The 553034-nt window shown below is 36.7% G+C and overlaps 3 protein-coding genes and 3 long non-coding RNA genes across 33 annotated transcripts, besides 13 other annotated features; 3 read left to right on the top strand and 3 right to left on the bottom strand.

Annotated features, from left to right (window-relative positions):
- Positions 53823–54324: an enhancer, noted in NCBI's record as "H3K27ac hESC enhancer chr4:107392193-107392694 (GRCh37/hg19 assembly coordinates)". NCBI's record gives its function as "activates a minimal SCP1, AML or CMV promoter by ChIP-STARR-seq in naive H9 embryonic stem cells {active_cell/tissue: H9 hESC(naive)}" and the evidence as "EXISTENCE:reporter gene assay evidence [ECO:0000049][PMID:30033119]".
- Positions 71912–91736, bottom strand: LINC02173 (long intergenic non-protein coding RNA 2173). The gene is made up of 4 exons (NR_147150.1): positions 91606–91736; positions 90659–90748; positions 76273–76349; positions 71912–72134 (listed from the first exon to the last, which is right to left on the bottom strand). It is a non-coding gene; the product is annotated as a long intergenic non-protein coding RNA 2173 (long non-coding RNA).
- Positions 79816–81015: an enhancer, noted in NCBI's record as "BRD4-independent group 4 enhancer chr4:107365502-107366701 (GRCh37/hg19 assembly coordinates)". NCBI's record gives its function as "activates an origin of replication core promoter dependent on BRD2, P300/CBP, MED14 and CDK7 cofactors, and independent of BRD4, by STARR-seq in HCT116 cells {active_cell/tissue: HCT116}" and the evidence as "EXISTENCE:reporter gene assay evidence [ECO:0000049][PMID:35650434]".
- Positions 138690–139224: an enhancer, noted in NCBI's record as "H3K27ac-H3K4me1 hESC enhancer chr4:107307293-107307827 (GRCh37/hg19 assembly coordinates)". NCBI's record gives its function as "activates a minimal SCP1, AML or CMV promoter by ChIP-STARR-seq in naive H9 embryonic stem cells {active_cell/tissue: H9 hESC(naive)}" and the evidence as "EXISTENCE:reporter gene assay evidence [ECO:0000049][PMID:30033119]".
- Positions 155801–155850: an enhancer, noted in NCBI's record as "active region_21788". NCBI's record gives its function as "activates an Ori minimal core promoter by ATAC-STARR-seq in GM12878 lymphoblastoid cells {active_cell/tissue: GM12878}" and the evidence as "EXISTENCE:reporter gene assay evidence [ECO:0000049][PMID:35858748]".
- Positions 156582–167968, top strand: GIMD1 (GIMAP family P-loop NTPase domain containing 1). The gene is made up of 3 exons (NM_001195138.2): positions 156582–156650; positions 157923–158317; positions 166917–167968. The coding sequence occupies exons 2-3, from the start codon at positions 157925–157927 to the stop codon at positions 167175–167177; spliced, it is 654 nt and encodes a 217-aa protein (NP_001182067.1). The 5' UTR covers positions 156582–156650; positions 157923–157924; the 3' UTR covers positions 167178–167968.
- On the bottom strand, positions 175904–209816 carry AIMP1 (aminoacyl tRNA synthetase complex interacting multifunctional protein 1). 5 transcript variants are annotated; one of them, NM_001142415.2, is made up of 7 exons: positions 209724–209816; positions 200242–200375; positions 197796–197909; positions 197117–197284; positions 193477–193688; positions 188323–188491; positions 175904–177834 (listed from the first exon to the last, which is right to left on the bottom strand). In NM_001142415.2, the coding sequence occupies exons 2-7, from the start codon at positions 200348–200350 to the stop codon at positions 177668–177670; spliced, it is 939 nt and encodes a 312-aa protein (NP_001135887.1). In that variant the 5' UTR covers positions 200351–200375; positions 209724–209816; the 3' UTR covers positions 175904–177667. The 5 variants fall into 5 exon arrangements, with proteins under 5 accessions (NP_001135887.1, NP_004748.2, XP_047272366.1 ...); NM_004757.4 differs by lacking the exon at positions 209724–209816 and adding an exon at positions 209016–209425; XM_047416410.1 differs by lacking the exon at positions 209724–209816 and adding an exon at positions 208550–208810.
- Positions 208602–208851: an enhancer, noted in NCBI's record as "active region_21787". NCBI's record gives its function as "activates an Ori minimal core promoter by ATAC-STARR-seq in GM12878 lymphoblastoid cells {active_cell/tissue: GM12878}" and the evidence as "EXISTENCE:reporter gene assay evidence [ECO:0000049][PMID:35858748]".
- Positions 208677–483761, top strand: TBCK (TBC1 domain containing kinase). 22 transcript variants are annotated; one of them, NM_001290768.2, is made up of 27 exons: positions 209151–209429; positions 216371–216592; positions 230194–230266; positions 263148–263262; positions 264850–264923; positions 270313–270413; positions 273353–273494; positions 274882–274942; positions 276378–276439; positions 277054–277115; positions 278073–278221; positions 280596–280734; positions 282791–282890; positions 288552–288601; positions 288841–288970; positions 289993–290091; positions 291710–291772; positions 292296–292422; positions 293581–293631; positions 294914–294997; positions 312525–312610; positions 330606–330642; positions 331590–331751; positions 354090–354265; positions 408982–409157; positions 429719–429878; positions 478680–483761. In NM_001290768.2, the coding sequence occupies exons 7-27, from the start codon at positions 273414–273416 to the stop codon at positions 478788–478790; spliced, it is 2166 nt and encodes a 721-aa protein (NP_001277697.2). In that variant the 5' UTR covers positions 209151–209429; positions 216371–216592; positions 230194–230266; positions 263148–263262; positions 264850–264923; positions 270313–270413; positions 273353–273413; the 3' UTR covers positions 478791–483761. The 22 variants fall into 22 exon arrangements, 17 of the variants coding, with proteins under 17 accessions (NP_001156908.2, NP_001277697.2, NP_001156909.2 ...); NM_001163436.4 differs by lacking the exons at positions 209151–209429; positions 270313–270413 and adding an exon at positions 208677–208812; NM_001163437.3 differs by lacking the exon at positions 270313–270413 and having other exon boundaries at positions 273353–273377.
- Positions 209342–209401: an enhancer, noted in NCBI's record as "active region_21786". NCBI's record gives its function as "activates an Ori minimal core promoter by ATAC-STARR-seq in GM12878 lymphoblastoid cells {active_cell/tissue: GM12878}" and the evidence as "EXISTENCE:reporter gene assay evidence [ECO:0000049][PMID:35858748]".
- Positions 209482–209571: an enhancer, noted in NCBI's record as "active region_21785". NCBI's record gives its function as "activates an Ori minimal core promoter by ATAC-STARR-seq in GM12878 lymphoblastoid cells {active_cell/tissue: GM12878}" and the evidence as "EXISTENCE:reporter gene assay evidence [ECO:0000049][PMID:35858748]".
- On the bottom strand, positions 227814–245755 carry LOC124900750 (uncharacterized). Of its 3 annotated transcripts, none has more exons than XR_007058217.1 (3): positions 245693–245755; positions 239298–239479; positions 227814–229270 (listed from the first exon to the last, which is right to left on the bottom strand). It is a non-coding gene; the product is annotated as an uncharacterized LOC124900750 (long non-coding RNA). The 3 variants fall into 3 exon arrangements; XR_007058218.1 differs by lacking the exon at positions 245693–245755 and adding an exon at positions 238937–239052 and having other exon boundaries at positions 229213–229270; positions 239298–239390; XR_007058219.1 differs by lacking the exon at positions 245693–245755 and adding an exon at positions 238937–239015 and having other exon boundaries at positions 229213–229270; positions 239298–239382.
- Positions 251090–251592: an enhancer, noted in NCBI's record as "NANOG hESC enhancer chr4:107194925-107195427 (GRCh37/hg19 assembly coordinates)". NCBI's record gives its function as "activates a minimal SCP1, AML or CMV promoter by ChIP-STARR-seq in primed H9 embryonic stem cells {active_cell/tissue: H9 hESC(primed)}" and the evidence as "EXISTENCE:reporter gene assay evidence [ECO:0000049][PMID:30033119]".
- Positions 310978–311639: an enhancer, noted in NCBI's record as "OCT4-NANOG-H3K27ac-H3K4me1 hESC enhancer chr4:107134878-107135539 (GRCh37/hg19 assembly coordinates)". NCBI's record gives its function as "activates a minimal SCP1, AML or CMV promoter by ChIP-STARR-seq in naive H9 embryonic stem cells {active_cell/tissue: H9 hESC(naive)}" and the evidence as "EXISTENCE:reporter gene assay evidence [ECO:0000049][PMID:30033119]".
- Positions 311640–312302: an enhancer, noted in NCBI's record as "OCT4-NANOG-H3K27ac-H3K4me1 hESC enhancer chr4:107134215-107134877 (GRCh37/hg19 assembly coordinates)". NCBI's record gives its function as "activates a minimal SCP1, AML or CMV promoter by ChIP-STARR-seq in naive H9 embryonic stem cells {active_cell/tissue: H9 hESC(naive)}" and the evidence as "EXISTENCE:reporter gene assay evidence [ECO:0000049][PMID:30033119]".
- Positions 404503–405102: an enhancer, noted in NCBI's record as "NANOG-H3K4me1 hESC enhancer chr4:107041415-107042014 (GRCh37/hg19 assembly coordinates)". NCBI's record gives its function as "activates a minimal SCP1, AML or CMV promoter by ChIP-STARR-seq in naive and primed H9 embryonic stem cells {active_cell/tissue: H9 hESC(naive and primed)}" and the evidence as "EXISTENCE:reporter gene assay evidence [ECO:0000049][PMID:30033119]".
- Positions 492234–492528: an enhancer, noted in NCBI's record as "tiled region #11278; HepG2 Activating DNase matched - State 10:DNaseD". NCBI's record gives its function as "activates a minimal TATA promoter and a strong SV40 promoter by Sharpr-MPRA in HepG2 cells {active_cell/tissue: HepG2}" and the evidence as "EXISTENCE:reporter gene assay evidence [ECO:0000049][PMID:27701403]".
- On the top strand, positions 502882–522043 carry LOC101929577 (uncharacterized). The gene is made up of 4 exons (NR_125928.1): positions 502882–505551; positions 506601–506691; positions 511048–511172; positions 521404–522043. It is a non-coding gene; the product is annotated as an uncharacterized LOC101929577 (long non-coding RNA).
- Positions 526195–526978: an enhancer, noted in NCBI's record as "OCT4-NANOG hESC enhancer chr4:106919539-106920322 (GRCh37/hg19 assembly coordinates)". NCBI's record gives its function as "activates a minimal SCP1, AML or CMV promoter by ChIP-STARR-seq in naive and primed H9 embryonic stem cells {active_cell/tissue: H9 hESC(naive and primed)}" and the evidence as "EXISTENCE:reporter gene assay evidence [ECO:0000049][PMID:30033119]".

Genomic DNA, 553034 nt, shown 5'->3' with positions numbered 1-553034 from the left:
AAGGGCTGAGGAGTGTGGGCGCACTGCACAGGGACTGGCAGGCAGCTCCACCTGCAGCCCCAGTGAGGGATCCACTGGGTGAAGCCAGCTGGGCTCCTGAGTCTGGTGGGGACATGGAGAACCTTCATGTCTAGCTCAGGGATTGTAAATACACCAATTAGCACTCTATCTAGCTCAAGGTTTGTAAACACACCAATCAGCACCCTGTGTCTAGCTCAGGGTTTGTGAATGCAACAATCGACACTCTGTATCTAGCTATTCTGGTGGGGCCTTGGAGAACCTTTGTGTCCATACTCTGTATCTAACTAATCTGGTGGGGGTGGAGAACGTTTGTGTCTAGCTCAGGGAGTGTAAAGGTACCAATCAGCGCCCTGTCAAAACAGACCACTCAGCTCTACCAATCAGCAGGATGTGGGTGGGGCCAGATAAGAGAATAAAAGCAGGCTGCCCAGCGAGCAGTGGCAACTCGCTCGGGTCCCCTTCCACACTTTGGAAGCTTTGTTCTTTTGTCTTTGCAATAAATCTTGCCACTGCTCACTCTTTGGGTCCACACTGCTTTTATGAGCTGTAACACCGCGAAGGTCTGCAGCCTCACTCCTGAAGCCAGCGAGACCGCGAGCCCACCGGGAGGAACGAATAACTCCAGACGTGCTGCCTTAAGAGCTGTAACACTCACCGCAAAGGTCTGCAGCTTCACTCCTAAAGCCAGCGAGACCACGAACCCACCAGAAGGAAGAAACTCCAAACACATCCGAACGTCAGAAGGAACAAACTCCAGACGCGCCACCTTAAGAGCTGTAACACTCACCGCGAGGGTCCGCGGCTTCATTCTTGAAGTCAGTGAGACCAAGAGCCCACCAATTTCAGACACAATAGGACGTCTGCAAGCTGAGGAACAAGAAAGCCAGTCCAAGTCCCAAAACCTCAAAAGTAGGGAAGCCAGCAGTGCAGCCTTCCATCTGTGGCTTAAGGTCCAAGAGACACTGGCAAACCACTGGTGTGAGTCCAGAAGCTGAAGAACTTGGAGTCTGATATACAAGGGCAAGAAGCATCCAGCATGGGAGAAAGATGAAGGCCAGAAGACTCAGCAAGTCTGCTCCTTCTATCTTCTTCTGCCTGTTTTAGTCTAGCTGTGCTGGCAGCTGAATAGATGTGCCCACCCAGATTGGGGATGGGTCTGCCTCTCCCAGTCCACTGACTCAAATGTTAATCTCCTTTGACAACACCCTCACAGACACACCCACAAATATTCTTTGCATCCTTCAACCCAATCGAGTTGACACTCAATACTAACCATCACAGACACAATTCAGCCCATAGCACCAAGTGTGTAGGCAAGGATGTGAAACAACTTGAACGCTCACAGCTGGTAAGAATATGAAATGGTATAAGCACTTAAGGGAAATAGTTTAGGGATATTTTTAAAAGTTAAGCAAGAGTCAGTCACAGTGATATGTGCTGATAGTCCCAGCTTCTAGAGAGGCTGAGGTAGGAGGACACCTTGAGCCCAGGAGTTGATGACCAGGCTGGGCAGCATCACAAGATTCCTCCATCTCTACAAATAAATGAATTAATTAAAAGTTAAACATACACCAGCTATATGTATGATCTATCACCTATGTGTAAGTATGCACCAGCCATTTCTAGATATTGCTCAGGAGAAATGAAAGCATATGTCCTATACAAAGACATGTACATAAGGTTAATTGCGCCCCAAATGTTAATTAACAGATAAATGGATAAACACACTGTGGTATAGCCACATGGTGAGTACCACCCACCAATGATCATTCACTGTTAGTATATACAAATACAGTTGTTCTTCACATGTTGATCTTGTATCCTTCAACCTTGCTAAACTCACTTATTCACAACTGAACAGTTGATGTACCCAAAACAGATGAGTATGTGTAGTGTTGTGTTGAGTGAGTAAATAAGACAAAGGAGAGTTGTGTGTTCCATGATTCCACTCATACCAACTTAAAAATGCAAACTAGGCTGGGCGCCATGGCTCATGCCTATAATGCCAGCACTTTGGGAGGCCGAGGCAGGCGGATCACCTGAGGTCAGGAGTTTGAGACCAGCCTGACCAACGTGGAGAAACCCCATTTCTACAAAAAATACACAATTAGCCGGGCATGGTAGCACATGCCTCTAATCCCGGCTACTCGGGAGGCTAAGACAGGAGAATCGCTTGAACCCAGGAGGCAGAGTTTGCAGTGAGCCGAGATAGCACCATTGAACTCCAGCCTGGGCAACAAGAGCGAAACTCCGTCTCAAAAAAAAAAAAAAAGCAAACTGTTCTGTACTGATGGACATCAGACAGCAATTGCCAGCAGATGGGGGTATAGTGCGAAATAACAGGAGGAAGAAAACACAAAAGCACATAGAAACTTTTGGAGGTGGTAGATACATTTGTCACTCTGATGCAGTGATGGTTTTATGGTACACAGTTGTCAAAATTTTTCATGTTGTACATTTTGAATATGTGCAATTTATTGTATGTCTATTATACCTCAATAACTATTTAGACTTTTAAAAACATATGTGCATACTTTAAAATATTTCTTCAGCTTTCCTCATTTTAATGGCCTTTCAAAAAAGAGCTAACATGGGAAAGGAACCACCATATTTACAAAAAGCAAGAATAAATGAGAGTGTATGGTGAGCCCAAGTACAGGATCAATCTAAATCTAATGCTTCAGTGTTTTGAACTTCAATAAAATCTTACATCTGGCACAGACATCATAAAAGCTTTAAAACTTCTGGTACATCAAATACTTCAAGAAGAAATATTTTGATAACTATATTTTTAAAATAAAGAAAATAGAGACATTCTGTTTTTCTTAACATACGCATGTGTTTTAAAAGGGGAGCATAAACTTGATATTTTTGTGGAAGGTTTCCTGGATACATAACATTGTACAGCCTAAAATACCAAAAATGTAGCTATTTAGTCCAATTCAGCAAATGTAACATGGAAATAAAATATTTCCACTTACCTTTTGAATAAAGAATATTGAAAAAGAAATAGAAGACAAGATTTTCAGTGTGGATTGAACAGATAATGATTAGATTAATTCAGTCTTAAGTTATTCATGGGGCCTACATTAGTTTCATCTTCAAATAAATAAATTCTTAGCTTTCAAAATTCTCTTTGGTCCGGAAAAAGATAAGGATCCACATTCTTCCCCTCATAGATCTTCTAATTTTTCATAGTATTTCATGTATCACCACACTGGCAGAAAATAAATATCCAGAGTAGTATGTATCGCAATACTGGCAGTGCCCACAGCAAGAACACTAGATAATCTTTTTTTCTGAAGTATTTATGTGAACTGTGTTCTAATTGAGGTCAATTTTGATATGCAATTGATCAGACAAATTATCCATATACATTAGCTGGACAGCAAAAGTGATGAACAAGTCTTCCCTTAGCTCCTATTATATATAATCACACAGCAATTAAAGAAGCCAAAAGGTAGCAGGAAGAGATTTAAATTTTGACTCAAAGAATATGGATTTGCATTCTAGTCTTGCTGGTTTCTAATTCTGTGATCTTGAAAAAAATCAGATTTTATAAATTTCTGTTTCTGACCTGAGAAATGAGAATGATGAACATCTATAACTTACTGTGCATATTTAATTTGGCAAAGTATAGGTAATTTTTAAGTGACAAAGCATCATGCATATACATACATAAGGTATTGTTATCTGACTAGTAGAGAAAACAGAAGAGCGTAGATTCCTCTTTTAGGTCTAACTTCCTTCAGTTAATAGATTCATGAATCATTGCTCATTTTTATTGAGGATAACTCCTGTATTTCCCTTAAAAAGTGCCTGGAGGGGGAGGCTGAGGTGGGCGGATCATGAGGTCAGGAGATCGAGACCATCCTGGCTAACACGGTGAAACCCCGTCTCTACTAAAAATACAAAAAATTAGCCGGGCGCGGTGGTGGGCGCCTGTAGTCCCAGCTACTCGGGAGGCTGAGGCAGGAGAATGGCGTGAACCCGGGAAGCGGAGCTTGCAGTGAGCCGAGATTGCGCCACTGCAGTCCGCAGTCCGGCCTGGGCGACAGAGCGAGACTCCGTCTCAAAAAAAAAAAACAAAAAAAACAAAAAAACAAAAAAATAATAATAAAATAAAATAAAATATAGCCCAGCAAGTATATTATATTATCCATAGGTTGTAATTGCCCTAATAAACATACAGTCTAGATAAGCTTAGAACTTTAACATCTTAGAATAGAACTATATCATTTTTCCAAAAGAGGATGGATCCTGCTGCCACCACCCTATGAAGTGGTTGGCTGGCACCACCCATCAGAGTGCTGTGAACAGCAATCCAGTAACACCTTGACCCCTCCACCACAGCAGGTTCCTAATCTCAAGGAGCCAGAGAGCAAAGCCAGGGGCCAGTTCCAGTCCCCCAGAATTAGAGCACACAGTCCAGAAGTCCTGAGCTAAGCCTTGGTACCCCCCACAAAATCTTCCAGAAATGAAGCCATTTGACTGAACTCACCTTATACCATGATCAAATCCCAAAGGTCATCAAATAGGATACAGGAAAAAAAAATCAAACAGACTGCAACTTCAAAGATTGAAGGAACATCAGCCCACAAAGATGAGAAAGAACCAGTGAAAGAACTCTGACAACTGAAAAAGCCAGAGTGCCTCATTTCCTCCAAATGATCACACTAGCTCTCCAACAAGGGTTCTTAACCAGACTCAGATGGCTGAAATGACAGAAATAGAATTCAGAATATGAATAGGAATGAAGATCATCAATATTCAGGAGAACATTGAAACCCAGTCAAAGGAAGCTAAGAATAACAATAAAATAATTCAGGAGCTGACAGATAAAATAGCCGGTACAGAAAAGAACATAACCAATCTGATAGAGCCAAAAGACAAGCTACAAGAATTTAATAATGTAAATGCAATTATTAACACCAGAACAAACAAAGCTGAGAAAATAACCACAGAGCTTGAAGACTGGCTTTCTGAAATAACGTAGACAAAAATATAGAAAAAATAATGAAAAGGAACAAACAAAAACTCCAAGAAATATGTGATTATGTAAAGAGAACAAATCTATGACTTATTGGTGTCCCTGGAAGAGGTGAGGAGAATGGAAGCGACTTTGAAAACATTTCAGAATATCATCCACAAGAACTTCCCCAACCTAGCTAGAGAGTCCAACATTCAAATTCAGGAAATGCAGAGAACCCCCACAAGATATTTCACAAGACGATATTGCCCAATAAAAATAATCATCAGATTTGCCAAGATCAAAGCAAAAGAAAAAAATATTAAAGGCAGCTAGAGAGAAAGAACCACAGCAGACCTTTCAATGAAACCCTACAAGCCAGAAGAGACTGGGGCCTATATTCAGCATTCTTAAAGAAAACAAATTTCAACCAAGAATTTCATATCCAGCCAAACTAAGCTTCATAAGCGAAGGAGAAATAAGATCCTTTTTAGACAAGCAAACACTGAGTGAGGGACTTTGTTACCACCAGACATGCCTTATAAGAGTTCCCAAGAGAAGCACTAAATATGGAAAGACCATTACCAGCCAGGCACTACAAAAACACACTTAAGCACACAGACCAGTGACACTATAAAGCAATCACACAAACAAGCCAGCCTAATAACAAGGTAACAACATGATAACAGGATCAAATCCACACACACCAATACTAACCTTGAATGTGAATGGGCTAAATGCACCATTTAAAAGGGACAGACTAGCAAGCTGGATAAAAAAGCAAGACCCAATAGTATTCTATCTTCAAGAGACCTATTTCACATGCAATGACACCCATAGGCTCAAAATAAAAGGATGGAGAAAAATCTAACAAGCAAATGGAAAACAGAAAAAGGCAAGGGTTGCAACTGTAATTTCAGACAAAACTGACTTTAAACCAACAAATATCAAAAAAGACAAAGAAGGGCATTATATAATGGTAAAGGGTTCAATTCAACAAGAAGGCCTAACTATCCTGAGAATATATCCAGACAACACAGGAGCACTCAGATTCATAGGCAAGTTCTTAGAGACCTCCAAGGAGACTTAGACTCCCACACAATAATAGTGGGAGACTTCAACACCCTGCTGACAGTGTTAGACAGATCATCAAGGCAGAAAATTAACAAAGATATTCAGGATAAGAATTCAACACTGATAATGAACCTGATAGACATCAGTCCATTCTCTGATAGATATCAGTCCATTCTCTCCACTCATTACAGAATATACATTAACATTGCTACATGGCATGTACTCTAAAATTAACCATATAATTGGACATAAAACAATCCTCAGCAAAGCACACACAAAAAAACATATCAAACACACTCTCAGACCACAGCACAATAAAAATGGAAGTCAACACAATGAAAATAACTTAAAACCATATAACTGCATGGAAATTAAACCACCTGCTCCTGATTGACTTTGGGACAAATAATGAAATTAAGGCAGAAATCAGGAAGTTCTTTGAAACTAATGGAACAAAGATACAACATACCAGAATCCCTGGGACACAGCTAAGCCATATTAAGAAAATTTGTAGCACTAAATGCCCACATCAAAAAGTTAGAAATATGTGAAATTAACAACCTAACATTACAACTAAAAGAACTAGAGAAGCAAGAGCAAACCAACTCCAAGGCTAGCAGAAGACAAGGAATAACCAAAATCAGAGCTGAACTGAAAGATATTGAGACACACACAAAAAATTCAAAACAAGCTGGTTTTTTGAAAAAATTAAACACATACACTGCTAGCTAGACTAATACAGAAGAAAGGGAGAAGATTCACATAAACACAATTAGAAACAGCAAACAGGATGTTACCACTGACCCAAGAGAAATACAAATAACCACCAGACACTTCTATGAACACCTCTGTGCACACAAACTAGAAAATCCAGAAAAAAAAATGATTTTCTGGAGACATACACCCTCGCAAGCCTGAACCAGGAGGAAGAAATTGAATACCTGAACAAACAAATAAGGAGCTCTAAAATTGAATCAGTAACAAATAGCCTACCAACCAACCAAAAAAAAAAAAAAAAAAAAAAAAAGCAAGAAAAGAAAGCCCACTACCTAATGGATCCACAGCCGAATTCTGCCAGATGTGCAAAGAAGAGCTGGGACAAAGAAAAGTTTCCTACTGAAACTATTCCAAAATATTGAGGACAGTCTCCTCTCCAACTTATTCTATGAGGCTAGCATCATCCTCATACCATAACCTGACAGAGATACAACAAAAAAAGAAAAATTCAAGCCAATATCCTTGATGAACATCAATGCAAAAATCCTCAACAAAATAATTGCAAATGGAATCCAGCAGCATATCAAAAAACTAATCCACCACAATAAAGTAGGCTCTATCCCTGGGATGCAAAGTTGGTTCAACATACACAAATCAATAAATATGATTCATCACATAAAAAGAACTAAAGACAAAAACTACATAATTATCTCAATAGTTACAGAAAAAATTTGATAAAAATTAAACATACCTTCATGTTAAAAACTAAATAAACTAGGAATTGAAGGAACTTACCTCAAAATAATAAGAGCAATCTTTGCAAACCCACAGCCAACATCATCCTGGATGGGGAAAAGCTGTAAGTATTCCCCTTGAAAACTGACAAAGACAAGGATGCCCTCTTTCATCACTCATATTCAACTCAGTATTGGAAGTCCTGGCCAGAGCAATTAGGCAAGAGAAAGAAGTAAAGGACATCTAAATAGGAAGAGAGAAAGTCAAACTATCCCTGTTTGCAGATGACGTGATTCTATATCTAGAGAGCCCCATAGTCACACCCAAAAAGCTCTGTAAGCTGATAAACAACTTCAGCAATGCTTCAGGATACAAAATTGGTAAACCAAAATTACTAGCATTCCTACACACCAACAACAGCCAAGCCAACAGCCAAACAAGAACACAATCCCATTCACAATTGCCAAAAAAATGAATAAAATACCTAGGTATACAGCTAACCAGGGAGGTAAAAAATCTCCACAAGGAGAACTACAAAACACTGCTCAGGGCTGGGCACAGTGGCTCACACCTATAATACCAGCACTTAGGGAGGCTGAGGCAGGCAGATCACCTGAGGTCAAGAGTTCGAGACCAGCCTGGCCAACATGGCAAAACCCTGTCTCTACTAAAAATATAAAAATTAGCTGGGTATAGCGGCATGCGCCTGTAATCCTCCCAGCTACTCAGGAGGCTGAGGTAGGAGAATCACTTGAACCTGGGAGGCAGAGGTTGCAGTGAGCCCAGATCACACCACTGGACTCCAGCCTGGGCAACAGAGTGAGGCTCTGTCTCAAAAAAACAAAAACAAAAACAAAAAACAACAACAACAAAAAAAACTGCTCAAAGAAATCAGAGATGACACAAACAAATGGAAAAACATGCCATGCTTATGGATGGAAAGAATATTATTAAAATGGCCACAGTGCCCAAAGCAATTTGCAAATTCAATGCTATTTCTGTCAAACTACTCATGACATTCTTCACAGAACTAGAAGAAAACTATTTTAAAATTCATATGGAACCAAACGAGAGCCTGAATAGCCAAGGCAATACTAAGCAAAAAGAGCAAAGCTGGAGGCATCATGTTACCCAACTTCAAACTATGCTACAGGGCTACACTAACCAAAACAGCATGGTACTGGTCAAAAATAGGCACAACAGCCAAGCCAACAGCCAAACAAGAACACAATCCCATTCACAATTGCCAAAAAAATGAATAAAATACCTAGGTATACAGCTAACCAGGGAGGTAAAAAATCTCCACAAGGAGAACTACAAAACACTGCTCAGGGCTGGGCACAGTGGCTCACACCTATAATAGAGAGTCCAGAATAGAGAGTCCAGAAATTAGGCTGCACACCTACAACTGTCTGATCTTCAACAAAGCTGACAAAAACAAGCAATGGGCAAAGCTCTCTGTTCATTAAATGGTGCTGGAATAACTGACTAGCTATACCCAGAAAATTGAAACTGAACCCCTCCCTTTATGTCGTATACAAAAATTAACTGAAAATGAATTAAAGACTTAAATGTAGAACCTAAAACTATAAAAACCCTAGAAGACAACCTAGGCAATATCATTCTGGACATAGGAACAGGCAAAGGTTTTATTAAAAAAGACAAAAGCAATTGCAACAAAATCAAAAATTGACAAATGGGATTTAATTAAACTAAAGAGCTTCTGCACAGCAAAAGAAACTATCGACATAGTAAACAGACAACCTACAGAATAGAAGAAAATTTTTGCAATCTATCCATCTGACAAAGGTCTAATATCCAGCATCTATATGAACTTAAACTTACAAGAAAAAAACCATTAAAAAGTGAGTAAAGGACATGAACAGACACTTCTCAAAACAAGACATACATGCAGCCAAAAAGCATGTGAAAGAAAGCTCAACATCACTGATCATTGAAGAAATCAAAACCACAATGAGATACCATCTCACACCAGTCAGAGTGGCTACTATTAAAAAGACAAAAAAAAAAAAAAAAGATGCTGATGAGGTTGCAGAGAAAAGGTAATGTTTATAGAGTGCTGGTGGGAATGTAAATTAGTTCAACCATCGTGGAAAGCAGTGTAGCAATTCCTTATAGAGCTAAGAACAGAATTACCATTCAACCTAACAATTCCATTACTGGGTATGTACCCAAAGGAATATACATCATTCTATCATAAAGACACATGCATTTGTATGTTCATTGCAGCACTATTCACAATAGCAAGGACATGGAATCAACCTAAATTCCCATCAATGGTAAACTGGATAAAGAAAATATGGTACATCTACCCCATGGAATACTATGCAGCCATAAGAGGGAACAAGATCATGTCCTTTGCAAGGACATGGATGGAGCTGGAGACCATTATCCTTAGCAAACTAAAGCACGAACAGAAAACCAAATATCACATGTTCTCACATGTAAGTGGGAGTTAAATGATGAGAATTCATGAACACAAAGAGGGGATCAAGGGTCCCCTGAGGATCTACCTGAGGATCAAGGGTGGGACGAAGGAGAAGATCAGAAAAAATAGCTATTTGGTACTAGGCTTAGTACCTGGGTGACAAAATAATCTGTACAACAAGCCCCTGTGACAAGAGTTTACCTATATTACAAACCTGTACTTGTACTCCTGAACCTACAATAAAAGTTAAAAAAGAAAAAGGATCTGCTTCATGTACATATGGACAATAGCCAATGATGAGCTGAAGCTGGTTGGTACCAACTTGTAAGAGATGATTTTTTGCATCTCTTTCCCATTTTCATGTGCAGTGATGGTAGCTTAAAATTAAATAGGTCAGTAGCACTTTAATAACTGTGTCTGGGGACTCTTACTTCAACCATCCAACCACCCAGTTTTCCACCCATCTGCCCATCTGTCCTTCCATACATCTATCCATTCATGCATCTATTCACCCATCCATCATCCATCTATCTATCCATTCAACTGCCCATACTTATATCTCTATCTATACATCATCTATACATCTACTAACTACATCAGAAGTTGGCGGCTTAAAAATCACTCCATGAATATTGGCAAATGCTAAAATTATGAGCTTCTTGTTTTCTGAAAAGTTATGTATTAAGCATTCACCAGCACAACACTGGCAATAATCTAGTAATTACTCCCTTCCTCTGAAGTGAGGGGTAGAATTTTGAGGGGGGATAAAGGGGAAAAATGGATACAAGTTTTATCCATAAATCCTAGTGCAAAATAAATAAATAAACATTGTTTGTCATAACTAAATTTTTTTTCTTTTTGGTCCCATTCTGCCAAATAATCTCAATTTTCATCACCCTTCCCCTGGAGTTACACCTAAATTTGACTTCATAACATCACAGTGTGGAACAGAGAGGTCATACAGCTGATCGTTGGTGGTATCAAATATACATATTGGCATCTCATCTGTTAATACTTATGCCCATCTTTGGTTCCATTACTGATTTACTCGGGTCATTGTTGGCCACTTCTGCCACATGGGAAATATTCTACTGCTCCCATCAGCTCTGAGCCTCAGTAAAACATATGAGGCCAACTCAGAAAAATCTGCCCAGACACTCTCCACCAGACTCCTATTTTCCTAGGATTTACCTGGGATTGTATGGGAAAGTTGGTCACACGGGATTCCTGCTTGAGATTCCTGCTTCTCCGATTTGTCTGAGGGTTTCTCCTCAGACAAATAGCTTTCTCCTTCCCTTGGAATGTAGCAGTACCCTTTCCATGGGATCCATCAGCACGAAGTGATTTATTCTCCCTTATCCTAGGAATGTTTTTCAGTTAGATTTTAAAAAAAGAAGTTTTTCTTTTATAGCACCATGGATTTTAGATTTCCTGAGTTCTTTAGCACCTGCATTTTTATAATTGAAAACTAAAGATTGAGATATCTTAAAAGGACTCTTTGTTTTCTTTTGTTTTTCTGCTTTGTGTTTCTTGCCTGCAGTGAAGGCGTCTGACTGTATGGGTGAAATGCTAAGAGGTGAAAGTAAAAATAAGTATAGAGAACTGCAAGTGCATTTGATAAAACTTCAAATAATCATATCATACCACATTTGCTTCAACACATTCTCTTGTAAGACAAAGGCAGAAATCTCTTAAAATAATTACATGGCTTATATTTTATAGGTGGTAGTAAAGTCCTGTAAGGGGTTATGAACAGAATTTGGGCAGGAAACAAGTGAACTGGTAATAATTAGGTCCAGGAATATCTAATGTAAAATACAATCTGGCACCTGCGTCACTGAGGGATCGTTAAGGAGACAAGAATAGCTGCATGCATTAGAAGGCAGAACAAACAAAACAACTCATTTTTGTTTTATATATTCCACATGTAATCTCCTTACCTTTTTCTCCCAGATCCTTGAAAAGTAGAGTGAGAGAATAGGTCTCAGGGTGCACATAAAAGTTGTCTTTTTTACTTTCCATTTTAAAAACTAGCATTGGAGGATTTTATTTATATATAATTAAAATTGTGAGACATCATAGAAGCTCATTAAATGCTGAAATTCAGTAATGTATTTGAGTGGTCAGAATATCTTAAATCAAATTTCTCCCTAATATCTCCCTTTTCTGAAAAATGTATTCACATTCTACTGATATCAGATGCACAACTTTTGGTACCCTTTCCTAAACATTCTAATTAAATTCACAGCTTCTTCTAACTTCCATTACCTTACAAGATGATAATCGTTGTAAATGTGAGTTTAATATGTTATTTCACTTCCAAACGAAAGACAATGCCACATAGAGCTTTCTAAACAAAAGAACTGATGCTAATCCCATACTATTCCAAAAGGTGGATGCATTCAAATACATCTGTTAAACTTTCTCACAAAGACAAATTATGCAAGATTTGGCCAAGGAAGGACAGAAAACATAACATGGAAAATCCCCTACATGATTACAGTATTCCTCTAGAGCATTTTTACTTTTAATTTATGACTTTGCACCTTCCATAAAAACTATTGGGAAGAAGTTCTTGGAGGCACACTTACTTTTTTGAATGTAAATCTGTAAATAACGCAATATATTCCAGGAAAAATTATGGGACAATATGCATTACTTAAATTAACTCCAAGACTTTCATTAACTCGTGGTAGGAATGTAAATTAGTCCAAGCATTGTGGAAAACAATTTGGAGATATCTCAAAGAACTAAAAATAGAACTACCATTCAACCCAGCAATCCCATGACCAGGTATATACCCAAAGGAAAATAAATCATTCTACTAAAACAGCACCAACACTCATACGTCTATCACAGCACTGTTCATAAAAGCAAAGTCATGCAATCAACGTGGGTGCCAATCAATGGTGAACTGGATAAACAAAATGTGGTACATTTATGCCATGGAATATTATGCAGCCATAAAAAAGAATAAAATCATGTCCTTTGCAGAAACATGGATGTAGCTGGAGGTCATTATCCTAAGGGAATTAATGCAGAAACAGAAAACCAAATATCACAATGTTCCCACGGATAAGTAGGAAGCAAACATTGGGTACATGTGGACATAAAGATGGGAATGATGAACAGTGGCAACTCCAAAAGCAGGGAGCTAGAAAGGGAAGCCAGGGTTAAAAAATACTTTCTATTGGTACTATATTCACTATCTGGGTGATAGCATTAATAGAAGCCTAAACCCCAGCATCACACAATATTCCCTTGTGACAAACCTGAGCATGTAAACCCTGAATTTAAAATCTAAATTGAAAAAATGACAAGATAAGTTTACGGATACTGTTATTATCAAGTTATCTTAGAAAAAATATCTCAACGTTGGATCTTAAATACACAGGTTTTGTACATCAGTTATAGAAACTGGAGGTTATATTAGTCCAACTCTATAACTCTTGGCAAAGACTCTTACATCTTAAAATCGCAGAGTAGCATTAAGTTCAAGCAGAATAGCATTCAGAAGATAACCATGTTTGTCTTATAAATTCTCTGAGTCTTGTTAAATAAGATATTTACTTATTATCAATGCTTATAAAGCAATTAAAATTCTTTCTGGCACATGTTATTACTGATTTAAACAAATTTACTGGTTAAAGAGAAAACGTGGTTTTGGAGACAAATCTGGCTATCAATCCCAATGTGTTCACTTGATAGCTGTGTGAATTTAAACATATTACATGAAAATTTTTAGACATCAGTTTCCTCATCTGTAAAACAGGTATAAATTCAAATGGACTGTAAGATTATTGTATAAAATGTGTGTGTAAAACAACTAACAGGGTGGCCAACCCAGACTAAGTACTAGCTCAACACATTCTATCTTATCTTGTTTCCCTTCATGCATAAAAGTCATGTTGAGAAAATGACAAAAACACAAATTTTACCCATCATTCAGCTCTAAAAATCTACTTTGGAGTACCTGCTTAGCCCACCTTTTCTAGACAATAGAGCCTGAGGCAAAGCTTGAGTATTGATGCTTGACCAGGAAATGAGAGTAGCAAAAAGACATATGAGGCAAGAAACAATGGGAAGTAAATACATGATGCATTAATCGACGTTCTTGCTTTATGAAAAGACACAAGCCTTCTCTATGTTACTTGCAAAATTAACAGGCCCCAGAGTGACATCATGCCCTAGAATGAACATTAGAAAGGAAATGGAGAAAGTATAATAATAATAAAATTAAAAAATATACATATTTAAATAATCACGTTTAAGATTAAAAAAAGAAAGAAAGAAAGGAAATGGAGAGGGACTTTACCTGTCTGCTTCTACCATCTTTCATTGAGCAATATTTGTACATGGGTAGTTCCAGGTTTTATGTGACAGTTGAGACAATGGAACTTCCCAGATGCTCATGAGGAGTCGGTCTCCTCCAACAGCAGCCGAAGTTAAGCAAAGTGCCAAGGTCTCTAGAGACAGGTTAACCTGAAAGAATTTGAAGCAACATGTAAGAGGTGTGAAATAATATATCTACGGTTACCACCATCTTGTATTCAAATTTCACTTGTCATGTGACACCAAATTCCTTTCTCCAAATCCTCTAAACTCTTATGAAGACATGGATGAGAGAGGTCATCAAACATCAGAAATGCCTGTGCAGAGATGCCACAGCACAATCTGTGGCATAAAATGACAAATGACTTGGAGCATCAAAACTAGATATTAATCTTTCAGTCTTGCCCACCACAGAAACATAGGCCCTGGGCGATAGATTACAGTGGTGCATACTTGGCAACACGTGATTATATACTTATCCTAAACCTTCAAAAGAAGTTTATGGTGAGCAGAAATTGGAAATTTTAGCCCTAGAGGCATGCTTCAGAAATTCTTGACTCCTGGAAAAATATGAAATGTCTCAACCTCATTTTGTACCAAATCTCAAGATGCAACATTTGAGTGATAAACTACTGGGGTGTCAGCAACCTTCTGGTATTCTTTAACCCAGCACAACTATAAGAAAATGCACTTGATTGAACTCTGAAGTCAATTACTACTTGATTTTCTGAAAATGTGTCATGAAGATCATTGTAATGCCTCAGCACATCTTTTTACCAGTAGGTGATGAAGGCAGCTGGTAAGTTACATTTTGAGAAACAAAGGAAAAACCTAATAGAATGACTTGTGAGAAATCCTATTTCATTTTTGGTCTAACTAGTTCAGTATTTTTTAGGAACCTACTCTCCAGTGGTAAAGATAAAATAAGCAGAGTTACAGTTACATAGAAGTTACAATGGAAATTCTAGTTCCATGTATTCAATACATTCAAGTGTTATAAGACTCTCATAAATCTTTACATAAATTCATCTATTCCTTTATATAGTCAAATTATCTAATTATTTCTGGTAAAATATTAAAAACACTCATTTAATAAGATATCTGATTATCTTGGTTCCACCACTAACTAGCTGTGGAATTCTCAGCAAATTATAAGACCTTACCACTCTGTTCCTTGGTTTCCTCATCTATAAGACAGAGATAATAACAATTATTTTGATGATTGATAGAGTTAGTTGTGAGGTATTTAGACAAGTGCTGAGCACCTTGTTCAAGAAAAGTTAGATATTGTGTTTATTATTTAGCAGTAACAGCAGCAGTAGTATAATGTCATATAGTGCAGAATACTTCAGAAGAAAGTCATAAATCACACTAAATCCACATAATCATCATTAATGATAGTTTAATATTATTTTCATTTCTCTACACATGCACACAGATAAAGTATATGTGCATACAAAAGTACATAGAACTGAAATAGTCTCTCAAAATAAAAATATTTGGTAGCTAATGAAACAAATGCTTGTGCTTTTTCAAATGAAATTCTGGAGTGGCAGGTATAGAGAACAACTTTTTTTCCAGAAATTCAGTTTTTCTCAATACTTCTATTGTGCCCTTACTAGTTTTCTTCACTTATATCTGCTATATTTGTAATATTATATGTAATTAATCTTCATCCATAAATCATTATTTTGAAATCTTAGAGTTTCCCTTTTGCCTACGAGGAAACACAAGTGGATACATTGAATACATCTTGTTTTACAATAATTTTTTCTAATTTCTTAGTGTTAATTTTGAACACAGTAAATCTCTTTGCACTCTTCAATAATTTTAATGGGATAAAAGGGTCCTGAGACAAAGAAGATTGAGAAATATTGATATAAACAACTTCTATGCTGAAACAGACATCTTAGATGCCATAGATAGATGTTAGATAAACATACAATACAAAATAATATGGCCGGGTATGGTGGCTCATGCCTGTAATCCCAGCACTTTGGGAAGCCAAGGTGGGCAGATCATGGGGTCAGGAGATCAAGACCATCCCGGCCAACACGGTGAAACTCCGTCTCTACTAAAAAAAAAAAAAATACAAAAAATTAGCCGGGCGTGGTGGCAGGCACCTGTAGTCCCAGCTACACGGGAGGCTGAGGCAAGAGAATGGCGTGAACCCAAGAGGCAGAGCTTGCAGTGAGCCGATCCCACCACTGCACTCCAGCCTAGATGACAGAGCAAGACTGTCTCATAGAAAAAAAAAAATATATATATATATATATACAAAATGTATAAAGAGGGCCCACTATGATCAAAGATGAATTCAAAATGTTATACAAAACTAGAGTTACTAATAAGAAGTGCTAAAGGCAATATTAAAACTCTCTTGTAATCGTTTTGAAAAATAAACAAAAATTATAAGCACTTTGCCTGGGGGAGATGGTCTAAAGGGAAATAGAGACAAGGAAAAATCATGTCAACATTTTGAAATTTACATTTACAATTTAACAAACTAACTCCTATGTTCATTGGGCTTATTCTGGACCAAGGGAAAATAAATTTGTCTACTGCCTATTTCCGTATCACAGAAAGGTGTTGTTATGGAATATTATGTCCTCTTTCTTAAGTTGGTGGAGCAGAGAGAATCCTAAAAAAGGGAAGGCAGACACAAGTTATATGTGCATAAATGTCTATCTTGTTTTTTGGTTCTAACACATGTAACCTTTTTGGTAGCTCAGAAAGCTGAAGAATATTAGAGTAGAACTACTAAAAATCAACATATCATGTTAATTGCTTAGTAATCTCCTAATATTAGAAAAAGTTCATATTTTTTTTAATTTGTGTATAAAACACTTTTAATTTAAACATACCTTTATGACAAGGGTTCTTAACTTGGATCTTATGAATAGATTTCATAGGGTCTATGAACACTTCAGTTACCTAAAAAATGTTTGTGTAAGAATATGTGGACACTGTTTGGAAAGACAGACCATAACATTTATCAGATTCTCAAGGAAGTTTGAGACTCAGAAAACGTTTTTAAAATACTGCTTATGGCTATTTAATTTTGAAAATAGCACTCAAATGAAATGACAAAGTATGTATAGTGCAGCATTTGTTTTAATTCTGTCATTGGGGTAATTAAAATAAGTTTCAAATTTAAGAAATGGTCTGCTATGGCTTGAATATCCTTCCAAAATTCATGTTGAAATTTAATTGCATTGTGACAGTGTTAAGAAGTGAGACCTACAAGAGGTAATTAGGTCATGAGGGCTGCACCTTCATGAATGGATCAGTGCTGTTATTGCAGTAATGGTAAGTTATTGCTAAAGTGGGTTCCTCATAAAAGAATGAGATCAGCCCAATTTCCTCTTGTCTCTTCTTCTTCTTCTTCCTCTTCCTTCTCCTCCTCCTCCTCCTCTTCCTCTTCCTCCTCCTCCTCCTCTTCCTCTTCCTCTTCTTTTGATATGGGGCCTCACTCTGTCACCCAGGCTGGAGTGCAGTGGCAGGATCTCGGCTCATTGCAACCTCCACCTTCCGGATTCAAGTAATTCTCTCTGCCTCAGCCTCCCAAGTAGCTGGGATCACAGGTATAGGCCACCACGCCCAGCTAATTTTTGTATTTTTAGTAGAGATGGGGTTTTACCATGTTAGCCAGGCTGGTCTTGAACTCCTTGACCTCAAGTGATCTGCCCGCCTTGGCCTCCCAAAGTGCTGGGATTACAGGCATGAGCCACTGCACCTGGCTCCTCTGTCTTGTATGCTCAACTTGCCTTTTCTCCTCCTGCCATGGGATGATGCAACATAAAGGCCCTTACCAAATGCCAGCACCATGCTCTTGGACTTCCCAGTCCAAAAGCCATGAGCCAAATAAATTTCTGTTCATTATAAATTACCCAGTCTGTGGTATTGTTATAGCAACAACAAAAAAAATGGATTATGACATAGTCCTTGATGCTTATCTCTCATTTACACATGTATAATCATGTATATAAGGTTATGAAAATCTCATTATAAATATCCTACATAATTCGTTTTAGAGAATGTTTAAATTTCAGAGTTGTCAGAGTTTTGAAAATGAGCAAGGTAAATGAATAGTACATGCTGTTTAATTGAAGATAATTCATATTTGTCTAATGTTTACCTTATAAGAAAATGTTTTAACATAATGAAAAACAGCTAATTAAGTGAATAGGACTTATGATAATGTGTCTTCTATTAAAGTCTAAGTATTTCTTTCAAAAACTTTGTATGTATTCTCTAAACCCAAAATGGGAGTTTCCTGTCTGTTTCAGCTTCAGACTACAGTCAAATGTTCCTCTTTTTACTCTAATAGGGAATTAAACTGGAATGCACAAAGTGACATTTTTGAACACAGAAGAATCAGATATTACTAAGAAAAATGAACTTATTTTTATAACTATGTGAATGTCTTTTAAAAACTTGGATAATAGTTACTATTCATGCTAAATATAATAAATTGGAAAGCCAAATAGCATATTTGATTTTGTCAATCTATGCTACAGAATATTATAATGAGATAAGAAAAACCCTACAAAGTTTGGAGAACATGTTTTTCAGTAATGGAGTGAACTATATAACAAAAAATTTCAAATAAATGGGAACTTTAATAAGAGGTTTATTTTCTCTCATGTAAATGAAACCCAGAGATACAGGCAATTGAAGCCTAATTAGTTGACTGCACAAAATAATTCAGTTCAGTTCCTTCCAGCTTTCTCATCTACCATCTCTAGGATGTGGTCCTTGCTTCATATTTCAAGGGTGGCTGCTCTAGTACTCTAGGCAGCCGAATGGGGACTGAAAGAAAAAAGGTATCAGTCCTCTCCTTTAAGGGAACTTAGCACAAGTCTCACACATCTTCAGTTTTATATTCATTAGCCAGAACTCCATAATCACCAGTGGTAGTAAGTAATATGTTCACCCACAAATGTTTACCCCTAATCCCTGGAAAATTTGAATGTATTAAGTTTCATGGCAAATAAAACTTTGCAGATATAATTAAGGTCACAGACCTGAAAACAGAGAATCCTGGATTTTCCAAGTGAGACCAATGTAATCATGTGAGTCCTTAAAGCAAAGAACTTTCTCCAGCTGAAGGTAAATGAGAACATTAGTATAAGGGGAAGTCAGAGAAATTCCAAGCATAATTCAACACCTGTACTTTTGTTGACCCTGAGATGTCAGGACCTACATAGCAATGACCAGAGAGAAGCCTCTAGGTGCCAATGGCAGCCCACAGCTAACAGCCAACAAGGAAACAGAAGTCTCAGTCCTACCCCAACTCAGGAAACTCAATTTTGCCAAAACCTGAGTAGGCTTCACAGCAAGTTCTTTCCAGAGAGCCTTCTAATAAGAACCCAGTTGTTGGCACTTTGATTTTGGCCTTGTGAAACTTGGAATAGAGAAACCAGCCCAATGAAGTGGGGAAGGCCACAGAGCAAGGTGTAGGAAAAGGAAGAAGTGCGTATGAAAATTAACTATGTCTCTTGCTATTCCAAGAGAACTATTTTCCCTTTAAATTTAAATTCATCTTTCAGAGTTTTGTCTATAGGTGTACATTGTTTTTTCTACATGCATACCATATGTCGACACCAATGTACACTATTATATGATTTTTACATGTAACGTTATATGATAAACATTATTCTGTGTCTGTTAAATAGTTTTTACAATTACCACTTGGTGAATTCCTTTCCAAACTAGCATATGCTTCATGTTAGGAATGAAGATATCTGAGCTTCATTGTCTTATACAATAATCTTATACAACTGTCTTACAGGCTTCATTGTCTTATTACAAAGTGAAGGTAATTGATTATTAGCTATATACCTGTGTATTCGTCTGTTCTCACACTGCTATAAAGAGCTGCCCGAGACTGGGTAATTTACAAGAAAAGAGGTTTAATTGACTCACAGTTCCATATGGCTGGGGAAGCCTCAGGAAACTTACAATCATGGCAGAAGGCGACGGGGAAGCAAGGCACATTCTTCACAAGGCAGCAGGAGGGAGAATGAATACAGGAGGACCTACCAAACACTTGTAAAACCATAAGATCTCGTGAGAACTCACTCACTGGCACAAGAACAGCATGGGGGAAACCACGCCCATGACTCAATTACTTCCACCTGGTCTCTCGGTTGACGTGGGGATTATGGGGATTACAATTCAAAATGAAATTTCGGGTGTGGGCAGAGCTAAACCATATTAACAGGCAATAAGTGCACGGTAAGTGTGTCTGTTCTTGTGCTGCTAATAAAGGCATACCCGATACCTTTATAAAGGAAAGAAGTTTAATGGACTCACAGTTCCACGTGGCTCAGGAGGCCTCACAATCATGGCAGAGGACAAAGGAAAAGCAAGGGATATCTTACATGGTGGCAGGCAAAAGAGTCTGTGCCAGGGGAACTCCATTTATAAAACCATCGGATCTCATGAGATGTATTCAACCACCACGAGAAGAGTATGAGGAAAACCACCTCCGTGATTCAATTATCTACACCTGACCCCGCCCTTGACATGTGGGGATTATTACAATTCGAGGTGAAATTTGAATGGGGACACAGGTCAAATCATATCAGTAAGAGCTTGGGTTTTGGAATCAGACAAATTTGGCTTTGAGTCTAGGCTCCACCATTCAGCAGCTATATGACTTTGGGCACTTTGTTTAACCTTTCTAATGTAGTATCATCTGCAATTTTGGAGGAAAAACTGGTATTTAAGTCATAGAAAAATTGTAGGAATGAGTAAGATCATGCATATAAAGCACTTGAGCACAGTGTCTGTAGTATTTAATAAACAGTAGTCTAAGATAAGTAATATCTATTCTACTTAAGCACTATGCACCCTCCAAATCCCATACTTAAAGCATTTCATAACTTAAAAAGTAAAAATTGAAGGGGGGAAGACCAAGTTAAATCCCATTCTTTTCATAAGCCATTCCCGGCCACATTGAGCCTGAGGTAACACACCTGTTTCCTGCCTTTCATTGGCCTAGCCTCTGCTATTTGGCATTATCATTCATCCTCATCTGAATAGGTCAGACCTCTGCAGAAAAATGTCAGCTACCTAAGTCCAGAATACTATTTTGCCTCTTTGTGGCTCAATACAGGAAGATGTCATCACTGTTGGTCTGTTACATCTCAAAGCGATATCTTCTTTCTCTAGTGTTTCTATGCTGATCTGGCTGCTGGCATTGCTTCCAACTCAGCTCATCCTCCTTAGACTTTCTAACTGGGTTTTATAGACTTTCTCATCTTCCTTGGCCTGTACATCATCTTTACACATCTTCTAAATTTAATGTTAAGAACACTTGGGTTTAAAAAAAGAAAGATTGTGGTGGAAGAAAATGTAGCTTTGAGTGGAGGATACAGTATTTCAAACACTAAGTGGATAAATAAAGTTAAAACCTTTGTTTAAATTTATTTTCCATTGTATTTATTTAGTTACAAATCCTTTGCTGAAGGAGTTTTAAACACAAGCATATTTGAAACAAAGGCTTTTTAAACATATGTGCAGGCATTATCCAAATCTATGCAATAAGCCCTAGCCCCAGAATCAGCCAATTTCTCTAAGTTTGGCAGCTTTAGATACTGATTTTTATGACAGGGCCCAATGGAATAACAAACTTTGTTGTGTTTGACAGGTTTACCACTCAAGTCCCACGCAAATCAACCTCCACTGACACAAAGATTGAAAGAAACCCATTTTGACGACCACAGGAAATTCAAATGAAATTCAGGCAGAACAGCACCTCTGTACATTACTATAGGCAACCTGAAAGTACCATTTTTCATATGTCAAGCTTCATGCTGGCAATGGTTTCAGTTAGCCATATTTTATTGTGCTGTTGCCAAATCAAAAGTTATTACTTTTTAACTTGCTGGGTCCTTAACACACCACAGCTTCTAATAGGGAAATATTCAGCTGACCAGTATTTAGGGAATAGAGGCATAGAACATAAAATCATAAGTGTTGAACAGGGATAGTGTGAAATCTCAGCATCATTTTAAACCTAATTACACTTATGAGTTATAGATGGTTTCTAAACTGGTGAAAGCTTTATTTGTGGTATTTAGAGCTTGCTTAGGAGAAAAATAATATCTGATTAAAATTGAATTTGTAAAGCTCAACCTCAAAAGTTTATGCTATGGTAAACCACAGACCAAGGAAATTCACTGAAATTAAGACTCATCATGTTTTTCAGGGCAGAGCATAAGAGATATCCTAGTGGGGTATTGAGGGAGGGACATGCCACGCTGGTTGTACTATACCCATAACTTCTATTGCTAGGGAGACCTTTCTTCTGATTAGGATGAGTAAAACATCTGATCAATGGATTAGCACAATTATAAACTTGGGAGAGCCTGATAATAAAAGAGAAGTATAAAAAATAGGTTAATTCTAAAAAGAGTAGGAACTTTCTTTAGACCCTTAACAAACCAGTGGAATTAAGTTGTTTGGAGCAGGGCCTACTTCTCTCCCTGTTGAATCTTATCTTTGCTTCCAACACAAACCGGTGTTGCCTCTTCTGTAAATCTTTTCCTGACACTCCTCATGGTAGTGGATTCCACTATCTCTTGGCCCTCCCATTAGAGCCAAACTTCCCATATTCTTCTGAGTGAGGTCTGTTTCCCCTGTTTAATTCCCGACTTCCTAAGGGCAAAGAACGAGACCTGTTATCTTTAAATGCCCCAACACCGTACCTAGAAAGTAGCGGCAAGATGCCAGAATTGAACCGACTTCTCCCCTTATGGGTCTCTCCTTCGAAGTCCGCCAGATGGCAGCAGTGCCGCCTTCAACAGAAGTGGATTTTAGCGGTATCCTGGCCTCTGCTCATTAATAAAGGCACTGCTGCATTCCCTCTTCTTCCTCCAGGCCCGAGCCATCAACTCCTGGACATTAATTCACAGCAGTGTGTATGCCCACAATTTATGAGTCTTTCTGATTTGCAACTCTCTGTGTAATTTTCTGAAAAATGGAAGTGGAAATTTTGAAATGTAATAATCCCTATGTCCCCCCTTCCCAGTAATACACACATTTCTAAACACATGGCATAATTGCTATTAACATAATAGATCACACACATGTGATGAGTAAATCATGTTCTTGGTTGGGGAGAAATATTCTCCATTCTTCCTGTTTCCATCTGGGGAGACTTTGGCTAGAAAGAAACCCTCAGCCTTCCTTTCTACCCCTACTTACCTCTCCCTATGAGAGAAGAATCAATTGATTTGACTAGTGAATGTCACCGAGCAAGTTCACCTCAGCCTTTTCCTCTTTCTCTCTCTTTCCAGAGCCATCTAACCAAGGGGCCTTAGCCTTCGGGTCTGCCCCATGCCACGTGGTAACCATCCTGACCTGTGAGGGAGTCTGCAGCAATACAGTGGCTTACACCAAATAAGTACATGCATCTAATGGTGGTGAAATGTTAGGAAGGCAATTGTAGATGCAAATCTAAGTTGCACGCTTCATAGCAGATTTTGATTAGTTATAAAGCTGGCATTTTAATCTCCATCTAACTGATTCATTGTCTATCCTTATAAAGGAAAAGAAGGCATTTTTTGGGGGTCCCATAAAACCTCAACAAATGGTACTTAAAACCACCTTACATTTTAAATCTCAAGAAAAAGAAAAAAAAATACTTTCTTTTTTTTTCAAGTCTCAGTATTTTCTGTTGTTTGATGGTTAACATTTAAACTAATATGCTTTACAATCTCTTACTTTCAATCATTAACTGCTTCATCAAATGCTGATCTTAAATAACATTAAAAAATAAGCCCCCTAAATTATTTTCTTTTACTGCAAATAATTGCCATAAAAAATCAGTGGACATAAGTAGCTACAGCCTTTACAACAAAATAAATTTTTGTGAGCCTTATCCCACTGGTCCTCATGGAAATTTTTATTCCTTCCAAAAGTGGTTTGCCTTACTTTTCAACATTTGGTTAATGAATTGAAACAAAGTACACTAATTTACCTCACTTAATAAGATACTCAAAAGCATTTCTCTTTCTTGACTAACCAACTGTGATAGTTTCATATATGCTCTATTTCTTAATGAGGACTTGAGCAACTCATTATTTCAAAGCCCTAAAGTAGTCCTTAATATTTTTTAAATATACCTTGACATTTTTAGTTGCTAATCAATACAGCTGATTTTTCAGAAGAGCTAATGGGATGGGGCAATGATATATACATTTTATATTTTAAAGCCAAAAATTTTCTTTTTGGCCAGGCACGGTGGCTCATGCCTGTAATCCCAGCACTTCGGGAGGCTGAGGCAGGTGGATCAGCTGAGGTCAGGAGTTTGAGACCAGACTGGCCAACATTATGAAACCACGTCTCTCCTAAAAATACAAAAATTAGCCTGGTGCAGGGGTGCATGCCTATAGGTCCCAGCTACTTGGGAGGCTAAGGCAGGAGAATAGCTTGAACCCGGGGGGCGAAGGTTGCAGTGAGACGAGATTGTGCCACTGCATTCCAGCCTGGGTTGAGAGCAAGACTCTGTCTCAAAAAAAAAAAAAAAAAAAAATATATATATATATATATATATTCTCTTTATCTCTACATTAGCATGATCCTTAACAAATCTTATATCAAGATTTGAACATAGCATCATTTGTAGCCTCTTCTTCACTCCTTTCTCAACACTTTCTAAGGAGGAGGAGTATTCATAAACCAACAACATTAGTTTACATGGTTTCCTCTTATCTCAGTGTTCTTCCTCTTCACTCTGGTTCTTCTTTTTTTAAAATTTTTATTTACTTTTTTCGATCTCATATATATAGAATTGGATTAATCATCATCTATTGTGAATGACATATTCTCTCTTCATTGGTGTTTTCAGGGCTTGTCTTTTCATTAGTTGTTATATTTGTAATTGTAATTTGAAGATAGTTACCTACAATTCCACCACTCACAACTAATAAAGATCTCTGTCCTCAAGGATATATTCAAGGATTATATTCTAGTGGGGACAGATAAATTAAACAACAAGCAAATTTTAGGTAAATATAACATGATGCTATGAAATGCACACACAGAGCAGACCAGAATAAGGGAGAAATTGGCTGCAGTATTTTAAAAAAAAGCTGACAGGGTAAGCTTCACTTTGCACTTCAGAAAGTATGATTTAGGGTAATGAAAGGGTTATCTAGGCAGATATGTGGGAGAAGAATATTCCAGGTAATAGAATATCTAAAGCAAAGAAACCAAAATGAGAGCATTCCTGGAATATTTGAGGAACACAAGGAGCTCAGTGTGGCTGCAGGAGACTGAATGAGAGAGAGCAGCAGGCCAAGAAGCCAAAGTGGAAAGGGGAGGTCCTGGCCTTGTAGCCATTGTATGGACTTCAACTTTTCCCTTGAGTGAAATGGGAGCTATTTCAGGATTTTAAACAGAAGAGCTCCATGATGCGATTTCGGTTTTATAGGGCTCACTCTGGCTAATTTTTTGACAATAGACTCTAAGAGGACAAGAATAGAATGAGACCTGATCAGGGGTTCTAGTAACTCAGCAGAGGAGGTAAGAAATGGTCAAATTCTGAGTATATTTTAAAATTAGGGCTAACAGGATTTCCTGAAAGATCGGCTGTGGGGTGTGAAAGAACAAAAGTCACTAAAGATGATCTTCAAGTTGTCATGAGCAACTGTAATGATGGAGTTGCCTGAACTGAGATTAGTGAAGGTTTGCAGAGAGGTGAGGAATATCAGGAGTTGAATATGAGGCATGTTGAGTCTAAGAGATATTGCTGGATACAGGAATATCAGGTCTGGACAAAAGATGGTCCTAGAGGTATGACTATGGAAATAATTAATATACGGATAATATTTAACACTGTGAGTATAAAGAGGAAAACAGAAAGAACATAATATTTCAAAATTAAGAAGTCAAGAAGAGGATTCAGCCAAGAAGACTGAGAAGTAGCAACCAGGAAGATGGAAAGAAAACAAAAAGAATATGATACCTTGGAAACCAAGTGAAGAAAGTTTATTAAGAAAGAGGAAGTGATCAAATGTGTCAAATGATGCTGACCAGCCAAGTAAGAGGAGGTTTGAGAACTGACCGTCAGATCATGGAGGTTATTGGTGACCTTAAGAAGAGCATTTTGGCCGGGCGCGGTGGCTCACGCCTGTAATCCCAGCACTTTGGGAGGCCGAGGCGGGCGGATCACGAGGTCAGGAGATCGAGACCATCCCGGCTAAAACGGTGAAACCCCGTCTCTACTAAAAATACAAAAAATTAGCCGGGCGTAGTGGCGGGTGCCTGTAGTCCCAGCTACTCGGGAGGCTGAGGCAGGAGAATGGCGTGAACCCGGGAGGCGGAGCTTGCAGTGAGCCGAGATCCCGCCACTGCACTCCAGCCTGGGCGACAGAGCGAGACTCCGTCTCAAAAAAAAAAAAAAAAGCCGGGCGCGGTGGCTCACGCCTGTAATCCCAGCACTTTGGGAGGCCGAGGCGGGCGGATCACGAGGTCAGGAGATCGAGACCATCCTGGCTAACACGGTGAAACCCCGTCTCTACTAAAAATACAAAAAAATTAGCCGGGCGTGGTGGCGGGCGCCTGTAGTCCCAGCTACTCGGGAGGCTGAGGCAGGAGAATGGCGTGAACCCGGGAGGCGGAGCTTGCAGTGAGCCGAGATTGCGCCACTGCACTCCAGCCTGGGCAACAGAGCGAGACTCCGTCTCAAAAAAAAAAAAAAAAAAAAAAAAAAAAAAGAAGAGCATTTTTTTTTTTTTTACTCAACTGGGAGAAAAGCTTGATTGGATCAGATTAAGAGAAAGGGAGAAGAATTACAGACGAGGAATACAGATAATTCCTTTGCTCCAAAAAGGAGCCAAGAAATGGGGTGATAGGTGAAGTGGAAAACAGGTCAAGATAAATATTTTTAAGATAAAAGAAAAAAATTGCGTATTTGTATGTCCATAAGAATAATTCAGTAGAGTGGGAAAATCTGGTGATAAAAGAAGGAGAAGGGAATATTGCTAGAGAAATGGCCTTGATTAGGCTAGAGGGAATAGGATCTAAAGGGTGAAGAATATGAGGCTGTTAATCGATCTGAATGTTCATGAGGGCAATAGAGTGCAAGAGTTTCAGGAGTTGAGGAATTGGGGAGGGCAGCAAAAGGGTAAAATGGAAATATACAGAGCCTGTGTGGAGTATCTGTCAATTTTTCAAGTGCTACTCATATAAGTATAAACACTCCACTCTATGTTGAGTGTTTAGCAATTGATTACCCAAAGTCAAGATTATCCAAGATTTTCCATTCCACTGCTTACTCTGATCTCCCAGGAATTGCTAAGGAAAAGAATAAAATGAAAAATCCCTATCAATTTGGACATTTTAAGCAGATCTCACACTAAAGTTGGATAATGATAAGATGCTATTTACAAAATACATTTAGAGATTTTCTGAGGATTTTACTTCCCTCTGTTATTCACATTTTCCATTGCCATGACATTTTTAATTTTCATGTCTGTGTATAATTCTATGAATGTGCAACTCAAAATTATAGTTTCAAACAAGAGCAAAGTATGTAGAAATCTGAGATCTTTGGCAAAGCTAAAAGAGAAGCAAGTTCCAGTTATCAATTATAAAAAACAAATGTGTTCATAATGACTAACTTTACGGAAATGAAGCACATTTCTTCTCGTGAAAGTAACAGACTTGCTGATGCAATGGAATATTATGTGGCCTTAAAAGAAGGGTATCTGTATATCTCCACCTGAAAACGTTTTCAATACTTCCTTGGTGAAAAAGTTTGCTACAGTAACATGTAAAGTATTATATCAATATAAAATTAGAGAAAAAGTCAGATAACACTCCTAGAAGAATATTCAACAATATATAAATGACCCCTCTTACTGTTCGGAATTCTAGTGGTTACCTTACTCCCTGCACTTTTCCATACTGTTTAAATTATTTCCAATATTATCTTTATAATCAGGAAAAAAAATATAATAAAGCCATTATTTTGAATAATAAAAGAGACAACAATCAAGAATATAACTAAGTTATGACATGGTTATTCATAGTTCCAGCTATTATCACAGCACATAGACTTAAAATGCTAAATGCTAACCTTAATTCTATCACTCTCTTGCTTGTGTGGATTCAAGCAAATAATAGTCATTTGAATGACTATTTTCTCATTGCAAAAAAGATAATAGTGATTACACCAGTATGTGGTGGACTTATTAATCAGTACTTGAAAGCAACTTTCAAAAAAAGATGTCAATAATTTTGAAGATTTTGTTTACATTTTTAGATAAAAGTCTGTTTTTTTCCAAGAAAAAAATTCAGAACTTTAGAGATTTTCAGCTCCAAAAGCCAAACTCTACCCTCAGTTATGTGTGTGCAATTAGTTGCATGTGCATAATTGAGGGCAGAATTTCGCCCATAAAATTTGGAATAATCTGGAAATTCTTAAAATCTGGAAAAAATTACAATCTTTTTGATAATATAAATTATGAAGTGACCTAATTCAAATGGGCTTTGATGTTTAAAGAAATAGTGTTTTCACTTATGTGAGAAAGTTTACAAAAAAATTATTTAACCCAATTTAGAACAGACAATTCTTAAAGATAAGAGGGAGGAAAATATTAGCACTGATCTTTCCCCAGAGTCACAAAGATCATGTCTATAGGTGAGTTTGTGTACCTTTATCATTAATAAATGCCTCATGCAACAAAAGAAAAAATGGAGAGGAGGGGAGAGAAACAGTCTGTGTGTGATAAACTCCCCAGAGATTTCATAACTGAGGCTTTTGCATGCATCTGGTACACTTTTAGTATCTAAAAATCCCTCTGTCCTGCACTTACTCTTGGAGTGAGTCCTTCTGCAAGTAGATTCTTACCTAAGTTATCTGTCAAGTGAAAACTCAGCCCAAACAAAGTAAACTTTCTTTTCAGCTTTTGTTTCTACTTCAGTTTTCTTTTCACATGCCATCTAAACAGGACCACCATAGTTTTGCTTCCAATAATTTCTGAACCCACTTTTAATTTTTTCACTTTAAAAAGAAAATTGAAAAAAATAAATTAAGCTCCATATACCTACATCGTTATCATATTCTGAATTTTTTCTTTCAATGCCACATTTTAAATTCCGACATATCCTTTTTATCCTTGCCACGTCACTAAGCAAGAGGTTGTAACAGAGAAATAACAAAAACCACAACTCCTCTCCCTCATTTCTGCCTTCAAAAACAAAAAAAAATACGGTTAGCTGTGCAATGTGCGTAAGGTTCATTCTTCTGGCTGTGCGTGCTGAACTATTTATCAACCCACAAACTATGATCTGTTTCTCCTTTATGGTCCTTTCAACACACACAAAAAAATTGGCACAGCTACTTTCTGCCCCTCAAGAGGCTCATCTGGATTATAACCACACTACCCATGGGATTAAACCACTTGTAAAACAGTGAAGTCCTTTGCATTTGGATCTCAAAACTTTGAAAACAACCTTAAGCTATCCCCATAAAAACACTAAAAGGAGCATTTTTTGTGTGCTTTTCAGGCATCTTTACAAGTTCTTGTGAAACACTAAAAGTAGCCAGTTTGCATTTCGTATGTTCGCTATTTCTGCATAGCCTTGCCTATCACTACAGATATGGTCATGAAATCAGAAGAGAATAGTCAAGGTCTTTCTAAATGTCCTCTATTTTGTGGGTCTCTGCACAAAGGTAAGGTGTTTCACAACCAAATATTAATAAGGTATCTTTCCTCTGTTTAAATAATCAAAGATAATGAAATTGATAATAGACCCTGGTGCTGCCCTTCTCTCCCACCCAGTAAACCACAAAGCCTGCACTTCAGCTTAAAGTTTTCAAGAGGCTGGTCTATTTTGTCAAAATCTAAACAATATCTGTCTCACACTTCTCAATCTAGAAATCTCCCTAATCCCCCTCAACCCCCTTTGAAGGTAAATTTCTAGTTCCACAGTGTAATCATTTTCTGTGGTTCTCATAATAAAATATCACATACTGGATGGCCTAAACAATAGAAATTTATTTTCTCACAGTCCTAGAGGTGGGAAGTCCAACATTAAGGTGCCGACAAGATTGGTTTCATTGAGGCCTCTCTCCTTGGCTTGTAAATAGCAGTTCTTCTGCTGCCTCTTCACACGGTTGCCCTTCTGTGCACGGGCCCCTGGTATGACAGTCCCTCCTTATCCTTATCTATAAGGGGATATGGTCTAAGACCCCCAGTGGATGCCTGAAGCCATGAATGGTAGCGAACCTATACATACTGGTTTTTTTCTATGCATACATACCTATGATGAAATTTAATTTATAAATTAGGCACGGAACTCTTGGGCTTTGGGGACGTTATTAAAATAAGGGTTATTTGAACACAAGCACTGCCACATTGAGACAGGTCGTATTAGTCCGTTTTCGCACTGCTGATAAAGACACACCAAAGACTGGGCAATTTACAAAAGAAAGAAGTTTAGCGGACTTACAGTTCCACATGACTGGGAAAGCCTCAAAATCATGGTGGAAGGTGAGGAGGAGTAAGTCACGTCCTACATAGATGGCAGCAGGCAAAGAGAGAGCTTGTGCAGGGAATTCCCACTCCCCTTATAAAACTATCAGATCTCATAGACTTATTCACTATCTTGAGAACAGCATGGAAAAGTCTTGTCCCCATGATTCAATTACCTCCCACTGGGTCTCTCTCAAAACATATGGGAATTCAAGATGGGATTTGGGTGGGGACACAGCCAAACCATGTCACAGCTGATGTGCTAACCACGACAGTCACTAGGTGACTAATGGGTGAGTAGTGTCTATAATATGGATACACTGAACAGAGGGATGATTTACATCCCCAGCAAGATGGGGCAGAACAGAGGAAGATTTCATCATGCTACTCAGAACAGCAAGTAATTTGAAAGTTATGGAATGTTTATTTCTGGAAGTTTCCATTTAATATTTTCAGACTGCCATTAACCATGGGTAACTGAAACCTCAGAAAGTGAAATCTCAGATAAGGTGGAACTACAGGAGTTCTCTCTCTTATAAAGACAGCAGTCGTATTGTATTAGGTCTCCATCCTGATGACCTCATTTTAATTTTTTCAGCTTCTTAAAGGCCTTATCTCCAAAGTTAATTACATACCAATTTACTGAGGGTTGAGACTTCAATATATGAATCTGGGAGGGGACACAGTTCAGTCCATAATATATAGTTTAACTTCCTTACATTTATATCACATATTCTCCTTCCTAGGAGTTGTGGCCAGGCAAACATCTGGTTAGGTATGTCTCGGGGAACTATACATTTTCAAAGTACAGAAGAGTTTGTATGTTGTTAATTAATAGTGCTTTTGAAATATTGCTTTTCATCAATATGTAGATTTCTTATCTTAAAGAGTATGAAGTCAATAAATGCTTGATAAATTAAAGAATCATGAACTAATTAATGAAATAATATATTGAGTAAATAAATTTGTCACTAGCATGGCGATTTTCAGTTGCAACATCCTATCATGCCACTGGTTGTGATGTGATTTGTAACTAAATGTGTTTTGTGTGATTCTATAATTGTAAAGATTTATTTACTATAAGTACATCTCAAATAATTTTTTAATCCCCAGTAAGTTTTGACTGGGATAAAAAAAATTTAATCCTTTATAATACTGGTTATGATGGATTCAGTGATTCAATCATTCATGGATTAAATCACTAGCAGTTCTCCAAGGAATTCTGAGTGTTCCAGCTGGCCTTTACATGGAAGCATTCCCCAAAGTCCTGATGTCAGCTTTCATCTCAGTCACTTTTGCAGGCATTCTATTGATGACCTCACCCATTCTCACAGTTTTACTTTCACCTTTCCACAGATGACTTCCAAATCTGTATCTCTTCCTCAGCACCCAGGCCTACATTTCCAACTGCCTGCTGGATTTCTCTGGAGTTCTGCAGGCACTTCACATGAAAACCATCTTCTCCTAAAAATCTGATTGCCATGTAAAGGAAAATAATATGATGTTCAGAATCAGACTGATATGGATTCCAACCCACAATAGCCCACATTTGCTAGTAGGTGACCTTGGACAAGTGAGTTCAGCTCTGGGAGCCTTGAGTTAATCAATCATTCAATTAATCAATCAATTCATTAAAATCCGCCTTTCTCATAGGATCACTGTGCAGATTAAATGAGATAATATATTAAATATCATGAGCTCAATAGATTAGATTGATATAAAACTAAGAAAGAGGGAGTGGCCGAGATTGCCAACTAGAAGCAGCTCATGTGTGTGGCTCCATGGAGAGGAATGGAGGGGGTGAGTAAATACAGCACCTTCAACTGAAACATCCAGGTACATGCATTTGGACTAATCAAGAAAATAACTTGACCCACGAAGAATGGAGAAAAGCCAGGCAGAACATCAGCCCACCCAGGAGTGACACAGAGTCAGGGGAACGTCCCCTCCCAGGGAAGTGGTGAGTGAATGTGTGAACCCAGGAAGGCAGGCTTCTCCCACAGATCTTTGCAACCCTGGGGTCAGGAGATCCCCTCGTGAACCCACTCCATCAGGGCCTTTAGTATGATAGACAGAGCTACATGGAGTCTCAGCAGAGCAGCCACTCAGGCACACGCAGAGACCCAGGGTCCTTAGATACCCAGGCTTTCCGAGCTTCCCAGCAAAAGTAGCTGCAACTCTGGCAAAGTGGAAGTTTAGACCCCAGTGCATACCACTAGAAAAGCGACTGAGTCCTGAGGGCTGCAGCAACAGTATGCAGTCCCCACTATCATGGCACATCACAGGATAAGACCTGCTAGCTTGGAATTTCAGCCAGCCACCGGTAGCAGCATTTTGCCTCCATGAGACAGAGCTCCCAGTGGAAGGGGTGAGCTGCCATCTTTGCTGTTTGGGCAACTTAGCCATTCCAGCCTTCAGGATTTGGAGACCCCAAGCTGACTGAGGGCAGAAGCAGCTTCTAGTACAGCACAGATGCTCTATGAAAATGTGGCCAGACTGCTTTTTTTAAGTAGGTCCCCCATCCTGTTCCTCCTCCCTGGGTGGGATCTCCCAACCAGGGTCTCCAGCCACCCCAGCCAATGTTTTCTGGCTGACAGAGATTCCAGACCTCCCTGGGACAGAGCTCCCAGCAGAAGGGGTCGGCTGTCATCTTTGGTGTTTGGACAATTTACCTGTTCCAGCCTTTGGGCTTCAGAGAAGCCAAGCCAACTGGGAATGGAAACAGTCCCCCAGTATAGCACAGTTGCTCTACAAAAATGTGGCCCAACTGCTTTTTAAAGTGGGTCTCCAATCCCATTCCTCCTCACTGGGTGAGACCTCCTGATGGAGGTCTCCAGTTACCCCCACCAGTGTTCTCCAGCAGACAGAAGTTTAAACCTCCCTGAGACGAAGCTCCTAGAAGGCGGGGTGGGCCACCATCTTTGCTGTTGGGGCAACTTAGCCATTCCAGCCTTTGGGATTTTGTGGCTGACTGCCACAACTACTTGAGACCTTCATTCAGCAGTTATTATTGTTACTACTTGAGACCGTCATTACAGCAGTTACTACTGTTACCATTTGAGACCATCATTGCAACTGAACGAAGGGACTAACATAGAAATGAAAACCAAGGAAAAAAGAAACTTTTTTTTTTATACTTTAAGTTCTAGGGTACATGTGCACAACATGCAGGTTTGTTACATATGTATACATGTGCCATGTTGGTGTGCTGCACCCATTAACTCGTCATTTACATTAGGTATATCTCCTAATGCTATCTCTCCCCTAGATGCCCATCCCACAACAGGCCCTGTTGTGTGATGTTCCCCTTCCTGTGTCCCAGTGTTCTCATTGTTCAATTCCCACCTACAAGTGAGAACATGCGGTGTTTGGTTTTTTGTCCTTGAGATAGTTTGCTGAGAATGATGGTTTCCAGTTTCATCCGTGTCCCTACAAAGGACATGAACTCATCCTTTTTTATGGCTGCATAGTATTCCATGGTGTATATGTGCCACATTTTCTTAATCCAGTCTATCATTGATGGACATTTGGGTTGGTTCCAAGTCTTTGCTATTGTGAATAGTGCCGCAATAAACATATGTGTGCATGTGTCTTTATAGCAGAATGATTTATAATCCTTTGGGTATATACCCAGTAATGCGATGGCTGGGTCAAATGGTACTTCTAGTTCTAGATCCCTGAGGAATCGCTACACTGACTTCCACAATGGTTGAACTAGTTTACAGTCCCACCAACAGTGTAAAAGTGTTCCTATTTCTCCACATCCTCTGCAGCACCTGTTGTTTCCTAACTTTTTAATGATCGCCATTCTAACTGGTGTGACATGGTATCTGATTGTGGTTTTGATTTGCATTTCTCTGATGGCCAGTGATGATGAGCATTTTTTCACGTGTCTGTTGGCTGCATAAATGTCTTCTTTTGAGAAGTGTATGTTCATATCCTTTGCCCACTTGTTGATGGGGTTGTTTGTTTTTTTCTTGTAAATTTGTTTGAGTTCTTTGTAGATTCTGGATATTAGCCTTTGTCAGATGAGTAGATTGCAAAAATTTTCTCCCATTCTGTAGGGTGCCTGTTCACTCTGATGGTAGTTTCTTTTGCTGTGCAGAAGCTCTTTAGTTTCATTAGATCCCATTTGTCAATTTTGGCTTTTGTTGCCGTTGATTTTGGTGTTTTAGACATGAAGTCCTTGCCCATGCCTATGTCCTGAATGGTAATGCCTAGGTTTTCTTCTAGGGTTTTTATGGTTTTAGGTCTAACATTTAAGTCTTTAATCCATCTTGAATTAATTTTTTGTATAAGGTGTAAGGAAGGGATCCAGTTTCAGCTTCCTACATATGGCTAGCCAGTTTTCCCAGCACCATTTGTTAAATAGGGAATCCTTTCCCCATTTCTTGTTTTTCTCAGGTTTGTTAAAGATCGATAGTTGTAGATATGCAACATTATTTCTGAGGGCTCTGTTGTGTTCCATTGATCTATATCTCTGTTTTGGTACCAGTACCATGCTGTTTTGGTTACTGTAGCCTTGTAGTATAGTTTGAAGTCAGGTAGCATGATGCCTCCAGCTTTGTTCTTTTGGCTTAGGATTGACTTGGCGATGCGGGCACTTTTTTGGTTCCATATAAACTTTAAAGTAGTTTTTTCCAATTCTGTGAAGAAAGTCATTGGTAGCTTGATGGGGATGGCATTGAATCTATAAATTACCTTGGGCAGTATGGCCATTTTCACGATATTGATTCTTCCTACCCATGAGCATGGAATGTTTTTCCATTTGTTTATATCCTCTTTTATTTCATTGAGCAGTGCTTTGTAGTTCTCCTTGAAGAGGTCCTTCACATCCCTTGTAAGTTGGATTCCTAGGTATTTTATTCTCTTTGAAGCAATTGTGAATGGGAGTTCACTCAGGATTTGGCTCTCTGTTTGTCTGTTATTGGTGTATAAGAATGCTTGTGATTTTTGCACATTGATTTTGTATCCAGAGACTTTGCTAAAGGTGCTTATAAGCCTAAGGAGATTTTGGGCTGAGACGATGGGGTTTTCTAGGTATACAATCATGTCATCTGCAAACAGGGACAATTTGACTTCCTCTTTTCCTAATTGAATACCCTTTATTTCTTTCTCCTGCCTAATTGCCCTGGCCAGAACTTCCAACACTATGTTGAATAAGAGTGGTGAGAGAGGGCATCCCTCTCTTGTGCCAGTTTTCATAGGGAATGCTTCCAGTTTTTGCCCAGTCAGTATGATATTGGCTGTGGGTTTGTCATAAATAGCTCTTATTATTTTGAGATATGTCCCATCAATACCTAATTTATTGAGAGTTTTTAGCATGAAGGGCTGTTGAATTTTGCCAAAGGTCTTTTCTGCATCTATTGAGATAATTATATGGCTTTTGTCGTTGGTTCTGTTTATATGCTGGATTACATTTATTGATTTGTGTATGTTGAATCAGCCTGGCATCCCAGGGATGAAGCCCACTTGACCATTGTGGATAAGCTTTTTGATGTGCTGCTGGATTCGGTTTGCCAGTATTTTATTGAGGATTTTTGCATCGATGTTCATCAGGGATATTGGTCTAAAATTCTCTTTTTTTGTTGTGTCTCTGCCAGGCTTTGGTATCAGGATGATGCTGGCCTCATAAAATGAGTTAGGGAGGATTCCCTCTTTTTCTGTTGATTGGAATAGTTTTACAAGGAATGGTACCAGTTCCTCCTTGTACCTCTGGTAGAATTCGGCTGTGATTCCATCTGGTCCTGGACTCTTTTTGGTTGGTAAGCTATTAATTATTGCCTCAATTTCAGAGCCTGTTATTGGTCTATTCAGAGATTCACCTTCCTCCTGGTTTAGTCTTGGGAGAGTTTATGTGTTGACGAATTTATCCATTTCTTCTAGATTTTCTAGTTTATTTGCATAGAAGTGTTTATAGTATTCTCTGATGGTAGTTTGTATTTCTTTGGGATCAGTGGTCACATCCCTTTATCATTTTTTCTTGTGTCTATTTGATTCTTCTTTTCTTCTTTATTAGTCTTGCTAGCGGTCTATCAATTTTGTTGATCTTTTCAAAAAACCAGCTCCTGGATTCATTGATTTTTTGAAGGGTTTTTTGTGTCTCTGTTTCCTTCAGTTCTGCTCTGATCTTAATTATTTCTTGTCTTCTGCTAGCTTTTGAATATGTTGCTCTTGCTTCTCTAGTTCTTTTAATTGTGATGTTAGGGTGTCAATTTTAGGTCTTTCCTGCTTTCTCTTGTGGGCATTTAGTGCTATAAATTTCCCTCTACACACTGCTTTAAATGTGTCCCAGAGATTCTGGTATGTTGTGTCTTTGTTCTCATTGGTTTCAAAGAACATCTTTATTTCTGCCTTCATTTCATTATGTACCAAGTAGTCATTCAGGAGCAGGTTGTTCAGTTTCCATGTAGTTGAGCGGTTTTGAGTGAGTTTCAAAAAGTAACTGTTTTAAAGGAAAGGTAACATGGGGAGAAGAACAGAGTTCCCTGCTTCTAGTGAGCAAAGGCAGTCCCTGGGCTTCTACAGCCCTTTGCATTTATTGGGTAACCAGAACAAGGAGGAGGAGGTGATGACTGGTCAGCTGCTTAATTGAACACAGGTTCATATTGTTACTGACAGGCTTCAATTATGCCCAATCATAAGAAATATTTGTGTGACCTCCAACAGGCTTTGGAGTATCTGAAGCAACAGGGACCTGAAGCGGACTCCCAGCACAGCACAGCTGCTCTACGAAAATCTGGCCAGACTGCTTTTTGAATCTCTTTCCTCCTCATGGGGCAAGACCTCCCAATTAGGGTCTCAACCACCTCCTACTGGCACATTCAGGCCAGCAACATGTCTGTGCCTCCCTCGGAAGGTGTTTCCAGAGTGAGGGGCAGGCCACTATCTTTTGTGTTTTTCAGCCTTCACTGCTGATACGTCCAGATACTGGAACATTTGAGGTGACTAGGGACTGGAGTAGGCCCTCAGCATATTGCAGCAGCCCTATGGAAAAGTGGCCAGACTGTTAGGTAGGTGCATTTTCCCATATCTCCTCAGCAGGCAGATTCTCCAGGACTGGACCTCCAGCCCAGCCCCCACCTACCCCCAGCAGGGCTACCAAGCCAGTAGAAGCTCTGCAACTCCCTCCCTAGACAGAGCCCCCAGGGGCAAATGAAAGCCTCTCTGCCACTACCTCAGAAATTCCCTTGCTACCCTCAGATTAATGAAGGAGTAAAGACCCTAAGTGCCTTATCCATACCTCCAACAAGGTGCAGTCAACCTAAGAAGAGGAGGCTAGTCTGTCCTTTACAGGTCCCTCCCACCCTCCACTGCTTGTCACCAGACAGGGGACTCCCAGCTTGACCCACAGAACAGTTCCTCCATCCTGTGCTGACTGCACTGAGCAATTGCTGACCTGTGTATCCCTGGGGTGGAGTACCCAGAAGACAAGCAAAAGACCCTTGGCCACAACCACTACTAAGGTTTCTTCTTCTGCTTTCTCCAAATTGGGAAAGGAACATAAACACTGAGATCGCCCCAGAGCTGCAATGGGCAGCCCAGGAGTGCCAAGTCCTGATCTATAGCCAGCACTCAAAAGGGAGAGGAATCCACACTCTCAGAGCATTTAGAGGGAACAGCTGCAACTGTGAGGAAACAGCGGAGCCACACAACTGAGCAAGAGTCTACCAACTGACCAATATGCCTAAGTGCTACCTACTAGATTACACCCTAAAGCTTCAACACCAATAATAACCCACTAATATAATCCCCTCTGAAACCAAAGAGAAGAACTCAGCTTCAAATAAAGACCCTGCACAAAGGCTTGGCCTGTGAAAAATCCAAAAAAGAAGTCTATTGACTATACTCAATCTACATTACAATTAAAGGACCACCCACACAGAGAGATGAAAAAGAACCAATGCAAGACCTCCAGTAACTCGAGTGGCCAGAGTGTCATATGTCCTCTAAATGACTGTACCAGTTTTGCAACAAGAGTTCTTAACAGGGCTGAGCTGGCTGGAATGTCAGAAAGAGAATTCAGAATATGGATAGAAACGAAGATCATCAAGGTTCAGGAGATAATCTTCTGAAACAAAACGCAGTCGAAGGAAAGTAAGAATTGCAATGAAATGATACAGGAGCTGAAGGACAAAATAGTGGGTGTAAAAAAGACCTAATGGGTCTGACAGAGCTGAATGACACAATACAAGAATTTCACAATGCAATCACAAGTATTAACAGCAGAATAAACCAAGCTGAGGAAAGAATCTAAGAACTTAAATACTGGCTTTCTGAAAAAAAGTCAGATAAAAATAAAGAAAAAAGGATAAAAAGGAATGAACAAAACCTCTGAAAAGTATGAAATTATGTAAAGAGGCCAAATCTATGAATCACTGGCATCCCTGATAGGGAGAGGGAGAAAGCAAACAACTTGGAAAACAGAATTTTAGAATATCATCCATAAAATCTTCCACAACCTTGCTAGAGAGGCCCACAGTCAAATTCAGGAAATTCAGAGACCTTCTACAAGATTCTACAATGGAAGATCATCCTCAAGATATACAATCATCGGATTTTCCAAGGTCAAAATGAATACTGGACATAAAACAATCCTCAGCAAATGTATAAGAACCGAAGTAATTCCAAACACTCTCTCAGACCACAGTGCAATAAAAATAGAAGTGAACACAGTGAAAATCACTCAAATCCATACCATTACATGGAAATTAAACAACATGCTCCTGAATGAATTTTGGGCAAATAATGAAATTAAGGCAGAAATCAGGAAGTTCTTTGAAACTAATTAAAACAAAAATACAACATACCAGAATCTCTGGGACATAGCTAAGGCAGTGTTAAGAGGGAAATTCATAGAACTAAACACTCACATCAAAAAGTTAGAAAGATCTTGAATTAACAACTTAATATCACAACTAAAAGAATTGAAGGAGCAAGAAAAAAATAAACCCCAAAGCTAGCAGAAGACAAAATATAACCAAAATCAGAGCTGAACTGAAGGAAATTGAGACACAAAAAAACCATTCAAAACATCAACAAATCCAGGAATTCATTTTTTCAAAAAAAATAATAAGATAGGCTGTTAGCTAGATTAATAAAGAAGAAAAGAGAGAAGATCCAAATAAACACAACTAGAAATGATGAAGGGAATGTTACCATTGGCCCCACAGACATAAAAATAAACGTCAGAAACTACTATGAACACAACTCTATGAACACAAACTAGAAAATATAGAAAATATGAATAAATTGCCAGACACATACAGCCTTTCAAGACTGACAAAGGAAGAAATTGATTCCTACTGAAACTATTTTTAAAAATTGAAAATGAGGGATTCCTCTCCCAACTCATTCTGTGAGGCCAGCATCATCCTGACACCAAAACCTGATAGACACAACAACAACAAACTTCAGGCCAGTATCCTTGATAAACATTGATGCAGAAATCCACAACAAAATACTTGCAAACTGAATCCAGCAGCACATCAAACCTAACCCACCACCATCAAGCAGGCTTCATCCTCAGGATGCAAGGTTAGTTCAACATACACAAATCAATAAATATGATTCATCACATAAACAGAACAAAAGACAAAAACCATATGATTACCTCAATAGATGCAGAAAAGGCTTGTGATAAAATTCAACACTGCTTCATATTGAAAACTCTCAATAAACTAGGTATTGAAGGAACATACCTCAAAATAATAACAGCCATATATGACAGACTCACAGCCAACATCATACTGAATAGGGAAAAGCTGAAAGCATTCCCCTTGAAAACCAGCACAAGACAAGGATGCCATCTTTCACCACTCCTATTCAACATATTAATACAATTGGAAGTCCTGGAGAGTGCAATTAGGCAAAGGAGAGAAATAAAGGGCATCCAAATAAGAAGAGAGGAAGTCAAACTAGCCCTGTTTGCAGATTACTTGATCCTATATCTAGAAAACCCTATACTCTCAGCCCAAAAGCTCCTTAAGCCGATAAACAACTTCAGCAAAGTTTCAGGATACAAAATCTATGTACAAAAATCACTAGCATTTTTATACACCAAGAACAGCCAATCTGAGAACCAAATCAGTAATGAACTCCCATTCACAATTGCCACAAAAAGAATAAAATACCTAGGAATACAACTAAGGAGGCAAAAGATACTTACAAGGAGAACTACAAACCACTAGTCAGAGAAATCAGAGATGAAACAAACAAATGGAAAAACATGCCATGCTCATAGATAGAAAGAATCAATATTATTAAAATGGCCATACTGCCTAAAGCAATTTACAGATTCAATGCTATTTCTATCAAACTACCAATGACATTCTTCACAGAACTAGAAAAAAACTATTTAAAATTCATATGGAACCAAAAAAGAGCACTAATAGCCAAGGCAATCCTAAGCAAAAAGAACAAAGCTGAAAACATCAGACACTAACTGACTTCAAACTATACTACAGGGCTACAGTAATGAAAACAACATGGTACTGGTACAAAAGCAGACACATAGACCAATGGAAGAGAATAGAGAGCCCAGAAATAAGGCCACACACCGACAACCATCTGATCTTTGGCAAAGCTGACAAAAACAAGCAATGGGGACAAAGATTCCCTATTCAATAAATGGTGCTGGGATAACTGGTTTGCCATATGCAGACGATTGCAGCTGGACCCCTTCCTTACACCATAAACAAAAATCAACTCAAGATGGATTACAGACTTAAACCTAAAACCCAAAGCTATAAAAATTCTAGAAGACAACCCAGGAAATACCATCCTGGACATAGGAGCAGGCAAAGATTCCATGACAAAGACACCAAAAGTAATTGCAACAAAAGCAAAAATTGACAAATGGGATCTAATTAAACTAAAGAGCTTCTGTACAGAAAAAGAAACTGTCAACAGAGTAAACAGGCATCTCACACAATGGGAGAAAATTTTTGCAAACTATGCATCTAACAAAGGTCTAACATCCAATATCTATAAGGAAATTAAACAAATTCTCAAAAGAAATGCAGACAATCCCATTAAAAAGTGAGCAGAAGACATGAACAGATAACTTTTCAAAAGAAGATATACATGCAGCCAACAAGCATGTGAAAAAAAAGCTCAATATCACTAATCATTAGAGAATGCAAATCAAAACTACATTGAGATACCATCACACACCAGTCAGAATGGCTATCATTAAAAAGTCAAAAAATAGCAGATGCTGACGAAGTTGCAGTGAAAAGGGAATCCTTGTACACTGCTGGTGGGAGTGTAAATTAGTTCAGCCATTGTGGAAAGCAGTGTGGCAGTTCCTCAAAGAACTATTCGGTTGGTGCAAAACTAATTGCAGTTTTAAAAACTGCAATTTTAATAAAGCAGAACTACCATTCGGCCTAGCAATCCCATTACTGGGCATATACCCAGAGAAATACAAAGTATTCTACCATAAAGACACATGGATGCAAACGTTCATTCCAGCACTGTTCACAATAGCAAAGACATGGAATCAACCTAAATGCCCATCAGTGACAGATTGGATGAAGAAAATGTGGTACGTATACACCATGGAATACTATGCAGCCATAAAAAAGAATGAGATCATGTCTTTTGCAAAAACTTGCATGAAGCTGGAGGCTACTATTCTTAGCAAACTAACACAGGGACAGAAAACCAAATACCCTATGTTCTCACTTATAAGTGGGTACTAAATGATGAGAGCTTATGAACACAAAGAAGGGAACAACAAATACTAGAGTCTGCTTGAGTATGGAGGGTAGGACAAGGGAGAGAAGAAGAAAAGATAACTATTGGCTACTGGGCTTAATAGTTGGGTGGTAAAATAATCTATACAACTAAACCTGTGACATGAGTTTACCTATGTAACAAATCTTCACATGTACCCCCTAAAATAAAAGTTTTTAAAAACTAAGAAAAAAAAGGAGAGAGGAGCGGGAGAAGGAGGTGGGAATGAAGAGAAAAGAAAGGGAATGATAAAAAAGGAAAGAGGGAACATAAACAGATAGAAATATTCTTTAATTTAATTCTGAAAAATGTTATTCTCTGAATTCCTGTTATTTAAAAATCTAACAAATTTGGCTTCTCTCTCTCCCTCGCTTTCCACATTCAGTCAATAGCTAAATTTTGTTGATTCTACCCCTAAAATACACCCCTGACCTGTCTCCTCCTCTCTGTGCTGACTGTTTCAGTTCAGAAGCACACTTTTCTTCACCTGGCATTTTAGCTGCTTTAGTTTTTCCTCCTGTTTTTCTTCCCTTATTATTCGTAGCCCATCCCCCATGCTATCCTTCACAATTTTCCTATCATATTTTGTTTTTGATGTTTAACCATATCGACTAAAACTCTCCCATGGTTCTTTCTTGCATACAACATTAACAAACTAACATTTGGTACCAGCCTATGTTATCAAATATTTTTTTCCTGTTAAAGCTCCAAAAGGCATCCTAAGCTCCGGCCATAAAGAACTTATTATTCACAAACCCACAGTGCAGAAGTGGGCATCATGTCTGCATCGGGAACACATCCTTCTTTATATTCACCTACCAAAATTCTACCCACTGTTCTGACATAAACACAGTCATTCATTCCAACTTAGTGTTCTCTGTGTGCTGAATTGACTGAGAATAGACACAGTGATCGGTCAGATACACATTTAGTCAAACCATGTATCATTTAGACATTTTCAAAACATTGATTTTAATATTGGTCTGTAATATTGGATTGGAGAATGCAGCTTTATCTGGCCAGAATTAAGCAGTTTTTTAGTCTTTCCCTCTAAATCTGCAGATCAGGATTGGTCCTCCAAAGGAGAGTTAGATCTACAGAGCAGAAACACTTACCTGAATTCCGTCACACCCGTCAGGCTCCTGGAGCTAGGATCTCAGACCTATGGGCCTTCAGATATGGCTCAGAAGTGCAAGTGCCGGGTCTCCAGCCCTGAACCAGGATCATTTACCCTTTGGAGGGACCTAGAGGAAAATGCACACTTCCTCAAGGCAAGCAGATCTCAAAGAGGAGAGGGGAAGGTGTACTTAGGCCAAGCGAGTGTAAGGACCCTCTTAATTTCATCAATTAATTCAGTAAGTCCGACTGAGAGTGTGAGCAGAGATAAAAAGTAGAAGAACAGGTGAAACCTTCACTTTTCATCACTTATGGAAAGGTGAAACTTTCTATTTCTTGAGTTCAGGCCAAAACACTGGAAGAGGGAAAGTGCCTATGTACTACCTTACAGTGTTTAACTTTGAAACCTTGTAACAAAAATAAAAGACAAATTGTTCTTTTGTAAAAAAGCTGATTAAATAAAACAGAAAAATGTATTTTAAAAATGAATACTGAAATGAAAGAGTTAGATAATAAGAGGAAAAAATGGTTTTTAAGTTGCCTTCCCTGGCCAAGGTAGGAGTAGGAGAGAACAAACAAAAATTAAAACTTTTAAATTATTTTTTAATTCTTAAGGCTCACGTGGCCAAAAAAACTAAATATAACAATTTTTATATGCTTAAATACATGTACATTCCTTTTTCTCTGCGGTAGGTAGCATCATAAGGCAAATTTGTATGTTATTTAGCTGCATTGTTTGAGTTTCCTGAAAAGAAAAGACTGCTTGACATAAAGAAAAAGATTTTGGTCTTTTCCCAGCATACTATAAATGTGAGGCTATAAAATCTGGTTTGGTTTTATTACTGACAGTACTATAGTGTCATGCTATAATTGTGGTTAAGAAAGAACAAGTGTCTGAAAACACTTGTATAATACTTAACTACAATATTTAAGTTCTTCTCATAAGAGAAAAATATACAATATATATGTATATTATATATAACATATGTATAAAACATATATATATACACACACACAGACACACAAACACATACACACACACACACACACACACAAACAGCTGTCCTTCAGAAGCCACAAGGGATTGGTTCCAGGACTCCTGCAAATACCAAAATTCAGGGATTCTCAAGTCACTTACATCAAATTGCATAGAGCCTGGAGAGTGGCATGAACTGTAGTCCCAGCTACTTGGGAGGCAGAGGCAGGAGCATAGCTTAAGCCTAGTAGTTTGAAACCAGCTTGAGCAACATAGTGAGACCTTATCTTGAAAATACATAAATAAATAAGTAAAATAAAATGGCATAGTATTTGCATATAACCTATGCACATCCTTCCCTATACTTTAAATCATCTCTAGATTATTTATAATATCCAATACAATGTAAATGCTATGTAAATACTTGTTATTCTATATTTGTTTTTATTTATAATATTTTTATTGTTGCATTGTTATTTCTTGTTGATTTTGTTTTTTTCAAATCTTTTCAATGCACAGTTAATTGAATCTACAAATGCAGAATCCATGGATTCAGAGAACTGCTGTATATCTTTAGGGATGAAATTGCTCATGCTCATTTTTCAGTCTAAAGGTAAATTTTTTTCTTAGAAAGTATGGAAAGATTCCTTGTGATTTATCTAAATCTTTTTAAAATCATGTTTTTTATATTAAAAATATATTTGGTGTATCTTTGTTTGTTTGTTTGTTTAGGAATGAATTCAAACTATGCTTTGGAAAGACAACTTTGAATCTGACATTCATTGAAAGCTCCCTTCACAAATTAAGGAAAAATATGCCTGGAATTATAGATAGTAAAGCTAAAAAGTTTCAAAGCTATGTCTGGATTACATTAAACACTGAATTTTCCTCTAAAGCTATAGTAAAACTCAAGGAAAATAGAGTAGTCCAAATTCTGAAAGTGATGAACATGCAAGAAACCTCACATTAAGTCACTAAGAGAAAATATCAATGCATTGAGATTCATTTATTTGTTACTCAAAAAATATTTATTTTTGTTACTCAAAAAGTATTTATTTGCTGTCTACCATGTGTCAAGCACAGTTTTAGGTGTTTTTCATAGTAATGAGCAAAAAAGATTAAAATTCTAATTCTGATAGAGCTTACATTTGGGAGGGGGAAGACAGTGAAATATGTGGTATATTACTGATATTCTAAGAATAAAATTAAAAGTAGAAGTGGGAATATAAAATATTTCAAGGTAAGGGGAGATAACCATTATAATAAAATTGTTTATCAGTTTCAAAGATCACTTCAGCAGTTTCCTGGTTATAGTAGCCTTGGTCCCAGAATAACAAAGCCTTGGTCCCAGACTTTTATAGGTCTATCTCAGATTATGAGATTGTCTTTGTATGTTTTCTGTTGTTGTGACAGAATACCACAGACTGCGTAATTTAGAAAGAATATATATATTTCTTACAGTTCTCAATTCTGAAGGCTTGGAAGTTCAAGGTCAAGTTCCGCAACTGGTGAGGGCGTTCTTACTCTGTCATAACATGCTGGAGGGCATCACGTGGCAAAATGCATGAGCACGCCATCTCAGGTCTCTCTTCCCCTTCTTATAAAGCCATCAGACCCGTCATGGGGACTACCTTTCTGATCATTTCATCCCATAGGCCCTACCTCCAAATACCATCAACATATAAATTTGAGGATTAGGTTTTCAACACATGGGATTTGGGGGATACATTCAAACCACAGCAGAGATGGTGAAAGGGAGCACTTGAAGCTGACATTAGTTCATCTCTGTCAATACTCTTCCTTTAGAAGGCATACTCATTGGACTTGCCATGAAAGAAGTAGGGCACCTCTAGGTAGCAGCCTCTGGGGAATCAGACTAGCTCTCCATTTTACAAGTGACAAACAGACCTCAAAGGGTTTAAAACAGATTTACCAAGTTTAGTTAGTGGTGGACTAAGTGCTATTCAAATTGTGGTTTTCTGACAGCCCCTGGCTTATAAACTTTCTTTTACCCATTCTCAACAAGAGAAGTACAGAACGTAAGAAAAGGCATTTAGAAACTTTTGTAGTAATTTGACAGAGATGTTTTATTTGTTTCATCTAATACTTTAAAAATTGGAGCTCATTTTTTGTTTTGTCTTTACATTTAATTTTTATTATTTTGTTTTGTTGTATTTTATAAAAGATTAAGACTGAGAAAGATTAGAAAATCAGAAAAAAAACTGGACTTTTTCCACAGTTATTTTCAGAAGCATTGTGTTAAAATACGGATCCCTTAACTCAACACAACCACATATTATCTTGAGTACCTATTATGTGGCAGGTGCAGTATTATGTGCTGTGGGTTACAAAATAGGCCATGCCCCCATCGGGCTTACAACAGAGTGAGACAATAAGTGAGCAAACACTCTGGGCATGAAAGAGTTCAAAGTTTCCCATAAAAACTCACTACCAGCCAGGTGCGGTGGCTCACTCCTGAAATCCCTGCATTTTGGGAGGCTGAGGGAGGTGGATCACGAGGTTAAGAGATTGAGACCATCCTGGGCAACACGGTGAAACCCCATCTCTACTAAAATTACAAAAATTAGCTGGGTGTGGTGGCACATGCCTATAGTCTCAGCTACTCGGGAGGCTGAAGCAGGAGAATCGCTTGAACCTGGGAGGTGGAAGTTGCAGCGAGCCAAGATCAGGCCACTGCACTGCAGCCTGGAGACAGAGCAAGACTCCTTCAAAAAACAAACAAGCAAACAAAAAAACAACAACAAAAAAACTCACTACTTCCCAGGTATGGATACTAAAACAAAATCTGAGATCTTCCAGACATGCACTCCTACCAGCAGAGACTCACTTGTGGAAACAGCAGCTGGGAACCTGTTCCCCATGGTAACAATATTTCCTTCGAATAGGGACCTGAGCAGGAAAATGTGTGTAGCAGCAAAATGTGTGTAGCAGCAAAAATCTTGAGGAAGAAGATTAGGGCATTTTATTCTTATAAGGGGCCCTCAAGGCAATCTTGCTACATTGGTAGTTTCTCAGTATTGCTACATTGAGAGACATTTAATCTGCAGACTCCAAATTGTGATTCTTAAGACTGCCAAAAAAATTTTTATGAATTTTCATCAGCCTTATGACTTACTACAGTTTTAAATATTTTTAAAAAAATTTTGTCTCAATCTTGAAATTAGTATCCTTAGATGAAATTGTACAGTTGATAATTAGAATAAACAAATTTTTAAAGAAGTATACTTTAGAAAAAAAACAGTTTGGAAGTCTGTAAGTATTTTAGTCTTAAATCTGCCTTAGGTTTATGAAGAGGTTTAGCCTGGGATGATGGTATTTTTTTCTATTTTTGTATTATTATTATTTTAATTGGTAGTCTGTACACATGGAAATAATAAAAGGTTGAAATAAAAGAGATTGGGAAGAGACACATGAGACATTTTGAGATATTTTGAAATGTCCATCCAGTGGTCTCTGTTTTGTAAACGAGACTAAAGTCATCTAGCAGCAAAAATCAGTGCTAATTGGTACCATCTAGAAAAATAGCAGACCTGTTTAAAGAGGTATTTATGATGAAATTTGATAGGTAGGAGAAAAAGAAATACAACTATTAAACTGAATGGATTGTGCAGCAGATAAAGAAGAATGACCCAATATTCCTCTGGGCAGAGTAGTAAGAAAGACAGTCAAGAATAATGCTTTTGGAATAAACTCAGCTGTTGATAACACTGTGAGTAAAGGATAAAGCAAATGGAGCTGACATGTTACTAAGCAGATCTCAAAGATGCTACTGAGAACGTCTAGTCATCTGAGGAATGTTTTATCCCTTTAAAAGAAGAATATCTGATAGATTTGCAACTTGAATTGAAATCTTCATTTCTAGAAAAGTTGATGAAGCAATGAGAACAAAATCCAACCCACAGGGCCCAGTTGTTTGAAAGGAAAATCACAGCTATAAACATGTCACTTTCTAGCTCCAAAACCTTCAAAGACCAAAAGCTGCTGGCTGAATAAAGTATTAATAACAAGGATCCTGTGCAGTTTGGCTTGAGTTTCCTTTCCAGGTGTAGCTCCCACTGTTTACTTACAAAACATGTGATGGGAAGGGTAAAGAAGTACATTATTCCTCAGCCATACTATAAGCCAAGCATTATATTATGTTATTACATTTTATTCTTACAATCCTTACATCATAGAATGACTGTGAGGGTTGAATAAGAGTAAATGTTGAGTGCTTAGCCCCAGTATTTAAAGTTACAGAATTAATGTGCTTAAAACTGTGCCTAATATATGTAAGTCCTTAATAAATGTAAGCAATTATTATTATTGGTTTAGGAGAACATAGGAAAAGAGAAAATCAACATTACTCTTTTAGGATGAGGAAACTGATGATCATAAATACTAAGTTGTTTTCCCAAAGTGACAGCAATGTTAGGACTTCAGGTGATGCACAGTCCTTGTTCTTCCTACAGTATCAACCTCTCTGCTATGACACTACTCTTCAGTTAAATTGGATGCTTTACATCCACTTTACATCATAAGCTTTCCAAACTTTTTATCTTTCTTCATGCTTTTGACTTCTCCTATAATGTCCCTGTCTTTATTTCTATTTTCTGAATGTAGAGGATCAGCAAAATTAATTGTCCATTTTATACTCTCTCAAACCAATGCATTTTCCAACTCCCTGCACTTCCCCCAGCACCAGCACAGAGTAAACGTGTTAACTAACATTTATCATGGCTTGTTAATTTTTTTCTGCATTATGACCTTTTGTTCTTGCACTTCTAACTGCAGAAGACAAACTCATTTTTTAAACTTATTTTAATATTTATTTCAACGAATATTTACTGAATACTTACCATGTGCCAGACAAGGGATATATGGCATGATATAACATGTACAGGGTGAAGAAAAGAGACACATGTTGGCAAGGACTTAATAAATATTAGATTACTAACTGTCCTATAAATACAGTGTTACAGAAGAGCAAGCTGCATCCCTAACAATGCAGAGAACAAGCCTACTTAGATTTATACTACAGTAGCTCTGCTGATAACTCAATAGTGTTTCTAACACAACCCCCATACCTGTTCTAATTTGGGGCAGCAGTATCCCTTTATATTTTTTGATTCAACTTTTGTGTGTAATACTCAGGACTTATTTTTCATTATCCTTCCACACTCTTCTCCCATAGTGCTATTTCTTTAGGAGAAATACAAAGGTATCTCAGTCTTGGAGCTTTGCAAAGTAATTTTTCTACTTCTGATAAGCTGCTTGTATAAGACCTATCAAATGTGCCTTCAGAGTATCCCAAGCAGTATTGCTTCCTTGAGACCATAAGATTGAGTGGTCAACTCCTTTTGCCATTCTGCTCTCATCACAGTGATCATCCTCCCACTTCCTCAAAGTCAAGTGTCATTTGATTCATTGGAAACTTACTTTGCTATTTTATTAATGTTCTTCCCTAGTTTTCATTACCTTGTGATCTATCTCAAGACCAAGGCTTTTTGAGTCAGATAACTCAAGCCTTTTCTCTATGACTCTGTTTCAATTAGACTTGCCTCCCTCACCACAGACTACCTACTTTGCAAAGTGAAGTGCATTTTATTGTTTTCTATAAATCATTAAAGTGCTTCATTTTAAAAGGAAATAACTTGCCCATTTAATATAGTGTTGAACGTTAATTGAGCCATTTGGCTCTATTTTGTGAAATCTTTAAGCAGATTTATTAAAAACTAGACATTTATGGGGGCCGGGCATGGTGGCTCATGCCTATAATCCCAGCACTTTGGAAGGCTGAGGTGGGTGGATCATCTGAAGTCAGGAGTTCAAGACCAGCCTGGCCAACATGGTGAAACCCTGTCCTACTAAAAATACAAAAATTAGCTGGGGGTGGTGGTGGGCACTGATAATCCCAGCTACTCAGGAGGCTGAGGCAGGAGAATTGCTTGAACCTGGAGGTTGCAGTGAGCCGAGATTGGGCCACTGCACTCCAGCCTGGGTGACAGCGAGACTCCGTCTCAATAAAAAATAAAAATAAATAAATAAATAAATAAATAAACACTAGACATTTATTTATAACACCGTCCAAATAACTAGCTGGAACTTTCCTTTAAAAGTATGATCCAGGGTTTTACAGTAACCCTGCCATAATTCAATGTTGTGATAAGAGTTTCTCCCCACTGATGAGTAAACTTAGGGCCTGGGATAGGTTCCTGAAACCTATCTTCTCTGAGTCAAAGTGTGGGAATCTGCACACAGTATCAGGCTAAGATGAGAGGAAGCCTTCAATACTCTGCTTTGCAACACCTTAAAAATTATATTCTTCAGTTATTCTACCTTCCAACACTCCAAAGCATCCCTATGGCCATTAAAATGAAATATATTCTCCCTGCAATGTCTAAAGACTCTCTACATTCTGGTTCCTCACAGTGTCTCCACACCCACCTCCCCTGTTCCCACCTAACTCCAGAAATGTGGGGTTTTTTTTTCGGTTTCTTGCTTCTGCCAAGCTTACTCCCATATCAGGGTAACTGAACTTGCACTCCTTTGGTTTGAAATTTCTTCCTCTAGATCTTTATGTGGCTTCCCTCTTCTTTTCTCTTCATTCCTGGTTCCAAAGTGATGTTCTCGAGAAGCCCTTGCTAGCATTCTGTTGTTAAAGGCTTCCTGTTCCTGCTCCCCACACACAAGCCTCTTCCAATCACTCTTCACCCAATCACCTCTATTTTATAGCACATATCAGTATCTGAAATCTTATTTATTATTTATTTCTTTTGTTTTATTTATTATCTCCCTCCCTCCACCAGAATGTAGGCTCCACAAAAAAAGGCCTTTTCTCATCTGCAACTGTATTCCCAGCACTCAGAGAAGTGCCTCCCAAAGATAGGTGCTAAAGAAATATATGCGATGAGTCAATAAATACATATTTATTTTCAAGAGAGACTGAGCACTGCCTGTGGTAAGATGAAAGAAAGAAGGCAATTGACTGTAGGTGCAGCCTCCACCCTGCTGTTCTAAGTAAGTAATACCCTACTCAGCAAACCTCAGCTCTATGGTTAACCTGCCCTCCCCACAAGCCCCTACACCTTGCAAGATGGTTTGGTGCTAAGTGAGTCATGGAAGGTTTTCACTTCCCTTCACTACCTAAATGGTTTCTTAATTTTTTTTTTATTCCTAATCATTTATAGTACTATCCCTAAAGGAACTGACATGCAAAATTCTGCACACTAATATACTTCCATTAATGTTTTAGCAGCTCATAGAGACTGTCCTCTGTCCTGATGACTGAATTTCCCCCTGGTATAGAAGACCTTTAATATAGTACACAATGACTCAGTAACTCAATCCTCTACTTTTTTTTTTTTTTTTTTTTGAGACGGAGCCTTGCTCTGTTACCCAGGCTACAGCGCAGTGGCGCGATCTCCGCCCACTGCAAGCTCCACCTCCTGGGTTCATGCCATTCTCCTGCCTCAGCCTCCCGAGTAGCTGGGACTACAGGCCCCCGCCACCATGCCTGGCTAATTTTTTTTGTATTTTTAGTAGAGACGGGGTTTCATAGTGTTAGCCAGGATGGTCTCGATTTCCTGACCTCATGATCCGCCCGCCTCGGCCTCCAAAAGTGCTGGGATTACAGGCATGAGCCACTGTGCCTGGCCACTCAATCCTCTACTTATAGTTTGGAGGATGCTCATTCATTCATTCATTCATTCATCCATTCCATTTGTACTTATGGAGCAGAAGATACTATGCTTTGAACACCTTTCTGTATACTGGGGTAAGAGTCCAAAAATGTCTAAAGGGTTTAAAAAAAAAGTCTGCTCTCATGTAACTCCCATTCTAGTAGAAGTAATCGAAAAATAAGCAACATAATTTGGAGTGAATTATATAATATGTCCAATATAACTGATACTGAGAAAAATGTAATAGGATATAGGAATTGGAAATGCATCAGGGAAGGGGTTACGATTTTAATAGGATGATTACAGAAGCCCTGGCAGAGAAGGGGAAATTTAAGTAAATCCTTAAAAAAGATGAGGGAGCAAGTCATGTGACTATCTGGAGGAAAATTTCTAGACAGAAGCAAAGATGAATGTAAAGAAATAGCTGAAAGGCCAACATGGTTGGCGTAAAGTGAGCAACAATACAGAGGGCAGAGAGGTGGAGATAGGAGAGATAATGAGAGAGATGAGAGGAGACCAGATCAAAGGACTGTATGGACCATAGTTGTAAAGACTATAGTTCTTACTCTGAGGGACTTTGGAACCCTTCAGAAGGTTTTAAGCAAAGGAAGGACTTGATCAACTTTGCATTTTAATGGGATCATACTGGCTGCTGATTAGTAATAGATTACAGGAAAACAACAGCAGGAGGCAGAGAAGCCCAGAGGTTAGTGCAGTAATGCAGGAAACAGTTGAGGGACTTTGGACAAGAACGGTAACATACAGTGGCAGAAAATGTTTGGATTCAGGATAATTGATGTTTGTTCACACACCACTCAATTCTAATTAAAAGGAGAAACAATATATTACAGTGCATAAGAGCACAACCTCTAACATTAGATGGTTTGGGGTACAAGTCTTGACTTTGACACCTCCTTGATGCTTGAATTTATATAATTTATTGGTCTTCCCTATATCTCAACATATGCTTCTGTTATAAAGGAGATAAAAAAAAAAATGTTAAGTGGGAGGATTGCTGGCAAGATGGCCGAATAGGAACAGCTCCGGTCTGCAGCTCCCAGTGAGATCGACAGAGAAGGCGGGTGATTTCTGCATTTCCAACTGAGGTACCTGGTTCATCTCATTGGGACTGGTTGGATAGTGGGTGCAGCCCATGGAGGGCGAGCAGAAACAGGGTGGGGCATCACCTCACCTGGGGCATTGCCTCACCCATGAAGCGCAAAGGGTCGGGGAATTTACCCCCCTACCCAAAGGAAGCCATGAGGGTCTGAGCCTGAGGAACTCCGGCACAAATATTGTGCTTGTCCCATCGTCTTCACAACCTGCAAACCAGGAGATTACCTCTGGTGCCAACCCCACCAGGGCCCTGGGTTTCAAGCACAAAACTGGGCAGCCATTTGGGCAGACACCGAACTAGCTGCAGGAGTTCGGTTTTTTTTTTCCCTACCCCAGTAGCGCCTGGAATGCCAGCAAGACAGAACTGTTCAGTCCTCTGGAAAGGGGTGCTGAAGCTAGGGAGCCACGTGGTCTGGCTCAGTGGGTCCCACTCCCACGGAGCCCAGCAAACTAAGACCCACTGACTTGAAATTCTTGCTGCCAGCACAGCAGCAGTCTGAGATCCACCGAGATGTTCCAGCTTGGTGCGGGGAGGGACATCCGCCATTACTGAGGCTTGAGTAGGCAGTTTTACACTAACAGTGTAAACAAAGCCACTGGGCAGTTCAAACTAGGCAGAGCCCACTGCAGCTCAGCAAGGCCACTGCGGCCAGACTGCCTCTCTAGATTCCTCCTCTCTGGTCAGGGCATCTCTGGAGAAAAAAGGCAGCAGCCCCAGTCAGGGACTTATACACAAACCCCCATCTCCCTGGGACAGAGCACCTGGGGGAAGGGGCGACTGTGGATGAAGCTTTAGCAGACTGAAACGTTCCTGCCTGACACCTCTGAAGAGAGCAGTGGACCTCCCAGCACAGCGTTTGAGCTCTGCTAAGGGTCAGACTGCCTCCTCAAGTGGGTCCCTGACCCCCGTGTATCCTGACTGGGAGACACCTCCCCGTAGCGGCCAACAGACACCTCATACAAGAGAGCTCTGGCTGGCATCTGGCAGATGCCCCTCTGGGATGAAGCTTCCAAAGGAAAGATCAGGCAACCATCTTTGCTGTTCTGCAGCCTCTGCTGGTGATAACCAGGCAAACAGGATCGGGAGTGGACCTCCAGCAAACTCCAACAGACTGGCAGCACAGGGGCCTGACTGTCAGAAGGAAAACTAACAAACAGAAAGGAATACCATATCCACTCAAAGACCCCATCTGAAGGTCACCAACATCAAAGACCAAAGGTAGATAAATCCACAAAGGTGGGGAGAAACCAGCACAAAAAGGCTGAAAATTCCAAAACCCAGAATGTCTCTTCTCCTCCAAAAAAATCACAACTCCTTGCTAGCAAGGGAACAAAACTAGATGGAGAATGAGTTTGACAAATTGACAGGAGTAGGCTTCAGAAGGTAGGTAATAACAAACTTCTCCGAGCTAAAGGAGCATGTTCTAACCCAGTGCAAGGAAGCTAAGAACCTTGAAAAAAGGTTACAGACGAATTGCTAACTAGAATAACCAGTGTAGAGAAGAACAAAAGTGACCTGATGGAGCTGAAAAACACAGCACGAGAACTTCGTGAAGTATACACAAGTTTCAATAGCTGAATCGATCAAGCAGAAGAAAGGATATCAGTGATTGAAGATCAACTTAATGAAATAAAGAGAGAAGACAAGATTAGAGAAACAAGAATAAAAAGGAATGAACAAAGCCCCCAGAAATATGGGACCATGTGAAAAGACCAAATCTACATTTGATTGGTGTACCTGAAAGCGATGAGGAGAATGAAACCAATTTGGAAAACACTTTTCAGGATATTATCCAGGAGAACTTCCCCAACCCAGCAAGACAGGCCAACATTCAAATTCAGGAAATACAGAGAATACCACAAAGATACCCCTCGAGAAGAGCAACCCCAACACACATAATCGTCAGATTCACCAAGGTTAAAATGAAGGAAAAAATGTTAAGGGCAGCCAGAGAGAAAGGTCGGTTTACCCACAAAGGGAAGCCCATCAGACTAACAGCAGATCTATCAGCAGAAACCCTACAAGCCAGAAGAGACTGGGGGACAGTATTCAACGTTCTTAAAGGAAAGAATTTTCAACCCAGAATCTCATATCCAGCCACACTAAGCTTCATAAGTGAAGGAGAAATAAAATCCTTTACAGACAAGCAAATACTGAGAGATTTTGTCAGCACCAGGCCTGCCTTACAAGAGTTCCTGAAGGAAGCACTAAACATGGATAGGAACTGGTACCTGCCACTACAAAAACATACAAAATTGTAAAGAATATTGACACTATGAAGAAACTGAATCAACTAATGGGCAAAACAACCAGCTAGCATCATAATGACAGAATCAAATTCACACATAACAATATTAACCTTAAATGTAAATGGGCTAAATGCCCCAGTTGAAAGACACAGACTGGCAAATTGGACGAAGAGTTAAGACCCATCGGTGTGCTGTATTCAGGAGACCCATCTCACGTGGAAAGACACATATAGGCTCAAAATAAAGGGATGGAGGAATATTTACCAGGCAAATGGAAAGCAAAAAAATAAAATAAAATAACATAAAAAAATAAAAGCAGGAGTTGCAATCCTAATCTCTGCTAAAACAGACTTTAAACCAACAAAGATCAGAAAAGACAAAGAAGGGCATTACATAATAGTAAAGGGATCAATGCAGCAAAAAGAGCTAACTATATCAAATATATATGCACCCAATACAGGAGCACCCAGATTCATAAAGCAAGTCCTTAGAGACCTACAAAGAAACTTAGATGCCCACACAATAATAGTGGGAGACTTCAACACATCACTGTCAATATTAGACAGATCAACGAGACAGAAAATTAACAAAAATATTCAGGACTTGAACTCAGCTCTGGACCAAGAGGAACTAATAGACATCTACAGAAGTCTCCACCCCAAATGAACAGAATATACATTCTTCTTAGCACCTCATTGCACTTATTCTAAAATTGACCATATAATTGGAAGTAAAACACTCCTCAGCAAGTGCAAAAGAACAGAAATCATAACAGTCTCTCAGACCACAGTGCAATCAAATTAGATCTCAGGATTAAGGAACTCACTCAAAACTGCACAACTACATGGAAACTGAACAACCTACTCCTGAATGACTACTGGGTAAATAACGAAATAAAGACAGAAATAAAGATATTCTTTGAAACCAATGAGAACGAAGACACAAAGTACCAGAATCTCTGGGACACATTTAAAGCAGTGTGTAGAGGGAAATTTATAGCACTAAATGCCCACAAGAGAAAGCAGGAAAGATCTAAAATTGACATCCTAATATTAAAATTAAAGAAAAATAGAGAAGTAACAGCAAACAAATTCAAAATCTAGCAGAAGACAAGAAATAACTAAGATCAGAGCAGAACTGAAGGAAATGGAGACACAAGAACCCTTCAAAATTTAATGAATCCAGGAGTTGGTTTTTTGAAAAGATCAACAAAATAGACCACTAGACAGACAAATAAAGAAGGAAAGAGAGAAGAATCGAATAGTTGTAATAAAGATGATATAGGGGATATCACCACCGATCCCACAGAAATACAAACTACCATCAGAGAATACTATAAACACCTCTATGCAAATAAAGTAGAAAATCTAGACGAAATGGATAAATTCCTGGACACATACACCCTACCAATTCTAAACCAGGAAGAAGTCTAATCCCTGAATAAACCAATAATAAGTTCTGATATTGAGGCAGTAATTAATAGCCTACCAACCAAAAAAAAGTCCAGGACCAGATGGATTCACAGCCAAATCCTACCAGAGGTACAAAGAGGAGCTGGTATCATTCCTTCTGAAATTATTCCAAACAATAGAAAAAAAGGGAATCCTCCCTAATTCATTTTATGAGGCCAGCATCATCCTGATTCCAAAACCTGGCAGAGACACAACAACAACAAAAAATTTCAGGCCAATATCCCTGATGAATATTGATGAGAATATCCTCAATAAAATACTGGCAAACTGAATCCAACAGCACATCAAAAAGCTTATCCACCACAATCAAGTCAGCTTCATCCCTGGGATACAAGGTTGGTTCAACATATGCAAATCAATAAGCGTGATCAATCACATAAACAAAACCAATGACAAAAACCACATGATTATCTTAATAGATGCAGAAAAGGCCTTCAACAAAATTCAACACCCATTCATGCTAAAAATTCTCCATAAACTAGGTATCGACGGAATGTGTCTCAACATAAGAGCTATTTATAACAAACTCACAGCCAATATCACATTGAATGGGCAAAAACTGGAAGCATTCCCTTTGAAAACCTGCACAAGAAAAGGATGCCCTCTCTCACCACTCCTATTCAACATCGTATTGGAATTTCTGGCCAGGGCAATCAGGCAAGAGAAAGAAATAAAGGATATTCAATTAGGAAAAGAGGAAGTCAAATTGTCTCTGTTTGCAGATGACATTATTATATATTTAGAAAGCCCCTTCGCCTCAGCCTAAAATCTCCTTAAGCTTATAAGCAACTTCAGCAAAGTCTCAGGATACAAAATCAATGTGCAAAAATACAAGCATTCCTATACACCAACAACAGACAAACAGAGAGCCAAATCATGAGTGAACTCCCATTCACAATTGCTACAAAGAATAAAATACCTATGAATCCAACTTACAAGGGATATGAAGGACCTCTTCAAGGAGAACTATAAACCACTGCTCAAGGAAATAAGAGAGGACACAAACAAATGGAAAAACATTCCATGCTCATGGATAGGAAGAATCCATATCATGAAAATGGCCATACTGCCCAAAGTAATTTATAGATTCAATGCTATCCCCATCAAGCTACCAATGACTTTCTTCACAGAATTGGAAAAAACTACTTTAAATTTCTTATGGAACCAAAAAAGAGCCTGCATAGCCAAGAAAATTCTGGTCAAGAAGAACAAAGCTGGAGGCATCACACTACCTGACTTCAAACTATATGGAAAGTCTACAGTAACCAAAACAGCATGGTACTGGTACCAAAACAGATATATAGACCAATGGAACAGAACAGAGGCCTCAGAAATAACACCACACACCTACAACCATTTGATCTTTGACAAATCTGACATGCACAAGCAATGGGGAAAAGATTCCCTATTTAATAAATGGTATTGGGATAACTGGCTAGCCATACACAGAAAACTGAAACTGGACCCCTTCCTTACACCTTACACAAAAATCAACTCAAGATGGAACAAAGACTTAAATGTAAGACCTAGGACCTTAAAAATCCTAGAAGAAAACCTGGGCAATACCATTCACGACATAGGCATGGGCAAAGACTTCATGTCTAAAACACCAAAAGCAATGGCAACAAAACCCAAAATTGACAAATGGGATCTAACTAAACTAAAGAGCTTCTGCACAGCAAAAGAAACTATCATCAGAGTGAACAGGCAACCTACAGAATGGGAGAAAATTTTTGCAATCTATCCATCTGACAAAGGGCTAATATCCAGAATCTACAAAGAACTTAAACAAATTTACAAGAAAAAAAAAACCCCATCAAAAAGTGGGCGAAGGATATCAACAGACACGTCTCAAAAGAAGATATTTATGCAGCTAACAGACATATGTAGAAATGCTCATCATCACTAGTCATTAGAGAAATGCAAATTAAAACCATAATGAGATACCACCTCATGCTAGTTAGAATGGTGATCTTTAAAAAGGAAACAACAGATGCTGGAGAGGATGTGGAGAAATAGTGACACTTATACAACGTTGGTGGGAGTGTAAATTAGTTCAACCATTGTGGAAGACAGTGTGGCAATTCCTCAAGGATCTAGAACTAGAAATACCATTTGACCCAGCAATCCCATTACTGGGTATATACCCAAAGGATTATAAATCATTCTACTATAAAGACACATGCACACATATGTTTATTGCAGCACTGTTCACAATAGCAAAGACTTGGAACCAACCCAAATGCCCATTAATAATAGACTGGATGAAGTCAATGTGGCACATATACATCATGGGATACTATGCAGCCATAAAAAGATGAGTTCATGTCCTCTGCAGGGACATGGATGAAGCTGGAAACCATGATTCTCAGCAAACTATCGCAAGAACAGAAAACCAAACACTGCATGATCTCACTCATAAGTGGGAGTTGAACAATGAGGACACATGGACATAGGGAGGGGAACATCACACACTGGGGCCTGTCAGGGGGTGGGGGGCTAAGGGAGGGATAGCATTAGGAGAAATATCTAATATAGGTGACAGGTTGATGGGTGCAGCAAACCACCATGGCACGTGTATATCTATGTAACAAAACTGCACGTTCTGCACATCTAGCCAGAACTTAAAGTATAATAAAAGAAGAATGTTTTTTTAAAAAAGGAGATAAAGAATATGTTAGTTAAAGTCATGCTTCAAAATGACTCCAACATGAGAGAAATTCATTTCTAATTCATGTGAAGTCTGTTGAAGGTATTTCTGATAACTGGGGCCTCTCCCGTAAGAAGTGACCCAGAAATCCAAGCTCCTTCAACTTATGGTTCTGCCATTTTTCAACACTTAGTTCTGAGGTCTCCCTGGGCATGGATTTCCAACTTGCAGACTGGAACAATAAATAGGAGGCTCGTGTGTGAAAAGCTTTTAATGGACTGTGCATGGAAGCAGCACAATCATTTCTGACTCCATTTCTCTGACCAGTGAACTCAGTACTCTGTCTCACGGTCACCCCAACTGCAAGAGAGATTGGGACACTATGTCTCTCTCTGTGCCTGAGAAAAGAGGAGATGAGTTTGGTAAGCAGCTGATTAGTCTTTGCCACTATCAGTCTTCATCAGAGGACTATTGGATATATTCGCCAAGGTACCATTTGTCAAGCATTGTACTGCAAGGCCTGCTGGAGCCAAGTGGTTGCTACTAATTTAGGAATGAACAAGGGAAAGGGAAACCACACCCACAATTCCTTTGTCTACTGTCCAATTCAGAGTGACTTCTGCCTTTTTGATTGGAAGAAAGTTAATCGTATACACCATAAAATTTATCCATTTTAAGTGTACAATTCAATTATTTTTAAAATTATAGAATTTTACAACCACCACCATATCCAATTTTAGAAGCTTTTCCATGCTTCTAAAGTTTCTTCATGCCCATTTGCAGTCAATTTCTATCTCCCTACAATCAGCCCCAGGCAAACTTTTTGCCTCCGTAGATTTGTCTTTTTGAATTTTTTATGTTAATGTAAACATAAGATAAAATGTGAGCTTTTGTGACTGTCTTCTTTCACTTAGCATAATTTTTTAGAGTTTTTCCCATGTTGTTGTATTTATCAGTAGTTCCTTCCTTTTGGTTGTTGAATAGTATTCTATTCTATGAAACTACCACTTTTTTATTCATGTGTCCATTGATGAGCATTTGGACTGTTTCCAGTACTTTGCAAGTATGAATCATTTTTTGCAGGACTACTCATCTTTGCAATGGTAGTAAGATGCTATTCTTTAGAAGGCTTTGTCCATAAGTCCAAAGGTAGCAGTAGTATTTAGAGTAACAGTGAAGTATAATGGAAGAATATTCCTATTTGACTCTCAAATGACTTAGACTTGTGCCTTACTTCTCTTTTCTGAGCTGCCTACCCTTAGAGAATAACCTCACAATTGCTGATAGTAAGAGTCTAACATGGTATTTGACACAGTTGGTGCTCCACAAATGTGAATTCCCATTACATTGCCCACACTCCATTGTCTCACATCCTTCTCTGTAATAAACTTGGAACCTCTTAGCACCCCACAAGACTAGCTACAATTTCCCATATTCAGGTGGGTTCTTTTACCAACATTGTAAGTAAAATAAGGGTGCTTTCAGTATGTAGTTTGGGAGAAGCCACCTCTCTGTTTCTTTTCCTACTGGTCTATAAAATAGAGCTTCTGCTGTCTCAGAAGTGTTGGTTAAAAGCATCTGTTTCCTTTAAGATCTCATTTGTTCCTCTCCACAGGAAGAGCAATGATTTGTCTGTTTGACATGTTGAAGAGTCTGATATTCATTGATCCATATTTCTGCAGTGGTCAGGGTTACCACAGTAAGTCACTGCACACAGGTGGCCTCTTCCCTTATGCACCTTTAATCTTGGGCTTTCAGTTTCGACATGGTGAGGCATTGCTGGTTGATAAGGGACTGCTTTGGAGGCCTTGCTCCTCAAGTGAATTCAGATATAACTATAGAAAAAAAGGTTAGGAAGTCCAAAGAGACCACATTCAAGCTACATTTGTCAAGCTAGGTTTCCTTTCAATAACGTTGACATTTCAATTTTCTGACTCCTGTGCCTAGTTCTCAATCAGCTTCCATTCTGAGGAGCAGAGGATGGGATTAATTTCCTCAAGCCCAACACATGGAGGCTGCTTGTCTCTTTTGGAAAGACAGAGTTGGCAATATATTTAGGCAGACCAACTTTTGGAGCCTATTTTTCCTTTCACATGTGGAAGATTGTCTTTAGGACTAACCATCCAGTAATGTAATATTATTGTCCTATCACTTAACACAAGTTTATCCAATCCCTCTTGGGTTTCCCAAAAGAATTTGTTAGCTTTCTTTCTCTGAAGTAACAAATTACAGTTTGAGCCTGCCTCATATACCACATCAATCACTTGTTCAGTCCCTGGGATTGCTAAATGGTTGACCCAATTGGGCAGTTTTAGCTGTTCAGTCATTTAGTGTGGGGTGTTAAAACAACTGAAGTGGTCTGACTACTTAGACTTAAAATGCCTGACTTAAACCATAATGAAGATGAAAACATCCAATTTAACTGAAAAACAAACAAAGTTATGGAATCTTTTAGATGTGTCCACATGTGTGATCAAACACAAACTGTCTTTCAGGTTCTCATTTTCTCTTCTCCTCTCTCTCATCTCTCTTTCTCTCTTTCTTTTTGTCTTCCCTCATCTATTTCTTCTCTCTCTCTCTCTCTCTCACCCCCACTCCTCCACTCCTTCTCTCACTCTCTCTCTCCCATTCACTCTCTCCTCCATGTTTCTCTACCTCACTCTTGTTTTTTTCTTTGGGTATTTACCTCCCTCCTTGTTTCTGGCTCCCTCTTAGAGTTAGCAAATATTCATAGTAGTGAGGTATAAATTTTTACCAACAGTGCTTCTTTCTCATTTCACCCAAGATCATAATCTAAGAAAGACTAAAATGAAATCGTTATACTTGTTTCCTTGAGGGTTTAGATGAGTCAGTGAATGAGTTCCTATTTCATAAGAAGAAAGAATTTGATATTGGCTGAAGGAGTTGAGATGAAAGAAACATCTCAGAGAATACAGCAGGTCCCATTATATTACTAACACAGGACAGGGCTCCATGTGGCCCTTAACACCATCTAAATCTTTAGAATAACAACTTGGAGGTTTCCCTGTTTATTGACAACCAAATTTTATTCTCCTGGCAGTCATCCTTATCCTTCACCTCTCTTCACCTCTGAGTGCTTTTGGCATGGAGTTTGGACTGAGTACCTCAGAGACTAGTAAATCACTAACTCCATGAAAATCCGAGCCCCAAGAATGATCACTGAAATAAGATAAAAGCTGAACAATTAAGAAGTAGCAGGAGACACATTAAACTTTTAACAGAGGAAGGTCATCACCTTCTGGGCTATAAGTTAGCCTCTGATATCATGAGGTTGTCCTTTAAGGCTGGAAAATTAAAGTTGCAAGTGCCCTTCTATCACCCCCTAAATCTGCTCATATAAAATGTCACATCAGCACAGAAGACACCCGTGAGCTGTCCTAAGAGGGGTTGATGCCTTGTTAATGACACAGCAACAAGTGTTAGGTAAATCCCATAAGCAGCTCTCCAAAGTTGAGATTGTTGGCCATGATTCAAGTAGACAAAATCTTCATTATGAAGACAATTCTCAAGAACTCAACTTTTGAGATTTACGCTCATCAAAGCATGTTACTCTTAGTTCTGCTGAAAATAATCATATTCACGACATAACAGAGCCCTATCCAAAAGAGAATGAGGGTACATAAAGTTCCTTTTAATGTACTTAGAGGAAAAGACACAAAAAGTCTTAATTAAAACACTGTGATATTTGGAAAACACTTTCTATTACACAACGGATTGCTCAGTACATCAAATGTTTTTTGTGAAACATGGAACAATTCAATAATAAGACCATTAATGCATTGCAAATTGATTTTGTTTCAGTTCCTTTTGATTTATGTTAAAATAAACTATTGTCCCACTGTCACAACTCACTGTAAGACACCATGTGGTTTGAATATTCTATTCTCGATTTTACTTTGACCTGAAAAACTAAATAGAGCATGAAAGATGGGAAAATTCTGTAGTAATTTATTAGATTTGGACATTTCATTTTAATGCTTATTGATATCAACCTATCAAATATAGAAATCTATGTACAATATTGAGAGAATATCATAGCATAAAAAATTGAACATCCTAAATTATACTGTAAGTGCTCAAGAATAGTACTTGACCCCAAAATTTATTCACAATCTGTAAGGATTTGATATCTATGAATATTAAATTAATTTTGGTCCACATTTTCATTCTTTATAGCTTTATTAGAAAACAATTTTACTTATTATAATGAGGTCATATAATTATCATCACAGATTAACCCTGATACAAAATGGTCTTTTTGTTTAACACTTAAATATGAAAAATTATATGGTGATGATATGCTAAGTAAAGAACTACCCTGGGACCAGCACTTCTCATTCTTTGTGTTGGACTGGCCACTTTATGTAATTTTCTTCCTTAAAAGTATATCAGGGGAAGAAGACACATTGGCTGCCTAGAATATAGTGTAAAATTGTGCTTATAGTTGGCAGGCCTATCTAGTAGAGCACTCACTCTACAGTTCATTCACTTACAGATATAGGCTGACGGCTTGTTCTGTATATATATATCTTCATTGGTGGTTCTGAACATGGAAAATTACAGAGAATAACATAATAAATACCCATATACCCAACATATACAATTAACAAATATTAACAGTTGAATATGTTTACTTCAGCTCTTTTGATGTAGGTCTTTTTGTTTATTGTTTGTTTCTTATTGGAAAACAACACATTAGTGATAAAGTTTAAGAGTTTGGCCCAATTTACTCTCTCTGTCAAAGCTGGCTTTGTCTTTCCACCCTTTCGCCATGGGATGACCCTCACCAGATACTGGTACTATGCTCTTAGACATCCCAGCTCCCAGAACCATGAGCCAAATAGATCTCTTTTCTTTATAAATTACCCAGTTTGTGGTATTCTGTTATAGCAGCAGAAATGGACTAAGATAGTATCCTTACTTTGTCACATTTCACTACTTTCATATCCACAGAAAATCTGTCTTATTTCTGGTATAAATCCTTCCTATACATATTTGTATTCCTTCTCTCCATAGAGATAGAGATAACCAGGTCCAATATATAGGGATATTTCATCATAGTGTATAGGTGCTTCTTACTTTTTACTCATTAGACTTTTTATCTATCAACGTCACTACATATAGCTATAGCTCCTTTATTTTAATTATAATCATCTATTTCATTATAAAATATGCCATAATTTATTTGACCATTCTTCTGTTGATATGTATTTAGATTGTTTCCAGTCTTCACTGTTAAAATCAATGTTCCTTAAAATGTCCTCTTGTATACATGTGCCAACAGTTTCTCTGGAATATATATTAAGAAAAGTAATTGCTAAATTATCAGATGAGTACATTTTTAATAATATTGTTGTCAAATTGCTTTCCAAAATTTACAGTCATCTCAGCACTGGATGAGAGTTCCTGTATTTTGAAGTATTCACTTTATAATTTTTGATTTTAAACATTTAAAATTTTCAGATTTTAAAATTGTTGCTAATCATTGGGTATAAAATTGTATTTCATTATTATTTTAACATGCATTTTATTCATTACTAAACTTTCCAAAATTGACTAGCTATTTGACTTCCCTTTTTTCTGAACTGCATCTTTATATCTTTTGCCAATTGTTATGGGGCCGAGAAGTTTATGTGACAAACAGGCTGAGACTATAAACCAAAATGGCAGCAATAAATTGCTATAATTTAAATATGCTCAGATGTTTCTGTTAAATTTTAATATGCATATTCTTAGACTGAATGTAATCAAATGCCTCTTGTAACTCTGTTTATTGTTTGTTTGTATTACCTGTGCTCAACACTCCCAGAGGAGATATAAAGATTGTTGTTCTGTCCCCAAAAATGGTACTCCAATTCTCGTTTTTCCTTCAAGGTCAACAGTTGACTTTTCTGACTCTTCCAGAAAAAAAATATCTGTGAGCTCCTGAGTTGGTGTTGAAAAAGGCTACATGAGATATGTACTGTCGTTATCTTTTTTTTTTCTTTTTTTTTGAGATAGAGTTTCACTCTTGTTGCCCAGGCTGGAGGGCAGTGGTGTGATCTCGGCTCACTGCAACCTCTGCCTCTCGGGTTCAAGCGATTCTCCTGCCTCAGCCTCCTGAGTAGCTGGGATTACAGTCACCTGCCACCACTCCGGGCTAATTTTTTGTAGTTTTTTTTAGTAGAGATGGGGTTTCATCATGTTAGTCAGGCTGGTCTTGAACTCCCAACCTCAGGTGATCCACCTGCCTCGGCCTCCCAAAGTGCTGGGATTACAGGCGTGAGCCACCACATCCAGCCTGTCTTTTTCATAATAATAGTTTCTGTACCCATATTCTTAAAGCAAGATAAACCACTTATTTGTTTAGTGTAATATGTGAGCTTGATCATTTACATTTAATCCAACAAAGTAAGCAAGTACCCATACACAATACCCATTTTTAATTACATTATCTTTTCTTTATTGACTTGTAGGATTTCTATATAGCTATTCTAGACATTAATCCATTGTTCTCTATGTGATAAACATCATTTCTCATTCTTGTTTATTGTATCTTTTGTTGTATATATAAGTATTACTTACAGCTGTGTATCAATTTACTTTATGTTATATTCTGTTTTTATGTTACTTGTGTAAGATATCATCTCTACTCCAATGTAATGAGAATATTCTTCATATTCTTCAAAAAGTCATAAGGTCTTTAATCAAATAGAACTAGATGCATGTATCTATTATTTTCACATTTGGATCTGCAGTTATTTCAACACCATTTATTATTCTTCAGCATGTTGTAGTGACACTTCTCTCATAAATTGAAATCCCATATAGTTAAAGTCTCTGTGTTTTCTGGTTTTTGGCTTTGAGGTTTTGCCTGTTTGTTAGTTTTTGCTTTCTCATTCATCCTTCTCATGTACTTGCCCTTTCCTGAGCTAATACCATAGTAGTTTACATTGTATAAGTATATTAATAAGACTTAGTAACTGGTATGGCAAGTGTGCCTTCTTCCTCCTTCTTCTTCCTCTTCAAAATTAACCCAGATCTTTTTGGACTTAATTTCTCCGAATTTCTAAGTCATTTTCTCAAATTCCATGAAAAACATGACATTTTTATTGGAATCACATTAAATTTATAGAAACATTTGGGTGAGTTGAAATCCTCATGATGTTGAATCTTCCCACATCTGACCTAGCGCACATCTCCATTTAATCAAGTCTCCTTTCATATGCTTCAAAACTATCTTATACATTTAACCATGTAGAACTTGAATACCTGTTTTCGATTTATTTCTAGGTGTCTTATATGTTTTGTTATATTGCAAATGCTTTTTTCAAAATTTCTATAACATTTTTCAAGTATTTATTACTTTCACATAGAAATATTATGGAGTTTATATATAAATTGTATCTTGACTGAACCACTAGACTTTCTTATTATTTTGAATAATTTGTCTGGAGATTCGTTTGTACATTTTTCACGGAAAATCATATCATGTGAAAATTACAATTTTGTCTTTTTCTGTTTAATCTATACATTTCTTATGTCCTTTCCTTCTCTTATTATAATTATTAAAACCACCAACACAACATGAATAGTATCAGTGACGACACTGATTTTGAGGAAGACAGATCATATTTCTTTTCATTTCTAGTTCACTAATAGTTTGTTAATTGTTTTTATCATAAAAGGACAGTGAATATCATTGCATTAATCAAGATGACTTTTTCTTGCAATAATAGAGACGATTATTTTTATCATCATTTGTCTATTAATGTGATTAATACTTAAATATATTTTCTATTGTGGAACAATTGATCTATACAAAAATAAACACCATTTGGTAACGTTGCTGGTGAATTCAATTTGCCTAAAATTCTCTAGCAAGACTGACCCAGAGAAAGAGATTGAGTATTTTAATTTTGCACCTGCATTTATAAATGAAATTAGCCTTTGTTTTCTTACTATGCTTTCCTTATAAGTTTGGATATCAAGGTTATAAAGTTACACTACCTTCAAAAAAAAATGGATTAAGTAGCTTTACTTCTTTTATCATCTGGGAACATAGCATAAAGTCAGAATTATCTGTAAGTTAAAGGGGCTTGCAAAACTTCCTGGTAGAACTCTTTGGGCTTGGAGTATTTGTAGAGAGAAGGTAAGTGGGTGAGAATTGTAATTACCAATTAAATGTTTTAATAGTTATTGATCTATTCAGATTCACTATTTTTTTCTTACATCGATTTTGGTAAATTTTATTTTAAATAATCCAATATGTCTAAACACAGTCATAAAATTGATCATCATGTTCTCTTTGGACTTGTAGGGTAAAAGAGATGATATCTATTATTTGACCCCATGTTCCTCATAATATTTTCTTTTACATTCTTTGTCTTTCACTTGACCAGTTTTCCAGATGTTTTTCTAATTTATTAGTGCTTTCTTTTCTTTGAACTAGTTGTTAGTCTTGTTAATCATCATAACTGCTTCCTATTTCTTTAATTTCTTCTCTTCTCTTTTATTCTTCATCCTGCTTTTGTCAGATTCGCTGTTTTTTTCTTTGTTTGGTTCTGTAGAAAAAAATTTGGCTTATTACTTTCAAGCTTCTAATTTTATTTTATTTTATATACATAAATTCACTTGAGCACTGCTAAACTATACTGCTTTATGAACTTCCCTAAGAAATGCTTCAAGTACTTTATAAATTTCAATTTGTCATACTTTTTTTGTGATCTCTTGAGTTCTTCTGTAACCAATTATTTAGAAGTTTCTTTTTACTTTCTAAACATATTGGAGTTTTAACTATTGTTTTCTTGTTAGTTTCAATTTTATTACATTATGCTAAGCAATTGAGAATTTTATTTTATTAATTATTTGGGATTCATCTAGAATTTATTTTAGTCTACTACAAGACTATTTTTTGTTGTGTTGTTTTTTGTTTTTTGTTTTTCTTTGTTTGGTTGCTTGGTTTTGTTTTTAGATGGTCCCGCTTTGTTGCCCAGGCTGTAGTGCAGTGGCACGATCTAGGCTCACTGCAGACTCAGTCTCCCAGGCCCAAGTGATCCTCTCACCTCAGCCTTCCAGGTAGCTGAGACTACAAATGCAAGCCACCACATCTGGCTAATTGTGTGTTTTTTGTAAAGAGAAGGTCTCACTAGGTTGACCAGGCTGGTCTTGAATCCTGGACTCAAATATTCTTCCCACTTCAGACTCCCAAAATGCTGGGACCACAAGGTGAGCCACTGCATCCGGCCAACATTAACTTTTGTAGATGTGACATGTGTGCTTGAAGAGCGTGAATTTACTATTTGTTATCTGATTATGTGTGCGTATAGTCCGTGTGTGTGTATGTGTGTGTTTGTGTGTATGTATGTATAAGTATATACATATATATATATATATATATATATCTTGAGTATATATAAATATATACATATGTCATGTGTATGTATCATCAACCTTGTTAATTGGGCTGTTACATAATATTTAAAACTATTCCGTTTTATGATACACTATTTTAAAAATGAATTGTTATAACTTAAAACTCATTAAATACCAAAATTGTTTATTTGCAAGAAAAATATATTAAACCAACACTTTATAAAAGCATGTCATTAAGTATTGGGGTAACACAGGAAATATCACACAAGTCCCTGCCATCATCAAGCTTATAATATAGTTGTCTCCTCAGTTAGAAGTCCATAATTAAATTTCATTGAGCTATGCCAAATTTTTTTCTTAGCACTGTTTTAATTCATTTTACCCTCATGAGGTAAATACTATTTTATAGGGGAGAAAACTGAGCTGAAGAAGTTGGTTGCTCAAGCACCCCGCTGAAAAGTGGCAGCTCTCTAAACTCAAAATGTGGAATATTAGTCTTTTGATCTCAACTACAGAATCTTAACCAAAATTATGAGACAATGGGACATCTCACTGTCCCATAACACCACCCTAGTACAGAATTTTAATTTATAATGATCTATCATACAGTGGTCCTCCCTGTAAGTCATTACAACCAAAGAAAGACTTTCCTTTTCCCTAAATTTGCACCATCTCCATATACTTTTCATATAAATTAAAAACAGTCACAATTTGATTAACTTTTGAGACTTTAAAAAGTTTGATACACTAGTTGATTTAAATTCATTTTAAATAATCTCTTTATTTAAAAAAGCACAAGAAGTCACACCTTTAAATAAAGAGTATGTATGATCTTCTATGATTATATTTAGGAAGCCCACGTCCTAGGAGGCTGTAAAAGTCTCACAGTTCAAAGTCATATGGAAAGTCAGAGGTGGAGTTTCCAGTTAATCTCTTTGTTCCAGTTAATCTCTTAATCTCCACAGGTTTTCCAGTTAATCTCTTTGTTTAATCTTCCATAAAATGCAGATGGAGATCTGACACCTCAGCAATATTGAAGATTAGCTTAAATAATGTTTATTAAGTAATATAGGAGTATTATTTCTTCAAAAAAAGATTAATATAACAAGGTTTTTTTTCATGGACATTATTTGATTCCATCTTTAGGAACACAGAGCTTCCATCTGGGAATATGTACAAATCCAGCAAAATAGAGTCCTAAATAAAGTCATTTAAAATTTGATCTCCTTAAATGTTATAATCTTCGTAATTTAAATTTGGTTTCTGTTTTCACACATTTTCTTGGGTTTGGCTATTAGAACAGTGGCTTTCAGAGTGTGGTATGGGGAGCCCTAGACATGTAATGCTGGTACCCTTGGGGCTACCTAAGTACACAGGTCAATAGACAACCCAGCTGCTGCAATCCCGGGCCTCCACCTCTTTCTCTCTTCATCCAGAGCAGCTCTGCTTTCATCTGTGAGAGACACTGGGCTAAGGAGTAATTGCATGGTAGAAATGGTTCTAAATCCACTGTTTTAGACCATCTAATCAGCTTAAATGTCTGCTTATCTAAGTGTACACCTTTTATCATAAGCCTAAATTGAACAGCTCAGTTTTAAAGCAATAAACTACAGTCTAGTGTCAAATGTAAAAGGCTTGCTTCTCTGAAAGAAAACCATTTCTTAGACAATACAGAATAAAGGTTATACAGTGCTACATTTACTTATTTATTTGATGACTTACCTAGAGTTTATTGCTTTGAGAGCTGGATTGGAAACATCCTTGATAAATACCCAAGAGTGCCCTAAACAAATGGTGTAATTCATTCTGAGCTTTTGGTTATTTCTGACATCTTCAATTGACTTGGCTTTGGTCCTGATACTTAATACTTCATTCCATTTTTTTTGGCTGACACAAATAATGTATAAATACTCATAAACACACGCAAGTTATTTTAAATCCACGTTAGACCTGTGAATTGATTCAACAAAAGCAGGATTTTGTGGCATCTTGCCTTTAAATGCTTTTGTTGTGCCATGTATTAAATCACTAAGCATTTAACATTCCTCTAAGATACATGTCCAGAATCAAATCTCTTTCTGGTAATTGGTGCCAAGGTCAGTATTGAACAAGAGTTATGGACATGAGCACTGGGATTGAACTTTTGTTCCTTCACTTACTAGCTGTTAAGACTCAGGCAAATTCACTTCCATGTACCTCAGAGTCAATGTCACCTACTTCATAGGGCTGTTGTGAGAATCAAAAACAAAGATACCTATAACACATGTGAAAAATTATATGCCATATCCTCTGTTACTAAAAACATCAAGTTGTGGTACATTATTAGTGTTGTGAACTGTGTTATATAAGACTACTAATTTCTGTAGTTTTTGTTTGCTAAGAATGGGGCATGATTTGACCTGGAGTAGAACTGAATCTGTGCTATGACAAATTGTGGTTTATAGATACAAATGCATTTGATTATCCAATAACATCAAAATTTTTAACTTATGAAATGTTAATAAGTGAGCATCAACATTTTGAGTTTTTCAGTTAATTTTTTTTAATATTTGGTTTTTGAAATCTCAAAAAGCTATTTTTTCTCTACTGTTTTCTGAGACTCAAACTCCCCATTTGGCAATTACTCATCTTCAAACATTAGCAAAATTCAAACTGCTAGTTTGTCATCAATTTTGTTTTGTTTCCTTCTGTATATCATCTCATATTCAATACAAAAAATATTAACAATAAGAAAACATAGATTTTGTTAGTTCTGCTCAACCAGAATTTATTTAGCAGAATGTGGACACATTTTGATTAGGCATCTTTGATACATTTGTCAACTCTTCCTTCAGTTCTGGGACTGTTGATCCCTGCCTGTGTATTACCATCCATCACCCCTGTTCTTCAAAATGAACACATTTTGAAGAATTATGCCACCTAAGAAAAGTTACTCTGCTTCTTCTGTCAAGGGCCAAGAAGAGATCTGTAAGCCAGAAAAGAGGATTAGAGAGAAAGAAGAGAAAAATATTTGCTGTCACTGTTGAATGATAATCAGAACAAAGTACACATAAATGACATCTGAGGTTGAACTACTCTGGAAGGAAACGATATTGACCAAGTGACAAGTGAGATCACTTAGTTGTCATATACATCTCAATAGTTTTAAAATCATTTTAGAGAAACCTTTACCGAAAGGCAGCAAGGCAAGAATGCTTGGCAAATTGTTGGAGGTGCTTTATGCTTGCTTTGCTGTCATTAGTGCTTTTAATAACTGACTGGCCTGTAATGAATTTAACTTAACTTCACCTTCAAATAAGGTTTTCTGCCCCCACCACCTCTGCACTTTGAACGAATGTAAAAAGATACTCTTGTCCTCAATAAGTATTCCCTCCCCAATCTCAAAGATGACAGCTCACTGTGCATGTGCTCCTGTGACCCAACTGAATTCATTTTTCCCAAGTCCTATAACACAGGGGTACATTCATTTTTTTTCTCCTATATTCTGTGCTTTTATTAGCAGGAAAGTTTATATTAAAGAGTTTTCCATTTGTAGAGAATTTTGCTACTTAAAAATAAGTTTTCTTTCAAGTAAAATTTAAAAATAATAATGCTGAGCACTTACCATTATACTTGTTCTGGTATAATTATTAATAATGCCCCTTTTTATATTCAAATGCATCCCAGGTTGGGTGATCAATTAAGTGGTCACCATATTTATATAGCACCTACTAAGTGTTCTATGCAATTCACATAAGTTAACTGATTTAATCTTCACAATATCTCAATAAGATAGGTGATGGGCAGGCTTGGTGGACCATGCTTGTAATCCCATTATTTTGGGAGGCCAAGATGGGAGGGTCACTTTAGGCCAAGAGTCTAGACCAGCCTTGGCAACATAGTGAGACTCCATCTATAAAAAAATTTTTAAAAAATAGCCAGGCATGGTGGCAAATGCCTGTAGTCCTAGCTACTTGGAAGGCTGAGGTGGGAGGATTACTTGAACCCAGGCAACCAAGGCTGCAGTGAACTATGATTATGCCATTGACTCCCTCCAGCCTGAGTGACAGAGTGAGACACTGTCTTTATTTAAAAAGGGGGGGCATGGTATTAATAGATACTGTTGCTATTGCATTTAATAGGTGAGTAAATCAAGGCACAGGGTGGTTAAGTAAATTGCCTAAGATGAAACAGAAATAAGCAGAGAAGATAGAATTCAAACTCAAGCAATCTGGTTCCATATATCTGCAGTCTTATTCCTCATGCTATTTTGTACTGCATGAAGTCTGATACTTGTTCTGTTTTTCTCTTTGATATATTTTTTAAAGTCACTGTGGTCATAAAGACAACCTTTGGGTATCCCCTAGAAACAATTTGTACTCAAACTTAGGCCCCCAAAAGCTCTGACGCCTGGGGAGGTTTTGGTCCAAACCTTTGAAATTGGTCATCTGAATAAGAACCTTAGGAAATGGAAAAAGAAAGGTATAAAAGAAAGAATGGGGTGGGACAGGGAAGAAAAAAGGCACAAGTACCTTCATCAGACATCATTGCAGGAAACCAAGGATATATCCTCCCTGGAGCCATGTTGTAAAAAATGGGTGGTGGAAATCAGAGAAGAGGGTGAGTTGACATTTGGAATTTGGATATGAATGAGTTGCACAGCAAAGATAAAAATTCTCATGTTTAGGTAAAGATTATGATATTTGAGCCAGGAAAGCATTCACTACAACAAGATACTTTATAAATTTGACTTTTAAAATAAAAGGAGAGAGAGCTCTGCTTTCACTCCCACCACAGGAAGCCAAGGCCATATTTCTCAGTCTCTGTCAAGAAACACCCAGATATGTCAGCTCTGAGGTCTTGAGTCTCTTAAACCTGTTGCAGAAAGACAGATACATATCCAGAGACTTGTGTGAGGAGGACTTTGCAGCTTCTTTAAACTTGATCCAAGGAAGGATGAGTGCTATTCTGTTTCACTGAAATTCTTGTCTTAGCCTCTTGAGCTCACATTTCCAGACTGCTTTGGAAGTGTTTCTGTAGATACTTAAAAGTCCAAGAAGGGCATGATGTCCTCTGTTTTTCTCTAAGTCATATCTTCCCAAATCCTAATATAGTGTTACGATTCAGTGTCCCCAGTTAATGTAAATAAAATAACACCACAATTATGTCTTAAAATGTTAGATATAATTTATTCAGGAGTATATAGCTTTTCAGTTTTATTTTAAACAATCTTATTTTGTGTATTTTTGAATAAATATTTTGTCTGATTTTTCTTCCTTGCCAGATTCAGTACAATTGTTAATAATAACTGACAAGCGTATGGCACTGTGTTTGGAATTCAAACTTATTCTTAAACTTTAGACTTCATATTACCCTTTCAACATAATTATGAGGTGTGTTGAGGGTCAAGACCACCCCTGGGATTGGTGATTCGCTAGAAAGACTCATGGACTTCGGTATATAGTCATATTCATGGCTATGATTTATTACAACGAAAAGATACACTGAAAAATCAGCAAAGAGAAAAGTCACGTGGGGTGAAGTCTGGGGGAAACCAGGAGTGAGATTCTAGAATCGTCTCCCATTGGAACCACACAGTACATGCTTAAGTCCCCCATAATAAGTTGTGACAAGTGTGAAATATCTACCAGGGAAGCTTGTTAGAGACTCAGCACCAAGGTTTTTGTTTGGGGCTAGTCACGTAAGCACCCTCTGCCTGGCACATACACACATTCCAGACTCCCAGTAGGGAAGGAGGAGTTCAGCACAAACCATATTGTTCGTACAAGCATTTTTGGCACAGTGAGACACTCTCATGAGGAAATGGTGGGAATTCTTTTGAAATCCAAGTTTTCAGATGCCAGGCAAGGGCCAATTTTGTAAGTACCCTTTCTAAGGATAGTAGTCAGGCTTGCTATGTTAACTCTTTTCTGCACATGTCTCATAGTTTGGTTTTCCACAGGTAAAAGTAACTTAAATAAGTCAAATTATTTTCTCATCAACACGAGTTTATGGTTGGAACAAACTCCACTTATCCTATCTTCCAATCCAATATTTTTTCCAGTAGGTTATACAACTGTTCAGGAAAGTATCTCGTATCTGAGTAATTAAGACTGTTCCAAATAAATTGAAGTGACTGATAATCAAGGGTGCAATTCTAGCTTTTTGTCCTTTATATATGAACTGGAAATAATAATGCCCTCTGAATTAGCCCTTTTCATTATAACTTACAACAATGCTGGAAATATCCGACAATCTATACTGTTCAGCACAGTAGCCACTAGTAATATGTGACTACTGAGCACTTGAAATGTGGCTAGTGTGAATGAGAAACTACTTAATTTTGTTTATTTTAATTAATTTTAATTTCAATAGCCACCTGTGGCTAGTAGCTACCTAATGAAAGCACAGCCTCAGATAACTTAACTTACTTCATTAAAGTTAAGTACACTAAGATTCTCAGGTTGAATAGTTCCTGGAACACCAGAGTTACCTTCTGATTTCTTGAGGGCCAAACTAATAGCACAATATGGTCCCACAAATGTTTTGATATCTTGTGGTCTTAATCCAAACTTACAAAGTTTACCCAGAATAAAGAATATTCCATCACCATCAACTAGATTTTTTTAATTAAGCATTATTTTTAAAATAACCTAGTGTATGGAAGTTGGCAATGGTTCATCTGCACAAATGGTACTGATTGACAGTCCTCAGGAAAAGGTGCCTGCCATTTTGTAAATATCAGCTCACATATCTTTACAGTTACTGGTAGTTATGCCAGAAAAGAGAGAAGGGAGAAAAGGCAAGAGCAGTAAAAGTATTTAATGAAACAGATAATAAATTTTAACTTACTCCAAATATTGTGTTTGGCAAATATACTTTTACAATATTATATTGCAAAACTACAGTAGGAAATAATTTTGCTTATAAGCAAAGCATAATAAAAGATGATAGCATATCAAGTAAGCAGGATCATTTTTTAAATATTAGTCAATGCTCTATTTTTATTTTCTATGCCAATGTAAAAAATCACAAATTTTTCTTCAAGTTAGAAAACAAAAACAAAGGAATGACATCATGTGGCATATCCACTACTCCTGCATGGTATTATAAATCACACTCACCTTCCAAAAAAATACTTCCTTAGCCCTGTTGGAAATGCTTCTGACATCAACCTCAAATTCTTTCTTATATTTTATCTCTGGTTCAGGTTCAAAATGCAGAAGAGAAAAATAAAAACAAAATGGAGAAACTGAAGGTAAAAGAAAGGGCCTAAGATTGTTCTTCTGAGATTATTCTTCCTCACCAGAGTGAGGAAATGTTTCTATGAAAAAATATAGAAATATTGGTAGTGGAAAAAAGGACTTCCAAAACTTATGAAGTGAATTTGGTAGCCTAAGGAGAAAATAAACTGAAGTTTACATAATGCAATATATTTTTAAGGGAGAGGAAGGAAAAACTATACAAATTAATGTTCACCCTGTTGGTGCTAAGTTTGCTAATAACTGCAGTAGGGAATAAGAATAAAAAGGGAAAACATGACTAAATGTATTTTATTCTATGTATTCTTAAAGCCCTACAAAACAATATTACTCATATGAAAAATACTTTCTTACTAATTTTTCAGTATAGAAAGTGGCATTCAAAACTAGGAAGTTCAATTGTAATGACAGTCAAGTGGAATTTCATTTCTCACAGATGTAACACAATAGCATGTGGTATTAAAACCCAGAAATCTATGACAAGTATTAGAAAAGCTGAGGTTAAAACCAAAATTCTTTATGGCAGAATTATTTAGAATATTTAATATGTTCTCATGTATTGTAAATACTCAAGAGAGATATTTGAGTATCATTCCTTGGTAAACTTTTATGGGTAAATAACTATATGTTTTCCTTTGGAGTATATTCAAGGACTAGTGTTCTACAAGAAACATTTTGGAAAACATTGTTCTTATTTAATAGTTCCAAATCATTTTCATTGAAAAAGACTTTCAGCATCCTTTCTCACTTGCTGTATCTGGATATATTATCACAGAAGAAAAGTAAACATACAGCTAAGAAAGCTGTTGCATGTGTCCCTGAATGAAAATTTGCCCTATTAATTATGAGTTGGAAATCACTTAATGTTTTCAGCATGGCCAATGACTGAAAAAAAAAACCTTTTATTTGTAACAGTAGATAGTCTGATCCATAGCCATTAGGAGTGCGATATGGTTTGGCTCTGTGTCTCCACACAAATCTCACCTTGAATTATAATCCCCATAATCTCCATAATCCCTGTGTGTCAAGGGAGAGACCAGGTGGCAGTAATTGAATCATGGGGCAGTTTCCCCCATGCTGTTTTCATGATAGTGAGTGAGTTCTCACAAGATCTGATGGTTTTGTAAGTGTCTAGCATTTCCCCTGCTTGTACTCACTCTCTCTCCTGCCTCCCTGTGAAGAGGTGTCTTCCACTATAATTTTCAGTTCCCTGAGGCTTCCCCACCCATGTCGAACTGTGAGTCAATTAAACCTCTTTTCTTTATAAATCACTCAGTCTCAGGTATTTCTTTGCAGCAGCATGAGAATGAACTAATACAGTAAATTGATACCACAGAGAGTGGGGTGCTGCTATAAAGGTACCGAAAAATGTGGAAGTGACCTTGGTACTGGGCGGCAGGCAGAGGTTGGAACAGTTTGGAGGGCTCAGAAGAAGACAGGAAGTTGTGGGAAAGTTTGGAACTTCCTAGAGACTTGCTGAATGCCCATGAACAAAATGCTGATAGTAATATGGACAATAAAGTTCAGGCTTAGGTGGTCTCAGATGGAGATGAGGAACTTTCTGGGAACTGGAGTAAAGGTGACTCTTGCTATGCTTTAACAAAGAGACTGGCAGCATTGTGCCCCTGCACTGGAGATTTGTGGAACATTGAACTTGAGAGAGATTATTTAAGGTATCTGGCGGAACAAATTTCTAAGCAGCAAAGTGTTCAAGACGAAGCAGAGCATAAAAGTTTGGAAAATTTGCAGGCTGACAATGATATAGAAAAGAAAACCCATTTTCTGGGGAGAAATTCAAGCCAGTTGCAGAACCTTGCATAAATAATAAGGAGTTGAATGTTAATCATCAAGACAGTGGGGAAAACATCTCCAAGGCATGTCAGAGACCTTCATGGCAGCCCCTCCCACCACAGGCCTGGAGGCCTATTAGGGAAAAATTGTTTCCTGGGGTGGGTCCACGTTCCCCCTGCTCTGTGCAGCCTTGGGACAAGGTGATCTGCCTCCCAGCTGCTTCAGTTCCAGCCCTAGCTAAAAGGGGCTAAGGTACAGCTCAGGCCATTGTTTCAAAATGTGCAAGCCCCAAGCCTTGGCAGCTTCCATGTGGTGTTTGGCCTGCAGGTGTACAGAAGTAAAGAACTGAGGTTTGGGAACCTCCACCTAGATTTCAGAGGATGTATGGAAATGCCTGGAGGTCCAGGCAGAAGTTTGTTGCAGGGGTGGAGCCCTCATGGAGAACATCTGCTAGGACAGGGCAGAAGGGAAATGTGGGGTCAGATCCCCCACACAGAGTTCCCACTGGTGCACTGCCTAGTGGAGTTGTGAGAAGAGGGCCACTATCCTCCAGACCCCAGAATGGCACATCCACTGACAGCTGGCATGGTGCACCTGGAAAAGCCACAGGCACTCATGCCAGCCTGTGAAAGCAACTGGGAGGGGGACTGTACCCTGCAAAGCAGAGCTGCCCAAGGCCATGGGAGCCCACCACTTTCATCAGGGTGATATGGATGTGAGATACGAAGTCAAAAGAGATCATTTTGGAACTTTAAGGCTTAATGACTGCCCTATTAGATCTCAGACTTGCATGGGGCCTGCAGCCCCTTTGTTTTGGCCAATTTCTCCCATTTTGAACAGGTGTATTTACCCAATGCCTGTACCTCCATTGTATCTAGGAAGTAACTAACTTGCTTTCGATTTTACAGGCTCCTAAGTGAAAGGGACTTGCCTGTTCTCAGATGAGACTTTGAATTTGGACTGTTGCATTAATATTGAAATGATTTAAGACTTTGGGGGACTGTTGAAAGGGCATGATTGTGTTTTGGAATGTGAAGACAGGAGGTTTGGGAGGGACCAGGGATGGAATGATATGGTTTGGCTCTGTGTCCCCACCCAAATCTCACCTTGAATTGTAATAATCCCCATGTATCAAGGGCAGGACCAGGTGGAGGTAATTGGATCATGGGGGCCGTTTCCCCCATGCTGTTCTCATGATAGTGAATGAGTTCTCACAGATCTGATGGTTTTATAAGCATCTGGCATTTCCCCTGGTGTCACCCATTCTCTCTCCTCTGAAGAGTTGCCTTCCAGCATGGTTTTCAGTTTTCTGAGGCCTCCCCAGACATGTGGAACTGTGAGTCAATTAAACCTCTTTTCTATAAATTACCCAGTCTCAGGTATTTCTTCATAGCAGTAGGAGAATGAACTAATACAGAGTCTGACAACATTTTCTGCCCAATCTACAAAATCAAAAAATATGGCAACAGTTGCTTATAAATGACTGTGACATATGTAAATTATGTAAAGAGGTCCTGATAGATACATCATGTGTGGCAGAAACTGAAAAACTGTTTACTAAATCATTTCCCCTTTTGCATATTTAGAAAACTAGGATACATTTTCCATTTTCCTTTGCATTTGTGTATCATCTGACTAATTTAGTTGGTCAGATGTGGATAAATGTGGATAAAATAAACTAAATGTGGATAAAATAATGTGTATAATTTGTAGGGTTGGCCAAATGATCACACACTCTCTTTTCCTTAATTTACCAATAGGAGATGACACCCAGAAAGGCCTTGGAAAACATGAGTTAAACAAGTCTCCCTCAACCTGGGTCCCTGAATATTTGCTCCCTCTAATTTTGTGTGGAGCAGAATCCACCCTCTATAACCACCATCTCTTATTGAACTTTATATGAAAAAGGGAGAAATAATTGTATTAAGTCACTGAGATCTCCGGGTTATTCTGTTATAGTATCTAGCACTACTTTAATGACCAAAGAAGGATATGGGGTTGTTTGGACAAAACAGTAGCCTTGCTAAATTTAATTAAATTTCTTTTAAATTTTACCACATATTTTAATTTTTTAATCATGCTTCATATCTCTGTTTACTTATTGTTCATATATTTGGAGAGGCAATGAGAAAAAAGCAATGCATGTAGAGTGAGAAAGGCTGCCTTTTAATCTCAACTACTTACTAGCTGTGATTTTGAGTATGTGACTTTCACTTAACTGTCTGTCCCTGAATCATCTTTGACAGCTTGATTCCCTTTTCTAAAACATGCTAACCTCCCCACCTCCCACCACCTTCACACGCACACCTCACCCACACACACATCCCTAATGCATCCATTATGCTCTTTTGGACCTTTGACTCAGACCACATCTCCTGGGCCATAAAACAAACCACAACAAATTCAAAAGAATTTAAGTAATATGGAATGTCACCTTTGACCATAATGGAATCACACAAAAGATGAAAAAATGAAGGTCAACAGGAAAATCTCCAAACATGCAGAAATTAAACAACATACCTCTAAATGATTCATCGGTCAAAGAGAAATTGTCAAAGGAAATTTTTTAATGCATAGCATTGAATAAAAATGAAAATACAACATATCAAAGTATGTGAGATGCAGCTAAGCCAGTACTGAGGGAGCTACTTATAGCACTAAATACGTACATTGAAAACAAACAAAGGTCACAATTTAATAATCTAAGTTTCACTTCAAAAAAACTAGAAAAGAAAGAGCAATGTAAAGCTGAAACAAACAGTGGAAAAGAAATTTTATAGATAAGAGCAGAAATAAATATAATTGAAAATAGGTAAAACTAGAGGTAATCAATAAAACTAAGAGCTGGTTCTTTAAAAAGGATCAAAAAATTGATAAACCTGTAGCAAGACTGACAAAATAAAAAAGATAAGATTCAAATTACCAATATTAAAAATGAAATGAGTGATGTTATTACAAATCTTGCAACTATTAAATGAATAATATGGGAATGCCAAGAATGATTTTATGCTCATACATTTGACTACTTAGAAGAAATGAACTAATTTATTGAAAACCACAAATTACTAAAACTCAACCAACATGAAATACATAATCTGACTAGTTTTATAAACATTAGATAATAAATTGAATTTGTAATTAAAAAGCTCCCAAGAAAGTAACTTTTATTCCAGATGGTTTCACTAGAGATTCTGTCAAACATTTAGAGAAAAATTAACACCAATTTTATACAATCTCTTCCTGAAGACAGAAGAGAGAACACTTCCCAACTCATTTTACAAGGACAGTGTTACTATGTACAAAAAGCAGACCAAAAAACATAAAAAAAAAGTTATTGATCAATATCTCTTGTGAACTTACACATTAAAACAAATTATCAGCAAAGTAAATCTGAAAATGTATAGGAAGAATTAGGCTGGTTGCCATGGCTCACACCTATAATCCCAGTACTTTGGGAGGCTGGGGCAGGTGGATCGCTTGAGCCTAGTAGTTTGAGATCAGCCTGCACAATATGGTGAAACCCTGTCTCTACAAAAAAATAAAAATAAAAAATTAGCCGGGCATGGTGGGGCACGCCTGTGGTTCCAGCTATGCTGGAGGCTGAGGAGGGAGTATGGCTTGAGCCCAAGAGACAATGAGCCATGATCACACCACTGCACTCCAGTCTGGGTGACAGAGCTAGTCCCAAGAGAAAAAGAGAAAAAAAGAAAAAGAAAAGAAAAGAAAAGAAAAAGAGAAAGAGAAAGAAAGAGAGAAAGAGAAAGAAAAGAAAAGAAAGGGAGGGAGAGAGGGAGGGAGGGAAGGAAGGAAGGAAGGAAGGAAGGAAGGAAAGAAGGAAGAAAGAAGAAAGAAAGAAAGAGAAAGAGAGAAAGAGAAGAGAAGGAGGGAGGGAGGAGGGAGGGAGGAAGGAAGGAAGGAAGGAAGGAAGGAAAGAAGAAAGGAAGGAAGGAAGGGATTATACACTATCACCAAACGGGATTTATTCCAGGTATGCGAGGCTGGTTCAACATTCAAAAATTAATCACTGTAACCTGGTTACAACAAGGTAAATTCAAAAGATCATATAATTATATAACGTTATTATATGCAGAAAAGGCATTTGATAGAATCCAACACCCATTAATCATAAAAACTGCCAGCCAAGTCAAGAATAGAGGGATTTTCTCTCAACTTGATAAAGAGAATCTAAAAAATGCTAGGTCATACTTAATGGTGAAAGATTGAATGTTTTTTCCCTAAGGTCAGGTACAAAGGAAGGATCTCTGTTTCACCACTCTTATTCAACATAATACTGCAAATTCTAGCCACCACGGTAAGGCAAGATAATGAATAAAAGAAAAAACTGTCTCAATTTGCACATGACTTAACTGTTTACATAGAAAATCTCAAGAACTCTACTAAAAATGCTCATATAGACCTATGGCTACCATCTAAAACTATCTTCTAGATACAGAGATACTAGCAAATAGCCCTTCCCTTTACCCTTCCTCTTGTCCCTCTTCCACCATCCCAGTGACTAAGTATAGGACTATGCCTAGCTCCAAAAAGTGGATTAACAAAGGTCACTCCCAGAAGACAGTTCTCACTAAAAATTAACAAAAGAACATTCATAAAGGGATTGTTTTACTACTCTACTTTTAACATACTTTGAGCATTAGGACTTGTTTATCCTTTAATACTCAACAATATTAACAAAAATCCACATATAGAGTGATGATTAGACCAACTGAACTAGTGTAAATGACGGGCATAGAACCCTTCTCCCTGCATACTTCCTAGAAATACTAGATGTTTCAAATAGGACATAAGTTTTCCACTCTATACACAGTAGCATTGAATAAATGATGCATACATATAACACAGGTTATAATTTGAAAGTGTTTTCTAAAAATAAACATTATGGCCTAAAACCCTTCCCCTTTCTACTTTATCAACCCAGTGGACAGGTATAAGCATCTGTAGTACTTAGAGGGGATTTTAACAATTACACTTCTGTGTTTTTAATAACCGTCTTCCCTGTGAATTTTAACACAAAGTGTACTCCCATGTATTACTTTACTGACTCTCCTTTTGTCACACACTGACAACATCTCTAACATCTAGAAAGACTAGATGTTGTAAATTAGGACTTGTTTGTTTGCTTATATACGCTATATACACAGCACTGTAAAAGGAAATGCAGACATAAGGGCCAATGGTCACTTGTGCCTTGCCATAAACACACTGGTATAAAACTCTTTGCACTTTCTACTCCTCCTTCCTCCTTGAACCAGCATAAATATGTGTACTGATCAGAGAAGTGGTTTGATTAATTTTTAAAAGACAACATTTCATGTGAATCAAAAGGATATCTGCAAAGTGTGTTATTCACTACCTCTATTTTTAACAATTTTGTGCACTTCTAAACATCTGGAAAGACTAAATGTTTTAAATAAGGACTTCAGTTTGTCCACTGTATACAAAGTAGTGTTGAGTAAACCTGTGTTTATTGTGGACAAAGCTCATTATTTTGCAACATCTAAGCTTTATAAATGTCCTGAGGTGACAATGTAGGTTAAAAAGTAGAGCTAGTGAATTAGCAATTTATAAATATATTTTTGTTATAATTGATAGAAAAGATGCACCTTGGACATGAAATTGTTAAACCACCTCTGAGCAGTGTATAGCAAGACTTGCTCACTAGGTTGGCAGCAGAAGGGCACAAGGACGTATAAAGGGAGAAATGTATACAGATGTATATATATTTACATTTTGACAATAGCCATTGATGTATGTGCAATTCTTTTGGCTGTGCTATGGGAATAGGTTAAGTAATTCAATGACAACACACCTTGCTAATATTTTAATGGTACAGATCTGCTAATGAATTCTCTTAGAAACATTATACTTAATGTATTCTGTTGCTGTATGTTTCATTATATATATATACACACACACACACACACACACATATATATATATATATATATATTTTTTTTTTTTTTAATCGAAACAGGGTTTCTCCATGTTGGCCAGGTTGGTCTCAAACTCCTGGCCTCAAGTTAAGCCACCTGCCTCAGCATCCCAAAGTTCTTGGATTACAGTTTATGTCTCATTTTAAATTGAGCATTAAGGGAATGCAGTATTTAAATCAGAACTCTGCCAACGCTTTTATCTAGAGGCATGTTGTCATTTTTGTCATCCATGAAATTTTGGCCCAGGGAAGGCAGGATTACATTTTTTTCTAAAATAGGTGTAGTTGGTGAGTTGGTGTAGTGTATTTTTGGCTATCGAAATACTCATATAGCTTTGGGATTTCAAATTGGTAAATATTCATGATGTGTGAAAAAGCATGATACATACTGTATGATCTCAATCCCATAAAATAGGATATTTTGTCTACATACACACAGGACATAGAAGGACATGTCAAACTGTAAACCACTTGTTATCATAGAGGACTTTGTTCTTTGCCTCTTGTGTTTTTCAGTTTCCTGAAATGCACATATTAACTTTTAAAAAATAAATTTTTTTTAAAAAAAAGCAAACCCCAAAAGCTTTACAGAAAAAAAAAATTCATTTAGCAAGGTTGCTGAATACAAGATCAACACACACACACACAAAGTGTATATTTCTGTTAATGAATTAACATTGAAAAGAAGAAAATCAAAATTTAAAACAGAATACTATTTCCAATCATTCCAAAGAAATGAAATACTAAATGAAATACTAAAGTATACACTGAACAAACCTGTAAAAATTATATGCTGAAAATTACAAAACACTAATGTAAAAAATCAAAAAAGTACTAAATAAATGAAGAGATATACCATATTCATGGATTTGAAGGCTCACATAATAAAGATGTCAATTCTTCCCCAAATTGATCTATAGGCTTAATGTAATTCCTATCAAAGTCCCAGCAAGGTTTTGGCACACACAGCCAAGCTTGTTCTCAATCATGACAAGGAAAAAAGTGGGAGGGAACACTCTGACATTGAGGCTTTCCATATAGCTACAGTTAAGAATGACAGTGCAGTATTAACGGTTGGATAAACATGTAGATCAACAGAACAGAACAGAGAACCCAGATCCACACAAATTTTTTTTTACAATGGTACAAAAATAATTCAAAGGTGAAAAAAGTCTTTTCAACAAATGGTGCTGGAGCAATTGATAGGCAGAAAAATGAACCTAACCTAAACCTCACACCTATAAAAAAATTAATTGAAAGTATATAATGCTCTTATATTTAAAAGTTAAACTATAAAACTTGTCAAAAAAAAGCATGAAAAAATCTTCAGGATCCAGGGTCAAGCAAGAAGTTTTTAGACTTTACACCAAAAGGACAATCCAAAAAGGAAAACTTGTTAATGAGGTCTCATCAAAATTAAAAACGTCAGTCTTGTAAAAGACCATAAAAATAAGATGAAAATACAAGCTACAGACTGGAAGAAAATATTTGCAAACCACATGTCTGACAAAAGAATAGTATCCAGAATATACAAAGAATTCTGAACACTCAATTGTAAAAGAAAAAAAATTGACAATCCAACTAGAAAATGGGCAAGAGATATAAACTGGCATTTCACCAAGGAGGATATATAGATGATAAATAAGTATATGAAAAAATGTTCATCATGATTAGCCATTAGGAAAATCCAAATTAAAACTACAATGAAATACCACTACACACCTATGAGAATAGCTAAAATAAAAATTACTGACAAGACTAAACACTGGCAAGGATGCAGAGAAACTGGATCACTCACTCATACATTGTTCATATGTATGAATGGGAATGTAAAATGGTGCAGTCACTCTTAAAAGGTTAAGCAATTTCTTATGAAATAAAATGTGTACTTACTATATAAACCAGAAATTTCACTCTTGGGCATTTATTGCAGATAAATGAAAAGTTATATTCACACAGAAAATCTATACATGAATGTTCATTGCAGTTTTATTTTTAATAGCTAAAAAGTAGACGCTGGGTGCAGTGGCTCATGCCTGTAATCCCAGCACTTTGGGAGGCCAACACGGGCAGATCACAAGGTCAGGAGATTGAAACCATCCAGGTTAACATGGTGAAACCCCGTCTCTACTAAAAAAAAAAATAAAAAATTAGCCAGGCATGGTGGCATGCGCCTGTAGTCCTAGCTACTTGGTAGTCCCAGCTACTCGTGAGGCTGAGGCAGGAGAATCGGTTGAACCCAGGAGGTGGAGGTTGCAATGAGCCCAGATTGCGCCACTGCACTCCAGCCTGGGTGAAAGAGCGAGACTCCGTCTCAAGAAAAAAGGTAGAAAAAACTCTGATATTATTTTACAAGTGAATGGTCAACAAACTATGGTACATCGATACCATGTAATATTACTCAGTACTAGAAAAGAATGAACTAGTGATACTTGCAACAACTTAGATGAATCTTCAGAGTTTATGCTGAGCAATAAAAAATAAACCCAAAAGATTATATACTGTATAATTTCAAATACACATACATGTATTTATGCATATACATTTATATATGCATATATATATTTTGAAATGATAAAATTTTAGAAAAGGAGAGTATATTAATGGTTGCTAGGGTTTACGGACAGAATTGGGTAGGGGTGAGAGAAGAAAGGGGTCAGGAAAGGATGAGAGCAAAGCAGGTAGAGTTATTAAACAACAGCCAACAGGAGGAATCCTAGTAATGGCGGAATGGTTCTGTATCTTGATAGTGGTGAGGGATACATGAACCTACACATGTGATAAAATTATATAAAATTAAATGCACACACACACACAAATGAATACAAGTAAAACTGGTCAAATTTAAATAAGATCAGTGGATTAGATCCATATCAACAATATACCAGTTGTGATATTGTGTCATAATTTTGCAAGATGTTACCACTGGGTAAAGGGTACATGAACTTGCTAAGTTTTATTTCTTACAATTGTATGTCAATCTACAAATTTCTTTTAGCTTTTTTTTTTTTTAATGGAGTTTCATTCTTGTTGCCTGGGCTGGAGTGCAATGGCGCGATCTCAGCTCACTGCAACCTCCGCCTCCCAGGTTCAAGCAATTCTCCTGCCTCAGCCTCCCAAGTAGCTGGGATTACAGGTATGCACCACCGTGCCTGGCTAATTTTTTTTCTTTTTTTGTATTTTTGGTAGAGACAGGGTTTCACCATGTTGGCCAGACTGGTCTTGAACTCCTGACTTCAGGTGATCCACCCACCTCAGCCTCCCCAAGTTCTGGGATTACAGGTGTGAGCAACTGTGCCCAGCCAATCTACAAATTTCTTAATCAAAATTTCAATTCATAAAAAGCACTATCTTGCTACTAATAGTCACTGTTTCTCTACCACCAAATCAGCAACACCTAGACTGACCAACCATCTCAGTTTGGCTAAGACTAAGGGATTTCCTGGGGTGCAGCACTTTCTGTTTTAAGATCGGGGTAATCCCTATGTAAAAAAACCCTAAATATTCCATGCACAAAATACAAATAAATAACATTAGCGAATAATGATCAAATGCAGCAAAGCAGCAGCATACAAAATCAACATGAAAAAATCAGTTGTGTGTCCATGCACTAGCAATGAACAATCTAAAAATGAAATTAAGAAAACAATTCCCTATATAATAGCATTAAAAAGATAAAATACTGGCCGGGCATGGTAGCTCACACCTGTAATCCCAGTACTTTGGGAGGCCGAGGCCAATCAGTCACCTGAGGTCAAGAGTTTGAGACCAGCCTGGCCAACATGGTGAAATCCTGTCTGTACTAAAAATATAAAAAATTAGCTGGGCATGGTGGCACATGACTGTAATCCCAGCTACTCGGGAAGCTGAGGCAGGAGAATTGCTTGAACCTAGGAGGCTGAGGTTGCAGTGAGCTGAGATCATGCCACTGCACTCCAGCCTGGGTGACAGAGTGAGACCCTGTCTCGATAATAATAATAAAGTACTTAGGAATAAATGTAACCAAGAAGGTGAAAGGTATACACTGAAAACCAGAAAACCTTGCTTAAAGAAATTAAAGAAGACAAATAAATGGACTATATCTGATACCAATAGATTGAAAGAACTGATACTGTTAAAATGTTCTTACTACCCAAAGCAATCTACAGATTGAATGTAATTCTTATCAAATCCCAATGGCATTTTTTTGCAGAAATGAAATATAAAAAAAAAATCCATTCTAAAATTCACATAGAATCTCAAGGAATACCAAATAGCCAAGATAATTTTAGACAAGAAGAACAAAGTTGGAGTACTCACACTTCTGATTTCAAAGCACATTACAAAGCTACAGTAATCAAAACAGCATAGTGTTTGCATAAGACAGATACACAAACCAATATAACAAAATAGCCTAGAAATAAGTCTTTTATTGTGTATGGTCAAATGATTTTAAACAAGGATGCCAAGAATACTCAATTGGGAAAGGACAGTCTCTTTGACAAATGGTGTTGGGAACACTGGGTATCCACATGCAAAAGAATGAGGCTGGACCCTTATCCAGCACCATATACAAGAATTAACTATTTGCAACCTTCCCTTGCCTCCACCTTTCTCCAGAAAGAGCTAGGTAGACAATCCTTCTTCTTTACTCTCTGAACTTATGGAGATGGTAAATTTGTTTTTCAATAAAAATACAGACAGACAGAGATAGATAGATAAACAGATAAATAAATAATCTCCTACTGGACTGTGAACTCTTACAGGAAGAAGAGTCTTTATTGCTCATGTTTGTATTACCAGTTCACAAAATGATTGTTTAATGAATAAGTATATGAATTGAGGAAAATTAGAACCAAAGTATCAAAAATAAGTAGAATTTCCTTCATAAAGGATTTTCCACATCTACCTCTAGATATAACAACTGCTCTTACATACTCTATCTTCTATGACAAGTAAGGTAAGTTTTAGAGGATCTCAAGGCTAATTTTTCAAGATGCATTTCATAGAGCAAATATATGTCTGGACACAGCTGGATGAACAAACTGGACTCTTCTCACCCTTCCCTGCCCCATCCTGTGACAAAAGTTGTAATGGTGTACCTTCTCCTTTGCCTACATTTTCCTTCCACATTCTGTAAAATGATTAGACCATATTATGAATTAATCACTTTCCAAATTTCCTGTTCTTAAAAAATTAAAAAGTGTGATTTTAGTTAGAAAAAAGAAGAGAAAAAATTGTCTCATTTTCTACAAAAGTTGTATATGAGTTTAAAATTTCTTATGATCAAATTCTATAAACAGAAAAGTTATTCCTTCAGGGCTCAGGGCTTACATTCTTTCTCTGAATCAGGTTAGAATTAATGGCTAGCGTTTTTTCTTAACCCTATAGAATTATTTCTTTAAATGACATGCTATTAGACTCTTACCAGCCAGATCTTAGGTGAGGAATTTTTAAATTTCACAATCTGATAATAAAATGGAATTATAAAAAAGATTCAATTTGGAGTTTTTATTTAACTCCCTATTAAAAATGTGTAAAAACACTTTTTTCCTGTGTTAAACTTTAGAAAAGGTACCAGAGTTTTTGCTTGATACATAACATAATGAATATATCAAGGCCAATGGTATCAGAGAAATATGATTATAAACCTAAAACCTACCCCAAATCTCAAATCTATAAATTGCAAATCTACCACTAATTAGCTGTTGACCCCAAGGAAATTTATTCACCTTATTTGGGCCTCTATTTCTTCATCAATAAAATATATTTGATAATATCAATAATATTATTATGAAAAGTGCTGTAGTACACATAAAGCATATAGCACAGTGCTTAGCACAATAGATGAATATTACATTTTATTAAATTTTACTAAAACTCATGTACCGGGAACTAAATTTCCTAATAAAAAAATAACTAACAGAAATAAACTGTCAACAGCTGAAACAGGGATAAATATATTATGTGCCATTTTTGTTTTATCTTGACATAAATTGGCTGAAATAGTGCCATATAGTCAACACTAGTTTTTTTATTACCACTCTTTTAAAAATAACTGACAGAATATTTTAGTTTACATGTCAAGAGGAAAAATCAACTGGCTATTCAAAGTGACTGTCATGTTTCCAAACTGTATTTTAAAAGCCTATCCAATTTGAATTTGCATTTCATTCATTTTGTTTTAGAGCACAAAGTAAAAGCTTTAATATAATCAGCAACAACTCTCTTTTGAGCCCCAAATTACTGTCCTTTGCCTTCTTGTATTACAGCAAAAGTTTATTAACTTTTCAGGCCCTTGAGTGTACTGGATATATTGCCAATACTGGCCTCAAAAATAGCCTGCTTCAGTTTGTACCTTAATGTTAACACATGATAATGATAAACCTGGGGAGTAGGGGGATAGAGAGAGAGAAAGAGAGAGAGAGAAATAGCCCTAGAGAAATTTGGTGGATTTCTTGACCAACCTTTGGCAAGTTGAAAAGAAAACTTTGGGGATTTGAAGTTTTGTTCCAGGGAACTTACGTGTGCTGAAGCTGATACCTGGGATTCTGAGCCATTCTCTCCAGCAGTTAAATATGTTTGAAGAATTGTGGCTCTCTCATGACACGACAGCTTTAAAAAATAAAGAGAAACAGGATTTTAACTAAATAAGAAAATATTTACTACTCATTTTTAAGAAAAGGAAGTGTTTTGAAATAATCTTGAAAAACAACTGTACATAAAATTATTTATTTTTTACAAAGAATTCTACTCTATCATTCTGTCAGAGAAGTGATAGTTCTTTTTAGGATAAGTGGAAGCGTAGCTACTTAGTGTCAAATATCTACAAATACGCTATTAAAAATCAGACTGTCAGAGCTCATTAGTTAGGGTTCTGCTTCTCTAACATGAAGTTCTATATTTGTTTTCTACCAGTAGTACTTTCTCTTCTTCAATGCTTCTGTAGCTACAGAAAGAATAAAACATGTACAAGACCAGGACTCTGTCATTATCCTCTAATACATCCTAAAAACACATTATAAATATCTTTCTTTAATTTTGCATGTGCATAGCAGATCTGAATCCCAAGAGAGTAGAAGGCACATAACAGGGAACACACATGCACAAATCCTCTAAAATATGCTTACAACCACACTATCATTCTACCATCCTTACTGCAACTCTTGTAACACCTTCAGTCCAAACTCTGGTGTAGTCATAGGCGTAATTCCATGTTAAACTTTGTTCCAAAACCAGATATGGCCATGTTGGCTCCTAACTAGTTGTTCTAGTTACATATATTCCCATGAAATGCTGGTATTCCACTAGCTAAGTGGATCCAAATGCTTCAGAAAGTATTGAATTTTTTTCAGGTCACAGGAGTAGGGGGAGAACTGCTAACAAATAGAATTTTCTCTATGTTTCACATTCCTCAGCTGTTTTTTCATATACTTTTGGAATCTAATATTTACCTACTGTGATATTCTCACCATATTGATCCTTTTAGCAGTTTCTGGAATAAGCTACATTTTCTTTTATACTTCTTCATCTTTGCACACACTATTCCCTTTCCCTAAAATGTTCTATTTTCCTTTCTTATTTTCCCACCCTCTCTTGTTCTAGCAAAATCCTTCCCATTCTTCAAATGACAGAATAGATGCTGTTTTACCCCAGCCTCCTTTTCTGACCAAACCTTTCATCACCACAAATGTGGTTCAGCTATCTGTCTCAGATGTTCATTGGACCAGATGTATCTGTGTACAGCAGCATGATTCTTCTGTGATGTCACTACCTGCTTATTACAGTTTTCAACAGATGGCAAGCTCCAAGATGATACTGAGGAGTGGTGTCCTCAAGAGCTATTTATATAATACAGTCACTCAGTTATGTGATACAGTGGTCTTTTAAGAGATGTTTGTTGGGCTAGGCACAGTGGCTCATGCCTGTAATCCCAGCACTTTGGGAGGCCGAGGCGGGCACATCACAAGGTCAGGAGTTCAAGACCAACCTGAAGTACATGGTGAAACCCTGTCTCTACTAAAAATACAAAAATTAGCCGGGCATGGTGGGACACGCCTGTAATCCCAGCTACTCAGGAAGCTGAGGCAGGAGAATTGCTTGAATCCGGGAGGCGGAGGTTGCAGGGAGCCAAGATTATACCACTGCACTCCAGCCTGGGTGACAGAGCGAGACAACATCTCAAAAAAAAAAAGAGAGATGTTTGTTGAATGACATGAATGAGCGCTAAGAGATGACAAAACAACTGAAGAAACTGCAGCTGAATCTTTTTTTTAAAAGTTGGAAAGAATTGATCGTTCAACAGCTTTTCCTCCATAGATGCCTGTGATCATGATCTTTATATTGCATACAAATTCTATTATTATTCTTCTCCTGGAAAAAATGCTCTAAATGTAATTTAAAACACAATTGCCTGAGATTCAACCATATGAAGAAGTTTTGGAAAACACTAGCCCTGTTCATTTTTGTTTTTTTATTCTTTGGCTCCACTATCAACTCTGTCCTGGGTACACTTCTATCTGACTCTAGCTGCTTTCATAACTTTCAAATATATAAAAACTAACAGAAAAGATGATATACTTTTAACCACAGAACTCTGACATTCTTATAAGTAGCCTTATTCGTATTTTCAGCCTCAACTGCAAACTCTTTAGAAAGAATAAGCTACATAGGGTAAAACTAAGAACTGGAGTAACACAAGATCATCATCATAGTTGCGTATCATGCCATCTTAACTTCTCTGTTCCTCCCAGGAAGAAATTTCAAATAACTCTTTACATATTGAGGACCCAAGTGGCAATATATTTTAAATAAAGGTATCAGTATGTGTTATTGTTGTTTGTTCCATTGGGGAAGAAACTATTTAAAATTTAATTTTTCTTTGTGAACCTGGAGAATTCTCCTTAAACATTTGGAAAGGGGCTTTTATTAAAGTGCCCCTTTAGTTGACATTAACAATAGCTACCAATATCACTCATTTTACACATGTGAGAACTCTGACCTGGGACCAATATGACTACTAAAATGCTTGAGAAGGTTTAGGAACATATTTCAGGAATGAGAATGAGACTGTTGGTGGTAGCGCTGGTAATGGTGTCAGTGGTGATGATGATAATGGTGATTGAGGTCACAGTAGTGACAGTGATGTTGGTTAGTAGTGGCAGCAGTGTTAGTGGTTGTTGCTGGCTGCAATGGCAATATGGTAGTACTAATGACTGTGGTGATGGTGGTGGTAGTGGCAATCGTAATGGAAGGGTTATGTAAAAATGATGGTAGTGGTGGAGTGGTGACAGTGGTGGTAATGGTGGCAACATATTAGTGGTTGTTTGGGGCGGTGATGGTAATGGCGATAGTTGGTGATTGTGGTAACATTGGTGGTAGTGGTGGTCATGGTGGTTATTATGGTGGCAGTTATGAGAGTGGCAGTGTGACAGTAGTGGTAATAGTAAAGGCAGTTATGGCATTTGTGGTTGCTTTTTGTGGTGGCGGCACTGGTAGTGATGTTCTTTCTGTGTACTATTTTAGAGACTTGACATAAGACTAAGAAGGGTGGCTTTGAGCAAGACTTTGACAGCTCTTCTCCATGGATATCCAAGAGAAACTTAAAAATCAATGAATACTAACAAAATTCTTCCATTTATAACTTATGTAATATGGTGCTTCAGGTCCTTGAGAAACATTTCTCCCTGAATGCCATGTGGCATGTGTCCTTCTCTCCTAAGCTTCAGACCACACATAGCACACTTTCATTCACCCCTTGCATTATTTGTATATAAAACAAACCAATTACCCTTTCATCTTAGAAACCTCCCCTGGTACCACTCTCACCATATTTCACCAAGCATTTATCACAGTTGTAAACTATTTATTCATCTATTTCTCCAATAAATAAAAAAGATCCTTGATGTCTGGTAAAAACTGTCTTTTCATTTTGTACTCCCAACATCTACCACAGTATGTAAATAAATGTCTCTTGAATACCTGCATGAAGGAAAGCATCTCCATATAAGATGATGGGCTTAAGAGGAAAAGGTATATATTTTTTATCTTTGTAGTTTTCTATCTCCCAATGCTTCCTACATAGTGGGTACATAGTAATAGTCAAGGTCAAATAAATACAAAAATAGTTTTAATATTCATTGATTCCCAAAATACTACCAAAATAGGTAGAGATACTAATACCCCAAGGTCCCTTCCATGCCTGAATTTCAATGGCGATATTATGCTGATAAGACATAATTTATATAGGAGAAGGAATATGACATTGAAGAATGTCTTTCTTCAGTCACACGTTATTGCAGGAGCAAAGCCCAGACTGAGTCCAGGCCTTGTTACTCCCTTTCTAGTGTTTCCTTCACAAAAGCATATTACCTTGTATCTCACTTCTTTCTCTTCTTATGGGTCTTTTTTATGCAGTATTAAGTACTTAAATAGAACGATTCTCCTGTAGTAAAATAAAAATTTAATGGTCGTTAAACTATTTCTGTTTTTAGAACCCAACTCCTCTCTAATGAAAGTAGAAGCAGTCACCTTGGAAAATAACACCTGCAAAGATACAGAAAGAAACGATTTGGTCCAGATGGTAACATTTGGCAGTTGCCAACACATTCACATGGCCAAAGCTTTACACCAAATCAATTCCATCACACCTTTGCTTGGAGATGGGCTGAAAACAAAAATATGGTCAATTCCCAGGGTCATTATAGTTTGTTTGATGTAGATTCTCACCCATTAGGGATATAGTAGTGGGACCAGAGATCAAAACAACTGGTCTCTATTATCCTTTGCTTGTTCCCTCGGACAGTGCTTGCTGAAAGAAAAGGAGGTGAATGATTTTCAACTTGGGCTCAGTTCTCCTGAGAAGCTTGTGGTTTCATGAGTCTGAAAACAGTGCAATCATTCCCAAGACTACTTTGTCCAACAGTGTTCTTAGGATCCCTTGGTCCCAAAGCAACGCTCTAAAAGCCATTCCTTCCAGGAGAGCTAGTTCAACTGGCAGCCAAGAGTCAACCTTGATAAATACAATTTTAATATGTGCGAGAAAATCAGGAAATTACAGGCTGTTGGTTTTTGTGATTTTTGTCATACTGAGTTCCCCACAGAGAGCTAAAGAAGAGCCAGTAATGTGTCATCCTTTCCATCAGAGTCCTGCAAAAAGTGCATGTTGAAGAGACATTTTCCTGTCAGGTACTACTGTGTATCCAATGTATCCACCAGTTGGAGAAAAAAGTGAAATTTATTTGAAAACAAAGAGAAGAGTCTGTAGCAACACTGGCAGAGGACAAGGTTTATAAGCTGGCCCAAGGTACTCCAAATCTGTCATAAGGGAAACATCTGACAGAGAAAAATGTGTGCTGGCAATTTGTTTGATTGTAATTTCAATGAAAAATTGAAACCATACTTCCATGGGATCAGGCTTCTCTCATTCACCAGAAGGAGGTTTCTGTTAACAAATATGGACCATGTTATCATCCCCTGCACTTCTACTTTCAGGCTGCTTGCCCATAAGTATACAAGATGAGCTTTAGATGCCTTGACATGGAAGAAACCTCCTCAATATAGCCAGAGGTGGTAGAGTTGTTTTCGATATGTTGAGGACTGAAGTGCTTGCAATGGTGGCAAAATGTAGACATGTGCCTTGCAGATGCAATATTAATTAGAGGAATAACTAAATCCAAAGGGTTTTTCTTCCTGAGAGATAATAAGTCTCTCTTGTTGGTATAAAAAAGAGGCCCATATCTTGCCTATCATAGAATGCTGAATGGACGGAAGATACTTCAATTAATTTTCCCCAAGAGGTATGTATCTTTATTTTTGTCATACACAAGAAAATAACATAAGGGAAATGGTCATGTTCATGTTTTTCAAAAGAATAAATTCTTTGGTAAGGAAAAGCAATGCACTTGACCCCAAGGGGTCCTTGACAGTGTGGATTTGCCAAGAATACCAGAACTGTTTACAGTGTGTAAATATCCCAAGGAGTCAGCCAAAGCAGTGGTAATTAATGTGTTTGAAGATTAATGAGTTAAAGACTAGTATATGGAGAATACAGCTGACAATTTAGCAAATGTAAAGGCTGGAAAAAGGAATTGTTTTGTGTGTGCTTTTATTTATTCATTTTTATCAAGACTACTGCCTGTCCTGCATTGCATTCCCTATTTGCCTCTTTCACAGGGCTCTGACCATCAACAGAGAAACACAGATATTAACCTCTTGTGACTAGGTGTTTCATAGAAAAATCCGTCCTTGGGACAAAGAAATGATTCTGTACTGCAATGAAGTTATTTTACTATATAAAGAAGTGAATTATTTGGGAGTATTTGCAAGAAGAAACACACAGCTGGTGAGGGAACGAGAATGCATCTGAAGGTTAATCCCTTACGAAAGTGCCTCAGCCAAAAAATCTTCTGTAGAGTGTGATGAAATACACTTTCCCTAGGTAGCTCCAATTATGTAGAAAAATATCTAATGTCACCCTTCCGTGTATACATTTTATGTAAGTTCTCAGAGGGCAGGGGCCACATGTCCTTTAAGCATTGACTTTATTATCTGTCATACAATTGATGCTCAGTTAATAGAATCAAATAAAATACTCTTTACATAAACTCTGTTTTGTAAAATTAAAAGAAACCATGTAAATTCAGAATCCTAGAGTCTTTTTAAAACAAAAATCAATGGCTTGCTACAACCAAAGAAAACATATGTAGGTTTTTAGGTATTACATTAAGACTAACTCCAGCTCCACCAAGGCCAGTCCAAGCCTGATTTGCCTTTTAGTATTGCTTCAATGGGTAGCCTAATGGCTTGAAATTATCACTTTATTTTCAAAGAGGCTAAATTATTATAAGTGTGGACAACAAAAAAGGTTCACTTCAATGATTCCAACAGCTGTCTGTATGCATAACATCTTGTCAGGTCATAGATGAAACGAGAAGTAATTCTTCACAAATCTCTGAATGTACTGAGGTAAAAGTCATGCAGGGTACAAAAATCCCATATATTACTGGCTATCTCATTTTATTTTGTTTAGAAACTATTCTTCAGATAATAATGAGCTGTTCATCCATGTCTTTCTTGGTCTCCAAAGGCAGGGCACAAGCCTTGGGAGGAGGAATGATATTATAGTTTATATTATAAATGGCCTATGGGAAAATTTTATTCCTCTGTGAATAACAATTACAGCTCTACTAGGTCATGATCTTGACTGTAGGCAAACATCAGATGATTGAAAACTTCATTAGCTTGGACAGTGGAAACTGAGAGAAAAGGATTGTTATACAAAATTTCTGTCTTTTCAATGTACAAGGCAAACTGAAGAATTGGAAATAACCAGAATCACGGAGAATAGGTGGTCTCAAAGGGTAAGCACTGGACCTGCAGCATAAACATCACCACCACCATCATCAGGAAACTGACTCAAAATGCAAATTCTTGGGTCTCCTCCAGACCTATTGAATTAGAAACTCCAGAGATGGAGCCAAGCAACTTATATTTTATAAAGGCCTCCAGGTGATTCTGAAACTTGCTATAAAATTTGAGAACCACTGCTGTACACCAATAACAATTCAGAGAATGAGTAACTGGGAAAGAAAGATGCTTGCCAGATGGAGAAGATTTGAGAAAATGGCAATAGCAAAAAGATGGAACAGTATAGTTGTAAACAGTGGATTGACTAATATAATAGTTTTAAATTGTGATTTTTAAACATGTTCCCAACCTTATCTACAAAACAATGCTTTTATTATATTCAGTACTTTTTGAACTACTTTAATATTGAGTAAGGTCTAAAGTTTTAGAATTATGTGAAAACATGATATTTTACTTCTTTGGGAACCATATTTAATTAAATTTCAAGTGTTAGAAACAAGTTAAAGATCAATAACCTAAAGAACAGCTTTAGAGATATTTAACAAAGTTTTTTTAATAAATTCTAGAGCTAAGTAAGCAAAATCTTTCTCCACAAGTGAATTGTTCTAAATTACAACAAAGAGTTTAAGTTAGTTAAGTAGAATTATTGGTCAATAACAGGGTTGACACACATAAGATGCACAATCTTTTCAATTTCTATCATTTAGGTGCTTTAAAAGCAATCTGATTAAATGGCAAAGATACATTACTTTCAAGTTTATCTTTTGATCTCAGGCTACAAGTCTATAAATACAATTTTTATAGAAACATATATTTCCAGGCCTATAAAATTTGATAGATAGGTCTTTTCCTTCTGAAGTGAACCCAAAAAAGCTTAAGAATGTTGCTTAGAGATTAACCATGTAAGAGACAATATGCTAGAAACTATGTTTTAAAATGGTTTCAATGTCTTAAACACTTGAATTAAATATAAGTCCTAGCCTGTTTCTTCCTAGCTGTGTGTCTTGAGATAAGTATCTTAACTTTCTGAGACACATTTCTTACTTTTAATCTGCATGTAATCATAACCTTTCTCAAAAGGTTATAAGTTTAAATGGGATAATGCATGGAAAAGTTTTGGTAAAGTTTATTTTGTGTACTAGATGAACAAAAGGTATAGCTTTAAAAATCTAGAACATTAATATGCTTTAAGACATGTTCTTTTAGGATCATTTAATATAAGAACTACCTATTACCAAAATATTACAACATTTCCTGAAGAATCTTTAATTTTTTATCAGAAAATTAAAATTGTTATGCTCTGTTTAATATAGCAGCCAACTTAGTTTCTTCTGAACTACCTTAATAAATATTTTTTAAGTAGTAAAAAGTTTAATGGGATGGAATTTTCATTCATAAAGAGTAGCCAAAAATGACCCTGGTAAGCATTATTTTGGCTTGTGCTAATACAGTGAGCAATTGTAAAGGGAAATCCTTGGCCTTCTATGTTCGCTTAGGAATTTATAACCCAAAATAGAGATACTCGAAGAGCTGTTTTGCAAAATCTCTGTCCTTCCAATATGTCAAAGGGCCAGGGTGATGTAGCCTCTGGGAGAAGGAGACATTTGGGAAGCTGTAAGCAGAACAGCAGCCTAAATGTTGAGGTGACCTGGAACCATAGATATATCATTTCACACAGATTTGCCAAACAAGAACAAAGGTCTTAAGACACAAATACAGCTGAGAAATGAGTTGATCTGATGAACTTTTGCATGAGATTCCTGGTCAGAATAAAATGAGACCTGAGAGATTCATTGAGAATCCTATTAAATCTTTACCACTCTTTAGTCTCCAGAGAATCTATTTATCTGAAAAATGTGACATATAATCTGGTTCATTCAACCTTTCCATGCTAATTCAACTTCCAGGAGGAACACTGACCCCTGCTTCATTTTACTGGTGACAATATTTGATGAAAAGACCTATTTAAAGGTGATGTGCTGGGGAAGGGTAATTCTCCTCAAATAACCTAGTGTTTCTATGAAATCCTGGCTTTGTATTCTATGCCATTGAATTTTACAGTGAAGAGTGATTTTTACTTTGGGAGAAAATCCAAAATAAAGACACCTGGAAAATAAGACTTGCTTCACTCTGCAGGACAAGAGAGGAGCTTCACATTTGCTGAGAGTGTACTTTCTTAAGTAGTTACACATGGTTTGCATCTATTAATCTCTTGAGCACCCTATATCTTTAGCATTTCATTGTTTAGTGAATTTTTCATTGGTTTTAATTATAAAAGAAAAACATCCTTCCAAAACGGCATCTTATAAGTTGTGAGCCCTGCATCCTTCACTAAGGTAAGTTATTTTGTGGTTATTTATAACAGGAACCTCCTAAAAAGAATGCTAATGATTTCACACCATTCATTTCATTTAACAAGTATTTATTGTCCATATATTAGGCTAGATGCTGGATAATTTTTAGTTCTTCTAATTCTTATTGCTTATTAAATATTCCCTTTATATATTGACATTCCTTCGACTACTCATTGGAAATATTCAAAGGCAATCTATTTCTATTTAAAATATGATTGTATATTTATGAGCCCTAAGAGGAAATAACACAAGATGAAAAATAGAACATCTGGGTTCTAGTCACAGTTCTGCCACCAAATTGCTGGATATTATCTTACACAAGTCCCTTAACCTGTGCAGTCCTTGGTGTCCTCCTGAGTATAGTAAGCAGTTAGACTAGAAAACCATGAAGGTCCTTTTTGTTCTGTGGGCTCCTCATAGAACAGGGCACTGTCATGATGTATTCTGAAATCTCTTTCTCCAAGGGCAGTTATGCTTCTGACAATTCCTATGCAATATTTTCATTTCAGCACTTGCTGACTGAGAGGAGGCATAGATCACTTGGGATGGACTACATAGCCATAGACTCAGAAATTATTTTCACCATAAACTGTGAAAACTACTTCCTCTACGTTCAGTAACAACTCCATTTCTCACCTGAAGGTTAACTGTTCTATGGTCTAACTGTCAGCTGCACACAGTCTGGTTGAACCTCTGATGGCTGGACCCAGCTGTCGGCTGTGAAGCCAGTTGGAAAATACTTGGATCCTGGACATTGACTTTGGGGCTTTCTGATCCAGAGGGAGGTATCAAATGTTATGTGGATCCAGCACTAAAGCCCTTCCCAGCATAGTCAGGTTCCCACTGTAACTGTGATGCTATAAACTGGATAGTAGCTGTCTTGGTGCTGTGTACCTCAGTGTAAAAGTTTAGACTTGTCAGAATAATCCAGGGGGAGCAAATGTTTGAGGCCCTCCCAAATGTAGCGCTCACAACTGCCCCTGTTCCCACCCCCACCCAGGCTGCACACAGCTGCTAGCAGCCTGCCTAACCTCTCTGAACCGTCCCTTACATATACTTGAGTCAGCTGCTCTTTGATTTGTGGGGCCAGAGGGAAGCAGAGAAGGGGACAGAAGAGGGAAATAGGGGTTTTCATGTCTTGTATCCTCAAGGGGTTATCATATGGATAAGTTTGAGGGTTCTTTCAGTGCATCGCACAGATTCACTGTGTTTTTCAGGATGAGAGAAATGATACTCAGTACGTTTAACAATAATGCCTCCAACATTACTGAAATGAGGTCTACTACTTGGTTAGATCCCTGGGTAGTTGAGTCAATCAGTCAATCTCCTCCCCACCTTTCACAATTCCCTCCTAAGCCCTACATCCTGGGGCCCCACTTGCCAGGCCCTACATCCCTCAGCCTCTCCCTCCCCCAACTCCTGATCTCTCATCTCCCTTCTGGCTCATAGTGCCTCTGTCTCTCCCTGGGTCTGTATATGCTTCTGTTTGTGCCTCTATCTATGGCTCCATATGTGTGTAAGTATCTTTCTATATGTCTTTCTCTGTCTGTCTCTGACTTTCAATTTCTCTTGTTCTGAAACTGTGTGTGTTTCTCTTTCTGTGACTCTATTTCTCCCTGCTTGCCTCTTCCCCAACCCACAAGTGGAAAAAAAAAAAAAACAAATGTAATATTTCTTTTTCTTTTTTTGAGACAGGGTCTTTCTCTGTTGCCCAGACTGGAGTGCAGTGGCATGATCATGGCTTACTGCATTCTCAACCTCTTGGGCCCAAGCTATCCTCCCACCTCAGCCTCCTGAGGCTGAAGCACGAACCACCATGCCAAGTTAACTTTTTTAATTTTATTTTTTGTAGAAATGGGATATCACTATGTTGTCCAGGCTAACCTTGAACTCACAGCCTCAAGCAATCCTCTCACCTCAGCAAAACACATCAACTGCTGATACTATTAATATCAGCAATTCTGCTCTCAAAAGTTACAATGTCAACACAAACGTATACTGAAAAAAAAAAGAATAAGATAGAATCACTTTCTCTTAGGTGTGATCCCAAATTAGGCCATAGTCACTGGGAACCCCCGAGACAACACTCAGCCTTGGGAATGTTGGTAGCAGGAATGCCTGCAGCCCACTCACCTCCCAGGGCCCTCACTATCCAGGGGCTGAAGCTCACCTCTGTTCTGGAACCCTTCCAGTGAGTATCTTCACTAAGACAGAAAAACATTTTCATGGAAATGGCACAAAGTTTGAAATCAAAAGACCTAGATTCATAATCCTTGCTCTGCCTCTGACTATGAGGCATTGAGGTGGTCACATAATTTTTCCTATTTGCTTCTCTTTACATATGAAATAAAGACAACACTGACCTGTCTTATGAGATTTTTGAGGTCTTTGGGACAGTGAAATGAGATAATATGTAACATAGGGATTTCTGCTTCTTGTTTTTGTTTGCTTTGGTTTAGCTTTTTTTGTTTATTAATTCTGAGGTGCAGTGGTTTTCAACTGGGACAATTTTATGTCCCAGGGGATGTTTGGTAATGTCTGGAGACAATTTTGGTGGTTACAACTGAAGGGGTGTTACTGGAATCCACTGGGTAGAATCCAGAGATGCTGCTAAATATCCCACAATGCACAGGACAGCCCCACAACAAAGAATTATTTGGTCCAAAATAACGTCAGTGGTGCAGAGGTTGAGAAACCCTGGTTTATAATTAAGTACTTTTTAAAATAATCTCATTTATCTTAATATAGTGTCATCATTTAATACTTAACATTTTATTTTTAAGATGGCCTAATCAAGGGAAGTTGGCCACATTTTACCCTTTGGTCATCCAGCCCCTCTCAGTCATTCCTTTGACAAACTCTTAGGCAATAAAGGTAACATATTATATTGAGTTATACAAAGATTCACAAACCCAAATTCTTCTTCTTGATATAGCAATACAGAACCAGTGACAATATGACTAAATATATTCATTTGAACATTTGAAAAATGATTATCTAATATGAACAAAACACTTGCTGTGCTAAGCTCTAGGGAGACAGATTTAAAATAAATTCAGATATGATCTCTGCCACCAGGAATGTACAGTCAAATAAAGAAGAGAGAAAGTAAACAAAAAAACACAAAAATAAATATGTGATTACAAACTATAATAGGTGTAATAAACAAAAAAATAGATTTTAAGAGTGAAAATAACTAAAAGAACCCCATTTAAAAGGTGAAGAAGGAGTGAGAGATGTCACAGAAGCTTTCTGTGCTTGACAGCTGAGCTATAACCTGCGAAAGGTGTAGAAGTTAGTCAGAGTGGAACCTTTCCAGGAGACAGAATAGCACATGGCAGAGTACTAAGGTCGGAACAGGCTTGAGCTATTTAAATAGTTGAGATTTTTTAAATATTTTTGCTTCCTTGTCTTGAATCATCCAAATTCTTTGTGAAAACTGTTTGCTAACTGCGTATGGCTACATTTCTCATTCTTCATAGACAGTCTCACAAATTCATATGGTTTTGTTCATTGTTTTTCTTTTTTGGAAAAATATATAATCAAAACAAGCATGCTAATGAATGTGATACAATTATGAACTTAAAAAAGAAACAAAATAAGAGGAGTTAGAGATTATGAAATTGTCTACCTAGAAGAGATGTCCAAGTCCCATATTTTACAGTTTAAAAAAAAAGGGACTTGCATGAACATCACTTTGTAGATGTAATCAAGTTAAGATGAGATCATGTTCAATTAGAGTGGACCCTAATCCCATATGATTTGTGTCCTTATAAGAAAAGGAGAAGAGACCGTAAGACAAGGAAAACATCACATGATGATGGAGGCAGAAAATGGAGTTATGCATCTACAAGCCAAAGGATGCCAAGGATTGCTGGCAACACCAGAAGCTGAAAGAATGGCATGGAAAGAATTTTCTCTGAAGGCTTATGAAGTCTTTAGTCTCCAGAGACAGCATGCTCTGTGGATACCTTAATTTTGTACTTCTGGCCTCCAGAACTGTGAAAGAATGAATTTCTGTTGTTCAAAACCATCTGAAAACCATCTAAAAAAAAAAAATTAGCCAGGCATGGTGGCACGAACCTGTAATCCCAGCTACTCAGGAGGCTGAGACAGAGAATCGCTTGAACCCGGGAGGCAGAGATTGCAGTGAGCCGAGATCACACCACTGCACTCCAGCCTGGGCGACAGTGTGAGACCCCATCTCATAAAAAAAGGAAACAAACAAACAACAGCAACAACAATAGAAATGTATTATCTACAGTCCTGTAGACCAGATGTCCAAAATGAGTCTGACAGGGTTAAGATTAGGGTGTTGGCAGGGCCAAACACCCTCTGGAGGCTGTAGTATATAATTCCATTCCTTGTCTTTTCTTGTCTAGAACTGCACTCCTTGCATTTCTTGGCTCATAGTTCCTTACTCCGTCTTCAAAGACAGTAGCATAGCATATTCTTTCTCTGGTTCTGCCTGTCTCAGTTTCTTTCATATAAACTTCTTCTCTTCTGTACCAAATTTCTCTTTGCTTGCTTCATATAAAAATCCTTGTATTGCATTTACATAATCTAGAATAATCTCATGTTATAATTCTTAATCACATCTGCAAAGTCTTTATTTTATTTTATTATTATTATTTGCATTGTAAGGTAGCATTCAGAATTTCCGGAGATTAGAACTTGGGTATTTGTGGGAACCATTATTCAGCCTAACTCACTCCCCTTTTTCTCAGATAGCCAATTGAAGGAATAATGGTCTTTGTTTTGTTTTGTTTTATACATCATTTTGTTTCTACCTTTGTAAGAGAGTGTTTTTTTACTTATCTTTCTGGAATGGCCACGTTAAGCTGCCTAGAAATATACCCTGGGCCTTAAGACTTGGCTTTGTTAATGCACAAATGTGTGCAAGGGAGCATGCCAGGTAGAGGCAAAAGTTTTGTCTGTTAACCAAGACTCTCCAGTGTCCAGCTACCCTAGAAAAAAACAGCCACTAGCACAGATATTCCATAATCTACTCCTATTTTTCCACAGACTTACCTTTTACTCTTAGGAATGATTTATTCATAATGTTCTAAATTTGTTCTTCAATCAGTAAATCTTCTGTAACAGAAGACCTTCTAACTTGGTCGAATTAAAATTCTATTCAGACTCAGGTTTTGTGTGCCCCAATTTTTGTGTTCAAAATTGGAGGATTTACACTGCTAGGGCACGGCAACTCTAAGCCTTATGGTAAAAGGTTATGAAATATGGAGCTTGTAGCACAATTTTAAATATAATTTAAACAAATAAGAATGTAAGAGTAACCACAAATCTCACCACACTCACACGAGAAAAGAAACTGATTTATGCTACTTTCCTTTTACATACAATAGAGTTCATACTATATATCAGTTTAAAAATAATTAAAATGAAGTAGCTTGTAAACTAAATTAAAAGATAGGATAGGAAATATCTGCACTAAAATATTGAAAAATAGAAAGATGAAAAATACAGAAGAGAACATAAAGAGATATATAGAAATTTTTAAAAGAGTAATATATATTTAACGGGATATCAAAAAAGGGAGAATGGGACAGAATTAATTATTTGAAAGATAGTTGTTACAAGTTATCCAAAACCAATAAATGAATTTTAAAATGTCTATGAAACACAAACACGACTGTCTCTTTGAGCTTCTGTAACAACAACAAAAAATGACATAGACTGAGTGGCCAATACATTTGTTTCTCATAGTTCTAGAGGCTGGGTCCAAGATCCAAGCTCAAGCAGATCTTGTGTCTGCTGAGGTCCTGCTTCCTAGTTCTTAGATAGCTGTCTTTTCGCTGTGCCCTCATGGTGGAAGGTGCAAAGTAGCTCTCTAGGGCCCCTTCTTATAAGGGCACTAATCCCATTCATGGTGCTCCACCCTCATAACCTAATAAGTTTTCAAAGTCCCACCTCTAAATACCATCACACCGGGGATTAGGTTTTAATATATAAATGTATTTATTTATTGGGATAGAGTCTGGCTCTGTCACCCAGGCTACAGTGCAGTGGCTCAATCTCAGCTCACTGCAGCCTCTGCCTCCTGGGTTCAAGGGATTCTCCTGCCTCAGCCTCCCGGGTAGCTGGGATAACTGACATGCACCACCAAGCCCAGCTAATTTTTGTATTTTTAGTAGACATGGGGCTTCGCCATGTTGGCCAGGCTGGCCTCAAACTCCTTGCCTCATGTGATCTGCTGCCTCAGCCTCCCAAAGTGCTAGGATTACAGGCGTAAAGCACAGTAATAATATATGAGTTTAAAGGAGTGTAAACAGTCTATAGCAAGAATAAGCATACATATACAAAATAACATCTAGGTTCATTTTGCAAAAAAATCTAAAAACCAAGGACAAAGAAAAATCTTCAAAGCAGACAGAAAAAAAAGTGCATACTACCTTACGTCTCATTTCAGTCCCCAGGTACCAGTGCCAACCTACACCCATGCCAATAGCCCTTCCCACAGTAACATGACCATACATCCTTTTTAGGGATAGATTTAGGAAATGACTACCATATACACTTGTCTTGATGTTATGGGATTCTTCCTACTGGAGATGAGACCTCTCTTTAGTCAGAAGATTCCGGTATGAAACCTGACTGAGGTAGAAAAAAAAAAAAGCAAGGGATTGTGACTTTTTTATTCTATCTATTCTATTAACTATCTCCATAATATTCTGTGGATCAGGTCCCCTGGCTGTTATCCTGATCTGGCCACTTTTAATAGTTACTGTCTACACATTGCTTCTGGTAGTTAAAAGCTGCCACATGGCTTCTCTAATTTCAGGACTCAGATATCATTCCACTGGTATCAGAGAGCCCAGTCCTATAACAGCATCTCCTGCCAGCATATCTGATACCGTGATTGGTTTAGTGTGTTTGAGGAAAGAGGCCAATGTGATTAGAGCAGATAAAGTTAGGAATAGAATGAGAGGAGATGAGATAAAGATGGAGAACATGAGGGACAGAAGGAAGGGAAATAAGGGCAGGGATTTGTAAATCACTTTAAGGTCTATGGATATTTTTCTTGGTAAAGTAAAACACATTTGAAGATTTTGATCAGAGGAATGATGTGATCTAATTTACATTTTACCAGAATCTCTGCTATGTTAAAAATATACCACAGGAGAGCAAGAGTGAAAGCAGGGAAACCTGCTGAGGAAGCTGTAGCAAAAATACAAAGGAATGTTGTAAACCAGCAGGTTAACCTTTCATTGGAAGAAGTTCTCATGCTCTATTGACATAGGAGGAAAGGAGAAAATTAAGCAAATAAAAACAGCTTGTGCCAGGGGAGAAATATGAAGAAAATCTCATCGGATATTCTTTGTTGTATCAGGCACTGAAAATTTTGTAGTCTACCATGTTTCCTTTTTGTCTTGACTACCAAGAAGTTCAGAGCCAAATCTGATACTTAATAAAATTCTTCATCAATATACTTATTAGTTCACTTATACATTTAATCAATAACCAACTATTTCATAGCTAAACACTGTGCCATAAAAATAGTCTCAGTCTTGAAGATCTGAACCAAGACATTGTTTTGTGGAAGATAGATGTACTGTAGAAAAGTTATTTCTTTAATTATTATAACTGTCACCGATAAACATTAAATGTCAAAATAAAATTTGGGCAGAACTCTATGAATTATTTTGACACATAGAATGGTTAAGCTAATATCAATCAACACATAGTTTTTGGAGTCAAAATTATTCTTTCTCAGACATGACTAATTAATGATTTGTGCTTTTTTTAATAGATGAATTGTGAATTGGATTTTCTTTTGAATCATATTTGTCTGGTGGAAATCACTAATCTAGGCATTCTCAGACTGTACTAAATCAGTGTTTTAATAGAAAAAATTATACTTTGTAGCAAACTTACCTAGATAAAAATCATCTTGCTTGCATACTCTAACAAATTATATCATGAAACTAAACTGTAATGAGAGTTGGAATATTTGAAGTGCTCTCACTCTTACCACATACCTTCAGTTTAGCTAATTTAGGAACTTTAATGGTAACCCATAAACAGTCTTTTTATCTACAGTATGGTAAAATACTCAGTGTTGTACCAGTAAGCCTGACAATTCAACCAAGCATAATTAGATCAAGAAAGAGCAAAAACAGCGTCATGTTCATTTTAAGACGTTTCAAAACTCTGGAACTGATTGTGGAAAGTCCAGCTCTTGGAATTTAAAAGGCCAAATGATACCAGGAAGCTAGTCACTCAATGAACACGATAACTTTGGGGTTTCAGATGTTACCAGACAGTGATTACCCAGAGGACAGGGAAATAAGGGGGAAAGTTCCACATTTGGTAACTTGGTAACTCTAGCAAAATCTTAATGGGAAACAAAATTAAATCTTCTGGACGTCACCAATGAAAATATCTAATTATCTATATATCTTATTTAGAGCTATTTCTCCAGTATTTGGGAATGCATAAGTAATTACCATACTTATTCTCAATTCCACAGACAGAAATTTGAGACTATTTAAAGAACAGTCATAAAATCTTAATTTTTGGTAATACAGAAATGTTACCAGAAAATAAAAAATTTGACTTGTTAAAACATTTGGTTATTTGTATGTTTTTCCATTATACTTTACTATAGAATTATTTTCTTGGTTTTCCATTGACCAGTTTTTAAATTGTTTCTATTACTCCTCAACCTCTATATGTTTTTACAGACTAAAATAAAGAGAAGTTTCTCAATTTTTTCCTTTTGGCGTATTTTTTCTAACTAGATTCAAGTAAGGATAACATATCTAAGAAAAAAATCAGTGGAAAATACATTTTTTGACAACTATTTATTGAGCTAAGTACCATTCTATTAATAAGACACTGGAATATAGTAGTAAAAATGTTCTGTTGCAACTATTTTTCTCAGTTCATCAATGACTTCTGTGATGGTTAATTTTATGTGTTAACTTGGCTAGGATTGGTACCCAGTTGTTTGATAAACACCAGTTACTATGAAGGTATTTTCCATGAAGGTATTTTCTGTGAAGGTATTTTCAGATGTGATTAACATTTAAATCAGTAGATTTCAAGTAAAGCAAATTACCCTTTATAATATGTGTACACCTCATTAAATCAGTTGAAAGTTGTGAGAAAAAAGACTGAGATCCTCCAAGAAAAATGGAATTCTGCCTCCAAACTGCTTTTGGACTCAAGACTGCAACATCAGCTCTGCTGGGTCTTCAGCCTGTCAGCCTGCCCTGCAGATTGCAGACTTGCCAGTCCCCACGATTGTGCCACAATTTCTTAAAAGAAATCTCTTTTTTTCTCACTCTCAGGTATGTGTGTGTGTGTGTGTGTATGTATGTGTGAGTGTGCATTCTCTCTCTGTATAATGTATATACACACACACATGCTATTAGTTCTGTTTCTCTACAGAATCTAGACTAACACAACCTCCATGATAATAAGTGCAATGGTCAGCTCTTGTCCTCCTCCTTCTCAACTTTTAAGCAGCATTGAGCTAGTTGATTATCCCTCCCCTTTGATATTCTTTTCTTACTGCAATTCCAAAATATTACTCTCTTGGTTTTCCTCCTACACCACTCACCTCTTCTATTCAAACTTCTTTGTTGTTGTTCTTTTCTAATTTCTTAATGTTGGAGTGTCTTTGGGCTATTCCTCGATTCCCTTCTCCTCTTTATCTACACCCGTCCTTTGGTGATCTGATCCAGTTTCATAACTAGATTGGTGCAAAAGCATTGAGGTTTTTGCCATTACTTTCAATGGCAAAAACTGTAATTACCTTTGCACCAACCTAATATAAAGGCCATCTATATGTCAATGACTCCCAAATATGATTTTCTAATCCAAACTTTGTTCTGGAGCTCTAGACTAATACATACAACCCAGGACTTGAAATTTAGCTATCCAAAAGATATTCTCAAAATTAACAGGTGCGTTATTAAACTCCAGTTTTCCCCCCACCAACCCACTCCAGCCCTAGACTTTAGCCATTTTACACCCAACATCAATCACTCAGAAATTCCTGTTGTTTTTGTCTCCAAAATATATTATTTTGAATCTAGCTGGGCGCAGTGGCTCACGCCTGTAATCCCAACACTTTGAGAGGCCAAGGCGGGTGGATCACTTAAGGCCAGGAGTTTGAGACCAGCCTGAGTTTGAGACCAGCCTGGTGACATGGTGAAACCCCCATCGCTACTAAAAATATAAAAATTAGTTGGGTATGGTAGCACATGCCTGTAATCTCAGCTACTCAGGAGGCTGAGGCAGAAGAACTGCTTGAACCCGGGAGGCAGAGGTTGCAGTGAGTGGTGATTGTGCCACTGCACTCCAGCCTTGGCAACAGAGCAAGAATCCGTCCAAAAAAAAACAAAAACAAACAAACAAAAAAGAATATATATATATATATATATATATATATATATATATATATATATGAATGTATCTGATCATTTCTTACATTTCTTATCACTCTACTGCTATAACCCTGTTCTGAGTCACCATCACTATCTTCTACATTCATTGATAACATTCAAGTAATTTTCATTTCCACCTTTGCCCCTGCCGCATCTTTTCTAAACACACTTCAATGTAAGTCAGATCTTGTCACTTCTCTGCACAGAATTGTTCAATTATCCCTCATTTCACTAAGCTGTGAAAACCAATATCCTTTACAGTGGCCTAGATAAAACATAAGGCCATTTTATTCTATATGAATGAGGTGATGCAGAGGCCCTAAGACACTGCATCATTTAGCCCTGTTTCTCTATTAGCTCCCTGGCCTTTCATCTCTCTACCCTCCCCCTCTTATTCTACTGGCCTCATTGCCATTTCTCCAAACTGTAAGCAAGCTGTAACTGAGGCTCTTGCCTTGGTTGATGTCTCTGCCTGGAAAGCAGTTTCTATTGATAATCACATGAATCACATGAATCACATTCTTTAAGTCTTTGCTCAAATGTCAACTTCTCAATGAGTCTTACTGTAATCACCCTGTTTACAATGGCAACCTGCCATCACAACCTGCACTATTGATCACCCCCTCTTTACATATTTCCATATTATGTGTCTTATTCATTGACCTAAACTCCAGACTCATTTATCCCCCACTAGTACAGTAGAAATTTGTGACAATTTTGTTCATTGTTAAACTGAAGTACTCAGAACAATGCATGACACATAATAAGTAAATACTATATTTTTATATTTTAATAATTGAAAATAAGATATTTGAAAACGCATTTTTTGTCACATTATAAAATTTAAGTTACCAGCATATGTCAGAAAATCAACCTAAACTCTCTTATAGTCCAAACTCTTCTCAAATAAGATTAACTCTATATTCAATGTCTCCATTTGATGCCATTTTTAAGAGAAGAGTTTACTGCTAAAAACTAAAAGATTATACAACACATACTGATCACAAGTCCACAAAGCAATGGAGAGCAGTGAATAGTGACCTTTCTCCCAAGATTAAAAAGAAATGAGTGAGGAGAGACTGTACCTACTATTGCGCTCCTGACTATACCCCAGCTTGTCACCATAGGAATGTGGGTGTCATTAAAAAGAAAATGGTATAAGATCATGGAAACTAACCTATTTACCTGTAGCTTTAATAATTGCATACATCAATCCACCTGCTTTTTTTAGAACATTACTTGAGTAAACCTATCTGTCCATATGCCTTGATTTTACTCAAGACATAACAATTTACATAATCGTTGCAATATAGTCTAACTCATTGTCTTTGAGGTTTACTTCTAAACTGGAACACACTGTCATCTCAGAAGCATTTGTGCAATCTAAGCAAATCACTAATCATCTTACAAGTTGGATTATACTTTTCTATGGAACATGTTAAATACAATGATATGAGGTCCCTTCTCCATTTATTATTGGTTCATTCATTTAATTGAGTGCTCACAATCTTCAAAATGTTATCCTATAAGGCAATCAGTTATTAATATGAGTTAAGTATGTAATCAATAATAATGCAAACTATAATGTACATATGCAAAATATAATAATGGTGTTGTAAGTTATACCACTACCCAAATCCCAGAAAACATTGTTCAAAACATTAAAATCAGTAACAGGTATATAGCTAGTTCTATGCTTGGATCTCTCTCAAAATAGTTAAATAATTCACACAAAAAACTCTAAACATTTTAAAAATAGATTTTCTGTATCTATATTGCAGTTATATTACTGTTTATTTCTTTTATTACTTTTCCAGTAATAAAAGAAAAACATATTTATTATGGAAAAACCAAAAAATGTTTGAGATAGGTATCTAGATTTTATACAGTACACCAGAATCACACATCAGCAGTGTATCAGAGAAATTTTTAAAGAAAAGGAAGGGAAAAGAGAACAACCTGAGCCAGATCTTAACTTGAAATCAAGAAAGTGCCAGTACCAATCCATTCTCAGGATCTGGTCAATGAGGTGCTTAAATAAAGTACCACTACCCCATACCATTTATTGTACTTGTAATTGAGATCAGAACTGCATGTAGTGAGAAAGAGTGTGTTAAACATACAAAAACAATGTAGTTTTGTATGTTTCAGTTTGTGTGTTTTAGTTTGCCAAAGCAATATTGAAGTCTTAAGGTTTGAAATGTAATTGTCAGTATTTAATTATTGTGTAATCTACTGTGAAAAAAAAGAATTTCATAATAATCTGCCATGAAATAATAAGAAATATACATATTGGTCTCTGGACCCAGACCCTGGCACAGAGTTCCTAAAACCCTTGTAATTTCCTGAGTGAGAGGGCTGCTAGGAGATCTTTTGTTCTAATGTTTGGTCTCTGCTCCAGTTTCCAAGACAGAGCTTCTAATACCTTTGTAGATAAGGGTGCTAGGAGAATCTTTTATTCTATTGTTTTGTCTTTGATCTCAGTTCCAGACACAAAGCTCCTAGATCCCTTGGAATTCCCTCGGTGATAGGAGTATTTTTTTTTTTTTTTAATGAACTGACCCTTGGTCCCAGAAAAACCAAGCTAGGATTATAAACTTGGAGCTTTCAGCCCAACTCCTCCTTCTCCAGAGAGGGGAGAGGGACTGCAAATGGAATTGATAATCAATCATGTCTACGTGATGAAGCCTCCATAAAGATCTCCAAACTGTTACTCCAATCTCGGAGCTTCTGGGTTGGTGAACACGTCTGTGAGCCAGGAGGGTGGCATACCCCAACTCCACAAAGGCAGAAGCTCCTGTGTTATGGACCCTTCCAGACCTCACCCTATATATCTTCATCTGAATTTTTTTTCCTGTATCATTTATTAAATAATGCATTAATAGACCAGGAAACATGAGTCAAGTATTCTCCTGAGTTCTATGAGCTCTAGCAAATTAATCACACCAAAGGAGAGGGAAGTGGGAGCCCCAATTCATAGCTAGTTGGTCTCCAGCTAGGTCACATGTGGTTGCAACTGGCATCTGAGGTGGGGAGCAGTCTTGTGGAACTGAGCCCTCAAGATGCAGGATCTGATGCTATCTCCAGGTATATAGTGTCAGAATTGAATTGAATTAGAGGATACCCCACTGTTGTCCACTGGAGAATATACCAGAGAATTGCTCGATGTGTGGGTAACCACCACAAACACCCTCAGCCACATTTGGTGTCAGAAGTGTTGAATGACTGTGTGAGTATAGAAAGTAGAAAAAAAAAAACAGTTTGGTTTTTCCTATATACTTATATCCCTATATCCCTGTTACAGAAAAAAAATCTGTGTCCTTTTTGTAAAATAGGGAGAAAAGACCACAATCAGTTTTTTTATTTTATGCACTGTCTGTTTTAGTCTGGTTACAGAAAGCTTGCAAAACCAGGTTTTATTTTATGTCTTTAATAAATTCTTTCTCTCAAAACACACAATTAAAATTAATAAGAAAAATACAATATAACTTTAAATGGGAGCTTATATACTGCATTCTTTACAACAGCTGCTTCTATTTCATTTTTAATTAGCCAAGTTTTATGTAGAGTCTTTCATTTTAAATTAGCCAAGTTTTATGTAGAGTCTGACCTCACAGAACTACAATATGATTAGCCTCAAAGCACATGTTTCTGATTTTGCATATCTGAAATAACATTTTTTAGTGTATTCAGAAAATGAGACAGCATTGGGCCTGAGAGGAAAAAAAATCTATGTATCATTTAAAATATCATTGAAAAAAAGTACAAATGTTACCCATTAAGGGAAGGCACAGAGAACTATAGGCTTTATCTCACACTTGCTTAATTCACCATTTCTGCTCTCTAGAGAGCAAAACAAAAACAGAGCCCACAATTTTGACATCTAAAATGGATAGTTGTAAACATGGTTAAAAAAAACCAAAAACAACAATGATAGGCAGGGTCTAGTTTCTTCTTAATTTCCACTCCCAAAGAAATGTTGTGTTTATGTGTAAAAACTTTCTTCTAGGGAGGTTAAAAAACTTATGGACACTAATTGGTGAATCCTCTCAACATTCTTAAGGGATAGGCAGAAAATTTCTGTCAGTCAAGACATAAATAAAAACAAAGTCACACTCTATTATCTAGTACAAAAAAGAAAATCTAATGAATTATTGCACAGAAAACTGTTAATTAGCTATTCTTCTTTGTTGAGAGCCAAACAAGAAGAAATTGGATTCAAATGTTATTAAATTACAATAGTGAGACTGTCAGGCCTCTGAGCCCAAGCCTGCACGTATACATCCAGATGGCCAGAAGCAAGTGAAGAATCACAAAAGAAGTGAAAATGGCCAGTGCCTGCCTTAACTGATGCCATTACCTTGCGAAATTCCTTCTCCTGGCTCAGAAGCTCCCCCACTGAGCACCTTGTAACCCCCGCCCCTGCCCGCCAAAGAATAACCGCCTTTGACTGTAATTTTCCACTACCTACCCAAATCCTATAAAACAGCCCCACCCTTACCTCCCTTTGCTGACTCTCTTTTTGGACTCAGCCCACCTGCACCCAGGTGATTAAAAAACTTTATTGCTCACACAAAGCCTGTTTGGTGGTCTCTTCACATGGACACGGGTGAAAGAGACCGTAAGATAACAATATGAAAGAACTTTCAAATGATGAGTGTAAAAAATGAAGCTGAATTAGGTAGTTTAGCCTACACCATGCATGGTAAGAATAGGACATAAGATAACGGGCAAGGTTTTGGGTCATGAAGGGGCACAAAACACCATGTGACCTTCTCCTGCATCACCTCTTCCCACCTCGACACATTCAGACACAACACATTCAGACAAACATAATTCGAATTATTTTCTCAGCACAGTATCAAATCTCAGAGCCACATTTTTCCTGCTAAATGAGTTTATCCTGGGTAGGCACCAGAGATCCATGAGATGATAGTATCTTGAGTCATCATTTCTCTTATGGAAGAGGGTAAATAAAGATAAATTTCAGATGTCATTTTGTAACGCCTAAGGTTCTTGCCTAGCTACGCCAAAGAATTGGTGTGGTGGCTCACCGCAGCGAGTGATAGATACACGGACCAATAGAGAGAAAAAGCTGTAGGCTTTATTGAGCAGAGTGAAAGTACAAAGCTTCCACAGCATGAAAGGGGTCCTGAATGGGTAGCAAGAGTGAGATTATATGATTGCCTTTTAAACTCTTTAGGCGGGAAGATGTTACCAGAGCGAGAAACAAAGACAATTAACCATTTGTGACATGTCTCAGATCTTGAGGAAAACCGGAACTGCAACTTAGGTTTTATTTATTTTATGACTTTTCAGTGGCATGGCAAAGGAGACATGATCTCACAGGACTTTACAAAGTATGTTTACAAGGAATTGGAATTGGGAGTATAGATAAGGTCTGCTGGTCACAGAAAAACAGGCAGTTAACATTCCTTTTACTTTAGTTTTTGGGGAGGGGGAAGGAAGAGAGGGAGAGAGGACACAGGGAAACTTACGGCAAAATTTTCGCTGTTTATAGTTTTCTTGGGGAAGAAAACACATGCACAAACCCTGACGTTAGGAATATTTTAAGCATGTATCTTCAATATTATTCATCCAGGACTAAAGTAAGTCCTGATGCAGGAAATGAGTGAGTTTCACAGCTTTCTGAGGCCCTATTCGACCCAGGAAGTTCAGCTGGCCCCTCCTCTCAATTTTTACGTGGTGTATATCAAGGCAGAAATAAGGAATGTCCATTTCAATCTCTTCCAAACTCAATGAACTCCATCTCAGTGAAAATTACATAGAGGTAGTTTTGAGATCAATATAAGAAAATGAGAGCTATCATCAACAGTCCTCTCAAGGATACTGTCTAAATGATTACTGACCAAATAGGCAAAACAACTAAATTTGCTCTGTGGTGCTTTAGGAACCTAGAAATAAAAAATTTCAACATATTTATTTCTCTCCTGCACATTGGACAGCCATAGTGAGCAACTTTGGCTCTGAATCTCAGAGAAACGGCCCATCTTGGTTTTTTATTAATCTCTCTATGGTTTCCCAAAATATATTTTAATTACATAAATGGTTCAGAGTATTATGCATTAGTATTCCCTCCACCAAAGCACAACTTCATTGATTTAATACAGCCCAGTTATGTAGTTTCTCACAGTTGGTAATGAAAATTTGTTCTCTATTTTAGAGATATTGGTCAAATGGACTTAGAACCCAGGGGAAAAAGTGTTGATCTAATACCAATGTGGCTCTCAACATTTCAAAGAATCAAAGCAGCAAACTGTGAATGTTTTCAAAGTTTTGGGTTTCGATTTTAATAATTTCACATTTTGTGGGGAGATGTGTGTGTGTGTGTGTGTGTGTGTGTGTGTACATATACTTATCACAGATATCATCTAAATGACAGGAATTATCATCTTGATTACATTTATTGGCTTAATCAAAAGTATGAGATTAATCCAGACATCCAAGTATGTTTTCTTTAGAAGTTCATGCATTTGGGGTGGAGCCAAGATGGCCAAATAGGAAAAGCTCCAGTCTAGAGCTCCCAGCATGAGCGATGCAGAAGATGGGTGATTTCTGCATTTCCAACTGAGGTACCAGGTTCATCTCACTGGGCAGTGTCGGAAAGTGGGTGCAGGACAGTGGGTGCAGTGCAACAAGCATGAGCCAAAGTAGGGTGAGGCATCAACTCACCTGGGAAGCACAAGGGGTCAGGTAATTCCCTTTCCTAGTCAAAGAAAGGGGTGACAGAAGGCACCTGGAAAATTGGGTCATTCCCACCCTAATACTGCACTTTTCCAACAGTCTTAGCAAACAGCACACCAGGAGATCATCTCCTGTGCCTGGCTCGGAGGGTCCTAAGTCCACAGAGCCTTGCTCATTGCTAGCACAGCAGTCTGAGATCAAACTGCAAGGCAGCAGTGAGGCTGGGGGAGGGGTGCCCGCCATTGCCTAGGCTTGAGTAGGTAAACAAAGTGGCCTGGAAGCTCGAACTGGGTGGAGCCCACCACAGCTCAAGGAGACCTGCCTACCTCTGTAGACTCCATCTCTTGGGGCAGGGCATTTTCAAACAAAAGGCAGCAGAATCCTCTGTAGACTTAAATGTCCCTGTCTGACAGCTTTGAAGAGAGTAGTGGTTCTCCCAGCACGCAGCTGGAGATCTGAGAACAGACAGACTGCCTCCTCAAGTGGGTCCCTGACCCCTGAGTAGCCTAACTGGGAGGCACCCCCCAGTAGGGGAAGACTGACACCTCACACTGCCGGGTACTCCTCTGAGACAAAACTTCCAGAGGAACGATCAGGCAGCAACACTTGCTGCTCACAAACATCCACTGTTCTGCAGCCTCCGCTGCTGATACCCAGGCAAACAGGGTCTGGAGTGGACCTCCAGCAAACTCCAACAGACTTGCAGCTGAGGGTCCTGACTGTTAGAAGGAAAACTAACAAACAGAAAGGACATCCACACCAAAACCCTGTTCGTACGTCACCATCATCAAAGACCAAAGGTAGATAAAACCACAAAGATGGGGAAAAAACAGAGCAGAAAAACTGGAAACTCTAAAAAGCAGAGTGCCTTTCCTCCTCCAAAGGAACACAGCTCCTCACCAGCAACGGAACAAAGCTGAACAGAGAACGACTTTGACGAATTGGGAGAAGAAGGCTTCAGACGATCAAACTACTCCGAGCTAAAGGAGGAAGTTCAAACCCATGACAAAGAAGTTAAAAACCTTGAAAAAAAATTAGACAAATGGCTAACTAGAATAACCAATGCAGAGAAGTCCTTAAAGGACCTGATGGAGCTGAAAACCAAGGCACGAGAACTACGTGACGAATGCACAAGCCTCAGTAGCTGATTTGATCAACTGGAAGAAATGGTATCAGTGATGGAAGATCAAATGAATGAAATGAAGTGAGAAGGGACGTTTAGAGAAAAAAGAATAAAAAGAAACGAACAAATCCTCCAAGAAATATGGGACTATGTGAAAAGACCAAATCTACGTCTGATTGGTGTACCTGAAAGTGACGGGGAGAATGGAATCAAGTGGGAAAACACTCTGCAGGATATTATCCAGGAGAACTTCCCCAATCTAGCAAGGCAGGACAACATTTAAATTCAGGAAATACAGAGAATGCCACAAAGATACTCCTCAAGAAGAGCAACTCCAGACACATAATTGTCAGATTCATCAAAGTTGAAATGAAGGAAAAAATGTTAAGGGCAGAGAGAAAGGTCGGGGTACCCACAAAGGGATGCCCATCAGACTAACAGCTGATCTCTCAGTAGAAACTCTACAAGCCAGAAGAGAGTGGGGGCCAATTTTCAACATTCTTAAAGAAAAGAATTTTCAACCCAGAATTTCATATCCAGCCAAACTAAGCTTCATAAGTGAAGGAGAAATAAAATACTTTACAGACAAGCAAATGCTGAGAGATTTTGTCACCACCAGGCCTGCCCTACAAGAGCTCCTGAAGGAAGCACTAAACGTGGAAACGAACACCCAATACGAGCCACTGCAAAAACATGCCAAATTCTAAAGACCGTCGAGGCTAGGAAGAAACTGCATCAACTAATGACCAAAATAACCAGCTAACATCATAACGACAGGATCAAATTCACACATAACAATATTAACCTTAAATGTAAATGGGCTAAATGCTCCAATTAAAAGACACAGACTGGCAAATTGGATAAAGAGTCAAGACCCAACAGTGTGCTGTATTCAGGAAACCCATCTTACTTGCAGAGACACACATAGGCTCAAAAAAAATGGATGGAGGAAGATCTACCAAGCAAACGGAAAACAAAAAAAGGCAGGAGTTGCAATCCTAGTCTCTGATAAAACAGTCTTTAAACCAACAAAGATCAAAAGAGACAAAGAAGGCCATTACATAATGATAAATGGATCAATTCAACAAGAAGATCTAACTATCCTAAATATATATGCACCCAATACAGGAACACCCAGATTCATAAAGCAAGTCCTTAGAGACATACAAAAAGACTTAGACTCCCACACAATAATAATGGGAGACTTTAACACGGCACTGTCAACATTAGACAGATCAACAAGACAGAAAGTTAACAAGGATATCCAGGAATTGAACTCAGCTCTTCACCAAGCAGACCTAATAGACATCTACAGAACTCTCCACCCCAAATCAACAGAATACGCATTCTTCTCAGCACCACATCACACTTATTCCAAAACTGACCACATAGTTGGAAGTAAAGCACTCCTCAGCAAATGTAAAAGAACAGAAATTATAACAAACTGTCTCTCAGACCACAGTGCAATCAAACTAGAACTCAGGATTAAGAAACTCACTCAAAACTGCTCAACTACATGGAAACTGAACAACCTGCTCCTGAATGACTACTGGGTACATAACGAAATGAAGGCAGAAATAAAGATGTTCTTTGAAACCGACAAGAACAAAGACACAACATACCAGAATCTCTGGGACACATTCAAAGCAGTGTATAGAGGGAAATTTATAGCACTAAATGCCCACAAGAGAAAGCAGGAAAGATCTAAAATTGACACACTAACATCACAATTAAAAGAACTAGAGAAGCAAGAGCAAACACATTCAAAAGCTAGCAGAAGGCAAGAAGTAACTAAGATCAGAGCAGAACTGAAAGAAATGGAGATGCAAAATCCCTTCAAAAAATTACTGAATCCAGGAGCTGGTTTTTTGAAAAGGTCAACAAAATTGATAGACCGCTAGCAAGACTAATAGAGAAGAAAAGAGAGAAGAATCAAATAGATGCAATAAAAAATGATAAAGGGGATATCACCACCAATCGTGCAGAAATACAAACTACCATCAGAGAATACTATAAACACCTCTACGCAAATAAACTAGAAAATCTAGAAGAAATGGACAAATTCCTGGACACAGATACCCTCCCAAGACTAAACCAGGAAGAAGTTGAATCTCTGAATAGACCAATAACAGGCTCTGAAATTGAGGCCATAATTAATAGCTTACCAACCAAAAAAAGTCCAGGACCAGATGGATTCACAGCCGAATTCTACCAGAGGTACAAGGAGGAGCTAGTACTATTCCTTCTGAAACTATTCCAATCAATAGAAAAGAGGGAATCCTCGCTAACTCATTTTATGAGGCCAGCATCATCCTGATACCAAAGCCTGGCACAGACACAGCAAAAAAAGAGAATTTTAGAACAATAACCCTGATGAACATCGATGCAAAAATCCTCAATAAAATACTGGCAAACCAAATCCAGCAGCACATCAAAAAGCTTATCCAGCATGTTCAAATGGGCTTCATCCCTGGGATGCAAGGCTGGTTCAACATACACAAATCAATAAATGTAATCCAGCATATAAACAGAACCAATGACCAAAACCATATGATTATTTCAATAGATGCAGAAAAGGCCTTTGACAAAATTCAACAACCTTCATGCTAAAAACTCTCAATAAATTAGGTATTGATGGGACGTATCTCAAAATAATAAGAGATATCTATGACAAACCCACAGCCAATATCATACTGAATGGGCAAAAACTGGAAGCATTCCCTTTGAAAACTGGCACAAGAGAGGGATGTCCTCTCTCACCACTCCTATTTAACATAGTGTTGGAAGTTCTGGCCAGGGCAATCAGGCAGAAGAAGGAAATAAATGGTATTCAAATAGGAAAAGAGGAGGTCAAATTGTTCCTGTTTGCAGATGACATGATTGTATATCTAGAAAACCCCACTGTCTCAGCCCAAAATCTCCTTAAGCTGATAGGCAACTTCAGCAAAGTCTCAGGATACAAAATCAACGTGCAAAAATCACAAGCATTCTTATACACCAATAACAGACAAACAAAGAGACAAATCATGAGTGAACTCCCATTCACAATTGCTTCAAAGAGAATAAAATACCTAGGAATCCAACTTACAAGGGATGTGAAGGACCTCTTCAAGGAGAACTACAAACCACTGCTCAATGAAGTAAAAGAGGACATAAACAAATGGAAGAACGTTCCATTCCCATGTGTAGGAAGAACCAATAAAATGGCCATACTGCCCAAGGTAATTTATAGATTCAGTGCCATCCCCATCAAGCTACCAATGACTTTCTTCACAGAATTGGAAAAAACTACTTTCAATTTCATATGGAACCAAGAAAGAGCCGGCATTGCCAAGTCAATACTAAGCCAAAAGAACAAAGCTGGAGGCATCACACTACCTGACTTCAAAACTGTACTATAAGGCTACAGTAACCCAAACAGCATGGTACTGGTACCAAAACAGAGATACAGACCAATGGAACAGAACAGAGCCCTCAGAAATAATGCTGCATATCTACAACCATCTGATCTTTGACAAACCTGACAAAAACAAGAAATGGGGAAAGGATTCCCTATTTAATAAATGGTGCTGGGAAAACTGGCTAGTCATATGTGGAAAGCTGAAACTGGATCCCTTCCTTATACCTTATACAAAAATTAAAGACCTAAATGTTAGACCTAAAACCATAAAAACCCTAGAAGAAAACCTAGGCAATACCATTCAGGACATACGCATGGGCAAGGACTTCATGAATAAAACACCAAAAGCAATGGCAACAGAAGCCAAAATTGACAAATGGGATCTAATTAAACTAAAGAGCTTCTGCACAGCAAAAGAAACTACCATCAGAGTGAACAGGCAACCTACAGAATGGGAGAAAATTTTTGCAATCTACTCATCTGACAAAGAGCTAATATCCAGAATCTACAATGAACTCAAACAAATTTAGAAGAAAAAAACAAACAACCCCATCAAAAAGTGGGCAAAGGATATGAACACACACTTCTCAAAAGAAGACATTTATGCAGCCAAAAGACACATGGAAAAATGCTCATCATCACTGACCATCAGAGAAATGCAAATCAAAACCACAATGAGATACCATCTCACACCAGTTAGAATGGCGATCATTAAAAAGTCAGGAAACAACAGGTGTTGGAGAGGATGTGGAGAAATAGGAACACTTTTACACTGTTGGTGGGACTGGTAACTAGTTCAACTATTGTGGAAGTCAGTGTGGTGATTCCTCAGGGATCTAGAACTAGAAATACCATTTGACCCAGCAATCCCATTACTGTGTATATACCCAAAGGATTATAAATCATGCTGCTATAAAGACACATGCACACATATGTTTATTGCGGCACTATTCACAATAGTAAAGACCTGGAACAACCCAAATGTCCAACAATGATAGATTGGATTAAGAAAATGTGGCACATATACACCATGGAATACTATGCAGCCATAAAAAAGGATGAGTTCATGTCCTTTGTAGGGACATGGATGAAGCTGGAAACCATCATTCTCAGCAAACTATTGCAAGAACGATAAACCAAACACCGCATGTTCTCACTCATAGGTGGGAATTGAACAATGAGAACACATGGACACAGGAAGGGGAACATCACACACCGGGGCCTGTTGTGGGGTGGGGGGAGTGGGGAGGGATAGCATTGGGAGATATACCTAATGTTAAATGACGAGTTAATGGGTGCAGCACACCAACATGGCACATGTATACATATGTAACTAACCTGCACGTTGTGCACATGTACCCTAAATCTTAAAGTATAATAAAAAAAGTAAAAAATAAAAAATAAAAAAAAGAGAAACAAAAAAAAGAAGTTCATGCATTCTTCTCAAAAATACAACTTTATATCCAAACTTTAATTAGCAATTCTTCCAGACATAAGCCTTGCTTCATTTTCTACCCATTAAAGTTTGTGCTAGTTGAAATTTTATAAGATAATAAAATTTATCTTATTTATTTTATTTATTCAGTGTACATTACTGAATTTTCACTCATGGCAATGTACACTGAATTTTCACTCATGTATTCAGTTCATTGATTTATTCACTTCTGTAAAAATTCAGAGATTTATACCTCTTATTTGCAATATTATTCTACAAATATTCCATTAGAATAGAAGATCCAAGACAATACAAACATCATTGTTTGATGTCTCACTTATTGCTGAAATGAACTAATTTAATCATTACAAATTACTTGATGACTTTAAGTATTTCTACTAATTCAGTACCTCTTGACAAACCATGCCCAAAAGTAAAGCCACTCATTAATGTCTTTAAGACAAAATGAAGGTCCTTTTTTTGAACAAAAACACTTTACACTCACTTCAGATATTTTTGTTTTAACATAAACAAGGTCTTTAATAAAAGAATTTTTTTCAAATTTTGTTAACAAATTTAGAGTACTTATTTATACTTTTTGTTTACAAAAGTTGACTTTTTCTATATTTTGTTCTTTTAAAAAATACGCTATGTCATCTCTGAAAATATGTTGATTAAAAACTTAAGATTATATTTCATTGTAAAGAAGGTTCCAAATCAATCAATCCCTCATTAGTTTAAGTGCATGCTGCATATAGTTTGATGTGTAATTTATACGGAACTCAGGATATTTACTGCTAGACCAAAAATCCCATACAGTTCTTTTACATGACAAAAAAACTATAATTTATGGAGAAAGAGATTTTAATATTGAACGCAGACAATACTGTCTTTATTTGATTATATTCAATCTCATTTAATTTGCCACTTTTCCCAAGACCTGTTTTCTGAAAAGGAATACCATAAGATAATATGCGAAAGTTAAGATACACAGAGCCAGAAATGAGATCAACATATTTGGGTTTATATATTTTGAAATATTTTTTATCAAAGCTGGTGTCACGTGATTCAATAGCCTCTTTGGAATAATAATACAGAATCACTCCATCTCTTATTTTGCTCTGGTTATTTTTCCAGGACCAAAATATCCAAGTTTAATTGCTGAATAATTTCCAATGTTCAAGACAAAGCCATTCAAAGGTTTTGTAGGTGTTAAAAAAGACAAAGCCAAACTTCTTGCCATGGTCTGTAAGACACACCATGTCCTGGCTCCAACTTACCACCCAGACTTCTACCTTCCACTGCTTCCATCCTCCTCTGTCAAACGCAACCTGAGTTTCAGTTTCCCATTCGTTCCTTAATCCTATTTTTCTCCTTCATGCCTGTGTCCTTAATCAAGTTTTTGCCTCATCCTGTAAAGTTCTCCCAATTTCCTTCTCACTACTGAATTCTTCATTCTAAAACTGTCTCCTCCATTCCGAAGCTTCCTCTCACGCCATCCATCTTCTTCATAGGCAGAATTAGTTGCTCTCTCTTCTGTGATTCCCATAGCTCTTTATTAATATGTCTATTATGTCATATTATTTATAATTCATGGGTTATATCATGAACTTGTTTGTTTTTGAGACGGAGTAAAATATTGCAGTGATTTCCTTTTTCAAAACTGTAAGGCATTCAAAAAATAATAAGGTCATGTCAAAATATATAGGAGCTACTAGTGGCCAAGGTTGGAGTAATATAAACAACAAAGTTAAGTACTAATAGTGTCAGATTATAACCCATACTGATATAAATAAAAAATTGAAGTTAATTTAAAAGTGCAAAGGGAATAGCTATTCTTTAGAACAAATTACATTAAGCATACACCACATTTATAATGGTTGCAGGCAATATCATAAATGAATACCAAAATCAGTGAACAATGTTTGATAAGAAATAGGGTATTTGCAGTGTCAAGGTATCTTTCCATTAGAACGTACCTTTCAAAGGAAAAAAAATAGAAACTTCACACTGGGGAAAACTACCAAACATTACTCTTAACAAGTGACCAAGATTAACATCCATCAGTAAAAAGATATACAGACATCAGATACCTACTGATATGATGCACTGAGAAGGACACAACATCATTTCTGTAGTATTCTTGCCAAAAATTGATAATCTCAATATACTTTTGAGAAAACAACAGAAAAACCTATACTGAGGAACTCAATAAGTACCAAAAATAACTGCCCTAAGTTACTCTTACCAGATGTCCTGTCCATAGTGGATAAAAAAAAGAACGAAGAACTGTCATAGTTTGGAGGAGACTAAGAAAGCATAATAATTAAATGCAATGTGAGAGCCTGAATTGGATTACAGACCAGAAAAAGGACATTGTTGTGACAATTCACAAATTAAAAATAGCCTCTTTTATATACACATATATATCAACAATAGTTAACAGTATTGTACCAATGTCAATTTCCTGTTTGAATAGCTGTGCTAAGGTAATATAAAATGTTAATATTATGGAAGGCTGAGTAAAGAGAATTCTCCGCACTATTTTTGCAACTTTTCTGTAAGTCTAAAAGTATTTCAAAATAAAAAAAATTAAGTAAAATTTTTAAGTGATATCTTTCTTCAGTTTCTTGTTTAAAGTCAACGTATTTCATAAAGTTCTTTCTACTTATTCTAGCAACAGTTAAAGTCTAAAGCCAGACTACTTAAGTTTGAATCCCAACCCCACAAAATCCTAGCTGTATATCCTTGAACATGTTACCTTATCTCTCTGTGCTTCCATTTTCTCACATGTAAAATGGAAGTAATAGTAATATCTACCTTATAAGATTGTTTTAAGGATTAAATGGTTTAATATGGGCAAGTGCCTAGAAGAGTGCCTGCCACATAGTATGCAATACATAAATGTTACTCATTATTATTATTATTATTCAACTTACATGAACCTCTTCACATTTGTATGCATTGTGATTTTCAGAACATACATCCAGTCTTGTGGATGATTATGATAAAAAGACAAGGGTTGCAGGACTCTGTTTTCCAAGCAGTCTTCTACTTTTATACATAATTTATATCAAAATGTTGGAAGTTAAAAATGAGAATGTTGAACACTGTTTACATGTAGTGGAATTCGTTTACATGTAGTGGAATTACATGTAGTAGGCCACTGCGTTGGCCTCTCAAAGTGCTGGGATTGCAGGCATGAGCAACTGCATCTGACCCTTATCTCTTTGTCTTTATATAGTTCCATTACAATGTGTCCTGGTGCAAGTCTCTTTGAGTTCATTCAACTTGGAAGTTATTGAGCTTCTTGGATGTCTAGATTCATGTCTTTCATCAAATTTGACTCCTACAATACATATGTTGGTCTACTTGATGGTATCCCACAAGTCTTTAAGTCTATGTTCAGTTTTCTGCAGTCTTTTTTTTAATTTCTCAGACTTGATTATTTAAATTCTCCCAGTGTCAAGTTGGTAATTCTTCTTTCTGCCTCCTCAAATCTGTTATCGAATCCCACCGGTGAATTTTTTATTTTGATTAGTGTGATTTATAGCTCTAGATTTTTTTGTTTCTTTTTAGATTTTTTATTTTTATTGATATTTTTATTTTGTTCATAAATTATTTTTCTTCATGTATTCTTTTAGTTGTTTGTGAACTTTAAAACAGGTGTTTTAAAGTTCTACCACTTGATAAATCAAAATTCAAATTCATTTTAGAATAGTGTTTTTGGAATGTTCATGAATAATGTAGGAAAGTTTGGGTTATTCAAAAGTTAAACATAAGAAAGAAATGCTCAACTATACGCAATTTTATCCTGCATCCCACCACATATAATATGCCTTGCACAATGTCTATCAGATAAGCATCAAAAGCACTTTATTAAGTATAAAGACAAATGAACTAATTGGTATTAACATGATCTTATCATTAATAAATTTGTGTACAGCCATGATTTGATGACTCTGCTTGAAATGTTACTAGGCTAGAGCTAAAATTATTATTGCATGTTTGTTTAGAAATGCTTTATGTTTTATTTAATTTTGTTACATCACAAGAGACAAGTTGTATTTTATTTTGAAAGGAAAATTAAAGTTTATAATTCTAGTTTGTGTGGGAGAGGGTAAATAAGGTTTTATACACAAACAACAATTACATATTAAATTCTATGCAATGAAGTATGTTCCAAAACTAAAAATGTGCCTGATCTAGCAACAAGACCACACTTGTTACTGTGTTTTATTTAACCATTTAGTTGATTTGAAGGCACAGCGTTCTCTTCACAATCTCCCCTCTTCACATCACACACATACTCATGAGTTCACCGTATACACATTCACATTTCTTTTCAATTTCACTTTTGCTTTTCAGTTAACAAAATCTCAATAATTAGTTTTTTTGAACAGTTTTCATTTCATCACCATATTCAGGAGAAATGACTTTCAAAATTATGTCCCTAACAATATTTTGAAATAGATAGTTCTATGTGTACTAATTGTGAAAAGAAACTGTCAATTGAATATAATATATTAATATTTATGAGAAATATGACTTGAGCCAATTAGCTAAAAATATATTATATGCATTTCTTAATTTAAAAGGTGCTTCAGAGAGATTTCTACAAAGTGGTGCAATAACATCAGGAATCAATCTACCCACCTAGACAACAATTGCACTAACAACATCTGTCTAACATAACTATTTCTTAACTCTATAGTCTACTAAAGGCTTGTAACTTCCAGGGGATGGTTGGACAGTAAATTGTCAGCTCTTAGCTCAGCAGCGAATACCAATCCCCCAACCCTAGCCTGTGGCAGGCATCTATTCATTATCTCTGGAACAGCTTGTACATGGCCTGTGGGAGCCACAGAGAGCAATAAGAACTTGTTGTCCAGTGATTAGAATCTGTATTCCGATTGCTGCTTTTGATCATTGAGGTGCAGACCAAGAGGCAGGCAGCCAGCCATTATAGCACTAGCCCCTAGTCCCCACCACTATTTGTTGCAAGGCTCTCTTTCTTAATCTGAAGTGACTTTCATGGTATTTAAAGGGCTAGAATCCTTCCCTCTTTCATTTTTCTTTTGCCTCTTCTGAGTCCCCTGCAGTGCATATGTTGGTCCACTTGATGGTATTCCACAGGTTCTTTAGACCCTGTTCATTTTTATTGAGTCTTTTTTCTTTCAATTCCACAGTCTTGATCAGTTAAATTGTCACACTGTCATGTTTGCTGATTCTTTCTTCTGCTGCTCAAATCTGTTCTTGAATCTCTCTAGTGAATTTTTCATATTAGTTATTGTACTTTTAAGCTCTAGATTTTTTGCTTCTTTTTAGGTTTTATATATTTTTATTTCTATACACCTTAAATACTAGGCCATTCAAAAACAACTGTATATATTAAGAAAATTAGAAAGTGACTACAACTCATGCCAGGGAAAGGTGCAGGCTTAGAAAAGACTAAAGATGACCTTAGGTTTACCCTCCCCAGGCTAATCATTGGTATAGAGACAGTCTACAACAATCAAAACCAAAACAAAACAAAAATAGAAAAGAGCAAACCCTAAGGAAGGGGGAGAATCTTATCTCCAGAGTTACCACATTATTAGATTCAAATGTCCAGTTTTCAACAAAAATTCCAAAGCATACAAAGAAACAGGAAATCATGGCTCAAAGGAAAAAAATAAAAAGAAACCAACATAAGCAGTCCCTGAGAAAGACCAGATTGCATAACTACTAGACAAACACTTCAAGACACCTGTTTTAAAGTTCACAAACAACAAAAGGAATACATGAAGAAAAATAATTTATGAACAAAATAAAAATATCAATAAAAATAAAAAATCTAAAAAGAAACAAAAAAATCTAGAGCTATAAATCACACTAATCAAAATAAAAAATTCACCGGTGGGATTCGATAACAGATTTGAGGAGGCAGAAAGAAGAATTACCAACTTGACACTGGGAGAATTTAAATAATCAAGTCTGAGAAATTAAAAAAAAGACTGCAGAAAACTGAACATAGACTTAAAGACTTGTGGGATACCATCAAGTAGACCAACATATGTATTGTAGGAGACCCAGAGAAAGAGAGAGAGAAAGGGGAAGAGAGATTATTTGAAGAAATACTGACCCCAGACTTCTCAAATTTGATGAAAGACATGAATCTAGACATCCAAGAAGCTCAATAACTTCCAAGTTGAATGAACTCAAAGAGACTTGCACCAGGACACATTGTAATGGAACTATATAAAGACAAAGAGATAAGGGTCAGATGCAGTTGCTCATGCCTGCAATCCCAGCACTTTGAGAGGCCAACGCAGTGGATCACTTGAGGCCAGGAGTTTCAGACCAGCCTGGCCAACATGGTGAAACCCCATCTCTACTAAAACTACAAAAATTATCTGGGCATGGCGGTGCATGCCTGTAGTCTCAGCTACTCTGGAGGCTGAGGCATGAGAATCACTTGAACCTGGGAGGCAGAGGTTGCAGTTAGCCGAGATCATGCCACTGCACTCCAGCCTGGGCAACAGAGTAAGACTCTGTCTCAAAAATATAAATAAATAAATAAATAGATTCTTGAAAGCAGCAAGAGAGAAGTGACTCATCACATACAAGGGTTAATCCATAAGACTATCAGAAGATTTCTCATCAGAAATTTTGGAGGCCAGAAGGCAGTGGGCTAATATACTCAAAGTGCTAACACAAAACAAAAACAAAAACTGTTTACCAGAAAATCTGTGTCTAGCAAAACTATCCTTCAAAAGTGGGATCGAAATTAAGAAATTTCCAGATAAACAAAAGCTGAGCAAGTTCATTAGCACTAGAGTTTGCCCTGCAAGAAATTCTAAAAGGAGTCCTGCAAGTTTAAATAAAAGGACACTAGATGGCAACTAGAATCAGTATGATGAAAAAAAGATCTCAGTAAAGGTAAATACACGGGAAATTATTTAAAAACTAGTATTATGTAACAACAGAGTGTAACTGCACTTTTTAAAGTTCAAGATATTAATACACTAAAAAAAGTCTAAATGCTAGTATTATTATAGCTTTGGTTTGTAACTCTACATTTTGTTTTCTACATAAGGTAAGAGATTAATACATCTTAAAACTAGTTTATTTTTGCACACAAATGTACTAAGGTGTAATTTTGTGACAACACTAACTGAAAGGGATAGGGATAGATGTGTAAATGGGCAGTGTTTTTATATGTTGTTAAAGTTAATCTGGTATAAATTCCAATTAGAGTATAATAACTTTAGGATGTTAAATGTAATCCCCATGGTAACCACAAAGAAAATAGTTATAGAATGTTGTATCCACAAAAAGAAATGAGAAGGAATTGAAACATTTCACTACAAAAAATAACTAAATACAAAGGCAACAATAAAGTGGTGTCTTAAAGAAATATTTATACGCTCATATTTATGGCAGCATTATTCACAATAGTTAAAACATGGAAGAACCCAAGTGTCCATCAACTGATGAACAGATAAGCAAAATGTGGGTGTATATATATATATATATTATGATTTAGCCTTAAAAAAGGAGGAAATTATGACATGTGCTACAACATGGATGATTTTTAAGGACATTATGCTAAGTTAAATAAGCCAATCACAAAAAGACAAATACTGCATAATTCTACTTATATAAGACACTTAAAGTAGTAAAAATCACAGAGATAGAAAATAGAATGGTGGTTGCCAGAACCTAAAGGGAGGGAGAATGGGGAGTTATTGTTTAATGGGTATAGAGTTTCAGTTTTGCAAGATGAAAAGGGTCCTGAAGATGGATGGTTGCACAACAATGTGAACATACTTAATAGCATTGAACTGTGCACTTAAAAAAATTGTTGAGATGGTAAATGCTGTATGTATTTTACCACAATACAAAAAATTGAGGAAAAAACTTTCCTTCAAGGATTTTCAACATCAACAATTCTTCTGAGAGGCTTTCTATGATTAATTAGCTTTTGAATTTAAGCAGAAATGAAACTCAAACCACAATAAAGCATGTATTCTGTTAGTTTTTATATGAGGATATGGTAAAAGATAATCTAAAGATTTAAATAAATAAATAAATCTAAAGATTTAAATCTAAAGATTTAAAATAACTTCACATTATATTATATTTGAGACTAAAAGTCATATTTTATAGTATGCAAAATATAAATTAGCAATCTCATTATTTTTATTCCCTGTAGACAAAACATAAAGAAAAAGTAAAAATGCAAGCACATGTAAGTGATTTTTTTGTGTCTGTTGTTCAGGAAAGTACAGTTTGCTTCAAATCTGAGCCCAATCAAGGAAAATGAAATAAAATAAGACACACTATGAACCACAGCAAAGACTCAAACCTTATATATTTATTTTTTTCCTCTCAAATTTTCCAGCTAGTTTTACATGTCCACTTTACAAAAGGGAGAAACTACAAGTGAGAACACATACAGAAAAGTGTTTTTATATTTCTTCAGCATATGTTTTGTCATTAAATATTTACTTCATTAAGCTACATACCATAGACTCAAAGATCATTCGTAAAGCAAAATTTGTGTGGGGACAGTGATTAAAATATAGAAAGAAACGAGTGCTTCTCTTGTCTTCTTTGCTTTTCTTATGTATATTTTTCATCTCATTTCAATGCAAGTGATTTTACAGAAAATAATCACCACTCAAAGCAAACTATTTTCGTCAGAGGGGGAAAATTAATGAGTAAACAGAAATCTACATTCTCTCTGAGAAATGTTATCCCTGTGGGTTATTAAATACTTGATTTGGGCTTCTTGAATTTCTAACTAGGATTTTGTTCCTGTAAACTGTATAAGTTTATCAAACAGCATAAAGTTACTCATTGCATGCTCTCTAGAGAAAAGAAGGAATGGCCTTTCCCAATGAAGACAAGAGTGATAATGAAAATCAAATGTGAAATAATCAAACCCATGGCAATGCATTTTCTAGGGAAATATTTTGTTAAAACGTTATCTAATGAACTGTCAGGGCCATAATTTAGCACAGAATTTAGTCTTGGAAACACTTTGGGTAATAAAATATTTGAGCTTTGCACTGTGTTCCACATCTTAATGTACACCTAATGGTTTTATTCATTCATTCGAAGCCCATTTATTGAGTGCCTACTATATTGCCAGGTGTTATACTTCTGCCTTTGAGGAGTTGAGGATTGAGAGAGAGCTTTACAGGAAAACAACAGCTGAAGTACAAGTTAGTTAGTAGTTTGAGAGGTCTGTGCCCTGAGGAGCATGTAGGAGGCACACTTCACCTAGCTTGGAGTAAGGATGAAAAGGTGCCACAAAACCATTCCCAGCCAAGTTTACTTGAAGCATAGGTGAGTTTTAACAGTCAGAAAAGAATGTTTTCAGCTGCAAGAAGCATGGACATATTTGAGAACTGTTAAAGGTAAAGTAGCACTTGCAAATCAGCTGCGGGGGATAAGAGAGTAGAAGACTAGATAAAGAGAAAAAAATCAATCTCATTTTCCACAGATATGTTACTTTATTAGCACTTACTATCTGCCAGGATAAATATTAGGTAGGCCGTAAGCAGAAAACACATATGAAAAACATGGTCACTGTCCTTAAAACACTTTTAATTAGAGTGCAGGGCAGGAATGGCAAGGGAGGGCAGGAAGACCTTCTAAAAGCAAGTGTAATTAAATGCAGCATGGCATAATTCCCACAGTAAACAGTTGGAATACATGAAAAGACGGGACCACTTCTATCTGGATATGAAGTAAGGACTAATGAGGCTGTTGGTTCCAGGTGCATCCTTCCCTTTCCCACAACTTATAGAGATCGCAGCATTCTTTCCTGCTAAATAAGCCCAGACTCACTTTTCAAATAATATTCCAGGCACACACAGCCAGTCAGAGTTGGTACATAAGACAAATCTTGAGTACTCACCAGCTTGAAAAGCTTAGTTTTTGAAGGGAAAGGAAGAGAAGGTGATGTGGAGTTAAAGGTCAGAAAACAAATGAGGAGAATCCCTGAGATTGGCTGAAATTGGCTCTTTCTCTCCTCACTGGAGGGAAGAGTAGAAGGGTAGGAAGATCTTCAAATGGAAGGGCTGACGATCTTGGCCCATGCCAGTTGCCTGTATAATCTGTCCTTTAGAAGAGAATTGGTGAGGGCACCATGGTCCATGCACATCCTTGATCCTACAGCAAGGACCAGAAAGAGAGAGAGAGATTGAGTCTGCTAACCAGTGAAAGAGGCCACAGGAAAGCTCCTAAGTAGAGATAAAGAAGAAAGTAAATTATAGTTCTAGTTATGAATGGCAGAAGGGGCCAGTGGGACGTTATGGGGAAGGAAGCCAGGCTTCCTTGTTCCTCAATATAAAACAACCTCAGTATTTCACTGGAAAGCAAATGGAATGCTCATCAATTATATTAAAAGTAGATTGACTTATTAAAAATGCAGCAATGTTTGCCAAAAGCAGATGGAAAACAGAAATTCAAAACAAGGTGAGGTCATTTGCAAAACCCCAGCCCTACCACTAACTCCCAGCAGCTGACAGTTCTCCTACATCAATATGGTGCTGATGGGAGGTGGGTGGGTGGGAGGCCAAATGGAGGAGGGGAGAGAAAAACACAAGAAATGGTTTATAAGTTCTTTTCCTTCCATCATTTTCCAATATGGATAATGACATTCCTCTTTACCCTTCTATTTGGTAGGCATTGGTATCAACTGCCCATTTAGAGTCTGTGAATTACTAGTTACATTACTAGTTACATCCTTGTGGGAATCAGGATTTTTCTTAATATACCTATTATATATACATGTTCATTAATCTTAGACACAGCCATGTATTACAGTTAAAACCAACCAAACTCTGGTAATTTCTGATCTGAACTTGGATAATCACTTTTTCCATAATGCTGCAATTTTAATTCTAAAGCTTGAAGTAACCTTAGAAATATCCAGTGTATTGCTCTCAATCTCCCTACTGGGGAAAGTCAAATCTGGAAAAATCAGGTTTTTTACCTTAGTTTACAGAATATTTTAGTAGCTAGAATTCAGGACTTCTGGCATCTATTACAGTATAAAATTGAAGAAAATGAATACTTTGGCTTTGAATAATTAATTCAAGAACAAGGCTTAGAATGCTAGCCAATGGGTGTTCTAACAATACTTAGTTATTACATTGCTTTAATAAGATCTATTAAGTGGTGATGTAACTAAAATAGCAAGAATGATAAGCATAACCAAACATTAATTAGGATTCACATGATTTTACAAAGCTTTTTAAAAAAATCCTCTTAGAACTATTGCCACAATGAAAACTTACTGTACTTAAAACAGGGGAGGCAGGAGAGCAAAAGCTTTCCCACCTATTTCTAGCAAAATTAGAAAAAGCTGGCCTGATTGGCAAAACATGTAAAGGAGAGATTAAATTAAAAGAAAATCAGCCCTTGTTACTTTAATCATCAATATGTTGGAAATTTTTTTGACAATCACTGTCAATTTGCTCATTAGGTCACTATTCAATTACCCAAATTTGAAACAGAAAGTACTGTTTTCATCTATAGGGGGATTAAAAATTAAGACATTACAAATTATGGGATTGTTGACTGTAATCAGTTATTCTTATAGCTTTTTTCTTTTCTTTTTAATGAGTTCTTCAAATTAGTGCCTACAAAATATAGTTTCCAGAAAGACAGATGTGGGTGGGTCTAGAAGCAGACAGAATGATGCTTTTTCTCAAGAAAGAAATGTTGTACTTTTGGGAGTTAGAGAAAATAGCTAAATGATTTTATATGCTAGATTCTAGAATCCTCACTAGTTTTAGGAAAAAAGTGAGTTTATGAAAATATATAAAATTGATGGGTGTATGTAGAATTCCTAGAGGCAATGGATTAGGAATGTCATATGGGGGTTCTAGGCAACCAAGCATTAGACTTTTTAATAGAAGTTTAGTTTTTTTAATGGCACTGCGACTTCTGTTCTGCATTGCCAGTCCGTATCTCAGCTTCTCTTGTTTGAAAATGGAAACTTCCAAGGCACCTCTCAGAATTTCCGGAAAGTAAGTGATTGAACAGTTTTATTTTCTTAATTTCTGTGAAAATTTTTGAGATGCTTCACTTTACTTTCTATCTCCAAGTTTCCATAGTTTTAAGTGCCTTGAGGTCAAGGTACTCTAAATGAATAGTCTAGCTGATGGGGCAGGATAAAGTAGACAGAAGAAATATTGAGCTTGTATGGAATGTAACACGGTCCTCAAACCTCTACTTTTTTGTTTTTCCACTCTTGCTGACAGAACTCATGTCTTCGGAATAACAATATAACATTGTGGTTCAGAACGTAGCCTTTTGCATCAGGTAGTATAGGATGGAAACCCTAGCTCTTACTTTCAACTGCTACTCATATGACAGTGGATACATGCTTTACATCTCCTGAGCTTCAGTTTAACTTATGAAACATGTGACAGAATGTTGAGTAGAATATTTTTCTGTTATCTTTGAGTTGCTGAGGCCCAAGACTGATAATAAAAATACTATTGCGCCACTTTGAAAAAAGAATACTAATACGCCACCAGATATTGAGATCAGAAACCTTCCCAAAGGGCGTTCAAAGTTAGACGAGAGAACAGGCCAAACTACTACAATTACTATGCCAACTTTCCCAACAGAAAGTTATGGAACCTGCCTGATATGGTTTGGCTCCGTGGCCCCACCCAATTCTCACGCCGAATTGTAATTCCCAGTGTTGGAGGAGGGGCCCGATGGGAGGTGAACTGAATCCTTTGGGTGGACTTCCCACTTCCTGTTCTCATGATAGAGTTCTCACGAGAGCTGGTTGTTCAAAAGTGTGTAGTGCCTGCTCCTTTCTCTCTCTCTCTCTCTCTCTCTCTCTCTCGCCAGCCATGTGAAGATGTGCTTGCTTCTGCTTCAACTGCTGCTATGATTGTTTCCTGAGGCCTCCCCTGAAGCAAAAGATGGTATAGCCCACAGAACTGTGAGGTGATTAAACCTTTATTTTTAATAGATTACCCAGTTTCAGATAGTTCTTTATAGCAATGCGAGAATGAACTAATACACTGCCCAACCATCATTAGTGAACATAATGGGTAGAAATACAAGATTCAATATTACACAGTTAAGAACATCAGATCTCTCAAAACTCTGATTACATATAGATAATACCTACCTAACATAATCCTCAAATATAAGTCATAAATTGCATCTTGTTACCCTCCTGCTTAAAACCATAAAGTACGGCTTTATATTTGACTTAGAATCTAAATCCAGACTTCCTCCAACAGTCTATGACATGCTTACTGCCTATTCCTCCAACTTCATTCTGTTCTATGTACTTCCTAACGAAGTATGCTCCAAACACCATGGCTTTTACGGTTCTTTCAAACACCCTCAGCTTATCTGTTTTCTGGGGCCTTTGTACATTCTGCTTCTATTGCATGGGGTGTCTTTCTCTATTGCAAGATAAACTCCCTTCCTCATTCAGGATTTCTCAGATTAAATGTTACCACTTTGAGAAGGCCTTCTATGACCATGAAATCTTGAACATGTCTTGAACCCTCTATTTATTCTTTAACTCAGCCATTTATTCATTTCTTCTATAATTACCTGAATTTGTAGTTATATTACTTATTTTTGCTTTTAACTTTTTTTGTATGTCTTTCTATGAGAGAAGAAACTATGTCTATGTTGTTTAATATTATGTTCCAAGTGTCTGTATTGTGCCAGACATAGAATATGTGCTCAATAAATGTCATAATTATTTTATTGGCTTCACTTTTATGAATATAACTGCTAACCCATAGCTCTAAATCTTCTTTTCTCTAAGGTATACTAGAGCTTTATGTCTCTAACCACTTCCTGAATATTCATACCTGGATATCCCATATTCAATTAAAAATAATATGAAACAAAACTACACTGATGTCCAGTCTCACACCACTTACAGAGTATAATAAGCACTTTCAGAGGTGCTACTGTAATAAAGCTTTTATTTCCTGTGTGTTAAATGTTGCTCTGTGTACAGAAGAGGTGTATTAGTTATCTATTGCCACAATAATGCTATGTAACAAAACCCACAAAACCACAATGGCATACAATATTAAATATTTATTGCTCATGCACCTATGGTGGTCAGCTAAGAAGCTCTGAGCAGGTTTGCCTATGGGTCTGCAGATTGTCTGGCTGTCAGCTGATCTAGGCTATCCTAGCTTGAGGCAACGAAGAGACTACACTTCATCACGATCTTCTCACGGCAATGACAGACATATAAGAGAGTAGCCTCAATTCAATAATCCTGTTTCCATCGTGTATACTCACATCCCATTGGCCAAAACAACTCCTTGAACCCAGAGTCAACAAATTGGGTAGGGTGAGAAGGCCCCTAAATAATTATGTATGGCAAAGGACATGGATACAGGGAAGGGTAAAGAATTGGGGACTATTAATGCATCAATGTAGCAGAGGAGGAAACAAACAAAAAGCACTCAAATTTGCTCTTCAGTAAGTCATATTCTGATTGAGGAACAGACATAAAGATAAAGTTTACCATAAAATGCAGCTAAAACAGGGATGGGTTTGAAGAAACTTTAGGAGCAGGAAGAAAGTGAGGGAGAGAGAAAGTCTTCACAGCAGAAGCAACAACATGTAAATGTTGAAGGATCGACAGAAATTTATCATACTGAGAAACAGTAGAAGGGAGGAAAAATGAATAGCATGGAGGTAAGGAAAAGTGTAGTGTGTTATGGGAATAAATAGTAACTTGTGTGATCCAATTTAAGTATAAAACTTGATGGGATACATTAAGAAGGGGGGACAGATTCAAGCCAAAACTGAAAATTTAAGTTAGACTTAGAGAATGTTCATCTCACTTTTTAAAGCAAAAGGATTATCAAAATCCAAGATAAGTGCCCCAAACCTCAGCATCACACAATATACCCAAGTAAAACTCCTGCATGTGTACCCCCGAATCTAAAATAAAAGTTGAATTTTTTTTATTTTCAAGGTAATATTTTTTAATTTCAAGACAATATTCATTGACTAACAGCTTTCCTCCCTACTTTATTCTCAGTTAGTGGTACCCTGGTTTGATAAGAGTAGCAGTGTGCCAAGTCCAGGGGACGATTCGTGATTGAGCTTAGCCAGTCATAAAGCTCCAGTTCCCCTCTGGCATATGCTCGCGTTCTCAGATCCCATTGCAGTAGGAGTGTGTATGCAAACCAATTCTGACAATTAAAATGTAAAGATTAAGTCTTCCTGAGGTTCTTGTTAAGATTTTGCTTCATGAATAAGATGAAGGCAAGAAGGCAAAACTTCTTTAGAAGAAAAGAAGTGCCCTTTTTGTGCCTAACTTCCTACAAGTACATTTGTGTGACCTGGGGCTATGAGAGACACATTATAACCTGCCAGTAATAAGCCACAGTAGGAGAACCAACACAGTGGGTGGCTGTGGGGATGAAAAGTGAAAAAAGAAATGACATCTTTGATGATGTCACTGAGCTACTGAATCAGCCCTGGATTTCTGTAATTCAGAATTCTTCAAATACAATATAATTAAATATATTCAATGCTTAAGCCACTGTTGGTTGAGGTTTTTTGGGGGGAGGGGGTTGTTGTTATTTGCATATTTTTTGCAATGAATCAAAAAGGCTTTGTGGATCATTTATTTATCTGTATGAAAGCTTTACAAAAACACCTAAAAGCATTATCTAACACTATTTTTCTTACGGCCAATGGGATGGTGTGCTATACAGTTTGTTTACCCTCCAGATCGTCTGTCCCTTTTATTACATTCAAAGGCTGACCTTTATGGGCCTTCTCAATGGACTCCCTTGGCCTCAAGCCTCAAGTTTGTTTCCATCAATTAAAGTCACCAGCAAGAAAGCAGAGGGTGGGGAGAGTAAGAATAGGGTATCTATTCCCTTCCCTCCCTTCCTTGTGTATCATTGTGGATTAGAATTTTCTTCATCCTTCTGCTGAAAGCCAAAGTCCTGACCCTCAGAGTTCTAATGACCACTTTCTTCCTTAATCTCTCCAAGGAGATAGCTTCTGGCTTTTGCTAGTCCCTGGATACTGTTGCAGGATCACTGGGGTGTTGCTTTTCTGGCCAGAAACCTGTGGCCAGTGGCACCTTAGCCCAGGTTTTGCTTGGGCCTGCAGGGCTTGTTCTGCCTAGTCAAACCTGGCAGGCTGTGCTTAGCTCATGCTACTGGCCTTGATCCCACACCTCCAAGGGAGGCTGCAAGTCAGGCGTGGAGTGGCAAATGGTGTGTAAGCGGGTGTGGGGTCTGGCCACAGCACAGTCAGACACACCAGCCCCCTGCCACCTTGGCCCCCTCCAGAGTATGAAGGGCAGAGCCAAGGGAAGGCTGAGAGCAGCTCGGCACTGGCCTTCAGGTGCCCCTTTGTGCAAGCAGCCTGGGTGCCATGGATGGCAGCAGGAGGCAGACAGGCTCCTGGACGGAAGGGGACAGGTCCACAGTGAGGCTCCAACTTCAGGCCAGGGAAGGCCTGAAGGCTGGGGGCCAGGCTGCCAGTTCCATGTACCACAGTGGGAACGTGTGGTGCCTTTTACAGGTTGGCCCATAGCCGCCAATGGACCAATTGGTGTGCACTTTCTGCCCTCTGAGGCCCATAAAAGCCCTGGGCTCAGCCAGAGCAGAGCAGAGGATGGAGAAACAACAGGATGACCAGCTGCAGAGATAATGGGATGACCTGCCTGCAAAGAGGAGCCACCCACTCTAGGGATTCCTTTCTGCGGAGAGTTGCAGGTGACGGAATGACCAGCTACAAAGACAGCAACCCTCTCTGCTAATAGCTGAACACTTGTTGGGATAACCAGCTGCAGAGAGGAGCTACCCTCTCTGCTAGGAGCCAAACACTCATTGGGACACCCTGGCTACAGAGAGGAGCTACCCACTGTGGGTCTTCTCTGAGCTGTTCTATTCCTCAGTAAAGCTCCTCTTTGTCTGGCTCACTCTCGACTTGTCTGTGTACCTCATTCTTCCTGGTCACAGGACAAGAACTCAGGACCCACCAAATGACAAAGCTAAAAGAGCTGTAAGACAAACAGAGCTGAAACATGTCCCTTGCTCACCATGTTGTGGGTGAAGAGATGGAGAAAAGAGCTGCAGCCCTTTGGGGACCCCAGGCCTGGGAGCTCCCCAAGCCAGGGCTGTGATGCCCTCTTTGGGACCCTGCAGTTCCTGGCATCTCAAAGCTTCCAGTCACCACTGCATTTCCCAGTGCCAGCTGGGGAAGCTGCTTGCAGTGCATCTGCTCCAGCTGCAGCCTTGCAGAGAGCTGGCACCCATGCCGGCATCTGGAGCTGCCCACCCTGTGGCATCAGACAGTGTGTCTGACTGTGCGGTGGCCAGACCCCATGCTTGCTCACACACCCCTTGCCACTCCACACCTGACTCACAGCCTCCCTTGGAGGCATAGGATCCAGGCTGGTACCATAAGCTGAGCACAGCCTGCCTAGCCAAGTGGGCAGAACAAGCCCAGTGGGCTCAAGCAAAACTTGGGCAAAGGCGCCATCAGCTACAGGTTTCCAGCCAGAAAAGTGACACCCCAAGGATCCTGCAACATTTTGCTAGGCCCAAGATACCAAACCATTACTTGTAGGTTTCTCTTATCTCTGTCCACAGCTTTATAAATAACCCCTTTATTAGCTCTCCTCAGTTACCTAATTTGAGTATGTCATTTGTTTCTTGCTGCAATTCTGACCTAATCAGGTAGAAAGAACATGAGATTTTTCATATAAAGAACAAAGGTACAAATACAAACTTACTGACTAAATGAACTGAGACAAGTTCCATACTGATCTCTTATAAATGGGACAGTGCAGAAATATTCACTCCAGAGGGTTATTGTGAAGATTAAATATGAAGTACCATGACACATCCTGGCACATAATAGATGCCTAATAAACGCAAGTTCCTTTTCCATGCCCTCCACTCGAACTCTTTCTCTGAATTATTGAATAAGAGAATCAGTTTATTCCAAACGTACAATTTTACATAGAAGAGCTAAGACCTACCCATAATTTTTTTTTTTTTTTGAGATGGAGTTTCACTCTTGTTGCCCAGGCTCGAGTGCAATGGTGTGATCTCAGCTCACTGCAACCTCTGCCTCCTGGGTTCAGACGATTCTCCTGCCTTAGCCTCCCGAGTAGCTGGGATTACAGGCACGTACCACCACACCCAGCTAATTTTTTTGTATTTTTAGTAGAGATGGGGTTTCACCATGTTGTTCAGGCTGGTCTCGAACTCCTGACCTCAGGTGATCTACCCACCTCAGCCTCCTGAAGTGCTGGGATTATAGGCGTGAGCCACCACGCCCGGCCCTCTTAATGTAATATTAAAAAATAAAGCAATGGTTTATGTACCTCTCCTGTCTCCTTACCATGGCCATTGCAAACATCAATAACTGATTGTGGCACTTCTCACTGAGCTCTGATGTGATCTCAGAATCTTTTTCCAAAAGGCCTTCTAAAATGTCATTTTTCCCTCTCCACTTCCTCTAAAATGTTTGTTTCCAGTCATTTTAAGAATATCAAAGTTCCAAACCAGATTGTGAGTGCTTAACATAACAGACAAGAGCCCACGTTCTAGAATTATCTCTGACCTTCTACAGCAGCTAAGATTTGGAGCATGGTTTTTGAGTGGCTCCAAAAACATTCAGTACATTCATCTCCTGGCATCATTCTACCATCTTGGGTGCCACTCGAAAATAAAAAAATGAAGAAACAAAACAAGAAGCCTGAGAAATTCTTTTTCACAGAGAGCAGGTTAAATGATCCATTCCTATTTCTAGATTACAGGATAAGAGATGAAGACACAGTGGAAGATCATCTATCTACATTCTATTACATTGAAGAATGGATTATCTGCACATATCATATAGGTTTAACGTTGTTGTTTAACGTTAATAAGAACTTATTAGCTGGTTGGTAGTATTAATTTACAGGAAAAATTTTCACAGCAGAGTTTTTATTTAAAGAGAAATTTAAAGCATCTCTCTGATATTAAGGGCTGCCTGCAGCAATGAAGCATTGCTGTATTGTAACCATTCCACTCATTGCATTATTCTTTGTAATATACAGGTAACATATCTATGGAAACTAAATTCTCAGTTTCCACAAGTGGACCCTACAAAGGAAAGAAAACTGAAGAGATATTGTTGTGGATAATAATATTGTTTATTCAGCTTGCATATTATCCAGTATAATGAAAAAATGTTAAAACTTTGATGTATCATGTAGAACTACAAAAATATATCTCCTAGTCTAAATGACAAGCATGTTTGGCAAGCATGTATGTGTGTTTGTGTGTGCGTCTTAGTATATGTGCTAATTTCCCCTCAAGAAATATTATGAAGCATTATATGTATGGGTTTGTAGTATATTCAGCAGAATATTTTATAGCATTTATAAACATTCATGTATAAAGACATTGTGCTAAGTGCTTTACATAATAAACTAATTCAACTCTCATAATGTAGTACAATAAAATATATATTGCTACTATTTCCATTTTATACATGGGAATCAAGGTCCAAAAATGTTATGTGAATTACCCAAGGTTCTAAGTTTGACAGTGGCAGAATAGCTCTAAAATATGGGCTTCTATTCTAAAGTCAATGCTATTAAAAAATTCACTGGCTGGGCGCAGTGGCTCATGCCTGTAATCCCAGTGCTTTGGGAGGCCAAGGTGGACGGATCACCTGAGGTCAGGAGTTCGAGAACAGCCTGGTCAACATAGTGAAACCCCATCTCTACTGAAAAAAAAAATACAAAAATTAGCTGGGCATGGTGATGCACACCTGTAATTCCAACTACTCAGGAGGCTGAGGCAAGAGAATTGCTTGAACCCAGGTGGCGGAGGTTGGCAGTGAGCCGAGATCATGCCACTGCACTCCAGCCTCGGCAACAGAGTGAGACTCCATCTCTATTAAAAAAAAAAATTCACTACACTCTCTCATGAATGCACCATGCCTTATAATATTCTCTAAAGCAAATCAATAAATACTCATTGCATGTAGTAAAAAGAATGTTTAAGAGCACATTTATTTCAGGTAATGAATGACTCAGTATATCCAAGGACACAATGAACAGGGATTGACTAACAGTGAAATGGATGGGAAAAGAAAGCATGGGAATTAATTTGTAATATTTCCATTTATTTAACAAACATTTATTGTCCCCTCCTACTAGGTGTTAGGCACTGGGCTTAATAATAGGAGTACAAAAACCCATAATATGCCAGCCTTGCCTTCAAAGGGCTTAAAGTCAAACAGAGAGATGAGGATGTGTAAATATGCTATTCCAGAGGAAATGATAAAAATCTCACCAAGCACAGTAAGAGCACACTAAAACGTACTTGTCCTTAAGACATCAAGGAGAGAGTTGGGAGGGCCGTGAGACAGGCTCCACTGAGGAGGTGACTATAACTACAGTTTAGTACTGAAGCAAGTAAAAAAAATAACTAATTTTTTTCTGAAGCTTACCTTTTTATTGAAAACAGATTTGTTGACATATAATTTACATATCATTAAATTCACACTTTTTAAGTACACAATTCCATGGTTTTTAGTATATTAATTGTGCTATGCAATCATCACCACTATTCAATTTTAGAATATTTTCATCATTCTAAAAGAAACCCTAAGATCATTGATAGTCACCCTCATTTTCTTGATCCCCCTCCCACAACCTCCTAGAAATTACTAGTCTACTTTCTCTCTGTGGATTTGCTTATCCTGGACATTTCATATGAATGGAATCCTACAATATGTGGCCTTTGTGACTAGCTTATTTCACTTAGCATAATGTTTTCAAGGTTCATCCATGTTGTAGCATGTATCAATATTTCATGAGCTTTTATTGACTAATAGTATTCCATTGCATAAATACACCACATTTTATTATTCGTCCGTTAATTAGTTGATGGGCATTTGGAATCCTTCTACTTTTTGGCTACCATATATAATGTTTCTGTAAACATTGATGTATAAGTTTTTGTGTAGACATGTGTTTTAATTTCTCTTGAATATACATTTAAGAGTGGAATTTCTAAATTGTATGGTAACCCTAAGTTTATTTGACATTTTAAATTTATTTTTATGCATACATTATAGTTGTATCCGTAAAATATTTATGGATATGTGTGATATTATGATACAAGCATACAATGTGTAACGATCAAATCAGGGTAATTGGGATATCCATCACCTCAAGCATTTATTGTTTCTTTGTGTTAAGGACCATTCCAATTCCACTCTTTTAGTTATTTTGAAATATACAGTACATTACGGTTAACTATAGTCACCCTGTGTGTTACCGAACATTAGATCTTATTCTTTCTATCTAACTGTATTTTTGTACTCATTAACCAACCCCTTTTTATCCCCCCTCTCCCCTACCTTTCCAAACCTCTGGTAACCATCATTCTACTCTGTATTTCTGTAAGTCCAATTTTTTTTAGCTCCCACATATGAGTGAGAACATGCAATATTTGTTTTTTTATGCCTGGCTTATTTTATTTAACATAATGTCCTCCAGTTCCATCCATGTTGTTACAAATGACAGGATTTCATTCTTTTTATGAGTGAATAATATTCCATTATTTATATTACCACATTTTAAAAATCATTTATCCATTGATGGACACTTAGTTTGATTCCATATCTTAGCTATTGCGAATAGTGCTGCAATAAACATGGGAATGCAGATATCTCCTTGATATACTTATTTTCTTTATTTTAGATATATTTTCAGCACTGGGATTGCTGGATCATATGATAGTTCTATTTTTAGTTTTTTGAGGAACCTTTTCAAATAACTAAATTCTCATTAACAGTATATGAGGGTTATATTCTCATTAACAGTATATGAGGGTTCCTCTTTCTCCACATTCTTGCCAGCTGAAGAGACAACCCACAGAATGGGGGAAAATATTTGTAAACTACACATCTGACAAAGGGTTAGTATCCACAACATATAAGGAACTCAAACAACTCAATAGCAAAAAAAGCAAACAATCCAATTTAAAAATGGACAAAAGAGCTGAACAGACATTTTTCAGAAGACATACATATGGCCAACAGATATATAAAACATGCTCAACATAACTAACCATCAGAAAAATGCAAATCAAAACTAGAATAAGATATCATCTCACCCTGGTTCAAATAGCTTTTATCAAAAAGACAAGCCTAGCTTTAAAGTTTTGAGAAACTGCCAAACTGATAGCCAAAGTGGCTGTACCACCAGCAATTATTAGGATTCCAATTCTTTCATATCCCCAATAATGGTTGTTACTGTCTGTCTTTTCTATTTTTATTTTAGCCATCTTGGTTGATGTGAAGTGGTACCTCATTTTGGATTTGATTTGCATTTCTCTAATGATTAACAATCTCAAGCATCTTTTAGTGTATTTATTGGTCATTTGCATAACATCTTTGGAGAAAAAAACTATTCAAATTATTTGCCTATTGTTCAATTCAGTTGCATTTTTATTATTAAGTTGTAAGAGTTCCTTATGTATAGTTATGTGCCACTTAATGACAAGGATACATTCTGAGAAATGCGTTGTTAGGTGATTTTGTAATTGTGTGAACATTAGAGTGTACTTACACAAATCTAGGTGGTATAACCTATTGTTCCTAGACTATAAACCTGTACAGCATTTTACTGTAATGAATACTATAGTCAGTTGTAACACAGAAATATTTTTGTATCTAAACATGGAAATGATACGGTACAAATATGAAATTATAATCTTATGCAGCTATGTTCATATTGGTCTATCACTGACCAAAGCATTGTTATATGGCACGTGACTGTATTCTAAAGTTTCTTATCAGGTATATGAGTTGCAAGTGTTTTCTCCCATTCTGCCATTCTGTGGGTTGATATTTCACTTTCTTAATGATGTTCCTCAAACCATGAAAGTTTTTAATTTTTGTAATGTCCAATTTATCTATTTTTTCCATGTCACTTATACTTTTAGTGTTATATCTATAAAAACAATTGCATAAGCCAAAATAATAACAGCTTACTTCTATGTTTTCTTCTAAGAGTTAAATAGTTTTAGCTCTTTCATTTAAGTCTATGAACCACATTCAGTTAATTTTTGTATATTGTGTGAGGTAGGACCTGTCACAGTGATGGAATCTGCAGGCCAGTGGAAGTTTGTTAGCTGGTTTCCCATGCTGCGGGCAAAGAGCATACTAAATCCCCGTGGAGGTAAGTGCCTCCTTGATTCATTTTGCCAACATTCACTCTACTCCTGATATGAGCCAGGGACTAGTGGAGGGTTTAATCACTACTGTAGCCTGGCTGTCTGCTATGTCTGACAGCTGACCTTTCAGACACAACGTATCTTCATTTTCTACATGCAATATCCAGTTGTCCCAACACCATTTGTTGGAAAGACTATTCTTTCCCTTGTCTAATTGTCTTGGCATCCTGTAGAAAATCAGTTTAACCTAAATATAAGAATTTATTTCTAGACTGTCAGCTCTGTCCCATATTTTTATATGCCTATCCTTATGCCATAAATATTTTTGAGTCTTAAAAGACGAATGGATATTTGCTAGGCAGAAAAGGGTTCAGGTAAGGTGTGAGTGGGAGACAGAGGGCATTCTAGATGGAGACAGTGGCATGAGTAGAGATGTGAAGGGGAACATGATGACCACACTGGGGAAGAACAGGAATTGGGATTTAGCTAGAGCATTAACAGCTATGACACACAGTAGGTGGTGGAGAGAGAGGGCAAAGTCTACAACTAAGGAGTTTGACTATTACTGTACAGAAACGTGAGCTTGTGAAGACTTTTACACATGATCGTATTTGACTCTACAAAGGTCTCTCTAGCAGCAGTGTGAAGAATGAATTGGAGGACCATAAGGAAGGCAGAAAGGCCATTTCAGAAATTAAGTCCTCATGTTCAAGCAAACAATCAGAAGAACATAAAGTAAGGCAGTAGCAATGGGGCCGGAGAAGAGGGATAGATGCATGTGACAGATGTTTACAGGGAAAAATCAGTAATGATTTCTTCACCAGTTGGATGAATTATGTCTAGGGAAAGGGAATAATTAAACATGACTTCCAGGTTTCTACTGAAGAGGGTTACTCACCAAGCTAGAGAAAACAAGAGGAAGAATAGGTTTGAGCAAAACCCAATAATTTCAATTTGGGATACCTTGGATATTCCCAAGTACTTTCTATGTGTCAAGCACTACAGAAAACTGTTTTACATACAGTATTTTATTTAATTTATACGCATTATGCCACTAGTCCTGCAAGGTTTCATTGAATCTCTTTTACAGAAGAGGGAAATAAGTCTGAGGAAAGATACAAAATTTAACCATTTCATATTGGTAGTTTGTAGTAGTTTTAAAATATCTCTATATATTTAAAGTAACTATCATGATTGTGTCTCATTACAGAAGGTTATTATAGGGGAAATACACTATGTGTAAACTCAAAACAGAAAAACTAACCCATGCTTTGTATTCCTCTCAGTTGGAGTTACTTTAATTCTTAGCACTGTCAGTAAAGACACATACAAATAAATAGATTGGAATGGGATGCAGATTGAAAATCTACCTTATTGTAAAGATTAATTTAAATCCAACTGATGTATATGAAATATCTGCTACAGTGAGACATTTTATAGAACATATTTGTATAAATTACTTGCCTTAGCCCTTAAAACAACCATCTAAAATGTGTCATTTCTTGTTTTGTAAAGAAGTAACCTACGCTAGGATAACTTCCTGATTTTTAACCCAGTTCTTTCTACTTATTTTGTTTCTAAATATTATACCTTGGCATAGAAATACACATTCAACAATTATTTGTTTGAGTGAGTATAACTTTTCTTATAGGTGATAATAAATAAAAGAAATAGCAATTGAGACTTCTGATTTTATAACAATGATCTTGAACCATGGTGTATCCAAATTCTGACTCTTTGGGTAATTCCTGCATTATAAAACACATGTGAGATTTAAAGAAATACACCAATAAATCCTGAAAATTTTTAATTGCATTATAATTATTTTATCAAACCTTTGAATTCTGAAAAGCAAGTGATGTACACAACACATGGTAGTCATCTAATAATGTTTTAAATTTATTAATTAATTTTATTTGGGCCTGACTTGAATAAGCTATAGATCTTCTTTAATATCTACAGAGCTGGCATAAATTTTAATAAATACATTTTTGTAATGTTTTACTTTTGTAAATCAAGTTGTTTTAAAAATTTTTTTTTTGAGACGGAGTCTTGCCCTGTTGCCTATGTTGGGGTGCAATGGTGCCATCTTGGCTCACTGCAACCCCTGCCTCCCGGGTTCAAATGATCCTTCTGTCTCAGCCTCCCGAGTAGCTGGGATTACAGGCCCCCACTGCCATACGCAGCTAATTTTTGTATTTGTAGTAGAGACAGGGTTTCACCATGTTGGCCAGGCTGGTCTCAAACTCCTGACCTTGTGATCTGCCCGCCTTGGCCTCCCAAAGTGCTGGGCTTACAGGTGTGAGCCACCATACCTGGCCAAAAAATAATCTTTATCTTAAATAATAGTGACATTTATTTAATTTATCTTTAATGCACATAAGGAACAAGCATAGGAGAAAATACATACTTTTATATATGCTTTTATACTATATGTTGTAAATATATATTATGTAAATATATGATCTCTTATTGTCACTTGAGGTTGTGGTGTCATCTGTGTATTTATTTAGCACAACATCTCTAAATGTTATTCTTTATCCTATTGTTATATTGTAAATTTGGGCACACCACAGAATTTAGAAATTGATAACTGGCTTAGCCCTTAAAATATTGGCCAAGCACGGTGGCTCACGCCTGTAATCCCAGCACTTTGGGAGGCTGAGGTGGGCGGATTCGAGATCAGTCTGGCCAACATGGTGAAATTCCGTCTCTACTAAAAATACAAAAAAATTAGCCTGGTGTGGTGGCATGTGCCTGTAATCCCAGCTACTGGTGAGGCGAAGTCAGGGAAATTGCTTGATTCAGGGAAGTGGTGGTTGCAGTGGGCCAAGATTGCGCCACTGCACTCCAGCCTGGACAACAGAGCGAGACGCCATCTCCAAAAAAATATATATACATATATATGTGTGTGTGTGTGTGTGAGTGTGTGTGTATATATATATATATAAAACATATATGTGTGTATATATATAAAACATATATGTGTGTGTGTGTGTGTGTGTGTGTGTGTGTGTGTGTGTGTGTATATATATATATATAAAACCCAAGACTGAAAATAAAATTAATATCATACAAAGGTGATATACAAAGGACCAACTTGGGCCATAAAGCTATTTTGCCATTTATGAATGCAGTCTATTTCTTGCCATTTCCTTTGCCAAGTTAAGTTTACTATTGGGCTATGTATAAATGATTTTTATTCCATTTTGTAATATCCTCTATACTTTCCCAAATTGGCCAGAAGACCAAATTCAACTCTTCTACCACATCTGAGATTATAACAATATGTTTCAGATGATTGTCTTCAGATACTGTGGGCCTACAGTTTGTTTTTTAGCCCAGCAATTTTATAGCAATATTGTAAAGAAATGACTTCAATTTTATATAATCATGCTTGGCACAGATAATGGCTCTTATCCAGACCTCTTTTAGGAATTATGTAAATATCATACGTCTCTTTTTCAAAATTTACCACCACAGTGTTAGATTACTGACTTCATCTGTAATAGACCACACAACGTATGGATCTTAGCATTTGTCTTTTTTGTGCTTAGCTCATGTGATGAGCACCTGACAACCATTCTTAAAACTTACCACCCACTCTCTCCTGCTCTGCCTCTGACTTTTAAATCATGCTTGTTAATTTCTTTGGAGACTTGGCAGACAAGCAGGATGTGATGTACTGTGTGGAGCCATGCTCACAGAGGTACAATACCAGGTCAGTGTAGGATTTTACTGATGTAGTTATTCCTAATAGTTTGGAGGTATGACGAGAATTAAATAGAACATAAGCAAAAGACTTTTGGAATTCAAATAACATTTTGTCCTTCCAGGTTTCTCTAATTTATAGTATAATGAATAAGCATATGGCATCCAGATTGAAGTGGATCTGGGTTAGAGTCCTATCCTAACCCGGAGCTGTGAGCTGTGTGACTTGGGGAGTTTCTTTATCCTGAGCCTCAGTTTCCTCATCTGGAAAATGACTATAATTGTGTCTACAACACAAACTTGTTATGAGGATTACACCAAAAAAATTACATAAAGCACTTACCATATGCCTGCCTCAAAAGGCAATCAGCTGGGTGTGATGGCTTATGCCTGTAATCCAGCACTTTGGGAGGCTGAGGTGGGAGGATCACCTGAGGTCAGGAGTTCGAGATCAGCCTGACCAACATGGCAAAATCCTGTCTCTACTAAAAATACAACAACTAGCCGGACATGGTGCCCCATGCCTGTTATCCCAGCTGCTTGGGAGGCTGAGGCACGAAAATCGCTTGAACTCGGAAGGCGGAGGTTGCAGTGAGTGGAGATCATGCCATTTAACTCCAGACTGGGCAACAGAGTGAGACTCCATCTCAAAAAAGGAAAAAGTAATTGCTCCATGAAGTATAGTTGTTATTATTATTAATACTATTATTGCTATTATTGTCTGGTTTTTTTTGGAAGTCTATATGATGAATATAGCCCAAATCAATCAGATTGGGCATAAAACAAAAGCAAAGCATGTTATTGCTAAACCTCAACTTTGGGCAACTTTAGCTTTTTTTTTTTTTTTAGAAAATCCATCACTTCTTGATTTTATGTTTTAGATGTTTTCCCAAAACATTTTGGAGAAAAGAGGCATAAAAATGAAGTACTCATTTACATACATAGTCCTGATAAATTGTACCTTCTGTGTCCCCTTTTCTTTTTCCAGTATGACTTCTCCCCCTCTGTACACCCTGGAACATAACTCTGCTGTACTGGCCAAGTGCTACAGCCGAAACGAGAACAGTATCTGGTTAAGCAGATGTGTATCAACAACTACACTCTGGAAAAAAGGATGCAACTCCAGTTCTGCCACTTAGCAACTGCAAGATCAACCACTCTGTGCCTCAGTGTCCTTTAAAATCGGGTTAATAACACTACCCAATGCAGAAAGCTGTGTGAGATGGTATATTAAAGGGTCCATAAGAGTGCCAAGGGACATGGTCATGCAACATAAATCTTAGTTTTCTATTACAGTATTCACGGTATGTAGTATTCATACATAGCATTGCATGCACACATACATACAAACATAAAACTGACATTTTCTTTTCTGCATCATGGTAACTACCTTATTTTCCTATGGTGTGTCCTTAGGTAATCTGCACTGCATAGAAATTTACAAAATATAACACCTATTTGATTCTTACTTTCTCAGTATCTTAGTCACTCCCACTATTCATTGTTAGGAATTTGGAAACCCTGAGTTCATGTTTTAGGTCACAAAAATACACTTAAGGCTCTGCTGTTGTTGTTTTACTGTTTCAAGCTAGCTAAAGACTGCTAAATTGTAAAGCCTTGCTTTATCCCCAGAAAACAGTCAAGATCTGAATTTTATACTAGTATCTATACCAACTGTGAACTGATACTCTTTGATAGGAGTCTAATGAAATTGTCATGTTGTCCTAATTGATGTATTTTTCCATATCTTCATTTATGTTTACAGTTCATCACTGTGCGAGCAACACACACACACACACACACATACACACTTCTCTATCTAACCTAAATATGGGATGGGAAGATAGCAAGGAAGTTAGGGGATTTTCTGACCTTTCTACGGTGAATTGACAGTCTCTTTTATTGGTTCCAATGTTTCAGATATTTTGGTATCAGCAATTCTGGTGATAGTATCTAGGAAGTTAGCTCCATACCACAGCTTTTGCCAGGAAAATAAAAAGGTTATTTCTCCTTGGAAAGTAAAAACTACATATCCTAACAAGTTTACAGTTCTTTTAGTGTAGGATCTATTTTCCTTGACTTGAGATTGTCAATTCCTTTGAAAAAAAAAAGAAAAAAAGAAAGTATTTACCATAAAAGGAGATCTTTGTGACATGAAGTGTAAATAAATAGGGTGTTACATCTGATATTCATGACCATTATTTCTAAATACCATGTCTACGGCATTTATGATACTTTGTATTATGATGAGGAAAGTATCTATTGCTTCCTGGTTATTACTAGAATTTATAACACGGAAGTGTTTGTAATTGAATCATGCGCAAAAGATAAGTGAGTCTCTAAGAAGTTAGAGCCAGTCTATTGTCTGGGCTCAGAGACTGAGGAGTTAATAGCTTTATTAAAGATTATGAGACCCTCTGCCTCTGTGCATTTGGCTAAAAAAAATATTTATCCATATGGGTTGAATATATGTTATTTCTTAGGTAAGAAAAATAAAACATAAAATCTTTGACATATGAAATTAATTTATATGAACATACTTTTATGATATTCTATATTATACCATGTCATCTATTTCTCTTGAGTGAATAGAAATGATCTTTTATAAAAAAGAATCTAAACCAGGGTAATGGAATTTAGCAGAAGTGTTTCAAGAATAAGGTTTGGGAGATTTGAGATCATTTGACAAATTTTTTGAGAATCTGAATTAAGCACATTTGTTTTGTTGAAATTTTTTCTTCAACATATTATTTTCCTTTAGTAAGTACAGTATTAGAAAGATATTGATTTTTTGCTTGCTCTTGAGGTTTTAGTCATTTCTTCAATAATGACATATATTTGTATGATTAATCACTAATTATAATTGTAAATGATAATGCGAGTGTATGTATGACTCTCAGTTTTCAACTTAATTGTCTCAGAGTTGGTGAACAAAAGTTTGGTTATTATAAATCAAATTCTTATATCCTCAAGACACCAAATTATACATCTAGCTTATGCTCATAGATATTCTTTTCAAACTATAAAAGTGCAAAATTAAATTGTCACACACACACAGACACACACACACAGAGAGTGAAAAAAAAATTTATTAAATATAGAAAGCCAAACCTAATATATTAGCCACCTCAGAACAAGAAAGGAAATCTAATACCAGAAATGAAGATGATTACACATTTTTAAAATCATAAACATGAGCAAGGCAGATATGTGTTTATTATAGTATAAATCATCAAAATCGACACAAAAAATGTCAAATTACTATGGCAGAAATTGTTAAAGTTGTTTGAGAATCAGTTCCAGAAAGTTGTTCAGCTTAAGCTGTCTTCATGGAAGATTTTTCAAACCTTTCAGGGATTTATAATTGCCAAAGGATCTAAATTATTGCAGAGAACCATAAAGGAAGAAATTTTTTCTAATTCATTTTAAAAGGTTGGCATATTTCTGATCTGAAAATCTGACAAATATAGGATAAAAAGAAAAAGCTGTCAATCCATCTCACTATTGGTAACATTGCTAAAATTATAAATAGATCTTAGAAAATTAAACAAATACAGTACTCTCTCAAAAGAATATTATATCCTGATTAAGTAATTGCCAACAAGTATTTTGCCTCCGCACAGTTCACAAGCTAAACATACTCCCATTATTAATGCCTCTCATCAAAATTGTGTGATTCCTCTCAGCAGTGATTGTTAAAGAAAAGGAGTAAATAGGGGGAGTATATGGGTAGATTGCAAAAAGAAATGTACCTGTTGTGTCAATCCCCAAAAAGAGACACTGTCTTATGGTCCCCAGGAAATTAAGATTTAAAAGTGGTTCTATTTTCTTCTATATTCTTTTCTGTATTTTTAAATGCTTTTTATAATGTATATATTTATAATCTGAATAATTATATGCCAAAATACTCAGAAGAAAAACAAACAAGCAAGCAAACAAGAAGAACAAAACCAAACAAAAACATCATGAACATTCCTGCATGGGGATGTGACTGGTAGTCTCACTAAAGACCAACCAACCAAGCTTAGGCTGAAGATTTATATTCCCATAAATATTTCTGTCCAGACATGGCCATTCTTCATTGGTTCAAGAACCTTCAAACTGCATTCAAATTAAGACCATCTGTCCACCAAATTTAAACTGCTGACCAGTGTCCTAAAACATCCAACAGTAAGATCTGATGCCTTATTCTAAAACTATCTCAGACTGAGTTAATCAAGTCAGCACCAACCATAACTGGCTTATCAGTGTTCCTCTCAACTTGGTTAAGTGTTATCCAAGGTTAAAGCCATTTGATCATCCTAACCACAAAATCTGGTCAATACTCTTAATGTCTTCTTTATTAAGAAAAGAAATATCTTCAGAGCAAAGGATTAACCATTCAAGCCAATGAAAATGGGAACTTGTCTAAAACTGTGAAAGTACATTTTAATCAAATTGCTATATCAAGAGCTACTTGCAATAAAACTCATTTGAGTAGAGACACAATTTTCCTGAGTATACAGACATGTAAATTATAAATTATATATACACTTGTATATACAAACACGCATAAATATATGCATGTGAATATATATGTATGCCCATATGTTTGTATGTATGTGTGTGTACATATATAAAATTTGAAATACAATAGTTGCTTGTCAGCTAGAGTCACCTTTACACCAAAATATCTCATTTCATCAACTGTGGAAAGTCTAAATGTCCTCCTAATGATTTCTGTAAGTTCCTGGGGACTAGTGTCCTTCTAGCTTTAACTTCCTGCCTCTTCTAAATTACTTTAATTCAGATGTCATCCCACAATCTCCAACTTTTGTGGTGCCTGTCCTGTGCTAACACAGGAGTATAACTTAGACTTTTCCATTAATTTTCATCAAAATAAAATAAAATACAAAGCAAAACCAAAAACAAAACAAAAATAAAAAGCCACCTTCATGTAAGAAAACTGTAAATGTGGCTGACTTTAAAATAGTTCCTTAGCCCTTTACATTTACAAAACTGAGAGATCTAGCTTTCTGCCCTACTATAATGTCATAGTTCTTCATTCTCTCCTTGTCTGTTCCTTCCTTCCCTCCCTGCATCTCTCTCTCACTTCCTCATTTTATGTCTCTCACTCCCTCTCTCCTTTTATACCCTGATCTTCTCTACTCTTTTCTTGGCTTTTTCCCTTCGCCAGCAGATTGGCTGTTACAATACTTTCTGTGAGTTTAGCTATTGTTCTCAGGATCCCGTTTTCTACCTCAAGTAGCTAAATTAAACAATTTTCTCAGACAGTATCCTTCCTAAGAGAAATTTGGCAGCCAGCTGTTAAAAGATAATACATTTTTTATCCCTACTACATCATATTTAGCCAAGTCGGTGAAAATGTAATTTTTCAGATTGTTCTTTCACCTTGATTCAAAAAAATCAATCTTTCAACATCATCTAATAATAAATTATTCTGCTATAAGACCTCTAAATTGACTCAAATCTAAAACCTGCGTTAGACTTATGAAAAATTATCAAAAAAATTTCAATTTTACTGGAACTTATAATCATGCTCGTGAATTCTGAACTTTATTTTTTAACAGTCAGCTGTTGCATTCAGCAAATGATTTAAACTGTAACTTTGAAGTCGGGCAGGGGGGTGGTTGAAAAACTAAGAGCTTATGCTTGCTGTGTTCTATAAGGAACATAGGAAAGAAAGTTTGGCTTTGTTCTTCTTCAAAAAATCCCCAACACAATTAATATGTGTTTATGTAGATGGTTGAAGAATGTCCGTTTACAGTTTAAGGAAGAAAAATTAAAATAAATCCTGGCTCAAAAATCACTTCTTAGGAAACAGGCTGCTACTGCCACCTGGGGGAGATTCTTTCCACTTCATTCAAGAAGCCCAATGTGTTTATCAGATGAAGGAAGGCAGTTCATGCCTTCCTTGTCACAGCTACACAGGAAGAAGACTTTTTAACTCTCTGCCCGTGAAGTCATAAGGCACTCCAGATGTCTCCAAGTTTCTTTCACCCAGAAATACATATTTCATCGACTTTTTGAGAAATACAAGAGAAGATGAATCAGACTATAACCATACTACTAAAAGCACCAAGAAAGTATTTTGGATCAGTATGGGTAATACACTAAGAAGTAGAAAAAATAAAATTTGAGTTTTCAGTAAGAAAATAAAACTCAAGTTTTTAAGAAAAAATGTATTTGACTTCAAGTTATAGTTAATTTTACTCCTTTCCTTAAATATACTATCATTAATTGATATGAAAGCTACATGTGCTGATATAATCATTCCAGTGGTTTCATAAATTAGGATAAAATAATACTTTTTATTATATGAATATAGCAAAAAGAATTATCTTTAAAAATTTGAAAAGTATTATGAACTAAATACTGATGTGAAGTCATGATCTAATTGTAGATCATGAAAAAATTGTAATCATTGCTAAAGAATGTCTAATTTCTGTTTAATACCCATATTGCATTTCCTTATGCTATAAATAAGTTGTTACTTATAAGAAATGCACAAAATAAAAAAATACTAAAAATAGAATATTTCTGTACCTATTAAAATTACAAGTCTGTCAAGTGTCATAAAAAAGTCAGTGCTGATTAGGGGAAGACAACTAATCATTTATAAAGAGGCTGTCTGGCAATAAATTAACTAAATAAAATACATACGGTGTCAGTCCCAGAGTGGTACAATAACGCTATCAGAAGGTGAAAGTTCATATGAAAGAACAACTGTGCCAGGGCGAGAGACGTCTTTGTGGAGAAAGCATTTTCAAGACTGGAAAAGGTAAGCGAAATATAGCAAATGGATTGGGATTGAATAATTAATTTTCTAAAAACATTACACCCTGATTTAGGAGTAAAAAGAAATTGACTGCATCTCACTGCAGTTGACACCACTGAATGAGCTGGGAGAGCTGGTGTGAACTGGAGGGACCCGCAAAATGAGTGTCTTTTTATGGAGGTATGAAGCTCCTTCAAGGTGTTCACGTTAGCGTGTGGGTATAATGGAGTGAGGGGCATTAAAGGACAAGAAGGACCTGCGGTACTTAAAACTGTGTAATAAAGTTACAAGATCTAGGCAAAAATAATAAATATGCAATATTAAAATGTCTTTATTTCTGAATTGGTAGCGTGGGCAGTTTTAGCAATTGGCAAGTAACTCTGCTTATAAATCTAGTGAAAATGATTAATGACCTTAAAATGCTATGGGGGATCATGCAGTGTACAAAGGATCGGCCACTGTACAGGTATTGTACATGGAATAGATTCTCCCAAGATTCTCCCCCCTTCTAACTGAGCTGCCCAATATGTTAGGCTTTACTTTCTTTATTAAAGAGCCAACACTTACACTAATGGAACATAGAGATGATTTATTAATTATTTTATAACAGAAATTACAAGTAGTTTGTATTTTCACCAATGTTCCCTGGTTGTAAAAAAAAAAATTTGGTAAGCAGAAACAGAAGTCTTCTTTAACATTATTCATATTTCATAGGAAAGAAGCATTCAGGAAATCAGGAAGGATGATTTTTTGCAGATACCACTTGTGTATTCAGGCAGTGGGTCGGGAAGTGGGAAGATGGGGGATGTTGTTAGAAAGCAAGAAGGGTTGTTTCTTCTACTGTTCTATTCTTACTTCTCCAATAGTGAATAACTTTTAAATACTACTGCTAGCTTTGCCCCTGAGCTCAGGAACTTCAACACCTTTTCCTAAACCAACTCACCTACCACATTGATGAGTTAACATATTTCTCTTAAACATGGTTTTTATGATCTTCATGTAATTTGGGATTTTTTCTGTTTCCTAAATCCTTCCTTATCTGTATTTGACTTCTCTCTCCCTTCTCATTGTAAACTACAATTATTCCACATTCCCTTCTGTCACTGGGGGATCTCCACTTTAGTGGAGCAGTCCTCCTCCATGCTTTAGTCACTACGAATGAAGGGAAAACAAATCTAAAATCGTACTTGGAGTGCAACCAGGCCAGGTAAGAAAACTTACATTGGGGGAATGTAGAAGCCTAATTATGCGTGCTATGCCTTTGTTTTCCTACAGCCATGACAGACCCCAACAAGATGATCATCAACTTGGCCCTCTTTGGCATGACTCAGAGTGGAAAAAGTTCTGCTGGAAACATTCTGCTGGGAAGCACAGACTTTCACAGCAGCTTTGCTCCCTGTTCTGTGACCACATGTTGTAGCCTGGGCCGCAGTTGTCACCTCCACAGCTTCATGCGTCGAGGTGGGCTAGAGGTAGCCCTGCAGGTCCAGGTGTTGGACACTCCAGGTTATCCACACAGCAGGCTGAGCAAGAAGTATGTGAAACAGGAAGTCAAAGAGGCTCTGGCACATCACTTCGGGCAAGGGGGTCTCCACCTTGCACTCCTGGTTCAGAGAGCAGATGTGCCTTTCTGTGGGCAGGAAGTAACTGACCCAGTCCAGATGATCCAGGTAATACTAAGATGCAATTACACTAATGCCATTATTACTTCTTGGAGGACATTATCCTAATAGTATAATAATAATAATAATAATATTATTATTATTATACTATTAGTATATAATAATATAGTACATAATAATTTATACAACTAAGTGTTGGTCACCTAGGAATTGTCAGTAAAAATTATTTGATTTTCCCAAGTCATTTTTATGACCTCCTTCAGAGGAACCCAATCAGTCATTTTACAACTGGTTTGTAGGAAAAAAAAATTGAGATATTAAACTTCAGAGGTTAACCAAGCCTCAAACTCCTAGAACAAAAAACCCAAATAAGTTTGTAACATGTTGTCCCTGGACTGTCTGCATCAGAATCAACTGGGCTGTTTGTTAAAGAAGATTGATCCAAAACGTACTGAAACAGAATCTCAGGAGTGGAGCCTGCATATCTGTATTTTCATAATTTTCCATGTATTTCTCAAAAACAGTCAGGTCGTAGAACCGTTGAACTTAAACACTGACTTGCATCCATTCAGCATCAAAGGGACAATCTCTTATAGTTCACCAGGAAATGGGTGCTCATTCACTGACTTGGTCATTGAACACTCTATTGAGCATCTAAACAGTGCTTAATTACTGGTAAATGAGACATGAGCCCTTCCTTCAGAAAGTTTACAGTCTAGAAGAGGAAAATTAGATAAGCAAACCAGAAAAAGACAATGCATTAAGTGCCAAAGTAGTATAATGAAAAAGAGGGGGTTTCATAAGACTTAAGTCATAGTGAGCATTCAAGGGAGAGTTATGCATTATTCATAGGGAAACAATTCAGAACTTCAGATTCTTTGCTTGCCTTATCAGTTGTAGCATAAGTGACTGCTCCATTCTAGCCAAAAGAAGACCATAGGGACCTCAGGTTGAGCATAAATAACACATGCCACCTTTCCCTGGTGGTCTATTCCAATTTGTTTGCTTGTTCATTCATTATAGGTCACTAAGTTGGAGGCTTATTCACAGTCTTCAACTGTGAATAAGGAGAGGAGCTGGATAAGAGGCCTGGACATGACCACAGCTAGGAGATGGAGGGAGTTGGGAGTTTGTGTGTGTGTGTGTGTGTGTACGTGTGTGTACATGTGTGTGTGTGCATATGATGTGTGGACTATTACTAACAATAGTCCACACAGCCCTGTGTAGACTATTACTAACAATAGTCCACACAGCCCTGTATAGACTATTACTAACAATTCCTGGAAACTATTCCTAACAATTCCTGGAAACTATTCATTGAGCTGCTCTATTCTATTCAATCTGTTGATTCTTCAGTCTGAGTCAATCTAAATTTAGCTGCTGGACTTCACTAGTATTACTCAAGAGCCTCAATGAGTCACTGAGCTCAGAGACACCAGGTCTATTAGAAGCTCCACAGTTAAACTTTATACTGAATGGTGAACAGATCTTTTCTGTTCAAGAAGAACTTGTAAAAATGCTACCCTTCTTTTGGTTCAGTCTCAGCTCATACTGACATAGGCCCTGTTACAGCCCAGAAAGATAGTTACTTGGTTTTAATGAAGATTTTTTCCTTTAACTAGAAAAGATACTTCTACGTGACAGATACACGCATTGTTTTTCAGTAACTGTGCATGTTTCTAAAAATGAAAAAAAAAAACCCAGCCATATGTATAATCACAAGAAACTAGCAGAAAAATCAGGGTGACAGGAGCATAAAAAATGCTCATCATGTAACTCCTGAAAAACCAAGGACCTGCTATACAAAAGTAAGGAAGAATAGAAGATGATTGCAATTAAGAAACAGTATGGGATCTAAGAAAGCCCACAAGCCTCCTCCAAATTATGAAAGCCTGTATTTCAAGCAATGTTTCTGGTAGAAATCAAGTGGTGGGAAGCCTGCATCCATGACACCAGTATAATCTTTAGACAGTTCTTAAAAATTCATTTAAAGCTATTATTAAGTAAACATTTAGATGAGGCTATAGATGGATATAATTCAGTAAATGCAGTAAACACATAAACAACTCTTTTTCAAAAGCTACCCTGACTCTTTCCATACGTCTCAATATTTCCCTACCATGAACCTATGCTGAGCCCAAAAGGTTATTTTAAATATCATACATTTTGAAAATAGGTTTTAATAGTTTTAGCATATGGGACAATAATGTCATCTGTGAGTCTTTTTTATATATGTGAACTCAATTCATACATGTCTTTGGTCGTTTAAAACAATATTTGGCATATAGTCTTCTCTTACAGATGCCTTCCAAATCAGTATGCAATTCAGGAACTGAAGGCAGCAAGGAGATGAGCTAGGGCAAAGCTCAGATCCCAAATATTTCTTTCTGAAATAAATAACTTCCGTCTCCCAAGAAAATCAGCAGCCAAGGTTTAATAATCTTGAGTGGCCTATGATCCCTGGGAGCACTGCAGACCTATTCCAGGGTTCTGCTACGGTCTTTGGTTGATGGTCACTTAAGCACAGGCTGGCTGTTTGTGATCTTCCTGAAGGTGCCTCAGATACTGGTGGCAGCCATCTGTATGTGCTCACAGATTGGAAGCTGTTGCAGAGTGTCTGAATATTCAACAGGACCAGCAGCTGTTAGGAAGGAGCAAGAAGCTGTTAGGTCCTCAGGTTTCAGGCACACTATGGATTTCTTTTTCTTCCTGGCTGATGCAAAATGGAGTATGGAGTATCTGCCTTCTTTCTTTTACCCCTTTTCAGGGGCACTGACTAGTACTGTAGAAGGAGCCTACCAAGCCAGAGTCAGAGAAGTAGCTTCTTCTTTCCCATGCCTCCCGGTTGTCTCTTTAAATATCTTCCCCAATTTGTACTCTAATATTTTGCAGAGGAGTTATATTCTACTGGCTGTGACGATGGAAACATTTTCCCCAAATGATCCCTTTTTCTTTTTGTTAGGCCTTTATTAATTTACAGTAAAATGAAAGAGATATCAGTGAGTCATGTCCCCAAAATCAAGAAATAGAAGGAAGAATTTATTCAAATATTATCTGGAATCTCATTTGAATGTTTATAAACCCACAAATAATGAATCAGAGAAGATATAATATAGTCACCTCAAGGAAAGAGCTGGCATACAGCCAAGCTGCAGTAGGAATTGTACCTAGGTATTGCCTATGGTCCATTTCCGCCCCCCCCCCCCCATTATGGTATTCTGTATTATTACTGCGTACAAGCAAGTTTCAAGCATGTACTTTTATTTCATCATCAACAACCGAGCTGTTGATGTTGCAGACGAATGTGTTTACAAAAAGCTCGGAAAAGCTAATTCAGAGCCTGAAAATACTAAATGAAGATTGTGGGCTTAGTTGTTAGAATTTAGTTAAAAAAACAAGCCTAATTACTTCATAGGTGTATGACTATAAATGTTACTAAAACTTTCTTGGTTTCAATTCCTTACTTGTAATGTGGAGATAATTTTATGTATGTTAAGAGTTCTGAGCATTATATTTAATAAATACATCATGCTCAGCATTGTGCCTACTTACAGTAGGTCACAGAAAATGGTAAAGTATTACTAGTATTGTTGTTTTTATTGTTATGATCACTACTGAGATTGTGAATGAGTACTCATTCAAATGAACTACTGGATATGGGCAAGATAGCATAGAGATTACGAGATGGGTTCTAAAGTATTCAAGTCTTAGCTACTTATTTGCTTTGTGATCTCGGGCAAGTAACTTCTGTAAACTTCATTGGTAAATTGAGAAAGACAGTAGTGTCTGCTTCATTGGGTTACTTGTGGGATTAATGCCCTTTCAACGGTAAATGATATAGCTTAGGCACAGGCACGTGGCAAGTGCACAGCAAATAGCTCTGGCCATTATTATTTCATTGTTAGTATTTGTCTTATCCTAAAATTAGGAAATAGTGTTTTTTAGGTTTATCCTGGTAGACTTATGAAGAAAATAAGAGTAAAATCAAATTTACGTGGCCCTGATTTATAAACATAAGAAGTAACTTTTTTATTAATTTAGAAAAAAAATCTGGAAAAATCTTCACTGGCTTAGTATGGTTAAATTGAAGAGCCCCAATTTAGTGGGAAAGATGGGGGACCTTGGTTCCAGGTCCAAGCCTGTCAATAATCAGCCATATGACTTTGGCCAAGTCATTTAACACCGTAAGTCCTCAATACCTCATCTGTAAAATGAGGCAGTTTATAAGATGATCTCTGAGGTTGAATATTCTCTGGATCTGGCCTAATGAGAAATTATCATTCAGCTTTGGCTCTCTGAAAAGGAAAATGTAATGTTTTAATTGGGGTGAGAGTAAGGGAATAGCATAAAGTATAAAAAAATGGTCCTCATTGTCCTCCTGTTCCGTGATAATTTTTTTCTCAGTTGATGTAATAGTTGGCTTTTTGTTTGTTTGTTTCACCCTAAAAAGTCCAGATGCTATGATTTCATCAACCACAAACAAATGGGGCAGGGCTGGTGAGGTCCTGGGAAAATGAACATAATTCCTGGATAACAAAGTTTATATCCTAACCAGTAGTCCCAAAAGGACTAAATGGACTCATACCCATTAGCACTCAAACCAAACAATTCATGATTGATCATAAAATTTTCATCTAGCTTAGTACTATATTTAAATTATTAACACCAGATAACTTACATTAACTTATCTTGCTTTTGGATTTTTATGTGAGGTATCAATCAACTGTAATGATTCTTTCTCTGGGTCCATAGAGAACATGTTTGGCCACTAACGTGATGACTATTCAGCAAGCAACACTACTTTCAAATATTCAACTATTTTCTGGCCAAAATCGACTTAAAGATTTTAAGCTAAATCAACCACTCTCTTCTGTTTTTGGCAGTAATTCAAAAGTGCAATTTCTCTCACAGTTTAAGGTATGAGCATCCTTTCATAAATAAATGTGTAAAAACTTCCCAGTGGCTGAACACATGGACTTTTAAGTGGCATGGCACTTACAAATCTATTATCCTTAGGTGATTTAACTCACGTTCTCTGAATGAGATTGTGGTTTAAAGTATGGGAAATGTCTGGTGGAGACCAAAAGGGAACATGTTAATGTTACAATACAGAAAAACAGGAACAAAAGAAATACTATGAAAGTTAAACCATTTACTTCATTAAGTACTAACCTAGAAAGAAAATAATTCTGTGTTACGATATATAACTCAAGAAAGGATTGTTTGTGCCAAATAGTTTATTTAGCATGCACATTTATTGTAGCAATACTGTATTTCAAAAATATTTAAGGAGGCAAATACCTTATTCATTAAGTCACTGGGGCTCAAAAATATTTAATAACAAGTATGATCTACACATCAGCCAATACATATCTAAGGGTAAGTTTAGGATGGCTCTCAAGGAGTTAAGAGCAGTAGCTATTTAATAATTTGTATGAAAACATTTTGATATCTGACAATCAGTATGACCATATTCATAGCGTACTTGGTGAATATCAGGTCTGGCTCTAAATTTGATAATCTTTCAGAGATAAGAGTGATCAAAGATCAATAGCTGTACTTGTTTAGAAATAAAATCTCAATGCTGTACAATCTCAATCATGCTTGATTACATTAATTACCTTGTTAATTCCTATGTATTTTTTAAGAATCTGGTGACTGCATCATCACATGCAAGACATCTTGTCTGGTCTTTCCTTTTTACCCTTACTTCCCACCTCCACCCCAAAATGGGCAAAATGATCACCTTTATAATGCTAACATAATTTCTATCACACTTGCAATTGAAACAAATTCAAAGTATTTCTTTCCTGTCTGTCTCCCTTCCCAAGTTAATTTAGTACACAAAAATCTCCACTAACTGTAAACAGAATATGTCTGTCTTGTTCCACACCTGTCCCTACCATGTAGAGCATGCCTAGAACAAAGTAGACCCTCAATAAATATTTGCAGAAGGAATAAATCATCTAAAATGCTTTATAAAATTCAGATTCCAGGCTCCAGCCCTAATGGTTCTGATGCATTTTTAGAAAGCCTCCCAGGTGATTCTGATGCAAATGATCCAGGGATTGCTGTATTCCCAGAGGCCAGATCTAATATACTTAGTACTTTATTAATTTTTTTAGCCACTTGCATTAGTTTGCTAGGGCTCCTGTAACAAAGTACCACAACCTGGGTGGCATAAACAGCAGGTATTTACTGTCTTTCAGTTCTGGAGGCTAGAAGTCTGAAATGAAGGTGTTGTAAGGGTTGTCTCCTTCTGATAGCTGTGAGAGAAGATCTGTTCCAGGCTTCTTTCTTTGGCTTGTAGATGGCTATCTTCACGTACGCATGGCACTCTCCCGGGACTTGCGTCTTTGCCCAAATTTCCCTTTTTTTATAAGGACACCAATCATACTAGACAGGGACTCACCCTAATGACCTTAGCTTAAATAATTATATTTGCAATGACCCTATTTCCAAATAAGATCACATCCGGAAGAACTGGGGATCGGAATTTCAACACATGAGTTTGGCGGAGGATGCAATTCAACCCATAACATCACTGCTCATTTACTTTGCAACTCTGTGACTCCTCTTCCAGCAGAGACCTGTTAACAATATACAGAATATACAACAAACTCTAAAGAGGTCTGCTAATTTTGCTATGTTACCATTAGGCAAAATGGGATGCTGACATTATATGGATACTAATTTTTTAAAAATTTATTTTTTAAAGTTTATAATCTATTACAGTAATTATTCCCTAATATACTGATTGTGAAACTTTAAGCAGGGTATTTTTAGAAGGAATAGAAATATGCAGTTATTCTATGGTGGGTGTACATAGAAAAATTTTGAACACATATGAAGAAAAAGTTTGGGCCTATTCCTTGAAAGAGTCCCTCTGAATAGAAAATAGTCCAGACTACAGGCAAATTCATGATGATAAACTGCAAAAAAAAGAAGCTTTACAAAGATTAATTATACTTCAAAACCAAAACCTCAAAAGAAATAAATAGAACCCTAAGACTTCTATTTGAGATGACAATGAGGGTCTAAATTCCAAATTAATTTAACAGATGTTTACTGAAAGTTTACAATGTGCTAAAAGCTTTGATTGATATGGAAAGACATGAATCTTGCCTTCAAAGAGTTCACTATGAAGTTGTAGAAATTGATGTATAAATAAATGAATCTGATAAAAGCCAGACTGTATCAGTTGTAATTGGTGACCATGATTGTGATGTTTCTAATTTTAAATGTTTTGTCCCGTAGTTCTCACGAGTATTTTCATGTTAGATTTACCTATCCAGATTCCTTCTTTCCTTACTCCTGCTTGCCTTCCTTCCTTCCTTTCTCCTTTCTTCCTTTTCTGTTTTCTTTCTTATTTCCTTCTTCTTTTTTCTTTGTTTTCAATTTTTCCATATTATAAATTCTAATCCTGTATTTTTTAGGTACATTGAAAATGATTTCCCAGACTGTCTTTCAATATTTTCAATAATTTTTTAAAACCAGAGTTTGTACTAATACATATAACTCAAAGTCTTTATAAGTCAGTTTGCCAATATCATAATGGAGATAATAATAGTATCTCCCACAAATAATTGCATTAAGCTTCAAAAGAGGTAACGCATGTAAAGTGCTTAGCATAATATCTGGCACTAAATGTTAGTTTTTCTCCTTTCTTTCTTTCTTCTGATTATTAGAGGTCTTGGGTGTTTCTTATTATGTTTATTCCTAGGCATTTTGTATTTTTCTTGCCATAAACTAGTAGTAGCTTTGGAAATATTTTGGTAATAGGAGTGTTCGGAATGGAGGTAATGTTATTTTGTTGTCACATTGTGATTTCATGTAACTTTAGAAATATCCCAAAAAGTTCAAGGGTTATTTCTAGATGCCTTTTATATTACATGAACAATTTGCCACATGCTGTTACTTCTGCTTTATATCAGCTTATATTCACTAATCAAACAAGAATTTATTACATAACCAACTTCCACATATTACTAAACAAAGGAATGCCAGTCTTCAATGTTTTTCAACCACATTAGAGGAAGTCATCAGATAAATTGGGTTCCATTCTAAGCATGTGAAGTCAAGAAGATGAGACTCACAGTTATAATATTTTGTGGTTCGTCCAAATCACCAAATGTATTTTTATCTGAGCTTTTCCATTACATGTCACCTGATTAATCAATAGATTCTTAACAGATTATGTAATTTTATATCTTTAGTAGATGCTTTTAATGATAATGATAAAAGTAAAAGATAAAACAATTCCCTTGACTAAGGTCCTCCGACTTAAATTCAGTGGCTTTAATGGACTCAGGTAGTCAGACAAGTATAAATGATTACTGAATGTTGAGAAATCTATGCAGCAATGATAATATGCAGTTTTGAGGTTGTGTATATATCAATTATCATAGTAAAATAAAAGAGAGAATTTAATTCTCTGTTTAATCCTGCCTTTTTCAGAAAGTCAAGCCTTTTCCCTCCATTTACTTAAAATACTTGACCCTGTCTTCATTTCCTACATTGTATATCAGCTTTCAGAAACATAATAATATGGATCTGCTGGCTATCTATATTGGACCGTAATAAATCCTTTGCTCATTTTTGAGGAATATAGTTCAAGTTCAATAGTTATCTAACTTCTCTCTTTCAGGAACTTCTTGGACATGCTTGGATGAATTACACAGCCATTCTTTTTACCCATGCAGAAAAAATAGAAGAGGCTGGGCTTACTGAAGATAAATATTTACATGAGGCCTCTGATACCCTGAAAACGCTGCTAAATTCTATTCAGCACAAATACGTTTTCCAGTACAAAAAAGGAAAATCACTCAATGAACAAAGAATGAAAATCTTAGAAAGAATCATGGAATTTATAAAAGAGAACTGTTACCAAGTTCTTACATTTAAATAAAATTTAGGTGAAAGGAAAGGAGCATTGGGTATTGGAGTCAGAAACCTAGCTACAAAGAATGCCTTTATTGACATGAATGTGGACCATAAGTATTCTGATATGCTGCTGGTGAGAGTGTACATTGGTATAACCACTTTGGAAAACTAGAAGTTAAAAAGAACATCAATGATTCAAGATTTCTAATGCAAATCCCATGACATAGCAATTACACTCCTAAGTGTATACCCAACATAAATGTGTACATTTGTGTACTAGAAGACATGTATGCACAATAATGTTCATGGAACTACTATTCAAAAGCTAAACATACAGACTATTCAAATGTCTATTAATATTAGAATGGTTAAGTAAATTGTGGTATATTCCCACAGTGGGATATTAGAATAAGTAATTAGAATAAGCAAGCTCAACTATATGTAACGATACCAGTGAATTGCCCAAACATAATGTTGAAAAATAAGCCAGACATAAAAGAGTACATACTCCATGATTCCATGTGCAGAAAGTTCAAAAACAGTAAAACAAATGTAATCTAAACTACTCTGATGGTAGAAGTGCTGGAAATTGGGAGAGTGGTTAACCTTGGGGAGGAGATTGTGAGTGAAAGGTTACACTTGATGTGGCTTCTGAGATTCTGGTCATGTTCTTTTGTTCTCTTGATTTGGAGCCTGGTTTCACAGGATTTGTTCACTTTGTGAAAATGCAACAACAAACACTTGTGATTTATAAACTACTTGTATATGCTATATTTAAATAAAAGTTAAAAATAATTAGTTATTATCCATTAAAAAGGAACTAGCTCCACTGCTTACTTGATGCCAGAAAAGAAAAATTGTTTAAACTTGTCAGAGTCTGTTTCCTTCTTTGGAATACCTACTCATAGTTATTGTAATGATTAAATGCCATGGCACATGGTAGTTGCTTAAAATATGTTAATTTTCTTTTCCACTTCCTTGTAACCTGTGGTTTCTATTTCAGTTTGGAAACATTTGGTAAAAACTCAGAGCAAGCCCTTTAGCAAAAATGAGTATAACAATTGTGATAATTGACTATGAATAAAGCCTTCACTAAAGACCTTCTACCTTTGAAGGTTGGCCACTATGGTTTAGTGGAGAGCTTCAGGATGGTCCCAATGGTAGCAGTGAAAATTGAAGGAAAATAATTCCAATCAGTGATAAGAGTGAAGTCCACCAGCAAGTCAAAATTAGATCACTTTCATAAATATTTGTATATGAACTTCATAATTTATAAAATTTTTTCACAAAGATAGTTCCCAATTTACAGTTTGTTCTTATAAGCCGGTGGTTATTCTCCCAGAGTAGTCTTCAAAAGCCTACTTTAATGCACAATATTATGTGAACTCCAGTACACGTTTGAATTTGTGCTAGATTTATAAAATGTTTCTATAGGAAAGCATAATACAGATTCCAACTTAAAACAACATCTCACTTATTTCTTTGCATGACCTCTTGCTCCTATGCTGTGGGCCCTGGACTGAGAAGTGGGAGACTCAACAATGGGGCAGAGTTTGGAAGTGCAGTGAGAACTGACACTTGCCCCACGGGTTGTTGGGGCTTGGGACAGAGAAAGAGACTTGATGCTAAGAAGTTGAAACAATGGTGACTGGTGGAGAAAAGGAGAATGGAAAAGAATTCAGGTGTTAAGTTCTTCATATGCTTCATTTATGTGTTGTCAGTTAACTTTTCTAGAAAACAAAAACTAGTTCATTTCAGGAAGTATATATGGTGCAGAACATTAAGGATTTAAGCTCTGTGAGGCTGGCCTGATATTGATGATTAATAGAGAGGTGCTTTTAGTCAAAGAGGATTTCTGTGATATTCTTCCCTGAATTATTTATTTTTATATTTGCATATACAGTATCACCCCTTATCTGTGATTTCACTTTCTGTGGTTTCAGTTACCTGTGGTCAATTGCAATCTGGAAATATTACATAAATAAGATTTCTTAAGAGAGAGACCACATTCACATAACTTTTATTACAGTATATTGTTGTAATTGTTCTAGTTTATTTTTAGTTATTCTTGTCAATCTCCTACTGTGTCTAATTTAAAAACTAAACTTTATCACAGGAATGTACATATAGGAAAACATAGTATGTTTAGGGCTCAGTACTCTCTTTGGCTTCAGGCATCCATTAGGGCCTTGGAACATATTCCCTCTGGATAAGGTGTTCCTACTGTGTATACATGTGTGTATATACACACACAGACATTTCCACATAAATACTTAAATGTGGTAGTATTACATACTTTATTTTCTTTTAGCAGTCTTATGTGGCTTTTTTGCTTTGCCTTTACCTCTCTCCTCTTCTCCTTGCAAATCTGCCCATTACAGATAACTGATGCCAACCAAAAGCCTGGTGTCCACTGTTTCTATTTTTCTTCATGTCCAGGTAATCATCCCCACACAGCACATATAAACACATAAAAATATACAGGGCTTTTCAACTTAAAAACAAGTTTTTGTATTACACTCTTCATAATATATTTTTCTTTCACTTTAACACGGTTGTAGGACTTTCTCCTCGTTTCAGCTAAAAACTGGGTTCTTGTCACACGACCAAGAAAGATTAGGCTCATGGACACATAGAAGGGTGAGAAAAACGGAATTTATTGGGTGAAAAACGAAAAAAAGCTCAGCAAAGTGAGAGGGGTTCCTGTTAATGGGACCCCATCTCACCAATTGAATCCCAGGTTACCACCCAGTGACAGGAGAGGCTAGGCTCCTCCTCTCTGCAAACAACAAGAACTTCCCGCGGCTCCACCTTGTCCTCTCTGTGTGCAGGCCAGTTGGAGATTCTCCAGGAGCCCTTTTTACTTGGCTGTCTCAACACCACCTCATTTAAATTTTTCCAAACCTAAAATATAGCCCAAATTCATTCTTTTTAAAGGCTGCAAAACATTTCACAGTGTTTATGTAACAATTTATGCAACTGCTCCTCTGTTGATGAGCTTTCCAGTTTTCTGTCACCCAAAGCAATGCTCAAGCAACTATTCTTGTACATATATTTTTAGTTAATACTATTTTTCTGTAAGTTATATTCCCAAGAGTATATATATAAAAGTATAAAAGTATATATACATTTAATATATCTTAACAGATTCTTTGTAAAAATATTGTGATAAACTTGATTTCCAACAACGTGAGTTGTTTTCTCCCCATCAATGGGTGTTATCATCTTGAACACCTATTGTTAACAAGTTGAATAAATGTAAAACCACAGCCCACTGTTACTTTATTTGCATTTCCCAATTGGAACGATTTTCTGTATTTGGAACATTTTTGTGTAAGCATTTTGGTAATTTAGACTTAGTCTTTTATGAATTGGCTCTTCACATCCTTTGTCCTTTTGTCATTTCTTTTTCTATTGGATTACTTTTTGTTTGGCAAATTGGAAGAGCTCTATGTATGTTACAGATATTAACCCTCTGTCTGTCCTCTGAGTAACAATTGTTTTTTCAAATCTATTATTTGTCCTTTAACTTTGTATGGTAAGTTTTGCCAAACTAAATTTGTGAAATTTTTTATAGTCATATATTTCCGTGTACATGATATAGCTGGTTTTAGTTTTACTTCCTTTCAGATGAGTAACCAGTTGTATTTGTTCTATTTATAAATTCATCCTTTTACTACTTATATGGTAGGTAGGTAGCTAGATATAGAGACTGAAACGTATATCCTGGATCTATTTCTGGATTTATCCTGTATTTTTAATCCTATTCTGTTACCTATTTTATTTATATTGTTCTCAATACCAAAGTGATTTAATTGTAATAATTTTATATCATTCCTTGATATCTAGGAGGTCAAACTTGTTTTCTTTTTTCAAAATATTTTCTGGTTATACTCAGGCATTCATTCATACATGTTCTTAGATTGTTTTTCCTAAATTAAAAAAAAAATATTTTGTGTGTGTGTGTGTGTGTGTGTGTGTGTGTGTGTGTGTATGGTAAATGACACCCCATGATATTAAATCTTCCTTTACAAGGACACAGAATATTACATTATGTTTATTATTTTATATTAGTGTATTTATTGTATTTTTTCTTTTCCTTAGTTTTGCTACCTTGATAACATTGCTATTAATTCAATATTTCCCCTTGATAATTTGGAAGTTCTATTCTAATTCACCCTCATTAAAGATTATTTTCTTGCCCCTGATTTCACAATCATGTACATACTTCTCTGCTATTGCCTGATGACACAGTATGAACTATTTCCCTTACCAAGAATTTCCTACTATTAAAATAAGACCCTTACAATACTTCCATTTCCGCCCTAGTTCTCTTTCTCCTATCCTCCCCAGAAAAGTGGACTTTGGAATGCTTTTCCTTTCACCATATTACTAGATTGTGCTCAGATATTTAATTATTTAATTCAAGACTCCCCCTTGCAGGTTGTCCCTTTTGTTTCAAGAGTCCTTTCTTATAACTTACATTGCATATATCCTGGTAGTTTATCATTAGCTCTTTTAATTCAATATACAAATAGTAGAAGGTCCATATCTTACCACTGTTTTCCTTCCTCTTCATCTTTTCCCATCTTTCTGGTTAGTGTGTTTTCCCAATATACTCTGAATTCTAGTATAATATCCATGAAGCATTAAATTCTAGACATACTCTTCTGTGTACCATTATGCAATAGCAATCCTAGCTTTTCATAAGAATCAGCATAGTGGGTGTAGGGAAATATTTTGTTAGTTGGTAATGGGGATGTTGGATTATATGAATGTTAAGGCACTGAAGTGAACGTCTTGCTGCTGTTCTCCATTTGAGGCTGGTTTGTTCAGCTTTTTCTGGATGACAGTGTGTGCATATTCATTGAATAAACTCATCTGTTCTGGAGGTAATTACAACTTGCAGCTGTTGGGGGCTCAAAAGACCATATTCCAAATACGAGACCTTGGCATGCTGAGTACTTTGAACTGAAGGAGATTGGAGGAGCTTCAGAGGCAAGGTCTTTCTGTCCTTCTCCTGCCCTCCTATGTTCCACCTCTTTTTCCCCTTGAAGAAAGTCACAGAAACCAGAATTTCTTATCCTGAAAGCAAGCCATAAAACTTAGAAAGGTCACTGTCTCCCTTCTCCCTTGATGACCCTCATTCCAGAAGGGTCCTGCCCCATACCCAGGGGAAGGCATGCTACAGACACCAAGAAGAATCTGGATGGCCTTGCTGGGTTTCCCTGACCAGTCTATTACAGTTTAGCACTTTCTCTTTTATCCAATTACATTGCTATATGGCTGTCCATTCTTCAGCAATCCTAGGCACAAAATAGACAGCTTTCCCTGAGTCTTTTGGTCTTCATTTCTGAGGGCTCGTGTATCATGTAAAACTTGGATTAAATACACTTATGTTTTTCTCTTGTCTTTTGTTACAGGAGTGTCAGCTTTGACTCTTAAGATGGGTAAGGAAAGGTATCACATCTTTCTGCCCCTACGCATCTAAAGAACCATGAGACTAGGATTACTTTAAGTAAAATAAGCGATGTCCAGCAAGTTCATCTTTTGTACCCTGCCACCTTTCCTATGAGAGTCTATTATTTGCAATATTTTCTCATGTCCCTCTAGATGCCTAATCTGTATGCTGTTCTCATCCAGACACCAAAAATCTCTACTAAAGCTTAATTTGAAAGTGCTTTGAGTATTTTAGAGGATTGGAAGACAGTGTATCTGATGTTTTTGTGCAGCTAGTGTTAAAGTCTCATTAGTGCATTCAATGTGGGGTCACCAGTGATTACCCCTGCAATCTATCAGCTCTGACTCTTGCCAGGCTTGTTCCTCTAGATACATCACCTCAAACAGCATTTTCAAAGACTTTCTTTTTTAAAGCTATGTTTATCTATATTTTTTATATTAAAATTTTTCTTAGATTTTCTATTCTACTGATTTTCAGATATACTGTACTTCTTTTACATAAAGCTAATGCTTTTATGTGGCATTGCTATTTCCCAGATTCTCACTCCAACTTTGTTTTCAAAACAAATCTCTCCAAAAGTATCTGAAAAGTTTTTGTTTTTGTTTTCAATGTATGTGCAGTTTTAACACAAAAATGTTATCCTTTTATAGGAAAACTGAAAGTTTTCGAAAAAAGTTATTTCTACTGAAATCATTCCCTTTTGCTAAACTTATTGAAAGTGACTTTTAGTTTGCATTTTTCATTAATCTTTTTCAAAGAGAAATACAGTTGTGGTGTTGATTTTGGATGACTCTTGCACTGTTCTTTCCAAATTCCCCAGGTGTGAAAATTTGAGGGATTTTAAATGAACAAGTATCAGCCAAATATGCAATCTGAAAACCAAAGTGCACATATATATTGGGTGCATTTCTCTGCTGGGATGCATGATATTCTAATGAGGCAATTTACAAAAACAAATGTAAAACTTTGTCAGAGCAGCCTTAATATGAAGGTTCATCACAAAAAGGCCATTGAGGAAATAAGACATTAACAATGGCTATTTGAACAATTCTGTAGGCATTATGTAGCAATGGGAAGGGCAAGAGTAGTTAACGCTTCATTAAAAAGGATTTTTCTTTCTTGCAATTATTGGGTCTCAGGCTTGTTTCTGCTCCTGTTGCTAAGGCCAACAGCCTGCCAGATAGGAAATGATGTTGATGAAGACAAAAATCATACTTACACACGTTTTTGTACTTAAACATCTAGAGAATTGGGAATAGTGTGTGTTAGGATAGGTGGAAGTTAGAAAGGAAGGGGAAAAAAAAACCCAAATACATAAGGGTGAAAAAATACAATATACAATAATTAGTTCACACTCTGAAATTCCAGATGGCTCACTTTCACACCAACAATTATTTCATTGTTCTGGGTCCTTCCTCCAAATATTTTTATGGAGTTATACTCCTATGAGTTATCTCTGCCAAGATTTACTCAAAGGAAAAACCATAACTATACAAAGTACAATGCAAAATAATGTGAAGTGACTCTTTCTAATTCCAACAAGTTGGTACCTGAAGATGATTCAGTTTTGTACAGAGGCATATTAGCCATCAGCAACTATCCTTTTCATCATTATTGCAAATTTTGGGGTTATAAGTAGTATCACAATGGAGTATACCTATGTTTCTGTTTTAAATTATCTATCTGTATGGAACTTAGTGACATCTATCATGTTGGCTTTTGGGATGGACTGTCATTACACATTCAGTGCCCTCAATAACAGCGCACTATTCAAAGAATCATGGTATAAACCTCTTCAAAAAGGCAACTGCTACCAGCAGCAGCAGCTTGGTTTTGCCAAGTGAATTCTCCCTATATATTTGAATAGTAAAAAGAAAAAAAATTGATAAATTCTCTTCATAACCACTCCAAAGAGTGTTTAATAATCTCAACTCTCCCTTTAGAATCTCTTAAGTATTCCACTAAAGGAGCTAATCATAAACTACTCAAATTTAGGTATTTTTATGTCACTATTTTTCTCTAACATTTAAAGTAAAGCTAAACTTTTCATTCAAATAAAAGAAACCACATGACCATTTAACTAACATGTTAAGAAAGCATGATGTATTGGAGAACACAGGATCAGTAAGAACTGAAAAAAATTAAACCAGGTTTCAACTTTGTATGGGGCATTTATTTAACTTTTCTGTTGACTCTTTGGGGTAAAATGGCTGATCTACCTCAAAAGGAGCTTTTAAGGGGTGGATAAAACACATGAAAAGACTAGTTAGAAGGCAATAACAATCTTAATAGTAATTCTGTAATAAAATCCATGACAGTAGACATGTATTATTAATATATCACCCTTACATTTGTTAGAGAAGGCATGATTATTCCTTAACTAAAATTTTGGAGGGTAGAGCTTTCTCCATGAGACAGCAATTTGCAACATTATTGCCTGTTGAGCATACTAATTTGCCCTTCCTAGTTCTTTTTATTTTGCATCTTGGTGATAAAGTTGTAATTTTCATACTGCTGGATAGCACTTAGAATCAGGACTTGTGTCACTATTTATGTAGGTGAAATACATGGCTAATGTTATATACTTCTGATACTTTTATATTTTAAAAGGACGTATCATTTCTCTGAAAAATTGAGGAGGTATACTCAGGCCATTTTAATGCCCAGTTATAAGAAACAGCGAGGTGCTCCCCAACTAAGATTTTTTTTTTTTTTTTTTTTTTTTTTTTTTTTTTTTTTTTTTTTTGAGACAGGGTCTCAACTCTGTAGCCTAGTTTGGAGTGCAGTGGTGCAATCACAGCACACTGCAGCCTTGCTCTCCTGGGCTCAAAGTGATCCTCCCACCAAACACTACCCCCTATCGTTGAAATCCTTAAAAACCAGAATACATCAGATGCTGAAGTGTTATGTCCAGTTTGCCAACAATGCTATTTCTTTGTTGATTCCGTAAGAGCTCTCCCATCCCAGCAATACAAATAAAACAGAATTAAGTTTTCTGTGAAAACAAGTACTGAATAGGGCTGAATGGATAACTTGGTCAATGCTTTCATACAACTTGAAAAATCACTGATTAATTCTCCACTTCTTTCTCTCTTTAGCACTCTTTAGCATGGATTTTTACATGGTAAAGACCTGTGGGAATTATGGAGGGAAGCATGGACATTTGTTATAATTTGGTAAGGCATAATATAGTACTTGAGAAAGACAAATGTGACATTTTTGGAATGTACTCTTTTGTAGTAAGTCGTCATAAATTTCAGCACAAATGAGCTACTGATGATGCTACATTATGGGCTTTTAACAAAAGACCAATAGTTTTTATTATCTCTAGGTTTGATGAACGATTTAATCATCAGTTTAGGTTTCACTAACAAAACATTAGATAATTTGATCTGGGGTACAGTATTTCAACATTTAGTTGGGAAAATTTCAACTACCTAGGTAGTTGAAATATTATTTAAATTATATTAAAGAAATTTAATATAATTGAGAAAAATTAGAGCAAAAAACTCACAAAAGACTTTGTCACCAGAAGTATTTATTCCCAAAAGAATGACATATCTTGAGAACAAAGTAACTTTTGAAATTCATTTTGTGTTTAGGTACCAACAATTGTTAATGACGCTCAGTTCATATTTTCAGAATATCACATTGATAATGGTACTATAATATATCCTGGCCTACCAGAGTTCCATGGATTTAAATAAATAAAATTTAATTCTGCCTTTTATAACATGCAGGGTTGTTTTATGGTTGTTGAGTTTTGTGTGAGTGTGTGTATTTGTGTGTGCCTCTCCTTCTTATTGAAGGATTCAGACAGCTATAATGCTAAAATGTTTTGTGTGTGTGTGCATGTGTGTATTTTTAAAACAATGTCTATACTTCTGCCTCTATTGATGCCATTCTTTTGTTGAACCTGTAAAGGTAAGGCCCAGATTCTGAAACCTGGTTAAAGTCACTAATATTTCTCTGTGAGGCCCCTTGTTAGCTACCAGCCCTCCCCTATCCACACTCCCTATCTTGCTGACATGTGTGTAAGCCCAAATCATCAGTAATCACCTCAAGGCTGATGACCTGTAGGCTTATAATTCCTCAATTAATTTTTATTGCTCTTACAATATTTGTAAGATGAGTGAGAATAGCTATTTGACACCTTAATATATATGTATGGTATATGTTAAGTTTTAGGCTGTAATTTCTTTTAATATACTGACAGTATGATGACACATGAAAAAGCAAAATATCAGTCTGTAATAAGATATAAATTATCCTTTATTAGGTACCCAAATAATCTTTAAAAAGAAGCTAGAATTAAAAAAAAAAAGGATAGCTGCTTTTATGATCAATTTATTAGAAACTACTGTGGCAACTGTTTACAATGTGTTCATTCTTTAGACCTAGTCAAAACTTATTACTAATTATTTTGCTAAATAGAAAAACTTCAAGCCAGTAGGAAATCTCAGTTTTTTAAAAAAATTGCTGTTATTGTATTATTAGTCAGGGTTACTCTGGCAGCAAAGCAAAAATGTTCAGATGCCACTTCTCCTAGCTTTTATGTTTGGCTTTCAGAATGAGCAGTTGGTCATTATCAGTATTATTATAATATGACCAGTTAATAAGTCTGACAAACATTTTCCAACCTGTCATTTTTGAAAAGGAGAGGATATTTTTGATACAGATACACAATATACAAAAAATCCCAGAGCTTGAAATTTCATGCATCCTGTGCCTACAAATAAGAAACTAAACATTAATCTAGTTAGTTATCTATGTGTATAAAGAAAAAAAAGCTGCTAATCAATATTCCTGCTAAAAAATAAATTATTACAAAACATAGGCAACTTCCTCTCTCCATTATAAATGATCAAAAACCGAGGTAAAAATCTAGTGTTTCCCCAATCAATGAAAACAATATATACCAAGTAAATGACTAGTCAAGTCTAGAAGAGAGTAATGCAAAAATGAGCCACTCATATTTTAGGTATAAGTGACAAATATATTTCTCTTTATTACTTTTAAGGTTTTCTCTAATGTCTTTTGGTAGTGGAAGCATTTTATTTGATTCCACTGTTGCTCATGGTTTGAGCCCTACATACTCCCTTCCCTTTCACCTCAAAGGGAACTCCTTTGTATGTAGCCACACACTCATCATTAGTGTGAAGATCAGGCTGGATCTGCTCCCAAATCTTCTTCTTAGGATTCAGCTCCTTGTCAGGCTCTCCTGTGTAGGAGAAAAAAAGCACAAGAAAATTACACAGCTAATATACAAAAATATTAAAGAGACTATTCACAGAGATTTCCAGTGAATTGTTTTGGCAACATTTTCTGATTTTTGGACCTAATCAAACTTTTAACATTTACTTTATTTTTATTATGTCAGCAGTTTATATTCTTGATTGGTAAAATAAAATCGTTGTTGTTTCTTTATGTATATTAAAGATATCATATTTTACTCTTATATTTTATAAGTAATAAAGCTTAATGAATTGTATCCAAATTATCAAAATAATAAAATGTAAGGTACTCATTGATATAGTTTGAGTCTGTGTCCCCACCCAAATATTATGTTCAATTATAATCACCAATGTTGGAGGTGGGGCCTGGTGGAGGTGATTGGATTATAGGGGCAGATTTCCTCCTTGGTGCTGGTTTCATGATAGTGAGTTATCCTGAGATCTGGTTGTTTAAAAGTGTGTGGCACCTCCCCGCTCTCTCTCTTGGTCCTGCTCCTGCCACGTAAGATGCTCGCTCTTGCTTTGACTTGCTTTGACTGCCACGAGTAAAATTTCTGAGGCTCCCCAGAAGCAGATGCTGCCATGCTTCCTGTACAGCCCGCTGAACCATGAGCCAATTAAACCTCTTTTCCTTATAAATTACCTAGCCTCAGTTATTTCTTTACAGCAGTGCATGAATGGATTAATATACTCATTTTATCATTAAATATAAAGGAAAACTGTGAAGAAATGAAAATATATTTCGATATGTTATATTTTTACAACTGGCAGAAGCAGCTTATGCTTTAATATGTTTCAAAATACAAAATGAGCAGCTAGATCACTGCTCTAGTGCTTAAAGATTTCTTATCAATACTGGAGAATGGCTTAAATTTTGGGTTTCTCTAGCTAATGATGATAACTACTTTGGATTTCATTTGTTACCCATTCTACTCGGTGAGATGTAAAGAAACAGAAAGGAGTAATGAGACAGGGACTAGTATTTTCTAAGCACTAGGAACATATATTGTTGCCTAAAATTCACATAACTCTGACTCTAATTTTAAGTATAAAGAAACTGAGGCTGAGAAAACACAAGTTGCTCAATGTCACATGATCAACAAAGCCCCTGTTCTGCTAGTACAGCACTCTGCCCCCTGACAAACCATACTTTAGAAAGTAAACAACCTTTTTACATGTGGTTAATACCCACAACCCCTCTATTTATAGTAACTCATAGTATAAATTTTATAATAAAAGAAAAATTAGTAGTAGAGTATATCTGGTCTAGGCTTAAAGACAAGTAATGTACCAAACAGCTCCTCTACTTAATGACAGAAAAGTAGAGAGTAAAGTTTAATATAAGTTCAATAGCTGAGAATGTTCAATATTTAGAATGAAGAATCAGTCAGTTCAAGAAACAATGAAGAAAAGTAACATATCTCTTAAGCTGTAGAACTTCGATGATTCAATTATTTTCCTGGAGGTAATAAAAAAAATTGCTGAAGTATAATTAAGTAATGATAGAAATATAAACCTTCTAGATCTTTTTTTCACTGACTCCTAAGTTGAGATCTCTTGGAATTACTTAATTACTGGAAGTATTTATATTTTAGATTAGGAATATAAAATATATTTTATATTTATATTTTATATTAGGAATATAAAATATATTTTATATTTATATTTTATATTCTGATGACATCTTATTATATAAAATAGTATTTATTTTCCAGTCATATACATATAAGAATAACAAAACTGTGTAAATTAGTTGGTCATTGTAGTTTTGTTGTTTATTAGCTCTTCAGAAACTATGAAACTGCAAGAACATACAACATTGCCTTCTAACATGCAGGCTTTCAGAGATAACAGAGTAGTTAATTGAATGATACACCTACATTAGAACTTGTAATGAAACTAAGACTGAAAGTGACTGGTATAAAAAATAAGAATTTCTCCTACTCCTTTAAGGACGTTTGATTCGACAATAGAGAAACTAATAAATAGAATGGAAAAAAAATAACCATAAATAAAGTTCAATTATATTGCTCCTTAGATCCATAAGATTTTTATTTTTTGTTTGTAAATCATTCCTTAATCTATAATCATAATCTTGTGCATATATTGTGTGGCAAAGCAGGCACTCCAGGATTCTGGAAGGCTAGAGGGAGAGATACTGTTCAGGGAGACCTAAGCACTGACTCAGATTTGCAACCTTTGCAACCTTGGCCCAAAAGGATGTTGCCAAACTGATAATGAGTTAGTTAAGAAGCAGACTGACATACAGGCTTCTTATAAAGAATATAGATTGTGTGGGTAAATTCTTGCTGCAAGCAGACATAAGCCCTAAGTATAAAAAGCTGTGATGCAGCACAAAATTAACCTTCTCAGATCTAGAAAGAAAGTGCCATATAAACTAGATAACATTCATAATAACACACAACACGTATATAGTGCTTACTAGGTGCTGGTCATTGTACTGAGTGCTGTACATATATTAACTTGTTTAATCCTCTCAGTACATATGTAAGTAATATTCATTACTCTCATCTTACAGATGAGGATATTGAAGCACAAAAGTTATAGCAAAGAATTTAAAATACCAGGCAGTTGGCTAAATGTTTCAAAAGTTAAAGCTTACAAACCCAGTTAAGAAAAATACCAACTAAAAACCCCTTCTTATAGATGAAAAAGCTGAGGTTCAGAAAGATATGAATAAGATGAGTAAGCGAATCATGCAGCTATCTTGGGAAAGAGCCAGTGGCTCAAGTGGAGTGAACAAGGAAAAGCTGGAGTTCATGAGATTAACAAAATAATGGGAGATCACTGTAAGAACCTGGGCTTGTACTCTAGGTGAGATGAAAAGCTTCTGAATAGTTTTGAGCAGAGTAATATAATCTGCTAGATCACTCTGCCTGCTCTAATTGAAAATAAATGGAAGAACAGGGAGGGCAAAAGCAGGATGATAAGTTAGAAGACTTCTGTAAATATGCAGAAAAGAGATGTTGGCTTTGGGATTAGGGTGCTAGTGGTGGAGTTAATAATTATTTTCGGTATGTTCAGAAGGTAGAGCCACTAGGATTTTCTGAGGAGAAGATGTACAGATTGAGAAAAGCAGTTAAGCAACTAGGAGGATGGAAATCCTATCAAATAAGATGAAAAATACCATGGAAAAATGAAAGTCTAGGGGGAAGAATGGGATATGTGTCCTTCCCCCTTGGAACATGTACATCAAAGAGTTCATTTGGCAGCTATCTAGCTTATCTAAGTGACTGGGTAAAATTGCCAAAGGAATAAGCATGGAAAAAAAAGAGGTCCAAATCCAAGGTCTGAGGCCCTATAACAGTAAGAATCTAAGGAGGTAAGGAAGAATCATCAAAGGAAATGACAGGGGCAGCCAGTGAAGAAGGAGGACCACCAGGAGAGTGTGGTGCCAGAAGCCAAGTTAATTAATAATAAGACTGAGAACTAGACATATAGCTACAGGGAGTGACTGGTGATCTTACCCAAAGCAGTTCTGGCAAAACACAGTGGGGAAAGAAACCTGATTAAAATGGGTTTTCAAGAGGAGGAATCAAGTATAGACAATTTGGATTTTTAATAAATGGACTTTTAAGTTAAACCTATGCTTCATAATTATCTATTAATTTCTACTATTAATACGACTCGATATCAATAGAAATAAGCATGATCTTGGAAATTAAAAGTCTGACTGTAAATTCCTACTTATTATTTGATCATAAATAGTGCATTCTCACAAAGACCTGGCATTGTCTTTGTTTCCTAGCTGTAGTACTGTTTTCAAGTTAGTTTTGCTTGGTGGGAGTAGAGTGGTGAGCATATGCTCCATGAATCTAAAGCCATTAGGCATCTCTGAGAAATCATGGAGACTGAGATTTTCTCGAAATGTAATCTCCAAAAAAATGTTGTTAGAGCATAGACCACTATGATTTCTCATCTACCAAGGTTCAAGACACAGATTCATTCAAAGTCATGGGTACTTGTAAAAAAAAAGAAAATCCCCTGTGTGCTTTTTTTAGACTAGTCTACTTTTGATTAGGAGAGTAGAAATGAGTTCCAAGGAAATTATTCCATGCTTTCATCCATATTTTCTGTCTTACTATTCCATGTTAAAACTCTTCATATTGTAATATTTCATTAAACACAGTTAACGGAGAATTTTAAAACATGCCTATATAATCACATCAGCCTTGCTATTCAATAAAATTCAGCTACTTGCAATCAGAAATGACAAAGGTGACATTAAAACCAATCCCACAGAAATACAAAAGAACCTCAGAGACTATTAAAAACATCTCTTTGCACACAAATTAGAAAATTGATAAATTCTTAGAAACACACAACCTCCCAAGATTGTACTAGGAAGACAGTAAAAACATGAACAGACCAATAACGAGTTCTCAAACTGAACCAGTAATAAAAACCTACCAATTAAAAAAAGTCCTGGTGTGGTGGCGCATGCCCATAGTCCTAGCTACTTAGGAGGCTGAGGTGGGAGGTTGGCTCGAGCCTAAAAGGCAGAGATTGCAGTGGGCCAAGATAACGCCACTGCACTCCAACCTGGGTTACAGAACCAGACCCCGTCTCAAAAAAAAAAAAAAAAAGCCCTGGATCGGATAGATTCGCAGCTGAATTCTACCAGATGTACAAAGAACTGGTACCAATCCTACTGAGACTATTCCAAAAAACTGAGCAAGAGGAGCTCCTTCCTTGTGAAGCCAGCATCAGCCTGACACCAAAAACTGTCAGAGACCACAAGGAAAAAAGAAAACTTTAGGCCAATATCTCTGATGAACACTAACACAAAAGTCATCAACAAAATACTGGCAAATCAAATACAGCAGCACATCAAAAAGCAATATACCACAATCAAGTAGGCTTTATTTCTGGGATGCAAGGCTGGTTCAACATATGCAAATCAATAAATGTGGTTCACCACATAAATAGAATTAAGACCAAAAATTATATAATCATCTCAACAGATACAGAAAAAGCTTTAAATAAAATCTACCTCCCTTTATGATAAAACCCTCAATAGACTAGGCATCAAAGGAACACACCTCAAAATAATAAGAGCTATCTATGGCAAACCCATAGCCAACATAATACCTAATGGGCAAAAGCTGGAACCATTTCCCTTGAAAACTGGAACAAAACAGGGATGCCCACTTTCATCACCCCTATTCAACATAGAACTGGGAGTCCTACACAGAGCAATCAGGCAAGAGAAAGAAAAGGCATCCAAATAGGAAAAGAAGAAGTCAAATTATCTGTCTTCACTGATTTATGATTCTGTACCTAAAAAACCCTACAGACTCTGCCAAAAGGCTCCCAGAGCTGATAAATGACTTTAGTAAAGTTTCTGGATACAAAATCAATGCACAAAAATCAGCAGCATTTCTATACACTAAAGTTCAAGCTGAGAGTCAAATCAAGAACACAATCCCAATTACAATAGGCACACAAAAAATGAAATATCTAGGAATGAACCTAATGAAGGAGGTGAAAGATCTCTACAAGGAGAACTATAAAATACTGCTGAAAGAAATCACAGATGATACAAACACATGGAAAAACATTGTACACTCATGGATTGGAAAAATCAGTATTGTTAAAATTGCCTTACTGCCCAAAGTAATCTACAGAGTTAATACTATTACTATCAAACTACATACAACATCATTTATAACAGAATTAGAAAAAAATTTTCTAAAATTTGCGTGGAATGAGGAAAGAGTGCAAATAGCCAAAATAATTCTAAGCAAAAAGAACATAACTGGAGGCATCACACTACCCAACTTCAAACTATACTACAAGGCTACAGTAACCAAAACAGAAGGGTACTGGTACAAAAATAGACACACAGACAAATGCAACAAGATAAAGGACATAGAAATAAAGCTGCATGCCTACAACCATCTGATTTTCAGCAAGTCAACAAAACAAGCAATGGGAAAAAAACTCTCTATTCAATAAATGGTGCTGGAATAACTGGCTAGCCATATGCAGAAGAATGAAATAGGACCCTTACATTTCACCATATACAAAAGTTAACTCAAGATGGATTAAAGAATTAAATATAAGACCTAAAACTTAAAAATCCTAGAAGAAAATCTAAGAAATATCTTTCTCAATATCACCCTTGGCAAAAATTCTAGGAAATATCCTTCTCAATATCACCCTTGGCAAAGAATTTATGACGAAGTCTCCAAAAGCAATTGCAACAAAAATAAAAGTTGACAAGTGGGAGCTGATTAAACTGAAGAGCTTCTGCACTGCAAAATAAACTATCAGCAGAGTAAACAGACAGCCTAAAGAATGGGAAAAAATATTCGCAAACTATGCATCCAACAAAACTCTAATATCTAGAATCCATAAGGAACTTAATTCAACAAGCAAAAAACAAATAACTCCATTAAAACATGGACAAAGAACATGAAAAGACACTTCTCAACAGAAGACATATATGTCGCCAACAAATATCAAAAACACTCAACATCACAGAAGTGCAAATCAAAACCACAATGAGATACCATCTCATACCAGTCACAGTGGCTATTACTAAGACAAAAAACAAAAATAAGATGTTGGTGAGGTGGAAGAGAAAAGGGAATGCAAATTAGTTCAGCCACTGTGAAAAGCAGTTTGGAGTTTCTCAAAGAACTTAAAACAGAACTACCATTTGACCTAGCAATCCCATTACTGGGTATATACTCAAAGAAAAATAGAATATTCTACCAAAAAGACAAATACACTTGTAAGTTCACTGCAGCACTATTCACAATAGCAAAGACATGCAATCAACTCTAGTGTCCATCAACAGTGGATTGGATTAAAAAAATGTGGTACACATGTACTATGGAATACCATGCAGCCTTAAAAAAAGAAATTAATATCCTTTGCAGCAAAATGGATGCAGCTGGAAGCCATTGTCCTAAGTAACCCAACACAGGAACAGGAAATCAAATACAGTATGTCTTCACTTATAAGTGAGAGCTAAACCTAAACATTGCGTATACACAGACATGAAGATGGAAACAAAATGCACTGAGTACTACTAGGAGGGAGGTCGGGAGTGGGGTGAGGGTTCTAAAATTACCTATTAGGTACTATGCTCACTACCTGGGTGATGGGATCATTCCTATACTAAACTTCAAGGACATACAATTTGCCAATATAAGAAATCTGTATCCCTTGAGCCTAAAATACAAGTTGGAAAAAAAAAAACCCAAAAAACCTTAGTTTAATTTTATTGCACCATTACAAAATAATTCGCTCACACACACACACAAATCCTCAGTCATTTCTACAAATATGTCTCCAAATTGTTCTTTTACCTAATTCTATTTATCTTCATTTATATCTGCCTTTCCCAATTACTCTAGTCAAATAAATATCCTTTAAATGCAGTCTTAATTTCTAACTGTTTTTCTTTTTATCAGGTCCTTCCTCTTATATGAGATAAATACTTATTCTATATCTGCCAAGAATCTTTTCTCTTCTGCTTCAAAGACCTATTTGAAGAAACTTTCTCACACATTATGAAGCTTCATCTGTCTCAGGAGTATTTTTATTAGAGAAAACAGGCAATACAAAATGAAACTTCCTTTTAGATTATTAAAATCATTACATTTTAACTTAGATATTTTCTCTATATCCTGAATTTGAGTAAAAACATATGCAAGTATATTATTAGATGGAATTTATAATTATAAATCTAAACTTTTCATCTCTGTCTTTCTGTGCTGCAGCATGAGACAATCTACAGCATAAGAGATTTTGCAGCACATTAATCTGTTCTCTATCCACGTCATACTTTTCTGCTACGCTGGTATTAATATTATTGCTTTAGTTAGGACAAAATCTCTCTGTGGTGTTCTGTTAGTCTGTTCTCATGCTGCTAATAAAGATACATCCAAGGTTGGGTAATTTCTAAAGGAAAGAGGTTTAATTGACTCACAGTTCCACATGGCAGTGGAGGCCGCCACATGGCAGAAGGTTAAAGAGGAGCATGTGTTACATGGCAGCAGGCAAGAGAGCACGTGTAGGGGAATTGCCCTTTTATAAAACCATCAGCTCTCATGAGACTTTTTCACTATCATGAGAACAGCACAGGAAAAACCCTCCCCCAGGATTCAATTACCTCCTACCAGGTCCCTCCCACGACAGGTGAAAATTGTGGGAGCTATAATTCAAGATGAGATTTGGGTGGGGACACAGCCAAACCATATCATTCTGCCCCTGGCCCCTCCCAAATCTCATGTCCTCACATTTCAAAACCAATCATGCCTTCCCAACAGTTCCCCAAAGTCTTAACTCATTTCAGTATTAACTCAAAAGCCCACAGTCCAGCATCTCATCTGAGACAAGACAAGTCCCTTCTGCCTATGAGCCATAAAATCAAAAGCAAGTTAGTTACTTCCAGAATACATTGGGGGTACAGGCATTGGGTAAATACACCATTCCAAATGGGAGAAATTGGACCAAAACAAAGGGCCCATAGGCCCCATGCAAGTCTGGAATCCAACAGGGTAGTCATCAAACCTCAAAGTTCCAAAATGATCTCCTTTGACGCCATGTCTCACACGCAGGTCATGCTGATGCAACAGGTGGGCTCCCACAGCCTTGGGCAGCTCTACCCCTGTGGCTTTGTAGGGCACAGCCACCATCCCAGCTGCTTTCACAGGCTGGAGTTGAATGTCTGCAGCTTTTCCAGGCACACTGCGGAAGCTGTCAGTGGATTTATGATTCTAGGGTCTGGAGGACAGTGGCCCTCTTCTCACAGCTCCACTAGGCAGTGCCCCAGTGGGGATTCTGTGTGTGGGGGGGTCCCATCCCACAGTTCCTTTCTGCACTGTCTTAGTAGAGGTTCATGACGGCCCTGCCCCTAGAGCAAATTTCTGCCAGGACATCCAGGGGCTTCCATACATCTTCTGAAATCTAGGCGGAGGTTCCCGAACCTCAGTTCTGTGCCTCTGCAGGCTCAACACCATGTGGAAGCTGTCAAGGCTTAGGGCTTGCACTCTCTGAAGCAAGGGCCTGAGCTGTACCTTAGCCCTTTTTAGCCATGGCTGCAGCAGCTGGGAAGCAGGGCACCAAGTCCCTAAGCTGCACACAGCACGGGGGCCCTGGGCCCAGCCCAGGAAACCATTTTTTCTTCCTAGGCCTCAGGTTCTGTGATAGGAGGGGCTGCTGTGAAGGTCTTTGAAATGCCCTGGAGACATTTTCCCCATTGTCTTGGCAATTAACATTTGGCTCTTCATTGCTTATGCAAATTTCTGCAGCTGGCAGAAATGGGTTTTTCTTTTCTACTGCATCTTCAGTCTGAACATTTTTCAAACTTTTATGCTCTGCTTCCCTTTTAAACATGTTCCAATTCCAAACCATGTCTTTGTGAATGAATACAACTGAATGCTTAAGAGCACCCAAGTCACCTCTTAAATGCTTTGCTGCTTAGAAATTTCTTCTGCCAGATACCCTAACTCATCTTTCTCAAGTTCAAAGTTCCATAGATCTCTAGGGAAAGGGCAAAATGCCACCAGTCTCTTTGCTAAAGTATAGCAAAAGTCACTTTTGCTTCAGTTCCCAACAAGCTCCTCATCTCTATCTGAGACCACCTCAGCCTGGACTGTATTGTCCGTATCACTATCAGCATTTTGGTCAAAGCCATTCAACAAGTCTCTAGAAAGTTCCAAACTTTCCCACATTTTCCTATCTCCTGAGCCCTGAAAGTATCCAGGAAGTCCCAAACTGTTCCACATTTTCCTATCTTTTTCTGAACCCTCCAAACTGTTCCAATCTCTGCCTGTTACCCAGTTCCAAAGTCGCTTCCACACTTTCGGATATCTTTACAGCAGTGTCCCTACTACCCAGTATCAATTTACTGTATTAGTCTATTCTCACGCTGCTAATAAAGATATACTCGAGGCTGGGTAATTTATAAAAGAAAGAGGTTTAATTGACCAACAGTTCCACATGGCTGCAGAGGCCTCACGATCATGGCAGAAGACAAAGGAGGAGCAAAGGCATGTCTTATATAGTAGCAGACAAGAGAGCATGCGTAGGGGAACTGCCCTTTTATAAAACCATGAGATCTCATGAGACTTATTCACTATCATGAGAACAGCACAGGTAAAACCTGCCCCCAGGATTCAGTTACCTCCCACCGGGTCCCTCCCATGACATGTAGGGATTATGGGAACTACAATTCAAGATGAGATTTTGGTGGGGACATAGTCAAACCATATCAGGTGTTTTATACAACATGTACATTCATGGGGAGGAGAATGATTACAAGGTTTACTCAATGTGTCATCTTGAGCCAATCTTGAAAAACTCAATAATAGTTAATAATGGTCATTAATGTAAGACTCATGATTCTTACACAGGACTGATTTTAACCTTTAAGCATTACAAACATCACTTTGAGAACTGATTCCGAAACTATTAAGTAATTACTAATAAATACCTACCTGGGAAAGCATCAAAAGTAATTCTGTCTCCAGGAACAGACCCATTTGGAGGAGCCAAGATTTCAATTTTCTCTGGTGAACTAGCACACATGACCATTGCTTGAGATAATACTCCCCTCATCTTTGCAGGTTTCAGGTTACAAAGTAAAATCACCATCCGATTTTGCATCTGTGTGAAATATAAACTGGTAAGTAAAGATGTACACAGATTAAGCCTAATCATATCCAGACTACATTAAGCTACACCTAATATGCTAAGTATCAAATGTTCTACTTTTGTGGATGTACCTTTGTCTTTGTGTGCCCAAAGTCTCTTATTGTTGTTACGAAGCTTTGCATAAACATGAAAAAAAAATTCCTCCAAATTGATAACGCATTATGGTTGAAAGAGCAGAGGAATTTCAGTTAAAAATTTACTCAATGAATAAATGAGTGAAACAGACTTGGTTTTGAATTTCAGCTGCCATGTACTAGCAATGAGAATGCATAAAGTTGACACTCCTGTTTCCTCAAAAAATGAGAGAAATAATATTGAAGAGTTGTCATAAGGATTAAATCATAACATGCATAATAAAGCATTTAGCCTAGCATTAGAATTAAAATAAATGGACACATTTACACATGTGCATTTTCTTCCCTACACATTTGATCATTTCCAGAGCTATGCTAGATTTATTTTTTAATTTAAAAAAAATTGGCTGGGTGTGGTGGCTCACACCTATAATCCCAGCTCCTTGGGAAGCTGAGGCAGGCAGACTGCTTGAGCCCAGTGTTTTTTTTTTTTCGAGACCAGCATGGGCAAAATGGCAAAACCCAGTCTCTACAAAAAATAAAAAAATTCGCTGGGCATGGTGGCATGTGGCTATAGTCCCAGCTACTTGGGAGGCTGAGGTGGAAGGATCGCTTGAGCCTGGAGGCTGCAATGAGCCTTGATTATGCCACTGAACTCCAGCTTGGGCAAGAGTGAGACCCTGTCTCAAAAAAAAAAAAAAAAAAAAAAAAAAAAAGATCATTTAACAATTTCAGCATCATGCATCATGCAACTAACATGTAGGGCTAGTTCTACAAATTTTTTATGGAAGCAAACGGAAATTTCTTTAATCTTCATATTTGAAGTGTCTTAATTTTTTTCTCCAACTAGCAAAAGTAAGAAATATAGTTATTTAAATTCTTTCAACAAGTTTAAAATGAATCATACAAGAGAACTATTGCTCAAAGGAGAAAAAAAGATGCATTCTAGATAAAAGATGGTTTTATAAATAAATGTTATATGCAAATTTACTCTGAAATACTATGATTTAAAAAAATGAGCCTAAGAGTCAAATTCGAAATGAATTAGGGGGTCTTCATAAATAATATTTCTCTTCGAATGCTTCAAATAACTTGACAATGTCACGTATATGAGAACTTAAAAGTTACAGCAAAAGTGTTTAAGAGTAGCAACAGGATTAGTAAGATGCAATCCTTTAAGGATCTGACGATAGCTATGAAACTTTTCCCTAGAAAAATGTACCACCTACAAAACAGAGTATATAATTTTGAATTCTAAGTGTCCCTACTTTATAGAATGTTTACTAGTACTATCTTTTTTTTTTTAACTTTTATTTTAGGTTGTATCTTGATGGGTTAGATACAGATGTTTATAAAAATAGCTTTGCTTATGGTTGTGAATGATGGCTGCTGGAAGAGAAAAAATAGTCTACAACTTATAAGAACAGAAAAGATGAAGCCCAAATGAGGAGTTTTTCCAATTTAAGCTGGCTGAAGATCAGTTGGTTCTTTTCTCCAGGGCTCCTAACTTCATAAGGAGTTATGAATCAGTTCTGGTCCTATATAACATAAATATTAAAAAGTAAAAAAAGCACATGCATATGCCAAGTCTACTTCTTTTTTCCTAGATAAGAGAAACTTCACTGATCTCCTTAATTCCATCTTCCTCCCATCAACAGAGCAGCCAGAATGATCCTATTAAAATGTCAGGCTGACCAATGTTATTCTTTTGCTCTAAAATCCTACAATGGCTTTCATCTTACTCAGAAAAAATGCCAAACTTTACAATGATCTATAAGACATTTGGCACCCTTATCTCTGATTTCATCTCCCATGACTTTCTCAGTTATTAACCCTGCTCTATTCATATCGGCCTCCTGCTGTTCCTTGAACATCCCAGCCATCCATTTCTCCCAGGACTGCCTGAAATGCTCTTCAGCCAGATAAACACATGACTTGCTTTCATTTTCTTAGACCTTTACTCAAATGTCACTTTCTTTTTGAGGTCTTCCCTGGGCACTTTATATAAAATGTCAATATCATCCTGGCCTCAATACTTACTAGATTCTTTCCCTATTTTTCTCTTGGCACTTATCACTATTTAACATACTAAATATTTACTTACACCTTGGTAATATTTCTGACTCCCTTATACAAATGTGAGCTTCATAAAGGCAGGGCTATTTTTAAAAATATGTTTGTTGCTTGTGTGTGGTGGCTCACACCTGTAATATCAGCATTTTGGGAGGCCAAGGCAGGCGGATCACCTGAGGTCAGGAGTTTGAGACCAGCCTGGCCCACATAGTGAAACCCTGTCTCTAATAAAAATACAAAAAATTAGCTGGGCTTGGTGGTGGTGCCTGTAATCCTGGCTACTCGGCAGGCTGAGGCAGGAGAATTGCTTGAATCCGGGAGGCAGGCAGTGGTTGCAGTGAGCCGAGACTGCCCCACTGCACTCCAGCCTGGGTGAGTCTCCAAAAAAAAAAAAAAAGAAAAAAGAAATTTATCTATCTCTGTATTTTAATTTGTTGCTGTATCCTTTACTTAGGTGCTTGGTGCTTAATAAATACTTGCAGCTATAAATATAATTGAATGAACACAGGGATTTGTTCAAGTTCACAAAACCAACAAGCAGCAGAGTAGCAATAAACAAAGGCAGAACTATCGTAATGTTGAAGTCCATATTCTTTGCAATATCTCTGAAGCACCATGGGACAGAGGAAATAGGTAGATGATTCAAACCACCATAGAAGACATCTAGAAAGAGGACATTTAAAACTGCTACTGTCTTCGATTCTTTCCACTGTTACTAGATTTTTTAAAAACCATATTTCTTCAAGAAAGTAAATATGGTATTCAAAAGTAAAGAAAAAGGAAGAAAGTAAACTTTTGTTGAGAAGGAGGTTTGAAAGCTTATAAGAAAAAAAGCAACAGTTAGAAACCACTGCTCTGAAGGGTATCATCATGGAGTATCAATTTGCTTTTAAAACGGTTATCATGCAAGGTTATCCTTCATAAAATATACCATCAATACTTTTCACATATTCCAAATACCCAGCTCTAATTTCACTATAGAAAGAATTAAATTTTAAATAGGGAATAATATTATATAAACTGTAACCATGGTTTGTTTTCTGAAGCTACACAAAGCACAGTCCCTGGTGCTAAACTCACCAGAAGAAAGGAAAAGTGGAGATACTCTAACCTCCTATCAATTTCTTTTATGAAACACTTAAAACCCAAACTTCACTGGCTCGGATAATTAATCATTGGAGACCTAAAAGAAATGAGCTTGTTAAGTAGGAAGTAGAAGAAATCACTTCCTTGTACTCTTGATGATAGGTCAATATTGATCCATTACCCGTACTGTGTTCCAGCAACGCTGAAATTAGAGAGCCAAAACAAAAGCCCAGGCTAGGGATCAAAAGTGCAATTTGATGCAATTATGATACAACTGTCTACCAAATAAGTAAAGGAAATGAGTAAGGAATCCTAGACAGAAAAAACAAGTAACACCCTTGTTTTTTTGAGACATGGTAAAAAAAGATACTCGAGTCTCTTCTTAACCTTCCGTAAATATAACACTAGCAGAAAAGTAAAGATAAATACCAAATAATCACAAGTGACCTTCCACCTCAACTATGGAATGGTTGAAACTGTGTTAAAGAGTCTAACTTCCACCTAAAGGGGCTATCCATTACTAAGTGTTAACCAATTTCTGCCTTAAGAAAATAGCAGGGGGTTGGGAAGGGTAGGGGTGGGGCTTAGTTCTGAATTTTTAAGAAACAAGACATCAGGATTTTCATGTAAAATTCCATGTGTAAGTATTTTATGAAATACTATGAAAGATAAACTGAAACTTTTTGGGATTGCATTCTTTCCTTGGCCCAGCAGTTTGTAATTTATGACCTTGGTCATATGCATGGCTCTAAAAACTACATAGCACCTGTAGTTAGAAGTTTCATGACTAACTCCACCTTGAATGGTAAACAGTAAAGCTGAACAGTATAGGGATTAAAGATAATCAGCCTCAGAGTGAGATAAATGAGTATATATATATATATCTATATAGACAGATGTATAATGAGTATATATCTATAGATACATAAAAAAGTGAACCAACTTATATATATATGTATATATATATATATATGTATCTCTGTATATATATAGCATAACTTGGTTAACTTTCCTAAACGTCATCTGTAAATGAGGGTGATACTACTTAACTGACAGTTGTATATAGTAAGAAATAAAATAGCATGTGAAAAAAATTTATCTATTAAGTACTTCTAACACAATAGTCATCATAATCATTATTTTTATCACTGCTTCATCATGGAATTTTATAATTCCTTGCTTTTCAAAATCATGTAAAATAAACCCAGAAAGCACCAATCTAAAAGCATGAGAGCAAGTTTTATTTCTCTAAAACCCAAAAAATATTTTCATACTTGAGGAAAAATGAGGAGAGGGGATCACGGAGATTGAACTTGTAATTTTTAATAGTATTCCTTTATTTGTTAAAAATGGGATGTTTTGTATTTTGTTGTTACTTAGATTTCAAATATATTTTATATATATATACACACCAATAGTTTTTTAATGCAAAATACAAAAGTAAAAATACTTTAAAAATAGATAAAATAATACATCTTTTCTTCTTCCTATCCTTATGCATTATATCTTAATTTACAGATGTTTTACAGGTTTTTGGTGGTTTTATGCTTTTTTTGTGTAATTAACCACATTCAAACTAATCGACTGAACTAATTAACAAGGGCACATGTTGTATGGTATACAAAATTATAATGGAAAGATACCAAGAAGGAGGGAATGAAAATGTTGTATGTACACAACAGGAATTTCAGTTGTACAGATTACCTGTTCAAGAGGAACATGATTCACCAGGCCACTGACAACTGTCCTTGGGGCTATTTCTCCGACATCTACTTCTTCCACATACAAAGAATCTGCATCAGGGTGTTTTCTAGCAGTTATGATGCAACCAATTCGAAGATCCAGACGGGAAACATCTATTGGCTTAGAGTCGGCACTTCCAGCTATTGATTGCTGTTTTTTCTCCTTCTTCTCTCCTAAAAAGTATTTATGAATGGGTAAACATCAGAAATAAAACCAAGCAAAAAAACACTATGAAAACTCCATGGTATCCATACCAATGAGCTTAAAAGGAAAAAATAAAAAGAATGTTTATCTCCTACCTTCACTTAAATAATAACAAAGAAAAAAATTATCCAAGTCATAAAATCTTGAATCCTATTTTAGCTATTTCTCTGTTGTATTTCTATTTGAAGACATTGTGTGAGGTTGGCAAACTATGGCTCATGGGACAAATCCAGCCTGTTGCCTGTTTTCATAAATAAAGTTTTACTGGAAGACAACCATATTCATTCATTTACATATCATCTATGGATACTTTTGCACCAGGGCAGAGTTGAGTAGTTGTGACAAAGGCTTTAGGCAGAAAAAGTTTGCCTTTCCCCGAAACAGGATAATAGAGACTCCTCTAAAAACTTTTACTATGGCTCTTTGGAAGGTGATAAATACTTTATTTAGAAAGAACACCACAACCAGTACCCAAATGACAGAATGAACTAGAGCAGAATGCAATTTCACTCATTAAATATTTTCCTCCTCACTTATATACACTAGTAAGTACATAATTAATTTCTCCATTTCTTAGATTTCTCTGAAGATATATTAGGATTTTAGGGTTATCCACAGTAACTATTTAAGCAGATAAGAATATTTTATTCTGATTATGTTTTAATAATTATATTTTTATTTATTTGCTGAAAATGTAACTCTTATTAACACATGATTATTTTAGCTACTGAGTTAATTGTAACCTGCAAAGAGGATTCATATTCTTTAAGTTTACAATTAGCTTTTCTGGCCCCAAAAAAGTAAAATCAAAATAAAACCTTATTTACCTTTGAATCCAAAGAACAGAGATAAGCTATTGTAGCTTGGAAGCATTCTTTCTCAACTATACATTTATTTAATCTTTCAACATACGGAGTGCTATGACACTGGAAACAGTAAGATGGGCAGTCCATGTTGTCAAGGCACTCAAAATCTCTTTTAAAGAAGACAGACATGTATATGTATAATGAATATGTGATAAACATGACATACACAAAGAAATATAGAAACTCAGTGAAGAATAATTCTGCATGAAGCAGGAAAGGAGAATTCTGTGTAAAGGTATTCATAATTCATACAACAATAAGTTTATCAAAGAGGGGATGGAATTAACTTAAAATAATGGCCAATTTTTAATCTCATTAGCAAGCTTTAAAAAAATTCCATTTTCCATAAACAAATTAGCAAAAATTTTTCAAAAGGTAAAAATCCAAATTATACAGAAAAATATGTACAACAAAATTACCAGAATATGCCAAAAATCTTAATATTTTTGTGTGATAAAGTATATGCATTTACTTTAAAAATACTGTAGTATAACAATATATCTACATTTGTATATATTTTAAAACTCTAATGTACTTCCTAGGCATTTGAAATACTTTTATCAGGAATCCCCATTCTAGAAATGATTGCAAATATTAAAATCTATACCAAGATCTTTGTTAATTATCATAAGGAATTTCAGAAATCCTTCACTGACAAATGAGTGACGCTCAATTAAGATATGTGGCAGTCTAGCTGGGCATGGTGGCTCATGCCTATAATCCCCGCACTTTGGGAGGCTGAGGCAGGTGGATCACCTGAGATCAGGAGTTCGAGACCAGCCTGACCAATATGGTGAACCCCTGTCTCTACTAAAAATACAAAAATTAGCCAGGCATGGCGGCATGCACCTGTAGTCCCAGCTACTTGGGAGGCTAAGATAGAATTGCTTGAACCCGGGAGGTGGAGGTTGCAGTGAGCCGAGATTATGCCACTGTATTCCAGCCTGGGTGACAGAGCAAGACTCCGTCTCCAAAAAAAAAAAAAAAAAAAAAAAAAAAAAAGATATGTAGCAGTCTAGAAAGATCATATGGGCACCACAGCCCTTGCATGAGCAGAATCTGGCAGTCCTAGCTAGCAGCTAAACACCTATGGAACAGCCCTCTATAACCAGCACTGTCTAATATGGTAGCTGCCAGCCACATAGGTTATTTAAATTTAAATTTAAAATTATTTAAATTAGAAATTCAGTTTAGTCATACTACCCACATTTCAAATCTTTAATAACCACATGTGGCCATTGACTACCATGTTGGATAATGCAGATATAGAGTACTTCCATTATCATAGAAAGTTCCATTGGATAGAAGTGTTCTAATCTTATAACTCCATTTGGTCTTGTGGTCCTGTGTGCTCCCTCTTCCATCAAAGGAGAGCCTTGTTGCCTTCTCTAACTAGAAGACTGATTAATCCTGAGTCAGAACAGTGCACCCTCCTTAGAGAATAGAATATGGATTCCACCAAATTTGCAAGAACAGGTTATATAGTTGTTTTGTGTCTACTTCTTAACGTACTTTATAAACTAGAAGAGTTAGTCTGACTTGCTTTCATTGTAATCATACCACCTAGTGGTGAAGTTGTATAGCAGAGGCTGTACAGCCCCTACCTACTTTTAACTAACAGAGGTTACTGATGTTTGCCAAAGGAACTGGCAAGTGCTTTAGAGGCTAAATTGGCTTGGGTTAGTTCATAAATCCCTCTGCATGTTATATTTTCCAAAAAAAAAAAAAAAAAGTAAATAAGTTTAAGTATAATGAGAAATATTCATAATTATTTATAAAGGCAACTTTTTAGACATATCTGGGGAAAGGAAGTCAGATTTACAATTAGAATAAATAGCTTTAGCAGCAAGGCTAAAAATAAACTAGAAAAGATGAGGCTTTAATATTAATTCAGATGAAAGATCGTTGAAAACCTGAACTGAGGTAGGACCTAATGAAAAGAAAGAGCAGAGCTGGGGTCTATGTATGTTTTGGGGACAGGAATAATAGAATTTGTTGGTTAATTAGATATGAAGAACAGGGAATAGGGACAGGTTAAGGTTGATGACTAAATTTCAAGGGTTGTTGCCTAAGTGGATGGTGACATTTCTATCTACTTTAGTTCTCATGGATTCTTGAAATCTTAGTTCAGACAGTCTGTTTTGACTGGTGGAATGTTCTTTTCCTATCTTCACAACTGGTCCTAAGCTAGTTTCCTATCTGTGACTTCTCTCAAACTATACCACAAATAGATACCAAAATTCAGCCATACCAAACTACATATGGGTTTCTACACTTAACCTTTACAGTCTGTTTTAACTTATGCCAGTCCCTCTGCCTAAAATGCCACATTTTTACCCCGTTAATCTGGTCAATATTCACACACCATTTAGGACCCAGCTTTTATGTTCCAATATCATATTGTTCCTAATTTTATCCTAGCTCATGAAAGTTGAACTTTACTTTTGATACTATTATTATTATCATTATCAAAACTTGACATTTTCTGATAATCCAGTCAAGAGCTAAATATGCTTAAAGGTCAAAAATACCTTTCTTTTCAATTTTCTCTTTCGCTTTCTTTTCGTCTCCTGTTCCTCCTTTTATCTGTTCTTTGGTACCAGAAGATACGGTTGTTACTGCTGTAGACTGTATCACATTTTCAGAAACCATAGAATTAGCGTGCAGTGGAGTACCAGATGGAAATGGTATTTGCTTCACTGAGACAGAAAATGAAATAATGTCATTCATATTAAACCAATAAATATGACAAAAAATATGAAATTGTGAACCACAAATGGGAACTCTTTTTAAATGAAAAATTCACTGTATATGGCTATCAAATATCCACTGTCTGAGACTATAAAATGGCTGCCAAAAAATTAGGCATATTTTAGCCATAATTGAGGTATCAAAGAATAAAGGCATGATTCCCATTTAATCAATTACTAAACCGAGAAACCTGCAAATAAGAACAGCTAACATTTATTATGAACTTACTATGCCCCAAACACTTTTCAAAATGCTTTATACAAATTAACTCATGTAATTCTCATACTCTAAGAAGTAGGTTCTATCCATGCCCCCATTTTATTGATAAATCTGAGTCATTTAGAAGTTATGAAGTTGTCCAAGTTGCCTAGATACAGATTCTTACTTCTTTCCTCACTGTTGGTGTGACTGGCCAACTTCTTAACTTCTGGATTACTCAAATTTTCTATATTTAATTACCTCCATTTTGAATTTCTGCCTGAATTAGCTCTTGTTTCAGTTCTTCAATTTCTTTCTTCAGTTTAGCATTTTCAACTCGAAGTTTCTTCTCTTCCCTCAAAGTTGCCTGCAAAACTAGGATCAAGAACATCCAGTTAAAATATGTTTTTAAAAGAGGTTTTGTATGAATACTATTTGAAAAGAAGACAGCCAGTATAACTACAGCTAGGATAATACTAGCTCTAGTGTAACCAAATGTTTGGCCAGTGCCTTTATGCCAGTTTAATATTTATTAAAACAACATGCTATTTAAGAGAGAGAGAGAGAGAGGGAGAAAATATATGAAATAAGAGTAAAACAGAAAGACTTTGTTTATGAATCATTTTCCTAGCTCCTATTAAGATGCTAACTAAGATCAAATTACCACCTTTTCAGCATTGCGGCTATAATAAAAGGCAATGGCAAATAACTTAAGAAGCTGGCACAAAAGTGTCAATATGTGGCCAGGTGTAGTGGCTCATGCCTGTAATCCCATAATCCCAGCACTTTCAAAGGCTGAGGCAAGAGGATCACTTGAGCCCAGGAGTTTGAGACCAGCCTGGGCAACATGGCAAAACCCATCTCTACAATAAATACAAAAAGTAGCTGGGGGTTGTGGTACATTCATGTGGTCCCAGCTACTCAGGAGGCTGAGGTGGGAGGACTGATCGAGGCTTGGAGATTGAGCCTGCAGTGTGAGTTGAGATAGTGCCACTGTATTCCAGCCTGGGTAACAGAGCAAGACCCTGTCTCAAAAAAATTTTTAAAAATAAAAGATAAAATGTCAATAACAGATGCTGAAAAAAAAGAGAAGCATTATATTAAATTATATATATATTTTTAAAAAAATTCTGAGATGTTACCACACAAGCAAAAACTATTCTCATGTCTTTCTTTTTAGTCATTACCTTTTAAAAGAAGCTGAATATTGCTAAAGTCTGAGTTAAGCTAATCAAACATTCAATGAGTGAAATAACTCAAGGATTTGCTCAAAATATAATGTATGTGTTAAAAGTGTGCAATGGGGTAACAAAAGTATAAGAGAAAAATAATGGTTCTCAGTGGGGTTGGTACTGCTTTGTAGGTAGGATTTTGAAAATCTGTAGGATTATTTTTGATTGTTAGTACTGGCATTTATTGGGCAGAAGCCAAGAATGTCAGATGTCCTGCAGTATGCTGGATACTCCTGCAAAATGAAGAACTGTTTCACATCCTGCAGAACTTTATAGTGGCCTATCATAAATTTGTATAAGTAAAAATCCTATTAATAATTATTTGAGTCTAGATTTTTAACTATTCTTTATATATAAACACAAAGTGTTTTTAAGCATGCTTATTATACCCTAAATTTTCTATGAATCAAGTACCACATAAATCAAGAGTAGACTGTACCTTGTTTTATTCAAAATACTATCTAATCAATCACTCATCAGTTTGAATAAATCATCTATATCACTATCTGCTTCTGGTATCTGAGACACCTACACAAAGGCAGTCTGACTATATACCTATACTAGTTGGCATTGTACCTATTGCATTCTTGATGATTCCATGTATGTGAATCATGGGGCATGTGACCCTCTTACACTGCCTTTAGTGGTATAATTCTGCTGAAGTATTACTTACTGAAATACATATTATTGTTACTACTACTTATACCTTTCTTTTTATTTCTCTTCTCTATTTTATATATAGGATTAAGATATGTTTTAAAATTATATATAGGTAGGTTATTTTTCTAGGAAATATTTTCCTTACAGGATATTAACAGAGATTTTATAAAACATTCATCCTAAATTGGGAGCAATATGACTAAAAACTACCAGTATAGGCTACCAAAGAATAATATAAAGGTGAAGAATAAGTAGAAAGATTTTCAAACTGGCAAAACTAAAATGCTTATCAAGAGGCTAGGAAATGGCCACCTACAGAAGACAAAATTTGGTTTACAACATATATTATATCATATGAGCAATGACTATGTCCAATCTCTTCATCTTTTTAATAAAAAGAGAGTAAGAATTTTTAAGAAAAATAATTTTAAAATCTCGAGAAACACTATAAAAAAAGAAACAAAGTGGTATGTTAAAATTAGAAAAAAATTGATAAAGTTTCTGGAGAGTAAATACAGGTTTTTGTAAGCCATTAGCTTACAAAACGTAGGAAAGCATTTATTTCTACTAGTGACAGCAAAAGATTTTGAAATTTCTATTCTGACATTGACTACTGAAAATAAAATACATTTAAACAAACAAAACCAAAGCCAACTGAAGTCCTGAAGGTAGAAATTCAGGTTTGATATTTTTCTACATATAACAGAAACTTCTAAGTAAAACTTAAATAACTTAAAGCGGTAAACATTATTTTTTCTCCATCAATGTATGAATTCATTTTAAGTATCTCCTCAAAAAATTTTAAATTTTCTTACTTGCTTTCTCCTTAAGTAGAGAAACTTGCTGCTTAAGATATTCAATGATTTGATCTGCCTCTGCACCCTTCTGCTCCAGTCTCTTCAGAACAGCATCATTATTTGCCATTTTTGCCAAGAGACGGCAGAAAATCCTATAGGAAAAATAAAAGTGATAAATTACACTGTGAAAGGAATAAATTTATACTATAGGCCACTATGAAAAAGCAGTCTGAAAGGAAAAACATTTTCTACTGTAATAGATAAATATCTTAGAAAAATAGTTTTCCTATGGAGAGCAACAAGCCAAACAAATAGCAGAAATGTTAAGTAGACTAATTCCTGAATCTACTTAGAAGAGGAAATATAGTTTGTTCTTAAATGCAGAAAACAGGCTATTTAGCCACATTTAAGGTTGAAAGCTTTCAAAGAAAGCTTCAGGTACACTAAGAGATAAGAATAACAATAACCGTAACTATGCTAATGAGTATTACATCTGTGTTCCAAAGTAAAGAGTTGCTGATTTCATTCCTTTTATATTTCTGTATACTGGATCCTTCTACTGTGTATTCACTTAGGTACAATTTTCAAGAAGAAAACGTCAATTAGGAAAGATAAATATTAAAAGAAAAAATCAACAATTAAGAAAATATTAATCATATGCTTGTTCAGATATAATGTCAGTATATACCGTTGTCTTTATTTTAAAAATTAGAATTTTAGTTTTATAATAAATTCAGAGAAATTTAAAAAAATACTATCAAGGTACAGAAAAATGTATGTAAGCAAACATTCTGAGATTAATTCACCATGTTAAAATTTAAACTGCCACATACTAAGAAAAATAATCACACTGACAATGGAGAGGTTAATCATTAGTAATACTATGAACTGTTCTTTTCTACCTGATTTAACAAGAATTTATAATTCAAGGTATAACAATGATACAAGTATTGCTGAAATAATTCTAACTTTAAATAAATGAAGCAGTACTCAATATTAATGGTGAAATTTTGAATAAAAACTAGATAATAGACACGTAACAGATTGTTTGAAAATTTCAAATTATTATATAATACCAATCCTATATAAAAAATATTCTGAAAAGCCACAATACACTGGCTGGTATTTATTTTTGAGGTGACTGTCTAGATCTGTTGGCTCATTTTTGAGCATCAGTCTATACTTAAATCTACTTGTTTCATATTAGCTGATACTAGTTTTCTAGTTTTTCTCTTAATTTTGAAATTTGAATAAGATGATTTGAGCCATATCTTTTCAAAATGTATTTTTCTAAAATGCACCAATTCATTCATTTTAGTATTATTCATCAAATATGTCTTTGCTAGAGATGTAAAACTTGCCAATTCTGCCTAATCAGATACTCATTATTGTTTGTGATAGCTACATTTTACCTATTGAGTATATTTCATCATTACTTATGTTAGACTAAAATAAAAAGACATCAAAAACTAAAGAAATGCTGTACTCAGGATACTAAAATTCAGAAGAGCATAGTTTTTTTTTTTTTTTTACTTTAACTTTCTTCATATATCCATTTCTATTAAGATATTTTCTCTACAATTCTGGCTTTGCAAACGTTTAAGTAACAACATGGTATTCTGTGTTCATTTTGGTAAAAATAGCAGAGTTTAAAGGTGGTATCTTCATTTGAATTTTTGTGCTCTTTTGGTCTGTATTTTTCTAAACTGTTAAAATAATAGTCCATAAAGAATAATGCTCATAAATAAGCCAACAGTTCTAGACAGTCCTTCAAAAATAAATACCCACCAAGTTGCTGAAAAATCAAAAAAAGAAACTCATGTTCTGACTCATACAGAAACATATAAAAAATCTTCTAAGAATAACAGTAATTTTGAAAATAGAGATAATAAATCCTAGCCTAAGAGAAAAAAATACAATTTTACTGAGTTGATAAATCTGTTAACTATTTGCAAAATATAAGTGGAATAGTTAGTTACATAAAATATGACTTTTATAATACATATTGAAGAACAAGCATAAGTTTAGGAAAGAGAATGTCATGTTTCAAAATACAGAAATACAAATGAACTAAACACTAAATACACATATGCAACTACTAAAAGGAAACAATGTGATAAAAAGAAGTGATAAAACTTTTTTTTTTTTTTTTTGAGACAGAGTCTTCCTTTTTCACCCAGGCTGGGGTGCAGTGGCACGATCTTGGCTCACTGCAACCTCCGTCTCCTGGGTTCAAGCGATTCTCCTGCCTTAGCCTCCCAAATAGCCGGGATTACAGGTGCCTGCCACCTGACTAATTTTTGAATTTTTAGTAGAGATGGGGTTTCACCATGTTGGCCAGGCTGGTCTCGAAATCCTGACCTCCCTCAACTGATCTGCCCACCTCGGCTTCCCAAGGTGCTGGGATTACAGGTGTGAGCCATTGCACTGGCGCCCAGACTCTACTTCTTCTCCAGTCCTAGATAACTGGGTATCTGGAAATATTATTCATGATGCCAATGTTAAAAAGTCTCATCTTGTGAAATCTAAAAATATTTCACTTCTAGTTACGTCTGTGTGTTAACAGAACTGTGCTCAAGTGCTAAAAGCCATTTGCTGTCTTTAGAACAGAAGCTCTGGAAACAGGTTTTCTAATACTTGTTGATTAATTATCATTTAAATTTTTTAAAAATATAGGTTGGATGCATAAGTTTATGTTAATGTTTTCTAGTAACATGCAGATAATGATCACTAGCACTGGCAGAGGAACATGGGTATATATACCCTTGGGCTTGCTTATATATACTTAGACTGTGTGACCTTGGTAAAGTTATCTAAATTTTCTATACTTTTTTTTTTTAATTTTTTTTAGTATTTATTGATCATTCTTGGGTGTTTCTTGGAGAGGGGGATTTGGGAGGGTCATAGGACAATAGTGGAGGGAAGGTCAGCAGATAAACATATGAACAAAGGTCTCTGGTTTTCCTAGGCAGAGGGCCCTGCCGCCTTCTGCAGTGTTTGTCCCTGGGTACTTGAGATTAGGGAGTGGTGATAACTCTTAAGGAGCATGCTGCCTTCAAGCATCTGTTTAACAAAGCACATCTTGCACCGCCCTTAATCCATTTAACCCTTAGTGGACACAGCACGTTTCAGAGAGCACGGGCCATTTAACCCTTAGCGGACACAGCACATGTTTCAGAGAGCAGGGGCCATTTAACCCTTAGTGGACACAGCACATGTTTCAGAGAGCACGGGGTTGGGGGTAAGGTTATAGATTAACAGCATCCCAAGGCAGAAGAATTTTTCTTAGTACAGAACAAAATGGAGTCTCCTATGTCTACTTCTTTCCACACAGACACAGTAACAATCTGATCTCTCTTTCTTTTCCCCACATTTCCCCCTTTTCTATTCGACAAAACTGCCATCGTCATCATGGCCCGTTCTCAATGAGCTGTTGGGTACACCTCCCAGACGGGGTGGCGGCCGGGCAGAGGGGCTCCTCACTTCCCAGATGGGGCGGCCGGGCAGAGGCGCCCTCCACCTCCCAGACGGGGCGCCGGCCGGGCGGGGGCTGCCCCCCACCTCCCGGACGGGGCCGCTGCCGGGCGGAAAGCGGAAACGCTCCTCACTTCCCAGACGGGGCGGCTGCCGGGCGGAGGGGCTCCTCACTTCTCAGACCGGGCAGCCGGTCAGAGACGCTCCTCACCTCCCAGACGGGGTGGCGGCGGGGCAGAGACACTCCTCAGTTCCCAGACAGGGTCGCGGCCGGGCAGAGGCGCTCTTCACATCTCAGACGGGGCGACGGGGCAGAGATGCTCCCCACATCCCAGATGATGGGCGGCTGGGCAGAGACGCTCCTCACTTCCTAGACAGGATGACGGCCGGGAAGAGGTGCTCCTCACTTCCCAGACTGGGCGGCCGGGCAGAGGGGCTCCTCACATCCCCGACGATGGGCGGCCAGGCAAAGACGCTCCTCACTTCCTAGACGGGGTGGCGGCCGGGCAGAGGCTGCAATCTCGGCACTTTGGGAGGCCAAGGCAGGCGGCTGGGAGGTGGAGGTTGTAGCGAGCCAAGATCACGCCACTGCACTCCAGCATGGGCAACATTGAGCACTGAGTGAGCGAGACTCCGTCTGCAATCCCGGCACCTCAGGACGCCGAGGCTGGCAGATCACTCGCGGTCAGGAGCTGGAGACCAGCCCGGCCAACACGGTGAAACCCCGTCTCCACCAAAAAATACAAAAACCAGTCAGGAGTGGCGGCGCGCACCTGCAATCCCAGGAACTCGGCAGACTGAGGCAGGAGAATCAGGCAGGGAGGTTGCAGTGAGTCAAGATGGTGGCAGTACAGTCCAGCCTCGGCTCGGCATCAGAGGGAGACGGTGCGGAGAGGGAGAGGGAGAGGGAGAGGGCTATACTTTTCTTAATTTAAAAAATTACTTGTACCTGATTTCACCTCCTACTTCCTTGTCACCTCCTTTCAGGGCTCCTTTTTTTTTTAATCTGTCCCATTAATGATGCTGTTCTTCAGGGTTTGGTCTTAATCACTAATCTTTTCTAGGGATCACAAACTAGCCTGACAAAGTTCAGGGATAGCTTTCTTTTCCAGGGCTAACAGTGTTGGAAATAACTGATGTGAATGTCTTTAAGTAAGACAGACAGACACTTTACTACTCCCTGTTGTCTGCCATTTATATTACCTACCAGGCTCCTAAAATAAGTTCATGACCCCAACTTTACACTCCCTGATTTTGTGTCATGTGCTGGGTTTATAGTAGAGAACAAAAATAAACATGTTCTTTGAACTAACTAAGCTTTCAGACAAATGGGGGAAACACAGTTGAAGACATTTTTAAAATAATGTTACGCTTAGGGCACAGTGATAGTTTAACAACAATACTGCTTAAAGCTCAAACAAATCTTTTACCATTCAACCCAGTGCTCATTTCATTAATCTCTATGCTAATTACTCCCCTGTGATTTTTCAATTTTACATTGAGTATAAGTCAACCTTCAAAATTTTAAATCCTCAGAGTTTCTAATATGTATAAAGTTTCTCATAGATGATAATAACAACTACATATATTTGTAGAACATGCGCTATGGCTGGCTAAATGCTTTACACAAGTCAATTTCGAATACTGTAATAATCTCCATTATACAGAGAAGAAAACTTGAATTAAAATTAATTTGCCTCATGTAATACATAGTAAACGAGGATTGAAACTCAGGTCTGTCTGATGCTGCAGTTAGCTCTTTTAATGCTCTAGCTATAATTTCTCTAAAGGATATAATTACGAAGCATTTTCCAATATATTTAATGACAGAATCCTAACACAGGAACAGCTATTAACATTTATTTGAACTAGTATTCTCTAAAACAGTTTAGGAAATGCTAGTTTAAGTCTCTGGACTAAAATGTAAAAAAATTAAGACTGTGAGATTAAAATAGATATAAGAATGACATGCACAGTAATTGAAAATATAAAACATTTATGAAGAGAGAAGCACAGAAAACTGTAGACCAAGTATGTTAATTGTGTTTGGTGAGGATCAAGACCTTTTCTTTTTCCTTTACTAAATTAAAATGGTAATAATGCATTTTTTAGGACAAAAGCTTTTGAAACATATTATCTAAATCATTCTGTCCCTTCACATTAATTTTGTCCTTCTCAATGTTAATTATCATACTTCATCAAACCTAAAAAGCCATTAATCATACGATGCCTCTAATGCAGAATCCCAAATACTGTACATGAATTTATAGTACATCTTAATCATTAAAATACACACACAAAAGATGATTTTTGAGATTCTGAGATCTTCACTATCATTTTTGTTTACTGAGCAATTTCCTCAGTAGTCCTCCCCACCCACACCATCTAAATTGCCTGCAATCTTTTTGAAAAAGCAAAATCTCTGCCCCACGATGACAACATTGGGAATCAAACATAAGTAAGTTACTACTTTGAAATCAAAGTTTTACAGGCAGACTTTTAATTTTAGAATTCTTATGCTATATAGGAACGCTACACAAATTTGAAAGTGTCTCTACTCAAAACCTCTAATTTCCCTATTTCAGAATTACAGTAGGTAAAAATTTACATTTTTGTTGGAAGCTTTAAATACTATACAAGAAATCTAAAATGCCATCAATTGTAAAATGGCTTCAATCCCAAGAAGCTCTATTATTTTATGTACATTATGAAAAAAAACACTATTGAATCAACTGACCCAATGCTTTCTTATTACTTAGACACATCCTATATTATTTATTGACAGACTTCTTTTAAATTTAACCCTGGATTTTTATCTTGTATCACCCTTTGTTTCCCCACATACACAGTAACTTTTCATTCTAATGCTAATCATAATCTTCTAAATGATCTTTAAAAGGGAAATTACACTCAACAACTATATGCCAATAGTGCATATATAACTCAACTGAAATAATGACAAGATTAAGTTATGACTAAGTGGGTGTAAGTGTGGGCAATGACAAATATCTCACAACTGCCAATTCATCTACAGTGATTTAAAGATGTCAACAACTTAAAAATACATCCCTATTTCAGAGATGTTAAGTAAGAGAAAAATGTGTATCTCAGAATTGATGGAATATAGTAATTTTAATCATTTTCTTCCTTTCTTCTCCTCCCTTCATTCCTATTCTTGCCTTCCAACTTCTTTCCCTGATTTGCTACACAATCTAATTACTGGATATGTAAAAATATTATAGTATACATAAAATACCCCACACTGAAAGACCGTCCTTATTATAGTGTAAAGCAATGTGGTACCTTTTAGCACTAGGTGAAAATTCCTGCTAGGATTTAAATCATATGTGTCAAAAGTCAGAATTTAAAGAAGAAAATTAAATACACTGAGAACAATGCATCTGAAGACACTCAAAATATGTAAGCGCAGCAACCAGCAGTAATTCCCTAGGTCTTTTATCAACCTTTGCCAAAACCTATAAAAAGAATATCTAAAATTGCTTTTTTATGGAAGTTCCTATTTCCCTTACCAGACAGCCTGCTTTCCCTTTACTGATGAGGACATAGGGGGTCCTGGAGGGTTTAAAGGATGGCTATAAGGAATGACTATAGGGTGGACAGCTATGAGAGGCCAGTCCATGCATTTCTAAATACCATCGTCATTAACACAAAAACTTTCCTCCCCAGTACAGAGTCCATAAAATTTAAAAAGGAGTATGCCTTGGCCTCCCATGACCCTCTTACCTCACAATAAGGCCATCTTTTACCTGGTTAAGATTTGCAGACTAGACCCATTACATACCTTGTCATTAAATACCTATAATATACCCTAACCTTTGCAATCTTGACAGATGTGATTTCCATTTTATAGACAGATCCAGGAAAATTACATGACTTATCTGAATCCCTTCAAGTACCACATAGCAAAGCCATGATTTTAACTTGTGTTTGCCACTCTGAAACTCACACTGGAATTCATTTTTCAAGTGTCCTCCAAAGCCTAATTAAATAAAATTAACCCTGTCATCTATAATACTCTTACATATCCAAATTAAGTGCATCAAGAATATAACTGGCCATTTCTTACCACCCATAGTCAAACCACCATTATGCTTCCTCTGGATTATTGCAAAACTCTTCTTATTGGTCTCCTTTCTCCTACCACGTCCTCCTCTGTGTATTTTCCTTAAAGAGTGACCCTCTTAAAAGGAAGTCAGAGCCCATCACTCTACTGCTCAAAACGCTCCAAAGTCCTATTTCATTTAGAATAAAAGTTAGATGTCCTCAAGATCTTCATGACCTGCTCGCCTTGATTTAATCTCCAGTGAAGGACTAAACCCTTCACTCAACTCTGCCCTACAGGCCTCCTTGCTATTCTAGCACGTTTCTGCTTCATGACCTCTGCAATGGCTGGTCCCTCTGTCTGACTGCACTTTCCCAAGATATTCGCGTGGTTAAATCTCCCACTTCTGTCAGCCCTTTACTTAAAAGTCATCTTTTCAGCAAGACCTTCCTGTGTCACTTTATACCCTTCTTCCCTGCTTTACGTTTCTCTTCAGGACTATCACGACCTAAAATACAGTATGTTTCTAATTACTTTGCTTAGTATGTGCCTTCCTCTCTAAAATGTGAGCTACAAGTAGACACAGATTTCCGTCTGTTTTGTTCACTGCTGTTCACCTAATGCCTAGAACGGTGTCTGGAATAGAGTGGGCGCTTAATAACTATTCGCTCAATGAATAAATTCCTGTCTTCACCCTCCTCTCCCCCAAAGCACCTAAGTCCTTTGACACACACATTCACATAACAGTAAATACGCTTAGGGATCGATATTTTTCTGTAGCATTCTTAACTTAGGCCTGCATCCCATTTCTCAAACGTGGCTCCTTTAGAAGGAAGTCTCAAACTCTTTCCTGTTTCCTTAGGCCAGGGCTGGTCCTGCTGCGAACGGACTACCCATTAGCAGCGCAGGCCAGGTCCTCTCTCCTGGAGGCAAGTTAGAGAAGGAAGACCCCTACGATCGCAATCGGCGATCCCCGAGTGAGTGACCCGCCACGACGTCACTCACATGAAGCGGAGGACCACGGGTTCCGAGACAGCCACAGCAGGAAGCATGTAGGTCCAGCCACCCGCGTACTATAGCAGTGAGAAAGGACCCAATGAGGTGTCCTTGCTGAAAGCCTGAGTGTTCTACAGATTCAACCCTCAATTCTTTCTTCCTCTTCCTGTGCTCAGTCCCATTAACCTGCCATACCACGCTCCTCGTCTTCCATTCCCTCACCCAGTATTTTCAATCGACCCCCCCCGTCCCCCCGCACCTCTTTCTCTCTCGCTATATGTCCTTTCGTGGCCAGTTTGGGCAAGGGGAAGGACACCACAAGTCGGGGTCTTTCCTCAGCGTTGGGTCGCGGTGGCTGTGAGGGCGGAAGAAAAGGCCAGGCTGAGGGGAGGGTAGAGGGTGAAAAGCTCGGATCTGTGTTTGGGGAAGGCCAGGCTTGCGCTCCTCGCCGGGTTCCGCGAAGGTTAACCTTGGCTGACTTGGCTCGCGAGCAAAGGGCAGCGTCTGAGCTCCCGGCGTTCCAGGAGTGGCCTCTTTTGTAGGAGCACCTGAAATGCAGCGTCTGGTGCACTAAGCCGTAGCGGCAGCAGCAGCCACAGCGACAGCGCTGGGGCCCTGTGTAGAAGCTCCATCCCCCTTGTCTTTGTGCTTGCCTGCGTCCCCAGACTCAGAGGCAGGTATTTGGGTAATCCAGTTTTCCGTGTCGTAGTGGGTGGGGTCTGTGGGAGGTAGAGGACTATCAGGAGCAGTGAGTGGCCCCGCATGTCTTCAGAATAGATAGAGAACCGAGCTGTGGAGCCGCTTGCTGATAGGTACTGTCTCCATCCCTAGCTACAGCCCGCCTTTCCTGTAAATCAGGTTCACCTGAGTCGTTTGGGAACCGTAGGCTTAGTAATCGCTCTGTCACTGCCTCAAAGGAAGGCTAAAGGAGGTTAGAGAATCTAGAATCCGCCCCTCCATTACTCACCTTGGAGGCAGAATTTTGCTTTGGTTTGTTTCTGGCCCTCGAGGTTTAGTCAGTCGTCAAAGTGTAACACCCCCTTGAGCAGTAGGAGAAAGTGAAGCAGAGGAAGGAAGTTACTTGAGGATTGTCAGTGGCTGCTTTTCAAGGATCCCTGTCCTGGTTTCTATCTATTTGAGACAAAAATAACCTCTTGAGAGAATGTATATATAAAATAAATGAATTAGTATCATTTTCCTGTTGAAGAAATGTGAAATTTTATTCATGATAAAATCGGCGTCTTTTGCCCTATTTTTTACTTTCTTTCCCCATTCGAGTCGTTTAAAACTCTAAGTTCTTTGAGGGCACAGAGTCTGACTTGTTCATTATCCTTTGCCCACCAGCTGGAAAAACAACTGACTTAAAATAGGGGCTTCAAAATATTTGTTGAATGAATGAATTTTCAAGCCCAACTGCTTGCACTGCTGTTTCCCTCATCTAATCTCTCATCTCTACGTTTTTTTTCCCCCGGTAGTTTTCTTCCACTCACGAGGTGTAAGTGAATGTATGTGTGTGTATTTTTGTGTGTGAGCCTTTTTATGTACAACCATTTAAGAGGTAGTGGAAAAAGAACACTGATTATGCTAATTAGTGTTTTATCTTTTTCGATCATTGTGTTTTATTTGGTTATTTTATTTTCAGCTATGTGATGATAAAGACATCTGATTGAAAATAAAATGGTCGGGCGCGGTGGCTCACGCCTGTAGTCCTAGCACTTTGGGAGGTCGAGGCGGGTGGATCACCTGAGGTCAGGAGTTCAAGACCAGCCTGGCCAGGATGGTGAAACCCCGTCTCTACTAAAAATACAAAAATTAGCCGGGCGTGGTGGCGGGCGCCTGTAATCCCAGCCACTCTGGAGGCTGAGGCACAGAATCGCTTGAACCCGGGAGGTGGAAGGATGCAGTGAGCCGAGATCATGCCACTGCACTCCAGCCTTGATGACAGAGTGAGACTCTGTCTCAAAAAAAAAAAAAAAAAAAAAAAAAATCAAGTAGTATAGCGTAGTAGGATTGAATAATAAAGTGCAACTGTCTCACCTGTCCTACTCTCAGTACTGTTCTTCAAAGATAACCACTTTTAACCTTTTCTAATTTTAGGTCTGTAGGTTAAATAATAAGTTAAACTGTTAATTCTTTTTGTTGACTTCTTGAGATAGCCCTAAGTTGAACTGCTAATTCTTTTTCCGTTGACTTCTAGAAATAGCCCACACCATTCACAATCTCCTCTGAATTTTGGAAGAGTCATAATCATAATTTTTAGTTTTTGTATTGGTTACTTTATAATTCAAAATAATATACGTAAACTACTTTTTTCACATCAACTTTTGAAAATATATTTGACTCCTTGTTTGGTAAAACGAGAAAAGTAGTGATTCTACCTTTTTCTTTATCACTTCAGAAACTACATTTATGCCCACTTTCTCTTAGCTGGACATTTACTTGTACATTGTCAAAGTTAGTAATATATTTCTTAACTATAACATTTGCGCTTTATTCACGTGCCAAAAACCAATAAAAAAAATAAAATGTTTACAGTATTATGGCTTTATAGTTGTTACTTAGAGCAAGTCCAAGCTGTATGCTCTGATATGTTTTTTTCCCCAGAGTTTTAACTTCATGATCCCTGTGCCATACTAAGGAGATTATTTATGATATCAAGGTCAAATGGGTTTTTATTTCTTTCCTGCCAAGGGCAAAATATGCTGTAGTTGAGCATGCTTTATATTTTGGAGTATGTAATACATAGTTTTTAACCGTCCCCACTTTCTTAATTGCCTTTCTGCTTTCTCCTGGGGAATAGGTAGGTGGATGTGCTTTCTTCACTGAATCTTCTCATTCTTTGTATGATGCACATAGAAGCAAGCTTCCATTCCTCTGTTTGAAGATTTTCCCCTTAAAGCCCAATGGCTTTCTGTTTAATTTGAACAGATTGCATTCTAGTCCTTTTGTATTGCTCCTATCCTGGGCTTATATTCATTCTTGGGTAAATAACATTGTTTCTTAGCCCCTCATCTTCTGTTATTGGGCTTCCCCCTATTTCCCTGGAATATATCCTAAGGAAACTTGCTCACAAAAGGCAAGTGAAAGGTAATTTTATTTTTTAATGTTCGTATAGCTGTAAATTATAATTTGCTCTTATGACTGATAATTTGGCTGTATATAGAATCAAAAGTATTTTCCTTCAACTCTCAATCCTTCCATGTCTTCTAACTTTTTTTTTTTCCTTTTTTTTGAGCTGGAGTCTCACTGTGTTGCTCAGTCTGGTCTGAAACTCCTGACCTCACGTGATCCTCCCACCTCAGCCTCTCAAGTATCTGGGATCACAGGCACAAGCCACTGCACCAGGCTCTCTTCTGACTTTCATTATTGCTGATGAGAATGCCAGTCTCACTTTAACTTGTTGATAGCAGAATCAGTTTTTTCTGTCTGAAATGTTTACAATTTTCTAGTTACGTTTGATGCTTTGAAAATGTATAGCAGTGTTTATCTTCTCATAAGCTGTTTTATTTTGTGTGAGATAAAATTTGATACATATTAAAACACATTGATTTTAAGTGGCCAATTTAATGAGTTTTGATGCATGTACTCATCCATAAAACCACTACCACCACAATCGAGATAGAGAATATTTCTACCACTACAGAAAGTTCCTCTGTTTCTCTGCTTATTCAACCCCTCTCCCCCATCTACAGTACTATCTTCTGATTTTTTTATTAATACTATAGTTTAGAACTATAGTTCTGGAATTACATTTAAATGGAGTCATACAGTATGAACTCTTTTGTGTCTGCTTCTTTCATAAACTTTATGTTTTTGAGTATATCCATGTTTTGACATGTTTGTTCCATTTTTGTTAAATAGAATTTCATGGTACAAATATGTTAATTGATTCACTTATGGGACATTTGCATTGCTTCTGGTTTTTAGCTATTAAGAGTACAGTTCCTATGAACATACTCATACAGTGTTTTTTTTTATGGACAAATGTTTTCATTTTTCTTGGTTAAAGAGTGGAATTTCTGAGTCATAAGTTAGGGATATTTTTAACTTTAGAAAAGTTTTCCAAATATTTTCCAAAATTCTTTTGCCATTTTACGCTCCCACTAGCAATATAGCAAAGCTCCACTTCCACATTCTCAACACTTGTTACTGCCAGTCATTTAAATTTTAGCCATTGTAGAAGTTAAAGGTTTGTCATTGTGATTTTCATTTGCATTTCCCCCAATTAATGATATTAAGAACTTTTTCATGTGCTTATTATTTTCATGCCTTGTGTGAAAATATGTTTGTGACTTTTACCTATTTATGTATTGGCTTGTTTTATTATTGAATTGTGGTATTTCTTTATAGACTCCGAATACAGGTCAATTATATACAGACACACATATGTTTGATTTTAAAAGGTCATATATATACATAATGTCATATGTATATACAGACAGATGTAAATAATATTTCCCTTTAACTCGAATTTTTATTTTCTCAGGGGTGCCTTTGGATATGCAGATGTTTTTAATTTTGATGAAGTCTACTTTGTCAAAATTGTCTTTTGTGGCTAGTGCTTTGTTCTATTGTGTCTAAGAAATCTTTGCCTAGCCTAAGGTTGTAAAGATATTCGCTTATGTTTTCAATTAGAAGACTAACAGTTTTACCTTTTACGCTTAAGCCTATGTTCCATCTTAGATTTTTGTGGATGTATCAGTAGAAGTTGAGGTTATTATTTTTTTATATGAATATCTTTTTCCAGCACCATTTGTAAAAAGGACTTTCCTTTTCCTGTTGAACTCTTTTGCTTTTGTTGAGAATCAATTTATTTTATTTAAATTCTTTTAATTATGAAATATGTGGTATTAACACACACATATGTAGATAAATATAGATACAGAGCATGGAAATTACCAAGCATAATGATAACATGAACACCCATTAATTCACCAGCTAAAAACTAGGCTATTACTCAAGATTTTTGAAGCTTTTTATGAATTTTTCCCTAACCTTACCCCACTTTAATTTGGTAGTAACCCATATTCTGAGTATTTTTTTTAAATTCCCTTACTTATTGAATATATTCTTACAATAGATATAAGTATTCCAGAATTATTTGTTTTATTTTTTGTTTTTGAGTTTTATGAAAACTGGAATATTTTATGTTACTTTTTTCACTCAATATTATATTTCTAAGATTCATCTATGCTATTAAATATGGCTATAGTTTGCTTATTTTTCATTATGTATACAGGTGAATAAAGCACAATTTATTTAACCATTTACCTACCATTGGACATTTAAATTGTCTCCAGCTTGGGGATATTAGGAGCAATAATACTGCCTTGATCTTTCTTGCACAGGTCCACTCTGTGTGTGTGTGTGTGTGTGTGTGTGTGTGTGTGTGTGTGTGTGTGTAGGAGTTTCTGTAGGAATATAATAGCAAGATAGTGTAAAACATATCTAGTGATTTTACTAATTTACACTCCCACTTACAGCAAATTAGAGATCCTATTTTTCCACATCCTTCTAACATTATGTGTTATCAGATTTCTTAATTTTTGACTGTCCAGTAGATAAAAATTTTTTGTGGTTTTAATGTGCAATTCCTTGATTATTCATGAGGTTGTTTATCTTCTCATGTATCTATTGGCCATTTCTCTTTATTCTTTTGTATAATGTGTTTTTCTATAACTTGTTTTATGTAATGGATGCAATATCTCCTCAAATCTCTCTATGTTTGTTAGAGTTGGTTTTTGTGTTATTTTTTCATAAATTATTTCAGTTGCTTCCAAAGCCAGATTTTTGGAGGTTTATTTCATTGTTTGCCCTTGATACTGTAGTCTTTCCTCAACTATCTGATGATTCTCAGACAACTCATTATTTAAGAGCTAAGGCTTCCTGGGAGCTTTGCATATATGGACAGGCTTATTGACGGATATATTTTGTTTTAGGATGGCTGGGTGAACAGCCAAATCTTAGCTGGGGTCCTACAAATTCCGGAATTGTGAGGAGTTTGCTCTTCTCACCAGTGTCCATAGCAACTAGTGTAGTTCTCAGTTTGTTCAGCTTCTTTAGGGAAGAACCTTATCTTTTTCTTTTTTTCATGGAGTGTAAATAACTGCCAATGTTGTGGGGCTGGTGGCAGAATTGACGCTTCTAATTATTCAACACTTCACCCTTCTGATTTCAAACCCTCTGACTGCTGTTTAACATTGTTCCCGCCTTCTCTGAGTCTGAAGCCTCTGAATCTGAAGGGACCAAACAAACCTCTTGACTATTACAGGTTGTAGCTTATTTCTTTCTGCTTCACTCTTCCTTATATATTTTGTTTTGTACAAGTTTCTAGAAATCTTTCATCACCTCATGGCCTGTTTCTCTTTTCTTCCTTGTTAAGGGTTTATACGTTTTATAATATTTTATTTTTAATGATTTCAGTAAGGTTTCTTGTCAAAGTGGATTTATTGAATTGGAATTCCAGCATATTTATCATTAAGCTGAGAAGGGAAAAATGCAGGGCTTTACCAGTAGAATGTCTTCTTAGTGAGGTCCATGGGTAAAAGATTTTTGTGTCAGAAGACCCTTTTTTTTGTTGTTATGGTTGCCTTAATGTGATTCAGATTGATATGGAGCAAGTTTCCTACTCTCCAGGCTACTACTTTACGCAACTTTGGGGCACCATTTATTTTGGAGTAAGTGCAAATAGGACGCCTCATGCTATACACATGGAACAACTATCTCTAAACTGGAGCCAATAGCTCTGTCAGGATTATTAAAAGGATTAAAGCAGATCATACATTATGTAAAATATCTAGCATAAAAATGAAAATTGGTTATTTAATATTATAGAGCCTTCTTTTAATCTAGTTTAAGCTTTACTACTATTAATAAGGTCCCCTATTCGTTACTAGTTGGTACCTATATTTCCTCTTTCCTGACCTACCTCACTGTATGAGAAGGAAGGTTGTCAGTGGTGTGTGGGTTATTCAATCTTTAGGTAAAGAGAGGAGCCTTATTGGCTGGGTGTGGTGGCTCACGCCTGTAATCCCAGCACTTTGAGAGGCCGAGGCGGGTGGATCACGAGGTCAGGAGTTCAAGACCAGCCTGGCCAACATAGTGAAACCCCATCTCTACTAAAAATACAAAAAGTTAACTGGGTGTGGTCGTGGGTGCCTCTACTCGGGAGGCTGAGGAAGGAGAATTGCTTGAACCCGGGAGGCAGAGGTTGCAGTGCGCGGAGATCACACCACTGCACTCCAGCCTGGGTGACAGTGCGAGACTGTCTCAAAAAAAAAAAAAAAAAAAAAAAAAAAGAGAAGAGCCTTATTAATAATATGAAGATGCAGTAACAAACTTCCTCTACTCTTTAAACTGTCAAATGTCATTGAGAATGGAATAATCTTTTCTTTTTTATGCCATTGAAAATCTTAGAGTTTGATTTAGAGCTGCAATATAAATTTATGCTGAGTTGTTTTGTCCTCTGATATTTTAGAATTTTCTTATACTTTGATATTTTTACTGTGAAGTGTTCAGGTTGGCATTTTCCTCCAAGTTGTATGTTAATCATGCTTAAGATTTGGTCTGTCTGGCTTAATGTTTGGTCTGTCCTAAAATTCTCTCCTTTTCCAGATTATCTTAGAAGACCTAGGACTCCAAAAATGTTTCCCCTGAAGGACGCTGAAATGGGAGCCTTTACCTTCTTTGCCTCGGCTCTGCCACATGATGTTTGTGGAAGCAATGGACTTCCTCTCACACCAAATTCCATCAAAATTTTAGGGCGCTTTCAAATCCTTAAAACCATCACCCATCCCAGACTCTGCCAGTATGTGGATATTTCTAGGGGAAAGCATGGTAAGTTATTTTCTTTTTTTTCCTATTTATGTTCTCTACTTTGTTACCCTAAGTTATAAATACTATATCCACTAAATATATAAAGCTATCATCAGTACCAGTGCACACATGTCCTTCTTTCTCTCATCCTTTTCCCCCACCCTGCCTCTCTCTCGTACACTTCCCCATTTACTTGCAAATCTACCAGGTAAAATTCAAACTCTTTACTAGGCTATTGCATACAAAATCCTTCATCTAGTCCTTGATCTAGTCTGTGCTGTCCTCTTTCGATGTATTGCTTGTTGTTTCCACTAATTTAACCCTTCATGCCAGCCAAGCTGAGTTGCTTTGAGGTTTTTTGATTCACATATCCTTGATTTTGTACTTTGCAATTTTCTCTCATGGATTATGCTATGCTCCATTCCCTGCAATCTGAGCTAAGTCTTTTTCCTAAGTTCTTTTATAGCTTTTATCACATTTTATTATTTTCTATTTAATTTTTCTCCTCTGAGGATTCTTAGTTCTTGAGGATAAGGACCTTTACTTGTGACCTCAGAGCACTCAATAAGTGTTTGTTAGCTGAATGAATGAATTAACAACTATATTTGAATGATTAATGTTTCTCAGATCTGAGAATCAGGATTTTTAATTTTCTTTTTCAGGGAAACCGTCTATTCTTAAACATATTTCTTTATCTATATGAAGGAAATGAAGTTCTAATGTTAGGAACTTTAGAAGAATTATCTAACAATATATTTTATGATTGAAAGTAATGATTTTGGCAACTGTCTTCAAATGAAAAGGGAGTCAGTAGATTTTTTTTTTTAAACTCCATTAGTCTTTTTATATAGCAGCCCATTTAGAGAACTGAATTAGAAAAGTTGAACCCTATTGGTTAAAAAGTCAGTGTTTGAGGAAGATGTTTACTGCGTTTTTAGTAGTGTAATCAGGTTCTTTCATTCTCCACTTAAAGATTCTTATGGTGGCAATATTTTTAATTATTTCAGAATTATTTTTGGAAGCTTAATTGCAGGGTAAGGTTGCATTTCTTAAAAATATTTTAAATGCATTTCAGTGAAATGTATTTAATTTTTCTAACATAAAATAATTTGTAGACGTAAAAAAATCTGAAAGTAAACCCTATGTAGTTGGTGATATTCAACTTTTTCCCTATAAAAGTGGCAATTTTATGTGTTTCAACCTAATATTAAAAACCCTGATAAATGCAAACAATGTTTTCTTTACTGTTTTGCTGAAAATAGACTAAACTGTACTTTCAAGTTCCCTGGTTTATTTCTCTTAAAATATTTACTCTGAGAATATTTGTGTTTTATAGACTGAGTAGAAATTTTTTTTGTAATGATAATTATTAATCGTTAAAATTTATTGAGCGTTTATATAAGGCAATATTCTTAGTGTTTTACATATTTTAATTACATATTTTAATTAACTTAATCCTTGTAACATTACTGTGTGAAAGGAACTAGTCCTGTCATTTTACAGATAAGAAAATTAAACCACAGAGCAATTAAGTCAAGGTTCACAATTAATTCATCCAAGGGCACACGAAGGAAATTAAGGAAAAATGGACTGCTAATACATTTTATTATTTTTTGAAAGATTGTACATGTTGCTGTAAGTGTATAATAATGCAAATATTGACAGAATTCTAATCAGAGCTATTCCGTACCATAAATACTGTTGAGCTCTACCACATACCTAGTGCTGTAAATAGTTAGATGTTGTCAGGAGGCTTCGTGAGAGATTTGGGAAAGAGAGTGGTAAAAAAAGTTAATTGTCTAGCAGATGATAAAAAAAAATTTGTTTTTTCATATTGACATATAGGTATATACACACAGACATGTTAAAGTATACATTATTTTATTGAGACTTCTTTTACTGTTCAAGGTTGACTTTGATTGATTGATTCTGCAAATATTAGTAAATGCCTGTCATGTTTGGCTTAATCCCTCAAGCAAGAGCATGGGTGGTGCCATGTTGAGGCCTTAAGGGTCTCTCTCTGTAGGGAACAAATTGGGAAGTCAGAGCTGATAGAAACCTAGCTTTGAAGCAAAAGTAATAAAGGTGCTGATGAGTTGAAGATTTATTTAGGAACCTGTCTTTCTTGTCCACTGCTTTGACAAACATGTACACTGGGGTTATAATACCTTGGTAACCCTTGACTGATACTATGGCCCTCCTTCTGCTAGATGCCAAATATACAAAAATGAGTAACTCATTACCCCAGGTCCCAAGTCAGCTTCAGAAACAGTAGAGAAAAATACAACCATGATAATATTAAATAATACAGTAATAGTTGTTATAATAGGTGATGTACAATGTGCTATGCTATGCTATGGAAGTACAAAGAAGAGAATGTTAATTTTGCGTTGAAGAATATCAAGGCCAAGCATGGTGGCCCATGCCTATAATCCTAGCACTTTGGCATGCTGAGGCAGGAAGATTGCTTGAGGCCAGGAGTTTGAGACCAGCTTGGGCAATGTAATAAGATTCTGTCTCTACCAAAAAAAAAAAAAAAAAAAAAAAAAAAATTAGCCAGGCATGGTGTCTTGTTCCTGTAGTCCTAGCTATTCAGGAGGCTGAGGCAGGAGGATCATTTGTGACAAGGAGTTTGGGGCTGCAGTGAGTTATGATCATGTTACAGGAAAGGGTCCCAATCCAGACCCCCAAGAGAAGGTTCTTGGATCTTGTGCGGCAAGGAATTCAGGGCAAGTCCATAGAGTAAAGTGAAAACAAGTTTGTTAGGAAAGTGAAGGAATAAAAGAAAGGCTACTCCATAGCCAGAGTAGCCCCAAGGGCTGCTGGTTGTCCATTTTTATGGTTATTTTTTGATTATATGCTAAACAATGAGTGGATTATTCATGCGTCCCCTTTTCAGACCGTATAAGGTCACTTCCTGACGTTGCCTTGGAATTTGTAAACTGGTAGGAGTGTAGCAGTGAGGACAACCAGAGGTCATTCTAGTGGCCATTTTGGTTTTGATGGGTTTTAGCTAGCTTCTTCACTGCATCCTGTTTTATCAGCAAGGTCTTTATGACCTGTATCTTGTGCTGACCTCCTATCTCATCCTGTGACTAAGAATGCCTTAACCTCTTAGGAATGCAGCCCAGTAGGTCTCAGCCTCACTTTACCCAGCCCCTATTCAAGATGGAGTTGCTCTGGTTCACACGCCTCTGACAGTCATGCCACTGCACTCCAGCCTGGGTGACAGAGCTAGACCCTGTCTCTAAAGATAAGAAATAATAAAAAATATATATATATTAATCAAACTCATATATAAAAGGTTTTGGTGGGATAAAGGACTTTAGACCACAGAGCAATGGCTCTTCTGTCTGTTATGTTTTATTTGCTTACATTCATTCATTTTGATGATGCTGGTAGTCTCAAAAATTAATGGATTTTCAAAAGATGTTGGCCTTTTATTGTTGACATATTTCTAGGAAACAAAGTCTTAATATCATTATTAATTATTCTTAATTTAAAAAGACATTTATGTCTCTTGATTAATTACAAGCTTACTTTTTTCAAAAATAATTTGAGACAAGATGCAGACATTCATACAGTATTTTATATATAGTACATGAAAGAAAAATAATCAAGGTGAAGATGTAAAAAAGGAAAAAAAACTTTCTCTACTCTCTGATGCTTAATGGTAGGTCCCAGGAATCAAACTGATAAAAGGCTGGTTAACAGGAGAAAAAAACAAACAAACCCAGATTTAATCTATAGGCACAGATTTCACAAAGAAATGCAACTCATGGAGGTAGTTAGAATTGAGGCTTATATACCATCTTCACAAAGGGAAATAAAGTATAGAGAAGAGGGTAGACAAAGGAAGAGGGGTTTGGGATTTGAGAAAGTGACTCAGAAATGCATGGTAAATAAGAATTACTTAGTAAGTTTGTTATGTAGATAAGAGTCATTTTCCTCTTCCTAGTGTAGGAGAGGATAATTTCCAAATGGAATTTATCAAATGGAAATTCCTTTCATCTTTACAGAGGGAGATTTATGTTCTGCTTAGACAGAAATGGAGAGAGAAGAGAGCTAATTGCCTTCACTCAAAATCCTTATGTCAAAGTGGGATATTTTGAGATGGCATATTCTGATTTTCTTCAGGGAGAAAGGAAACAGAATAAGATTTGAGGTTAGTAATATTAATATTTTTTTAGTTGGACTATAAATTTGGTTGTATACTTCTTATAGGCCAGGGCAAAGAAGTAAATCTAACTGCTTCAAATTATTTTTATAATGAGGCAGCTTATTAAGAAATTAATTTCTAGATACTTAAACGTGGAAAAAATATCAATTTAAAGCTTTATAATGTTTGTACAATCTGTTGTCTAGATGAACTATGGAGACTATGGTATAGAAATTTATTTGGTATGAGGATCTGAGATCTCTGATCTGATCTTATGTCTGTTGTTATGGGTTTGCTTTATTGTTCTTTTTGGTGTTAATCTCTGAACTGGGAAGTCTCTGTAGCTTTTTGTCCCCCACCTTTTTTTGTGTGAGGGAGGTACACTGAAGAATGAAGAGGTTCATAAACTTAGAAAGGAGAGCTTTATTTATCATAAGGGTTATAGCCTGCAGGGTGACCACTGTGACAGGCTGGGAAGCATAGCCTTTTGTGAGAAGCTTGAAACAGATACTTTGAGGGAGGGGCAAAGGGAACAGAAATTTATACTGAGCAGAGTGGCCAAATATACATATTCAGTAAGCTGTGGGAGGAGTTATGAATATTTATGAAAGGAGAACCGTGTGTATGTGCATTAAACTTCATTCCCCTTCAAGCCCCTTCATGGGTCCCACATATAAAAAATGGCAATGCTAGCATCATCTGAGGGTCATGATCCGAGGGTGGAGTTTTTGGCCCTCTGATGTCAAAGGTGGAGCAGAGGACACGAAAACCCTTACTGCTTATTCTTGGTAGACTGGCCAGAACCACTTCATGGTTGGTTATCAGGCAAATGGTCTCTTATCAGGCAAAAAAGAAGGGGTAGTGTCAGGTAGTTGGTTGATATCAGTTGTGGAATCTTTTGAAAGGGCTGGTTTTTGTTAAGTCCCTAGGGAAGAAAGCCTAATCATGGTTAAGGGGGTGGGGTATAATGAGGTTGTCTGACCCTAAGTCCTATCATGGCTGAGAACTCAGTTTTCAAGGTTACTCTGGGGTCCCCTTGGCCAAGAGATGGTCTCTTCAGTCAGTTGAAGGGCTTTGAAGATTATTTTTAGTCTATAGTAAACATCTAAGGAAATGAAATTTTAAGTTTAAAATTGCAGCTTCAGTAGGCTTTGGGAGGTCTGTGAACCCCTTCAAATTACATATAAAATTGTGTATGTGTATATACATATGTACACATGTGTTTGCTGAATAATGAAAATGCATAGTTTTTCGCAGATTTTCAAAAAGGATTCCTAATGGAAAAAAAAGAAAAAAGGGCTTAAAAGCACTGGTGTAGAGTATCAAGGGGTATGGAGAGATTATCTTCTTTACTTAAAGGCTAACTTGAGAAGTTCTAATGTCAGGTACTAGACTTTTCAAAATTGATTTGACCTGTACCTAGTGTTGCACCATGTCATATATTTACCAATTAGGAGACCCACAGTCAGGGCCACTGTGTAGGGTTTTGCCTCACTGCATAAAAGCTTCTGGATAATGGAGTAAGTGGGAGCTGAAATCTGATTCTCTAATTTATTCTAGGGGGAGGGGTGCTTTTTCTAATTTGCTTAAAGAGAACTGTGAAGACTAGTGGTAACTATATCTAATAGTAGACTATAGATAGCTCCAGCCATTTGCTGAAAGCCCAGAAAATAACTTTCAGTGAGTTAATTTTTGTTCAAAAAATAATTTTTTGCCAAAGATTTTTATTTGTTACCTGGCTTTAGTGACATTAATTAGATGTTGAAAAATTACGGGGATCATTTGGAGCTTTTTACATCACCAAGCAATTAATAGATATTTTCAATCCCTGTATACTTCAACAGCCCTTACCCTTAATCCAGCTACAGATTCTAAAGAATTTCCAGTTGTAAGTTTATCCTATTTCCAAAACCATTCTTTGGTTGACAGTACAGTAGATGCTGAGTATTAACCATGGGTGGTGAACATCTGTAAATTTGGCAGAGGCCTGTCTTTCCACACTCTTTCCACCAAGAGCCCTTTGTTTATTCCCACTGTATCTGGAAGCCTCTTTGGAGCTTCACTTTATGTATTTGGGGTTTTTTCCTCTGTTCCTAGGCCTCCTTTTCTCAATTGACAAAATAGTTCTAAAGCTCCTTCTTTTCCTTCCTCTACCTAAACGGGCCTCTATAAACACCGAATTAGGAACTGCGTTATAGCATGATTCTCTTTGGGGAGTATTCTTCCTTATTTTCCCTGTGAACCTTCTTTTTGATTATCAAAGTCGGGTGGGAACTGATCCGCTTAGAAACTGTAATCGTTCTACTGATTGTTGTTCTCTGAGGCCAGTTCAACAGCATGGTTAGTCCCGTTAGCCCTGTCCACTATATTGCTGTTTACTCTGCTTCCCTGACCTGCCCTGCTACTCCTGTATTTCAGCAGCCCTCTCTGCTAGGGTAACATAGGTCATGAATATGTGTAAAGTTTATATATTCTAAGTCTAGTTGTCTGAAATGAAAATATGGATTGTCATTAGGCTAGGGAATTTGATTATCTTGTTTTTATTGGCAATGTTTAGCATTCTGAAAAGTTGTGTGTATAAGGAATAATTTACCGTTAGAGTAATTGCTTATGTAAAAGTCTGTTTGTTCCAAAACATTCTAGTCATTTCAGTTGCATCTACTTTGAAAAATTTGAAGTTTCTGATGAACAGTCTCCTTAGTGAAAGTATTTCTCAATATGAACACATATTTTTCAATGGTGTAATACCACATGACTTTGATTTGTGTCTCCTCAAAGAATTTTGATTTTGATTCTACTTTTCCTCTTTTATTCTGTTCTTGCTATGCAGATATCTTGCTATTGTTAGTCATGCCCCCTCCCACCCTGCATGTTATTGTTAAGTCAGTAACAATTGACTTCTTACTTGGAGTCACATACTCTTGTTACATGTGGTCTGTTTTAGTAACATTATGTTTTCACATGTTATGTTAGCTCAGAAGTCTAGCTTTCACTGTTTTCTATAGATCATTCGAAACTAATCAAAGATGATAATATTTTCTTGCTAACTCAGCAGGATGAAGTTTTTAATCTCAGGAATGGCAAACATTTTATTAGAGTTTCAGAATTTTTTTTCTAATAGGAGAAAAATATCTTTAGGAGAAAAAAAGCCAGTAAAGCCTGAAAATACTATGTTAACAAATTTTATCTTTTCTTGTGAGCTTGAAATCTCAGCTGTGTTTAGAAGCAGAGTGAAGATGGTAAATGGTAGTGCATCCTTTTTTATTTGGTATTGATTATCCAGAAATCTTTCAATGATTGCTGGTGAAATCAAGAATAAAAATTATTTTATTTGAAATTAAAGTAGAGAATAATAGAATTATATGGAACTACAAGATAATTTATTCTGTATCTCTAGCATATAAATTTTAATCTGTATTAGTTTCATAAGAGAAACAGAACAAATTATATATATAATTATATAAGTTATTTATGTAAGTTATATGAATATATAAAAAAGAATTGCTGGGAATTGGTTTGCATGATTGTGGGGTGCTGCTAGGCAAGTTTGAAATCCATGAGGCAGGTCTTCAAGAAGGACAAGCTGAACTCTTGGGCAGAAGCTCAAGCTGTCATCCACAGTTGGAATTTATTGTTCTTCATGGAAGCTTCAATTCTGCTCATATTTATTTATTATTTATTTATTTATTTTTCAGAGACAGGAGTCTCACTATATTGCCCAAGCTGGTCTTGAACTCCTGGCTTAAAGTGATCCTCCCGTCTCAGCCTCTCATGTAGCTGGGATTATAGGTGTGAGCCAGTGTACTTGGCTTTCAATTCTGCTCTTAAAGGCTATTAAACTGATTGAATCAGGATTACCCTGATTATCTAGGATAATTTCCCTTAAAGTAAACTGATTATAGACTTTACTCATTTACAAAATAATTTCACAGCAACATCTAGATTAGTATTTGATTGAATGACTGGATTCTATATTCTAGCTAAGCTGACTCATAAAACTGACCATCACAGTGTTCTGGTACCAATACTATTCTTTAAGCATAATGTTTTTCTTTGTTGGTTTTGAACTGTATAAACACTTATTGAAATATCATATTTTAAAGGTGATGAGCTAGTCTCGATTTTTACTGTTAATAACAAAAGTGATGCAGTAAATATATTGTAATAACCCTTTATATTATTTTAAGACATTCATGATTCACCTCTTTCTCTAAATTTAAACAAAAAAACCACTACTTTAAAAAACTTTATTTTACTTCCCCCTACTCCTTATTCAACTCCTTTATTCTTGCTTAAATGTGTGTTCTCTTCAGTTTCTTAGTGTTAACTTTGTATTAGCCTGTTTTCACACTGCTGATAAAGACATACCCAAAACTAGGTAATTTGTACAGGAAAAACGTTTAATGGACTTACAGTTCCACGTGGCTGGTGGGGCCTCACATTCATGGTGGAAGGCAAGGAGGAGCAAGTCACGTCTTACATGGATAGCAGCAGGCCAAAAAAAGAGAACTTGTGCAAGGAAACTCCCCCTTATAGAACCATCAGATCTCATGAGACTTATTAATTATCACAAGAACAGCATGGGAAAGACCTCCCCTGTGATTCAATTACCTCCCACTGGGTCCCTCCCACAACACGTGAGAATTCAAGATGAGATTTGGGTGGGAACACAGCCAAGCCCTGTCAAACCTAAAACACACAGTTCAGGCTAGAGACGCTACATCATACTTTTGCTTCCTCAAATCTTTGTTAGAAGTAAGACTATTTCACAATTATTGTATATTCTACTCTTTAAAGTTCATCTTAGCATCACATTATTTTTTATAAATAATGCTACTACATTGATGATTTATATTTGGCACATTATGATTCCTAAATGCTTTATTCTGTGAAACTATATTGTTTTTATAACATGTTATTTTTAAACAGTGGTCCAGAGATTTCAGAATGAAGACTCTCTAAAGATTTCTTTAAAAAAATGGTTCATATTGGAAATATTGTTTTGGTATACACTCCATTATCTCTGGGAGAAACTTTGATGTTCTGCTGAGGATTATGGCTCAGCAGTATTAAAACTATGCTTAATAGTTCCATAGAATCTTGAAGCTTTGGCAAACACTTGTTTATGATGTTTTGAAGGGGTTTCCAGAAACCTGAAAAATTTTAGTTGTGCCAGATACTTTGGAAATCTCTTATAGATATGAAGAATTATGAATATCCAATTTAAAATGGTTAATTAATGGAATATGCACATTTTAATAAATTATTTTGTTTTTGTTTTACATGAAAGTCAGTGCTACTGAGTTATACTGAGTTTATAACGTGGGCATGTAATTTTCTACACAGGACAGGGCTCTGTTCAGTGACTGTGGTCATATGAGATTCTTCATTTCTAATGGCCACATCATGCCTTTGCTAAAGTTAATTCATCTAACAGTTATCTTTATATTACATGCCTATATGTTGTAGGTGACATTCTAGACACCTGTGATGCAGTACACCTGTGTGCACTAGGCTCCTGTGATGTACTACTGTGATGCACCTGTGTGCAACTACTGATGCACTGCTAGGCACCTGTGATGAGACCCACCTCATTCCTGCCATCATAAAATATATTATCTGATAGGAAAAAAGATATCACAGTAGGCCCCCCTTTTCCTCAGGGGATATGTTCCAAGAAGGCCCCCAGCACCCCCAGTGGATGTCTAAAACTGAGGATTGTACCGAATCTGATTCTTATCAGTCAGAACGTGTTTCTTCTGTTTATGTCTTCTACTCACAAATTTAATGCCTTTTCCATCTTAACTAGACACTTCTCTTGCAATGTGGTCATAATTTTGTAGTTTGAGGCGTGAGAGCAAAACTGGTATGATTTTCTTTTTTCTTCACAATTTCACGAATAGAAAATTTCTTACCATGTATCTTAACAACTGGTTTTTTTTCTTTCCTTATCAAGTCGAGAACTTTCACCTTTTCACTTGAAGGAAGCACTTTTCGTCTTCTTTTTTTTGTTGTTGTTTTTGAGACAGTCTTGCTCTGTTGCCCAGGCTGGAGTGCAGTGGCAGGATCTCGGCTCACTACAAGCTCTGCCTCCCGGGTTCATGCCATTCTCCTGCCTCAGCCATCGAGTAGCTGGGACTACAGGCACCTGCCACCACGCCTGGCTAATTTTTTTTTTTTTTTCATATTTTTAGTAGAGACAAGGTTTCACTGTGTTAGCCAGGGTGGTCTCCTGACCTCGTGATCCGCCTGCCTCCCAAAGTGCTGGGATTACAGGCGTGAGCTACCGTGCCCGGCCACGTCTTCTTTTTGGCATATATTAATTGCTGGTGAGAGATTTCACTGTGCTACTCAGAATGGCATGCAATTTAAAACTTAGGAATTTTTTATTTCTAGAATATTCCATTTAAAATGTTTGGAAACTGCAGAAAGTAAAACCATGGATAAGGTGGAGTTACTGATGATGCTGGCTGGACCAAAATAAGAATGCATACAAATTATTAGAGTTGAAACAAGTGCTACAAAACAAAATTAAAATGTAGAATAGAGTATGTTGTAGGACAGCAAATCGATGTTGGGGGGATGAGAGAAGTGTCCCTTGAGGAAGTCACATTTAACTGAGCCCTGAATAATGAGTAATAATAAAAGCTAACAATCAGCTATTGCTTGTTATGTGCCACACACTATTCTAGGCCTTTATTATATATTAACTCATTTCAACCTCACAACAACCCTGTGAGGCAGGTGGCTATTCTTCTCTTCATCTTACAGAAAAAATCTGGCATAGAGAGGTTAGAAAATTTCCCTGAGGTCACATAGTTAATTAGTAGCAAAACTGGGATTTGGATCCCAGACAAAATAGTCTATACTCTTAACCACTATGTGGGAAAGATCATTTCAGGCAATAAGAACCCATGTGTAAGTGTCCTAAGGCAGGAGGCCAGAAGGAAGATCAGTGTGATGGAAGTTGGTAAACTAAGATAAAATAATATAGATGAAGCTAGAGAGGGAGTTTCATATTCAGACTTCTTATGATTTTATCAGTTGGGCTTTAGTGTGAAAATATGTTGGAAAGAAATAGGAATTAATGTGAGAAGATCAGTTAAAAGATTGTTGTAGTTATCTAATGAGATGATGCTGGCTGGGCCCAGATTGTGGCAGATGGAGCAAACTATATAGATTCTAGAAATGTTTGAGAAGTAAAAATAACAGGACTCTGTTTATTTGGATTTGAGAAGGGGAGATTACTGTTTAGTTGCTAGCTAGAGCAGTTGACTGGATAGTGATATCATTTACTGAAACAGTATTAAAGGGGACAGACTTTAACAGTAAATTATAAGTTGAAGTTTGGTTGAGTTTCAGGTGACTTTTATATTAAAGCCTATAATATAGGCTATAGAAGCCTGCAGTTCAGAAGAGAGTTTTGGGCTTGCAATAAAATCTCAGAGTTTTTCAGCCTTGGGAATAGATGAGAAAACAGTAAAAAAGACCCAGAATCAAAGGTGGAGGAACTGGTAGCATTTCAATTTGGGTAGAAGAGGTAAAGATTTACAGAGGATACTGAGGGGAGGGAGCCAGATAAATGTAAGGAAAATGGACAAAACGTGGTAAGATGAAAAGCAAAGGAATGCAGCTTCTTCTTTTGGTTTTCTGATAATGTTGCCTGCTTTTTTCTTCTGGAATTTCACTGTTGTACTAAATTGCTTGGAGCTTACCTTTGCATACGCTTTTCTTTGTTAAGTAAGTAACTTGACCTTTTATTGCATGGTTTCCTTTTCTTTTTCTTTTTTTCTCATTAAGTGTTCTTTTAAAGTTAATTTTCTTTAAATTCCTGTTAAATATTCCTGCTCACCTCTCTCTCTAGCTTCATCATTTGCTATTTCATTTTATTCCTTTTCCTCTACAATTGGAATCTTTTATCTGAAAATGATAATATTCACTTATAGCATTTTTAATTTTTGTGTTTCAGATCATTCTGTATAATCCCATTTCACTAGACAGAGTAAACTTAGATAAGATCCAAGATAATACTTTGCTCCTGCACTTGACATGTCTGCCTGAACACAATTGTCCATCTCTACTTCCCCATTCAAGACCATGCCTTAATCCAATCATTACTGAACTATTTTATATACTAGATTTCTTACTCTGAACTTCCTCTTTCCTATCTTCTTCTGTCTCTTTTTTCTACCTTGGCTACTTTTTCATTTTCACCAAACCTTCATTTTACAGTTATCATTATTCGCAGTTTCTTTGCACCTTTACCTTATCTAGTCTCAGTCTTTGTGTTTTGTGTTAAACTTATTCTTTATTTTACTTAGAATCTGTTTTGCATAGATACTGACAACACTCCAACTTCTTTTGAACCAAACTCCTCAAATAACCTTGTCAAATCCCCAAAAGCTTGTAAAGCCAGTTGTACTTTTCTTTTATTCCTCTTAGATTCATTATCAAGCATCATGTTAGTGACTTGGAATAATGGATGAGGCAAAAAAAAGTATAGGCTGGCCCTTAGAACTGTGCCATCTTGATCAGTTGATCTGTTGGAAAATAAAAATGACATCATTAATGTTGATCATGTCTACCACTGTTTTATAATATTTAATCTCAACTGTTGTTCAGTTGACCCTTGAACAACATGGGTTTGGACTGCACACATCCACTTAAATATGCATTTTTTTCCCAATGAATTTATATTGGAAAATTCTTTGGAGATTTTTGACAATTTGAAAAAACTCATAGATGAACCATGTAGCCTAGAAATATAGGAAAAAATAAGAAAAAAAGGTATGTCATGAATCCATAAAATAAATGTAGATACTGTTCTGTTTATGTGTTGTCAATAAGGCTTCAAGTCAAGAGTAGGCAAATTAGTAGTTAAGTTTTGGGACAGTCAAAAGTTATAGGTGATTTTTGACCATTTAGGGGGTTGGCACCTTTAAGAACCCCCTGCGTTGTTCAAGGGTTAACAATAATTCTAGGTTGAATTTCTTTCTCTATAGTTATGATTCAGATCATTTCTACTTTTTTTCAAGTTTCTGAATGCAATTTCAAAGGTCTGTGTTTAAAACCAGAGTGTCAAGCAATCTGTACCTAGCTCCTTTTCCCTTCTTTCAAAATTCTTTATATATTCATCTAATCTTTTACTTCTTTCTTTCAATGTGTGTCAGAAGAAGGGTGAGTTATTTTTTTCCCCAAGGACAGTCTTTCCACCTATTTTTCCTGACGTATGTAAGAAAAACTCTAGAGGAAGAAAAATACAAGAGAAAAAAATAGTTATTGTTTTATTAGATGTTTATTATCCTATATACTTGGTAATAATGTAGTTAATATAGAGTTTGAAAGGCTCTTTTAAAATATTGTTATGGGTGTTATATATTAATATCATCAGTGGAGAGTATTATTTTGTTTTTAACATGTTGTATTGATAAAATATAACATGGGTTTGCTTTGTTTTTCTCAGAACGACTAGTGGTCGTGGCTGAACATTGTGAACGTAGTCTGGAAGACTTGCTTCGAGAAAGGAAACCTGTGAGGTACTGTATAGTATCAGAACAATTAAATGAAAAGCAGAACTTGGCAAACAAAAAGGCATTTTGTTTAAACTGCAGGGGTTTGGTTTCTTTTGTTACTTGTTTAATGATAAAGGTAGGTGCAAATTTTCACTTGAGAAAATTTAATTTACAGATTACATATGAATTCAACATTAACATAGTCCAGTGTTCATCTTTTGTGAGGTAGGCATTCTCTGAAATATTTCACAAAAAATTCTTCAAAAGGGGATATATGAAAATTTGAAACCTTCTTAGTACTAAGCATTTCACTAGCTGAGATTAAGATTATTTTCCTGGCCAGGCGTGGTGGCTCACGCCTGTAATGCCAGCACTTTGGGAGGCCGAGGCGGGCGGATCACAAGGTCAGGAGATCGAGACCATCCTGGCTAACACGGTGAAACCCTGTCTCTACTAAAAATACAAAAAATTAGCTGGACGTGGTGGTGGGCACCTGTAGTCCCAGCTACTCAGGAGGCTGAGAAAGGAGAATGGCGTGAACCCAGGAGGCGGAGCTTACGGTGAGCCGAGATTGCACCACCGCACTCCTGCCTGGGTGACAGAGCGAGACTCCATGTCAAAAAAAAAAAAAAGATTATTTTCCTGTATTTTTAGTATAAGAGTGGGGCTTCACTATGTTGGCCAGGCTGGTCTCAAACTCCTGGCCTTGTGATCCACCCGCCTCACCCTCCCAAAGTGGTGGGATTACAGGCTTGAGCCACCACAGTGGGCATGGTGGTGCGTGCCTGTAATCCCAGCTACCCAGGATGCTGAGGCAGGAGAATTGCTTGAACCCGCGGGGCGGAGGTTGTGGTGAGCCGCGATGCGCCACTGCACTCCAGCCTGGGCAAAAGAGCGCGACTCCATCTCAAAAAAAAAAAAGATTATTTTCCTGAAAGGATCACATTGTAACTTCAAATAGGATACTTGTATTCCTAGGGACACAGTGAACTGTGTTAAATAAAGGTCACATTAAAGAGTAGGGAGAAATATTAATCATAGCTTGGATAGAATTTAATGATACAGTTTAAATGCAATTATTTCAAAGACTCAATAAATTTACTCTCTTGGCAAGGAAAGTATGTGGTCTAAACTTTTATTAGAAATATACTATTAAATGAACTTCTTCACAGATTTCCCGAAGTGACCTTAAAATTATCAAAAATCTTTCTTAATGTATAAATCAAGTTGTATTAAACCAATAAAACATCTTGCCACGAGTGTTTATAGATTTATAATTATCCATCCTAGTTTTGAAAAATATTGTTACTCTGACTGGTTAATAATTTTCCATTACCACAATATTCTAGATGAAAAATCTTTTTCAAGGGAAGAAAAGCATTTATCTTAATAAATGGTAGTAATTTGATAGAAGCAAAACAAATAAATTGAATAAAAGTGCTATTATTGCTCCTTTAAATGATTTGGTTTTGGGTAGCCTCTAGAATGAAAAATGCAGATATCATGTATATACCAGCAGTCCCCAAACTTTTTGGCACCAGGGACTAGTTTTGTGGAAGACAGGTTTTCCATGGATGGAGGGTGGAGGGATGATTTTGGGATGATACAAGCGCATTACATTTACTGTGTACTTTATTTCTATTTTTATTATATTGTAATATATAATGAAGTAATTATATAACTCACCATAATGTAGAGTCAGTGGGATCCCTGAGCTTGCTTTCCTGCAACTAGAAGGTTCTATGTGGGGATGATGGGAGACAGTGACACCCAAAGTCTGTTGCTTATGTTCATTCTGCTCTGTAATCTCGTTTTGGTTGCTGTCACTGCAGAAAACCCTGCTTCACAAAGATAGGATGTTGGAAATGGAAGCAGGCTGAAAAGGAGTGATTTTGTGCCAATCTTGGGATATTCTGTCTTGACTTTAATCTAGAATGTATGGAGATTTGATATTGTCTAGTTGATCCTCTTCTAGCACAGATGAAGTCAATTCACCTGGTTTATTCACAAATGGGTTGCGGATCTATTCCTTCCCATTCAGGGGTCCTTTGTGGTTGGGAAGTAATGCTTAAACTCTTTTGAAAGCTGAGATAGGTGATCTGCACCAGTTGGGAGAAAGAAGGCCCTGGCTCAGCCTCTTTCAAAATCTCTGCTAATGTTTGAAACATGTCAGAAATCCCAGTGTTCACTTGCCACCCCCATAATTCCAGTTTGGCTTTGAATGCAGCCACTTTATCTGCGAACTTGAACAGAGTTGTTCTCTCCTGAAGTGACAGATTGAGTTTGTTGAGCAGGTTGAATATGTCACATAAGGAAGCAAGCTTTGTGACCTATTCTGTGTCACTGAAATGTGCTGCCAGTGGTGACTATTTTTCTAAAAGAAATCTCTGGAACAGCTCTCATAACTCAAAACTCTGGCCAGTGATCCACCTTTAGAAAGCCACCTACTTCTGTGTTTAAGAGAAGACGTGTATGCTCTGTGTCCATCTCCTCACAGAGCTGCATGAACAGATATGAGTTAAGGGCATGTACTTTTTTTTTTTTTTTTGAGATGGAGTCTTGCTCTGTCGCCCAGGCTGGAGTGCAGTGGCGTGATCTTGGCTCACTGCAAGCTCCTCCTCCCGGGTTCATGCCATTCTCCTGCCTCAGCCTTTTGAGTAGCTGGGACTACAGGCGCCCACCACCATGCCTTGCTAATTTTTTTATTTTTAATAGAGACAGGGTTTCACCGTGTTAGCCAGGATGATCTCGATCTCCTGACCTCATGATCCACGCACCTCAGCCTCCCAAAGTGCTGGGATTACAAGTGTCAGCCACCGCGCCCAGCCAAGGGCATATACTTTAATGAGGTTGATAATTTTAATCATATCCTGCAAAACGTTGTTAAGTTCAGGTGACATTTTTCAGGTAGCCGGCATTTCTGTATGGATGGCACAGTGCATAGACTCACATTTAGAAGCAACCTTTTTGACCTGAGAAGTGAAACCAGAAAGCCGTCCAGTCATGGTGGCCGCTGTGTCTGCATATACCGATGTAAAGTGACCAATTCAGTTTCTCTGATATTTAATCATTCAAAGACTTGAATAGTTCTGCAGCTTTGGTGTTTATTAGCAACAAAAGTGCACATAAATATCCTCATGCATATCCTCCTGAAAAATATATTGCACAAAAGCAAGCATTGTTGCATTGTTGTCAACATCGGTCAACTCATCAGTCTGAATTGTGTACCATGGTGACTCATTGATTCTAGCAATTGTGCCTCAATATCCTCTGTTATTTCATCAGTTTGTCTAGTTATGGTGCTAGTCGAAAGAGGAACACGTGCTACCTTTTGATCGGCATCCTCTCCTAAAATTTCATGACAGATGTCTTTAGCAGCAGGCAGGATCAAATCTTCACCGATAGTAAAGGGCTTCTTAGCTTTAGCTATGTAGTTAGTCGCTAAGAATGATGCTCTTAGTGTCAACACGTTTGATGAAGTGGTGGCTTTCAGTAATTACTTCAGTTCTTCGTGTTCATGTTTTTTTCTTTTGAAAAACTGCGAAGACTTGTCTTTTAATCAGTCTGCTTGGTCTCCATGTGACAAAGCAGTTTTGAAGGTTTTATGGCTTCATTGGATAGCTGGTCGCCACATAGCATACAAAGCATACTTGGAGAATGTGAATCATCTGTTACAATGAACCTATAATTTAAGTAGGACTGTTGGTATTTTCTTTTAAATGAAGCTTTCTTTTTGTTGGCAGTCTTAGAGTCTTCTGCTGTCTCATCATGGGGTCTTTCCCCCTTTTTAAAGAAGGTCTCCAGTGATGTTTGGTTTTTACTCATTGTGACTAGGGGTTAGCTTGTAGGCTTATCAAAACTGTGACCAAGACAAGTGTGCAGTGTGGGAAGGAGGTGCAGATGGAAGAGGTAAATAAAATAATAGGCAGGCCACGTGCAGACTAAAATAAATGTTGCATTTTGACTTAAAGCCTGCCACCAGATGCAGCTGTACACTTGAAGTACATCAACTCACTTGCCACTCAAAAGCCTACCACCAGATACAGCTTAATTGTCACTTGCCTCTCACTGATAGGGTTTTGATGAGTCTGCAAGTAATTGATTTATTATGGTCTCTGTGCAGTCAAACCTCTCTATTAATGTTAATCTGTATATGCAGCCACTCCCCAGCGCTAGCATCACTGCCTCAGCTCCACCTCAGATGATCAGGCGTTAGATTCTTATAAGGAGCCCGCAACCCTGATCACTCGCATGCATGGTTCACAGTAGGGTTCGTGCTCCTATGAGAATCAGTGCTGCTGCTGATCTGACAGGAGGCAGAGAGCTCAGGTGGTAATGTAGCGATGGGGAGCAACTGTAAATACAGATGGAGCTTTGCTGGCTTGCCTGCTGCACACCTCTTGCTGCGCAGTCCTAGGTACAGGGTCCAGGACTAGTCCATGGTGGGGGGGTTGGGAACCCCTGTTGTACACTATAGCCTTACATCCTTCCTTAGAAAAGTCTAATCTGACTATAGGTAAGAAAAATAACTTTTATATGTATTTAGAAATAGTTTAACCTTATTTAGTAAATGTGTTTTTATAGTTATAATTTTTGTAATGTCACTAATCTTTGATTTTTATTTAAAAGAATATATTATTCCGGCCGGGTGTGGTGGCTCATGCCTGTAATCCCAGCACTTTGGGAGGCCAAGGTGGGCGGATCACGAGGTCAGGAGATCGAGACCATCTGGCTAACATGGTGAAACCCTGTCTCTACTAAAAATACAAAAAATTAACCAGGCGTGGTGGCAGGCGCCTGTAGTCCCAGCTACCCAGGAGGCTGAGGCAGGAGAATGGCGTGAACCCGGGAGGCGGAGATTGCAGTGAGCCGAGATCACGCCACTGCACTCCAGCCTGGGCAACAGAGTGAAACTCCATCTCTAAATAAATAAATAAATAAAATAATATATTATTCCTTGCTCACTAGTTCAAATTTACAGTCTCCTGCTGCTAAAAAGCAATTTTCTTTAAAAGCTAGTTGACATTAAAATTGAAAACCAATTATGCCCACAACTTTAGGTAAGAAAAAATATTTTAGTTGAGCCTGGGTTAAATTTGTGTAAAGATTTACAATGCAATATGTATGATGAAAATATGCATTTACAATGCAATATGTGTGATGCAATATGCCCTAACTAGTTAGGCATCCTTGGACAAGTCTCTTAATCATTTTCCTTATCTGTAAAACAAGGAGTTTTACTGATTGAGAGATCATTGTAGCACAAGTTATTCTTAACTTAATGTTTTATTTAATATGCATCATATCTGATAATACATCAATCGTCTTTTTTTTTTTCTTTTTTTTTTTTGAGACAGAGTCTCGCTCTGTCACCCAGGCTGGAGTGCAGTGGCATGATCTCGGCTCACTGCAACCTCTGCCTCCCGGGTTCAAGTGATTCTTCTGTCTCAGCCTCCTGAGCAGCTGGGACTACAGGCATGCCCACCATGCCTGGGTAATTTTTGTATTTTTAGTAGAGATGGGGTTTCACCATATTGGCCAGGCTGGTCTCGAACTCCTGACCTCATGATCTGCCCGCCTCAGCCTCTCAAAGTGCTGGGATTACAGGCATGAGCCACCGCGCCTGGCTGATCAATTGTCTTCATAAATATAATTTGTTATATTTTTATAGACTAATATGTTAACCTACTATTGCTCTTTGTTTAAATGGTAGATTTCTTGACAGAAGAACCTATGGCAAGTCTACATTTAAAATTTCAATGCTATAAAAAAGGCTAAATTATTAATAGAAACATCTATTTTATGATCCAGCAATTCCAGTCCTAGTTATAAGGCCTCCTTAAATTTTGTACTGTAGTACTTCATTTGCCTCACTCTAGTCCCAGCTCTGTCTAGGTATTTATCCAAGAGAACAGAAAAATACATGTCCACCTATGCAAAAAGATTTGCACTAGAATATTCCCAGAAACATTCTTCATTATAGCTCTAAACTGGGTAGAACTCAAATGTCCATGGACAGGAGAATGCATAAACATGGTACAGATTGATAATTCTTTATCCATAATGTTTGGGACCAGAAGTGTTTCGGATTTGGGATTTGTTTTTCCCAGATTTTGGAGTATTTGCATTTACATAGTGAGCTATGTTGTAGATGGGACTTAAGTGTAAACACGAACTTCATTTATGTTTGAATGATAGCTTATACACATAGCCTGGGTGTAATTTTATGTAATACTTTAAATAATTTTGTGCATGAAGCAAAGTTTACACTAAATACTTATGTGTGGAATTTTCTACTTGTGGTATCATATTGTTGCCCAAAAAATTTTGGATTTTGGAACATTTTGGATTGCAGATTTTCAGATTAGGGATGCTCAACCTGTTAATCAACAATGAAAAAGAAAGAGCTACTGGTACCCACAACATGTGGATTAACCTTATAAATATTACGCTGAGCAAAAGAAGCCAGACATAGAAGATTATCGGTATTTATCTTCGGTGATAGAAAAACAGTGCTTTATTCTGTTAGAGAGTAAGGGGTAATTCAAGAACTGATTCAAAATGGCCTTGAGGGAACTTTTTAAGGGGATGAACATTTTTGTATCTTGATCAGATATTACCTATATGGTGTATGTGTGTCATAACTAAATGAAATATGCACTGAAAATGTATAATATATGCATTTTACCTATGTAAATTATACCTTAATTTAATTTTTTTTTTTGAGACGGAGTCTCGCTTTGTCGCCCCGGCTGGAGTGCGGTGGTACGATCTCAGCTCACTGCAAGCTTCACCTCCCAGGTTCAAGTGATTCTCCTGTCTCAGCCTCCTGAGTAGCTGGGACTACAGGCATACACCGCCATGCCTGGCTAATTTTTTGTATTTTAGTACAGACAGGGTTGCACCGTGTTGCCCAGGCTGGTCGCGAACTCCTGAGCTCAGGCAGTCTGCCTGCCTCGGCCTCCCAGAGTTCTGGGATTGCATACCTTAATTTTTTTTTTTTTTTTTTTTAAGAAAGGGTTGTTGAGTTATTCACTTGGCTTGAGTTCTCAATCCCTCATAGAGAAACAGTATTGTGTTGTTAATGAAGATGTTTGAGCCACTGACTTTTTTAATTTTTTGGTTTTTAGAAGAAAGAGTATGAATTAGTTATTGCTTAACAAGTTACCTCAACACTTTGTGGCTTAAAACAACAATAAAAATTTATTAACTCATATAATTCCTTTGGATCAGAACATAGGAATAGCATAACTAGATGGTTCTAGCTCAAGGTCTCACAAGATTTCAGTCAAGATAACAGCTGGACCTCCAGTCATCTGTTATAAAAGCTTTTCTGGAGTTGGGTGATCTGTTTCTAAGATGGTTTACTTATAAAGAAGGTGCTAGTTGTTGACAAGAGGCTTAATTCTTTTCTACATTGAGGGCCTTTCCACAGGCCTCTTGACATGCTCAAAGCATGGTGGTTGGCTTCTCTCAGAGTGAACAATCTAAGGAAAGAAAACAAGGTGGAAGCTACAGTGGCTTTGGTAACCTAGTGTCAACAAACACACACTGTTATTCCTGCAATGCAATATCCTGTTAGTTTACACAGGTCAGCCATTAACTGTATTCTGTGTTGGAGAGGATTGCTCAAGAATGCACATGTGAATTTCATGAGTCATGGCTCATTGGGGGCCATCCTGGAGGCTGACTACCACAAATGTCTTAGAGACCATACAAATACTTTTGAAAAAACACTCCTACAAAACAGGAGTGACATGCTAAATCAATATTAATGCTAACTGAAAAATATCTGGAATTCTTAAAATTATTCATATTTGTTTAAAGTATTTGGGGTAGAAAAAAGAAAGGATTATACACTAAGAATAGGGGGTAGAGTATTAAGGGAATATCCAGAAGTCCCACAGGTGAAATAGGGTCTTTATGGACATAGCTATGATCAGAATTGCTATACATCCTGAAAATTGATGTTATCCATGGTCTTGTGCTCCCAAAAGTTCCAGAACACCCCGAAGTTCCAGAGGACCCCATAAGCCACAAAGAGAGCAGTCCTCTGGTCATCAGTATGGTAGTCTCTTATCTCCACATTTCCCCCTCTGCCTGTATATGGTCCTTCTTTTACTTGGTAAAGGAACTGAGGCGAAAGAAGTTGGTGATTCAAAAGATAAATTTCCGTTTTCATTGTTTTACCTCAACTCTATTCCACCCCCACCCCTCCTGCCTTTTTGTTTTTTTGAGACAGGTTCTCGCTTTGTCACCCAGGCTGCTGGAGTGCAGTAGTGCGATCACTGCTTACTGTGATCGCTGCTTACTGTAGCCTTGACCTCGCTTACTGTGATCGCTGCTTACTGTAGCCTTGACCTCCTGGGCTCAAGCGATCCTTCCACCTCAACCACCCTAGTACCTGGGACCACAGGTGTGCATCACCATACATGGCTATTTTTTTATTTTTTGTATATACAGGGGTCTCATTATGTTGCCTAGGCTGGTGTTGAACTCCTAGGCCCGAGTGATCTTCTTGCCTTAGCCTCCCAGGTGTTGGGATTACAGGCACAGGCATGAGCCACCATCCCCCAACCTTTTTTAAAAATGTTTTTGAACTTTGAATTGTATTATATAAGGATACAATCAATATTGCTTTGCCAGTATGATTAAATCATTAGCTCATGAAAAGTTTTGCATTTCTGTGCTTACCATTTTTTATCTTTGTTTGAAAGACGACAAATCTTGTGGCAATGAACATCAGTGGTTTCTTCAATGATTTTGCTTTTGTCTTCATGAGGATAAAATAGTGTAGATGGAAGCACATTCTTTGAGGATGTATATTAACATGAGTAGGATTAAATGCAAAATTTACATGATCTTTTATGCCAGTTACATTTTCTTTTTTCTTTTAAATAGAACATATAGTAGCCTTAACAGGTCTTTCCATTTTTTCCATTGAGATGTATTTAAGCATTTGTGTAAATAAAGTACTATTTTTAAATTATTCTGATAATAGACTAAAAGTCAGTGTTTTCTTTGTACATTTTGGAATATAACATTCAGTACTTACTGCCTTTTAGTAGGAATGATCCTTTTAGGTTCAGTTCCAAGTTGTTATCTGATCCATCCATCTAAATTAATTTTGCTGAGAACTATTTGACTTTTCCACATATTTGGATTACATTAGTCTCCAGTAACAGAGCAGGTATATGTGTAGAGTTGATGTACTGCAATTTTAATCAATTTTATAACCTGTTTATAGAAAGTGAGAAGATGTTCTTAAGGTTTATAAATTAGTTCTTTCCTTTACTACCAAAAGTAAGCACCTGCACCTGCAAGAAGGGCTGATGTAAACAGGAAACCTATTTAGATGGGGTTGCAACTTGACATTTGTGATTTTTACTTGTTCCTTTGTCTATAACTGTTGCAAAACCATAAGCTGCCAGTTGTCTGGTCGTAATTTGCAGTTGATTTTCTAAACATAAGCATCATTCAAAGCATATATCTTACTTGATATATATTTTGAAGAAAATTTTAAATATTTGGTAAGAAATTTAAATTTAAATTTTAAATTTTAAATCTTTGGTGGGACAGGGATCAGGGGAATGAAAACTAGGAATTTAGAGAAGAGTCTGTGTCAATTTGCTGACTTTTTTTCATGACCGATTTAATATTGAATGAAACAATATTGTACTGAAATGTCATAGTAGTAATTTGCTACTACTATGGGAATAATTACAATTTAAGCCTATCGTGAAGCTCCAGATCTCACTAGAAAATCAAACGTTCTCTCTTAGTATTAACGGCCGTAAAACCCTTTTGAGAATTTATATTATAAAAGGAGAACATAAGTTTGTTTTATGAGGTGTTATCAAGTTAGTATTTTATAGACTAATGTTATTTGTGTGGATAGTTGGCTAACCTGGTTTAAAGGAAAAAAAATATTCAACATTTTCTTTACAGTCCATTCAGGCTTTAATATAAGGAATTAATTTTGAGACAGCTGCTGTCTTTCCAGTGGCTTTTATGTTATCTGTGCCATAGTTCAATCTTGCCAGCATTTCTCTTCAGTTTAAGTTAAATGATCAAAATTATTTTTTGAAAATATAAAATTGTCAAATTAAATTCCTATAGTGATTAGGTTTCAAGAAAAAAGTACAGCATTTAGATTTGTTTGAAGTCATCTCACATTTAGTGCCTATTAATCTACCTAATGCTACCCTAAAGCAAGATTCAAGAGACTGAGAAGTGGAGAAATTTAGATCTCAACTCCTCTTTGAAATGCTTTCCAGAGAATATTTAAAAAACAGATATACCTTTATCACTGCTATCAAAGCAGGCATGAGGAAATTGTTTTTCTTTTAAGTCTAGGTGCTGTATGGGAAGTATTTCCCTTTTGTGTTAGAATTATTCAGAGCATGTACTTTTGCTTAACCTATGAAAGTATCAGCAAATGTAGCTCATGGACAGATATTCAGCAGAGTTTTGGCACTTGTAATAGAGTTTCTACATTGTGTTAAGTTTGCAGGTGAATGCAGGGTGGGCAGTAGAGCCATATTCCTTTAACAAAATGTAGTTTGTCACGTTTTTAGGGTTATGGTTTTGAAAATTTACCAGAATACCATTAGTATTGCAGAAGTTATACGTGAAGACTTTGATGGGAAGCAGACTATGTCTGCAGCTGTTTACTAGCCTGATGGAAAACATGATCTGACTTACTCAAATTAGTGAGTTTTATTTTCCCCTGTTAAAACATTGCCTACTCACTGAATGAGATACTCGAAAGAATTTGGACACATTCTGGAATGTGGTCCAGAGTTGAATAATGAGCTACAGGTTGTAGTAATCAGAAATAGATGTTAGATATTCTTATTTTATAATATAAACTGATAATGGATCTTGAGGCTTTCATATCTTTTTTACTTTTGAGGACCGTAGTTTCAAAATGCATTTGAAATTATGGTAGTGAAGTCATGTGAATTAGAGATTTATATAACTGATCTATAATTCTCTTCCTGTTTTACATGTTTTGTTTAAAGAAGGAAAATAATACCGAAAGATGCTCTACATTTAGACTTGTTATCTTGCAACAAACTTTTGCTTTCTGCCTCTCTTGTACCTTATATCTTACTAATTGCCAAGTGTTGTTAATACAAACTTGGCAATAGTTCTCACATATCTCTGTCTTATACATTCTTTAGTTTAAATCTTCACTAACAAACAGCTTGGCTATTGCATTGTAACGTTCTAACTGGTCTTCCTGGCTTCAGCCATACTTCAGTCCTCCCACTTTTTCTGCTATGTTAATATTTTTGAAGATCAGTCCATTCTCTGTTCAGAAACACTTGGAGGTTCTCCATTTCTTTTTTTTTTTCCCCCAGAGGAAAAGGCATCTTATTAGCATAGGATCTGACTTCAATCTAATTCTCTCATTAAATAACTCCAATTACTACTACTGCTTCTCTAAATATTACTCTCTAACTCTCTTATTATTTCCAATGTGCCTAAATTGTACAATTAGTTTTAATTATTCCTAATACACATTGAGGAGAGTGAATGCCAAAATTTTGAAATTTACCATAAAAACTGAAATGTCTTTTTGCTCAACCCTGTTATCTCCAATCTTTAGTGCAATGTACAGCACTTCTTCAAGTAATACATCTTACTGTTTCCCTTCGTACTCTTCTTCTCAACCAAAGCAAAAATTATATTTTCCTCCTCCAAATGCCTATATTATACTGTAACCCTCTAGTAGTAAGATATCTTTCCCCCTTCAGGCTTATAATTGTTAGTCTACAGTTATAGAATTAAGGAAGGAATTGTTTATCTTCTCTAGTTAACGTTTTTGACATACATACTGTAATTTATTTATTGTCTCCTAAAGTTGTAAGTATAAAAGTTTCCATTTAGTAAATATGTGGCAAATGGACTATTGAATGAATGAATTATACTTTTAGGTTAGTCATGGAGTTTGAATATTTCCCTATTATCTTTTTTTTTAATCATGTGCTACAATTTTATTTCTCAAACAAATGAATTTTGGTGAAAGTATGATGCAAATATGAATTTCTTTATGATATTCCTAGAAATGTTTTTTAAAAATAAAATGATATGGTTAGAGGAAATGAACTCTCAATTTCTTTTCTTGTGGCTCTGGGGAAGAATTCTTCTCTAAGCTGATAAAGGTTGTTGGCAGAATTTAGTTCCTCGCAATTAATTTTAGGACTGAGGTATCTGTTTTCTTGATTACTGTGACTGAGTGCTGCTGTCAGCTCCTAGAGGCCATCTACATTTCTTGTCATGTGTTTCTGTCTCCTGCTGCCCTGTGAAGAGATTCCCTCTGCCAAGATTGTATGTTTCCTGAGGCCTTTCCAGCCATGCAGAATTGTGAATCAATCTAACTTATTTTCTTTATAAATTACCCAGTCTTGGTATTTGTAGCAATGTGAGAACAGACTAATAAAGGGGGTCAATAAAGAAATGAAGAAGGAAATTGAAAAATTTCTTGAAACAATAATGGAATGGATAATGAAAACACAATATACCAAAACCTGTGGAATACAGCCAAAGCAGTATTAAAAGGGAAGTTAACAGCTATAATCATCTACATCAATAAAGTTAAAAAAAATCAAAGAATATAATGATGCTTATTCAAAAACTAGAAAAGCAAGAGCAAACCAATCCCAAAATTAGTAGAAGAAAAAAAATAATAAAGATCACAGCAGAAATAAATGAAATTGAAACAAATGAAATAATAGAAAATATTAGTGAAATGAAAAGTTTGTTTTGTTAAAAAAGATAAAGAAGATTTACAAACCTTTAGATAGACTAAGAAAAAAAAGAGAAGACTCAACTAATAAAATCAGAGATGAGAAAGGAGACATCACAACTGAAACCATAGAAACTCAAAGGATCATTAGAGACTTCTATGAACAACTCTATGCCAATAAATTGGAAAATCTAGAAGAAATGGATAAATTGCTAGACACATGCAACCTACCAAGATTGAACCATGAAAAAAATCCAAAACCTGAACAGACCTATAACCAGTAATGAGATGGAAGCTGTAATAAAAAGTCTCCCAGCAAAGAAATGCCCTGGGCTAGAGGACTTTATAGCTGAATTCCGCCAAACTTTTCCAGAAAAGTTAGTGCCAATTGTACTCAAACTGTTCTGAAAAATAAAGGAGGAAGGAATTCTTCTAAGCTCATTCTACGAGGCCAATATTACCCTGATACCCAAACCAGAAAAAGACACATCAAAGAAAGAAAACTACAGGCCAATATCCCTGAAAATCATTGATGCAAAACTCCCCCACAGAATACTAGCAAACAATACATTAGAAAGATCATTCGTCATGATCAAGTGAGCTTTATCCCAGGGATGCAAGGATGGTTCAACATACGCAAATCAATTAACATGATGCATAATATCAACAGAATGAAGGACAAAAACCATATGATCCTTTCAATTCATGCTGAAAAAGCCTTTGATAAAATTCCACAACCCTTCATGGTGAAAAACCCTTAACAAACTAGGGATATAAGCAACATAATAAAAGCCATGTATGACAGGCCCACAGCTATTAATAGCATTATACTGAAGGGGGAAAAACTGAAAGCCTTTTTACTAAGATCTGGAACATGGCAAGGATACCCACTTTCACTACTGTTATTCAACATAGTACCAGAAGTCCTAGCTAGAACAATTAGATAAGAGAAAGAAATCAAGGGCATGCAAATTGGAAAGGAAAAAGTTGAATTATCCTTGTTAACAGATAATATGATCTTATATTTGGAGAAAACTAAAGACTACACCAAAAAAAAAAATGATTAGAAGTGATAAATGAATTCAGTAAAGTTGCATGATACAAAATCAAAAGATAAAAATCAGTAACATTTCTATATGCCAACAGCAAACAAGCTGAAAAAGAAATCAAGAAAATAATTCCATTTATAATAGCTACAAATAAAATAAAATACCTAGGAATTAATCATGAAGTGAAAGATCTCTACAATGAAAACTATAAAACACTGATGAAATAAAGAGGATACAAAAATGGAAATATATTTCATGTTTATGGATGGGACTAATCAATATTGTTAAAATGTTCATACTACCCAAAGCAATCTACAGATTCAATGCATTCTCTATCAAAATACCAATGACATTCTTTACAGAAATAGAAAAAACAATCCTAAAACTTATATGGAACCACAAAAGATCCAGAATAGCAACAGCTGTCATGAGCAAAAAGAATGAAACTGGAGGATTCAAATTTACTGACTTCAAATTATACTACAGAGCAACGAAAACAGCTTGGTATTTGCATAAAAATAGACACATATGCTGATGGAACACAATATAGAAACCAGAAACAAATCCTTACATTTACAATGAATTCATTTTTACCAAAGGCGTCAAGAGCATAAATTGAGGACAGGAAAGTCTTTTCAGTAAATGGTGCTGTGAAACTGGATTTCTGTATGCAGAAGAATGAAACTAGACCTCTGTCTCTCAACATAAACAAAAATTCAAATCAAAATGGATTAAAGACTTAAATCTGACCTCAAGCTATGAAACTACTACAAGGAGACATTGATGAAAACTCTCTACTAGGACATCAGTCTGGGCAAAGATTTCCTGTGTAATACCCCACAAGCATAGGCAACCAAAACAGAACTGGACAAATGGCATCACATCAAGTTAAAAAGCTTCTGCACAGCAAAGGAAACAATTTAAAAAGTGAAGAGACACTCACAGATTGGGAATAAATATTTGTAAACTGTCTGACAAGGGGCTAATAACTAGATTATATAAGGAGCTCAAATAACTTTATAGGAAAAAATCTAATATTCCAATAAAAATGGGCAAAAGATTTGAGTAGACACTTCTCACAAGAAGACATACACATGGCACACAGGCTTATGAAAAGGGGCTGAACATCATTTATCATCAGAGAAATGCAAATCAAAACTACACTAAGATATCATCTCACTCCAGTTAAAATGGCTTTAATCCAAAAGACAGACAAGAATAAATGTTGGCAAGGGTGTGGAGAAAAGGAAACCCTTTTACGCTATTGGTGGAATGTAAATTCGTATAACTGCTATGGAGAACAGTTTGGAGGTTCCTCAACAAAACTAAAAATAAGGCTATCATATGATCCAGCAGTCCCACTGCTAGGTATATACCCAAAAGAAAGGAAATCAGTATATCAAAAAGGTATCTTCACTCCCATATTTGTTGCAGCACTGTTCACAATAGCCAAGATTTGGAAGCAACCTAACTGTCCATTAACAGATGAATGGGTAAAGAAAATATGGTACATATACACAATGGAGTACTATTCAGCCATAAGAAAGAATTAGAGCCTGTCATTTGCAACCACATAGAATAAACTGAAGGTCATTTTGTTAAATGATATAAGCCAGGGACAGAAAGACAAACTTTACATGTTCTCACCTGTTTATTGGAACTCATGGAGATAGAGAGGATGGTTACCAGAGGCTGGAAAGGGTAGTGGGGCTGTGGGGATGAAATAGGGGTAGTCAATCAGTACAAAAACATAATTAGAATGAATAAGATCTGGTATTTAATAGCACAACATTGTGACTATAGTCAACAATAATTTATTGTACATCTTAAAATTACTGAAATAGTATAATTGGATTGTTTCTAATACCAATAAAGGATAAATGCTTGAGGTAATGGATAACCCATTTATCCTGATATGATTATTACACATTGTATGCCTTTATCAGAATATATCATGTACCACATAAATATTTGTATCTATTGTATATGCACAAAAATTAAAATTAAAAAAATTTTAAAAAATCATCTGTGTGTAACCTCAGTGATGAATTTTTACAAGGTTCATTTACTGACTATATTTTCTGTATTCAATCAGTTCCTTCAGTTAGCGAGGAAACTTCAGTAAATTGACTCAGGTAGGAGATTAGTAATTAGGAGTTGCCCTGACTTCAAAGGAACATTTTGAATTTTATTTTGTGGTATTGTCTATATCCATAAAAGGTATAGAAAAGGTCTATATCCATTAAATTAACTAGTCTAATTTCCTGTTGGGAATTATCTGAAGAGCAGAAACTACTGAGTTAATAAATAATAAAGTGTGAGGGTAGAAGGATTACAACTAAATAAGCACTTGGAATTAGGCTACAAGAGACTCAGAGGTTTTTTTTGTTGTTTCATTTTATTTTGTCTTTTATCTTTTCTTCTTAGCTATATTTTATTTTTTGGGTTATTGCAATAGAGTTTACATTATGCATCCTTAAAATTTATAGTGTTTTATGAGTTGATTATACCCATTCACATATAAGATAGGAATCTTATAATGACATACTTCTATTTACTCCTCTCATCTTTTGGGTAGTTTTGTTATACATTTTATATTTACTTTTACATATATTATACATTTCACCATGTATCTGTACTATTTTTGGCATTAAAGTTTCTTTAAAGACTTTGAGAAATGAAGAAAAAATTCTTTTCCATTTAATTATGTATTTGCCATTTCATGAACTCTTTTTTTTTTTTTTTTTTTTTTTTTTGAGACAGAGTTTCACTCTGTTGCCCAGGATGGAGTGCAGTGGCACGATCTGGGCTCACTGCAACCTCTGCCTCCTGGGTTCAAGCAATTCTTGTGCCTCAGCCTCCCGAATAGCTGGGATTACAGGCACGCACCACCAGGCCTGGCTAATTTTTTGTATTTTTAGTAGAGATGGGGTTTCGCCATGTTGCTTGGACTGGTCTCTAACTCCTGAGTTCAGGCAATCCACCTGCCTCGGCCTCCCGAAATGCTAGGATTACAGGCATGAGGTGCCGCGCCCAGCCCATGAACTCTTTATTTCTTTGTTTTGATTCAAGTTTGATATCCTGTCCTTTCTGCCTGAAAAACTTCATTTAGTTTTGTACTTTTTTAGATCAAGTCAGATACTTACAAATTCTCACAGATTTTGGTCATCTGAAAATGCCTTCATATTACCTTATTTACTTTTTCTTGGCTATTATTTTATGAAAAAATGCAAATAGTAAAATTGAAATAATTATGCAATATACCTAGATTTTCTAATTAACATTTTAATTAAAACTAACTTTAACTATTTTAACATTTAATTGTAGCTAAATTTAACCCATCTTTATTATTTTGATGTATTTCAAAGTAATTGCTGATATGAGGACACTTCATTCCTAAATAGTTTAGCATGTATACAACTAACTACATTTCAATATGTGTTTATGTTTTAGTTTTAGGTTAAATTTACATTTGGTGAAGTACACAAACTTTTTAAGTTTACATTTGATGTGTTTTTACAAATGTATACACTTTTATAAACTAAATGCATTAAGACTAGATTACCACCATTATCTGAGAAATTTTCCTCATGTCCCTTCCCAGTAAATCTCTGCACCTCCCCTCCTGCAGTTTCCAAGCAACTACTTTTCTGATTTTTTAATCGTGGGTTAGTTTTGTTTATTCTAGCACTTTATATTATTGGAGTCATTCAGTATATACTGTTTTGTGTAAGACTTCTTCCTTCATTCAGCATAATTTCTGAGGGTCATCCATGTGGTTTCATGTATCATAGTTCATTTGTTTTTGTTGCTGAGTTGTATTGTGTTTTATAAATATATTTGTTTTTCAATTTTCTCTTGTTGAACTTCTTGGCTATTTTCAGGGTTTTGGCTATTATGACTAAAGCTGATATAAATGCCCTGTTAAGTCTTTTTTTTGTGGCCTTCTGTTTTCATTTTTCATGAGGAAATACTTTGAGCAGAATTGTTGTGTTATAGGATATTAATCATGTGTATGACTAATATTTTATAGAAACACCATTAGACCTTTTTCCAAAATGTTATACCTTTTACATATTTTCACCAACAATATATAATTTCTCCACATCCTTTCCAGGAGTTGATGCTTTTAGTCTTTTACTTTTAGCCATTTGTACAAGGTATAAAGTAGTATTTCGTTATAGATTTACTTTGCATTCCCATGATATTCAAAGGATATTGAGTATTTTTCATGTGCTTATTAGGTATTCATATCATCACATATGTATTTGTTCAATTTTTTGTCATTTTAAGTGGATTGTTTCTCATTATTGATTTGTAGGCATTCTTTGTGTATTCTCTATATTCTACATACATATTGTTAGATTTTTTTGCAAATATTTTCTGCCTCTTTGGCTTGCCATTTTATTTTATTTATTTATTTTATTTTATTTATTTTATAATGGAGTCTCACTCTTGCCCAGGCTGGAGTGTGCCTGGAACTGCACCGCCTCCTGGGTTCAAGTGTTTCTTCTACCTCAGCCTCCTGAGTAGCTGGGATTACAGGGGCCCTCCACCACGGCCGGCCAATTTTTGTTTTTAGTAGATATGTGGTTTCATCATGTTGGTTGGCCAGGTTGGTCTCGAACTCTTGACCTCAGGTGATCAACCCACCTCAGCCTCCCAGAGTGCTGGGATTATAGGCGTGAGCCACACTGCGCCTGGCCAGGCTTGCCTATTTTTTAAAGATATATTTTGATGAGCAGAAGTTATTATTATTATTGTATTTAGAGATAGGCTCTCACTGTGTTACCCAGGCTGGTCTCGAACTTCTGGGTTCAGGCAGTCCTCCTGCCTCAGCCTCCCAAATAGCTGGGACTACAAGTGTGTGCTACTGCACCCAGCTTAAAAGTTACAGTTTGTGATCAAGTCTAATGTGTCAAATTTTTCTTCTGTGGTTACTGCTTTTTATATCCTGTTTGAGAAACCTTTGCCTACTCCGAAGTCATGAAGATATTCCCATATTTTATTCTAGAATCATTATAGTTTTCGATTTTATGTTGGCTCTATGATTCATCTCAATTTAATATTTGTATATAGTGTTGAGGTTACTTTTTCCCATACTGATATCCAGTTGCCTTACCTCTGATCGTTTAAAAGAATTTTCATTTTTGATTGCATTCCTTTGGTGCCATTATTGAAAATTAAAAGGCCATATAAGTATAGATCTGTGTCTGAGCTTTTTGTATTATTTCATTGCTCTATTTTTCTGTTCCTATGCCAGCATCATAACATCTTGATGATTATAGCTTTATAGTAAATCTTCAAGTCAGTAAATATAGATTTTCCAATTTTGTTCTTCTGTTTCAAGATTGCTTTAGCTATTTTTGGTTCTTTGTATTTTTATATAAATTTTATAGTAAGTTTCTCAATTTCTAAAATTTCTGTTGGCATCTTGATTGAGGTTGCGTTGCATGTATGGATCAATTTGGAAAGAACTGATATCTTAAAAATATTGAGTCTTCCACTAGATTAACATGTTATTTCTCTCCAAATTTTTAAGTCTTCCTTAGTATCTCTCAACAGTGTTTTATAGTTTATGATGTAGAGTTCTTGCTTTACTTTTTAAAAATTTTTTCCTAAGTAGCTTATGTTTTTGATATGATTGTAGGTAAAATTTAGTTTTATTTTCCAATTGTTTGCTGCTAATATATAGAAATATGTGAATTTTTTATATTGACACTTTCTCTGTAACTTTGCTACATTATATTTACTTATTAGTTGAAATAGTTTTTTGGTGGATTCCTTAGGATTTTCTACATAAACAACCATATCATTGTTGAATAGAAATGTTTACAACTTCTTTTTTAACCTTTATGGCTTATATTTCTTGTTCTTGACCTATTTCACTAGATAGGACCTCCACTACAATGCTGAATACAAATATTGAATGGTCAATATTTCCTAGTTTTTTATCTCAGGGAAAAATGTTAAGTATTTCACCATTATATACGGTCTTAGCTGTAAGGTTTTTATATATGCCTTTTATCAGATTGAGTTAGGTACTCTTATATTTCTAATTGGCTAAGGGTTTTTAAAATCAGAAGTATTTAATGTTGTTAAATGTGTTTTTGAATCTCTATTGAGACTATGATATGATTTTTCTTCTTTAATGAATATGTAAATTGCTTTGATTTTGAATTCTTTTTTTGTGTGTATGTGTGACAGGATCCTGCTCTGTCATCCAGGTATGATCATAGCTCACTGCAACCTCTAACTCCTGGGCTCAAGCAATCCTGCCTCACCCTCCCAAGTAGCTGGGACTACAGGCACACACCACCACACCTACATACTTTAAAGCTTTTTGGTATAGATGGGCTCTTGCTGTGTTGCCCAGGCTTGTCTTGAATTCCTGGGCTCAAGTGATCCTCTCACCTTGGCCTCCCACAGCACTGAGATTACAGGCCTGTGCTACCATGCTCAGCTGATTTTGAATTCTTAAAATTGAGATGTAATTCACCTGTTAAAAATTCATGGTTATGAAAGGGAAAATTCAGTGGCTCTTAAAGAGCCACTTCACAAGATTGTACAGCCATCACCATTGTCTAATTCTAGAACATTTTCATCACTCCAAAAAAGAATGAGCAGTCCCTCGCCTTCTCTCTCCCCACCCCTGGAAACCACTAATCCACTTACTTCCTGTATGAATTTACCTACCCTGACCTTTTCATATAAATGGAATTATACAGTATATGACTTTTTGTGCTTAGCTTCTTTCACTTAGCATAATGTTTTTAAGGTTCGTCCATGTTATAGCATGTATTAGTACTTCATTTATTTGTATTGCTAATTTTCTACTGTATGTCTTTACCATAGTTTGTTTATTCATTTATGGGTTGATGGACATTTGGATTGTTTCTACCTTTTGGCTGTTATGACTAATTTTGCCATGAACATTCATATGTATTTGATTGAATACCTGCTTTTAGTTCATATTGGAATGGAAATTTTAGGTCAAATGGTAATTCTATGTTTACCTCTTTGACAAGCCATTTCCAAAGATAGCCCTACCACTTACTATCCCACTAGCAATGCACAAAGGTTCCATTTACCTCACATCCTTACCAACATTTGTTATTTTTCATCTTTTGATTGTAGACATCCTAGTGGGTATGAAGTAGTATCTCACTGTAGTTTTCATTTGCATTTCCCTAATATAAACAATAATGTATTGTTCTTTGTCCCAAGTTCCTGGCCCAGAGCTTCAAAAACCCTTGGAATTTCCTGAGTAATAGGATTGACTTGTTATTCATGATGGCTTCTTTAAGCCATAGCTGAGTATTCTGATGAGGTGACACTTGAAAGCCTCTAGCTTCAGGATGGGGGCTATTTCGAAAGACCAAACATGTGATGGAAAGTTGGAACATTTTATTAGTTTTCTATGGCTACTGCAACAAATTAGGTAGCTTAAAATAACAGACGTTTATTCTCTCTCAGCTCTGGAGGCCAGAATTCAGAAAACTTACTGTGTTGGCAGGGTCACACCCCCTTTGGAGGCTTTCAATAAAAATCCTTCTGTTCCTTTTCCAGTTTCTGGTGCCTGTTGGCATTCCTTGGCTTCTTTGGCTTGTGGCCACATCACTTCAATCTTTGCCCCTGTCTTCACATCACCTTCTTTGTGTGTCTTCTCGTCTATGTGTCTCCCTTTTATAAGAACGCTCGACATTGAATTTTGAGCCTACCTGGATAATCCAGGATGATTTTCTCAAATGAAAACACCCTTTTTCCAAATAAGGTAACATTCAGAGGTGCCAGGGGTGAGGATGTGCACAAATCTTTTTGGGGGCCTCCTTTCAGACAAGCTAACCAGCAAATAAACAAAAGATACATACTCTAAAAATATTATTTCAAATGCAGAAAAGATTTTCTGTTAGATTTCAATTCTACTTGCTGCCCCTATAAACAAAGTTCATTTTCTTTAGAAAAGAGGTCAGGAAAAAAAGTTTTATTTTGTTGTTTCAAAGTCATTGCTGTGAGGCATATATCTCATATGATTTGTATAAAAATTTATTATGTCTAAGATTTAGATATCCCAGTTAATATCAGATCTTTTCAAGAGGAACTTCATCTTAAGTTGTATTCCTTTTACATTTTGTTGTTATAGTTACAATTGTAAAGCCAAGGGTTGAATTTTCATCCATTTATCCAGACCCAGTCTTTAATTTAGTCACAAAGTTTGTGACTTAAAAATCTGTATATTACAAAAGGTGGATAGACCTATTAAAGGGCTATACTTATAGTAGTGGTTGTGGTATGGTTATCTTTATCATTGCTATTATTTTAACTGTTACTGTAGGTAGGTAGAAATACCAGGTTATTCAATGGGACCTACTAGACTATTCAGTTAAGTGAACCCATAATTGGGATTTAAATTTTAAACTTTTACCCTGTACTTACCCACGCGATTGGTTTGCTTTGCTTATATTCTATTACATCTTTGCTATATGCAAAATACCCTTAACTGTAGTTAAAAGTTAAAGAGGCCAGGCGAGGTGACTCTTGCTTGTAATCCCAGCACTGTGGGAGGCCGACGTGGGCAGATCACGAGGTCAGGAGATTGAGACCATCCTGGCTAACACGGTGAAACCCCATCTCTACTAAAAATACAAAAAAAAAATTAGCTGGGTGTGGTGGCATGCGCCTGTAGTCCCAGCCACTCGAGAGGCTGAGGCAGGAGAATGGCATGAACCTGGGAGACGGAGCTTGCAGTGAGCCAAGATCGCACCTCTGCACTCCAGCCTGGGCGACAGAGCAAGACTCTGTCTCAAAAAAAAAAAAAAAAAAAAATTAAATAAACAATGACTTTGGAGCTGAGTAAGCCTAGATATTTTCTTAGTTGAAAAAAAAATTGTCATCAGCGTCAAAAGAAATTAAGTTGATGAGTTCTTTCTATGAACTTATTCTTGGAAGAGAAAGGATGATGGGGGCTATACACACATTAAGAAACGTATGTAGCACGGAAAGAAACCAATATTTGAGTACCTACTTTATACCAGGCTCTATAAGCATGTTATATTTAAACTTTACCACATAGCTGTACTGGCGGTTATTATTACTTCATTTTAAAGATTAAGAAAGATACTTAGAGGTTAGATGACAATTAGAAAAAGATAGCCCAGGGGTTTAAACTTTGTTCTGTTTAAATCTAAAACCTATTATCTTTGTTCTATACTATACCTTCCTGTATACCTGAAAGTGAAACAGGTTCATTTATATTCGCCTTCTACGACAGCGGTTCTCAAAGTGTGGTTCATCATCATTATCACCTGGGAACTTATTAGAAATATAAATTCTTGGGACTCATCTTAGATACTATATCAGAATTGCAGGGAGTAGAACCCAGCAGTATCTATATTAATGAGCCCTTAAGGTGATTCTGTACCATTGCTTTTGATGAAAGGTTCTTAAAATTCTTCCATTGGTGGGAAACCTAGAAATCAATGTGCTCTTTGTAGAACAATATGAGATACTGACTTATACAACTTAAGAACAGTTGTTTTTTTGTTTTGTTTTTTTTTTTTTTTGGGACAAAGTCTTGCTCTATCGCCCAGATTGGAGTGCAGTGGCGCGATCTCAGCTCACTGCAACCTCTGCCTCCTGGGTTCAAGCAATTCTCCTGCCTCAGCCTCCCAAGTAGCTGGGATTACAGGCTCCCACCACCACACATGGCTAATTTTTGTATTTTTAGTAGAGATGGGGTTTTGCCATGTTGGTTAGTCTGGTCTGGAACTCCTGACCTCAGGTGATCCTCCTGCCTTGGCCTCCCAAAGTGCTGGGATTACAGGTGTGAGCCACCACTGTTAAGAACAGTTTTAAAGTATTTGAGCTAAATTAGCTACCATCTTATAGATTCTGGTTGAAATAAGTGATTGCAGATATTGCACAAGAAAACAACACACACAGGAGAACCTAAAATTAAGAATCCATATTTATTAATATTATATTTTTTGTGAATTGGTAAAAGATAACTATTCTCCAATTTTTACACAGTATTCCTGGGTCATTATGGGATTATATGGATAAGAGCTTTTTCTTACTCTTTTTTGTGAAGCTTGCTGTAATTGGTATGATCTTCCTTATATCATAGTATTGAGAACTGAAAGTCTAGTTCAAGGTTAGGTGAAATAGACAGAACTAACTAATTCAAGGTGATCTGGTTTAGGGAAAAGTATTTATTTATATAGGTAAGCAGAACTCAGAGTTCTACATTAAAATTTGGAGACAAAGCTTTGGCTATTAAAGTATTATTTTGCTTTGTCTGCCTTCCTATTTATGAATCATAGGAAGCTTATGGAGTCTAGTAGAAGTAGTTAAGAATAAAATTTGGCTATTTTTGGATTTTCTGATCTAAATATAATCACTGTATCACCCCAACTGCTGACAAATACAAGGGACGTGGTAAATAGGGTTTTTTCAGCAATCATACTGGTCATAAGTTACTTAAGACAGACCAATACTTATTTAACTGAACATTTCAGTTTGACAAACTTTTGTTTACAATATGCTGTCTTGCAGATGCTGTAATAAGCAATCCATATTATTCAGGCCCTCTCCCATTCATTATTTGAGATGGGTAGGGTGATAAATTAGTCATCTAAAATATTAGTCCACTTAAAAATGTGAATTGGTCTCAAATCAAAATTCTGAACAGTAATAGAAATTTGTTTCTCTTTTTTTCACATGGCAATATATACATTAATTTTAATTTAAAAAACAACTTTGGAATGATGCAGGGTACAGATTTAACCCACTATATGCCATGATAAGTTCTGTCTTAGAGAAAAGTTGCAGTCTTCCAACATCCCAAATGCTGCCAGGGTATGGGGAGTTGGACTTATTACCTAGTGTGTTTGCACAGCCAGAATTAGTGACTATGATGACAAAAGAGGTTTTGAAGTTTCTGTGCAAGGATAGGAAAAAATGCTTAGGAGAAGAAAACATTGATGGGGCAGAAATATGCAGCCAATCTTGAGATCCTCCAGACCTGTGTATCAAATGGTGATTTTATTCTCACAGAGAAGTTAGAAAACGGTTCTTCTGATTCAGTTATGTCAGGAGAATAGTTGGAGAACTCAACTTGCAATTTTTGTTAATTTATAGGATATATACATATGATATAACAAAATATATTGTATAGTTTCAGAAAAACCCTGGGATTTTTGAGGGAGACTTGGACTTTTTGTTTATTTTGTTTTGCTTTTAAGATGATTAAGATTCTGTGCAGGGCCGATAGCTCATTGATCTCCATTTAGCTTCTGTTTGGTGTTACATTTTTTACTTTATAAATTTGCAAATGGAGGCAGGGTGAAGTTGGAACACTGTCTAAGCATAACAAATCAGTGACAGAGCCTCCTGGCTTTATGTCTGAACCTCAAACCGCTAGACTATGTTTTCCATATGTATTTGATTTTACCAAGTTAATTTTCTGCTGAGAAGAAAAGTTATCTAGTATTCAAGTTGGAAAGTTAATTTCCCAATTTATTGTCTCCTGTTGAGAATTAGACACATTCCAGACTTACAGGGTTCTATTTTGATTATTTTGGAGTTAAAGCTAAATTGTAAAATATGCCTAGTCTCACAACTGAAAGTCAGATGGACTGATTACTTTTTTTAGACTTACTATAAAACAATCTTTAGGTAGCAGTTTATCAATGCAATTTCCATTTCAAAACATCTGAATCTGAGGCAAATACATTCTTAAATTTAGCATGGATAGTTGTGTCCTTTCAGGCTAAAACATGTGTGCCCAGTACTGAAATGTGTTATTTCCTTTTTCAATTCCAGAAACTGTTGTATTTTTCATCCTTTTTGCTCTGTTAAATATTGTGGTATTTTTTTACAAAACATCAAAATTTAGTAAGTGATAAGTGTCAAATTAAAAGCCTCAAAGACACTAGCTCATCATTGGAAACACCCTCCCCAAATTCTGGAATTATAAACTAATGAGTCTTTAAAAGTTATATACTAGCTGAGCTCTTTTGTGTTCAAGTTATAAAGGAAAGTTTCTTTGAAGATAGCACAGAATTATTCACTTGTAATATTATCTGAACATTAATCATTAGTAAGCATTTTATTTTTCCTCTCCATTTCTTAAATTACACAGTAGCTAACCATTAATATATTTCATCTGTATTTCCTCTCTCTTAACATTTTAATTCAGGCTGATACCAAGTAAGGAATGTTTTAGACCAAAAGGAAAATTTCTGTGGGAGTGATCAGGTTTTATAAGGTGAAAGAACATCTTGAACTCATAGAATGCAGAAATGTGTTTCCTCCCTTGGTTAGCTGACACTATGGGTGTTTTGGCTTGTGGAGTGGCCCTTAGAAATATCATGGATCATGGATCTGAGGAAATAGCATGTGTGGTTTTAGTTATCACTTATACATGAATGATTTCCAAATCTATCTCAGCAACCTTGACCTCTCATTCTCTTTCCTGGCCCCTATTTCTTGCAATTTGAGTAACATCTCTTCTTGGAAATGTTGCAGATACCTAAAAGAGCTGATGGTTTGAGGCCAGTAGTAATCTCTCTCAACAATTTAGTCTAATTTACAGTTTTAGACAGATATTAACAAGATTATCCTGTTACCCAGTATATCCTGATTTATTCCTGTTTCTTTCAGTAAATAAAAGACTAGAAGAGTTGTATTTTCAGCAAATGAATTTTTTTTGTGGATAGCCATTGGGTGAACTTGAGCATCTTGTGTTTTCTTGACTAACTAAAAGATTATACATTCTATCTTGAGGTGTTATTCTATTAGTGGTAGAGAATTTAATTATCTTTCCCCCTTGTACCATTGTGTGATATTATTTTATATATGTATTTTAACACCTATTTTTAATACATGCTTATTGAACATGCACATTACAGACACTGATAGATATACGGAGTCATAGTTGAATAAGCTAGTCCATACTCAAGATACAGTGGGAAAGACAAGCTTATATAGAAATAATTACCATAAAATCTAGAAACCCTCAACTGTGTACTGTCGGAAATCAAGAAAGGGAGTTCAATTCTACCACAAGGGAGAGCCATTGAATGAGAACCCATTAAGGATCTTTGCAAAAAATTATTGAAATGGCAAACCATATCTGTCAGAATAAAGAATGATGTCAAAAAGGGGCCACTTGGCTGGGGTAACAGAGGAGGCTTAGAGAACAGGGACCCCAAGGTCTTGATGAGCTTAAAGAGTGGGTCCTCAGGAATGAGGAACAGAGAAGTATAGGAGGTAGTAGTTAAAAATTTGGATGTTTTAAGTAAATATAGGTTGTGCAGTGTCTCATTGTGACAGACTATCTGTATTTGGGAGTATTGGCTGGGGTTAGATGAAAACCTGTGGCTGTGAACATACGAAGTCTTCCATTCTGCTTAAGAATTAAATCCATGATCTTGGCCTCAGTATGTTTTAACCAACAACTAGAGATGATTTATGGACGATTTAATCATGAAGACAGTAAATTGCCTTTGAAATATATCTGGAAAGGGATAAAAAAATATACTTGGGATTATACCAACCTAATAGATTTGAAAATTTATTGAGCCATGTTGAAAATCCAAATACAACCAAGTTGACTCATACCTAGAAACTATCAACATCTTTTTTGGTGATGGTGGTGGTGGTGATAGTGTTTTTCTCTTTTAGATTTTAAGCTTACTTTCCCAAGATTTATGACTTTTGTAGGTCTCTTTTGGTCTCACCAATGTTATAAGTAAATTTTTATGTTTTATTTTTCTTTGAAGACAAAGGAAAATGATGAATAATTCTTATCTGCTTAGTTAATTGCTTATATTATAATTATCAGTTTGTAAATCTGTCCTTCTAAGTATACTATAGGCTTGTTTGTAGTGCAGATCAATTCTTCTTCTTGGTAATTGTGGGCCCAAAAATTCAGTAACAAACAAATAGCCACTCAATTGATATGTTTTAATATAAGTAAAAATGTCCTCAAATGTAATCTTGCTTTATTGGGAGTTATCAATTATATTATTTTGAAAGCTACCTTTTGGTCTTATCTGTATTTATAATCACTAGGGATTCTTATGTTCAGTTGTTCAGGACAATGATGACAAAGTAAACGCTAGCCACCCAGGCCCTGAAGTAACAATAATTACTGAAAAATGTCAAAAGGAGTAGAATATTTTTTGATTTAAAGTATAATTTTACATTTTCTTGGTTACTGACGGGTTTGTCTATTTAACAAGATTCTCACTTGGGAATTGTGTAGGATAAAGTCCCATTGTCCCCTGTCAGTATCTTTTTTATATAACTGTGTGAATCTAATTCTCTTAATCCTAAATCTTCTTTTAGTGTCCATGTTCAATTAAACTGTAACATGTTAACTACTACTAGACATATGATAGTTTTACTTTGCTGTTGCATTAGCTACTTAAAAAATTTCATGACCCAAGTTATTGGTAGTATTAAAGAATATAACTTAAAAAGCTAGTAAGTACATAAAATTCTGCAAATACTGATTTGTTCTTCTCATGGTATAAAATAGCATTTTTTGTTCCTCTTTATACCTTACATTTTAAAACAAATTAAAAAATCAAATTCTGAGAATATGAAAGGACAGAAAAGCAAATCAGATTGTAATTGACATGTACTCTCAAGTAATAGCTAAGAAACGGTATGTCATTTATGTTTGAATTTTTAAAAATTATTTTGGTATGCATGTTCATCAGCTCATTTTTAACATGAATGTGCTTTTTGACATGCAAGTCTAATGTCTAATAGCTCACAATTAGCAAAAGCACAGTATAGAGAGTAGAAAATGCAGTCTATGTGTTCAGTAGTTTCAGAACTTGTTCAATGGGAAAATCACTTTAAAGGTTTGGCTTTAATTTCATGAGAAAGACATCTATATTGAAGTAGTATGCAGCTGAGGTCCTCTAGTGTCATAGCTGAATATGGCATCAGTTTTTTGTGAGTTGTGTGAGAAACAGACAAGAACAAGAGAAGCTACTCTAAAATTGACTTGTAGAGCCAAATGAGTTCATAAAACTAGGTTTACATTTTGCTAATCTCAGGGAATGTTTCTCTTTTTTTTTAAGGGGAAGACTTTGTTTTCTTTCATGTGCACATATTTATCAATGTAATTGTGCTTTTACATAAAATCTTTGCCTCTATAACTATTGATAAGTTACAAATAATTTTTTTTAAGTTTGGAATATTGCCATTTATACAGTTAGTTTATTTTTTGAAGATGTTTATGAAAACTCTGTTTATCCCAAATTATGCTTGTTTCACACATTCCCTATTTGTTTAAGACTCAGTGATATGGCACTTTAATATGGGAGAAATTATTTGATAAAAAGGAATATTTTACAGTCAATTTAAATAGCATTCTTTATAAATAGTAACCCTCATTGCTTCTTTTTTACACACATTATGGGGAATATCAGCTTATTCCTTTACTTCAAAATATGACAACCAGGGATCGGATTACCAGAGGTAATATTTGAGGTAAAAAAATAGTTCGAGAAAAACAGAGCCTGGAGATGGGGTGGAGAGGGAGTACTCACCATAGAGGAAATGAAGATAATACTCTTTTCCCAGAATTAAAAGACTTCTAACTATTCTCAGAGATACTCAAAGGAATGATGTATCCATAACCAAAGAACAGTATCTATCGACAAGGAACAACTAGAGGACATAATAGAAATGCTGGAAATTAATGGTTTGGATTTCTCTCACTCTCTCTCTGTCTCTTTCCCTCTTGCTCTCTCTCTCTCTCTTTGGATCTCTGGATCTCTCTCTCTCCTGGAATTAAGTTATATAATAGATAGGACTAAAGATTATGCTCTTAAAACAGAAAGTTAATACAACGGGATGACTGTAGTCAATAATAATTGTACATCTTAAAATAACTGAAAGTACAATTGAATTCTTTATAACACAAAGGATAAATACTTCGGGGGGACACCCCATTTTACATGGTGTGATTATTACTCATTTTGTGCCTGTATCAAAACTCATGTACCTCATAGATATATATACCTGCTATATCCTCAAAAAAATTAAATTAAAAAAATAGTTCCAGTTATCATCTGTCTACTAAGAGTTCCAACTTAGAGAAAAAGAGAGAGAAAACAGTGAAAGATGTAGCAAATCAAATTTTCCTTGTGAATATTTCTGTGTTAATGGAACATGTGAGTCTTCAGATTGAAAGTACATGCTTAATGATGACTGGCACAAATATGCCCACATTAGACATATTGGGCTGAAATATTATAACTCTAGGGATAAAGTAAAAATAATCCTCAAAACTTCCCAGGGAAGAGTGACAGGATGTCTGCAACAAAGTTGGAAACAGACTGATACTAGCCTTCTCGCCATTAATAAAGAATGCTATAAGACAATGGAGTAATTCTTTCCAAGTTTAAAGGCAAGAATAAGATATTTTCAGATGCGCCGTGCATGAAAATATTCTACTCATGCTCTCTGTATGAAACAATTTCTCAAGATGTCTTATAGCTAAACAAAAAAGAAATTTAAAAATAGTATGAGATATAAAAATTATAGTAGCTGATGATAATCTTCATAAATAGAGTTATAAAATTATGGTATCCGTTAAATCTTGATGACTGAGACATTTTCTCTTGACAGCTAGGGTTTAAGTGGCCTAGGTTTCTATTTCTTTCTGTGCTTAGTTCTACAGTAAATATGTGTTAATCATTATTATCATATGGCAATGTGCCAATCACTTCCCATCTTTCTCAGAGTAAAAGCCCAAAGGTCTTAAAGTGGCCTAAAGGGCCTTACGTCTTCTGACTCATAGCTATCTCTCTGAGCTTATCTCCTGTCACTTTAATCTTTGCTCATTCTACTGCACGCACTGAATACACTTTTGTGAGCTGCTGACTTTATACCAGTTCAGGACTTGCTTGCTGTGGCCTCTGCCCGAATCATACATTTTCCAGAGACCTACCTGTCTTTTTTACTTCTTTTAGATTTCTACATAAGTGTCACCTCAGTGAGGACTTCCCTGACCACATTATCTGTCTTCCCTACTTCATTTTTTTTTCTTCATTTAATCACTACATGTCACATTATCTATTTACTTATTTGTTTCACCTTCCAGAAAGGAGTGTAGGTTTCCTTTATCCCACTTACTGTTTGATAATGTAAAAACAATATAATGAATACAGATAAGAAGTTTGGGAAGAAAATTGGGGAAGTTGTGAAAATATGACAACTGTATCCTCTTGCAGAATGAAGAGTTAGTTATATTAAGTAAAAGTCTACCACCAGAATTGAAAACTACCTGCTGATGATTATTTGATAATGTAAAATAAAATTTGTTAATGTAAAACAATGTAATAAAAAGGACTTGAGGAAGAAAAATAGGAAAGTTGTGAAAATACGTCAATTATATCCTCTTGCATAGTGAAGAGTTAGTAAGTAAGTAAAAATCTAACCACCAGAAGAATTGAAAACAAAACCTGCTGATTCCCTCTGGAAAGTCAAACTAGGATCATAGAGGCAAATTTTAGCTTTTATCTCTGGTTATTTCTTTTGGTTTTAATTTCGGAGAGAGAATCAGGTTGCAACAATTATTTTTGTAAAAATTTTATTCAATCTAGTATTTTTTAAAGTCAGGATTATTAAGGTATAATTTACATACCTTAACATTTACCCTGTTTTATGTAAAGTTTAATGAGTTTGATAAACAAAATTATGTAACCATCATCAAAATCAAGGATAGAACAGTTCCCTCATGCCACAAAACTTTCTCATACTCTTTTGTAGTCCACCTACCCCCCACCCAAGCCCATGGCAATCTGTTAGTCCATTTTTTAACTTTTAACCTATGTCTTTTATTTAGTGCGTTTCTCATAGACTGAGTATAGCTGAGTTTAAATTCTTATCAAATCTGACAATCCTTATGTTTTAATTGGTGAATTGAGACCATTTGTACTTAATCTATTAGTCATTTTCTATTTGTTCTGTTCTTTTTTCCTTTTATTCTGCCTGTTTGTGGATTGAATATTTTTTATTATTCCATATTATCTCTACTATTGGTTTTAAAAATTATGTTTAGTGGCTATCTGCAAACACTAATTTAATTTTAGAAAAATTTAAAAAAAATGGATAGAAAGGAAAATGTTAATATTGTAGGTATGGGGAAATTTCCTATGTGAACAATTTTTGATTAAAACATTAGAGGATAATTAATAAAGCTAGGTTAATTGTATGTGAGTATTACATTTGTCTTATGCTCTGAGATTTGAACTTTTCAAAAAGAAAAGGAATGTTGACAAGAAAATATTTTAATGCAGGCACCAATGTCTGCAAATGAACAATCCATACTTTATAAAGTGTAATAATAAAAATTAAAACATGTTCCAAATCCTACTTACTACTGCTAAGTAGCAGTATTTACCCAAATACAGTACCTGTTTCCTGATAATTTGCATGAGTAGACTTGCAAATTGGAAAAAAAATTAGGGAGATGGTTGGTGAGAGAGACAAGGAGGGAAAAGGAGAAGGAAACTGGAGGATATCTGTGTGAAGGATGGCTTGTAGAGGATAGGATAAGAATTAAAGAGAAAAGTTTGCTAAATCATAAATGACCAGAGATTGCTTTATAGGTTGAATATGGAAAATAAGCTAGTGTTTGTATACCATAAAATATATTGTTACTACTTTTTTCGGGGGCTTAGGTATTTTGTATTGAGCAAAATAGTTTTTAGTGACTTAGTTCTGCCATATACTTGAAACTTAACCTGATAATTTGGCGAAGCCAAACCTGCTATAGGTTAGTTGCACTCACCACCAAAATTAAAGCCCTTTCGTGGAAGAACCAAATACTGCTATTACAGTAGCCTTTAGGAAACTGTAGGATCTTTGTCAGATTAATTCTGTTATAATCAGAAAACCTAAAATATGTAGAGGTAGATATTTTAGAAAATATATAGATTCTATTTTCTCAGAATAAAAGAGGAGCAATAAAAATATAACTTTTTGAATATTTTCACTAGGTCACATTTCACTTGTTAAAACAAGTTATTTATTTGCTTTGTAATTGATCTTTGACTTTTTGTTTTCTTTGTAGCTGTTCAACGGTTTTGTGTATAGCATTTGAGGTTCTTCAGGGCTTGCAGTATATGAACAAACATGGTATAGTACACAGGGCATTGTCTCCTCATAATATCCTGTTGGACCGAAAGGTAATTGTTAAATCATGTAATAAATATTTATATATCATTTGAAATTGGAAGCAACTGGGATCAGGGCTACTCAGTCAGAGGAACAATAGAATCAGAATATGTTTTAAGAATATTCATAATGAAAAGTCTATATGAAAGTGATGTAACTGTGGTTTTTGAATTTAAGGATTAAATAATCCTTAAATTATTTAATCTGTATATCTTTCACATGGATTATTTTTCCCACAAGACCCATTTTCTAACTTTATGGTTTTTTTATTTTACTCTTATTTCTAAAGCCTTGTGGCGTCCCAGTATACTCCTCCTCTTAATTTATTTTCATTTTTAAGAAAATGGCTCTTTTTGCTAGAATGTTATTCATATAAACCAACTGCATTGTGTTTTCTCTATTTTTCTTCTGCCTTCTTTCCTCTTCTATTTATCTCCTTATTTACCAACTGTTCATGCCTACCTCCTTTTACTATTGAAGTGCTGTTTCTCTACTGGAAATCTTATGGGGCATTAAGAAGAAGCTTGTAAACCCTTCAAAGAGAATTATGGATAGTAAGGTTATATATTTTCAGGAATAATTGTAATTTGATTCCTTTTCATAAAATACATAAAAACAACTTGGAGGAAATTTTTTCATGGGCATTATTTGCTGTGTTAGGATTATCCTTGTTCTCTGGTTCTTTTCCCAAATCAATACTTGGGAGGCTGAGATGAGAACATTGCTTGAGCCCAGGAGTTTGAGGCTGCAGTGAGCTATAATCACACCAATGCACTCCAGCCTGGATGACAGTGTGAGACCCTGTCTCTAAAAAACAAACACACAAACACAAAAATAGAAAATTGTACTCATTAGTTTCAGATTTATGGCAGTAAAGAATCATTACCTTATCAATTTAAGCTGTTTTTAAATATAAATATTTTATAATGCTTGGAAATAATGTTCTTGAGAAGACAAACCAATTTTAAGATCAACTTAATATTTTAAAGCCTTATAGATTAAAAGGGAAAAACTTAAAATATGTAAAATTATATTTATCATTTATTAAGAGCCTTATACTTATGATAGTTATTTTTGTTCTCAAACAATATAAAAAGTTATTGAAAATCTAGCAGATTCACCAAAATCTTGATGATTTTTGAACTGATCTTTTCAAGTTAAGTTTTCCTATTTCACAGTTAAATTATAACTATAAATGGACTTTCAACTCCATGGAAAAAAATTTGCTCTGTGAAAATTACCACAAAACATTCTAACCAAGGTTTCAAGACAGATGAGAATGTTTTTGCCTTTTTGTTTTGTGAAATAACTAGACAATGTAACAGCAAAAATATTAAAGAAAAATGTCATTTGTCATTTTGAGATATATATGTGTACATATGCATATATACATATTTAATGAGTATAAAGCAGACTATTGGCAGATAGTTTTTTATAAAATTATGATTTTTTAAAATCTACAGTGGCATTTTGATAAAATATTGTTATATAATGGTTTCTTTAGTTATAAAATGTATAATGATAATTTTATAATATAAATTATATGTTGCCAATTATAATAAATTATTTGATAGTGTTTTTTTTCTTTATTATCATAGGGACATATTAAATTGGCTAAATTTGGACTTTATCACATGACAGCTCATGGTGATGATGTTGATTTCCCAATAGGGTAAGGATATGTTTTCCTCTATTTTGAGTTTCTTTTTAACTTTGTAATCTTTGATAACATGTATATTTTGTTAATTATATTTGATATTCCTTTTTGATATGCAAACAGCTTTTTTAAAATTAATGCATCTCAATTTTCCATATACTTTTAAAATGAGTAGACAATGAGTTTTTCCCAGCATCCTCGTTGATGTTCATCATTCATTGAATTGGCAGAGAAGCTAACAGTATTGACATTCTTTACATTATAATATTTCCTAATTATCTGTATTTCATTCAGAATCAAATCAACTTAAGGCAAGAAGGATGACTAGATTCTCAACTAATGATAATGTGTGTGCATCAAGAGACTGAAAAACATCACTCTCACATTATTTTCAATTTAATGTTTTATGTTTAATTCCCTTTTCTCTAAGATATATATTAAGATTCAAGTTGAGTCATTGTGGATATTAGAGATAGAGATAAATTCCATACCTGAAAGTCTATGTTTAAGTTCAGAAAGGTTTATTTAATCACTTCTGTTATGGAATTGCAGATGTATGTTGCCCTCCACAAAAGAAATGGAAGGTTGTTTCATGCATATTCAAGTAGATGTTTTTGATACGGATTTCTGTGTTATATTTGTGTGGTTGCTTTTAGACATTTTCATTATTATTTTCTTTTCTGAAGATTAAGTTGAGATTGTTTTAGATAAAATAGTTACAAAAATAGTATAAAGAATTCCTCTCTACCCTTCATCAGTTTCTCCAAATGTTAACATTTCACTACATTTGCTTTTTCTCTGTTTTTTCTCCGAGCATATATGTGTGTATGTGTATAATGATTGTTTTTTATAATCACTTAAGAGTAATTAATTACATAATAGCACTTTAACCTGTAAGTACTTCAGTTTGTATTTTCTAAAAGAAGGACTTTGTTTTTTTACATGACCTCAGAACAGTTGTCAAAACAAGGAAACTAAACTTGATGCAGTATTATTATCTAACCTAGAGACATTAATCATATTTTTTCAATTGTAATGTGACTGTTTTTGATAGTATCCATTTGTGTTTTCCTCTTTGGGCTTCCTAAAATCAGTTCTATCACACCGTTACTGAGAATTGTGATATGGAGTCATGGAGTGTGTTTTTCAAACAGAATGTTACTCAAAAACTTAATTTGATTTTTTTTTTAAAGCCAGCCTCATATATAACTTGCCCTTTTTTCTTTATAACTCAAATTACAGGTTTCTTAACTAAATTTTTTAAGTTTATGACTGTGTCTTATTATTAAGACATAGATAATAATCTTAAACTTTATTCAGTGAGGAAACATTTATTGAGCAATTTCTCTTATGCCTGTTGGTTTTACAAAAATAAATAAGATAGCTTTCTGTCCTCAAGAAGCTCATTGTTTAGTGGGAGAATTTTCTGTTTTGATGGACTGCTTATTAAGGTACATAAATTCGTAGTCTTACAGTTTTGTGTATTGAAAACTTACAGGCAAAAACCAATTCTTGTTTCATAAGCATGAAAATGGTATTTTGCAAAGACAGTCTACAATTTCTTATTTGTTCAAAAAAGCCCTTTCGAATATGAAAGGGGTTTTTTATTCAACTTATAGTTGAATATAAGTTTTTAGTGAGGCTCTAGCTCCTTTGTCATGTATGATAAATGCCTTTCGAGGTGACTTTTAAGTAGCTGTAGTACAAGTGATTGCTGCTGCTTCTTTTGTCTAAATCAATTTGTGTAAGAAAGAAATCCAAAAACCTAAAAATTACTTTAAGTTTTTGATTTTTATTTAAAGGTACTTTAGGTTTCAGTGATGAATCGAAGAAAGGAGGTGATTTTTCTTAAAGCATATCAAGTAAGAGCTACACTTGAATTTAAAATGCTTGGATAGAATTGGTCTTGTGTTACCCTTTGGTCTGGCTTGCTTTGAAGTCTTAGACCCAAAGGGTCTTACCAGAAAATATCAAAGAGCAAAATGTGAAACATTAGCCAGGAAAAATAAAGTGATCAAACAGCTAAGGCATGAAAGAAAATATTTACACCAGAAGAAGCTTGCAGTTGATTCAAAAGACAAATATTAAGGAACAACAAAGTAAAATGTTACCATCTGTTTCAAAATACTGTAAAGAGTTGGAAATTGGGCATTCATTTCAGTTGGCCAGTAGCTTAATACCTTATTAAAACATCAAACAGATGATGAAAGCCACTTTATTTACCTCATCAGTCATACTCACAGCAAAGTTCTGGTAATTGTCTTTGAGTGTTAAAATGCTATGCTACAGAAGAGAAAGTTGTTGAAAAAAGATGAACTACATTAAATAACAATTCTAGAGCTTATTATTTTTTAATAATTTTCCTGTGATTAAAAGGGAAACTAAAATATTTGAAACAAAGTTTATCTCTGTCCTGTCAGAAGTTTTTGATATAACAATTTACCTGTAGTTTTGCTTGATTTTTCATTATTATTATTTTTGGGTTAGATGTGCTGGAAATCAGGAAAAAAGATGAAAACTGACTTCTGGATGTATTGTGGTGATGATAAAAGTATACCATTGCATTTGTATTAAATTTTTTATTTTTATTTAATGTCTATATATTCACTAATATTTATAACAGCTTTGTGACGTAGGCAGTAATATTCCAGTTTTACAGATGAAGAAACCCAAATCACATATAGAATATGTGGTAGAACTGAAATTAGAACACAGGTATTATAACATCTAGTCTAGTGCTGCTTCCACTAGACTTCAGCTGTTTCTAGAGATATCACACATTCATTTGGAAGAGCAGTATCATCTTAGGGTAAAATAACACAATACGAATTTGTATATGAGAGAAATACATGAGCAAATCATAAGAAGATACTGGTATCACCATCATCATTCTATTAAAATGAAAAAGGAGTTAAAAAACAAATTTACCCATTTGAATTTAAGTCACATTCCCTGACTTAATTGACTTGTATTTTGAATGTAAATAAGAAGTACTAGCAATGATAGTGTGAGGAGGTAGCTGTAGAAAAGGTAGGAAGAAAAATAGAAATAATATTTGAATGCCTACTTAATATATATTACATAGATGATACATATATTTAAATACATTTTGATTATACTTATCATTGTAAGAGGACATAATTTAATCTAACTGGTTTTAAAATCTAGATTGTGGTGCTCATGACTAAATCTGACAATAAATGACGAAAGGGCATGCACATATGTAATAAGTATGGCAAAATTTCACTCCATGTCTCTTCTAAAACGGTTCTTATTCCTTTTATTTCTAGGCACTGGGATTCAAATTTAGCAATTGCTCCTATGTCTAATTCTTATTTACTACCTGCTTCTTAAATTGTTGTTTGTAAGGCCATCCTAATGGGTATTTTTTATAGGAATTTTTTTTTTAAAGCAAAACTATACTGAGTATATCCTCTATTTAAGTCTCATTGGTAGTTGTAGAGGGTTTATAAAAAGATACGCAAGTGCCCTCAGGTATGTAGTTCTTTTTTTTCTAATTGAGATGGGAGGTTAAATTTTTGTATGTGAAATATATAGTATATAAAACAAACATGTATAGCATCATACCATGTATAGCTTTTATAAGATATAGAACAGGCAAAATAGGTACTTTATAGAATCAAATCAGGTATTGATGGCAGTGGCGGCCTGTCTGGGATGGCCACTACCATGATGCCGGCTGCAGTGTGGAGGAGGTGCTGCTGGGGCTGTCACTTCACGGAGCCTATGGGGGCCAGGAGCAGGCAGGAGCCCCACGTTCCCGGGCACAGTTGCAGCTGCCTAAGTTGGTGCTGCAGACCCAGGCCTCCCTGTGCTCTTGGGGGCCGGAAGCAGGCAGGAGCCCTGCTCTCCCAGGTGCAGCTGTAGGCTCGGAAATGTCTACTCCCACTGCCTGGCCTCTCCCGGCTCCCTGTACACACTCTGATCTTGGAGCGATGTTGGGGTCAAGCCCAGGTGCTGTTGGACCCCGGCTGGGTGTGTGCACACTCGAGGCAGCACTGACACTCCAGCCCCCTGCTGCCTTGACTCCCTGTGGACTTCGGACACCAACAAGCAAGGGAGGGAGTCTGAAGGGGGGCTGAGGGCAGCTCAGTGCTGGCGGGCAGGCGCTCCGTGGCACGAATAGCCTGGGCACCATGAAGAGTGACAGGAGTCAGACAGGTTCCTGGGTAGAAGGGGGCAGGTCCCTGGTGAAGCCCTGCCTTCAAGCCCAGGAGGGCCTGAAGCATGGGAGATGGGCTGCAGGTCCCGTGGACCTGAGTGGGAACTTGTGGTGCTTTTTCTGGGCCCACCCATGGCCGCCCATGGACCAATGGACGTGCACTTCTTCCCTCTGAGGACCATAAAAACCCTGGACTCAGCCAGACTTGAGCAGATGATGGATGGCCAGCTGTAGAGAGGAGCTACCCACCCCAGGGTCTTCTCTCTGCTGAGGGCTGAATGCTCATAGGGACACCCCACCTGAGGGGAAAAGCTATCCACCCTAGGGTCTCCTCTCAGCTGAGTGTTGGACACTCCTTGGGACACCCTGCCAGTGGAGAGGAACTACCCACTGTGGGTCTCTTTAGGTGTTCTATAGCTCAATAAATCTCTTCACCTTGCTCACCCTTCACTTGTCCATGTACCTTATTCTTCTTGGATGCAGGACAAGAATTTGGGACCTGCCAAATGTCAGAGCTAAAACAGCTATAACAAACAGGGCTGAAACAACCCCTTGCTTGCCACATTGCGGGTGGCAAGGAAAGAAGACAGAAGGAGAGAGGAGCTGCAGCCCTTTGGGGAGCCCAGACCTAGGAACTTTCTGAGCCAGGGCTGTGACACTCTCTTTGGGGCTCTGCAGTTCCTGGCATCTCCAAGTTTCCGGGCACAACCATGTTCCCTGGTGCCAGCCATGGAAGCTGCTTGCAACGCACCTGGTCCAACCACAGCCTTGCAGGAAGCCAGTGCCTATGCCAGCACCTGGACCTGCTTGCCATGCCACAGCCAGTGTGCCTGGCTGTGCACAGTGGCCAGACCCCACACTCACTCATACACCCCTTGCCACGCCATGCCTGGCTCTCCCTTGGCCGCGTGGCATCCAGGCCAGTAGCACGAGCTGAGCACAGCCTGCCAGTCCAAGTGGATGGAACGGGCCCAGTGGGTCCCAGCAAAACTCAGGCAAAGGCACCACTGGCCACAGAGGTTTCCACCTGACAAAGTGACACCACAAAATCCCGTGATATGTTCCTTTATGGAAAAAATATAAATCTTTTTGAGAGACATTATAGAAGACCTAAATAAATATGGAGATATCATGTTTATAGATTGTTAGGGTTAGTATTGTAAAGATGTTAGTTCTCTACAACCTGTCTTTATATCTTATCTATTTTCAATAAAAATTCAGTATGTGAAAGAGAAGATACTTGGCAAGATAGTTTTAAAATGTATGTAGAGAAGAACAAACACCTACAAAGAGCCTGCATTTTCCCAAAGAGAAACTAAAAGGTATGTATGTTTTGAGAGCTCTTAACAATTTTCAGTAATTATTTAATAAAATATATTTTATATAAAAATATTTTATTTAAAATAGTGTAATAGTATACTCTTAGGCAAATTGACCAAATGAACAGTTGAGGGAGCCAAGAAACAAACCTATGTATGTGTGGAGATTTGATTTAGTATACGGCTGGCACTACTTGGGGAGAAAGAGGTTTCAATAAAGGGAACAGGGCTCAATTGCTTATTTATGTAGGAAAATAAGTTGTACCTTGTCTGACATCATATGAAAAATGAATTCTAGATGAATCAAGAAACTTAAATATAAAAGGCTAAACTGAAATTTTGAGAAAATTAACAGATTATTTTGACAAAATCATTAAGTATAAGGAAAAAAGTTTAATTCAACTGAAAGATAAGAACTTCTCATTCATAAACAGATACCGTAAAGAGAAAGAAAAGACAAAACCACAGAGTGGTAGAAAATATTTCAAGTCATAATTACTGAAGAAGACATTAGTATCTGGAGTTAAAGAACAACTGTGCAGTAAAAGATTATCATAGGAAGCCTAAGACTGCTATCCTTAGAAACTAAGTCCTGCTAGCAATGTTTGCCCTTGGCTGTTGCCTTGAAACTTGGGTTGCAGAAATGTCCCCATGGATGCCTAACTGCTGAGGCTAGTTTACTGTGCTTGTAAACAACCAAAGTGGTTTATGCTGAACACTTGCTTTCCTTCTTGAGTTCTTGAATTTTTGTACATGCCAGGCAGAGAGTGCCTGTGTGACAAGTCCCAAATAAAATCCTTGGATTTTCAATGAGCTTCTCTGGCCAGAAACATCACATAACATTTGTTCTTCAAGATTGGAAAGAAGTTAAAAAAAAAAGAAAGAAAAGAAAATGAAAGATACATCACATACGTGGTGCTATATTTTTGTTGCTGGAAGAAGAATGTATTCTGTGTGATCCCTGATAGGAGGGAGAGAGCATAAGGAAGCCTGTATATAGGTTCCTGGAGACTCCCTCTCTATCTTTGTCCCTTGTGATCCAGCTATGCCCTTACTATGTCACTGTAATAAATCTTAGCTGTGAGTACACTTATTTGCTAAGTCTTGTAAGTCCTTCTAGTGAATTTCTAAACATGAGAGTGGTCTTGGGGACCCCAAAACAACTAGAGAAATAAGCGAAAGTCTTGAATGGGCATATCACACAATAATAAACCCAAATGACTAATAAACATATGAACATATGCCTCAATGTCATTAATTTTCAAGGAAATGCAAAGTAAAACCACAATAGATTTTATATACCAGATTGTTAAACATTAAAAAGTCTGTCAAATATCAAGTGTTGGTGAAGAAGTAAAACAATAGGAACAGTCATTCACTGCTGGCAAGTGTATAGATTGGTATAACTCGTTTTGAAAAACATTTGGCATTGTGTAATGAAGTAGAAAGTGCACATATCCTATGGCTTAGAAATTTGGGTCTAGGTTGTTAACCTTGGGAACCTTTTGCAGATGTATACCATACATGGCATTCTGTGCAACGTTGTTCATAATGTTAATAATAAAAAGCAGGAAACAGCCTAAATGCCATTGCCATTTGAATGTATAAATAATGTTATGTTCATATAATAGAAATAAGAATTTAATGGATATAGCTTCATCCAACAATATAGATAATCTTGATTGAAAGAGCAAAAGAATACAGTCATCCTAATTCCAGTGTTATAAAGTTCAGAAATATGCTTGACTAAACAGTACATTTTTTAGGGATACAAACATGGTAAAACCATCAGGAAATGGAAGAGAATGACAAACACAAAAATTCCAGGTGTCTTCTCTGGAGGAACAGGGGTGGAGATACAATCAGGGAGAAGCACAAAGGGACTTTTGGTGATAATTTTATGTTCTTCACTTAAACTGCTTCTTGGTACATGGGTGTTCATTGAAGCTTTCTTCTTTATGCCTTATTCATATTTAATAGGCAGTGTTTTGCATTTATTCAATATTTGCTAAACCGGTTTTCAAAAAACGTTTTATGTCAGTGAAGTTGTGAGGAAATAGGCACCCTCATGTATTACTTATGACAATATAAATTGATACAACCTCCCCAAAGGGCAACTTGGTGTGGTAAATCAAAATTTAAAATGCACATACCTTACGATCTTGGAATGCCACTTCTAAGAATATATCTGTCATTTATATGCATATACTTGTGGGATATGTAATAGTCATAATATATTCATCTCATTATTGGTAATAGCAAAAGAATGGAAGTTCCAAAATGTTTTTGTTTCATCAAATTAAGTACATCAATGAAATTATTGGGAGTTTTCAAAAAGAATGAGGAAACTCTATACTTGTGTTTTTAAAGAACAATCTCTAAAATACACTTTAAGTGGAAAAAAGGTATATAGCAATATGTATAGTATTCCACCATGTGGGGCAGAGGTGATGGGTGGACAAAGTTATATATACATAAATATGTATGGATGACAGGGGTGTAGAGATAGGAGTTTTACTTTTCAATTTGTATCTTTTTTATAGCATTAACATTCTTACTACTAAAAATAAATACTTTTTTAAAAGATAAAATGCACTTTAAATATTAATTCAGCGTTAAGGGAAGATAGGCAATAAGAAGGAAGGAAAAACACTTGGAAGCCTAGAGGACTGTGTTAAAAACACAGAGAGAAGCAAATAAAGGAGCTAATGCTGGAGGGAGACATGAAGGTTTTAAAACTATTTCAGACTTGTGTATATTTTCTCTTGATTCCTTGACATTAAAGTTCTGTATTATGATGGTTAGTTTAGAATGCTTTCTAGCAACAGTTGTTAATTTAATTGCATGAGACTTTTACATAGATCTTACCACATTGATTGTAAAAATGTACTATCGCTTCTTTCCCTGTTGTAATTTTTCATTATTTTAATGTATCATTACAGGTATCCCTCGTACTTGGCCCCTGAGGTAATTGCACAGGGAATTTTCAAAACCACTGATCACATGCCAAGTAAAAAACCATTGCCTTCTGGCCCCAAATCAGATGTATGGTCTCTTGGAATCATTTTATTTGAGCTTTGTGTGGTATGTATAAAGAAATATTAATATAATAAAAGGAAATTGTGCATTTATTGGAATAATCTTTTGGAGAGGAAAGTTAATAATAGTATGTTTTTGCTGTACAAATTAATTACATATGAGGAGAAAAGGCTTAATTTGACTTAATCATGTTTGATAATTTCACATATTTTTTGGCATCTCTGGAAACATACTTTTACTAAGTGTGAATGTAAATGTTACCAGATATATATTATTTTGATATCTCTATAATGTGTATATTTTTACAAAGTTAAGATGTTTATATTAAGTTATATAAGATATATGGAGTACCATTAAAAGTTTAACAAGATATTGAAATGAAAACTACGTTTTTAGAAGATTGATATGACAGTAATGTAAGATTGAGAAGAATAGCAGCTTTTTTTCAATGAACTCTACCTGTAGTTCTGATTTGGTAAGTGTTTAAGAACATTTTTTCTTCTCTATTAAAAAAAAATCAAAGCATCTCTTTTTTCTATAAACACCAGGTAATCTTAAGCCTTTTCCTTCTAAGTTTATTTAAATGATCATATAAGCTTAATTTGTTTATGATAAGAGAAATATAATGATAGCCAACATTAATGAAGCATATTCTGCATTACATAACCCTCACCATAACCTGTGGTATATGTACAGTTAATATTTTAATTTTACAGATGAGAAAAGTGAAACTTCAGGTGGTATTAAGTAGTTTGCCAAATTTATATAACTATTTGATGGTGGAAGAGTCCAATTTGGCACACAATCATTGCTCAACTCATAAATGCTGAAGGTATAAGTGTTTGACTCCAGACCTTATACTAAGGAGCCTCCTGAGGCAGACTAGTAAGGAAATAATTAAAATATAATGTGTGCATCTTAAAATATACCAGGTGCTGTAGGAGCATGAAGGATGGCTGTCTGAAGTTATTGTGGTAAGAGGAAGGAGTGTTATGAAGTTTTTTTAATGGAGAAACAGACTAACCGAATCATGATATTTAAGTAAGAATTAGCTCGGTAGGCGAAAGAGTATAATCAGTCTTACCCAGGAGGCATCTTGGTCTCAATAAAGTAAGACTCCATATGGCCTGGAATACATCTAGATATCCAGGTATGTGTGGATCTCAAAAGTGAACAATGCTTACATCAAACTAGAATGTAATGACCCTTAGATGTATAAAATGTTTAAATGATAACTATTATGCAACACTTTCTAAAATGTTATTTCACCAGTAATTTTTCTTTAGTGGAGCTGACTTTAAAAATCCATTAAAACTTTTGGAGATAAATAAAGATGCCTGATAAAATCAGTTTCAGCTATAAGGGGAGAAAAATGCCTTCCTAGAAAAAACATGTAAATATTAATAGAAATTTCTTTTCTCATTTTATTTAGGGAAGAAAATTATTTCAGAGCTTGGATATTTCTGAAAGACTAAAATTTTTGCTTACTTTGGGTAAGTGTCGTACAATTGCTTATCTTTCAAATATAAATATAACTTACTATTAGTAATCATGCACATTGAGGATGTGTTCTTTTGAAATAGTGAGTACACTGAAATATCCTCCCTTTACTCAAGTTGCTAATGATCAGTGGTAATGATCAGCAGAACAGCATATGAGGTCCCTTCTAAAATATTACAGCAGAAATTTCTTTATTCTCTGAGGAATTTTAACCTAGATGGAAATAATCTCAGCTTTATTATCTAGCCAAGTAAATTAACTTGTGAAATCAAAATGAGAATATAAAATTGTATTTCTGTAGCAGTTTACCTTCAGACAATGTATCTTAACTTTTGGGCTATCTTTCTATTTGATGAATCATGTACAAATAACAACTCAAGAAGAATATTGATTTTTCCTTATAAAAGGCTCATATGAATTTTCATGTATGTGGATCCAAACATGTATAATTCAAATTAATAAAAATTTATGTAATCTACTTTGGAGTGGAATTAATTAAGCATGTTTGGTAATTAAGGAGAGAAAAACAGTGATAGAACACTTTATGCAAAAGAGTGACAGATTAGTATCCAAGTTAAAAACATTTACAAATAAGAATATGTACAGGAAAGTATTAGTAAACATTAAATAATAATGAATTATAAATAAATTTGCAAAAGTTTTACCAGATTTACCACATTTAATTACAAAGATTGATACTACAGCTATTAAGAAGCCTTGGAGATTCTTAAATGTGGTCTGTAACCTAAACTTTTTACTTTAAATTCCCAAATAAATGTAAGTACATTTTCCAAATTATGTACAATAAAAATAAGTTAGTCTTGTAATCATGAAAAAACAAAACAAAACTACAAAGCCTTCTTAAAAAGCGCTGTTTACATACAGTCAGTTCTTGAAGAGGATTGGTTCTAGCACCCTCACATGTACCAAAATCCATGTGTACTCAAGTTCCACAGTCAGCCCCACAGAACCCATGTGTATGAAAAGTCGGTCCTACATACATGCAGATTTCGCATCCACAAATACTGTATTTTCAACCCATGTTTGGTTGGAAACAATCCACATATAAGTGGACCTGTGTAGTTTAAACCCATGTTGTTCAAGGGTCAGCTATGTGTGTCTGCATGTGTATATTTAGAGAGAGACAGAGAGAGCTAGAGTATCTTTACCTTCCTTGTAAAGGAATTGCTCCTTTATCAAACTATTTAAGCTGGTATCTTTCAGTGTCAGTTATTCAATTAGTATTTATCTGAAGCTTTTCATTTTTATCAAAACATGTAAAGAAATTTAACAAAATGATAAAGTTTTCAGTATTTTAAGTTTCAAAATTGCATTACTCCATTAAAACATTTTTGATCAGTTTATTTTCTGGTTTGTTGGACAGATTAGAAAAATAGCATTTATTCATATAGTTTTTCTGTTTTATAGATTGTGTAGATGACACTTTAATAGTTCTGGCTGAAGAGCATGGTTGTTTGGACATTATAAAGGTTTGTCATTAATCTGGGTCTTAGTCCATTTGTGCTGCTATAACAAAATACCTGATATTGGGTAACTTATAAAGACAAAAATTTATTTTTCCACAGTTATTGAAACTAGGAAGTCCAAGTTAAAGGCACCAGTACGTTTGGTCGTCTGGTGAGGGCTGCAGTCTTCTGAGAGAGAAACACTGTCCTTACAAGGCAGAAGGGCAAGCTAGGCAATTGCTATGTGAGGTCTCACCTTTATAAGCCTCTTAATGCCATTCACCAGGGGAAGAGCCCTTATGACCTAATTACTTCTTAAAGGCCTCACCTCTTAATACCATCACATTGGCCATTAAGTTTCAAAGTTCATGAAGCCTAAACTTTGGAGGGAACACATTCAAACCATAGCAATCTGTGAATGAAAATTTATTTTACACACTTGGGATCCAGTTGGAAGCTATTTTAAAGCAATGCTTATTTCTCTTTAAGTATTTGCTTTTTCACAGTGACTAAATTTGTATAAAGTACAAATAAAAACTTTAAAAACATCAAAAACTTCTAGATTAGCAAACATTTGAATAAAGTATATTTCTAAAATTGATCATTTTAATTAATTATTTTCTCTCTTTATTTACCAGGAGCTTCCTGAAACTGTGATAGATCTTTTGAATAAGTGCCTTACCTTCCATCCTTCTAAGAGGTTGATATTATTTAGAGATTGGGATTACATTGAGATCCTTTACGCATAAGCAATTGGTTTTTTTCTTGTTTTAATATAATGGATTAAAGATAATGTACATATGGAGTAGTATATAATTGACATCAGTATCATAACTGTGAATGATGTAAGCTTTCATTTTTTGTGAATTAATGAAAAAGTAATTAAAGTTAAACTACGGTCAGAAAACTGACATACACTAAAGAAGTTACTAGTTCATTTTCAAGCTTTTAAATAGAATATTAACTAAACTATGGAATGTAGGTATTCCTAGACCCAATAATAACATCAGTGAAATGAGAATAAAAGTTTGTTGTCAATATGTATTATAGCAATGAACTTGGATCAGTGGTGTGATAAACTAACAATTGTTGACAATAAAAAAGGATTTCTTAGAAGTTTCATTAATTGACTTTGACTTGATGATGTCACTACTAGTCATACAGCTATCCCTAAATTCCTTTACTATGTAATGTTTGAAAATAATGTATACAAATTTGCCTTTAGAAAAACAACTTTATCAAGACATGTTAGAGAGAAATAGTTTTGTGTCAATGTACCACATTAAAGGACAGGAAGAAAAGCCAAATGGTATTATTATAATAGTTTGCATAAATATTATTTAATTATTTAAGATATTCAGTAAAGCAGGTGAATGCTAGTCAGGGTAAAAGTAAACAATGCAGAAGCTTTTATGGAATGATATTTTTGATACATCATGAGGTAAAGTACAACATAAGTAAAAAAAATTCAGTATTTACTCACAGTTATTTGATTATAATATAAAAGTATGCATCTAGACTCTGCAAAAGAGAGCTGTATTATTTTCTGTGCTAATGAGGTATTTAAGACTTTTATCCATTCTCTTGAATGTATGCCATTATTCTAGGAAATTTTTTATGACTTTCATTCATGCTCTGTATTTTAAATGTTCTCAAGGCCAACCCCAGATCAATTAATGAAGGACAAAGTATTCAGTGAGGTATCACCTTTATATACCCCCTTTACCAAACCTGCCAGTCTGTTTTCATCTTCTCTGAGATGTGCTGATTTAACTCTGCCTGAGGATATCAGTCAGTTGTGTAAAGGTAATGATAAATTAAAGCATAGAGAATAATATGAGCCTTGTTTTTAAAGAAGTTTCCTTGTCCTACTTTCAGTTTTGAACTTATCAACAATATATATTGGTGGGATCATGGGAATTAAGAGACAATTCTGGAAGTGATTAAAATATAACTGACTGGCTGGGTGCAGTGGCTCATGCCTGTAATCCCAGCACTTTGGGAGGTCAAAGAGGGAGGATCACTTGAGGCCAGCCATTTGAGACCAGCCTGGTCAACGTAGAGATATCCTGTCTCTACAAAAAACAACAACAACAACAAAAAACAAAGTACATGCACACACGCACAAATATATATATATAGTTAGTCAGAGCCTAACTTCCTTGGATAATATCAGAGCCTAACTGAACTGGTGAGGGGAAATAGCAAATTGCAGCCAGCTCTAGCCTTCTGTGTGGTGGTTAAAGTTAACAGAAGCATTCTGTAGTCAATCCTGTGATTAGTTCTGAATCTTTAAGTGAGCCTGTGCCTCTAGCCTTTAAACAAGTGCTTTCTTGCCCTTAAGGAGTGGCTAGAATACACATAAACACACACATTTGAGCTAACAGTTTATCCTTTCTATTTAAGTTACTGATATTCTATATAATTTATTTATAAATGATCTCTAAAAATAATATTATTGATAAGAATTATATATCATTATATTCTGCATATTGAAGAGAATATCAGCTTTTAGACTTTTAATTCTTGTGTGAAGATTACGACTCTTGGAATGTAAGGTTTAGTGACACCAGTTACCTTTATTCTGAAAAGTTGTTATGACTTAAGTCATAGCAGAAAATGGTTACTAAACATTCATTCAATTAAACATTTATTGAGTTCCTGGTATGTGTCACATACTGTATCTTTAAGTAACATTCATGCCAAATGGGAAGGCAGACAGACATTTAATTATACAATCACTGTTATAAATGAAGGTCAATATGAATATAGCACAATGGCAGCATAGCAGGAGCACCTAATTCTGTATTTCTGTCTGGGACATCAAGGAAGACTTCAGAAAAGGCAGCCAGCCGTTGCCTTGAGATATGAGGGAAGGAACAATTTGTGTTGGTTGCCTCCCCATGTGCTATTTTCTCCCCTTATTCCTTTTCCAATATAGAGTGTAAAATTTCCAATACTATGTATTCATTATAAAGGGTGAAAATTCCAGATGTTTTTTTCTAGTTTCCCTTGCTATGGGCAGTAAGCTTGTGAACTAGAGTTGGCTAATGGGATCTAAATGAAAGTGCTGGACATAAGGGCTACTTATAGGGAAAAAACAAATTTTCTTGTCAAGAAAGGTACTGCAGCATAGGTTCACCACTTTCTTCTCTTCTGAATGCAGAAAATGGTCTAGAATTTTGATAAGCATAGGCCCCTCCTGTACCTATGATTTTATTAACAGAGATGAATAAATGTCTTTATTATATAAGCCACTTTTAGTAGTATATTATTTTCAGTCGGGAGCATTCAAATTATTACAAAAATTGAATCAGAATCTGCCAGTCATGGCATACCTCCAGTAGGAGAGGGGAAATATCAAGCTCCAACTCGTTCTAGCCACCCCTTAAGGGCAAGGAAACACTTTGTCTAGAGTGACTGGCTCACTTAAAGATTGAGACCTAAATTGTAGGACTGACTACAGAATGCTTCTGTTCCCCATACCTTAACCACCACATAGAAGGCTAGAGCTGGCTGCATTTTGGTATTTCCCCTCTCCAGGTCAGTTAGGCTCTGATATTATCTAAGTGAGTTAGCCTCTGACTAACCGGTTTATCCTGAAGACAGACCTTGTTAAGAACAGTGCTCATTGTATTTCAGAATGGTTACATTTCCTCTGCCACTGCTGGAAACATAAGGGCATTTTCCTCCAATATTTACTGTGAGAACCTTGTCAGTCTCCAGACTCACAAAAGTGTGGGGCTATCCCTTTTGACTGGTTCCCTCTGGAGTTTTTAACTCTCAGACTTGTCCACACTGAGCCTCCAGTAATTTATCAATTACAGTTTAGGTTTTCCAAACTTGGCACTGGTTCCTGAGGCACTGCTCATGAATGTCTGTTCCAGAATGCCATAGCTCCCTTTATTCTCCTCTCTGTCTCCAGTCCTGGGGACAGAAGTTTGTCCTATGTCCTCACCTCTCTTACAGATCCAAGAATTGTTGATTTTTCAGTCTGTTCAACTTTTTATTTGTTGTTAGGATGGAGTAGCAAATTTCAGGCTCCCTACAATCAGAACTAGGAACTGGAAGTCTGTTCTTCAGAGTTTATTTTTTTTAGAATGGCAGCTATTACTGCCTGTTGACGTTTAATAAAAGTAGAAAATATAATACAATGATTCCTTAAATTTGCTTTTAATAGATATAAATAATGATTACCTGGCAGAAAGATCTATTGAAGAAGTGTATTACCTTTGGTGTTTGGCTGGAGGTGACTTGGAGAAAGAGCTTGTCAACAAGGAAATCATTCGATCCAAACCACCTATCTGCACACTCCCCAAGTAAGGAAAGAAACTTCTCTTGGGAATTTAAATAAATAAATACATGGTAATAATTCTATGGTAATAATAAAAAAGAAAATCGGTGTTTTTTTTTTTTAAATTGGTTGTTTTTAAAATTTTTTTGGTAGGCATCCCAGCTAAGTGATTATTGGAAGCAATTGGAATCAACACCTTGTTTGATTGGCCAAAGTTTCTAATTGCAGAGTTCCCATCAGTTGTCTTTGATCAGTAATTTGCTTTGTGACCTACTTGAAGTGAAGTTAATATTATGGAATATCTTGCAATAATTGATGTTAATGAAAAATACACAAGTCACAATAGAATATTTAAGACAGTTAACTAAAAACTAGCTTAATGTTCCTACTATGAAGAACTATGTTCTTTTTCCAAATATACTTGTAAATGTAAATGAACTCTGTGGTCTCACTGTGTGTCCTAGAGATCATTACTGTGCTAGTGTGTTGCAAAAAAATCTGCCTAACTGTATAAGAAGATATCATGCTAGAAATTAGACTGGAAGTTAAATACCTCTACAGCCTTGGGGCTAAGATTGTTATTAACATTGCTATTCATGTTTATTCATAAAAATATGAACCTAAATTTCTTGAGCTTCTACTAATACTTTAAATTTTTAATTTTAGGCTGGGCATGGTGGATCATGCCTGTGATCCCAGCACTTTGGGAGGCAAGGCAGGTGGATTGCTTGAACCTAGGAGTTTGAGATCAGCCTGGGCAACATGGCAAAACCCTGTCTCTACAAAGAAAAAAAATTAGCTGGGCGTGGTGTTGTGTGCCTGTAGTCCTAGCTACTCAGGCAGCTGCAGGTGGGAGAATCACCTGAGCCCAGGGAAGTTGAGGCTGCAGTGAGCCAAGATCATGCTACTGCACTTCAGCCTGAGTGAATGAGAGACCCTGTCTCAAAATAAAATAAAATTTTAATTTTTAGATTTCTAGACTTAGTTTTGATTATTGTAGGCAACTGTAGAAGTCATCTGCTCATCATTTTTTTCTTTACTTTTTAAACTTTTGTATTGTTTGGATTGACTAGTTTCTATTTTTTTCTCTCTTAATCTGATTTTTAAATGTTAACTTTGATTATACCATTCATACATTGAATTAAGTAGAAAGTTAGAGGTAAGATTACGGAAATTCCAAGAAGAAATGGTTTAAAGGATATGTAGATTCTTAAAAGTAATTTATTGAAATTGTAAACAAATTTTATTCATTTATTATTTAATATCCTTTCTTCTATGAGGTTACTATCCAATATGCTTTTTCTTTCATCTTCCCTTTATCTTTTTCTACACGTATAAAGTTTCTTGGGAACACATTGAGTTAATGTCAGGAGAGTACTGTTAGCATTGAAACTGCATGAACAAAGGGTTGTAAATGACACTTTTGTTTTTCTGAAATTCTCTATACTTACATTCATACCAACTCAAGAGATATTTGAAAATGAGACTTGTTTGAAGAAATCTCAATACATTGTTTTATATGCAATGTATATGTGGCACATATGTATATGTTTATGTATATGTGGCACATATATACCATGGAATACTATGCAGCCATAAAAAATGATGAGTTCATGTCCTTTGTAGGGACATGGATGAAATTGGAAATCATCATTCTCAGTAAACTATCGCAAGAACAAAAAACCAAACACCGCATATTCTCACTCATAGGTGAGAATTGAACAGTGAGAACACATGGACACAGGAAGGGTAACATCACACTCTGGGGACTGTTGTGGGGTGGGGGGAGGGGGAGGGATAGCTTTAGGAGATATACCTAATGCTAAATGACGAGTTAATGGGTGCAGCACACCAGCACGGCACATGTATACATATGTAACTAACCTGCACATTGTGCACATGTACCCTAAAACTTAAAGTATAATAATAATAATTAAAAAAACATTGTTTTATTAAACATCCAGTCTAAAGTTTAATTCTTTTTTGATGAAGGGATTGATGACTTAGAATAAACTTTACTTTCTAGAAGAAACAATAAACTGGATTTTGTGTACATATTATTTTTAAAAATTTCTTTTCAGTTTTCTCTTTGAGGATGGTGAAAGCTTTGGACAAGGTCGAGATAGAAGCTCGCTTTTAGATGATACCACTGTGACATTGTCGTTATGCCAGCTAAGAAATGTAAGAAAGATATTTTGACAGTTCTGCTTTAGGTTTTTTTCTTTAATTAAAACCTTACAGATACACAAGAAATCTTGTATGCCTCTTTGATTTCACAAAATATGGGAGAGCTTCTGTAAAATATGTGCCCCAGAGTAGAATTGCATCTGTACAACTTCAGCTTTATTACCTGATTGTTCACAAAAATGATTTTATCAGTTTATCTTTTCGCCATCATTGGGTAACTGTTCTCATTTCTTTATTTACCTGGTAACACTTTCTTTTATCACATTTTAAAAAATTGTTAATCTAATGGTATGGAAAGGTATTTTGCTGTAATACTAATTTTTAATTTCCTGATTATAGTGCAGTTGTAAGTCTTTTCACATATTCTAGCAGTTCACCTACCTCTTCTATGTATTACTAGTTCATATCTCTTGTCAGTTTTTCTGTTGAGTGATTTCTTATTGATTTGAGGACTTTTGAAACTATGTCCCTGATATCGTATCTTTGTGAGCTGTATGTCATGGAAATATATTCTAATCTGTGGCTTTTCCTTCAACTTTTTGATTCTTTTATTGAATAGAATTCTAAATTTTTATCAGTATTTTCTTTTATAGTCAAATATATTTTGATATATTTTTTCTTGTAACTTATTTAAAGTAATAGCAAGGTTATAAGTATGTTTTATAATGTTTTTATATATTTCCTTATAAAAGATTTAAATAATTGTTTCACATTTAGTTCTTTAATCCACCTAGAATTTATTTTAGATTAAGTTGTAAGGAAGGTATCCAATATCATATTTCATTGATTAAAAAAATACCCCTTGTCTCAGTACCATATATTGAATAGTTTTCTCTTCACTTTTTTGATCTATAATACCAACTTTTTCTATGTATATGGATATGTTTCTGGGCCTTGATATTCTGATTTGTTGGCCTGTTTTTCTAATTTTAGCAAATACCACATTGCCTTAATCTGTAGTTTTATGTGAACTGTTGATATCTAGCAAGGGAAGACCTTCAGTTTTTTTGTCCTCAAAATGGAGTAGGAACTCTTTAACATCTTCCTCTACTAGCTGATTTTTATAATCATCATAAAGAACTTCATAAAAAATTATAGGGTTTTGATTGACATTGCATTGAATTGATAAGTTAATTTGTAGAGAATTGATGTATTTAAAATGTAGGGTTTTATTTCTTGAACATGCTTAAATAAATATGTCATTTATTTGTCTTATTTTATATAACAATTTTATTTTTAATGTCTGTATATCAGTTATCAGATTTATTTCTAAGGTAATTTATTATTGCTCTTGTATATAGAATATATATATATATGTAAGTATGAGTATGATTTTTTCCAACATTTTATTATAAAAATTTTTAAACAGAAAAGTTGAAAAGCATTTACAGTGAACAACTTACCACCTACATCAAGCATTGATATGATCTATTAGCAAAATCAAGTCACACCTATTCATTGACCTATTATGTATAGCTGTTTTGTTCTGCATTGGCAGAATTGAGTAGTTGCGATAGAGACTGCATGGCCCACAAAGCTAAAAATATTTGTCATATGGCCCTGCATAGAAACAGTTTGCTAATCCCTGACCTAGATTCTATAATTAACATTTTACATGCTTTATCACATGTCTATCTTTCTAGCTATTCATCAATCCATCATATTTTTTGTTCTTGCATTTCAAAGTAAAATGAAGACATTACTACAATTCAGCTTACACATTAGAGTTTAAGATTTGTTTATAGTTCTTTTCTAGGCAAAATTTTCATATAGTAAAATGTATAGATCTTAAGTATACCAGTAGATGAGTTTAAAATATACATCAATAATATTTTTTCATGTAGTAAAATGTACCAAATCTTAAGTATACCAGTAGAGGATTTTAAAAAATAAATCAATAATATTTTTTAAAATACTATTTCAACTACTGTTTTGTGCATGATTAGTAACACAATTGATTTTTTTATGTGGATTTTGTGTCAGGCAACATTGCTGAACCTATTCTTTTTTAAATAATATGTCTATAGATTCCCTGTGGTTTTCTTTGTGAATTAAGGTAGGGTTTTTTCCTTCATTTCCAAATTCTTATCTACTCACTTCATCTTTTCTCATTATTTTTGCTGAGCGTCTATAACGCTATTGAATAGAAACAAATAGTGGGCACTCCTGTCTAATTTCTGGTTTTAAAAGTTTGCTTTTTATATTTCATAATTAAGTATGATATTTGTTGCATTGAGTTATAGAGGTCTTCTATTCTTAGTTATAAGTTTTGTTATGAATGGGTGTTGAATTTCACTGAGTGTTTTTACTGTATCTATTGGGATGGTCATATGCTTTTTTATGTATTATGTTAATGGATTTAATTATGTTGATGGGGTTTTTCAATGTTGAGCCATGTTTGTATTTCTGGGATAAACCCAAACAGATCATGATTTCATTTTTCCTTTTTTATACATTTGTGTTTTGATTTTCTAATATTTTGTTTAGAATTTTTGCATTTCTGTTTCTATTTGAGATAGGCCTGTGAGTTTCTTTTCTTTTACTGCACGATGCTAGTTTGGTATCAGGGGTATACTAGTCTCATAAAATAAATAGGAGAGTGTTGCCTTTTTTTTTCTATTTTCTGAAAGACTTTATATGATTACATGTATCTATTTCTTGAATGTTTCATGGGAGTTAGCTTTAAAACCATATTGTAAGGGCTCCTTATCCCTATTTGGGTGTAATCATTACTTCAGTCTGCTTAATGGTTATAAGTTTACTCAGGTTGTTTATTTTGTTTTTAAATCATTTTCTAAAGTTATATGTTTTAAGGCCTTTAAACTTGCTCTTCCCACTGCCTGTAACACTCTTCCGGTGCTTCCATTTCTTTTCTTTACATTCTCTGCTAAAATGTCACCTATTGGTGGGCTTTTGTTGGCCATCCTTTATAAAATAGCAACGCCACACCTATCCCTTGTATTCTTTATCCTGTTTTGTTTTTTTCCTCCATTGTACTTCTCTTCATTTGATGTGTTATATGTTTTCTTCCTATATAATAACTAAATGAAGGAATGAATCCTGTTATTATGTAGAAGCCCTATTAATATCATAGTAAAGTATAGGGGAGAAGTATTTTATAATCTTATCATTAAGTCCCAGTTTTTTAGTGAGCCTGTGTTCCTGGGCTGTGACCTTCACAAGGCTTCTCAGCTTCTCCCACTCCTCCTCCCCAACATGAGACAGGAAAGCTAGAGGGGCTGGAGTTGGGTATTTCTGTTCCCCTACATCAAAGACTAGAGTGGACTGGAGTTGAATATTTCCTTCCCAAGTTGGTTAGATTTCTGTAAAACCCAAGTTAGTTAAGACCTGACCGAAGAGTTTCCCTTTAAGACAGGCCTCTCAAGGAAAACAGAGTACTCTGGCTGTATTTCAGATTGGTTACTTTCCACCTCCCCCTGCAGGAAGTCAAGGGTATTTTTCTCAGATCTTCACCCTGAGAACCTGGTGGGACCTGCAGAGGTTAATCTCATGGAAGCAAGGAAGGCCTCCCTAAGGCAGGGCCTCCAGAAGTTTTTCTCTCTCGTATTAGTCTGTGCTCAGCCTGCAAGTATTAGATAATTACCTTTTAATTGATCTTAACAGACTCCAGCAGTGGCTCTGTTCCTGTTGAGCTGTGATTCCCTGTATTCGAGGGTCCCTCCAGCTTTGAGGACATCACAATGCTCTGATTCTGACAGATGTGAGACGAGTTCTTGATTTTCAGTTTGTTCAGCATTTTTCTTGTTAGAGGAAGAATGATGCCTTCTAAGCTGTTTATATTTTGTATAAGAAAGTGGAAGTCCTAGCCTTTTTATTTTTAACCATTCATAGCCAAAGCTGAAATAGGTACCTATCCTTGTTTTCTGTCTAAGCCAGCAATTCCCCTAGTTTTTTCTTTACGTGGCTTTAGAAGGGTCTTCTCCATTCTGAAGGTCTGTTATGTAGGTTCCCAAACCCTTATCCCATTATGGTCTAAATCTCTAGACCACAGTTATTAACTACTTTCTCTCTAGGCCTGGTTTTATATCTGTTATCACTGCATTTTCCTTATGTTTTAAAGCTTATCTAACCATTTAATATTTTACATGTTATATAGTAGGAGAGTATTAGAATCTCTTGTCTGCCATAATGCCAGCAACAGAAAATTAAAATATATAACTATTCCTACTCAGTACTCTGAATTTATAATCTCTTTGAAAGAAAGGATGTGGAAAGTAACAAAATAAGTAATAATACCCTGCAGCGAACAATAAATTACATCCAAAATATATGATTTCAGCTGATTTTGTTTTGCTCTTAATTTGTTTCTTCAATTTAAATATAATCCAAGTTAAATGAATGTAGGCTTCAAATCTAAATGTCTCAATTCCTTTACAGTTCTACTTGTGAAATTTAAAATACTCTTCTTCTGTAGTTATTAAGAAATATTAATTTGCTGAATCTTAAAATGATATGGAAACCATATAATAATTTTTATCTTTAGTGTTTTCATTCACCTTTTAAAAATCCTAATGTGCTAAGTTTTTATTTAGAAAAGACAGACAAGATACTTAATTAGATAAAATCTATGACATACAGTATACTGAAAACTAATCTTTAAAAAGATTTATGTGTATTAATAATGCAGTAAAACTTGGGAAAATTTTATTTCCTAACTTAAAATTTTAATATATGAAAGATATACCTAAAGGTTTTTTAAAATAGGATAAGTACATAGCACATTGATTTTTAGAGTAGAACCAGGCATAAATTCAGTGTTTGCTGAATTCTTAGTTTGAGTAAAAGATTTTTCTTAAGCTTTAAAAATTCTGGGAATAACTCACATGGGTGCACAAAGACTCTAATCAGCAGAAGATCAGTGCTTGCTGCACACACAGCTTGAATTTCTATGTCAATCCCCATAGGAGCAGACATTCTGCCTTCAAGTTGGAAGTTGAACAGCAGAGCAGCAGGCAAGATGGCATTAACTTTAATCACCTTGCTTAGGATGTGGTTAACATTTTACTTTACTACTGCCTTCCTGCTTATGATTTTGAAGAATACCTGTAATCCTGTCAGGGTTGTTATTTGGAACAACATTTATTAAAATGATTTTGTCATTAAGTGAACTCTCTCCATTGATTTATTAGCTATTTGAATCATACATGTTCAAAGTATGATGTGAGAAATATTTTGGAATCCTTTTTCTAGCACCTTTCTTTTTGACTTAGCTTGTATTATGCCAAAGCAAAAATAAATCTAAGTTGTTCTTTTAGTATATACATGGCTATATAGTACCTCTTTTTAATCATCTTTCTTCATATAACTTAAAATTTTTTTCCCATTCATTAAGTTTTATACTAGTGCTAGTAATTCTGAGTTCTGTTTGGAAAATATATCATGATAAGTGTCTAACATTTATGAGTGATACCTATAGATAAGAAAAAAATAGTTGTTTTTCACAGCCAAACCGTAATCAGTAGAGGCATTGTATGCTTGCATGTTTATGGTAAGAACTGATTTTTAGACTCTATTTTATACTTTTCTAGGTCCCTTTATAAATTTATAGTTGTTATATTACTTGTCTTTTTAAACACAGATCAGGGTTTCTGCCCAATATGTTTATACATAAATATTTTGTCTTTAAATACACAGAGATTGAAAGATGTTGGTGGAGAAGCATTTTACCCATTACTTGAAGATGAGTGAGTATATGTAGTCTCATTTTAGATTTATTTTTCTTTCTATTTATATTAGATTTATAAGAATTTTATACATTTTCTTTGAAAAATGTTTCCTAAATAGAAAATAATAACCTGAGGTTTTGGTTTATTAAAATTTTGTGCTTTTTCTGAAATCACTGTTGGTAGAGTTAGGAAAAAAAAAGAAAATTTTGTACCTTTTGTCCATTTTTTTTTTTTATTGCTTTTGTTCTCTTTTACAGCCAGTCTAATTTACCTCATTCAAACAGCAATAATGAGTTGTCTGCAGCTGCCACGCTCCCTTTAATCATCAGAGAGAAGGATACAGAGTACCAACTAAATAGAATTATTCTCTTCGACAGGCTGCTAAAGGTATGGATTCTAAAGTATAAAGTGTTAACAATAGCCCATATGGAATTTTTTTTTAATTTTTTCAATAATTCTTAGGGAATCTTGAGTAATAAGAAGATTAATTTTTATGACCTATCTTGTTCAGTTAGCTTTCTTTCATTTTAAAAATGATACATGTTCTTAGTAAGTAAAATTAAAAAGTAAAAACAAGGTGTGGTAACATATGCAAAATCATGTTAAAAAAGGAATAATGTCTTTATTTTTTAAAAGAAGACTTAAAAGTCAACAGGAAAAACATCAATATTGAAACAGAGAAATGGATAGAGTACATAATATAAATACAGCTAGTAAATCTATGCAAATTGTTCATCTTCACTGGGAATGAAAAAAATACAAATTAAAATAGGAGTGATTTTCCATACTGCATTAGCAAAGTGAGCACAGATGCAATGATATTGGAACTCTCATTCTGTTGGAATAAATGTGAATGTACTGAAACATTTTGTAAAACAATTTGAATGCATATATCAAGAACCTTAACAACATCTGTTGCCTTTGTCCTATTAATACTCTTCTAGAAATTTCTCCTAAGACACAAATTTATAAAAGTATAAATTTATATGCAAAATGCGGAAGTACTCATAATAGTAGCTTATAGTTATTGATCACTTCTCTATCACCACGTTTTTAACAGAGTGCTTTACCTGCATTATCTTATTTAACCCGTATGAGACTGGTACTATTATCCTCCATCTGACTCATTTAAAATCCCCCCAGAGCATCAAATAGAGAGGAAGGATTAAAAATCAGGTAGAATCAGCTGCTCTTCTTAATTATATAATACGAGTTTTTCAAGGTGTTAGGGATTCATTCATTCTACTGCTTATTTATGTGTATTAATAACACCAGACACAATAATTGCACATACTTTGAAATTTATTGCAAGTCACTTAAGTTTTATCATGGGTATATTCAGAACTGTCTAGACTAAAAGATGGCACTAGGTAATTTGAGACGTTTTCATTTCTTTTTTGATATCATAGGCTTATCCATATAAAAAAAACCAAATCTGGAAAGAAGCAAGAGTTGACATTCCTCCTCTTATGAGAGGTTTAACCTGGGCTGCTCTTCTGGGAGTTGAGGTAAGGAAAAAAGAAAAGGTTAGAAGCTGATTAATTATGCAAAGAAAGGATGGAGAAGGAGAGTGCTTTCCAAATATATATTTTTCTAGTTATTAGAAAATTATATAGTAAAATATAAGCATTAGAATATTTGGCAATTTTAAGTGGAAAGAATATAGGAAAACAATAGAATAGAAAAATATAATGGAGGGTTTATTAGATTATGCTATTTAATGTTTCATTTAATAGTGGTCACAGAAAATGTTTTGATTATTACCATAGAATATTTTAAGAATATATATCAGTTATAAATGGGTAGTCCTGCTTATAAAGTATGCTTGTTATAGAATATGATTGTTTATAAATGGTTCTGTCTAAATTTGGAGAAATCTTTCCATCTAATCTGACTTGTCAAAATCACTAACATAATTTAGTGACTTTTGGCACACCTATTCCACCTGGACTATGCTACCAAGAGAAATAGCACTTTCTCTGTGGTTGTGAGGAAAGATGTGTCACAAATTATGGTGGCCTGCAATACTAACAGAGAACTCCGATGACATCAATCATAATAATGGGCCAAATTCTTGCCAGATTTTTTTCATTTCTTGTCAATTTCTTTGTCATCTTGTCTTCTTATATTCTCTTATAGATAATTATCCTTCCTTTTTAAAGAATTCCAGTCTGGAATGGTGGCACATGCCTGTGGTCCCAGCTTCTTGGAAAGCTGAGGCAGAAGGATTACTTGAGCCCAGGAGTTCGAGGCTGCAGTGAACCTTGGTTGTGCCACTGCACTCTAGCCTGGGTGATAGAACTAGACCCTGACTCTAAAAAATTTTTAGAAATCCTCAACTATTTTTAATCCTTTTCAATCCTCTGTTTGAAGAATTTCCTTTCTTCATTCCTGATTCCCTTGATAAGAGTCTACAAATACCTTTGAGTTTAGTTGGTTACTTTACAAGAATGCCAATTGTTCAATATCATACATTAATCATTAGACTTGTAGAACAATATAATGCTAAAGTTCAAGAGGACTTCAGGTATCAGGTTGTCCAACTCTCATTAAATTAATGTCTCAAAGAAGTTGATAATAGCCGATATTGGAGTTTGAACCCTACTTCCTGGCTCTTTCTCTACCATGATAATAAGCCAGAATAATAATATTTTTTTCATGCTTGGTCCTATAGAACACGACCAAAATTTGTAGTCGTTCATTCAGTTATTTCTAAATTTTAACAGTCTAACTGAAAAGCGTAAATGACCTCTTTAGGCCCTAATGATTCTATCATGTAATTATAGATATAACATAACAAGGTTGTGTTATGTTGTAGGGTCTGGGAGGTTGGCCAAACATACTTACTAGCTAAGTAATTAATCCATGACATTTATGTTCTGGTATGTATAATTCAAGAGTTTGCCTCAGCAAAATGGCAAATTGTCACTTATCAGAGACCTTCATCACAGATTGTCAAAGACACAGAGAATTTCTCTTAAGATGAGTTCTACCCTGAGTTTGAATGTGCTTATCTGTAGTTGGGTAGGTTTCCAAAGATAGATATTTGTAAAAAATAGATTTCTCTATATTACTATTTGTATTAAGGATATGATAAATTAATATATCTTCTTTTATTTTTTGCAGGGAGCTATTCATGCCAAGTACGATGCAATTGATAAAGACACTCCAATTCCTACAGATAGACAAGTATGATTTAGGTTTTCTTAAGCAACCTAAGATAATTCTGCCAAATATTTAAATTTTAGGAAGGAGCATGAAGAAAGCCTCTTTCTCTCATGAATACAGAGACACTGCTGCATACATATATTGTTAGAGAAACCATAACTCTTATGCTTATAAATTAGTAAGAACAATACCTTAAAGGACTTTAGGTCAAGTTACCTTTTTAAAAATACTGTAGTTCTTCATCTGAAAAATTTGCCCTTCATTTGGACCAGATTATAAAGGAAAATATTTTTGAAAAGTATATTAACACATACATACCTTTCAAAAGAAATGGTCTAATTCTCCTGTTTAGGTATACATACAACTTCTTTAGTCTTTCCATAAGATCAATTAAAAAATTCAAAAAATTAGGCACTTAAGAAGTTGGTCTGTTTTGAAATTCATATTATAGCTTCTCCTTTTCCTTATTTAATGAACAAGGATTAAGGGTTTATTGCTGATTACACAATTACTGTTTCACCTTATTATTTTGCTATTTTAACAGATTGAAGTGGATATTCCTCGCTGTCATCAGTACGATGAACTGTTATCATCACCAGAAGGTCATGCAAAATTTAGGCGTGTATTAAAAGCCTGGGTAGTGTCTCATCCTGATCTTGTGTATTGGCAAGGTAACTTTTGTAGTCATTAAAACTCCTCTGGAGTATTAGAAAATTGTTGCATAACTGACATTTAAAAAAATTAAAATATCTAAACATCCTTGTCTTTGGGGAAAGTCAATATTGACGCTCTGATTCATTTTTTGAGAGGTTTACATCCAAACATTTTTAAAAATCTTTGTCTAAATCCTAGTAGATATCATTAAAAAACATAATATTTAATATACAAGTTGATTAGCAAAGCAGAAAGAATATTTGGAGCTGTTGTGATCTTTGTGGATACATTTTTTAAACGCCTATGCAAATTGTTAAATCAATTGGGGCTAGTTGAGATTCTTATAGTTAATGATTTCTAATTTATACTTACCATGGCTATTAGCACTTAAAAATAGTCTATCATCCTAAAGTCCTCATTTTATTTATTGTCTTTTTTTTCTTGTATCTTTAATGGTTCATATCTTTTATTTTTAGCTTTGCCATTATTATTTTTTGTGTTTGATAAAGAATGAGAAACCCATTCCAACCCTATTTTTGAATGTGTTGTTATAAGTGGCTACTTTTATATTTCAGTTCTCTATTTCTTACCATAGTTTAAATAAAGCTGTTATTTTTCTTAGCTCTGTGTATTTCAGAGCTATTCTATATCCTCCTAACAGTTGTAGGTAGATTTATGTACATTCTTTCAACATGACAATACATGCATATCATTATTATCAATAAAAGAAATGTCATATATTTGGAATCCACTTCACAATTTTTAAAGAATTTTTTTTCATAATCCCAAAGAAAAACAACATAGGCAAAACTCCATGTCCTAGATGAGAAAGTATGCCAGAAGATGTTAAGTAATTGCCAAGATTGTACATTTAGAGTCAGAGATGGGACAATATCCAAAGCATTGTAACATTCTTACATTTTTCTATTATTGTATTTCTCTTTTCAACTCATAATAATATAGATAATAATAACTGATTCATATTGGACACATACTGTGTGCTACACTATCACTCACTCCCCACAGTAACTCATGAAGTAACATATTTCTGGATGGATAATACTTCTAATGTTTAATCTACTTGGAGGTAATGCAAAGAATTGAATAAGGTATATATCTTCAATTCTACTAGATTATATTTATTTGACTTCTTTCTCCCAACCCCTCTGTGTTAGGTCTTGACTCACTTTGTGCTCCATTCCTATATCTAAACTTCAATAATGAAGGTAAGCCTCTTTAACATTTAAATAATCATTGCGCATAATATTCTAAAATATTTGATTCACACATGAAAGGTTTTTGTTTTTGTTTTAAGGCTCTTATTCTCTCCCTGGTAGATTTCTGTGAAATAATCTATTATAGACTCATTTTAGAGATGTGAAGGATTAATTTATTACTGGAGAGTTTCAGTTATGCTAAAGCTATTACTAGAAATTTAGTGGAATTTGATTATTCTAAATTCTTTAGAGATTAATTTTTGTCTAAGTATACTTTCTAAAGAATTTGTAAAGAAATCAATTATGGTGGCACTTTTCCATAACCTTGCATCTCCAAAGCCTATCATTTTGGATACCTCTTCCTTAATGAAGACTTTTCTCATTCTCCTTCTTCAGCCCATAAAGCACTTTGTATTTATAAAAATTTATCTTGTGTCTATCTTGTATTCTAATACTTATATACTAATGTTGTAATATTTTTTGACAGCCCTTTTTCAATGGCAGGTTTTTTTTTTCCTGCCCTTCTGCAATAACTTTATTATTGTAGGCTTTTCAATAAATACTAAATTCGATTAACTCCAATCCCTGAAATCACATATAGAGTGTGTTACTGTATATAGCTTGAATGTCTAGATGCCTTATCTGAAGATCTCCCTATTTTCAGATTCTATTTCATGACCGAATTTGCATCGGTTTCTGGAATTAAGTAAAAATAGCATAATCCCAGAGAAATGAAATTTTACTCTTTGAATTGTTTTTAAAATACTCTGTTCTGTGATATTCTCACTCATTAATCTAGACTAGAGTTTTTTACTATGTTTAGTTAGGCATAGCCAATGATCACTCATACTGACCCAAACATAGTCAGGGGTCTGTGTTTGAAAATGTGAATTATAACACTATTCCTAAATCCATAGTTCGTAGACTCTTGTTTGCATCAGCAGCAGTTAAGGATCGTGAGGTCCGTATAACTTACTAATAATGATCATGCTTAGAAATTTTAAGAAACAACGTTTAGGTAATAAAAGTTGTGATTATTGTGTGATAATGATTGCCATGCTAGTTTGAAATTGAAGTTATAGAATTATTATTTTTTGTTGTCTAAAATAAAAATATTTTCTATTTTAAAGCATAGAGGCTTTTATCTCTTAATTTTGTTTTTCTAGCACTTGGCTATCATAACTGTTATTTAATAGTAGTTTCAAGGAATATGTGCTAAGTGAATGCATTACTGATGGTCATCTACCCTGTTAACTAATTTTTTACATGCCTTTGCCTTATTCTCTTTTAGCCTTGGCTTATGCATGTATGTCTGCTTTTATTCCCAAATACCTGTATAACTTCTTCTTAAAAGACAACTCACATGTAATACAAGGTAAGCAAATGTCTTCCATGTCTTTCTACAGAGAAACTACTGATGTACTGGTGTGCTGATGTAATATTTGATTAAATTTAAGATTTTGACCCCAAAAATACGATGATGGTCCATCCAATAAAATCCATAAAGAGAAATTAGAAAGTTCAGTCTTTCCTCCAAATCCACAAAGAATTATGGTATTTTTCTAATGGATATTTGATATCTGATCTCATTTCAGTTCAATTGCAGGCATGCGAGTTTGAGAAAATAAGAGACTGCCGTTTGTGTTTTTCACAATCAAAATTGCTCACAAAAAGCTTCACCATGGGCAAGTCCATTGTAAATTAGTAAAAAGTTTAAATGTTTAATTGTGTAAGCAGAGTATTAAAAATACTTTACATTTATCTCATTTCCCATGCATGCATACCCAAAATATACTCCCTCTTTCTTCAACTTCCCTAAAATATACCTCCTCCTTAAGAGTTCATGTCATAGCGTAACCTGTTTGTGAATTCATTCAGGACAACTTTAGCCACATTCAAACTTGTACTATAATTTCCTGAACTCTTTTTTGGAAGTAATAGAATAGAAGTTAAAAATACGCAGATTTAGATAGAAAAAAAAATCCTAAAATTTATATGGACCCACAAAAGACCCAGAATAGCCAAAGCTGTCCTGAGCAAAAAGAACAAAACTGGAGGAATCACATTATCTGACTTCAAATTATACTACAGAGCTATAGTAACTGAAACAAAATGGTACTGGCATAAAAACAGACACATAGACCAATAGAACAGAATAGAGAACCCAGAAGCAAATCTATACACTTACAATGAACACATTTTCAACAAAGGTGTCAAGAACATTCACTGTTCTTAAAGTCTCTTCAACAAATAGTTCTGAGGAAATTAGATCTTCATATGCAGAAGAATGAAACTAGACCTCTATCTGTCAACATACACAAAAATCAAATCAAAATGGTTTAAAGTCTTAAATCTAAGACCTCAAATTATGAAACTACTATAAGAAAACACTGGGGAAGCTCTCCAGGACGTTGGTCCAGGCAAAGATGTCGAGTAATACCCCATAAGCAGAGGCAAACAAAGCAAAAATGGACAAATGAGATCACATCAAGTTAAAAACCTTCTGAACAGCAAAGGAGACAATCAACAAAGTTAGGAGACAACTCACAGAATGGGAGAAAATGTTTGAAAACTACCCACCTGATAAGAGATTAACAGCCAGAATATATAGGAAGCTCAGATAACTCTATAGAAAAAAAATCTAATAATCTGATTTTAAAAAGGGCAAAAGATTTGATTACACATTTCTCAAAAGAAGACATACACATGGCAAACAGGCTTCTGAAAAGGTGCTCAACATCATTGATGATCAGAGAAATTCAAGTCAAAACTACAATGAGATATCGTGTCACTCTGCTTAAAATGGCTTTTACCCAAAAGATAGGCAATAACAAATGCTGGTGAGGATGTAGAGAAAAAGGAACCCTCATGCACTGTTGGTGGTAATGTAAGTTAGTATAACCACTATGGAGAACAGTTTAGAGGTTCTTCAATAAACTGAAAGTAAACCTACCATATGATCCAGCAATCCTACTGCTAGGTATATACCCAAAAGAAAGGAAATGAGTGTCAGAGAGATATCTGCACTCCCATGTTTATTGCAGCACCATTCATGATAGCCAAGATTTGGAAGCAACCTAAGTGTCCATCAACAGACAAGTGGGTAAAGAAAATGTGGCACTTAATACACAATGGAGTACTATTCAGCCATAAGAAAAAATGGGATCCCGTCATTTTCAACAACATGGTTGGAACTGGAGGTTATTATGTTAAATGAAATAAGCCAGGCACAAAAAGACAGGCTTCACATGTTCTCACTTATTGGTGGGATCTGAAAATCAAAACATTTGAACTCATGGAGATAGAGAGTAGAATGATGGTTACCACAGGCTGGGAAGGGTAGTGGAGGGTAGGAGTTGGAGGATACACATTGTGAATGGGTAAAAAAAAAAAAATAACCGAAAGAATAAATAAGACCTTGTATTTGCTAGCACAACAGGGTGACTACAGTTAATAATAATTTAATTGTACATTTTAAAATAAGTAAGTATATAATTGGATTGTTTTTAACACAAAAGAAAAATACTTGAGGTGATGGATACCTCATTTTCCCTGAATGAGATTATGCATTGCATGTCTATATCAATGTATCTCATTTACCCCATAAATATATGCATGTTCTATGTACCCACAGAAATTGAAAACAAAACAAGAAAACCCACACTTTTAAAACAGAAAAGTGTTTAAAATTTAAGTTTCACTACTTATTATTTAAGTTGTGTAGGTAACATTTTTCTCATATCTACAATAAAAATATTGTAGAGGTTAAACATAATATGTAAATTTCTGGTACATAGAAATATTCAATAAGTGCTATTATTTATTTCTTAATGTTACTGTTACTGTAAGTACTAGTTTTTGCTAGTGTTATTATTGTGACATTTTATACTGTTTTATATCCTTTCAACAAGATTCTGTGTATTTTAAGGCCAGGGAATTTTCTTATAGTTTTTCTGTTCTTTTAGAGCAGACTACAAAGCTGCTCACTCTCCCATTTACTGTTTTTGTGATGCTTATCAGATATCCTTTTGATCTTGTTTTTAACTATATATAATTCTTCCTACGTTATTTTAAACAACTTGAACCTGATTCTGTATTATATATATCATTATGGTTTTATGTAATTCTCCAGTTTTCATAAGTGAAGTAGGAATACTAGATGTTGTATCTGATTCATCAAAAATTCTGAGTAAGTGGGATCTCAATTAGTAATAATTTTACTTGGTTAGAAATGAATATAAAATTAGAGTATCAGAGGTTGATATAATGGGAAAATAATTAGAAAGGAAGCAGAAAGGAAAATGTAAACTCAAAAAAGTAAAGCTAAAAGTAGGAGGAACAGAATATGGATAAATAGCTTAGCACATAAAAACATTTGTTTTTTCAGCATCATGTACCTTGAGGTATAGAGAAAAATAATTAAAACTTTTTAAAAATTTTGTGTTTACAAGCAAATTGAATCATGTGTTCATTCCTATATATCTGTGTCTACAGTGTAGATAGGAGTTAGAAATGGAAATAATGATCCATTATCTCTATGTTAATTTTGAAACGCAAAATCCATTGGCTTTTGTATTTTGAAATGGTTTGGTTTGACATAGATGTGTCCAATTCTTTGCACATTTTCTACAGTGTGGACTTGTATAAAGTTGAGATTAATTCAAGAAAGATTTTTAGAAGGTACAGCTTTTTGCTTTGACTTTTTCTAATTAAGGAGGAGTGCATTTTGTAGTGGAAGTTGTTTTTTGCTTATAGATTACCTTAATAAGGTCATTGACTTCAAGGACCATGTTATACCTTCTTCAAAATTTATGAAGTAATGTTCCATAAGGTTGTGTCCTGTACCTTATTAAGAGGGATGTGCCCCATTCTTACTAATAGCTTCCTTCTTACCCTTATCAGTGATGTTTATTATAGAATTGATAGTGTACTCTTTCAGATTTCAGTTAATAGAAAAATGAGTGGATTTAATAAAACCTTGGGTAATATCACAAGATTTCAGAAACTATGCAATTTAAATAATCTGTCAAATGGTGACCAAAGACACTGAGAAGATTAAAAGTAAAAAATAAGCAGGTTAGTATTTGTGCCGTATAAAAAGAAATTTAATAATCATCAGCTAAATATGTCAGCAATATAATGCTGTTAGTTTCAAAGCTAACATGAAATTGTAGTGTTTACTGAACTTTCCAAATATAAAAGCCCAATTAATATACAGTGTTGGGCTAAATTTCTATACTTTAGAAAGATGAAAATATTGGGGAATCCTCAAATAAGCAATAAAAACAGGACTTATAACATGAGCTGATTAGACTGTTTCTTAGATGGCTGGATGATACCTGGCTAGATGGCCACCTCTTAAAAGACCATATGAGACATCTTCTGTTACATTGATTTCTATTTCTATTTCTAGATGCCTGTTACAAAACATAGAAATTATCTTCCTCCCAAAATTTTATTTTTCTACTGTTTCATATCTCAGATACATACATTGTATATTAATAATGAATTTCCAATATGAAAAAGACAAATTTCCACACTTTCTAATTGCAGGCTTTTTTAACACACTTTTTTGATACAAGGTCTGGCTCTTTCACCCAGGTTAGAGTGCCATGGCACAATCTCAGCTCACTGCAACCTCCACCTCCTGTGCTCAAGCCACCCTTCCACCTCAGCCTCCTGAGTAGCTGAGACTACAGGCATGCATCACCACATCTGGCTAATTTTTGTATTTTTTTGTAGAGATAAGAGTTTGGCCATGTTCCCCAGGCTGATCTCAAACTCAGGAGCTCAAGCCATTCGCTCACCTCTCCCTCCCAAAGTGCTGGAATTACAGGCTTGAGCCACTGCGGCCAGCCTTAACACACTTTTAAAAGGCATACTATACAGATATGCAAGACAATGTCTTGTTTAATTTATTAAATTAGAGACTGTAGTGTACACAACATGAATTTGGAGAGACTTGTCAGAAAGGCCAAAAAAGCTGGGCGCAGTGGCTCACGCCTGTAATCCCAGCACTTTGGGAGGCCGAGGAGGGCAGATCACGACGTCAGGAGTTCGAGACCAGCCTGGCCAACACGGTGAAACCCTGTCTCTACTAAAAATACAAAAATAGCTGGGCATGGTGGCAGGCGCCTGTAATCCCAGCTACTTGGGAGGCTGAGGCAGGAGAATCACTTGAACCTGGGAGGTAGAGCTTGCAGTGAACCGAGATTGCGCCACTGCACTCCAGCCTGGGTGACAGAGCGAGACTCCGTCTCAAAAACAAACAAAAAAAAGACCAAAAAGACTGTTCTTTAGTTTGATCAATTTTATCAGTAATACATTTTAACATCCAATATTATAATTAAAAGACCTCTCAACAATTATTGATTGCTTGTTTCTCTAAGTATTAATAATTTCCTCAGTTATGATTTCTATAAAATTGCATTTGAAATCTTGAATTGGTATTTAATTTTGAACTTCTTTAAAGCCACCATAAATGTTCTTTAATATTATGCTAAAAAAAAATCAATAGACAAGGTGTTTTAAATCATTTGTCCAAATTTTATATTGACCATATGTTACATAAGAAAAAAAACAGTTTCAATTAATTTAGTCTTTCAGTATATAACTGTGCTGACACTGTGCCATGCCAAGTGCTGCTTACAGAATTGAGATTCTTTCAATAAATAACATTTATTCCTTTCCCAAAGGACTTCATACTATGATACGGTAAATAAATGTGAAAATGACTACTTATAAGTCTAGGAGACAAGTATACATACTATTATGTTAGCACAGAGCAAGAAGTTTAGGGGGTTTCAATTTTCTTGTGTGTGGTAGCAAAAAGAAGAGATAGCATTCTGGAAAGGTTTCATAAAAGGAAGATACTTGATGAATTTGAAGTTTGAGTAGGAATTTCATTGGTGAGAATAGGTAAAGACATTCTTAGGACAGGGAACAAAGAAGAGGACTGAAGTAAAAGAGTGTAAAATGGGATGATAAAATATCCACTAATCAAATCTGATCTGTCGGGTAGGAAAGAGAGATGGAAAGCTAAAGAAGGAGCTGAAACAGTACACTGTATATTGGTTACTAAAGTTTGATAGAACAGTGGTTTATTTTTCTTCAAAGTGTTTATTTTAGGCTTAGAATTAGAAATAGCTCTTATTAGTTTACTTCTTTGTTACTGTGTTTCTCTTTATTTTGTAGAGTTTTAAGCTTTACACTTCAAAGTAGTAATTGATTTTTGGTTGGCATAAATATCACATGTACACTTTCTTCTCCACAAATTTTGGGAAAAATCCTAAGTCGTAAGAAACTAATCCATTTAAAAGCCAATTGTAGAAATGCATATTTACTGAATCTTTGAATTGCCTTTCCGGAAGTTAAAAGTTTCTATGTTCAATAGCAACTTGAATTGTTCTTTGAAAAAAAAAAGTTATTATTACTATACGCTAATAGAACTTAAAATATTTTGTATTTTAAAGTTTTTTCTAAAATATATATACACTCATGAGACTCTAAAATGCTTTACCTCTTATAGATCAGTAAAAGAATGCTCAATTTAATCAAGATACCCTGTTTTTTTAAACTTAGTTCTATTGACTTGTTACCTGCAGATATATTTAAGATATAATAAATTTAATTACTTTCTGACTTAAATGAATATTTCTTATTATCGTTTGTACTATCAAATTATCACCAGAAACATTGTTATTGAGTTGACAAACTATCAATACATGGGAACATTTAAAAATAACATACTGATTATGCAACTCAGGATTGGCTGTTGAGATTATCTAAGATTATTAAAATTATTCTAAGGTTCAGAATCTTAGAGTATTAATTGTATGGAAAAAGATGGAGGAATTAGAAAGAAATCTGTTGATTAGCATTTCAGCCATATTGGAAAACAAGTTTATAACTTGCAGGACAGGTATATCTTAGGCTATTGAGGAGAAAGGCAGCTTCAGGCCAGTGAGGAACCAGGTAGACTATATTTGGCCAATGAAACTTTGGCACATTAAACATACTCTTGTAGTGTTTTGGAAGATGTGGTTGCTACAAGTCGGAAAGGTAAAGATAAGAGGAGATATCATATAAATCTGGGAAATTAGGAGAAAGTTTCCCCAATTTTCTGTTTACCTGTATATCTTTCTAAATCTTTTGAGGGAAAGAATCGTATGTTCTTCACTGTGATGTCCCCAACATTTAATATAGTACCACATATAGCTAGATTGACTGTACAACTAAATTGGGATGTTTCTGAGAGTTTAAAGGGGCACTGTACCAGATGCTGGGTCTACAGATGCCAACTGGGACTCTCTCAGGCAAACTAGGAGATAAGTTCATACTACACATATATATTCAGTAACTCTTGGAAGGAGAAAGAGGAAGACAGACATACAAAGTCTAAAGTCCAGTTGTCAAAGGTGGGGTATAAAACTCTTCTTTCCCACCAAACTGTAACAATGAGAGCGAGAGAATATGCAATTTCACTCCAAAAGTTATGTATTTAGAAAGGTAGTGCATTGTATTAGGTTGGTGCAAAAGCAGTTGTGTTTTTTTCCATTACTTTTAATATATGTGCAGCTTAGTGCACATCTTTGCTTAATGACTTTAATGATATTTGGAGATTGTAGTATATACAGTCTTGGGATTTTTAAGAATATCTTGTATCATGTGACTGAGGAGATTTTTCCTGAAACAGTAAATGTCCTACCTACCTTTACTAGAAATATTATTATGATAACTATTAAGTGGGCTCATCTGTAGATTCTTTTTTTAGCTAGAGCAAGATATGTGAGAAGGAAAGAAAGTGGTTCACAAATGTAGCTCTAAAGATTACTTTTCTCTTTCCTTTCTCTTCTTTTGAACCCCTTCTTTCCACTTAGTTATAAAAGTTGGTGCTTGTTTTTTGTGCCTTTACTAGATAGGCCAAATTTTACAGCAGAAAACTTTGTAATGGGAAGTAATTCAGGTTCATTTGCATTAAAATAACCCTGCTTTTGAGTGCAGTGAGTCAACATTATCACCAAATGGTTTGGTTTGGGCACATTCTTAGTTGACAACAGATACATAACTCCCAACCTATCTATATTTATCATCTTCATGATAGACTAGTAGTCTGATGGAAAACAACAAATAGTTATGGAATTGAGAATACCATTTCTGATGTGTGAGCTGAGGAAAACATTTGTTTTAAATCCCACCCATCATCTTTCATCTTCTTATCCTAGCTAAAAGAGTCAAAGCTGAAAAACTTTTCGGAAGGGAAAAATAAGGATACCTATATGTAGGGCTTTCTGAAATTTTGTCTCTGCATATATTTTTTGGAAAACAGATGGCTTATTTATAAACAGTTGCACAAAAATATGATAGTGTCATATAAAATTCTTACAATAAATTTATTGGGGATTGTCATGTTAATATATATAACAAGCCATTTTAAAGGAGAGAAACAAAAATTTTTAATACAGAGCAATTAGAAGGGAAGATGACAATTTATTTTCATTTTATATTTCATTGGAAAAATTAAAAGTTATAAGGTTTTACAAATATAAAATGAAGAAAATTTATATTAGATAGATTTTATACTGTAATATAATAAACTTCACTTGAAGCTTAAATGGGAAATTTAATAAGAACCTTAATTTATTTGTTTAAATAATACCATTTACCTCTATATAGGTCATGTGTAGGTTAGAAAACACTATTTTTGAAGTTAAGACTCTAGATTCATATCCTTATTATATAGTATAAATCACAATTACAGATTTTTTTTAACTTTTAGATTCAGGGTACATGTACAGATTTGTTATATATGTAAATTGCATGTCATGGGGATTTGGTGTACAGATTATTTCATCACCCAGGTAATAAGCATAGTACCAGACAGGTAGGTTTTCAATCATCTCTCTCCTCTCACCTTCCTCCCTCAAGCGGTCCTGGAGTCTGTTATTCCCTTCTTTGTGTCCATGTCAATTACAGAGCTTTAACAATATTTTAATGTCTCCTTAAAAAGAGTCAAGATTCTATGATTCCATTGAATCCTTTGTTTTATTCTGTTTTTCTTTTTTTTTTGTAACTACTCTTGAATTCTTTGATTTGCAAATCAAAAGGCATATATTTATTTTGATATTTTAAAAATTTACACCAAGGGGCTTTTAAAAGCTTTTTTGAAATAACTGAGAATATTACATAGTGCAGATTTCATCAGCTGTCACATGTGCTCCCTTTAGAGACAGAACTTTGTAAATATAACAGGCCATATTGTTATCTCATTTGAAAGCCTGTCCTGAGCAACCAAAACTTATGCTAGTTTTACAAATTATATTTGCATATATGAAGTGATATATAACATATAACTTTTAATAATACATAAAATAAATTTATATATTTTATGTCTGTGTGTGTGTGTATATATATGTATATGCAGTTATAACATATAAATCCAATCATCAGTGTTGGCCAGGCACAGTGGCTCATGCCTGCAATCCCAGCACTTTGGGAGGCCAAGCCGGGCAGATCACCTGAGGTCAGGAGTTCGAGACCAGCCTGGCAAACAGGGTGAAACCCCGTCTCTACTAAAAATACAAAAATTAGCTGGGTGTGGTGGCAGGACAGTGTTTTCATGATGGATTAGATTTCTTCAGCAGATCCTTAATTAGCCATGTAATTTTACATAGTAATTATTTTTATCAGACTCAAATAAGAATGATATTTAATAAACTGGAGCATAGCTGTGGAAAATTGCCTGAGGTGTGAATTTCTGTTTTAAAATGAAGCATGCTTTTTAGAAGTTAATAACTGTATGCTTTCATTGATATATAGTTGAATGCTTGTAATTGTTGATGTCACATATCTCTGGCTTCTGAGTAAATTGGAATTACAAACACACCACCACTAATTGGAAGGAGAAATTAAAAAGTTAAAGAAAAGTTAAACCCAGAAGTTCCCTGGGCCCTTCAGATATATTTTGGGTCTTCACTTTGATCTATAACTCTTGAAACTGATGTAAATTGTACCTTTTTTGTGCAGAGAGGAAAAGGTGAGACAATGGACGGATAGAATGCATTTTGTGGCAGTAGAATTAACATCAAGTCAAGAAAAAGTATTACTTGAGTATCTTTTTTTTTTTAAATCCAGCATGGGTAAAAGTTCACATTAAATGAGGAATTCAGCTTGTCATGGAATACAGCACCTCATCTTTTTTTCTTTTTGCCCTGAAGCTCTTCTGTGTAGGATATGTGACATGTAAGATGTTTGCTTATAGGGAAATATCTATTGTATTTATCCATTTTCATGCTGCTGATAAAGACATGCCCGATACTGGAAAAAAAAAGAGAGGTTTAATTGGACTTACATTTCCACATGGCTGGGGAAGCCCCAGAATGATGGCAGGAGGCAAAAGGCACTTCTTACATGGCAGCGGCAGGAGAAGATGAGGAAGAAGCAAAAGCAGAAACCCCTGAAGAACCCGTCAGATCTCGTGAGACTTATTCACTATTATGAGAATAGCACGGGCAAGAGCAGCTCCCATGATTCAATTACCACACCCCGGTCCCTCCCACAACATGTGGGAATTCTGGAAGATACAATTCAAGTTGAGATTTGGGTGGGGACACAGCCAAACCATGTTATCTATAAAATTCATGTGATCATTGGAAGCAAAGGATTATTTGAGAAAAGTAAGGGAAGACTACTTGTACTGATGGACTGTCAATAATTTAGTACTATTTGTTCAAATATTAAAAGCTAAAAACTTTAAAAATTTAACAAATAACAAGGCAGACATTATTTTTTGAAGATTATTTTCACCAAATAATCGGTTTTAAAAATAGATGTTACTTTACTGTAGGAGAAAGTTGTGATTATGAAGGGAAAAGTTTTATGATGTTATTGTCATTTCAATTTCAAAAAAATGAGGTTGTCACCTGTAATCTCAGCACTTTGGGTGGCCAATACAGGAGGATTGCTTGAGCCCAGGAGTTTGAGACCAGCCTAGACAACATAGCAAAACCCAGTCTATATTTAAAAAAAAAAAAGTTGAGCTCATTGAAATATGTATTAATCTTGGTTTTTTAATTAGTAAAAATATAATAGTTACTTGCCCTTGAGTAGATTGTTAGCACTATCTTGTTTAGATTAGTGCATAGTGAGTAAACTGGCAAGAATAGTAACTTTGGAAGAATGAAAAAAATGAACATATTCCTCATATTTCAACTGAACTCTATGAATTCTAATAGAATTAGAATCAACAAAATATATTTTTAATTGCCTACCGTATCTCTACTTTCTGATTAAACATGGTATTCTTATGTCTTTTTTTATACTTTTAATTTTTATTTTTATTTATTTTTTATTTTTTTATTTTTTTATTATTATACTTTAAGTTTTAGGGTACATGTGCACATTGTGCGGGTTAGTTACATACGTATACATGTGCCATGCTGGTGTGCTGCACCCACTAACTCGTCATCTAGCATTAGGTATATCTCCCAGTGCTATCCCTCCCCCCTCCCCCCACCCCACAACAGGCCCCAGAGTGTGATGTTCCCCTTCCTGTGTCCATGTGATCTCATTGTTCAATTCCCACCTATGAGTGAGAATATGCGGTGTTTGGTTTTTTGTTCTTGTGATAGTTTACTGAGAATGATGATTTCCAATTTCATCCATGTCCCTACAAAGGACATGAACTCATCATTATTTATGGCTGCATAGTATTCCATGGTGTATATGTGCCACATTTTCTTAATCCAGTCTATCATTGTTAGACATTTGGGTTGGTTCCAAGTCTTTGCTATCGTGAATAATGCCACAATAAACATATGTGTGCATGTGTCTTTATAGCAGCATGATTTATAGTCCTTTGGGTATATACCCAGTAATGGGATGGCTGGGTCAAATGGTATTTCTAGTTCTAGATCCCTGAGGAATCGCCACACTGACTTCCACAATGGTTGAACTAGTTTACAGTCCCACCAACAGTGTAAAAGTGTTCCTATTTCTCCACATCCTCTCCAGCACCTGTTGTTTCCTGACTTTTTAATGATCGCCATTCTAACTGGTGTGAGATGGTATCTCATTGTGGTTTTGATTTGCATTTCTCTGATGGCCAGTGATGGTGAGCATTTTTTCATGTGTTTTTTGGCTGCATAAATGTCTTCTTTTGAGAGGTGTCTGTTCATGTCCTTTGCCCACTTTTTGATGGGGTTGTTTGTTTTTTTCTTGTAAATTTGTTTGAGTTCATTGTAGATTCTGGATATTAGCCCTTTGTCAGATGAGTAGGTTGCGAATATTTTCTCCCATGTTGTAGGTTGCCTGTTCACTCTGATGGTAGTTTCTTTTGCTGTGCAGAAGCTCTTTAGTTTAATTAGATCCCATTTGTCAATTTTGTCTTTTGTTGCCATTGCTTTTGGTGTTTTAGACATGAAGTCCTTGCCCATGCGTATGTCCTGAATGGTATTGCCTAGGTTTTCTTCTAGGGTTTTTATGGTTTTAGGTCTAACGTTTAAGTCTTTAATCCATCTTGAATTGATTTTTGTATAAGGTGTAAGGAAGGGATCCAGTTTCAGCTTTCTACATATGGCTAGCCAGTTTTCCCAGCACCATTTATTAAATAGGGAATCCTTTCCCCATTGCTTGTTTTTCTCAGGTTTGTGAAAGATCAGATAGTTGTAGATATGCGGCGTTATTTCTGAGGGCTCTATTCTGTTCCATTGATCTATATCTCTGTTTTGGTACCAGTACCATGCTGTTTTGGTTACTGTAGCCTTGTAGTATAGTTTGAAGTCAGGTAGCGTGATGCCTCCAGCTTTGTTCTTTTGGCTTAGGATTGACTTGGCGATGCGGGCTCTTTTTTGGTTCCATATGAACTTTAAAGTAGTTTTTTCCAATTCTGTGAAGAAAGTCATTGGTAGCTTTATGGGGATAGCATTGAATCTATAAATTACCTTGGGCAGTATGGCCATTTTCACAATATTGATTCTTCCTACCCATGAGCATGGAATGCTCTTCCATTTGTTTGTATCCTCTTTGATTTCCTTGAGCAGTGGTTTGTAGTTCTCCTTGAAGAGGTCCTTCACATCCCTTGTAAGTTGGATTCCTAGGTATTTTATTCTCTTTGAAGCAATTGTGAATGGGAGTTCACTCATGATTTGGCTCTCTGTTTGTCTGTTGTTGGTGTATAGGAATGCTTGTGATTTTTGCACATTGATTTTGTATCCTGAGACTTTGCTGAAGTTGCTTATCAGCTAAAGGAGATTTGGGGCTGAGACAATGGGGTTTTCTAGATATACAATCATGTCATCTGCAAACAGGGACAATTTGACTTCCTCTTTTCCTAACTGAATGCCCTTTATTTCCTTCTCCTGCCTAATTGCCCTGGCCAGAACTTCCAACACTATGTTGAATAGGAGTGGTGAGAGAGGTCATCCCTGTCTTGTGCCAGTTTTCAAAGGGAATGCTTCCAGTTTTTGCCCATTCAGTATGATATTGGCTGTGGGTTTCTCATAGATAGCTCTTATTATTTTGAAGTATGTCCCATCAATACCTAATTTATTGAGAGTTTTTAGCATGAAGGGTTGTTGAATTTTGTCAAAGGCCTTTTCTGCATCTATTGAGATAATCATGTGGTTTTTGTCTTTGGCTCTGTTTATATGCTGGATTACATTTATTGATTTGTGTATATTGAACCAGCCTTGCATCCCAGGGATGAAGCCCACTTGATCATGGTGGATAAGCATTTTGATGTGCTGCTGGATTTGGTTTGGCAGTATTTTATTGAGGATTTTTGCATCAATGTTCATCAAGGATATTGGTCTAAAATTCTCTTTTTTGGTTGTGTCTCTGCCTGGCTTTGGTATCAGAATGATGCTGGCCTCATAAAATGAGTTAGGGAGGATTCCCTCTTTTTCTATTGATTGGAATAGTTTCAGAAGGAATGGTACCAGTTCCTCCTTGTACCTCTGGTAGAATTCGGCTGTGAATCCATCTGGTCCTGGACTCTTTTTGGTTGGTAAGCTATTGATTATTGCCACAATCTCAGATCCTGTTATTGGTCTATTCAGAGATTGAACTTCTTCCTGGTTTAGTCTTGGGAGAGTGTATGTGTCAAGGAATTTACCCATTTCTTCTAGGTTTTCTAGTTTATTTGCATAGAGGTGTTTGTAGTATTCTCTGATGGTAGTTTGTATTTCTGTGGGATCGGTGGTGATATCCCCTTTATCATTTTTTATTGCGTCTATTTGATTCTTCTCTCTTTTTTTCTTTATTATTCTTGCTAGCGGTCTATCAATTTTGTTGATCCTTTCAGAAAACCAGCTCCTGGATTCAGTAATTTTTTGAAGGGTTTTTTGTGTCTCTATTTCCTTCAGTTCTGCTCTGATTTTAGTTATTTCTTGCCTTCTGCTAGCTTTTGAATGTGTTTGCTCTTGCTTTTCTTGTTCTTTTAATTGTGATGTTAGGGTGTCAATTTTGGATCTTTCCTGCTTTCTCTTGTGGGCATTTAGTGCTATAAATTTCCCTCTACACACTGCTTTGAATGTGTCCCAGAGATTCTGGTATGTTGTGTCTTTGTTCTCGTTGGTTTCAAAGAACATCTTTATTTCTGCCTTCATTTCGTTACGTACCCAGTAGTCATTCAGGAGGAGGTTGTTCAGTTTCCATGTAGTTGAGTGGTTTTGAGTGAGATTCTTAATCCTGAGTTCTAGTTTGATTGCACTGTGGTCTGAGAGATAGTTTGTTATAATTTCTGTTCTTTTACATTTGCTGAGGAGAGCTTTACTTCCAAGTATGTGGTCAATTTTGGAATAGGTGTGGTGTGGTGCTGAAAAAAATGTATATTCTGTTGATTTGGGGTGGAGAGTTCTGTAGATGTCTATTGGGTCCGCTTGGTGCAGAGCTGAGTTCAATTCCTGGGTATCCTTGTTGACTTTCTGTCTCGTTGATCTGTCTAATGTTGACAGTGGGGTGTTAAAGTCTCCCATTATTAATGTGTGGGAGTCTAAGTCTCTTTGTAGGTCACTCAGGACTTGCTTTATGAATCTGGGTGCTCCTGTATTGAGTGCATATATATTTAGGATAGTTAGCTCTTCTTGTTGAATTGATCCCTTTACCATTATGTTATGGCCTTCTTTGTCTCTTTTGATCTTTGCTGGTTTAAAGTCTGTTTTATCAGAGACTAGGATCGCAACCCCTGCCTTTTTTTGTTTTCCCTTTGCTTGGTAGATCTTCCTCCATCCTTTTATTTTTAGCCTATGTGTGTCTCTGCACGTGAGATTGGTATCCTGAATACAGCACACTGATGGGTCTTGACTCTTTATCCAATTTGCCAGTCTGTGTCTTTTAACTGGAGCCTTTAGTCCATTTACATTTAAAGTTAATCGTGTTATGTGTGAATTTGATCCTGTCATTATGATGTTAGCTGGTTATTTTGCTCCTTAGTTGATGCAGTTTCTTCGTAGTCTCGATGGTCATTACATTTTGGCATGATTTTGCAGCGGCTGGTACCGGTTGTTCCTTTCCATGTTTACTGCTTCCTTCAGGAGCTCTTTTAGGGCAGGCCTGGTGGTGACAAAATCTCTCAGCATTTGCTTGTCTGTAAAGTATTTTATTTCTCCTTCACTTATGAAGCTTAGTTTGGCTGGATATGAAATTCTAGGTTGAAAATTCTTTTCTTTAAGAATGTTGAATATTGGCCCCCACTCTCTTCTGGCTTGTAGGGTTTCTGCCGAGAGATCCGCTGTTAGTCTGATGGGCTTCCCTTTGAGGGTAACCCGACCTTTCTCTCTGGCTGCCCTTAACATTTTTTCCTTCATTTCAACTTTGGTGAATCTGACTATTATGTGTCTTGGAGTTGCTCTTCTCAAGGAGTATCTTTGTGGCATTCTCTGTATTTCCTGAATCTGAACGTTGGCCTGCCTTGCTAGATTGGGGAAATTCTCCTGGATAATATCCTGCAGAGTGTTTTCCAACTTGGTTCCATTCTCCCCATCACTTTCAGGTACACCAATCAGACGTAGATTTGGTCTTTTCACATAGTCCCATATTGCTTGGAGGCTTTGCTCGTTTCTTTTTATTCTTTTTTCTCTAAACTTTCCTTCTCACTTCATTTCATTCATTTCATCTTCCATTGCTGATACCCTTTCTTCCAGTTGATCGCATCGGCTCCTGACGCTTCTGCATTCTTCACATAGTTCTCGAGCCTTGGTTTTCAGCTCCATCAGCTCCTTTAAGCACTTCTCTGTATTGGTTATTCTAGTTATACATTCTTCTAAATTTTTTTCAAAGTTTTCAACTTCTTTGCCTTTGGTTTGAATGTCCTCCCGTAGCTCAGAGTAATTTGATCGTCTGAAGCCTTCTCTCAGCTCGTCAAAGTCATTCTCCGTCCAGCTGTGTTCCGTTGCTGGTGAGGAGCCGCGTTCCTTTGGAGGAGGAGAGGCGCTCTGATTTTTAGAGTTTCCAGTTTTTCTGTTCTGTTTTTTCCCCATCTTTGTGGTTTTATCTACTTTTGGTCTTTGATGATTGTGATGTACAGATGGGTTTTTGGTGTGGATGTCCTTTCTGTTTGTTAGTTTTCCTTCTAACAGACAGGACCCTCAGCTGCAGGTCTGTTGGAGTACCCTGCCGTGTGAGGTGTCAGTGTGCCCCTGCTGGAGGGTGCCTCCCAGTTAGGCTGCTCGGGGGTCAGGGGTCAGGGACCCACTTGAGGGGGCAGTCTGCTGGTTCTCAGACCTCCAGCTGCATGCTGGGAGAACCACTGCTCTCTTCAAAGCTGTCAGACAGAGACATTTAAGTCTGCAGAGGTTACTGCTGTCTTTTTGTTTGTCTGTGCCCTGCCCCCAGAGGTGGAGCCTACAGAGGCACGCAGGCCTCCTTGAGCTGTGGTAGGCTCCACCCAGTTCGAGCTTCCGGGCTGCTTTGTTTACCTAAGCAAGCCTGGGCAATGGTGGGCGCCCCTCCCCCAGCCTCGCTGCCGCCTTGCAGTTTGATCTCAGACTGCTGTGCTAGCAATCAGGGAGACTCCGTGGGGTAGGACCCTCTGAGCCAGGTGCAGGATATAATCTCGTGGTGTGCCGTTTTTTAAGCCCGTCGGAAAAGCGCAGTATTCGGGTGGGAGTGACCCGATTGTCCAGGTGCCGTCCGTCACCCCTTTCTTTGATTAGGAAAGGGAACTCCCTGACCCCTTGCGCTTCCCGAGTGAGGCAATGCCTCGCCCTGCTTTGGCTCGCGCACGGTGCGCGCACCCACTTGCCTGCGCCCACTGTCTGTCACTCCCTAGTGAGATGAACCCGGTACCTCAAATGGAAATGCAGAAATCACCTGTCTTCTGCGTCGCTCAGGCTGGGAGCTGTAGACCTGAGCTGTTCCTATTCGGCCATCTTGGTTCCTCCCCCGGTATTCTTATTTCTAAATATGCCAAATTGCTAAGTCTTAGATGGAAATAAATTAGAACTGGAACAGATGCCTATATAGAGGCATATGTTTTATCTGTATATATAAACAAATTTGAGACATTATTATTCCATTTGTGACTGCTTATAAATGTTCTCCTTCATTTAAGGATCTGCTACACTTTCTGAACATTCAAGAAATACAAAGCAGATTTAATATTACCAGAGAAAATGTGCTTGTAGAGTTTAACAGGAAAACATTATTTATCATGTGTACAATTTGTGACTCAAGAAATGAACTGATAACTCTGAAGGCAGAAAATAGGTTATGACAGTTTGTTGGTGTGCTTGTTTAATAATTAGCAGTAAGTAATTAAAATAGTAACAAAACAAAATTATCACGTAAAGTATTCTCATGGAGAAATTAAATCTCATTCAATGTATAAATAAAACTATATTTGAATATAATGTTCTTGGAGTACTGTGTAAAAATGATGATTGTCTCAAACTTTGTAATTTCAGAGTATCTGACTGTCTTCTCTCAGATGATTGCATTTCATGATCCAGAGCTGAGTAATCATCTCAATGAGATTGGTTTCATTCCAGATGTAAGTACTTGGTGCATTAATAGAACATGTGGTTAAAAAAAAAAAGCAGAAATTATTAGCACAGAAGAGTGTATTTTCTTAATTTTTGTTGTCATAGTGCATATCTGAACAAGTTACTGCTACTAATTGTAGCCTTGTATTAGTAAGTTTGTGGCTACTTTCCATATTTCCACCTTAAGTAATGAAAATAAGTCATTTTTCTTAGCATAGTTGATAGTTTTGAGAAAATCATTAGTGATAGTGTTGTATTAAACTGTGCTGTGTAGGCTTTTCACTTGGATTTTATGATATTCAGGCCTGATTTTGAAGATATAGGAAGTCTATACTTAAGTGAAAGTAACTTCTGTGTTTTACTTGATACTACTTTGGGAGCTTAGATAGATTTTGGGTTTTCTTTTCTCTGTAGTCCACATCAAGCTAAAAGTCAGAGTTGAAAATCAAACGTTAGCTGTAGCGTGACTTAGCCTGTTTTTTATTTGTTGTTTGTCACATAGAATCAAGCCCTTTTTAAAGGCTGTTGAATAAACATATATCAAAACATCACATTGTATCCAATAAATGTATACAATTATTACTTATCAATTAAAAATAACAAATGAAAGTGGAGAGGAAAATAAATTAATAACAAAAGTTAGCTGCTTGGTGATGGGGATGCAAGTGGTAGCGTGGGTGCAAAGGAAATTGTTTTCTTGTTACATTTGACATTAAAAAATTTTTTTTAACACTGTGAATGTATTATTCATTCAAAAGTTAAGCTGAAGGCACCTGACCTCAAGCAATTATAATTTTTTAGGAAGATACTTTATTAAAAATTATTGATAAAAAACCAAAATGTTCACATTACATATCATTAAAGTAGGAAATGTAATTTATAAAATAATATTATGGTATTATCTCATTTTCATAAAATAGAATTTAGTGTATATGTGTATATACATAGGAAAAGTTGAAAGGCTATACTCTAGAATATTAATTATGATTATGTAGGGTTACAGGAGTTATGGGTACCGAGGGGGCTTAAGTGCAATTTTTAATTGTTTTCATTTAAGGTGTTTTTTTTGTAATGTTAAAAACTTCCTAAAACTATATTATGTGATCATGTTTAATAGAATACTATAAAGCAGTTTCTTAAAAACTGTTTATTCTCACAATGCATGGGAAGAAATACATTTTATATTGAGACCTGGGGCACACAGAATTCGAGTGGTGTTGTGTATGTGTGTATACAACTAAAATAAGTTTTACAAAACAATGTTTTCTGCCTCCTACATGTGATGCATTGTGTTATTTTTGAAAAGTCTACATTTAATAAGATGATTTTATAAACCTAAATTTGAAAAATACTTATATAAGGAATTTAAAAAATCAATAAAAACTGATTTTTAAAATTAAAGAATAAAAATAAAAGGCTGTTGGAGTATAATATCATTATAAATGTGAGGTATAATACAATATAGATCCAATCTTATGGCTAGAGTTGAAGAAGCTGTCAAGGAGCTGACTGCCAAGTTGGTAATGGTGTTAGATTTTTGAGTAAAAAAGAATATTAAGTATTTAAAATTTAGACTAAAAAAGATAATTATTTTCAAAAAATTTTTGTAAAGGCACCTAATTAAATTGTGCTCAGCACTGAACAGAAACAGAAAACATTTATGTAGACAAGTATGTTTGGAAACCAGGTGCGGTGGCTTATGCTTGAAAGGCTGAGGCAGGAGGATCACTTGAGGCTAGGAGTTTGAGACCAAAACAACATAGCAACACTTCATCTCTTTAAAAAATAATGTGTAGAATTATAAAGATAATCCAATAAAAATCCTTAGACATATTCATGAACAGAGATAATATTAAGAAAGGAAACACACAAGGACAAATAACTTTAGTTAATCAGAAAATTGAATTCTGAATGAGTATGATGTAAGAAACAATGTTGAGTTAAAAATATTGTTAAAACATAATTAATGTGAATACATATTAAATGTTTACTGTGTACCAAGCACTTTTCCACCCTCTTTAAATATTATCACTCATCAAATACTACAAGTTTATAAATCTGTGTAAAAAGTTACTTAAATATATATAAATCCACTTTGGGAAGGGCTAATAATAAGGTGAAAATAAAATTCTAAATAATAACGTGAAAGGTAAAAGTAGGTGGGAATCAGTTAAAATGTGTTCTAATGTTTTAGCATTATTTAGAGGGAATGCTCATTTTATTTAGACATTAAGTCAGGGAACCTTTCAGATCTGAGATTTGATTGTACCCTCCTTGAAAGCTTATAAGTTAGCCTATTACTGTTTTCTGGATACAGGCAGAAAATGCAAGATTCCTGGGCCAGAGACCAAGGACATTATCACTAACAGTACAGCAAGCAGCATGAACATTAGCATATTTGTGTTGGTTTCTCTTGCTCTCAAATCCTATGGAAACAACATCAAGGACCCAGATGATACCTGCATATGTAGTGGATTACATTACAAGAGAGAAACCATGAGCTTAAGGAATTGGATTTTTTTTTTGCCTTCCCTTTGTTCAAGAGAGAGAGCCTGTCTTTTTCTTCTAAGGCTATTAGTAAATCTGTCTTTTGTCTAGAAGGAGATTCCATTTCTGCTTTCCAAGGCTGTTTTTTATACAAACATATTTGAAAAGATAGTCTAGAACAAAGGACAGTAAATGTCTCTCCTCACAAGAAATTCAGAAGTTCAATAATGCACATTAAAATTTTAATTTAATGGTAATCCTGAAAAGAATAAAGAGAGAATATGTAACTTCTAAACCAATGGAGGGGTGCAGGATAGAACAAAGAAAAGACATTTAATCTTATAAAAGCAGAAAGAACATAGAAAGAATGTAAGCTAATTAAATGGCTTATTAAAGGAGATTTTCAGATATTTTTGAAAATCTATCTTGATAGTACTTATAAGAGATAAATATAAAAACTTAAAGATATTGGCCAAAGGAGATTAAAAAAAAGTCAGGCAATTAACCAGAACAACATTAGTGATATTAATAGAAGCTAGTAAAATACAAGAGAGAACACAAAACAGACCCATCCCTGTATAGAATTTGGTGATATATGACAGAGATGACCATACAATCAATTAGAAAAGAAAGCATTGTTGATGGTCCTGATTGAGTAACTATGTGGATGTGGAGGGCAGTGTAAATGAAAGCCTAACTTCATACCACACATAAAAATAAATTCTAGATCCATTAGAAGACTTAAATATGGAATATTATATTTGTATTTTTTTATCTAAGAAATAATTCTTATTAAGGTTACAGAAAGTATAAAACATAAATTTAAAAAGAGAGGATTGAAATTCAGGAGTAGTACAAAAGGGGCTTCTATTGTATTGGTCATATTTTATTTTGGTTTAAAAAATTTTAGAGTAAATGTGGCAAAATGTTAATGCTTGTTAAATCTGAGTGGAGAGTACATTGGTGTTAAGTGTGCTGCTATGCAGGGTGAGTGAATTACTCAATAACTAAATAATTGTGACATAATATATTTATTTATGCTTCCCTGTTATGATCTACACATAAAATTACTGGAGCATTATTGCTTAACTTCTTGTAAAAAAGTTCTGCAATTGTAGTGTTATTAAGAAAGTAATATTGATTTGTATAGTGACAGAGGATTTTTTCAGTGTCACTTTGCCAGCAGAGATCTTCATGGTGGGCATTGCCCCTGCCCATGTCTCACTTGGCCCTGGGCTTGCCCCACTAGGTACCCTGCCCACCTGGCCAGGCAGGCTGTGCTTGGCTTGAGCTCTGGCCCAGATCCTGCACTTGCTCTGCGGCTGAGCCAGGCATGCCATGACCTACTTCCACCTTGGGAGCCGGCGTCTGGATGAGGGGAATGCTGTGACACTTGAACAGAGGTGGGCATGTGACCCCAAAGCCCCAAAGGGGGTGTTACAGCATGCTAACAGTTCTTTCAGTCTCACATCCACAGCCCAACAAATGGAGGTGTGTGGTGCCCAGAGGTCCCTTCTCCCATTGTTTGGCAAGCAGGAGGGGTGTGCTACAGGGTTACAGCTTTGTTTGCACTTGCCGTTTGGTGGGTCCTGAGTTCTTTTCCCATGTCCAAGAATAAGGTTGTGCTGACAGCTAGCGGTTGAGTGAGGCAAAGAGTTTTACTCAGTAACAAAACAGCTCTCAGCAGAGAAGGAAGCCTGAGTTGGACAGCACCCTTACCTGAAGTTGGGTAGTCTTCCCACCACCTAAAAGTGGGTAGCCCAAAGTGTGGCTGAGCCTGGGGCTTTTATATGCTCAGAATGGGAGTGTATGTGCTAATTGGTTTGTGAGTATGCAAAAAAAGCTAAAAAAAAAAAAAAAAGGCACCACTCAAAGATGGCCACAACAGTGTAAAAAACTAATTAGGGAAGGGTAGGTATATGTAAAATAGGTGAATGGTAGGGATCAATCAGAGGAAAGTGTGCCATACGGGAGAGGTTCTCAATACATTCTGTAGATATGTATGAGACCTGTATCTTGGTTTTCAGACCTTAAACTGTCTTTGGTTTAAGATTGGATTACACTGGGGACTTGCCCCATCTGCCTAGGGATTTTTCTGCCTCCTGCTGCTATCAATGGTAGTGTGATTAGTCTTCAGAGACAGTTTTAAGTCATATGGGATGGGAAGTAATTCTTTGTGGGATAGGAATATCCAGCACATGGCAAATGCTGAGCATCCCTGACCCCCAACCACTCATTGCCACTAGCAATCCTCTAATCATCATTACAAAAAAATGCCTCTACACTCATTTCTGAGTAATTAATTCACATGTATTTCTGAATGTCCTCTAGCAAACGGTTCTGTCACTTGTTAAGAATTTTAGAGTAAACAGAAAGAAATGAGGGGAAATAATATATCTTAACCTGAAGAAGAGTCCCATCTACAACTGTTTTCTTGTCACAGAGAGTGGGCAAAGTTATTCAACAAAGAAAGCTAAAATGTTAATAGGAAGACTGTTTTTTGAAATCTTTTTCTTTGTGTTTGTTTTTTAATTCAGCTGTTTTTCAAGCCTGTGGATAATATAAAAATGATGAGGCCTTTTTTAAATTCAATTTTGTGAACAGATTTAATGTTTCAATGTAGACATTATTGACAGTGAGTACTTATGGGAGGGGCATGATGAAATGGAGGACTTTTAAAAACATTTTTTAACTCTATTAATAACATATTTTAGTTGTATTTTATTAGTTTGTGTATATAGCATTTTTTAAAAATTCTGAATGGTTGTCTTTAATGTTCTACCTTTAATTATTGAGGTAACTTTCTATGCCTCTAACAACAATACAAGCTAGATTCATCAAGTAAAAGAGTGGGTACTTTGATAATGATTTACCAAACCGAGTTTCCTACTCAAGAACTAAACCTATCAAAGTAAGCCCTCATTAATCTTTCATCATTGAAATTCAGGCTTCCATTGCAGTAGAGATTGTGATTTCTGGCTTTTTTCCTTTTGCTCTGGGTCACGGAACTCTGAATACTGAGCACTGCTAAAGCTTGAATAGTTAGAAATATTGTACACTGATGTGATGCCTAGATTATACATTTCATGGTAGTTATGTGATTTACATATAAATAGGGTGAATAATGTGTATTTGATAAAATTGGAGACAGGGTGATATTTATCATTTTTGTCTTGATATGTGTTTCTGCTTTTAAAAATATAGTAGGCCTCATTTAAAATGAGATCAGGAAAGTATGATTCATTCTTAAGGGAACTGTTTTCCTGAAATTCTGTGAATAGTATTCAGCTTGCAAATTATGAAGAGTTGTCAGGTAACCATTAAGAGAAATGATAAGGAGTGTATCAGTACTATATGTGCCTTTTCAACCTACTGTCACAGCTAAAGATAAAGCTAACAAATTCCATGATATGCTGGTAAAGCCATTGACATTTAACTACAATCTGAAAGGATGCTTATACTACTTAAAAGCTTATCACAATCATTTTCAAAATGTATATTCAGCCGAGTTTAAACTGCTCAGAAATATTTATGTATTTGTTCCTTCATTTGTTCTTTATCTTCATTATGTTGTTACGTAAATAAATTTTAGATTTTAGTCTAAAGAGAATACTGACAATGAGCTTTTCAGATTTTATCAAGATGTAATTACAGGAAAAACTAGGAATATCCACCTTATTTAGAATATCTCATAATAAGAGTCCTACTAGCCTGTTATAGTCTCTCTGAAGAGTCCTGTGATGTGTCCTCTTGTCTGGTAGCTGCTATGTCCCCAACATTAGTACAAACCCCATTCTACTGGCATTGGATCCATTAAGGCCTTTGAATACAAATGGCTTATTAAAGTCTCTCTCTCGTAGTGAAGCTTGATTACCTTTCAGAAAGTGCCCAGATTTTAGAAATCAAAGTGGCTATTAATAGTATCAGGGATGATAAAATGACATTTTTGGTACTTTCTAGCCAAAAAACTATACACACAAGTTAAATATCTAGCAAGTTTTCCAATTCAGTAAATCCTCATTTGCATTACCCCCACATCTGTTTCTAATCTAATGATTCCTTATGCTGTCCAGAAACAGGTGAAAGGAAGTATGGCATAATGGAGCAGTTCTAAAACATTTTGCTCTCAGAACCCCTTTATATTCTGAAAAATTATTGAGGACCTCAAAGAGTTTTTGTTTACATGAGTTATAGCTATCGATATTTATAGAGATTTAAAATATATTTATGTATTTATAATTCATTTAAAAATAACAATAACAAAACCATTGCATGTTAACCAAAGTAACATATTTTTCTGAGAAATAGTTACATTTTTCCCCAAAAATGCAATAGTGGTATTGTTTTACCTTTTTATAATCTTTTACATTTTTATAATCTTTTTACTTGTTTAACTATATGAAGAAAATGTGACCTCACACAGACACGTTAATAGTTTCTCAGATAGCGGTAGTTTCTTAAACTTCTCAGAGCAGTGGTTTTTTTTGTTTTTTTTGTTGTTTTTTTTTTGAGACAGAGTCTCACTCCATCACTCAGGCTGGAAGTGCAGTGATCTCGGCTCACTGCAACCTCTGCCTCCCGGGTTCAAGCGATTCTCCTGCCTCAGCCTCCCAAGTAACTGGGATTACAGGTGTTTGCCACCATGCCTGGCTAATTTTTTTTTTTTTTTTTTTTTTTTTTTTTGTATTTTTAGTGGAGAGGGCTTCACCATGTTGGCCAGGCTGGTCTTGAACTCCTGACTTCAAGTGATCCACCTGCCTTGGCCTCCCAAAGTGCTGGGATTACAAGCGTGATCCACTGTGCCTGGCCTCATTGTTTCTTAAAGCTAGTTGCTATGTACAGTCTAAAACCATGTCAGTGAACTTCTCATACTCTGTTATACTAAAATCCATCACTCTATCTTGCAATTTAGATGGCTCTTTTACTCATACATAATTTTGTAGTGTCATGAATTTGTCATTGAAAAATATTGGTTGCTGAGTTACACAGATCTTCCAACTATGAAGCATTTCATTATAGAATATTTTTAAAATCACATTTATTAATATCACAACAGGTCTTCTCCAAAAAGTGATTAAGTATTGGGAACCGACCAATTTCACAGTGGCAGATATTAGCTTTCCAAAATTTTAATCTTCGCCTAAAAGCTCTCATTTTTTCTTAAAGTAACTGTTTCACTTTGTACATTTAAAAAAATCATTGTTTGGGCCGGGCGCGGTGGCTCACGCGTGTAATCCCAGCACTTTGGGAGGCCGAGGCGGGTGGATCATGAGGTCAGGAGATCGAGACCATCCTGGCTAACAAGGTGAAACCCCGTCTCTACTAAAAATACAAAAAATTAGCCGGGCGCGGTGGCGGGCGCCTGTAGTCCCAGCTACTCGGGAGGCTGAGGCAGGAGAATGGCGTGAACCCGGGAAGCGGAGCTTGCAGTGAGCCGAGATTGCGCCACTGCAGTCCGCAGTCCGGCCTGGGCGACAGAGCGAGACTCCGTCTCAAAAAAAAAAAAAAAAAAAAAAAAATCATTGTTTGTCTGTCATTCTTTCAAATAAACATAGTATTTCTTGCAGAAACCATCAATATTAGCTCACAGATGATTACCCAAGTGCTTTACCTCTTTGTACTTCAGTAGATAGCACAAGTGCTTTACACTTACTTCCATTTTATTTCACAAATTTTAAAAGAGATATTTAATAAATTTAATAATTTTTACTCCTTCACATGACCATTATTATACTTCGGTGCCTGTGCCTTAAATTGTGCTAACATGCCAGCAGTTTTATCCACCAGTGGCTTTGCACCATTAGCATAAATATCAATCCAGTAAAAAGAGCAAATCATCTTAGTATTATTACAAAAATAGCTTTGAATTGGTGGACCCCGAAGGGACTTAAGGACCGCCAGGGCCTGTGACCAAGATTTAAGAAAGCTGGTGTAGAGGTTAAGTACTCAGACACTTGTGCCAAATGGTCCAGGGTTCTAAATTCTGGCTATTCCATATACTAATTACATAATCTATTTTTAGCTTTAGTTTTAGTTTTTTCCCTGCAACCCTCTTACCATTGATGTAGATTATAATAAATTCTACCTCATAATGAAGTTTAGAGAATGCATATAAACTGTTCAACACAGCTCCAGGCACACTATAATTGTTAAGGGGTATTGTTCTTTATTTAATATTACTAGAGTTTGATCATGTTGCATTATTTCTTTTATTAGCATGATTCATATTTAGAAGAACATTATATTACAAGCTATAATGGATATATTATTTTGCTACATCAGTTAATGAATACTCTGTCAGAGGAGGTATGGTACTAATAACAATAAAGACTTTCAAGGTTGTCTGAATTGATGAGATTTTCTGCCACTTTGAATTTTAATCTTTTTAATTGCTTGATTTTAAGGTACTTCTCTATCTCAACAAAGTGCTACATAACATGTTTTATAGTCTTTCTTTTACTTAAAGTAAATTAGAATGAATTATGTTTGAAAATTTTGAAAAGTTTTTTGTAGTAATCAATGAAATAATTGAAATATATTCTGGAATAATAGCTCATCTTTCCCAAAAATGATAATGTAGATCTCAGAACCATTAAATTATCTGAGTGATTTTCTTGTAAGTTTTCAGTGTATAGTTCTTTTGTTCAATATTGTAAGCCAACTGAGAATAAATAATAAAAGGTATGTTTATACAGTTAGTTATTTTTTATTTGTTTCTTTTTTTATTTAGAGAAATCATGACCTGTAAAAGATATAACTAATATAATCTTTGGTATATAGAGGAAAAAAATTAACCATTTACTTTTTGGGTCCAAGGGATCTTTTACATTATTTTTATATGTTTAAGTCATTTTGTGAATAATTTGCAGAAGTAGAATAAAGCATAGTAAAAAACTGTATTAAAATATTAAGAATTTAAACACAACAAACCCAAAATTTTATGTCATATATTCCTTATTTTGAAAGTATATATATATATATATATATGTGAAAATATATATGTGTATATGTCCTTTGAACTTACTGCTCAGCTGTCATACATGAGCCTGAAGGATATCCATCATATAAATACTGATTCCGTATTTCAAATATGTCTCTCATAGGTTCTAGCTGATTTCTGGTTCTTCTTGCACTTGCATGGTTATAACACAGTCATCAAAATGAAACACTGACAGAGCTCATAACTTGGTTGAAGAACAGCTGTCTTTTATTCCATAATTTGAAAACATTTTCATTTTTAGATTTATGAACACAAATTAGAATAAATTTAATTTTTATTTCTATATCATCTATTTATAATTACATTGCAAACACATACACTTATAGCATTTATTTGCTTAAACTGTATCAAAAATTTTGGTGCACAAATATCATAAAAAATCAAATATTACTCTCATATATCCTTTTAGCAAAGTAAAATGGTCCAGGTTTCTTATTGCAAAATATTGTGTGGTGAGGCCCTTCACATTGAATGACTGACTGAATGAGAATTCCAGACTTATTTATTGTTTACTCTGATAGCTGTGTTTGAGGAAATTCACCTAAGAGACTGTCATCTGAGCACTCACAATTTGCAATATCACTTGTGTGACTAATTTTACCATTTGACTTGAGTTAAACTGTTGCTATCTTTTTGCATTCATCTTCTGATTAGTCCAGTAATTGTAAAACATTTTCCCCTGTTATGAAACAGTTTTCTCTTTTCTTTTTAATAATAAAGGTGGAAAATGGAAAATTCTCAATCTTTAGCTGTGTTCAATGAAAACGTAAAAAAACAACAAAAAATCTATAATGATGGTGTCTCTGTACATCTTTCATATCTTCTTGAAAGATGGTGCAATACTATGGCTAGCACAAAAAGAAAAATGAAGGATGGCATAATAGTGATGATTTATTTTAGTACTGTGCTATCCTTGTAGATGATTCCATCATTCTTCTGTTTTCTTATTAGTATTTTTAAGCATAGTTGAGAATAATTAATTGGTATTGATGAAATAATTGTTACTGATAAATAAAATATTTTATACAGTGCCTAGGAGTCTATTCTTTTTATTTTCTGCTCATGCCTCTCCTAATTTAAAAAAAAAAAAGTGTGTATCTTTTGTTATATGACTTAATGAGGTTACCTCAGAACTTTGGCTTGTTAAAATACTTTTCCATTACTGAAGATTCTGGGTGATCATTGTAACTCCTATATTTAAGTTTACTAAATGCCAGATGTTCTAGATCCATTAACTAATCTTCACAATAATCCTAAAGGTTCAAGGAGATAACTTTATCAGGTCGCAAAGTGCAGATTTTTACACATTCTTTTCTGGAATGTCTGTATATATGTTTCCTAATGTACATATAAAGAATCATTGCAAAAGCATTAAACTAATGGTCAATATGTATTACAGAGAAGGCATATAATAATTTAAATATGAAAATACTTCTGACTTAAGATAGACAATATAGTATGCTTATAAAGGATGTGGATTAAGAAAATCAATAGAAAGGGACTCCTCTTTGTAGTAGTAAAACATAATTTTCTGCTTTTCAAAATCAAGAAAATTATCCCCCTTCCTTTGTTTTTCCTATTGATGGTTCTCCCTTCCTTTGTTTTTCCTATTGATGGTTCTAAATTTGACATTACCAGACCACATGGAAGGATCTCATGAAATGCTAAATATCACTACTCTTGCTTGATATTGCTAGGGGGCAGTATTTACTTAGCTGACTGTGTAGAATAGCACTACACCAAATCAATTGTACATAATTTCATGATCTGGAGAAAATACTTAGAGTATGTATGATTTCTTTTCATTGGATTTCATTTTCTATTAAATCAGGAAATAGCTAATAATATCTCTAATATTAAATTGCTTTTCTTTTTAATCAAAACCCACCTGGTATTCAAAATTATTGTATCTTGATGTCTTTTTTATATCAGGCTATATTATGAAGCTGTGCCAATATCCTGAGTAATTATTTAAGATGAAAATATCAATATTTTAAACGGGAGAAATATAGAAAGAAAAAATAATAGACATTACTATCTCACAGAGTACATTACTTATTTATTAATCTTAATTATCCTTAATTGGTAAGAGATAACTGGTTCTGGTAAGCACCTAGGAGCTGTTATATGTTATATTAAAGATATTTATTCAACTTGAACTAATTATTACTTTTCAAATATCATTAGAATAAGCTTTGTTTTGCTTATTTTAAATAATTTTTTATAATTATTATCAAAGTATAGGTATATAACAAAATCTCAAGTTTAATTTTTTTAAATACATGCCATTATTTAATATGAAGGATTTTTCCCCAATATTAAGCAAGGAAGGACTAACTCATTTTCTCATTATTTCATATTTGTTGAAAACTTCTTAAGAAAATATATAATCTCATGACTATTTGGATCTTTTAATTTATCACTTTCATTGATTTTCATTGTGTTTTTCATTCATTCTTTCAACAAATATTTGATTGATCCTTTCAACAAATATTTGTGTGCCTATTATGTGCCAGACATTTTTCTATGCCATGGATAATATATCAGCAATAAAATAAGAGATAGACAAAAATATCTGACCTCATATTCTAGAGTAAATAGACAATAATGAAGATAAATATATTATATGGTAGGTAGTGGTAAGTTCTAATTTAAAAAAAAAAGCTAAAGCAGAGGTATGGATGTTATGTGCTCAGGTAAAGAAGAGATTGAATTTTCATTATTTATTTCTGAGACAGGGTCTTGCTCTGTCACCTAGGCTGGAGTGCAGTGGTGTGATTATGGCTCATTGCAGTCTCAACCTCTTGGGCTCAAGTAATCCTCCCTCCTCAGCCTCCCAAGTAGCTGGGACCACAGGCATGCGCCACCAGACCCATCTACTTTTTAAATTTTTTGTAGACATGAGGTCTCCCTATGTTACCCAGGCTGGTCTTGGATTCTTGGCTCAAGCAGTCCTCCCGCTTTGGCCTCCCAAAGTGCTGAGATTGTGGGAATGAGCCACTGCACCTGGCCATGAATTTTGAAATAAGTAAGGTAACCAAGAAAACCTCACAGAAAAGTTGACTTATGAATAAATGCTTTAAGAAAGCAAAGGAAAGAGCAAACCAAGCGAAAGCAGCAGCAGTTGCTACAGCCCTGATGTGGAAGCATATCAGAGATGTGGAGGAGCAGCCAGTAGACCATTGTAACTAGAGCACAGTGAACAAGAAGATAAGGTCAAATAGGTAATAGAGGGCCATATTACATAGTTTTGTTGATCATCATTAGGACTTTGGCTTTTATTGTTAGAGGTGGAAAGCCACTGATGCTTTTGAGCAGAGGAGTGATGTCTCATGTAAAGATTTTAACAAGGTCATTCTGGCTGCTATGCTGAGAAAAATCGAAGGATGGGCAAGAATGGAATCTAGGAAACTAGTCATGGACTATTGCAATAGTCTAGGCAAGAGATAATGTTGGCTCGAATCAAGATATTAGCAGTGGAAGTAGTGGGAAGTTTTTATATGCTGCATATCTTTTGAAGGTAGAGCCAGCAGGACTACTGGTGACAAATATACAGTGTGTGAGGAAGAGAGGAGTCAAGTACCTGAGCAATTGAAAGGGGATAGAGTTGCTTCTAACTGAGATTTGGAAACTACTTGGAGGTATAGATTTTGAAGGAAGTCTCAGAAGCTCGTTTTAGGATATGTGTATCTGTTAGACATGCAAGTGGAGAAAACAGGCATTTGGATATACAGTTTCAGAATTTGTAGGAGAGGTTTAGGGATGGAGCTGAAATAGGGTCCTCAAACTACACAGTTATTTGGAGAAAAATAGAAAAGAAAAGAAAAGGTATCTAAGAACTGAACCTGGGACACTCCAGGTTGAGAGTGAGAGAGAGGAAGAGGAACCAACAAAGGAGATGGATAAGGAGCAATCAGAAAGATAAGAACAAAACTAGGTGAGTATGGTGTTTTGGAAGCCAAGTGGAGGGAAAAAAATGTTCTGAAGAAGTGGGAATAGTCAACTTTGTCAAATCCTGCTGATTGGTAAAGAAAGATTGCAATTGAGAATTGGCCATTAGATTTAATGACATAGAAATTATTGATGACCAAGGTAAGAACAGTTTCAGTGGTGAGGTGGAGGCAAGAACTTGATTAGAGTGGGTTGAGAGACTATTTAATGAATATCTACTGCTCTTATTGTAAGTTCCCTGTAGCCTGGAACTATGCTTTGTTCACTGCTATAGCCTATCACCTAACACAGATCTGGCATGTATTAGGCACTTAGTAAATATTGAATTAATGAATAAATGAGTAAAATAACATTTATTCACAAGAATCCTATCATTCTCCTGCAGAGAATATGATAGGAAAGGCCATAAGCTCCTGTAACTTTGCTGCCATTACCTTATACCAGAACTTGTATTGTCGTACTTAATAGTAAAGCATTTTAGGTATCTGTTCGTATGTCTGACTCTTCTGCTAGAGTGGGACACGTGGCATTTAGCACAAAGCATTTCATATTGAATAAATGAACAAAAGCAAGCATGAATGAATGAAAGAGTGAATGAATATACCCAGAATTAAGTATAGTACAAGTATGTTGTGATAGGTAATTATAATATAAAAATGATTACCATGATTATATATAATACAACTATATTATATATGATACAAAGCATAGTGGGATAGGTATCATAAAAAATATACAAAAAGTTTTCACAGAACAAGTGGCATTTGAGGCAGGCTTGGAAAAATCTTGTAGAGCTTTGGATTGATGGAAATGATCAGGAAGGAGCATTCAAAGAAGAAAATGCAAAGTGCATCGTTAGGAAAGTAGTGTGTTCAGATCATAGTAAATCTGCCTTCTCAGGAAGTAGAACATGTGTAGGGAAGTAGTAAGGTGCAAAGAAATTTAGAGTTTCTTATACTGATATTAATAATAATACTACTTTAAATTTGCAGGTTGTTACTGTTTACAAAGCATTTTCACATATATTATTTCCACATCACACCATCTCTATGACATAGTTAAGACAGACATTAGTTTTCCTATTTCAAAAACGAAGATCTGGGATTCACAGAGGTTAACTAACTTGACCAAGGCACGCTATCCAGTAATCATCAGAGTCAAAACTCAGTTGTATGTTTTCTGACTCCAAGTCCTTGGCTTTTTCACTAATTCACAGTGGCCTTAAATGCATGAGTACAAAATTGTACTTAATTTGGTATGCAGTGGGAACATATTGATGTGGTGGAACAGAGGAATGATGTCATCACAGTTGCATATTTAGAAAAATCAATTTGGCTAAAGGAAATATTGGACCAGGTAGAACCTGAACAACTATGAAACATTTGCAGTAGTCCATGAAAGAAGAATGAGAACCAAAACAAGATTAGTTCAGTATGAATGGATAGAAACAGAAGACTGAAGAGACCTTGTAAAAATAATATCTATCAGACTTACTTTTATACCTAAGATTTTTCTACCTAAGTGACTATAATAATGGTGTTGGTAGAAAAAAGAGGCAGTTTGGGGGTGACCATGAGTGTGATTGGGTGCAGTTAAGTTACACTGAAACAATTTGATCCTTTCAAGGCTTGCTTTTAAGGTTTATTTAATGGGGCCAGAGCAGCTTGGTTTTGGAGCATAATTTTCCTCCATTACTAAAGCAATGCTCTTCTGACTACTCTCCCTAATGCCTTGTTTATAACAGTTGTGGGTGTTTTTTTGTTTTGTTTTGTTTTGTTTTGTTGTTTTCATTCTGGTTAGTGAAAAAATGAACTCTTCTTGGCATTTTATGATCTTGGCATTTTTTCACTCTGATCATTTGAAGTGGTTTCTGCCCTACTTTGTATTATATATATATATATATATATACACACACACACACACACACACACACTCAGATATGTTTTCTGTGTACACACACACACACACACACACACACTCTTCAGTAATTAGCAAAGATTTGAGGGGAATCTTCAGCAGACTTCTGGAGCTTTCTCTATGCATCTCTCTCTCTGGCAGAATCTTCCAGGACACTCTCCTGAAGAGTATAGCCACCTTGATCTCCCCAGATTTCCTACTCTGCATATTCAGCTTAGGACAACCACCAAGCTCTTTCTGGGTTCTTCCTCCCTGTCAGTGGCCTGGAACTTCTTTGCATGCAGTAAATTGGGCAATTTTAGGGTTCATTTCATTTGTTTCTCCTCTCTCAGGTACCACTCTCTAAGATGTACAAATTGTTGTTTTATATATTTGGTCTGATTTTTAGGTGTTTCAGTTCAGGAGGTAAATCTGGTTCCTGTTATGCCACCTTGGTCAGAAGCAGAATTCTTCCATAGATCTTGATGAAGCTAATTACAAAGACTAGTATAGGAGAAAGGCACTGTTAGCTAGTTGCTGAAATAATTTGAAGAAGATTCTTAATGACAGTTAGCTTTCATCAAAAAGGGAGAAGGTAATATTGATGTCGTGTCTTTAAAAGAGATGTTGAATAATAGCAATGAAACTAATTTTGCTGACTTTATTTTTTAATTTAAATTTAAATGAACAATTTATGTTTTATTGTTTTCTACAACCCTTACTCATTACAGTGAAGTCATATACCTTTGTACTTTTTCCTTTTTCCATTTATATTGTCCCTAGAAAAATGTATCTAAATGTCAGCCTATAAAAAATGATGATATGGTGGAGATGAGTGGGTTTTATTTCACATGTAGTACTTAGATTTTAATATACTTATAAAGTTCTTGACTGTCATCTTGATAGTATAAATACTCAATTGAGTGAAATGCAAAGACAATATGCACCTTTTACTCATAAATTCATAATTGCTAGGTGCTGAAATAATATTTATTTAAACTAACCCTGTAGGTAGTAAAGAAGTCTTTAATAGCAGCCTGTATTAACTCATAAAGTGAAATAAAATTAGTGCTTTTTCAGTAAATTATTGTTGATTTTTGATACTTGCTATTGACAAAGGAGATTTTTACTCTACTTTTATAAATTAAGGATGATTTGTCACTTCTAAAACCTTCTAAAATTTGAAAATGTATATGTCTATATGTGTGTATATAGAACGATATATACTATATATATAGCTATATATGTGTGTATGTATATATTTCTAGGTAGTAAACTTAGGAGAATAAATTTGTCAAATTATTAATAATGGTAATATTAGATCTTATTACTTTTAGTCTGTTATGAAGCATCCTGTTAATTAAGTGGTAACAAAAAGCACATGCTTCATAATACCTTTTATTGAGACATTTTGAACATTTAAAAAGTATCTAATTAATTCTTAAAAATACAATTAAGAGTACCTCAAAACTTATGAGGACTGTATTAGGGTTCTCTAGAGAAACAGAACCAATAGGAGATATATAAACATAGATAGAGGAGATTTATTATGAGTAATTGGCTCACACATTTATGGAGGCTGAGATATCCCACAATATGCTGTTTGAAAGCTGGATACCCAGGAAAGCCAGTGGTATAATTGAGAGTCTAGAGGTGTTTGTAATTCTGATTCCAAAGGTCTGAGAACCAGGAAGCTGGTGATACAAATCCCAGTCTAAAGGCAGGGGAAGATTAGATGAAATGTTCCGGCTCAAGCAGTGAGGTAGAAAAGAAGAGGCACATTCCTCCTTCCTCTACCTTTGTTTTGTTCAGGCTCTCAGTTGATTACATGATACCTACCCACACTGGAGAGGACAGTTTACTGAGTCCACTGATTCAAATGCTGATCTTATCTGGAAACACCATCACACACAAACACACACACACACACAAACACACACATTTAACCAGATACCTAGGTATCACCTGATGCAGTCAATTAACTAACACAAGGATCTTTAAAATCTCAGAAATATTCTGTACAAACCTGTAAAGTAAAATATACCCTTGAAATTAGTATACCAGCATTGCATTTGGATTAGCCATGGTCTTGAGTCTATCCTTTGGTGAAATAAAGACATTCTGTGAATAATCTTTGCCAAAAGAGTCATCTACATTTGTAATGTGGATAGTATCATTATATAAGAGTATTTGTAATAACTGTAATTACCTATGTTAAAAGAAAAACCTTTGACAAATTAAATTTAACAGAGTTTAATTGAGGAAAGACCAATTCATAAATTGGCAGCCCCCAAGCCAGAAGAGGTTCAGACACTCCAGCATAGCCACATGGTGGAAGATTTATGGACAGAAAAAGAAAAGTGACATACAGAAAACAAAAGTGAGGTACAGAAACAGCTAGATTGGTTACAGCTCAGCATTTGCTACAGTCTGTTTACACATCCAGTTAGATATGATTCACTATGTATGGAGAAATCTTTAGGCCGAACTTAAAACATTTAAGGAGGCAGCTTTAGGCTAAACTTAACACTACATTCTCTTTTATTTTAACCAATAAAGTAGACCAAAACATAGAACTTACATTTACCATTTAGTTTATTGGTAATCATTCTAATTATCTTTTTTATTTCCTTTTTATCCATTCCCTGTACCCCTTTTTCCACTCATAGCTCTATGCCATCCCTTGGTTTCTTACCATGTTTACTCGTAAGTATGACTTCCCCCGGTTTTTTTGATATTGTATTAGCAAAAGGACAGCCCGATGCCTCCCCATATTTTATATTTACAATAACATTGAGCAGATTTAGTAAGTATTTTTATGTGTTTCTAACATAATAGAGTTAGGTAGAAAAGAATTTCAGTTGTTCTGATCCCTGAATATCAAAGTGAGAATTCTATAAAATAAAAACCTATTGGACATTTCATGATATTTGTACAAACTCTGCCCCCCTTTGAAAAAAAATTAACTATAATATTTACATAAAGCTTATAAGGGCAACTATTACAATCAAATCAGGCTTAATTTTCAGAGATTCTTCAGTAACTTTTATTTTTTAAACTAGGATTCCTCTAGAAATTAAGCAGATTATGTGAATGCGTAATACTTTAATTTGCTACAAATATTAATAAAGTGGACATCCTTACTAATAAAATATGGTTTACATGGTAACTGTAATAATATTTGAAGTAGATATTTATGCAGTGGCCTGGAAGATATACATAGTATTGTTAATAAGAAAAAGGAAGTTACAAAAAATAGGAAGTTGCTCATAGGATTTTTGGTGGGAATTTATTAAAACAGTTGTTTAGAGAATATAATAGATACGTTATTTTACTGTACCTAAAACAACACTAAAGTTCATCTAGATAAATCTGTGAGAATAATATAACTGGAAAGTTCTGGGAAGAAATATTATGAATGGTTAATAGGGTTAAAAATATTATCTGTTTGATTATCAATTTTTTAAGATGCCTTAGGAAGCTATAAATTTTCAAAGCCAAATAAACATTTCATAAAAAGAGTTTGGTAGTATTAGCTCTGAAGTAATAGTTTTGACCATAAGGTAATAATTATAGAACTAGTAAAGTAAGTTGTTATTGTTTTAATTGTTATTTTGGTTTTTTAATTTATTTGTATTTTTATCGTTTTACAGATGTATTTCCACTACACAAAATTTTCCACCTCTGGGATACCTTACTACTTGGGAATTCCTCTTTCCCATTCTGTATTGGAGTAGCAATTCTTCAGCAGCTGCGGGACCGGCTTTTGGCTAATGGCTTTAATGAGTGTATTCTTCTCTTCTCCGATTTACCAGGTATAGATCTAAATAAATGGAGCCATTAAATGAAATTTGACTATGAAATAATGACACATTCTTAAGCCATTGGCAAAAATAACCATCCAGGCCTTCAGCATCTCTTCTGTTTGGGCCTCATCATCCTCTCTGGATTCTTTCTCTCATATACTGCTTCTTCTGCTGACCCAGCATTGTAAATACAAATCTGGGTCATACCCGCTCACTGTGATTTACTTCCATCTTGGTAATGCTACTAAATGGGTAAAATGCCAGGAAGTTGGGGGCAATATCATATTTGCTCTTTTGCTTAGGACAGGGGCTGTTTCTCTTCAGTGATGGAAAGTATAGAAAGGCCACTTGGGAAGGTGTTTAAGAATCTGTGTTTATAAAAAGATACAATTCACAAAACTTTGTTGCCTCCCAGCCAAAGCTGCTTGCTAACAATTTTACGATTTGACAAAAGGAAATACTGCCCTCTTGGGAGGACAAATCATCTATGTCATGCAATGCAGGAGAATATGTTAAGCTATATAGAGTATTCACAAGTAAGGAGTTTGTAAACCTAGGAGTTGAATGCTTAAATGTAGAAATATGGATAACTATAGTCTGAGCTTTGAAGCTATGGGTAAAAAGATGAAATTAATGTCGTTACCTAGGATGTAACTAAATCTATATTTTTGCAGAAACTTCAGTTTTTTTAGGTGAAAAAACTTCACAGTACTTTATTGACAGCATCCCTTGTGCTGTTCTCCATATTTTCAGGCAGGCCCAAGTTACTGCTGATAATAAACACACTTAAAATTATCCCAGAATCAAATTTGCCTGAAAACCAAATAAAAAACAAAAGGAAGGTCCCTTAAGATTATGTCTTTATTAATTACTCTCAAGAAAAATAAGAAACCTACTGCCAGCCCTCATTTTTATGTTTAATGGATGATCTGTACTTGGTACTTTACCGCCTCTCTGTTGAAATTTTTTATCATTTGTGGGAAAATAATAAGAAAAATACCTTGGATTTATTTAAAACTTTTTATTCCCCCTTCCCTCAAAATTGAAACTATTATCATCAGCTTTCTGACTTATCAAATTTTAATTAAAGTGAGTTATTTCTTACTATGAATGAATAGTTTAGGTCATATTTTTTTCTGGGAGATTATGAAAATCAAGTTATCTATTTTTTTGTTTTGAACAGTAATAAATAAGCTAGTTTCGCAAACTGGGAATACTGTTTATATTATGCAGATGATTTCTTGTCATTTCCAGCTTGCCAAAGTAAACATAAGATGATTGATTAGGATTAAAATACATTTTCTGGCCAGTTCTAAAAATATATATATTAGGAATGCTGATTGTACATTTTCAAATCAAGCAAATGTATTGCCTTTCCAATTCAATACATAAATGCTCCTGTTAAACACTGGTGAAGCATCTGTTTTTATACTTTATAGGGAGATTAGTGGCAACTCTGCTTGTCTGTTAAAAAATTCATGCAACTGTGTATTTTATGGTCGACTGACATATTTCTGTCTTAATTCCATAGGAAAAATTATTCTATGTCTTTAAAATTGCCTGCTTTGGGTTTACTTTACAGATGGTATAAGATTAGAATAAAGTTTCTCGATTAATTCAAAACTGAAAGGAATTGTACAGTATTCTTACTAATGATCATTCAAGAGATGTTATCTTGCTTGTTTTAGGCCTTAAAAATGAAATTCTGGTAATTTTATCCTTTCTAGTCACTATATCATAACATCTGTCAAACCTTATTAAACACTCATGTTGTTCAGAGCATGCTATTCAAATAGGAATGAAATCTATTTAGTTGATGTAGTGTCAGCTGGTACAATTGGGTTTCTTTGCTTAATTGCTCTTACTGCAAATTCATCTTTCCATGAAATAATTAATCTGTTTTGCTTATAAATAGGTTATCCTACATGCAAAGACCCAAGATATTTCATCTTATATTAATAACTCTTAAATTCAGTCCCAGCATCCCTGCTCCTAACATCTCAATGCATTGATGATAGGTCCTATTAAAGCACTTAACTGGATGAACAGGAATGACATTTTCCACATATTTTCAAAGCTGCCTAGCTTATCTATGTCTTCTTCCTTTCCATTTACATTACCACCTCATTCCTGAACAAAATATTATTTATTAGTAATAGTATAAACTTCAAATAAATAAGTTCAAATGTTCACAGTAGGCACAAATTTGATATTTTTAACTGATGAGCATTCTATCTGTTAAAAGTATGTATGAATAATACTATTTTCATTTTATAGCAAGATATTCAGTGAAATACAAGTTCAGTCATCCCCCGGTATCGATGGGGGATTGGTTTCAGGACTCCCCCAGATTCTGTAATCCACAAATGCTCAAGTCCCTTTGCATGTAACCTATGCACATCCACCTTTATACTTCAGATCATCTCGCGATAACTTCTAATGCCTAATACAATGGAAATGCTATGTAAATAGTTGTTATACTGTATTGTTTAGGGAATAATGACAAGAAAAAACGTCATGCTCAGTACAGACACAGACATTCATTTTTATTCCCCAAATATGTTCACTGAGCAATTGGTTAAATCCATGGATGCAGAACCCATAGATATAGAGAGCTGACTATTTAAGAAAATTTTGTATGTACTTAAAAGTTCTTCTTACCAACCTGGCTAACATGGTGAAACTCTATCTCTACTAAAAATACAACAAATTAGACGGGCGTGGTGGCAGGCGCCTGTAGTCTCAGCTAGTTGGGAGGCTGAGGCAGGAGAATGGCATGAACCCAGGAGGCGGAGCTTGCAGTGAGCCGACATGGCGCCTCTGCACTCCAGCCTGGGCAACAGAGTGAGACTCTGTCTCCATAAAAAAGAAAAAAAAAAAAGTTCTTCTTCTTCATATGTTTAGATTGAATGTGTTCTGCGTGTATTTGGATAAGTAGGACAAGAATCTGGTGACCTCTGATTTTATTTTCACACTTATATTTTATGTAGCATAGAATTTGAGAGAATTTATTTGGTCTCTTAAAACAATAAGGCTTTGAGTTTACTTGAAGTAAAACTTATTTTAGTCAGAGATATAGTGTAATTGTGAAGTTTTAGCTAAAACAAATGTTCATATTCATCTAAGCAGCAGTTATATTTTCATGAAATGCTTAACCAAAGCAAAGAAAGCAGGTATCAATGTTGTGGTTCAATATCACCATCAGATGAGTGGACAGTTGACTACTATAACTTTTCCATTATTCAGTACTTATCTTAATAAAGCAAAAGTGCTGCCAAGTAAATTTAGTTATACTACATTTATATCCAAAGTTTTTAAAGTATTTTAGAGATGTTTAAGTATATAAATGGGAAACAATTTGGGTTTTCAGTCAATAGTTTTTTATTGTAATCTAGGGATAAATATAAATTAAATAGGGTTACTGTAAGATTTATGTGTAATCTTTCCATTATAAACAGTGGCTTAGATTTTTGAAACTATAAGACTTAATCAAATAGCTTATTATAGCCAGTAGGCTACTAATTTGTGACCTCTTTGTTAAATAGTTATCATGGTGATGAATACTGCAGAAAACAATAGGAGTTTAAAACAGGGAGTTAGGCAGTTTTTCTTAAGTAAATGATACCTAAGATAATATTTGAAATTATTTAAGTGATATTGGGGAGTGGGGAGTGGAAAGAGAGGAAAATCTTGTAGACAGAGGGAATAAAATGCTCAAAGGCCTGAAACAGCTGAAGGAAGTTGGAGCAAATGGGAAAGTGGAGAGGAGTGGCTAGAAAAGTGAATGGAGAGGTAGACAAAGAAGGATCATGCAGCATCTTGTAGGCCACATTAAAGATTTTTAAAAATATATTTGTTGAGATATTTTTTCAGTATTTTTGAAGTAATGAAATAAGTATTTAAAATAACATCAGGTACCAAAATACGAATGCTATAATTGATATTAATATTTGTAGAGCTTTCTGATCTCTCTACATTTTTTTCAAGGTGATCTATCATGAGTGAAGCAAAGGATTCTTAACATAAGTGCTCCCAATAGTTATCCATCATTTTTTCTCCCTGGCTTATAGCCAGATATGGGATGGAGAAATGATTTGTGAAAGAGTAGAGCAACTGTAGTACACAGTTGTTCAGTGAAAGTTTTGTATTGTCAAGCCTGTAAGATTGATGCCACTTTACCTGAAGCTGAGAATTAATTATTCCCATTTTCTGCTTGTAGCTACATGATATTCATGCATGTCATGCATGTCTATTTTTCTTTTTTTTTTTTTTTTTGAGATGGAGTCTCACTCTGTCACCCAGGCTGAAGTGCAGTGGCACAATTTTGGCTCACTGCATGTCTGTTTCTAAGTACACCTTGGAATTGCAAAAGGACAATCAAAATGGAAATTAAATTTGGAGGTTTTAGCAGTGGTCCTTCTCTCCCCCACCCATCTGTAAAAATTACATATAAACATTAAAATCTGGATGGCATATTAAAGTCTTGTGAGTTTAAAATTAGTTAAGGATAAGTGAGAAAGTAGTTAATTTGTTTATATTGGCATGGTGTATAGTCACTGAAATAAAACTTTATGAAAAATTACTTTTAAAACCTCAGGTTATGTCAGTCTTGTTTGTGGTGGAAATACTGCATTATTTTATGGAAAAGGGGAAAATTTAAAAACAGATATTACAATACATCACCTCCAAGCTAATAAATGGTCATGAAAATAGCAGCCAGGAGCATGACTGATGAAGACTCTGAAATTGTAACGTGATTCTAGGAAGCTGAAAGAATTCACATAACACTAACCTAATTGTTGCTCTTGAAGCATACAACTAATTTTGCAACATGTAAATACTTTATAAAGTTTAAAAGAAATATTTCGTACGTATTGGGAACTGTAATGAAAAATAATGTTAGAGGTGATCAGAATTTTTACTTATCTTGAAAATTTAGAGTAGATCTGAGTTCTTATACATCTTAAACCTGGTCCCAAATTGTCAAGAATCTGATAGGAAGGCCTTTCTCTATAGCAGAGCTGCTTGTTTTATGGTTGATAAGGGTTTCTGGTTTGTGAAAGGATTCCTGCTTTCTGAATTTTTTGAGCAGTCCAAAAATTATCTTATAGTTTAGATCAGTGTTATTAAGCATATTTTGTTTCAAGATACCAATGATGGCATTAGGTTTATATTTGCTTTACTATTGAATGTTTATATGTGCCTTAGATTTGCAAAACAAAATATATAGAGCATTTTTCACTTTTGAAGTAGATTAAAAGTAATTAACCTCAAAAACCTTTAAAAGTCAGAAACTGTTTAAAATATCCCTACATATACTGCTGATAGATATTGCAATAAGAATGTAAGGACCAAAATGTATTAAATTTAAGAGAGAGATTTAAGGCATCAAAAGAATATACCTTGAAATAATAAGAGCCATCTGTGAGAAACCAACAGCCAGCATGAGGCTGAATGGGCAAAAACTGGATGCATATTCCCCTTGAGAATTTAAACAAGACAAGTATGCCCACTCTCACCACTCCTATTCCACATAGTACTGGAAGTCCTAGTTACAACAGTCAGGCAAGATAAAGAAATTAAAGGCATCCGAATAGGAAGAAAAGAAATCAAACTGTCTCTTTTCACAAGTGGTATGATTTTATGCCTAGAAATCCCCATAGCCTCTGCTCAAGAGCTCCTAGATTTGATGAAAACTTTAGCCAAGTTTTAGGATAAAAAATCAATATATATAAATCAGTAGCACTTCTGTACACTGTGTCCAAGCTGAGAGCCCAATCAAGAACACAATCTCACTTACAATAGCCAATAAAAAAATACATTACTTAAGAGTACATCTACCCAAAGGAGGTGAAAGATCTCTACAACGATAACTACAAAACACTGCTTAAAGAAATCATAGATGGCTGAGCACAGTGGCTCATGCCTGTAATCCCAGCACTTTGGGAGGCTGAAGTGGGCAGATCACAAGGTCAGGAGTTCGAGACCAGCCTGATCAATATGTTGAAACCCCATCTCTACTAAAAATACAAAATTAGTTGGGCGTGGTGGCATGCGCCTGTAATTCTGGCTACTCAGGAGGCTGAGGCAAGAGAATAGCTTGAACCTGGGAAGCAGAGGTTTCAGTGAGCCAAGATAGTGCCACTGCACTCCAGCCTGGGCAACAGAGCAAGACTCCATCTCAAAAAAGAAAAAAAGGAAAAAAAAAAATCATAGATGACACAAACAAATGGAAAAACATTCCATGCTCATGGATCAGAAGAATCAATGTTGTTAAAATGGCCATATTGCCCAAAGGAATTTATAGATTCAGTGCTATTCCTATCAAACTACCAACAACATTTATCACAGAATTAGAAAAAAATATTCTAAAATTTATATGGAACCAAAAAAGAGCCCGAATCACCAAAGCAATCCTAAGCAAAAAGAACAAAGCTGGAGACATCACACTACCCAATTTCAAACTCTACTACAAGGATACAGTAAACAAAACAGCACGGTACTGGTACAAAAACATACACATAGATCAATGGAATGGGTTAGAGAACGCAGAATTAAAGCCACACACCTACAGCCATCTAATCTTCAACAAAGTTGACAAAAATAAGCAGTGAGGAAAGGATTCCCTATTCAGTAAATGGTGCTGGGATAGCTAGCTAGCTGTATGCAGAAGATTGAAACTGGAGCGCTTCCTTTCATCATATATGAAGATTAACTCGAGAGGGAATAAAGGTTTAAATATAAGACCACAAACAATAAGAATCCTAGAAGAAAACTTAGGAAACACCAATCTGGACCTGGGCCTTGGGAAAGTATTTATGACTAAGTCCTCAAGAGCAATTGCAATTGCAACAGAAACAAAAATTGACAAGTGGGACCTAATTAAGCTCTTTAAGCTTCTGCACAGCAAAAGAAACTATCAACAGAGTAAACAGACAACCTACAAAATGGGAGAAAATATTTGCAGACTATTTATTTGACAAAGGTCTACTATCCAGAGTCTTAAAAACAACTTAAACCAACAAGGAAAACACAAATGACCCCTTTAAAAATGTAAAAAGTACATGAACAGACACTTCTCAAAAGAAGACATCTGTATGGCCAACAAGCATATGAAAAAATGTTCAACATCACTAATCATTAGAGAAATGCAAATCAAAACCACAATGAGATACTATCTAATACCAGTCAGAATGGCTATGATTAAAAAGCCAACAAATAACAGATGCTGGTGATGTTGCAAGGAAAAGGGAACCCTTATACACTGCCTGCGGGAATGTAAACTAGTTCAGCCACTGTCAAAAGCACTCTGGAGATTTCTGAAAGAACTTAAAACAGAGCTTCCATTCAACCCAACAATCCCATTACTAGGCATATACCCAAAGGATTATAAATCATTCTGCCATAAAGACACATGCATGTGTATGTTCATCACAACACTATTCAAAAATAGCAAAAACATAAAATCAACCTAAATGCCCATCAATGGTGGACTGCATAAAGAAAATTGTGATACATATACACCATGGAATACTACACAGTCATAAAATGAATGAGATCATGCCCTTTGCAGCAATATGGATGGAGCTGGAAGCCATTATCTTTAACATACTTATGCAGGAACAGAAAATCAAATACCACATGTTCTCACTTATAAGTAGAAACTAAACATTGAGTGCACATGGACACAACGAAGAGAACAATAGACACCAGGGCCTACTTGAGGATGAAAGATGGGAGGAGGAAGAAGATCGAAAAAATACCTATTGGGTTCTATGCTAATTACCTGGGTAATGAAATAATCTATACACCAAACCTCTGCAGCACGCAACCTACCCATATAACACACCCATACATGTACTCCTTGAACCTAAAATTAAAGTTGGAAAAACAAGAATGAAAGAAAGGGTGCTTCCTGAACCCAGGCTGCTGCTCACAATGTTGTGATCCTTTTCCTTTCTCTAGGTCTCAGTCTTCCCATTAACATGTGAGGGTGTTGTTCTAGAATCATCATGGAATCTTTTAAAAAATGTAAGTTCTTGTCACAGGAACAAATACAGCATGATTCCACTTATATGAGCCATCTAAAGCAGAATTATAGAAGCAGAAATAGAATGATTAAACATGGGTAGTGGGAAATGGGAAGTTGTTGTTCAGTGAGTATAAAGTTATACAAGATATAATTTCTAGGGATCTGCTGTACAACAATTAATATACAGTTAATGATATGGTGTGCACTTAAAATTTCGTGGTAAGAGGGTGAATCTCATGTTGTGTTCTTACCACACACATACACTAGACATATGGACACATACACATAGACTAGATAGGAGAAAAGAGAAATAATATACCAGAGTATTTATAGAAATAATATACCAGAGTGTTTATAGCATAGAGGGAATGACTAGAATATTTTTATTACAAGAAAGCACATTTAATTACTTAAAATTTCAAGCCATTTTAATCCTTCTGTGCAAATTATCAATCATACGAAAACTGCTTATTGAACTTGGAACAAGGTTCTACTTGCCACAAAAATCAAAGACTCCTGTTTTGTTCTGATTCACCGTGAAGTGTAAAAGAAAGAGAGAAAACGATGGCTGCAACTGACCTAGTGCTAAATTTTCCAAGCTGCTGCAAATACCTGCTCTATAGGTAGAGTAGATACAGATACTTTGCATCAAAGTATCTACCTACTCAACTGTTAACTCATTAAGACAACTATGTTAAGAATAGAAAACAGTTTACCCATATATCAGTAATGTATTGCATTTCCTATTTATTTCTCATTTCATTGTAGGTATTAAACAACAGAAATGATAGATGCTTAGGAAAATGTGCCAGTAATTGCATGCACATATACCAGAGTTGAAAGGCTGGGTGAATTATATCTGGAGCCCGGTAACATATTGTACCATCCTTTTCTCCTTAGACATTAACTAAGAAGATTGTGTTTTAAAATTATATTCATTTATTTAAATATCTGTTGACTTCTAGGAGTGGGTGTATCTATATATATAAAACACATGTATCTCTATATATGTATACGACTAGTCTTATTGGTGGTTTATTATTTCTTTGTACCAGAACAGAATATTCATGCATAATTATTTAAAGATGATCCAGTGGTAATCTGTAAGTGTGACTGATACTTCTAACTTGGGTTATCTTAATTATTAATACATAGGGTATTACTCCCTTGTCCTGGTAAGTCACTTGACTGCCTTGTGTATTAGTTCTCTAATATTTTCAGTTAGATAATTCAACTTCCCTTTTAGAATTTCTCTATAGAATCTCCAGTGGAATGTTTAGTGTATGGAAGTATTCCTTATATTTTAATCAAGGTGGGTAATGGGAACATATTAGGAAATGAGTGAGCATGGTACTGACAAAGATAGTGAGTTAAGTTTTAGATACATGCTTAAGATATTACGGGGCAGCTAGATTTAGAAGCTGAGGCACTGTTAGAGATTTTTAGTGACAAAATGACAAGTATAATTTCAAGATCTTACTTGTCAGAGTCTAAAGTTTCCTGTAGTCAGTTAGGCTTTGGTGAAGCCCTAGTAAGTTAGGCTGTCATAAAAATATTTCACTTATTAGGGAGAATTATAATGCTCTTGGCATATTTAGAATGGCTCTTTTTTTCCTCAATACCTGCTAGGAGCATAAAGGGATTTTTTGTGATCTTGATGATGTTTGAAGCATGAATCAGCTAAATACATGAGAAGGATCATAACAAGGACAAATAATGCAAAAATGTTGTATAGATTACTAATGGTGTCAGTGAGACTAAACTGCAGTAAGTGGGACTTGTGAAAAATACTATGTTTGGAACAAAAAAGCAAAGCAAGATTGTAATTACTTTTGGAAAACATCCAATAATGTTTAGCAATAAGAAAACTCACCAACTTTCTTTAGTGTTTTTGAGATGTGAAGCATACAAATTGTGTGAACTGCTGGTCAGGAAATTGTGTCCACTTTCTATGAGACCTATGTAAGTTTACTCACTGATTACATGTTTAATAAATACTATATGACAGGCACAGTATTATGCACTGGGGCCATAAAAATAAATAAGACATAGTGTAGCTCTGTAGTAGGATGGAGAGAAAGCATTGGCAGCTTAGAAAATAGTATAAGGATAACACAGATATGTGAGGCTCATGGCTGTCTTATTGTAAATAGGATGTTAGTAGAGGATAGGTTGAGAGAGAGAAACCTGAAGTGGATGGGCTGGGGTGGTGGTACTGGTGGTAGTGATAAAAGTTGGTAAAATAGGTAGAGGAATGGTTATGGGGGCCTTGCATGATATGCTGAGGAAATTGGATATTATTTTATATGCAATTGGAAAGTTTTAAGCACAGAAATGACATGATCCTATCTATATTTTAGAAAAATGATTCTGGCTGTAGTATGGAAGATGGATTGGCCACCTGAAATGCTATGATTCTAAGCAGTAGAAAGAGAGCAGCTGTCCAGGGATAACTTCAAGAATGTGGTAAAAGAGTATTATTGAATTTAGCTCTTTACCAAAATAAATTATATGACAAAGTCCTGAGAGATTTCTAATATTTTAGAATTCTCTCTTAAGTAATAACATTCTATGCTGTATTCCTTGAAGTGTAGTTGATACTTACTACTAACAGTCCTTAAACGTGGATCAGTGAGTTACTCAAGGTTATTAATTCTTTGTTGGAAGACTAATTCTATGCCATTTCTATCCACTATAATTTTATTTTATGTCAGTACATTAAGTAGTGATAGATGTGCTGTCAACTTGAAGGTGTCAGAGTATTGTCCTTAGACCTTACCTTACAGAGAGTGCTTCATAATATGCATATTTTATTCCCTCTACTTTCTTCTCCACTAATAAGATAAGGAACTTTATAATTTTCAGTCTTCTTCTACAGTGATAATTTCATTGTGTTATTGTTGGGATAGTTCGATGTCATAAGACATTATAAGACAGAACCAATGACAAAAACCACATGATTATCTCAATAGATGCAGAAAAGGCCTTCAACAAAATTCAACAGCCTTTCATGCTAAAAACTCTCAATAAACTAGGTACTGATGGAATGTATCTCAACATAATAAGAGCTATTTGTGACGGACCCACAGCCAATATCATACTGAACGGGCAAAAACTGGAAGGATTCCCTTTGAAAACTGGCACAGGACAAGGATGCCCTCTCTCACCACTCCTATTCAACATAGTTTTGGACTTTCTGGCCAGGGCAGTCAGGCAAGAGAAAGAAATAAAGGGTATTCATATAGGAAGAGAGGAAGTCAAATTGTCTCTGTTTGCAGATGACATGATTGTATATTTAGAAAACCCCATCATCTCAGCCCCGAATCTCCTTAAGCTGATAAGCAACTGCAGCAAAGTCTCAGGATACAAAATCAATGTGCAAAAATCACAAGTATTTCTGTGCACTAATAACACATAAACAGAGAGCCAAATCATGAGTGAACTCCCATTCACAATTGCTACTAAGAGAATAAAATACCTAGGAATCCAACTTACAAGGGATGTGAAGGACCTCTTCAAAGAGAACTACAAACCACTGCTCAAGGAAATAAGAAAGGACACAAACCAATGGAAAAACATTCCATGCTCATGGATAGGAAGAATCAATATTGTGAAAATAGCCTTACTGCCCAAAGTAATTTATAGATTCAATGCTATCCCCATCAAGCTACCAATGACTTTCTTTTCAGAATTGGAAAAAACTACTTTAAACTTCATATGGAACCAAAAAAGAGCCCACATAGCCAACACAATCCTTGGCAAGAAGAACAAAGCTGGAGGCATCATGCTTCCTGACTTCAAACTCTGCTACAAGGCTATAGTAACCAAAACAGCATGGTACTGTACAAAAACAGATATATAGACCAATAGAACAGAACAGAGGCCTCAGAAATAACACCACACATCTACAATCATCTGATCTTTAACAAACCTGACACACACAAGCAATGGGGAAAAGATTCCCTATTTAATAAATGGTGTTGGGATAACTGGCTAGCCATATGCAGAAAACTGAAACTGGACCCCGTCCTTACACCTTATACAAAAATCAACTCAAGATGGATCAAAGACTTAAACGTAAGACCTAGAACCATAAAAATCCTACAAGAAAACCTGGGCAATACCATTCAGGACATAGGCATGGGCAAAGACTTCATGTCTAAAACACCAAAAGCAATGGCAACAAAAGCCAAAATTGACAAATGGGATCTAATTAAACTAAAGAGCTTCTGCACAGCAAAAGAATCTATCATCAGAGTGAACAGGCAACCTACAGAATGGGAGAAAATTTTTGCAATCTATCCATCTGACAAAGGGCTAATATCCAGCATCTATAAAGAACTTAAACAAATTTACAAGAAAAAAGCCAAGAACCCCATCAAAAAATGGGCAAAGGATATGAACAGACACTTCTCAAAAGAAGACATTTATGCAGCCAACAGACATATGAAAAAATGCTCATCATCACTGGTCATTAGAGAAATGCAAATCAAAACCACAATGAGACCATCTCACACCAGTTAGAATGGTGATCATTAAAAAGTCAAGAAACAACAGATGCTGGAGAGGTTGTGGAAAAATAGGAATGCTTTTACACTGTTGGTGGGAGTGTAAATTAGTTCAGCCATTGTGGCGATTCCTCAAGGATCTAGAACTAGAAATACCATTTGACCCAGTAATCCCATTACTGGGTATATACCCAAAGAATTATAAATCATTCTACAAAAAAGAGACATGCACACATACGTTTATTGTGGCACTATTCACAATAGCAAAGACTTGGAACCAACCCAAATGTCCATCAATGATAGACTGGATTAAGAAATTGTGGCACATATATACCATGGAATACTATGCAGCCATAAAAAAGATGAGTTCATGTCCTTTGCAGGGACATGGATGAAGCTGGAAACCATCATTCTCAGCGAATTATCACAAGATAGAAAACCAAATACTGCATGTTCCCCCTCGTAAGTGGGAGTTGAACAATGAGGACACATGGACACAGAGAGGGGAACATCACACATTGGGGCCTGTGCGGGGTGGGGGCTAGGGGAAGGATAACATTAGGAGAAATACCTAATGTAGGTGACGGGTTGATGGGTGCTGCAGACCACCATGGCACATGTATACCTGTGTAACAAAACTGCACATTCTGCACATGTAACCCAGAACTTAAAGTATAATAAAAAGAAGGAGGAAAAAAAACATACTACTAGAGAAAATCACCTAACCACAAAGGAAGACTTTAAGAGAGGATAAAAGGAAGAAAGTGTCTACAAAACAAGCAAATAGCAAGTAATAAAATAACAGTAGCAAATTCTTACCTATTATTAATAATCTTGAATATAAATAGGTTTAATTTATCCAATTAAATTAATTATCCAATAAAAAGAGCTAGAATGGCTGAATTGATTTAAAAAAAAAGACACAACTATATGCTGTCTACAAGAAACTCTACCTTTGAAGACATGCAGAGACTAAAAGTGAAGGGATGAGAGAAGATTCAGAAACTATAGAGAGAGCTGAAGCAACTGTACATATATCAGATAAAATAGATTTTAATTCAATAATAGTTTTAAAAAAGACAAAAGAAGTCCATTATATGATGATAAAAGTCAATATAGCAAGAGGATATAACAATTATATATACACCCAACCAACTCTGGAGCATCAGAATATAAAACAAATATTAATTAACCTAAAGAGAGAGATTGAGTGCAGTGTTATAATAGAAGGGGACTCAGCACCCCACTTCTAGCAATACACAGGTCATCCAGACAGAAAGTCAACACAGAAACACTGGAGTTAAACTGTACTGTAGACCAAATGGACCTAACAGACATTTACAGAACGTTCCATCCAACAGCTGCAGAATACACATTTTTCTCAAAAGCACATGGAACATTCTCCAAGATGGACCCTGTGTTCACGAAACAAGTCTTAAATTTTCAAAAATCAAAATTATATCAAATTTATTTTTAGATCACAATGGAATAAAATTAGAAATCATTAAGAAAAGGAACATTAGAAACTACAGATTTATGGAAATCAAATGATGTGCTTCTGAATAGCAAATGGGTCAATGAAGAAATTATAAAGGAAATTATAGTATTCCTGTATTTAACAGAAAATGTGCAAATGAAAATGGAAATATACCAAAATATATGGGATACAGCAAAAACAGTTCTAAGAGGGTAGTTTATTGCAGTAAACACCTGCATCAGAAAAGTAGAAATAATTCAAATAAAGAACTTAACAATGCACCTCAAGGAAGTAGAAAAGCAGGAACAAACAAAACATTGGTAGAAGGAAAAATAATAAAGAGCAGAATAAAAACGAATGAAATTCAGGCTAAGAAAACAATACAAAAGATCAACAAAAGGAAAAGTTGGTTTTTGAAAAGATTAGCAAAATCAATAATCCTTTAGCTAGACTAGCAAAAAAGGGACTAGGCCCAAATAAATAAAATCTTATGTAAACTGAGACATTTTACTACAGAATGCAGACAAATTATACTACAGAATTACAAAGGATCATTAGAGACTATTATGAACAACTATACACTAACAAGTTGGAAAACCATGAAGAGATGAATAAATTTCTGGACACATACAGCTTAGCAGGATTGAACCATGAAGAAATAGAAAACCTGAACAGATCAACAATTAATAACAAGATAAGCAGCTGTAATAAAAAAGTCTCCCATCAAAGAAAAGTCCAGCAGTGGATGCCTATGTTGCTGAAAGAACTAATGCAAATTCTCTCAAATTCTTAAAAAAAAAATGAAGAGGAGAGGATACTTTCAAACTCATTCTAAATACCAATATCCCTGATGGACATAGATGAAAAATTCTCAACAAAAATACAAGCAACTGAATTCAACAACACGTTAAAAAAATCATTCACCATGGTCAAGGGGGATTCATCCCAGGAATTCAGTGATGATTCAACATATGCAAATCAATAAACATGCTACATCACTTAACAGGATCAAGAACAAAACCCATATGATTCTTTCAATAGATACTAGAAAAGTATTTGATAAAATTCAACATTCCTTCATGATAAAAATTCTCAAAGAACTGGGTATAAGAGGACCACACCTCAGAACAATAAAGGCCATATGTGACAACCCCACAGCTACTACACTGAATAGGGAAAAACCAACAGGCTTTTTTGTAAAATCTAGAAGAAAAAGATGCCTCCTTTCACTACTTTTATTCAACAGAGTACTGGAAATTCTAGACAGAGCAATTAGGCAACAGAAAAAAAAATTAACACATTCAATTGGAAAGAAAGAACTCAAATTATTCTTTTTCACAGATGACATGACCTTATATTTGGAAAACCCTCAAGACTTCACCAAAAAACTGTTAGAACAGATTTGCGAATTCAGTAAATTGGGATACAAAATCAACATATAAAAATCAGTAGCATTTCTTTAAACCAACAGTGAACAATCTGAAAAAGAAATCAAGGAAGCAGTTCTGCTTGAAATAGCTACAAATAAAATAAAATATGTAGGAACAAATTTAACAAAAGAAGTGAGAGATCTCCACAATGAGAACAAACACTAATGAAATAAATTATAGAGGGCAATAAAAAATGAAAAGATATCATGTGCTTATAGATTAGAAGAATTAATAATGTTAACATGTTCATGCTACCCAAAGTGATCTACAGGTTCAATGTAATTTCTATCAAAATACCAATGACACTCTTAACAGAATTCGAAAAAATAATCCTAAAATTTTTATGGAACCACAGAAGACCCCAAGTAGCAAAAGCAATCTTGAGTAAAGGGAAGAAAACTAGAGGCCTCACACTAATTCCCAAATATACTACAGAGCTGTAGTAACCAAAACAGCATTGTACTGACATAAAAACCTGCACATAGACCAATGAAATGGAATAGATAACTCAGAAATAAATTCACACATTTACAGCCAACTTACTTTTGACACAGGTGCCAACAATATACATTGGGGAAAAGACAGGTTTTTTTTAATAAATGGTGCTGGGAAAACTGTATCTCCATATGCAGACTAATGAAACTAGACCCCTGTCTCTCACCATATGCAAAAATTAAATCAAACTTTATTAAAGACTTAAATGTAAGACATGAAACTACTAGACCACGTTGTGGAAATGTCTCACAACATTGATCTACTAGGCAAGGATTTTTGAGGTCAGACCACAAAAACACAGGCAACCAAAGCCAAAGTAGACAAATAGAATTACATCAAGCTAAAATTCTTCACAGCAAAGGAAACAATCAACAGAGTGAAGAAACAACCTACAGAATGGGAGGAAATGTGCAAACTCTTCAACCAACAAAGGATTAGTAGCCAGAGTACATAAAGAACTCAAATGAATAGCCAAAAAACAATCCTATTTAAAAAACGGGTAGATGATCTGAATAGACATTTCTGAAAAGGAGACATAGAGACAGATGTGATGGTGTATACTTGTAGTCCCAAGTATTCAGGATGCTGTGATATAAGATCACTTGAGCCCAGAAGTTTCAGGCTTGTCGTAGGTCATAGTCTATGATCATGTCTGTAGTCATTACACTCTAACCTGGGTAACTTAGTGAGACCCTGTATTTAAAAAAAAAAAAAACACTTAAAAATGGCCAACAAGTATATGAAAAAGTACTCAATATCACTAATTATCAGAGAAATGCAAATCAAAACCCCAATGAAATTTTATCCAAGTTTAAAAGGCTATTACGAAGAAGAGAAAAATAATAGATGGTGCAGAAAGTGGGATGTTAGTACACTGTTAGTGGGAATGTAAATTAGTATAGCTACTATGAAAAACAGTATGGAGGTTCCTCAAAAAAGTAGAAATAGAAGCACCATAAGATCCAGCATTCCCACTGCTGGATATATGTCCAAAAGAAAGGAAATCAGGATATCGCAGAGATGTCTGCACTCTCATGTTTATTGCAGCACTATTCACAATAGCCAACATACAGAATCAACTTAAGTGTCTATCAATGAATGAATGAATAAAGAAAACGTACATAAAAACACAATGAATTACCATTCAGCGATAAAAGGCAATGAAATCCTGTCATTTGCAACAACATGGATGTAATTGGAGGTCATCACATTAAGTGAAATAAGCCAGGCACAGAAAGACTATGTCATATTCACAGTATCACATATTCTAACTCATACTTGGGAAACTAAATAAGTTGAGGTTGAGAGTAGATTGATAGTTGCTAGAGGCTAAGAAGAATGGGCTGGGGGATGGGGATGAAGAGAGAGGTTGGTTAATGGATACAAAATACAGTTAGACCGAAGGAATAAGCTCTGTTGTTCAATAGACAGCACAGTAGGATGACTATAGTTAACAATAATTTGTTATATATTTCAAAATAGCTAGATTTAAAATGTTCCCAACATAAGAAAATAAATATTCGAATTGGTAGATGTTCTGATTACCCTGTTTTGATCATTACACATTGTATGCATATAGCAAAATATCACATGTATTCCATATTTAATTAATACATAAACTATGTACAATTTTATGTATTAATTTAAAAATAACAGTAAAGTAGAAAAACCAAGCCATCTTCATGTTTTGTTCAAGTCTTTATAGGCAAAGTTTGGACCCTAGTCAAAAAAGGGCTCTAAGGAGCCTGGCTAGACTTTGGTTAAGGAGAGCATCTTTGTCAATACCCAGAAGTTACTTCAGATAACAAAAATATGACCTATTAAACCAAAGTAAATATGTTCAGCTTACTCTTAGTTATATGTAGAGCATGCACAGCCATTGTAATGTTGCCCAATATCAAGGAAGTATAATGGAGAGAATTTGGTGTAGAAAGAGGCAGCATTCTTCATTGTTGTGGTTGAAATATTTTTACTTTGTCAAATTTTACAAAAGTGACCATTTTAATGGTAAATATGGAGAGGCATTCTCTGGAGTAGTAGAGTCACTGAGTCTTGAGACTCAGAGCCAATAGGCATAGCAGAGAGCAGGAGTGAGTGAATGTATATAGTTATACAGGCCCCTCCTATGGTCATATCTGGGAAGGCTGGCAAGGATGAGCTTAGAAGATCAGAGAATTATCTGGAAAAACTCAATGTTCCCAGAAGGAGAAATATCTTACTTAGGAGTCTTCTAACAAAATAACCATGTCCCCAAATTACCTTATAGTTAATCCACCAGTCACTAACCCCAGCCCACATAAAAAAAAAAAAAAAAAAATTCAATCTGATTTTTGGTGCTGTTCTTGTAAATATGTAGAATCAAAGATCACAAAATCTCTGAGGAAAGCTTCCAATTAAGATACAGAATAGTATAAACTGAAAAAATAATTTATTCAGAAAGATAACTATGAGAAAATTAACTATGAAAAAACAGAACTTTTAAACATAACAATGAAAATTGTTGAAAATCTGGAAATTGATTTTTTTTTCTTTTTTTTTTTTTTGAGAGAGTCTTGCTCTGTAGCCAGGCTGGAGTACAAGCGTGATACAGGCGTGATCACTGCTCACTGCAGCCTTCACCTCCCAGGTTCAAGCAATTCTCGTGTCTCAGCCTCCTAAGTAGCTGGGGTTACAGGTGCACTCCACCACATTTGGCTAATTTTTGTATTTTTGTTTAGTAGAGACAGGGTTTCACCATGTTGGCCAGGCTGGTCTCAAACTCCTGGCCTCAAGTGATCCTCCTACCTTGGCCTCCCAAAGTGCTAGGATTATAGGCATGAGCCACCGTGCCTGGCCTGGAAATTGAAATTGATATAGAAATGCAATGATGTTTGTGATGAAAATGTAAGATGATAAAATTTAGGAAATCTCACAGAGTATGAAACAAAAATACACGTGGAAAGTAAGAACAAAATGACAAAATTATTAGAAATTAAATTCAGGAAGTTCAAGATTCTTATAGAATAGAAGATTTAAAAAGAAACAAATTATCACAAACATCAAAAACATACTTTTTGTGTAACTGAAGGACTACTCAGGGATCCACCAAATGCCCAGCACAATGAAGTATATGCGTAAGTATATCACCATGAAATTTCATAATACAGGGATCCTAAAACTTAACAGAGAAACAGAAAATCATGTACAAATAATCCTAAATCAGAATTTTATCAGACTTCTCAGCAGCAGACATTGGAGCTCTACCTTTAATAACTCAGAAGAAAAAAATTCAACCCTAGAATGCTGTATCTGGTCAAACTATCAGTCAAGGGCAGATTAATGATATTCATTGAAGGTTTTTGAATAGTTTACCTCCTGTGTACTCTTTCTTTGTAGCTGCTGGATAATGTGTTTCATCAAAATGAGAAGTAAATATGAAAGAGTGGTAAATAATGTCTTACCCAAAAAGTTAGGAATCAAATATAGGGGATAGCCTAAGAGAATTGGATAATGGTAAAGAGAAGTTCCAGGACAATAGCTATGCAATAAATTTCAGAAGGAATTTATAGCCATTAAAGTGAGAGAAGAGCAGGCTCAGGAAAGCTGTCTTTTCCATCTATCCTTGCCCAAATGGTTGTGTTTATCATATTGAAAATAGTTCAGTATTTCTGAAAGATCTAATACTAATGGGTGCCAATGAAGAAATTAATAGATTTAGAGAAGTTATTTTACCCAGAGTTGCAAAATACCTCATGGAGCTTTAATTCAAACCTGGGAAACCATAATCCATGTTTTATTCACAATGCATTGTCTCAATAATTATAATGCAAGGTTAAAAAACAGTAGTGCCATGTAATGAGAGATTACTTTGTAGGAGTAATTGTGCATTTTAATGTACACTTCACAAAGTACTTTTGCATTATATTTTGATTATGATAATGTGCTTTGGAAGGGTTTTGAGATGAGAGGTGACATGAGTCAAGTGAAATGGAAAATGAGATATCTGTTAGAACTAACCATCAGGGTAGAATCGGGATGGATGCCAGTACATCATCAAGATTCACTGTAAACCTTTTATGGTGTTGATGGGATGTCTTGGAAGCAGATAAAAATAACTTTTCCAATGCCAGTGATTGAAGGACTGCACTACAACCTTTACTCTAGATCACTGACTCACCTTCAAACTTTGCTGGTGACAGATGTGTCAAATTGATTTGAGCCCTGCAAATACAAAATCTATGGACTGAAACCCTTTCCTTTGGAAACTAAACTGTGTTAAGTAGACAGACTTTAGATGGTTGAGTATTTTCTCTCATTAGCTGCCAAATTTTTATCTTAACTATTTGAATTGAAAGTTTTCTAAAATGAATTGTGCTATCTCTTTTTTCTTAAACAGGCTAGAGAAACCTGTCTTAAACCTTGATTTTTCTTCTAGTTTGTGTTTGTATTTTCTTTGTGAAATAACAAGTTGATATTGTTAGAGAGCTTCACTATATTATCCATTGCCCAAATAAATAGGCCCATGCCTCAAAGCTTGTTTCACTCTGTTTTATAGTTTTTATATTAGGAATAGCATATGAGGTGATGAAATCTGACCTCTTTTTGTAGCCATGGAAGTAATGAGCTGTGAAGTTGGTAAACATCACTAAGGAATGCCTAATTGAGTAACTGGTCTTATCAGACTATCTTTTCATATTCCAAATCTAAGTTAGGAAGTAACAAAAGATGCCTTATAACCTTATAGTAACTTCAGACTTCTACTCATAGTAACATACTTAACAAATCACTTAACTTCCTTGTGTCTTAGTTTCTTTGTCTTTAGCAGAAATAGAAGGTGGGAAGAAGAATTACGATACCTGTCTTTAATAAAATCATTGTAAGAATTAAATGGATTAAGTGAAAGTATACAATACCTGTCACATAATAGATGGTCAGTGTTACCTTCTTTTTCCCTCTTCCAGATTTCTTCACCTTACCACAGCAGATAACTCTAAATGATTACTCATGCACTATCCACAGAATTTACTTAATGCCTATTTCCTTTTCCCCTTACAAGCCCTTCATTTCAAAAAGAGGGGGAGAAAAAAAGAACTTACCACTTTCTGACATGTAATATATTTTTCTCCATTGCCTGCCTGAGCCCGACACTTGGACTTTTACAGAGGAAATGAGAATATATGCCATTTGTACTTTTAGAAATATGGAAAGATAAAAACTAGTCAGTGCTAAACTCCATCACAGTCAACTTCTTGAATTTCTCCGCCTTTCTGTGATCTTTCTACTTTCGCCATAGAGGACTGGCTAACTTCTCATCAGGACTGTTGGCCTCCTAAAGAGATACAGTCTCATCCAAAACACAAACAATATAGAGTTGTAGTAACCTTTCTATGTATATTACCTCTGCATTAAAGATGCTTACATTTCAAACATGAGAAACAAAAGGAAATCTAATATGAAAGTGTTTCTATTTTATCTTTTAGTCAAGTGCATTTAAACCTTACTTGATTAAACTTTAAAACCTTTCTTCATTTAACTCAAGAGATTATTAAAGAATGGAGAAATGCTAGTTGGGCATGGTGGATGATCCCTGTAACCCTAGAATTTTGGGAGGCCGAGGCAGGTGGATTGCCTGAGGTCAGGAATTCAAGAACAGCCTGGGCAACATGGCGAAACCCCATGTCTACTAAAAATACAAAAAATTAGCCGGGTGTTGTGGCATAGGCCTGTAATCCCAGCTTCTAGGAAGGCTGAGGCACGAGAATTGCTTGAACCTGGGAGGCCAAGGTTGCAGTGAGCCGTGATTGCACCACTGCACTCCAGCCTAGGAGACAGAACAAGACTCTATCTCAAAAACAGGAAAAAAAAAATTGAGAAATGCTGAATTGAGATTCTGAAAAATTTTTTCTGATAATTTTATATCTTATTTAATGGCAGTAAAACTGTCAGTTCACTTTACTAGAATTCATTCTGAATCAGCAATCAACATCTTCTAAATCTTTTGTCTACCTATTCCCAAATTGTATTCTCCCCCTATAACTTTTGTTTCACATTGGAAAAGTGGAAACATCAGCATAAATTTGGCAGATTTTTAAATAAGGAGATGTGTTCTATTCTGTGGCATTTAAATAATGATACTCTGAAATATATACATATGTATATGTAGATAATTCCAAGTAAAAGACACACATGAAAACATAAGTAGATACATTTACAAATATATATAAGCAAATTATACCAAATATTTCCATCAATCCAGTCATAAATATGCTGATTAATATATACATTGTTTTTTTTACTGACATTTTTTCTAATAACTTATCATCTTAGCCATATTTAGATATATTCACTTAGGAGAGATGGTGTTTATTACATTAAAAGAGCAATCTAAATTCTATACATTTGCTTTTTTAAAACATTTCTATCTAGAAATTGACATTGAACGCTGTGTGAGAGAATCTATCAACCTGTTTTGTTGGACTCCTAAAAGTGCTACTTACAGACAGCATGCTCAACCTCCAAAGCCATCTTCTGACAGCAGTGGAGGCAGAAGTTCGGCACCTTATTTCTCTGCTGAGTGTCCAGATCCTCCAAAGACAGATCTGGTATGTATTTGCGGATTTAGTTTACAAACTCTAAAAGGAGATGGATGTTAAAATTAATATACCCTAGTATCTTTATTGTTCTTAATGGTGTCATTTATGTCCTTTTAATGTAGATATTTTCTAACACATGATTTGATTCATAGAAATATTCCAGAAAACCATTATATCTATTTGGTTATAGAGTTAGGAAGATTATTTTGACGTACTCCTCCAGGTAGCAAGTTTTGCTTTTTTTGTATGCATTTGTAGTATCTGTTTATATATCAATTGGTTATATAGTGAGAGATTACAGAAGCAAAGAAAGAATTAAAAAAATAGAAAAAGAGTTGTTAATAGAGCAGGAACTTATTGTTGGTTGACAGAAGAAACAGCATTTGTAAAACTATGCCATGTAGGTGTTTCAACATTATCATTCTTACTAAACACAGTTTATAAATATGGTCAACAAAGCTTTCAGTTATAATAATTCATACATTTCGAATATTCTAATATTATCATAGTATCATAATTATTTCCACGAAATTGAATTTCTGTTAATATGTATGTATTGCTTTTCAGATATGGCACTTTCTATGATTTTATTTATGTCCCCAAATATATGGGTACATTCATTTGTTCATATATTTCCATCACAATCAAATTATATTAAGGTCACTTATAAACATGACCCTGCTTATGATTGAATACAGAGCAATTTCAATAATTACAATCTCTGCCTCTAGATATACAGATGATAGAGAGGGAAACAGCTAAATGAATATATATATGAAAGATTATAAGATATTTCTAAAATATCCTGAGAGAGAAAAGAATAAGAACCCACACTTATAAATAAATATTTGCATTATAGTTTTCCAAAAGTAGTAGTTGTCTTCTGCCTGCCTGGAAGAAAGTAAGTTCTCAAATACTAGAAATATTCAGCTGAAGATATTTCCATGTAATGAATTTTGGTGAGAGAACTAATTTGTCAGTAAATGGTAAATGTTGTTCTAGATCAGGGATCCCCAACCCCCAGGCCACAGACTGGTACCAGTCACAGGAACCAGGCCATACAGCAGGAGGTGAATGGCAGGCACACCAGCAAAGCTTTATCTGTATTTACGGCCACTGCTCCCTTACTTGCATTACCACCTGAGCGCTGCTTCCTGTCAGATTAGCAGCAGCATTACAGTCTCATAGGAGCACAAATCCTCTTGTGAACTGCGCATGTGAGGGATCTAGGTTGCATATTCCTTATGAGAATCTAATGCCTGATGATCTGTCACTATCTCCCATTATCCCCAGATGGGACCATTAAGTAGCAGGAAAACAAGCTCAGGGCTCCCACTGATTGTACATTATGAAGAGTCATGTAATTATTTCATTATATATTATGATGTAATAATAATAGAAATAAAGTACACAATAAATGTAATATGCTTGAATTATCCCAAAACCATCTGCCACACCCTGGGTCCATGGAAAAATTGTCTTCCATGAAGACAGTCCTTGGTGCCAAAAAAGTTGAGGAACACTGTTCTAGATGACCTGTAAGATAGCTTGAAACTTTGAAATTCAGCAGTTCTAAATACAAACTTATTTAATAGTTTCTTTGTTTCAAATTTTGAATTATATCCTCTTTATAGCAGAAAAACATTTGTTAAAAAGACTGACTTTTCCATTTTATTGCCTTTGTTCCTTTCACAGATTAGTTGGTTGTATTTATGTGGGTTGATTTCTGAACTCTCTATTCTTTTTCATTGATGTTTGTCTGTTCTTTTGCCAATACTATGCTGTTTTGATTTATAATTTGTCTTGAAGCTCAGAAGTGTCAGTCCTCCAACTGTTCTTTTTAATACTGTGTTGGTTATTCTGAGTCTTTGTTTCCAAATAAACTTTAAAATTAGTTTGTTGATACCTACAAAATAACTTGCTGCTATTTTGATTGGGATTACATTGAATCTACATATCAATTTGGGAAGAACTGTTGACAATACAGGTTGATTGTCTCTTTTCAAAGATGCTTGGGACCAAAAGTGCTTCAGATATTTTATTTGTTCTGATTTTGGAATATTTGCATTATACTTACTGATTGAGCATTCCTAATCCAAAAATACAAAATCCAGATTGCTCCAATGAGCATTTCCTTTGACTATCATCTTGGTACTCAGAATGTTTCCGATTTTGGAACATTTTGGATTATGGATTTTGGAACTAGAGATATTCAACCTTTATTGAGTCTCCTATCCAGGAAATGGAATATTTTTTCATTTATCTAGTTGTTGGATTTCTTTCATCAGATTTTTATAGTTTTTCTCATTTAGATCTTATATATATATAGTTAGACTTATATCTAAGTATTTGATTTTGAGGAATGCTGATGTAAGTGGTATTATTTTTTATTTCAAATTCCATTTGTACATTGCAGGTATACAGGAAAGCGTTTGACCTTTTATATTAACTTCGAGTCCTGCTACCTTGCTGTAGTTACTTATTAGCTCCAGTTTTTTGCTCAGTTCCTTCAGATTTTCTACATATATGATCACATTATTTGAAAAATGGACAGTTTTATTTCTTCCTTGCCAATTAGTACACCTCTTATTTTCTTTGTTTGTGTTATTGCATTAGATACAACATCTAATATAATGTTAAAAAGAAATGGTGAGAGGACATCCTTACCTTGTTCCTGATCTTAGCAGGAAGGCTTCTAGGGTGTCACCAGAAAGTATTGTGTGAGCTGTAGGTTTTTGTAGATGTTTTTTACAAGTTGAGTAAGGTCTCTTTTATTCCCAATTTGCTGAGAGATTTTTTATCATGAATGCATGTTGGATTTTGTAGAATGTGTTTCCTGTATCTATTTGTATGATCATGTGAATTTTCTTCTTTAGCTTGTTGGTGCAAGAATTACATTAATTAATTTTCATATGTTAAAACAGCCTTGCATGCCTGGGATAAATTCTACTTGTTCATGGTATATAATTTGTTTTATACATTGTTGGATTTGACTTTGATAATATTTTGTTGAGGATTTTGGTATCTATGTTCATGAGAGATACTGTTTTCTTGTAATGTCTTTGTCTAGTTTTAGTATTTAGGGTAATACTGGCCTCATAGAATGAGTTAGGACATATTCGTTTTGCTTCTGTCCTCTCAAAGAAATTGTAGACAGTTGGCATAATTTCTTCCTTCAGTCTTTAATAGAATTTACCAGTGAATTCATCTGGGTCTGATACTTTCTGTTTGGAAATGTTCTTAATTATTGATTGAATTTCTTTAATAGATGCAGGCCTATTCAGATTATCTAATTCTTCTCATATAAGTTTTGTCATATTGTGTCTTTCAAGCCATTTTATCCAGGCTATCAAATTTATGGGCATAGAATGGTTCATAGTATTCCTTTGTTATCATTTTATTGTCTATGGGATCTGTACTGAGATCTCTTTCATTTCTGCTATTTGTAATTTGAATAATCTTTTTTTTCTTAGCTGGTTAAAGGCTTATTGATTTTATTCATCTTTGCAAGGAGCCAGCTTTTGGTGTCATTGATCTCTTTGATTTACTGTTTTCAATTTCATTGATTTCTGCTCTGATTTTTATTTTTCTTCTACTCACTTTGAACTTAATTTGCTGTTCTTTTTCTAGTTTTCTAAGGTGGAAGCTTAGATCATTGATTTTAGAACTTCCCTTATTTCTAATATATACATTCAAAGCTGTACATTTTCCTCTGAGCATTGTTTTTGATGCATTCCACCAATTTTGATGTTGTGTTTTCATTTCCATTTAGTTAATATTTTGACCTATGTGTTAATTAAAGGTGTTCTGTTTCGTGTCTAAGTATGTTGGTATTGATTCTCTAAGACTAATAGCTTGTAGCGAATTCAACCAATTGTATATATATATAAATATATATATATACAGTTCTATATATATATATACAGTTCTATATATACAGTTCTATATATATAGTTCTCTCTCTCTCTCTCTATATATATATATACAGTGTGTATATAATACACACACACACACCCCTATATATATGAATAAGTTTATCTCTTTCTTTCAAGTTATTATGTTTCCAATTGTTTATTGTCTATTGCTTTGGACAGAACCTCTAGTTTAAGAGTAGGTAGACTTACTTGTTCCCGAGTTTAATGAAAATGCTTCTAATTTCATCATTTAAGTTTGACGTTTTTTATACTCTTTATTGAGACAATTATTGTACCATCTTTTCTGTATTTGAGTGTTTATCATGAATGTTAAATTTTATCAAATGCTTATTTTGTATTAATTTGGGATTATTTCATCTTTTATTGTGATAATGTATTATATTATTACAGTTTCTTATATTTAATGGTCATTACATTCCTGAGATAAAGTCTACTTGGTCACTAACAAAAAGACATACTGGCTATATTTGATTTGCTAGTTTTTAAAAAAATTTATGCACCTATGTTTATAGATTAGATAAGTCTATAATTTTCTTTTGCTTTTTGTCCTTGTCAGGCTTTGGTCTTAAGATTATATTACCTATTGGGTACTGTGGTCACTACCTGGCTGACAGGAATCACCCTAAACCTCAGCATCATACAATATACCCTTGTGACAAACCTGCACATGTACTCCTAAATCTAAAATAAAAGTTGAAATTATTTTTTAAATTTTATTTATTTCTCCTGTCTGCTATTTAATCATTTTCTATAAAAGGAATTACCTCTTTTACATAAATTGAGGAAACTTGTCTGAAAAACCACTTCTGTAAGTTCATGTTGTTTGAAAAGTATTTCTATTTAGTTAACATGTTTATTTTCTCAAAATTTTTTCTAAAAGTACCTATTTTGTTTAATTTTTTATGTTTATAGAATTCTGTACATAAAATATTTTTGATTTTTGTTCTTTTTTATCTGAAATGTCTACATTTTTAATATTGTTTATTTGAAGGTTCAAATATATTAGTATAATAGAAAGCAGATACAAAAATAATGTATGCATGCTGTAAAAAGAATATTTATTAAAATTAGCATAATCAGAATTCAGGTTCATATTATATATTCTTATGTCTGAGTCAAAAACAGATTTTAAAAGCGGCTTTTATAAACTGAGATAAATTGTACTCTATTACTAGTAGAATGGAAGGTTAAAAGTGGATATTAGAAGAAAAATCAATTTTACTTTCATTTCTGCATGCATCTATTGTATTTATTCCCTGAAGCAGAGTTTTATAATAGAAAAAGCATGAGCTTTGCTGTTAGATGGACTTGGTTTCAAATTTCAAGCCTGTTCCTTTTTCTTCATATAATCTTGAATAATTCACATAACCTCTCTAGTTCCCTATTTGTAATCATTAGCATACTTAAAATAATACCACCCTGGCAGGGTTACTTTAATAATGATATACGTAAAGCTCCTAATTCAGTGTCTAGTACATAATAAGCACTCCAAAAGAGTAAAAAATCATTATTACAAGTTTAGTAATTAACAGTTAATTTTTTTTACTTTGCAGTCTGCCCAAGAACTTTATGACAGTCTTCTATATCTAAATAATCTGTACAAAGGACATGATGTTCTAGTATTCTGTTTTTCCTCAGCTATGTTAGCTCATTACTATCACTTTACATTTAGAAACCACTATAAAAACAGTGTGGAGAGTAAGGATTAGGGAGGCTGGCTTTTCAAAGAAGGAATCTTTCTGGCAGTTTTACCTCAGTAAATTCAGTTTAAAATTTCACTTTGACCTTTACTTCTTAGTCTTAATACTATTTTCATCCCTAAACTAAAGAATTGCCAAAATAATTATTTCATCTAGTGCCAAAGTCTTTCCCATCAGTTTTCTCTTAAATAGCTAAAACTGCTTGAGAATTCTGACTGAAGTTTATTAATTGAAGAAAATAATAAGTAAAGATATGTAATCTTGGTTAATAGATTGAATGTTTTTGAACGGAATGTATTTTGGGAAAATCTCTACTTAATCTTTGATTTTTTAAAATCTATTTCTTTGTTAAATTTTAATCACATATTTATGACTGGTATTACTTACATGCAGTATGTAAATGAGCAATAATTATTGTTAAGTTCTTTGAATACCTCATTATGAATACATATACTAACCCAAGATTTTATTAAATTAATTTTTTTATTTACATAATGCTAACTGCTTGTATATACTATTACCATAAAAATGATAGCATTTATTGCATTACCTTCAGTTTATAAGGTATGCTTTCAGTATAGATTAAACATGAGTTTACTGTAGATAAAATCTTATTTAAAGCACATTTTTATACTTTTGGTTCAAATAGTTTCCAAAATTCAAATATAAATGCCAGTCTACAAAGTTTCATCTCAATAATAACAACACTACTTTTTAGATTATGAACAGTTTAAAAATAACACCACAGTGCTTTATGATTTTCAGGTACCCAGATACATTATTTTTATCTCCCCCTAAACAAATCTCTGAGATGTTTGATCCCCATTTTAGAGGTAAAGAGACTCAGAAACCTTACTTAATACAAGTTAACTTATAAATTGCCATTTTATCAGTACTGTAAATGTGTTTTTCACTCTTATTTATTGAAACATATATATTAATATATATCATATCCTACTGTACACTTGGCTTTTCAAGCATTTTTTAATTTTTCTCTATTTCTCTAGAAAATACATTAACATATACTCATGCAATCATCTGCATACCTACTCTTAAATAAGAAGAAATCTTTTTACAGTAAGTATAAGGAAAAGTACAATTATGTATCCTTTTTTTTGCTAACATATTGAGGGTAAAATGTTAACCTAAAGGAGAACTAAACACTGTCTGCTGAAATTATTTAGAGCAATAGATGCATTGAAAACAAAAAGGTTAGCTTTGCATCTGTTCTTTTTACTGGTTCAATTCTTCTGCCATTATCTAATGTTCTGTAGGCAATTTTAGAGCTATTATGATAGGCACAATTTTAGTGAAAGATGAAGACTAGAAACCCTGGCAGCTACATGTAGGGGTAAAATGTATCAGCCCTCTAGAAGTTAAGTAGAAGACATTTTATAGAAAATCATATCTTTTGAAATTTGTTTTTCCATAGTAATGTATAATCTTATTCTACCATTGGCCCAAAAAATAAGCAAATAATAATAATAATCCAACATAAGAAAATAAGGGATAGTTGGATTTGGGGATAGGATATCAAAAGACCTTGATTTCCTGGATTAAAATATGAATTTTTCTTTCTATATTCCAAGTGTAGAGAAGAAGAAAGGCAAACAAATTCCCAGACAGAGATTGATATGGTTTGACTGTGTTCCCACCCAAAGTCTGATCTTGAATTGTAGTAATTCCCATGTGTCAAGGACAGGACCAGGTGGAGTAATTGAATAATAGGGGCAATTTCCCCTATACTGTTCTCATAATAGTGAGTGAGTTCTCATAAGATCTGTTGATTTTCTAATGGACTTTCTCCTTTGCTTGGCTCTCATTCTCTTTCTTGCCACCAAGTAAAGAAGGACATGTTTGCTTCCCATTCTACCATGATTGTAAGTTTCCTGAAGCCTGCCAAGCATTGCTGAACTGTGAAACCTCTTTCCTTTATAAATTACCCAGTTTGGGGTATGTCTTTATGAGCAGTATGAGAACAAACTAATATATTAAATAGGTACTGGTACAGTTGGGTGCTGCTATAAGGATACCGAAAATGTGGAAGTGATTTTGGAACTGGATAACAGGCTGAGGTTGGAACAGTTTGGAGGGCTCAGAAGAAGACATGAAAATGTGGGAAAATTTGGAGCTTCCTAGAGACTTGGAATACTCAGAAGACAGGCAGATGTGGGAAAATTTGGAACTCCCTAGAGACTTATTGAATGGCTTTGACCAAAATGCTGATAGTGATATGGATGATGAAGTCCAGGCTGAGATGGTCTCAGATGGAGATGAGGAACTTTTTGGGAACTGGAGTAAAGGTCACGCTTGCTATGCTTTAGCAAAGAAACTGGCAGCATTTTGCCCCTGCCCTGGAAATATGTGGAACTTTGAACTTGAGAGAGATGATTTAGGGTATCTGGCAGAAGAAATTTCCAAGTGGCAAAGTGTCCAAGAGGAAGCAGACCATAAAAGTTTGGAAAATTTGCAGCCTGATAATGTGAAGAAAAGAAAAACCCATTTCCTGGGGAGAAATTCAAGCCAGCTGCAGACATTTGCATAAGTAATGAGGAGCCAAATGCTAATCACCAAAGCAATGGGGAAAATGTCTCCAGGGCATGTCAGAGACCTTCACAGCAGCCTCTCCCATCATAGGCCTGGAGACCTAGGACAGAAAAATGGTTTCCTAGGCTGCTGCTATTCTGTGCAGTGTCAGAACATGTTCGCCTGTGTCCCAGTGACTTCAGCTTCAGCTGTGGCTGAAAGAGGCCAAGGCACAGCTCAGACCCTTGCTTCTAAGGGTGTAAACCCTAAGCCTTGCAGTTTCCCACATGGTGTTTGGCCTGTTGGTGCATAGAAGTCAAAAATCGAGGTTTGAGAACCTCCACCTAGATTTCGGAGGATGTATGGAAATGCCTGGATATCCAGGCAGAATTTTGCTGGAGAGGCAGAGCCCTAACAGAGAACCTCTGCTAAGGCAGTGCAGAAGGGAAATGTTGGGTCAGAACTCCCACACAGAGTCCCCACTGGGGCACTGCCTAGTGGAGCAGTGAGAAGAGGGCCACCATCCTCCAGACCCCAGAATGGTAGATCCACCAACAGCTTGCACTATGCATCTGGAAAAGCTGCAGACAGTCAACACCATCCTATGAAAGCAGTGGAAAGTGGGGCTATATCTTGCAAAGCCACAGAGGCGGGGCTGCCCAAGGCCATGGGTGCCCATCTCTTGCATCAGCATGACCTGGATGTGTGACATGAAGTCAAGGGAGATCATTTTGGAGCTTTAAGATCTGGCTGCCCTGCTGAATTTTGGACTTGCATGAGGCCTGTAGCCCTGTTGTTTTGGCCAATTTCTCCCAATTGGAATGGGTATATTTTTCTATTGCCTGTACCCCCATTGTATCTAGGAAGTAACTAACTTGCTTTTGATTTTACAGTCTCGTAGGTAGAAGAGACTGCTTTGTCTCAGATGAGACTTTGGACTGTGGACTTTTGAGTTAACCCTGAAATAAGGCTTTGGGAGACTGTAGAAAAGGCATAACTGTGGTTTGAAATGTGAGGACATGAGATTTGGGAGTGGCTGGGATGGAAACATGTAATCTAACTTTTAAATAAATGGAATCATAGCATTTGTGTTGTTTCATGTTTCATACTTGCATCCTACAGTTACCATGGCTTCCGGTTATTAGCTCCAGCCCAAACTTCTCTCTTTTTTTGCTTAGCAATATGTCTTGAAAGTCTTCTTACATACACACATACACACACACACACACACACACACACACAGACACACCTAATTCTGGTTAACAAGCTGCAAACCATTCCTTGGTACAGAAATGTTATCATGGTAGTAATACTTAATATTATTTGTATATCTCAAATGCAAATAGCTGAGCTAATAATGTCTCCTTAGTTTACAACACATTACAATTATTGGACTGGGTCAGACACTTTCTCCTATTTCCTTTTACTTCTTTCTTTCTGCCCTGACCCTCACTCCTTGGTCTCTCTGCACAATCATTTATAAAACAGTGGTTTGCAAATGTTGATGTATATTATCCTCTCCAGGAAAGCTAAGAAAAAATGAGGCCCCTCTTGTTTAAAAGATAGGCCCTGAGCCTTTGTGTTTTTAGCTTGTTCTCCGTGAATTCTAATACTGGTTGCTCTAATATAGTTTATATAGGTTTCTGAATATGTACAAACCCTTTTAAGTTAAATATATATGCATTTATTTGTATTTGTAGGGATCTTTTCTAATTTTTTTATTGTGATAAAAATACACACAACGTAAAATTTACCACCTTAACCATTTTAAGTGTACAGTTAGTGGTATTAAATACATTCATAATGTTGTGCAACCATCACCACCATCTATCTCCATAACTCTTTTCATCTTGTAAAACTGCACCTCTGTACCCATTCCATTGTAATTCCTTATTCTCCCCTCCTCTCCACAACCACAATTCTACTTCTGTCTCTATGATTTTGACTACTCTAAGTACCTCATAGAGTTGGAATCATATAGTTTTGGTCAGATTTTTTTTTTCTTCTTAAGGCTAAATAATACCTATTTTGTATATATACCACATTTTGTTTATCCATTCATTCATCAGTAGACACTTGGGTTACTCCCACATTTTAGCGATTGTAAACAATGCTGCTATGAACATGGGTGTATAAATATCTCTTCAAGATTCTGGTTTCAGTTCCTTTTGGCATATATCCAAAAGTGGAATTTCAGGATCATATGTTATCTATCTTTAGTTTTTTGAGGAACTGCCATACTGTTTTCTACAGCAGCTGTATCAGTTTACATTTTTACCAACAGTGTGCAAGGGTTGGTTTCAGTTTCTTCTCAAACTTGCGAACACTTTTCTATTTTGATTTTTTTTCTTTTTTTCTTCTTTTTTTTGAATAATAAATGTGCAGTGGAATCTCATTGTAGTTTTGATTTATATTTCCCTGATGATTAGTGATAGTGAGCATCTTTTCATGTACTTCTTAGCCATTTGTATATCTTCTCTGGAGAAATGCCCTATTCAAGGTCTTTTGAGTTGTTTCTTTTTTTGTTGAGTTTTAGGAGTTCTCTATATATTCTCAATATTATTCTCATATTAAATATATGATTTGCAAATATTTCATTCTGTAGGTTGCCATTTTACTCTGTTGAGTGTCTTTTGATGCACAAAATATTTTATTTCACAAAGTTCAATTTGACTGTTTTTTCTCTGTCACCTAGGGCTTTGGTGTCATCTCCTAGAAATCAAGTGCCAACTCCAGTATCATGAAGCTTTTGCCCTATGTTTTCTTCTAAGAGTCTTAAAGTTTTTGGCCATACATTTAAGTCTTTGATTTATTTTGATTTAATTTTTGTATATGTTATTAGGTGAGAGTTCAGCTTCATTCTTTTGCATGGAGATATACAGTTTTTCCAGAAACATCTGCTGAAAAGACTGTTCTTTACCCCACTGAATGGTCTTAGCTACCCTTCTCAGAACTTATTTGACCATATATAGGAGGGTTTATTTCTAGCTCTAGTCTGTTGGTCTATATGTCTGTCTGCCTTTATGCCAGTATCATACTGTTTTATTACAATAGTTTTGAAATAAATTTTGCAATCAGGAAGTCTGAGTCTTCTGGCTTTGTTCTTTCTTTTCAAGATTGTTTTGTCTATTTTAGGTCTCTTGAGATTCCATATGAATTTTGGGATAGGTCTTTCTATTTCTGCTAAAAACATCATTGATACTTTGATAAGAATGTGTTGAATCTGTAGGTGGCTTTGAGTAATATTGATATCTTAACAATATTATATCTTTCAATCCATAAACGTGGCTTGTGTTTTCATTTATTTATGTCTTTCTAAATTTCTTTCAGCATTCTTTTGTTGTTTTCATTGCACAAGTCTTTCACCTCCCTGGTTAATTCCTAAGTATTTTATTCCTTTTGATGCTATTGTAAATCAAATTGTCTTCATTAATTCCTTTTCTGATTGTTCATTGTTAGTATATAGAAATACAACTGATTTTTGTCTATTTTTTTCTGTATCCTGCTACTTTGTTGAATTCCATTATTAGTTCTAACAGTGTTTTGTGTAATGTTTAGGGTATTTTTTAGATATAAGATCACATCATCTGCAAACAGATTATTTACTTCTTACTTTTCAGTGGATGGCTTTTCTTTTTCTTGCCTAATTTCTCCAGCTAGGACTTCCAGTACTATGTTGAAAATACATCCCAAAAGCAGGCATCCTTGTTTATTCATTATGTCAGAGGAAAAGCTCTCAGCCTTTCACCATTGAGCATGTTTTCTGTGGGTTTTTCATATATGACTTTTATTGTGTTGAGGAAGTTTCCTTCTATTCCTAGTTATTAAATGTTTTTATCATGAAACAGTTTGATTTTGTTCTTTTTTTGGTATCAATTTAGATGATCATGTGGTTGTTTTTTTTTTTTCTCTCCATTCTGTTAATGTAATGTATCATATGGATTGATTTTCCTGTGGCGAAACATCCTTGCATTCTAGGAATAAATCCCAATTGATCATGCTGTATAATTTTAATATGCTTTTGAATTCAGTTTGCTACTATTTTGTTGAAGATTGTTGTTTCAATATTCTTAAGGGACATTTGTCTTTAGTATTCCGTTTTTGCAGTGTCTTTGTATGGCTTTGGAATCAGGGTAATGCTGGGCTTACACAATGAGTTAGGAAGTATTCCACCCTCTTCAGCTTTTTAGAAAAGTTTGAGAAGGATTTGTGTTCTTTAGATATTTGGTAGAATTCACCAGTTAAGCCATCAGATCTAGGACTTTTCTTTCTTAGGAGATTTTTTATTACTGATTCAATTTCCCTGCTAGTACTAGATCTAGTTAGATTTTTTAACTCTTTCTGATTTTAGTCTTGGTAAGCTTTGTGTTTCTAAGAACTTAACTACTTCATTTAGGTTAGTAGCTTCATTTTTGACTCCTGCCTTACCTTCCAAATTTAGTCAATCAAAAACTTTTGTTTATTAATCTGTATACTTCTCTCCAATTCTGCTGACAATATTTTACTCATGTTCACCATGATTACAGGCATGTGCTACCACACCCGGCTAATTTTGTATTTTTAGTAGAAGCAGGGTTTTACCATGTTGGCCAGGCTGGTCTCGAACTCCTGACCTCAGGTGATCCACAACCTCCCAAAGTGCTGGGATTATGGGCATGAGCCACCACGCCCGGCCTGTTGTACAATTTTCTGACTGGTCTCTCTGCATCCATTCTCATTTATCTTTAATCCATTTTTCAGACTTCAGCTACCATAATCTTTTTTAATCAAAATGTTTACCAAGACTCTTATTATTATACTGACAATAAAATTCAAACTTCTAACATGGTCTAAAAGTCCCAATGTAATATTTCCCTTGACAACTTTACCAAGATTTTCTGTCAGTATTGTTCCCTCTAATTTTTCTATGCTGTAGCACAGAAATTAGATTTCGTTCAGTTTTAGGTATACCCTATACATACTTCTGCTTTAAGGCCTCTATGTCTGCCTTCATCTTCTCTTTTAACATAAATTCCTAAAGATCAAGAACTGTATCATAGATTCTTAAATGAAATGATAGGGAGGGGGCAAAGTAAGATGGCCAAATTGAAGTCTTCACCGAGCATGTCTTCTGCACAGACACCAATTTAACAACTGTCTACACAAGCAAAGCACCTTCATAAGAACCAAAAACTAGATGAGCACTCACAGTACCTGGTTTTAACTTCATGTCACTGAAAAAGGCACTGAGGAGGGTAGAAACAGTCTTGAATCACCAATACCACCCCTTGCCCACCCCCCAGCAGGAATTGTGACATTGCATTGAACTCAGTGATATCCTGTTACAGCAGAATGCAAAACCAGGCTGCACTTAGCTAATGCCCACCCTCAGAGAAGATATTTAAACCAACTCTAGCCAGAGGGGAATTGCCCATCCCAGTGGTCCAAACTTCAGTTCTGGCAAGCCTTATCACCCTGGGCTAAAGTGTTCTGGGGCTCTAAATAAACTTCAAAGGCAGTGTAGGCCACAAGGACTGCAACTCTTGGGGAGTCCTAGTGCTTAACTTAGATTAAAGTGAGTGGACTAAGGAGGCACGTAACCTGTTGAGACACAGCCAGAGTGGCTAAGAGAGTACTTGCACCACCCCTACCCCAAACCCAGGCTGCACAGCATGGGGCTCCAAAAAAGACACCTTCTTTCCACTTAAGGAGAGGAGGGAGAAGAATAAAGAGGTCTCTGTCTTACATCTTGGAAACCAGCTCATCCACAGTAGGATAGAATACCAGTCAGAGTCATGAATCCCCCTTTCCAGGACCTAGCTCCCAGACATTTCTAGACACACCCTGGGCCAGAAGGGAACCTGCTGCCTTGAAGGGAAGGACTCAGTCCTGGCAGGACCCATCAACTACTGAATAAAGTGCCCTTGGGCCCTGAATAACCAGTAGAAATACCCAGGTAGTATGCCACTCTGAGACTTGCTGGCTTCAGGTGAAACTCAGCACATTACTAGCTATGATGGCTATGGGGAGAGACTATGATTGAGAACATTAGAGGGAAAAGTAAGGGAGCTTTGTCTTACACCTTAGGTACCAACTCAGCCACAGGGAAGTAGAGTACCAAGCAGGCTCTTGTGGCCCCCAATTCCAGGACTTGGCTCTTGGACAGCATTTCTGGACCTGCCGTGGGCCAAAGGGAAACTACACTGAAGAGTGAGTCCCAGGCCAGGCAGCATTCACCACAAGCTCGATGAAGAGCTCCTGGGCCTTAAGAGAACATCAGCAGTAGCCTAGCAATACTCTCCATGGGTTTGTGATGGTGGTCATAGGGTGAGGCCCTTCTGCCTATGGAAAGCAGAGGGAAGAATGGGAAATACTGTGTCTCATGATTTGAGTGCCAGCTTAGCCACAGTACAATAGAACACTAGGCACACTTCTAAGGTTTTTGACATAAGTCCCTGGCTCGCAGATGGCACCTCTGGACCTGCCTGGAGGAACTTCTGCCCTGAAGGGAAGGAAAAACCCTGGCTGGCTTTACCACCTAATGATTGTACAGTCCCAGGACCTTGAGTGAACACAGGCAGTAGCCATGATAGTAGTTATGACAGCAAGCCTTGGGCGAGACCCAGTGCTATGCTGGCTTTCAGTCTGATTCAGTGTGGTACCAGTGGTGGTGGCCACAAAGATGCTTGTGTCACACCACCCCAAGCTCTAGGTGGCTCAGAATAGAGAGAAAGAGGCTCTATTTTTTTTTAGGAGAAAGTAAGGGGAAAGAACAACAGTCTCTGCAGAGAATTCTGGATCTTATCTAAGACCATGAACGCAGTACCTCTACAAGTCTGCAAGAACAATAGTGTTACTGGGTTTGGGGTGTCCGTTAATACAGATATAGCTTAGATCACAACACTCAAGTCTTCTGAGTACCTGAAAAGCCTTGCAGGAAATACAGGTTCAAATTAGCCCAGACTGTGAAGACTACAATAAATACCTAACTCTTCAATGTCCAGACACAGATGAACATCCACACACATTAAGATCATCCAGGAAAGCATGACCTCACTAAATGAACTAAATAAGCCACCAGGGACCAATCCTGGAGAAACGGAGATATGTGACCTTTTAGACTCGAAATTCAAACTAGCTGTTTTAGGAAACTCAAAGAAATTCAAGATGACACAGAGAAGGAATTCAGAATTCTACCAGATAAATTTCATAAGAGATTGAAATAATTAAAGAGAAACAAGCAGGAATTCTATACTTGAAAAAGTGCAATTGGCATACTGAAGAATGCATCACAGTCCTCTAATAGAATGTATCAAGCAGAAGGAGTTAGTGAGCTTGAAGACAGGCCGTTTGAAAATACACAGTCAGAGGAGACAAAAGAGAAAAGAATAAAAAACAATGAAGCATACCTATAGGGTCTAGGAAATAGCTTCAAAAGGTCAAATCTAAGAGTTACTGGACTTAAAGAGGAGAGAGAAACACAGATAGGGATAGAAAGTTATTACCCCTTTGAATAAAAAGGATGTTAATGAGTGATAATTATTACAGAGAACTTCCCAAATGTAGAGAAAGATATCAATATTCAAGTACAAGAAGATTATAGAACATCTAGCACATTTGATTCAAAGAAGACTACCTCAAGGCATTTAATAATTAAACTCTGAAAGGTCAAAGATAAAGAAAGGATCCTAAAAGGATAAAAGAAACAAATAACATACAATGGAACTCTTATATGTCCGGCAGCAGACTTTTCAGTGGAAACCTCACAGGTCATGAGAGAGTGGCATGACATATTTAAAGTGCTGAAAAAAAAAAAAATTTTACCCTAGAATAGTGTATCCTCCAAAAATGTCATTAAAACATGAATGAGAAATAAAACTTCCCAGACAAACAAAAAGTGAAGGATTTCATCAATACCAGACCTATCCTACAAGTGCTAAAGGCAGTACTTCAAACAAAAAGAAAAGACTTTTAATGAGTAATAGATTATCTGAGGGTTAAAAAAAAAAACTCACTAGTAATAGTACACAGAAAAACACAGAATATTATCACACTGTGACTCTGGTGTGTAAACTACTCTTATACTAACTAGGAAGACAAAATGATGACCCAATCACAAATAATGTATTTGCCCATTCTCAAACTGCTATAACTGTAATAAAATACCTGAGACTGGGTAATTTATAAAGAAAAGAAATTTAATTGACTCACAGTTCCACTGTACAGGAAGCAAGGCAGCACCTGTCTGCCTTTGCGGAGGCCTCAAGGAAATTTTTCTCATGGCAGAAGGCAAAGTGATAGCAGGCATCTTACGTGGCAGAAACAGGAATAAGAGAGGGGGGAGATGCTACATACTTTACACAAGAACTCACTATTGCGACGACAACACCAAGGACGGTGGTGTTAAGCCATGAGAAATGACTCCCATGATCCAATCACCTCTCACCAGGCCCCACATCCAATATTGAGAATTACAATTTGACATGAGATTTGGGTGGAGAGACATGTCCAAATCATGTCAAATAATAACTACAACAACATTTCAAGACATTGACAGTACTTTAAGATATAAACAGGAAAAACAAAAAGCTAAAAAGTAGGGGAACTAAGTGTAGAGTTTTAATTTTCTTTTTGCTTGTTCATTTGTTCTATGCAAACAGTGTTAATATTATCAGCTTAAAATAATGGATTATAATATATTATTTGAAAGCCTCATGGTAACGTCAAATCAAAAAACACACCACAGATACATAAAAAATAAAAAGAAATTAAATCATATCACAATAGAAAATCCCCTTCACTAAAAGGAAGACAGGAAGGAAGGAAAGAAGGAAGAGAATATCTCAAAACAACCAGAAATCAAATAACAAAATGGCAGGGGTAAGTTCTTATCAATAATACTGAAAGTAAATGGAATAAACTCCTTAATGAAAAGATATAGAATGGTTGAATGGATTAAAAAAGCAAGACCTAATGATCTGTTTGTTACCTACAAGAAACACACTTCACCTATAAAGACACATGTTGACTAAAAATAAGGGGATGGAAAAAGATATTGCATGCCAATGGAAACCAAAAAAGAGCTGGAGTAGCTATATTTACATCAGACAAAATAGAATTCAAGGAAAAAAAAAACTCTAAGAAGAGACGAAGAAAGTCATTATATAATGGTAAATGGGTCAGTTCAGCAAGAGGATATATAAGCAGTGTAAACATATATGAATTCAGTACTGGAGTACCCAACTTATTAGCACTAAAGAGAGAGATGGAACCCATACAATAAAACCTGGAGACTTCAACACTCTTGTTTCAGCACTGGATACATCTTCCAGACAGAAAATCATCAAAGAAGCATTGAACTTAACCTGCATTATAGACCAAATGGACCAAATTTACAGAACATTTCATTCAACAGCCACAGAATACATATTAATTTCCTCATCACATGGATTATTCTGAGATAGACCATATGTTCTCTATCCAGAGATAGACCATATGTTTAAGACAAAGCAAATCTTAAAACATTCAGAAAATCGAAATAATATCAAGCATGTTCTCTGACCACATGGAATAAAACTAGAAATCAATTACAAGAGAAATTTATGCAAACACATGGAAATTAAACAGCATGCTCTTCAATGACTAGTAGGTCAATGAAGAAATCAAGAAGGAAATTGAAAATTATTTGGAAATGAATTATAATGGCGACACAACATAAAACCTATGAAGTACAGCAAAAACAGTACTGAGGGAAGTTAATAGCTATAAGTGCCTACATCAAAAAAGAAGAAAAACATCAAATAAATAACCTAATGATGCATCTTAAAGAATTAGTAAAATGAGCAAACCAAACCCAAAATTACTAGAAGAAAAGAATAAGGAAAAGAGCAAAAATAAATTAATTTGAAATGAAGAAAACAGTACAGAAGATCAATGAAACAAAGAGTTGGTTTTTTTGAAAAGTTAAACAAAATTAACAAATGTTTAGCCAGACTAACCAAAAAACGAGAAGATCCAAATAAACAGAGATTTAAAAGGAGACATTACTACTGTTATTGCAGAAATTCAAAGGATTAGCAGCTGCTGCGAGCAACTATATGCCAATAAATTGGAAAATCTAGAAGAGGTGGACAAATGCCTAGATACATACAACCTACCAAGATTGAACCATGATGAAGTCCAAAATCTGAATAGATCAACAACAAGTAATGAGAGTGAAGCCATAATAAAAATTCTACCAGCAAAGAAATGACAGGACCCAGTGGCCTCACGTCTTAATTCTATCAAACATTTAAAGAGAACGTGTACCAATTCTATTCAGACTATTCTGAAAAATAGTGGAGGGAAGATTTCCAAACTTATTCTATGAGGCCAGTATTACCCTGATACCAAAACCAGATAAACACAAATCAAAAAAAGAAAACTGTAGGCCAATATTACAGATGAATGTTGATGCAAAAATTCTCAAAAAAAATTTAGCAAACCAAATTTAACAACACATTGAAAAGATCATTCATCATGACCAAGTGGGATTTATCCCTGGAATGTAACGATGGTTCAATATATGCAAATCAATTAATGTGTTATGTCATATCAATAGAATAAGGTACAAAAACCATATGAACATTTCAATTGATACTGGAAACACATTTGATAAAATTTAACATCTTTTTATGATTAAAAAACCCTCACAAAACTGGGTTTAGAAGGAACATACCTCAGGACAATAAAAACCATACATGACGGACCATAATGAGCATGATGTTGAATGGGGAAAAACTGAAAGCCTTTCCTCTAAGATCAAGAATGTAACAAGCATGGCCCACTTTAACTACTGTTATTCATCACACTACTGGAAGTACTAGCCAGAGCAATTAGACAAAGAGAAAAATAAAGGGCATCTAGATTAGAAAGAAAGAAGTCAAATTATCCTTGTTTGAAGATGACATGATCTTTTATTTGGAAAAACCTAAAGACTCCATAAAAAACAGTATTAGAAGTGATAAATTCAGCAAAGTTGCAGGGTAAAAAGCAACATATATAAAAATCAGAAGCATTTTTATATGCTAACCACAAACAATCTGAAGAAGAAACCAGGAAAGTAATCCCACTTACAATAGCTACAAATAAAACAAAATACTTAGGAATTAACCAAAGAAGTGAAAGACCTCTACAGTGAAAACTATGAAACATTAATACAAGAAATTGAAGAGGATACAAAAAAAGGAAAGAGATTCCATGTTCATGGGTTGAAAAAATTAATATTGTTAAGATGTCCATGCAACGCAAAACAATCTACAGATTTAATGCAATCCCTATTAAAATGCTGATGGCATTCTTCACAGAAATAGAAGAAACAATTCTAAAATTGTTTAGAATTGGTTGTTATATGCAACCACAAAAGACCATAAAGAAGAATGACATTCTGTCATTTGCGACAACACAGATGGAACTGGAGGACATTATTTTCAATAAAATAAGTCAAGCACAAAAAGACAGACTTTGTGTGTTCTCACTTATTTGTGGGTGATAAAAATTAAAATAAATTGAACTCATGGATATAGAGAGTACAAGGATTGTTACCAGAGGCTGGGAAGGGTAGTGGGGGTGGGGTGTGTGTTGAGAATTGGGAATGGTTAATTGGTACAAAAAAATAGTTCAAAAGAATGAATAAGACCTAGTATTTGCTGGTGCACAGGGTGATTATAATCAAAAGTAATGTAATTGTACATTTTAAAATAACTAGAAGTGTATAATTAGATTTTTTGTAACACAAAGGATAAATGCTTGAGATGATGGACTCCCATTAACCTGGATGGAATTATTATTATGCATTGCATGCTTATATCAAAATATCTCATGTAATGCATAAATATATTTACGTACTATGGACTCACAAAAATTAAAAAATGAAAAATAAAAAATAAAAGTTTTGAAAAGCAAACATACATACATAAAAACCTACCTTTCTTTCTTCACTGGTAACTTATGGGTGCATTAAGGAAAGGACTGTTCTTATCATTGGACCCTCAGAGCTTAATTCAAAGCTCTGAGAAATAGTATGTTCTCAATATATTTGTATTTATTTGATGTAGTTACTACAAAAAAGGTTATACTAGTGTTAACTCTCATTTCAACAAAGCATTCAGTTAATTTAGTCACAGTTCCTTATTCATCAACTATGCTAGCTCTTTCTACTTTGTCTTCATGGCATGGATTATAATTACATACTTATCTTTGTGTTTCTTTTATCATTTATTCCACATCCAGGCACAGGGGAGAGATTGGATCTTGTTCACCCCTGTACCCCCAGTGCTTATCTTAGCCCCTAGCATATAGTTGGTATTGAATAATTTTTTTAGTGAATTAACAGAAAGTTCATTCCAGCTAATGTTTTACTCTATTTTCTGTAAAGCAATGTATCTGAAAAATGGTCCTCAAAAATCTTCTATAATAGTTGTTGAAAGTGCATTTTTAGGACTCGATGCACACATCATATCTACTAAATCAGTGATTGAGGGGTATCTCCTGTAACTTATGTTTTTACTAAAGTCCCTATGTGTTGCTTAACAACATGTGCATACAGGGTTCTCACAACTCATATCTTTGTAACTAAACAAATGATTATTCATATGGGGGAAAATATCTCAATAAGGCATTCATATTTGTGATCATAGTGTTATTTTTGTGCTTTTGTGTGTATTTTTATACTAGTCTACTTGTTTTATTGTTATTATTCTAACCTTTTGCCGCAAGTTAACTTTTTCTTCATGAACAAAAGCAACAGCCCTTTTCACTATTCAACAATCTCAGCCTACTCACTCTCTAAGCCTCTCTTTTTATTTTTACTGCCAAAGGGCAACTCTCTTTTAATTCTGTCTCCCTGACTCCCCCACTCTTCTTACGCCATTTTGTGAAAGCAGTTTCTAAACAGGAACAACAGAATTTCTAAAGTCATTCATGTGGAAATAAATTAGAGTGAGAAATCTATCCAGGACTCAAAAAAGTTACATTCCCTGCTTTATGTTTTCTTTCTTGAAATCAGTAAAAGGTAAACCCATTACTTCAACTTAGAAGATATGCAGTAAAGGCACACTTGAGTTTGTTTTGCTTCTCATCACTGCACTTTCACTGTTATTGCTGTTTTATACAAATTAAAAGTTGGTAGTACCCTTGTATCATGCAAGTCTAATGGAGCCATTTTTCTAACAATATGTGCCCACTTTGTGTCTTTGTGTCATACTTTGGTAATTCTTGCAATATTTCAAACTTTTTCATTATTATTATATCTGTTACGGTGATCTGTGATCAGTGCTCTTTGATGTTGCTATTGTACTTGTTTTGGTGCACCACAAACGGAGCCCATTTAAAATGGCAAACTTAAGTGATAAATATGTGCGTTCTCATTGCTCCCCCAACCAGCCATTCCTCCATTTTTCTCCCTCTTCATGTGTCTCCCTATTCCTTGAGAAACAAAGATATTGAAATTAGATCAATTAGTAGCCCTATAATGGACTCAAAGTGTTCAAGTGAAAGGAAGAATCACACATCTCTTACTTTAAATCAAAAGCTAGAAATGATTAAGCTTAGTGAGGAAGGCATGTCAAAAGCCAAGATAGCCCAAAAGCTAGACTTCTTCTACCAGTTAGGCAAATTGTGATGCAAAGGAAAAATTCTTAAAGGAAATTAAAAATGCTACTCGAGTGAACAACAGATGATAAGAAAGCAAAGCAGACTTCCTGCTGATATGGAGAAAGTTTTAGTGGTCTGGATAGAAGATTGAGTCAGCCACAACATTCCCTTAAGCCAAAGCCTAATCCAGAGCAAAGCCCTAACTCTCTTTGGTTCTGTAAGGCCATGAGAGATCAGGAAGGTACAGAAGAAAAGTTGGAAGCTAGCAGAGGTTGGTTCATAAGATTTAAGAAAAGAACTGTCTTCAAAACGTAAAAGTACAGGGTGAAGCAGCAAGTACTGGTGGAGAAGCTGAAGGAAGTAATCCCAAAATCTAGCAACTATACAGCAGATTTTCAATGTAGACGAAGCAGCCTTCAGTTGGAAGAAGATACCATCTAGGGCTTTCATAGCTAGAGAGAAGAGATCAATGCCTGGCTTCAAGGCTTCAAAGCTTCAAAAGATAGGCTGACTCTCCTGTTAGGGGCTGATATAGATGGTGACTTTCAGTTGAAGCTAATACTCATTGACCATTCCAAAATCCTAGGGCTCTTAAGAATTATACTAAATCTACTCTGCCTGTGTTCTATAAATGGAACAACCAAGTCTGGATGACAGCACACCTGTTTACAGTGTGGTTTACTAAATATTTTAAGCTCACTATTTAGACCTACTGCTCAGGGAAAAAGATTTCTTTCAAAATATTACTGCTCATTATAACAGTGCACCTCATCACCCAAGAGCTCTGATGGATATGTACAGGAAAATAAATATTGTCTTCATGAATGATAACATAATATATTGGGGAACCTGCCCTGATAGTCATGTAGGTTCTTTTCTATTTTCCCTAAGCGTCAGCTGGTTTGAGAAATAAAGGGACAGAGTACAAAAGAGAGAAATTTTAAAGCTGGGCATCCGGGGGAGACATCACATGTCGATAGGTTCCGTGATGCCCCACAAGCCGCAAAACCAGCAAGTTTTTATTAGGGACTTTCAAAAGGGGAGGGAGTGTGCGAATAGGTGTGGGTCACAGAGATCACGTACTCCACAAGGTAATAGAATATCACAAGGCAAATGGAGGCAGGGTGAGATCACAGGACCACAGGACTGGGGTGAAATTAAAATTGCTAATGAAGTTTCGGGCACCATTGTCATTGATAACATCTTATCAGGAGACAGGTTTTGAGAGCAACTGGTCTGACCAAAATTTATTAGGTGGGAATTTCCTCTTGCTAATATGCCTGGGAGCGCTATGGGAGACTGGGGTATATTTCACCCCTACAGCCTCGACCATAGAAGATGGCCACGCCCAGGGGGGCCAGTTCAGAGGCCCACCCCCAGGCGCATGTTCTCTTTCCCAGGGATGTTCCTTGCTGAGAAAAAGAATTCAGCAATATTTCTCCCATTTGCTTTTGAAAGAAGAGAAATATGACTCTGTTCTGCCTGGCTCACTGGTGGTCAGAGTTTAAGGTTATCTCTCTTGTTTCCTAAACATTGCTGTTATCCTGTTCTTTTTTCAAGGTGCCCAGATTTCATATTGTTTAAACACACATGCTCTACAATTTATGCAGTTAATGCAATTATCACAGGGTCCTGAGGGGACATACATCCTCCTCGGCTTATGAGATGACAGGATTAAGAGATTAAAGTAAAGACAGGCATAGGAAATCACAAGGGTACTGATTGGGGAAGTGATAAGTGTCCATGAAATCTTCACAATTTATGTTTAGAGATTGCAGTAAAGACAGGCATAAGAAATTTTGAAAGTATTAATTTGGGGAACTAATAAATGTCCATGAAATCTTCACAATCCACGTTCTTCTGCCATGGCTTCAGCCGGTCCCTCTGTTTGGGGTCCCTGACTTCCCGCAACAATAATATCCATTCTCCAGTGCATGGATGAAGCAATCATTTCAACTTTCAAGTCTTACTTTTTAAGAAATACATTTTGTAAGGCCATAGCTGCCATAGATAGTGACTTCTCTGATCAATCTGGGCAAAGTAAATTGAAATCCCCTGGAAAGGATCCACCATTCTAGATGCCTTTCAGAACAGTTGTGATTCATGGAAGGAGATCACAATATCAATATGAAAAGGTGTTTGTAAGAAGTTGATTCCAACCCTCATTGATAACTTTGAGGAGTTCAAGACTTCACTGAGGTAGTGATTGCAGATGTGGTAGAAATAGAGAACTAGAATTAGAACTGGAATGTGAGATGTGACTGAGTAGCTGTAATCTCATGGTAAAACTTGAATGGATGAGGAGTTGCTTCTTAAGAATGAGCAAAAAAAGTTTCTTAGAATGGAATCTACTCCTGGTACAGATGCTGTGAGCATTGTTGGAATGATAACAATGCATTTAGAATATTATGTAAACTTATTTGATAAAGCAACAGCAAGGTTTGAGAGGAGTGAATATGGAGAGAAGTTCTTTTGTGGGTGAAATGCTATCAAATGGCATTGCATGCTACAGAGAAATCTTTTGTGAAAGGAAGAGTCCATTGATGCAGCAAACTTCACTGTTGTCTTATTTTAAGAAGCTGCCGTAGCCACAGCCACCTCAGCCTTCAGCAACCATTACTTTGATTAGTTAAAAGTCCTCAACATTGAGGCAAGACCGTCCACCAGCAAAAAGATTATGACTTGCTGGGGGCTTAGATGACCGTTAGCATATTTTAGCAATAAAGTATTTTTTAACTATTATTTTAGGTTTGGGGATACATGTGAAGATTTGTTACATAGATAAACACGTGTCACAGGGGTTTATACATATTATTACATCACCCAGGTATTGAGCTCAGTACCCAATAGTTACCTTTTTTGTTCTTCTCTCTCTTTCCACTCTCCCTCCTCAAGTAGACCCCAGTGTCTGTTTCCTTCTTTGTGTTCATATGTTCTTATCATTTAGCTCCCACTTATAAGAGAACATGCAGTATTTGGTTTTCTGTTTCTGCATTAGTTTGCTGAGGATAATAGCCTTCAGCTCCATCCATGTTCCCATAAAAGACATGATCTCATTCTTTTTTGTGGCTGCATAGTATTCCATGTATATGTATATGTATTACATGTATATGTATATGTATATGTATTACATGTATATGTATATGTACCACATTTTCTTTATCCAGTCTGTCATTGATGGGCACTTAGGCTGATTCTAGGTCTTTGCTATTATGAACAGTGCTGCAGTGAACATTTGCATGCATGTGTCTTTATGGTAGAACGATTTATATTCTTCTGGGTATATACTCAGTAATGGGATGGCTGGGTTGAATGGGAGCTCTGCTTTTAGCTCTTTGAGGAATCACCCTACTGCTTTCCACAATGGTTGGACTCATTTTTACTCCCACAAACAGTGTGTAAGTGTTCCCTTTTCTCTACAACCTTGCCAGCATCTGTTTTTTTGACTTTTTAGTAATCGCCATTCTGACTGGTGTGAGATGGTATCTCATTGTGGTTTTGATTTGCATTTCTCTAATGATCAGTGATATTAAGATTTGCTTCATATGCTTATTGGCTACATATGTGTCTTGTTTTGAAAAATATCTGTTCATGTCTATAAGGAACTTAAACAAATTTACAAGAGAAAAACAACCCCATTAAAAAAGTGGGCAAAGGACATGAACAGACACTTCTCAAGAGAAGACATACATTATCTTCTTCTAGATCATGTTTTCGCACATCTAATAGATTATAGTATAAACAACTTCTATATGTACTGGGAAATCAAAAAAATTAAGTCCCTAATTTTACTGCAATATTCACTTTTTTGTCATGGTTTAGGACTGAACCCTCCATATCTCCAAGGTAGGCTTGTTGTAATTACATGGTGTTAATATGTGAATATGTGTGAGCATGAGTATAAACACAGTTGTTATATGCCATGGAAAGCACCACAAATTGAAATGTTCTTTCTCCTGAAAACTTAAAAATATGAACAAGTTTTTTTGTTTTGTTTTGTGGTGTTGCTGTTTCTGAGATGGAGTCTCACTGTCTCACCAGGCTGGAGTGCAGTGGTGTGATCTTGGCTCACTGCAACCTCCACCTCCTGGGTTCAAGCAATTCTCCTGCCTCAGCCTCACAAGTAGCTGGGACTACAGGCTCACGCGACCACTCCCAGCTAATTTTTGTCTTTTTAGTAGAGACGAGGTTTCACCATGTTGGCCAGGATGGTCTCAATCTCTTGATTTCCTGATCTGCCCCCCTAGGCCTCCCAAAGTGCTGGGATTACAGGCATAAGCCACCGCACCTGGCCTTTTTTTTTTTTTTTTTGACACGGAGTTTCACTCTTGTTGCCCAGGCTGGAGTGCAGTAGCGATCTCAGCTCCCTGCAACCTCCGCCTCCCAGTTCAAGCGATTTTCCTGCCTCAGCCACCTGAGTAGCTGGGATTATGGGCGTATACCACCATGCCTGGCTAATTTTGTATTTTTAGTAGAGACGGGGTTTCTCCATGATGGTCAGGCTGGTCTCGAACTCCCAACCTCAGGTGATCCACCTGTCTCGGTCTCCCAAAGTGCTGGGATTACAGGCGTGAGCCACCATGCCCAGCCCAAAAAAATATGAACAAGTTAGAGGAGAAATGTAAAGAAGCAAGAGAAAATATTGCTTGAGATTAAGGAAAAGCCAAAAGAAAGATAATCATTTTTTTAAAAAGAACAGACTTACTTTTCCTTTTGTCCCTCTCATAATTTTAAAAGAATTTTGACTTAAGTTTTATTCATTCAGCATTTATTGTACACCTACCATGTGCCAGGCACTTTTCAACACTTCAGCTTGTGAAGGGCTTTGCAATTACAGAGAGGTCTTCAGAGACCCCATTTCATAGTAGCATGGACTGCATCTTTTCCAATTACCTTGGTAATTGAGGGTACATGAGGAGAGGTGTCTGGGAACATATCCTCAATTCAGACAAAGGAGAATAAGTTGAGCAATGCCCCTGCCATGCCCCCTACAACTGTGCTGTTTATTTTCCAGACTCAACTTACTCAACTTTTATTCGAAACAGAGCTCTTCAATTTACAGTTAACAAGATTTTTATCATTTTATATCAATTTCCTTTCCCACAGTATATCAGTTCCAAATTTGGGACATAATTTAATTCAAACACCAGAAAGTAAAGGCAGGATTTTTAAAAAATGTATTAGATTGTTTGGAAGGGTATACTAAGTCAATAGTTGTCTGAAATCCTTTATGGAAAGAGGCAGAGTATAAATAAGTAAGTGTAACACAGTAACTTAAGGATAAGTCTCTATTTCCTGGTCCAGAAACTGTTAATTAGCGATGCATGGTTACCATTTCTTTTACTCAGTGATTCTTCATATGTTAGGTTGGTGCAAGAGTAATTGCGGGTTTTGCCTTTACTTTTTTTTTTTTTTTTTAGACAGAGTTTCGCTCTTGTTGCCCGGGATGAAGTGCAATGGCACAGTCTCGGCTCACTGCAACCTCTGCCTCCTGGGTTCAAGCGATTCTCCTGCCTCAGCCTCCCGAATAGCTGGGATTGCAGGTGTGCACCACCATGCCCGGCTAATTTTGTATTTTTAGTAGAGACGAGCTTTCACCATGTTGGTCAAGCTGGTCATGAACTCCTGACCTCAGGTGGTCCGCCCGCCTTGGCCTCCCAAAGTGCTGGGATTACAGGGGTGAGCCACGGCACCCGGCCTGCCTTTACTTTTAATGACAAAGACTGCAGTCCCTCTTGCACCAACCTAAATATTTCTGATTTTAAAAATCAAATTTTTTTTCACTGCAGCAGTCTGAAGCTTAGAAAATAGAAAATTTACATGGTAATTTGCCACTATATTTAAAGACATTTACTATTTTCCTTTTTTGTGACATTATCTTCGGGAAATCATAATTTGTACTCGTATAGTAAAAATGTTTTCTTCCTCTAAGTTATAGAAATCTCTGGGTTTTCTCATCCTAAATCATCAAATGAGTAAATGCCACTTTTCTCAATGTAGAAATTGAAGTATGCACAAGTGTCTTCTGAATTGAGCAGTGCCCTGTAAGCACAACAAGTGAAAAAGGGGCAGGAAAAACACCCAGAGCCAGATAAGAGTTGCACTAGAGTATTTCTAGAATATATTGTATTGAGGAAGATTTGGGGTTTTTTGGTGGGTTGTGGGGAAGAAAAGAAAGAGATATTTAGAAATTTGGGGTAGAAGAATGTTGGGATGGATTTCTTGATGAGAAACACAAAAGAAGAAAATAAATATGAATTATTGTTATCGTTGGTAAAAATAACATTGTCATGATATAGGATATAGTATTTCACTTAGGATTGTCCCAAGCTAGTAGCTGAACTGATTTGAAACAAAGGCACGCTTCCTACAGACATCAGGGCTATGCCTTGACACAGTATTAACATATTCACATTGCAGTTGCTAGGAAGGTTATGCTGGTGACAGTTTTTATTTCTTTGCAGCCTGACTTAACTCAGTATTGATTTGAGACAGCTCCTGTAGTGATGTTTTTCCACCAGAAAGTCTATAGAATATATTTTCTTCATGAAGAGTGATGGGCACAGATAGGGTAATTCTAACTTGCTAATGAAGATCTGGGGTCTTGCACTGAGATCTTCCTTATGCAGCCTTAAAGTTCAAGGATGTCATTTCATGTATCTCTGACATCCTTGGCATTTAAAGAGAAATGGATTTTGGCACAATTCTACGGAAAGGCTAGCAACAACAGACACAGTTGTTATATAAAGGATTCAGTGAGTCTACTGATTTTAAAATCCTAGTATGTAAATGCCCTGTTTATTCCAGCCCTTCTCTCAGGATTTCCTATAAAATGTGCAAAATAAATAGGCCATGTTATATGAGATTCAAAAATTACATATAAACTTACTGCTAAAAATTCAGTTTGTCAACCTGCTTTGTACAGGTGCTAACACAGAATTTAATAAAGCAAGGTACATAATGAAAAAGGAAAAAGAAGCTTTTATCTGCAGCATTGTCACATCTGTTAGAGAATTACTGCTAAATGTTGTTTCATCCTTTGTTCTCCAAACCAAAAATGAGCAACTTAAAAACCCTGCTAAACTGAAGTTTTTCCAAAATACATCTATCTGAATTATAGATTATTGTTTAGATATCCTACAGAAATTAACTAGAACACTTAGCAAAGCGAAGCTAAATAGTCCTGACAGATTTGACTTAATTAACAAATTTTAAACTTTTATACTTATCAAATGGATATTTGAATTAGTTAATAAAAATAATCTTTATTTTCTTGGATAACCCATTGATTCTAAATATGGTTTTATGATAAACTAGATTCCCACATGTATTTTGCTATTTCTTTGTCCTTTTTTCGGTTAAAATGATATTTCTTAGTTTATTACTTTTCTAGTACCAAGAGTTAAGATTATAATTATACCATGTGTTTGGTGCTGTGTTTCTACATAAATTGTAGAATTAGCTTTCTTTTTTCTTTATCCCTTGGGAAAAATTATTTTAGTATTGTGATTGAATTAAACTTATAGCTAAATGAAGAAAATTAACCTATGGCATGATTATTTTTTCCAAAAACAGGGTATGTCTTTCCATTTAAGGTCCTCCTTTTTAGGATCCTCTGTGGAATTTTAAGGTTTTCTAGATAATTCTTTTCAGGGTTATTACTAGATATTTTAGCCTTTTGTTGTTATTATTGGGATATCTTATTTCATTACATTTTATTTGATTGTTTTTGATACATAGAAAGATTGTTGATTTCACCAACAGTTTGATATAGTGATTAAGGACATAGACTCTTAAACTTTTGAATCACAGCACTGCCACACCAGCTGTGTAACCTTGAACAATTCTCTTGACTTTTCTGTGCCTGTTTCCTTGTTCATAAAATGGTGATAATAATATTATATACTTCAGAGGATTATTGGGAGGATTGAGTTAATATATGGAGAATATTTATATATACTGCTGGTATATATAAATACTCTGCAAGTTTTCACCATTACCATTATTACTTTTTATCAGCCATATTACTGTTCTCTCATTATTTGTAATTATTTTTCATTTGATTCAAATTTTCTATTTATCATCTACAAATTATAATTTTACCTTTTTCAATTTTATACATCTTATATCTTTCTATTATTTAATTGCTTCACCTTTTTCTCTAGAACAATATTAAATAACAATGGTAATGGTGGACATCTTTATCTTACACTTACATTAAATGGCAGTGTTTCTATTGTTTTGCTGTCTTTTTGCTTGAGAGATAAATTTTATTATGTCATAAAAGTATCATGCATTCTGATTTCTTGAGAGTTTTATCATATATCTTATCAACACACTGTCTGGTATTCAATAGGAACTAAATATAAGCCATGACTATGGATTACTGAGCTTTGCCATTTTAGACTATTTTGATTTTAGAGCCAGCTTTAAATCTAGGCTCTGTCCTAATTTCTATTTATGTGGAGGGCCTTGATCCTATCAGAAACTACCAAACTTTCGGTTTAAGTCAAGGGTATATTTAAAGTCTCTGATCACCACTGGGTGGAGATATTACAGAAATTCATAGAATGAGCAATCCTGTGATTTGAGAGGGAATTAGAAAAAAAAAAAATTTAACTAGACTTGAAAAACAATGAAACCTTACTGAAAATTTTTCAGCCAAAGTTAAATAATAAATTTCAGTTAAATTTAAAACTAAGACATTATTTGTACCTGGATTGTTTGGAAAGGTGATTGTTGTTTCTAGTGATACACAATAATAAGTACTCTTAAATTTTCTTTCTTGAGAGGCTAGTACCAACTTGTGGCTTTATATTCCCATTTGTCATTTGTTGGTTAATTCTTGATTATATGTAGTTTTTTTTATTTGTAGCATTATTACCATTTCAATTAAAGTAGCCTCATGTGTTTTAACCAATAAATTTATCATCTGGTTTTGCAATAGAATAGCTATTTTATTTTATTTATATGAAAAATGCCTGTAAACACATTCAAATATCTCTGGCAATGTGGCCAGAAATGCAAAAGAACTTAAACTTTTTTTAAATAAAATATATGTGTTGAAATGTATCTGTACATTTTATAGACACTATAGTATTTTAAAGATTTACTTCACCACAATAAATATTGCCCATAACTCCATTTATCAAATACTTTTTCTTGTCTTAGATTACCTTTTATTGCATATTAAAGTAAACCAACAGGAAGATATGAAGACCTTTTTTAATTTAACAACTGTAAAATTGAATATATCTACAATAAATATTATTGTAATTCATCTATTACAATTCATCTATTATATACATCTATTACAATTCACTTATTATATAGCTGATAATTTTAATTCATTATAACTGCTATTATATTTAACAGGCTTTTTGTACATAAAATAATTTGTTATATTTTCTTGTAGAAATCCTGTACTTGTTCATGCCCAATTTGTGTTTCAGAATGTAGAACTTTATTCAGAGCTTAAATGAATAATTAGCTTACCCCTGAGATGCTTTTATTTTCAATAAGAAAATATGAAAAAATGTGTACCAACCAATTTAATGTTATAGAAAGGAACCATTCAAATTTATGAGTTCATATTCCATAATATATGTCATACTATTACAAACTCAAAGTACATCTCTATGATCTCTGGTTTTAAGGTTGGCTGTGGCATGTACATAACCTTTCTGATCTCATAAAAATCAGAATTTTTTCTCCTATTTAAAAGAAGTTTGCAGTATTCACAGCTAAACACATTGTAGACATTGATGCTTCTGTAGCTATATTCTTGTAAGAATCATCTGGGATGATTTGTGGTGTGTTAAAATAAATGATTAAAGATTAGAGACAGCTGAATACTCTTCCTTCTCATTTAAAATGTTAAACAGTCTTTTGTGTTTATTGCTGAAACTTTTGAATTTTCCTTTATTTGGGACATCTTAATTGCATTCAAATGTAAATGGTTGGCTGATGCATGATATTAGCTGAATATTTCCCAGAAATCAATCATGGCAATAACAGTTAATATCACAAGTACTTTAGAGACCTTGTTTACCTTGTATTTGGCACAGCAGTGAGAATGAAGAGAGGCAGATCTCCAGACTTTCTTCCTCAGGGAATAAGTGTCTGGCCAGAGAGTATTTTGATCATTTAGTTGACATCCTTTGGTTATCTAGTGAGGAGAGTGATGTGGGGGCAAGGAGAATATTCCAAGTGACAAGGAGGACCAGAGCAAAAATGCTAGCACTAATCACTTTAGTATACAAGGAAGAGGATAAGGGTGAGAGTGAAGGGTAATATAGTCAGCAGCCCAATTCAAGATTGTACCTTGGAAAATTAGAGTTTGAGATGAAAACATCAGTTCTACTAACTAAATTACTGTGACCTCTTGTCACCAGCTGACTCTACTCACTGAAACTCCAGATCAGTATTGCCATTGAAACTTGACCATAACGGTGCTGTGTGAATAGCATCTCTATCACATTTCAGAAGAAAATTATCAAAAGTTCTACCTTCAGAAGTTATCCAGCTAAGTAGGGCTGCTCTCATTAACTTTTTCATATTGTTCACCTGAGTGTAGGAAACTTACCTGGTTCTGGTTTTATTTTAAATAATTATTTCTGGATATTAATAGAAACGTATATCCTAGTAGCAAAGCAACACCAACACCAACACCACCCTACATTGCCACTTTGACCCTGTTTTTGCCTTATAAGTCAGTGACACTAGAGTTCTTCACTTACTGTAACCTCTTCCACTTAAACTGTATGAAATATTTCCCAATTATTTGTCTTTTCAAATAAACAAGTTCTTATTGATCTAAGATTATATAAGCATGCCATGTTCATGAACAACACTTAACTGAGTCTCATAATTAGAATCACTTCTGAATCTCCTTAAATAGAAACTCCAGTGGAGTCATTAAGTATTATGTATTGGTTTTTAACTTTTGTCTCAGAAAGTAAGCAAGAGTTTTGGGACCTTTTGCCAGTTGAATATAAATTTAAAAAATAAGGTAATAGAATTATATACTTAATAGAAAATACAGTCATGCAGCACATAACAACATTTCAGTCAACAACGGATTACATACATGACCGTGGTCCCATGAGATTATGATAGAGCATATACAGAAACCTGATATATAGCAATTGATACTGGCATTACAGATCAACTAGAGGAAATAATTGATATTCAGTAATGGTTCTGCGACATTTGGTTTTCCATATTAAAAAATACATGAAATAAGTATATATGCCATCTTTGTTTGTGTAAATACACCCTATGATGTTTGCACAACACACTTGCCTAATGACACATTTCTTAGAACATATTCCCTTTGTTAAGCAACACATGACTGTACAAATACTGTCTACTCCTGCCCATCATTTGAGAAAACTGAGGCCCAGAGAGATAAAATGTCTCCAGAATGATACCGTATAGCAAAGAAAAAATTACTCTCTTTACAGAAGCTTAGCTTGTACACAATTTTTCCAGAGTACATCTGTGAACGTTTTAGCATAAAGTCTCTAATCACTGAAAAAAAAAATCTGTCTCTACTTTTCTTTATATTTCATATTCATGTATGTTGTCTCTCTTCTGTTTGAGGGGAGGAGATTCTCTCTAGTGTGAGAGCTATACTATGCAGCTTTCAGAGTATGATAGTTATTTCAAACTCCACATCAGATGCTGTATTTCTAAATTTTATGAATAGAAACCTCTTCCTATTTAAAACTAAGAGGGAGAAATGAAAACTTGAAAATGTCACTGAAACAATTTATTGTTTTAAATATATGGATCAAAATGATATTTGTAGATTGATAGTTTTTGAAGGTAACTTTTCTTGTTAAAATTCCTTTGAGAGTGATAGTCTGTGCCATTTACAAAGCCTGTACCCCCTCTTGCATGAGCTTGAAATACCTACCACTATGAAATTAGAGTCTGTTTATTGTAAACATTTGGAAAAATGAGAATTGATTAATATTACCCTAAAAATCTCAAATTTATGTTTTTACAAGTCTTATTAATATTATACAATTTAAGATTTTTCTCAGCATTATATAGATTGCCTGCCAAAATTGAGATATTTGTCAATTTTTTTTCTTTTTTCTTTAAATTGTTTATCCTTTCTCATAACCTAAACTGCAATTTCTATGCTGATCATTCCAAGAATATGATATTCTAACCATGACTTCTTCCAGATGCCACTTTTTATCTCTAACCACATCTTTGACAGTGACAAGTGTCACTGTACCATCTCAGTTTCACATATCTAGATTTAAACATATCTTCCCTTTATCTGCCATCTGTCACTGTTAATATCTTTTTTTCTAATCAACCATGTTCAAAACTTAAGAGCCATTATTCACTCATCCTTGACCTTTAACTCCTGTATATTTTCTCTTTCTGTATTTTCCTATACAGGCTCTCATACATCTATCTTTCTTTCTTTATCATTTCATTAATCTAACCAATTTTACTGAATAGCTACTGAGTTCCAGGCTCTCTGCTGGGCAATGGAGGTATGAAAACAGGAGCTCATGGTATATTGAAAGAGACCAGTGGCAGTGATTTATAGAGTAGGGGCTATAAACCTGAGAAACTTTGATTGGCTATTTGTGAACTAAGCTTCAGGAAATTAGGATTCAAATTAAAATAGGATGCTGACTGAACTTTCTGCATCATTCATACCAGGTTAAGTTGGTGGGGGAGGGGGAGAATAAAAAGACTTTAAATGAGAGGATTTCTTCAGCATACCTCCTAAAGGTAGAACCAGTGCCTTAGAAATAGAATCGAAGTACCTTCCCAATTTCACACAGAATACTATACTTGAAAACCCCCAGTTATTTATACGGCAAACTCCTATTCATCCTTTCAATCTCCACTGAAATATTACCTTTTCAAAGAAGCGTTCCCCAGTTTTCCACTTCTTTTCTGGCCAAATGAACTACTCCTCCTGTATCATGACAGAAACCAAGTTGCAGTGAGTTCAGGAGACAATGGTAAGGAGAAAATAGAGATGAGAAGGAGGTAGAGAGGTAGTAGCTTGGGAGTGATTCACTCCTTGAAGAGTAGTTTTATTATTTATTGTTTTAATTTACCTTCTGTTTACTGTAGATGGATGGAATTGCATGTATTTATAGACCAAGGAAAAATAACAGAAAAGGAAAAATAACAGTAAAGGAAAAACTGAATAAAAAAAGGAGATAAAGAATTGAGCAAAGCTCTCGATTACCAATGCCATCACTTAATCTAGATATTAATAAAATACACTTTCTAGCAAGTCTTTCTCCCTTTAATTTTTCCCATTTCTATTTCATTCTTGGAAAAACAGCCAAATTAATATTCCTAAGATACTGTTATTACTATGTGACACATTCCTCGAAAAATCCTGCAGTACATATCTGTAAGTTTGATCTATATCCTCAGACTTCTCTGTCTTTCAGAGATCTCATAATCTGGCACTTGTCTACCTATTCAATACTATTTTCTCTGATTCTCAGGATGGATGGTCAATTCAGTGAGACTAGTCTCTCCATTGTCATTTTTACACCCATTGACTTTAACTTTTATAAGAACAAGTATCTTTGTTTTGTTAATTGAAATATCCCAAGTACCGTGAGTGGTACCTAATAGGTATTCAGTAACTATTTATCAAATTTTTCTGCGCTCCTCCAGAGCTTTTATAGTAACCCACTTCTACAACAGTCTTCCTTCTCTTTTCTTCTTTTCCAAACCCTACTTGGTTTTCCTTACTCAAGTGCCACTTACTCCACCAATATATTACTAACTACTTCTGCCCATATTGTGTTTCACTCTTTCCCTGAGTTCTCATAGTATGCACCTTTGGTTCCATACATGGAATCTTACAAGAGAGGCAGGGTAGTGATGTGGTTAAGTGTACATTCTCCAGAGCCAGACTGACCAAATTTGAATCCTGATTCTGTTACTGTTATATTGCCTTTGGCAGGTTTTTACCTTCTCTGCACCTGAATTTCCTTATCTATAATATGAATAAAATAATAGAACCTCCCTCAGGATTATTGTAAGACTTAAATGAGTAAGTAAATGTATACAAGTATACATTTATTATATATAAAATATCTATATATTTTCTATTATTATTGTATAGTTTTATTACTAATTCATTCCTGTTAGTCTTGCCTTCCCAACTGGATTGTGGAGTCTTTGAGGTAGAAATGATATTTCATCTTTCTCAAAATGGCCAGCACAGGCTAGTTCATCAACTATTTGTCAATTAATGATTACCCAACATTTAGATGATATTAAGACGATTTTATCAGGAAATTAAACCTGCTTCATTTGGGATCCAATTTTAATAACATTTTATGTAAAGATCTACAGTCTACCAAGCACTTTAGATTGACTGTACTGGTTGATTCTCACAGTATTTTTGTGAGGTAAATAGAAGAGCAGCATCATTCTCATTTTACAGCTTAGGAAAGAAAAGTCAAGAAGGTAGGTGCCTACCACCCACTCTGTCAGTACTACCATCTCTCTCCCTACTTCTCACCTGCTCAGAGAGGTACAAGGTAAATTAATGTCTTCTGCTGAAGTAGACATTCCACTGCAATGTAGAATGTCACCCATGCCTTATTTTAGGTATGCCCAAATCTCTACAATGATTGTCCTGGGAACTACACATTTGCCTTGCAAGGGGAGAATTTGAGTGGCTAAAAATGCCCACTACTCTAACCTATAGTTTAGGAATGGAAGTACATCGTATCTTAAATACTGTGTTTTCCACAAAGTCAATTCCCCACTTCCCCAAACCTATCTCCTTATAAAGGATAGGAGGAGAAGGGATGTTGGGGTGACAGTCAGAAGTAGTAGAGTCACTCTGTCCCTTCTCAGTTAGTCCTTGGACAGATTTTGTTGGTAGCTTCACTTATAGCAGACTAGCATAGTATAGCCTTTTAGGGACAACATCACTCAGCATGCTTTTATACATACATTCATTTATCAAACCTTTTAGCACCTTCTCTGTGCAGGATGCTATTATAATTACCACAGAATATGCAAATGAAATATAAGGAATTTAAGCTGTTGGTGTACCTGGCTCTCTGTGGTCATTAGCATGTTTCTATTAATCCAGTTTCCCTCCTAGAAACATTATACGTCACTTTAAAAAAAAATCTCAGAGTTTTACTTTTATACATTGTCCTCAAAACAAAAAGTGTACTGTCATTATGTTGAAACAAACTATTTAGTACCTAGTCAGCTATTTGAAAGATGTTACCTGCCTTACCAATATGCCTACTTTGGCTTTTTGTTTTGTTTTTTTTTTTGTTTTTGTTTTTGTTTGAGACGGAATCTCACTCTTGTTGCCCAGGCTGGAGTGCAGTGGCATGATCTGCATTCACTGCAGCCTCCACCTCCCAGGTTCAAGCAATTCTCCTGCCTCAGCCTCCTGAGTAGCTGGTATTACAGGCACCCACCACCATGCCCGGCTAATTTTTGTAGTTTTGGTAGAGATGGGGTTTCATGTTGGCCAGCCTTGTCTCGAACTCCTGACTTCAAGTGGCCAAGGCCCACATCGGCCTCCCAAAGTGCTGGGATTACAGGCGTGAGCCATCACGACCAGCCTAAATATTCTTACATGTAGCCAATGGGCCCTTTTCTCTAAATTCTAAATATGTTTTGTGAAAATGTAGATAAACATCAGTTTATTTAAAAATTTCTTCATGTAAATGGTAGAGTAGGCCTTACCAATGAAACATTTCAGTGAACCTAAAACATTTTTTATTGACTTGTGTATGTTATCTTTTGTGTGTTTTCCAGCCTTGAATGCATGAAAGCCTGTCCTATTTAATGATCTCTTTTTATCATTTTTGGACTTTTTCTGTGTATTAGTCTGTTCTCAATCTACTAATAAAGATATACCCAAGACTGAGTAATTTATAAAGGAAAGAGGTTTAATTGACTCACAGTTCCATTTGCTGGGAAGGCCTCACAGTCATGGTGGAAGGTGAATGAGGAGCAAAGTCACATCTTACATATCAGCAGGCAAGGGGAACTCCCATTTATAAAACCATCAGATCTCATGAGACTTATTCACTACCATGAGAACAGTATGGGGGAAAGGACCCCCATGATTCAATTATTTCCACCTGACCCCACCCTTCACACTTGGGGATTATTACAGTTCAAGGTGAGATTTGGGTGGGGACACAGCCAAACCATATCATTCTGTCCCTGGCCCCTCCCAAATCTCATGTCCTCACATTTCAAAACCAATCATGCCTTCTCAACAGTCCCCCAAAGTCTTAACTCATTTCAGCATTAACTCAAAAGTCCACAGTCCAAAGTCTCATCTGAGACAAGGCAAGTCCTTTCTGCTTATGAGCCTGTAAAATCAAAAGCAAGTTAGTCATTTCCCAAATACAGTGGGGGTACAGGCATTGGGTAAATACACCCATTCCAAAGGGGAGAAATTGGCCAAAACAAGAGGGCCACAGGTCTCATGCAAGTTCAGACTCCAATAAGGCAGTCATTAAACTTTAAGTTCCATAATGATCTCCTTTGACTCCATGTCTTACATCCAGGTCACATGATACAAGAGGTGTGCTCCCATAGCCTTGGGCAGCTCTGCCCCTCTGGCATTGTAGGGTACAGCCCCACTCCCAGCTGCTTACATGAGCTAGCATTGAGTGTCTGTGGCTTTTCCAGGCTCACAGTGCAAGCTCTCAGTGGATCTACCATTCTCAGATTTGGAGGACTGTGGCCCTCTTCTCACAGCTCCATTAGGCAGTGCCCTACAGAGGTCCTCCATGAGAGCTCTGCCCCAGCAGCAAACTTTTGCATGGACGTCCAGGTGTCTCAAACATCCTCTGAAATCTAGGCAGATATTTCTAAACCTCAATTCTTGACTTCTGTGCACTTCTGTGCAGCACAGGCCCAACACTACATGTAAGCCACCAAGGCTTGGGGCTTGCACCCCCTGAAGCAAAGCCTTGAGCTGTACATTGGCCCCCTTTAGCCAGGGCTGGAGCTGAAGCAGTTGTGTTGCAGGGCACCATGTCATGAGGCTTCATAGAGCAGTGGGGCCCTGGGCCCCACCCACAAAACCATTTTTTGCTCCTAGGCCTCCAGGCCTGTGATAGGATGGGCTGCCATGAAGGTCTCCTACATGCCCTGGAGACATTTTCCCCATTGTCTTGGTGATTAACATTTGGTTCCTCATTAGTTATGCAAATTTCTGCAGCTGGCTTGAATTTCTTCCCAGAAAATTGGTTTTTCTTTTATCACATTGCCAACCTTCAAATTTTTCAAACTTTTTTGCTCTGCTTCCTCTTGAATGCTTTACAACTTGGAAATTTCTTCCACCAGATACCCTCAATCATCTCTATCAAGTTCAAAGTTCCACAGATCTCTAGTGCAGGGGCAAATGCTGCCAGTCTCTTTTCATAGCAAGAGTGATCTTTACTCCAGTCCCAAGAAGTTCCTCGTCAACATCTGAGACTACCTCAGCCTGGACCTTATTGTTCATATCACTATCAGCATTTTGGTCAAAGCCATTCATAAGTCTCTAGGAAGTTCCAAACTTTCCCACCTTTTTCCATCTTCTTCTGAGCCCTCCAAACTGTTCCAACTTCTGTCTGTTACTCAGTTCCAAACTTGCTTCCACATTTTTGGGCATCTTTACAGCAGCACCACACTCTACTGGTACCAATTTGCTGTATTTTTATTTATTTATTTTTTGAGATGGAGTTTTGCTTTTGTTGCCCAGGCTGGAGTGCAGTGATGCGATCTTGGCTCGCTGCAACCTCCGCCTCCTGGATTCAAGCAATTCTCCTGCCTCAGCCTCCCAAGTAGCTGGGATTACAGGCATGCGCCACCATGCCCAGCTAATTTTTGTCTTTTTAGTAGAGACGGGGTTTCTCCATCTTGGTCAGGCTGGTCTCAAACTCCCAACCTCAGGTGATCCGCCCGCCTTGGCCTCCCAGAGTTCTGGGATTACAGGCATGAGCCACGGCGCCTGGCCTACTGTATTAATCTCTTTTCATGCTGCTAATAATGACATACCCAAAACTGGGTAATTTATAAAGGAAACATGTTTAATTGACTGACAGTTCCACATGGCTCGGGAGGCCTGTCATGGTGGAAGGCAAATGAGGAGCAAAGTCATATCTTACATGGCGGCAGGCAAGAGCTTGTGCAGGGGAACTCCCATTTACAAACCCATCAGATCTCGTGAGACTTACTCACTACCATGAGAACAGTATGGGAGAAACCACCCCCATGATTCAATTATCTCCACCTGGCCCTATCTTTGACATGTGGGGATTACTACAGTTCAAGGTGAGATTTGGGGGGGACCCAGCTAGTCCATATCAATCTGAATTTAAAGATAATATTTATTATCTTTTTAACATCTCTGCATGTTTTTCAGTGCCAGATCTATTACCTATTATAAGTATAGTCATGACTTCTCATTTGGAAAGTCTTTTTACATTGCTGTAAACATTTCATCAGAATTATCTTAAAACAATTAGATTCATAGTTATGAAGTATTTAAGAGAGTTTAATAATGCTGATTGAAAACAAGTTGCATATTTTTATGTTTTTAATTATTCAAAAGTAGCTCATCATTAATGAATAAAACCTAAACACAGAAAATCAGGAAGAACAAAAATAAAATTAATTCCACTACTCAGAAATAACCACTTTTGCAGTTTCTGTGTGGTGTGTGTGTGTGTGTGTGTGTGTGTGTGTGTGTGTGTGTATTTAGCGCAAAAGTGGTCCATAATTAATTTATAGTATTACAGGGTCTTTTTTCCCTTGATAATATATAATATCCCCTTAATAATATATCCTGAACATTTTCTTCATTAGGAAATATTTTTTGTAAACATAGTTTTAATTGGTGAATGGGATTTCTTTACATGAGTTCAGTGCTATTTATTTGTTCTATCCTCTTTTATTGTGTATTAACATTATTTTTGTTTTTCACAATTTAAGAAAAACAGTATGTTTGATAAATGTTTTTTCTGTGCAACTTTTTATAATCTGTGACTGTCCATAGAACAAATTTCTAAGAAATTTCTAGATTAAAAGATGTGCATATTTTAATACATATTACACATTTTTCTCCAGAAGTTAATGTTGATTTATACATTCACTAGGTATCTCTTTCCATCACCAATAATTAGTACCCTCAAATTAGGACACTTAAAATGAATTTATTTAGAGATGGTAATTACAAGATGGTACTTTGGGGGGAAATGAAAGCAGTAATGGAGTAAATTATGGATATTAGCTACAGACCTGTTACCACCCCTAGTTAAGGGAATAAGTGGTTACCAGAAGATAGATAAGAGAGGCAAGTAGAGAGCACTGTCTTCAGAAGCACAGTGACCTTTGGTCAAGGGACACAGCCAAGCCAATATACTAGGGGAATGAATACTGTGACCTCACTCTTCCTATTGTCTGTACCCATTTTAAAGCAGAGGATTGAAAGTCCCTCTTGACGCAGTCTAAACAGGTTGCCACATAGGGCAGAAAGCAAGGTGGAGACCAGTGGAGAGTGAATCTGGAGGGACAAACAGAAGATAACCAGAATACTTACCTACTTTTTGTATTTCTATGACTGTAAATACTTCTTTATATTTCTGTGATTATTAATGACGTAAAACATTTTTATTACCTATTTGTGTTTCTTCTTTTGTCAAGTATATGTTTATATCTCCCCTTTTTTTTGACAAAGCAGGATTTTTATTTGTTACAAGAAGGACATCTTAAATTTGTATTCTTCACATACATTACTCTTCTTTAAGAATTCATCTTTGCTATACACGTAAATGTTTCAAGTCATCAATACTTTTTCTTGTTCTTTTGTAATTTCATTTCTTTATACTTAAGAAGTGCTTCATCTAGCTGTAAGCCATTATCCTCAGCAAACTAACGCAGGAACAGAAAACCAAACACCGCATGTTCACTTATAAGTGGGAGCTGAACAATGAGAACACATGGGCACAGGGAGGGGAACAACACACACTGGGGCCTGTCCAGGGGGCGGAGAGAGGGAGAGCATCAGGATAAATAGCTAATGCATATGGGGCTTAATACCTAGGTGATGGGTCAATAGGTGCAGCAAACCACCATGGCCCTCTTTCCTATGTAACAAACCTGCACGTCCTGCACATGTATCCTGGAAATTGAAATAAAATAAGTGCTTAGTCTATATAAATCATTTTTCTGTATTATGTAAGATAGAAACACAGTTTTACTTTCTTCCAGTTAACAAGTTATCCCAGTACTATATTCTAAATAATAAAGAACAAAATAAAAGAATAGAATGATGCCATTTCAAATCATCACCCAGTGATTTGACATGACATCCTTTTCTTTTCCAAATATTTATATGTATTTGAGTCTGCTTCTGTGCATTCCATTATATCCAATTAATCTTTTGGTCTTTCCTGATGCAATATCATACGATGTTAACTTTGTACATTTTTAATATATGACAGTGTGTTTTATTTATTATTTTCCAATATTTTCTTGGCATTTTTGTCTAGTTTGTCAAATAAACTTCAAAATTTAAGTTTCAAAATAGAAAATATGATTTATTTTAGGATTTTGATTATACTTATATACATTACCCTAAGGAAAAATAAAGTTTTTATAATATTGAATCTTTCTAGAAAGCATCTAATATCCCCTCTCCTTATTTTTTCAAATGTCTTGCCTGAAACTATTTCATTTTCTTTAAATATAAGGTTAATTCTAGGTAGTTTATTTTGGATGAATATTGTGATATCATGAATGTAAGCTTTTGTCTATTATATTTTCTGCCTACTGCTGCTGTATAGAAAAGCTAATCATTTTGTTGTGTGTATGTTGTAACTAAACCCTAATGAAATTCTTTGCAGTTTTATTGGATTTTCCTCGGATTATTCTGGGTTTTCTAGGACTATATGCATCTTGATTTCAGTAACTCTGCTTCTAGTGATTCATTGATAAGTAGAATGTCAAATGTTTAAGATAAAGAATAGCTGTCTCAAAAAACATGTTTCATTCTAATTAAGTGTTCTTCTGGTATGCTCTACAATGGGGTTTTCTTTTTCTAAAATTGGGAGTCGATGTGAATTTGTATCACATCTGGCCTTATGTAACTTATAGTGTTGATTACATATTTGTATCCTTTGACCAATTAAGTTGATGAGCTATATTTAAAATTTTCCTAATATTGAATCATCTTTCATTCCTGAAATATGTCCTAAGTCATTTTTATGGAAGTATTAAAAACTGCTATTGCATTCAGCCTCTAGAGTTTTTAGAGTTTTAAAATCTGTTTTTCTAAGGAATACTGGGTGGGGGTGGTGTGTGCACGCATGTGTGTGTACGCGTGTGTGTGTGTGTAGTGCTATCCTTGTCAGATTTAAATATTAGCTTAAGGCAGCTTCATAAATAAAATGGCCTGGGGCACTTTTTCAATTTTTTTTGCCTTTGAGCAGTTATTATATCATGAGAATTCCCTATACTTTGAAAATAAGATAGAATTGTTTGGAAAAAAATTGTGCTTGGCATCTTTCTTCAGCGTAATCATTTGAAAACTTTAAAATTTTAGCTATATTTAAAAAGGCCTATTGAGGTTTTCTATGACTTTCTGACTTTTGAACACATACACACACACACACAAACATGCACACACACACATGAACACACCCCAGTTGATTCAGGTGTACTTAGGCCTATGAACATGTAGGTTTTCTGAGGTTTTCTACTATTTGGGGAATATTTGGATCAATATTTTTTAATGTATTATAGAATTGTACAGAGTATTGTATTTTTTAAATATTTCTGTATGCTTATATATGTTCTCATAATATGATTAAAAATGAGAAAGAAAAAGAATATAAAAACACAGTTTTTCTGATTTGTAATTTCTCTCCCTCTCAGACACATGCACGCACTCAGTCCATTTACAGATTTTTGAACTTTGTTTACCCCAAAATGTCAACACTAATATTTGTCTGTTTTTCTCTTCGTTGATATATTTATTAAATTATTTTGCCTATTTTCCTAAAGATGGTTTAGGATTTTTTGTTTATTTTTGGTCTCCTTTATATTCACCTAACTTCTTTTTTTTTTTTTTTTTTTTTTGAGACGGAGTCTTGCTCTGTCACCAGGCTGGAGTGCAGTGGCACGATCTCAGCTCACTGCAATATCCGCCTCCTGGGTTCAAGCGATTCTCCTGCCTCAGCCTCCCGAGTAGCTGGGATTACAGGCACATGCCACCACACCCAGCTAATTTTTGTATTTTTGGTAGAGATGGGGTTTCACCACGTTGGCCAGAATAGTCTCGATCTCCTCACCTTGTGATCTGCCCGCCTCGGCCTCCCAAAGAGCTGGGGAATACAGGCATGAGCCACCACACCCAGCCAACTTCTTTCAGTTAATTAGAGCACAGTTTTGAAAGCTTTAAATGGTAGCAACTGTCATCTCCAGTTTTTCAGTTGAGGAAACAAAAGATGACTTTGTTGACAAATTATTGAGGCAGACATACATTTTAGTGTTCTTTATTAACCATCATGGTGCTCAGATGCCAGAGAGCATGTGATGACTTTGCCATCCCTGAAGAGTTTGTCTGATAATCCAGACATAAGAATTGATTCTGCTCTGCAGAATCATTTAATCATATTTTTATTCACTCATTCATTCATTCATCAAATATCCATTGAGTTTTTTTGTTGCAGACCTTGTGCTAGCTTTTCGAGATACAAATATGAAAACACGTGGAACCTCCATTCAAGGAGACTGTAAGTCAAGTGGAGAAATAGACAATATCTCACAAATAGTAATTACTATAATAGAGGTACTTGCACAGTTTTCGTTACATATACATACCTCATAGCACAATGTTACTCATGAACAGTAGATGATTTGGAAATACTATTTTATTCCTTTATAATCAATATATATATATCTTAATACTTTCTGTGTGTCAGATAATACACTGGGTCCTGAGGAAAATAAGGTATAAAAATAATTTTTTCATGCTTGAGAAGCTTTTAGTCTAGTGGGAAATGACTCATCTCATTATAATAAAGATGTATACCAGATACCTGTGAAGACATAGAAGAGAAACTTTGTCAGTCAGGAGTTAAAAAGAAAGGCCTTCTTCACAGAGAAAGTAGTGTTTGAACTGAGATTTGAAAGGCAAGCAGGGATTTATTAAATGCACAGGTTGTGGCTTTCTAAGCGAAGGAACAACATGTGCAAAGGCACAGTGGCGTGAAAAGGCAAGTAGTGTGCTAATGCTAAAGCATAAGGGACAAGATGGTGAGGGGTGAGAAAAGAGGTATAAGATAAAAATTTATAGAGCACATATCTTGCCAGACGCCATTCTAAATACTTTATATAGATTTACTCCATAAGTCTTTATCGTTGCTTTGTGTTGGAAATATTTCAAATCTAGCTCTTTTGAAATACACAATAAATTATTGTTAACTATAGTCACTCTTCTGTGCTATTGAGTACTAGAACTTATTCCTTCTATCTAACTGTATTTCCATATTCATTAACCAGCCTCTCTTCATCCCCATCTCCCACAACACCACCACCTCCACCCCACCACTCTCCCCCTATGTCCCAAACCCACCCTGTCCACCTTTCCCAGCAACTACTGTTCTACTCTCTACTTCCATGAGATCAACTTATTTAGTTTCCACATACGAGTCAGAACATGCAATATTTGCCTTTCTGTGCCTGGCTTATTTCACTTAACATGATGACCTCCAATTCCATCCATTTTGCTGAAAATGATAGGATTTCATTCTTTTATTTTATTCATTTATTTATTTATTTTTGAGATGGAGTTTCGATCTGTTATCCAGGCTGGAGTGCAGTGGCACAATAAAATAATGGGATTACAAGCATGGGCCACCTCACTCGGCAGGATTTCATTCTTTTTTAATGGCTGAATAGTAATTCATTGTGTATATTAATAAATATATATTTTCTTTATTCATCCATTGATAGACATTTAGGTTAGTTCTGTATCTTGGCTATTGTGAATAGCGCTGTAATGAACATGGGAGTGCATATTTCTTCGATATCCTCATTTCCTTTCTTTTGGGTATATACCCAGCAGTGGGATTGCTGGATCATATGGTGCAACTGCTTTTAGTTTTTTGAGGAACCTCCATGCTGTTTTCCATAGTGGCTATACTAATTTACATTCCCACCAACAGTGTACTAGCATTCTCCTTTCTCCACATCCTTACTAACGTCCATGCTTTTTGCCTTTTTGATAACGGCAATTTTAACCCAGGTGAGATGATATCACATTGTGTTTTTTTTTTTTTTTTTATACTTTAAGTTTTAGGGTACATGTGCACATTGTGCAGGTTAGTTACATATGTATACATGTGCCATGCTGGTGCGCTGCACCCACTAACTCGTCATCTAGCATTAGGTATATCTCCCAATGCTATCCCTTCCCCCTCCCCCCAGCCCACAACAGTCCCCAGAGTGTGATATTCCCCTTCCTATGTCCATGTGATTTCATTGTTCAGTTCCCACCTATGAGTGAGAATATGCGGTGTTTGGTTTTTTGTTCTTGCGATAGTTTACTGAAAATGATGATTTCCAATTTCATCCATGTCCCTACAAAGGACATGAACTCATCATTTTTTATGGCTGCATAGTATTCCATGGTGTATATGTGCCACATTTTCTTAATCCAGTCTATCATTGTTGGACATTTGGGTTGGCTCCAAGTCTTTGCTATTGTGAATAATGCCGCAATAAACATACGTGTGCATGTGTCTTTATAGCAGCATGATTTATAATCCTTTGGGTATATACCCAGTAATGGGATGGCTGGGTCAAATGGTATTTCTAGTTCTAGATCCCTGAGGAATCGCCACACTGACTTCCACAATGGTTGAACTAGTTTACAGTTCCACCAACAGTGTAAAAATGTCCCTATTTCTCCACATCCTCTCCAGCACCTGTTGTTTCCTGACTTTTTAATGATTGCCATTCTAACTGGTGTGAGATGGTATCTCATTGTGGTTTTGATTTGCATTTCTCTGATGGCCAGTGATAATGAGCAATTTTTCATGTGTTTTTTGGCTGCATAAATGTCTTCTTTTGAGAAGTGTCTGTTCATGTCCTTCGCCCACTTGTTGATGGGGTTGTTTGTTTTTTCTTGTAAATTTGTTTGAGTTCATTGTAGATTCTGGATATTAGCCCTTTGTCAGATGAGTAGGTTGCGAAAATTTTCTCCCATTTTGTAGGTTGCCTGTTCACTCTGATGGTAGTTTCTTTTGCTGTGCAGAAGCTCTTTAGTTTAATTAGATCCCGTTTGTCAATTTTGTCTTTTGTTGCCATTGCTTTTGGTGTTTTGGACATGAAGTCCTTGCCCATGCCTATGTCCTGAATGGTAATGCCTAGGTTTTCTTCTAGGGTTTTTATGGTTTTAGGTCTAACGTTTAAGTCTTTAATCCATCTTGAATTGATTTTTGTATAAGGTGTAAGGAAGGGATCCAGTTTCAGCTTTCTACATATGGCTAGCCAGTTTTCCCAGCACCATTTATTAAATAGGGAATCCTTTCCCCATTGCTTGTTTTTCTCAGGTTTGTCAAAGATCAGGTAGTTGTAGATATGCGACGTTATTTCTGAGGGCTCTGTTCTGTTCCATTGATCTATATCTCTCTTTTGGTTACTGTAGCCTTGTAGTATAGTTTGAAGTCAGGTAGTGTGATGCCTCCAGCTTTGTTCTTTTGGCTTAGGATTGCCTTGGCGATGTGGGCTCTTTTTTGGTTCCATATGAACTTGAAAGTAGTTTTTTCCAATTCTGTGAAGAAAGTCATTGGTAGCTTTATGGGGATGGCATTGAATCTGTAAATTACCTTGGGCAGTATGGCCATTTTCATGATATTGATTCTTCCTACCCATGAGCATGAAATGTTCTTCCATTTGTTTGTATCCTCTTTTATTTCCTTGAGCAGTGATTTGTAGTTCTCCTTGAAGAGGTCCTTCACATGCCTTGTAAGTTGGATTCCTAGATGTTTTATTCTCTTTGAAGCAATTGTGAATGGGAGTTCACTCATGATTTGGCTCTCTGTTTGTTGTTGGTGTATAAGAATGCTTGTGATTTTTCTACATTGATTTTGTATCCTGAGACTTTGCTGAAGTTGCTTATCAGCTGAAGGAGATTTTGGGCTGAGACAATGGGGTTTTCTAGATATACACTCATGTCATCTGCAAACAGGGACAATGTGACTTCCTCTTTTCCTAATTGAATACCCTTTATTTCTTTCTCCTGCCTAATTGCCCTGGCCAGAACTTCCAACACTATGTTGAATAGGAGTGGTGAGAGAAGGCATCCCTGTCTTGTGCCAGTTTTCAAAGGAAATGCTTCCAGTTTTTGCCCATTCAGTATGATATTGGCTGTGGGTTTGTCATAGATAGCTCTTATTATTTTGAAATACGTCCCATCAATACCTCATTTATTGAGAGTTTTTAGCATGAAGGGTTGTTGAATTTTGTCAAAGGCTTTTTCTGCATCTATTGAGATAATCATGTGGTTTTTGTCTTTGGCTCTGTTTATATGCTGGATTACATTTATTGATTTGTGTATATTGAACCAGCCTTGCATCCCAGGGATGAAGCCCACTTGATGATAGTGGATAAGCTTTTTGATGTGCTGCTGGATTCGTTTTGCCAGTATTTTATTGAGGATTTTTGCATCAATGTTCATCAGGGATGTTGGTCTAAAATTCGCTTTTTTTGCTGTGTCTCTGCCAGGCTTTGGTATCAGGATGATGCTGGCCTCATAAAATGAGTTAGGGAGGATTCCCTCTTTTTCTATTGATTGGAATAGTTTCAGAAGGAATGGTACCAGTTCCTCCTTGTACCTCTGGTAGAATTCAACTGTGAATCCATCTGGTCCTGGACTCTTCTTGGTTGGTAAACTATTGATTATTGCCACAATTTCAGCTCCTGTTATTGGTCTATTCAGAGATTCAACTTCTTCCTGGTTTAGTCTTGGGAGAGTGTATGTGTCGAGGAATTTATCCATTTCTTTTAGATTTTCTAGTTTATTTGCGTAGAGGTGTTTGTAGTATTCTCTGATGGTAGTTTGTATTTCTGTGGGATCGGTGGTGATATCCCCTTTATCATTTTTTATTGTGTCTATTTGATTCTTCTCTCTTTTTTTCTTTATTAGTCTTGCTAGCGGTCTATCAATTTTGTTGATCCTTTCAAAAAACCAGCTCCTGGATTCAGTAATTTTTTGAAGGGTTTTTTCTGTCTCTATTTCCTTCAGTTCTGCTCTGATTTTAGTTATTTCTTGCCTTCTGCTAGCTTTTGAATGTGTTTGCTCTTGCTTTTCTAGTTCTTTTAATTGTGATGTTAGGGTGTGAATTTTAGATCTTTCCTGCTTTCTCTTGTGGGCATTTAGTGCTATAAATTTCCCTCTACACACTGCTTTGAATGTGTCCCAGAGATTCTGGTATGTTGTGTCTTTGTTCTCGTTGGTTTCAAAGAACATCTTTATTTCTGCCTTCATTTCGTCATGTATCCAGTAGTCATTCAGGAGCAGGTTGTTCAGTTTCCATGTAGTTGAGTGGTTTTGAGTAAGATTCTTAATCCTGAGTTCTAGTTTGATTGCACTGTGGTCTGAGAGATAGTTTGTTATAATCTCTATTCTTTTACATTTGCTGAGGAGAGCTTTACTTCCAAGTATGTGGTCAATTTTGGAATAGGTGTGGTGTGGTGCTGAAAAAAATGTATATTCTGTTGATTTAGGGTGGAGAGTTCTGTAGATGTCTATTAGGTCTGCTTGGTGCAGAGCTGAGTTCAATTCCTGGGTATCCTTGTTGACTTTCTGTCTCGTTGATCTGTCTAATGTTGACAGTGGGGTGTTAAAGTCTCCCATTATTAATGTGTGGGAGTCTAAGTCTCTTTGTAGGTCACTCAGGACTTGCTTTATGAATCTGGGTGCTCCTGTATTGGGTGCATATATATTTAGGATAGTTAGCTCTTCTTGTTGAATTGATCCCTTTACCATTATGTAATGGCCTTCTTTGTCTCTTTTGATCTTTGTTTGTTTAAAGTCTGTTTTATCAGAGACTAGGATTGCAACCCCTGCCTTTTTTTGTTTTCCATTTGCTTGGTAGATCTTCCTCCATCCTTTTATTTTGAGCCTATGTGTGTCTCTGCACGTGAGATGGGTTTCCTGAATACAGCACACTGATGGGTTATTCTAGTTATACATTCTTCTAACTTTTTTTCAAAGTTTTCAACTTCTTTGCCTTTGGTTTGAATGTCCTCCCGTAGCTCAGAGTAATTTGATCGTCTGAAGCCTTCTTCTCTCAGCTTGTCAAAGTCATTCTCCATCCAGCTTTGTTCCGTTGCTGGTGAGGAACTGCGTTCCTTTGGAGGAGGAGAGGAGCTCTGCGTTTTAGAGTTTCCAGTTTTTCTGTTCTGTTTTTTTCCCATCTTTGTGGTTTTATCTGCTTTTGGTCTTTGATGATGGTGATGTACAGATGGGTTTTTGGTGTGGATGTCCTTTCTGTTTGTTAGTTTTCCTTCTAACAGACAGGACCCTCAGCTACAGGTCTGTTAGAATACCCTGCCGTGTGAGGTGTCAGTGTGCCCCTGCTGGGGGGTGCCTCCCAGTTAGGCTGCTCGGGGGTCAGGGGTCAGGGACCCACCTGAGGAGACAGTCTGCTGGTTCTCAGATCTCCAGCTGCGTGCTGAGAGAACCACTGCTCTCTTCAAAGCTGTCAGACAGGGACATTTAAGTCTGCAGAGGTTACTACTGTCTTTTTGTTTGTCTGTACCCTGCCCCCAGAGGTGGAGCCTACAGAGGCAGGCAGGCCTCCTTGAGCTGTGGTGGGCTCCACCCAGTTCAAGCTTCCCAGCTGCTTTGTTTACCTAAGCAAGCCTGGGCAATGGTGGGCGCCCCTCCCCCAGCCTCGCTGCCGCCTTGCAGTTTGATCTCAGACTGCTGTGCTAGCAATCAGCGAGACTCTGTGGGCGTAAGACCCTCCGAGCCAGGTGCGGGATATAATCTCGTGGTGCGCCGTTTTTTAAGGGGGTCCGAAAAGCGCAATATTCGGGTGGGAGTGACCCGATTTTCCAGGTGCATCAGTCACCCCTTTCTTTGACTCGGAAAGGGAACTCCCTGACCCCTTGCGCTTCCCCAGTGAGGCAATGCCTTGCCCTGCTTCGGCTCGCGCACGGTGCGCGCACCCATTTACCTGCGCCCACTGTCTGGCACTCTCTAGTGAGATGAACCCGGTACCTCAGATGGAAATGCAGAAATCACCCATCTTCTGCGTCGCTCAGGCTGGGAGCTGTAGACCCGAGCTGTTCCTATTCGGCCATCTTGGCTCCTCTCACATTGTGGTTTTGATTTGCATTTCTCTCTTTATTAGTGGTGTTGACCATTTTTTTTTCCATGTACCTTTTGGCCATTTGTATGTTTTCTCTTGAGAAATGTTTATTCAGATCATTTGCCCGTTAGTAAATTAGATTATTTTATTATTGCTATTGAGTTCCTTATATATTCTGGTTATTAATCCCTTGTCTGATGGAGAGTTTGCACATATTTTCTCCCATTCTGCAAGTTGTCTCTTTACTGAGTTTATTGTTTTCTTTGCTGTGAAGAAGCTTTTTAGAATGTTGTAATTCTATGTCTAGTTTTGCTTCTGTTGCCTGTGCTTTTGAGGTCTTATCCAAACAATCATTTCCCAGACCAGTGTCCTGAAGCATTTCCACAATGTTTTCTCCTAGTAGCTTTATAGTTTCAGGTCTTATATTCAAGTCTTTAATTCATCTTTATCTGATTTTTGCATATAGTAAGAGATAGGGGTCTAGTTTCATTTTTCTGCATATAGATATTCAGTTTTTCTAGCACCATTTATTGAAAAGACTGTCCTTTCCCCTACTGAAAGTTCTTGGTGGCTTTGTCAAGAATCAGTTGGCTGTAAATACATTGATTTATTTCTGGGTGGACATCTAAGTTTAACATGCAGTGTATGTAAAGGCTTTTGGGCAGAAATGATAAATTGATGGACATTTCCAGTGTTGTTTTATAATTATCCTAAATCTTGTCCATTACCTGTAAACAAAGTCTCATGAATTTGAAACCCCCATTCACATAAGGAAAATGTGATATAGACACACAATATCTATAATACTAAATAAGACAAAAGTTGTACAGTTTTACTTTTATGCCTCTAAGTGGAAATTTTAAATGACTAGTAAATTTGCTTATAAAAGTATGAAAAACTAAATTCTCTGTTTTTAATATTGTAATTATTTTCTTCATAAAGCAAAGTAGTATAATTTTTTCTAAATTTAATTTACTAATCTCCTAAAATTCATTTGCAGAAGAACTTGTATACATTAAAGTTCTTTACACATACACATTCACAGAAGTTTAGAACATTTAAATTTGTCAGCAATTCCTCTCCTTCTCTTCTTACCATTTCATATAGCAATACTCTTTCCTTTGAAAAACTCCTCCCATATGATACATTTGATTGGAACTAATGCTTAGGTCAAATCTTTATTTAAACCACTCAGTTCTTCATAAAGAATACTTTGGACAAATCCTCTTCTTAGTCAGGGCACTCTTTTCACTCAGGTGAAACTTCAGTTTGAAATGCCGCATTCATCACAAAATGACTAAAAGTGGAACTGGGCTAATCAAAAAGTTCTTTATTTTATCTTCATAAATGTATGACTTCATGTGAAGGCTGGAAAAAATACCTGTAGAGATTGCAATCTAATGAAAAAGGAGATGGAAGCATTGATTGTATGGCTTGCTGATTTCAAAACCCTTTAATCTTTCTGAAGCACTTTTAATTTCAGGATGTTTAAGTAGCTTTAATTCTTAATATTAAAAAATTAAGATTCTTAATGCCTATTTTTTATTAAAAGCTATAAACCCATAAAGCTTAGCAATTTCCATTTCTATTTAAAAGTTAATGAAGTAAGAGAACAAGTGCTTTACCACTGAAAAATTCAGAGTACAACTGGGGAAACCCAAGGGGTGAGAGCTGACATGAAACTCCAATTGAAAACCATTTTTTTAAATAAATCTATCTGGTAAATGATTTATATGGTTTATTTTTTGTTACCTACAAATTCTAAATTGGATATTCTAAGTGTAGAATTCCACAATGTAACTGAGAAAAAAGAGAAAATGAGTAAACGAGATAATTATTAGACTCTATTTTGATAACTTATGAAACATAAATTAAAAATTTTTTGAATCCTCATATGTTAATCACTTGATTTTTTAAAGTGTTTGTGTGTTTTTTTGTTTTTTTTTTTTTTGAGACGGAGTCTCACTCTATCACCCAGGCTGGAGTGCAGTGGCACTATGTTGGCTCACTGCAAGCTCCGCCTCCCGGGTTCACGCCATTCTCCTGTCTCAGCCTCCCAAGTAGCTGGGACTACAGGCGCCCACTGCCACGCCCGGCTAATTTTTTGTATTTTTAGTAGAGACAGGGTTTCACCGGTTTAGCCAGGATGGTCTCCATTTCCTGACCTCGTAATCCACCCACTTCAGCCTCCCAAAGTGCTGGGATTACAGGTGTGAGCCACCGCGCCCAGCCTAAAGTGTTTAAATTCTCAAGTCATGTCACATAAGATTTCAAGAGATCACTAGTGCTCAATAAATTTATGTTGAATTTAGTTGTGTTGTATTGCATTGCCTATTATGGGGAAAGGCTCATCCTTCTTCTACTAAGAAACATAGAGAATAATTGTAAATAGCCCTTAGTCTGAATCATTTTTATGCAATATCATAGACACAAACCAATGGATGGGTTTGATAGCCTGGAGTCTTAAGTTACCTCCTTCACAGTTAAGACACATTGTTAGTTTGGTTTACTATTTAAGAAAGCATTAGGGTGCTCTTTATTCATCTCTGAGAATCAAGTTTCCACTCAACCATTTATATATAACATAAATTATATTATAAAAGTCCAACACATATATTAGAACCAGTTTCTTTAATTACTATGTATGCCTAATTACAGTGCAATTTCTCATATTACCTGAGTTAAAATTAATGCAATTCAAAACAACAGTAGTTTATATTTAAAGAAAAGTGAAATGTACTTAAAGGAGCTGTTTTTTTTAAAGCACTCTCATAAGGAAATCTTTGCCTCATCTCTTTCTACATGTTTGACCCAGGAGCTTGCAGTCAATCAAAACAATAATGCTTTCCTATAAGTGTAAATAACAAAGAAGTAAACCTCAATAGTAAGGTATCAGTTACACCAGCGGTCCCCAGCCGTTTTGGCACCAGGGACTGGTTTCCTAGAAGACAGTGTTTCCATGGACTGGGTTTGAGATGGGGGGGGGATGATTTCAGGATGAATCAAGCACGTTACATTTATTGTGCACTTTATTTATATTATTATTACATTGTAATATAAAATGAAATAATTATACAACTTACCATAAGCTAGAATCAGTGAGAGCCCTGAGGTTGTTTTCCTGCAACTAGATGATCCTATCTAGAGGTGATGGGAGACAATGACAGATCATCAGGCATTAGATTCTCATAAAGAGCTTGCAACCTAGATCCCTCACATACATAGTTCACAACAGGGTTTGTACTCCTATGAGAATCTAATTCCACCACTGATCTGACAGGAGGCGGAGCTCGGACTATAACGGAGCAATGGGGAACAACTGTAAATACAGCTGAAGCTTTGCTGACTTGCTTACCATTCACTTCCTGCTGTGTGGCCCAGTTCCTAACAAGCCATGGACCAGTACCAGTCCATGGCCTGGGGGTTGGAGACCACTGAATTACACAATAGACTGTGAAAATTAGATAGTTTCCTCTTCTCTTATATGCTGTATTGTTTGGTATCAAGATATTCTATTACTGGGGATAATTTGTTTTTCTATAATATTCTCAATATTTTTTTTTGTACATTTTTTTTTTCAGTCAAGAGAATCCATCCCATTAAATGACCTGAAGTCAGAAGTATCACCACGGATTTCAGCAGAGGACCTGATTGACTTGTGTGAGCTCACAGTGACAGGCCACTTCAAAACACCCAGCAAGAAAACAAAGTCCAGTAAACCAAAGCTCCTGGTGGTTGACATCCGGAATAGTGAAGAGTATCCTTTGCATATGCTGTTTTAAAGGGTGGTACTGCTTATTTGTATTGCATCCTTTCATTTAAGTGTTGTGTGGTTAAAAAAAAAAAATTCTGGGATTCTTCTGAATTCAAGTAGTTAAATTACTCTCAAACTGGATGCCAGAATGGTCTTGCATAAGGTTTTATAAGATAACATTACATACCAGAGACCTGATGATATTTTCCAAACAATGCCAGAATATTGGGATATTTTGTTGTTTTTTGTGTTTCTCTGGTGTATATTGCTATTCTTGAAGGCATTTGAATCCTTCATGCTGTAGATAGGAATTGTGGCAAAGATAAAGAGTAAGTATACACCTGTTTTACCTCATAGCCTAGAGAAAAAGTTTGCTACATCTCAACACTGACCTTGTGTTCATTATAATTTTCAAAACACTGGCTTACATAGAACATGTATTTTCACTAACTACAAAATGTTATTTACGAAGATTTTACTATTGAACATACTGTAACATCCAGTGGGTTTGATTGGCATTAGAGTATGAAGAGTTACAAAATAGTAACAGTTCAGTCTCTTCTCCTTCTATTTTCATTATCTTCAGATTCTTTGATTGTGTATTTTCTAGAATCTAGATAAATGGTTTTCACTTTGTTTAAAAACAGAGCAACTTTTAAAATCTTTCTTAGAAACTCAATATATAAAATATAAATGAATGTTATAACTAATTTGCTTCATAAGTTCAGATTTATAACATTTACTAACTATAAATGCTATAAATGAGGGTTAGCAGGTTAATGGTTTCTTATATGCTAAAATTGGCATATACAGGTTGAGTATCCTGTGTCCAAAATGTTTGTGACAGTATTTCAGGTTTCATATTTTGTAGGATTTTGGAATATTTCCATTATATGTATATACTTACCAGTTCAGAATATCTAATCCAAAAGGCTCTAATGAGTATTTCCTTTGATCCTGATGTTGTTGCTCAAAAAGTTTGATTTTGGAGCATTTCAGATTTTAGATTTTTGGATTAAGGATACTCAATCAGCAATAAGTTTTCATGTTAATATTTTCAATTCCAATTTTTGAAATGAAATTCAAATTACACATTTACAGACTTTATTAAGTAATTCATAGAATCTTAGGTTTCTGACAGTACAATTGGAGAGCTCACAATTTCAAATGATATATTCTTATCATTTTGTGAAAAGTTGCTACTTTCTATTTTTCTGAGTTTGGAGAGAGTATAAATGTTGATATCCCTGGTTGTTAGGGTTTCAGCAATACTAGAAACTCTTTGCAGAGTGGATGAGTGGACTCCCGAATGAGGCATTAAATTCTATTTAACTGGTCAAGAACCCCTAGTCTGGAAGTTCTTCTGATCTTATACTTCAGGAGTTTAGAATCTGTTTAATGTTTTTAACTTTTTAATTTGTATTTCTTTTGCTTGAGTCTTTATTCATAGCAATTCTCCCATAAAACCATAAAAAATAACATTATAACACCCTATTTTAATCTTAAAGATATTTCTTCCATTCTGTAGGTTGTCTGTTGCCAGGTCCAATCTGCAGACCCTGGCCGAACAACGGATGTAAGAATGCAGTCAGACGCAGGTATCCAGTGAAAAAGCGGGCTAGAGGACCTGGCTGCTTATAGACCCCGAGCAGGGTGCTGTAAAGAGTCAGCAGCTGTAGCCCTGACAAGCTGGTGCTGCAGGCATTTATTTAGTTACAGATTTAATGACAAAGGCTTTGAGTCAACACACTTTTGCGTAATTAACATAGTCACCCTGCCCGGAGATAGCAGTCATGCATGGGGATGATTAAAGGCCAGGTTCCAAGTTAAACTAACTTACCTAGATCAATTCCTTTATATCTCTTTGCTATCTAACCTTTGCTCTCAAGGTCCAGATAAGAGGGTTTGGCTACCTTCAGCCAAATCCATTTCCGAAGCTGTTGTAAAACCTCCCCGCCTTCCAAGAAGGTTTGCATCTTTCTACAATTTTTCCCACCACCCTGACTGATCTCCTACATCTCCCCCTTTTCTGTTTTTAGCATCAGGTTTTGTTGATTGAAGAGTACAGATGTGTGCAGCAGCAGGTTTGTCAGGTGTGGCGGGCACTGCTCGCATTCCGGCTTTGCATCCTAGAATTAGTAAATAATAGAAGACAAATATGAGTATAATTAGCCACATTCTTTTCCAATTAAGGAGTGACATGTAGTGTTACTTGGCATCTTAGTCCAATGTGTGCCGTTATTGAGGAACCCCACTTGGGGCATGTCATTCCCTCTTAGCCAAGCAGTCGTGTTGTTAGAAGCTGAGAAGGGGGTGTTTGTTTAAATAATAGGGCTGAAGAAAGGCGTATCTAAGAGATGGGCCCAATAGAGAGTAGCAGGTGAGGGTTGCAGGTAAAGTGAAAGAATTAAAAAGGTTAATAAAGCATAGGAAGGAACAAATTATCTGGAGTGAATGGTGTCTGTGTCCAGAGCAGATTCGCTCAGTCTTCTGACTTCTCTTCTTCAGCGTCCTGTCCAGGGCCTATGTCGTCCGAGGAAGCCACATTTTCTGGGGCTGTAGGTCCTATAGGGTCATTTTCTTTATTTCTGGTACCAGGTTGGGTCCTAGCCATGCTATGGTAAGGTTTGATGGATCGTGCTGGAATCCAAAGAGGACCTGAGGGGGTGTGAACACAAGCATATCCTCTCCCACATGTTAACAATTCATTTGGACCACACCGTACATTACTGTTTACATCTTTCCATAAAACTGCAGGTTTTATGTCTTGAGAGGTTTTAGCAAAGTGCTTTTCTACAGCTAATTGAAATTTATCATCTAAATTTTCAAAATTAAGGGTAAATAAGGCTTGTGCTAGTAGTGTTGCAGGGTCCTTACTCATATTCCCCCTTTTTTGTTTTCTGAGCATATTTTTAAGGATAGAGTGAGTATGTTCTACTATGGCCTCTCCTTGGAGGTTATAAGGGATGCCTGTGGAATGTTGGATATTCCACTGTGACAAAATTGTTGAAATTGTGAGCTGGCATAAGCCAGACCATTATTAGTTTTAATTTTTGTAGGCCACCCCATAAATGCAAAAGTTAAAAGACGATGTTTAATGACATATCGGGTGGACTCTCCAGGAAAGGCATGAGCGCTAATTGAGAATTGTTATTAATGGATACATGTACATATCTTAGTTTTTCAAATTCAGGCACATGTGTAACATGGTGTTTGCCATAACTGATTAGGTTCTAGTCCTCTAGGGTTAACACCTGTATAAGGAGGGAACGTGCCTGTGAGCTGGCAATCTGGGCATTGCCGGTTAATTTGTTTAGCTAGTCTCTGGGTAAGTTGAAATTGTTCAGATAAGTTTCTCCAGTTTTGGTGGAAAAATTGATGTGACTGGGTGGCTTGGTCAAACAGTGATGTTCTAACTTGTACGTCTGCTTGATCATGGTCATAAGCCAGTGGGCCAGGCAGTGAGCTGTGGGCTCAAATATGTATGATAAAAATAGGATGTGTATGTTGATCTAGCAAATGCTGAAGTCGGAGAAAAAGTGCATACAGGGTGGGCTCCAGAGTGGACTTAATGAGGGCCCTCTCAAGGTTCTGCAATAAATAAACAGAGTAAGCAGACTCACTAACAATATTGATGAGCTGAATGGAAAAAGTTTCCAAGGCCAATAGTAAGGCTCCAATCTCAGCCCTCTGAGCGCTAGTAAATCCAGAACAAGTGAGGGAATTACGTGATTTCCACCAGAAAGTGACTTTTCCATGTTTACCAGAGCCATCAGTAAACACTGTTAAAGCATTAGATATGGGGGATTGAACTGTTTTAGTAGGCAAAACCACAGAAGTACAAGATAAGAACTGAAGGAGTTTGTCAGCAGGAAGGGCATGCTCTATATGGCCTTTGTAATCAGAGAGTGCTATTTGCAGGTCCATAGATAAGGCAATACTGCCTTGAATTGCTTTTTACTTAAAGGAATCCTGATGATATCAGGGTCATAACCTAGCAACTGATTGCATCATCTGCATCCTGAATAAATGACTTTACTGACTAACTGGATATAGGGAAAGAGTGTTTTAGTCCCGGTATGTGAGCAAAAAACCCATTCTAGGAAGCGTAGCCCTGGGGTCATCTGTAGGGGAGTGTTTAGTGGGAAAAACAAATAATTGAACTGAATACCATGTATCAATGCAATCTAGTTGTCTCTGAGAAATAGCTTGCTCTATCTCTTCAATTTCCCTTTGTGCTGCAGGAGTTAAATACCTAGGAGAGTCTAGGGCAGCATTGCCTTTTAAGATGGAAAACAAGTTCTGTAACTTATCAGTAGTTATGTCCAAGGTGGGGCAAATCCAGTTAATATTACCTAGTAATTTCTGATCATCATTTAAGGTATGTAAGTTGCTAGTATTTAATTTAACCTTTTGAGGTCTTACTGACTGGGAAATTAGTATGTACCCAAGATATTTCCAAGGAGAAAGACATCTGTACTTTTCCAGGTTCTATGATTAAACCTCTTAACTGTGTATTCTTTACGACAGAGGCATGTGACTTGAAAAGTACTAGCTCTGTTGGGGCTGCTAGTAAAATATCATCTGTAAAATGAGTAATCCTGCAATTAGGAAATTCTTTTCTACTGGGGAGCCAAGCTTGATTTACATGATACTGACACATGGTAGGACTGTTCAGCATTCCTTGAGGAAGCACTTTCCAATGAAATCAGTGAGCTGGCCTTTCATTATTGATAGCTGGTATTGTAAATGCAAATTTTTCTCTGTCCCGTTCTGCAAGGGGAATAGTATAAGAGCAGCCTTTTAAGTCAATAATGATTATAGGCCAGTCTCGAGGAATTGCCACGTGGGAGGGGAGCCCCTGCTGAAGGGGCCCCATAGGTTGCAAATTAGCATCAATAGCACGTAAGTCATGCAAAAGTCTCCATTTACCAGACTTTTGGGGAATGATGAAAATGGGCAAATTACAAGGACTGTATGACGGTTCTATATGGTCAGCTTTTAATTGCTCCTCGGCTAATTCATGGGCTCTTTATAATTTCTCTCCCTTTAAAGGCTACTGTTCTACCCAAATAGGATTTTGAGAGAGCCACGTTAGGGGTAGGGGAGAAATAACAGTGGCCATTGTTAGAAAGAGGTCTGCAGAGTGGCCTCAGTTAACCCTCTTGTAAATGGGCTAGTGGCTCCGTTTTCTTTAATGCTTTTTTTTTTTTAGCTCTTTATAAGCATTAAAAGAAATGATTGCCTTGTTGATCTTGCATTACCAGGCAGGCTAAGAGCTCCCCATCTAATGCTGCTTGCGTAAGACAGCATATCCCTTGTCTTTTTTCCAATTTTTTGGATGAGGGGCCTCAGGCAAAACCTCCATTTCCTCTTTGTTATTTTTTCCTGGAGACAGCGGGGCTGAGGGAGATGGAGGCAGTAAGGTAGGTGACAGTTCTTCCTCCCTTCCCTTTTTAGGCTCTTCTGTGTAGAGTAGGACCAGAGCCACCCTAACTAAAGCCCATAACGTTAAAGATGTTATTGGGACCCATTGCCCTTGTACATCATGTTGTTTAAGATTTCTACCCACTTGTTCCCAGATCTCCAAGTTTAGTGCACCTTCTTTCAGAAACCATGGGTTATGGGAAACAGTAGTTTGCATTAGGTCTCTTAATTGAGCCTGCGAAACCAAGGCTCTGCTACCTTTAAGCAGCTGTTTCAATGCTTTTATATACTGTTGCTGTTGAGCTGATAACTGTTGTCCTATGATGAAACCCTAGCCTGAACAGTTCTCTCCAACTTGGAAATCCTGAGTGGGCACCAATGACTTACTGACTTACTGACTGCGCAGTCTTTTCACCTTCATTTTTGAGGGTTCTATCGCAGTCCATTGCAGCATTCCTCATGTGGAGCACCACCTGCTGGGTCTGACCCATAGACCCTGGCTGAATGATGGATGAAAGAATGTACTTAGACACAAGTATTGAGTGAAAGAGTAGGCTAAGGGACCAGACCGCTGACAGAAAGAGTTGTAGCAGCCGCAGCCCTGACAAGCTGGTGCTGCTGGCATTTATTTAGTACAGATTTAATGACAAAGGCTTTGAGTCAACACACTTGTGGGTAATTAACATGGTCACCCTCCCTGGAGAGAGCAGTCCTGCACGTGGATGATTAAAGGCCAGGTTCCAAGGCCTAAATAAACTAACTTATCTAGATCAATTCCTTTATATCCCCTTGTTATGTAACCTTCGCTCTCGGGCTCCGGATAAGAGGGTTTGGCTGCCTTCAGCCAAATGCTTTTCCAAAGCTTTTATAAAACCTCCTGGACGTCCAAGAAGGTTTGTGTCTTTCTACAATTTTTTCCACCACCCTGACCAATCTCCTACAGTCTGTTTACTCTGTTGATAGTTTCTTTTGCTGTGCAGAAGCTCTTAAGTTTAATTAGGCCCCATTTGTCAATTTTTGCTTTTGTTGTGATTGCTTTTGGTTTCTTTCATGAAATCTAAACCCATTCCTAGGTTTAGGATGGTATTGCCTAGGTTGTCTTCCAGGGTTTTTATAGTTTTGGGTTTTACATTAAAGTCTTTAACCCACCTTGAGTAGATTTTTGTATATGGTGTAAGGAAGGGGTCCATCTTCAATCTTCCGCATATGACTAGCCAGTTATTCCATCACCATTTATTGAATAGGGAGTCTTTTTCCCATTTCTTGTTTTCTGTCAGCTTTGTCAGAGATCAGATGGTCATAGATGTGTGGCCTTATTTCTAGGCTCTCTATTCTGTTCCATTAGTCTATGTGCCTGTTTCTGTACTACTGCCATGCTGTTTTGGTTACTGTGGCCTTATAGTGTAGTTTGAAGTTGGGTAGCATGATGTCTCCAGCTTTCTTCTTTTTGCTTAGCATCGTCTTGGATATTCGGGCCCTTTTTTGGTTCCATATGAATTTTAAAATAGTTTTTTCTTGTTCTGTTAATGTCACTGGTAGTTTGATAGGAGTAGCATTGAAACTGTATATTGCTTTGGGCAGTACAGCCATTTTCATGATATTGATCCTTCCGATCCATAGCATGGGATGTCTTTCCATTTGTTTGTGTCTTCTCTGATTTCTTTGAGTAGTGTTTTGTAATTCTCATTGTAGGGGTCCTTCACCTCCCTGGTGTGCTGTATTCCTAGGGAGTGTGTGTGTGTGTGTGTGTGTGTGTGTGTATGTGTGTGTCAGTTGTGAATGGGATTGCCTTTCTGATTTTGCTTTCAGGTTGGTTGTCGTTGGTGTATAGGAATGCTAGTGATTTTTGTACATTGCTTTTGTATCCTGCAACCTCACTGAAGTTGTTTATCAGCTGAAGGAGCTTTTGGGTCAAGACTGCATGTTTTTCTAGATATAGAATCATGTCATCTACAGAGATAGTTTGACTTCTTCCCTTCCTATTCGAATGAGCTTTATTTCTTTCTCTTGCCTCATTGCTCTGACTAGGACTTTCAATAGTATGTTGCATAGAAGTGGTGAGAGAGGGCATCCTTGTCTTGTGCCAGTTTTCAAGGGGAATGCTTCCAGCTTTTGCCCCTTCAGTATAATGTTGACTGTGGTTTTGTCATAGATAGCTCTTATTATTTTGAAGTATATTCCTTCAATAGCTGGTTTATTGAGAGTTGTCAACGTGAACAGATGTTGAATTTTATCAAAAGTCTTTTCTGGATCTGTTGAGTTAATTATGTAGTTTCTGTCTTTAGTTCTGCTTATGTAATGAATCACATTTATTGATTTTTTGCATGTTGAGCCAATCTTGCATCCCGGGGATGAAGCCTACTTGATCATGGTGAAGCAGCTTTTTGATGTGCTGCTGGATTCAGTTTACAAGTATTTCATTGAGGATTTTTGCATCGACATTCATCAAGGATATTGGCCTGAAGTTTTCCTTTTTTACTGTGTCTCTGCCAGGCTTTGGTATGAAGATGATGCTGGCCTCATAGAATGAGTTAGGTATAAGTCCCTTCTTCTCAATTTTTTTGGAATAGTCACAGTAGGAATGGTACCAGCTCTTCCTTGTACATCTGGTAGAATTTGGTTATGAATCCATCAGGTCCTGGGTTTTTTTTGGTTGGTAGGCTATTTATTACTGATTGAACTTCAGAGATCATTATTGGTCTGTTCAGGGAATCAGTTTCTTTCTGGCTCAGTCTTCGGAGGGTGTATATGTCCAGGAATTTTTCCATCTCTTCTAGGTTTTCTATTTGTGTACATAGAGCATATGGTTATTTTCATTTCTGTGGGGTCAGTGGTTACATTTCATTAGTCATTTCTAATTGTGTTTATTTGGATCTTCTTTCTTCTTAGTCTAGCTAGTGGCCTATCTTGTTAATTTTTTCAAAAAACCAACTCCTGAATTTATTGCTCTTTTGAATAGTTTTTCATGCCTTGATTTCCTTCACTTCACCCTGATTTTTGTAATTATTTCTCAGTTCTATTAGCTTTGAGGTTGTTTTGTTCTCACTTCTCTAATTCTTTCCATTGTGAAGTTAGGTTGTTAATTTAACATCTTTCTAACTTTTTGATGTGGACATTTGGTGATATTGTATTTCCCTCTTAACACTGCCTTAGCTGTGTCCCAGAGATTCTGGTATGTTGTATCTTTGTTCTCTTTACTTTAAAAGAACTTCTTGATTTCTGCCTTTTATTTTTTACCCAAAAGTCAATCGGGAGCATGTTGTTTAATTTCTATGTAATTGTATGATTTTGAGTGATTTTTATTGTGTTGACTTCTATTTTTATTTTGCTGTGGTCTGAGAGAGTGTTTGGAATGACTTCAGTTCTTATACATTTATTGAGGATTGTTTTATGTCCAGTTATGTGGTCGATTTTAGAGTATGTGCCATGTGGTAATGAGAAGAATGTATATTCTGTTGGTTTGGGGTGGAGACGTCTGTAAAGGTGTGTCAGATTCATTTGGTCCAATGCTGAGTTTAGGTCCTGAATATCTTTGTTAATTTTCTGCTTCAGTGATCTGTATAATACTGTCATTGGAGTGTTGAAGTTTCCCACTATTATTGTGTGGGAGTCGATGTCTCTTTGTAGGTCTCTAAGAACTTGCTTTATGAATCTGGGTGCTCCTGTATTGGGTTCATATATATTTAGAATAGTTAGGTCTTATTAAATTGAACCCTTTACCATTATATAATGCCCTTGTCTTTTTTTTTAAATCGTTGTTGGTTTGAAATCTGTTTTATCTGAAATTAGGATTGCAATCCCTGCTTTTTTCTGTTTTTTATTTTTTTGGTAGATTTTTCTCCATCCCTTTATTTTGAGCTTATAAGTGTGTCATTATGTGTGAGATAGTCTCTTGAAGAGAGCATATTATTGGGTCTTACTTTTTTATCCTGTTTGCCACTCTACCTTTTAAGTGGGGTATTTTCACCCTTTACATTCAAGGTTCATATTGATATGTGTGGATTGGGTTTTGTCATTGTGCTGTTAGCTGGTGGTTATGTTGGCTTGTTTGTGTGGTTGCTTTACAGTGACGTCGGTCTGTGTGTTTAAGTGTGCTTTTGTATTCACTGGTAGTGATCTTTCTATATTCAGTGCTGCTTTCAAGATCTCTTGTAAGGCAGGTCTGGTAGTAATGAAGTCCCTTAACATTTGCTTATCTGAAAAGGATCTTATTTCTTCTTCACTTAGAGAGTTTAGTTTAGCTAGATATGAAATTCTTGGTTAAAGATTTTTTTTCTTTCAGAACATTCAATATAGGCCCCTAATCTCTTCTGGCTTTTAGGGTTTCAGCTGAGAGGTCTGCTGTTAGCCTGATGGGAATCCCTTTGTAGGTGACCTGCCCGAGTTCTCTCTAGATGCCTTTAACCTTCTTTCTCTCATTTCGACCTTGGAAAATTTGACAATTATGTGTCTCATGTATGATCTTGCGTAGAATCTTGCAGGAGTTCTCTGTATTTCCTGAATTTGACTCTTGGCCTCTTTAGCAAGGTTAGGGAAGTTTTCATGGAAGATATCCTGAAATACATTTTCCAAGTTGTTTGCTTTCTTCCCCTCTCTTTCAGGGATGCCAATGATTCATATATTCAGTCTCTTTACATAATCCCATAATTTTCAGAGGCTTTGTTCATTCCTTTTTATTCTTTTTTTTTTTATTTTAGTCTGACTGCCTTACTTCAAAGAACCAGTCTTCGAATTGTGAGATTCTTTCATCGGCTTGGTTTATTCTGCTGTTAATACTGGAGATTGTATTGTGAAATTCCTGTGTTTTTCATTTCGATTATCTTTGTTCCTGTCCATATTCTGAATTCTGTTTCTGTCATTCCAGCCAGTTCGGCATGATTAAGAACTCTTGTTGGAGGACTGATGCAGTCATTTGGAGGACACATGATACTCTGGCCACTTTAGTTACTGGAGTTCTTGCATTGGTTCTTTCTCATCTCTGCATGTGGGTGTTCCTTTAACTGTGGTGTAGATTGAGTACAGTCAATAGACTTATTTTCTGGATATTTTCACTGGGATGAGTATTTGTATAGAGTCTTTATTGGAAGCTGACTGACTGTCTCTGGCTTTAGAGTGGGTTACGTTAGTGAGGTATTTTTTGTGTTGAAGCTTTGGGGTTTATCCAGCAGGTGACACTTAGCCTTATTTGTCAGTTGGTAGACTTTTGTTCAGTAGTGTGGCTCCCTTATGTTTCCTCATAGTTGCAGCCATGTTCCCTCTCAGTGCTCTGAAAGTGTGGGCTCCTCTCCCCCTTGAGTGCCTGCTATAGTTCATGACTTGGCACTCCTGGGCTGCCCACTGCAGCTCTGGGATGATCTCAGAGTTTATATTCCTTCCCCAGCTTAGAGGCAGTAGAGGAAGAGATCTTAGTAGTGGTTGTGGCCAAGGGTCATTTTTTTTTGACTCCTGGGGGCTCCGCCCCAGAGAGATGCAGGTCATCAATCACTCAGCGAAGTCAGCCCAAAATGGAGGTTTGTTCTGTGGGCCCAAGCCAGGAGTTTCCTGTCTGGTGATGAGTTTTGGGGAGTGTGTGGGACCTGTGGGAGATGGACTGGCCTCCTCTCCTTGGTTCAACTGCAGCTTGTTGGAGGTATGGATAAGACAGTTAAGGTCTTTGCTTCTTCATTAGTTCAAGGGTGGCTAGGGCAGTTCCACTGCAGAGACAGTGGCAGAGAGGCTTTTATTTGCCCCTGTAGGCTCTGGGCAGGGAGTTGCTGAGTTCGCACTGGCTCGATAGCTCTGGTTGGGGTGGCTGGAACCCCAGGCCTGGAGGATCTGCCCAGTAAGGAGATGTGGGAACAGGAACCCATGTAATAGTCTGCCCACTTTTCTGTAGGGCTGCTGCAGTATGCTTGGGGCCCACTCTAGGCCCTAGTCATCTCGGATTTTCCAGAACCTGGAGGTGTCACCAGTGAAAGCTGTGAAACAGCAAAGATGGCGGCCTGTTCCTCCCTCTGGGAGCTTTGTCCCAGGGAGGTATGGACCTGTTGGTGGTTTAAAGGCACCTATACCAAGTGTCTGGAGACCCTGGTTGGGAGGTCCTGCCCAGTGAGGAGGAACAGGATCAGAACCCGCTTAAAAAAGCAGTTTGTATTCTGGCCACATTTTGGTAGAGCATCTATGCTGTGCTGTGGGATTCCTTCTGCCTTGAGTCAGCTCAGACTGTGGTTTAAAGGCACTTGTACAAAGTGGCTGGAGACCCTGGTTGGGAGGTCCTGCCCAGTGAGGAGGAACAGGATCAGAACCTGCTTAAAAAAGCAGTTTGCATTCTGGCCACATTTTGGTAGAGCATCTATGCTGTGCTGTGGGATTCCTTCTGCTCTGAGTCAGCTCAGACTGTCCAAAGCCTGAAGGCTGGAATGGCTAAGGTGTCTGAACAGCAAAGATGGCAACCCACCCATCTCCCTGGGAACTCCTTCTTAGGGAGGTGCAGTGCCACTGCTGGTAGCTGGCTGGATCCCAAGCCAGTAGGTCTTATCTTGTGAGGTGCCATGGAAGTGGGGCCTATGGGTTGTTGCTACTCAGCCTTCTGGATTCGGCCTCTTTCCTACGGGTATGTACAGGAGTCTAACCTTCTACTTTGCCAAAGCTGCAGCTACTTTTGCCAGAAAGCCCAATAATAATCTAAGGCTTCAGGGTCTCCACCTATGCCTGAGCAGTTGCTCTGCCAAGACTTCATGTAGCTCTGTCCGTCAGACTGAAGACTGAAGGCCCTGGTGGAGTGGGTTCACAAGGAGATCTCCTGACCTGAGGGTTGCAAAGACCTGTGAGAGAAGTGTGTTTTTCTGGGGCCGTTCATTCACTCACCACTTCCCTTGGGTGGGGGAGTATCCCCTGGTTCCATGTTATTCCCAGGTGGGTCGTTGTCCTGTCTTACTTTTCTTCATTCTCTAAAGGTCAAGTTGTTTCCTTGATTAGTCCCACTGCAAATACCTGGATGTTTCAGCTGAAGGTGTGGTATTTACTTGCCCCCTTCTGTTTTTCTCCATGAGAGCCACACACACTAGCTGCTTCTAGCCACGCACACTAGCTGCTTCTTGAATAGATTGAAGTAAATTGACTTCTAATAATAGCAGTCTTTAAGTTCTTACACTGTACCAAGCATGGTGCTAGTCCTATGCTGTATATACTGTTGTTATCTCTGTTTTACTGATAAACTGAAGTTTAAAGAGGTTAAGCAACTTTCCCAAGGCCATATAACTAGTAATTGCAGAGCCAGTCTTGTGCTTCTAAATTTTACACTATTTTACAGGTGCCTATCTGGTCTCTGCATAGGGACAGTTAAGCATAAACAAGATTGAAACAAATGAGTTAATAGAAATTAATGAGTCAGTGAGACATGCATTGATTCCTCTACACTAGATATATTCATTCAGATGTTATACACATTTCTTCAAATCTTACACACAAAATAAGCTATTACCTTCAGCACCTGTGTGTATAAGAGGACTAATCCCAGATACCAACTGAACAAATCTACCTGTGGTTATCTTTATACAGATGTAGCCACAGAATCGAGGAAAACTGAAGTATTTCAAATTTTAGAAAGCAGTATTGCAACACTTTGAGGGAGGAAACATGATAGAAAGATCCTTCCCTATTATATTGACTTAATTTATAATATTTAATTCATTCAAAATCTTTTTAATAAAAATTTCCCTAAAGCTACTAATATGCTGATGTTTTTTAAAGCCCATTGAAATTTTAATAATATTTTTAAAGTAATTATCTTTGTACAGTAACTCTTAATGCTTACCAAGGTAAATCTTCGCAATTAAAGTCTAGGATTTATGTGACTTTAACAATCTGTTTAAGAAGTGATTACATATTTAATACTAGGATATTTTTGAAATAGTTTTATTTCTCTCTTGCCGCAAAATGTGACCCTGTACAATATGGAAAAAAAAGAAACTTTCTCTAACACCTTTTCCTTCCCTAGAGGAAGCAAATTATTTTTGAAATGTTGTTCAAATTATTTATAATGTCCCTGTATCATGTTTATCTTCTGTTTTGCTTTTATACATCATTTAAATGGGAAGTCTTTGCCTAACACAGTTCTTACATCTTCATTATAGGTGAAGTTTTTTTTTCCTAAATTGTGCTTCCAGGAGATTTAATGTCTAAAAATATATTTCATCTCGTCTTTTTTTTTAACCTATGTAAAATGATTTAAGTGGTTGCTTATGACAGGGAGGGAGGCAATCTTATCCACAGGCAAAATAAGCTGTCTACCAATAAATTTAAGGGACAGCCTCACTACTACCACCAAGCCCCCTTCAGAACCTTCACTTGATGCCTGAAACGCTACTGTTGAGGCTTCAGTCATTTAGCTTGTGTTATGAATAGTCTCAGTTAAAATACAAAAAGCCTGCAGGTGGTAATATTTTAATCTATGTTCAGTTTTTGTGATTGTAGGAGACAAGCAGCACATTAAGGTGCCAGCAATCTTAGGGAACTACCCAAACCCCAATGTGGGCCAAGGGAATGGAGAATACAGAAGAAGAAAGCTGAAGGACATGAAGACAAACTTTACCCACTTAACAATAAAAACATAATCCCAAAACTTTAGAATAAGAAGAAACCCTAATATAGTCTAAACTCTTAATATTAAAGCCAAAGGCTCAGAGAGGCAAAACAACAGTTTTTGTTGAAATCACGTTTTTTTGTTTGCTTTTAGAAGATAGAAACATGAAATGTTAATCTAGGTAAAAATCAAGTCAGATATATTTGTTCTTCAGTATATTTTGAGAATTTCAAAGCAAACAAAAATTGCATTTTATAAGGAGGCAATAGAAAATGTTTTCATGTAGTGACATGAATTTCAGAAGTGATGTTAATAGTTTCCATGGTAATACACAAGCAAACTCTTGTTTTCTTTAATAGTTGTAAATATTTAGGGTTTCAGTTTTCTTGGAAGTTCATATTAAGAGAGGTCTTAGTCATGTAATTGTGGATCCAATTTATTTTATCTGTAAACAGCAATACTTTAAAGGAATGTTACTCATTTGCTTGAAATCAAGGCTGAGTTTTTGCTCAAGGCTGAGCTTTACTTGTAAAACTCTTACCTTTTGATTTTTAAAAAAAAGTTAGTATCTAAAACTATACCAAAGACAACCTCAGGCTTAAATTTGTTTTTTGAAAAACACATAAACCCAGTTGTATTCATTATTTCATTATGGCACATTCATCCTTAGTGAACACTAGTATTACTCTTGTCTCTTTGTCCTTAATAATTGATTTATAAAAACTTCTTCAAAGCAATTTAAAGATACTCATGAGCAGAGCAGGACAGATACTGATGAGAAGGTTTAGTAAGGTTTTTTTCATCTCATTTGGGCTTAGGTTCAATCTATCTAAATTAAAATTTCCATCCAATTGTATTCCCATATTTGAGTGGGCTTTGTATAATGTGGGAGTATATGATAGCAACTGCTGAGCAATGTCTTCATGTCTGGATTGCTAGTTATGAAAGGTGTATTAGCTGTTAAAGAGCTCCGATTTGCTGTGAGAACCATCCATGACCCCAGTTCCTAGAGTGCCATACAGTCTCATTCAATCAGCCAGCCAGTCCTGTTTGAGGACCTGCTTTGCCAGGCAATGGGGATATAGAGTTTAGTTATAGCACCCCTGCCCACCAGAAGCTCACAGTCTTATAACTAAAATAGATACATGAAATAGATAATTGCAGTATAATATGAAATGGCCTATGTCTGAAGCATACCCAAATGTCATGGAAATATAGGATGGGCACCTAAACCAGGTGATGTCTGACATGATTCTTAAAAAACAAGTAGAAGTTAGTAACCTAACAAAGAAAAGAGAGAAAGCATTGAAAAATCACATTGTTTGAGGCCCAGAGAAGGTGAGACAGACACATTTAGGAAGTTACAAGAATTGTGGATGAGCATGTCTGGAATATATGAGAATTAGTAATGAAACTAGAGTAGGTAAAAGTAGCCTCATTGAAAATGTCTCATAACATGCTAAGAAATTTGGGTTTTATTCCAAAGGCAGTAAGAAACTTAAAAAATTCTAAACAGGTAGGTGCCATGCTCAGATTTTTATTTCAGAAAAATTACTTTAATGCATTGTAGAGGATGGATGAGGGTAGAGATAATCTTGCAGGCAAAATTAGGATTGAATTATCCAGAAATTTGATGTGTATAATCATTCATTCATATCCTGTCATAAAGAGTGAGGTCCCTAGCTTTTCCCTAAATAAACCGGTTTTAGTGAGCCTATGCTGAAGAAGATTGAGAGAAATTACTTTTGTTGCTGTTTCTTTCCCTTTTCTCAAAGTGTGTGCTGACAAAGGGAAATTCTATATCGTTGACACTTGCAAGCATTGTTAGATACTGGTGCCACTGGTTGGGGTGGCCAGAAGGCACCTTAGCATATTTGCTGCCGATACTAGTTACTCCAGGTTTGGCAAAATTCTGAAATTCATTTACTCACCAAATATGTAAGTGATGTTCTAAGCATTCTATTAATCCTTGCAAGAGATTCAAAGACGAAATAAATATAATACACATTGTTCCTATCAGTTGTTTAGATAGAAGTCATTTTCATTAGAAAATTTTATATAAAATCAAATTGCTGTTATAAGATATGTACAGATACTGTGGGAAGGGAAACTTTCATGGATGAAACATTTGAAGGATGGATGTTTGAATGCGCAAAAATGAGAAAAAGATATTTGGGCAGAGAAAACTACAGGAGATAGAAAACATATTGGTAACAGTGCATGATTTAGTTTGGTTGGAATTAAAGTAGTTAGGTTCTATTCATGAGGACTGAACTGAGAAATATGGGCTTTGTCCTATAGGCAGTCATAGAAAGTTTCTCAGAAAGGATACAATAATCAGAACACTTTGCTTTTAAATTTTTTCTCTGTCAATATTGTAAATCAAGTGTATTTCCAAGAGAAAAGACAAAAGTTGGAGAAAACAGTTACTACAGTAGTTTAAGCTCAAGACAAATCAATATCTGAAATAGGCAAGGGGTAATGGGAATAAAAATGTGAGTACAAGATTTATTAGAGCTGTAGAATATTGGATGTTGCTACTGATAAGATGTTGGAAATGAGATTTTTGACTGGTTGATTTGGGGGATGGTGATGCCATTCAGACTATCAATAGATTTAGCAAAGAAAATCATGATATCTAAACATCATTTTTATATCAGTTAATGCTATTTAGTTATGGTATATATGAGAGAACTGTGGGTTTAATTTCATATTTCTTTTTCGCTGTTGATATACTAAAGGTAAAACTTTCAGTTTGGGCTGAAAGGTCTATAATACTAATTATAATTAGTTAACCCAGCAGACAAACAGCCAAAAAACAAAGGTAGGTAGATCTTCTTGAATGGTTTGGTGAAATATTGGTGTGTGTTGTCTTTAAAGATACGATGTCACTAAGTGTGGCATCCAGCAAAAATGCTGTGCTCTTTTAGGATGTAAAAAAACATGAGCTGGTTTCTGTGCTGAATTTTAAACAATATTTTAAAGGAATTTTCAAATCTTTTTGTAAATTGAAGAGTCTTTCTGAACATACTTGGTTAACTACCATGTAATTTACCTATACACTGTACCTATATTCTTATACCTGATTTTTTTCTGTTTGATTGAAGTACAGCATATCTACTTACAGCATTGTTTTGTAGACTGAATTATGAATACAGGAAAGTTTTAATATCTTAGAAACCTAGAAGATAATATACATCATCCCTACCTGTTAATGCTATTCTGATAATCCAACTTATTTATCAGAAGTTTACAGTAATTTTTTAAATCTGTCTGTGCATTGGGCTATCAAATTCTGTTTAATGCAAATTTTTGATTTTGTTCTTAGCACACATTCAAATACTTTTGGTAGTATCTGCCAAATGGAATATTGAGCTGAATGGCTTATTTGCAGGGAGGGGTACAACTTACTCCAAGACAGGGTAAGATATATAGTGTAAGGTCACCATATGCCAAAGAAAATTCATATGTTTACTGGAATATATCCTGTAGTGCATTCAGCATAGTAAACAACCATATCCAAACACGTGGTAAAGTGACTGCTACAATAACTGGATGCTTTTATGCTTTCATAACTATTATTATTCCAGTCTAGAGATTTCATTGTAATTACTGCTGACTTCTGTAATGATGTTTTTTATCTTTTAACGCTTTCAAGTATGTCATAAAAAATTCTAATTTCCTATGAACACTGGAAGTTAAAAATTAGTGTTTATGGATACCATTGCCACTTTTGCCAAAACCTAACCAAAAATTGTAATGTCATTGTTGGGATTACAGTATCATGATATATATGTGATTGGGGCTAATCACCCCATAAGTACTTTGGCTACTATTTCCTTAATAGTAATATTTCCTCTGAACTGGGTTCTTTGAAGCTGTAGCTTTTTAAACTCTTAGTTTATAAAATAGCATAGTGACTGACTGTTGAGTATTACACTCATTATAGAACCTCTTTAAGTGTGGTTATTGTTTACCCCATATCTGTGTTTATGTAATGAGAAAGGCCTTTTTAAAATGTAAAACATTAGTGTAGAGGATTCAGATTTTTATCTATATTATACAGAAAGCAGTAAAGTGACAGTCATACTTCAAAAATATGTAGTGTTGCGTGTTCATCTCTAACCCTACCTTTGTGTGAAGGTCCTATGTATACTTGTTTTCCACTGTAATACAGTGAAATAAAACCAAAGTTCTTAGAGCATGGAAAAATGTGCTTATCTCAACATATTCTCTATCATGTCTCTTTCCTTGCCAGATTTTACTCATGACTGATGATAGTCAACTATGGTCATTCAGAGTCACCATATGTCAAAAATTTTCTTCTATTTTCCTCTTTATTTATTTATTCTTTCTAATAAAAAATATACAGAAATCTGTTGTTTGCTCATTTTCCAAATACCTCATATTTTATTCTGATTATGAAGTACTCAACAAGTGAAAAAAGTATTCACCTACCTAGATTTACAATATAATCTGACCACCTCTCAAATGTCTAGAAGTTGCCTAAAGCAGTTCTATTTCACCTAATGCTGTCTGTGTCACATGGGAAATTGTATTGTAGGCCATGTAAATACTTTCCAAGGAAACAAGAAGAGATTTCTAAATAACCAAAGTTGTCTTCATTATCCAACTTATATAAACAACAGGCTATTCATTATAAATATACTTATTTATAACTAGGCCAATCTCATTCTCCTCTGTTTTTTGCCAGTAATACATTCTCCTCTGCTGTTTTCCAGTAATGATAGACGATTTAGAGGTTTGACCACCATGTCTACAGACATTCATGCTTACCCAATCATTTTTGTGCTATAAGTTTCATGACAAGAGTGTTCTTGGATGAGTGTTCTTAGATATTATCCAGGACATTTTGGTTGAAGTAGATTAAGAATAAGGAAAGTGTGGTTTAAAACTCTGTTTCTTTTGTGCCTTATTTTCCAAAGTGTAGCCTAAAAAAGGTTTGGAATCATTTTGTATTTTGAAAAACTTTCTCTTTCAAAAAAGACTCTGTTGCCGTCATATTTTGTGAAGCATTTTAATATTTAATCTAGATTTTTTAAACAAATAATAAATCACAAGGATAATAGGATAATAACTTTATGACATACTTTTAGTAACTGAAAGGAGTTTAGATTAAAATCTTCTTTAAAGGCACATAATAAATAGGTGATATCGAGCCTACAAAATCACCTTAATACTTATCTATGATTATAGATATAGTTACTAGGTATGGTTATTTAGATATAGATGGGTACTTTTTTAACCAAATACAGTATTCACTGAATGTATCTATTAAACAGTTCTTCTTTTAGAGTCAGGGTCTTCTAATTTTCTAATACGTGGCTGAACAAATTTTATGGATGGCTGAACAAATTTTATGGAAGAGGCACTTAAAGGTGATTTTACATGTAAAGCTTAACACAGTCTGAGCATTATCTTTTATGTCTTTTATTTCTGATTTTCAAGGGAGAGAATCTCATTGGCTCAGCCTGCATCATATATCCACCATCACCCTCCCCTCCACCATCCTGTCAGTCATGGTTGTAGCAGGGTCATCTGATACCAACACGACAACCTAGGCTCACCCTTTCCTCAGGGTCAGTGGTTGGTGCTCTTCCAAACAAGAAAACAGCAGGTGGGCAGGCAGCCCAAACATGTCTGCTACAGCATTTCACCAGGATAGATTTGTATTGCTTTTGCTACTCTAAACACACTAAAAAAAGGAAAGATGTTCATAGTTGAAAAGGTTGTTTGATAAATATGGAAACACTCTCTGGCAACTGATTCAGGCCTCACAGATGTAGATATAGGTGCTGAGAATATATGAGTTGTTTGTTAGGTTCTTAGTATGTGTTATAAAAAATTTTCATTTTAAGTAGATCTTTACTGAAAATAAAAGTACTTTCAGTTTTTTAAAAAAGTACCATCAGAGTAATTATATTCTGAGAGAAAAGTCATTACTCTTCAGGAAAACTGCAATTGGGAATATTGAATAATTAGAAATGTTTGAGAAACTAATGCTGATGAAGTTCAAAGGTAATCTACCCATGATCATAAATTCTCTGCCCATTCTAGAAAACTTCAACTAAACAATGCCTACTGGAATGTTAATGTTGATTCTCTCTCCTTTCATTTTTCAGAACTTATTTACAGTTCTTTCTCTCATTATTAATGTCATACCCTTTTCTTTAAAAAAAAAGATGAAGCAGCAGCTGACTAGAAAATTTAAATTGTAAGATATGTAGTCCATCTCCACCATCTCCACTCTTTATAGAACCTCTTTAAGTGTAGTTATTGTTTACCCATATCTGTGTTTATGTAATGAGAGATGCTTTTGATGTAAGATCCTTTTATATCTTTGGCTAGTCATCTTCCTTTCTCTTTTCTACTTCATTTTCAAATTTAACTTTTTTTTTTCTCCTGGAGGTGCCTTACTTCATTTAGATAAAATACTCACATAAGCTGGAAGATGTTTAGTACTATCTTCTGGGAGTCACTTAGCTCTGTGAGTTTCCCTCAGACACTCAGGATTGCACACAAATAAATGTTTTCCTTAAACTTTCCTTCTCAGCTTTATTCGTGGTCACATTTCAGGAAGCATCAACATTCCATTCAGTGCTGCCTTCACTGCAGAAGGGGAGCTTACCCAGGGCCCTTACACTGCTATGCTCCAGAACTTCAAAGGGAAGGTCATTGTCATCGTGGGGCATGTGGCAAAACACACAGCTGAGGTAAGTATATTCAGAAATGTCATATGTACATATGATGAGTGATTTACCTGCCTTCTATATGAAGGTTATCTAAAAGTATATTTCTTCAGGAGTTGGTCACAAATACTATGAGCTTTGAAGATTTGTCTGTGTTCTTATATGGAAGAGTTTGTCTGCCTTTAATTGAAGCATTTTTCCTTCAGTGTTCAGCATCAGAATCAACAGTAACCTTAAAAAATCAAAATAGCCTAAGGCTGTTTTTTTCTAACTGCTTTCTGAAATTGTAAAGAAGTAGCTTGAATTCCCTCCACTGGAGAAAAACAGTAGTGTTCAAGTGTAGGCTCTGAGAGCTGGTCATGATGAGATTTGTTAGATTTAGAAATTGTGTTTACTAGAGACTCAAAGCTTTTTAATGATAGAGAATTCAGGGAGAATGTCAACTGTCAGACATGAGAAGTACATGAAACAATAAAATGGCTTCCTTCTTCCATGGCTATGTTCTAAGCAAATTGAAAAATAAAACAAAGAGTAGCATATGAAGGCCAAAAATATCTTTATTTTTTAATAAAAGACAAGTTGAAGACTGTAGCTTAGTATGAGAGCCAAATGGACTTACTTAAAAACAAGCAGCCAGAGAAGGTATCTAGATATAGGCAACGTTGAACGAGTACAGGATCTTTCTCTAAAAGGGAAGAATCTGCTCCTAGAAAAGTAGCAGAGGTAACTTGCTCCCTGCAGACAGCTTTTTTCTAAAAGGAAGATAAGCAGGACTGAGCCTTCCCAAATTTACCAATCAAATAAATCCTTCAACCTCCCAGGGCACAGAGAATAGAGGGACAAAGAGAAAGGCCAGGAATATGCTTAGGAAAATTCTGTCATCAGGGAAATCAGGAGTGGAGACAAAATATTTGCCTTGATTGTACATATTCCTTTGAGCACTCCTGAAATGTGGTCACTGAAAATTTCAGATTAGAACTTTAAAACTTTATTTTTTTTTTACTCTTAGTAATCAGAGAAATAACCTAAAATGTCTTTTATTATAAAAACTAATAACCACACTTTGTTGAACACTTGGAAAATATAGAGAGACCAAAAAAGGAAATAAAAAGTATGCATGATTTTACCACCTGGGAGGCAAAAAACACTTCTTGAATTTTTTTATTGGAAAATTATAATTCCTCCATTCAATTCAATTCTGATATTGGCTAAAGGTAACCCTCCCATCCCCACCTGCACATACCCCATACTGATACAAACTCAGAAAAAAGGAAACATGAAAATACTTTGCTCTTTTATTCCTAGAGCGAGTGTGTATGAAGTCCATGAAAACAACATGTAAGGGTTACATTTAGAGAACTATGCCATATGATTTCATAGTAAGGAACTAGGCTATTGATTTTTCCAAATTTGATGCCTTCACTATAATTTTTAAGTCTTTTAAGTTTTTGCTTTTCACAGAGCAAAATCGAGAGGAATAGAAATTTCCCATATACCACTACCCCACACATGCACAACCTTTCCCATTATCAGCCTCCCCCATCAGAGTGGTACATTTGTTACAACTAATGAACCTTCATTGACACATCATTATCATCCCAAGTCCACAGTTTACATCAGGGCTCACTCTTGGTGTTGTATATTATTTTTAATTTGTAATAAATTTTTATTAACTTTTATTTTAGGTTCAGGGATACATGTGCAGGTATGTTATATAGGTAAACATGTCATAGGCATTTGTTGTACAGGTTATTTTATCACCGAGGTACTAAGCCTAGTACCCAATAGTTATTTTTTCTGCTTCTCTTCCTCCTCCCACCCTCCAGCCTCAAGTAGGGCCCAGTGTCTGTTTTTTCCATCTTTGTTAGAAATTTAAAACTGTAAAAGTCAGATTAGAACTTTAAGACTATTGATCATAAACCATTTTAAGCATCCAACAATCCATGTCTCAGAAGTACAGGACTGATAGCAGCATTAACTTTTTGTTTGTTTGTTTGTTTGAGACGAGTCTCGCCCTTTCGCCCAGGCTGGAGTGCAGTGGTGCAATCTCAGCTCACTACAAGCTCCATCTCCCAGATTCACACCATTCTCCTGCCTCAGCCTCCCGAGTAGCTGGCACTACAGGCACCCACCACCACGCCCAGCTAATTTTTTCGTATTTTTAGTAGAGACGGGGTTTCACCATGTTAGACAGGGTGGTCTCAATCTCCTGACCTAGTGATCTGCCCGCCTCGGCCTCCCAAAGTGCTGGGATTACAGGCGTGAGCCTCCGCACCTGGCCAGGATTAACTTTTGACACTAAATGAAAGTCATTCTTAATGATGAAACTTAACTAACCATACTAAAGAAGTATGCAAGTGGATATTACTTCTAAGTTATAAATCACTCACCTATCTTTTATATAACTGTATCTACCATCCAACAGAGAACAATCTCAATACACCTATTTCAGAGAAAGTCAGAAAATAGTAACACACATGGTTTGGCTATTTGTCCCCTCCAAATCTCATGTTGAAATGTAATCTCCAATGTTGGAGGCTGGCCTGGTGGTGAGAGGTGACAGCATGCTGGCAGCCCTTGCAGCCCTCGCTCACTCTTGGCACCTCCTCGGCCTCAGCACCCACTCTGGCTGCACTTGAGGAGCCCTTCAGCTCGCCACTGCACTGTGGGAGCCCCTTCCTGGGATGGCCGAGGCTGGAGCCAGCTCCCTCAGCCTGCGGGGAGGTGTGGAGGAAGAGGCACAGGCGGGAACCGGGACTGCGCACATTGCTTGCAGGCCAGTTAGAGTTCCAGGTGGGCGTGGGCTTGACGGCCCCGCACTGGGAGCAGCCGGCCGGCTCTGGGCAGTGAGGGGCTTAGCACTCAGGCCAGCAGCTGCGGAGGGTGCGCCAGGTCCCCCAGCAGTGCTGGCCCACCAGCGCTGCACTTGATTTCTCACCGGGCCTTAGCTGCCTGCCCGCAGGGCAGGGCTCGGGACCTGCAGCCCACCATGCCTGAGCCTCCCCCCAACCCACCGTGGGCTCCTGCCCGGCCCAAGACTCCCCAACGAGTGCTGCCCCCTGCTTCACAGCACCTGGTCCCATCGACTGCCCAAGGGCTGAGGAGTGTGGGTGCACGGTGTGGGACTGGCAGGCAGCTCCACCTGCGGCCCCAGTGTGGGATCCACTGGGTGAAGCCAGCTGGGCTCCTGAGTCTAGTGGGGACTTGGAGAACCTTTATGTCTAGCTAAGGGATTGTAAATACACCAATCAGCACTCTGTATCTAGCTCAAGGTTTGTAAACATACCAGTCAGCACCCTGTGTCTAGCTCAGGGTTTGTGGATGCACCAATCAGCACTCTGTATCTAGCTAATCTGGTGGGGACTTGGAGAATCTTTATGTCTAGCTAAGGGATTGTGAATACACCAATCGGCACTCTGTATCTAGCTCAAGGTTTGTAAATGCACCAGTCAGCACTCTGTGTCTAGCTCAGGGTTTGTAAATACACCAATCAGCACTCTGTATCTAGCTAATCTAGTGGGGAGGTGGAGAACTTTTGTGTCTAGCTCAGGGATTGTAAATGCACTAATCAGCACCCTGTCAAAACAGACCAATCAGCTCTCTGTAAAACAGACCAATTAGCTCTCTGTAAAATGGACCAATCAGCAGGATGTGGTTGGGGCCAGATAAGAGAATAAAAGCAGGCTGCCCCAGCCAGCAGTGGCAACCTGCTCAGGTCCCCTTCCACACTGTGGAAGCTTTGTTCTTTTGCTCTTTGCAGTAAATCTTGCTACTGCTCATTCTTTGGGTCCACACTGCCTTTATGAGCTGTAACACTCACCACGAAGGTCTGCAGCTTCACTCCTGAACCCATCAAGACCACGAACCCACCGGGAGGAACGAACAACTCCAGATGTGCCGCCTTAAGAGCTGTAACACTCACTGCAAAGGTCTGCAGCTTCACTCATGAGCCAGCGAGACCACGAACCCACCAGAAGGAAGAAACTCCAAACACATCCGAATATCAGAAGGAACAAACTCTGGACGCGCTGCCTTTAAGAACTGTAACACTCACCACAAGGGTCCGTGGCTGCATTCTTGAAGTCAGTGAGACCAAGAACCCACCAGTTCCGGACACAGTGGGAGGTGTTTGGTCATGGGGGCAGATCCTTCGTGAATGGCTTGATGTCCTCTCCATGGTAATAAGTGAGTTCTCACTCTGTTAGTTCACATGAGAGCTCGTTGTTTAAAAGTCTGGCTCTTCCTCCTTTCTCTTGTTCCTGCTCATGCCATGTGACATGCTGGCTCCCTGTTACCTTCCACCATGATTGTAAGCTTTGTGAGGTTTCATCAGAGATAGATGTCAGCACCATGCTTTCTGTAAAACCTGCAAAACTGTGAGCCAGTTAACCATCTTTTTTTAATAGATTGCCCAGTCTCAGGTACTTCTTTATAGCAACACAAGAACAAACTAACACAGATAATTGGTACCAGGAGTGGGGTGTTGCTGTTAAATACCTGAAAATGTGGAAACAGCTTTGGAACTGGGTAATAGGCAGAGGTTGAAAGAGTTTGGAAGGCTCAGAAGAAGACAGGAAAATGAGTAAAAGTTTGAAACTTCTTAGAGACTGATTAAATAGTTATAACCAAAATGCTGATAGCTGTATGGACAATAAAGTCCAGGCTGATTAAGTCTTAGGTGGAAATGAGAGAGTTATTGGGACCTGGAGTTAAGATTACCCATGTTACACCCTGGCAAAGAACTTGACAACAGTGTGTTCATGTCATAGGGATCTGAGTTTAAACTTAATTATGATGACAAGATACCTGGCAGAAAAAAAAAATCTAAGCAGCAAAGCATTCAAGAAGTGGTATGGCTTCTTCTAACACCCTAAGTCATATATGGAAGCAAATAAAAGACTTAAAGTTATATTTAAAAGGGAAGCAGAGCATAAAAATTTGGAAAACTTGTAGCCCAGCCCTATGGTAGAAAAAATCCAAGCAGGCTACAGAGCAACCATTTGCTAGAGAGATTAGCGTGACTAAAAGGGAGCCAAGTGCTAATAGCCAAGACAATGGGTAAAAGGCCTTGAAGGCATTTCAGAGTTCTTAGGGACAGCCCTTGTCATCACAGGCCTAGAGGCCTAGGGAAGAAGAATGGTTTCAGTGGTCAGGCCCAGGACCCCACTTCCCTGCACAGCCTCAGGACAGTGCTCCCTGCATCGTGACCACTCAGGCTCCGGCCACAGCTTAACTGGGCCAAGGTAAAGCTCAGGCTGCCACCCTAGAGGGAGCAAGCCGTAATCCCTGGCAGCTTTCATGTGATGTTCAGCCTGCAGATGCACAGAATGCAAATGTGAAGGAAGCTTCGCAACTCCCACCTGGATTCCAGAGCACGTGTGGGGAAGTCTGGATACCCAGGCAGAAGCCTACTACAGGAGCAGAGCCCCCACAGAGAAACTATACTAGGGCAGTGCCAATGGGAAACGTAGAGTGGAGCCCCTGCAGAGTCCCCACCAGGGAACCGGCTAGTGGAGCTTTGGGAAGTGGGATGCCACCCTCCAGACCTGAGACTGGTAGAGCCATTGGAAGCTTGCAACCGCAGTATGGAAAAGCCATAGGTACTCAACTCCAACCTGTGACAGCAGCCATGAGGGCTGCACCTTGGAAAGCCACAGGGACAAACCTGTCCAAGGCCTTCATAGCCTACATCTCACACCATTCTGCCCAGGATGTAGGACATGTCAAAGGAGATTGTTTTGGAGCTTTAAGATTTAATGAGTGTCCTGCTGAGTTTCAGACTTGTGTGGGCGTATTGCCTCTCTTTTGGCCAATTTCTCCCTTTTCAAATGATAATGCATACCCAATATCTGTAGCACCATTGTATATTGGCAGTAAATAACTTGTTTTTGATCTCACAGGCTCATAGGATCAATGGACTCATCTCCAGATGATACGTGAGACTTGACACTTGGCACTTGAGACTTGAGTTAATGCTGAAGCAGGTTAAGAATTTGGTGGACTATTGCAGAGGCTTGGTTGTATTCTGATATGTGAGGAGGACATAAGACTTAGGGGATCAGAGGCAGAATGATGTGGTTTGGATGTTTGTCCCCTCCAAATCTCATTTCAAATGAGATAACATAATCCCTATGTTCAATGTGGAGCCTTTTAAGGAGGTGTTTGGATTATGGGGGAAGATCGCTCATGAATGGTTTGGTGCCCTCCCAGTGGTAATAAGTGAGTTCTTGCTCTGCTAATTCATGTGAGAGTTGTTATGAGAGTTGATGGTTTAAAGGAGCCTGGCTCCACCTCCTCTCTCTCTTGTTCCCACTCTGGCCATGTGACATGCTAACTCCCTGTTGCCTTCTGTCAGGATTGTAAGCTTCCTGAGGCCTCACCAGAAGATGTTGGTACCACACTTCCTGTAAAGCCTACAGAACCATGAGCCAATTAAACCTCTTTAATTTCTTCTATTAAAAAAAAAAAGGATACATGTACAGAACATGCAGGTTTGTTACATAGTTATATGTGTGCCATGGTGGTTTGCTGGACCTACTGACCTGTCCTCTAAGATCCCTTCCCTCGCCCACCAGCACCCAACAGCCATGGGGTGTATTGTTCCCCTCTCTGTGTCCATGTGTTCTCAATGTTCAACTCGCATTTGTGAGCGAGAACATGCGGTGTTTGGTTTTCTGCTCCTCTATTAGTTTGCTGAGGATGATGGCTTCCAGCTTCATCCATGTCCCTGCAAAGGACATGATGTCATTCCTTTTTATGGCTTCATAGTATTCCATGGTTTTCTTTATCCAGTTTTATTCCAGATTTTCTTTATCCAGTCTATCATTGATGGGCATAAATAGTGCTGCAATAAATATACATGAGTATGTGTCTTTATAATAGAATGATTTCTATTCCTTGGGTATATACCCAGTAGTGGGATTGCTGGGTCCAGATGGTTTTTCTGGTTCTAGATCCTTGAGGAATCACCATACTGTCTTCTACAATGGTTGAACTAATTTACATTCCTACCAACAGTGTAAGTGTTCCTATTTCTCCACACCTTCAGCAGCATCTATAGTTTCCTGACTTTTTAATAATCACCATTTTGACTGGCGTGAAATAGTATCTCATTGTGGTTTTGATTTGCTCTGATGACCAGTGATGTTGAGCTTTTTTTCATGTTTGTTGACTGTGTAAACGTCTTCTTTTGAGGAGGAGCTGTTCATATATGCTTTGCCTACTTTTTGATGGGATGGTTTGTTTTTTTCTTGTAAATATGTTTAAGTTCCTTGTAAATTCTGGATGTTAGACCTTCGTCAGATAGGTAGATTGCAAGAATTTTCTCCCATTCTGTAGTTGCCTGTTCACTCTGATGACAGTTTATTTTGCTGTGCAGGAGCTCTTCAGTTTAATTAGATCCCATTTGTCAATTTTGGCTTTTGTTACAATTGCTTTTGGCATTTTTGTCATGAAGTCTTTGCCCATGCCTATGTGTGAATGCTATTGCCTAGGTTTTCTTCTAGGGTTTGTATGGTTTTGGGTTTTACCTTTAAGTCTTTAATCCATCTTGAGTTAATTTTTGTATAAGACATAAGGTAGGGCTCCAGGCCAGTTCCAGTTTCCTGCATATGGCTAGCCAGTCTTCCCAGCACCATTTACTGAATAGGAGATCCTTTCCCCACTGCTCGTTTTTGTCAGGTTTGTTGAAGATCAGATGGTTGTAGACATGTGGTATTATTTCTGAGATCTCTGTTCTGCTCCATTGGTCTGTATGTTGGTCCTGCTCCGTTGGTCTATATGTACAAATACCATGCTGTTTTGGTCACTGTAGCCATGTAGTATAGTTTGAAGTCATCTAGCATGATGCCTCCAATTTTGTTCTTGTTTGCTTAGGATTGTCTTGCCTATATGGGGTCTTCTTTGATTTCATATGAAATTTAAAATAGTTTTTTCTAATTCTGTGAAGAATGTCACTGGTAGTGTGATGGGAATAGCACTGAATCTGTAACTTACTTTGGGCAGTATGGCCATTTTCATGATATTGATTCTTCCTATCCATGAGGATGGAATGTTTTTTCATTTGTTTGTGTCCTGTCTTATTTGCTTGAGCAGTGGTTTGTAGTTTTCCTTAAAGAGGCATTCACATCCCTTGTTAGCTGTATTCCTAGGTATTTTATTCTGTTTTAGTGATTTTCAATGGGAGTTCACTCATGATTTAGCTTTCTGCCTGCCTATTGTTGGTGTAAAGGAATGCTTGTGATTTTTGCACATTGATTTTTTATTCTGAGACTTTACTGAAGTTGCCTATCAGTTCAAGAAGTTTTGGGGCTGAGATGATGTGGTTTTATAAATATAAAATCATGTTATCTGCAAACAGAGACAACTTGACTTCCTCTCTTCCTATTTGAATACCCTTTATTTCTTTCTCTTGCCTGATTTCCCTGGCCAGAACTTCCTATACTGTGTTGAATAGGAGTGGTGAGAGAGGGCATCCTTGTATTGTACCAGTTTTTAAAGGGAATGCTTCCAGCTTTTGCCCATTCAATATGAAATTGGCTGTGAGTTTGTCATAAATAACTCTTATTATTTTGAGATATGTTCCATCAATACCGAGTTTATTGAGAGTTTTTAACATGAATGGATGCTGAATTTTATCAAAGGCCTTTTCTGCATCTGTTGACATAATCATGTGATTTTTGTCTTTGGTTTGGTTTATGTGATGGATTACATTTATCGATTTGCATCTGTTGAGCCAGCTTTACATCGCAGGGATGAAGCTGACTTGATCGTGATGGATAAGTTTTTTGATGTGCCACTGGATTGGGTTTGCCAGTATTTTATTGAGGATTTTCTCATCAATGTTCATCAGGGATATTGACATGAGATTTTCTTTGTTTGTTGTGTCTCTTCCCGGTTTTGATATCAGGATGATGCTGGCTTCATAAAATTAGTTAGGGAGGAGTCCCTCCTTTTCAGTTGTCTGGAATAGTTTCAGAAGGAATGGTACCAGCTCCTCTTTGTATTTCTGGTAGAATTCAGCTGTGAATCCATCTGGTCCTGGGCTTTTTTTGGTTGGTAGGCTATTAATTACTGCCTCAGTTTCAGAGCTTGTTATTGGTATATTCAGGGATTCAACTTCTTCCTGGTTTAGTCTTGGTAGGGTGTATGCATCCCAGAATGTATCCATTTCTTCTAGATTTTCTAGTTTCTTTGCATAGAGATGTTTATAGTATTCTCTGATGGTAGTTTGTATTTCCGTGGCATCAATGGTTATATCCTGTTTATCATTTTTATCCTGTCTATTTGATTCTTCTCTCTTTTTCTTCATTAGTCTAGTTAACAGTCTATTTTGTTAATTTTTTCAAAAAAAAGCTCCTGGATTGATTTTTTTGGAGGGTTTTTCATGTCTCTATCTCCTTCAATTCTTCTTTTAGTTATTTCTTGTCTTCTGCTAGCTTTTGGATAAGTTTGCTCTTGCCTCTTTTGCTCTTTTAATTGTGATGTTAGGGTGTCGATTTGAGATCTTTTTAGCTTTCTGATGTGGACATTTAGGGCTAAAACTTCCCTCTTAACAGTTCTTTAACTGTGTCTCAGGGATTCTGGTGCATTGTCTCTTTGTTCTCATTGATTTCAAGGAACTTGATTTCTGCCTTAATTTTGTTATTTACCCAGGAGTCATTAAGGAACAGGTTGTTCAATTTCCATGAAACTATGTGGTTTTGAGTGAGTTTCTTAATCCTGAGTTCTAATTTGATTGAACTGTGTTCTGAGAAACTGTTATGATTTCAGTTCTTTTGCATTTGCTGAGGAGTGTTTTACTTCCAATTATGTGGTTGAATTTTAGAATAAGTGCCATGTGGCACTGAGAAGAATGTATATTCTGTTGGAGTAGAGAGTTCTGTAGATGTTTACTAGGTTTACTTGATCCAGAGCTGAGTTCAAGTCCTGAATATCCTTAATTTTATGTCTCATTGATCTAATACTGACAGTGGGGTGTTGAAGTCTCCCACTGTTATCGTGTCAGAGTCTATGTCTCTTTGTAGGTCTGTAAGAACTTATTTTATGAATCTGGGTGCTCCTATATTGGGTGAATACATATTCAGAATATAGCTCTTCTTGCTGAATTGTTCCCTTTACCATTGTGTAATGCCCTTCTTTGTCTTTTATGATCTTTGTTGGTTTAAAGTCTGTTTTGTCAGCGACTAAGATTGCAACCCGTTTTGTTTTGTTTTGTTTTGTTTTGTTTTGTTTTTCTTTCCATTTGCTTGGTAAATTTTCCTCCATCCCTTTATTTTGAGCCTGTGTATGTCTGCACATAAAATGAGTCTCCTGAATACAGCACACCAATGGGTCTTGACTCCTTATCCAATTTGCCAGTCTGTGTCTTTTAATTGGGGCATTTAGCCCATTGACATTTAAGGGTAGTATTGTTATGTGTGAATTTGATCCTGTCATCATGATGCTATTTGGTTAATTTGCATACTAGTTGATGCAGTTTCTTCATAATGTCATTGGTCTTTATTTTTTGGTGTGTTTTTGCAGTGGCTGGCACTGGTTTTGTTTTGTTTTGTTTTTTCCATTTTTAGTGCTTCTTTCAGGAGCTCTTGCAGGACTGACCTGGTGGTAATGAAATTCCTCAGCATTTGCTTGTCTGTAAAGGATTTTATCTCTCCTCCGCTTATGAAGCTTAGTTTGGCTGGATATGAGATTCTGGGTTGAAAATTCTTTAAGAATGTTAAATATTAGCCCCCAGTCTCTTCTGGCTTGTAGAGTTTCTCCTGAGAAGTCCGCTGTTAGTCTGATGGGCTTCCCTTTGTAGGTTACCTGGCCTTTTTCCCTGGCTGCTCTTAACAGTTTTTCCTTCATTTCAACCTTGGAGAATCTAATGATTATGTGTCTTGGGGTTGATCTTCTCGTGGAGTATCTTAACGGTGGTGTTCTCTGTATTTCCTGATTTGCATGTTGGTCTGTTTTGCTAGGTTGGGGAAGTTCTCCTGGCTAATATCCTGAAGTGTGTTTTCCAGCTTGTTTCCATTTTCCCTGTCTCCTTCTGGTACTCCGGTCGATCATAGGTTCAGTCTTTTTATTAAGTCCCATATTTCTTGGAGGTTTTGTTCATTCCTTTTCATTCTTTTTTCTCTATACTTGTCTCTGTGTCTTATTTCAGTAAGGTGGTCTTCAAACTCCAATATCCTTTCTTCCATGTGGTCAGTTTGGCTGTTGATACTCATGTATTCTTCACAAAGTTCTCATGCTGTGTTTTCCAGCCCCTTCAGGTCGTTTATGTTCCTCTCTACACTAGTTATTCTAGTTAGCAATTCCTCTAACCTTTCATCAGTCTTCTTAGCTTCTTTGCATTGGGTTAGAACATGTTCCTTTACCTCGTCATAGTTTTTTATTACCCATCTTCTGGAGCCTTCTTCTGTCACTTTGTCCATTTGATCCTCCATCCAGTTCTGCACCTTGGAGAGACACTGCGATCATTTGGAGGAGAGGAGGCACTCTGGCTTTTGGGGTTTTCAGCATTTTTTTGTTGATTCTTTCCCATCTTCATGAGTTTGTCTAGTTTTGGTCTTTGAGGCTGCTGACCCTTGCATGGGGTTTTTATGGGGGTCTTTTTGTTGTTTTTGGTGCTGTTGTCACTTTGTACTTGTTTTTGTTTCAATAGTCAAGTCCCTCTTCTGTAGGGCTGCTGCAGTTTCCTGGGGGTTCACTTCCCTATTCATCTTATTTGCTCCTGTGCCTGGAGATGTCACTCAAGGAGGCTGGAGACCAGCAAAGATGGGTGCCTGCTCCATCTTCTGGGACCTCTGACCTTGAGGGGCACCAACCTGATGCCAGTAGGATCACTCCTGTATAAGGTGTCTGATAACCCCTGTTGGATGGTCTCACCCAGTTGGGTGGCACAGGGAGCAGGACCTGTTTAATGAAGTACTTTATTCCTTGTTCTAGAGGGTGTGTTTCACTGGGGGGAAACCCACTCGTCTGAGCTGCCTGGATTCCTCAGAACTACCAGGAGGAGAGGCTAAGTTGGCTGGTCTGCAGAGACTGAGGCCACCTCCCCGATCCCCCAGGGGCTCTGGCCCAGGGAGATCTGAATTCTGTCCCTGAGCCTCTGGCTGGAGTTATTGGAGATTGTTCAGGGAAGCCCCGCCCACTGAGGAAGGTGGGTCAGGGTTAGACCTGAAAAGGCACTTTGGCCGCAGACTGCCACAGCCGGTGTTTTGGGCTGTGGGGACAAGTCTTGGGACCAAGTGGTCCAGCCTCCCTTGCTCCAGCAGGGAAAAAGCCCAGCCTGGAGCTATACAAATGGGTGCCACGCTTCCCCTGCCCAGGGAGCTTAGAGTGTTAGGTAGTTGCTAGTCCCAGGGCTGGCTGCTGCCCCTTCCCCAAGGAGCTCAAATGGCTTAGACAGCAGGTAGCCGCAGCCAGTGCTGGTCGCCTCTCCCCGCAAGAGTTAGGTGGGCTTAAGCAGATTCCAGCTGAGAGGCTGTGAGAATCTGCACATTCTAGGGTTGGGACGCTAGGCCCTGGTGGAATGGGTTCGCAAGTGTATCTTCCAATCCATGGGTTGCACAGTTCAATTTGAAAAGCACAGTTTCCCCTGGCTGGGTAGTGTGCTCACTCACTGCCTCCCTTGGCTTGAGGGAAGTTCCCCTTCCCTGTGTGGATCACAGGTGGACCGCCACACCACACTGCTCTTCCTTCTCTCAGTCAGTCATGCCAGCCTTCTAGTCAATTTTGATGAGAGAACCTGGATACCTTGGTTGCCAGTGAAGGATTCACAGGCTTATTATGGTTTCTTTCCTATGCGAGCCTCGGAATGCTGCTGCTTCTAGTCAGCCATCTTGGCCCTGCCCCCTGAACTTCTTTTCTTTATAAATTACCCAGTCTCAAGTATTTTTATTTTTTTCTATTTTTTTTTCTATTTTTTTAAGTTGAAGTTCTAGAGGTACATGTACAGGTTTGTTAATAAATTTTATGTTGCTGATCCTTCGTGTACAAATGACCCCCTCATCCTGTGTAGTGAGCATAGTACCTGACAGGTAGCCCTAAAAACCATGTCTCTCTCCCCACCATTCTTCCTCAAGCAGTCTTTAATATCTATTATTCCCTTCTGTGTGTCCATGAGTACCCATTGTTTAGCTCCCACTTATAAGTGACAACATGTAGCGTTTGGTTTTCTGTTCCTGCATTAGTTCACTTAGGATAATGGCGTCCAGCTGCTTCCATGTTTCTGCAAAAGATATGACTTCATTCTTTCTGTGGCTGCATGGTATTCCATGGTATATATGTACTATTCAGTCCACTGTTGATGGGCATCTTTGTTGACTCCATGTCTTTGCTATTGTGAATAGTGCTACAATATATATCCACATGCATATGTATTTTTGGCAGAAGAATTTATTATCCTTTGGGTATATATCATATAGTAGGATTGCTAGGTCAAATGGTAGTTTTAAGTTCTCTGAGAAATCTCCACACTGCTTTTCACAATGACTGAACTGATTTACATTTCCACCAGCAGTGTATAAGTGCTCCCTTTTCTATGCAACCTCACCAGCATTTCTTGTGTTTTGACATTTTGGTAATAGCCATTTTGACTGATGTGAGATGGTATCTCATTGTGGTTTTGATTTGCATTTCACTGACGATTAGTGATGATGAGCATTTTTTCATATATTTGTTAGTGGCATATATTTCTTATTTTGAGATGTATTTGTTCATGTCTTTTGCCAGTTTTAAAACTGGGATATTTGTTTTTTGCTTTTTGATTTAAGTTTCTTATAGATTCTGGATACTAGACCTTTGTTGGAGGCATAGTTTGCAAATATATTCTCCCATTCTGTAGATTAAGTTCCAGGTTACATACAGGATGTGCAGGTTTGTTACACAGGTAAGTGTGTGCCATCGTTGTTTCCTGCATAGATCAATCCATCACCTAGGTATTAAGCCCAGCATCCATTAGCTATTCTTCCTGATGCTCTCCCTCCCCCAGCTCCCCCAACAGGCCCCAGTGTGTGTTGTTCCCCTCACCACCATGTGGCCGTGTGTTCCCATCGTTCAGCTCCCACTTGTAAGTGAGAACATATTTGGTTTTCTGTGCCTGCATTAGTTTGCTGAGGATAACAGCTTCCAACTCCTTCCATGTCCCTGCAAAGGACATGATCTCATTCCTTTTTATGGCTGCATAGTATTCCATGGTGTATATGTACTACCAGTCTATCATTGATGTGCATTAAGGTTGATTCCATGTCTTTGCTATTGTGAATAGTGCTGCAGTGAATATATATGCACATGTATCTTTATAACAGAATGATTTATATTCCTTTGGGCATATACCAAGTAATAGGATTGCTGGGTCAAATGGTATTTTTGCTTCTAGATCTTTGAGGAATCGCCATACTGATGGCAATTCCAGTTAGTTCCACAATGGTTCAACTAACTTACACTAACACCAATGTGTAAAAGTGTTCCTTTTTCTCTGCAACCTTGCCAGCATATGTTGTTTGACTTTTTAATAATCTCCATTCTGACTGGCATGAGATGGTATCTCATTGAGGTTTTAATTTGCATTTCTCTAATGATCAGTGATGTTGAGCTTTCTTCCTTACGTTCGTTGGCTGTGTGAATTTCTTCTTTTGAGAGGTATCTGTTCATGTTTTTTGTCCACTTTCTAATGGGTTTTTTTTTAATTGTGAATTTGTTTTAAGTTCCTTATAGTCTCTGGATATTAGACCTTTGTCAGATGGATAGATTGCAAAAATTTTCTTCCATTTTGTAGGTTGTCTGTACACTCTGATGATATTTAAATATTTGGTTGTGCAGAAGCTCTTCAGTTTAATTAGGTCCCATTTGTCAATTTTTGCTTTTGTTGCAATAGCTTTTGAGGAATTAGTCATAAATCCTTTCCTGGCCACTGCCCAGAATGGTATTGCCAAGGTTTTCTTCTAGGGTTTTGATTGCTTTCGGTCTTACATTTAAGTCTTTAATCCATCTGGAGTCAGTTTTTGTATATGGTAAAAGGAGGGGATCCAGTTTCAATCTTCTGCATTTGGCTAGAATGTCCCAGCACTATTTATTGAATAGAGAGTCCTTTCCCCATTATGTATTATAGTTGACTTTGTCAAAGATCAACTGGTTGTCAGTATCTGGCTTTCTTTCTGGTTTCTCTATCCTTTTCCATGAGTCTATGTCTGTTTCTGTACCAGTATCATGCTGTTTGGGTTACTATAGCCTTGTAGTATAATTTGAAGTCAGGAAGTGTGATGGCTCTTTGTTTTGCTTAGGATTACTTTGATGATTTGGACTTTTTTTTTTTTGGTTCATGCCAACTTTAGAATAGCTTTTTCTAATTCTGTCATAAATGACATTGGTAGTTTCACAGGAATAATGTTGAATCTGTAGATTGCTTTGGGCAGTATGGCCATTTTATCAATCTTAACTCTTCCCAATATGGTTTGAATTTGTGTTCCCAGCCAAATCTCATGTCGAATTGTTAGAGGAGGGGCCTGGTGGGAGGTGATTTGATCATGGAGGTGGATTTTCTGCTTGTTATTCTTGTGATAGTGAGTTCTTAGAAGATCTGGTTGTTTTAAAAGTGTGTAGCACCTCTCTCTTTGTTGTCTTCCTCCTGCTGCAGCCATGTACGATGCGCCTGCTTCCTCCTCACCTTCCATCATGATTGTACATTTCCTGAAGCTTCCTCAGCCATGCTTCCTGTATAGCCTGCAGAACTGTGAGCCAATGAAACTTTTTTTCTTTATGAATACCCAGTCTCAGGCAATTATTTATAACAATGCAAGAACAGACTAATACACTTCCTTTTCATGAGCATGGAACATTTTTCCATTTGTTTATATTGTCTATAATTTCTTTCACCAGTGTCTCATAACTCTCCTGGTAGAGATCTTTCACCTTCTTAGTTAGATATATTCCTAGATATTTTTGTTTGTGGCTATTGTAAATGGATTTATGTCCTTGATTTGCCTCTCAGCTTGAATGCTAATGATATATAGAAATGCTACTTATTTTTGTACATTTATTTTGTGTCCTGAAATTGCTTATTGGTTATAAAAGCCTATTGGCAGCATCTCTAGGGTTTTCTAGGTATACAATCATATCATCTGTGAAGAAAGATTATTTGACTTCCTCTTTTCCTATTCGATCTCTTTTCTTTCTTTCTCTTGCCTGATTGCCCTGGCTAAGACTTCCAGTGCTATGTTGAATACCAATGTTGAGAACAGGCATCCTTGTCTTGTTCCAGTTTTCAAGGAGAATGTGTCCAGCTTTTGCCTGTTTATTATGATATTGGCTGTGGGTTTGTCCTAAATGCCTCTTTTTATTTTGAGGTATGTTTTTTTGATGCCTAATTTGTTGAGGATGTTTAACATGAAGGGATGTTTAATTTTATTGAAGACCTTTTCTACATTTATTGAGACTTTCACATATATTAAAGACCTTTTCTGCATATACTGAGATGATCATGGTTTTTGTTTTTAATTTTGTTTATGTAGTGAATCATATTTATTTAGTTGCATATGTTAAGCCAACCTTGCATCCCAGGAATATGGCCTATTTAATCTTAGTGCATTAGTTTTTTGATGCACTGCTGGATTTGGTTTGCATGTATTTTGTTGAAGATTTTTGCATGTTCATCAGAGATATTGACCTGAAGTTTCCTTTTTTCATTGTATCTCTGCCAGATTTTGGTATGAGGATGATGCTGGCTTCATAGAATGAGCTGCAGAAGAATCTCCTCTCCTTGATTTTTTTTTTTTTGAATAGTTAGAATAGGACTGACATCAGCTCTTCTTTTTATGTCTGGGAGAATTTGGCTGTGAATCCATCTGGTTCAGGGCTTTTTTTGGTTGGTAGGCTTTTTATTACTGATTCAATATCAGAACTTGTTATAGGTCTGTTCCAAATTGTAATTTCTTCCTGGTTCAATCTTAGAAGGCTATGTGTTTCCAGGAATTTATCAATGTCTTCTAGATTTCCTAATTGTGTGCATAGAGGTGTTCATAATATTCTCTGGTGAACTTTTGTATTTTTGTAGGGTTGGTTGAAATGTCACCTTTGTCACTTCAGATTGGGTTTATTTGGATCTTCTTTTTTCTTTATTAATCTAATTAATTAGCAGTTTCAATCTTGTTTCATCTTTTGAAGAACCAACTTTTGGGGGCATTGATACTTTGTCTGGATTTTCGCATCTCAGTTTTATTCAGTTCAGCTCTGATTTTGGTTATTTCTTTTCTTCTGCTAGCTTTGGGTTTGGTTTGTTCCTATTTTTATAGTTCCTCGAGGTATAATGCAAGATTGTTAATTTGAGAGCTTTCTAACTTCTTCACGTAGGAGTTTAGTGCTATGAATCTTCCTCTTAATGCAACTGTAACTGTGTCCCAAACTGGTATGTTGTGTCTGTTTTCATTCATTTCAAATAATGTTTTGATTTCTGCCTTAATTTTGTTATTTACCCAAAAGTCATTCAAGAGTAGGTTAACATGTAATTGTATGGTTTTAATAGATCTTAGTATTGATTGCTGTTTTTACTATGCTGTGGTCTGAGAATGTGTTTGGTATGATTTCAATTTTTTTAATTTGTTGAAACTTTCTTTATGGTTTAGCATGTCATTGATCTTAAAGTATGTGCCATGTGCAGATGAGAAGAATATGTATTCTGTTGTTGGATGGAGTGTTCTGTAGTGTCTATTAGGTCTAATTGGTCAAGTATTGAGTTTAAGTCCAGAAAATATTTGTTAGTTTTCTGCCTTGATGATGTAACACTGTCAAGGTGGTGTTGAAATCTCCCATTGTTATCGTGTGTTTGTCTGTATTTCCTCATAGATCTCTAAGAACCTTTTTTATGGATCTGGGAACTCTAATTTTGGGTATGTATATATTTAGAATAGTTAAGTCTTCTTGATGGATTGAGCCCCTTATTATTATGTAATATTTTTCTTTGTTCGATTGTTGTTGCTTTAATGTTTGTTTGTCTGGTATAAGAATAGCAACCCCTGCTGTTTCTGTTTTCTATTTACCTAATCAATCTTTCTCCATTCCTTTACTTTAAGCCTATTGCTGTTACTTCTGAGATGGATCTCTTGAAGACAGCAAACATTTGGGTCTTGCTTCTTTATCCGCCTTGACACTCTATACCATTTAATCGAGGCATTTAGCCTGTTTACATTCATGGTCGATATTGCTATGTGAGGATTTGGTCTTATCATCACGCTTTTAGCTGGTTGTTATGTAGACTTAATTGTATAGTTGCATTATAGTGTCAATGGGGTATGTTCTTAAGTGTGTTTTTATGGTGACAAATATTGCTCTTTCATTTCCATGTTTAGCACTTCCTTTAGGAGCTCTTGTAAAACAGGTCTACTGCTATCAGATTCCCGTAGCTTTTTTGTTTTTTTAAGGTACACTCTTGCTCTATCTATCTCCCCAGCTGGAGTGCAGTAGTACAATCTCAGCTCACTGCAACCTCTGCATCCTGGGCTCAAATGATCCCACCTCAGTCTCTTAAGTAGCTGGGACTACAGGTGCATGTCACCACACCTGGGTAATTTTGTATTTTTTTGTAGGGATAGGGTCTCTCTTTGCTTCCCAGGCTTGTTTCAAACTCCTGGGGCTCAAGCAATCTGCCCACCTCAGCCTCCCAAAATGCTAGGATTATAAGCATGAGCCACTGCAGTCAGCCTCCCTTAGCTTTTGCTTGTCTGGAAAGAATTGCGTTCTCTTTTGCTTATGAAGCTTAGTTGGTGGGCTATAAAATTATTGCTTGGGATTTCTTTTATTTAAAGATATTGAAAATAGGCTCCCAGTCTCTTCTGGCTTGTAAAGTTTCTGCGGAAAGGTCTACTGAGCCTGACAGAGTTCCCTTTGTAAGTGACCCGCCGCTTCTCTCTAGTTACCTATACGATTTTTTCTTTCACATCTACCTTGGAGAATCTGATGACTGTGTGTCTTGGGGATGGTTGTCTTACATAGTATCTCACAAGGGTTCTCTGCATTTCTTGAATTTACATGACAACCTCTCACTAAAGCCATAGTGTCTATATTATTTTGATGTAAGTTGTTAAATTATTATTTTTTACTGCTACCACAATACTGCTGCTGTTGCTGCTGCTACATTAATTTATGTTGCTATGTCATTCCAGTGAAAAATCTCAACTTTCAATTATAGTGCAGATACACTATGTAAAATCACATGTTTAGGTTCCAAGTAATATATGGCCTAAAGAAATCCCAAAAATGGTAATAATCCCAGTCATGGATGCCATACACTTCTAACCTGCAGCATCCCCACTCAAGAACTGCCTGCCTATGGTGCCTCCCACTGGAGCACTTCCTACCCACAGCACCTGAGCTGCCACTGCCAGGGCACCTACCTATGGCCCCCTGCCATCCTCTACAGAGCTATTGTTTTATACATCTTACACATTAGAAAACTTAGACTCAAAGTTAATCTCATTTGCCTGTGTCAGAGCCAGGATTGAAACACCAGTCTGTATGACTCTATAAATCACACCCTTAACTCAGTGAGCTCCGAAGGCTTTTGAGTGTGAATGCTGCCACATATCCTGTTTTCTAAAACAGGCTTATTCTGACTTTCACAGATCACAGTGTTCTCCCAGTGTGTGAAAGCAAGACCTGAAATAAACTTTTATGCTGTATGTGCTAACATGCTTAGGGCTCTATTTTCATAAAACATTAACAATTTTAAAGATGATATCTAATAAACAGACCTTGTATAATTATCTTTTTAAGATTGCCAAATGTTTTCTAATATCTTACTCATTGTACTAAACCCTAGGCTTCTGTTCATTTTAATTTTACCATAAAGGTAAAAACATATATATAAGTCAATAGGTAACTCATTTCTTTCATTAAATAATCAATTAAATACGTCATCTATGATGTACAAGGCATTGTATAGAACACTATATTGCCAATCAAAGTGCTAGTAAAAATAAAAGTTTAAAATGTGAAGGCAATCTCGAAGCATGACTATTCAGATTATTTATTGCTACTAGTATCATATATTTTTATTAAAGAGCCATCACATTCCAAATAAGTCAGTCAATATCATACTTATCAGAAACCAGATGCTATGATAAATAATTCTTTCTTCTTCACGTCCTCCATACTCAGGCATACTTATAGACAATTACTGAACAAATTATATGCTCAGCTAGTATGCTTCAATCCAACATTAGGAAATCGTTTCAAGAAACTGTTTTAAACATTTTTATAGCAATGTATCTTTAATACTTTTCTCAGCATGGGGCAGAAGAGAACTTTACATATTTACTTGCATGTACTTTACATCTTTTTGTCTGCTGTACAGATCTGTAGGCCTATTGTTTTTCCTTCCCACTAATTTTGAAGTGTCTCAGTTTAAAGCATATTTGTTGGAATTATATTATGTATCCATGGTTGTCCTGGATACCTTTTCTTTGCCCCACCTCCCATCATAGATCTATTCTCCATCCTTTTTTACCTTATTCACCCCAGGAAGCTAACTTCCATGTCTCCTGGCTTCCAGTTGTTAACCAGTCGGGAGCTCTGGCAAGCTATAGGAGAGAATGGGGACAGAATATTTCTCCTGCTGTGCCCTTCCCTCCAGAATTATGTCAGGTTGGCTTGTCCCTCTGTTGAAGGGTAACACTTCTCTCCAGGAAGCCTTCTCTCCACAACACATTTACCAACAACTGGTCCCTCTGGCTGTAGGGATGGCAACAGCTCTGCTTTTGCTAGCCCCAGGTAACTGCACTATCTCTTATGATTCTCTTATATAGCACCTGTACCTTCATAATTAATGTCTTTATAAGTGAGCCCCCCTCAGTTTATTCTTAGGGCTAATTTGTACCTGGACTGTTATTTGGATAAGGGTAGTATCTAAATACATGAATCTTTTAGTCAACCTACATTGGTTTCTGTGTTCTATTTCTTACCAGCTGTGTTAATTTGCACAAATTATTTATTCTAAGTCATCATAAAAGGGGCTAAAAATACCTACCTCACAGAATTCTTGTGAAGATTTTAGATTAGGCATATATGGTTCATCACAGAGCCTGATACTAGTGAGCACTCAGTTAACATCAACTATTAATTTTGTTTTCTAGTACTTATTTACATACATGTAAATTTAATAAATACTATTTTATCTTATGTATGATGATAATAAAAAAGTTCTAGAATTTGAGCCAATCTTCCATTCCTTCATAGAAAGTTTTTTTAAAAAGTAGAAAATGTACTATGTTGGAGGTCTGTTCCAAGATGGCTGAATAGGAACAGCTCTGGTCTGCAGCTCCCAGTGTGATCAATGAAGAAGACAGGTGATTTCTGCATTTCCAGCTGAGGTACCTGGTTCATCTCATTGGGACTGCTTGGACAGTGGGTGCAGCCCATGGGCAAGCTGAAGCAGGGCAGGGCATTGCCTCACCTGGGAAACGCAGGGGGTTGGGGGATTTCCCTTTCCTAGCCAAGGGAAGCCATGACAGACCGTACCAGGAAAATTGGGACATTCCAGCTTAATACTGCACTTTTCCAATGGTCTTAGCAAACGGCACTCCAGGAGATTATATCCTGTGCCTGGCTCAGTGGGTCCCATGCCCATGGAACCTTGCTCACTGCTGGCACAGCAGTCTGAGATCGAACTGTGAGGCGGCAGCCTAGCTGGGGGAAGAGTGTCCACCATTGCTAAGACTTGAGTGGGTAAACAAAGCAGCCAGGAAGCTCAAACTGGGTGGAGCCCACCGCAGCTCAATGAGGCCTACGTGCCTCTGTAGACTCCAGCTCTGGGGCAGGGCACAGCTGAACAAAAGGCATCAGAAACTTCTGCAGACTTAAACGTCCCAGTCTGACAGCTCTGAAGAGAGCAGTCGTTCTCCCAGCATGGTATTTGAGCTCTGAGAATGGAAAAACTGCCTCAAGTGGGTCCCTGACACCCGTGCAGCCTAACTGGGAGATACCTCCCAGTAGGGGCTGACTGACACCTCATACACCCAGGTGCCCCTCTGATACGAAGCTTCCAGAGTAAGGATCAGGCAGCAGTATTTGCTGTTCTGCAGTATTTGCTGTTCTTCAGCCTCCGCTGGTGATACCCAGGCAAACAGGGTCTGGAGTGGAACTCTGGCAAACTCCAACAGACCTGCAGCTGAGGGACCTGTTAGAAGGAAGACTAACAAACAGAAAGGAATAGCATCAACATCAACAAAAAGGGCATCCACACCAAAACCCCATCTGTAGGTCACCATCATCAAAGACCAAAGATAGATAAAACCACAAAGATAGGGAGAAACCAGAGCAGAAAAGCTGAAAATTCTAAAAACCAGAGCACCTCTCCTCCTGCAAAAGATTACAGCTTCTTGCCAGCAACAGAACAAAGGTGGACGGAGAATGACTTTGACAAGTTGACAGAAGTAGCCTTCAGAAGGTCAATAATAACAAACTTCTCCAAGCTAAAGGAGGATGTTCGAACCCATCGCAAGGAAGCTAAAATCCTTGAAAAAGGATTAGACGAATGGCTAACTAGAATAAACAGTGTAGAGAAGACCTTAAGTGACCTGATGGAGCTGAAAACCATGGCACGAGAGCTATGTGACACATGCACAAGCTTCAGTAGCTGATTCGATCAAGTGGAAAGAAGCGTATCAGTGATTGAAGATCAAATTAATGAAATGAAGAGAGAAGAGAAGTTTAGAGAAAAAAGAATAAAAAGAAACGAACAAAGCCTCCAAGAAATATGGGACTCTGTGAAAAGACCAAATCTCTGTTTGATTGGTGTACTTGAAAGTGACAGGGAGAATGGAACCAAGCTGGAAAACACTCTTCAGGCTATTATCCAGGAGAACTTCCCCAACCTAGCAAGGCAGGCCAACATTCAAATTCAGAAGATACAGAGAACACTACAAACATACTCCTTGAGAAGAGCAACCCCAACACACATAATTTTCGGATTAACCAAGGTTAAAATGAAGGAAAAAATGTTAACAGGCACCAGAGAGAAAGATTGGGTTACCCACAAAGGGAAGCCCATCAAACTAACAGCAGATCTCTCGGCAGACACTCTACCAGCCAGAAGAGAGTAGGGGCCAATATTCAACATTCTCAAAGAAAAGAATTTTCAACCCAGAATTTCATATCCAGCCAAACTAAGTTTCATAAGTGAAGGAGAAATAAAATCCTTTACAGACAAGCAAATGCTGAGAGATTTTGTCGCCAACAGGCCTACCTTACAAGAGCCCCTAAAGGAAGCACTAAACATGGAAAGGAACAACCAGTACCAGCCACTGCAAAAACATGCCAAATTGTAAAGACTATCGATGCTAGGAAGAAACTGCATCAAATAATGGGCAAAATAACCAGCTAGCGTCATAATGACAGGATCAAATTCACACATAACAATATTAATCTTAAATGTAAATGGGCTAAATGCCCTAATTAAAAGACACAGACTGGCAAATTGGATAAAGAGTCAATACCCATCACTGCTGCATTCAGGAGACCCATGTCACGTGCAGAGACACACATAGGCTCAAAATAAAGGGAAGGAGGAAGATCTACCAAGCAAATGGAAAGCAAAAAAAGGAAGGGGTTGCAATCCTAGTCTCTGATAAAACAGACTTTAAACCAACAAAGATCAAAAGAGACAATTAAGGCCATTACATAATAGTAAAGGGATCAATTCAGCAAGAAGAGCTAACTATCCTAAATATATATGGACCCTATACAGGAGCACCCAGATTCATAAAGCAAGTCCTAGAGACCTACAAAGAGACTTAGACTCCCACACAATAATAATGGGAGACTTCAACATCCCACTGTCAGTATGAGACAGATCAACAAGACAGAAGGTTAACAAGGATATCCAGGACTTGAACTCACCTCTGCACCAAGCACACCTAATAGACATCTACAGAACTCTTCAGCCCAAATCAACAGAATATACATTCTTCTTGGCACCACATTGCCTTTATTCCAAAATTGACCACATAGTTGGGAGTAAAGCACTCCTCAGCAAATGCAAAAGAACAGAAATTATAATAAACTGTCTCTCAGACCACAGTGCAATCAAACTAGAACTCAGGATTAAGAAATTCACTCAAAACCACACAACTACATGGAAACTGAACAACCTGCTCCTGAATGACTACTGGGTAAATAATGAAATGAAGGCAGAAATAAAGGTGTTCTTTGAAACCAATGAGAACAAAGACGCAACATACCAAAACCTCTGGGACACATTTAAAGCAGTGTGTAGAAGGACATTTATAGCACTAAATGCCCACAAGAGAAAGCAGGAAAGATCTAAAATCGACACCCTAACATCACAATTAGAAGAACTAGAGAAGCAAGAGCAAACAAATTCAAAAGCTAGCAGAAGGCAAGAAATAATTAAGATTAGAGCAGAACTGAAGGAGATAGAGAAACAAAAAACCTTTCAAAAAATCACTGAATCCAAGAGCTGGTTTGTTGAAAAGGTCAACAAAATAGATAGACCACTAGCAAGACTAATAAAAGGGATATCACCACCGATCCCACAGAAATACAAACTACCATCAGAAAATACTATAAACACCTCTACACAAATAAACTAGAAAATCTAGAAGAAATGGATAAATTCCTGGACACATACATCCTCCCAAGACTAAACCAGGAAGAACTTGAATCCCTGAACAGACCAATAACAGGCTCTGAAATTGAGGCAATAATTAATAGCCTACCAACCAAAAAAAGTCGAGGACCAGATGGATTCACAGCCCAATTCTACCAGAATTACAAAGACGAGCGGGTACCATTCCTTCTGAAACTATTCCAATCAATAGAAAAAGGGGGAATCCTCCCTAACTCATTTTACGAGGCCAGCATCATCCTGATACCAAAGCCTGGCAGAGACACACACACAAAAAAGAGAATTTTAGACCAATATCCATGATGAACACCCATGCGAAAATCCTCAATAAAATACTGGCAAACTGAATCCAGCAGCATATCAAAAAGCTTATCCACCAAGATCAAGTCGGCTTCATCCCTGCAATGGAAGGCTGGCTCAACATACACAAATCAATAAACGTAATCCATCACATAAATAGAACCAAAGACAAAAACCACATGATTATCTCAATAGATGCAGAGAACACCTTTGACAAAATTCAACAGCCCTTCATGCTAAAAGCTCTCAGTAAACTAGGTATTGATGGAACGTATCTCAAAATAATAAGAGCTATTTATGACAAACCCACAGCCAATATCATACTGAATGGGCTAAAACTGGAAGCCTTCCCTTTGAAAACTGGCACAAGACAGGGATGCCCTCTCTCACCACTCCTATTCAACATAGTGTTGGAAGTTCTGGCCAGGGCAATCAGGCAGGAGAAAGAAATAAAGGGTATTCAATTAGGAAAAGAGGAAGTCAAATTGTCCCTGTTTGCAGATGACATGAATGTATATTTAGAAAACCCCATCGTCTCAGCCCAAAATCTCCTTAAGCTGATAAGCAACTTCAGCAAAGTCTCAGGATACAAAATCAATGTGCAAAAATCACAAGCATTCCTTCACACCAGTAACAGACAAACAACCAAATCATGAGTGAACTCCCATTCACAACTGCTACAAAGAGAATGAAATACCTAGGAATCCAACTTACAAGAGATGTGAAGGACCTCTTCAAGGAGAACTACAAACCACTGCTCAACAAAATAAAAGAGGACACAAACAAATGAAAGAACATTCCATGCTCATGGATAGGAAGAATCCATATCGTGAAAATGGCCATACTGCCCAGGGTAATTTATAGATTCAATGCCATCCCCATCAAACTACCAATGACTTTCTTCACAGAATGGAAAAAACTACTTTAAAGTTCATATGGAACCAAAAAACAGTTGGCATTGTCAAGACAATTCTAAGCCAAAAGAACAAAGCTGGAGGCATCATGCTACCTGACTTCAAACTATACTACAAGGCTACAGTAACCAAAACATCATGGTACTGGTACCAAAACAGAGATATAGACTAACAGAACAGAACAGAGGCCTCAGAAATAACACCACACATCTACAACCCTCTGATCTTTGATAGACCTGACAAAAACAAGAAATGGGGAAAGGATTCCCTATTTAATAAATGATGCTGGGAAAACTGGCTAGCCATATGTAGAAAGCTTAAACTGGATCCCTTCCTTACACCTTATACAAAAATTAATTCCAGATGGATGAAAGACTTAAATATTAGACCTAAAACCATAAAAACCCTAGAAGAAAACCTGGGCAATACCATTCAGGACATAGGCATGGGCAAGGACTTCATGTCTAAAACACCAAAAGCAATGGCAACAAAAGCCAAAATTGACAAATGAGATCTAATTAAACTAAAGAGCTTCTGCACAGCAAAAGAAACTACCATCAGAGTGAACAGGCAACCTATAGAATGGGAGAAAATTTTTGCAATCTACTCATCTGACAAAGGGCTAATATCCGGAATCTATAAAGAACTTAAACAAATTTACAAGAAAAAATCAAACAACCCCATCAAAAAGTGGGCGAAGGACATGAACAGACACTTCTCAAAAGAAGACATTTATGCAGCCAACAGACACGTGAAAAAATGCTCATGATCACTGGTCATCAGAAATGCAAATCAAAACCACAATGAGATACCATCTCACACCAGTTAGAATGGCGATCATTAAAAAGTCAGAAAGCAACAGGTGCTGGAGAGGACGTGGAGAAATAGGAACACTTTTACACTGTTGGGGGTGTAAACTAGTTCAACCATTGTGGAAGACAGTGTGGCGATTCCTCAAGGATCTAGAACCAGAAATACCATTTGACCCAGTGATCCCATTACTGGGTATATAGCCAAAGGATTATAAATCATGCTACTATAAAGATGCATGCACACGTATGTTTATTGTGGCACTATTCACAATAGCAAAGACTTGGAACCAACCCAAATATCCATCAATGATAGACTGGATTAAGAAAATGTGGCACATATACACCATGAAATATTATGCAGCCATAAAAAAGGATGAGTTCATGTCTTCTCTAGGGACATAGATGAAGCTGGAAATCATTCTGAGCAAACTATCACAAGGACTGCAAACCAAACACCACATGTTCTCACTCATAGGTGGGAATTGAACAATGAGAACACTTGGACACAGGGCAGGGAGCACCACACACTGGGGCCTGGTGTGGGGTGGGGGGATGGGGGAGGGATAGCATTAGGAGAAATACCTAATGTAAATGACCAGTTAATGAGTACAGCAAACCAACTTGTCATGTGTATACATATGTAACAAACCTGCACGTTGTGCACATGTACCCTAGAACTTAAACTATAATAAAAAATAAAAAATAAAATAAAAAGAAATTGAATATCTAAATAGATAGACATCCCATGTTCATGTGTTGGAATAATTGTTTTGATGACAATACTACCCAAAACAATGTGTAACTTCCATGCAGTACCTATAAAAATCCCAATTGCATTTTTTAATTAAAAAAATCCATACTAAAATTCATATTAAATTTCTAGGGACCCATAATACCCAAAACAATCTTGAAAAAGAACAAAGTCAGAGGACTCATACTTCTTGATTTGAGAATTTACTACAAAGCTATAGTAATCAAAACGATACAGGCATAATGATAGACATATAGACCAATGGAATTAAATTGAGAGCCCAGAAATAAACCCTCACGTCTATGGAAAATTGATATTTGACAAAGGTGCCAAGACCATTTAGTGAGAAAAGATAGATTATTCAACAAATGGTGCTGGGAAAACTGAATATCCACACGCAAAAAATGAAATTGGACCCTTACATTAAACCATATATAAAATTTAACTCAAAATGGACCAAAGACTAAATTTACAATCTACAACTATAAAACTCTTAGAGGAAAATGTGGAGATAAATCTTCATAACCTTGGATTTGACAGTGGTTTCTTACATATGACACCAAGAGCACAGACAACAAACAGTAAGTTGGACTTCTAAAAGTAAGAATTTGTGCTTCAAAGGACACTTTGAAGAGAGTGAAAAGACAACCCATAAAATGGGAGAAAATATTTGTAAATCATATGCCTGATAAGGACTTAATACCAGAATACAAAATCAATATGCAAAAATCAGTTGTATTTCTATTCACTAACAACTCCTACAGCTCAACAACAGACAACGATATTAAGAAATGGGCAAAAGACTTGAGTAGACATTTCTCTGAGGAAGATATACAAATGGCCAATAAGCACATGGAAAAGATAATCAGTATCATTAGTCATTAGGGAAATAAAAATTAAAACCACAGTGAGATAGCTCTTCACACCCAAGTGTTGGCAAGGATGAGGAGAAATTAGAACCCTGGTGCATTAATAGTGGGATTGTAAAATGATGTAGCTTCTATAGAAAATATTTTGGCACTTGCTTGAAAAAGTAAATATGGAATTGCCATATGAGTCAGTAATTTGACTGCTAGATGCTTACCAAAAAGAATTGAAAACAGGGACTCAAACAGATATTGTACACCAATGTTCATTGTAGCATTATTGACAAGTCAAAGGTGGAAACAACCCAAGTGTCTATCAACAGATAAATTAATAAACAAAAGGTAGTATATACAGTGTAATGTTCAGCCATAAAAAGACACGAAGTTCTGATATTTGATGCAGAGTGAATGAACCATGTAAATATTATGCTAAGTATAATCCACATATAAAAAGGACAAATATTGTATAATTTCATTTATATAAAATATCAACAATCAGCAAATTCATGGAGACAGGAAGTAGATTAGTGGTACCACGGGCTGGGGGAGGGAGGAATGGAAATTAATGCTTAATGAGTCCAAAGTTTCTCTGAGATGATGAAAAAAATTGGAAATAACTAGTGGTGATGGTTGTACAGTATTGCAAGCGTACTTAAAACCACTGAATTCTACACTTAAAAATGGTTAAAAGGAAAAATTTTATGTTATATATGTTTTACCTCAATTTTTTCAAATAAGGTATAGAATTTAATGTGTTCAGGCTACCCTAATATCACCCGCTTATCTGAGCCCTACACTTTCTGATCAGTAGTAGTGAAGAAGTTTTCATAAGAGTTGTTCTGATGAGGTCTTTTTTAACCTCTGAAGGTATTTTGGGTTTTTTTTTAAGTGAATCTTCGGAAACTAACAGCTTTTCTTCTAAGTGAAAATCAGTGTGCTGCAGCTGGCAGCTGACAGCATTAAAATCATCCATTTGACATACAAATTAGTACTGGAGTGTCTTTTGTCATACAGATATGCAGAAATTACTATACAGTGACCAGATGTATTGGATATATTATCTAAACTCACATAGAAGACAGAATGGATCTGAGAAATACAGCTTATTCATGTGCCTGAATAAGTATTATATAATCAGAAGCCATGTGATACCATTTTAATATGTATTCATTAACTATTTCCTGTAATTACAATTGATTAGCGGTTTATTGCTATAAGATGGTTTCTTTACAATTACCACTTCCCCTTTTGTATTTGTATTTGGCCCTGCTTCCACATTAAATACATCAGAAAACCTTTGGAATCTGCCATTTTTTATCTAGATAAAACATTGCTTTTCACCAGAACAGAGTAAAGAAGGACTGCAAAGATCTTAGTTTACTTAAGGTACCATGTAGAGGCTTCTCTAGGCCAGAATTTAGTCTTGCTAAATCCCACTTGTCAGTTATTCCTTAATTCACTTTATCTTAAAGGTTAAATAAAGCAATGAGCTATAGTGTATAGTATAATCAAGTATAGTCAAATATGCTGTAAGCAAAGCTATATTACTAAGTCTTAAGAAAAATCAGATAATCTCTAATGAGTGAAGTGGAGTCCTAGATCTCTGAAATGTATGGTACTGTTCACAGGGTAGACCCGTTTTTGTGCTAATCCTTGTTGCTGTATGGATGAGTTTAATTTGACAAGCCAAACAAATGTCGACTGCATCTATTGGTAGGAAGACCTTTGTATCAAAACAAGCATGAAGTCAATTCAAGCCTTTATTGTGTCACATTTAAAATGAAAAACACGGCAAAGTCTCACTCTTGTGCTGTTGCAAAAATAATCGTTTTTTAAAAAGTCATGTGAGATATTACATCTTTGGCTACTAAACTGTAATTAGATTCTCTGGGCTTAGAAACAAAACATGCCAGCAGGATATATACAGAGAGCCCCAGAAAGATACCTCTTACAAAACTGAAGCATGCTGAATTAATCTCAGAGAACAAGTATATAAATCTGGGAATTGAAGCAATAACTATTCAGATCAATAGGGAGAGCTAGTCTACCATATCATGTATTAAGTAAACAAGGATATAAAAAGGTACATTTTTATATCCTTGAGCAGAGTGTTCAGATATAAAGGAGAATTTTTATTTTGACATTAATCAAATGTTACCTAGTGGAAAATGTATAATTTGTTTTGATACCCATGGCAACCATTACCCACATTACCCTACTTCTAACATAAGGTCAAAGTTTCAGCTTGTAAAAACTCCATAGTGAATCCATCTCTTTCCTGAAAGTAAATCGTGATGTTTAGTAAGAATAATGAGTTGGTACCATAGCATGCTTAATGTGTTATTGTGCTGTTTTCCTCCCTGTGGGAAAATAAGGTAATGGGATGCAACTCTAGAGACAGTGATGGGTCTCAGACTGGAAAACTGGCCAACAACATAGAATAGAAGAAATTGAAAGCTCCAATTAGTGTTTTTATAACTTTAGTTTTAAGAAAAAGTGTAAATGTCTTATTGGTATGTTAGTCTCTGAAACTCATAAGACTAAAATTAATTATTAACTATATCTAGATAATATTTTGTGATTATGAGACCACTAATATTTTATCCCCAACAGTGTATCACATTCAAAAGGATATCTACAAAAGAAACTGGAGGAATCTTTGCCTCTCACTTTGTCTTATCTTTTCAGAAAATATTAGAGACAGTTCATCTTACCCTTAAATTGTTATATTCTTGGCACAAAGTTAATACTTTTCTTTTGTTATCAAAAGAAATATTCATCTAAACATATCTAGTTGCAGGCAGATGGGCAATTATTCTTTAAAGCAAAACAAAAAATAGAAAAGAGTAATGTATATCTGAATAATATTTTATTCTTGTCTAGAAACCTAGACAAGAGACAGTTTATGTGGATATTCTATCACTAAACAGTGTGAGTAACTGATACTTTCTACATGTGGCATGTAATAATTAAGTTTAAAATGTGATTTCAGTTGTTTTTAAATAAAAATGATCAGATTCATAATAAGCAAGACATGCCATTGCATCTACTTTTTAAAATAAGGTAACAACCCAATTGTGTTAATTTACACTCCCCTGTAGCCCTAGTATATTTGATCTGTAGATGATAGGTTGGAAGTTAATTTGTGTTGTGGTAATATGAGGCTTTTCCCCCCTCTCCCGGCTCCCCATTACTTCCTGGATTCCTTAACCAAGCTAAACCAAGTTTTAAGATATTGTGGTGATCATTGGTAGCCTTTACCTTTTGCTAGTCTCTTTGTTCATTCAGGCTACAAGAACAAAATACCAAAGATTGGGTGGCTTATAACAATAGAAATTTATTTCTCACAGTTCTGGAGACTAAGTCCAAGATAAAGGCTCTGGTAAGAGCCCACTTCATAGTTCATATATGGCCATCTTTATGCTGTGTCTTCATGTGGAAGAAGGGGCAAGGAAGCTCTCTCAGGTCCTTTTTATCAGGTACTAATTCTATTCATGAAGGGTCTCCCCTCATGACCTCATCACCCCCAAAGGCCCTCCCTCCTAATATCATTACCTTGGGGTTAAGATTTTAACATATGAATTTGGGGAAGACACAAACATTCAGACCGTGGCACCCTTCTCTCTTTAGCCCTGTCACCTTCCCCCCTTTGCTCAAGCTCTTCCTCTAGCCTTTGGTCTCAGGCACCTGAGATTATCCTTCTACAATTATGTGTTCAAAAGAGTCAAAATAACTTCATAAGACACTGTAAACCAATTCAGCATATGTGTTGTCCCTGTATTAAACTTCTCTAGCTCCAGATAGTATCTATCTAGTTCTTCAGATTAATATGATACTTCTAGAACTTCTAAACGTGTCATGGGTCTTTTTACCTGTTCTAAAATTTATTAGACCTCTTTATACCTTAAGCATTTAGTTAAAGAATGAGAAGTGAATATCCTTTATCAGCTTCAAGTATGCAAGGAATTCTTTCTTGATCTTGTTATACCTATAAGCACTGGCTATGGTTAAACTTGGCTTTCTTCCTGACATTTTTCTTGCCTTGCTCGTCAGCAAATGTTTTAGTCTGTAGGTTTATATTAGATTATAAGAAAATAGTTTATATATTAATGCACCTTGAACATGCTGGACATCATATAAAAGTTGGGAGTAACAGTGGAAACTCTTCTACATAACTCTGATTTGTTAAGTGATAAAAGATTACTTCGAAAGACTCATGAACTAAAAACTCCTGTTGAGTCCTTATTCTTATAGCTTTTCATAAGTTTTGTGTAGTAAAAAGCAAAGTAGTAGTGAAGAGGGCCTTAATACACCTAATCCAGACATTGGTTTTCTTGGTTTTTTAACATGTTTACTAGAAATATTATATGGTAAAATATAAGCAGTTTTTAAAAAGAGAGAGCAAGCTTTTTTCCAATTTCCAGGAAAAACTGCAAAGTCATCATCTTAATCTTGTGATCTTTGGCACTCACATTTGTGACCTGACACAGGATGAAAGTTATCTTGTCTCAATATGTGTTATTCTACATACCCACCCTGTACTCCACAGCCCACCATTTAATTACTCCTTACCACAGGAATGTCTGTGGCTGAATAAGAAACTAACCATAGTTGCCCTCCCATTTGACCCACAGAGGTTGGAACTTGGCTGTGATCCATCATAGTCCTAACTGTTTTTTGAATCTCAGTTTTTATTGTATACATTCTTTTCAGGGCATAGCGTACTTTGTGTAATATGACCAGTGGCTTGAACACAGTGTGGGTTTACTAGTCTCAGTTGTCTAGTGTAAACAGAAGCTGATAAATGCTTGTTGCTGAAATTCAGTTCCCAAATGTCATAGATCAAAAGAAAATTTACCACAAGACTTATTAGGGCTCCTGATACAAAATGATATTAGATGATGGAATTTTATCAGAAGAGCCTTGTCTTCTCACATAAGCCAGTGCATGTTTTTAAGAACAAGAATTGTTTTCAAGCAAACTTTTCTATCATAGTTTGCTTTTCAAAAAAATTTCCACATAGCCATTTCTGGAAGGACTTGTTTAAAAGTAGAAACTATTATTAATCACTAATCTATAAATCTATAGGAAGATCCTAATTGCCATATTCACAAACACTAAGTCACTAACATAATTTTAAAAATTAAAACATAGTATAAAAGAAAACTTTTTAACCTGGAGTTCATCATGAATTTCAGGAGGTTTTTGAACTAATTGAAATTATGTGTAAAGTGTTCCACATAAATGCCATTTTTTGAGACACAATATTCATAGTCTTTATCTGATTGCCAAAGCGTTTGTGACCCAGTACATTAAGAGTCACTGGTAAAAATCACTCCTCCATCATAAAGAGTTCACCATGAACACCATAAAGCCGTATCTCACATTCCATTTGGGGACAAGTTTGCATTTTACATTTGAATCTATGCGTTTGCAAAGTGTTGTAAATTTCTCTCCTATAAAAGGAGTGATTAAGGAAAGGATAACGGAAGAAGAGAGGATAGAAGGAAACCATCTTGTAATAAGGATCTGCCTGTGAATCGGGCATATACACACACACACACACACACTCACAGAAACACAGGCACACCTCAAAGATACTGCAAATTCAGTTCCAGACCAACCCAATGAGGCAAATATGGCAATAAAATGCATCACACAATTTTTTTGTCTCCCAGTGCATATAAAAGTGGTTTACACTATACTGTAGTCTAGTAAGTATGCAACAGCATTATATCTAAATTAAGTACATACATACCTTAATCAAAAAATGCTTTATTGCTAAAAAAAAAAAAAAAAGTATGCTAACAGTCACCCAAGCCTTCTCTAAATCATAATCTTTTCACTGGTGCAAGGTCTTGCCTCCACACTGATAGCTACTGACTGATGGTTGCTAAAGGTTCCTAAAGGGCAATGGTGGCTAAAGATTGAAGTGGCTGTGGCAATTTCTTAACATAAGACAACAATGACGTTTGCCGTATCAATTGACTCTTCATGAAAGATTTCTCTGTAGCATGCAGTGCTATTTAACAGCATTTTACTCACAGAAGAACTTCTTTCCAAATCAAGTCAATACTCTCCAATCCTGTTGTTGCTTTATCAAATAAATTTATATAATAAATGCTTTGTTGTCAAAAATGACACAGCATCTTCACCAGAAGTAGATTGCATCTCAAGAAAACACTTTTTTTTTTGCACATTCATAAGAAGCAACTCCTCATCCATCCAAGTTTTATCATGAGATTGCAGCAGTTCAGCCACATCTCAGGCTCTGCTTCTAATTCTAGTTCTTTTACTATTTCCACCATATCTGCACTTTCTACCTCCACTGAAGTCTTGAACTCCTCAAAGTCATCCATGAGGGTTGGAATCAACTTCTTCCAAACTCCATTTCATGTTGATATTGTGACCTCCCAAGAGTCACAAATGTTTTGAAAGGCATCTAGAATGGTGGATTATTTCCAGAGGATTTCAATTTATTTTGCCCAGATGCATCAGAGGAGTCACTATCTATAGCAGCTACAGCCTTACAAAATGTATTTCTTAAAGAATAAGACCTGAAGGTTGAAATGACTCCTTCATCCATGGATTGCAAAATGTGTTAGAATGCATGAAGACAACATTCATCTCTTTGTATGTTCTCCGTCAGAGCTCTTGGGTGACCAGGTGCATTGTCAATGAGCAATAATATTTTGAAAGGAATCTTTTTTTCTGAGTAGTAGGTCACAACAAAGAACTTAAAATATTCAGTAACCATGCTGCAAACAGGTGTGCTGTCGTCCGGACTTTGTTGTTCCATTTATAGAACACAGGCAGAGTAGATTTGGCATAATTCTTAAGGGCCCTAGGATTTTGGAATGGTCAGTGAGTATTAGCTTCAACTGAAAGTCACCATCTACATTAGCCTCTAACAGGAGAGTCAGCCTATCCTTTGAAGCCTTGAAGCCAGGCATTGATCTCTTATCTCTAGTTATGAAAGCCCTAGATGGCATCTTCTTCCAATCAAAGGCTGCTTCATTTGCATTGAAAATCTGTTTAGTGTCATCAGCAATCTTAGCTAGATATTCTGGATAGGATAACTGCAGTTTCTCCATTAGTACCTGTTGCTTCACCTTACACTTTTAGTTATGGAGACAGCTTCTTTTCTTAAAGCTCATGAACCAATGTCTGCTAGCTTCCAACTTTTCTTCTCCAGCTTCCTCATCTCTCACAGCCTTCATAGAATTGGAGAGCTAAGGCCTGGCTCTGCAGATGGTGATTAAGAGAATGGTGTGGCTAGTTTGATCTCCTATCCAGACCACAAAAACTTTCCCTGTATCAGTAAGAAGGCTGTTTTGCTTTCTTATCGTTTGTGTGTTCACTGGAGTAGCACCTTTAATTTCGTTTAAGAATTTTTCCTTTGCATTCACAACTTGGCTGTTTGGCCCAAAATGCCCAACTTTTGGGCTATCTTGGCTATCAACATGCCTTCCTCACTAATCTTAATCTTATTTCTAGATTTTTTATTTAAAGTGAAAATTATGTGACTCTTCCTTTCATTTGAACACCAAAGGCCATTTTGAGGTTATTAATTGGCCTAATTTTAATATTTTTAATATTTTTGTGTCTCAGGAAATAGGGAGGCTTAAGGAGAAGGAGAGAAACAGAAATGGCTATTCAGTGGAGCAGTCAAAACACATTTATTCACTAAGTTTGCCATCTTATATAGGTATGGCTCATATCCCCCAAAGTAATTACAATAGCAGCATCTGAGATCACTTATCACAGATCATCATAACAGATATAATAATAATGAAAACGTTTCAAATATTGCAATAATTACTAGAATGGAACTTAGAGGTATGAAGTGAGCACATGCTATTGTAAAAATGGTACCAATAGACTTGCTTGACACAGGATTGCCACAACCCTTCAATTGGTTAAAAATGCAATAATTGTGACATGCACTATAGCAAAGCACAATAAATGAGGTGTTCCTGTATATACAATTTTTCCAACAACCCTCTAAGTGTACTGTTTAACTGAATTATTATTACACATTTAACAGGTAACAAAACTAAGGCCAAAAAGGCTAAGAAACTTGGCCAAGATCCCACAGCTGACAAATGGCAGAGTAGTGATTCAGACCCAGGGCTATCTGTCTACAAAGTTCCTACACTTTCCTCCAAACCACCCAGCCTGTTTATTTGAAGTAGTATTTTATCCTTCTTGACTAATGGCAAGAAATTATATGAAAAAGTATTATTTGACTTATTACTCTGTTAACTAGGTCTAAAATTATCTCCATCTTTACTGCACAACTGTTTTCACTCAGGTTGCTGATATCTTGTACCTGACTTATTGAAAGACTTACTGCAGCTCCCCACTGTTCCTGCCTGCAACTTCCCATCCCTCACTTCTGCCCTACACTAGACTGAGCTTTTTGAAATGTAAATTTGATAGTTGCCAAAATACCCTATGACTAGTTGCTAAAATATCTATGACTTTCCGTTGCCTTCAAAATGAAGTTCGAATCCTAATCATCTTTTATAAGGCTCTCCATGATCTGGATTCTGCTCTGTGTTCCAAGGTCCTTCCTGGCCGCTGCTCCCTCACCCTCTTAGGTTTCAGCCATAATTACCTACTTGCAGTTCCTTATATTCTCTTTTTGTTTTTCTCCTCATTTGGAGCATTATTCCCACTTCTGTTAATCTAGGTAACTCCCATTTGTTTTGAAATGCTGTTTATATAGCATTTCTTCATGGAAGTCTTCCTTAACAACTCAAGTCTGGAACTAAGTATCACTCTTAAATCCTCATAGAAAATCTTTTACTTAGTTTACATATAGAGAGCAACTTTATTTATGCATTAGATAAATCCCATGCTTCCTTCAGGGAAATACAGCACCATGTGAGGGCACAAAGCTTAGAAAGGAAGGGATGGGCAACTTTTCATGCTCCACTTACTCCCTTTTTCAGGCTTTCTCGTACAAGGCACAATTTGAACAACCATAAATGATGGCTCTAGGTAGCATTTATCAAATGGTATTGTAATCACCTGTTTACTTATTCATATCCCCATCTAGTTCATTAAGGAGAGGGACTATGTTGCATTGTTATATCCCCAGCCCCTAGCATGGTGCCTTTCAAATAGAAAACACTCAATAAATATTTGATAGGCAAATTGATTAAGTTAATGAACAAAGCATGTGAAAATAATAGTTTGCAGTAGACTACACCTTTGCACAAGTTGCCCTAAAGAGAAAGGCAAAAGAAAAAACACTAGTGTCAAGTACTAGTTTAATTCAGGACAATGAACAGTGAATGCCTACAAATGGAAACTTGTGAGGCAAGAGAAATGAAAAAGATATAGTCCCTTGCTCTCATAAAACTTTCAGTCTTGTTAGGAAGCTTAGACATGTATACAAATGATTAAAATTGAAGGCAGAATGCAACATTGTGACATGTGCTATATGAGATTTATAATTAAAGTTCTGGAAATAGTACTGCGAAGGAAGAAATTTCATCTAAGTGAGGAATTCTGAAAGCTTTACAGAGAGGGTGATAATAGACCTAGACCTTCAACTATGGGTAGGATTTCAGTAATACAAATTGTTGGGGAGGACCACAGTCAGGAGGGAGTATTTCAAGCAAAGGAAACAGCACAGTAGCATTGGAAAGCACAGGGCTTCTTTGAAGAGCAGTTTGGCTGCTGATAAAGCTGGAAAGGTACGGAGAATCTGATTATGATAGAGGACCTTGAGTGCTATGTTAAAGAGTTTTCATTTTAGCAGTCGGGAGCTATTAAAGGTTTTTAGAAAAGGAAAGTGACACTATCAGCTATATTTTGGAAAGTCGTTTGGAAAATAACTTTTTTATTTGTATTAAGGTTTGCCAAAATTTAAGCATCTTCCCTTTCTTTTGCCCTTGATCCCAATTAAACAAATTTTAAAACACCAAGGAACAGAGATTTTCCCTAATACTCCCAGTCTATCTCAATGCTAGATTCTTACCTTTACATTGACCCTCTCTCTTAAGCTTTCAGTCTCTCACTATCTAAATAGTTGGTAGCCCTCAGAGTGAACAAAGCTCACAAGGCTGTGAGGAAGAGACAATAGAAGGGTTTGCCTGAGACTCATAGCCAAAGCTCTGTGACTTTCAAAATGAGACTGGGGAAATAATCCCCTGCTGTTACTATGTGATTCAAGGCACCTGGTCACTTTCTTTCCTTACTTTCTTTGTAACACTAAAGGACAGTCTTCTCTTCTTGTTAACCTTTCATGTAAATATAAGTTAATGTATGTATTTGTATTAGGAGTAAGCAAGTGTGTGTGTAATGAATTTGTCTTTCTTGAAATGCAAAGGGATGTTAGACTTAACTATTATCAAAATGTAACTTCCAAAAAGAAATTTTAAATAGTACACATTGTCTTTACTATGGTAAGCAAACTATTTCTTGGAAGGGATCCATGGATCTTGACTTACTTTGCTTAAGGACAATAACCCTAGTAAGGAAGAAATCTCTGTATGATACTGACTGAAGTCTCAGGATTTTCTGAGAACCTTCCATAATGTTACCACCAGTCAGCAGAGAACTGGATGAGGAAAACCTAGAAGCATTAGGACCACTTAGGAACTAATCCAACAATAATTGGACTCTAAAATGAAGTAGAAGAAGAATGAAAAAAAAAAAAGGAATGGATACAAGACAAGTCCTAAATTGACACAGCTTTGTAACTAATTAAATGTGCAGACAAAGGAGGTTTAAAATATATGTGTATATCTATCCACATCTATCTATCTATATTTATATATAAAGAGAGAGAGAGATACTTAGAGACAGATATAAGAACTTGGCTGGGTGTGGTGGCTCACACCTGTAATCCTAGCACTATGGGAGGCTAAGGAGGAAGGATCACTTGATCCCAGGAGTTCGATACCAGTCTGGGCAACAAAGCGAGACCTTGTTTCTACAAAAAAAAAAAAAAAAATTAATTAAAAAAAGACCTTAAAGTCTCCAGGTTGGGTGTTTGGGGAGGTTGCTGATACTGTTACCAGAGATAGAGAAGAGAAGAATAACGTAGGTTTGAAAAGAATGTGATTAATTTTGGACATATTGAATTTGAAGTGCTAATGGTACATCACTGGAAAAATAATCAGCTGAGCATTTGGAGATTCAGACTAGAATTCAAAGAAGACTTCTACTAGATGTGTATTGAATCCTCCCACTTATGTAATAAACAGTATTCTACAGAACATGAAAAAAAGGTGTAGGGCTTCATTTTCCATAATTATCATAATTATGGTATAATTTTCCATAATTTCCATAATTACCTTTAAAAGCTTATAAATGAATTATTCTAGAAAGAAAGACAAATTCCAGGTGATAGTCTCAATAAGAGATTGTTGAAAAGACCCTTAAAAGATATATTAATAACTTGTATTTGTTTCAGAGATTGTTGAAAAGACCCTTAAAAGATATATTAATAACTTGTATTTGTTTCAAGAAACCATAAAAATTGACTGTCTCCATTATAAATTAGCTTAAAAATAAGAAAAAAATTGCATAAGTGCAAGTGATTAGTAGAAGAAATTTACAAAGAAAATAAGATCAAAGGGAACTAGAAGAGAAAGGAAAGGAAAAGACCATTTTGACATGTTAGAAGAAAAAAAATTATATATATGTGTGTGTGTGTGTGTGTGTGTGTATAATTGAACTTTCAACAAACCAAACTATGAAGTTGCATTGACTCACACTCATGCTAAGATGTTATGCACCATAGGAAAAATATTTATTTGTCTTGACATTTCTATTTAAAACTTATAATTTAAAAATTTTAAATTATCTTTCTTTCCTTTAATCCTTATGAGATTTTGTTAGAATTACATATGAAAGTAAAATAGGAGAGGAAAATTTATAATTGTTCATGAAGATATCCATTTATCTTTTTTTTTCACACTTCTATTGAGTGATCCACTAAAAATTGCCAAACTCATTGAGAAAAAAGTAACTAAGAAAGCACGGGGCTTCTTTGAACAGAGCAGTTTTGGCTGCAGACAAAGGTAGAAAGATATGGAGAATCTGATTATGATAGCATGGAGCCTAAGAGTAGAAAGTAAAACTTTCACTGCATCCTCTCTAAACTCTTCTATCTACTTCTCTTCCTTAACTGTGGAAATGAAGTGAGGATATTGTCTATCATGGGTGGATATAGATGATATGTTACATATAGTAACATATGTCACAAGCATTTATTATTTCTATAGTTATAAACTTCATCAAAATTATTGTATAAATATATTTTTGTGTAGATGTCTTTTACCTAAGATATCATTTTAAAAAATCATCTTGCCTGTTCAACTCATACAAGAGTTGGGTGAAGACTCTATTAGTAAAAGATAAAAGCAACTAGCATTTGACTCTTACCAGAGCCAGTCAGATTCCTTACTATTTGCTCTAAAATCCTTTCTGCCTCCTCCACTGGAAGTAAAACAGCTTAACCAGTCCCTAGCATAGTGCCTGACACACAGTAGATGCTCAGAAAGTATTTGTTGAATGAATGAATCAGTTATTCAACATATATTAGAGCAAATACTGTGTACTAGCAGTCACTGTTCTAGGCATTGGAGAAACAGTAACAAGTAAAATTAAGTTCCTACTGTCATGGAACTTACAATATTTGGGAGAGACCATCAATAAACATACATACATATATATAGTTTAGATATATATATAAAGTGGTTATAAATGATCAAATAAGGTTAACACGAGGAAAAAGAGTGCTGATGGCTTCTTTTCTTTGTAGAGTGATTAGTGGAGCTCTTATTCTGAGATGGAAAGCCAATAGAAGATGTGGAACAAAGGGTGTTATATCATCCGACTCATATTTTAAGAGAATCATTCTTTTGATGATTGTCATGTAGAGAAAGATTATACTGGGCAAGGATAGAAGCAGTCATTCAAGAAGTTCTTGCAGTAATCTAAGTAAGAGATGATGGTGGTTTGGACTGGGAGATGAGATTAGAGAGGTAGATGATGGGGAGTTGGGGAGTTGGGAAATTGTTTGCAGATTTGCAGATCATGTAAGACCTCATAGACTATGGAAAAGACTTAGGAATGTATTCTGAATAAAGCTACAGGCCGTTAAAATGCTTTGTGACAGGTTATGTGAAATGTCTGTCTTATATTTTAAAAGGATCACTCACGTTGTGTGAGGGTTAGACCATAGCGGAAAGAGTGGAGGCAGGGGAGACCAGTTGATAGGTTGTTAACAATAATCTAGGTAAGAAATAACCATCACTTGAGCTAATACAATATTAGTACAGGCAGTGAGAAGTGATCAGATTCTGAATATGTTTTGAAAGTTACAGGATACATTGGTAAAGAAAAAAAGAAACATATCCAGGTTTATTAGTTAGATAACTAGAAGACTGAAATTGCCATTTCCTGAGATAAGGAAGACTTCAGGAGAGGATTGGGTAGAGGAGGGTAGGAATCAAGTGTTCCCCTTTGAAACTGTTAAGTTTGTGAAGCCTAGTAGATATCAAAGTGTCTAATAGATGTTGAGGAAGCAGATTCATGAGTTTAAATTCCAGGGAAGATAGTAAAGACAAATTTACAGTCATCAGTGTATAGATAGGACTTAAACCTGTGGGACTAAATGAAATCATTTAGGGGAGGAATGTAGATAGAGAAGAGGTCAGAGGACTAAGCAATGGAGCACGAAGTCAAAAAGATAAGATAAATCCACCAAGGGAGATGAGAAGGCACAGCTAGTGAAGTAGTAGAACCAGGAGAGATTGGTGTACTGAAGGCTAATGGAAGAAAGTTTTGAAGAAAGGAGGGCATGATCAAATGTGTCATATGATGCTGATAGGCCAAGTCAGATTCAGAATGAGTTTTAAAAATTGGATTTGACAATGTGGAGATTACTGCCAGTCTTAATAAGAGTATTTTGGGGGAGTGGTAGAGACAAAAGTTTGGGGAGAATTTGAGAGAGAATAGGCTTCTTGCAAAGAAATGAAAAGAGATAGGACAAACCATTAGATTAAAAGAGCCTTAAAAGATGTCCGTCAGTCACAGTGCGTGGCCCTTGTTTGGATCCTGACTCAACAAATTTAATTATGGATGAACAGATGGATAGACAAAGAGAGGGAGGGGAAGAGAGAGAGAGGACGTTTATGAGTTATGAGCTAATTCAAAATTTGAACACTTGCTGAATATTTGATTATATTTTACAGGAAGAGTATTATTGGGGCTTTTTTCTAGGTGTGATAGTACTATGGGTATATATTTTTTAAATCCTGTTATTTCAGTGATACATGTTTATGTATGAAATGATAAAATATCTGGGTTTGCATCAAAACAGTACAAAGGTGGGAAGAGGGCATGGAAGGAATAAATGATACAATTTAGCTACAAGTTACAATTGTTGAAGCTGAGTGTTGGGGACCTAGCAGCTCGTTATACCTTTCTTGTCTATATTTATATATTTTTTGACTTTTTTTAAAATAAAAATGTACAGAGAAAGAATGGGAAGACATGAAATAAAGATAGTAACTTTGGGTAATGGGAAATTAAAACATGAAAATGCATTGAGTTAGCACACTCTAGATATTTATAATATCTCCTTATGTAACACAAACTATAAAAATATTTTTTAAGATAAAAATCCTTACACTATCAAATTTCCTAACCTCAAAGATTGGTTCCAAAAAAATTAGAAACAACTTGGTTAAAAGTTTATTAGAACCCTTTTTGTGGACAATACTAAAGAATACTATTAGTATGGCTTCAAAATATCCCAGATAACATTGGAGTAGTTATTTATAAAATAAACATGGATGAGAAAGCTGGACCATGTAATGACTATTCTTCTAGACTCTCCCACTTTTTAAAAATACATAATTAGCATTTTCTCATATATAACACACTAATATGCTGGAATTACCTGTTCTTCTCCTTCCTTGTCACAAGTGCCTATGGTAGGGTATAAAATGATTACTGGCCTGTGCATTCACCTTCTTGGCTTTGCTCTGCTGCTGGTTTTATTTCTGTGAGTGAAATTAGAAAATACAGCAACCACTGCCTAATTGTTACTAGATATTATTACTATGAAAACCAGTTTTATACCTTATATAATGCTATTAAGAAAATAAACTTCAATGAGTTAAAAAGATCTGAATACGGAAAACTAGCAGGACACAAAATATTTATCTCAGTATGGGGGAACACAATAAGGATTGAAACAAAAAGTGACATTCAAAATTATATTTAATTATATAATCAAGGGAAGAAATCAGTGCAGTATTAGATAAATCATTCCCACCTCTTTCCTACTAATCCTTGCCACAGCTCTTATGTTTCTCATTGAGAGCACTGAGATGGGCAGTTCTACTGATTAAGAACTTTATTAATGAGCTCAGAAATTTCTTAAATAATTGGAACAAGACAGCACTTCATTTATATTCATTCCAAGACCACACTGTACTCTAGATTGAGAAATCACCCCATATTCTGTTTTTCATCTCAAATATGCTTATCTGCCTTGTCTAGCCAAGCTCTTAGAAATATGCACCTAATTTGTGTGAAGCATCAGCCTAGCCATGGTCACACAGTGCCAGAAATATTGAATATGTGTCATATTAAGCATTCCAGAGGGTCAAGAGGAGGCATAAGACTAATAGCATCTGCCTCACGTCCATAAGATGAAGAAAAACAAATTACTACAGCTGCTTATTATAGGATAATTGCCAGTTTCTTTATTCAATACCATGCTCAACCGAAAGTAAAATTTTCATACCCCAAATGTAGGATTATTTGGAGGGAAAGGAATGGCCAGATAAAATGGAAGAGATAAAAGACTTCTCTGTTTGAGCTTTGTCAGGGTCTTAGTTAGTCCATGCCAATTGTCCAGTCTCCAGTATCAACTTCAAACTCGTATCAGGTAACCTAATTGTCCTGCCATGTGTTCCTCCCTAAATCTTCCAGAACCCCAAACTTTCTTAGTTTCCTGCTGCTACTGTGAGTTATTCCCAAACCTGTGTCCTAGAGGGCCCAGTGAGAGACATGATTCTGTTCTACATACCTCATGAATCCTACCTATCATCAGCTTTTAATTTTTTGGCCTTAGTTCACCCACAGTACTCTGTGGCTGCTTAAAAATCCCTTTTCTTCACTTATTCTCCTGCTACTGCACAACTTAACTTTCTCCGGGCAAACATGCCAGTCTCTTAATCCAAGTTCAGATGCAAGATAAAGAGAGAAAACAAGATAGAGTGGCACCCGCAAGAACCTTCCATATTCAGACACTGCTGTATTAAGGTGTGCCTGACCACATCCTAGAAATGAATTCCAGCACCAGATCCTAAAAACCAGAGGAACTGTGAAAATACAAAAGCTTTGCCCTCCCCACATGGAGTACTGTCCACAAAAATGAGGTCTGGAAGTCCCCAGATACTGTGCCAGGAGATATCATATCTGGCCCCCTCACGTGGGATGTTGCTATATAGATCTCAGCTAGTTGTGCAATTTGAAGACCCCCATTCTCTCTACATGGGATGTAGCCCTATAGTGGGCCTTAGTGGCAACCCACGAGTTTTTATGTTATTTTCATTATTAATCAGTTGAGAATATTTTCTAATTTTCATTGTGAATTCTTTGACCTGTAATGTTTAGAGGCATATTGCTTAATTTAGAAAGAGTTAGAGATTTTTCTAGTCACCCTTTTGTTACTGATTTCCAGCATAATATTTACTGTCATCAAAGAACATAATCTGAATAATTTCAATCCTTTAAAAATCTGAAAGTTGAGTTGCTTTTTTGAATTGGTCAATTTTGGAAATGTTTCACATGTACTCAAAAAGAATTTTATTCTGAAGGCATTGGGTATTAGTGTTCTGTATCTGTCCCTTAAGTAGATTTGTTAATTGCATTGTTCAAGTATTGCATCTTACCGTTTTTTTTCTGGTTGTTATTTCACCTACCATCATGGTGGATTTGTCTGTTTTGCCATTCAGTGCTATCACATTTTTATATTCTGAGTCTTAGTTATTGAATGCTCACAGATTTAGAATTGTCATATCTTTTCAGCAAATTGAATTTTTTATCATTATGAAATCTCCCTTTTTATCTGCAATAATCTGTTTCACATTAAATTCTACTATGTCTGATAAAGTTCAGCTCTCACAAATTTCAGCCCTACAAACACAGCAGCCTCTTCTAGTGCAAAGTGACTTGCTCTCCACATATACGTATAGGAATTGCAGTTTGAGGTCCCAGACAAACCTGACCTGCAAATGAATCCCATTATCTAATTAAATGACTCTCAATGCTAGTTACACATTAGAATCACCTGGGAAAGGGGGAGCCTTTTAAAAACAACTGATGTCAGAGATCTGTCCCAAGAAACTCTACTTATTATTAGTCTGCAACAAACCTTGTTATTGCTGTTTAATAAAAGCAACCAGATGATTCTGCTGACTTTATAACCACTGGTTCAGTATGATATCCTGCCACCCCCACCAAGGATGTTGCTCAGTAAGTGTAGATTTGTAATTTCTGGGTGGAGTCTGCACTCTGTGGAGTATACAGTCAAAAGCCCTGCCAGATGAAAAATGAAAGATGGAAGAAACCCTATACCCTAGATGCCTGGTTCTCCCCTGTCCCACTGTATATCTTCTCCATGTATGATGTGACTTATTTAACACTGTGGAAATCTACCCCAGCACATTCACAGCCTTTTCTTTCCTCCCTAACCTGTCAAGCTATAGCCACAAAGAATATTGTCTGATAAGTATAGCAACTGTGGCCATCTCATCTGGATTCTCATTCCCTTTAAGAGTCAGTAATGAAAGAGAAATAAAAGGAAAGAAGAAAGAAACCAGCTCCCCAGCCCCTGTTAAATTCAGAAACTCGGCTTATTATCTCTGGACTGCTAAGATCCCTAAACTTCTGCTTTTATGCTACCCATACTACTTCATATTAATTGTCTAATACTATCTCCCCCACTGAACTCTAAGCACTCCAAAAACTGGAACAGTGCCTGGTACCTACTTAGTAGGTGCTCAGTGAAATGTTTGATAAATGAATGACCGAATAACTGAGCAAAGAAATGTTTCCATAGCAGTAGAAAAGATGCAGTCGTGGTTTCACTGCCAGGGGCCAGTATTTAACATGGATAATTGAAAACACAGCAGAGCATCAGAGGAGCATAACTCATAATCTTATGTGAAAACTCAACAGTTGCTCTTTTTCTTAAACACAGCCTGCTTCTTTTCAAGGCATCTAAACATTTGCTATCTCCTTGCACTCCATTTCTACTCTTCTTCTTAGACCTCCCACACAGCAGCAACCTGATTGTTGCAAAGTGCTCTGTTCTGCCTGCTTTGTCTTTACCATTTTCCAGCTCAGTAGCAGCCTGGTTGTTAGGGACTTCCTTACAATAACAGAACTCTTTCCAGCTCTACAGCATAGTTTAAGGGAGATTAGTTGCATGTACAGTCCTTCGTTACTCATTTTCTGATTTCCACAATGTTTTGAAAGAACTGAAAGTTAAGACTGCTTATCCACAAGGCTTTTTCAGTAATGTTATGTTTATCTTAGAATTCTGGCCTAAATGGTAATTGAATTGTGCATGTAGGAGAATGCAGCCAAGATGTTTCAATAATCATATGGTACCAGGGACTGTGCTGCCTGCACATGACTCAGGCAGATGAATCTGGTGCTTGCTTTCTTAAGGACTGGGGTTCAAAGAGAAGTAAGAACAGGATGAAGACCAGCTCACACCAGCTCACTTGACACCTTTTGAAATACAGGAGCACTGTTTCTCTTCAACATTAGTTACTATCAAGGATTCCCATCTGTTAGCTCTAAGAGAGGATAGGATGTGAAATATGAACAGCCGTTTGAATCTCTGTGGAGCCACTGCAGAGAATCACAGAGAAGATAAGTAGGGTTAGCAGTACTAAGACCCATTTATGTGAGTTATTTTGGAGATTGCTAAGATCCCAGTCCAGCATTATTTATTCCACCTACTGACCGAGACCTTTATCCTTTTGACTTAAGACAGTATTATTCAAAAAATTGTCCATGGGCCACCTGCTTTAGAATCATCTACAGGTGCTTATTTAAAAATACCTATCCCTGAGCCCCAGATCAATAAAGCAGAATCTCTGGGAGTGAGGCCTTGAACTTGTCCTGGCCAAACCACTCAGCCCATTCTTTTGAACCCTAAAGTTTAGATTGCTGCCTTGAGATATTACTAAGTATTAAGCTTCAAATAGCCCCAAGAAGCAATAGCACTGTGAGCAGATTAGTCATTTTTATTGAAGGATCTAAGATCAGGTTTTAGTAGAGACAGTAATTGAAAAGAACTTGAAGACACAAATACTCAATGAGGAGGAATAGGACACTATCAAAGAGAAGGAACAGAGATAAAATAGGCAAAGGGCCAAAGAAAAACTTCTTTACTTCATAATTTTGCCCTAGGTTTTATGGTCATTTGGCATAGTTTAGTTCAATCCAGCAAACATATATTGAGCCCCTACCATCTGCCAGCTACCAAGAAGAAAACAAAATAGAAGGAAGCTCTTAAATGGATAATTTAAATAAATGAGGTAAGGCCAAAGATTGAGATTCATACAAGAAACTTCGGGAGCTGAGAAGCAGGGACCCTAATGGCAACTTAGCTTCTAGAGAAGGAAGTGCCTGAGCAGGAAAATGAATAGAAGTTAGGCAGGTTTGAGGTTATGTGTGGGGGTTACTATTGAGGAGGCGCTAAAGAGGGGACAGGAATTGGTGGGAAATGGAGCATGTGCCCAACATTGGACAATCTGCCCAAGAAAAGGTCTGAGCATAAAGCAGTATGCTATATTGGGATTGATACGCAGTTGAGGGATGCTTTATCATAAAGTGCAAAGAATAAGGAAAGGCAATCGATGATCCTGGATAGGTAGATTTTAGCTAAGTCGTCTGTGTATATGTCTTGATAACTTTTACAAAGTCCTCTTGTGCTAGACATCTAGAAGTCTTCCTGGATCTGTCCTTCAAATTCATTCCAGGTTTGTGGACTCAAAATGTTAGTTGTGATTGCTCCAAAAACATGTTACAACTGGTTTATGGGCTCTCTGTGGGACATTGAAGTGGACCATAATATCAAAATTTTTTCAATGTACATTTGAGCTTGTTTTGACTATTACTGGAAGAATACCTAAAAATAGTAACATTAATGACCTCTGGAGAGGGAGGACTGGGAACAGAAGTGGAATGAGTTTACTTCTCATTGTATACCCTTTACTACTGAATTTGAATTGTTTACCATGTATATTTATCACATATTCAAAAAAATCATAAAAGAGAACTGAAGAGACATTTATTCCATAAGATAAAGAAATTGTCAGCGTCAGCATATAAAAGAGTGATTTAATTTATATTAATAACCAAGTTGACAACTTATTATACAGTGGTGGCAGCAATCATAACATTAAATTAATTTTGTCTTTCAAATTCTGAGAAAAAACATGAGGTTGGAGATGTCTTCTGTATATCCTCTAAAAATTTTGCCTCTTTTTTTTTCCAGTTTGCAGCTCACCTTGTGAAGATGAAATATCCAAGAATCTGTATTCTAGATGGTGGCATTAATAAAATAAAGCCAACAGGCCTCCTCACCATCCCATCTCCTCAAATATGAAGAACCAAGAGTGTGACTGCCAAAACTTAGTGTGGCATCAGCACCAACAGCACAGTTCTTCATATCCACGCCACTCTCAGACAAAACTAGATGTCCAGATTGTTGCATTTCCGTAAAGTTTGTCACGAGACATTTTTTAAAATCTCATAACCCACATGTTCAGTTATCCATGCAAGAAACTTGACTCTACATGTATTGCTGAAAGAATTTTCTTAACAGTGAAATCTGATCATATATTTTTACCACACTGCCACATAAAGCCCAAGAAATTCAGCTGACAAGACAGATTTAGCATTATCAAGAAATCCCATTTGCCCTGAAAAAGCTGTCCTCCATTGTACTGAACAGACAGTCCTGTCGATTGTGTTATTTAGAAACATACACTGAATGTGGGCTGAAATCATCATCTTTCCATAATGAAAACTGAGAAACTATTCACAATGCATTCCTTATAAATAAATGCTACATTTAGTAACTCATTTCACCCAAACAAGGGGGATGTGTGTGTGTGTGTGTGTATAGGAAGTGGAGTTTATCCCATTGCAGAAAGTGGTAATACTTACTCCCAGAAAAATGAAATTTAGAAACCATTTATATTTGATAGAATATTTGGTCAGTTCCTGTAGCAAAGACGAATGGCTTAAACAAATTTTCTAGTTTCTTTATCACATGAAAGTCTGTACAGTCAGTCCAGGGCTAGTCTACTGGTTTCCTGATCATTAAGAACTCATTACCTTCTCTCATTGCTTTACAAACCTCAATATGTGGCATCCATCTCATGGATGAAAATGGCTCCTCAGCTTCTACCATCACATCTGCTATCTAGAAGGAAGAGAATGAGGGAAGGAGGGAGGGGATGAAGAGAAAAGAAGGAACAAAAGAAGGAGGGAGGAAAGAAGAAAAGAAAGGAAAAGAAGCGAAGCACACTCCTTCCCTTTAAGGTCATAAACCAGAAGTTGCGCACACTACCTCTGCTTACATATCATTGGCCAGAACTTGGGTGCATGGCCACACCTAGCTTTAAGGAAAACTGGAAATAGAGTCTTTGGGTGGTTGATCATTTCCCCAGCTAAAAACATTCTTATTACTGTGTGGGAAGAAGAGAGTACATATTGAGGTACAGCTAACAACCTCTGCCTCTGCCACATTGTTTTTAAAATGAGTATTATATTTCATTAAATCTAAGACATCTCACAATTTTAGGTACCACAAAGAAAAAATGAAGCCAAATGAATTGTGACACTTTGTCAATTAAAAGACACATTCCCTGGGAGGCCGAGGTCAGGAGTTTGAGACCAGCCTGGCCAACATGGGGAAACTTTGTCTCTACTAAAAATATAAAAATTAGCTGGTCATAGTGGCACACGTCTGCGGTCCCAGCTACTCAGGAGGCTGAGGCAGGAGAATCACTTGAACCTGAGAGGCAGAGGTTGCAATGAGCCATGATAGGGCCACTGTACCCCAGCCTGGGCAACAGGGCTCACCCTGCCATCTCAAAAAAAAAAAAAAAAAGAAAGATACATTCCCATTTCAGAAATCTGAAAAAAAAAATGCCTCATATATATGAAATATAGCATATCCTTTAATTATCTTCAATTTTGTTTTAACTAAAAAGTGTTCATTCATCTATAACTTACATTCCACTCCAATGTTAAGACTGCCTAGGCAGAACATTTCAATAAGAGCCTCAATTCAGCTTTCTGGGCCATGGTTTTGTTGTTGCTGCTATTGTTTACTTTATTTTATTTTTTCTTTGCATCTACTTTTTAAATTGAGATATACTTAACCATAAAATTCATCCTTTTAACATGTACAGTTCAGTAGTTTTTAGTGTATTCACAAAGTTGTGCAATCAGTATTATCCAGAATACTTTCATTGTATGCAATTGTCTACCTGATCAGCAGGTATTCCACATTAACCCCTCCTAAGGTCTTTGATAAATTTTTGTATATGGAGTGAGGGGTCCAGGTTCATTCTTGCATATGAGTATCCAGTTGTCCCAGGACCCCTCCTGTTTTGTTTGTTTTATTCAATTTATTTGGTCATTCACCAAATATGTTTTGAATACCTACTATGTATTTCTAAGACACTAATATAATCCATAGTTATATCATTTGTGATCCTTACCTAGTTTACAAGGAAAAAAATGTGAGAATTAATGAGAACAAATATATACCAAGATTTCACTAACATTGTTTTTGGGCCATTGTCTACCCTCTTCAGAGAAATATTAAATCCTCCTGTCCTGGCAATTACTATTTTCTTCCTTCAGTCTTTGATGACTTACCTGAGTTCATAATCAGAATGCACCATTGATGATCATTCTGAGTCTTAACTCTGCCTTACTGAGAAAGCAGAGAAGAGAGGGATGGAGGGGCAGTGATTTGAGTTGAATAAGGTGGTAGGTAGTAGGAGAGGATGAAGACCTTGTGAAGAGAGCTATGTAAGAAGATAATAGTAGCAACCCTCTGTCATGATTTTGCATTTGATCTTTCTTAAAACGACACATTTAGGCTTATTCCAAGAAATTGAAGTTTTTTAAACATGAAAATTATAATATTTAATATTCTCAACAGTAAAGTAAGAGCACACTATCACTGCCATGTTTATACACAGGGCATGTTATTTCATGGTGGATGATACGAACAGTTGACCTCAACAACTATTTGTTAGATTAAACGTATATAACCCAGGATTTATTTGAGTTCCTTTTTAATGTATTATTGATTCCTACACGATGACTATCAGCACTGTTTCTGGCTTTACCTGGAATGCCATAAGTACCACCACCAGCCCACACAGATATACATACACACACACACACACACACACTCACATTCATAAACACACTTATTAACTCTTGATAATCTAGCAACAACAGTGTACCTCCTCCAGTCTTCTCTGGCTTCCCCATGCTGCACTAAGAGCCCCAAATCTACTAAAGCATTCCATTCATAATTTACTAATAATAGATTTATTACATCATTTTGCAATCGTTTGTTTACATTTAGTCCCCTATTAAAATATGAGCTGCTTAAGATCAGGAGCTATAATTTATACCTCTTGCTACCTTCAGCAACCCACCACATTGGATATGCTCAATTAATATAAAATTGAATCTATCAATTTTAGAATCTATTTGAAGGGAGAAAAATAAAAATAACCTGTGGTAATTTTTTTCAACTGCCAAACTTATCTGGTACCTGATAGTATAGAAATAAATTGAAATCTCAATTCATGGAGTGAAAAAAGGATCTCTAAAGTCCCATCCAGCTCTAAAATCTGATAATTCTAGAAGTTGGAGCAGATAACTTCCAAAATAAGGTAATTTAATCTAGTTGCATCCTCTTTTCAAAATACAGAAATGTTAGATTCAAAAAGCATATTAAAAATAACTAATGCTTAACCAAGTTTGAAAGAAAGAAGTTTTTTGATGTCAGAAATGAAAAGGACCTGAAAGGCACAGCTTTTAGGCCCGTGGGATACCCAGTATCAATATAAGCCCCAAGAACTCAGGTTTTGGAATACATATAGGAATAGAAGACATAGCTTTGGATCTTATGGGTGGGAGTTCTAATTAAGACCTCTTTATGAAGTGACCGTCTCAAGGAACTCCGCTCCATGAAATGACAAGACATAACTTCCCGCCAAATTAGGGAAGCTACAGAGGAGATTGTCATTGGCCTGGTTATTCTTGATGAAGGAAGAAAAATCTGTTACAGACAGAGTTGTTCAGTGGAAAGTCTGGGGTAAGTTCCTGATTTAGAACAGGCTTTAGTGCACTTTAAAAGGAAAACAATGAATTATATAAAACTTTTAGAGGACACAGTGGTGCCAGATTTTTGTTGGATTCCTGTGCTTTCCTCCTCCAAATAGTTACCAAAAAATATTCCTTTGGGAATTAGTATCAAAAGGATTCTATAGCATCTCAAAAGAATCTTATTCACTTTGGGAGGCCGAGGCAGGCAGATCACAAGGTCAGGAGATCGAGACCATCCTGGCTAACACGGTGAAACCCCATCTCTACTAAAAATACAAAAAATTAGCCAGGCGTGGTGGTGGGCGCCTGTAGTCCCAGCTACTCGGGAGGCTGAGGCAGGAGAATGGCGTGAACCCAGGAGGCAGAGCTTGCAGTGAGCCGAGATCGCTCCACTGCACTCCAGCCTGGGAGACAGAGTGAGACTCCGTCTCAAAAAAGAAAAAAAAAAATCTTATGCAGTAGTCTTATTTAATAAAATCCACTACAAGGAGAGAAGACTGCTGCCTTGACTATATAGAAAGGGTTGGCAGATATTTCATTCTATCAGTTGTAACTAGTAATCCCATTGTTATACATGCTGACCCAAAATATAGCTGTTATTAACCAAATAATGCATTTTTCTTGATAAATGTTGATTAAATCAGATTGGAAGCAAAATGGTAATATTTATGATCAATTTTAGTTTGGATGTTCAATGTCAAGACCAAACCCTCTTCACAGCTACCAACTTCAATTTTATGTGGAAAACTAATGGTGAAGAGTTTCAAACTTTAACTGACACTTGACATTTAACAGGGTATGTAATTGCTCACACACAACCTTTAGGTTTTGTAATCCAGTTTTATCTCATACAATATTAGAAACAGTACACATTGTAAATACCTATTTTAAAAGTTAGCCATATTTTATAAAGTCACATGTATTTATATCTTTTCTGAGTAATTTTCCTGTTAATGCCTTATGATAGGTGCTTGTAACATGAAAACTAAACTTGGATCTTGGCATATTCAGTGTTCTATAGATAGATTGTGATCTGTATAGCTTCTACGGTGACTTTCAGGCCTAATGTCTCCTTTTAAGTTGTTATTCTTTAATATCCTTTCTCATTCCTTTCAGAGGACCTATTATTAGTTTGCATTGTCTGCAGCATTTCAATAATACTGTTCTATTCTAATAATACTGATCTGTTCTAATAAACAGTTCTAAATACTGTTCTGTTCTAATTGGTACCAAAGCACTACATTGCCAACATTTCTAGATATTAATCCCCTGGGTGGTGGGGGTTAAAACACTGTTCTGTCTTGGCCTATGACTAATCTTGGAGCTATAACAAATGCATTTAAAGCATTAGATCAGATTCTAAATATTGCTTCCTGCCACGCTAAAAGATTCAACTTTTACTCTCATTATATATAGATGTGACTTAAGAAACAGTACATGGCCTACCATTTTTTAAAAGACTATACTAGTGTGATCACTAGCATTAAAACCTAAGATAATCCTTGCAAAGGAGACTTAATTTTCTCATTAACCTGGAAACCCATTCTTATTCTGTTATTAATTTTTTCTCAGTTGTATTAGCATATTTTCAGTCCTATAGAGTAGAATGATTTATTATTCTAAGTCCTGTATTGCTCTGGAACTGGCTCCTCATAGCTTGAAAGAGCTGAATGTTCTCATCTCTTCTCAACTCCGTGGTCAGTGATCTCAGGTTAGTAGCTTATAATCAGCCACATCAGGGGTATTTGCACCATAGAAATAGGCAAGTATTCCAAATCAGGCTCTTTTTAAAACTTTTTATTTATTTTTGAGAGCCAGTCAATAACATTTACTAGTGCATCATTGATTCAATCATCCTAGGGTCATTATATTTTCTGTAGATTGTGAAAGTAAAAGGAATGTTAAAGATTATTCAATCCAAATGTCATTGTTCAAAACAATAAGAAAAGTGAAAAGATTTTGCAAAGATCACATAGCTAGTAAAAGGCAGATTCAAAATTGCAATTCTGCTTTTCTGATTCTTTGCCTATTTTTCTGCTCATCATATACAGATAAAGAAAGTAAAGGGCACCAGTTTCAATTCATTACATATTTATTGCAGACCAACTTTGAGTCAGTCGCTGTATTATATAATGTGTGGGGTACAAAAATGAAGCAGTGAAAGTGTCGATTAAACTGACTACTGACTCTATTACTTGGAAATGCCACTTAATATCAGCCCTTAGAGGATGGCACTCTCACCTCCTCATCCTCCACACTTTCAAAAAAAGACTGCATTTGAGCATTCTACTCTGAGGGAAGAATCACTATTTTCAGGAACTTTTGCTATGTTTTAAGTTACCTTTCACCTTCAAGGCAACCTTCCTCAGAAAAACATCTCTGGTAGAGAAACACATTGTCTCTGTCTACAGTACAATCCTTGATATACAGGATCAAAGTTGGCTTTTAACCTTTGTTTTCTATGTCTTAGCCAGGGACCAGGCTTGAAGAATAAGAAAAGTCCTCCTATCAGTTTCCCAGTCATGTGTGGAAAGTCAAGGTGGGGGAGTGGGGGATAGCTAGTTTCTGAATCTATTAATCACAGAAGAAATAGAGGTCATTTAAGTCACTTGCTAACTTTAAAATATAGTTTTATGCTTTGAGGTAAACTATCCTGATAATTTATTATTTGCCAGATAGCGTATATTTTCTAAAATTATCTTTAAGATCATTAATAATTCCATATACCATGCGTTCATAGCCACAGACTCCATATAAGGTCATTAAGGATTTGAAAGGCATGTGAGAAATAGAGCTATTGGATTGAGGCCAGATGGCAGAGACGGTAGTTTGCAAAGTGATGTGCAACCAAGAAGGGAATCATATTATTGTTGAATAAGCAGGATTTACATAAATGAGGATTTTTTTAAATCTCTGGACATATTATATTGTCATTAATTACATGTGGCAGTATAAGATGACAGGATAAAACATCTGTCTAAATGTAATGCCTAGTGTGACCATTTTAACTCCCTACTCTGAGCTTGTTTCCTAATTTTCAAAGATCTCGGGATCTGCTCCCATCCCACACTGTCCTAGTATGACTGTGCTCTGGAGAGGCCTTCCTGAGATGCCTTCTGATGAAGACCTACCCTGAGCAACTGGCATAAACAGGCAGAAGCCATTTCCAGGGATTTATCCATTTACCTCTGTAGCAAAAAATATATATATCACAAATAATGACTCAGAGGTAGGAGGTTAGTTTGAGTTGTTTCTCAAATTACTCTGATAGAGGTAATAGGTATTAAAAAGTTTTTAACCCTACTTTGGGCTACGACAACTCAATGACTATACAATCCTCCTAAATAATGGTTTATCTATGTTTAGTTTGTAACAGGATTTTTTTCGTATTAACAACTGTCAGATAGTCATTTTGATTTCTGCCATGATTTGGTACCTAAAAAGAAGCATGAGAAGAGTGTTTTCCTGATAATGAAGAAACTTTAAAATATCCCCCCTTTTTAAAAAATTAACTAACATGAATCCAAACAGATTAAGTCTAACAGCATCCCAGGTAATAGAGGACTAGACTAGTTCATATTTCAAAAGTAAACATACCTACAGATATTCATAATTATTTAAAAAAATGAAAATAGATTGAAGCCTCTATCATGACTGATGCTTTACTAATATTTTATAAAACACACTGGACACGAAATGTGCTGATGAGGCATTTAAGCCCATATCCCAAAATATGTTTACTTGTAAGTCACATGTGTATGTACGTTAAAGTGAATGAAATAATAAAAAGGAGGTGATTTTAATAGATTAAATCTTAACACTCATTTAAGTGACATGTTATTTTAACATGAACCCTATGCAGCAATATAACTATTTAAAATTTCAGTGGTAACTTATATAACTTACATAAAGCAAGATGTTACATATTTGTAAAGAAACCATCCCATAAAATGATAATAGCTCAGGCAGAGGCTGACTATATTAATTGCCCTGTAAATCACTAACTCTATGTCATTCTGAAATGAATTTTAAATTGCCCTGTTTGATTAAGTGAAGTAATATCAAAATTAATATTAAAGTTAATTATTGTCAGCAAAATTCTGTTATTGCAAAAAAAATTAATTAATAAGGAAATTAATTGTTGCAATTACTTAACCCTTTTAATTAGCTTGTCCTGCCCAGGACGTTAACTGAACCACTTTTAAAAAGCTGTTAGGCATTTATTATAAAGCCTGACTGAAATTTTATGTGAGTGTATTATTGGATGTGTACTTTATTACTTACCAGCTAAAACTAAATGATGATTTTTAGGATCTGAACAAAATACTAAATTAAATATCTGATACAAATTAGTTGTATAAAAATAACCAAATGAAAACAGAAAATTGTGAAAGGGACCTACTGACAACTCCAAAGGTTGTCATCCCACACATATACCTCTACCAGATACTTGTTGGTCCAGGTCATGATAATTGTATTGCTCCTTGAGAGCACATGAGTGCTTCAGCCATTTCAAGGGCAGGTGAAACCTCAGCTCCTCCATGACAGCTTTCCCCTCAAATGGCACACGTATTTTTTTGTTTACCCAGATCCTGGAAGGCTGGAATGAGGAAGAACTGTGAGCTGAGGTTTCAGGTTGGCTGGCATTTGTTTAGTGTTCATGGTTAAACTTTCTCGAGGATCTTTCATTTCACAACACTAAGTTTCCTTAAGCCCCCCAGAATTGTGGTAAATCCTACTTTATGCAGCACTATTCAGGAAGCTCAAACCTCCACAGTGGTCAAAGTAATGACTGTCTTCAAAGCAGGGTCTCCAGATTTTCAGTGTCAGCATTTAACCTCCAGACATCTTAAGAATAAGAAATATGTTCTAAGATCCCAACACTATCATGTTAAGAGTACATTGAAAAAGACCACCCTGACAAAAACAACACGTTTCAGGAAGAAGAGGGGGAAGGGAGGGTTCAAGTTTTCCTCTCGCTTAAACCTCAAATTACAGGGAGCCTACAGGAAGAAAAGGAGATCAATTATCAGAGAACTTGGATTCTCTAGTACTGGCCCCTCCACTGTTTTTTTCAGTGTCTCTCTGGGCAGTTCACATGGGTTCGCTCAGGCTCTGGTTCCTCATATATAAAAGAGGTAATAGCATTTATCTAGCCTGTCTCCTAGGTTTATGTTGAAGCTCATAGAAAAGTATTTTGTCAATGGAAAAGTATTATTCAAATATGTGTATAATTTTTATAAAAGTCATAACTGTTCTGGAAAACTATCAAGCCAAACTCTTGATCTATTGTGTAGTTTTTAGAGAATATTGACACAACAAATAATTACTCTTACAATCCATATACCTTTCCTATTATGCAACATAAACAAAATGGAAGACTTCACAAGCAGTATTAAGATTATACACTGCACACCTGATACTGTTTAATTCTATTTAAAGCAATTATTTCTGCTAAGTTTATAAATTTTATGCAAGATCCTTTCAGACTTCTCTTTGTTTTATATGCCACCCTTTCCAAACCCAGTTTTACCAATTTAAAACACACTTTTTACAATAATCTAAATTCTCTCAATGCAACCTGGCAGGTTCAGTTTTGCCAATAACTATCTACACCTAGATGGCAGAGATTAACTTTGTTTCAAATCCACCCTTCCCTTCGGTTTTATCTCCCTCTTCCCTTGCACCTCTCTCCTGGACTTCAAAGCAGTTTTGTGGTTGACTTGCAGAAAATCAATGGTTGGGAGATGAAAAGCAGCTCTTGTTTATCTCTGCCTGCTGAAGGTCATTCTACTTGGTAGCATCTGTGCGAGATCCACAGCCATTTCTCCTCACAGAGGGGAGAAGCAAATTGATTACACACACAGAAATCATTATAAAGAGAGAGTGGGATTCATTTTAAAGGGGTAGGATCACATTAAAACACAAATATAGTAATAAGAATCAGTGTAGTAGTGAAGTACTGGTGTTTGGAGTATAAGTTTAAAGTGTTATTGAATGTGACCCTAAGTTTTTAAAAAGCTATTATATGTCTGGACTTGTTACAGGGTACAAAACTACGTAGTTTATCACATTCTCTAACAGGTACCCAAGAAGTTATTTGAATTTAATAGGCCTTAAGGACTATGACTAATAGGACATTAATAAATGAGAGCCGTGGATGTTGAATTTTACATAGATAAGTCTTCCCACTGCAGATACCAGAGTTGTTGGCCTTGTTAGCCAAATTGTCTATCAGTCTCTTTTCGAATGCTGATGACAAGCTGTCACTCAAGCCTATTACATGAATTGCTTAGCCCTCAGTGTTCTTTACATAACAAGTCCATTGTTTGAACCAGTATTGAGAAAAGAAACCTAAAAAGTACATACATTCGCCCAATGCCCTCAAGTTGATAGTGAGCTTTCCTGGAGTCCTATAGCATGTGGATTGAGCCTTGATGATAACACTTTGTCCTGTCTCTGTGATGTAGCTACTGGGTTAGGTCAGGTAGTAGAGTTTTAGTGGTATTTTATGGCATTAAGGGCAGGGACCTAAAAATCCTTGCCAGTCATCTTCTCCACCAAGTTCCCAAGTGAAATTTACACATCAGGGATAACAGCAAGTGGAAAACAAAGTACCAACTTATGGCTGGGCTAGTGACCACTTCTCCCCAATTTAGAGCTTTCATAACCCTGGATTAAAACCCACAGCTTATGCTCAAGGCCTCCATAGCATTGTGTCTGCATCAAGCCAGAATCTAAATCTTGGATCTCATTTTCTAGTTTATCACATAGTATGAGAACTAAAAAGCCCAGTAAGCTTTAAGTATGTGGATAAAAAGATAAAAACATCATAAAAAGATGGCCAGGTAACTAAAGAGACCTTAGTTCAATTTACAAATTGTACCACATGCACTGGAAGGGAGGAAAGACAGAAACTCTTAAAAGTTAAATAGTAACACCGCCCATCAGTAAGTGTGGCCAAAAAAGTGTTCTGGAACCAGACCAATCAGATTATAACTGCCTCTTTTTGTGGGGAGATGCAAGGAAGGGGAAGAGGAAAAGTGTGAGCAAGGTTCCTCTTCCCTACATACATGATGCTCCCCATTTTCTAGATTTCTTTGAGGGCAAGATGGGTAGAATCTTCATTTTACTATTTCGCATAGAAAGTACTACACTGTCAGCACAAAAGTGGGCTTTAATGAGTGTTTATTTATTGAAGGAAGAGAAACACTGTTTCCAATATAAAAAGCATCAATCAACAATGATTAAGTACCAGATACATGTCTGCACCCTAGGATATGCAATGGATGCTTAAAGAAATAGCACATTGTCCCTGTTATAAGGGTTGGCACATACAGGGGATTAGAAAAGAGAACAATAATGTAACTGTGTGACACAGGCTACCAATGTACTGTGTGCTTAGCCAAAGCTAAACCTGGGACCGCCTTGTGAACCAAGGCTGTCCTTAATGGAATATCACTTCACAAGATAGGGAACTTTTATGCTTTGGACTCAGACACTCTGCCACTTACTGAATATGTGACCTTGGGCAAGTTGCTGTCTCCTTCAGCCTCAGTTTTTGTTTTGTTTTGTCTTTTTAATCTGTTAAATGAGCTCAATTAAAGCCTGCTTTGCAGACTTGGTATGAGGAATAAAGAAGAAAATGGTTATAAGGCAACAGTATGTAGCAACTAGACCACATAAAAATGGAGGTAGCTATTTTTATGCTTTTTATTATTAACCTACTAAAGGAGATTTTCACCTTAGTATTGGTTCACCCTACAAACACAGTTAATCCTGTAACTTTTCCATGCTTCAGGGCTTTTTCCACCCATTACATGGGAATTAACCAGTCAAACCACAAAAAGTGCTAAGGATTGCAGTAATCATGAGGAAGAACCAGACAGGAAGGAAAGAGGGCCTTTCCTTTCAAAAGCTAATGCAAAAATGAGGGCTGGGAGTGCTAATGGCAATGAGCTGGGCACTGTAGAATTTAGTACAATTCTTTGCTGAATTTGGGGGAAATGGCACCTTTCTGCCAGGGTTATTTGCCAGGTATCCTGAGAGCCATCAGTTATTTGCCTGATGGAAGAAAGACACTGCAGTAACCAGCTGCTGCTGCTGCTGCTACTCCACTGAACTTTTACAAAAATAGTTTACAACTGTGAGGAGCTATGCAATTCTGTCGTGATAAGCTGCCAACTAGTCCTGACTTCTTTATGTTCAAATATCCTATTTGAGTCAGTTGTATGGAGCCACAAGTTAAAATTCCCTTTTAGCTTCTGCCTGTTGCCAAATGTACTCTTGCTCTGTCTAAAAATGACTTTTGTCCTTAACATGTATCAATTTCCTAAAAGCACAGTGAGTTAATGCTGTTGCAGGTGGTGACGGCATGTCTTCCTGGGCATCTCAGCAGGGAATTTTATCTTGACACAAGGATTAGTACATAATTCTGGCATCGCTGAGCACAAAAGTACCATGATAAATCTTTCCTCTGCTGCTTAATTATTGATATGAGCAATAAGTTAGGTATTTTAACTAAGAATTCATGGGCTCAAGTAAAAAAGAAGAGATTTTTTACTTCACAACCGCATAGCACTGTTTCTGTTCTAGAAGTAACCTAATTGAATAAACAACAACAACAAAAAAACAATTTCTCAGAATAAGATTTTTATTGGGACTTTAAATTTTTAAAACTACCTTAAGCATGCCTCTTATTACACTCAGTCTAAATAAAATTGGAGTTCAAATTCAGCAGGTTAATTGTGTTTCCTTACCATATTCACTTTTTAAGAAAAAGCACCGACAACTTTTTGATCATATAGGAACATTGCTTCCCTAAGAATACTTTTTGATATATTTAAATCCATTTGTTATGATTGGAAGAGGAGAGACTGCATATTTTGCCCCAATAGGTTGTTCTAATTCCATGTGCAGTAGAAGAGAGTGTGCTGTAATTAGATGGGAACTTTGGCTTTTCCCTTCCTGGTTGTGTGACCTGGAGCATTTAATTTAACCTTGCTGAGCCTCAGTTTCCATATCTGTAAACTGGGTTTAATAATTATGTCTGCTTTACATAGTTATAATGAAGATAAACATGATAATATTTGTAAAGCACTTAGCAGAATGCCTGGCACAGAGGAATGACTCAGTACAAGGTGTAGCTAATATTTTTAACAAGACACTGCCTTCCTATGCTGAAGTGCTTCTAAATTCTCTGCCATTGAAATGCAAGCATGGTGAAATTGGCAAGTGAGATGCATTTCTTGGCTAATAGAGGTAAATTCCTTTATTCATGGTATCTACATGCCAGGGATGGGCTAGGAAATGCAAGGAAAATGGAGAAGATGCCAGCAATGTCTTTGAGGAACTCAAGAACAGGCACAGAAGGTGAGTCAAAGTGCAGCAAGAATGCAGAAAGCATGCCTGGGTTTGCTGGGGGTGGTTGGCGAGACCCTTTTGCTGAAACCTAATATGGAGTAGGAATTGGATTAAGATGGTGGGTAAGAGGCAGAACTAGCTTGCAGCTCCAGCTCAGATGGACAGAGCAGCATGTGGAGACTCACATCTTGAACTTTTGCTCCAGGAAGTACTACAGAACATACCAGGAAAAGCTAAGAAAATTCACCAGTCTTTTGAAGGAACTGGATCACTACTGCAGGCTCCCTGAAATGCCCAAAAACTGTGAGTCATCTTGCGTTTTCAATGAGGAGGCTCATGGTCTGGGCAAATTCTCAGCCCTGGTCACCAGCTGCCTGGAAATAGACTCAGTGCTGTTGCCAGGGGTACTGTGGGAGTGAGTCTGGACTTTAGGACTGTGGGCTGCATGGGAGAGGGGTGAGGCCTGGGACTGCTGGCTTTCCCACTTCCCTGGTGACCTGTATGACTCAGCAGAGGCAGCCATAATCCCCCTGGGAGTATAATTCCATTGGCCTGGGAACCACATCCCTATCCACCACAGCAGCTGCAGCAAGTTCTGCCCAAGGAGAGTTGGAGCTCAGACACGCCAATCCCTGCCTCCACCTGGTGGTCTTTCTCTACCCACCCTAGTATCCAAAAAACAAAAGTCATAATCTGTTGAGAGTTCTATGGCCCTGCCCAATGTCTGAGAAACCTGAATATTTAACCAGGTATCTCTAGAGCAAGCTTGCATCCTCCCCATAGGACTGCAGCTGATGTGCTCTTGAAAGTGCCAACTCCTGACTGGAGGCCAACCAACACAAAACCAGTGCACTAAACAAAAACACAACTAAGGAACCTCACAGAATCCACTTCACTCCCCTAAGACCTCCACCAGAGCAGGTGCTGGTATCTACAGCTGCAAGACCTGAAGACGGATCACATCACAGGACTCTTTGCAGACACTCTTCAAAACCAGCCCAGTGTCTGGTAGCTCCACTGGGTGGCTAGACATAAGAGCAAAACAATCACTACAGTTCGGCTCTCAGGAAGCCCCATTTTTAGGGGAAGGGGGAAAACACCACATCAAGAGAGCACCTTGTGGAACAAAAGAATCTGAACAGCAGCGCTTGAATCCCAGATTTTCCCTCTGACATAGTCTACCCAGATGAGAAGGAACCAGAAAAACAATTCTGGTAATATGACAAAACAAGTTTCTTTAACACCCTCAAAAGATCACACCAGCTCAACAGCAATGGATCCAAACCAAGAGGAAATATCTGAATTGCCAGAAAAAATATTCAGAAGGTCGATTATTAAGCTAATCAAGGAGCCACCAGAGAAAGGTGAAGTCCAACTGAAAGAAATCAAAAACACAGGCTATATGAAAGAAAATTCTTCAGTGAAATGGGTAGCATAAATAATAAGCAATCACAACTTCTGGAAATCAAGGGTACACTTAGAGAAATTCAAAATGTACTGGAAAGTCTCAGCAATAGAATCAAACAAGCAGAAGAAAGAACTTCAGAGCTCAAAGACAAGGCTTTCTAATTAACTCAATCCATCAAAGACAAAGAAAAAAGAATTTCAAAGAATGAACAAAACCTCCAAGAAGTTTGGGACTATGTTAAACATCCAAGCCTAAAAATAATTGGTGGTCCCAAGGAAGAAGAGAAATCTAAAAGTTTGGAAAACATATTTAAGGGAAAAATTAAGGAAAGCTTTCTCAGCCTTGCTAGAGATCTAGACTTCCAAATACAAGAAGCTCAAAGAACAACTGGGAAATTCATTGCAAAGAGATCATTGCCTAGGCACATAGTCATCAGGTTATCTAAAGTCAAGATAAAGAATAGAATCTTAAGATCTGTGAAGGAAAAGCATCAGGTAATCTATAAAGGAAAACCTATCAGATTAATGGCAGATTTCTCAGCAGAAACCCTATAGGCCAGAAGAGATTGAGGTTTTATTTTTAGCCTCCTTAAATGAAACGATTATCAGCCAAGAATTTTGTATCCAGCAAAACTACACTTCATAAATGAAGGAAAGATACATTTTTTTCCAGACAAAAAAAGTGCTGGGAGAATTTGCCACTACCAAGCCAGCATTACAAGAACTGCTAAAAGGAGCTGTAAATCTTGAAGTGAAACCTCAAAATACACCAAAATAATTTAAAGGGGTAGAAAGAGATATTCCATGCAAATGGACACCAAAAATGAGCAGAAGTAGCTATTCTTATATCAGACAAAACAGAGTTTAAAGCAACACAACAGTTTAAAAAGACAAAGAAGGACATTATATGATAATAAAAAAACTGATCTAACAAGAAAATATCACAATCCTAAATATATACGTACCTAACACTCAAGCTCCCAAATTTATAAAACAATTACTACTAGATCTATGGAATGAGATAGATGGCAATGCAGTTATAAGGTGGGAGGGGACTTTAAATACTCCACTGACAGCACTAGACACATCATCAAAAATCAAAGTCAACAAAGAAGCAATGGACTTAAAGTATACCCTACAACAAATGGACTTAGCAGATATTTATACAACATTCTACCCAACAACTGCAGAATATACATTCTTTTCATCAGCACATGGAACATTCTCCAAGATAAACCATACAATAAGCCACAACACGCAATAAATTTAAGAAAATAGAAATTACATCAAGTACTATCTCAGACCACAATGGAATAAAATTCAAAATCAACTGCAAAGTAACCCTTAAAACCATGCAAATACATGGAAATTAAATAACCTGCTCTTGAATGATCATTAGATCAACAATGAAATCAAGATGGAAATTAAAAAATTATTTGAACTAAATGATAATAATGACACAACCTATCAAAACCTCTGGGATACAGCAAAAGTGGTACTAACAGCAAAGTTCATAGCATTAAATGCCTACATTAGAAAGTCTGAAAAAGCACAGACTGACAATAGAAATTATATCAAGTACTCTCTCAGACCACAATGAAATAAAATTCAAAATCAACTATAAACCATAGCATTAAATGCTTACATTTGAAAGTCTAAAAAAGCATAGACCGAGAATCTAACATCACACCTCACAGAACTGGAGAAAGAAGAACAATCCAAACCAAATCCAGCAAAAGAAAGGAAGTAACAAAAATCACAGCAGAACTAAATGAAATTGAAAGAAACAAAAATACAAAAGATAAATGAAAGTTTTTAAAAGCTGGTTCTTTGAAAAGATAAATAAAATTCATAGAACATTAGTGAGATTAATCAAGAAGAGAGAAGATCCAAATAAGCTCAATTAGAAAAAAAATGAGAGATATTACAACCAATACCACAGAAACACAAAAGAGTATTCAAGGCAACTGTATTTGTTCTTTTTCATGCTGCAGATAAAGACATACCCAAAACAGGGCAATTTACAAAAGAAAGAGGTTTAATGGACTTACACTTCCATGTGCCTGGGGAAGTCTCACAATCATGGTGGAAGACAAAAAGAACAAGTCACATCTTACATGGAAGGCAGTAGGCTAAGAGAGTGCTTGTGCTGGGAAGCTCTGCTTTAAAAAGCCATCAGATCACATGAGACTTATTCACTATCATGAGAACATCAAGGGAAAGAACTGCCCCCATGATTCAATTACCTCCCACCAGGTCCCTCCCATAACATGTGGGAATTCAAGATGAGATTTGAGTGGGTACACAGCCAAACCATATTATTCCACCTCCGGCTCCTCCCAAATCTCATGTCCTCACATTTCAAAACCAATCATGGCTTCCCAACAGTCCCCCAAAGTCTTAATTCATTTCAGTATTAACTCAAAAGTCCACAGTCCAAAGTCTCATCTGAAACAAAGCAAGCATTTTCTGCCTATGAGCCTGTAAAACCAAAAGCTAGTTACTTCCTAAATACAATGGGGGTACAGGAATTGGGTAAATACACCCATTCCAACTGGGAGAAATTGGCCCAAACAAAGGGGCTACAGGCCCCATGCAATTCCAAAATCCAGCAGAGCAGCCAAATCTTAAAGCTCCAAAATGATCTCCTTTGACTTCATGTCTCACATCCAGGACATGCTGATGCAAAAGGTGGGTTCCCATGGTCCTGGGCAGCTCCAGCCCTGGGGCTTTTCAGGGTATAGCTACCCTCCTGGCTGCTTTCACAGGTTGGCATTGGGTGTATGTGGCTTTTCCAGGTGCACAGTGCAAGCTATTGGTGGGTGTATGATTCTGGGGTCTGGAGGATAGTGGCCCTCTTCTCATAGCTCTACTAGGGGGTGCCCCTGTAGGGATTCTGTGTCGGGGCTCTGACATCACATTTCCCTTCTGCATTGCCCTAGCAGAGGTTCTCCATGAGGGCCCCACCCCTGCAGCAAATTTCTGCCTGGGCATATTGGCGTTTCCATACGTCCTCTGAAATCTAGACAGAAGTTCCCAAACCTCAATTCTTGACTTCTGTTCACCTGCAGGCTCAATACCACATAGAAGCTGCCAAGGCTTGGGGCTTCCACCCTCTGAAGCAAGAGCCCAAGCTGTACCTTGGCCCATTTTAGTCACAGCTTGAGCAGCTGGGATGCAGGGCACAAAGTCCCTAGGCTTCACACAGCAGAGGGACCCTAGGCCTGGGCCATGAGACCATTTTTTCCTCCTAAACCTCTGGGTCTATTACTAGAGGGGATGCTGGAAAGGTCTTTGACATGGCCTGGAGACATTTTCCCCATTGTCTTGGTGATTAATATTCGGCTCCTTGTTACTTATGCAAATTTCTGCAGCTGGCTTGAATTTCTCCTTAGAAAATGGGATTTTCATTTCTATCACACTTTTAGGCTGCAAATTTTCCACTTTTATGCTGTTTCCCTTTTAAAACTGAATCCCTTTAACAGCACCCAAGTCACCCCTTGAATGCTTTCCTGCTTAGAAATTTCTTCCACCAGATATCCTAAGTCATCTCTCTCAAGTTCAAAGTTCCAGATCTCTAGGGCAGGAGCAAAATGCTGCCAGTCTCTTTACTAAAACATAATAAAAGTCACCTTTGCTCCAGTTCCCAAGTTCCCCATCTTTATCTGAGACCAACTCAGCCTGGATTTCACTGTCCATATCATTATCAGCATTTTGGTCAAAGCCATTCAACAAGTCTCTAGGGAGTTCCAAACTTTCCCACATTTTTCTGTTTTTTTTTTTTTTTTCTGAGCTCTCCAAACTTCTCCAATCTCTGCCTGTCACCCACTTCCAAAGTCACTTCTACATTTTCAGGTATCTTTTAGCAGCACCCCACCATACTGGTAACAATTTACTGTATTCATTCATTTTAACGCTGCTGATAAAGACATACCCAAGGCTGGGTGAGGTGGCTCATGCCTGTAATCCCTGCACTTTGGTAGGCCAAGGCAGGTGGATCACCTAAGGTCAGGAGTTGGAGACCAGCCTGGCCAACATGGCAAAACCCCATCTCTATTAAAAATACAAAAATTAGCCAGATATGGTGGCACACATCTGTAGCCCTGGCTACTTGGGAGGCTGAGGCTGGAGAATCACTTGAATCCGGGAGGCCAAGGTTGCAGTGAGCCAAGATCACACCACTGCACTCCAGCCTGGATGACAGAGTGAGACTCCATCTCAAAAAAAAAAAAAAATAGACATACCCAAGACTAGGCAATTTACAAAAGAAAAAAGGTTTAATAGACTTATGGTTTCATGTGGCTGGAGAAACCTCACAATCATGGTAGAAGGCAAGGAGGAGCAAGTCACATCTTACATGGATGGAAACAGGAAAAGAGAGTGCTTGTGCAGGGAGATGCAGGGAGACTCTGCCTCATTAAGCCTTCAGATCTCATGAGATTTATTCACTCTCACTCGAACAGCACAGGAAAGAACTGCCCCCATGATTCAATTGCCTCCCACCAGGTCCCTCTCACAACACGTGGGAATTCGAGAGATATTTGAGTGGGGACACAGCCAAACCATATCAGCTACTATGAAAATCTTTACACTCATACACTAGAAAACCTAGAGGAGATGGATAAATTCCTAGAAATATACAACCCTCCTAGATTAAACCAGGAAAATAAAGAATCTGAGCAGACCAGTAACAAGTGGGAAGATTGAAATGGTAAATTTCAATTTAAAATTTGCCAACAGGAAAAAAATGCCAGGAACAGATGGTGTCACAGCTGTATTCTATTAGGCATTTAAAGAAGAGTTAGTACCAATCCTATTGAAATTATTCTAAAAGATAGAGAAAGAGGGAATCTTGCCTAAATCATTCTATGAAGCCAGTAACACCCTAATAATACCAAAACCAGGAAAGGACATAACAAAAAAAAAAAAAAAGAAAACTATGGACCAATATCCCTGATGAACATAGATGTAAAAATCCTCTACAAAATACTAGCAAACCAAATCCAATAGCATATTGAAAAGATAATCCACCATGATCAAGTGGGTTACATACCAGGGATGCAGAGATGGTTTAACATACATAAGTCAATAAACATGATACATCACATAAACAGAATTAAAAACAAAAATTAAATGATCATCTCAATAGATGCAGAAAAAGCATTTTATAAAATCCAGCATCTCTTTATGATTAAAACTCTCAGCAAAAACAAATTTGAAGGGACATAATTTAAGGTAATAAAAGCCATCTACAACAAACCCACAGCCAATATTATACCGAACAGGGAAAAGTTGAAAGCACTTCCCCTGAGAACTAGAACAACACAAGGATGCCCACTTTCACCACTTCTATTCAACATAGTACTGAAAGTCCTAGTCGAAGCAATCAGACAAGAGAAAGAAATAAAGGGCATCCAAATCGGTAAAGAGGAAGTCAAACTGTCACTGTTTGCTGATGATATGATCATATACCTAGAAAACCCTAAAGTCTCATCCAGAAAGTCCCTAGCACTGTTAAATGAATTCAGCAAAGTTTCTGGATACAAAATTAATGTACTCAAATCAGTCACTCTGCTATACACCAACAGCAATCAAGCTGAGAATAGAGTCAAGAACTCAACCCCTTTTACAATAGCTGCAACAACAACAACAACAATAACAAAAACAAATATTTAGGAATATACCTAACCAAAGAGGTGGAAAACTTCCAAAAGGAACACTACAAAACACTGATGAAAGAAATGACAGATGACACAAACAAATGGAAACACATCCCGTGCTCATGGACGGGTAGAGTGAATATTGTGAAAATGACCATACTGCCAAAACAATCTACAAATTCAATGCAATTTCTATCAAAATACTGCCATAATTCTTCACAGAACTAGCAAAAACAATCCTAAAATTCATATGGAACCAAAAAAATAAAAAAGAGCTCACATACCCAAAGCAAGGCTAAGTAAAAAGAACAAATCTGGAGGCATCACATTACACGACTTCACACTATACTATAAGGCCATAGTCACTAAAACAGCATGGTACTGGTATAAAAATAGGCACATAGACCTATGAAACAGAATACTAAACTCAGATATAAAGCCAAATATTTACAGTCAACTAATCTTTGACAAAGCAAACAAAAAACATAAAGTGGGGATAGGACACCCTATTCAACAAATGGTGCTGGGATAATTGGCTGGCCACATGTTGAAGAATGACACCGGATCCTCATCTCTCACCTTATACAAAAATCTCTCAAGATGGATCAAAGACTTAAATCCAAGACCTGAACCATAAAGATTCTAGAAAATAACATCAGAAAAACCCTTCCAGACATTGGCTTAGGCAAAGACTTCATGACCAAGAACCCAAAAGCAAATGGAATAAAAAGATAAATAGATGGGTTATAATTAAACTAAAAAGTTTCTGCACAGCAAAATAAATAATCAGCGGAGTTAACAGACACCCCACAGAGTGGGAGAAAATCTTCACAATCTATATATCTGACAAAAGACTAATATCCAGAATCGACAATGAACTCAAACAAATCAGCAAGAAAAAAACAATCCCATCAAAAAGTGGGCTAAGGACATAAACAGAAAATTCTCAAAAGAAGGTACACAAATGGGGAAAAAGCATGTGGAAAAATGCTCAACATCACTAATGATCAGGGAAATGCAAATCAAAACCACAGTGCGATACCACCTTACTCCTGCAAGAATGGCTATAATAAAAAAATAAAAATAAATATATGTTGGCAAGAATGCGGTGAAAAGGAATACTTTTACACTGTTGGTGGGGATGTAAACTAGTACAACCACTATGGAAAACCGTGTGGAGATTCCTTAAAGAACTAAAAGTAGATCTACCATTTGATCCAGCAATCCCACTACTGGGTATCTACCCAGAGGAAAATAAGTCATTACATGAAAAAGATACTTGCACATGCGTATGTATAGCAGCATAATTTGCAATTGCAAAAATATGGAACCAGCCCATATGCCCATCAATCAACAAGTGGATAAAGAAAATGTGATACACACACACACACACACACACACACACACACACATATACACACCGTGGAATACTATTTAGCCATAAAAAGGAGCAAAATAATGGCATTCACAGCAACCTGAATGGAAGTGGAGACCATTATTCTAAGTGAAGTAACTCAGGAATGGAAAACCAAACATCCTATGTTCTCATTCATATGTAGGAGATAAGCTGTGAGGACACAAAGGAACAAGAGTGATACATTGGGCTTTGGGGACTTGGGGAAAGGGTAGGGGATGGCAAGGGATAGGAGACTACACATTGGGTATGGTGTATACTGCTTGGGTGATGGAGGCACCAAAATCTTAGAAATCACAACCAAAGAACTTATTCATGTAACCAAACTTTACCTGTTTTCCAAAAACTTACTGAAATTTTTTTAAAGGAGTAGGAAATTTTACTCTGATGGGCAAAAGAGGAGAGCATTGCAGGTAGAGAAAAAAGAATGCACAGAAGTGAGGAAATGAGGGGAAGTAAGCAAACTCAGGGGAGGCAGAAATAGTGGGAAATGGATGAGGCAGCAAATTTCCTGTACCTAATACTTCATGGGGCTGTGTAAGAGCACAGAGGCCTTTCCACACCGTGCACACAGGGAGTCCTTAGGTTCAGAATACCTGAACTGGGGAGTGGTGGGGCAGGTTCAAGTTGTGCACATCCCTGTGGTCCCAAGACGTGGCCAGGGGAGGACTAAAGCTGGGTGGGGAAGGGAGGAACTAAAGTACCAAGCAGGACCCAGAGCAGAGGCTATTGGAGAATTCTGAACAGCAGCTTGATCTTATCAATTTTAAATGTTAGACATGTCACTCTGATAGTAGAGAAGAGGACTAATTGAAGGAAGAAATGCTTTGGGGTAAAGAGTCCAGTAAGTCTTCTATAAGTGGAGAAAGGGCCAGTTCTGAACAGTGGGGATGGAAATGGATGAATAGAGACAGGAAATCGTAAGGATATAGAATCAAGAGGATCTTGTGATTTTAAAAAATTCCTATGTATGTGGGTGATGGTACAAAAAAAGAAGAGAGAAATCTAGGTTGGCCCTGTGGTTTTAGGCTTCATCAAGAAGCATTGCTGGCTGAGACTTGGAGTAGTGGAAAGAGGTGGAGAAATTGGATTCAGCTCTGAACTTGAACTGCCTGGTGGAAACCCAAGTGGAGCTGCTTGGAAGGAAGCTGGGCAAATGAACCAAGGGGCTGGGGGTAGCAGTCTGGAGTGGACATACTGGTTTGGGGTCATTAGCACTTTGGTGGTGGGTTAAAACTATGGATGTGGATGAATTTGGCTGCAAAGAAGGTGAGTGAGACAGGAAGGCCAAAGGTGGAAACCTGAACAATACCTGATGGAGAATGGCCAGAAAGATAAGAAAAAGAGATACATGGGTTGGAGATGTAGGAAGAGAACCAAGAGATTACCCTAGAGTTTAGTTGAGGAAGGAAAGAATGGTTAGGAATGCAAATGCTGCTGAAAGTTCCAGCAATATGAAGAATCAAGAAATTGTTATTATACCAGCTTAAATGTCACTTCCCACAGAGACCTTCCATGACCATTATATACTAGTGAACTGGAAATGAGAAAACAGAGAAAGAATGAGAAGACTCCAATCTGTAGAAACTTGGCTGTGACGGCTAAAAGAGAAAGAGCAAAAGGTACATTGTGAAGATAAGGTTAAAGAGGAGCTTTTTATTGTGCTAGTTTTTAGGACTGTAGAGATGAATCTGTTTAAATTATGAAAGAGTTGGTCTCATGGAACAGAAGTTAAAGGCACATGAAAGGAAGAATAGGATCCAGAGTCTGGTAGCTGGATAGCAGAAAAGAGGGGATGGGCTGGTTCTGGCCCTGCCGTGAGCTGCAGTGGAGGAGAGGAGACAGTGTAGATCCAGGGAAATGTGTGTGGGAGAAAGAAGTTGGAAAAATTCAATTCTAATGGTCTCCAACTTCCCCATAAAACAAGAAGTAGGGGTGGTGGCTTGAAGAGAAAAATGATTTGTAGCCTCTAGAGGAATAAAAGAAGGAGCTAGCGAGATGGTAAACTTCTTGAGGGCAGGGATTTTTTCTACCTTTTCACTCCTGAATCCTCAGCATCTGGAATAGTGCTTAGCACATGAGTTCACATGAATGAATAAACAAATGTTGTTTGGGTTATCAATTGCTGTATAACAATCCCCCCTACCTGTGGGGTGGTAGTGGTAGGGGAAGGGGGAACTTAGAGGCTTAAAAGAACAATGACCTATCATTTATCACATTTCTGTGTATCCACCAGACAGTTCTCTGGTGTCACATAGTGACAGCTTGGGTGCTGGAAGGTGATGGCCGAAATAGCCTCACTTACCAGGCTGGCTTTGGATGCAGCCACTGGCTGGGAGCTCAGTTGAGACTGTTGGCTAGGGCCCTTGGTTCCCTTCTTGTGGGCCTCTTCATGTGGCTGCTTTGCCTCCTCAGAATGGAGGCTGGCTTCCAAAAATGAGTGTCGAACATGTCCAAGACCTCCAAACAGCCATCTTGAGGATGGCAGAACAGAGACCTGGAAGGAAGTGGCCTCCCAACACAGGACAGCCTACCTCTTAACTTCTCTTACATGCAACAAAAATAACCTGCTGTATTGTTGAAGCCACTGCTTTTTCTTGTCAACTGAAGAACAACGAAGTTACAAATTTGGAAAGGAGAGCTTTATTTCTCATAAAGCGTTGCAGCCTGCAGGCAGCCATTCTGATAAGCTGGCAAGCGTCACCTCCAGTCAGAAGCCAGAAATAGGCTCTTGAGAGTGGGAAGAATAAGACAGAGATATACGCTGAGCAGGGTGGCCAAATATATATATTTGACAGTTATAGGAGGAGCTATGAATATTCACAAAGGGGAGGCATGGGCATGTGTAGAGGACTAACATGAATACAACATGTGTCCCATGTTCACTTTGGGGTGGAAACCTAATGTTTAAATGTATTACAATTAGGCCCTATACATCCAAGGGTGAAACAGAGCACACAAAGGCCCTCTGCACAGCATCCATAGATGGCCAGAACCACTTTGTGGTTGGCGGTCTCTTATCAGGAAAGAATGCTGATCATTTGTTGTGTCAAAACCACAAAAGGGAGGTTGGTTGAATTTAGCAGTGGAACAAGTCCTTCCAAAGGGCTGGTTTTTGTTTAATGCTTAAGAAAGAAAGCCTAATAGTGGTTAATGAGGGAGGGGGTATAACAAGGCATGTCCAACCTTCTGTACCATCATGGCCAGTTTTTAAGGTTTTTCTGGGGTCCCCTTGGCCAAGTGGGGAAGGATCCAGTCAGTTGGTATGGCATTTAGGATTTTATTTTTATTTATCAATCTCATTTTGTTTTTCCATTAAATGCAGCCAAACCTAATTTGAACGATATACTTAACGAAGAAGAAGAGAGCAGAACTCAGGGTTTTCTTGACTTATAGTCAAGAAAAACAATGTGGCTCAGTCGATACTTCTTATTTCTACCAAACAAGTGTTCATTTTTATTATGAACATTTTATAATACCTATTTTACTCTCCTAAAATGAAAATCACAGACACTATTGCCTATAGGTATAAATAATTGTAAATAATTGAACACACACAAACACATTGCTTTAACAATAGGAAAGAGGATAAATAAAAGGAAAGTAAGTCAGCATAAAATGACATATAATTTAACATGTAAATACTGGAGTATGAGCATCCCAGGAGACTTAAAGAAGTTGTCAGGAGCTAGCACTTTCATATCGTGAATAGGCTTGCATTTAAGGGAAGTAAGAAAGCACATTTAAGAATGTCAGGTAGGACACACAAAGAATGTGGAGTGGGAAACTGGACTGTCTCACATATTACAGGACATATGGCATTGCTGTCCATTAAGTGCCAGTAGAACCTCCCAATCACTGTCACAACAAAAATTGCCCCACAGATTTCCAGACTGAAGCCAGTAGCCCGTCTTATTTGAAGCCTCTGGTCTAAGTGGGCTAGAAACACCTGGGCTCTCTCCTTGGCACAGAGCCTTGAGGGTGGCCCCTTCCTTCCTGAGGCCAAGGCCCGGCCTGCCTGTCTTAACAGCTCTTAGTTTTCTCTCTTTCTGCTCTAATCTCCACTTAGGAATGCCAGATTTAGCAATAAAATTCGAGAATTCCTGGTTAAATTTGAATTTCAGATTAAACTATGAATAATCGTTTAAGTAAGTCCCAAATCTTGCATGAGACCTACACTAAAAAAAAAAAGAAAAAAAATTGATTTAACTGAAATTTGAATTTAGCTGGAACACCCTGTATTTTACTTGACAACCTTACTCCCAGTACACATTGTTCCCCTCAGAACCTCAAGAAAACCTATCTTAAGGGTATCAATTCAGCCGGGAGACTTTAAGACCTACGGGCATAATGTAGAATTTCCCAAAATGGGTTCCACGGAGTACTTCCATGAAGTGCTCAGTAGGAAAAAAGAGACAGCCTACCTTAACTCCTCTTAGAGATTCGTAATACTGTACATATCTCCTAGGAAAGCTTAAGCAGGTCCTGCCCTTACATTTAATACTTAACCTGGTATTTCCCAAACCATTTCATCTAGCACCTGCTAACTGTCCCAGACACCAGTGGTCCAGGGAACACACCGTAGGAGGCAGGTTTGAGGAAACTATTTCTGGAGCCCCAAACTAATCCCACATGGCCACACTCCTGCTGTGGTTACTATGACTCTCTAGGCCTCAGTTTCTCATCAGCAGAAGGGTGGAGTCGAATGCAATTAGCTTGAAGGTCCCTGGAGTTTATGAAATCTGGAGATTCCACTTTCATACACTGCCTTTCCTCAGAGCTCTGTCCCATTATTACCAAGAGCCACCTCAAGCCAAACTCAAAAGTTGGGGCAAACCAAAGGTTCAAAGCTCACACAGTGCATGAACTGTCTCCAGGAGCCTGAATTCTCCATCCTATTTTTAGCTCTGACCCATCTCAGGCCCAGCAGATGCCATAGTGATGATCACTGTAATTTCATGGGAAAGATACAGGAAACCCAACAATAACAGCAATAATTCAGCAGCCTAGCAGATGCCAGATCTCATTTGTGCTTCACCCTTAGCATGACTGATGATACACACTATCAGAGCAAAAGAATGTTCATCTGTGGCAAAAGACCTTTAGCACATTTCCTGTAACCTCCAATTTGCAACAAGTTGAGTTCCAGTTGGTGGGTAAGTTAGCTTGTGTCTTCTCATAACACATTTCCCACAGAAATGTTCGACATAGTCTAGACTTCCCGGAAGGCCCCTTCCTCAAGGCCCATTTAATCCATTATAAAACTGTAGTTCAAGGACTACTCCTCAAAGACTCAACATGGGAAGGCATCCATTTTGTCCCCTTCTCTCCCATTTTTTCTCCCTTGCTTTACAGCCCCTCTTATCCTCCAGGCCTCCTACCCATCAGTTGCTTTACTAGTGCACCAAAGAAAGAATTTTCTACCACCAAATATAATAATTTTTGCAGTAAGAGGGAGAAGACCACACAAATGATCATTCTTCAGCATTTAAGGGACCCCCCACCTCTACCCCCAGAATGGTGTTGGTCAGTAATTCATACCTAAGGAACGTGCAAGTGTGAAGTTCTGGAGTCAAAACCTACATTGCCTGAATGCAAACAGCAAATCTCTGCTTTAAACGCATAACATGGGAGAGTCAATGTGTTTTCATCTATGATGGCAATGGAGGTACCAGATTGAACATAAATGGGGCCCTCTGTGAAGATGCACGTGACTGGGTGTGTCTCTGTTGAGGGGCAGGACCTCCCAGACAACTGGTGGATCAGAGGCCCTGGGGCAGCATAGTGCTTGTCCAGAACAGTGGTTCTCAAAATATGGTCCCTAGAGCAGTAGTACCAGCATCATCTGGGGATTATTTCGAAATGTAAAATCTTAAACCCCACCCCAGAGTTACTAAATCAAAAAGCCTGGATAACACCCAGAAATCAGTGTTTTAATGAAACCTTCAGGTGACTCTAATGCATGCTGAAGTTTGAGAACCACTGGTGTAGAATGTGGATCCTCCTACCTTAATTTTTTATCTGCACTGCATAGAAAGAAGGAGCTACAGGCAGAAGGTGGAGGATATGTTCTCACAGGGTTTTGCATGACCTAGCAGCATGATCATGGCTACCCAGGAGGCAAATGTGACGGAATAGGGGAAACAGTGTTGCTTCAGCCTGGTGAGAACTCCAGAAAGTACAGCTGTTCCTTGGTACCCTGCAGGTTGCTGATGTGGCCACTAGAAAAAGGTGACCCCTCCATTCCTTGGCATGGACATTTAGACTCTCAAGAATACCACTGAAGCCATGCAGAGGTGAGGTGAGTGCACAGCCACCCTCAGATGGCATCTTGATCCCCAGCTATGAAACCCTTATCAGGAGAGCATAAAAGAACTGTTCCTGAGGTCACACGAGATCCCACTAGAGAGTATCCAACACTGGGTGAGACTTTGATGGAGCTGGAGCTTCTGGGCCATGCATTGGTGGTAAGGGGTGGGGGGTGTGCAGGGGTGGGGGCTCTGATATTTTGGCTATTCCCATTAATATAATCCTGTTAGACTGGGGAAGCTTGAGTTACAGGTGAAATAGAAATTCATCCTTACTGTAGGGTTTAGCACACCGAAAACTTCACCTCTCTCTGCTGACTCTGGCATATACACCAAAGAGAGAAAAATTGGATTTAAAAGCAAAGAGAGATAGACCATCCTTACTCCTCAGCTTTCTCTTTCACTCTCTCTCTCTCTCACACACACACATACACACAGTATGTATGCACACTCATACGCACAGGTCTGCATGGCACACTGCAGTAAGTAATTCCCAAGTGCTTCCTGGCTGACAATGAAAGCCTACTTGCCCGAACAGCAATCAAATCCACAGCCTGCCCTGATAATTACCCCGTCAACTTTAGCCCCAGTAAAATAAATGAGCCATTCAAAGATTTCTGGAAACTTCAGTCCCAGCAACGCCTCCTCAGATACAGTGGTTTGGCAGTTTGGGGTCTCCTTGTGCTCTCACAGAAAGGATATCAAATTTCTGACCACTCTCCTTGTGGTTGAACTATTTCTCCTCCTTTGAAGATCATAATTTCTGAAACATTGGCGTCTCCCTTTTCTTTCCTACTTGTTTATCCTCTTGTAACTTGAAGGCTCTGAAGGCCAAGTCATAGAAATTGTTAATTGCACTCTTGGATTTTGTTAAACAAAAGAACTGGTGATGACTCTCACTGGGGCTGCCAGAAAATACTGCTTATTTGGCTGGGCATGGCTGGAGCCCACACTAAATGTCAGCTCCTCTATGGAGCTATCTCCTTCTCACGATGTCAGCTTAACTCTCATTACTTTTAAGCTACTGAGTATCTGGGCATTTCATTCTTCAGAAAGTTTTTCCAGAAAATTAACTTGTGGGGGAAATCATGTGCTGTATTAATTCACCCCAGACACTATCCGTTTCAAAGTGAAATCTCCAGGCTTTAGTCAATACTGGCTCTTTGTAAGTGTTTCACATCTCCCAGGGCATCAAGAGATCAGACGCAGTGAGACAAGGATGTAAAATTCTTGTCAGTGTTTCAGTGCCCACTATTTCTTGTCTCCTGTGGCTTTGTGCCACTGGATCATGTAATACAAGCCTTGTCTTGCCTGCTATCTTTCCTCACTGAATTTCCTATACCAGGTATCAGGAAAGTCAGAGAACACAAATATTTTCTAATGCCAGCATCTGCTTAGAGCCCTGTTCACAAGACCTGTCAGAGAACCCAAAGCAAAAAAAATCTCCTTCCTGTCATCTGCCTTTCAGTCATTTGGTGAGGAGTCCTTAATGCTGGAAAAGTAACTCAATGAAATGGAGCCAGAGGGAGAGAGCAAGTGAGCCACGTTCACTGTAGAGTTCACAAACTTCAGGTATGAACCTGAAGACCCCAGAGTTGTCGTAAGCAGCAAAGACCCCCTGCAGATGCAACCTACACCATCTCCCAACCATGTGACTGGTAGGACATGTGTGTGTTCCAGGTCCCTTTATGTCAGGTCAGACTGCTTTAGTCCTGCCATGGAAATAAATCCCTAAACTAGGATCAGGTGTCTCCTGTCAAAACCAAAATACAAAGTTAGTAACAATGGCTCCTTTGGTGTTCTGGAAAGGAAAGGCTGTTGGCACAGCTCACCCATCTCCTTTTGTGAGGGACATTGCTCCATCTTCCCTGTTTCCCCTTCTTTCCTCCCCTTGTACTGCATGATAAACAAACCAAGTGGTATCTTCCATTTCACCTTGAATGAGCTCTCTTATCCCCATGTATTGATATCACTGACATTTGATTCTGAGGTACTGCAATAGGTGATAAACAGCCATACCTTTTATAGAGGATCTAAAAAGAAAGGACAGTAAGAATAAGTAGGCTCATTGTTGATAAGGTCTGCAGGTGCCTCCTGGCAAGGTGGCCTGTTCACCAGGATACTTTGCTTCCCTTACAAATGGACTTGCCAATCTGGCATGGCACAGTGACAGAGGTGGGGGAGGTGGGGTAGGTGGGGTTTTCATGTTTGAGAGACTTTAATTTAAAATTGGCTAACATGGTGTTCCTCAATTGAAAAGTTTTCTGGCCTGGTATCAATAGCAGTAAAGTTAAGTAATGAGCTGGGTTCTCTTTCTATGTTTATCTTTATAATCAATCTTAATTATATTTTGTTTATTCATGATCTCATGTAACCAAGGGGTAAGATATACAAATCCTTTGCTTTCAGCCCAATAATGGAAATAGTTCTCAAATAATGAATATTTATAATTACGACTTTCCTGGCCCCATTTTGTAGAAACTAGTCTAGATCATTTCCTGTAGCAGAAAGCTTAACCTCATAAGTAAAGAAGTGAGCCCTGAGCCCCAAATATGCCATGATTTCTACCATTAAACTGTTTGGCTGGAAGGCCTTGTAGAGTCATAGGAAGGACCTGGACTTCAGAGTTAGATCTGCTGGATTTGAATCCCAGCTCTACGACTCACTGACTTTGTGAGTTTGGGCATGCTGTTTGACCTCTGTAAAAGCCAGTTTCCCTATCCATAAAATGGGGGCAGTGATACCTATCTTGTGAGAATTTAATTATCTAGTTTATGTTAAATTCCAGACATTCTCTCATCAACTATTGCACTTCTTGTACCTCAATTCTATTCTATACTTTTCTGTGTTCTATATTTTAATTTGTTTTGTCAATGAACATTGAACAGGTAGGACACTATATGCTTAGAAACATTTTCCATATAACCCCTTAAGTTAAAAGAGAAGAGGCTTGAAGATACCTAACCCTTCCTAATTTTAATAGGTTCCTAAACATAATAATTCTGTTCCCTTCCATTTGCTGTCAGTTGACTCTTGAATCTATATGCCCAAACCAGACCTCTCCTCTAAATGCCAGACTCAGTATATCCAATGATCTCTTTAACATCTCAATTGGATGTATAATTGGCACCTCACACTTAAATATTCAAAAAGAAACTTCTGCTCTTCCTTTTTAGACCACAGTCCTCCCCATCTCAACTAATAGCAACTTCATCCCTCTGCTGCTCAGGCCTAAAACATTAGATTTCTTCTGAATGCCTCTCTTTCTCTCATACCCTACATGTAATCCACCAACAAGTCCTGTTGGCTCAACTTTCAGCAGAATCTAAAGCCATCTCACACCTTCACTGCCATCCTAATTTAAGCCACCATTATTCTGTCACTCAATAATTCTGTCACTGAATAATTCTGTCCTAACAGATCTTTCTGCTTCCATACTCTGTTCCCAATCTCTTCCCAACACCACACTCAAAGAAATCCCTTTAAAGCTTAATCATATCATGGCCTTCTAAATGGCTTTCCATCTTACTCAAGTGAAAGCCAAAGTCATTACATACAGCTTTCAATGTCCTATTTGATCTGCACCCTCTGACATACCCCCCAGTATGGCTCATTCTGCTCTAGCTGATGCTGGGTTTCTAGCCACTTTCTCCAAACTCACCAAGTATATTCCTAACTCAGGCTCTTGTACATACTGTTCCATCTACCTGAAACATCTTCCTCAGATATGTGCATGCCTCAGTTTCTCACTTTATTTCAGATCTTTACTCAAATACTCCATTTCCAATCAGAACTTCCCTGTCCACTCTATTTATAATTATACCCTATTCACCATCTCTGGAGTCCATTTCATATCTCTTGCTTGCTTCCTTTATTTTTTTCCCATAGCCCTCATCACTATGTGAAGATTATGTGTTTGACTTGTTTGCTTTGTTATTAGTCTCCTCTCATTAGAATGTTAGCTCTACGAGGACAAGGGTATTTTTTTTTCTATGCCCCCATCACATATTAGGTGTTCAGTAAACATTTTTAACAAATTGAACTGGTGAATGAAATCCTCAGGGTTTCTTCCTGGTTCACTCCATACATATTTTACTTGTTCCTTTATACTTCCCCCCCAGACTTTTTCTTCTAGCCAAATTAGAATAACAGAGAACTAATTTATACTTACATCTTATAATTATGGTCACCAAAGATATCAAGTTATAATCCCTGAACTTGTAAATGAGAATTTATTTGGGAAAGAGGTATTTGTAGATGTAATTAAGTTGAGGATTTTGAGATGAAGAGATTACCCTGGATTATCTGGGTAGACCCTTAATGGAATTATAAGTGTCCTTCCAGGATAGAGGCAAAGGGAGATAACACAAACACTCAGAGGAAAAGATGATGTGAAAACAGAGGCAGAGATTAAAGTGCAGTGACCTCAAGTCCAAGAGTGCCGAAAAAGCCACCAGAAGCTGGAAGAGGTAAGTACTGGATTATCTGCCATTTCCTTTGGAGGAAATGTGGCTCTGCTAACATCTTGATTTTAGATTTTTGGCCTCAATGGCTGTGAGAAAATATATTTCTGTTGTTTTAAGCCATTCAGTTTGTGGTAATTTGTTATAGTGGCACTAGGAAACAGACTCTTTTAAAATAACTTAACAAGGTCCTAGAACAAGTTCAAAAACATATAAAGAAATATGAAATATCCAGCACTCATAAAAAGGTAAAATCTACACTGTTTGTCATCCAATCAAAAATTACAAGGCATGCAAAAAATCAGAATTAAAACTCATAATGAGGAGAAAAATCAGTGACTTGAAACTGACCCAGAAATTATATAGATGATAGAATTAGCACATGAGGAAATTAAAATAGTTAATACTATATTTTATGTGTTCACAGAGTAAGGGAAAGCATGAGCACAAGTAGGAGAGATATGAAAGATATCTAACTTTGGAAATGATGAATACAATACTTAATATGAAACATATAACATATAAAAACAGACTAGACACTGTAGAGTAAAAGATCAATAAACTTGAAGACAATAATAGAAACTATCTAAAACAAAACAAGGTAAGAAAAAAGACCAAACAAAATGAACAATAACAACAACCTCAAGAACCTTAATATACATGCAACTGGAGTTGGCTCAGAAGGGTACAAGTTTGGGGGGTGAGGGTGGACAGAAAAAATAGTTGAGAAAAGAAACAAATTTGACAAAAAGCATAAACTGATAGATCCAAGACACTCAACAAACTGAAAACACAAAGAACATAAAGAAAACTACACTAAGGCACATTAGAATCAAATTGATTGATACAATTGGGAAAGAGAAAACCTTAGAAGCAGCCAAAGAAAAAAAGACACATTATGTACAGATAGCCAAAGAGAGGGATGATGGTAGATTTCTCTTTAGAAACAATGGAAGCTCAAAGGCATTGAAACATTTTCTTTAAAGTATTGAAAGGAAAAAAAAATCCTTTCAAGTAGAATACTATATCCAGTGACTAGATCTTCCCAAAACAGAGGGAAAATAAAGACTTTTTAAATTTATAAATCCTAAAAGAAATCATTAGCAGCAGATCTGCTCTACAATAAATATTAGAGGATTGCAGGCAAAAGGAAAATAATGCCATATGGAAATGTGGATCTATGTAACAGAATAAAGAGTACTAGATAATAAACTCATGGGTAAAATATAAAATACTTTTTCCTTATTTAAAAAATCTCTTGGCCGGGCGCGGTGGCTCACGCCTGTAATCCCAGCACTTTGGGAGGCCGAGGCGGGCGGATCACGAGGTCAGGAGATCGAGACCATCCCGGCTAAAACGGTGAAACCCCGTCTCTACTAAAAATACAAAAAATTAGCCGGGCGTAGTGGCGGGCGCCTGTAGTCCCAGCTACTCGGGAGGCTGAGGCAGGAGAATGGCGTGAACCTGGGAGGCGGAGCTTGCAGTGAGCCGAGATCCCGCCACTGCACTCCAGCCTGGGCGACAGAGCGAGACTCCGTCTCAAAAAAAAAAAAAAAAAAAAAAAAAAAAAATATCTTGGCCAGGTGCAGTGGCTCCCGCCTGTAATTCCAGCACTTTGGGAAGTCAAGGCGGGCAGATCACAAGGTCAAGAGATGGAGACCATCCTGGCCAATATGGTGAAACCCTGTCTCTACCAAAAATACAAGAATTAGCTTGGTGTGGTGGCATGTGCCTGTAATCCCAGCTACTCAGGAGGCTGAGGCAGGAGAATCACTTGAACCAGGGAGTCGGAGGCTGCAGTGAGCCAAGACTGTGCCACAGCACTCCAGCTTGGCAATAGAGAGAGACTCTGTCTCAAAAAATAAAAAAATAAAAAATAAAAACACACCTCTTTGAAAAGTTGGTTGACTGTTTAACAGCATTCAAGAAAACCAGTGCACTAAACACAACTACAACCAAGGACCCTCACAGAGTCCACTTTACTGTGGACTGTAAAGCTGTCTCTTCCAGAGCAAGTGCTGGTGTCCATGACTGCAAGACCTGAAGATGGATTACATCCCAGGACTCTTTGCAGACACTCCCCAGTATCCTCCTGGAGCCTGGTAGCTCTGATGGGTGGCTAAACCCAGAAGAGCAATAACAATCACTGTAGTCTGACTCTCAGGAAGCTCCATCCCTAGAGAAAGGGAAGAGCACCACACCAACAGAGCATGCTGTGGGACAAAAGAATCTGAACAGCAGCCATTAAGCCCCAATCTTTCCTCTGACATAGTCTACCCAAATGAGAAGGAACCAGAAAAACAATTCTGGTAATATGACAAAACAAGGTTATTTAACTCCCCCAAAAGATCACAGTAGCTCACAAGCAATGGATCCAAACCAAGAAGAAATCTCTAAAATGCCAGAAAAAGAATTCAGAGGTCAATTATTAAGCTACTCAAAGAGGCAACAGAGAAAGGTAGAAACTAACTTAAAGAAATTTTGTAAAAAGTACAGGATATGGACAAAAAATTATCCAGAAAAATAGCATAAATAAAAAACAACCACAACTTCTGGAGATGAAAGACACACTTAGAGAAATGTAAAATACACTAGAAAGTTTCAACAATAGAAGCAAACAAGTAGAAGGAAGAACTTCAGAACTCAAAGACAAGGCTTTCAAATTAACCCGACAAAGACAAAGAAAAAATATTTTTTTAAAAAAAATGAACAAAGCCTCCAAGAAGTATGGGATTATGTTAAACAACCAAACCTAAGAATAACTTGTGTTCCCAAAGAAGAAGAGAAATCTAAAAGTTTAGAAAACATATTTAAGGGAATAATTGAGGAAAACTTCCCTGGCTTTGCTAAAGGGCTAGACATCCAAATACAAGAAGCTCAAAGAACACCTGGGAAATGCATTGCAAAAAGTTTATAACCTAGGTACATAGTCTTCAGGTTATCCAAAGTCAAGAGGAAGGAAAGAATCTTAAGAGTTGTGAGGTAAAAGCATCAGGTAACCTATAAGGGAAAACCTATCAGATTAACAGTAGATTTCTCAGCAGAAACCCCACAAGCCAGAAGGGATTGGAGTTTTATTTTTAGCTTCCTTAAACAAGACAATTATCAGTCAAGAATTTTGTAACCAGCAAAACTAAGCTTTATAAATGAAAGAGGGAAAGTCTTTTCTGGACAAAAAAAAGTGCTGAGAGAATTCACCACTACCAAGCCAGCACTACAGAAACTGCTAAAAGGAGTTGTAAAACTTGAAACGAAACCTCGAGATACACCAAAATAGAACCCCCTGAAAACATAAATCTAACAGGGCCTATAAAACAATAACACAATGAAAAAAAAAACCACAAGATATTCAGGCAACAACTAGCATGATGACTAGAATAGTATCTCACATCTCAATACTAATGTTGAATGTAAATGGCCTCAATGCTGGGTCAACAATGAAAGCAAGATGGAAATTAAAAAATTATTTGAACTAAATGATAATAGTGACACAACCTATCAAAACTTCTGGGATACAGCAAAAGCAGTGCTAAGAGGAAAGTCCATAGCTTAAAATGCCTACATCAAAAAAGCTGAAGAGCACAAATAGACAATCTAAGGTCACACCTCAAGGAACTAGAGAAACAAGAACAAACAAAACCCAAACCTAGCAGAAGAAAAGAAATTACAGTGATCAGAGCAGAACTAAATGAAATGGAAACAACAACAAAAAAAACATACAAAAGATAAATGAAACAAAAAGCTGGTTTTTTTAAAGATAAACACTGATCCACCATTAGCGAGATTAACCAAGAAAAGAAGAGAGATATAAATAAGTTCAATTAGAAATGAAACAGAAAGTATTACAACCGATACCACAGAAATACAAAAGATCATTCAAGGCTACTGTGAACACCTTTACACACACAAACTAGAAAACCTAGAGGAGATAGATAAATTCCTGGAAATATACAACCCTCCTAGATTAAACCAGGAAGAAATAGAAACTCTGAACAGACCAATAACAATCAGTGAGATTGAAATGGTAATTCAAAAATTGCCAACAAAAAAGAGTCCAGGAACAGATGGATTCCCACATGAAGTCTATCAGACATTCAAAAAAACCTGGTACCAATTATATTGACACTATTCCAAAAGATAGGGAAGGAGGAAATCCTCCTTAAATCATTCTATGAAGCCCTAATACCAAAACAAGGAAAGGACATAACAAAAAAAGTAAACTACAGACTGATATCTCTGATGAACATAGATGCAAAAATCCTCAACACAATACTAGCTAACTGAATCCAATAGCATATCAAAGAGATAATCCACCATGATCAAGTGGGTTTCATACCAGGGAAGCAGGGATAGGTTAACATATGCAAGTCAATACATGTGATACATTACATAAACAGAATTAAAAATAAGTACAATGTGATCATCTCAATAGATGCAGAAAAAACATTTTATAAAGTCCAGCATCCCTTTATGATTAAAACCCTCAGCAAAAACAAATTCGAAGGGACATACCTTAAGGTAATAAAAGCTATCTATAACAAACCCACAACCAGCATTATATGTAACAGGGACAAGTTGAAAGCATTCCCCTTGAGAGCTGGAAAAAGACAAGGATACCCACTTTCACCACTTCTATTCAACATTGTACTGGAAGTCCTAGCCAGAGCAATTAGACAAGAGAAAGAAGTAAAGGGCACCCAAATCAGTAAAGAGAAAGTCAAACTGTCTCTGTTTACTGATGATATGATCATATACCTAGAAAACCCTAAAGACTCCTCTAAAAAGATCCTAGAACAGTTAAATCAATTCAGTCAAATTTCAAGATACAAAATTAATGTACACAAATCAGTAGCCCTGCTATACACCAACCATGACCAAGCTGAGAATCAAATCAGGAACTCAACATCTCTTACAATAGCTACAAAAACCTTAAAATATTTAGGAATATACCTAACCAAGGAGGTGAAAGACATCTACAAGGAAAACTACAAAATATTGCTGAAAGAAATCATAGATGACACAAACAAATGGAAACATACCCTATGCTCATAGATGGATAGAATCAATATTGTGAAAATACCATACTGCCAAAAGCAATATACAAATTCAATGCAATTCCATCAAAATACCACCATAATTCTTCACAGAACTAAAAAAAAAATCCCAAAATTGTATGGAACAAAAAGGAGCCCACATATCCAAAGCAAGACTAAGCAAAAAGAACAAATCTAAAGGCATCACATTACCCAACTTCAAACTATATTGTAAGGCCATAGTCACCAAAACAGTACAGGACTGGTATAAAAATAGGCACACAAACCAGTGGAACAGAATACAGAACCTACAAATAAAGCCAAATACTTACAGTCAACTGATCTTCTGACAAAACAAATAAGATGTAAAGTGGGAAAAGGACACCTATTCAACAAATGGTGCTGGAACAATCGGCAAGCCATATGTAGAAGAATGAAACTGGATCCTCATCTCTCACCTTATACAAAAATCAACTCAAGATGGATCAAAGACTTAAATCTAAGACCTGAAATCATAAAAGTTCTAGAAGATAACATTGGAAAAATCCTTCTAGATATTGGCTTAGGCAAAGACTTCATGACCAAGAACCCAAAAGCAAATGCAAGAAAAACAAAGATAAATAGATGGGACTTAATTAAACTAAAAAGCTTCTGCACCACAAAAGAAATAATCGGCAGAGTTAACAGACACCCCATAGAGGGGGAGAAAATCTTCACAATCTGTATATCTGACAAAGGATGAATATCTAGAATCTACAAGGATCTCAAACTAATCAGCAAGAGAAAAGCAAACAATCCCATCAAAAAGTGGTCTAAGGGCATGAATAGATAATTCTCAAAAGAAGATATACAAATGGACAACAAACAAATGAAAAAATATTCAACATCACTAATGATCAGAGAAATGCAAATCAAAACCACAACGTGATACCACCTTACTCCTACAAGAATGGCCATAATAAAAAAATTCAAAAAATAATAGATGTTGGGATGGAACAGGGAACACTACTACACTGCTGGTGGGAACGTAAACTAGTACAACCACTATGGAAAAGAGTATGGACATTCCTTAAAGAACTAAAAGTAGATGTACAATTTGATTCAGCAATCCCACTTCTGCGTATCGATACAAAGGAAAAGAAGTCATACAAAAAAAGACACTTGCACATGCATGTTTATAGCAGCACAATGTGCTACTGCAAAAATATGGAACCAGCCCAAATGCCCATCAATCAATGAGTGGATAAAGCAAATGTGGTATATATACATAGTGTATATATACACATACACACCATGGAATACTACGCAGCCATAAAAGGGAACAAAATAAAGGCCTTTGCAGCGACCTGAATGGAGCTGGAGACCATTATTCCAAGCGAAGTAACTCAGGAATGGAAAACCAAACATCATATGTTCTCAATGATATATGGGAGCTAAGCTATGAGGATGCAAAGGCATAAGAATAATACTATGGACTTTGGGGACTCAGAGGGAATGGTGGGAGGGAGGTGAGGAGTAAAATACTACATACTAGATACAGTGTACACTGCTCCAGGGATGGGTGCACCGAAACCTCAAAAATCGCCAGTAAAGAACTTATCCATGTAAACAAACACCACCTGTTCCCCCAAAACTCATTGAAATTAATTAAAAATAAATAAATATGCTGGATGCAGTGGCTCATGCCTGTAATCCCAGCACTTTGGGAGGCCAAGGCAGGTGGATCACTTGAGGCCAGGAGTTGGAGATCAGCCTGGCCCACATTGCGAAACCACGTCTCTATAAAAAATTTAAAAAAGGCCGGGCACGGTGGCTTCACGCCTGTAATCCCAGCACTTTGGGAGGCTGAGGCAGGTGGATCACGAGGTCAGGAGATCAAGACCATCCTGGCTAACACAGTGAAACCCCGTCTCTACTAAAAATGCAAACAATTAGCCAGGCGTGGTGGCAGGCGCCTGTAGTCCCAGGTAATCGGGAGGCTGAGGCAAGAGAATGGTGTGAACCCGGGAGGCGGAGCTTGCGGTGAGCCAAGATCGCGCCACTGCACTCCAGCCTGGGCAACAGAGCAAGACTGTCTCAAAAAAAAAAAAAAAAAAAAAAAAAAAATTAACCAGGAGTGGAGGTGCTCGCCTGTAATCCCAGCTACTTGGGAGGCCAAGGCAGGAGAACAGCATGAACCCAGGAGGCAGAGGTTGCAGTGAGCCAAGATCGTGCCACTGCACTCCAGCCTGAGCAACAGAGCAAGACTCCATCTCAAAAATAAATAAATAAGTAAATAAATAAATATCGGTTGACTGTTTAAATGAAAGATAACAATGTATTGAGAGGTATATAACATGTAAGCATTAAATTATGACAATAGCACAAAGGCAGAGAAAGAGAAATTATACATGAAGGAATATGTTACTTGAAGCTAGGTTATGATAAATTAAAGTTATATGGTTTAAAACCTAAAGCAAACACTAAAACAAAACCAACAACAAAAACCTATATGACAATAAAAACCACAGAGCTAAGAAGCCACCAAAGGAGATAAAATGGAATAATTTAAAAAATGCAATCAATCTAAAAGAAGGCAGATAAGAGAAAGGGAAGCAAAGAACAAATGAGAAAAATAGAAAACAAATATAACAAAATGGTAGATAGAAGTTCTACTATGTCAACAATCTCAATAAATTTAAATTGCCTGCACACCTTCATTAAGGCCTGAGGACATGTAAGTCACGTGCATTTGCAGCATTTGTGTCTTTAGAGCAGTTTCCAGATTTACCGCCTTGACTTCTTTCATTCAGGTTTGGTAATAGGCTATTTCAGGTTATGTAGAGCTGAGACACACTTGAATATATTGTAAAGATATGAAGAGAAGTAAGCGAGGCAGGAAATGGTCATAACTCCCACATTGGCTGCTTTAAGGAAAACCTCAATATCTTTTAGAACAAAGTGGAAATTGCAAAATTGAAAGTCACAGAGAACACAATTGCCATTCAGGAGACAATGCAGATCTGAACTTCTGGGGATCTTCTAATGCTCTTCTATTCTCTGCCTCAGCAATTACTGCTATGCTAATTTTCTATCTCAGGTTCAGACTCAGGAGAGAGGTCCCAACTTGTATAATACAAGTCACTGTCTTACGTGAAGTACTATATAAGTTAGGCTTAGCAGGAGCCACACAACCCATGTCACATGGTACAATATAGTATATTGAATATGGACAATTAATTATGGACCTGTGGGAAGACCCGAAAAGGCAAACAGCAAGGGACAATAAGGCAATCCAGAGAGCCAATATCTTGCCTAGGGCTGAAGAGACTCAAAGGAAAAAGAGTTGTTACTAGAGCCCAGAAGCCCAGGCTGCCTAGAAAGCTCAGAATATGTAGTTTGCAAAGGTCAGTCCCATGTTACTGAGAACAGAGAAAGAGAAAAGACACTAGATCTGAGAGTAAACGCAAATAGGCAAATGACTAGCCTAGTTGCTTTACTGGGCAGAGTCTTAACACTAACCAATTAAATGTGGATCACATGCCTATCACTGGTCTCTTGGTCTGGAAGACTTTGAAAATCATGACTTTGACATGGAAATTTCCATATTCAAACTAATCTCAGATATGAAAATCGGTCTACATTTGGTTTAAAATCCTACCTTCTCTCTTTATGTAAGGAATTCTATTGGGATTTCTGGAAAGTTTTTTTTGTTTGTTTGTTTTTGTTTTTTGTTTTTTTGTTTTTAACAATTCTCAGCAATGCTCACTGCTAAAATTGTATTTTCCATCCTATCCTGCCATGAGGCACATTATCAATTGCTCAATTATAGCTCAATAGCTTTCTCTTGATTCTATACCTAAGGCAATACTTGTGGGTTTTGTTTTCGTGCCTCAGTATTTCAAAGACTGGGAGACTGATAGAATTCTGACTGTGACATTCTGCAGGATGCTACTATGGATCATGTAATATCTGACACACTCAGCTCCTTTTGTAGAGTGATTTTATGGTGTGAAGGTGATGACTCTGAGTGCTTTGCCATGTAGCTAGGCATTTGTGTGCAAGGGCTGGATTGCTTCCCAATGTTGGTCTGACAAATCATTTTACATAATCACGCTGAAAGAGCACCTTTTTTGTTTTGTTTTTGTTTGGACAGTTCTTGGTTAAAAAGAAACCAGTTCTTAATTTAGCCTTTTCATAGATTGCGAATCTCATTTAACTTAGATTTGTGTTTAATTTTGGCAATTTTTAAAAAGGGAAGACCAGGGATTTCTTCCTGTAGAATATGTTCTTGGTTAATGTGTTCATAAAGACTTTCATTGATTTGTTCCTTTAACTGAAGGAAAGAAGTTTAAAATCTCTAGTGTGAAATACTGCTGGCTTAGGGGTCACTAAAGTCTTCTCATCTGTGCTTTACTCTTCTCCACCAGAATATAAATTTCCTAAGGGCAGGGATATTGTGTTATGCACTGCCATATCGCCACTAGCTAGAATAATTTTTGACACAGAGTGAGTTATCTTATTTGTTGACTGAATTAAGTGATTAGCATCATTTAACTTAAAGAAATAAACCCTGTATAGTGACTGGGACATGAGCATCAAAAAATACAATGTGTAATACGGTAGCTTCTTTAAGAAGATGGCACAGTGTATTAGTCCACTAAGGCTGTCCTAACAAAATACCATAGGCTGAGTAGCTGAAACAACAAAAATTAATTTTCTTATAGTTCGGGAGGCAGGAAGTCCAAAATCAAGGTGCTGGAAAATCATAGTGCTTGGTGTCTGGAGAGGCCTTTCTTTTTGGCTGGCAGATGCAACCTTCTCCCTCTGTCCTCACATGGCCTTTCTTCTGTGGGGTCAAAGCGGTGGGATGCGGAAGCTCTGGTTAGAGCTCCTCTTCTTCTTATAAGGACACTAATCCTGTCAGATTAGGATCCCACTCTTATGACCTCATTTAACCTTAATTATCTCTGTACAAGCCCTATCTCCAAACACAGTCACATTTGGGGTTAGGGCTTCAACGTATACATTTTAAGAGGGCACGAGTATAACATACAGATTTGTTTGTTTTCTTCCTAGGAAATGTGTAAACCAGTGTGAGTCAAATCTATATATAGCACTTTGGAAAAATGGAACATTTAACTGCTAAAATTATTTTCTCTAATTGAATGTTCTCTTTATTTAAGCATTGTAGAGACTGAGGTTCAAAGGTTATTTTCTCAAAGTTACAGCAGCCTCTGAGGTGGTGGAGGGTGGCAGCAGGACAGTGAGCTGACGGCCAACCCCTGTGCCCAAGTGTGCTGCTCCGCTCAACTCCATGTGCACCAGGGAACAGCCATTCTCTGCAGGCTGATTTGATCTGGAACCACAATTGAGTCTAGTTCTGGAATCTCAGACACATGGAGAACTACACCTTGTCTCCAGTTGCTACAAGTCAAGTCCACCTGCATGCAGACAGCTACAATTGTCTTGTAAAATTAGAAAACAGAACAGGGACAACAGTATTATCTATATTGACTATAGATTAATTATTCATTTGCATTCTTTGTCTTTTGTACTTATAAATATGAAATTTGTATATAAACGTGTGTTTTACAACATAAGATACAGATCTATATATATGTACCTTTGAAAGATTATTCTCTCTGCTCTTTGGCCTAAATTTCCAAATGGAATCATCCTGTGTACAGTAACCTGTGTCTGAAAATTTCTGTCCACTTAGAGTAATGAAGGCATGGGGTCATAATGAGAGCAACAAAAAAGTTACACTTTATACTGTGAAAGACCGTCACCTTATTGTTCATTTACTTAAGTTTTTCATTTTGTTTTTATATTTTGAAATGTTGAATAAAAAACTCAAGGCACATCTCATTTTATGTCTAATCTGTACAACTAAGAAGCAAAAACAGTCTGTCAGGAAGCCTTTCCCTGGGGATCTGGTTAATGTTTCCACGTTTCTCTAGAAATAAGTACCCTGATTTCAGAAATACACTGGCTTTCTAGTCTATACCAGATCGCACCAGTTAGCTCATTCACAAGCAACAGGTTATCAAAGAGGAAAAATCTTCCCTCTAGCATTTTTCAACATTCTTTTTCAGGGAGTTAGAGCCAGATATCTGATGTATCTGGAAAGAGCCTTTCCTGGTTATAGCAAAACCAATTGTGTCCAAAGGTCTTGAATTTAGAGATAAATTAGGCACCTAACAGAGACTCATGGGGAAAAGCTTTCTCACTAGAAGTCCATTAGAGAATAATTTTATTAATGATTTGCTCTACAGGCTACCATTTGTTCAAAGGGTCACTTAATTTTTTTTACTTTTGATGAAATATAACATACAGAAAAGTGAATTAAATATAAATGTACAATTAACAAATTATAAAACAAACACCCACATAACATCTGCCAGGTCAAGCAATAGAACATTGCCAAACCCCAGAAGTTTCCAGTATGTCTCTTACCAATTATAGCATCCTCCCTTCCCACTATCCTGATTTTTATTATAACTACTTCCTTGCTTTTCATTAGTTTCACCACCTATGCATGCATCCCTAAAAATCATAATTTAGTTTGACTAAGTTTTGAACTCTACATAAATGCAATCATACCATATTATTTTGAACTTGCTTCATATGTACATTATAGTTATAAAATCCACGTTTCCTGTAACTACAATGTATTTTTTCTCATTGCTATATAGCATTCTGTTGTATGGACATAGCACAATTTATTTATTCATTCTACTTTTGGTGGACAGTGGGTTGGTTCAGACATTGCATAATTATGAGCCATGCTGCTATAAACCTTCTTGTACATATATTCTTGGGCACATGTGTGTTTGTTTCCCTAGGGCATGAAATTCTCTAGAAGGGGAATTGCAGGAATGCACAGAGGGCATATATCATCACGTATACCAGACAATTTATTTTCCAAAGTAGTGGTACCAGTTTACAATTCCACCAACAGTGCATGAAAATGCCTTTGCTCTACATTCCCACCTATAGTGTTTTCTAAGTCTTCTACATTTCAGACTTGATTTTTATAAAAGTTTCCACCTCAACTTTTAATGAAATACAATTATGAAGCTTAGTATGATATCTTTACCATATGCCCTCTCCTCACAACCTAGCAGAGCAGACAACTCCCTTAACACTGTTGCCCACTTCTGCACAAGTGACAAAGTGGCCAGTAGGTTGGTTTCATTTAGCATGGATCCAAGCCTCTTCACAGTCTGAAACCTTCTCCTGTGCACATACTTCACTTTTTCCATATCTGTCTTAACATGTGGTTTCCAAAACTGAATATTGTCTTCCCCAAATGAGCTGGTGGGTGTGGAGAATCAGGCTCACTGAGAAATTATTCTGAAGCATCATAAAGATACGTCAAGGTACATACAGGCTACTTGCCAAGGAAACAGAAGGAAGACAGAGCACCATGAGTCTTTGTCTGCAAGATGAAGGTGGTCTAAGTGCTTAACTATTAAGAAGTGTTAGGTTTTCCCTTCCTTAGAGCTGAACTAAAAAGTAATGAGACTGCTGGAAAGGATCTATGAGTGTGTTTGGCAGGCTCAGTAAACAGCCAACCTTTACTGCCTCCACTTAGTAAAGCAGTGCCCTGCTGGCCACTTACCATTTGTAGAGAATGCAAGAATAGCATCCTCTTTGCTGCTCAAAAATATAAGTTAGAACACAACTGTGGTTCTTTAGATGATCATATGTTAAGTAATGCTGGTGAGACTCAGAAAACCACTTGATAGTTAATGGAGAACATTCATTCTGAAGCTGGACAAGCAAATAGAAAAACACATGTATTTCAAATGTTCTAAAATAAGGAAATCACTGCTATTTATGGTGCACACATAAATTGCTGGGCACTATATTAAGCGATTCCATACATTGTCGCATTTAACCTTCCCAACAGCCTGAGACCTGAAATGCTCTTCCCTTCCCCCTTTCTCCATGCCCACTGCAACTTAGCTCACTCCTACTTAGGGCTTAGCACTCACCTTGAGGATCTCTTCCTCCAGGGAGCCTCCTGTGACACACCAAACCCAGGTTGAATCTAACTCCCAAGCATTCTCATGAAAGCCCATGCTTCCTCTGTCTTAGAACATAACACACCACATTGTAATCTCCTTTTTCATCTCTGTTTCCCTATTAGATTGTAATTTTCAAGATAATAGAGACTTATCTGTTTGTAGTTTTAACTCAACATTATTTCAGCATATGGGCTAGAATGGAGGCAAAAAAATGTTGAATAAATGAATGATTATCCTGATTTTAGAGACAAAGTAGGAAATTAAGGCAAGATTGGAATCCTGGTAAGCCTGAACTCCCAAGCCTGTGTTCCTCATCCGCACAGTAGCCTGTTTCCCAGTAGCTGCCTTCTTTTAGGATCTGTCATAGGCTAGGCACCACTCTCATGCTTTATATACTGTGTCTATCTCAATCCACACACTAGGTCTGTGAGAAATGTCTCTCCTGCTACCCCTTTACAGATGAGGAAACTGAGGCTCAGGGGATTTAATACCTTGCCTTAGATCTCCTGTTAAGTCCAAAGCAAGGAGCTGAACGTCTTAGGCTGTTCCCCACTCATCTCCTGCTACCCGCTCCACCCCACAGCATTCCTCTCTGGACAAATTAGTTGTACAGAGTTTGGCTTTTGCAAAGGAAACCAGTGTCAATGGAGCAGAGAATGTTCTTTGGAATTGTGGGTAGAACTACCCTCAAATTCTTTCTTTTCATCTACTAATAACTCATGGATAAAAAACATCAACTGAGCAATGGCACATATTACCTAATATTAAATTAGGAAACAAATGGAACCACTGTGAGTATTAGATTGGGGCCCTGGAGTCAGATGGTCTATGTTCACACAAATGCACACCTATTCCTCCAGGGTTGTGCAACCCGGGCAAGTTTCTAAACCTCTGTAAGCTTTCGCTCCTTGTTTTCCAACCAGGTATGACAATGATGTATGTCTTGGGGTTGTGTGAGGATCGAATGAAGCAATACACATAAAGCCTTAACACATTGCCTGGCACACATGTGTGCTCATTAAATGTGGTTGGATCCCTTAGGATGCTTTTGTTGCCAGTAACAAAAAACCTTGACTAGTTTAAACAACAGAAAGTATTATGTCAAATAATAAGACCCAAACTCAGATTACTCCTTAATTCAGGTTGATTCCCCAAGGGCTTAGTGGCTCCTACACACTCCAGCCTCCAACTTGACACTGTCCACTTCCTCACAGAGTTTAATTTCCCCCAGTATACGCTGAATACTTCCAGACCTGGATCCAGGATTTGACTTCACCAGAAGGCTAAAGAGATGTTTTCATGTACTCCAAACTCCATTAACACTGCCACTCTGAGCTCGGACCAATTGTTGAGCTTTCTGCGAGTCTCTGTGGATGCGTACTGCTTTGTATTCACTTTCCTAGAGCAGGCACTAAGTAACACCAGATTGTTATTTCTGCTTCCCTTTCCCATCTCCTTTTGCTTCCTTCTAAGATCCAGTGCTTCTCAGACCCCACCTAGGAAGTTCTGTCCTCCCCGGAGAGCAGCTCCTGCTTTGTGGTGCCAACCTGAATTTCCAGCAAGGCCGTGCTCTAGGCTTTTCTAGATGGGAGGCGACTGGTCTGAGTTTCTAAGCCACGGGATGTAAGAGTAGTAATTTGTGGCACTCTCCCAGGAACTCTTGTCTTTTGAAATGGTTTTCATACATAAAGTGATAATGGTAGAAATTCCAGACACTGAGACAAATAAGTGGAGCGAACATTTTAGCACAGGTAAACTCTTAACTTTTTCTGTAAGGTTTGTCTTTTTCTTGCTTGCTTTTTTATTTTGATTTGTAGTCCTTATTTCAAAAGCAAAATCTCAAACCAGAAAAATTTGAAGACGCACAAAAACAAAAGCACGTAAGCACAAAAACATTCACAATTCCACATTACTAATAGTCCTTTCGTGTATGTATGTATGTGTATACATATTGTGTATGTATATATATTAATATATATATTAATGGTTTTTTGCTATGCAAATACTTTTTATTTTCAAACAGAGATTCGTACCCTATATTCGGTTTGGTAACTGCTTTTCTAACTAAGCAATGTAACATAAATATCTTTTTATGTTAACAGATACGATTCCTCAAAATAGATCTTAAGAGCTGCAGATTATTCCATTGTTTGAATGTACCATAATGTATTTCAGGAAGCCTCAGAGTGGGACAAAATGTTGTCATTACAAACAGCATCTTTTACACAGTTATGCAGGTGCATTCTTTGTTTTGTTCTTAAATCATTATCTAAGTGGGTACTTAAACTTCCAGCTGTGCAACTTTGAATAAGAAATTTCTTTTCTGACATCTGTTTTGTTCATGTTAAAATGGAAATGAGGTCTACCCCTCAGGGTCATAGAATTGATATCAATGAAAGAATATAAAAAGCTATAAAGCTTTAGAAAGCTGGAATGGTTACTCCTGGGTACAGTTATCTTAGAATATAAACTGAAATGATGAGTCCTTGAGGACCTCTCTGTTTGCTTGTGTTAACTCTGAAAATGATTGTGGATGGTGTTTCTTCCGCCTTATCAGCATGAGGGCATTTGCGGTGTTTTGAAGGCATCGTATTCATGTGGTTTCTCCCCAGTCTTTCTAGTGCTTCAGGTCCAAGATAACTCGTTTAAGTTATGTTCACAGACCAGGCTCATGGCAGATGCCCTTTTCCTCCAGAAATCCCAGGGTATGAGCTGACTTTGAACGGCACCCTTGACTAATTTTTAACCTTGCAGTACAAGCCATAAGTCATTGTCAGAGGCTGGATGGATTGATCTGGAATGTAAAGGTTTATTTATTTACCAGCTCCCTAACGTGCAGGGTTATGTTACCAGTGGTGATGGTGTTGTCTTGCCATGCAGGAAATGTGCACCCTCTTTGAAACCAAGGCTTAACAGGAGGATAATATTCTGATCCCAGTGAGTGGTGATTTTCCACAGCAGCAAAAACCTTTAAAGATACAGTAGTGGCAGGCAGGCTTACTGACCAGAAGCTAAAGCGGAATACAGCTTTGAACATTAGATTTTGCCTTCACTTCCTGAGCCTCTTTCCTCCCCGCCCTCCCCCACCCCCCCAAAACACATACTCGTTCACTTTCCAAATCCTTCTTTTTTTTTTTTTTTTTTGAGACGGAGTCTCGCTCTGTCCCCCAGGCTGGAGTGCAGTGGCGCGATCTCAGCTCACTGCAAGCTCCGCCTCCCGGGTTCACGCCATTCTCCTGCCTCAGCCTCCCAAGTAGCTGGGACTACAGGAGCCCGCCACAGCACCCGGCTAATTTTTTTTTGTATTTTTAGTAGAGACGGGGTTTCACCGTGTTAGCCAGGATGGTCTCGGATTTCCTGACCTCATGATCCGCCCGCCTCAGCTTCCCAAAGTGCTGGGATTACAGGCGTGAGCCACCGCGCCCGGCCTCCAAATCCTTCTTTTAAGAACCCTCTCAAGTCCTTTATCTTTCATATATCTTCACTGATCTCTTTCCACCCTCTTAGATATCTCTGTCCTCTAAATTCTTTCAGCACTTAACAGTCTGTGCTACGCACAATTGACACTTAATTGCGAACTTCCATCTCTTCAAATACATTTGGTTTGTCTCCCCAAGGTCATGTCCACTTCTGTCTCCAGAAGGTTTAGTCAGGTGAAGCACAGGGTTAGTGCTCAGCCACTTCTTTGGAAAGATTGATTCAAAACAGGACTGGCTCTTTTCCTTCTTGCTTAAATTTCATTCAACCAACATTTATCAAGGGCCCATGTGTTCCTGGCTCCAGACACAACACTTCACAGATGAGGGCAATTTCAGTCACTTCTGAGGCCATCAAATAATGGAGAAAACACCACTGAATATACGACTTGCTAACTGTACAGTGCACGTCTAAGTAATATTAAAACAGAGGATTTTTTGTCATTTGTCCATCCCTCTGCTATTTAGTGGTGCTCTTCCACATAGAGGGAATGTGAGATAACAATAGACATATAATCTCCAAGAAATGCTGCTGGAGGACTCTAGCATAGATAGCCACAGTATTAACCCCAAGCACAGGGAGTCAAAAAAGGAAACCAAGGGTCATTATCACACTACAGGGCGATAGGAACTGGCTGACTCATCAGGTTACTCTCGCACGCTTGTTAGGTGACCATCATGCACAGGCGCTGCCTGGCTGCTGACCCAGTGGTGGCCGAGACAGAAGGATCTGCCTCCCTGGTGCTCAAAGGTGCTGTCACCCCATACACGTTTCATGTACTTATAAAATTGATGTCAGTGTTTCACAGCAGAGTCGGGTCTACATTTTATCACTTAGCCACTCTGTGTATAGGAAATGCATTTGTATAGCAAACCTAAATCTTTCCTGCCATAATGTCCTTCTCAGATATGAAGCCGGTGCCACAGAATTCTGGGCACATGGTCGGCACCTCAGTGAATATTTACCAAATGAATAAACAAAGAATAAAACCTTTTAAAACAAACTTTCACTCTAGAGAACAAAAAGGTTGCTGAAGTAATAATCATTGTCTTCTTGATTCTAGAATCCTTCACTATAAATGCTACATATTAGGATTATCTAATTTTTTAATGAAGAAATGAAGGAGTATATTTGCATCTTGAATCTCTGTAATATTAGTGATTTATAATAATAACAACTAAGAGATTACTGAGACCAACTCTTCTTTTACCGAGGATGTTCTGGCCCAGAAGAGTTAAATGTCCTGCTCGAGGTGACACAGATATTTTTAAGGCATCAAAATTACAACCCTTTGTGCAAAAAGCTATAAAAATCTTTTGTATTCCTCAGTGACAGACACTACAAAAAATGCATTGTTCAGTAAAATACTTATATGTCAAGATCCCATCATAGTAACAGACTCTAAGCACTTAATTCCTTTAGTTGTATGGAAAAGTTTAATTAAGAGATTCTCAAGGAATTCTTTTTATTAAGATAACTCGCCATACAGTAAAGAATCTACCAAATAAATAAAAATTCACCTAAGCTTTCTCGGGTTGGTCCCCAAAGTGCTTGCTGTGAGAAACAATTCCTTGTTAGTGCAATACAATACAGCTCACAAATCTTACTTTAGTTATGTGGTCTGTACCTGGAGCATTCAATGTGTATAGGAAAATGGTAAACTTCTCAACTTTGTCCTGGCAGGTTAGTATCATAAATCTAACCATGAAAAACATTTTGTGCATCAAGGAAAATTATAAGAGTAATATCAACATAGCTGGTTTAACAGCTGTTGTTAGTTATGAATAATTACTTTTTTTATTTTGCAAAGTATGTTTATTTATTTAGAACACATTAGCAGACATGGAGGAAGCATAGAGCAGTAAGACACGGAAGCTGTCCCCAAGGAAAAGGCTCTGTGTTACGGGGACAGAGCGTTGGCTTAGGCCTCCGGTACACTTTACTGCTCCATGTAACTAAAATGCCAAGAGACAATTCCAGCTTCCAGTGAGACTTGATCCAATGGCTCACCCATGTCTCCAAGGACTGAGGTTCTCTCTATAGCTCTCTGTTTTCCATGGGGTCAAATCTATCCTCAGGCTCCAAACTTCTCGTAACAGCATCAGATACTCTCCTGGTGGGGGCAGGTGCTGCCTCCCTCACCCCACACCGTCAAGGGAAGGAAAGCCTCTGATAACTTTCTTAGCAATAATTGGAGTCTACTTGGTTTTGACCAGCTCGAGAGGAGGGCCAACATTTGGACCGGTCACCAGAGCAAGGGGAATGCTCCAAGGGGCGTGGGTCTGTGTCACCTGCTTGTGCCTGAACCACTAACTACAAATTAATCAGCTTAAGCCAAGCAGGGCAGGACCTAGGGTGGGGACAGCTTCAGCCAAATCACTCTCAGGGAGTGGAGAAAGGAGAGTTCCACCCAATTAGCCACAGGCTTCTGTTGTCTACAGTAAGGAAAATGGAAAGTAGGGAAGCAATCTACAAATGTCTGCCAACAAATGCCCAAAAGTAACCTCAGGGTGAGATAGAAGTGAAGATTCCCTCAACCAGGAGCTGTTTGTGCACCTCAGGTGACATTTTTTTACTGCTGCAGACAACCAGCCATGCTGCATGAGCCACTGTGCAGTATTCAGGTGTGAGTGGGTTGCTTCAGCTTTCTCCTGGAGGACTCATTCTGCAGGAAGGCTGTTGTGCTATAAAAGATGTGTTTCACTCTTACTGAAGTGACAGAAGCTAGGAACTCAAAAGCGAGCTGCAGTCAGAGCCATCTGAAAAAAGTCAGACTTGGGGGCTCTTGCCAGGACCAGAGCCCAGTCAATCTATGTCCCACAGGACGCACCTTGGCAGCATCTTCTTCAATACATAATAATCGTATGTGTGTAATATTGTCACAGAGGTATATTAGAAAAAAAGAGAGAGAACATCTCAGAGAGAGAAGCAGTATAATCATGGTGAAGAGCTTAGAAATGGAAGCTGAATGGCTCAGCAGCTAGTCCAATCCATGGCAGGAATTCACTAGAGGCCATGTTCGTACCTGGGCTCTGGAGTCAGTCAGTTTCACAGGTCACTAACTGTGTGACCTTGGGCAACTTACTTAACCTCTCTGGCCCCAAACTTTCTCCTCTATAAAATCGTAAGAAGAATAATCCTTATTCTTAGTGCATCTTGCTACACTTCAGCTGGCTCCTATGTAAACAAGTGAGTGAATGTTTTAAATAGCAGTTATTAATTGCCCTGTGGATGGATATAAGAGAGGTGGTATTATTCCTGTGACATTGAAAAACATTGGGAGGTGAACAAAGTTGACTGAAACTTGCACAATGTAACAATTTGGAGATGAACCCAAACCTGCTCACTCCCCGTGCCTATGAACTGGTTGCTGTGCTGTTTCCGGGAGGACGGGCTGTATCCTGAGGACATAACGCTTGTTGGACGTGACCCAGGACTGGCAGAAGTAAACTGACAGTATCTGTTTATAATCATCTCACCATTTCATGCTTCATTAATAACCACGTTTTCCACTCTAAGAGTGTGGAAGTCAGAAGAATCAGCCCCTGTGTGAAGCAAAACCTTTCCTTAGGAAATTTTTCAATTATCAGGAGAAATGCTCCCAGACTCTGGATCTATTTCCATTGCAGGAGGGTCTTCTCTTCACCTATGAAGATAACTACACATTCTAAACAAAGCCCTGAAATGTGGCCAGTCTTGTAGAATACATAGTTTGGGTTTGATTTCTGGTTACATCCTCCCTATGTGACTTTGGACAAGTTATTCAAACTCTCTGAGCATTAGTTCATTTCCTCATCTATAGAAGAGGTGTGGACAATAATACCTTGCAGCGTGGTCGTGGGAATAAGTTTGATGAAAAGTATTTCACTTGATTCCTGGCACATAGGATTCGTAAGTGGTGGCTTTATTTGTTGAAGCCACCTTTGTTACTGGAATTTTGGAATTTGGGCTCAGAAAACTATATTTTAAACCTAAAAAGTAAATAAATTAATTGATAGTAAATGTACTGTCAATTAAATATGTATTTAAACTGAAAAGTATTTAGTATTGTTGCTTTAAAAGTATCAGCTTGTCAGGGTGCCCAGGTATTGTTTTGAAATATGGTTGATGGGTTGCTGGTCAACAAGACATAAATGCTCATGGAAAACATGGTTCAAGGAACCAATCACAGGATTTCTAAGAGGAGACAATCCTAAGGAGTGCATTTGAATGTTCTGTCCATGTGACCCCACGGTCCGCCAGCCATTCTGATTACTGTGCTTTAAAATGGTGCTGTCTGTATGTAGGCGCAGCTGCCTTTTGCAGTAATGGTGCTGACATAACAATCAGCAAAGCAGCATGTGGGTTATCGGGAAGAGTGTGAACTTCCGAGCCCACCTGCTGCTTACTAACTAGTACCTTAGTGACTCTGACCAAGCTGTTTAAACTCTCCAGGTCTTAGTTTTCTCATCAATAGAATGAGCAAAATGATATTTCTCCATAAAATTGTTGTGAAACTTAAATAAGACAATGTGCCAACTGCTTGGCCCATAGGGAGCACTCAATAAACAGTTATTTGTGTGCTTTTGTGGTTTTCTAATTTTCACTGGTTCTTGGCATGTGTTGGGTTCATTGGCTTTGTCTCTGTATTACATTTTCTAGATTCAAAGAACATGAAAAATGTCTAAACTCTTTCCCAAAACTGTGTCTTGTCCTATTGGTTAATTAATAATTTTAGTTTGGATGCCAGAGGTTTATGCTCTTTAGGAATCTGAGTCCTGTTGTCCCAGATGGGGTTTGAATTCCCCATGCCTTCTGACTCACAGGTATTCTAAGATTCTCCTGCTTCAAAGGTGAACGGTCATGGTCTTTTAACCACTAACCAGTGAGTTTCTTTTTCCTAGGCCTCTTTCTTGAAGTGGATTCAAGAATGTGCCTCATGAGGCCATTTCCACATACATGGCTTCCTTCATCCTAGAGAATCCCCAGTTCTTTCCTGGGCTGATCTGTGTATATCTAGGTGAGATGACTGGACATGCCCATTTGTTTGTTCCCCAAATGATCGCACTATGAAAACAGAGGATAAAAACCCAAACGCTGCTCTTTCATTTCCAAACTAGCTGTAGGAATGAATTTTCATTGTATGTTGATCCTGTTGCTCTGAAAATAGCAGGTATATTTTATACATGATATAGGTGTGCTATGTGTCATAAGTGCTAGACATTCAAAGAGCTAGGTGTTTGGAGTCAAACTGTAGTGTATGTGTTGGAATACATACACATATGTGTGTATTACAAATATATGAACATTAGCCAACCTAAATGAGCCACAAGTAATAATAATAGTTATTACTATTATTAATGGTACATTACTATTGTTATTACAAATATAATTCCATTTATTATTAATCTTAATAATACTGCTAATAAGAAAAATGGCTTCCTATTTATTGAATGCCTCTTGTGGCTAGGTGCTATGTTAAGTGCTATACAAATGTTACACTCCTCAAATGGATCTGCACATAAACCCTGAGAGGAAGTATTGCATTTCTTATTTAGGAAAAAGAAACAGAGTCAGAGAGGCTGACTAATTTGCCCAAGGTTACAGTTGGCAATTGGCAGAGCTGACCGTTAATGGGTTGTGGGGAAAAGCCTGTGATAAAGTAGATAACGAGAGGCCTCTTGGGCCCATGAGCCAGGAGGACATGAAGAAGGATGGGGATGAGGTACCATCAGGCAGAGTCAGTGCCAGTAGGGGCAGTGTCAGCCCCTGCAGCTGCTTCTCCCTCACTCTACCCGATACACCCCGAGGCAAACACAGTTCTACAGAAGAACGGACTGGACCAGAGAGACAGAGTTCAAACTGTAGGTTCTGCAGGAGTGCGGCCGCTGCTCGAGATGACACTGTCATGGCAACAGGGCCCAGTTATTCTACTGATGCTCTGGGAGCTTATAGTGGCCTCACAGAAGTCGTGAGACACATATATCATTTCCTTTGGGTGTGGGGCATTCTGTTCAATAAGCTTGCTCCCATCACCAAAAGGAAATGTCACCAAAAGGATATAGACTCACCTTTCCTTCTCTGCTTGCACAAGAATATTACCTTTGCTGAGCTAAAACCGAGGCAAATGCTAACAGGAGGTTGGAGGGGAGTTCTTTTTGATGCGCACTTTGGGTGGAGCAGGATGTTTTAGATTCTGTGTAGATAATCAGTTCTCTACATCAGGCCACTGGACATCTAGGTTCCTTTTCCGTCTTTTTAATGGAATCTTTGAGTTCCAATATAGAAAGTGGTCACCTTACTGAAGTCTGAGTTGGTCAAAGTCATGACTCTTAATTTCGAGTATATGACAAGTTAGGGACACGGTTTTGCTCCTACCTCAAATACACTGGAGACCACAGCACTGAAGCTGAGTCAGCTCTGGCTCCCTCAGGGATCATGACCAGCTGTCCTTTTCTGTCAGCCTGACTCACTGGGGATGTCCACCTTTTGATTCTCTCATGCTGTGCCCTGGATACTCACCAGGCCTGTTTTAGCAGGTTTCACAGGCCTGGCGTCCTGCCCAGAGTCTCCACCAGAGCTTTGGCCTAGCTCCTGTGCTTGGCTGAAAGCAGGAAGAACTAAACTTGGCCTGGTGGCCCACATCCCAAGTGCCCTCATTTCACAGGACATCCGGCTCTTTGTCTGCCTTCCTGATCAGGCCCCATGAAGTTGCTCACAAGCTCTGCTGCCCACAAAACCCCCACTTGCTTCCCTCAGGTTTTCTTCCCTGTGAGGGAAAAGGGAGAGGAGAGCCAGCTCGATGCTCGTTATTAGCATTTAAGGACATTAATTCATAGCACCCATCTCTCCTCTGGATAAGGAATAAACTGAAAAAGACACAGTCAGAGACCAAAATGCCAGTTGTATCACTGCTAAAGCAAGATTGCAAAGGCCTGGACCTTTACCCAAGATGGGTAAAGGCATCATATCATTTCCTTTGGCCCTGGGGCATCCTGTTCAATAAGCTTGCTCCCAGCCCACCCTTGACCCAAGAGACGTTCTTAGCCAGAATAGCTGGATGATTACAGAACTTCACCACCCTCCCCCTTCCAGGGGCAAAGTCTTTTCTGAGGGTTTACAAGATGGAGGAAACCATGAGACTGCATAGGGCTGAGAGAGCCAGAAGGAAGGCTCAATTAGCCTCACTCAGTTGGGACTCATAGACCAAGAGTGTGACCTGATACCTGGACATCTCACCCAAGAGAGGAGAGAGAATGCAGCAACTTCCCTGATCCTTCAGGGAAGGTAGAAGTTCTGAAAATCATGAGCTGGTGGGAATCCAGGGAAAGGGGAAACAGCACTCACCACCCTTCCCCATTCTGAACTCTCATCTCTATACACATGTAAGAGTTGTAAGAACAAGCAACCAATGGGAAGACTAGGGGCAAATGAGAATGGCAAGGAAGAGAAAATAGGCAGGGAACAGGGGTGTAAGGTTAGAAGGAAACATTAGAAATAGGAAATATATTGAAAGGTAAGTTAGAGACTGAAGTATCCATTATCTTGTTGACATTTTTTTAAATGACTAAACATTATGCACTCTGACCAAAACACACTTAGGTTATAGAAGGAGTAAAAGAGGGGAATGGCTGGCATTCTTAAGTCACAACTACTCACTCAGAAATATACATTTTATGAGGTTTGTTGAGACTAGAATTTTTTTAAATGACTAATACTTGTTTATTGGAACAGTTAAGGGTTTCATTGGATATAAACTAAGATCGCATCTTCATTATTTGATTTGTTCAGGTTTTAAATTAACCAAATAACTACATTAATCCAGTTTTCAATAAGGCATTTTTCATCTCCTTTGAAAATGCTGGGAGTTTAGAGGTGGCATTGCCAGGTCAAAGGGAAATCTTACACTTGGGACAAAATAGCCAGTGACCTCATATCAGGAGTTGCCAACCACTCCCTCTAATGGGAGGATTTCCTTCATGCCCGAGGAAATCACAGGTTTTCTATAGCAGAACAGGAGGGTGGGAATCAAGCCAGTATTTAACAGTGAGTCTTAAAAGGCCTTTCCAGGGGTGTCCTAACAAGGCCACACAAACTTTGGAGCAAAAAAGAACTTGTTTAGGACAGCTGGCTAATCTTCTTGGATTAATCAAGTTGGAACCAACTTGACAAGATACAGACTTGTTAAGAATACCAGTGCACACTTGACCAAACCCCCCATTAATGCTATTTTTAAAAATACCTTGAGACTTAACATTTTAATAAAAATAACTTGGTATTCTTTGCATAGGAGTGTGACTCATTTAAGGAGAAAATTTACGGCAGCCAGTTCCTCAGTGATATCATAAAAATATGAATAGAGGGACATTTGCTTTTGGATATAGGGTAAAAGCGAGCACATCAAAGTGGAAACAGTATCTTGCAAAGTATTCCTCCCAGGATTCTCATAGCCCTGTGAAAATGCGTCATATACAGAGAAAGTTTCTCATGATTTTAGAGGAGTTAGAGGAAGGATTCTAAGTTGTTGACTCCCATTCGGATACTTCAAACACAGATCATATTTAAGAATATTTTAGGGCAGAACAGAAGATACTTTTTTATATACAAATCAGATGTATTTAAATGGACCATTGTATGACATGTACATGACTATATGCATATGCCATGTATGATTTTAGAACCCATCTTGCTGGGGTCTTTTCTTTACTGGCACTGAGGAAACAAGTGGTCCTGTTGGGGAATCCGATGTGGCAAGGAACTGTGGGAGACTTCAAGGAGTTGAGGGCAGCCTCCGGCCAGCAAGAAAATGAGTCAGATGCAAGGAATTGAATTATGCCAACAACTGCCTGAACTTGCATGTGGATCCTTCCACAGTTGAGTCTTGGATGAGGCCACAGCCCTGGCTGATACCTTGATTACAGCCTTGGAAGATGCTGAAGCAGAGAATCTACTGACACCATGCCCACCCAGACTCTTAACTCACAGAAACCATGAGATAATAAATGTGTGTTATTTTAAACTGCTGTTTGTGGAAATATTGTTAGGTAGCAATAGAAAACTAATGTAAGCAATCTCCTATAGTGGATTTCAAATATAGGGTATTCAGTCACTGGTCTCAGAGGCTATCTATAAGGAAATCCATGAAGGAATCAAATGAGTAGATGATGGTGTAAATATCTAAAATTACAGTTAGAATAATGCCCATGTCAAACTCAAACAAGTACCTATTCACCACATAGACTGTAGCAACGTTGGGCATTTAGAAGGCCTTCATGGGCTTGGAGAAAAGCATACCTTGGAGATACAGAACTCTCTATTCCTTAAAGGCCAGAACAATAGAGTCTCTACAATATGTTCTCATCAAGCTATCAAGTGATATTGGAAAAAGTCCATTTCCCACATACTTCTTATTAGACCAAAAAGATACCTTTAAAAATTAGCCATAATGCAAATGTAGAAACAGTAGTTACATCTTTCTCATTTCTTAAAATAAAGAACAGACTTCTTAAAAACTGAGGCTCAGAAATAACCCAGGGACAGAAAGATAAATATCACATGTTCTCACTCATATGTGGGAGCTAAAAAACAAATTTGAGGCCATGAACAGTGAGAGTAGAATTGTGGGTATTAGAAGCTGAGCACTTTGGGAGGCTGAGGTGGGCAGATCATGAGGTCACGAGTTCGAGACCAGCCTGACCAACATGGTGAAACCCCGTCTCTACTAAAAATACAAAAAAATTAGCCGGACATGGTGGTGCACACCTGTAATCCCAGCTACTCAGGCAGCTGAGGCAAGAGAATCGCTTGAACCTGGGAGGCAGAGGTTGCAATGAGCTGAGATCATGCCACTGCACTCCAGCCTGGCTGACAGAGTGAGACTCCATCTCAAAAAAAAAAAGAAGCTGGGAAGGGTACGGAGCGAGGAGGATGGGCAGAGTTTGGTTAATACAAAATTGCAGCTGGGTAGGAGAAGTGAGCTCTGGTGTTCTGCAGTACTGGAGGGTAAACTATAATTTATTGTATAGCCTCAAAAAGCTAGAAGAGAGAATTTTTGAATGCTCACAAGACAAAGTAACGATAAATGTTTCAGGTGATGGCTATGCTAATTACCCTGATTTGATCATTACACATTGTATACACATATTGAAATACCATTCTGTATCCCATAAATATGTACAAATATATTCAACTAAAAAGAAAAAGAAAAAAATTATTTAAAAAACTCCAGAACTTCAAAGGTTGTGTTTTTTTCTTATTATTTGTCAGCAACTAAAATGATGGGGGTGAAGAAGTTCAACAGAGAAGAGAAAACTGCTTAAGGTGCAAATTTCTTTACCCTATTTTGTATCTGCTTCTCAAGCATGCCTTTTCCAGGTTAGTGTGCTGCCAGAGCAGGAGGTCCTTTGGAACAATCCAATACAACTGAGAACAGCTGTGAACAGTGCAGCCCATGGCAATGACAGAGAGACACACAAGCCCAAGAGACCTGAATCCCTCACTCCTCTGTGGGAGAACAAATAGTCACATTTTTTTCCTAACCTGAGAGTAGATGTATTACAGAACTTGGCTGCATTCGACGACATGATTGTATATCTAGAAAACCCCATTGTCTCAGCCCAAAATCTCCTTAAGCTGATAAGCAACTTCAGCAAAGTCTCAGGATACAAAATCAATGTACAAAAATCACAAGCATTCTTATACACCAACAACAGACAAACAGAGAGCCAAATCATGAGTGAACTCCCATTCACAATTGCTTCAAAGAGAATAAAATACCTAGGAATCCAACTTACAAGGGATGTGAAGGACCTCTTCAAGGAGAACTACAAACCACTGCTCAAGGAAATAAAAGAGGATACAAACAAATGGAAGAACATTCCATGCTCATGGGTAGGAAGAATCAATATCATGAAAATGGCCATACTGCCCAAGGTAATTTACAGATTCAATGCCATCCCCATCAAGCTACCAATGACTTTCTTCACAGAATTGGAAAAAACTACTTTCAAGTTCATATGGAACCAAAAAAGAGCCCGCATCGCCAAGTCAATCCTAAGCCAAAAGAACAAAGCTGGAGGCATCACACTACCTGACTTCAAACTATACTACAAAGCTACATTAACCAAAACAGCATGGTACTGGTACCAAAACAGAGATATAGATCAATGGAACAGAACAGAGCCCTCAGAAATAACGCCTCATATCTACAACTATCTGATCTTTGACAAACCTGAGAAAAACAAGCAATGGGGAAAGGATTCCCTATTTAATAAATGGTGCTGGGAAAACTGGCTAGCCATATGGAGAAAGCTGAAACTAGATCCCTTCCTTACACTTTATACAAAAATCAATTCAAGATGGATTAAAGACTTAAATGTTAGACCTAAAACCATAAAAACCCTAGAAGAAAACCTAGGCATTACCATTCAGGACATAGGCATGGGCAAGGACTTCATGTCAAAAACACCAAAAGCAATGGCAACAAAAGCCAAAATTGACAAATGGATCTAATTAAACTAAAGATCTTCTGCACAGCAAAAGAAACTACCATCAGAGTGAACAGGCAACCTACAAAATGGGAGAAAATTTTCGCAACCTACTCATCTGACAAAGGGCTAATATCCACAATCTACAATGAACTCAAACAAATTTACAAGAAAAAAAAACAATCCCATCAAAAAGTGGGTGAAGGACATGAACAGACACTTCTCAAAAGAAGACATTTATGCAGCCAAAAGACACATGAAAAAATGCTCATCATCACTGGCCATCAGAGAAATGCAAATCAAAACCACAATGAGATACCATCTCACACCAGTTAGAATGGCAATCATTCAAAAGTCAGGAAACAACAGGTGCTGGAGAGGATGTGGAGAAATAGGAACACTTTTACACTGTTGGTGGGACTGTAAACTAGTTCAACCATTGTGGAAGTCAGTGTGGCGACTCCTCAGGGATCTAGAACTAGAAATACCATTTGACCCAGCCATCCCATTACTGGGTATATACCCAAAGGAGTATAAATCATGCTGCTACAAAGACACATGTACACGTATGTTTATTGCAGCATTATTCACAATAGCAAAGACTTGGAACCAACCCAAATGTCCAACAATGATAGAATGGATTAAGAAAATGTGGCACATATACACCATGAAATACTATGCAGCCATAAAAAATGATGAGTTCATGTCCTTTGTAGGGACATGGATGAAATTGGAAATCATCATTTTCAGTAAACTATCGCAAGAACAAGAAACCAAACACTGCATATTCTCACTCATAGGTGGGAATTGAACAATGAGATCACATGGACACAGGAAGGGGAACATCACACTTTGGGGACTGTTGTGGGGTGGGGGGAGGGGGGAGGGGGGGGATAGCATTGGGAGATATACCTAATGCTAGATGACGAGTTAGTGGGTGCAGCGCACCAGCATGGCACATGTGTACATATGTAACTAACCTGCACAATGTGCACATGTACCCTAAAACTTAAAGTATAATAAAAAAAAAAAAAAAAAGAACTTGGCTACATTCAATTTCCAAATGAAAACCAGCACCAGGCAGTTCCAATATGGCCGAATAGGAACAGCTCCAGTCTATAGCTCCCAGCGTCAGTGACACAGAAGACGGGTGATTTCTGCATTTCCAACTGAGGTACCGGGTTCATCTCACTGGGGCTTGTCAGAAGCCCACGGTGCCCTTTCCTAGCCAAGGGCAGCTGTGACAGATGGTACCTGGAAAATCGGGACACACCCACCCTAATAATGCACTTTTCCAAAGGTCTTAGCAAACAGCACACCAGGAGATTATATCCTGTGCCTGGCTCAGAGGGTCCCATGCCCACAGAGCCTCACTCACTGCTAGCACAGCAGTCTGAGATTGAACTGCAAGGTGGCGGCGAGGCTGGGGGAGGGGCGTCTGCCATTGCTGAGGCTTCAGTAGGTAAACAAAGCTGCCAGGAAGCGCAAACTGGGTGGAGCCCACCACAGCTCAAGGAGGCCTGCCTGACTCTGTAGACTCCACATCTGGGGGCTGGGCATAGCTGAACAAAAGGCACCAGAAACTTCTGCAGACTTAAATGTCCCTGTCTGACAGCTTTGAAGAGAGTAGTGGTTCTCCCAGCATGGAGTTTGAGATCTGAGAACGGACAGACTGCCTCCTCAAGTGGATGCCTGACCCCCAAGTAGCCTAACTGGGAGGCACCTCCCAGTAGGGGCTGACTGACACCTCATATGGCCGGGTGCCCCTCTGAGACGAAGCTTCCAGAGGAAGGATCAGGCAGCAACATTTGCCGTTCTGCAATATTTGCTGTTCTGCAGCCTCTGCTGGTGATACCCAGGCAAACAGGTCTGGAGTGGACCTCCAACAAATTGCAACACACCTGCAGCTGAGGGTCCTGACTGTTAGAAGGAAAACTAACAAACAGAAAGGACACCCACCCAAAACCCCACCTGCATGTCACCAACATCAAAGACCAAAAGCAGATAAAACCACAAAGATGGGGAGAAAGCAGAGCAGAAAAGATGAAAATTCTAAAAATCAGAGAGCCTCTCCTCCTCCAGAGGAATGCAGCTCCTCACCAGCAATGGAACAAAGCTGGACAGAGAATGACTTTGACAAGTTGAGAGAAGAAGTCTTCAGATGATCAGTTACAACAAACTTCTCCGAGCTAAAGGAGGATGTTCGAACCCATCACAAAGCAGCTAAAAACCTTGAAAAAGGATTAGACAAATGGCTAACTAGAATAATCAGCATAGAGAAGACCTTAAATGACCTGATGGAGCTGAAAACCCTGGCATGAGAACTATGTGATACATGCATGAGCTTCAGTAGCTGATTCAATCAAGGGAAAGAAAGGGTATTAGTGATTGAAGATCAAATGAATGAAATGAAGAGAGAAGAGAAGTTTAGAGTAAAAAAGAATAAAAAGAAACAAACAAAGCCTCCAAGAAATATGGGACTACGTGAAAAGACCAAATCTATACCTGATTGGTGTACCTGAAAGTGACGGGGAGAATGGAACCAAGTTGGAAAACATTCTGCAGGATATTATCCAGGAGAACTTCCCCAACCTAGCAAGGCAGGCCAACATTCAAATTCAGGAAATACAGAGAACGCCACAAAGATACTCCTCGAGAAGAGCAACTCAAAGACACATAATTGTCAGATCCACCAAAGTTGAAATGAAGGAAAAAATGTTAAGGGCAGCCAGAGAGAAAGGTTGGGTTACCCACAAAGGGAAGCCCATCAGACTAACAGCTGATCTCTTGGCAGAAATTCTACAAGCCAGAAGAGAGTGGTGTCCAATATTCAACATTCTTAAAGAATTTTCAACCCAGAATTTCATATCCAGCCAAACTAAGCTGCATAAGTGAAGGAGAAATAAAATCCTTTACAGACAAACAAATGCTGAGAGATTTTGTCACCACCAGGCCTGCCCTACAAGAGCTCCTGAAGGAAGCACTAAACATGGAAAGGAAAAACCAGTACCAGCCACTGCAAAAACATGCCAAATTGTAACGACCATTGATGCTAGGAAGAAACTGCATCAACTAACGAGCAAAATAACCAGCTAACATCATAATGACAGGATCAAATTCACACATAACAATATCAACCTTAAATGTAAATGGGCTAAATGCCCCAATTAAAAGACACAGACTGGAAATTGGATCAAGAGTCAAGACTCATCAGTGTGCTGTATTCAGGAGACCTATCTCACATGCAGAGACACTCATAGGCTAAAAATAAAGGGATGGAGGAAGATCTACCAGCAAATGGAAAACAAAAAAAAGCAGGGGTTGTAATTCTAGTCTCTGATAAAACAGACTTTAAACCAACAAAGATCAAAAGAGACAAAGAAGGCCATTACATACTGGTAAAGGGATCAATTCAACAAGAAGAGCTAACTACCCTAAATATATATGCCCCAAATACAGGAGCACCCAGATTCATAAAGCAAGTCCTTAGGAACGTGCAAAGAGACTTAGACTCCCACACAATAATAATGGGAGACTTTAACACCCCACTGTCAACATTAGACAGATCAACAAGACAGAAAGTTAACAAGGATATCCAATATCCAGGAATTGAACTCAGCTCTGCACCAAGCAGACCTAATAGACATCTACAGAACTCTCCACCCCAAATCAACAGAATATACATTCTTCTCAGCACCACATCACACTTATTCCAACATTGACCACATAGTTGGGAGTAAAGCACTCCTCAGTAAATGTAAAAGAACAGAAATTATAATAAACTGTCTCTCAGACCACAGTGCAATCAAACTAGAACTCAGGATTAAGAAACTCACTCAAAACCACTCAACTACATGGAAACTGAACAACCTGCTCCTGAATGGCTACTGGGTACATAACAAAATGAAGGCAGAAATAAAGATGTTCTTTGAAACCAATGAGAACAAAGACAAAACTTACCAGAATCCACACGTAAAGCAGTGTGTAGAGGGACATTTATAGCACTAAATGCCCACAAGAGAAAGCAGGAAAGATCTAAAATTGACACCCTAACGTCACAATTAAAAGAACTAGAGAAGCAAGAGCAAAAACATTCAAAAGCTAGCAGAAGGCAAGAAATAACTAAGATCAGAGCAGAACTGAAGGAGATGAAGACATAAAAACCCTTCAAAAAAATCAATGAATCCAGGAGCTGGTTTTTTGAAAAGATCAGCAAAATTGATAGACCACTAGCAAGACTAATAAAGAAGAAAAGAGAGAAGAATCAAATAGATGCAATAAAAAATGATAAAGGGGATATCACCACCGATCCCACAGAAATACAAACTTCCATCAGAGAATACTATAAATACCTCTATGCAAATAAACTAGAAAATCTAGAAGAAATGGACAAATTCCTGGACACACATACCCTCCCAAGACTAAACCAGGAAGAATTTGAATCCCTGTATAGACCAATAATAGGCTCTGAAATTGAGGCAATAATTAATAGCCTACCAACCAAAACAAGTCCAGGACCAGATGGATTCACAGCCAAATTCTTCCAGAGGTACAAGGGGGAGCTGGTACCATTCCTTCTGAAACTATTCCCATCAATAGAAAAAGAGGGAATCCTCCCTAACTCATTTTATGAGGCCAGCATCATCCTGATACCAAAGCCTGGCAGAGACACAAAAAAAGAGAATTTTAGACCAATATCCCTGATGAACATCTGTGCGAAAATCCTCAATAAAATACTGGCAAACTGAATCCAGCAGCACATCACAAAGCTTATCCACCACAATCAAGTTGGCTTCATCCCTGGGATGCAAGGCTGGTTCAACATACGCAAATCAATAAACATAATCCAGCATATAAACAGAACCAAAAATAAAAACCATATGATTATCTCAATAGATGCAGAAAAGACCTTTGACAAAATTCAACAGCCCTTCATGCTAAAAACTCTCAATAAACTAGCTATTGATGGGACATATCTCAAAATAATAAGAGCTATCTATAACAAACCCACAGCCAATATCATACTGAATGGGCAAAAACTGGAAGCATTCCCTTTGAAAACTGGCACAAGACAGGGATGCCCTCTCTCATCACTCCTATTCAACATAGTGTTGGAAGTTCTGGCCAGGGCAATCAGGCAGGGGAAAGAAATAAAGGGTATTCAATTAGGAAAAGAGGAAGTCAAATTGTCCCTGTTTGCAGATGACATGAATGTATATTTAGAAAACCCCATTGTCTCAGCCCAAAATCTCCTTAAGCTGATAAGCAACTTCAGCAAAGTCTCAGGATAAAAAATCAATGTGCAAAAATCACAAGCCTTCCTGTACAGCAATAACAGACAAACAGAGAGACAAATCATGAGTGAACTCCCATTCACAATTGCTTCAAAGAGAATAAAATACCTAGGAAGCCAACTTACAAGGGATGTGAAGGACCTCTTCAAGGAGAACTACAAACCACTGCTCCAGGAAATAAAAGAGGACACAAACAAATGGAAGAACATTCCATGCTCATGGGTAGGAAGAATCAATATCATGAAAATGTCCATACTGCCCAAGGTAATTTATAGATTTAATGCCATCCCCATCAAGCTACCAATGACTTTCTTCACAGAATTGGAAAAAACTACTTTCAAGTTCATATGGAACCAAAAAAGAACCCTCATTGCCAAGACAATCCTAAGCCAAAAGAACGAAGCTGGAGGCATCACACTACCTGACTTCAAACTATATTACAAGGCTACAGTAACCAAAATAGCATGGTACACCAACATGGCACATGTATACATATGTAACAAACCTACAGGTTGTGTACATGTACCCTAGAACTTAAAGTATAATTTAAAAAATTAAAAAAAAAAGAAAACCAGGACCTTCGATTTGTAAAGAGGCATCTACTCTGCTTGGGGAAAATCAAACTATATAATATGAGGGAGAATGGAGTGAAATGACCGGGATCAGTACTCTGAATCAAAAAGAGTGCTTGAGGTTGACACAAGAGGTTGGGATCCTTTGAAAGAGCCATATAACTACGTAGAGTGTTGTTTTGTATATCAAAGTACCAGCTTTAGCTCTAGAATGGCTAATGGGTCTCAGTGTTTAATGCCAGCTCCAACTGATTAGGAAGGACTGCTTGGCAGGGTGGTGTGGTGTTCATACCCATAATCCCAACACTTTGGGAGGCCAAGGTGGGCGGAGCTCAGGAGTTTGAGACCAGCCTGGGCAACATGGCAAAATCCCATCTCTACAAAAAATACAAAAATTAGTTAGGATGTGGTGGCATGCACCTATGGTCCTAAATAGTTGGGAGGCTGAGGCGGGAGGATTGCTTGAGCCCCGGATGGTGAAGCTTCAGTGAGTCATAATCTTCACTGCAGCCTGGGTGACAGCAGAAGACCCTGTCAAAAAAAAAAAAAAAAAAAAAAAAAAAAAAAAGGAAGGCCTGCCTGCTAAAGTGTTGTCTAGAAGCACTTAAAGCTGAATCAGCGGGAAAGAATCCTCACTGATGGAAGAGTTAGATCCCTAAGCTGAGTTTTCCATACAGGCCTCTAAACTTTGACACCAGCCAGCCATGTGTGCTGAGGAGAGCTGAAGGACACAAAGCCAGAGCCAGGAGGTGATATATGTCATGGACTGAGAATGCACAAGGAAGGCTCACTATAGGAACCCCACAGGAAGGGTACAAATCTCCCTTCCAAACCACTTGAAACTCTGTTGAAAAATCCCTCTTTTGTTAGCTGAACACTGTCAAGGCTAAAACTCTACACATTTCCAAGCAGATTAAAGCAAGCGTTTTTGTTTTTGTTTTTCCTTATTTTGTTTTCACATATTATGCAAAAGCTCCTGGATCTAGTGACATTTTAATAAAGAATTCTCTTTTTTAGAGCTTTAGAAAATCTCCAAATTGGAGATTTTCTATCTCCAATTTGGCTTACAGGTATTCTGCCTTCTATAGTAGGCTTCCAGAATGAAGCTGAGTTATCCACAAAGGCATCTAAACTTTAACTTTAGCCTCAATGTTATAATGCTTTAGTTACCAAAAACTTAGAAGAATGGCACAACGAGCTCAACTATGATGCAAACTCAGGAACTTCCATGACTGTGCTTTGCTTCTTCCCCTTCCAATGGCTCACTGAACAGCTGGGAGGAAGCAGGAAATTTTGTTGCCCTTTTTCTTCTGTTGTTTTAAAATGAAATGTTTTGGAATCTAGGAAGATTCCTAATGGAATGTTTCTTCTCTATTTCTATTTCTAAAGGCTGACCAAGTACTCAGGTCTGGCTTTTCTGGGAAGCTAACACCAGGCCCCCAGGGAATGCTTCCATGGTTCACTGGAGCAAGTGAGGAAAGGAAAGAGCCAGCTATTACAAATAGATCGTGAATCATTTCCTGCAGCATAATTAGTCTTCTGGAATCCCTAAAAGGCCTGGCTAGAGAGGCAGTCCAAAATCCCAGAGAAACAGTTTAATGTTTATGGTTAATCCTTTCAATAGAATACTATGCAGCCATTAAAATGAAGTAGTAGAGGCAAGTTTGTATTAGTCTGCTCTCACGCTACTAATAAAGACATACCTGAGACTGGGTCATTTATAAAGAAAAAGAGGTTTAATGGACTCACAGTTCCACATGGCTGGGGAGGCCTCACAATCGTGGTGGAAGGCAAAGGAAGAGCAAAGGCATGTCTTACATGGTGGCAGGCAAAAGGGTGTGTGCAGGGGAACTGCCCTTTATAAAACCATCAGATCTCATGAGACGTATTCACTATCACAAGCTATTCATGAAGCCTTGTTAGTTACAAGCCTTTACATGTAGGTTTGGATAGGTTTAAATAAAGGAAAAAATCTGAGAGTATATATACAAAAGTGTCAGCAATGACTATTTCCAGATTGAGATATAATGGGTTTTCTGTCTTCCCTTCCTCCTTCCTTTCTTCCATCTTTTAAAATTTTCTCAATATTCTACAGTAAGTATTTATGACTTTTGTGCATTTGCAAAGATGTTCACTAAGTTCCCTGGGTCCCTTTTTCTGCTCCTGACCTTACCCCACACTCCTGCAGAGTTCTTATGACTTGCCACTATTGTTCTGCATAGATTAGAAGAACTTTTAAATCAGACCCTAGTTTGAATCCCAGCACTGGTACCTACTACCCAAGTGACCTTTGGAAATTTGGTTAACTCAATGACTCTCATATTCCATGTTCTATAAAATCAGGGACTTACTACCTACATGAAAGCACTACAGTCAAATGAAATCATTTTCATCAAATGAGGTTAAATGAGATATTAAATGGTATTTAGAGATATTAAATACCATTTAATCTCTCATTTATCTTAGTATTTGTCAACTGTAAAACCATCTACATTTGGTAACTCTTATCACAGTTTCTTTGCTGTTCACATAGGAATAGAAAAAGTCAGGAGGACTCAAGCACAGTGTGGCAGGATCACTTCTTACAAGTGGGTTGGGGGCAAGTAATCACTCATCATGCCCCTAACCCACTTTTAACTGGGTTCATAATCATTCATTTTTGACAGAAATGCTATTATCTAAATTGAATTTCCCTAGTTGTTTCAATAATGGTCTTTCTAGTTATTTCTTCCCAATCTGGTATTTAATCGAAAAGGCTTTAAGAAACATGAGCTGTGAAACCTGAGGAAAGTGATGTACAAGTAGAAGAACAGTTTATGAAATGTGCTGAGATGCAGCCCAGTGTGGTTACTGGCGACAGTGAGAATTACAGCGCAAGGGTCAAAGCAACACATTAAAAGCCAGATTCTCAAAAAATCCCTAGAACTTCTCTGTGAGATTGGGCTTATGCCTGGGGTTAAACAGAACACAATCCTATTAATAAAAATAGCAACAAAAAATTGCCCTTTTGACAGTGAACTATTTACCCCGGTGAAGAATATTAGCATCAATGGTAAGCTTCACTGCAAAAAGAAAGAAGTTGTAATTGCACCTTGCTTGTTACTCATTTGTCTGTTCCCTGCTTTCTCTCAGTGCAGCGTAGATAAGTTCTTTCGTACTTAGAAGCTATTTCACAGAAGGCCTGAAGACATACACAATGATAAGGAAGAAGTATAGAGTCTAATCTACTTGGGCACACAGATAAATATTGAAAGCTTTGTGGATTTTACTTTTCAAAGAAAAGTTGCAGATATTGTGCAATGAAAACTCATAAATCTTTTACCTAGATTCACCAGATGTTAACATTTTGCCTCATTTGCTTTATCTCTTTCTCTCTATATGTACACATATTATTTTTGTTGTTACTGTTGAACCTTTAAAGAGGAAGTTGTGAATTTTTTCATGGGTTTTTCTTCATTAATCTGAATGTCTGAAATGTATTTTCCACAAGGTAGAAAACATTTTGGAGTTTTCAGCTACATTTGAAACTTCTCTAACTTTCAAACTGCTGAGAGAAGATCTCTTAGCAATTGTGCTTTGTGGGTTCCAAAACTAGCCCTGGCCCTTAATAACACTACGGGCTTTCACAAGTCACTTAATCCTTCTCAAACTCAGTTTTCTCATCTGTTGTGGGAGGTAATTATATCTGCACCCTTGGATAGCAGTGAGGGTTAAATGAAATATTGTGGAAAGCACTTTGAAAGCTATACATTTTCCGTGCATATAAAAAACGTTATTCAGACTACCAATGAAATAACGTCGACTCAAGTTCTCCTAATTATACATTAGCCCTGCAACCATGTTGAACCTCATACCTGCAGGTGCTGATGGTGGCTCCAGCAGTGCTGGTGTTGGTAGGCACTCAATAAACCATACGGAGGCAGGAGGCAGGGAACTTCCGTACCTGTCTATGATCCAGCACTGCCGTCTCCAAGGCAGTGGTTCTTAGGCTTCAGTATGCATCAGATTTACTGAAGTATGGTGAAAACCCCTGACTGCTGGGCCTCACCTGCAGAGTTTGATTCTGTAGGTCTAAGATGGGCCTGAGAATCTGCATTTCTAACAAGTCCCCTAGTGATGTTGAAGCTGCTGATTCCAGCATCAGACTTTGAGAACCCACCACTCTAAAGCATGGTTTACCATCTGCCCATCTACCTTAGTTGGGCAAATTTGTTTCATGGGTGTTCCTATGTGGGAGAAAGCTAAGGTTAATAGAAAAGTGTTACACAGTACTCTAAAGTGGTACTTTGCAAAACTTAATGGGCCTACAACTCACTTAAGAATCTTGTTATAAGTGGATTTTACTTCATTAGGCCTAAGGTGGGCCCATGATTCCCAGGTGGTGCTTGCACTACTGGTCCACTGACTACACTCTGACTGATAAGGCTGGAAAGGGCAGCTCATGGCTGTGCATTTGCTTTCTTTAAAAAAGAAAAATGGATATTTTTAAATTTATTGCTAAATATGTTAAGCTTTCTGCTCTCTGCTACTTGTCTGCTTTTCAGATAATTTGACAGTGAGTTCAACCCTGCAATAACCAAATTTTTTCTTTAAAAATTATATTATTTAATAATAGATTTGAAGGAGCTTACAAAAATACATATGAAAATACATATAAAACTTCTGCTCTACATCTATGGCAGGGGTGTCCAAGGCCATAGACATTTGGCTTCTTTGGGCCACATTGGAAGAAACTGTTTTAGGCCACACATAAAACACACTAACACTAATGATAGCTGATGAGCTAAAATAAAATAAAATAAAATAAAATAAAATCACAAAAAACTCAATGTTTTAAGAAAGTTTATGAATTAGTGTTGGCTGCATTCAAAGCCATCCTGGGCCACAGGCAGTTTGACAAGCTTGATCTATGGCTTCTGGATGCAAAAGAAGACTACTTCATGAGAGGGGATGCAGCAGTACTATTTTTCCCCTATTAATTTTAGGTGACACATAATAATTATACATATTATGGAGTATGGGAGTGATATTTCGATACATGTATACAATGTGTAATGATCAAATCAGGATAGTTAGGCTATCCATCACATCAGGCATTTCTTATGTCTTTGTGTTGGGAACATTCAAAGTCCTCTCCTCTAGCTTTTTGAACATATACAATAAATTATTAACTATATTCACCCTGCAGTACTCTAGGATACTAGAACCCATTCTTCCTGTCTGGCTATAATTTTGTATTTGTTAACCAATGTTTTTCTCTTTCCCAGCTTCTAATATGAACAATTCCACTCTCTCCTTCCATGAGCTCATTTTTTTAGTTTCCACATTAGTGAGAACATGTGATATTTCTTTCTGTGCCTATTTTAACGTAAGTCCACGATGCTTATCCATGTTGCCATGAATGACAGCATTTCATTCTTTTTAATGGCTGAATAGTACTATATTGTGTGTATGGACAGCATTTTCCTTATCCATTCATCTGTTGATAGTTTAGGTTGATTCTGTATCTTGGCTATGGTGAACAGCACTGTAAGAAACATGCAGGAGAGCAGTGCTACTGACCAATCATTTAAAACACCTGATGAATTAAATCATCGGGGAAAACACATTCTCTTTAAAATTTAAAAAATGTTCGCCCATATTTTTGCATTTTTGATTGGTGGGCTGGGGGAAAACTATTTCAGAGGCAGAACAGTTAGAATTTGTCAACGATTTGAAGAAATAAAAATAAAAGAAAAATAAAAACAGAAAACCAGTGACAAATTTCAAAGGTTAATGAAATTGATGTTAGTGCTTTTATTCAAAGAAGGAAGGAATTAGCAAGGTCAAGCAGGCTTCGGGGAGAAAGAGGGGTAGATTAATAATAAGCTGTAATTAATACTGTTTGGAGCTCCTTTATGGAATCTCCTTGCACCTTTCCAGTAAACAGTTGGAAATGTGGGAATGTGGCTCAAGAAAGCCAAGGGAGAAGAGGATATCAAGGAATATCAGATGTGCTCATCACTGCCAAATGCTGCTTATGTAATGATACATGTGGATTAAACATTGGAACTTATACACAATTATACAAGTTAATAAGCAGACTTCAAAAGAGCACTTTTGGTAGAATAGTGATGTTAGTTCAGAGTTAGGGAGTGAAATAGCAGTGGTAGCAAGGCACTGGAAAATTGGTCTCATGTAAGTCACTTTCTAAATAGATGATGAAAAACAGAAAACATTAATAAGGAAAGAATCTTAAACTAAGGCACATCAAAGTTACCTGGAGAACTTGTTATACCCAGATTGCAGGGGCTCCACCTCAAGTTTCTGATGCTGTTGGATGGACATGGAGGCAAAGAATTTGCATTTCTAACATGTTTCCAGTACTGAAGTGGCTAGTTTGGGGACTACTCTTTGGAAATCATTGATTTTGATCACAGTATTATCATTCGAAGCCAGATTATTCTTCATTGTGTGGAGCTGTCCTGTGCTTTATGAGACGTTTGGAAACATATCTAAACACTAGATACCAATAGCACCCCCGCATTGTGACAACCAAAAATGTTTCTATGCATTACCAAATGTCCCCTGAGGATGAAAACTGACTGCAGGTGAGAAAACTGCTTTGGATGACCCTACAAATCACGAGTGTCTGCAAGCAGATCCCGAACACCAGAGTGGGGCTTGGTCTAGAAAATGAAGATTTGCGTAAAACAACAGAACAGAGCCTCCAGGGTCGGTCATCTATACTCCTCGAAATTACATATCAGGTTATGAGTGAGGGCTCAGTTTTTAGCTTTTAATGAATTAATCCCAGAAAAATCAAATTGGAACTCACCTCTACTGGAATTTCAGATTGCTTTCAAGTTTCTGAGTCCTGGAGCCCTGAAAAGCAATGCTCTCCAATTCATGAATGTCCCTTTGTCTTTTAAAATACAGGCTTCCTGGATCACTGCCTCACTTATATTTAAGTGTCCTCAATTATAACTTCCTTATTCCGAAGGCCCTGCCAGTTGTTTAAAAAGCAATGTTCTGCACCAGGTGGGCAAGTTTAAATATTCCATGCTCAGAAAAGAAGTTTTTGAAAGAAAAAAAATACACTGGGACTTTGTAAATTTTTACGAATCCAGATCTTGCAACTATGGGCCCTCAGGCCTTCCAGCCGTGAATGTTAATGAAGATGAAGGCCCTAATCTCCCTCAGTACACTTACCATTAAGGCCTTGTTACTCAAATTGTGGAACCAGGACAAGGAGCATAGGCATCACCTGGGAACTGGTTAGAAATGAAGCATCTCAAGCCTCACTCCAGATTCATTAAATCAAAAGCTGCATTTTAACAAGATTCCAGGTGCTTCCCATGCACCTTAAAATGAAAAGCAATGGGTGAGAGTCTTGAAATCCACCATGGTTCCAGAACCTTCAAAACACCGCCTATTTATTCAGAACAGCAATTTTGCATTAATTTATATGACTTTGATAAATGTCCACCTCCCTCTCAAGACTGAAACACTAAAAGGGGAAATCTCCCACTGTCGGACCCTAGAGCCCCCCTCCCTTTCCTTACACATGGGTATTTGAAAATCTGCTGACTAAATCAATGAACTACACCCTGGAATCTCATCGTTATCTGCTCCTCCCAACCCACAACCTCAAATAGGTTTCAGAAGAGGTTTAACTTCTTAATTAACATACTCAGAAAACCTGAACTTTCTCAGATCTCTGAGGGATGATTATGAAGGATCTCTGAGATAAGTTATTCCTTACTTTTTGCTTGAATTATGTATTTATCCAAGATTTTATGTCCCCAGCTAAGAATTCTCTGCATATTGGAAAGAGAGAAACTATTGAGTATATTCTCTATAATTCTGCATGAGGACTAATTTTTATTCTTGTATAATTTAAAAATTTTTTTGTTGTAGTTGTTTTCTCCAGGAAAGGTTATTAGAGTATGAGTAAAGTGTTATAAATAAAATTACAGTAAAAAAAGACTTTTCACTTATAATTCACATATTTGTATATTTACTTATAGCTT

This window comes from Homo sapiens, chromosome 4, assembly GCF_000001405.40.
Source record: "Homo sapiens chromosome 4, GRCh38.p14 Primary Assembly".
In the NCBI taxonomy this organism is placed as follows: Eukaryota; Metazoa; Chordata; class Mammalia; order Primates; family Hominidae; genus Homo; species Homo sapiens.
Note: the sequence above shows the minus strand (reverse complement) of the source record. Positions and strands in the feature narration are given on the sequence as shown.

Coding starts and splice junctions, on each gene's coding strand:
- GIMD1 (NM_001195138.2), top strand. CDS start 157,925: ATGACAGACCCCAACAAGATGATCATCAACTTGGCCCTCTTTGGCATG. Junction 158,318..166,916: donor ACCCAGTCCAGATGATCCAG/GTAATACTAAGA, acceptor TCTCTCTTTCAG/GAACTTCTTGGACATGCTTG.
- TBCK (NM_001163436.4), top strand. CDS start 216,400: ATGTTTCCCCTGAAGGACGCTGAAATGGGAGCCTTTACCTTCTTTGCC. Junction 264,924..273,352: donor GATGTTGATTTCCCAATAGG/GTAAGGATATGT, acceptor GTATCATTACAG/GTATCCCTCGTACTTGGCCC. Junction 273,495..274,881: donor TTTTATTTGAGCTTTGTGTG/GTATGTATAAAG, acceptor CATTTTATTTAG/GGAAGAAAATTATTTCAGAG.
- AIMP1 (NM_001142415.2), bottom strand. CDS start 200,350: ATGGCAAATAATGATGCTGTTCTGAAGAGACTGGAGCAGAAGGGTGCA. Junction 197,285..197,795: donor GGCAGAAATTCAAAATGGAG/GTAATTAAATAT, acceptor TTTCTGTCTCAG/TGAAGCAAATACCATTTCCA. Junction 177,835..188,322: donor TACTTTTGATGCTTTCCCAG/GTAGGTATTTAT, acceptor TCTCCTACACAG/GAGAGCCTGACAAGGAGCTG.